At 46.9% G+C, this 570,079-nt stretch overlaps 10 protein-coding genes across 17 annotated transcripts; 5 read left to right on the top strand and 5 right to left on the bottom strand.

Annotated features, from left to right (window-relative positions):
* The first annotated feature begins 62,554 nt into the window (after positions 1-62,554).
* METTL16 (methyltransferase 16, RNA N6-adenosine) lies at positions 62,555-121,997 on the top strand. 2 transcript variants are annotated; one of them, XM_082859930.1, is made up of 10 exons: positions 62,555-62,669; positions 67,968-68,095; positions 80,861-81,060; positions 85,801-85,941; positions 87,622-87,737; positions 89,529-89,671; positions 102,715-102,784; positions 103,876-103,965; positions 114,555-114,728; positions 115,243-121,997. In XM_082859930.1, the coding sequence occupies exons 2-10, from the start codon at positions 67,968-67,970 to the stop codon at positions 115,864-115,866; spliced, it is 1,686 nt and encodes a 561-aa protein (XP_082716056.1). In that variant the 5' UTR covers positions 62,555-62,669; the 3' UTR covers positions 115,867-121,997. The 2 variants fall into 2 exon arrangements, with proteins under 2 accessions (XP_082716056.1, XP_082716057.1); XM_082859931.1 differs by lacking the exons at positions 114,555-114,728; positions 115,243-121,997 and adding an exon at positions 108,710-108,759.
* Positions 121,998-129,815: 7,818 nt separating this feature from the next.
* Positions 129,816-143,519, top strand: MNT (MAX network transcriptional repressor). Its single transcript, XM_082860845.1, has 6 exons — positions 129,816-130,255; positions 135,719-136,277; positions 136,845-136,886; positions 137,032-137,143; positions 142,288-142,480; positions 142,620-143,519. The coding sequence occupies exons 1-6, from the start codon at positions 130,183-130,185 to the stop codon at positions 143,366-143,368; spliced, it is 1,728 nt and encodes a 575-aa protein (XP_082716971.1). The 5' UTR covers positions 129,816-130,182; the 3' UTR covers positions 143,369-143,519.
* Positions 143,520-151,778: 8,259 nt separating this feature from the next.
* SGSM2 (small G protein signaling modulator 2) lies at positions 151,779-187,345 on the bottom strand (the record flags this gene model as incomplete). Of its 2 annotated transcripts, XM_082860922.1 has the most annotated exons (24): positions 151,779-151,979; positions 152,161-152,328; positions 152,816-152,912; positions 153,332-153,441; positions 153,606-153,688; positions 154,122-154,246; positions 154,485-154,862; positions 156,517-156,699; positions 156,950-157,078; positions 157,594-157,739; positions 157,833-157,897; positions 158,630-158,783; positions 163,485-163,619; positions 165,162-165,288; positions 165,466-165,626; positions 165,769-165,836; positions 166,252-166,376; positions 166,897-167,031; positions 167,352-167,497; positions 167,595-167,662; positions 167,921-168,082; positions 168,361-168,523; positions 182,706-182,781; positions 187,289-187,345. In XM_082860922.1, the coding sequence occupies 24 exons, from the start codon at positions 187,343-187,345 to the stop codon at positions 151,891-151,893; spliced, it is 3,150 nt and encodes a 1,049-aa protein (XP_082717048.1). In that variant the 3' UTR covers positions 151,779-151,890. The 2 variants fall into 2 exon arrangements, with proteins under 2 accessions (XP_082717048.1, XP_082717049.1); XM_082860923.1 differs by lacking the exon at positions 163,485-163,619.
* A 1,340-nt stretch (positions 187,346-188,685) lies between these two features.
* On the top strand, positions 188,686-197,539 carry TSR1 (TSR1 ribosome maturation factor). Its single transcript, XM_082861442.1, has 15 exons — positions 188,686-188,789; positions 188,977-189,080; positions 189,404-189,623; positions 189,742-189,876; positions 190,249-190,673; positions 191,441-191,600; positions 192,033-192,190; positions 192,449-192,645; positions 193,391-193,553; positions 193,903-194,013; positions 194,756-194,888; positions 196,196-196,312; positions 196,723-196,863; positions 196,968-197,042; positions 197,168-197,539. The coding sequence occupies exons 1-15, from the start codon at positions 188,693-188,695 to the stop codon at positions 197,344-197,346; spliced, it is 2,415 nt and encodes an 804-aa protein (XP_082717568.1). The 5' UTR covers positions 188,686-188,692; the 3' UTR covers positions 197,347-197,539.
* Positions 197,540-197,642: 103 nt separating this feature from the next.
* Positions 197,643-210,660, bottom strand: SRR (serine racemase). 4 transcript variants are annotated; one of them, XM_082861447.1, is made up of 9 exons: positions 210,477-210,660; positions 207,709-207,795; positions 202,715-202,886; positions 201,152-201,278; positions 200,861-200,964; positions 199,258-199,377; positions 199,051-199,125; positions 198,238-198,447; positions 197,643-197,905 (listed from the first exon to the last, which is right to left on the bottom strand). In XM_082861447.1, exons 2-9 carry the CDS (start codon positions 207,735-207,737, stop codon positions 197,708-197,710), a joined length of 1,035 nt encoding a protein of 344 aa, XP_082717573.1. In that variant the 5' UTR covers positions 207,738-207,795; positions 210,477-210,660; the 3' UTR covers positions 197,643-197,707. The 4 variants fall into 4 exon arrangements, with proteins under 4 accessions (XP_082717573.1, XP_082717572.1, XP_082717571.1 ...); XM_082861446.1 differs by having other exon boundaries at positions 210,517-210,660; XM_082861445.1 differs by having other exon boundaries at positions 207,709-207,846; positions 210,517-210,536.
* Positions 210,661-210,770: 110 nt separating this feature from the next.
* On the top strand, positions 210,771-448,332 carry SMG6 (SMG6 nonsense mediated mRNA decay factor). Its single transcript, XM_082861071.1, has 19 exons — positions 210,771-210,894; positions 213,492-215,226; positions 215,780-215,972; positions 216,429-216,539; positions 219,750-219,856; positions 220,093-220,171; positions 228,248-228,358; positions 228,726-228,938; positions 260,783-260,844; positions 268,332-268,477; positions 309,301-309,417; positions 317,848-318,016; positions 330,359-330,560; positions 425,944-426,120; positions 429,861-430,007; positions 439,498-439,651; positions 442,708-442,919; positions 443,231-443,312; positions 446,590-448,332. Exons 1-19 carry the CDS (start codon positions 210,807-210,809, stop codon positions 446,718-446,720), a joined length of 4,236 nt encoding a protein of 1,411 aa, XP_082717197.1. The 5' UTR covers positions 210,771-210,806; the 3' UTR covers positions 446,721-448,332.
* Positions 448,333-449,313: 981 nt separating this feature from the next.
* On the bottom strand, positions 449,314-453,080 carry HIC1 (HIC ZBTB transcriptional repressor 1; the record flags this gene model as incomplete). 2 transcript variants are annotated; one of them, XM_082860684.1, is made up of 2 exons in its annotated part: positions 449,314-451,496; positions 452,954-453,080. In XM_082860684.1, the coding sequence occupies one exon, from the start codon at positions 451,474-451,476 to the stop codon at positions 449,314-449,316; it is 2,163 nt and encodes a 720-aa protein (XP_082716810.1). The 2 variants fall into 2 exon arrangements, with proteins under 2 accessions (XP_082716810.1, XP_082716811.1); XM_082860685.1 differs by lacking the exon at positions 452,954-453,080 and adding an exon at positions 451,831-451,867.
* An 8,415-nt stretch (positions 453,081-461,495) lies between these two features.
* Positions 461,496-463,100, bottom strand: OVCA2 (OVCA2 serine hydrolase domain containing). The gene is made up of 2 exons (XM_082860584.1): positions 462,902-463,100; positions 461,496-462,551 (listed from the first exon to the last, which is right to left on the bottom strand). The coding sequence occupies exons 1-2, from the start codon at positions 463,083-463,085 to the stop codon at positions 462,052-462,054; spliced, it is 684 nt and encodes a 227-aa protein (XP_082716710.1). The 5' UTR covers positions 463,086-463,100; the 3' UTR covers positions 461,496-462,051.
* Positions 462,146-472,299, bottom strand: DPH1 (diphthamide biosynthesis 1; the record flags this gene model as incomplete). Of its 2 annotated transcripts, XM_082860583.1 has the most annotated exons (14): positions 462,146-462,243; positions 462,456-462,551; positions 463,257-463,364; positions 463,535-463,675; positions 463,936-464,014; positions 464,857-464,957; positions 465,090-465,246; positions 465,653-465,721; positions 467,558-467,679; positions 467,809-467,966; positions 468,389-468,510; positions 470,080-470,143; positions 470,264-470,416; positions 472,224-472,299. In XM_082860583.1, 12 exons carry the CDS (start codon positions 472,282-472,284, stop codon positions 463,275-463,277), a joined length of 1,317 nt encoding a protein of 438 aa, XP_082716709.1. In that variant the 3' UTR covers positions 462,146-462,243; positions 462,456-462,551; positions 463,257-463,274. The 2 variants fall into 2 exon arrangements, with proteins under 2 accessions (XP_082716709.1, XP_082716708.1); XM_082860582.1 differs by lacking the exon at positions 472,224-472,299 and having other exon boundaries at positions 470,264-470,585.
* Positions 472,300-535,522: 63,223 nt separating this feature from the next.
* Positions 535,523-541,687, top strand: RTN4RL1 (reticulon 4 receptor like 1; the record flags this gene model as incomplete). The annotated part of the gene is given in 4 exon segments (XM_082860749.1): positions 535,523-535,557; positions 539,193-539,298; positions 539,300-539,360; positions 540,363-541,687. Coding segments are annotated over 4 exon segments (1,527 nt in total).
* Positions 541,688-570,079: the final 28,392 nt, after the last annotated feature.

Genomic DNA, 570,079 nt, shown 5'->3' with positions numbered 1-570,079 from the left:
CTAGCAATGTATGAGCAATCCATTTTTCCAAATCCTTGCCAGCATTTGGTGTTGTCACTAGTTTTTATTTTAGCCATTTTTATAAGTTTTTTTCTTTAGTTAATTTATTTTTGGCTGTGTTGGGTCTTCATTTCTGTGCGAGGGCTTTCTCTAGTTGAGGCAAGCAGGGGCCACTCCTCATCGCGGTGCGCGGGCCTCTCACTGCTGTGGCCTCTCCCGTTGCGGAGCACAGGCTCCGGACGCGCAGGCTCAGCGGCCAGGGCTCACGGGCCCAGCCGCTCCGCGGTATGTGCCATCTTTCCAGACCAGGGCTCGAACCCGTGTCCCCTGCATTGGCAGGCGGATTCTCAACCACTGCGCCACCAGGGAAGCCCATTTTTATAAGTTTTTGTGATATCTCATTGTGGTTATCATTTGCAATTACCTAATGGCTAATGATGTTGAACATCTTCTCATGTGCTTATTTGCCATCTGTATATCCTTTTTAGTAAAATGGTTCCTTGGGTCTTTTGCCTACTTTCTAATTGGTTTGTTTTTTATTGTTGAGTGTTAAGATTTCTTCCTGTATTCTAGATACTAGTCCTTTGTTGGACATGTGGTTTGCAAATATTTTCTCACAGTCCATAGCTTATATTTTCATGCTCTTAACAGGATCTTTCACAGGAAAAAAAGGTTTCAATTCTGATGAAGTTCCATTTATCAATGTTCCCTTTTATAAACAGAGCATTTGGTGTCAAATCCAAGACCTCTGCTAACCCCTAGATCTCAAAGATTTTCCCCTGGTTCTTTCTTTTCTGAAATTTTTCTTTTTACATTTTACATTTTTACATTTTTCTTTTCTGAAGTTTTACATTTAAATCTGCGATCCATTTCAAGTTAATTTTTGTGTGAGACTTAGGCTGAGAATCTTTTTTTTTGTTTTTGACTATGGAAGTCCAATTTCTCCAGTACCATTTATTGAAAAGGTTATTTTTCCTCCACTGAATTGTTTTTTACACCTTTGTCAGTAATCAGTTGGGCATATTTGTGTGAGTCTATTTCTGGGTTCTTTATTCTATCCCATTGATCTATGTGTCTATCTCTTCACCAATCCATCAACAGTATACAGTCTTGATTACTGCAGTTATATGATAAAACATGGCATTGAGAAGAGTGATTCCTCCTACTTGAGTCTACTTTTTCAAGATTGTTTTAGCTCTTCTAGTTCCTCTGCCTTTCCATATAACTTGTAGAAAAATCTTGTGTACAACTACACAAAAACTTGTTGGAATTTAATAGTATCAATAGTTGTATCAAGCCTGTATATCAGTTGAAGAGAATAGACACCTTTACTACATTGAATCTTCCAATTAATGCATACCATATGTCTCTCCTCTTTAGGTCTTCCTTCTATCAACAGTTTGTAGTTTTCAGTACATAAGTTCTGTACACGTTTTGTTAGATTTACATCTAAGTATTTCATGTTTTTTGAGTGATTATACATGCACTGTACTTTTTATTTTCGTTACCACATGTTCATTTTTAGTATATGGAAATACAACTGATTTTTGTATGTTTATCGTTTATCCTGAAATTTTGCTAAAGTCACTGATCAGTTCCAGGAGGTTTTCTTTGGAGAATCCTTGGTATTTTCTGTGCAGACAATCATGTCATCTGAAATCAGGACATTTTTATTTCTTCTTTTACAATCTATGTGCCTTTTATTTCTTTTTCTTGCCTGTTGCCCTTCCAACCCTATGTTGAATAAGAGTGATAAGAGCAGACATTCTTAATTTGTTCCCAGTATTTGGAGGAAAACGTTCAGACTTGCTGCCTGCTTGCTTCCTGTCTGTCTTGGTTGCACCATGTGGCTTGCAGGATCTTAGTTCCCTGGCCAGAGGTTGAACCTGGGACCTGGCAGTGAAAGCACTATGTCCTAACCACTGGACCACCAGGCAATTCCCCATTTAGACTTTCAATGTTAGCTGTAGAGTTTTCGCAGATACTTTTTCAGGTTGAAGAACTTCTCCTCTATTCCTATTTTTGTGAGTTTTTATCATGACAGAGTATAGTATTTCTTCATTGATTTTCTGTAGCAATTTTTATGATCATGTGATTTTTCTTCTTTAACCTGTTAATATGGTGGATTACATCGATTGATTTTCACATATTGAATCAGCCTTGCATGCCTGGAATAAATTCCACTGGGTCATGATGTATAATTATTTTTATATATTGCTGAATTCTATTTGCTAATATTTTGTTAAGGACTTTTGTGTATGTATTCATGAGGGATATTGGTCTATAGTTTTCTTTTTTATACTGTCTTTTCTGGTTTTGGTATAGGGTAATACTAGCTTCATAAAACTAATTGGGAAGTGTTTTCTCCTCTTGTATTTGCTGGAAGAGATTATCTAGAATTGGTGTTAATTTTTCTTTAAATGTTTGATTTCCATCTGGGCCTGGAAATATTTTTTTGGAAGTTTTTAAATTATAAAAAAGAGAGAAGACACAGTTTACCAATATTAGGAATGAAAAAGGGGATATAACTACAGACCATGCAGGCATAAAAAAGATAATAAAGGAGCATTATGAAATATACTATGCACATAAATTCGACAGTTTATAGATGAAATCAACCCGTTCCTCAAAAACCACAAACTACTCCAGTTCACCCAATATGAAATAATTCTACTAGCCCTATAACTATTAAGGATATTGAGTTCAAATTTTAAAACACCCAATCCAAAACGGTCTTTGATCTATTTTGAGTTGTTTTTTTTGGTACGCGGGCCTCTCACCGTTGTGGCCTTTCCCGTTGCGGAGCGCAGGCTCCAGACACGCAGGCTCAGCGACCATGGCTCACAGGCCCAGCCACTCCGCGGCACGTGGGATCCTCCCGGACCGGGGCATGAACCCGTGTCCCCTGCATCGGCAGGTGGACTCCCAACCACTGTACCACCAGGGAAGCCCTTGAGTTGATTTTTGTATATGGTGTAAAGTAAGGGTCCAACTTAATTCTTCTGCAGGTGGATATCCGTTTTTCCCAGCACCATTTGTTGAAGACTGTCCTTTCCCCATTGAATGGTCTTGGCACCCACAACGAAAATCAGTTAACCATGTATGCAAGGGGTTATTTCTGGACTCTTTCTTCTATTCCACTGGTCTATATGTCTGTCCTTATACTAGTGCCACAGAGTTTTGATTACAGTGGCTTTGTACTAAGTGTTGAAATTAGGAAGAGCAAGTCCTCCAACTTTGTTCTTTTTTGGCTACTTGGGTTTCTTTAAGATTCCACATGAATTTTAGGGTAGGTTTTTCTGTATCTGCAGAAAATGCCATTGAAATTTTGATAAGGATTGTATTGAATCTATAGATTACTTTGGGTAATATTGTCATCTTAACAATGTTAAATCTTCCAATCCATGAATATGGGATGTCTCTCCATTTACTTAGGTCTTGTTTAATTTCTTTCAGCCATGTTTTGTAATTTTCCTTATAATCTTTCATCACCTTGGTTAAATTTATTCCTAAGTATTTTATTCTTTTTGATGTTATTGTAAATGGAATTGTTTTCTTTTTTTAAATTTATTTAATTAATTTATTTTTGGCTGCGTTGTGTCTTCGTTGCTGTGCGCGGGCTTTCTCTAGTTGAGGCCAGCGGGGGCTACTCTTCGTTGAGGTGCACGGGCTCCTCATTGCGGTGGCTTCTCTTGTTGCAGAGCACCTGCTCTAGGCACGCAGGCTTCAGTAGTTGCGGCTCATGGGCTCAGTAGTTGTGGCTCACAGGCTCTAGAGCACAGGCTCAGTAGTTGTGGTGCATGGGCTTAGTTGCTCCAAGGCATGTGGGATCTTCACGGACCAGGGCTCGAACCCGTGTCCCCTGCATTGGCAGGCAGATTCTTAACCACTGCACCACCAGGGAAGCCCTGGAATTGTTTTCTTAATTTCCTTTTCTGATTGTTAACTTTTAGTGTATAGAATGCAACTGATTTTAATGCACTGATTTTTCTTCTGCAACTTTGCTGAGCTTATTAACTCTAACAGGTTTGCGTGTGTGTGTCTGTGTGTGTGTGTGTGTGTCTGTGCATGCGCATGCGTGCATGTATAATCTTTAGAGTTTTCTACATTTAAGACTATATCGTCTGCAAATAGAGATATTTTTACTTTTTCCTGTCCAATTTCAATGCTTTCTATTTCTTTTTCTTATCTAATTGTTCTGGCTAAGACTTCGGGTCCTAAGTTGAAATAGAAGTAGTGAAAGCAGGCATCCTTGTCTTTTTCCTTATCTTAAGGGAAAAGCTTTTAGTCTTTCACCACTGAATATGATGTCAGCTGTGGGTTTTACATTTATGGTCATTATCATGTTGAGGAAGTTTCTTTTCATTCATAATTTGTTGAGTGTTTTCTCATGAAAGGATATTGAATTTTGTCAAGTGCTCTTTTCTGCAACAATTGAGGTGATCAGGTAGGTTTTTTTTTTCCCTTCATTAAAAAAAAATGGTGTATTACATTAACTGATTTTTATATGTTGAACCATCCTTGCCTTCCAGGAATAAATCTCAGTTGGTTATGGTGTATAATCTTTTAAATATGCTGCTGAATTTTATTTGCTAGTATCTTATCAAGGATTTTTACATCAATATTCATAAGGGATATTAGTAGTTTTATATCTATTGTAATGTCTTTGGCTTTGTTATCAGAGTAATGCTGACTACATACAATGAGTTTGGAAGTGTTTCTTATGTTTGTTCACAGTGTTCAGGGTTTCCAGTTGTACTTAGAAAGAACAACAGGGAAAAGTACGCCTACTCCATTTCTCCAGAAATGAAAGTTGGGACAATCCTTTTTTATGAAGGATGTGTCATGTCCCTGGTCTCTGGGCATTAACGCCCAGTACTCCTCAGTCATTGTAGCCCAAGACGCTCTGATTGGAATTACAATTATTCTTTCATTGTGCATCAAGGTTATTTCTAATATTTTATTAAAACATAGAATATGATGAAAATTCTTGAACACAAATCTTTGCTGCATTGCACTAGTCATTTCCTTATGACAGGAAATATCTTATTCTAATCCAAAGATTAGGATTACTAGGCCAAAAAGTGCATACTTTTTTTTAAGACTCTTAATGCGCATGTAAAGTTACTTTTTAGAAAGGCAGTGCCAGTGGCTTCACTCCCCCTTAAAACACTGAGCATTATCAATTATTTTCTGAAAAAAAGATTCTCTTTCATTCATTACAGAATAATCAGGAAACAAACATGTAAACAAATAAAAAGACAAGCAACATGAAAATAAATCCTCTCACACAGGGACAACCACTTTTTCTGTCTTGGTATCTATCTTTCCATAAACTTTTTTGTTTGTTTTTGTTTTTGGCTGCGTTGGGTCTTCGTTGCTGCGCACGGGCTTTCTCTAGTTGCGGTGAGTGGGGGCTACTCTTCGTTGTGGTGCGTGGGCTTCTTATTGCGGTGGCTTCTCTTGTTGCAGAGCACAGGCTCTAGGCATGCAGGCTTCAGGAGCTGCAGCACATGGGCTCGGTAGTTGTGGCGCACGGGCTTAGTTGCTCTGCGGCATGTGGGATCTTCCTGGACCAGGGATCGTACCCGTGACCCCTGCATTGGCAGGCGTATTCTTTACCACTGCACCACCCATGAGCTTTTCATTGTAGTTATATAGTTACATTTGCATATATATTTTATTTTTAAAAAATTTAATCATGTCACATATGCTGTTTTGTAGCCTGCTTTTTCAATTCAGCAATATATCATAACTATCTTTCTATGTCAATAGACAAATTTCTACAACATATATATATATATTTTTTGGCCGTGCTGCATAGCTTGTGGGATCTCAGTTCCAGGACCAGGGATTGAACCCGGGCCGTGGCAGTAAAAGCCTGGAATCCTAACCACTAGGCCACCAGGAAACTCCCAACATTATCTTTCTTTCTTTCTTTCTTTTTTCCCAACATTATCTTTTTAAAACAAACATTACTATCTTATAGTTCCTGTGAATCAGGAATTTGAAAGCAGGTTGACTGGGCAGTTCTGGCTTGGGGTCTCTCAAAAGGCTGCAATCAAAATGTCAGCTGGGGCCATACAGCGCCATTTCAAATAACTGTTGTACTAGTACTCTTCTGGTTGCAAGGGACAAATACAAATTGAAATAACTGAAGCAAAAAGAGGGATGTATTGGCTCGCATAACCAACCATAGAAAAGGTAGGAATGAAGGACTAGAACGATAGATGTGAGTTTTTCCAGAATTCACTCTTCAGCCTCTTGTCAGTGCCTCTTTCTGTGTGTCCAGTCCATTCTCTCAGACTGGCTTCTTCAAAACATTTGGAGAAATGGCAACCCATAGTGCCTATGCTCACACCCATTGCAAACGTTCCACTATATGATTGTACTTTTTTTTTTAATTCATTTAATTTATTTTATTTTTGGCTGCATAGGGTCTTTGTTGCTACACACAGGCTTTCTCTAGTCGCGGCGAGCCGGGGCTACTCTTCGTTGTGGTGCGTGGGCTTCTCATTGCAGTGGCTTCTCTTGTTGCGGAGCATGGACTCTAGGCGCACAGGCTTCAGCAGTTGTGGCCTGCAGGCTTCAGTAGCTGTGGCTCGCGGGATCTTGAGTGCAGGCTCAGTAGTGGCACACGGGCTTAGTTGCTCCACCGCATGTGCGATCTTCCTGGACCAGGGCTCGAACCCGTGTCCTGAATTGGCAGGCAGATTCTTAACCACTGCACCACCAGGAAAGCCCATGATTGTGCTTTAATACATGGATATCCAGTAATATATTAAGAACTTCTACAAACCAACAATAAAGAGACAACCCAACTCATACTTTTTTTCTTTTTTTTTTTTGCGGTACGCGGGCCTCTCACTGTTGTGGCCTCTCCCGTTGCGGAGCACAGGCTCCGGACACGCAGGCTCAGCGGCCATGGCTCACGGGCCTAGCCGCTCCGCGGCATGTGGGATCCTCCCGGACCGGGGCACGAACCCGTGTCCCCTGCATCGGCAGGCAGACTCTCAACCACTGCGCCACCAGGGAAGCCCACTCATACATTTTTATACTTGAAAAAATTTAAACATAGCACAGGAATGATTGATTCCTTGAAAGTTAGAAAGAATTTTTTCATGAAGTTATCTGTACGTAGCACTTTTTTGAGTAGTTCTTTGACAAGGTCCTCAATTTCTCCTGTGATCATTGGTGTTTTAGATTTTTTTGATTTTGTTTTGTTTTGTTTTTTGGTTGTGCTGCACGGCTTGTGGGATCTTAGTTCGCTGACCAGGGATTGAACCTGTACCCTTGGCAATGAAAATATGGAGTCCTAACCACTGGACCATCAGGGAATTCCCAGTATTTTAGGTTTTCATCTTTTCCTAGAGTCTTTTTTTCTTTTGGTAAATAATACTTTTCTCTCTTCATCAGGTTTTCAAAATTTTGACATAGAATTATATAGAGTAGACTCATATTTAAAATAAATCTTAGGGACTTCCCTGGTGGCACAGTGGTTGGGAATCTGCCTGCCAATGCGGGGGACACGGGTTCGAGCCCTCGTCCAGAAGGATCCCACATGCCATGGAACAACTGGGCCCGTGTGCCACAGCTTTTAAGCCTGTGCCCTAGAGCCTGTGAGCCACAGCTACCGAGCCCGTGTGCTGCAACTACTGAAGTCCGTGTGCCTAGAGCCCATGCTCCGCAACAAGAGAAGCCACCGCAATGAGAAGCTGGTGCACCGCAACGAAGGGTGGCCCCCGCTCGCTGCAACTAGAGAAAGTCCACGCACAGCAACGAAAACCCAACTCAGCCAAAAATAAAATAAATAAATTAAAAAAAATAAATAAATCTTAGCTGGGATTTTGACTGGGATTTCATCAAATGTATACCTAAAATTTGGAAGAATTGATATCTTAATTTTAGCCTTCCAATCTATTAAAAATGGTACATATCTCTATATATATTTGTATCTTCTTTAACTTCTCTCAGTAGTTTTCAGTTAGAAGAAATTACATATCTTTCATTAGATTTCTTCCTCCATATGGTGTTTTTGATGCAGAAGAAATTACATATCTTTCATTAGATTTCTTCCTCCATATGGTGTTTTTGATGCTGTTATAAAGGATGTTTTTGTTTTGCAATTGCTTAATGTGAGTATACAGAAATAGAATTGATTTGTGTATATTGACCTTGTATTTTATGATCTTCATTCATTAGTTCATTCTTTAGCTAATTCATGTATTAGCTCTAATAGGGCTTTTTTGGGTAGATTCCATAGTGTTTTCTACATGCACAATCATGTCATCTGCAAATAATAATAGTTTTACTTCTTCTGTCTAATCATTATGCCTTGTTTCCACTATTAGGAGAAAATAGTTCACCATTAAGTACAATGTCAGCTGAAGTTTGCTTTAGATTTATTTATTTATTTATTTTTGGCTGCATTGGGTCTTCATTGCTGCACACGGGCTTTCTCTAGTTGTGGTGCATGGGCTTCTCTTGTTGTAGAGCACAGGTTTCTAGGTGCACAGGCTTCAGTAGTTGTGGCTCGTGGGCTCTAGAGCCCAGGCTCAGCAGTTGTGGCGCACAGGCTTAGTTGCTTCGCGGCATGTGGGATCTTCATGGACCAGGGCTCGAACCCGTGTCCCCCGCATTGGCAGGCGGATTCTTAACCACTGTGGCACCAGGGAAGTCCCAATTGAGGTTTGCTTTAGATGCTCTGTAGCAGATTGAAAAAGTTCCCTTCCATTTCTGATTTGCTGAGGTTTTTCAAAATTATAAATATAGAGTTTCGAATTTTGTCAATGCTTTTTTTTAATCTATTGAGATGATCATATTTTCTCCTTTATTTTGCTAATGAGGTGAATTACATTGATTACTTTTTTAAATGTTAATCCAGTGTTGCATTCCTAGTATGAACTCCACTTGATACTCTAAATATTTTGTTTTCTTTGAACTTTTTACCATGTGCATATATATTTATTAAAAATTAATCACTTAAAAAATTTTACTGTATACAACTGTAAATGAGTAGGGCTAGTTCTGGGCATTTACCCTAAGGAAAAACAGGACAAATGCACAAGCATGTGTCTATTCAAGGATGTTCATTGTTGTTTTTTTTTTTTAATACTATCAAAAAAAATTATAAACAACCCAAATAGCCACCATTAAGGAAATGGTAAATAGATTAATTTATACTCAGGCAATGGCATAGTAGTCAGCCATTAAAACTCATAACTTATGTCCATATATGAGCATAGAAATATGATTAAGATAGCTACCAAGTTAAAAAGAAGGTAACAAACCATATGCGTAGAGTGACCCCAGTTTTTAAACGTATACACACACACACCAAGAAAGAGATCTAGAAGACTGAGGTAGATAAATAGAAATATTGACATGGAGAAATCTACAAGACATATAATTAAGTGAAAAAAAAATCAAGTTGCAGGACAGTACATATAGTATAATCCCATTTATGGCAAAACAAAAACAAAAAAATATACTGTATATAAATATACAGTTTTGTGTGTCAGGATTCTTTGCTGCCAAGCAACACAAACTGATTGGCTAATTTAAGAAAACAATAATGGGAAGAGTTTATTGAGTAATTAGGGATCCCCCAGAGACTTAAGGAAAATGTGAAGAATCAGGTCTCAGAAAAAACAGAAACAGCCCTAGAGAGCCGGCAAGAAGCAAACCTGTGGTAGGCTCCTCATGTTACCACTCTTAGAAGAACACACTCATATAATGTTTTCATTTTCCAAACCAATATTCAAATTACAGGGAAAGAGAGTTTTGATCGGCCTAGCTTGGGGTCATGCACATGCCCACCCTTTGGCTGACAACCCAAGAGACTATATCTAATATGGATGGTAAAATTCGAGGGCTATTTGTACAGGCAAAAACGAGATGATCTCTTTGGTATACAAATACACACTTTTCTCTGGGGAGTACATAGCCTTTCACATAAACTATGATGAAATGGCACCCCCTGGATTTGTGCAATTCAGCGGCTGTGGAAAGCAGATTTACAATACTTACTTTTGAGTTTCTATGTTATCTGAATTTTGTTACAAGGAGAATGTATTCTTGTGCTCTCTGTGCTGACTGGGGCCAAAGCTGCCTGTGGCTCCAGTCCATGACAAATGCCAATATTAGACAATGAGCCTCACAGAGGAAAAATGGCAGAGCCAAGAAATAAAGAGAAGAAAGAACCTGATGGGCTCTACACCCTGGGTCCAGTCATGCTTGAGGGCACTTCCATCCCTTCCCTTTTTAAGATTTAGAAGTGTGAGCCACTAAATCCTCCCCACCCCATTTTTTCTTAAATTAGTTTGAATTTGACTTGCAATTGAAAGAATTGCAAGTGGGAGTAAGGAAAGGTATCAGTGCTATTTGTATAACCACAGTAGCAAATAAGCTTGTCAAAAATAACATTTAAAAAAAACAGGCCAATACCATATAGTTAAAAATTGTAAATATACAGTGAAAAGTTAACCTATGAAATGGGAGAAAATATCTACAAATCATATATTTGATAAGGGTTTGACATCCAAAATATATAAAGAACTCCTACAACTCAGCAATACAAAATCAGATAACTTGATTTAAAAATGGACAAAGGACTTGCATAGACATTCTCCAAAGATGATATACAAATGGCCAAGAAGCATACGAAAAAATGGGCAACATCACTAATCATCAGAGAAATGCAAATCAAAACCACAATGAGATATCATCTCACACCTATTAGAATGGCTGCTATCAAAAACAAAAAAAAATAGGAAATAATAAGTGTTGTCAAGGCTGTGGAAAATTGGAACCTGGAAATTGTGCACTGTTGGTGGGATTGTATGGTGCAACCACTATAGAAAACAGTATAGTGGTTCCTCGAAAAATTAAAAACAGAAGTTCCATATGATCCAGAAATCCCGCTTCTGGGTATCCAAAAAAATTGAAAACAGGGTCTCGAAGAGATATTTGCACACCCATGTTCACAGCAGCACTATTCACAATAGCCAAGAGGTGGAAGCAACCAAGATGTCCATGGCAGGATGAATGAATAAAGAATATGTGATATATACATACAATGATGTATTATTCAGGCTTAATAAAGGAAGGAAATACTGTCACATGCTACAATATGGGTGAAGCATGAGGACATTGTGCTAAGTGAAATAAGCCAATCACAAGAACACAAGTACTGTCAAACATCCTAAAACAGTCAAATTCATAAAAACGGAAAGTAGAATGGTGTTTACCAGGGTCTAGGGGGAAGGAGAAAAGGAGAATAGTACCTTAATGGGTATATAGAGTTTAAGTTTTGCAGAGTAAAAAAGTTCTGAAGGTCTGTTTTACAACAATGTAAATATACTTAACACTTTTGAACTATATACTTAAAAATGGTTAACATGGAAATTTTGTTATATGTTTTTTACCACAATAAAAACATTAGCATATCAAATCTAGAAAGCTCATTAAAATAATAACACTATGACCAAGAATGATTTATTCTAGGGATGTTAGACTTTTTGACATTTGAAAATGTATTAATATAATTCATCACACTAATTGAACTAAAACGAAAAACTATATGATCACCCCAGTGGGTGCCTTTAATAAATTCAACAAACACAATAAAAATATCCAATTGAATAAGAATGTCAGAAAACAACAGCCAATATTAATTGAAAAATATTAAAGAAATTACTATTAAAGTCAGGAACAAGACAAGGATGTCATTTGTTACTACTTTAGTTACAATTGTTCTTAAAATTCTAAGCTAATGCAGGGACTTCCCTGGCAGCCCAGTGGTTAAGACTCTGTATTTCCACTGCAGGGGGCGTGGGTTCGATCCCTGGTCGGGGAACTAAGATCCCATATGCCACGCAGTGCAGCCAAAAAATAAATAAATAAAAATTAAAGTTCCAAAATAAATAAATAAATAAATAAATAATTTAAAAATAAGCTAATTTAATAAGATAAGATGTACACAAACAGAGAAAGAGGGGACAAATTAATTTCCCCCTTTTTTAATTTTTCCCCCCTTTTTTAGAAGAACAAATGTTCATTTAAATATTTAAACAACGTGTAAGGTAAAAAAGTAAACATTACTCATTATTCTGTCAATTCTGTTATTTAGAGGTAATCACCTTCAACAGACCCTTTTCTATGTATATTTCTGAGGTATATACTTGGATTTTGAAAAATAAAATTGGGATCATGATCTATTAATATCTTAGGATGCGCAGTGGTTAAGAATCTGCCTGCCAATGCAGTGGTCACGGGTTCGAGCCCTGGTCCGGGAAGATCCCACATGCCACAGAGCAACTAAGCCCGTGCACCACAACTACTGTGCCTGTGCTCCAGGCCCGCAAGCCACAACTACCGAGCCCACGTGCCACAACTACTGAAGCCCATGTGCCTAGAGATCATGCTCTGCAACAAGAGAAGCCACCGCAGTGAGGAGCCGGCACACCGCAACGAAGAGTGGCCCCCTGCTCATGGTAACTAGAGAAAGCCCACACACAGCAACAAAGACCCAACGCAGCCAAAAAATAAAGAAATAAATTTATTTTAAAAATAATAATATATTAATACCTTGCTAAATATTTTTTAAACCTAACAAAATAGCATGGACTGATTTCCAGGTTGGTACTAGAGGTTTATCTTATTCTCTTTAATGGCTTCACAGTATTTCATAGCATAAATGTACTATAATTTATTTAACCATACCCTACTGATGAAGTGTAAGTTGTTTGAAAATTTTTTGCTATTAAAAAAATGCTTTGATGAATAGCTGTATGCATATATCTTTGTTCACTTGTGCAGGATAGTCTTTTAGAATTGAAATTGCTAGGTCAGAGGATACACAATTTAAAATTTTTCACAGAAACTCTCAAATTGTCCTTCAAAAATACGAAACAAGTTACAGGCAGAGCGTTTGAGAACATCCACTTATCCATATTTCCACCAACAATGAAATATTATAATCCTTGCCACTTTGCCCATCTGGTAAATGAAATCCCCCCTAAAGTCATTATTTGTAGATTATACGGTCATTTTCCTGGAAAAACCAAGAAAATAAACTAAATAAAGTTTAGACTAGAGAGCCGGGTATGTGTGAAGGAAAGCACTTCATACCTGGAGGAAGTATGAATTGTACTCTGGATGGTAATTTCTCAGCATGAGTAAAAAATATTAAAAATATGCATCTCTTCTGATCCAATAATCAAAATCCAGGATGTTTTTCCCTAGGGAAATAAGGAAATGTGCAAAGATTTAGCTACAATAATTTTTACTGACGCATGGTTTATAGCTATGAAAAACTGAAAACCACCTAAATGTCCAACAAAGAGACAAGTTAAATAAATGAGGGTTTGTTCATACAGTCACACACGACACACCCATTAGAAGTGATATTGTAGATTAAAATATGTTGACAAATTAATATTTTCATGTTACAGTGCTCAATGAAAAAATCACAAAACAACACGTACAATACGATGCCAATAAACGTGTATATATATATAGTACTGTATCATCCATCAAATTAATTTTGGTCAAATGTAATCTGCTCTAAATTCATTTTGAAGCCCAGGCCAAAACACCAGTCCAAATGTAAGCTGAGCTTCCTGACATCCCAGTTAAGGTATCAGGAGTGGATGTAAATATGAAACTCAGAGATAATCCTGACATAAAAAGAAATGTCTGTTCTGGGACCTGAAAATGAGGCCTCTTAATGAAATTAACAGCTGTTTGAATGACCTCTCTCTGTTATTTACAAAGAACACAAGGTCTGCCAGCATATCTCAGGATTGTTCTAAGTACCCCTGGGGACCCCACATTGCGCCCGTCATTTAGAAGCTTATTCCTTGGTTGGAAGAATCCAAACAAGATGCTTTCAGCTCAACATTGCAATGGCCCCAGCAAAAAGGAGGGCCACTGTTTGCTCTGTGACAATTCCCTGTTTTCCCAAACCATGAATCAGCCCCATTGTCCCACCCGCCTCTGTGTATCATTCATTCTGTTCATCACAGCTAATGGCAAAAGCAGGAACACGGCAAAGAAAGAGAACACGAGACCCCAGTATTTAATTCTGCTTGTAAAGAGAGAGTCAGGATTTCACTCTGCTTCAGAGAAATAGCTGGAAATGTGTCAAAAGGCTAATTTTACGGAGAGTATCTAATTTACAAAATAATACTTGGCATTTGAGCAGCATTTTTCATCCAAAGGTGGAGGTGTTTCCAAATGTGAATGTATAAAGGTGTTCTGGGCACCACACCATGTCAGACTTTTCCTTTCCTCCTCCACTGGCTTCCCTTCTACCCCAGTTTCTCTCCTCACTCCTCCTCCCTGTTCCATCCCAGTTGTAAACAAATGATAGTTTAAGCTGGGTAATACTCTCTCTTGTTCTCATTGTACAAGCTGATGTTCACTCAGCTGGCCTGACCCTTTCATGCAATTTATTTTATAAAGAATAAAAGGGGAGAAATTTTTATCTCCCGGTTATAGCACCCATTGCCCAAAAAATCAGCTCTCTTTTAAAATTACCATAAGCCAGTTCAAGACCATGGCTTTCTACTCCATGATAACTCAATTTACCTCCACTGTATTAGTTAGGACTCTTTGGTTGTAAGTAACAGAAACCCTTTTGAGCTAGTTTAAGGAAAAAAAAAGGGGCGGGGACAACTTTCAAAGGATAGAGAGGTGCTTTCATAGCACCAAAGGACAGGTAGCAGAGAGGCCACTGAAGGGTCTGGAACCAGGAACAGTTAAGCAGTCTTGAGCCCCTACCTTTTCCCTCCCTGCTTTATTCCTTTTCTCTCTGCATATCTGCTTTTCTTTCTCCTCTGATCCACTTGACATGCAGAATGTGGCTGCTGTATAGCTCGCAGTTCACATGTTAAAATTCCAGCCAACTGCAGAATGATTATCTGTTTCAGTTCAATCCTGAATTCCCCACAGAAGAAATCTAATCATCAACAAGGGTGGCTTGTCCCCCTCTGGCACAAACAGCCAGGGCCAAGGAGGCAGAGTCAGGTGGTAGCAAAACGGTTCCTAAGGGCCCACTCCAATGATGTGATATGTGGGTGTGCTTCCCAGGGAAAAGGGGGTGGCTAGTGGGGTGGCTAGTGGGCTGAGGAAATGACTGAAAACCTAAGTCAAATCCATTTATTGCTTTGATACTGAATTATTTATTAACAGATTATTTTTTCTTGTTGAAGCTCAGGAATACCCTTCTAAAAATATTTCTAATTACATTTTTTAAAATAAATTTATTTATTTTTTGTTTATTTATTTTTGGCTGCGTTGGGGCTTCATTGTGGTGCGTGGGCTTTCTCTAGTTGCGGCGAGTGGGGGCTGCTCTTCGTTGCGGTGCGTGGGCTTCTCACGGAGGTGGCTTCTCTTGTTGCAGAGCACGGGCTCTAGGCACGCAGGCTCAGTAGTTGTGGCTCAAGGGCTCTAAGCGCAGGCTCAGTAGTTGTGGCACACGGGCTTAGTTGCTCTGCGGCATGTGGGATCTTCCTGGACCAGGGCTCGGACCCGTGTCCCCTGCATTGGCGGGTGGATTCTTAACCACTGCGCCACCAGGGAAGCCCCCTCTAATTACATTTCTATACAATGAAGTTTTCATGACCATGGCCAGTTCACATAGCAGGGTTGAGACACATGACCACTTCTCATGGGTAGTGCAAATGGCAGTCCTCCTGGATCCCAGTTGCACCAAATCTCTTAGCTTTTCCAGTTTTCAAAGACCAGTAGCTCCAAATTAAGTAGTGAGTACTGACTTTTGCTTCCAGTGTTCCTGAGTACTGGGCAGATTTATGGGAATAACCTGGATCTTGGAAAAGGCAGCTCAGTGTTTACTGAAGGTCGATAATGTATTGAAAATACCACTGAAAGCTTTGTCATCTTGGCTGAATGTTTAGCTTCTCCGGGTCCCTTCTTCTGTAAAATAGGAGTAATAATTTTTTTATTCCTACCTCTCAGGGTCGATTGTGGGTCAGAGAGAGTATATAATCAAAAGTACTTTGTGGGGACTTCCCTGGTGGTGCAGTGGTTAAGACCCAATGCAGCCATAAATAAATAAATAAATAAATAAATAAATAAATAAATAAATAAAACTATAATGAGATACCACACCACATACCTACCAGAATAGCTAAAATAAAAACACATTGACAGGGGCTTCCCTGGTGGCGCAGTGGTTGAGAGTCCGCCTGCCGATGCAGGGGACACAGGTTCTGAGACCCGGTCCGGGAAGATCCCACATGCTGCGGAGCGGCTAGGCCCGTGAGCCATGGCCGCTGAGCCTGTGCGTCTGGAGCCTGTGCTCCGCAAAGGCAGAGGCCACAACAGTGAGAGGCCCGCGTACCGCAACAGCAACAACAACAAAAATACATTGACAGGATGGGACAGGGAGGGTGGGAGGGAGATGCAAGAGGGAGGGGATATGGGGATATATGTATACATATAGCTGATTCAATTTTTTATACAGCAGAAACTAACACAACATTGTAAAGCAATTATACTCCAATAAAGATGTTAAAAAAATAAAAATAAAAATACATTGACAATACCAAATGTTATAGAGTATACAGAACAACTTGAACTCTCATGCATGCTGGTGGAAATGCAAAAATGGTATAGTTTCTTTGAAAAACAGATAAACAATTTAAAGTAGTTAAACATACATTTACTGTTTAACCCAGAAACTGCACTCCTAGGTATTTACCCAGAGAAATAAAAACACGGGTCTGCACAAAGACCTGTATGCAAATGCCTACTGCAGCATTATTCATAAATGCCAAAAACTGAAAACAAACCAAGTGGCTGTCAACTGTGAATGGATAAATACATGTGGTATAGCCAATCAATGGAATACTACTCAGCAACAAAAAGGAGCAAATTCTTTATACATTGTCACGGATGGATGAATTTTGAATAAATTGTGCTGACTGAAAGAAACCAGGCTCCATGATTCCATTTGTATGACATTCTGGAAAAGTCAGAACTATAAGGACAGAAATTGGATCATCAGTTGCCATGGGATAGGGGTAAGGGTCTGGGCTAGACTGCAAAGGAGCACAAGGGGACTTTTGGGGTCATGGAACTGCTCTATCTTGCTTGTGGTGATAGTTACATGACTGTGTGTGTTGGAGAAAGCTCATAGAACTGTACACCTAAAAAGTGAAGTTTACTGTATGTAAATTATTCCTTAATAAACCTGACTTTAAAAAAAAGAACACAGTTTGTCAGTTCCTCAAAAAGTAGAATTAGCATATGATCCAGCAATTTCACCCCTAAGTATATACCGAAAAGAAATCAAAGTAGGGACTAAAACAAACATAGCAGCATGATTCACAATAGCTAAAAAGTGGAAACAGCCCAAATGTCCACCAAGAGATGAACAGATAAACAAAATGTGGTATATACAGACAATGGAAATTGTTTGTATTATAAGGGAAAACCACTAAAAAGGAATGAAATTCTTATCCATGCTACAACATGGATGAACCTTGAAAACATTATGCTAAGTGAAAAAAGCCACATACCAAAGGACAAATATTGTATGATTCCACTTATATGAGGTACCTAGAATAGGCAAATTCATAGAGACAGAAAGTAGAATAATGGTCACCAGGGGCCAAAGGAGAAAGGAATGGGGAATTACTATTTACTGGGTAGAGTTTCTCTTTGGAATGATAAAAAAGTTCTGGAAATGGAAAGTGGTTGATGATTGCACAATATTGTACTTAATGCCATTTAAAATTATACACCTAAAAATGCTTTAAATGGTAAATTTTATGTTATGTATATTTTACCACAATTTTTAAAAAAGAACACAGGCGGACATGGGTTTGAATCCTGACTCTGCTGTGTACTAGCTGTGTCCCCTTGGGTAAGTTACCCAGACCCTCTTGGATATGATACAGTGGCCAGGTTGTGTTGCAGTTAAAAGCAACCAAAACAACCCTGAAATCTTGTTACCACAACAAACAAAGATTTATTTCTCATTTATAGTGTATATCTGACATGCAATATGGGTCAGTGGGGGAAGTGGGGGAGTCTGCTCCAAAAGACACTCAAAGTACCCAGTTGGGGCTTCCCTGGTGGTGCAGTGGTTGAGAGTCCGCCTGCCGATGCAGGGGACATGGGTTCGTGCCCCGGTCTGGGAAGATCCCACATGCCGCGGAGCGGCTGGGCCCGTGAGCCATGGCCGCTGAGCCTGTGCATCCGGAGCCTGTGCTCCGCAACGGGAGAGGCCACAGCAGTGAGAGGCCCGCGTACCGCAAAAAAAAAAAAAAAAAGTACCTGGTTGATGCTGGCTCCACCACCCCATCTGGACACTGTCCTTCTGGGCATCATGCAGGGGGAGAGTAGAGCTGGAGAGTCATGCACAGGCTTTATTCTGCCTGCATATCCGGCCCCACCCAACTGCAAGGGGCTGGGAAATGTGGGGAGCAGGCGGAACGTTGCGGGAGCAACATTGTCTCTGCCATACTTCTCCATGATTCAATTTCTTCATCTATAAAACAAGCATAGGAAATTTTTAATCTCAGGTTGTTGTGTGGATAAAATGGTATGATGTAAGTAAATCACTTTGTACACATAGTGAATGCTCAATAAAGTGTTATGTTTCCAAAAATTAAAAATAGAACTACCATATGATCCAGCAATCCCATTTCTGGGTATACATCCAAAGGAAATGAAAACAAGTTATTGAAGAGACATCTGCACTCCCATGTTTCTTGCTGCATTATTCACAGTAACCAAGAAAAGGAAACAACCTAAGTTTCCATCAAGAGATGGATGGATAAAGAAGATGTGATACATATATGTGTGTATATATATATATATATATATATATATATATATATATAACAGAATAATATGCAGTCATGAGAAAAAAGGAATTCCTGCTATTTGTGAAACAAGGATGGACCTTGAGAATGTTATGCTGAGTGAGATAAGTCAGACAGTGAAAGGCAAATACTGTATACTATCCCTTATATGTGGAATCTTAAAATAACAAAAACAAACTTGAAAAAACAGAGAGTGGAATGATAGTTACCAAAGGCTGGGAGATGAGGGAATGGGAGAGATGTTGTTTAAAGGTACATACCTGTAACTAGTAGATAAATAAGTCCTGGAGAACTAATACACAGTATAGGGACTATAGGCAACAAAACTGTACTGTAAACTTAAACTTGCTGAGAGACTAGATCTTAATTGTTCCCGTCACTAGAAGAAATGATAATTATGTGAGGCAGTAGAGTTGTTAGCTAACAATGGCAATTGTATTGCAATACAAATGTATGAAATCAATATGTTGTACACCTTAAACTTACACAATATTATATGTTGATTATATCTTCACTTCTTAAAGAAAGTGTTACAGTTTATCCATGATTTTATCCTGAGGATCAAGAGCAAGATGTGGAATTATTGGATCTGTTTTTTAAGGTGTCTGATATTGGACTCCACATCTATGAAAGCAACCACTTTGTCTCTGTCTCAGCGGTGTTGTGTTCTAGTCAGAGGTCCTCTGGTTGTAAGAAAAAGAAATAGCTCAAGGTTGTGAGTTCCATGGCAGTCCAGTGGTTAGGATTCCACGCTTTCACTGGCAAGGGCCTAGGTTTGATCCCTGGTCAGGGAACTAGGATCCCACAAGCCACGCAGAGCAGCCAAAAAACAAACAAACAAAACCTCACACTGAAATAGCTCAAGGTAAATGAAAGTTTAGTATAAATATAGCTTGGAGAAAAGCAAAAATGAGCCAGCAGCCTCAAAGAAGGGCAGGAGCCAGTCATTTTGGGACCAGTGATCCTCTCAATCCCTCTGTGATGGTTTATCTGCTGCAATAGGGACATCTGCTCAGCCTTCTCCTAGCTCCCTCGGAACTGTCTTCCCTGATCTTATTTCTTCCCAACTCTGGCTCACACGTGCCTGCAAACATGCTGCACCATCCTTGATTACACATGGTGCTTCCATCCCATTGGCTACCTTTGATGAACAACTTCCCTCTGTGTTATTTCCCGAGAGAGGACTATGTTAGGTCAAGCTCATCTTTTCTAACTTGGCCACATAAACCACAAATAGCTCACCTGTTGGTGGATTGGCTCCCTTCAGATAAGGTGTTTGTTCTTTGACCAATCAGCTTCAGTCCTTCACACTTCTTGATTAGTAGAAGTGAATATTATCATAGAAATCTATCACATTAACTTGATATATGAAAAATGATTCCACTTTAATTTGCATTTTTTATTAGGAAGATTGAACATTTCCCCCTCTATTTATGTATTTGTAATCTCTTTTTGCTTGTTTAATTTTAATGTTCTTAGTGTATTTTTCTATTGCTGTTCCCATCTTTCCCTTGTTGATTAGTAAGACTATTAACCATTTGTCTACTGTACATATTGCAAATATTTCCCCCAGTTTGCCATTTGTGTTTTAACTTTGTGGTGGGATTTGGCATAAAGAAGTTTTTGTTGTTTTTTTTGGTAGTCAGAATTGCTATCTTTTCCTTCATGTTTTCCACCCTTAGGGTAATATTTAGGAAGTCCTTCTGCTCCCCAAATTTATAATAATGCTCATTTATTTTCTTCCTGGAATGTTTATGGTCTCATTTTGTACATTACTTTGCATGTGGTATAGGGTAGAAATAATAATAGCTAACATTTATGAAGCACGTTTTGTGTGATAGGCACCATGTTTTTATTTTTCAACACCCATTATCTCTTTTAATCCTCATAATCACATGAGGTTGTCACTTTTATTACCCCATTTTTAAATATGGGAGAAATGAGGCTTGAGGAGGTTAAGCATCTCGCCTGCAATTACACAGCTAATCAGTGGCAAAAGTGGCATTCAAACCCTGTATATCTACTTAATTATTGCTGTGTATATTTTCTCATTTCCTCCAAAAGTCATTAGTCATTTGTTGTAAAATCCAGCATTTCCCTCACTGATTGAAATGCCACTCTAACCACCTAGTAGGTTTTGCTAAGTTCTTCAGTCTATTTCTGCCCTTTCTTTTCTGTTCTATTGATTCTTCTGTCTATTCCTGTGCCAGTAACATACTGTTCTAGTGACTGCTGCATTATTTATACATTCTATTATCTGGTAGGCCAAGTCATCCCTAGATGTTCTTTTTCAAAGTTTTCTTAACTTTTCTTCATTATTTCTCCTTCCAGAAAAACTTCAGAATTATGTTGCGAAATCCTCAAGACTTTCCACTGAGACTTTTGCTGAAAATGTTGGGGGCTAGGGATGCCTTGCATGCTGAGTTGAGTTCATCAGCTTCCTCAGTTCAGAGAGAACATGGCTCTGTAAGTAAGGCTCTTTGCTTATTTTAACCCCTCTCTTATCCTTGGTATACATTCTCCATCCCCTTCCACAGAAACACCCACCATTACGTGTTTGAAATGCACCCTTGGATATGTATGTATTCTTTTTTTTTTTTTTTCTTTTTTTTTGGGCCTCTCACTGTTGTGGCCTCTCCCGTTGCAGAGCACAGGCTTCGGACGCGCAGGCTCAGTGGCCATGGCTCACGGGCCCAGCCGTTCCGCGGCATGTGGGATCCTCCCGGACCAGGGCACGAACCCGTGTCCCCTGCATCGGCAGGCGGACTCTCAACCACTGCGCCACCAGGGAAGCCCTGTATGTATTCTTATAAAGCACATACTGCTGCTCTGTGCATGTGTCTTAAATTTACATAATTGTATTGGTCTAAGGATCTTTTTTGGTTTCCTTTGTTTCTGTACTCAACACATGCTGCTGCACGTACATCTAGCTCATAGATCCTCCTACTGAAGAATTTTACACAGGACGCACCCAAATATTCCACGAGTGATGGCACCACGGATGTTCCCAACTCATTTTCACAACAGAGGTGCAGTGAACATCCTTGTACATGGTTCGTTTTTTTTTTTTTTTTTTTTTTTTTTTTTTGCGGTACACGGGCCTTTCACTGCCATGGCCTCTCCCGTTGCCGATCATAGGCTCCAGACATGCAGGCTCAGCGGCCATGGCTCACGGGCCCAGCCGCTCCGCGGCATGTGGGATCCTCCCGGACCGGGGCACGAACCCGTGTCCCCTGCATCGGCAGGCGGACTCTCAACCACTGCGCCACCAGGGAAGCCCTCTTGTACATGGCTCTTTATGGACCTGAAAGCTCTCTGGAGTACATGCCCCAGGTTGGGATTGCTGGCTGTTGAGTCTTTGCATCCTTGAGGTCCCCAATTCTGCCAGATTTCTTTCCAGAACATCTGTACCAGTTTGCACTCCCAGAATGACAAAAGGATTTTCATTTCTCTGATTCTCCTAATCACCTGAGATTTTCTAACTCTCATTTTGTCCCTCTGTAGATACCAAATGATATCTCATTGCTTTAATTTGCATTTCATTGATACCAGTGAGTTTGAACATCTCTTCTTACGCTTCTGAGTCACCTGCATTTCCGCTTCTGTGAATTACCTATTGACAGCATTTGCCCATTTTTCTAATTCATTTCCTTCCCTCTTTTTTTTTTTCCCTGTGGTTTTTCGTCTTTCACGTATTAGGTATTTAATTCCCCTCTAGTGCAGATTAGTGTAGGAATGATAGGAATCATACTTTATTTTTCTCCAACTAGTGAGACAGTTTCCCTGACATCATCTATGGAATAATTTGGCTTTTGCATATTGACTTGTGGCGTCATTTTCACCTTATATCAAATTCCCATAGGTATGTGGGTCTATTTCTGAGCTCTATTCTGTTCCTCTGGTTCATGTATCTATTCCCACAGCATCACCATTCTGGTTTTATGCCTATGGCTTTATATTATAGCGTAAAATCTGATTGAGCTAGTCCCCTCTGTTGCTCTGTTTCCAAAATAAATTTAGTTATTCTAAAAAGAGTAAGTTTGTGCAGTTTCTCAAAAAATCCTGATGGCATTTTGGCTGGAATTGCATTTAATTTATGGATAGATTTTAGGGAGAATTGACTTTTTAAAGTAATATAAGTGCATAAATTTTAAAATAAAATAAAACTATAAGGTTTATAATAAGGTTCAGCAATCCCTTGCTCTATCCTTCTCTGACCTCAAGCCCCATTCCCCACAAGCCACCACTTGCACCCTCTTAGCTCTTTCTTCTGGATATTAAGATATTTACTCTGTCATTTTAAAATGTTCCTATTTTATATATTATCTACTGACTTTTTACCATAGAAATAGGATTTTGCTCTATTTTACAGCAGATGTAGACACATAAACACATCCTTCCTCATCCTCCCAATATAGTTTTACAATTTAAAAAAATTGATGCTCAAGTCCTTAACTTGTTATAACCGTGTAACATCGTTTACAGCTGAGTCATATAGTAATATGCCATGTTTAAATATCCTTTCTTTAACAACAACTTTCTGTTTTCCCTGACATTAAAATGACCTTGCTTTGTTCCGCTGGTTGGTTTTCTACGTACCTATCACATGCTCAAAGTCTGCAGCAGCTCTAAAACTGCTCTCAGAGAGCAGTTTAGAGAGAGTCTAAAACTGCTCTTAGCACAGTCAAACACAGCTGTCTTGGTGATATTGCCTCTGAAGCTTTCCATCCTCCTGCTCCAAAATATATTTGTGACTCCTAGCATCCACTGAAAAACTGGACTTCCTTACATGTACATCCTTGGTCCCTACTTTATGTTGGAGCCCCTGTTACATGGGCCCATGGTATCCTCATTGTGGTGGAGATATCCTCCTGGAGCTTCCTGAGAAATTTACTTGCATGGGAGATACATTTTTGGAGACCACGCATGTTCAAACATGTATTTATTAACCTTTCACATTTGAATTATGGTTTGACTAGACTTTTAGGTTGGAAATAAACTTTACCTCAGAATTTTGAAGACATTTCTCCATTGTTTTCTAGCTGCCAATATTTATGATGATATATTCAGTATCATTCTGATTCCTGACACTTTGTATAAGACCTGTTTTATTTCTCTTAACAGTTCCATTGTCTCCAGTGCTCTGAAATTTCATGAAGATTGGCTTGGGTGTGGGTCTTTCCTCAATAATCATGCCGGGTAATTGGTCAGTCCGTTCCATTTGAAAACTCATCCTTTAATTCTAGGAAATTACCTTGTGCTTTAATATTTCCTCCCGATTAGATTTCTCTGTTTTCTTACTTCCTGAAACTTCTATTATTTAGTTGTTGGACTCTCTAAATAAGTAATCTTGTCTCTCTCCTCTCCACTCTCCCCACCCTCTCTCTCCATTTTAGATTTCTTTAGCCTTACCTTCCAATGCATTTTGTTTACATATTTTTGCTTTAAAGAAAAACTTCTAAACTTTTAAAGAAAAACTTCTTACTTGCTAAATGTTCCTTTAAAAAATCATCCTGGGGCTTCCCTGGTGGCGCAGTGGTTGAGAGTCCGCCTGCCGATGCAGGGGACACGGGTTCGTGCCCTGGTCCGGGAGGATCCCACGTGTCGCGGAGCGGCTGAGCCTGTGGGCCATGGCCGCTGAGCCTGCGCGTCCTGAGCCTGTGCTCCACGACGGGAAAGGCCACAGCGGTGAGAGGCCTACGTACCGAAAAAAAAAAAAAAAACATCCTGTTCTTATTTCATAAATGCGATGTCTCTCCAAGCACTCTGGGAATATTAATCATAGTTGGGTTTTTTGTAAAGTATCTTCTCTGCATTGTCTCTATTTCACCTGAGCTCCATCAAATGTCTGATCCTTATCTATCCGTTTATTTCTAAGAGTGAGGCAGACAAAAGGTCATTAGAAACTCTGTAAGGAAACAGACTCACAGACATAGAGAACAAATTTGTGGTTGCCAAGCGGGTGGGTGGGGAGGGACGGATTGGGAGTTTGGGATTAGCAGATACCAACTATTACATATAGAATGGATAAACAACAAGGTCCTACTGTATAGCACAGGGAACTATATTCAATATCCTGTGATATACCATAATGGAAAAGAATATGAAAAAGAATATAAGTATGTATAAATGAGTCACTTTGCTGTACAGCAGAGATTAACACAACATTGTAAATCAACTATACTTCAATAAAATTTAAAAAAAAAGAATTTCACTCCTCTTAAAGGCTAACTAATATTCCACTGGATGTAAGCACCACATTTTGTTTATCCAGTCATCTGTTTATTATTATTGAGTCTTTTTAAAAAAATTTATTGGCTGCACCATGAGGCATGCGGGATCTTAGTTCCCCAACCAGGGATCAAATCCGTGCCCCTGCATTGGGAGCGCAGAGTCTTAACCACTGGACCGCCAGAGAAGTCCTTATTATTGAGTTTCGTATGTTGATCTTCTATCTGGCCTTATTGCTAAATTCTGTTTATCTCTAAGAACTTGATTCTGCTGGGTTTATATACAGATGATTATACCACCTATAAATAATAATTTTGTCTCTTCTGTTGTGTATTAGTTTCCTATTGCTGCTATAACAAATTACCACAAATTTCGTGGCTTGAAGCAACCAAATTTATTATCTTATTACAAAACTACACATTTTCCTCTAATTATTTATTTAACTCTGTTCTATATATATTGATATATAAATCCTCTATTGTTGATTTAAAAGATACATCTATTTTTATTCTCCTTTGGGTTATCCCTAAATAGCTCAGTGCTGATAAATGTTTAACAACTGGTTCTCTGTGGAGAAAAAAAGGCCCTTATTTGTAGTGTTTTACAATTTCCATGGTGTAAATACTTCCATCATGGCCAATTCAAAGCTTCCAACATGACATTACTGGACGTAGAGTAGGCAAGAGAGGGGCAACAGCACACCATTATATAATATTTTTACCATGCATATAAAATAGATGTAGGGACTTCCCTGGTGGCGCAGTGGTTAAGAATCCGCCTGCCAATGCAGGGGACACGGGTTCGAGCCCTGGGCCGGGAAGATCCCACATGCCGCGGAGCAGCTAAGCCCTTGCACCACAACTGCTGAGCCTGCACTCTAGACCCCAAGGGCCACAACTACTGAGCCTGTGCGCCTAGAGCCCATGCTCCACAACAAGAGAAGCCATCGCAATGAGAAGACCATGCACCGCAACAAAGAGTAGCCCCCGCTCTCCACAACTAGAGAAAGCCCGCACGTGGCAACGAAGACCCAACACAGCCCCCAAAATAAATAAATTAATTAATTAAAAAATAAATAAATAAAATGCAATAAAATAGATGTAAATAACCTTACAAACATAGATAATTGTAAAATGAGTTTTAGCAGTTTTTACTTTTTTTAAAATATAATATAATAATAAGTATATATAAATTAATTGTTAATGATGTCTGCGTTTAACAACTGGCTCACTGAAAATATAACCATCAGCTCTCACAAGCTGCGTGAGCCAGTTCCAGCACACCACTGTCCCTAAATTAGTAAAATCCAAGTTTATATTTACTTTCTCTATCAAATTTTTGACAGTTTTATTGAGGTATAATTGACATATGATAAGATGCACATATTTAAACTATAAAAATTTATAAGCTTTGACATATGTATATATCTGTGAAAACATTACTATCATCAAACCTAAGTTTTAAGTCACCTTACTTCCCATGTATCTCAAAGCTGCTAGAGGTATTTGCTGTTGTTGCTGGAATGCTTCATCCAGGGATGTTTTCATGGGGACTCTATGTGATGAACATTCTGATGCTTGGTTCTTCTGCTGACCTTGCCTGGAGTCATTCATCTATTTGTAGTCATCTGGGGTCTTAACTGGGACTGAATGGTCTAAGATGGCCTCACTCACATGTCTGGCAGTTGGCCAGTGGGACATAGGCAGGCTGCTGGCTGGGCGTCTTCAGTTCTCCTACATATGGCCTCTCCATTGAGACAGCTCAGGCTTGTTCACATTTTGGCCTCAGGGTTACAGCCACAGCCAAAAGGGGGTAAGCCCTTTTGCACAAGCACTTTGCAGGTTTCTGCTTACATTGGTATTTTCTAATGTCTCATTGACCAAGCCCAGATTCAAGGAGTGAAGGAATAATTCCCATTCCTTGATGGGAGGTACAAAGTCACTTTGCAAAGGGACTTGCATATAGGGATGGGAAAAATTATTGCAGCCATCTTTGCAAACAAATGACCACTCCTACCATCTATTCAATATATTTTCATTTAGTAAATATTATGTGCCATATGCTAGGACCCATGTATAAAAAGAAAACAGGAATATTTTCTGTCCTCAAGAAGATGTGATTTAGTGAAGAACACAGACAAACCAGCATCATAATCCAGTGCAACTGGAGTCACAACAAAGTTTAGAGGATACCATGCAAGTAGGTGGGAGGCCACATGATTCACCCCGGGTGGAAGGCATAGGAAGGCTGCCTGGAGAAAGTGACTGGTGAGGAGAGTCTGGAGACCCTGTCTACTTTGCCTTCTCAGTAAGCAGAGAGAGAGGATGGAACAGGGGAAATGAAGTTAAAGAACTAGCAGCCTTACACTATAGCACAAGGAACTATATTCAATATCCTGGGATAAACCATAATGGAAAAGAATATAAAAAAGAATGTATGTATGTGTATAACTGAGTCACTTTGCTGTACAGCAGAAATTAAGACAACATTGTAAATCAACTATACTTCAATAAAAAATAAATTAAAAAACGAACTAGCAGCTTCAGTCAGCCTTCAACCTTCAATCATCCTACTTTTGCACGTAAGTATGAAATCATGAAGTGAAGACGGAAGCCTGAAGTCAAGCAGAACCAAAGAAGTACACCGAGACCATTTTTTCCTGGAGCACCCCAGTCTCTCAAAGTTTCATCAGATTACGTTCTCCATAAAAGATCCTTTGTCAAGGTGATTTTCCTAGACCACATTGTAGGCAGAGTGGCCGCTGCTTACAGCTTTGGGTCTGGAGACAGTCTTTGCCACTCATTCTCAGCGATGCCACTTGTCACAAGTTTCTGGGAGAAGGCACCATCAGGGACTTCCCTGGTGGTCTAGTGGTAAAGAATCTGCCTTCCAATGCAGGGGACTCGGGTTTGATCCCTGGTCAGGGAACTAAGATCCCGCGTGCCTCGGAGCAACTAAGCCTGCATGCCACAACTAGAGAGAAGCCCCTGAGCTGCAACAAAGTCCCGACGCAGCCAAAAAGAAACAACTAATAATAAAGAAAATAAATATTTTTTTTAAAAAAAAGGCACCATCAGCAACACAGCCAAGATGCCCTAAAGCACAACAGAAGAATGAGGCTGAAAATGTAACAGTGGTACAAAGTACATGGCTGGTGCTCAATAAATGATTGTATAATTTTAAAAAAATGTTCAGAGGAGGAATATATACCTAATAGTTATCTGTGTTTACCTCTGGTCTAGTCACTGGAATTTAGGGGGAACAGGAAACTTCATGATTTCCTATATCTGCTTCTATATTTGAATATTTTACAATCAGCAGAGAGTACTGCTAGTACTCTAAGTTTAAAAAAATTTTTTTTTTTGGCTGCACCTCATGGCTTGAGGGATCTTAGTTCCCCAGCCAGGGATCAAACCTGGGCCCCTAGCGGTGGAAGTGCAGAGTCCTAACCACTGGATCACCAGGGAATTTCCATCTAATTTTAAAAACTTTGAAAAAAGCCAAAGGTCTGAAACATTTCCAACTGATACCGCTATTTTTGATTTATTTATTTATTTATTTTTGTGGTACGTGGGCCTCTCACTGTTGTGGCCTCTCCCGTTGCGGAGCACAGGCTCCGGACGCGCGGGCTCTGCGGCCGTGGTTCACAGGCCCAGCTGCTACGCGACATGTGGGATCTTCCCGGACTGGGGCACGAACCCGTGTCCCCTGCATCGGCAGGCGGACTCTCAACCACTGCGCCACCAGGGAAGCCCTCTGATACTACTATTAATATCAATAATAATGCTTTAAATGAATCATTGGTATGTGCTAAGCATTTTACAAGTATTAAACATATAAATAACTCTGTGAATTAGGTACAATCATTCTTCTTGTTTTATGGATTAGGAAACAGAGACTCATAATTTCCCCAAGATGACATACCTAAGAAGTATCAGAGAAGAGTCTGACTCTGGGCCATTTGGCTTGAGAGTCTATACATAAGTACTGTGCTATACCAAAATACCAGTATCAGCAGGGAAAGGGACAAACATTCCTGGAAATTGGAGACTAAGGCCCAAAGCAGCAAGTATGACTTCTTCAAAGCTTCCCATTTTACCCTTAAACTTCATCATAAGTTACTTTCTGTCTCATAATACATGAAATTTATTTAAAAATAAAAGCATACAGGGACTTCCCTGGTGGTCCAGTGGGTGAGACTCCGTGCTCCCAATGCAGGGAACCGGGTTCTATCCCTGGTTGGGGAACTAGATCCCGCATGCATGCTGCAACTATGAGCCCGCATGCCGCAACTAAAGATCCCCATGTACTGCAACGAAATCCCATGTGCCGCAACTAAGACCCGGCGGGGCCAAAATAAATAAATAAATAATAAAAGCATACAAATTATTTCCCATCAAGTCACGTAGATGCTCCAGGCAGATGCCCCTTGTCTGTCCCAGAGCTTCATGTGTCCTGGACACCCTACTGTGTACATTGAGAGAACTGTTTGCCCCAGGTTGATAAACACGGACAAAATCGGTTCTCTGTATCTCTGGCACTCTCTGGTAGATCAATGAGAGCAGAATGTTTTCCTAAAATCCTGGAAGTGATCAAACATCAGTTAACTCTGGACTCTTCCTAGTTCAGGGCATAAATTCTTCCTCGTAAGTAAAGACACACCAGATGACCTGTCTGGTGACAGCTGACAGATTGGCAAACCTGCTGGCCTAGATGTGAGATTCCTCAGGCTGGCCCCAGCTGTCTCAGACTTGGTCAACCCCTCCTCACAGACCACAGCCCACTTTCTAGGAATTCACCCAAAATGACTGCTGCAATGATGCAGTGCAATCCAACACTTGGTTGTTAAATGATTAATAAGCACAAAAGTTATCCTCAAAAAAAAAAAAAGGAATTATATAGTGGTAATGGTTGCACAACTTTGTGAATGTAATTAAAGTTACTGAATCGCATACCTAAAAATAGTTAAAATGGCAAATTTTATGTTATATATTTTCCCACAACAATAAAATAGTAAAACAAAACAAAATAAAACAAAAAACCCTAAACTTATCCACAAGTAAACAATATTCGGTTCCGGCCTCAAGGATATTCTGGGGTTGTGGGGATGGTAACTATGTTCCAAGTGGATGGAACTACCAGCCATGGGGAGAGCAAATCTAATCTGATAACCTCTCACTGAAACCCCTTCAATGGCTCCTTATTACTCTTGGGATAAAGACCAAAAGCCTTAACAGGCTTATGAAGCACTTGGTGGTCATCTTTCTGACCTCATTTTGTGCCACTTCCCTCCTTGCTTTTTCTGTTCCAGCCACCCTGACCTTCCTTCTCTTCTTTTCAACATACCAAGTTCCTTTCCACTTTAGGGCCTTTGCATGGGATCTTACCTTTGCTTGAAAATCTTTTCCATCCCACTATACTCTTGGCTAACTCAATCCAAGCATCTCTTCCTCAAGGAAGCCCCCCAGTATGGGTCAGATTCCATGTTATATATGTTTCCAGAACTACATATCTTCCTGTTACAGCTGCAGATCACAGGAAAACTCCAAATAACAGTGACTTAAACAAAATCAAAGCTCATTTCTCTCTTGTGTTCTGAAGTCCTGGGTCTATGGTGCCAGGGACACAGGCTTATCTTATTGTTCCACTTCCATTCCCAAAGTTACCACATGGTCCAAAAGAGCAGCTGGAGCTCCAGCCATCTTGTCCACATTCCCTCAAGTGGAAAGAAGAAAGAGGGGGAACAGGCAATTCTCCTCCCTTTAAAGACATTTCCTGGAAGTTGTGCATACCACTTCTGCTTACATCCCATTGGGCAGAATTTAGCCACATGACAACTTCTAGTTGCAAGAATGGTAAATAAAATGTTTATTCTAGGTAAGCGTACATTCACTTGGAAGTGGAGGATTCTGTTACTCATAAAGGAGGAGAGAATGGGCATTGGGGGACCACTAGACTCTGCCACAACAGCACTTATCTTATTTTGTAACCATACATTCACTTATTTATTTATAATAAATTTATTTATAAATAAGGTGATTATTTAACAAAAGTCTTTCTCCTTCACTAGATTATAAACTCCATGACAGCTGGGCCTTGTCTGCTCTTGTTTATCATCATATTCTCTGTGCCTAGCATGGTGCTTGGTGCACAGCAGGCATTCCATAAATATTTGTAAACCAAATGTGGAAAGGAGGCTGTCTTAGCTTGGGCTCCTATAACAAAATACCATAAACTGGGCGGCTTATAAACAACAGAAATTTATTTCTCACAGTTCTGGAGGCTGAGAAATCCAAGATTAAGTCACCAGCAGATCCAGTGTCTGGTGAGAACATGCTTCCTGGTTCAGCGATAGCCATCTTCTCACTTTAATCACATGGTGAGGTATCTCTCTGGATTCTATTCTTATCAGGGCACTAGTTTCATTCATGAGGGCTCCACCCTCATGACCCAGTCACCTCCCAAAGGCCCAAAGGCCCCACCTCCTAATACCATCACATTGGGGGTTAGGATTCAACATATGAATTTGGGGTGGGGGGACACCATCCCTAAGTCCATAGCAGAGGCCCTGGTGCCATTAGGGTGGGCCTAAAAGCTATAAAATTTCCTGGCAAGAGTAAATAAAAATAGATAACATTTATTGAGTACCTACTATATTCTGGACATTGTCACCTAATCCTCAGAACTGCCCTAGAAGGGAGGTTTCAGTGTTATTCTATTTGTTTGGAGGAAGAAGCTGTGATTTAGAGAGGCTAATGTTTTGCTCAAAGTCACATGGCTGGGAAGAATCAGGGTGAGGACTTTGAACCAGGCTCTGGCTCTGATGTCAGTGCCATTAACCATCGCTCAAGTCTGTTTCAGGACGAGGCTGCAAGGTGGTAAACCCCATCTCCCTTAGTCCTGCCTACCAGTCACAGGCTAGCTCAGTATCTCCCAGTGTAGCCTTGGCATCTCCGGCCAGCTCAGCCTAATTCAACACATAGTCTTCCATTATAACTAAACCACTGCCATATGGAGAAAGACTAGGAGAGAAGAGGGGAAAAAGTCAGTGCTCACACCCACCAGAATGGCTATTAGTAAAAAAAAAAAAAAAAAAAAAGAGAGAGAGAGAGGGAGAGAAAAATAAGAAATAACATGCATTGGATGGGTGTGGAGAAATTGGGACTCTTGTTATTGCTGGTAGGAATGGAAAATGATGTACCTGTTATGGAAAATGGTGTGGCAATTCCTCAAAAAATTAAACATAGAATTACCATATCATCTAGCAGTTCCATTTCTGGTGTATACTCAAAAAAAGTGAAAGTGGAACTGGAACAGATATTTGCACATCAATGTTCATAGCAGCACTATTCACAGTAGCTAAAAGGTGGAAGCAACCCAAGGGTCTGTTGACAGATGAATGGATAAACTGAATGTGGTATATATGTACAATGGAATATCATTCAGTATTAAAAAGGAAGGAAATTCTGCAATATGCTACAACATGGATGAACATTTGAGGACATTATGCTAAATGAAAGAAGCCAGTCACAAAAGGACACATATTGTATGAGTCCACTTATATGAGGTTCCTAGAATAGTCAAATTCATAGAGACAAAGTAGAATGATGGTTACCAGAGAATGGGAGTTAGTGTTTAATGGACACAGAACTTCAGTTGGGGAAGATGAAGAAGCTCTGGATATAGATTGTGTGATAGTTGTACAACACTATCAATGTACTTAATGCCATTGAACTGCACACTTAAAAATGGTTAAAATGGTAAACTTTATGTTATGTATACTTTAACACACACACGCAAAATCAGTGTTTCCCAGTAGAACTCCTGGGCTGGGCTTCTAGAGGGAAGAAACTGGAGAAGCAGAAGGGGAGCTTTGCCCAAGCACCTGGTCCTGTCTTCCTTAGGTGGTCTGCTTCCAGTGGGGGTGGGGCAGGGGGTGGGGGAGAAGGGCTGGATGGATGTTGTTAATTTGTCCTGGTCCCTGGGTTCTTTAGCAGAAAGCCCAGCGAACACTAAGTCCTATCTGTCCATCTGAAGCTCTCCCACCTCCAGCTGCAGCTCGCTCACCACTGGGCCCCAGTGGGACATGCAGGGTCAAAGTAATTAATTGACAGAACCACACCCTGGGCTCTTTCCCTCCTCTCCTCTCCTGGCACTGTCCTCTGGCCTTAGGTTTCCTCCCAAGAGTGACTGTCTTGCTGCTGTGTCAGCCTCAGCCCTTTGATTTTTTTGTGGAAGAGGCCTTTGCCATGTGGCTGTCAGAGCCACAGGGATGTGCGGGGGAGTCCTTTCCCACCCTCTTAGTCATTCAGCCTGCGTGGGTGAGATGTGCCATCTTGGTCACTGTGCCCAACAAAAATGTGGCCCAACCAGGATGAGAGGAGGAAGCAGGGATCCACTTGACATCACTGGGAGGAGAGAGAGCCAAGGCAGTGCCACAGCTGTTTTCTGATCATTGAAGGGAATTTTTTTTTAATTCCATTAAAATTTTTATCTTTGAGGGACTTCCCTGGCAGTCCAGTGGTTAAGACTCCGTGCTTCCACTGCAGAGGGTGCAGGTTTGATCCCTGGTTGGGGAAACTAAGATCCCATATGCCGCAGGGCGTGGCCAAAAAATAATTTTGAAAAAGATTTTAGGGCTTCCCTGGTGGCGCAGTGGTTGAGAGTCTGCCTGCCGATGCAGGGGACGCGGGTTCGTGCCCCGGTCCGGGAAGATCCCACATGCCACGGTGCGGCTAGGCCCGTGAGCCAGGGCCGCTGAGCCTGCGCGTCCGGAGCCTGTGCTCCGCAACAGGAGAGGCCACGACAGTGAGAGGCCCGCGTACCGCAAAAAAAAAAAAAATTAGTGGTGAAAACAGAGTGAAGACAGAAATTTTTTTAAGTGTCCAGAGGACCAATGAGCCTCTTGAAAAATCTTAGGAGCTTTTTTGAGGGTGGTCACCAGAGAATGTGGAATAGAGGCTAGAGTCATTCTATCTGAATAATCAGGAAAGCATGACTCTCTAAGGCTGGAAATAGTGGCAATCTCTGCAGACTTTTGGGTTATAGACTCATGCACATTAAGGAAGGAGAGCAGAAAATCAGACTACAGTATTGGCAACTTTGTAATTTCCTGTTATCTCAGTGTATCCTGAACCATGTCATTATTCTTTTACCTCAGTAATTCTCAACGAGGGGAGAAGTCATATCAGAATCAAACCATAGAAAAAAAAAGAATCAAACCACACAGGTGCTTCTTCAAGCCACACAGGTGTATCAGTCAGGGATTGGGTGAGGAAACACAACCACTTCCAGTGTTTAGATCAGAATGGATTCAGTACAAAAATTAGTGAGTGATAACCAAATCCCTGGGTGGGTGGGAGGAGAAGGCTCAAGGGGGGCCATTCCCTCTGTCACCCTTAAGAAGCTTGAGTTCTAGGACATATTTGTCTTGCTACAATCCAGGTAGCAAGGGACCAGAAAGCTGGGACCACAGGGCTGCTGCCACCACACTAACCTGGACACTGGAATGTGGAATTCTGCCATTGTTGCCTCTACAATTTCCTCTCAACATCCTTGAACCTGGAGAATGGATGTTGGCATCTCATGGCTTTGTTTGCCAGAAGCAAACAGCCGAAAGCAACAAGAATATGGCATGACCTCCACCTCACTTCCACTTTTCACATCTCGTAGAAATGCATCTAAGTGACAGGACCTAATTTGTACCCAGAATCCTAGCTGTGTGCAATCTGGGAAGTAGCTCTATTTTCTCAGCGTCTGTAGCAGAGGAAGGACCGCTGGTGTAAATGCTGTGGGCCCATCAACCACATCCAGCACAGAGATTCCAGTACGTCACCTCAAGAAATCGTCTCTGTTATGGGCAGAGCTATTTTTGCCCTCCCTGGGGTCCACGTCCCATTCTAATAATAGTACTTCAGATTTCCTTGGGAGAATCACCTCTCCCACTTGCAATCCCTGTGGCTGGGTGAGGCTGATCCCAGACCCCAGTCCCAGGAGAGGTACATGTAATAACCCTGGGCAGCGAGTGTACTCCAACTCCTGCTCTTGTTCAGGGCGTAACCACTCAGAGAATATTTGAAGGGATGCGATATCATATCCCTGGAGACATTAGAAAGAGAAAGGACAGTCATTTATGTTGGACTGTTGAGACATTCACCAGCCTAGAAGCTGGGAGCAGAATACTGACTCATTGTCACTTTCTGCTGTACGATTTGGCAATTGTCTGGTCTGGGTGATACAGATGAGCAAATGCTTCACAGATATCTTTCAGAGTTTCAAACTATCTACAAAGAAAACAATCCTGATTTTAAATATTCTGCCCTTTAATTAAATGAAGCATTAGATCACAACCTCAATAATATTTGAAAAATGTTGCCCCCATAACACCTTCAGACTCGGCCTAATTTTCGCCCCAACACACACACACACACACACACACACACACACACACACACACACACACACACACACACACACTTATTCTAGCTCTACCTCTCACTTTCTCATACTTCATTCTTCCTAGGTTGGGATCTGCATTCCTCAGCACCAACGTCCACACAAGCTGGGTCACTTATCTTTCCAGGAATTAAACACAAGGACACAAAACTAAAAGCAGGAAGGAGAGGCAGAGAAGAGTGATCTCTTTAAGAAGTTCCTGGTCACTATGTGTACCTGGAGACACAAACCCGCTTTCCATAGGGTCCAGTCCTGTTTGGCTGAGGGCCTGGGCAGTCTGTAGTGGAAACAGCTGTGAATGACACCAGACGTCTGGCTCCAAACCTGCACAGCCAAGGGACCCTGGGTAATCTCTGTGGGTCTCTGTTTCTCACTTACAAAATGAATAGGTTGGACTCATTTATTTTCTCATTTTGATGGTTTACAGTCACATATTGAGTCAGTGTTTGATTTGAGGGTAAGATCACACAAGGCATGACAATTTGCTTTAGAAATACCCCATTTGTAAAGAAGACAAATAGTATTAGAGAAAAGCAAGAGATCTGAGTTAGGAGTCAGGAAACCTGGGCTGCATCACAAACTGAATATCACTGGGCAAGTCACCGGGCTCCTCTGTGCTGTAAAGGGAGAGGCTTGGAGCAGGCGGTATCTAATGGCCTTTATAGCTCTGAGGTCCTATATGAGCCCATGATCGAAAAGTCATCAAGAAGGTATCAGCTTTAATGTTTCACTGAGAAGCAAATCAGAAGGGAAAGTGAATGCCCTCAGCTGGGGGGAGAGGCTTGATGGCCTCCTGCATACATGGAGGCTTCCCTGCTGTTTGTCCCTGCCTCACTCCCAAGGTCCAGATTTAAGGGCGGATCTGGCACGTCTGAGTCCCGAAGCCAGCTAAGTGAGCAGGACCTTGAGTTCTGCTGAGTCCTCCCATGGCTAGAGTCCAAGGGTTGAAGACCTGACTTTCTCAGCCACTTATCAGGGCCCATTAGTGGCCCAGCCCAAGTGGCTACTTGGCAGTGAACTTTGGTTGGTCTATTAAGTGCCCCAGAAGTGCCACTTTGGCTGGCACCTGCATCTAGGCCAGGCCCCACACCACAGGGAATTTGTGACCTCCAAGTCTGGCTGCAGTGAAGGTCAGTAAAGGGCAACCATCCTTGGAGATTTTCCAGGCTGAGCCACTTCAGGGAGGTATCACAGGGGCAAGGACCACTTCTGAAAAGAACATGGAGTAAGGAAGCCTGGCGGGAACAGAACAGGGGCCTGGGGGAGGAAGCAGAGGCTACAAGGGAGGAGGAACAAGGGTGGGGAATTCTGGATTTAACGCCAGAGGAAAAGCAGGGCTTGGGCTAAGTGAAGTGAAAAGAAGTCCCAGAAATCGATTCCAGTGCAGGTAGATCTTTATGTGAAAAACAGATTAAAATGTGTAAAATAGCATTCCAAGTAGCCTAATTACATACGCTACCTTTCACTGTTTGTTTCCCCTGATTTTAAAAGTAATGTAATTTAAGGTAAAAAATACAGAAAAGAGTAACCAAGAAAGGAAAATAATCTCACCACCTAGTGATAACCACTATTAATATGTTGGTGTGTTTCCTTCTGGTCTTTTATGTGTATGTACACAATATAAATTTTAAAGGGATGATACTATATAAGATTTTTTCTAACCTGCTTTTTTTACCAGGCACCATATCATGAATTTTTTTTCTTCTCAGTCAATACTGATTCTTGCCATCATTTTTGTTGTTGTTGTTGTTGTTTTTGTTTTGTTTTTTGGGGTTTTTTTGGCCATCATTTTTAATGACTGCATGATGTTTGATCATACAGATGTACTATTTTTTATTTAACAATCCTTTATCATTAGATATTTAAATCATGTCTATTTTTAACTATTAAACACACACTTCTTTGAACCTCCTGGCACATACATCCTTGCATATCTGTCCAATTATTTCCTTCAGGTAAATTCCCAAAAGTGGAGGTGCTAGGTCAAAGTGTGCTATACATATTGACATGTTGACAAATTTCTTTACCACCAGTGTCCGATGCTTGATCACCTTTTTTAGGGAGGGCCAGGATTTATTTATTTATTTGGCTGCACAACCTGCTGTGGCACTCGGAATCTTCGTTGCCTTGTGCGGGATCTTTAGTTGCGGCACGCGGGCTCTTTTAGTTGTGGCATGTGGGCTCTTTTAGTTGCGGCATGTGGGATCTAGTTCCCTGGCCAGGGATCGAACCTGGGCCCCCTGCTTTGGGAGCACAGAGTCTTAACCACTGGACCACCAGGGAAGTCCCCATGCTTGATCACCTTTGAGTTAACAGCTTTGCACTTTTTGTATTAAGACCATGAATTCTTTAACATCAGAATTACACAAGTTTTATCCTTTGACCCCATAATTTCACTTCTCAGAAAATTTCACTTCTGAGCAGGGGCTGTCTGAATAAAGTAGTTGTTTTGGGCAATCATCATTGTCCCTGTGGACTGGAAAGGGCAACCTTAAGTGTGTCAAAGCCTTCTCCCCATCTTTGCTCACTGAGGGAGGAGGGGCAGGCAATTACTCCTAGTTCCTTGGATGGTGCCACCATTGTGCCAAGGGTGGACCACCTGCTTATACCGCTCTCTCTACCCTCAGCCTCCAGAACCTCCCCTCCCCTTCCTTAATGACATCAGGCCTTGGTTCATACACACCTGCCCCACCCCATCTGCCAAAGGTCACCAGTGATATGTACTCAAGTATTTTTTCAGCATTATCATGAGGCAGAATGATAATTTAAGATGATAACTGGTATGTTCTTTCCCTTCCTCAAAATCCCATTTAGTCTAAGACCACCATCCCTCCTTTGGGGTTGTGAGACTTGAGGGCACCTAGAGAAAAAGAGTCAATGAAATGTCGGCTTTTGGGAATTCCCTGGCGGTCCAGTGGTTAGGACTCAGCACTTTCACTGCCGTGGGCCCAGGTTCAATCTCTGGTCCGGGAACTAAGATCCTTCATGCCGTGTGGTGCAGCAAAAAAAAAAAAAAAATTAGGCTTTTAGGAACTTCTCTGGTGGCACAGTGATTAAGAATCCGCCTGCCCATGCAGGGGACACAGGTTCGAGCCCTGGTCCCACATGCCGCAGAGCAACTAAGCCTGTGCGCCACAACTACAGAGCCTGTGCACCACAACTACAGAGCCCGTGTGCCACAACTACTGAAGGCTGCATGCCTAGAGCCTGTGCTCCACAACAAGAGAAGCCACCGCAATAAGAAGCCCACACACCACAAGGAAGAGTAGCCCCCGCTGGCCACAAATAGAGAAAGCCCGCACGCAGCAATGAAGACCCGATGCAGCCAAAAATAAATAGATAAATAAATAAATTTATTATTTTAAAATAAGACCTTATTAGAGAGGGAGGACAGGTGGAGAGTTTGAAGAGGAAACAAAACAGCAGGAACTGTGTATCTGACCCCATCTGAAGTTCAGTAAACCCCCTTTATTGATTCCTAGGCAAGGCTTAGGCAGGCAACAAATAAGCTTTATAGGCAAATCTCCCACCATTATGTGAAGACACTATGGAGTAGAAATGACAGCTTTGCATGTCTAGGCTTGGGACCAGAAACAGTTTCTCCCAGCTTCTACACCCTACTCCTGCTAGGGGTAGTGGGTGGGGACTCCTGTCTGGGTTCGGAGAGGCCACATGGAAAGATAGGATGTGGCTACACTTCAACAGGTTGTCAGGATAGAGGGGGAACACTTCCCAACTCCCACTGACACACCACCAGCCCTGCCCCCTTTCTATAGGCCAGACAGGTATGGCTCACCTGTTACACTGGAATAGGAGGCCACCATGGGACAAAGCAGATGAAGGTCAAGGAGAGGTTGTCCCTTCCCCATTTACTCCTTGGTGACATTTGTATAACTCCCTCAGAAACAGAGAGGTGAAGAGCTAGAAAGAGCAGAAAGATTCTGATTATGACTGAGTTTACCTAGAAGTGATTATTGATTATGCTTTTTGTTCTAGAAACCTGGGGCTTAAGAAAGAGATTTAGTTCAATTATGGGAAAATAAAAAGTTATATTTTTCTGCACTTGAGGTCATGCAACTGTGAAATTTGAACCTCCTTTTTTTACAATAGTGAAAAATTGCAAAACCTGGAGTATCCAATAAAAGGGGAACAATTGCAGTGTTATGCAATCATTTAATGTTGACAAATACTGTACAATAATATAAAGATGTTTATGAAAAAAAAGATGTTTATGATATGATGTTAAGTGAAAAAGTAGGATATAAAAATGTATGTCCTGGGACTTCCCTGGTGGAGCAGTGGTTAAGAATCCACCTGCCAATGCAGGGGACATGGGTTCGAGCCCTGGTCCAGGAAGATCCCACATGTCGTGGAGCAACTAAGCCCGTGCGCCACAACTACTGAGTCTGTGCTGTAGAGCCCTCAAGCCACAACTACTGAAGCCTGAATGCCTAGAACCTGTGCTCTGCAACAAGAGAAGCCACTGCAGTGAGAAGCCCACGCACTGCAAGGAAGAGTAGCCCCCGCTTGCCTCAGCTAGAGAAAGCCCACGCAACAACAAAGACCCAAAGCAGCCAAAAATAAATTTAAAAAATTAAAAATTAAAGAAAAATACTGTGCAAGCTGAAACCCATGCATAGCAATCTTAATAATCAATGAGAAAAAAAATCAATGAGAAAAAGTATGATTGTTCTGTGACTTTTAAATAGTTTGGTCAAAACATTAAAAGCTCTACTGTCAGTTATAAGTGTTTAGGAAAATGAAAAAAAGAAAAGAAAGTTAACATTTACTTAGTACACTGTTATTTAAAACACTAGAAACATTGAAAATTAAAATGTTTTATTTCTCTGTAAAAGTTATCAGTGCTTACCTTCTCATATGATTTATGATACAGAGCAAGCACCTTTTCTATGACTTGGCCAATTGTTATACCCTTTCTAAGTTCAGATCAGCTTCCCACATTTTATCCTTTGAACTTTCAATGTCATGAAATATCCCTGAGACTTCCTTTAACGAGGCCACCCAGCTAAGCTCCTCCCAAATTCCTAACCTATAGAAGCTGTGTGAGACAATAAATGTTTGTTGTCGTTTAAGCTGTTAAGTTTTGGGGTAATTTGTTGTGCAGCAATAGGTAACAATCAGTAGTTACAATAAGACTAAATACTTCAACTAAAAGAGAGATTCTCAAACTGGATTAAAAAGGAAGCATATGCTTCCTATTATAGGCACATCTTAAATATAAGGACGCAGAAAGGATGGTTGTAAAATAATCCAAAAAGGTATACCATGCCCTAAAAAACAACAATAAAACCCCCAAACAACCCAATTAAAAATGGGCAAATGACTTGAATACACATTTTTCTGAATAAAATATACAAATGACCAACAAGCTCATTGAAAATAGGCTCAACATCATAACCACTAGTGAAATGCAAATCACAACCACAGGGCGATACCATCTCACTCTCATTAGGATGTTACTACTTAAAAAAAAAAAAACAAACAACGACAACAAACAGAAAATAAGTATTGGTGTATTGTGAGAGTTGATTTTCCAATAAAAAGGAGGGCTTCACCATGCATATGCTAACAATAACAACAAAAAACCTGGTGTGGCTATCTTAATATCATACAAGGTAGACTTTAAAGCAAAAAGCATCACTAGAAATAAATAAGGACATTTCATAATAATAAAATATTCAACAATCTGAACAATGTAAAAATTCTAAATTTCTATGCTCTTAATAACACAGTCTCAAAATTGAGCAAGCAAAAATTAATGCAACTGAAAGTGAAAATAGCCAAATCTACACTCACGATGGGAGGCCTTAATACCCTCCTGCTGTGGTAAAGATATAAAAGATTTCAACAAAAAATGAAAAAATTATTAAAGCAAACCAAAAAAATTAGTAAAGATATAAAAGATTTTAACCAAAAAATCAGTAATGATATAAAAGATTTCAGCAACCAACCTGATTTATTTAACCTGTATAGAACACTCAACAATTGCAGAATACAAACTAGCATTTATTAGGCAGATGAAACATTTACCAAAATTGAGTACAGTGACAATATTTGTGAGTCTTCATGAATCTTAGAGTATTTAAATCATAGAGTATTTTCACTGACCACGATGGAATTAAACTCAAAATGAATAACAGAAAGGTTAGCTAGAAAATCTCTGTATGTTTGCAACATTTTTGATATACTTCTGTATGAGCTACAGGTCAAAGAAGAACTCCCAATGGACATGAGAAAGTATTTGGAATTAAATGATAATACAAATATGACATATCAAAGCTTATGGAATGTACCTGGGCTAAAGGAAAGTTTACAGCCTTAAATGTATATATTAGAAAGGAAGAAAGACTGAGAATTAATGTTCAAAGGAGCCATGTCAAGAAATATTTTTAAATGACAGATTAAACCCAAAGATAATGAAAGAAGAAATAATTAAGATAAGAACATACTTCAATGAAGTAGAATGCAAACATAAAGTGGAGATTATTAATAAAGACAAATGTTGATATTTTGAAAAGACTAATTGTTAAACCCTTGGCAAAACTGATAAAAAAAAAAGAGGAGAAAAGGTTTAAATAACTATTATCAGGAATGAAAAAAATATACCACTAGAGAGTCTACCAATATTTTAAAAATGATATTACAGACAGTTTTATTCCACTAATTTCTACACTTTGGTGAAATGGGCAAATTAAGAGAAAAATTAAACAACAACAAGAACACAAGAAGAAATGGAAAAATCTGAACAGTTCTATACTTATGAATAAAATTAAATCAATACTTAAAAACATTCCACAAAATCATTCCAGGCCCAGGTGGCTTTGTCATTGAATCCTGTCAAAATATTAAAGGAAGAAATCATGATAATTTTACATTAACTTCATTTCTGAGCCTCAGTTTCCTCACTGGTAAAAAGCAGGTTGGACTAGCGAAGCTCAAAAGTGTCTTCCAAAAAAAAAAAAAGTGTCTTCCAGTGTCTGCCCTTGATATCTCTCTTGGTGCCCCCTCTGGGAGACCCCTGTCCAAAGGTGAAGTTGAGGACATTTGTCTTTGGTGGGAAAAGATTTCAGAATTCTGCTTTATAGTACACGCTGACCAGCATTGGGTGAATGGAAGTCACCTGGGCCCTGTTCTCCATGCTCTGTAATGTGGTATGGATGTTGCCATCTGAACTGAGATAGGTTCCCCTCCAGTGGTCCCATAATCCCCACCACTGTCTTTTACTCCCAGGGAAGCATAGGAAGCTGAATAGTGTCCTGTAAGAAGAACCACAGGATGAAGCGGGCAGAGGGTCGTGGGTGTAATATTAATTTCAAAACCTCAGTTAGCCAGAATCTTCATATATACCCTTTAAGCATTAAAACTCTATTTTAACCATCTTGATTGGACATTATGCTAAATATATTTTATCCATCCTTTCTTTCCTAAGTATAGATGAACAAGTTTACTTTCTTTAGCTGTTTCTTCAGAATACAGGGTCATAGTGATGAATATTAGACATTGTAATCTCAGAGAAGCAATCAGGGAAATTAAAATACATATAGTTATTTGATTCTATACCAACTAAATCTTTCCAATCTTCTGTGATTTTTGAATTCTTGTCTGCCTTAAAAAAAAATCTTCTTCCTACATTTCAGGCTGTTTGCAGTCACCTTGGGTATTATAAATGTGTTTTCTTAGCAGGAACATTTCCCTTTTTCAAATGTGCTCCTATTTTTCCGTGAGTTAAGAAAAGAGACTATCAGGTATGTTAGGATTGTGTGTAAACTAGGAGTAAATAAACCCCGATGAAACTAAGATGGAAACGTTTTACTGAGATATTAACCTATGCACGTACTTTCTCCCCCTTCATTCAAGCAGATAATAGACCTTGTGCTACTAGTCTCAGGGAGAGTTTGTGGCTCCTACTGAAGAAATAGGGATTGAGAAGAGATGAATTTCTTCTGATCAGGGTTTCTTATGACCTGGGGCCCTTGAACTTGGATGGGAAAAAATTACATTTTTTTTTCTTTTCTCTAACCTGTATCTGAAAAATAGCATTTCCTTCAATTTTGAGTGTAGGCAACAAATTCCTGTTGTATGAACAGTATCTGTGCCTTTGTCATCAGCAGAAATTAGCTATTTTCATATCCTTTTATGGTTGTTGCAATATGTTGAAATATTGTTTACATATATCACTACCTAAAAAGTATGAAGTTATTAGACCATCACTAGATCTCGGTATTTAATGTGCTTTTTTAGAAAACCCATGTGTTACTTTATCATAAGTCTGTTTTTTAAAATATTTTAATAATCGTGCATCAGTATTTCCCCTCAGGCTGGTGGAAGGAAAGAAAGAAAGAGCAGAGAGGGCTGTGATACTGAGAGCAGGAAGGCTGGGTCCTTGGGGAGGGTACAGCCGCTCACTGCATCTAGGGACAGAGTTCCAGGTCACCAGATTGGAATGCAAACAGTTGACAGAGCCACTGCAACCTGTGGGGACCAATGCCTGAGGGCCTGATGGACCCCCCCCCCAAAAAAACCCTCCCCAAACTGTACATAACCTGTGGGAATGGGGGACCCCTAAAAAACCAAACTCTAGTTCTTATAAAACTGAGTTTGGGAGCTGAAGTATGTGACAGCTACAAAGGTTTTTCTAGTGACTGAAAGGCATGGCTTCAATTACAAGACTTCTATGCACTGTAAACACAAACAGCCCGGAAAAGGTTAAATACGTGCATTCAGATTGTAAGATCTAGCCCAGGTTTGCTGTGTATATTGTTATATTAAATGAAAAAAGAACTCCCTTTTGTGTTATAGTCATTTGGTCTCATATATGACAGTTGAATAATTTAAAAAAAAAAAAAGAAAGAAAGAAAGAAAAAACAACCTCTAATTGGATTGCTGAGGGCCTTTGATGGAATTCCTGAATAGGGGCTCTGTTTCAGATAGGAGCTGAAGTATGGCAGCCTGCATGAGTCCAGAGCTGGGAGAGGCCGTGTATAGCCCTGGCCTCTCTGTTTGCTGCCTCACAGGTCAGGGGATCAAACTGGGACCCCGGACATCTTTGCACTGAGCCCAGTCTCCACTGCCTCCATCAGAGTCTACACTGGCAGCCTCATGGACGAACTCAGCTCTCTCTCTCACCTCTTCCCATTTCTCCATTTCAAAAATAAATTATCAACTCATGGACTGAAAGCAGGACCAGGCCAAAAGCTTCTTCCTGTTTCTTTCTACCTTGTCCACAAATTCCCTCCCCCAAATAGAAGACTCCTTTAGGGGTGAGGAGGACCAGCCCTGCCCCTTCAGCTCGTGCAGAAAGCTTGCTTTCCCACCCCTGTTTCGTCTCCTCAGGCCTCTCTTACCCTCAATGCACCCCAACCCCTGCGGGGAGGGGGAGTAGGGTCTGAGGGAAAGGTAGAGCTAGTGTCCAACTTTTTTGTTATTCCCTACACCCTGACCTTTCCCTTCTATAGCCGAGCCTGGTATGGGAAGAAGAGTCTCAGGCCTCAGCTTGCCAGATTGTGCAATGGACCAGCTGAAAGGTGAGGCGGGCTCTTCCCACCCCCAGGTAATGTCAGCAGTTTGAAAAACAACATCTTCTAAGGTTGAATGCCTTGGCCTTGGATGGAGCTGGGCAGGGCTGAGTGGCTGCAGGTTCCTCCTCCCACACCTCTATGCCTCAGCAAGCATCAGGGAGGCAAGATGATGGAGAAACAGGAGACCTGAGTTCTAGCCCATTATCTGCTAATAAAGCATCCCTGGTCCATCCAAGTCTCCACCTCATCCTCGTCTTAGTTTTTCCATCTTTAAGACAAGTGGGTGAAACTAGATGAACTTTAACATCCTTTCCATCTTTTAATGTCCTTACACATTATTAACATCCCCAAAGACAATACTCTCTATCTTACAGGCAAGCCAATAGGGTCCGTGAAGATAAGGGGCCTACCCCAAGCCACACAGTCAGGTGGGAGAAAGAGTGGGCATTGAAACCCACCTAACCCATTCAACTGCATTGGCCAAGGCAAAACCTCACCTCAGGAACTCTGCCCTCTTCCAAATGTTGGGTGGTCTTTGAATTAGGAAATATGGCAGAGGGAGAACATTCAAGGCCCAGGAGAACTCCAGACCTGCTGAGTCCATGGGCAGTGAGGAAGGGAACAGGAAAAGCTCATCATCAGGGATTCGAAAGGAAGCCTGGAGACCCAGCCAGATGTGAGACCAGCAGACAGAATAGAGTGGGTGCCAGGGGTGCTACCGGATAAGAAAAAGCAGGTGGTAGGATGGCTTGCTTGTTCAGAAAACAATGTCCCAAGTATAGTCTTGCTGTCAGCAGAGAAAAATGCCATATTAGCTAAACATGCAATCAGCTTGGCTGGGTCTAAAAGAGGCCATTACTTAGTGACAGATACAGTCTATGAGAAACAGATTGGGAAGAACCCAGTCTCTGAATGGTGAGATGGAGGTGGATTTTAACAAGCTTCCATTGGTCTCTTTAGGCCTGATGTCTTGCTTCCTGGTCCATAGTGCCTGTTGGAGGAGAGATGGGGACCCAAGGATTAAATAACCTTGAGAGAACACAGTAGTGGCTAAAGGATTTCATCTTTCTCTCTTATTTTTTAAGTTTTGAGATGTTTGATATAGCCAAAAGAATATATGTTATGTATATATGGTCATATGCATAATAATAAAACAAACACCTATGAACTCATGGCCCAACTTAAGAACTAGAAAACACTACCATTGCTCAAAGCTCTCATCCTCTGCCTTACCCAGAGGGGACCACTATTCTGAATTTGTCCCACAATCTTCTGTTTTTCTTTATATTTTCCTACATATAAATGTGCAAATAATAAATTGTTTAGTTTTGCTTATTTTTTAATTTAACAAGAATGTATTTTTTCTAGGATTACTATTTTCACTCATTATGTTTCTAAGATTCATCCATGCTGATGTGTGTATAGTTCAGTCATTTGTAATATGCATAGGGTTCAATTGTGTGAATATACCACAATTAATTTATCCATTCTTTTGTCCAAGGGCATTTGGATTCTTTCTATTTTTTGCTGTTTTGAAAATGCTGCTAAGAACATCCTGGATGTTTATGTTTCCTGGAGCCCAGTATACAACAGTTGTATACAAGTATACAACTTTCTCTGGAGTATACACCCTGGAGTGGAATTATTGGGTCAAATTTTTTTCTGAGTGGTTAGAACAATTTACATTTCACTCACTAGAGCTCCTGTTGCACTACATCCTCACCAAGTCTCGGTGTTGTTCTCCCACATTCCAGCACCATCCCTAACCTCGGCTATCTCTGCTGGTAATCCTGGGGCGGCTCCCATCTTTCCCAGCCCAAGCCCATGGTCTTTTAATGCCTTAGTGAATGTGGTGAGATGTTTCTATGTATCCCTATATTCCTAACTGAGTAACATCGAGTACAAGAGAGGAAATAACAGTTTAGGGATAGACTAGGGGTCTTAGGGGGGTCTGTGTGAACATCAGAATCACTGGATCCTTTTGGAGAATGAAGGTCAGCAGGTAGATTTGTTAGTTCTATCCCAACCCAAAGCACACTGGAGCCTGGTCCCCTGGGGTGACAAAAGATGCCTAATTAATTTCCTTCCCTATCTGCCCCCCACAGCCTCTCCTGTTTCTCAAGTGAACACTATTTACCTCCTTCCACTTTCTCCTCCACTCTCTAAGTCAGTATTTCTTCAAGGCAGTATTTCTCCTAGTGGTCCACCAGCCACCTACATCAGAATCAGTTGGGGTGCTTGTTAAAAATGCAGATTCTCAGAATCTAAAAAAGAGTGGATATATGTATATGTATAACTGATTCACATTGTTGTACACCTGAAACTAATACAACATTGTAAATCAACTATGATTTACAACCTTGGGGTATTTTATACCCCAATAAAAATTTAAAAATTAAAATAAAATTTTAAAAAAATGAAAAAAAAAGCAGATCCTCAGACCCTTCCTCATACTGAAGCAGACTTTCTGGGGTTCAGCTCAGGAACCTACTGTCTAACAAGTTCACCTGGTGCTCCATGTGCACATTGAGGTTTGAGAGCTGTTGCTCTAAGCACCACCATCAGGGAGTTTAAGCCAAGGTCATCTCCCGGCAAGTTCAGAAGCTCTCCCAACAGCTCCTCCATAAAGAATGAGTTGAATCCCATCTTCTCATGACCCTTCCCCTACTTCCACTGTACCCTAGGGCAGCAGGGATAAGACCACTTAAATGATAGCATCTGTGTGTACCAGATGTGCATCCCACCACTGTTTACAGTAAAGAGAAACTGAAAATGGCTGCCTGCTGGTAGAGACCTGGTCAAATTCATTATGGTACATCTTTCCAATGGAATGCTATACAACTATTAAAAATGACTTTATGTCTTTATTATTCCATCTCCACTTTCATGGAATCTTTAAAAAGCATGTTTACATGTTTCCAGTTTTGTTTGAGTTTTCTACATAAGTGAGCATTATCTTTATGATCAGAAAAACACAATAAAAGACAGAAACATCCAGAAGTGTTTGCTGACTATTTTTAAAGGAGCTGGTTTAGATTATTCTACCAGCCCTGAAAACAAAAATCTCTTTAAATGATCAAAGGAAATACTACAGGAAAATTTCCCGGATCTGAAGGGCCTGAGTGTTCCAGATTGAAAGAGATCACCAAAAGGCTAGCACAACAAGCAAACAAAAAATGCAGATATTTCTCATCACATTTCAGAAGTCCAGGAATAAAGAGAAGATCCTAAAGAGCTTCCAAAGAGAAAAAAGGAAAAACAGGTCAAAGACACAGCCTTAAGAATCAGAGTGACATTTGGGCTCCTACCAGAGTCATTGGATATTAGAAGACCATCAAGCTTTGCTTTCAAAATAGTGAGGAAAAATGATTTGTATATCTAAAATTATTTTATGTGTGATGGTAGAATGGAAACGGATGAGACATACAAACGCTCCAAATATTTAATTTCCCAAGCACTCAATCTTAGAATACTCCTGAAGGATGTATTTTAGCAAGATGAAGATGTGCAACATTAAAGAGGAGCTCATAGATACTGGAAACAGGAGATCAATCCAGGGCACTTGTGAGGGCAGGCCCAGCAGGACCCATGTGTGCACAGGCCCCAGGTGGGTGCAGCTAGTTCAAACTGGGGCAGGAGGAGGGGGAGGCCTCCAGATTCAAAAATGCAAATGGGATCAACAAAGGGTTCAAATTCTGTTTGAGTGTATGGAAAAACTATTGAAAGTCATGTGACACATCTTTTGGAGCATATGGGAAAAGGTAGTGAAATAGAGACAGGCCATGGACTACTAAGTCAATGAAAATATGACAACTGATAATTTCAGGAAAACCAAAAATTTGTACAAGAAAGAAAACATAATTAGAGTACTGGAAGTCAGAAGAATGCCTAAAATTGATAAACTATGAAACTGTAGCAAATGCATATTATTTAGAAGTATGGAGAAAAGCAAGTGAAAAAACAGTTAAAAGAGTTGAAAGTAGTTGCCTCTTGGGAATGGGACAGAGGTATGCGTAAAGGACAGTTTTATTTTGCCATAAGCCTTGTAGCACTATTTTTTTAAAACTATGTACATTACTTTGACTGGAACACTCATACACTGCTGACTGAACATAAAATGATGAGCCATTAACTTTAAAAAGTTAAACAGAGAGTTACCATATGACCCAGCAATTCCACTCCAATTCCAGAGAATTGAAAAGAGGTGTTCAAACAAAAACTTGTACAGGAATAGTTCAGTACTACTCACAATAGCCAAAACATGGAAACAACCCAAATGTCCATCAGCTGATGAATGGATAAGTAAAATGTGGTATATCCATATAGTGGAATATTATTCAGCCATAAAAAGTAAAGAAGTATTGATACCTGCTACAACATGGATAAACCTTGTAAACATAACCCTAAGTGAAAGGTGTCCGACACAAAAGGTCACACATTTTATGATTCCATTTATATGAAATGTCCAGAATAGGCAAATCATAGAGACAGAAAGTAGATTAGTGGTTGCCTGGGGGAAGGGAGAGAGGGAGATGAGGAGTGTCTGCTTAAGGGCTATGGGGTTTCTTTTGGGGGTGATGAAAATGTTCTGGTAATGGCTACACAACATTGTGAATATACTAAAAACTGAACTGCATACTTTAAAAAGGTCAAATAGTTTTTGTTATGTAAATTCTACTTCAATAAGGATACATTCACTTAGAACACACAATTCGAACTGCCTTAAACAAAAGAGATGTGTTTTGAGTTGAAAGTATTTAAAAACAAATACAACCCAATGTGCATGTTTTCCTTCCACTCTTCCAGGGCCTAAAATCCACTTTGCTCCAAGACCCTTGATCACAAGCCCTGCAGAGGTGCTGGGGAGGACAGCACATGGTAGAGGTAAATAGATGCCTGAGAGCCAGACAGTTGGGGTTTGAGCTCTGGTTCCACCACTAACTTACTGCAGGACCTTCTGAAGAATTCTTAATCTAAGTCTTAGTTTCTTCATCACTACAGTGGGGCAATAACAGTCTCCATCTTAGCCGGTGGTTGTGAAGATTAGAGGAGAGAATGTCTTTGAAGCCCCAGGCACAGTGCCTGGCCCATAATAAACACTTAGATCAGCCGTTTAATATTAGTATTGGACAACCCCCTGAACACGATGTTTGGGAACGCCCCTCCAGCTCCCAGATATTATTAAGCTTAATGAAGCAGAGCGGGTAGGAGAGGATTTCAGGGAAAAGCGTTATTGGCGCATCTTTTTTGACCGCTCACTCGGTTGCAGGTTCTAAGGCCCTTCAGCGCGTGAGCTCGGCTCCCTACCCACCTCGCCTGTGCCCCTGGCCCCGTCCCAGGAAGAGATGAGCCGGGGACCAGGGATGCAGGCGGCCGCGGCCCCGTCCCAGCTGCAGGGAGGAGGCTGGCGCGGGGCTGAGAGTTGGGGCAGTGGTCTGCGGCTTCAGCCGGATCCCGGCCCGGAGAGAAGCAGCAGCCCGCGCCCGGAGCAGCTCGGAGCTGCCGGCGAGGAAGGCCGCCCTGAAGGGCCCGAGGGAGGCGGGGACCGAAAGGACCAGGGGCTGAGGGGGCGGGAATCAGGGGATGGGAGGGCGCGGGGGCGAAGGGTGCAGGGACCCAGGGGCGCGGGAGGCGGGGGGCGTGAGGAACCTGGGACCTGAAGGAAGGCGGGGGTGGGCTAGGGGGTCGCGGGAACCAAAGGGGCATCGGAATCCACCCGGCGCCGCCCCCACGAAACGCCCTTGACCGTGCTCTGCGCCCTTCCCCTTCCAGCCCACATTCTGGGCTCCGCGCTAACCCTCCCTGTTCACAGGGCTGTGGTTACTCACTTTGTACCCTCCACTACTCTGAGCTTGTTCTCGAAGTTGCTTTTATTTTGTTTTAAACAGTGGACACAGGATCCAAACTGTGTCCCTCTCCTGGGCTCCAGCAGAGACCTCTGGGCTCCTTGAGAGCAGGGCTGGTCTTTTATCTCTACATCCCCAGTTCCTGGCACATGGTAGCCTCTCGGTAGATGGTGGGTGAATACATAATGAATGGCTGTGTGATTGAACTGCCTTTCTTGGGACCCAGATCGCACCCCTGGGACTCTAGAAGCAGAAGTGGAGGGATGGGGCGGGGGTGGGGTGGAGGCTGGCTCAGGAATGCTAATATTTACTACAGTCCCTTCTGTGAATGTATTGGTGGACAATGTCAGAACACGCTCATTGTTCTTCCCTCTTCTGAGCCTCACACTATCCTTGGGAAGTAGATGTGGCTAATGCTGTTCTCATTTTACAGGTGAGAAAATAGGTTCAGAGCTAGATGTTACGTAGAACCCAGCCTTGCCTGATTTCTGAGGCCAGCCTTCCTGTAACTCCTGCACCAGGCCTGTAGCTACTGATGGCAGGAGGGCTGGCATTTCTCCTGCTTCTCCTTTTGCCCGCTGCAGTATTCACAGCTACAGGGTGCAAAGGGAGCGCCCTGGACTGGTGATTATAGTCAATAGTAGGTGAAATGTTGGTAAAGGTATTGAAATAGAGAGAGCAATGCTGTTTAATTCCAGTCCAAGTTTGATTCAATGCCAACCCTTTACGGGACTATGTACTTGGGGAGGAGTGCAGGCCGATGAATGAGACACAGGACTTGCACTCGGGGAGCCAAAACTTGGTAGGACATTAGCTTTATATATATAGGATATTCAGGAGTTCATGAGGTTTATCTAAAAACAGCGATTCTCAACCAGATGTACACAGTATACCTGTGGAGATTTTTAAGAATACCTATGCAAAATACTGATATCAGAACCCCACCTCAGACCTACTGGGTTAGAATTTCCTGGAGTGGGATCAAAGCATGTAGATTTTTAAAAAAGCTTTCCTGGATTCTGATGTGTACTCCTCGTTTAGACCTGTTGCTCTAATTCAAAATTATTGTTAAAAAAAAAAAAATACAGGGAATTCCCTGGCGGTTCAGTGGTTAGGACTCTGTATTTCCACTGCAGGGGGCCTGGGTTCAATCCCTGGTGCGGGAACCAAAATCCTGCAAGTCTTGCATTGCGGCCAATAATAATAATAATAATAAAAGATACAAATGAACTTATGTACAAAACAAATAGACCCACAGACACGGAAAACAAACTTACGGTTACCAAGGGGGAAAGAAGAGGGAGCGATAAATTAGTAGTTTGGGATTAACATATACACACTACTATATGTAAAATTTATAATCCACAAGGACCTACTGTATAGCACAGAGAACTGTACTCAATGTTTTGTAATAACCTGTAAGGGAGAAGAATCTGAAAAAGAATATATATATAGATGTATGTATAACTGAATCACTTTGCTGTACATTTGAAACTAGCACAACATTGTAAATCAACTGTACTTCAATAAAAAATAAAAAAGAGAGAAAAGAACTCTCTTAACCAGAGAAAAAAGCATAAACAAAATTGTTGTTAAGTGTGGATCAGTAAGAGAAGCACACAAATAGCTGTAACAGGGAAAATTGAGGTGAGCACTTCATAAAGTGACAAACCAAGTACTATGGAGTTTAAAAGGAGGGAGAAGTCACATCTGCATGGAGGAAGCAGGGTAAAGGGGCAATCTGCGATGGGATATAAAGTATGTGTAGGATATGGACCAGCAGAAATTGTGGGAAGGAGAAGAGGAGGACATTTCAGGAAGAGGGAGAATATTTCAGCTTGAGCAAAAGAAAGGAAGAAAAGAACATGAAGTGTGTTCAGGGTCCAGGTCATAGTGAATTCAGCTGGAGGGTGGGTAAACATGGGAGGAAAAGGAAGAGTGGGACTCTGTTGTGAATTTCTTGTATGCTGAGGTGAAGTCTTATTAAATATAAATGGAAGAGTCAATATTGTAGAGATGCCAATCCTCTCAAAATTGATTTAATGCAATACCAATAAAAAAATCCTAAAATGATTTTTGTAGAAAACTTAATAAAATGGTTCTGGAGTTTAGTTGGAAGCATAAACATGTAAGAAGAGTCAGGCAACAGAAAGCTACAATAATTAAAAGAAATGTGTACATGTGTAGAAATAGGCAGACAGATCAACGTGACAAGTCTAGAAGTAAGCCCAAGCATATGTGGGAACTACATAATTGTCCAAGAGGACAATTCAAATCAGTGAGTTAAAAATTGTATTCAGATGAAATATTGTGAATGAATTTAAGTCACAAAAAGATATACTGTATGAGTCCACTTATATAAGCTATCTGAAATAGTCAAATTCATAGAAACAGAAAGTAGAATGGTGGTTACCAGGGCCTGGGGGAGGGGAAAAGGAGATGCTGTTTAATGGATATAGTTTTTCATTCTGTAAGTTGAAAAAGTTCCAAAGATCTGTTTCACAACAATGCTCAATGTTAACACTACTGAACTGTACACTTAAAATAGTTAAGATGGAAAAAAAATAGTTAAGATGGTAAATTTTATGTTATGTGTATTTAACCACACACACAAAAATTTTTATGTGTGTGGTTAGATACATAACATCCAGCTAGCCATTTGGAAAAGATCCACACCACACTAGATTCTAGATAGATTAATGACAGCAATTGTGTGGACTTCCCCAGTGGCCCCGTGGTGAAGACTGCGCTTCCAATGCAGGGGGAACGGGTCCGGACTGGGGAACTAAGATCCCACATGCGGCACAGCATGGCCAAAAGAAAAAAGCAATTGTGAATATTTAAAGAAAAATTAACACCAATCCTCTTCCAACTCTTCCAAAAAATTGAAGGGGAGGGAATACTTCCAAACTCATTCTATGAGGCCAGCATTACCCTAATACCACAACAAGACAAAGATACCGTAATAAAAGAAAAGTACAGATCCCTTATGAACACTGATGTAAAAATCTTCAACAAAATACTAGCAAACTGAATTCAATAGTATATTAAAAAGATTATACACCATGACCAAGTGGGTCTATTCTTGGAATGCAAGGATAGTTTAACATAAAAAGTCAATCAAATAATACTCCACATTAACAGAATGAAGGGAAAAAATGCATGATCTTCTCAATTGATGAGGAAAAAGCATTTGACAAGGTTTAGCACAATTTCTTGATGAAAACATTCAACATACTAGGAACAGAAGCAAATTACCTCAACATAATAAGGGCTATATATGAAAAACCCACAGCTAATGTCATTTTCAGTGGTGAAAGACCAAAAGCTTTTTCTTTAAGATTAGCAACAAGACAAGGATGCTTGCTTTTGCCACTTCTATTCAACATCATATTGGGAGTTCTAGCTAGAACCATTAGGCAAGAAAAATAAATAAAAAGCATCTACATTGGAAAGAAAATGTAAAATGATCTCTGTTCACAGATGACATGATCTTATACGTAGAAAACCCTAAAGAATCCATAAAACACACATACACACACACAAACCCACAAAAAACTTGTAAAAAACTAAAAAATTCAGCAGTTACAGGATGCAAAGTCAATCCACGAAAATCAGTTGCATTTCCAGAGACTAACAATGAACAATCCAAAAAGGAAATTTAGAAAAAAACTCCAGGGACTTCCCTGGTGGTCCAGTGGTTATGAATCCGTCTTCCAATGCAGGGGACTTGGATTCGATCCCTGGTCGGGGAACTAAGATCCCACATGCCACGGGGCAACTAAGCCCAAGCGCTGCAACTTCTGAGCCCGCGCACTCTGAAGCCCACCCGCCACAACTAGAGAGAAGCCCGCTCGGGGCAATGAAGAGTCTGCTCGCCACAACGAATGATCCCGCGTGCCGCAACTAAGACCTAAGGTAGCCAAATAAATAAATTAATTAAAAAAAACAATTTTAGGGCTTCCCTGGCGGCGCAGTGGTTGAGAATCTGCCTGCTAATGCAGGGGACACGGGTTCGAGCCCTGGTCTCGGAAGATCCCACATGCCGCAGAGTGGCTGGGCCCGTGAGCCACAACTACTGAGCCTGCGCGTCTGGAGCCTGTGCTCCGCAACAAGAGAGGCCGCGATAGTGAGAGGCCCGCGCACCGCGATGAAGAGTGGCCCCCCCACGCTTGCCACAACTAGAGAAAGCCCCCGCACAGAAATGAAGACCCAACACAGCCAAAAAAAAAAAAAAACAACAATTTTAAAAAACCCCTCCATTTACAATAGTATCAAAGAGAATAAAATACTTATGAATAAGGAGGCTCTATTCGTTTGCTAAGGCTGCCATTGAGGGCTTCCCTGGTGGCGCAATGGTTGAAAGTCTGCTTGCCGATGCGGGGGATGCGGGTTCGTGTCCCGGTTCGGTAGGATCCCGCACGCCGCGGAGCGGCTGGGCCCGTGAGCCATGGCCGCTGAGACTGCGCGTCCGGAGCCTGTGCTCCGCAGCGGGGAAGGCCACAACGATGAGAGGCCCGCGTACCGCAAAAAAAACACACAAAAAACCATTGACTAAGTGGCTTAAACAACAGAGATTTATTTTTTCACACTTCTGGAGGCTAGAAGTCCAAGATCAAGCTGTCAGCCATTTTGGTTTCTTCTGAGACCTCTTTCTTTTGCTCACAGATGGCGTTCTTGCTGTGTCCTTTCATGGTCCCTCTGTCGGCATCATCTGTGACCTAATCTCCTCTCCTTATAAGGACACCAGTCACATTGGATTAGGGTCTACCCTAACAACTTGACTTGGTGTGGCTTTTTTTTTTTAATTTTTATTTTGGCTGCACTGCGTGGCTTGCGGGATCTTAGTTCCCCGACCAGGGATTGAACCCAGGGTCACGGCAGTGAAAGCACTGAGTCCTAACCACTGGACTGCCAGGGAATTCCCTGGTGTGGACTTTTAAAATTCATTCAGTTTGGTACACAGTAAACTCTTTCAATATGAAGGCTTGTATCTTTCTCAGATTTAGGACATTTTCTTCCATTATTCTTTTATTCTGTTATCACCTTCTGGAACTCCTACTAAACAGAGTTGGAGCTTCCGGATATAGCTTCTAAATCTCTTTTAGCTCATATTATCCAACTTAAAAAAAAAAAATTTATTTATTCTGGCTATTGGGTCTTTGTTGCTGTGCTCGGGCCCTCTCTAGCTGGGGCGAGCAGGGGCTACTCTTTTTTGAGATGTGCAGGCCTCTCATTGTCATGGCCTCTCCTGCTGCAGAGCACAGGCTCCAGGTGAGCAGGCTTCAGTAGTTGTGGCATGCGGGCTCAGCAGTTGTGGCTCATGGGCTCCAGAGCTCAGGCTCAGTAGCTGTGGCGCACGGGCCCAGCTGCTCCGTGGCATGTGGGATCCTCCCAGGCCAGGGCTCGAACCCGTGTCCTCTGCACCGGCAGGCAGATTCCCAACCACAGCGCCACCAGGGAAGCCCCATATTATCCAAGTTTGCTTCCCCTCCAAACTGTCTTTTCCTGCATGAGCTTTCAGGATGCGTTTTTTTTTTTTTTTTTTAGGATGTGGTTGTTTTGACAAGCCTGATTTTGTCTTGTTTTCAGGTTATTTTTATTATTTAGAATCTATTTTTAAATTATACAAATGTATATCGATTCATTATCATTGTAAAACACTTAATGCAGAAAAAAATTTAAACTCTCACATCCTACCTCTACCTCTCACATTCCAACTCAGTTTCCCCAGAGTAACCACTGTTTTCAGTTTAGGGTTTTTCCCTTCAGATCTTGTCCTATGGCTACATTTACATGTTTACATTTTCATATTGAAATATGTGTTTTGTTTTTGCTTTATATAAATGGTTTCAAACTGAAACTACTGTCTCACAATTTCCTTTTCCCTTATTCTGTATCTTGGAGATTTTCCATGTCAGCAGATATTTATTTTTAACACCTACATAGCATTTCATAATACAGATGTACCATAACTTATTTGCTCATTCCTGTACTGAGGAGTATTTACATTGTTCCTCTTTTTTTCTATTTTATAATGTACAATGAACATCGTTTTTTTTTTTTTTTAACAGTGAACATCTTTATACCTACCTCAACCTCACTGTAAATATGTATTTCTCTGGGACATAACTTAAAAATGTAATTGCTGGTTAGAAGAATATGTACACATTTATTTATTTTTCAGTATACCCTTAGTACAAGATTCAAAAGGTACAAAATCAATCATATTGAAAAGTAAGTCTCCTTCCAGCTCCTGTCTCCCAATCATCCGTTCTTCATTCCAGAAGAAATCACTGTTATCAGTTTCTTCCTTTCACGGATATTCTAAGATTGTACATTTTATTTTATTTTATTTTATTTTTAAACAAGTCTATTTATTTATTTATTTCTAATTATTTATTTATTTATTCATTTTTTGGCTGTGTTGGGTCTTTGTTTCTGTGCGAGGGCTTTCTCTAGTTGCGGCGAGCGGGGGCCACTCTTCATCGTGGTGTGCGGGCCTCTCACTGTCGCGGCCTCTCGTTGCGGAGCACAAGCTCCAAACGCGCAGGCTCAGTAGTGTGGCTCACGGGCCTAGTTGCTCCGTGGCATGTGGAACCTTCTCAGACCAGGGCTCAAACCCGTGTCCTCTGCATTGGCAGGCAGATTTTCAACCACTGCGCCACCAGGGAAGCCCGATTGTACATTTCAGATTTTAATATATATTGCCACATGATCCTTCAAAAAAGGCAATTTATTTTTTCTGTTCCCCTCATCCAAAGGTGAAGTTTATTTCCCCACTCCTTGCATTGGGTTGCCCTAGGCCTTAAGAGCTATTGTATCAATAGCTTACTTTCTCACTCTCTTGGAATGTTGCTGCCAAGTGAATAAACCCAGTCTATCTTACTGGAGGGTGAGAAACAACGTGAAGTAGAGATAAATACTCCGGATTAGGTTCCCTAGACCAGGGTTGGCAAACATTTTCTGTAAAGGACCATATAGTACGTATTTTTAGATTTGCATGCTATATGGTCTCTGTTGCAACTACTCAACTCTGCTGTTGTATTGTGAAAGCAGCCATAAAACAATATATGAATACTAAGGTGGGAAAAGACTTGGCCCACCTGCAGCTCTTTGCTGATCCTTACCCTAAACCAACCAGCCTGCCAACTGCCAGGCACGTGAGTAAGGTCATCCTAGACCATCCAAACCCCAGCACAACCTCCAGCAAATTGCAGAAATCAGCTGAACCAGCCCAGACCAGAATACCTGTCCAGCACAGAACTGTAATAATGTCTGATGTTTAAAACCATTAAGTAGCCCCTGGCTAGCTCAGTTGGTAGAGCATGAGACTCTTAAAACCATTTTTAGGGTGATTTGTTACACAGCAAAAGCTAACCAACACACTAACCAACACACTTTGCCATTATTGGATACTATTAATATTTTTATTAATCTGATATATTAAAAATGATATATTATAGTTATTTTACTATGCTTTTCTATGGTTATGAATGCATTTGAGCATTTTTTCATATATGTTCATTGATCAACTATATATGCTCTTTTATGAATTTCCTTCATATCCAGTGCTCATTTTAACACTGAATTATTTTCTTGTTGATTTGTCATTTTCTGAGAATATATCTTGGATTTTAACACTTTGTCTGCTATATTTATTGAAAATATTTTCTCCCTGTTTGTTGTCTATTATTGTAGCATCTTTTTTTTTTTTTTTTTTTTTGAGGTATGGGGGCTTCTCACTGTTGTGGCCTCTCCCGTTGAGGAGCACAGGCTCCGGACGTGCAGGCTCAGCAGCCATGGCTCATGGGCCTAGCCGCTCTGTGGCATGCGGGATCTTCCCGGACTGGGGCACAAACCCGTGTCCCCTGCATCGGCAGGCGGACTCTCAACCACTGCGCCACCAGGGAAGCCCTGTAGCATCTTTTATTATATTGAAGTTTGAAATTTTTATATAATCAAATTTAGCAAATATTTCCTCTATGGTTTTTGAGTTTTGTGTCTTCAGAAGGCCCTCCCTATTCTAAGCTTATAAAAGCATTCTCCTATATTCTTCTAACACTTCTATAGCTGATTTCATTGGTTTTTAATAATTGTTCTGTTTATTATCCATATAAGATTTATTTTATACATGATGCATCTTAATTTTTTTCCAAGGGGAAAACATAATTACTAGCTATCCTTGCACACTTTGTTTTCCAGATAAATTTCAAAATCATATGCATTTCCATATAAAAATCTCTTGGCATTTTAGTTGTTATTTCTATTTGTTTCCTATTTTCTCAGAATGTCTTCAAATTTTCTGGTCTGTCAATGGCACTATTTCTGGATTTTCAGTCTTATTTGGAGTTTATATTTTTATTTTTTTAATTAATGTCTTCTGTTTTGTGGGACCTGGAACAGGAGGGAAAGTAGTCAGAGGTACATTCAGATCCAGCTCTTCCACCAGCTATTCAATTTTGAAATTTACTTTTCAGATTCTTGAAAGTATTCAGCATTATTTATAATAATGAAAAATATGGTGTCCTAAGTGTAAACATCACTTGAGTAGCTCTCAGTTATATAAATGTAGGCTGAGAAATAGTCATTTTTCTGAGATTAAGGTGTAGCTTTTGTGACTTAATTAAGGGAGCCATTAGAACTCTGATATATTAACTTGGTCCTTAAGCAGGAGCTGGATGAATTTACATGAGGAGGCCAGCATCTTCTGGGCTAGAAGGAACTGGTACTCCATCATTGCTCCCTGAGACATGAAGCTAGAGAGACCTGTGGATGTTGACTGCCTGGCCCTGGCCAGAACAGTAGCAGGGAAGAGCAACATGGTCTTTGAAATAATTAACTTCAGTAAAGTGGGAATCCAGGCCCTCAAGAGTTGAGTTCAGCACAATAGGTGGCTGATGCTAAAAGCAGCTCTGGTAGGAACTATGCAACATATCAGAATTAGCAGCATTACCTGCTGAATGTGCAGTATCAATTTCCTACTAGGAAGAGGCAGCAAGAAGCAAAGTTTGTAACTGACTAATTGGACACCTATACTGTCCTTGCTGAGTGTGGAAGTTGGACAGACTTCTACCAGATTAAATCCTTAGGGATTTGACAGTATGTCAGAGATATAAGCCCTAAAAGGCAGATGTTGAATATCTTATTAATCTATATTGTGGAGTCTCTAGACAATTTCATTTTATGTAAAAAAAAAATTTTTTTAAGGAGATGTATTTATAATTATACCACAGTTTTGAGAGCAGGCCAACGTATGTCCACCCAGAGGGAAATGAGTTTAAAAAATCTGTGGCACATCCATGCAATGGAATACTATGCACTTATTAAAAAGAATGGTATAGAACTATATTAACTGAAGTAGAACCCCCAAGACTTGCATTTTGTGTATATATATATAAATATATATAAAATGCTATTACTACAAAAATTATTTAGTTATATATCCTTATGAATATATACAGGTCTAGAAGTAAGGTTATCAAACTTTGATGGTGATTGACTCTAGGGGGTGAGAGTTTAGATAATTTTTGCTTTCTTTTTCATATTTTCCTATATTATTTAAATTTCTTACAAATTTTCTAGAACATGTTTTATCTTTATGAAATAATTTTCTAAAAATGGAAACTGACCACAGAAGTCATCAGGAATAATAATAATAATAGCTTACTATGAGCCAGAAATTACAAGTGTTTTACACGCATTATCTGATTTACTTCTCACAGCAACCCTACGAGAGAGATTTGCATATTGAACAAAGCAAGGCTTGAATAGTTTAAGTAAATTGCCCATAATCAAAGGGTTAGAAAGTGGTGGGAGCAGGATTAAAGCCCAAATTCCCTGGCTGCAGAGCTATGGTCTCTCTGGTTTGACCCACAGACGAAATGGAGCTGTTTGTAGCTAACAGAGAAATTCACCAGCATTTTACATACAATCCACTTTCAACTTTACCAGCCTTAACTTCAAGGCCATTTTCTCTTTTTACCTTTCCAAAAGTAAGCACTAAATACTGTAAAAATAAAAAGACACTACCAATTAAAGACATAAAACTTTCTGTAGTATTCTGTTACATTGGGGGACCCAGCGAACCATGCCTTCCAGTACTGGAAGGTACCCTGGCATAGGCCTCTACTCTTGAATTTGGGCTGGCCCTTTGACTTGCTTTAACCGACAGAATATGGTGAAAGCACCAGTCCTGAGGCTAAGCCTTAAGAAGGCCTACCAACTTCCACTTTTGTCTTTTTGGGAGTCCCAATCCAACATGTAAGAGATATGGCTTCTCTGCTGAAGAATTATGTAGAAAGGTCATATGGAGAGGGAGAGAATTTGAGACAACACGAAGAGAGAGGCCCAGTCATTCCTGTGGAACCAGCCCCCAGCTGATGCTACGACCTACAGCAAGGCTAGCAGAATGGCCGGGCTAATCCCAGCCCAGATTTCACAGTGAGCAAATAATATGGTTGTTGTTTTAAGCTATACATTTGGGGTGGTAGTTAAACAACAGATAATTAAAACACCTCCTCACCTCTTCTGGAGTGACAACTGGTACACTCAGTTCTGCATAAAGCTGAAGTCTCCATCCCTATCTCTTAACTGTATTACAACAGTTTGCCAGAAGCTTTCACATTAATTGCTAGGACATTGGGAAGCTTTCTTTTTTTTTTTTTTTTTTTTGCGGTACGCGGGCCTCTCACTGTTGTGGCCTCTCCCGTTGCGGAGCACAGGCTCCAGACGCGCAGTCTCAGCGGCCATGGCTCACGGGCCCAGCTGCTCCGCGGCATGTGGGATCCTCCCGGACCGGGGCACGAACCCGTGTCCCCTGCATCGGCAGGCGGACTCTCAACCACTGCGCCACCAGGGAAGCCCGGGAAGCTCTTTTAAAGGAAAGAGGTACTAGGTAGGGGTCCAGAGGTTCAGCCTTTGGCCCTAGTTTTGTTACTTATTGTATGCCTTTTGAAAGTCATTTACCTTTTGGTTTCAATTGTACAACGGGGAGACTAATATTCACACTACTTACCAGAGGAGGGTAAAAATTAGTATAACCGGGTTGAGAAGAAAAATGGAAAGCATTTAACATTGCTTCCAGCTGAAGAGGCAGGTGAGGAAATACGTGGATTTGATGTCATCTGGATGTAAGATATTGAACAAACGACTTCATATTTCTGATCCCCAGTTCTTTCTCTGTAAATGAGACTACCCTTCCTCACCTCACAGGTTTATCTGTGATGATCAAGTGAGACATCGCACGAGGAGAGACCTATTGCAGAATAAACGGTAATTGCCGCCGTGTAATCCAAAAACACCCCTCCCCCCCTTCCCCGCGCAGCCATCCTTATATTCTTCGCCCAAACCCAGAGAATGTGATTTAGTAAATCTGGAGTGGGGCACAGAAGGCTACATATTTTTTTTTAATCTACATTTTTAAAAAACAATATCCCTAGCAGATTTAAAACTAGGCGTCCTAACCCAAAGGACTCTGCTTCCTACCACGCCCCCTCCCTCTGACAGAAGGAGCCGCCAAGCCCAGATCTCGCGACAGTTTCTTCTTTCTCCAGAATCTGCTGCAGGTCGCGCGAGAATGGCTCGTCCAATCACGAGGCTGAATGGAGGCCCAAGATGGCGGCGCACTGACAGCGTAACATTTGCGTTTCTAGGATCTTCGGGCTGCTGGTGGCTTAAGACTCTGGGGTTGTAGAGGCCCACACTAGACTAGTCGTCTGGAAGCAACTTAGACTTCAGAGGTGAGTCACTTAATATCTCTCACGCGGGTTGCGAGTTCACTTAACCTGTGTATCACCTAGGTTCCACATTCTCCCGTTCTGGGCCTGTGAGGTGTTGGTTTCGGGGTCTAGGGAGAGAGACCAGATGGTGTGTGTGTACATCTGCGTGCGCGTGCGGGGGTATATGTGTGTTGGGGTGGGTAGGAGGAGTTGGCAAATGGAGTGGCGACTAGTGCTGAAGTAGGAAAGACCGGCGGGGCGGAGGAGGTTTACAGAGATCCAAAACTGAGGCGGGAAGATAGTCTGAGGGGGTAATACGAAGGCGTGGAAGGAGTGGAAGAGATGGAGAGCTGGCAGTGGTCGAACTAGTGCAAAAAGTCGGATTTATGAGGGAAGGAGACGAGAGAAAACGGAGATTAGGATTGAAGTGGTAGGGATCTGTGCAGAAGGAATTTAAAGTTCTGAAAGCGGAATTTAGATTATTTTACAGACTTATGTATTAAGACACGTGGTAGTTGAAGAGGATTATTAAGGGTCAGGAGAAACCAAGGAAACAGAAGCGTGGAGATGGGAAAGATCAAAGAAAGTCGAAGTGGAAGCTTAAGTGAAGGTCTGCTACTTTGGCTTTCTGGACAGACTCGGGTAACCGGAAGAAAAAGGTCCAGCCCTAGACCTGAGCCTTTTAGACACTTTAAGATGGGGACTGCTTATCAAGAATGAGGGTGCTGTGTTTCAGTGTCCTGGACAGTGTAAAGAGTTCCATCGTGCTTTCAATCAAAAAACACTTATTGCGTGCCTGCTCTCCAGGCCCTACTTTAGGCTCTGGGATATCGCAGTGAATAATAAGATAGACAAAATATTTTCCCTCATGAAGCTTACTGGCAGGGCAGATTTAAAAAAAAATAAGTAAAATATATGGAATGTCAGATGGGTAAATTTTATGTAGAAGACTGAAGCTACTAAGTGAGACAAGGAGTGTGTTCACTCACTGCTTATTTATTTTTTTTATTTTTATTTTTTTTTGCGGTATGCGGGCCTCTCACCGCTGTGGCCTCTGCCGCTGCGGAGTACAGGCTCCGGACACGCAGGCCCAGCGGCCATGGCTCACGGGCCCAGCCGCTCCGCGGCATGTGGGATCCTCCCGGACCGGGGCACGAACTCGCGTCCCCTGTATCAGCAGGCACACTCCCAACCACTGCGCCACCAGGGAAGCCCCACTCACTGCTTATTTAAATGGAGGTACTCAGGAAAGGCATCAATGAGTAAGAGACGTTTGATCAAAGACCTGAATAAGGTGTGAGGGTACCTTGTATGTATGTATTTCTGAGGGAATAACAGTTTATGCAGACCAGACAGCAAGTACAAAAGCCGTGAGATAGGAGTGCGCCAGACTTGCTAGAGAAACAGCAAGGAGGCGAATGTGGCTAGAACAGAGTGAGCCAGGAAGAGAAAAGTAGATTAGGTTAGAGAGAAGTGGGGAGTGACAATGCTGATGCCAGGTAAGTGCTGATACTCAGTTAAACTCTGAGGAATGGGATAGATTTAGCTAAGAACCCATCGCTTGTATTGGGAGCTTGGTTAGCAGAGAAGTGGCTTTATTGACTCATTGTGCATCTGTTCTGACCAGAAGGGTTGAATAATGAAGGAAATGAATCTATCATATTTGTAATTTAATTTGTCCATGTGTGTTCAGAGTGTTATGTGTGTGCACTGACATCAGGGTACACGCATGACACTCTGAACAGGGAGGAGAAAGTGGCAACAAATGAGTTTGGAGGGGTAGATTATGTGTGCCTTGTTAATTATTTTGGACTTTATCAGCCTAAAAGCTTTAGGAAGGCACTGAAGGGATTTACCAAGGAATGTTCAGTTCTGTATTGGGGCAGGAGGAGGGGGATGTTGTTGCTGGGGTGAAGTGGATTGCTGGGGCAAGAGTGGTTAGAGAGGGCTTCCCTGGTGGCGCAGTGGTTAAGAATCCGCCTGCCATTGCAGGGGACACGGGTTTGAGCCCTGGTCCGGGAAGATCCCGCATGCCGCGGGGCAACTAACCCCGTGCGCCACAACTATCGAGCCTGCGCTCTAGAGCCCGTAAGCCACAACTGCTGAAGTCCGTGTGCCTAGAGCCCGAGCTCCGCAAGAAGAGAAGCCACTGCAATGAGAAGCCCGCGCACCACAACAAAGAGTGGCCCCCACTCACCACAACTAGATAAAGCCCACGTGCAACAGCAAAGACCCAACACAGCCAAAAAACAGAGTGGTCAGAGAGACATCAGTTAGAGGCTGTTGTAGTCATCCAAGAAAGAGATGATTATGGTCTGTGGCCTAAAGATATGGAGTTATGAAGGGCAAAAAATGGATAGGGTCAAGAAATAATTAGGAGATAGAGAATATTCAGGACATGGTGTGTTTGGAATGAGGGAGGCAGGGTGGAAAAGGTTCTAAAGGTTTCTCGCTTTTGTGCCACAAGGAAGATAGTGGTATCATTCAGCAAAATAGTGAAGATTAGAAGAGGACCAGTTTGGGGTGGGTAGAAATGATTTAATTTTGGACATGTTGTGCATGAAGTACTTTTGAGCCTTTCAAGTGAGTAGTCTGGTGGGCAGTTATATGCATGATTTGGAACATCTCGATAATTCTCTTTTGGACATGGTTGTTAAACTTCCAGTGTGGAAAGCTGTCAAAAACCTTCTGAGTATTAACATATTTATTACCATGTAAAGTTACATCTCTAACAAAGCCTGCAAAGGAACGGTACTTACTGCTAAGAGACTTTACAATAGCGGATATGACTGAACTGGGGAGATTAGGGAAGGAAAGACCTTCCTGAAGAAGAAATGCTTGAACTGTGGTAGTAAGGATGAGTAGGAATTCATGAGGTGAAGAGGGGGAGTAAAGAACATTATAGACAAAAGGAGTAACCTGGGTAAAGACCCTATTGCCAGAGTGGAGGGAAAGAAAGAAGAGCAATGGGTGAGACTTAAGCTGATGGTGAAAAAATAGGTAAGGCCACACCATGCTGGGTCTTATATGTATGCTGAAGTAATGTAAAGGTTTGAGCAAGTGGGCATGGGAGGAGGACACAGTGAAATTTACGTTTAGAAATGATCGCTGCAAGGTGGAAAAAGGAATGGAGAGAAAAAGCGTGGGGTCATGGAGACCAAATAAGAGGCTGTCTGGGCTTCCCTGGTGGTGCAGTGGTTAAGAATCCGCCTGCCAATGCAAGGGACACGGGTTTGAGCCCTGGTCCGGGAAGATCCCACATGCCGCGGAGCAACTAAGCCCGTGCCCCACAACTACTGAGCCTGTGCTCTAGAGCCCATGAGCCACAACTGCTGAGCCCGTGTGCCACAACTACTGAAGCCCACGCGCTCTAGGGCCCGTGCTCCACAACAAGAGAAGCCACCGCAATGAGAAGCCTGTGCACCGCATTGAAGAGTAGCCCCCACTCGCCGCACCTAGAGAAAGCCCACGTGCAGCAGTGAACACCCAATGCAGCCAAAATTAATAAAATAAATAAATATTTTTTAAAAAGAGGCTGTTGTAGCAGTCTAGGCAACTTGTACTGGGCTGCTATTGGTGGACATAGGGAAAAATAGTTGGATTTGAGAGGTATTCAGCTGGTAAAATCCACATAGCTTGATTTCTTGGAATACGAGAGGGATAGAGAACTATCAGGTGACTCTTAGGATTCTGACTTACACAATACCATTTAGATGAATGCGCATTATGAAAAAAATGGAAAATGCAGAATGATATAAAGAAGAAAATAAAAATCACCTACCATCCAGAGATACACACTAAAATATTTTTTAAATTACCAACTGCTTAGAGATTTACTCAACCACTGCAATGGGTTTTTTCTGGTTTTTATTTCTTGCTATAAATGTGTTCACTTTTTTCCTCTGTGTATTCTTGAGGAAAACAAAATTGCTATGTTTGTTTTCATTTGGTTTTAGGTACCTGGAAATGACAAGACTGAAATTTATAAAAGAAGTTGGAATAGAGGATTTTTTTGGTAGAGTTTGAAATCAGGAAGTTAAAAAAAAAAGATGTTTTTTGAAACTTTAGTGACTTTATGGTGCACTACCAAAGAGTCAATCCATGCAAGACCACTGTAAAAGCTAACCTCTGACTACAATATTCTTGGCTGTAGATTATGTTGCCTTCTGTCACTTTGATGCATTTAAAGGAATAGTTTCCAATTTTCTTCCCTTGGTTTAAAAGAAAAAGATTCATCATATGTTGCATACATTTTTAAAAATTGTGGTAAAATACACATAACATAACATTTAAAATTTTAACCATTTTTAAGTATACCATTCAGTGGCTTTAGGTATATTCACAGTGTTGTGCAACCATCACTACTGTCCATTTCCAGAAGTTTTTCATCATCCTAAACAGAAGCCATGTACCATTAAACAGTAATTCACCATTCTACCCTCCTCCCAACCTCTACTAACTTCTTGTTTACTCTCTGTCTGTATGAATTTGCCTATTGTTGGCACTTCGTATAAGTGGAATAATATAGTATTTGTGCTTTAGTGTGTGGCTTATTTCCCTTAGCATAATGTTTTTAAGGTTCATACATGTTGTAGCATGTGTCAGAATTTCATCCCTTTTTAGGGCTGAATGATATTCCATTGTATATATATCCCACATTTTGTTTATTTATCTGCTTGTGGACACTTGGGGTTGCTTCTACCTTTTGACTATTGTGAATAATGCTGCTGTGAACATTGTAAGTATCTGTTTGAATCTCTGCTTTCAGTTCTTTTGGATCTATACCTAGGAGTGGAATTGCTGGGTCATATGGTAATGTTTAACTTTTTAAAGAACCACCAAACTTTTCCACAGTAGTCATACCATCTTCATTCCCACCTGCAATGCCTGAGGGCTCCAGTTTCTTTACATACTTGCCAATACTTGTTATTTTCTTTCTTTCTTTCTTTCTTTCTTTCTTTCTTTCTTTCTTTCTTTCTTTCTTTCTTTCTTTTTCTTTCTTTCTCTTTCCTTTCTCTCCTTTCTCTCCTTTCTCTCCTTTCTTTCTTTCTTTCTTTCTTTTATAATAGCCATCCTAATGGGTATGAAGTAATATCTTATTGTGGTTTTGACTTGCATTTCCATAATGACTAATGATGTTGAGCATCTTTTCATGTGCTTATTTGTTGTTGCATATTTTCAAAATATAACTTCTTTTTTCTCACTTGGTTGGCAAAGATGTATTGGCTGTAACTGTTGACTTGGCAACCACAGCTTTTCCTGTTGACTTTTTTTAACTAAATATGCGATTCCCCCCCCACCCTTTTTTTCTTTTTAAAGATGGCTCTGAGTAAATCAATGCATGCAAGAAATAGATACAAGGACAAACCTCCTGACTTTGCATATCTGGCTTCCAAATATCCAGATTTTCAGCAGCATGTTCAGATAAATCTGAATGGAAGAGTGAGGTAGGTAACAGATGAAGAATTCTTGATACAGTATTATTCTAGTGTAATTTGAATGGACACAGCATAGTGGAAAGCGTACTGGACTGATAGTAGACCTGAATACTAATTCTAGACATTTCCTTAAACTTCTCATCTGACCTTGGACAAATCACTTAACCTCTCTCGGTTTTAGCATTTTAACCTATAAAATCAGAAGATTGGACCAAATGCTTTTAGTTTCCTTCTGGCTAAAAAAAACAAAAAACAAAATAAAATTTCTTGATGTCCAAATTATTGGTTACCCAACAGAGATCCCAGAGTGCCTGCAGAAACCTTAGGATTGTACTCTAAAACTTGGTGACTGGTGAGGGTCTAAAGTCCTTATTTTAAGTGTGTGTTTATTTTGATGTGAGGTAGGAAAATAATAACCAGGATATCAAAACTGATTTCACTTCATTATTACGTAGAATGTCACTAAATTTAAGTTTAAAAGTGAATTATTAAAAATTAAGAAAATAATAATATGACGCTTCAGGAAATGGCAAGGATTATGATAGTGGTATGGTAGGAACCGATGTTTCTGTTATACCCTTGAGAAGGAGATCTTTGACTGCCATCCTAAACTCTATGTGAGTTACAGAGGGGATTGGAAATTTCAAGCCTGCCTTGGGAAAATATGGTGCTTCACCTGTGGGGAGGAGGAAGAGCAGGATTTGTGGAGCACTGGGAAGGTTGGGAATAATAGGATCAGAGGGCTTGAGGCATTTTGCTGACCTCATCCTTCCTCCTGGCAGACTTGTAGAACTGGAGGCCCTAGGCCAGGACTTAACCTGGGGGCCAAGTTACCCTAGAAATCCTAAAACTTAAAAAATATATATATAATACATATTTATTTACATTCATTTTTCTGGGAGATAATCCTTGGTTTTCACCAGATTCTCAGAGAGATTTGTGACCCCCACCAATACACAAAGGTTAAGTCAAATGCCCTAGAACTGTGATTTCCAAGCTTTATTGTCTATTCCACTCAGTAAAAAGTTGAGCACAGCTCCATATATGAATGCTTGTGTTACTTACCATGTTACTATATTAAACACATTAGAAAACATACTTCAAACTGGAAATTAAAAATATATTTAAATAAGGGTTCTAATATTTTCTTTGCATACTCTAAAGGTTTATCTTTGGCACCTTACTTTGGATATCACCCCAGAGATACAGAATTGGTGTTTCTCTTTGTTTAGATCATCTCTACCATTTTTCTTAAATCTTTGTTTCATAGTTATGTATGTGGATGTTATTTATCCTAGTAGCTTTAGAGCAGATACAGTTTTGTTATTCTTTGTTTCCTCTCTACACTTCTTTTTGTACTTAATTATTTAACAGATATCTGTTGATTAACCATTTTGCTCAGTTCCGGGAGAGCAATAGTATAAACAAGCAAGACTTAGTCACTGCCATATTTGGAGTAAACACACTAGTGGAGGAAGTGGACAAACAAGCAGTTAGCCTCTCAGTGTGGCAGAACCTGTGGAGTATACAGTGGAATCACACAGAAGGGAGACCTGACCCCAGCTTTGGGATTTAGAGAATGATTTGAAACAGATACAGTGTCTTAGTTGTGTTCTAAAGAATGAGTCTGAGTTAGCCAGGTAGAAAGAAGAGTGTTACAGGCAGAGGGAGGAGCGTGTGCAAAGAGCACGGAGTAGTGGGGGACTGGAAAAGTTGAGCATGCCTAGGGTGTGGTGGACAAATGACAGAAGATGAGGCTGGGAGGATGATGCTTGCAGTACTTTATAAGGGCCAGTGAGGAGTTTGGAATTTATCTTAGGGACATTTATCTTAGGTACAGAGAGTTCTTGTGTCTTCAGAATTACTCATCCCGGGCTTCCCTGGTGGCACAGTGGTTGAGAGTCCGCCTGCCAATGCAGGGGACACGGGTTTGTGCCCCAGTCCGGGAAGATCCCACATGCCCCGGAGCAGCTAGGCTGTGAGCCATGGCCGCTGAGCATGCGTGTCCGGAGCCTGTGCTCCGCAACGGGAGAGGCGACAACAGTGAGAGGCCCGCGTACCGCAAAAAAAAAAAGAATTACTCATCCCCAGTCTTATGCACTAAAGTTTTAAAGCAGGGAAATAACATTCAGAATTGTGTTTAGACAGGTGACAGGTGTATTCTAGGAGCATAGTAGAAGATGGATTGCAGGGGGAATTAAGACTGAAAGTATAGGCAAGTAAGTGGGAAATGGTTTTAGTAATCTACATTAGACATATTGGTGGCCTAACTAGGTAGAGGGGGGAAGGACAGAGATCACTGGATGAATTTGAGAGAAATTCATGAATATAATTAGCAGGACACTAGAAATTAAGTATGAACCAAGTATGGTGCTTGGTATTCCAACTTAGCAAGAGATTAGGTGGTAGTGCCATTTCTGCAGTAAGGAACAAGGGGGAATGAGCTGGTTGGGGGAGAGATGATATATTTTCAGTTTGGGGCATATTGAATCTGAGAAGTCTATGTGCAGTTGAAAATGGAAGTCAGAAGAGAAGGACACAGCAGTGGTGTGGGAGTGGTATTAGTGAAGGCCTTGGGTCTTTGAATACTGAAAGATGAATAGAAGGGGGGAAAGAGTTCCAAGTATAGAGAACAGAATTTTTTGAAAGGCCTGGTAAGTTTGCAGAACTGCATGTAGATGGGGATGAAGTGGGTATAGAATAACAGCTTAGGGAATACTAGGAGATGAGACTGAAAGGAAAACAAAGAACAGGTCACAAAGAGCCTTTCATAGCTCTTAGCTCATGCAAAGTAGAATGGACTTGATTGCTCAGACTTTGAGGAACCAGAGGAAGATTTTTAGGATGGTTAGGATTTTTAAGATGGCTTAAGATTTATGTATTTTAAGAAAAATCACTCAGAGCAGACCAAACAGATCTGTTATTACAACATATCTGAATGGCTTAAGGGTGTCTGACAAGTAATAGACATTCAATAAATATTTGTCAAATGCATGAGAATAATTCTTCTATAAAATCTAACTGTATGCCATTTACAGATGGCATACCTAAAACAAAATTGCAGATAAATAAAAAATAAAGGGATGGGCAAAAATATACTAAACAAATGAGAGTTCCCTCCAAATTAAAAAAAAGTAAGATAGAAGGTAGAAGAAACCTCAGATTAGAAAAAGAAGACTAGTTTGTATTGACAAAGGAAATAACGTTCAGTGAAGACTTAAATAAAGACTTTTAGCATGTTGAAAAATGTAACATAAGAAATAGCTTTTAAAAAGTGTTTGATATAATTCAGAGACATTTTTTCTTTGTCTTTCCAACCAAGTAGAGAAAAATAAACAGAACAATGGCCTCAGGGACTTTCAGAGGATCAATGAATGCTTCAAAGGCAATTAGGTAAAAATACTCTTTGTGTATGTTCTTTTTCTTGGGAGATAGGGTTTAAAGCGTTAACCTATAATTTGCACTTCAGTTTTAAAAGAGTAATTGACCCAAAAAAGGTTAAGTACTGCTGATAGAGAGCCTAAATAATATAATCAATGAATTTGATTTAGTGATATGTTTTGAACTTTTAATCTATAAATGCACATTCTTTTTTTTTTAATTGATACTGCATTATTTTATTATTTCCTTTATTTTTTGGCTGCTACGCAGCATGTGGGATCTTGGTTTTGCAACTAGGGATCAAATTTGCGCCCCCTGCATTTGAAGCGCAGAGACTTAACCACTGGACCTCCAGGGAAGTCCCACACATTCTTTTTAAATAGCTTGCACAGGCTTATAACACTAAGAAGTGACTGAGTTGGAACTCTCTCTGGCTCAGTCTGTTGCTTCCCTTGTTTATTTAGAGTTAATAAGATTAGAAGGAAAAAGAATGACAATTTTACAGATGGCTTGATTATTGTCTACCTGAAAAAACATTTGAGAATTACCTAAAAATATTCAGATGATTGCTGAATAAAACATACATATAAATATTTTAAAATGTATATAAATAAATAGAAAATTGATAGGTTTCCAGATATTAGTTGGAAAATATAGTTGCAATAGAAGATTCCATCCACAATAACAAAGAGGAATAGGCAGAAACTTGGCAAAGAAATATGTTAAGATCTATGTGGATAAAGCAATAGAATTACCCTCAGGGGTCTAGGGGAGACAGTGAATCTAGAGACACCATGTGTTTCTGGATGGGGAGGCTCAGTATAGTTAATATGTCGATTCTTCCCCAAATCAAAATCCTTCTAAGGTTTTTGGGAGAGAAAGCGACATAATGTTTCTTCTGTTCAAAGAAAAGGTACTCAAAACAAATGTTATAAGTGGGTGATGGCAAGGTGAAGGGGTGTAAACTTTCCCAGATGGGTATTTAAATATATTGTGAAGTTCGAGTAATTAAAACATTAGCCCAGTAGTGCCACAAGAATGGGCCATCAGTTGTCTGGCACAAAGTGGCATTCAAGTCTCAACAGCATGTGCACATTAAATAGGGTGATTCCAGCCTGCTTTCTACTCAGTAGTATACCTCCCAGAGGGAGTATAGAGTGGGAGTGTAGAGTGGACAGGGTGAATCTTCCTTTCTTGATCAGTCTTGACTCCTGTGTGTTTCTCATAATGTGAATATCTTACAGTGCTATGAATGGTTAAAGAGCTTTTTCAGTGTTCTCTTGGATTTTCACTTTATATGCTTACTTTGGAAGCTGACTCCGAAGTAAGATACCACCCCACCATGTAAAGACTGTAACATAGAATAAGGACATTTCAGGTTGTTAAGGGTGGAGGCAGACACCAATGGATTTTTAATAGATGCATTGGAACAGCTGTGGGGAAAGTGCATTAGATTCCCTTTCCTATATATTATGCAAAATAAATTCCTGATGGTTTGATGATTTCAATATATTTATTCTAGTGAAGTACTAGAAAAAAATATATAGGTGAACTGTTTAACTTTCGGTGTAGGGATGGTCTTTCTGAGTAAACTCCAAGGGTAGAATTCATAAAGGAAATTTTATGGATTCAACTACATAAGAAGTAAAAACTTTACATATCAGGAAATAGTAAAAGGTGACAACACAGTATAAATATTTAGCTCCCTTAATATAAAGAACTCTTAGAAGACAATAAGAAAAAGGAAAAAAACCTTAATATATAGGTTAAGGATAAAAACAGGCAATTTACAAACGAAGAAAGACAAATGGACCAAATTAGCAAAGAAAAAATATGCAGTAGCCATCAATGGCAAAAATGTAGTCAAATAGGCATAGTGATAAAATGCTGGTAGAGTTGCAGCTTTGAAAGTTCTAAAAGCATACTTAGATGAAATAATGTATGTTTGAGGATGTTTATCCCAAGGCTGTTTGTAACAAGGAAAATTGGAAATAATTAAATTTCCAAAATTGTAGGTTCTTACAGTGCAGTTCCATACAGTGGAATACCACGTAGCCTATGGAATGGGTGTTGCAGATTATAAAACATCATCATTTTGTTTCAGACTGAAACCAAAGTATCTGTGCTGATATGCTGTGCATAGAAAAGGACTAAAAGTTATGAACTTGATGTTCAAAGTGGTGGTTTTGTGATAGGCAAAAGTAATATTTAAATTTCTTGCAAGGAAAAGCAAATTTGTCTGTGAAGGGATGGCAAGAGGATGAGGCAAGCTTGAGGAGAGCTCCTCTTCTTTAATAATGGGAGCAGTATGAGCTTCCCTATGGTTGGTAGTACAGCATATTTAGAAGCGATCTATGATAGAGGAAGAAGAGAAGATATGTACTTTTTTTTTAATGTAAACAACCTACCTGCTCCTGGACATCATCCTCCTTGTTGCTTACTTAGGTAAGAGTTGTTGATGATTATATGCGTCAGTAGAATGTTCTTTATTTTTATAGTGGCTTTTTATTTAACTCAAGAAGATATGTGAAAAAGAATGGTCAAAATGTAAACCCAGGTAATGATGGAAAAGGAATACCAGGCAGAACATTAGACCTGAGATGGATTGAAGTGTCATTTATTTGCTCAGCCCTTAAGTGCCCTCTTAAGGGAAGCAGGGTGTGATACGGAAAGAGGGGCACTTCTGAGTGAATCATCCTAAGGATCAGTCTTGAGAGTGCCACTTACCAGCTGTGAGGTTTTAGATAATTTTCTTAGCTTTACTGAGACCAAATTTCCTCATCTAAAAAGGAGGGATAAAAGGACATACTTTGGATGATTGTCATAAAGGTTAGCAATGATGTGTGCAAAGTGACTGACACATTGTAAACACTTAGTAAAGGATAGATATTGTTATTAAGCCTGGTACACTTGATGAGGTACTGAGGATTGCTGGTGTGATCTCTCTCTCTCCCTCTCTCTTTTCTCTCTCTCTCTTCCCTGCATCCCTCACTGCTTTGTTGTAATCATATCTGACTGTTTCAATTAAATTTTAGTTTGTGCTTTTTCACAGAAACCAGCCCCATAGGAACATCCTGCAATTTACTTGAGCCCTGTCAGTTGAGTTTGAATAGAGTATGACACTTAACTGATTTGTTTTTAAATCGAAGACCTGGCATTGAAGGGCTGTGTCATAGTTTGTGACTGTACCATTTTTAGCACCTCAGTGAAGATCTAATGAATAGAAACCAATGTTGGAGTAGGGTGGGGAGGCTTCAGCCTTTATTGTTACATAAGGTTCAGCCTCTACAGTATTAGAATGATTGTTTCTTTAACCATGGTTACAGAATGTATCTTTCCAAACTCCATCTAATAATGGTAATACTGTATTCATCAATAGCAGAGCAAGAGTCATCATGGGGAAATCAGACCTGAGCCTGTTGACAATAGGCTGTTTTGTTTTACGAAGCTGGATGTGTTAAACAAACAACAAAGACTGATGGTATAAATTGCTAATTTCCACGTGAGAGCTAATTTTAGTCCCTGTGCCTCTCTGTGCTCTCAGAAATGAAAATGAAAAAAGATCTTGCCTGTGTTCAGGAATTTTGAATGTCCCAGGGTGCTAAAGTGACCTAGATATTTAACTAGTGAAGTCAGATGACTTCACTTTTGTCCTACAAAAAGATCTCCAACCCTCAGATTAGTGTCTGTATTTTCTTAAAAGTAAGAAAACAAACACTCATTTTGCTAATAACAAAGTCTAAGAATCAGCTCTTCATTGATTTTTGTGTATTTTCTTCAATTAGACTAGCTTCTGCTCGATGTCTTATACTTTTTGGTGATTAGGATGTAGTTCCTTAGTAATAAGTTGTATGCTCTATTCCATCAAAGTAAGCACATTTTTTAAAATAGTGAGAATTGTTTATATAAACAACTCTGTTTGAAGGCACTAAGAAAATATATTAATTATATCGCTGTTTCTCTTGCTCCAAATGTTTCGTGAAGCCATGTAATCAATGCTCAAGCTGCACTACTATCTTCTGGGGATTGCTGTGATTGTGGGAGATATGCTGGTTTGGTCTCCAACAGAATTGGCCCCCTTTCATGGAAAACAAGTAATCTGGAACCAAGGATCTGTTTTCCTTTTTTGAAAAAGGAAGTGTTTTTTTTTTTATTATTCTACAAACATTTATAGAGCCCTTAATGGGAAAATTATAGAAATATATCCTTCCTACCTACATTTATAATGGGAATGTTGCATACGTAAAAGAAAAAAGGTCACGGTTCTTCCACCCCAGAGATCAAATTACTTGTGTTCCTTTCTAAGCCCTGTCCTTATGCATATATAGTAATTTTTGTGGTTGTAATTTTGCTATAGGTACAATCAAAGGACTTTTTTTTACCCACACTTGACATAAGCATTTTCCATATAGTTATAAAACACTTATTGTTGTTATGAAGGTATTATGTAACATGTGTTCAGATAATACAAAAATATGAGAATTTCCACATCCAGAGGTGGTTCTGACCCTTCCAGATTGTTTTCTCTGCATGTTCACATATAGGGTCTTTTTTGTCTTGTTTTTATTTTTACAAGAATGTGATCATAATGTACATATATGCTTTCACCCAAACTTGTGGGAGTTTTTTGTTGTTGTTGCTGTTAATTTATCAAGGAACCCTCTTCATACAAGACTGTGAATCAGCCCAGTCTTACTCCTTTTCATGACTGCAGAGTATTCTCTTGTGTGGATGTGGTATAGCTTATTCAGTCAACTCCCTAATGACTACTTTTAGATTGTTCCTAAATTTTCTGTAATGCAAAACTTAAATATATTTAACTGTTTCCCATACTCTTGGACTTTTTTTTTTTTTTTTGAGTTTCACTGAATTTAGGGCAAGTCACTGGGCTTAGCTAGAAAAACTGGAGTACCCTTAACTGTAATTGGAAAGAGCAAAGAAGTGTTTGGATTACTAAGTTTTTCTTCCCTGTCATTTGCTCTTTAGCTAGCATAGCAATCCACATTTAAGAGACCAACTTGATTGATCAAGGTGGTTTCTTACTATTTTGCATGTAGGATTTTGGGTTCTTTGGCTAATATAGGGCTAACAGTAATGGTCATTTACAACTGTTCCAGGATCTTTATTTTTATATGATACTACTATCTCATTGCTTATTTGACCATAGGTGTGATAAAGTTAAAAAACAAAAAATTCTTAAATTCAGTTGTGGGTAGGTATGAGTTGGTGGAAAACACAAAACACCATAGGTTTGGCTTTTGGTTCTGTTTGACAACCTATTATTATTATTAATTAGTAGTAGTAGTAGTAGTAGTAGTAGTAGTAGTATGATACTCGAATTCAATTAAACTCTCCATCTGTACTTTGGATCCCATACCCTCCCCCATCTCAAGAACCTTACATAGTGCAGTATTCCTTGAGTTAAATATTTAATGTCTGTCAACTAGTTTCTTCTTTTTGACTTATTAAAAAATTTAGATACAACTCATATATCATAAAATCACCATTTTAAAGTGTACAATTCAGTTGTTCTTAGTATGTTCACAGGGTTGTGCAAGTATCACCACTATCTAATTCCAGAACATTTTCATCACCCCAAAAGAAACCCTATACCCATTAAGCAGTCACTCCCCCCTGCTGTGTCTCATCAACCCCTGGAAACCACTCATCCGCTTTCTGTCTCTACAGCTTTGCATGTTTTGGATATTTCATGTAAATTGAATCATAATATTTGGCCTTTGTGACTTTCCGTTGACTTTTAAACGTGTTTAAATCTTCCATTAAAAAATTAGTAAAGAAACCTCTCCATCAACCCTACCACTTCTGCCCCATCTCTCCCTTGCATAACTCAGCTTCTTGAAGAATTATCTATTTTTACTGTCTCCATTTTTTCATACCATACTTAATCTTTAGCACATTCCAGGGTGGATTCTGAATTCTACCACTACGAAAGCAGCTCCTGAAAAGGTCTCCATGGTCTCACATCACTAAATCCAGTTTCAATTCCCAGTTGACTCCTGAGAAGCACTGGGGTAACTGACACTCTTACCCTTCATGGACACCCTCTTCCCTTGGGCTCCTTGGCACCACATCACACTCTCCTGGTTTTCCTTCTTCCACCCTGTCTCCAGGTGTAGCTTCCTCTGTAATGATTGTAAGTACAACCATTAAAGGATTCTTTGAGGCTTAGTGTTAAGTTGTCTTTTCCTCTCACTTTGTGTTTTCTCCTTAGACACACTCTCATCTGTGCCAGGCCCTCATTTGTTTGTTTGCAAATCACTTATACATTTTGTCCAGATTTCCCAATCTCTTTTTCCAGATTTTCTGGACTCTATACCTAGAGATCATACTTACTCAATATCTCTACTTGGATATCTCAAATACAGCTCAAATTTATGGTATTTCTCCTCAAAAATGGTTCTCTGCCTGAGTTCCCAATTTCAGTGAATGGCACTGTCTATCTTGTTGAACAAGCCAGAACCCTGGGAGATGTCTGTAAACGCATCCTCCCTCACCTCACATATCAGTCCATCAACGGATCTTGTCAATTTTCCCTCCTAAATGTCTCTAAATTCCTTTCACTTTTCCCTGTCTTTGCCACTGCCACCTTTGTCCAGCTTCTTAACTCAGATGACAGCAGTAGCTTTCTCATTGGTGTCTCTGCTTCCACTTGGTCCATCCTTATTCCATACCAGACATAAATCCTTAACATAGATTATAATTATCCTGGTGTGATACTTTCACTTTCAGAAGTGTCCCGAATTAATTGATAAAATTATATGGTTACCCTAATTATAAGGTTCTATATAATCTGGCCTCTGTCTTCCTCTCCAGCCTCATTTTAAACCATGCATGCTTACATTGCTATCTGCATTTTAGACAGTTGTTAGAAACAGCTGTTTCTCAGTATGCCCCATGAAGTCTCCTGCCTCAGGGTCTCTGTACTTGCTCTTCTCTTTACCTAGGACCCTAGAATACCATGTTCCCTTCCCCCGTTCTTTGTTAATTTTTATTTCAGTCCTCAGGGAAGCCTTCTCTGACCTTCCTAAGGCAGTCCCACTTATTATGTAGGTTTCCTAGCACCTCGTATCTATCTTTTATAGCATTCATCACAGTGACAATTTTACATATATTCGAATGATTCTTAAATTAATACCTACCCTCTACCAGACTGTCAGCTTCATGAAGGGAGAGATTATGTCTGTATTTGCTTTTACTACAATATCTCCAGCATTTTGCACAATGCCTGGCATGTAGCTGACATGTAATACCTGTTGAATGAGTAAAGGAATGAACGCCAGCAGTCACAACCTCTTAAAAATTCTAACCTATTCCATATAACTCAGTTGAGCAAAGTAGTGCCCAAAGAGAGTGAAACACTTTTATACTTCTTTAGAAGTGTGGAGTAGCCAAGTATCCCAACTTTCTTTATAATTCTGTTATTTACGATAGAGGTTGCCACCTGTCGGCCTGTGAATTATATAGGGTTTGCAGTTATTTATTGTCCACATATATTTTAAGAATCATAGAAATTTCATATAAAAATATGGGTTGCTGGTTTCATTTGGAAATTTTAGAGATCTAGCAGAACTGGGCCAGCAAACCCACTTGACATTAATTACCTAGAACTGAGTAGTGACCATCCTCTTTGAAATGGTCACTTGTGTCATCTGGCATAGTGCTACCGGAAGTGTGGCCATTGGTCTGCCCGCTCGGCCACAAACCATTTATTACTGTCCACAGAGGCGAGGACCTTGTGCCACACGTTTAGTTCAGCAGACATGTCTTTGGTTATGACTCTCAGTGTGTTGATTTACGTTCTGGCACAAGTTCTGTATCTTGTCAGGGACTGGCATTTTGAGTAGTATGTTGTAAATATTTGAGTTTGCAATTCCTGAATTTCACAATTTTATTCAAAATGTCAGTGCAAAATAACATTCAGAAATTTTAGGTTAACAAAGCTGTAAATAGGTACTGCTCTTAGATGATACTGCTCATCGTTTATTTTATAAGGTATCTACGTTATTAAGTTTCGTTGATAGAAAAATTCTGAAATTTCACATTTCAGGTTTTAAGGCTTTGAACATAGACATCAGAATTGATTATATTCCTTTTGTGCGTCTAGCAATGAAGTTTAGTAATAGATTGGGCTACCGCTATAGAATAAAGAATGTGAACTTGTTTGAACGCTTTAGTGTGGTACTCAGATGTGAACTTCTTTCCATGTGTAAAAATTGACTATCGGGCTTCCCTGGTGGCGCAGTGGTTGAGAGTCCGCCTGCCGATGCAGGGGACACGGGTTCGTGCCCCGGTCTGGGAAGATCCCACGTGCCGCGGAGCGGCTGGGCCCGTGAGCCATGGCCGCTGAGCCTGCGCGTCCGGAGCCTGTGCTCCGCAACGGGAGAGGCCACAACAGGCCCACGTACCGAAAAAAAAAAAAAAAATGAAGTACTGACACATGCTACACCATGGATGAACCTCACAAATATTATGCTAAGTGAAAGAATCCAGATGCAGAGATCACATATTATATGATTCATTTGTATGATATGTTCACAAAAGGCAAATCTATGGAGACAGAAAGTACATTAGTGGTTGCCTAGAGCTGAGGGTGGGAATGAGGAATGACTTGCAGATGGGCACGAGGTTTCTTTTTGGGGGTGATAGAAGTGTTCTAAAATTGGATTGTGGTGATGGTTGCACAACTCTGGGAATATACGAAAAACTATTGTGTACTTACAGGTGAATTTATAGTATGTAAATTATTCCTCAGTAAACCTGCTAAAAATAGTCACATTTAAAAATTTGGTGCTTGTAGTATTTGTTATATTTAAGTATGTTAACCTGTTTTCATTATTAAACATTTTATACTGCTTCCTTTCCACTTTTAAGTATGATTTTCAAAGAATGCTACCATCAAATCATGTTATTTGATAATAGTAAAAATAACCAGCACTTGTAAAACAGTTACTATGTAGTAGGCATTATGCTAGTACTTTTCACAGATGATCTCACAGCAACTCTACATACAGGTATTATTATTCCCATTTTACAGCTGAGGAAACGGTCTCATAGAGGCTAAATAACTTGTCCAAAGTCACATAACTAAGTAAGGAGACAATTAGGCAGGAATTGGAACAGAGGTACTCTTGTCCTCTGTGCTTCATGTATGAAGATGCAGTATTTTTGGTGGAAATTTATGCTGTCTTTCACATACTGTGACTGTTAAACGCCCATATGTGTATGCCACTGCACTGAATGTGCTACGTAACTATTTATATGTGTGATCTCTTAAGAAACAGGTGGGTGTTTGGTCCTACCTGGTTGCATTAAAGCTTGTAGAGCGCAGTGAGTCTTACTAATCAGTTTTACTTCTTTTTCTCCACCCCTCAGTCTTAATTTTAAAGACCCTGAAGCAGTCAGAGCTCTGACTTGTACTCTCCTAAGAGAAGATTTTGGACTTTCTATTGATATTCCGCTGGAGAGACTAATTCCCACAGTTCCCTTGAGACTCAACTATATTCATTGGGTAGAAGATCTGATCGGTCATCAGGACTCTGACAAAAGTACTCTCCGAAGAGGAATTGACATAGGTACATGGTTTTCAATTATGTTTTGGCTAAATATAAGTTTTATAAATTTTGCGAGGTCTTTGCAAATTCTTTGAAAACTTCTGGGTATTTGTTGTGTGAAGGAAGCTGGCTACAGATATCACTGTTCTTATTTGGGATACCTAGGCTTTTCTGCTGTCACTTTCTCCTGAGAAGAGAAGGGATTGTCAGCACCAGATGGAGCAAGGGGGTAAGAGAAGTGCAGAATGAAAGTGAGGCCCTTGTTTTCTTAGCTTTTCAGATTACCACGTTGATGTCTGTGTCAGTTGGGCATTAGTTTTACTCTGAATTATTTGGTGTTAATACAGTAATCCCTATATTGGGATTTTGTGGTGATGGTCACTTAATAAAAGATCATGTGGGACTGAATACTTTTAGGAATCTCTTAGGTGATTATTTATAGCGAGTATTTAATCCAAAATTAAAGGGAAGAAAAAAGACATCGAGTTAAAAGAAGATGTTCTCTTAATTGTAATCTTCTGCAATGGGGAGGACTGTCCTGTTTGATTCATTTGGGAATGTAAGTAGAGAAGCAGAAGGAAATGAAGCCATGGTATGTTTTGCGATTATAAATGCATTATATGTTTTGTCATAGCCAGTATTTTCATTTGATAGGGTTTGAAATTTGTTAATCTTTTGGCCTTTACTAATCCTTTATAGAAAGTGTGAAGAATTGAGTTAAAAACTGTGGACCCTATTTCTAAACATAGTTAATAGGAAACAGTTTCTAGATAGTAGTAAATGTTCGGCATTTGTGTGTGTTTTCAGTGCTCATCGTACATGAGCTTTTCAGCAGCATTTATTGACCCCCTCCTTTCTCCTTTATGCACTCTCCTCCATTTTCTTCCATGACACCAGACTCCTCTGGTTTTCTGTTTTCGTTTCTAGTCACTCTTCTCCCCTTTTCAGGCTTACTTTCTTGTATTAAATGTTGAGAATCCCTAAAGCTCAGTCTTTAACCCTTTTCTTATTCAGCACTCTACCTCTAGGCAATTTCATCCATATCTATGACTTTATTTTCTGCTTGCATGCAGATAACCTACGAACTGTTTATTCCTCCAACTCAGATTACTTTTCTTGAACTCTAGTCCCAAATATATGAGAAACTTGGATATCTCAAAAACTTCTCAGACTTTGTGACATCCAAGACCAAACTCATATTCTTTCTTCCTAATTTTGTCGTCCTTGATATTGACTTCTCTCCATTCTCACTAACAATGTCTATCACCGTTTCCTGTTTTTCTCTCTTAAATATTTCTTAAATTGTCTATTTTTCTCCTTCTCAGCTGCCACCATCCATCCCAGTCCAAGTCACCATCATCTCTCCCTGTCTACAGAATAGCTTCTCAACTATTCTGTTCTTGTCCACTCTGTTGCCCCTCCATTCCATTCTCCAGAAAGTATGTATAAACCATATCTGAGCACATCTTTACCACTTTAATGGCTTCCTATTGCTTCTGTGATAAACACCTGAAACCTTTATTAGGCCTATTAGAATTTTCATTGTCTGATTCCTGCCCTCTAGGTCTCTCTGTAGGTCTCTCTAAGCCTCATAGATTTCTCTTTTTTAATAAATTTATTTATTTTAATTATTTATTTTTGGCTGCATTGGGTCTTCATTGCTGCGCGCGGGCTTTCTCTAGTTGCGGCGAGCAGGGGCTACTCTTTGTTGTGGTGCATGGGCTTCTCGTTGTGGTGGCTTCTCTTGTTGCAGAACATGGGCTCTAGGTGCGTGGGCTTTAGTAGTTGTGGCACGCAGTCTCAGTAGTTGTGACGCACGGGCTCTAGAGCTCAGGTTCAGTAGTTGTGGCTCACGGGCCTAGTTGCTCCACAGCATGTGGGATCCTCCCAGACCAAGGCGCGAACCTGTGTCCCCTGCATTAGCAGGCAGACTCTCAACCACTGTGCCACCAGGGAAGTCCCTGCAGGCGGATTCTTAACCGCTACGCCACCAGGGAAGTCCCTCTAAGCCTCATCTTATATTCTTCTCTTTTTTGTTTTTGGCATTTGTTCTAATAAGATGTCATGATTCCAGGCCTTTGTACATGTTGTTCCTTCTGCCTGGAACTTCCCACCTTCACCTCATTAATTCTTATTTGTACTGTAGTTGTCAACTCAAGCCTTATTTTCTCAAGAAAACCTTCTCTGACCTTCCAGCATAAGATAGGTTCCTTGAATATGAGCTTTAGAAAACCATGTTTTTTCCTTCATGGCATTTTTTTTAGTTTTAAACTACACATTCACTTGTCTGATTGATTAATGTCTTTCTCTGCCACTAGATTACAAAGTACAGAGCCTATTACTTTTTTGCTTACTATAATATCCAAAAGCCTAGCAAAGTTTCTGGCACACAGTAGGTGTTCAGTAAATGATTTGTTGAATGTCGATGTATAAATACATCATTCTTTCAACATTCAAAATTCTGAACATCCAATATGAACTAAGCACTATGTAAAAATAATGGGGTTTAACAAAAGTTTTTTTTCTTTTATGTTCATGGCAGAAGATTGGCTGATGGGTTATAAAAAGCTTTAAAAGCTTGAGAGCCTATTTAGTACTAATTTATTTTAATTATGCCCCAAACCCTCTAAAATAACACTTGGGGATATAGGAGGTTAATGGATTTTAGCTCTTCACGAGGGGCACTCTTGCTGAAATCACATTCATTCTAATTAGGGTTTTATGTAAGTTCTTCCCCCAGACTCCATTAGTTTGCTCTAATTCTATGGTTATAAACTTTTCATTTTTATTTATCATTACAAGGATTATTACCCATTTAAAAATGTCATTCATGGGCTTCCCTGGTGGCACAGTGGTTAAGAATCTGCCTGCCAATGCAGGGGACACGGGTTCGAGCCGTGGTCCAGGAAGATCCCACATGCCGTGGAGTAACTAAGCCTGTGCACCACAACTACTGACCCTGCGCTCTAGAGCCCACGAGCCACAACTACTGAGCCCACGTGCTGCAACTACTGAAGCCCACGTGCCTAGAGCCCGTGCTCCGCAACAAGAGAAGCCACCACAATGAGAAGCCTGCACACTGCAATGAAGAGTAGCCCCTGCTCGCTGCAACTAGAGATGGCCCGCGTGCGGTAACAAAGACCCAACACAGCCAAAAATAAATAAATAAATATTTTTAAAAATGTCATTCACCTTTCAGAGGGGATCAGGATGTTAGAATGCAAGTCTTCTGGTCTTAAGAATTGAGAAACCTGATTTTTTTTGGCGAAGGACAGGTCTTTCACCTGCGTTTATTACCCTCTTGGCACCTGATATTAGGGCAGCTGAGGGAAGGTGTCCTTTTTTCTTTTTCCTTTTAAATGAAATTGAAGTACGAAGAGAGAGGTAGTTGTATGAGAATCAAGGGCCTGGGATCTGGTTTGGATTTTTTTTTTCTACAGAGCTGGAAGTGCTACTTAAATTTCCTTAATTTCCTTATTCTGAGTGGCTAGCAGGGGCTAAATAATTGTGAACTCTGAGAGGAGCTTGAGTACCCTTTACCACTCCTTCCTGCACCACCTCCCACATCCCCAAGGAGATGTTTGCCCAGTAGCATCAGGGCCAGTATGCTGTTAGGTGAACATGATAAGGAGTGTAGCAATCACTGTGACTGTCAGAGCTTAAATGTTCTGGCTATCACTTGTTGTCATGTCTTTTACTAGTCTGTTCTGAGTACTTAATGAGGAAGCAGTAAGATGAGACTGGCTTTCCTCTGGGTTAGGAGTATCTCTGGCCTCCAGCTCTTCCTGCCAAATCCTTAGAAGGCTAGACTGGCACCATGATGTGGTCAGTGGAAAGTGGGCGTGGAATGGCTAGTATGGGCTGACTACTGTGGGCCTCCAAGAATACCAGCTTTTCTTCTCTTGAGTATGCTCTTTAGGATCTTATTGGCCAAGATCAGTTAAAGGTTGTAAAAGCAATTATTTGTGGTTAGTATATACTCAAACATATACTTGTCCAGTCTATGGTTAGAGGTTCTACATGCAAGTTTAGAACCAAACCCTAGCTGTCAGAGAGATTTTTGCCTGGACCATTTGCCTTTGAATGTCTCCCTTGAAACTATGGTGGGGCAAGCCAATGACTGATGTTTTGGATCTGGATCAAATGTTTTTCCATGTCTCCACATCTAAGAAATGAATCCTCTCTTTAGTTTTTAGGGTTTTTTTGTTTTGTTTAACTTCTGGTTTCCTCAGGTAACAACTTATAGATAGATATGAGGGGAATTGGGTGGTTTAATATTATAAAAATTTTATACCCTATGTATTCTTTTCTGCTTTTGTAGAATGGGATGTAAACATTGATCTATTTTAAGATATTACTGTGGTGTTTTAACAAATAACACTGATTTCTTTCAAGAAAATCAAGTTTGGGAGAGATTTAAAATGAAGACTTTTTATAAAGTAAATTAAATTGCTTTGACAATTTTCAGTTAGTCAGTCATGTATTTCTTGATCACCAGCCAATTATGCAAACTTCATTTTACATACAGCATACAAAGAAGACAGCAAGGTTTCTACCCTCTAGGAAATTTGAATCTAATTATGAGTTAAGACTAACATACATGAAGCCAGTAGCCACAGTATGTGAGTAATCAGTACCAGCTTGTGGTTTAAGCTGTTAAGGCTATAAGAAATTCTAAGAAGTGAAGAATGGTGTTTTTGCTTGTTGGGCTCACCTTCCTCTCAGGTGTGTGCAATGTGTTTTGAATTCCTACCGTACTAGGTACTGGGGCATCCTGCATCTATCCTTTACTTGGAACAACCTTAAATGGCTGGTATTTCCTTGCAACAGAAGTAGATGACATGTGCTTCAACTATGCAAAGAAGAATGTGGAACAGAATAACTTATCGGATCTTATAAAAGGTTAGCTCTGTAGAATAAATACTCCTTTCAAGCTTTGTTTATTAACCTGTCTTTCTAATTTAACACATCTCATTGTCTTCTGCTTTAATATACAAACTTTGGTAATTTAAAACAATCTGGTACATTGTAATTTGGTTTGCTCCTTTGTTACCAGAATTAACTCAGAAGGAAACAGAGTAAATACGGTCGATCCTCATAATTTGTGAATTCTGTGTTTGTGAATTTGCCTACTTGCTAAAGTGTGCTTACTAGGGGCTATTTTTAGCCTCCACATCAATACTCATGGTACTTTTGTGATCATTCACAGACACGTGCAAAGCAGCAAAAAATTTGAGTCACCCAGCATGCGTGTTCCCAGCTGAAGTTGGACAAGGCAATGCCCTGCTGTCTTGTTTCAGCTCTCATACTGTAAACAAGTGCCCTTTTCATGGTCTGTTTAGTACCACTTTTTTTTTTTTTTTTTTTGCAGTTTTGTGCTTTTATTGGTGATGTTGCTGTTTATAATGTCCCCTAAAACAGTGCTTAAGTACTGCCTAGCGTTCCTAAGTACGAGAAGGCCATGATGTGCCTTACAGAGAAAATACATGTGCCAGATAAGTTTCGTTCAGACATGTTATAGTACTGTCGGCCATGAGTTCAATGTTGATGAATGAGTAAGGATATGTATTGATCGGTTGATGAAAATGTTGGGACCAGAGGCTCAAACTTACTTAATCATGTATTTCTCTTAGGAGCTAGTGGTTCAGTATTCACTAATTCAGTGTTCGTGGTGACTATAGAACACAGCTACCACTAAAGATGAGAATCAATTGTGTATAAAGTAACCTAGTCACCAAGATTTTTAAAAGGAAGAAAATCCTGCTTTTGATTAAACTATGCTGTCTTTTTTATTTTAGTACATGGAACTGTGCTACAAATAGTCAAATCTCCTTAATGCTTAGTTAATTTTTACGTCTGTGCTTATTGTATATATATAAAGGGCTGGGTTTTTTGTTTTTGTTTTTTGTCATTAAAGAGACTTTATATCTCTCTTTGGAAGAAATAGGCTTTTCTTACTAGTGTTAAACATATCGCAAGGGGAGATATTAATATATTATTAATGAGTTTTTTAGTTATCCATTCCTGTGTTACAAATTACTCCAAAATCTGGCGGCATTACTCCAAAATCTGGCAGAGACATGGTTATTAAACAATAAACATTTATTAATAATCTCGTGGTTCCTGTGGGTCAGGAGTTTGGGTGTGGCCTAGCTGGGTGGTTCTGGTTCAGAGTCTTTCATGAGGCTGCCCTCTGAAAGCCTGGGGGTAGAGATGTGCTTTCCAGATGGCTCACTTACATTGCCTTTGGCAGCAAGCTTTAGTTCATTGCCATGTGGATCTCTCCTCAGGGCTACTTGAGCATCATTACAGCGTGTCAGCTGTCCTCTCCTAGAGCAAGTAGTTTAAGAGATAAGGCAAGGAGGAAGCCGGATTGCTTTTTATGACCTAGCGTCAGAAGTGATACCCTATCACGCTCATCACATTCTCTTCAGTAAAAGCGAGTCATAGAGTGAAGCTACACTCAAGGAGCAGGAAATCGAACTCTACTTCTTGAAGGAACTAGTAGCAAAGAATTTGTGGACATATTTGAAAACTACCACAGTCGTAATCGTAGTTAACAGTCTCTGTTTTTTCTCCTAGTGGTAAAAGTACCACAGAAGACACTCCTGATGGATGCTCTTAAAGAAGAATCTGAGATAATCTATGACTTTTGCATGTGCAACCCTCCCTTTTTTGCCAATCAGTTGGAAGCCAAGGTAAGATATCTTCTGCTTTAAAGTAGTGGAATATTTAGTTAAGTTTTCCTTGTTGTAAGATAAGAGCAACTTTTATTTTGGAAGCTGTATCAGTTAGGATGCTTCTGGTATCAAACACCTGAAAACCCAATTCAGATTGACTTAACAAGAAAGTTTATTGGTTTACATATCTGAGAAATCCAGCAATAGCATGGACTTCAGGAACAGTTTGATCGAGGAGTTCATAATAATATCAAGGCTGAGACTCTGTTTTTTCAGGTTCCCCTTGGCTCTTATCGGGCCCTTGGTTGTTTTTGTTCTCAGGCTGGTTTACTTGTGGCAGAGTAATATTTGGGGAGTGGGAGAGGGTGAGAAGAGAGCTCTTTTCTTCCCCAAACCATTTAACATTTGGATTTCTTCTGATTGGACCAACTTAGGTTACAGTCTACTCTACTGCATTGGGCTTAATGGCTTAAGGAGAGGGTCACTGTTTTTACTGCCAGCTGTCATTTGATAGCAAACAAATGTCTTATTTAGTCTTTCCAACTTGAAATGTATATATTCATTTCATGAAATAAAATATATTTGCTTATGAATATGGAAAGAGATGCATTGGCTAAGAAAACTAACCTATTAAAAATCAATAAAATATTATTGATTTAACCTAAGTTTTCCTTCATCTAGAGAAGAATTAATAGAAAGTGAATAATATTAATCAGAAGGAAACGAGGGGGTGTATATGCTTAAAACTTTGAGAGAATAAATTGTTTTTAGAATCACTCAGATACTCTTAAGTACCATTTACATACCTCATAACAAAATAAATTCCAGATGGATTAAATTTGGTTGCGGGCAGGGAGGGGAAGTGGACAGAAATTTATTAGCAATACCAACATTCTAGATTGGAACATGAAGTGAAGCAGGATTTAAGAAATCTAAATTTTAGCCTTCAGTGCAGATAAATTTGAGAACTATTGATAAAATAGCCACATCCTGGTGTACATTTCTTTTAAAAAATGTTGAGATACATGGGCTTCCCTGGTGGCACAGTGGTTGAGAGTCCGCCTGCTGATGCAGGGGACGCGGGTTCATGCCCCGGTCCGGGAGGATCCCACATGCCGTGGAGTGGCTAGGCCTGTGAGCCATGGCCACTGAGCCTGCGTGTCCAGAGCCTGTGCTCCGCAATGGCAGAGGCCACAACAGTGAGAGGCCCGCGTACTGCAAAAAAAAAAAAAAGTGACACCATAAAATACTAGAAGAAAACAAAAAAATATTTATATAATCTTTGGTTGGAATATTTTCAGTGTATGATACCAAGAGAGAAAACATAAAGAAAAAGTGACAGAATTGGCTAGATAAAAAGGTAAAATGGGGCTTCCCTGGTGGCACAGTGGTTGAGAGTTCGCCTGCCAATGTGGGGGACACGGGTTCGTGCCCCGGTCCGGGAAGATCCCACATGCCGCGGAGCGGCTGGGCCCTTGAGCCATGGCCGCTGAGCCTGCGCTCCGCAACGGGAGAGGCCACAGCAGGGAGAGGCCCGCGTACCGCAAAAAAAAAAAAAAAAAAAAAAGGTAAAATGTTAGTATGTTTAATCACAAAGATGGAAGGTAAAGACCCTGGGAGGGAGTATTTGCATGATTGCCATTGTTTCAAATGCCAAGATTATACGATTTTTAAATCCCAAATCTAGCATGATACCTGGAAACGGAAATTATGTCTAAGCATTCTTGTGTAAAACTAGGTTACAGTCAAAGAGCTGGCCTTAAGGTGTAAAGGTTTTTCACCAGGGTTTGTTGTTGTTGTGTTGTTCAGGGAGTAAACTCTCGAAACCCTCGAAGACCCCCACCTAGCTCAGTAAATACAGGAGGGATCACAGAGATCATGGCAGAAGGAGGCGAATTAGAGTTTGTTAAAAGGATCATCCATGACAGTTTACAGCTTCAAAAAAGATTAAGGTAAGTTGGTAATAAGAATATTATCGACTATGTAATTCAGGAAGAAACCATGTCAATGAGAGGAAACAAAATCACTGTGGTCTGAAGAATAAACAGATAAAACCTGAAAAGGTAGAAGGTCCTATGGTCTGCAAAGACCTTGTTTCTGAGGATGCTCTCATGCCTTTAATTGATTTGTGTTTCCTGTAATCATCTACAGTGCATGGATAGAAAGGAGGAAAATACCATATTATTGTGTTGCTCCCATTAGTATGGTCCTGTGATGGAACAAAACTGATTCAAATATGGCTTTTGATTAGAAAACAGATGGGTTCAGATCTGCCCCATGAACCAGAATAAATTTGTTGCCTAGTCCTTGAAGCAATTTGTGTTCTTGGAATCAGTCTCTCAAACGATGACAGATGTGAGGACATTGAGCTGTCAAGAACTTAATGAAGGGAAACTGAAGTCACTAACCAGCTCCAGAGGAGAGTTAAGGCTATTCCTTTTTAAAAGCTAATTATTTCGGACAACACACCTGTCATTAAGCAGCATAAGGTACTCAGAAAGAGCTATTTGTCTCGCTTGACTTCTCACCCTGCCGAGTGTCGGTAAAATGATGGATAATGTGGTAGTTCAGACTAAAAGGGCTTTCAACCCTAGGATTTAGCTTTGTGACATAGAGAAGAATTTTTAAAAATTGTGGTAAAATATGCATAACATAAAATTTACCATCTTAACCATTTTTAAAGTGTACAGTTCAGTAGCATTAAGTACATTCATATTGTTGTGCAGCTAACCTCCAGAACTCTTTCTTCTTGTAAAACTAAAACTCTGTACCCATTAAACAACTAGTCCCCATTCCCTCTCTTCCCATAACCCCTGGCAACCACCATTCTTCTTTCCATCTCTGTGAATTTGACTGTTTGAGGTACCTTATGTAAATGGAATCATATTTGTCCCTTTATGACTGGCTTCTTTCCCTTAGCGTCAAGTCCTCAGTATTCATCCACGTTATAGCATGTTTCAGAATTTCCTTCCTTTCTAGGGCTGAATAATATTAATATTACATTGTATGTATATACTACATTTTGTTTATCCGTTTATCTGTTGGTGGACACTTGGGTTACTTCCACGTTTTGGCTATTGTGGATAACGTGGCTAGGAACATGGATGTACAAATATTTCTTAAGACCCTGCTTCGAATTATTCTGGGTGAATACCCAGAACTGGAATTGCTAAGTAGGGAAGCCTTTTTTTCCCCCCCTTTTGGATTTATACGTGTTTAAAGCCGCTTATTTTAGTAGGCCAGTTCCAAAATCAGCAAATATCCTGATTTGTTAAATGTGAGTTTATTTAAATATGGAAAGCAACTGGATTCTTGGATGATCTGCCTCAGAAAATTTACACAATATTAAAGCCAAAGGTTAATAAATTTTTGCCTTAAATTGATTTCTTCAACGAAAAATGGTGCAGATGAACCTGTTTGCAAGGCAGAAATAGAGACACAGACATAGAGAACAAATGTATGGACACCAAGGGGGGAAGAGAGGGGTGGAGTGAATTAGGAGATTAGGATCGACACATATACACTAATATGTATAAAATAGATAACTAATGAGAACCTGCTGTATAGCACAGGGAACTTTACTTAATGCTCTGAGGTGACCTAAATGGGAAGGAAATCCAAAAAAGAGGGGACATATGTATACATATAGCTGATTCACTCCACTGTACAGCAGAAACTAACACAACATTGTAAAGCAACTATACCCCAATTAAAAAAAAACACACATTAGGGTGTGAGGAAGAAAGAGCCTTAAGTTATACTGAGCATTGAGAAGAGTCTGAGTAAGTAAAGTAAACTTAAAGCAACAGAGCACTGAGACTCATGACAGTAGGTAACCAGGGCCATGTGGCCATTTCAGTATCTGTCAGCTTTTGAGGGAACTGGAGTCGTTCAACAAAATGGGGAAGGTTGTTTTTAGGAGCCTATTAATCAGTAAGTTTCTATTATTGCCAAAGTTCCATTTGAACTACAAAAAATATGTTTTAAATGAACACCATTCTAAGAGAGAAGAAATTGGTCAATACGTTCCAAGTACGCCTGTAGCTGGCTCTATGGCAGCCCACAAATTGAGTGAAAGGTGAACGTTTGCTGGGAAGGGTAAATTGCTAGAGCCCATCATGTCTCTGAAGAGTCAACCATTTCAAGGTTGGTGTCACGTATAGGAAAAGTTACCCAGTTACGATTCATACAAAGAAAGGGTTCAGCAGTCTTGTCTGCTCTGTTAGGACTCAGGCAGGTTGAGAGGGAAGATAAAAGGAAGAAAGGAAGAATGAAGTGATTTTCATTGAAGAGAAAATAGAGCAATGTTTTTTGAAAGAGTTTTGCTCACAAATATTGTTTACAATTTCATGTTATACTTTGGTGACTTTCATTTGTATATGTTACCAGTTCATGTCCTGCATATTTTTGTAGTTGACATAATGTTTATACCACTATGCAACTCTCAAATTTTAAAATGCTGTGGAAACTGCATATTTTGAAGCTATGAAAAATAAGGGATTGAAAACAAGTATTTAAACCCCACCATCTGCTTCTTATCCCCCTTCTTGTTCCTGAAGAAATGCAGAAATTAAGCCAAATTTGTAACATTATGGAGTGAAATAAGTTAAATTTGTTGGACTGATCTTAGTGATGGCACTCCAGATGCCTCACCTCCCCGTTATGATTCATGCCTTGCGTAAGTCACGCTCAGCAGCAAGTGCAGTTTTGTATCTTAAGGAATTTTGCAGCTGGGAGGCCCTTGAGAGAGAAAGTTATCCAACCTCTTAGTTGTACAGATTAGAAATTTGGGACCCAGATCTCCTAATTCTGGTCCAGTGCTCTTTCCACCATTCTGTGTAGCCTCTGTAGCCCAGACTGCAGTTAGACTTCTAAGTACACAGCCTTTTCTTTTCTACTCCTTTTCTTTTCTTTTTTCTTTTCTTTATTGTTGAGGTATAATTGACATATGACATTATTAGATGGCCTTTCTACTGTTGATGAAGATTTACAAGTGCTTGTCCTAATAGCATTTTCTTTTTTTAGAGACTCACTCACCTAACCTTCTAAATACATTAGCAGACTTTATCAAACCCCTTATGGCCTGGATTTTACACTTGTCATTGGTTATTAGGTCTATAGCTGATGCCCTTTATGGCAGTGATTCTGTGATTTTTCCAGGAACCAGATTTACCAAGTTCCAACTTAATACTGGTTTTACTCCCTGTTTTTGCTTTTTCCTTTCCATTCCTTACCCCCTGCCAGATGGTGGAGACTTCTTGGTTCTGGGTAAAATCCACATATCTGGTGATGGATAATAAATTAAACAATCTAGGCCTTTTGAAATGTGATTCTTTGACTTTTTTTTTTTTGATGTGGACCATTTTTAAAGTCTTTATTGAATTTATTTCAATATCGCTTCTGTTTTATGTTTTGGTTTTCTGGCCAGGAGGCATGTGGGATCTTAGCTCCCCGACCAGGGGATCGAACCCACACCCACTGCATTGGAAGGTGAAGTCTTAACCAATGGACTGCCAGGGAAGTCCCTCTTTGACTTATCTTTTAAATTTTCCTCATTGGTAAAGTGAGATAATCATAGCTTCCTCATACCTCATAGGGTAGTCATAGAATTGAATGAATATGTATTTGATGTAATTAAAAATAATAATGAATAGTAAATAGGATCTTTTAAACTCTTGACCATTTTAGGAATCCAGTAGATTTAAATGCTATGGTCTACTGTGTTGAAAGGAAATGTTAAGAGTACTCTGTTATTTTACTTTAATGCAAAGTCCCCCTCCTTTTCTGTTTTTTTCTTAAAACTAGGTGCTAGCATAGTTATGGGGTGCTGTAAGTGATGGTTGCAAGGAACAATTGTAGGGCTTCCCTGGTGGCACAGTGGTTAAGAATCTGCCTGCTAATGCAGGGGACACTGGTTCGAGCCCTGGTCTAGGAGGATCCCACATGCCGCGGAGTAACTAAGCCCGTGCACCACAACCACCGAGCCTGCGCTCTAGAGCCTGCGAGCCACAAATACTGAAGCCTGTATGCCTAGAGCCTGTGCTCTGCAAGCCTGGGCACAGCAATGAAGAGTAGCCCCCGCTCACTGCAACTAGAGAAAGCCCGTGTGCGGCAACAAAGACCCAACATAGCCAAAAATAAAATTTAAAAAAACCAAAAAGGAACAATTGTAAATTTTATAACTGAGCTTTTAGTTAACTTTCCAGCTGAAAGACTGTCCAGTTCTACAACAAACTTTGACTTACCTTTATAAAAGGGTAAGCCACTTCATTTTCCTTGTCTGTAAGGTTGGGATAATACCTTTTATGGTATTAAATGTTAAAAGAACATAGGAGCCATCTCCCACATTGTTAAAAGAACAATATAGGTCAATATAAGCTCAGAATGAATAATGACAATAATGGATTATAACCCACTGAATAAAGTAAGCAAATAAAATACAAAGGGGATAGAGGAAAAGCTCCTCTAGAATGCCAGCTAATAAATGTAGAAGGAATAATAAAATTAGAAAAATGACTATTTTGCAATCATTATAGTAATAATTGATTCATGGAGGAATCAACAATGGAAAGTTGAAGAGGAACAAGATATTTTCATAGTTTCAAAGTATTTCCCCAGTTACAAAGTATTTCAGTTACAAAGGGATATATGGTAACTTTATAGTGGAGAGACTGAGGGATACCACCTTGACCAGGTGATCACCTCCTGATGGGGGTCAGGGGTCACCTAGAAGGACACGTAGCACCTCTGTGCTCTTCATGCCCAAAATGTTTTACCTGAATCTATGAGGAAATTTCAGAGAAACCAACTTGAGGGGTTTTGTAAGACATTTTTTCAAAAATATTAAGGTCGTGAAAGTAAAAAACGGCCACAGAACTGTTCCAGATTGAAAGAGACTAAAGAGACTTGACACGTAAATGAAATGCATGATCCTAGACTGGATCTTGCATCAGGGGAGAAAATTGACATGAAGGACGTTATTGGGATAATTGGTGAAATTTGAGTATGGACTGTATTCCAGATAATAGTATCATATGAGTGTTCAGTTTTCTCAATTTGATCATTGTTCTGTGGTTATAAAAGAGAATGTCCTTGTTTTTATTTTTTATTTTTTTGTCCTTGTTTTTAAAAATGTACATGTCAAAATATTTAACATTAGGGACATGATGATGTCTGTAGCTAACTCTCAAATGGTTTAGAAAAAAACAGAGCAAGCAAATGGGGCAAAGTACAGGGAATCTGGGTGAAGAGTGTACTGGAATCATTTGTACTAACCTTGCAATTTCTATACGTTTGAAATAATTTCAAAATAATTTTTCTTGAAACCTGCTGTCTCTAAGGAATTACTAAATGCTGTAATGAGTGGAGTGCTACTTTCATCATTAAAATAGTATAATGGGTTCAAAATCTCTTGGGTAACTGATCTTCCTTTTCATTTTTTTTTCCTACATGCGTTTTGATTAGTTGTCACAAGATGCCTGTTGAGAGTAGCTAGGATCTAATGGGTAGGTTTTTTTTTTTTTCTGGCTGCGTCAGGTCTTAGTTGCCTGCGGCACACAGGATCTTCGTTGAGGCCTGCGGGATCTTTCGTTGTGGTGCGTGGGCTTTTATCTAGTTGTGGTGCGCGGGCTCCAGGGCGAGTGGGCTCTGTAGTTTGCGGCACGTGGGCTCTAGTTGAGGCGTGCGAGCTCAGTAGTTGTGGCGCACGGGCTTAGTTGCCCCGTGGCATGTGGGATCTTAGTTCCCTGACCAGGGATTGAATCTGTGTCCCCTGCATTGGAAGGTGGATTCTTTACCACTGGACCACGAGGGAAGTCCCTCAGTAGGCATTTTTTTTTTAAAGTGAAGCTAAAACAGTTTTTAATACACGCAAATACTTCTGCTTTCTCTATAAGAAATATAACTTGCAGAAAACAGTTGATATATTGATGAGATTCAATCTTAAAAGATAAGGAATTCCCTGGTGGTCCAGTGGTTAGGACTCTGCGCTTTCACCATCAAGGGCGTGGGTTCAATCCCTGGTTGGGGAACTATGATCCTGCAAGCCGTGTGGCCAAAAAAAAAAAAAAAGAAAAAAAAACAGAAAAGATTCACGATATACTATTTAGCTTACAGTAAGAGTTAAAAGAAATGAACTCTGCCAAGCCCATGTTAAGTACCAATGACATATTACAAGCCTGTGTTATTTAAATATTTGCTTCCCTTCATTTCCTGAGGAAATTTGTAGCATCTTTCTTTTGTCTCTGTTCCGGGCCTTTTCTTGGCTTCTGGTGACTCTGATCTAATCTGTTCAGGACATGGATGCAACTGCAGATTATCATACTAAGTGAAGTCAGAGAGAGAAAGACAAATACCATATGGTATCACTTATATGTGGAATCTAAAATATGGCACAAATGAACCTATCTACGAAACAGAAACAGACTCACTGACATAGAGAACAGACTTTTGGTTGCCAAGGGGGAGAGGGGATGATGGAGGGATGAAGTGGGAGTTTGAAGTTAGTAGGTGAAAACTATTACATATAGAATGGATAAACAACAAGGTCCTACTGTATAGTACAGGGAACTATATTCAGTATCCTGGGATAAACCATAATGGAAAAGAATATAAAAAAGAATGTCTGTATGTGTATAACTGAGTCACTTTGCTGTACAGCAGAAATTAACACATTGTAAATCAACTATATTTCAATGAAAAAAATTAAAAAAAAATCTGTTCAGGAATGCTAATTTTAAAAGAAAGGTGTTAATTAACCTATTTTATACTGTTACTTTGTGAGCACTAATTGCTCTTAATTTCTTATCCTTCATCTTGTTCCTAACATACCAAAGGCTTTTAATTCCTGGTTAATGATTTCTCCACTGCCTTCTTAAAGGGAGCATATTCTTTTTCTTCCAAACCTTGTAAAGCCGCCAAATGAAATAGATTATGCTCTGAGTAAATTTACCCAGGTTTGTTTAAAGTAATTTAGGTAGGACAATTATTTATTTCAAATCAGAAAAAGGATTGATTAAACAAAAATAAGGATTCTCATCCGTTGTTGAACCCACAAACAATAAAAACAAATAAAATATTGGTTAATGCACACTACTTCTAAAGCAGTATAATAGTATTTGTCATACTTTTATAATTAATAAGATTTTCATCTGTATTATTTAATGTATTAGGTTGAACCATATAAAATTGCCAGTGCAACTTATAAAAACGGAAAATTTTTGTAGTTTTAACTTAGCATGTGATTTTAGAGGCTCTTAAATTCACTTACAGTTTTTGTCACTTTAAAATTCACCTTCAGGGGCTTCCCTGGTGGTGCAGTGGTTGAGAGTCCGCCTGCCGATGCAGGGGACATGGGTTCGTGCCCCGGTCCGGGAGGATCCCACATGCTGCGGAGCGGCTGGGCCTGTGAGCCATGGCCGCTAAGCCTGCATGTCCGGAGCCTGTGCTCCGCAAAGGGAGGGGCCGTGGCAGTGAGGGGCCCGCGTACTGCAAAAAAAAAAAAAAAAAATTCACCTTCATAGTAGCTATTTTGCATACAGACAAATACATATTGAATGTATAGCCCCTTAATCTGAAATTTCTCTTTAAAACTAATATGCAGTTAGATGAATTTCAAATGACAGGAGTAATTATGATGCTTGGTGAAAAAAGCAGGATACAGATTATGTATTGCTAGTATAACTAAGCTATGTTATAAAGCAAGAAATATGCAAAACATTATTGTTAACTATTCTTTATGTATATTTGAAGATATAAGGTATATCATTATTTAGAAATTTATATATTTAAATCAGTTCTATTGAGGTATATAACTTGCATACAGTTACATTCTCCAATTTAAGTGTATGATTTGATGCATTTTGACAAATGTGTACATTACCACCGCCACAATCAAGATATAGAACATTTCCATCACTAAAAAAGTTCCCTTGGTGGCGCAGTGGTTGAGGGTCCGCCTGCCAATGCTAGCGGACGCGGGTTCGTGCCCCGGTCTGGGGGGATCCCGCATGCTGCAGAGCGGCTGGGCCCGCGCATCCGGAGCCTGTGCCCCACAACGGGAGAGGCCGCGACGGTGGGAGGCTCGTGTACCGCAAAAAAAAAAAAAAAAGTTCCCTTGGGCTTCCCTGCTGGTGCAGTGGTTGAGAGTCTGCCTGCCGATGCAGGGGACGTGGGTTCGTGCCCTGGTCCGGGAGGATCCCACATGCCGCGGAGTGGCTGGGTCCGTGAGCCATGGCCACTGAGCTTGCGCGTCCGGAGCCTGTGCTCTGCAACGGGAGAGGCCACAGCAGTGAGAGGCCCAAGTACTGCAAAAAAAAAAAAAAAGAGTCATGTACCCCAGTGTTCATTGCAGCTCTATTTACAGTATCCAGGACATGGAAGCAACCTAAGTGTCCATCAGCAGGTGAATGGGTAAAGAAGATGTGGCACATATATACAATGGAATGTTACTCAGCCATAAAAAGAAACGAAATGAGTTATTTGTAATGAGGTGGATGGACCTAGAATCTGTCATACAGAGTGAAGTAAGTCAGAAAGAGGAAAAGAAATACCGTATGCTAACACATATATATGAAATCTAAGAAAAAAAAAAAAAAAGGTCATGAAGAACCTAGGGGCAAGATGGGAATAAAGACACAGACCTACTAGAGAATGGACTTGAGGATATGGGGAGGGGGAAGGGTAAGCTGTGACAAAGTGAGAGAGTGGCATGGACATACATACACTACCAAACGTAAAATACATAGCTAGTGGGAAGCAGCCACATAGCACAGGGAGATCAGCTCAGTGCTTTGTGACCACCTAGAGGGGTGGGATAGGGAAGGTGGGAGGGAGGGAGACGCAAGAGGGAAGAGATATGGGAACATATGTATATGTATAACTGATTCACTTTGTTATAAAGCAGAAACTAACACACCATTGTAAAGCAATTATACTCCAATAAAGATGTTAAAAAAAAAAAAAAGAATCCGCCTGCCAATGCAGGGGACACGGGTTCAAGCCCTGGCCTGGGAAGATCCCACATGCCGTGGAGCAACTAAACCCACGTGCCACAACTACTGAGCCTGTGCTCTAGAGCCCACGAGCCACAACTGCTGAGCTTGGGTGCCACAGCTACTGAAGCCCACACGCCTAGAGCCCGTGCTCTGCAGCAAGAGAAGCCACCGCAATGAGAAGCCCGCGCACCTCAACAAAGAGTAGCCCCCACTCGCCACAACTAGCGAAAAGCCCGCACGCAGCAACGAAGACCCAATGCAGCCAAAAATAAATAAATATATATTTTTAAATATTGCTTAATTTCTCTTGAGATTTCTTCTTTGACCCATGTGTTATTTAGAAATGTATTGTTTAATATCCAAGTATTTGGGGATTTTCCAGCTCTCTTTCTGTTACTGATTTCAAGTTTAATTCCCTATGGTGTAAGAGCAGATGTTGTATGACTTTTATTCTTTAAAATTTGTTAAGATGTATTTTACGGCCCAGAACACGGTCTGTCTTGGTGAATATTCCATGTGAGCTTGAGAAGAATGTGTATTCTGCTGTTGTTGGATGAATAGTTAATAGATGTCAATTAGAGCCAGTTGATTGATGGTGCTGTGAGTTCAACTATGTCTTTACTGATTTTCTGCCAGCTGGATCTGTCCATTCTGATAGAGGGTTGTTGAAGTTTCTATCTCTAGTAGAGGATTCATCCATTTCTCCAGCAGCTCTATCAGTTTTTGCCTCATGTAGTTTGATGCTCTGTTGTTAGGTACAAACACGTTAAGGATTGTTAAGTCTTCTTGAAAGATTGTCATCTTTAGCATTGTGTAATTATTCCTGATAACTTGCCTTGGTTTGAAGTCAGCCCTGTCTGAGATAAGTATTTCACTCCACTCTCTTCTTGCTTGCTTGGTTTCTTAAGACAAGTTGGATGTAATTCTTATCAATAGGTAAGGTGTATCTTTTTCTAGCTTCTTTGAGGATTTTTTATCTTTTTGATTTTCTGTGTTTTAAAAATCACACGCCTAGGTGTAGTTTTCTGGGCATTTTTTCTGCTCAGTGTTCTCTTAGCTTCCTGGATCTGTGGTTTGTGTCTGACATTAATTTGGGGGAAATTCTCAGTCATTGTTTCAGATTCTTCTGTTCTTTTCTCTTTCTTTTCCTTCTAGATTTCCATTATACATATTTTATACCTTTTGTAGTTGTCCCACAGTTCCTGGGTATTGTGTTCTGGTTGTTTTCCTTTTTTTTTAAATCAACATTTTTTAAAAATATATTTATTTATTTGGTTGAGCTGGGTCTTAGTTGAGGCAGGCGGGCTCCTTAGTTGCGGCTCACCGGCTCTTTAGTTGCGGCACTTGGGCTCCTTAGTTGCAGCATGCATGTGGGATCTAGTTCCCTGAACAGGGATTGAATCTGGGCCCCCTGCATTGGCAGGCGGACTCTTAACCACTGTGCCACCAGAGAAGCACTGGCTTGCATTATTTCTGATGAGAAGTCTGATATTAAATATTTATCTTTATTCTTTTGAACAAAAAGTGTCTCTACCCTCTCCCTGCTTTTAAGATTTTCTTTTTATCTCTAATTTTCTGTAATTTGATTATAAGGTGCCTTAGTATGTTTTTTGTTTTAATTTTTATTTTATATTGGAGTAGAGTTGATTAACAATGTTGTGTTAGTTTCAGGTGTACAGCAACGTGATTCAGTTATACATATATCTATTCTTTTTCAAACTCTTTTCCCATTTAGGTTATTGCAGAGTATTGAGCAGAGTTCCCTTGTGCTATACAGTAGGTCCTTGTTGGCTATCTGTTTTAAATATATAGTATGGTTTTCTTTATGTTTCTTCTGTGTGGAGTTCATTGAACTTCTTGTATATGTGTTTATAGTTTTTATCAGTTTTGGAAAATTTTTGACCTTTTCTTTCAAATATTTTTGTCCTCCTTTTGCCCCTTTTCTGAAACCCCAGTTATGTGTACTGCTTGATATTGTCCCATTGGTCACTGGTGCTGCGTTTTATTTTTTTGGTCTTTTTCTTTTTTTTTTTCCCCCCTGTGTGCTTTATTTCAGGTAGTTGTTTTGCTGTGTCTTCAAGTTCACACATCTTTTCTTTTGCAGAGTCTAATGCTGTTAATCCCATCTGTGAATTTTTTATTTTAGATATTATAATTTTCATGTCTAGAAGTTACATTTGGTTAGTTTTTATATCTTCCCTCTTGCTCTTCATCATGTCCATGTTTTGTTATGGAGCATATTTCTAATAGCTGTTTTGATGTCCTCATCTCCTAATTCCATCATCTCTCTTATTTCTTGGTCTGTTTCTAATGATTGATTTTTAAATCCTGGTTGTGAGTCATTTTCCTGCTATTTTATTTTTTATTTTATGTATTTATTATTTTTGGCTGCATTGGGTCCTTGTTGCTACGCGCGGGCTTTCTCTAGTTGTGGCGAGCAGGAGCTTCTTTTCATTGCGGTGCGTAGGCTTCTCATTGCGGTGCGTGGGCTTCTCATTGTGGTGGCTTCTCTTGTTGCAGACCATGGGCTCTAGGCTCACGGGCTTCAGTAGTTGTGGCACATGGGCTTAGTTGCTCTGCGGCACATGGGATCTTCCCAGACCAGGGCTCGAATCCGTGTCCCCTGCATTGGCAGGTGGATTCTTCACCACTGTGCCACCAGGGAAGCCCTTCTGCTTCTTTCAATGTCTGGTAGTTTTTGACTGGATGCTGGACATTGCATATCTTATGTTTGGGGGTGCTGCGTTTCATTCTATTCTTTTAAAGGGTGTTAAACTTTGTTTTGATGCTTACTTCAGTTACTTGTGATCAGTTGGATCCTTTCAAATCTTGCTTTTAAGCTTTATTAGGGTAGATATAGAATAGGCTGTAGCCCCATTACAAAGCAGTATCCTTTCCAGGACTCTACTAGATGCCCCTTTTATTAACAGGGTCTTTCTGCTCTGGCTAGTAGATCCACAAACTAGTCCCAGATGTCTGAAATCCAGGAATTGTTCAGCTTACTGCTTTCTGAGAGTTCTTTCCCTAGCCTCCACCCCACACATGTAGATCATTCTGCAGAATATTCCAGTGACCTCCTCTGCAGATGCCCAGAATTCTCTCCGTATGCAGCTCCTTCCTCTTATATTTTGCTCTTCAGGTTCTTACTGCCTCAGCCTCTCTGAACTCCAGTCTCTGTCTCATCAATTCAGCAAGATTATTGGGTTCTGTTTTAGTTTCCTTTCCCTGCTTTGCAGCTTGGGGATTTCCTTTAGGCAGTAAGCTCTGGCAGTTATAGGGCTCACCTTGTTTTTCTCTCTGAGATCGTAGGTCTTCACTGCAGTTGTCCAGTGTCTGAAAAATTGTTTCATATATTTTGTCCAGTTTCCTAGTTTATGGTGGAAGGGCAATTTCCTTACTAGTTAATCCTTCATATGCTGAAGCAGAAGTCCTGTATAAATTTTATACTTTGCAAACTTTTTAGAATAATCAGAAGAAATAAAGTCTGTCCTTTTACCTTTTAACCAGTTCACTCCATCTTCATACTCCCTCTTCTGGATTTGTATTTGCTATAGAAGAAATTGATTTCATGTTCTGTTGAAACTTTAATGCAATATATATTCTTAAGTTATTTGCAAGTGAGTGCATCTCAAAATACAGGTTCATGCTAGATTTTACAATTTCTCTTAATATGGTGGGGGGTGTGTGTATGCATGTTTTTTCTGTTGTTTATTAACTAATTTCTGTCCCAAAGCTAAATGATCTTCATTCTGAGCATTGCAGGTGAGACCTCTCTCTCTTACTGTCTTTCCACATACATACAGCCCTAAAATCATTGGAGTGGCTAAGTGGCTTTTTGTTTAAGTTGCTTTGGGCTATTGATACAATTCTTGTTATTGTCACTTGTAACTTAACTCAATATTTGTTTGCTACTCTTATCTTTTTCACTTGAGTAATGCTAATGTAAAAATGTGTAACCACATAAACAGTGTTTGACTTGCCTGATTTCCCGCCCCCTACAGGTGGTATAGCTGTATGCTGGGAAAGAAATGCAGCCTGGCTCCTCTGAAGGAAGAACTTCGAATACAAGGGGTAAGGCTTTGTCTTTACTATTCTGTCTTTTACTATCCACTTTTGATGGTACTTGGAGTATAGATAGAACTTTCCTTTATATCTAGAAGCTCTAAATGTGTTTTTTGTTTGTTTTATTTTTGCTTGTTTATTTTTTAATGTTGTAATTTTGGGGCTAAAGGGAACTGTTTATAAATTATTAAAATAAGGCCGCCTTTGACCAATAAGAAAAGGTGGAGAAAACAGGATGAGTAGAATGTCAGAGAGAAACCAGACATCAAAAAACCTGGTGTCTGCCTACCACTGACCCCACATCTGACTCCATTATAACTGCAGAAACTGAAGCTAAGGGGCTTGTTCCAGGTCACACGTCTAGTTCACACGTCTAGTTATCAACGAACAGCTGAAACCAGAACAATTTCCAGTCCGGTGTGCGATCTTCACCCCACTATGGTGTGACCCACACAAGTTCAGCCCCTTGCTTTTGTTTTGAAAAGCAGGTGACAAATACATACTTCCCCAACTCCCCTCCCAGTTTATGGTGTTTGGGCGTGAATAGGCAGGAGCAGGATGACTTTTCAGAGAAGGGGGTCAGATGTGGGTTCAGTGGTAGAACCAAGTTTCTGATTTCAGTTTTCTTTCTGACATTCTATTCATCCTATTTTCCCCACAACACCTTTTCTTTGTTAAAATTGTAACAGCTAGAAAGTAGTTCTGTTTTCTTTCCTAAAATCTGGTTGACAAAAGGGAGACTACATAGCTGTGTCTAGCTAGGCCTTAGAGGCTCTCTTTCCTAAACAAAAGAAAACAAAAGAACACTTGAATCATTTTACCAGTGGTTCTCTGAAGGGCTGTGTTTTGAGTGTTTCATATATTGGACCTTCAGGCCAGAACTATAAATTCTCTTGTGTTTTATGGCAGGAAGAAAGCCCACAACTTTGTCGAGAGGTAATTTATTCATTGATTATTAGGCAGCTGTGCATAACTGTTTGGGGATGGTAGTGTTTGTTAACTGATAAAAAGGACGACCAACATATAATTTAACATGAGGCAGGAGCCAGAAACATAGTAGAATTACTAGAATGATGAGATGCTGTGTTTGCTGGTTTCAGGTTCCTAAAGTCACCTACACTGAATTCTGCCAAGGTCGGACAATGAGGTGGGCTTTGGCTTGGAGTTTTTATGATGATGTAACAGTACCAGTAAGTAGAGACTTTCCTTTAGCTTCTCTGAATTCCAGCACATGGTGGGTTTTAGTAGGTCATAAATGAACTAAATCTGTACTGTCCTGTTTTCCTGAAGTTTGCCCCAAATGCTTATGTCAGAATGGAAAGTGGAGGGGCTGCAATGGGGAAATGAGGAGATGTTGGTCAAAGGTTATACTTCCAGTTGTAAGATGAATAAGTTCTTAGGATCTAATGTACGGCATGGTGACTATAGTTAACAATACTGTATTATATACCTTAAAGTTGCTAACAGAATAGATCTTGCATTCTCACCACAAAAAAAGAAGTAATTATGTGAGGTGATTGAGGTGTTAACTAACCTTATTTGGTAGTCATTTCACAATATTTGTGCAACAAATCATCACAGTTGTACACCTTAAACTTACACAATGATATATGCCATTTGTACCTCAATGAAGCTGGAGAAAAAAAAAAAAAGAATGGAAAGTGGTTGTAAACCAGGCATAGTCCTGGAAACCTGACTGTGGTGACTGTGGAACCTTTCTCTGTGAGTTTGTGCACCTCTTTGATTCTTACTCAGCAGACATAAATGAGTTGGAAATGCATCATTTAGGAATTAAAAAATTCAGGTACAAAAACTTTGTGGGTATGATTATTTTGTTAGATATTCCTCAAGCACTGAAATTGAAGTCTGTTTATTTTCTATTAACACTGCTGTTTTCCTAGAGTAGCTATCTCCTGGGGTTCCTGGTGGATGTAGAAATTACCATTTGGGGTTGCAGGCTTTTGGTGTGTAAAACTTAGAGATCATTCCAATGAAGGGTTCTGTCTCGGCTTTAAGGTTAGCACTGGAATACTAATGAGTTTTGAAGCTGGGTGATAGTTCATTACCCTATTTTGTCTACTTTGCATGTGCTTGAGCGTGAACGTTCTTCCGTAATAGAACGTTTTAAAATATGATTTGTTCCACAAAATTCTCTTTGCCCTCTGTGTTGCTATATGCAAAAGAAAAACGGTTCTGAACTAGTTAGACCGAACAATTTTTCTGGGCCGTGCTAAGAGGTGGTAATAGAATAGCATCTGTTTGTTCTCACATTTCCCTTGGAAGAATGATTGACTTACTGTTGCCTGGAGCTGTCCGCCTTAATGTTCATGCACACGTTGCTCAGCGTGGGCTGCTTCTTCCCACAGTGTTTACGGAGGCCTAGTACCTGGTCCTTGCTGTCTCTAATCCCCTGTCCACACCACAGGCTTGTTCTGGGTGCTCCTCTCCCAAGCTCTTGGCCACGCTTGGTCTCCAGAGCCTCTCTTAAATGTTGCTGTGTCTATGAGGCTCTTTCCTTCTCCCATAGGGCAGAGGAGTAGAGACATGTGCAGAAGTACAAGGGGATGATTTGCAGATGTTTCTGAATACATGAGCTCAGATTTGAAACAGCCTTTCCTTCCTGTGCTCTGCAGCTAGGTGTGCTGCTGGATTGAAATAAGTTTCCCAGTCAAGTCTGATTGGCCTGCCTGATGGAAGCCTAGACTTGCCTCTGTGCCATGCAGTAGGGTATCTAGAGGTTTGTGTTTGAAATTCTCACTGGTTAAAAAAGATGGTTCTGCTTTTTTTTTGGTTCTGCTTTTTTGACCTCCCTGAGGGATTATCCTTTCTGTTGTCTTCTAGAACACTAGGGCTTTGCCACCAAATGGTTAAAATCATTAGTAATGTCCTAGCTTATCCCTGTGCAGACACTAACAGCTGCAGGAAAATGGAACTGCACCTGTTTCCAAATGCTTCCAGTTTAACCTGCTTTCTGCACTTGTTGGTACCACAGGCAGAAGAGCTGATAATGAGCTCTGGCACTCTTCAGGCCATCTCAGGGACCAGCGTCACCCTTGCCCTCTTGGATTAGTAGCTATTTCAGATCAGAGTATCAAAGAGTACTATGTTTCTGTGTAGCAAAATCAGCTTACTTTATTTGCTCCCTCCCTCCCTGTCTTTTAGGCCGTCCTTGAGCCCTGTTCATAGTTTCAGCCATCAAAGGATGCCTCTTGCTAAGGGCTTCAGGTTTCTCCCATTCCAGAGTACTCATCCCTCCCCACCACTACCCCCAACCCAAAGTTGTTAATAATGCACTCCCAAGTGTTCCATTAGGTACACTTAAACTGCTGCAGGGGAAATGGCAATTTCTGATTTGTGGTAACCCAGCAACAGTTTCTTAGCACTGGTGCCCTTGATCAGCATCTGCTTTCCCAGGGGTAGTCCCAAGGCACTCGGGACATTTTTAGTGGACTGTCCTCTTGGTTCACCTTCCCTCTACCTGGACCTCTCGAGAGCCACTCCTTGCTTTCTGAAATGGTCACCTCATTTCCTCCCCTTGCTCCTGCCGGTGGTGGGGAGGGAGGAGGATATGCTGCTTTAGGTGAGGAGAGGAAGCCAAGGACTAGAGCTAGTTAAGCAGAAGTATTGACCTACTTCCGCATCCCACCCCCACTCCCGCCTTTTTAGGGTAAATGTGCAAGTTACTATGGCAACTTCTGTTTTCACTTATCTCGGGCCTACTGACTCGTTTCTGTTGGTGCTGAATGCTGAAAAATTCCAATTCACTTCTGATTCAGGTGCCCACACTAAGCCCATTGCTCTTGTCTGGATTTATTTTAACAGCAAAAAGACGAGTCCTAGTGTTGATAGAACTTTGTACATTCATTTTTGACTGATGACAAATATAAGGAAACATATTGTAAGGACGGTTCTTTACAGAATTTTAACAAGCCACTTATAATGCCTCTTTGTCCGAGCTTCTCCTCTAATTGCTCAAGGCATTATTTTAGGTTTGCTTTGCTTTGCTTTCAGAAGTTTGACACTTGTTAAAAGAAAAAGAGAAAATAATGTAGCCATAGTAAATTGTGCACTCTTGGTCTGAGCATTGCCCAGGAACTCTGGTTTTAAAAAATGACCTCCCTGGGTTCAAGACATTTCCTTTGAGCCTGGGTCTTTCCTGTCTAGGGAGTAATAACTAGAGGGCTTTTTGGAGAACAAATGGAGAGAAGGGGTCAAATTAATTATGTAACCTTGTTAGTGTCAGAGTGGGGGGTCCTCTGATAGTGCTCCACTTACTATTCCACAGGTTCTCAAACTAATTCTAGGTAGAGGAGGGATTCCGTGTTGGTGCCCAGGGGATGACAGTTGGGGGCAGATGTAAGGCTCGTACTTCAGGACTGTCTCTCATTTTAACCAGAGCTGATCTGCTTTTGTCAGTATTATGTATTAATTTTATTTATTGAAAGGATTCTGCTTTTAAGACATGGTTAGAAAACCAGTACTCTACCAGACTGTATATTATGCTGTAAAACAGATGTGATGGTTAGGGAGCTGAGCTCTTGAACAAAACCAAAGCTAAGGCTCCTCCTCTTAATTACTTTTCTTATTAAGTGTGATGTTCATTGTGATAATACCGAAGAAATAAGATACCATTTTCTGTACCTTATGATGATCAGTTTTATGGGAGAGAAGAACATGTGAAGTATTGATACAAAATTTTATATATGAGTAAGTAATGAAATGAATGGTAGGGACCAGAATGGTGTGGAATTAGGGAGTTCAGAAAAGGAAATGGTTCAGGCTGGGCTAGTGTGAGAGGACTTCACGGAGGAGGAATTGTCAGTGTCTGACTCATAGTTGGTGCTTGGTAAGTATTTGTTGAATGTTAAAAGGAATGATGTAGGACTTCTACTAAGGAGCAGCATTGCAAGCAGGACGTTAATAGGTATAGTAGATTTAAAGCAGTGGATATAGTGCTTCAAATTGTGATATGAATGCTTCACACGCATTATGTCATTTTATTTAAACCTGACAAGTCGAATACGTGGTATTATCCCCACTTCCTAGATGAGGAAATTGGAGGCTCTAAAAAGTCAGGTTGGAACCCAGATTAGTCTGATTTCACAGCCTAAGCTCCTACTCACTGTACTGCCAGAGGACTGCCTTTTATTCCAGCCTAGCCATGTATTAACCTACTTAGGCAACCCTTCATCACCTTGCTTATAGGCCATCCCAACAGCCTTCCATGTAACAGTCACTTGGATTCATCCTAAACTCACCATTCAAAGAATGTATAGCTCCTCAGTGGCTCCTTGGGTCTCCCAAATCTGTCTTTGACTTTCGCTTCCATCCTAATTGCTCCCTGTTTTCCTGACTGTACTGTCTTCTACGATATTAGAAGTTCCACAGTCTTTTCACGATGCCAGAGTCATAACTGACTTTGTACAGCCTTTGCTCACAGCCCTTTCTCTGATCCTTCCTGTGAACTTCCCTCCACTGCAGCCCAGCTCAATTCCAGCTTCTGCATAAAGCCTTCTTAACCATGCAGCCCATAGAAATCTCTCTGGACTTATCTCTTTCAGTCATTTGTATTCTGCATGAACTTCCTTGTGACCTAGTAGTTTGTATTGGTATTCTGTTTAACTGTGGCATGGTGGATAACACCAAAACTATTGCATAGTGTATAGAAAAAGCCTTTTGTGTGCTGGGCCCGGTCTAGCTTTATGTTGAGCAGGTTACTTTTCTAAGTTTCAGTTTCCTCATCTATAAGATGGGGGTAATAATAGTACCTACCACATAGGGTTTTGAGGATTAAATATAATTAACACAGTGCCTGGTATATAGTAAATGCTCAGTAAAATATATTGTATTGTCATTCCCCACCGTTCCTTCTCACCCACCTCCATATTTGATGCCCCAGTAATGTTGAGCTTCTGCTCTCTGATCCCTCTCCAGGAGATTCCTCTCTGACCATCAGACTCTCATCTATCAAGTTAGTTCAGATACTGCCACCTGTGAAGTTTGCCCTCACTCTTCCTAAATTGATATTGGGATCCTGCTCCTGTGTTCACTCTTTGTCTATATTGTGTCTTCTACATGGCATCAACCTAGTATAGTGTCTGGTCCTCAAATAATAATTATTAAATAAATGAAAATGAAGGAATAAATGATGTGGTACAGTGATTCTCAGACTTTTCCACTGAAGTATCAGCTATAGGAGGAAATGTTTTCTGACAAATCCCTGGGCATCAAGGTGACGATAAAGAATTTCCCAGGAAGCACTCTGTACTCTTGAAGTCTCTTCTTTTCTCTTTAATATGCATTTGAATTTTGTATTGTATTCCATAATATATATCTTTGTTTTTAGTTTTTGAAGTTAAATAATTTTAATATTGAGTCGATTGACAGTCTAGGAAGACACCTAGTGTTTACCTATCAATCACCTACGTTGACTGTTGACAGCTCATGGCTATTCTTGTTTCATCTGTATTCCATATACTCCTTCCCCCTGCCCTGATGATTCTGAAGCAAATCTCAGACAGTATATTATCCATAACCATTTTCATATTTATCTGTAAAAGGTAAAGATTCTTTAAAAAAAAACCATAACCACAATAATTTATAATTCCTTCATGTTGGCTGTATAGTTGATCAAATTTTTCTTACTGTCTCAGATGTTTTAAAGTTTGTCAAACTAGAGTCTTACTAAGTTTTATGTGTTGCAGTTGATAGATATATCCTTTGAATTGCTTTTAGTATGGTTGTCCACCCCCTCTTTCCCCCTTCTGTCACCCACTCCCTTGTAATTTATTTGTTAAAGAAAATGGGATATTTGTCCTATAGAGTTTTTTATATCTGGATTTTTCTGAGTGCATCTCTGTGGTGTTAATATGTTCCTCAGACCCTGTCTTTCCTATAAATTGGCAGTTAGAGCCAGAGGCATGATCAGATATTGTACAGTTTTGATGGGGGGTGGGGGGGAGACTGCTTTCTAGGTGGTGTGTGGTATGCTTCAGAACTTCCATCAGGAGGCACATAATGTTTGCTTTTGTCTTCTTACAACGTGAGCAGTCATTGATGATCATTGCCTGGATCCATTAATTCATTTAGAGTTGCAGAATGTTGATATTCTGATTCTATTATTCCTTCTTTATTGCTAAAGTACTTATAAAGAGAAACTTCCCCTTATCAACTATTTGGTTACGTTGAGGTACAGTTCATCTGGTAAAGGCAGGATAAATGCTTGATTATTTTGCTTTACTTTTCAGTTTTAAGAATAATGAGTTAGTGGTTCCCTAGCATCTCCCAGAAGTGACCAAAGAGGGTGGTTTAGGTTTTGTTTTTAGACTATTATGAACTCATGGATTTACACTTTCAGTATTTTTCAGTCTGTTACACTTATTATCTTTATTGATGCACAGATTATGTCCCATCTTTGCCCATGGAGTGTTTATTCAAGTTGGATGCTGAGTCGTCTTATCATACTAGAGTCTTGGGTAGTAGCTCCCTTGCTGTCTAGTATGACAGGTTGCTCCCCCCAAAAATACATTTTTTTTTCTTCCCCAGAGCTGGCAGCAACTATTTTTCGATTTTGTTTTTAAAGATAAAATACATCCTAGTTCCGACTTTCTATTTAGTTTCTACTTAACTTCACCAATTGTCTATCTATATCTCCTGTTAAAAAATTCCATGCCAAAATCTCAGTCCTTGACCATAATTAATTACTCATGTGTTTTGGCCCATGATATACCACGGCAGTCTCAAAGTTAACATCACCAAATGATTTGTGAAAATAGCTTTTTTTTTTTTTCATTCTTTTATCCTTGGGGACTGTCTCATGATGGATTTTAAAGTCATTTGGAATGTTTCCTTTTTGTGGGTTTATGCCACCAGTCCGTACACAGTTACGTTCATTTGTTTCATTCTACTTTATATTTTTAGGGATTGCCTCTTTTTGTACTATTTAATTTTGTTTTGTAATTGTAAAAGATATTTACCCATGGTTTCAAAATCAAATATTGAAAAGGATATAGTTAGAAGTCTAGCTTCTTTCTCTTGTCTCTTTCACCCCAATCAATCCCTCTTCTCCTTGGATTACTATTTAAACGATTTTATAATTTATCCTTCCATTGTTTTTTGTTTGGTTGTTTTAATATAAAGAAATACACATGTAGTTATAGCCACCCCTTCTTAGATAGGTAGCATTCTACATAAACTTTTCTTCCCCTTGATTTTTTACTTTTTATTGTTTTTGAATATATCTAGGAATGATTACAGGGACATTTTAGAAACAGTAACCTGGCAGATTAGGTAACAACAGAAATGCCACTGGGCTGTTAATAAGGAAGCCGCACTTTTAGACAACAAAATATTTTGTCCACTTCATGGCAGCAGAGCTGATACACATTTGAATAAGGCAAGATGGTCTGACTGTCCTTCCCAGCGCATCTCCTGTGTGTATTCCAGCCAGGTGTCAGTGTTGGCTGCTTGGCTTTGTTTCTCCATAAATGACAGCCTGTGCTGAATAACAGCTTACAGACAGTCTGCTTGTTCCTGGAGGACCTGGGGCAGTAGCCATTCAGAGTATGGTAGAGCAGGGAGGACCCCAGTGCAGTAGCCAAGAGCACTCCTTTCCCCTCCAGACCATTCTAGAAGCTGCTTTGTCTAAACGAGGAGGCTGTGGCTTCATGCTCAGCAGATCTTAGTGAATGACTCCCTTTTCCTGCAGATACAAGGGAGCTCTTAAAGCTTTCATGCAGCCTGTGGCTTCATTGGGAGTTTCTGCCTTAGCTGTAGTTAACAGCAGAGCTTCAGCAGCATAGCAGATGCTACACGGGATTGCATCAGGTTACACCTAATTTGAAAGTCTCCTGACTAATTGTACCACTGAGATCTAGAAATTAATATAAGAGTGATGATTTAAGAAATTTAAAGACAGCTCTGCTAGGTAAAGCATATTTTAAAAATTTAAGAACTGTTTTTGTCCAATTTATGGTTTCAGTATAGTAACACTTGACGCTCCTCCCCCTGTTGATTTTTATTCATTGAATCCTTGCAGTTCAAGCAATACAAAACCTGTATCCCCTGCGGGATTTACAGCTCCCCACCAAACTTCTTTCACATTGTAATTTCAGCTGGGTAATACAGTAGTTCATCTTCTAATCCAAAACCAGTTGTAAATTCACCTTCTGATTCTTTGCATTATACTGAATTAACCATTGTAAATTATTGATTTTTAAATTTATGCTTTAAAATGTTGAATTATTTATGTTACTTTGTCTTCTAAACTATATTATGACAGTTTGAGTGTAGAACTCTTCATTGAAAATATTTGTGGTTTGAGATTTAAAAGCATATTAGCAAATTAAGATCATCTCAGTTGGGGAAAAACAGATAGCTTCTATTTACTGGTGTTGTAACAGGGTATATATACAGTTACCTACTGTTGAACCTGTGGGGTTGAATTTAACTATTAATTTCTTTAAGACCTGCTCCTGTATTTTACTCTGGCCCTGCCTACTAAGAATTTACAGTACGAACGAGAAAGGGAGAGGAATGATTGCTGTAAGCCAGGCTTAAGTTAATCTCTAATCATTTAAAAACTTTGAGAATTTCTAAAGTATAAATTATCTGTCTCTTTGAGTGCCTACCTAGTTTCTATAGTAGAGTAAAACTAAAACAATCCTGAGAATATGTGTGTGTATTAAAACAATTCACTAAAAATCTTCGGAAATACCAGATTTGTTGATTGACCATTGTATATGGAACACTGGAGCCAGGATGCAAGGTAAAGGAGCAATATATGAGATAGAGAAGGTTTCATTTTAGTACTGGTGTAAGAAGGCAATAAACTGTTTTGTTGTTTCTGACTCCCTTGGAACTTGTAAAGTGGATCCTTGATAGAGCTCTTGTTAAGTTTGGTGAGGATGCATTTTTCTCCTTTAGTTCTAGAAATGATGATGAGTCCATTCTTACTTTTGGAGAAGAATAGTGCAGGAAATGAGAAACACAGCAATATCTTCACTTTGCTGGTTGGAATTTGTGAGCACAAATGATTACCACCTCTGTCAGAAGAGAGATGGGGCGTTATCCTTTTAGCCATATTTGTAGATGACCTTTGGTGTGCTGTCAGGGATGGCCCTGTGACGGTGACCTTTCCATGTTAACAGCCTTGGATGTCAGGAAGTGGAAAGGGAATCTGATTCTTCTCCCCCATCCTCCTCCTACAACACCACCATCTTTTTTCACCCCCAGCTTAATAATCATATCTTAAGCTCCTTAGTGCAAAGTGTTAGGCTGTCCGTAATTGTAGAAATTATGTTTCTTATGCTGGGTGATTGAGTAATAACAATACTACTATCTTAATGTCAACATGAATTTGTCTCATCTTGTCTGAAACATTAACTGAGCAAGTTCAGACTCAGGGCTTAGAGTCCACCATTCATTTCTCAAGAGCAGGTTTCTGACTCATACACACACCCTTTGTTTTTGGTCCTTTTCTTCTAAGCTTGTTTTCTATTGTTCTTTAATTTCCATTCTTTATTGGTTAATATCTGGTATAAAGAGAAAATGTAGATTGTTTCTAAGAAATACCATCTAAAAGTTTTCTAGCATAGAATAAACTGGATATTTTGTTGTGTATGTGTGGGGTAGGGAGTTGCTGGTTAGTTCCTATAAGGCCTCACCCAGTAACTGGACCTGACTATGTGTGTATATGGACGTGCTCTGTCACTGTTTCCAGACAGAATTGGAGTTAGCAGCACAATTATCAGAGGCCTTTCTTTAGGAGAAGATCTTCAAAGCTGACTAGGTGTTTTCTTTTTTTGAGCCTTCTTGTAATCCTGCTCATTTTTTGATAAAAGTTGTCTACAAGTCTGTCTCTTAAAGTATCCATAATATATCTGGTCTTAGCTGAGTCATTTAAAAAAATTTAGCAAGTTTTTACTTTAAAGAAATTTAAAGAAACTTTAAATACAGCAGTGTCACTTGGTTTTTAAAATGGAACTTGAGTCCCTCTAGTGGTTAGAGTGTAAATCACTTTCCAAGCTTGAAATTTAAAGAAAGACGACAACCTTGAGTTATGTGGAACCAGCTTTCAAATCCGCTGTTCTCTTCGGTACTGGTGTCCCCTCTCCCCAGCTGAGAGGCAGTGCTTAGCTAGCCACTGGCTTGGCCCTAATGTTAACCAAGATTCAACGTCCTTTTCCGCCGATATAATTCTGATGGCCCTGGTCATTGCTAGCATGTGATCTCACAAACTGTGGCTCACCAGCTGCTTTCTTTCAAGCCTTGGCAAGTATAAACTCAGGCTACAAGGTGGTGATTTTAAGCCATGCATTTCTTTATAGAAAATAACACAATGCCCTTGGGGTCCTTGAGGTGCCATGAAAGAATACTTGCACAGGCCTGTTTTGGGCACAACAGGTAGATTAAGGACCTTTAGTAAGTGGAGGAGTTACGTACTGATAGCCAGAACACAGGCAGCATGGTATGGCAGAAAAGAACCTGGCTTTGGGGTTCAAATCCTAACTTGACAAATACTAACTCTGCGACCTGGAGCTGATTACATAGGCTCTCTGTATCTTAGTTTTTCCCTTCTGTAAAATGGGGAGATGATAAACCCATTTTGCAGGGTTGTTTTGAGTATTAAAAATAAAGATGCAAACGCCTTTGTGTTTTTAGTGCTCTGTGATTGGTAGCAGAGGTCATGGATATTTCCCAAGCTGAATTCATTATAAGGCATGAGATTTAGTTATTTGGATAACCTTCCCTCTTCTCCCATGCCTTCTTTTTCTTTCAGTCACCACCAAGTAAGCGAAGAAAATTAGAGAAGCCAAGGAAACCCATTACGTTTGTAGTATTGGAATCTGTGATGAAAGAATTATCCCTCAAAGCATCGTCTTTGGGCTCTGAGACAGTGGAAGGCATAGTAGTTGTGACAACATGGATTGAAAAAATTCTCACCGATCTGAAGGTACCTGGTTAATAAGCACATTGAAGAAGTACTTATAATAATCTCTCTTTTTCCTTTTATTTTTTCTTCTGTTTTTTAATTTTTTTAAAAGTTTATTTATCTTTGGCTGCGTTAGGTCTTCATTGCTGTGCGCGGGGCTCTTTCTAGTTGCGGGAAGCAGGGGCTACTCTTCGCTGCGGTGTGCGGACTTCTCATTACAGTGGCTTCTCTTGTTGCGGAGCATGGGCTCTAGGTGTGCGGACTTCAGTAGTTGTGGCACACAGGCTCAGTAGTTGTGGCTCGTTGGGCTCTAGAGCACAGGCTCAGCAGTTGTGGCGCACGGGCTTAGTTGCTCCACGGCATGTGGGACCTTCCTGGACCAGGGCTCGAACCCGTGTCCCCTGCATTGGCAGGCAGATTCTTAAGCACTGTGCCACCAGGGAAGCCCTCTTTTCTTTTTTAAAAAAGAAAGTTCTAAGGAGTTTTCAGAGGGGAAAAGTGATTTCCTATAAAATTCTGTTTTTCCTCCAAACAGGTCCAGCATAAACGAGTTCCCTGTGGAAAGGAGGAAATTAGCCTTTTCCTAACAGCCATAGAAAACTCCTGGATTCACTTAAGGAGGAAGAAAAGGGACCGAGTGAGACAACTGAGAGAAGTTCCCCGAGCTCCCAAGAACGTCATCCAAGCCTTGGAAGAGAAAAGGTCCCCTGCTAAAGAGTCTGGCAAGAACCAAGACTTGGCTCAGGGTCCCCAGGAGAGTGCTCTGTGTGGGCCTGCTCTACAGGAAGGCGAGTCTGCTACTGTGGAGGGCCATGGCCCAAACCAGGACTCGCTTTCCCAGGAGGAAAACCCAGAACCCATGGAGGATGAAAGGAGTGAGGAAAAGGGAGAGATGGAGGTTTGGGAAAGTTGTAAAGGCTCCAGTAATGGAGCCCAGGACCAAGAGGCTTCTGAGCAATTCAGCAACCCAGTGTCTGAAAAAGGGAACCATCTCCAAAGAGTGGCTGGATGTTACCTATTCAAGTGTTTGATAAACGTTAAGAAGGAGGTAGATGATGCCTTAGTTGAAATGCATTGGGTTGAGGGCCAGAACAGGGATTTGATGAACCAGCTTTGTACTTATATACGTAACCAAATTTTCAGGCTTGTTGCTAGTTAACTCCAAACTCCTTGCACAGTAAAGCAGCTTGCTTTGGAGTGTGGCCTGTGGGGTGGCAAGCTGAATCCCACCATTGGCCTGCTGGAATTATCTGAAACAAATTATCCATTTTAAACATCCCCCTCCCTTTTTTTTTAAGTTAACAGGGCCCTGTAGTATGGTAGTTCAGAGGAAGAATTGTGATTATTTGCATCAACAAAAAGCCATGAGTAAACTCACAAGGGATTTAAACCTGACTTAAGCTGATCACCTTAGCTTTAGACTGGTTTTCTGAGGCCAAAAGGATTATTTTTGCAGTCTGATCCTGGTCAGAACTTACAGAGCATCACACTCTGTCACCCCTGGTTGCTTCCTGAGAAGGGGTGACTTTCTCAACCCCCCGGTGGAGGTGGTATACCAGATAGCCCTGTACCTTCTTCTAAAGTCACCTTCAAGACTGAAGACTTTGGGTATATATAATTGATGACCCCTGTGTCAGTCCTGAGAAGGGAACTGGCCTAATGGTAGGTGGCGGGAGAGTCAGGGAGAGAAAGCTCAGTAATGCCAGGAAGAAGGGCCAATCAGGAAGCGCCTGGAAACGTCGGAAACATTGGCATATTCCTGACTCTTGCCTGTTTTGATGTTGGTTATTTCAGAAACAGAATTAGGGAATCAAAACTGCCAGATGTGACTGAGATACAGCAGAATGAAGCCATACCCCTACCTCCAACCTGTTTAAAGTACTATTTTGTAGCAGTTTTACTGGTGTGTGATATTTTTTAATTTGTTTCGACATTTGAAGTGGAACTAATATAAGAGTATTCAGAATTGAAAACTGTCAATCCTGTTTGAATCCTGGGGTTGGGGAAAATATTTTCTTGGCTTTGAATGGATAGGTGATTGATGATAGAAATAAAAATGGAATAAGATAGTTATGTGTAGTAAGTTGCTTAAGAAAGTCTCATCTATTGGCAGATAAGTTGTCGCTGATCAAAGACGGTTTTTTGGGGTTCCCTTGTAATCCCTTCTTTGTTTACCTGTTACCATTGGAGAATTCTAAGGCCGAGGTAACCATGTTCTTAAAACATGTTTCTAATTGTAGTGTCAGGGCTTGGCAGGAACGTCTCTGGAAAAGGAGTCTCTCTTTTATTCTCTTGGTGTCTCAGTTATCCTCTGCTGTGCTTGACTTTTCATGGCTTGATTTTACACCAGCGCCTAGGGTTCTGTTTAGCCTGAAATTTCTGAGTATGGTGCCAGAGCTCCTTGCTATCTGCAAAGAAGACTGCGTAGTTAAGCCACACTTTTAAAAGGTGACATTGGTTGGGGCAGAAAACTGGTGACTGTGGCATACTTTAGCAGCAGCTAGACCAGTCCCTCAGCAAAGATACAGGAAATGGAAATAGGACCATATTATACCTCCCTGTGGCCGTGGAGACAGAGCTGCAGAAGAGAACATATTAACCAACCAGTGTTCTTAACCTGGTCCGTGAACCTCTGGAGAACCCATAGCCTCCTGGATTATTTCCAAAAGCTCTGGACATATTTGGGGTTTTCTTCTGGAGAGAAGGGTCCCTGACTTAGAGAGAGCAGTTAGTAACTCACTGAGGATTAGGAACCACTATGCTAGTCCAGCCTCTTCTTTGACAGGATAAGGAAACCAACACCCAGGGTCCCACAGAGCCAAGATTCATTGCAGGGCCCTAGATTCCTGTGCTCATCTCCTGTACTCACCCACACCATCCTGCTCTGCTTACCTCTTAGGACACATTGGAATCATATGCTGGACCCAAACCTAGTTTATATCTTCATAAAATTTTAGGATAAGTGAGTTAGATGACAACCATTCACTCGATAAGTGGTCATTAAGTATTTGCTTGTTTGTTTCACTATAAAAGAGTAGTGTATGCTCATTATTAAAGAGCTGGAAAGATGAAAGGAGAAAACAGCTTCAGAATCACCCCTAGTCTCAACCTTCTGAAGCACAGCCACTATTGGTCTCTCAGTGTTTCCTTCTAGTCTCTAATCTCTTCTGTAGATGGGGTGTGTGAGTGTGTGGGTTCAACTTTGGTTGTGTTCATGCTGCAGTTTTATATTATGCTCTTTTCTCATCTGATGTCTTGTATTTTTCCATGTTGTCACAGGAGTGCATTATTTATGCTCCTCGCCTGTTCAAAATGTGCTTCAGGTGCAGTATTAGCCTTTGTTTAAGTCTGATACTTAGAGGTCTCCAAAGAATCCTCTGTGGACCTGCAGGCCCAGGAGACGTGTCTTGTGTCTATATGTGTTTGGTGCCCCAGGTTTAAGGCCTGGTGTCATGGAGGACGTTTTGTAGGTGTTAAGGTAATGCTCTTAGAATTTAAAAAGTATGTGACAACAGAAGCTTCCAGTGCCAGAGCTGTGAGTGCCATTTTTGCATTTGTGTGTCTTCGTTTCCTTCTCTGAATAGCTATTTCTATTTAATGAGAGAACATTGAAACTTTTGAAAAAACATCTAAAAATTCTTTCACTTATGCATATACTTACAACGCGTGTGATATGTGGTAGCCTATACCTCTGATATGGGGAAGAGGAATTTTTTTAGAAGAAATAGGTTATTGACCCAGGTATCATAATGTTGAGTGATACTTGCCGAAGTGTCTAGAGGTCAAGTTCATGTTGATGGATTGGTGTGGAATACGATCTTTGTGGTATTATCTTAAATTCTATTCTGGTCCCTTGCATTGGCTTCTGATCTCTTGATAACCAAAGTGGGAACAGAAGCTGAACTTGTTTTCCAAGGAGGGGAATAAGCTGCTTTTGTTCTTTGGAATCTGCTTTGCTTCCAGCAGTTTGGTCCCTTCACCCCACATCGTTGCCCAGGTATTCACACTCCAGAGCATCGCTGCTTGCCCTAGTAGGGTTAGTGTCTCTGTGTTAGAGTTTCAGCTGATCTTAAGGGTGCATGTGGATTACTTAAAACTTTAGTATATATTTTTAAAAACACGAAACCTCTCTTCTCTTGATAGAAATCAAAGCTTACCATGTGAGCACAGCAACTTCTAAGCTCTGACAAGTAATAAAACTGCAGGGTGTGAAAAAGATGCAAAGGCCTGTAGAAAATTCGAGGCCTCCTGTAAGCCCCTCCTTCTTACTTAAACCGAGGCATTTTCCTCTGTAGCCACATGGGGGCGTATTTGGCCCTTTTATCAACTTCACTGTGGAGTGGATAAAATAGTGTCCTTGGTATTGTCTTGAAATATCCAGTTGCTACTCAGATAAACATTTTTATGGAAGCAAGTATATTTTAACATAAAAAAATTAGAGAGATAAAAGTAGAAATAAAGAAAACCCCACCACCCTGCAGTCTGGGCATAAGCTTTCAACCTTTTTATGTTTCTTTATGGTACCAGTTGACTTGTCCTGCTACTCTAAAATATATCCAGGTTGGGTCAGTCCCTTGGATCAACTTTTTATTGGTCTCTAGTTAATGGGGGTACCAGAGGGGGATGTTTAGTGATTTTAAATAGTAACTTTTCAAAAGCTTTATGTTGCAGGAAGAGTAATATAGAGAGCCTTAAGAAAGAAGCTGCTTTCAATCTTCTTTTGTCTTTTAATTCTTGTTTTGGTTTATCTGGCTGCTGGAGAGCATGCATGTGCTGTGTTATTTACATAAAACATTGTCACAGTTGGTTCTGTGTTAGGTATATTATACAGGTTAACTGGGCCTTCTTTTCCACAAGAGGTGTTTCTGTGTGGAACATGTCTGTCACTAACCCTGGGTCTGTGTGGGCTCAAGGGGAAACTCCATCTGCCCTTATTTTTATGGCCGAGGAGGAACAGATGTCCTAGGTGGCCATGCAACAGACCTGTACATGAGGAGGAAGAAGGTCCAGTTTGGGAAACTAAGGAACTCTCTGAGAGAAGGAAGGTCTCAAAGGTGCAGCAGTTTTACAGCCAGCCAGGAGGTGCCCCTAGGAAAGGGATGTGACCACAACTTTTTTGGAGAAGTTAATGCTCAGGAGAATCAGTTTGCTGAATGGGCACTAACCCCAGGAAAACCCAGAAGAGGCTTTACTGGTGAGAATGGATTGGCCTCTGCCTCTTGGAGCAGGGCATTGATGGTCTTGAACTTTCTAATGCTCCCAGGTACAAACCTCTTGGTGCTCGTGCCAGTACAGTATTAGAAAGCCCTGCATGAGGCTCACCCACGAGCAGCAGGGCCTCACACACATACCAGAGAGTTCCTGCTCTGCTCTGTAAAGACATTCAGATCCTCTGCTGTGACTCACCCAAATGACTAAAACAGCGGTTTATGTTTTTCAATTGCTGGTTGGAACAGCTAATGCTGCCTTTCGGAGGCTTTGCTTTTACCCCAGGGGACTGTGTTGTGACTGAAGGCCTTGCAGCTCTGCATGCCCTTTGAGGTGCAGCCTCTCTGCCTCTCTCAGCCCCAGCAGAGACATGGGGGGCTCCGGCTCTCTTCAGGGAAGTGAGGGACCACAGGTGCTTATTAGGAGCCAGGGAACGGAGATAAGACGGAGTGGACCAGAAAGTGCAGGGGAGCAGAAAACAGAGAAGAGCACAGCCTTCACAGTTCATCAGACCTGGGTCTGCGTTCCAGTTCTACTTACAGGGTCAGTCATTCTCACTAAAGCTTGGATTCCTCATACAAACGTTGAAGAATTCTTGCTTCCCAGAGTTGTAGCAGCAGTTAAGTGAGAGAAATACTAAAGCACCTGGGAGAGTCCATGAACAAAGAGTAGGCTTCTCAATTTGCTCACCTCTTTTTAGTCTCCTTTGAGTTTTCAATCTCTGGTCAGAAAATCTTCTACCAAGAGACTCAGGTGAAAAGGCTGAGACCTCAAGTGTATAACTGCGGGTGTAGACTGCCACTCTCTGACTGAGAGCAAAATCCAAGCTCCTGTGTACTGGGAGGATGAACAGGGAACCAGTACTTATTGTCCGTCCTCTATGTAAATTGTCTGACTTAGTAACCCTTCAAAGAGGTATGGAGTCCCTGTGTGATCAGTTAAAGAAGTGGCAGCTCAGAGAGCTTAAGTGACTTGCCCTAAGGTTGTTCACAGAGCTAAGTCACAGAGGTGGGACTTGAACTCAGGTCCAGAGATAAGAGACTGAGATTTCATACCAAATCTCAAGATTCATAACAAGTGCTACACTGAGGGTGGAAATAGACTTCTGGGCTTATTTGACCCATCTCTAGGGAAGGAGACTTCAATTATATGACACAAGGAATAGAAAAGCATCTCTTACCCACCTTCACAATGTAGCATTTGAAGGTAATTTTCCAGCCTATGATCAGTGAACAAGATGTAATAAGTGAAATTGCTTATAATTAGTTCTTAACTTATGCTACCAAATCTTTATAGAATTTTGTATTTGGCAGTAGTACGGATAATTAAGTAGATAGCAAAACCACAAAATAAAATGTCTAATGCAAGCACATGTTGCATCAGAATCAACGTAAAATAACCGATAATTAGGTAACGACTCTTTTGACTATGTAATTGTATAATAACAGAAGAAAGATTTTTTTTTTTAGGCAGCATCAAAGATTTCACTTACAGAATGCAAAACTGACGTATTTTCTGATCTTGCTGGAGAAGGTAACAATTGTTATAAAAATAGCAAGTCGTCTTCCCCAGGTAGAGGAATGGACTGTGTAAATCTGGAGAGAAGAAAAGGCTGCCTGCCATCGGGTGGGCCCATTCAGGGAGTGTGGCTGAGCGTCTGGGAGCAGAGCCGGGAAGTCCCCAGCTGGGGGCGGGCCCTGGCAGCCATGCAGGGAAGCCTGTGCTGCTTCTGCCCAAAAGAAGGCTGCCCAGGGAGCGTCGCTGAGCCTGGGGCAGTGGGTGAGAGCGGGCTTGCTCCCCTACGTTTGTAATTCCAGGCGCTCTTGGGTTTTGTTCTCTTTTGCTTTTTTGTTTTTTTAAAAAATTTATTTTATTTATATATTTTTGGCTGAGTTGGGTCTTCGTTGCTGCTCGCCGTCTTTCTCTAGTTGTGGAGAGCGGGGGCTACTCTTCGTTGAGGTGTGCAGGCTTCTCCTTGTGGTGGCTTCTCTTGTTGCGGAGCACAGGCTAGAGCCTGTGTATGCGGGCTTCAGTAGTTGTGGCTCAGAGGCTCTAGAGCGCAGGCTCAGTAGTTGTGGCTCAGAGGCTCTAGAGCGCAGGCTCAGTAGTTGTGGTGCACGGACTTAGTTGCTCCGCAGCATGTGGGATCTTCCCAGACCAGGGCTCGAACCCGTGTCCCCTGCATTGGCAGGCGGATTCTTAACCACTGTGCCACCAGGGAAGCCCTCCAGAGGCTTTTGACACGGTGTCTCTTGCTGGGAAATGGGCATTCGCAGTCTGGTCAGGATCCCTAATTCAGGTATGTTTGTCCCAGGATTTGCCTTCGGGGGCCAAACGTGGGGCTTATGGGTCAAACGCTGGCCTCTATTTCAGTGAAGTCTAGATGAGCACTAATGAGGACTTTCATTCACAAAGGGAAGTATTTCCTCATGTTCTACACCAGGGGCCAGGCAAGAAGGGCTGGAGCTCCCACTAATGGAGTACTCCTGCTATGAAGTAGCTTTTTTTCAATTACAGTTGTTATTGCCATGCAGAAATGGCTGCCCAGTGTTGTTGGGTCTTCCTCTTCTTTCTTGAGGAAATCCAGAAATCCAGATTTAGGAGAAGTATGTAAACCCTAACAGTGAATTCAGTATTTTATAGAGACCTGGTAGACCACCAGTTTGTGGCCTCTTCTACCAGTGGTAGAAGTGTCTACGTGTTTGCTGCCTCCACTTTCCTCACTCTTTATTTCAGCTACTGAAGTCTGGTTGCTGCCTACCCTCCCATTTTAAGAGTTCTCCTCACCTCTTAAAGGGAGAATCCCAAAGATTCTATCCATGGGCCTCGCTTTTTTCTCTCACTTGTGGCTGACCGTGTCCACTCCGTGACTTCAGTCCTGCTCACTCCTACATTCATCACGCCCAAGTCTAGGCCTTTCCTCAACTTCCAACACCCACGTAGCTAGCCACCCAGTGGACACCTTCCCCGGGTCTGTGGCCGTGCAAACTCAGCTTGTCTGCACCTGCTTCTCTCCTGTGTTCTCGGCCACCACGCACCCAGCCGTCCACGTTAGAAATCTCCGCGTCTCCCTCTCCTCACCACCTTCGAAAGAGCCCCCGAATCCAGCCCAGCCTCTCCAGCCCTGGTGCCAGTGCCTTAGTGCTGTTCCACACCTCTCACCTGGGCTGTGAGGCAAGCCTGAACTGTCTCTGGGGGGTTTCAGGGCTAAGCAGCACAAAGAGCAGGTTTAGATGAGTTAGGGGGAGGGGGTGAAGAAACAGAAAGAAAAACTAGGTATGAGGCCCTTCCTGAGGAAGCACGGGAGAACTTTTCCCCTTTAACATAATTTCATTTTACAAAAGTAATGTTTTCATTGTAAGAACTTTAGAAAATAATAAAAGTTTATAATTCCACTACTCAAATGGAGTTATTTTACATTTTGTTATCTTAGTATTTTTATAGGCATATATATTTTTAAACAGCAAATGTGGAGTCACGTTCTGTGTTACTATTTTATAAACGTTTTCATTTAGCAATATATTGTGATAACCTTTTTCTGATTATAAAATTAATCCATGTGTGGGAAAACTTGTGAAAATAAAAATTACCGGTAATTGCACTGCCCAAAGACAACCACTGTTAACATTTTCGTTTATTAACAACCCGGTTTTCTTCACGTACCGTATTGTGAGCATCACTTCACGAAACCAGTTGTTCCTTGTTGGAAATTGAGGTTTTCTGGTTTTCACTTCTGTAAATAATGCTTAGTGAATATGTTTGTACAGAAGTGTTTATGTGTTTTCTTATTGCTTGAGGATAAATTTATGTAAGGATTACTGAAGCAGAAGGGATAATGCTCTTTTAAAGGCTTTCCATATATATTGCCAATTTGTTCACTGAAAAAGTTGTGCTACTTTACATTTCCACAAGTGTCTGTTTTTACCACACATTTGATAGCACTAGAAGGCCAGTTTTAAAAAGTCCTTTATCAACTGATAAAGAATATTTTCACTGTTTTAATTTTATCATGGTATTGCAAGGCCAAACATTTTCATATATATATTATGTTACTTCATATATTTATTGTTTTATGAATTTTAAATTATGTTCTACGTTCACTTTTCTATCCAAGTATTCTTTTTGTTATTGAAATTGCAAGGGCACATCTTGCCAATATTTCCCTCCATTTTGTCATTTACCTTTTGTTCTTGTTTATGGTGGGTGATAATTATTTTGTTTTTACAGTCAAGGAGCTTTTAGAGGGCTTATATAATCACATCTGCCAAAACTGTTCCTTTATATTTTCTTTGTTTGTCTTTATGGGTAGAAACCTCTTTCACCACCCTTGGAGCAGAAAAATGTTTGCCTGTATTTTATTATGGCTCTTTTTGACATTATTTTTTACATTTAACACTTGCATTTATGTTGGTGTATGGTGTAAGTTATAAGGACTTAATTGTGTTTAGTGAATGGTTCAGACTTATCACAGAGTAAACTCTTCAGAGAGATGACTGGTGAACTCTAGCACTGCTGTGTGAGGTGTCTGTGATGGGAACAGGGACTCAAGTGGGCTGGGGGCTGGGGGCTGGGGGCTCGGGAACAGGGGTATGTACTATCCCAGCCCCCAGCCTGGAAGTGGGAGGAGAGGCACTGGCTGGAATGTGGCTCCTCGAGAGTCCTAGAGTGTCCCCAGCACTGCCCAGTATAGACTCTCCCAATGGGCCCCAGTCCCTTGGTAAGAAATCTGGTTGTGGGCATGGAGCTGAGCCCTGGATGGAGGCAGTCCAGCCAGTAAGAGGCCACCGGTCCAGGCCCTACATACTCTTCTGAGAGAGCATCAGTCACTAGCGCAGGTAGCTGATATCTTGAGTTTTAAAGACTTGATCTGCAGGCTTGCTTTTACATGTGAGCTTGGATTGGCTGTGACCGAGGACCAGAGTCCTCTGTGTGGGGCACTGATTGCATTCCAGCCCCTCTGCCCTGGGAGGGGCCTTCCCTGTCTTTGACATCCACCACCCCCACTGATCCAGCTGGCTCTTGACTCTCATTGCAAGACTCCGCCTCCCTCTACTAATAACTTTGCCCAGTCTCACTCCCATGACCTGAATTAACTTACTCTCATAAAGCCACCTCTTGTTTGTCTTCAAAGGAGTAACTGAAGTCCTCATCCTTTCCCTTGTGCCTTTCCCCTTTGATCAGCTTCCTCCTTCCCAAGTCATCCATGGACCCCATCTCTCTAGCTGCATTGCTTGCTTGCTAGCCGCCTTGGTTTCTCAGAAAAGCTCAGAGTGTGTGTCTCCTCCCTTTTTGCTTCTGAACTGCATTTCTTTCCTTACTACTCAGTATCCACACCCAGGGCGGTTGCCTGGATAAAAATCTGCCCCTTTCCCCCAGTCACCTTTTCAAGCCAGACATAAGCGCCAGTGAAGAATGGCTGTCTACCTGGGCCTGATCTTCATTCCTCAGAGTGGCCTGAGGCAGTACAGTGTCCTCTGAGTCCCTGGATCCTAAGTTTGATTCTCTTTCCTCGCCTTCTCAGTCACCTGCTAAGCTTGTTTATTGGGCACCACTGAGCAAAGTCAATGAGTATTTCTGTCTTCAGCCAGCTCCCCATCATCAGCCATTTCTGTGAGGTTTTCAAGGACCCTGGACCCTCCTCCCCAGGCTGAGCTGTCCCACACACTCCAAAGAGAACCAGGCCACTTCTCATCCCAGCTAACACTAAGCAGCTTTGTGACCTTGGAAAAAACACCTCTTGGGAGATGGGTCTAGGTGATTGAAACTCTTCCAGTTCTGACATTGTGTGAGCCAATGAAGAGGAAGTAGGTGAACGGGAAGGCTGAACTTGACTGTATCAGTTTCATAGGTTCAGGAGAGGTCCTTTGACAACTCACCAGGAGTAGAGGAAGGTGGGTGAAGACTTCAGTGAAAAGAGCATATCAGTACCCTTCCTTACAGATCTTTATATAGTCCTCTGATCTCTTGTGCTACATCCAGCATGGTGGGAGAGAGAAAGCTTTACCTTTTCCGGGTATCGCTGTGGAATTGAGTTCAGCTCTGTGATCTTTTACCCCGCTCTGGCTTACCAAAGTTCCCCTGGCCTTGGCTATGAAGATAGCCCAGTGTCTGGCACATGTTAGGCACACAGTAAATATTTGTGAAAAGAACGTCGTGTACTGTTGTACTGTGTCCCTGGGTGTACTAGTCTTCTGTCTTTCCCTCTTCATCTCTCAGCTTTCTCCCTTTGGTCTTGTTTTAACTATAATAGGTGAAAAGCTCTCCAAGACAACTTGCATAATTTGAGAAGTCAGGCCTACAGGGTTAGGACATTTGGGATCTGGTATACGTGTACTATGGCTTCACACTCTTTCCTTCATCTTACTATTTTTATGTTTTGGAGGGTCAGGGAATTGATCTGCATAGCTCTTAGGGTTATGTATATATGTAGAGTTTTGTTGGGGTGAATGGTGGGGGGATCGGAGACAGCCTCATTAGGGAATGTCACTAGCTCAGCATATTAAACAATTGAGGGGGTTGGGAACTCCCTGGTGGTCCAGTGGTTAGGACTCAGCACTTTCACTGCTGTGGGCCGAGGTTTGATCCCTGTTCGGGGAACTAAGATCTCACAAGCCATGATGCCAAAAAAAAACAAAAACAAAACGTTCAGGGGGTTGAACTGGGCCTTGGGGTACAAAAGACTTGAGGAGCAAGAGTGGAAATAGAAAATCCTCCCATGAGAATTACACAATGATGGATGGGCCAGGTTTCCTCCTGCCCCAAAGGTACTAAGCACTAGAAGCCATAAAGAAACTTTAGGAACAACTTTTTGGAAATGGCTGGGCTTTGGATTATTCCCCAAACATGCTAACCTTTCTGCTGAAACATCAAAAAGACTTTCCCTTGACTGATGAAATGGCCAGCTTCTACCTGAGCTCCACCCCCGTGCAACCGGAAGCCGGCTAAAATGCAACAGCCCTCCTATTCACTCCTCTCCTTTATCCTCCCCCTTGCCACCTAATAGGTATCTGTCTCCCAACCCCACAGTCCATTCCCCAACAAGAATAACCTTGGTTCATGAGAAACTCTGGTCATTTTCAGGCTCCTGTTGGCAGCAACAGGCCCAGGAAAAGCCTCCTTTCTAAACCCTTGCTTTTTGCCTAACATACCCTGGCTGCTGTCCCCACATGACCCAAATAAACAGATGATCATGTGAAGCCAGGAAGGCTGTTTGTTTTAAATAACGAGCATCTCCACTAAGCTCTGGAGCAGATGGGTTATTGGGGACAAGGGAGAGGTTGGCATTTGAATTCTGTGTTCACCCCACTTTTATCTCCTGCTTCCCCACCCCTGAAGGAAAAGCTGTCTTCAGAGCACTGCTTTTCAGAGGGGTGCCTTTGTGATGTGACAGAGCTGGTCCCTGACGAGTCAGAAAAATTGGACTTCAGCCTCTAGAAGAGACTTCAGGGCTGTACGAGTGCCATGACCACTTGAGGAAGGCAGAAGGGTACAGCTGGAGGTCGCTCTCTGAGCATCCTGGGCCACTGGGCAGAATGGTACAGTGCTGACCCCTAACAAAATGAGAACTTGGTCAGCAACATTATCTCAAGTCACTGTTACATATATATTAGACTGTTTGTGTGTGTGTGTGTATACACACACACACATATACACACACACAGCAGGTATCAGACACCTTAAAGGAAGCAATGTTGGGACCAGCACAGATCTAGCCTTCCAAGGAGAAAAGCATTCATCCTGCAGAGAAGAACTTGGCTGTTAGTTACTGCTCTGATCCCCTGTTCCTTTCCAGCTTCATCATAAAGCCAGTGTCACCCTGTCATTTGTGTGTAATGGCCCCTCTCTGCTCAGCTACAGATGGTGGGGCATTAAGTGTGCAAAGATCAGAGGCCCCTGTAGACTGGTTCTGGCAAACAAGCCCCTTCCTACTGTTCACTAGGTTCTTGATTTCCAGAATCTGTGCAGATTTTCTTTCCCTGGCATGCATTATGACCTCAAAGGAAAGGCACAAAGCCAGCAAGCATCATTTGTACACCTTTTATATGTGTCTAGCTCTCCTCTAGTTCCCCAGATAGGACTGTACCCCTCTAACGGCAAAGTGGGGATGGAATGGGATGGATTGATCTGCCACTTAGCCAACCTCATAAAGGTTTGCTTTCTGGCTTTGTATGATGGTGAAGCCCAGGCCACAAGATCCTGAACGCAACTGGCACTGTCCCACTCTAATTAGAACTGATTAGCAAAGAAAGGAATCTGGGGCCAAGATCCAGGGGCCTTAGGCTTGCGGGCATTGGGACAGCAGAGCTGGACATGCTCCAGGGAGCCCCAAATATGCCTTCAGCTTGCCTATGCCTGTCACTACCAACTGTACAGGTGGGGTTTGTGTGGCCGCCTGTGCAGTACAGCAGGGTTTCAGGTGAAGATTTTTAGTGTCCCCCCTCCCCCATCACAATATGTTAAGTGGTCAGACCCCCCCCTTCCCATGCGAGCAGTTTGATAGTCCTCCACTTTTTTCTGTTTGACCCAGAACTGCCTTCAGAACAGTCATCCGTGGGGTAAGGAATAAATGCTGCTCCTGCGGGGCAAGGAGGAACTGGAATATTGAGTGACCTTAGACATGTCCCTTCTCGTCTCTGGGCCTCAGTTTCCTTATCTGAAAAATGAGAGAATTTGGGCAAGCTGACCTCAAAAAGGACTAACTTTCTAATTGTATCCCCAGGCGCCCCCAAACTCTAGCACAAGAAGAGGCCGTAACGAGCGCCAGCCGGGGTCCCGGCCCCTGCAGCGAGTACGGTTGTGGCCGGGCGGAGTGGCCCCGCCCCCGCTCCCCGCCCGCGGCCTCAGTCGCCCAGCCACTGGGAGGGCCGAGTTTCCGCCTTCCACGTTGTTGTTCCCGATTTGCGCCACGCCCCCTTGGTCTGGGCTGTGGACGCTTCGCCGTAACCGCCCTCAGCCTGGCCCCAGAGCAAAGGGCGGCCTCTTGGATGGCACAGTTGGAGTCTCCACCCGCATCAGACACGCGTGGACAAAGACGAGAGTTTAGAGGAAGGAGAGAGAGAGGCTTGGCTTTAAAGGGAGGGTGGTGAAAAGGAAAGGGTAGGTCAGGGCACAACTGCAGAATTTCCCTCTCAGCGTCCCACCCTCCACACAGGGGCCCCATCCGCACCGGCGAATGTGACCCTTTAGACACTGGCCCTTTAAACAGAAGGCTGGCGGCGCGGGGTGTCCATGTGGAGCTGCTCCATGCCGTGTTGTCCTGCCCGCCCATTGGCCCGCGGCCCGGTGACATCGCCTAATAGGATGCGAACGCACTGCGGGGGGAGGAACGGAGACAAAACGCGGAACCGGATCTCCACTCCGCTCCCTCCGCCTGTTCTCTGGCAGCCTCCTGCAGTCAGCTCCGCCCAGGGGCGGATCCCGGGGGAATTGCGACAGCCTGGTGGTTGCAGGAATTAGGTCACGTGTGGGTAGGGAGCGGAGACCCAAGGGTCAGGCCAATCTCTACCATTCTAAGGTTTCCCTGACCTGGAATATCTTTATTTAAGCTAACTTAAGTCCTGAATTTTCCACCCCTCTTTCCCTCCAGCAGGATAAATTTCGTTGTGAATGACCCAAACACGCCGCCGTTGCTCAACTTGTGGCTGGCAATCGGGGCGGGGCGAGGCGGGAAAGCGGAAATGCAGGGCGCGAACCCTGCTGGAACTTCTCCCACCCCCACCCAGGCCACGTGTGCGCGCGCCGTCTCGAGTGGGCGGGGCCAGCCCGCCCTGGACCCCGCCCCTCCCTTCAGGAGACGCCGCGGCCCTGCGGGCGGGGGCTCCGGTCCGGGCTTTGGCTGCGGCCCCGGTGTAGTAGCGGGGGCGGCGGCCGGGGGCAGCGCGGCTCCTTCCCTTGTTGTGTGTGTCGGTGCCTCCTCGCCATCTTGTTGCAAAGCCTTTTCTTGTCGGCGGGACTCCTGGGGGCAGCGGGGCGGGAGGCATCAGAAGGGAGGAAGAGAGGGAGGGGAAGGAGGCAGGCAGTGCCGCCTTTTTTTTTTTTTCTTGCATCAATTTTTTTTAATTTGCAAATTACATTTTGCAAACATTTGGGGAGACCTTGATTTTTCTCCCCGTGCTCCCCCGTTCTTCCCTGTGGAGTGCGCTGTGCCGCCCAGTCCTGTTGCCCCCCGGAGGTGATCCCTCCCTCCTGCCTGCCCGCCAGCCTGACCTGTGCCCGGTTTGCGGGCCGCAGTCTCGGCCCCGGCGCGCCCCCGGCAGCTTTCGGCGCGATGAGCATAGAGACGTTACTGGAGGCGGCCCGCTTCCTGGAATGGCAAGCACAGCAACAACAGAGAGCACGTGGTGAGCGGCCGGGCTGGGCCCCTGGGGCACCAGGGAAGGGGAGGCGAGCGACCCCGGTCCCCGATCCCACGCGAAACCGCGAGCGGTACCCCCCTCCCGGGCGGCCCGCGAAGCCGGGCAGTGCAAGAATCCACGCAAGAGCCGCCGCCCGGGGAGGAGTGTTGTGGGCAGTGAGATTAATGAATTCATTAACATGCAGGGAGGACCCGGCTCCTGTGGACGCCACCCCAGCTGCCTACCACCCCTTGTGCCACCTTTCGTGGGGGGCTTCTTTCCCGTGGGCCAGCGGCGCCCTCGGTAGGGCTGAGGATGTGCGAGCCGGGGGGTGGGGTGAGGAATGGTGTTGCGTGGGGGTGGCAGACCCGCGCGTGTGTGCGTGTATGCACGGGGGATGTGTGATGCGAGGCTCGATGAGAGCGGATGGATGGACGTGTACACGGGCGAGTGTCTAGTGCACAAGAGTGGGCGTGTGTGTAATGGAGTGGGGGGTGGAATTACTCTACGCGGAGCAGCTCCCCGGCTTCCCTGGCCCTGTGCGGGGGGCGCTCCCGGCATATCTACGCGCCGCTTGGGGCGGAGGCGGCCTTTGCAGAATAAAATGACATCGCGTGTCTTATGATCCTGGCCAGCCCCGCCTGACCCCGCCTCTCAGAGCTGGGCTGGGTCGCGCGTCAAGGGTTTGGGTGAGAGCCGGACTGATTGGACATCTGCGAAACGGCCCGCAGGTCTCCGGGGGCAGCCCCCGGGCCCCCCTTGCTGCCCCCCACTTTAGCCGGTGTGGAATGTGGCGTGTCTGCGCGTTCCAAACCCGCTCTCGGCTGGAATGTTGCGTGTGCCTGCGTTCCAAGCCCGTTGGTTACACCGGGTGGTGACGTGGACCGGCCCCGCCCCCGACCACGTGCACGGGGGACACTCCCGCTGGGGACGGCGCAGCCCAGCCCCTCCCAGCCGCCTCGCGCTCGGCCGGGGGCGGGGCCTGGGCGGGGCTGGCTAGGGGCCTGGCGCCGGGTTGGGCCCTGGCTCTGGCCGCTGGGCATCTCCTTGGGAGAGCCTTTGCCCTACGAGGGAGGAGCCGAGCTCACTTGTCGGTTCTCCCCCCAAAGTCCTGTTTTTGATCCTGGGGCTAGGGAAACCCTCAGAATCACTGGACATATAGAGCTCACATACTCCCACTGACCCCCCCAAGACGTTCTCACCAGGGCTCCCTGGCAGCACCCCCGGCCGCGGTGTGGAATGAACTAGGCGAGAAGGGGCAAACTTTGGTGCTCTCTCGACAGCGGGGAGACGGAGATTTGCGGTGCCCCCTATCCCCACGCGCCGTTGTTGGTAGACCCCAGCTTCAGGGTACTGCAGAAATAGGGACTGGGGGAAGACCTCCGTTTTCCGGACTGCTGCGAGGGCCGCAGCCCTGGCTCGGCGTGCGTGCAATATCCGGGGACTGCTGTTCTCTCCAACCGCCCCCCCCCCAAGCCCTTCGGCCGGGTCGGTTGTGGTGAAGAGAGTGCTTCGCCCTCCTTTCCTTTCTCTCTGCCTATTGTTGCTTCAATGATGAGTCATGCAGGAGGTAGTAGTGTGTGTTGTGTGCGCGCGCGCGCCTGCAGCGTGTACCGCCGCCGCCGCCGCTGCCGCCGCTCCGGCGGGCGGGGGAAGCAGCAGTGGACCAGGGGCGGGGGAGCGGCGGGTCAACCGGCCTCTCAAGGTCAAGAGTCACCCGAGATATGTGAGACCGACAGTGCTTGGGTTTTCGGAACTGATGGGCCAGGACGTCAGCTCACGCGCCCCTCCCCCTTGTCTTCGAGGTCCAGAGCAGGGTCAGGTGTTGGGCAGTGCAGGTGGTGACCGAGAATGTCTTGCGTGCCGGACCAGCGGCACGGGGAGGAGCGTGCACAAGATTTGGAGAGACTGAGTCACCTGCTGCCACCATCAGCACAATGCAATTCAGGAGTTCCTGTTGTGTCCCTTCTGTGTCCTGCCCACTGTGCTACGAGGCAACAGGATTGACCCTGCTGTTGCTCCAAGGGAACACTCACTTCAGCTTCACTTTACCCGCAGGCTGGTTGGCCATATGGGGGAGGGGAGAAGACCCTCACTGTCATGTCTACCATGCTTTCCAAAATAAGTCAGTCCAGAGCTGACAGTAAGAACCACAGGGATGACTTGAGCAACACTTGGAAGGAACATGGGAATGGCTCTCCTCTAAGAAGTTGCAGAGCCCTGCCCCTCCTCCAGGTGGTGAGAACTGGGGACAGGGAGCTGAGGTGAGGCTTCTTGTTGGTGGGGCAGGGGGACTTAGGGGATGGATGGATGGATGCTGGAAAGCCGGGTTTACTCCAAAAACTCACGTGTAGATAGCCAGACCTGGCTGCAGCAGCTTAATCTCTGCAGTTCATTATTTTCTCTTACTAGAGGTTCTGTCCTCTAACTTGGGGTGGGAAAAAATGGGAGAGAAGGGGGTGCTGGTGAGCCGGCTGACCAGAACTGCTTTCTGGGGGTGTGTACCTCATGGGCAGCCCTGAACAGGGATCCTCTCATCTGGGCCCCCGTTCAACCTCAAGCCTCAAGTGACAGTTTATTGACCTAGACCAGCCAGTTTGCTCAAATGATGAACCGAGGATGTGTGTGCATGTGCGTGTTTGTGCACGAGGGGAGAGAGGAAAGGGCAAGGCCATCCTGGTGGCCAGCAGGAAGGCCTGGTCATTTCCAGCAGTCATGGAAGTGACTCAAATGGGACCCTCTTCTCTACCTGAGCTAGTCGCACCCTGTGCCTGCCTCGTGCACCAAGCTCCCTGTTATGTGTAGAAGGGGAAAATGCCCCTGAACATTGGGGGCCACCACCAGGTGTGGACTCCTCTGGCCCCAGGTCTGTGCCTGCTGAGCCCCTAGGCCACAGTGGCTTGGGGGAAGCTCAGAGCCCATACTCTTCACTGTCGGCCTGGACCCTTGGCCCCTGGATCACCCAGAAGGGTCATGCAAAATTCACTGGGGGCAGCTTCTGGGCAGAGCCCAGGGAAGGTGCCAGAGTATGTGTGTGAGAAGAGGGGTGCACCCAAGGGTGCAGCAGAGCATTATTTTGAAGAGCCTAAACCCATATTTACTAAAACCCAGTTTGCTCTCCCCACTTTGTTTCCCCCGCCCAGTGCACAGGAAGGGGGTCAGTGCTGGGTGGGGAATGAAGGCAGGAGGCTGTAGTGGGCTGGATCTGGCCTGGGGCGCCCCCTCTTCTTCACCATCAGTTAAGCTTTTTCATGCTGATCCAGGTGTGATAGAGCTTGGCCATTCACCTGGGTCCTTCCTGGCTTCTGTGAAGCATGCCTGCCTGGCCCTGGAAGAGAGAGGGTAGGTGAGAAGGAGGTTGCCATCTCCTGGGTGCGCTTTGGAGTTGACTTAAAATATGGGGAATACGAGGTTTGCCTTCATTCTAGGTTCCCAGAGCACCTGGTCTTGGGGTTCGGGGCCCTGTCTGTCCCCCTGCTTGTGGGAGAGTGGAACACTTGCTCCAAGGCCAATGAAAGTTCAGGTCCTGGATCAAAGGAATGGAGATGGGGCTGTTTTGGGCCCTGAGCTCCAGGACCTTGTCTTGGGGGTGGGGTGGGGGGAGGTGGGGAGCGGACTGGGGATGTTCCAGGCTGGGCCTGAGAAGGGCTCCTTTCCCAGTGTGGCCTGTGGGAAGCAGGAGCGCAGAGAGCTGGTTTTCTCTGGGCCTGTAACAGAAGCCAGTGCTGCTGGCTTAGAGCAGCAAGCTGGTGCAGGCCTGCCGGCTTCCCTTCCTGAGGGGCAGGGGAGACGCGGAAGAGGCCGTGCCTGCTGACTCCAGCCCTTGAATGCTGGCTGCTGGGAAACCACTGAGTGCTTGCCCTCTCAGAACACTTCCCCGTACTTCCTCCTTCGCCTCTTCTTCTCTGTGGGAGGGAGGGGCTCTGAGCAGGCCTGGCTCACACTCAAGTCGTTGATTGGCCAAAGGGCCCTGAGGCCTCACGTTCTGGGGGGGGTGCTGAGCCCAAAGACCTGTGTGGTGGGGTGCTCTTCTCCCCAGGGGGCACTTAGCTAACCTTGCCCCCTAGCCCCACCCCTTGTGGGTGGTGTGTTTGGGGGTGGTGTGTTTGGGGCGTGTCGGCCCTGTGCTGTCAGCTCTGTTAGTCAGCAGCGTGGTGAATGGGGACAGGAGGAAGGGCTGGTTGACCAGCCTGCTCCCTGGCCTGGGGGCTTCAGCCACTCCCCTGGGCCCTGGCCCAAACCTGTAGCCTGGGAACTAGAATGGTGGGGGGCAGGGTGGGGATGGAGAGGGGCCTCTGGATCGGGAGGGGCCTCTCCCTCTGCCCTGTTCTCAGCCCGCTGCTGAGCAGGCCTCTCTTTCTGGCGGAGCTTTTGGCAGAGATGCTGAACTGAGGCGTGCAAGGTTGTTGGAGCTCACTGCCCTGTTCAACCCCCGTTTAAAAGCCCTGCTTTCCTTTCTGCTTGCCTCTTACTTTCTTACTTTTGTAGTTTTTGCTGCTGGTGGTGGTGGGGGATAAGTTCCAGCACAACAAAGGGCAGAGAAGGACCAGGTGCATTTTGGGTATAGACCTTGAGGAAACAGGCTTTGGGACCTAGCCTCGGAGTCCGGAGTCCTGGGCCTAGTTTCCTCACGTGTGAGCTGAAGGTGATATCCCTGCCCTGCTTGCGCTGTGGGGCTCTTGTGAGATACAGTGTGTGTGTGTGTGTGTGTGTGTGTGTGTGTGTGTGTGTGTGTGTGTGTGTGTGTGTGTGTGTGTGTGTGTGTGTGTGTGTGTGTACGCGCGTATAGACACCTAGTGAGCATACGTTGGCATAGCAAGTACCAAGCATTCACCAGGTGTCAGAAGACCTGGCTGGGTTTAGCCCCAGTTTTACCTTTGACTCACAGTATGACCCTCAACAAATCATTTTGCCTCTTTGAGCTAATTTATCTCATCTATGAAATGAAGGTACCGCCTGCCCTCTAGAAGGCACCTCCCCAGAATCTAGGATTTGACCACTTCCTCTATTCTCCTGGTGGCCTGTGAGGTCATTTGTGGGCGGGCCTTTACTCACCTCATCTATCACTCCCTCCCCTTAGCCTTGCAGCCCCTGCTCATCACCTGCTTACTTCAACATTCAGGGTGCCCGGCCTCCAGCACCCTCACTGACAGCTCCTGCTCGGCCTTTCCACAGCCTCTTTCTTCCCCCAGCCTGGATTGTTATCCCTGTTATTTGTCGTATCCCCTCACCCCACCCCCGTCTATGAGCTCCCCAACAGCAAGGACCAGGAGTCTGTTTTATTTGATCACTGCTGTCTCCCCAGCGCTTAGCCCAGTGCTGAACTATCGAGTGTGGATGAGTATTTGTGGTGTCACCGGGTGCTGCCTGGGATGGGGTCAGAGGAGGGGTTGCACCTGGAGGACAGGTGAAGCTGGGGCCCAGGACCGCCGGCCCTGCTGAGACACCCCTGGCGTTCTCTCTGTGTAGAGGAACAGGAGCGGCTTCGCCTGGAGCGGGAGCGGGAGCGGGAGCAGCAGCAGGCCAGCAGCCTGGCCAGGCTGGCCCACGCCCTGCCGGTGGAGGAACCCCGCATCGAGGCACCGCCCCTGCCTCTGTCGCCGCCCGCGCCCCCGCCGGCACCCCCGCCCCCGCTGGCCACCCCCACCCCACTGACTGTCATCCCTATTCCTGTAGTGACCAGCTCCCCTCAGCCTCTGCCCCCACCCCCACCTCTGCCCCTGGCACCTCGCCAGCCGGCTCTGGTTAGCGCCCCTGGACTCAGCATTAAGGAGTCGGCCCCCCTTCCCACCAGGCCGCAGGGGCCCACTCCTTCTCCTCTACTGCCGGACTCCAAGGCCACCGTTCCACCCACTGGCAGCCCCAAGCCTTTGCAGCCCCTCCCCACACCCATCCTGACCATCGCCCCACACCCTGGAGTCCAGCCCCAGCTGGCCCCCCAGCAGCCACCCCCATCCACTCTTGGGACCCTGAAGCTGGCACCCGCTGAAGAAGTCAAATCCAGCGAACAGAAGAAGAGGCCTGGGGGGTGAGTGAGGTGTGGCACAGGGGCTGGTGGGATGGAAAGGAGAACCAATGGCCCACAGCCTGAGCGGTGTGCAAGAGAGAAAGTGCCCTCCCAAGCTAGCCTGGCAGAGCCACGGCCCTGCCCCCCCAGCCCAGAAGCGCCTTCCTGTATTTGGATATGTCCTCACCCTGGGAGTGGGGAATGGTCATTGCCCTCTGTCGTTCTCAGGCTTCTGTGTTTTCTGACGCCCTCCAAGGTTGAGGCTAATGGCATTTCAAGGCCTTTAGACAGGGTATTGGATTATGGGGCTCTTGGGTAAGGGCCGGGGTCCACTGGCTATCCCAGGAGCCCTTCACAGGTGCATGGATGTGATGGAAGGTAAAGGGTTGTGAATTACGAGCCTACATGTGCCCTCCAGGGGGTGTATGCCCCACGAAACAGGGCGAACAACTGAACAGCTCTCATCGCTGCTTCTCTAGAGAGACAATGTCAGGGACAAAAAGCCTGTGGCATTTGGGGGGGGCAGGGGGTGGGAAGGCCGCTTAATTGGGCCCTCCTCCCTGAGCCCCCTGTCTGTCTGGATTTCAGAATCGGAACCAGAGAAGTCCACAACAAGCTGGAGAAGAACAGGTGTGTGTGTGTGAGCTTGTGACTCTGGGCCCGCCCCGCGAGCTACGGGGACGGTCCGTCCGTGGTCCCCAAGCTCTCCTTAGGCCTTCCCTCCCGCCCCTGGCCCCCTGGCGTCCGGCTGACCGGCGCTGCTTCCTCTCCCCAGGAGGGCCCATCTGAAGGAGTGCTTTGAGACCCTGAAGCGCAACATCCCCAACGTGGATGACAAGAAGACATCGAATCTGAGCGTGTTGCGCACGGCGCTGCGGTACATTCAGGTATGGGGGAGGGAAGCAAGGCCCAGAAGAGGGCGGGCGACGGACGCTGCGCCGGCTTCCTGCGCGCCCCGCCTCCCCTCCGCGGCCCCGCCCTCGCTCCCTCACCGGCTCCCCCGCCCGCCTCCACGCGGGCGCCGAGCACATGGCCCGGCTGACGTCAGCGGGGCTCCCCGCCCGGGAGGGGGCGGGGGACCGGCGCGCGTGCGCAGGGGAGCGCGGTGGTGGCGCTCGGCTCCCCTCCCCCGCCGGGCTGCCCCGCGGAGCCCCGCGATCGGCACGGTCCCTGCGGTTCAGTGTCAGCTCGGTCCGCGGCCCTGCCTTACCGCCTGCCGCGCGTTAGTGCCCCGGCGGGTGGGAAGGGCGTGGGGTGGCCGGCGCCTCCACCGCGCCCGCCCGCAGTGCCTGGGCGGGAACTGGTTTCAGCCTGAGACTATCACGGGGTGGGGGGGGCTGGGCGTGGCTCGTTCCGCAGGGTGGCGCCCTTGAAACCCCTTCCCCCCCAGCCCGCGACTTGTAGCCCAGACGGACCAAGATCCTTGCAGTAAGCGCACGGAGGTGCCACCCCCTGACTTTGGGGGGTAAACCTAGGGGAGGGTGTAATGCGGCAGTCTGCACGACGAGAAGCCCCGGGGTCACCTAACCTAAAGGCTTACGTTCTCCTTCCCTCAGGGTTTAAAAGAAGCTCTTTTTTAAGGGACCCTCCTGGCCGTGTGTCCCTTGCCTTTGGGCATTGGCTCCTCTCCGCAGTACGGGGCGGAGGGGCACCGCCAGATAAGACCGTTGCCTTGACGGCCCGAGTTTCGGTTTCCCTGGAAACCGAGGGTTCCGCGTGCCGGGAAGGAGGCTGTGGGGGTGGGGCGAACGGCCGTGCTCGGCTGCCCTGGAGACAGCCGGAGGTAGCCGTTGGGGAGTGGGAGGGACTTAGGGCTCCCGGGCTGCGGAGGCGGGGCAGCCTCAGGGTCTGCCAGTCGGCGCTCTTGGGAAGCTTGGGGGCTGGGCGGCATCACGCCCCGGGTGGGCCACCCTTTCCCCGGCCTCAACTACCTCAGGGGTCACAGCCCTGAGGTAACCGGAGCCAGACTTGTTGAAGGAGGGGGGCGGAGGCGCTGCTTCGGGCCTGCTCCCAGCCGGCAGTTCCCTCCCCGCCTTCCGCGAACGCGCGCCCTTCCGCCCGCCCTGCGGACGAGGTGGAGGGGCTGGCGCCCTTCCAGGCCGCTTCCCGGCACGGGAGGGGAGGGGCCGGGCCCGCCGATTGGCAGAGCTGGGCAGGGGGCGGGACTCCTGCGCGCGCGGAGGGAGGGTGTGGCCTATGGGGAGTGACGCAGCAAAGCCGGGTCCGCGTGGGTGCGCGCGTGCTCCGGGAGGGGCGGGGCCTCGGCAGCCGAGAGGGAATGCGAGAGAGAAGTGGGGAGGGGACCCAGCCTCGGGTTTCAGAGGCGAGGATCCCCGGGAGGCTTTTTTCTGGGAAGTTTCTGCAGAACTTGGGTTTGAGTCTAAATTGCTAGTCTTTCAGCCGTAGGAAGTCATGTAGCCCGGGAGCAAACCCCTGTCTAAATTATTTGACATTTTCTGTCAACATCGGTTTTCTCTTCTGCACTGCGATGATGCTAAGTGGGAAGAAGCAACAGTATCTTGGTCATAAAGATGTGAGGAGGATGGGCCGTCTATAAATATTAACTTGATCGCAATTATTGAGAAGTAGGAAAGATGGAATGGCGCGTTCCTCCCTGTAGGCACGTACTTAGGTCCGGAAGCCTTGATTGAGAGACGGTGGATTTGAAAGTAAGTCAGAAATAAGAGACTCAGTAGAGCCAGCAGACTTGGGATTTGGGGCTGGGCTGAGTGGGAAGCAAGGTGGACCCAAGCTGTCCATAGAGATACTTGCCCTGGGGCTAGCAGTGGAAGCAGAAATGCTGGAAAACTTAACAAGCCTCTCTGTAAATCCTCAGCTTCATTCATTTACGCATTCAGGTACTTTTGGACAGCCCTGTGTCTGATTGGGAGGCTAGAAAGTGGGGAGCAAAGGAAAAAATGTGGATCTCTGTCCTTAGGTTGGTTTTGCAGCAGAGTATCACATAACCAAACAGAACTCTTTTACGAGGGCATAGTAGGGATAGGGGTCACAGGATCCGGGGAGTTAGGGAAGTTGCTGCTGAGGAAGGGGCATTTGAGCTGGGACCTGAAGGCCAGGGTGACCGAGACAAGGGGAGGGCAGAAAGCCCAGTGCAGACCAAAGTTTCTCCAGTAGGAGGAAGCGGGATGCATTTTTGTAAGTTAAAGGTGGTCAGGAGGGTTGCTGTGCAGAGATGGAGGCAGCAGGGCACCAGATGGGAGTTGGAAGGGAGTACTGGAGAGACCACGTAGGGTGGGGAGACTGAGGGCTTTGGTTGTGTGCTGAGGTGGGAAGCTATGGGAAAGCTGTAGCCCCCAGCCAGATCCACCGTACCTTGGAGGTAGTAAAGGATTTGAAGACAGTATCAGTGAAGTGGACAGAAACAGGAAGAGGAGTAGGCAGGTACCAAACCACGCATCCAGGTAGTCTTAGAAAGGAAATGGGTTTGGAATGAAGCAATGGGGACAAAAGTTAGACCCTGGGAAAGCTTTCCAGGGATCTCTAGGCCTGTGGAGAGTTGGACTAGGTGAGAACTGGAGGTCTGGGCCCTGACATCCTCTCTTCCTCAGCCGGCAGTCTACGCTCCCCACTAGCTAGCAGGTAGCATTCCGGACAGGCACTTCCAGCCCCCTGCATCCAGGTTTGAGTGAGGGCTGACTCACCCCAGGCCTCATCATTAATGTGGCCCCATCCAAATGGCATGTCTAGCACTGGCCTCTCAGGGTAGAACCAGGTGAGAAGCCAGGTGTGTGTGTGTGTGTGTGTGTGTGTGTGTGTGTGTGTGTGTGTGTGTGTGTGTGTGTGTGTGTGTGTGTGTGTGTGTGTGTGTGTGTAAATCAGGGCAGCGGGGAATCTTTCTGGCAGAAATATGGGGAGAGACAGGTTAATCTCAAAGCCAGGATGATAGCTGTGTGTGGCCTGGGACTGGCAACAAGTATAAAAGGTGTAAAGCTGCCAGATCTCAGGTCAGTACAGAGCATCGCTGTGTCTGGGTTGCGTGTCACAGGCATTACCGTTTGAGGCATCTCTGACTTGTGAGGCCAGGAATGTAAGCAGTTTGGGGCTGCAGGAGGGAGCGTGGGGAAGTTGGGCCTAGTTGGTGTGTGGAGTTGAAGCTGTTGCTGTGCCAGGGAGGTCAGGTGAACAGTCAGAAAAGGCTGTTGCAAAATTGCCCGAAGGAACTGGAACCAGGGGAAACTCAAGTCTAATGAGAGACTGTGATTCTCCTGTAATGAGGCGGAGAGACAGGGTAGAGGTGGGTACCAACACCCTTGGGTCATCACAGATTGTTCCCCCGAGGCTAAGACATCACTCATGGCTCTGTCCTGGCCACTGGTAGCCTTAGGGGATGTAAGGTAACCGCAGAACAGTCCTTGCCCCGCTCCCAGGGTTGGACAGGGACAGCATGTATTGAGATGGAAAAACAAAACGTGGAATATTTAGGGGCTCGTGTGAGCCAGTGTCAGTCTCAATGCTGACAGTCTCATTAAACGCTCAGCGGTGTGGTGCCAGTGCCAAGAAGGGCTTGAGGGCAGGAGGATGTACCGGGAGGATGTAGGATGGGGATGGAAGTGAGGAGGTGGGGGCCCAGAGGTGGGCCTGGAGCACAAGCAGGTAAGACCTGGAGGGGTGAGAAGGGAGGATGTGTGTGTGAGCCAGTGGGCTCCACACTTGGCTGTGCATGGCAAGCCTTGGAAGCTAGAAGCTCAGGAGCAGGTCAGGTAAGAGACTCAGGGAGCAGCCAGCAAGATTGTCCTTGCTGTCTGGTGGACCCAGCAGTCATGACGCGCCTGGGCTGAGGAAAAGCTGGCAACAGGGAGGCCTGCAAGATTTAAGATGAGATGGTTGGATAAAGTGTCAGTCGGGAGGTCACAGAGGACAAGGAGAGAGTCTCGGTGTGGAAGGGAGTTGAGAAACAGGACAGGAGCCGGCAATTCAGAGCTGCTAATAAGCATCATTCGAAGGGAAGCTGGAGACACTTCTGACAGGGGAGCATTGCCACAGTCTGGGTAGCGGGGCATCCAGCACCTGCGGGAGGGTCGACCTGAGAGCTTGCCTGTGGCCCTGCGGGAGTTGAAGGGGAGATGGTGCCGTGGACAAGGGAGCTCTCTCCAGTGTTCTTAGTGAAGTGGGTAGCCTCAGTGTCACGGGGGAGGAGCTACCTGCGACCTGTCGTAAAGGACGGAGCCTCTCCAGGGGTGCTCAGGTGGAAGCAACGGTGCTGTCCTCCCAAGAGCTGTTTCTCATTGGCCAGGGCAGCTCAGGGGCAGGTGTGGAAGGAGGGGCACATTGCAGGGCCTGGGGTAGCTCCGCAACCTGGGGCGTCCGGAGGGCTGCGGGCAGCATGGACATAGAGCAGTATGGAGAGGCGGCACAGGTGGGCACTGTGGGGAGGAGCCCAGGAGGTCGGAGAGGAGGTGCATAGCCAGCAGCTGTTAGGGACGACATAGAGAAGGTCAAGGAGACGAGATGGGGGTCTCAGAATCTGGTGGCTCATCCTCCAAGGGTATTGAAGTTAAGGAGACTAGTGAATGATGAAGGGGAGAGAAGGGCAGGATCGTCTGGGGGTCTTTGAGGCATGGGTTCCATGGAGGGTAGCTTGTGGCATCTGTGAGTGACAGGGTGGTGTGAATGACAGTGGGGGCCTTGGGCACCACTGAGAAATCTGTTACCCTTTCCGTTCTGCTCCGCAGAATGGAGGGAGGTGCCGCCAGGACGGTGGATGGGGCAAGAGGCAGCGAAGCCCCTCAGGACGGAGTTGATGTGGGGGTAGGGGAGGGACTGACCTGGATCCACACCTGCCTGAGAGCCCACGGTTGCCAGATGCTGGGCCTCCCTAGGCAGAGCCGTGGACCAGGAGGCAGGCGTGGTCTCCAACAGCCCCCGTCCGCCCAGGCCCCTGGTCACTGCGCAGCTGCCCCTGGGGGCCAGGTGATCTGGAGGTGAGGGCAGCGGCGGGAGGTGTTTGTGGTACCGTGGGCCCCGTGGCTGCCACTCAGGATACCTTGCTGTTACTGGCTCTGTTCTCCAGTCCCTGAAGAGGAAGGAGAAAGAATATGAACATGAGATGGAGCGTCTGGCGCGGGAAAAGATTGCCACGCAGCAGCGGCTGGCGGAGCTCAAGCATGAGCTGAGCCAGTGGATGGACGTGCTGGAGATCGACCGCGTGCTCCGGCAGACAGGCCAGCCTGACGATGACCAGGCCTCCACCTCCACTGCTTCCGGTGAGCTCCACCCCCCCACCCGCTCCGTGTGGGCCCCGCCCCAGCCCCATAACATTCCGGGCCCCCAGGGTCATCTGCTCCTCCAGGCTCTCCCTGCCAAGCCCTTCTGACCTGTGCCTATCCGCGTGCCCCCCCACAGAGGGCGAGGACAACATAGACGAGGATATGGAGGAGGACCAGGCCGGCCTGGGCCCACCTAAGCTGAGCCATCGCCCCCGCCCGGAGCTGCCGAAGCCACCACCCAGCACTGCGCCCACGCCTCTGCCTCCCCACCCCCAGCCTGTGGCCCTGTCTCCTGCCCACCTCCCCGGGCAACAGCCGCCGCCGCCACAGCAGAAGACACCTCTGCCAGCCCCTCCCCCGCCCCCAGCTGCCCCGGCCCAAACACTGGTGCCCGCTCCAGCCCATCTGGTGGCTGCGGCTGGGGGAGGCTCCACGGTCATTGCCCACACCGCCACCACCCACGCCTCAGTCATCCAGACTGTGAACCATGTTCTGCAGGGGCCGGGTGGCAAGCACATCGCCCACATCGCCCCCTCGGCCCCCAGCCCTGCTGTGCAGCTGGCGCCCGCCACACCCCCCATTGGCCACATCACGGTGCACCCTGCTGCCCTCAACCACGTGGCCCACCTTGGCTCCCAGCTGCCCCTGTACCCGCAGCCCGTGGCGGTGAGCCAGCCCGTGGCGGTGAGCCACATCGCCCACACCCTCTCACACCAGCAAGTGAATGGCACGGCCGGGCTGGGGCCCCCGGCCACAGTCATGGCGAAGCCAGCCGTAGGGGCTCAGGTGGTGCACCACCCCCAGCTGGTGGGCCAGACAGTGCTCAACCCTGTGACCATGGTCACCATGCCCTCCTTCCCGGTCAGCACGCTCAAGCTGGCTTGAGGATGAGGCCGCTCAGAGGCCCCCTGTGGGGGCAGGGAGGGAGACCTGTCCCCCACTCTCCCACCCACCAGCTCCACACATTCCAGCCAGGCCCAGGCCCGCCCCACCCATACCCACCCCCAGGCCTCCTAGGGGAAGGGGGTGCAGAGACTCTGAGCCAGGGGAGGGAGGGGCCTCCCCAGGGAGCTGGGCACAGGGCAGGGGGTCACCCCACTGCACTAGGACTTGACAAAGTGATGAGAGACGCTCTGGCAAACGTGCCGCCTGTCCGGCCTGGTGCCAGCTCCAGAGCCCTTCCCGCCCATCCCCGGAAACCAGTGCGATGTGGACATCGTGTTCTCCCGCCCCCCTGCCCTGCCCACCTCCCTGTGCTGCTGCTGCTGCTATTGCTCTGTCTGGTGAGATGGCTGAGCGCCCGGGCCCTCCCCTCCCAAGCTTCAGCTTTCTCTTCCCTGGGTTCTGGAGGGGAAAGGGGGGAAGCAGAACTGAAGCACCTTGGCCCGGAAAGCTGGGGACTGAGTGGGGCCCTGCTCTGAGTACAGGTGACAGATCCTAGGATGTGGCTTGTGTGGAGTCCCCCAGACTCCAGACAGGTGGGTGCCCCAGCCTGGAGCTCTCCAGCCTGGTTGCAGTCGTTGAGACTCATCACAACAGACTAGTAAAGACAGTTCTCTACTAATAGTAAACCAAACCCAAGCCCTTGCCAAGCTTCCCAGGCCCCTCAACCCTCGCCCCTGGGCTCCTGTCTTAAGGAAGGCAGGCTGAGGGTGGGGGCGGGGAATGAGGAGCTTGGCGGTCTCCTCCTGCCCCCCCTTGACCTCCAGCCAGGTCTGGACTGAGAGGAGGGTGCTCTGGACCCTGTCCCCATCCCTGGACTTGACTCTTGGCTTCCAGAAAGTAGAGAGGAGGTCTGGCCTCTGTTCGGTACTGTGCACTCCCCGGAGGGATGAGTACACCTGGATGCCTCCTTGCTGCCTGGGAGATGGACCAGCGTCTGGTCTGGGTTCCAGGAGCCTGAAGCCACGCTGTTGAGGTAACCAGGAAGTTAAAATCCAGGGGCTTGGCCCTGGGGACCTGTGGGAGGGAGCATGGCCAGACCCGGGAGGACTGTTGTTTCTGACCCAGCTTCTCCATCGCTGGCACCATCTTTCTTTGCTCTGAACGTCCCCCTTTCTCCAGCAGGCCGTTCTGAGCCTGCCCTCCCCAGTGGGGGCTGCTGTGTGCCACCACCTTCCTGCGAGGAAAGGGCCTCAGCTGGGCCAAGGGCGGGGCTGAGCTTGCGGTGGGGAGGAGCGAGGGGGCCTGTGTGTAGGGGACGGTTTTCCCTGCCTTCGCCTCAGCAGACTGCTTTGGCTTCTCTTTTTACGTGCATATTTATTACAAGTGGCCTTGTGTCAGACACACTCAGTTACACATGCGCACACTTGGCTCCCCACCTGGACACACTCACCAATGGCCTTTCAGAGTGTCTGTGGAGGGGGAAGCCAGTGTTCCTGGGTGTGAAGTTTGAAATGACAGCCTGGGGAGGGGGACGCTGAGGAGGCCAGCAAAAGTCTTGAACAGATTGAGCCACCTAAGAACTCCCTTTCAGACCCTTTTGGTCCTGGAGACCTACCTGGGGACCGTTTCCTTGTCTCCTGGGGTGGGGAAAGGGAAGGCCTTCTGGTCACCTCAGAGGTTTCTAGGAGGGCACCCTTGTACCCCCCCCAAATTGCGGCTCCCACCTCACACTTGCCGCCTTTCTGCACCTGCAGCCACTTCCACTACCACCCTGTTTTGGGCGGAGCTGGTTTCACTCTTCCTGGTGTGATTATGTTAGAAAGAGCAGAGGGAGAAGGGCAGGCCTGGCCCCCAGGAACAGTCAGAGAAGTACTGGCGAGCCGTCCTCCTCTCAGCTCTGCTCACCTTGAAACTGTCCTGTTAGCCAGTTGCCCCTCGGGCCTGCACAGATACCTCATCCGCCCGCGACCCTGCCCCTCCCCGCCCCCACTGCAGCAGTGCGGGCCTCGGAATCTAGTGCCGAATGACTATGTCCAGATTGGTGACGATGGGTGTTGTTGCTGTTGTTTTTGTTGTTTTCGTGAACGCTGTGACGCTGTGTGCCCAAGAGGGCAGCCTCCACCCAGCCCTTCCTTGGGCATCTCCCCTGAGAGCTGTCAGGACCACATCTGTCCTCGCCCCGTGGGACCGCCTGCCCCTCCCCTCCCTAGCCCTTCCAGCCTGGGGGATGCGTGCGCATGTGCGCACGCACACAAACACACACACACACATCTTACCTCTCATGCGTGTTTTACTTTTTGATGTTCAGAGTGGCTCACTGGCTGGGAGTCTTTACCTCGGGGAGATGGGGAGGTTGGTTCCTTGGGGGGCCAAAGAAGGGCAGGGAATTCCTGGAAGGGAATTAGGGGTCACCATAACCCCTGCCCTTTCCAGGAACAGCTTCTTCTTCCCCCATCCCAGAGTCCCACCCCCATGCCCCAAAGAGGTGGCCCTTGTTTACAGTGAGGACTTGGTCACTGTGTCTCTGTTTCCTAAAATATAAATCGTAGCGACCCCAGACTGTAGAGATTTTTATGTGTTTGGATACATCTGCTGTGTGGGAAAAAACAAACAAAAAAACTACAAAAACCCTAATTTTGTACATATTGTATTTTTACTATTGAACTGTATTCTAGTGGCTGTTCATGCTCCAAGACATTAGGTATTGAGACATGAATACTATCCATGTAATAAGCACTTGCCTGGAATAAAATATAAAATTGAAATAAACCTGCACTGAAACCCGAGACGGAGCTGCCACCTGCAGCATCTGGGTCATTTTGTTGCAAAAGGAGGCAGAGACCTTCAGGGAAGGACCTCCAGCAAGAAGCAGTAGCATCCTTTCCCTGTTGATGGGTTGGGGGCAGAGTCTTCAAGGAGATTCTAGGCTGATGGAGTTTAGAAAAAAGATGAGGGACCTTACTGTTCTCATCCCAAGGCTCAATCCCCGAGCTCTGAGAACTGCAGTTCTGGTCTTCCTCATGCTTTTGCAATACTTTACACTTCCTCAAACCATTTTTACCAACACTATCTTGTTTCATCTCCTAACAGCTCGGTGAAGGAAATAGGCCAAGAAATAGCAGATGAGGAAACAGGTTCGGGGTGGCTGAGTGACTCGCTAAGGTCACATGACCAGCCGGGGACCTTGTGGAGCTGCAGTCCGATCTCAGCTGGTGCAGAGCTGTCCCCAGGCACGTGCCACCCTGTCCTGGGTCTGTCATGGAGTCGGGGATCCTGAACTCCAGAAAGTTCCAATGGGAAAGCTGGAGGATCCTTTCACAGGAGGGCTTCCTGAGACAGGGTGTACTTCTGGGGTTGTAGTTAGGACAGGTCATCTGGGGAGTCTGTAAGGCTGTCCTTTCAGGGAAAGGAACAAGAAGATGAAGTTGGAGGTCAGGGGTCAAAGAGCCATGTCCTAGGCTGAGCCTTGAAGACCTTGGTCCTTGTAACGACATCTTTTCTCCCCAGTTCAGGAGAAGCCACCCATTTGGCAGGCTGGTAGGTGGGGAGGTAAGGGAGAGTGAGATCAGGGAGCAGTCAGCTGGGCTAAGCTGTAGACCAGCCAGGCCAACTGACTCAACTTCTCTTCCTGGGGTGGGTCTGAGGATGCACGTGGGGATGTCATCGTGGGGAAGGGACTGGTGGCCACCAATGCCGCAGGGTCCCGTGCTCTGAAGACCCGACCTCAAGAGAGGCGGGGCTCGGTGCTCCTCCCCACTACCCTGCAACCCGCCAGCTCCTTTCATTTGTGAGATGCTTGCTCCCTCTGCTGGTAGCTCCAGGAAGTGGTCGGTCCCTTCCACTTTAGGGAAGGCCTGGGGTAAGGGTTAACGTAAACTGAGTGTCAGATGCTGTGCCCCGCACTGGGGACAAAGATGAAGACTCTACCCCTGGCCGTGATGACGCAGTTTCAGCTGAGGGCTATAGTACCTTACTTATGCTTCCTGCTACTTCTTTCCACACACAGCCCCCAGCAGACCCATCGTTTTGGCTGTGGGATTCGCTCTGGCCCTAGAAGCTCAGTCTGGGGTCTGGGAGTGCCAGCACTTCTGGGTGGACCAGAGAAGAGGTGGGAGTGTGTGAAGGAACCAGCCACTTTCCAGGCAAGTTATCAGGGGCCTTTGGTGAACTTTCAGGTGGTGTCACAGCAGAGGGATTTTTTTTTCTTTTTTTTAAGTATACTTGATTTACATACAATGTCACGTTAGTTTCTGGTGTACAGTAAATTCAAATATATATACACATACACGTAGATATTCTTTCACATTCTTTTTCATATCCTTTTCCATTATGGTTTATTATAGGGTATTGAATATAGTTCCCTGTGCTATACAGTAGGGCCTTGCTGTTTATTTTTTAATTTTATTTATTTTTGGCTGCGTTGGGTCTTCGTTGCTGTGCGCGGGCTTTCTCTAGTTGTGGCGAGCGGGGGCTACTCTTTGTTGTGGTGCGCAGGCTTCTCATTGCGTTGGCTTCTCTTGTTGCAGAGCACGGGCTCTAGAACGCAGGCTCAGTAGTTGCAGCGCACGGGCTTACTTGCTCCGCAGCACTTGGGATCTTCCCAGCCAAGGATTGAACCCGTGTCCCCTGCATTGGCAGGCGGATTCTTAACCACTGCACCACCAGGGAAGTCCCTTGTTGTTTATTTTTGTATACAGTAGTTTGTATCTGCTAATCCCAAACTCCTAATTTATCCCTCCCTCACCCCCCTTCCCCTTTGGTAACCATGAGTTTGTTGTCTATGTGAGTCTGTTTTGGTATCAAATTTTAGATTCCATGTGTAAGTGATATCACATGGTATTTGTCTTTCTGTGTCTGACTTCACTTAGTATGATAGTCTCTAGGTGCATCCATGTTGCTGCAAATGGCATTATTTCATTTTTTTAAATGGCTGAGTAGTATTCCGTTGTATACATGTACCACCTTTTATTTAGCCATTCATCTGTTGGTGGACACTTAGGTTGCTTCCATGTCCTGGCTATTGTGAATAGTGCTGCTATGAACATTGGAGTGCATGTATCTTTTCAAATTAGAATTTTCTTTGGATATATGCCCAGGAGTGGGATTGCTGGATCATATGGCAACGCTATTTTTAGTTTTCTGAGGAACCTCCGTACTGTTTTCCATAGTGGCGTCACCAACTACATTCCCGCCAACAGCATAGGAGGGTTCCCTTTTCTTCACACCCTGTCCAGCATTGGACTGTAGACCTTTTAACCAGGGCCATTCTGACCTGTGTGAGGTGATACCTCATTGTGGCTTTGATTTGCATTTGTCTTATAATTAGCGATGTTAAGCATCTTTTCATGTGCCTGTTGGCCATCTGTATGTCTTCTTTTGAGAAATGCCTATTTAGGCCTTCTGCCCATTTTTCGATTGGGTTGTTTTTTTGTTGTTGAGTTGTATGAGCTGTTTGTATATTTTGAAGATTAAGTCTGTGTTGGTCGCATCATTTGCAAATATTTTCTCTCAGTCCGTAGGTTACCTTCTTGTTTTGTTTGTGGTTTCCTTTGCTGTATAAAAGCTTATAAGTTTGATTAAGTCCCATTTGTTTATTTTGCTTTTATTTCTATTGCCTTGGGAGACTGACCTAAGAAAACATTGGTATGATTTATGTCAGAGAATGTTTTGCCTGTGTTCTCTTTTAGGAGTTTTATGGTGTCATGTCTTATATTTAAGTCTTGAAGCCATTTGGAGTTTATTTTTGTGTGCGGTGTGAAGGAGTGTTCTAACTTCATTGATTTACATGCGGCTGTCCTGCTTTCCCACCACACGACTTGCTGAAGAGACCATCTTTTCTCCATTCTCTTGCCTCCTCTATTGAAGATTAATTGGCCGTAGGTGTGTGGGTTTATTTCTGGGCTTTCCGTTCATCAGTTCTAGTAGCTTTTGTGTGGAGTCCTTAGGGTTCTCTCTATATAGTTATCATGTTATCTGCATATACTGACAATTTTACCTCTTCCTTTCCAATTTGGATACTTTTTTCTTTTTCTTGCCTGATTGCTGTGGCTAGGACTTCCAATACTGTGTTGAATAGAATAGGTGAGAGTGGGCATCCTTTTTCCAGATTTTAGCAGGAAGGCTTTCAGCTTTTCACCATGGAGTATTACGTTGGCTATGGGTTTGTCATAAATAGCTTTCACTATGTTGAGATACGTTCCCTCTATACCTACTTTGGTAAGAGTTTTTAATCATGAATAGATGTTACAGCAGAGGGAATTCTGATTGCTCCGGGCTACAAGGTCAGCTAGGGGGTGGAGAGGAGTTTCCTTGAGGGGGCTTATAAGGTCCTGGCCACAGGGTTCCTGGTGTGAACTGGTTTCCTTGCCTGGGCAGCTCTGAGTTGACAGCAGGCCCTAGTGCCCAGAAAGCTAGTGTCCTCTACACCAAACAACATGCTGGTGACTGCAGCCCTCTCTGGAACTGTGGCTGATGGGGCAGTGGCCCTCTGAGGCAGGGGAAGGCAGATGGGAACCTGCTCTTTGAGTCCAGCACTCTCCATGCCTCAGTGAGTTTGACCTCTCCTGCCACTACACCCTCCACACTCCCGCCTGAAGCAGGCATCTCAAAGACAGTGCTCAATGGGCTGGAGCCAAGGCCAGAGAGGCCGGGAGGTCTTGTAGGTTCCCCATCAAGCTCCAGCTCAGGGGGCAGAAAGGCTGGAAAGGGGCGGGGCGGGGCAGGGACTTACATGCCATCCAGAGGCTGGAGAGGCCATTGGTCAGTCTAGGCCTTTCTCTTTCTGACTTACTTCAACTCTCTATGTACTTAGAGTCTGGCTATAATCCTGGACCATTCCACAGCCAAGGCCCCTCTCTTCTGGAAGCTTTGGTTCTCTCTTTTCCCCATCCTTGCCTTGTGGGGCTGGCCCTCTTTACCGCTCAATCCGGAGCTTACAGAATTCCCCAACACAAACACTGACGGTCCAGTGCCAGCCCACAAATAGCCACCAGAGCTTCAAGCATTGCCAAATGCTGTGTTTATTGGTCTGTTACATTGACGAGTATAGTTTCTGAGCCAAAAAACATACACACACTGCTCCTCAAAAAACCACTGAGTCACTAAGGCAGGCACACAACGGCCACTGTGCTTGGTGGAGGCCAAGGACTCACCTGGTGGGTGGGCAATGGGGCAGGCTGGCCTCCAAACAGGTGGTGCAGTGCCCGGGGCAGGGCTGGGCTGGGGAGACTGTGCTGGATGCAGAGGGGTGGCTGGGCCCTTTCTCATGTTTCTCAAATGCAGGAAGTCTCCAGACCTTAGTGATAGCTGGACAGGCCCAACCCTGGGGCAGAGTGGCCTCCTGGCCCCAGAACAAGGCCTAGCCTGCATGTATTGATGAGACGGGAAGTGGGGATGACAGAGCAAGCAGTGTGACTAGGCCTGGGGTCAGGAGCTGGGCCCTTCCTAGCACCTCCATGAGTGAGGGTCCTCTAAGGGGGTTTGTGGGTCCCTAGCGTCCTCGGCATCCTGAGAAGCATGTGGAAGGAAGAGCTAGCCTTGCTTCTCACCAAAGACAAGCTGGGGAGATCCAAGCACCCTCCCCTCCACCTCAGGGACTCAGCAGATGCCTGGGATAGGCAATGGGCTGCCCCAGGCTCTGGAGCCCGTCCCTGAGAGGAGGCCATGACAGGATTGCCTCCCTAAAGAATCAGCCTAGAGAGCGAGTGCTTCTGCCACATCCCAGGTCATTCTGCTGGCAAAAGGATCACGGATACACAGTTTTCGGGGATGCATCTAATGCATAAAGCAAGAGCAGGGTGGTAAGACTGAGACTACAGATACACATGGGTGCACTGTATAGGCCGGGGGGGGGGGCGGTGGTGCATGGGGTCACCTCGGGTGGCCAAAGGCAGTGGCAGTGCTGCTGAGGTGGGTTGCTCCCACCCAGGGCCCATGTTGTTGGGCTGTCCCGCAGTCTCAGGGGAGGGCCTGGAACGCAGCCCAGGTCTCCTGCACCCAAGGCACACACCCAAACTGGCAGCCATTCCGGCTGCTCTAACTGGGGCTGGTGCGTGCACATGCACTGGGCCTGCAGAGGGACGCTCAGAAGAGATACAGCACAGAGTCCCCTTGACCCACCCAGGTAGGGTCCAGGCAACTACAGCCCTCCTAACTCTCCAGGGCCCCAGGAGAGGCCATGGGGAGCTGTCCAGGCTGGGGCTGCCAGTGGCAGTGGGACTATCCCCAGGTGTTTGAGAGGGGAGCAGGGTAAGTGTCCCCCAAGGCAGCCATTCCCTGAGGCTGACCCCTCCCTCCCCGGTCCTGACCTGAGGGCATCCTGGCCCCTGACTCGCCCTGAAGGGCCAGCACTGCCCGGAGTCCGATCCCAGGCTCACAAGCGCTTTGTTAGGAATACAGTTGGGCAGGTGGGTCGGCTGGGGGCTGGGGCAGTCTTGGCTCTGCCGCGCCTGCACCTCCCTCTGCGGGACCAAAGGGGCCCGGAGCCCAGGCTCTGGTGGGCTGCTGCCCCCTGGCCACAGCCCTCACTTGTTCTCTATGAGCATCTGCACCTTGTGGACGAGGTCCCGGGCGATCCGCAGGATCTCCTGGGCGTCGTGATGCTCAGCCCGCTCTGGGGGGAACATGGATAACTGAGCGGGGGCAGCAGTCTGGGAGGAGCCCTGGGGCTGCCCACCCTGCTCCGCTGTCACATCTGCTTACGGGGCAGGGGCAGTATTCCCGAGGGCCCCCCAAACCCTGTGGAGGCCCCCACGGCCCTGCTGAGGCAGCCGGAATGGCCGAGTGGCTCCTACCGTTGAAGAACTTGATGATGTCAGTGAAGTCCATGTTGTTGTCACGGATGATCTCTCGGTAGGCCTCCACCAGGGCCAGGGCGATGAACAGGACAAAGTGCTCCGAGGAGATGTGCCGGGCTGCCCAGATCACCTCCCACACAGCAAACACATCCTCATACGGCAGCTCTGGGGACGGCGAGGGGCTGAGGCTGGGCCTGGCTGTCCACAGGCCTCTGGACAGAGCCTCGTGCCGAGACAGAGCTCCAGGGGCCAGAGTCCTGGGACTCTCTCCACCACAGGAGCCTCTCCAGGAGAGCAGTTCTCTGCCCCAGACCAAGGCCCCACCCTTTGCCCTTGTAGTTCCTGCACGCCGGCCTCCTGCAGAGGCCACGTCGCACTACAGCAGCCTTTTATAGGCCTTGGTGCTCGGGAAGATTTGGTTCGAAAACAGTTCTGAAAACCATTGCCTTTGGGTGATTTTCAACCCTAGCTGCGCTGTGGACTCACCTAATGGCTTTTAAAATCACCACACTTAGGAGGTCTGGGGCTGGGTGGGGCCCAGGGCTCCTCAGGGGGTTCTAAAATACAGTGTGGGTTGAGAACCACTGACTTCGGGGAAGAGGGCTCTCCCACCGCCCCTGACCCCAGGCCCACTCTCCAGCCCGCCTCTCACCTCTCTTAAAATCCAGCAGGAACCAGCGGTAACAGAAGTAGAAGTGGGTGTAGTCTCCATTCTGATGCATCAGTTCAAACAGCTCTGAGTCCAGGATCTGGTTTGAGTGGAGAACGGGAGCCAGACTGAACCCGTGCTGCCTCTCCCCAGCGCCCTGCCGCCCCGGGCCCCTCCGCGGGGCCTCCCTGGCTGCCTAGCAGCTGCTCCCGCCCCTCCCGTCCAGGCTGCACTCTGCAGCCCCACCTGTCTCTCTGGGATGTACTCTTTGGAATGATGCCACATTCTGGGTGATTTCATCATCAACCGCGCTACTCGCCAGAACTTTCACGAGCATAAGCGTTCACACGCTGACACTCCTCAATTAGTAAGGCTGACAATGGTGTGTGTGGGGGCGTTAATGAAAGAAACTACGCATACGTAAAAAACATTTTGGGAGCTTTCCCCGGTCTCCCCGTGGATTGATGAACAAGCCCAGCGCTGCCCGGTCACTTGCCCCCGGGCTGCTGCCAGCCTCACCTGGATGAGGGAGCGCATGTTGGCAAAGTGGGCGTCCATGGCACCCCCGTTGGGGAAGTTCTGGCTCATCCTCTTCATGAGGTGGCTGAAACAGCTGTAGGCCAGCTGGTCTGTGGGGAGGTGGGCGTGAGGCCGGCAAGGCAGGAGACCCCAAAACCTCAGTCCGCAGGGGGGACAGGGCCGGCTCACATGCCCACCCATGAAGACCATGCCATCCCCTTTTCCTTTCTCCAGCTTGGGTCAGCCCAGGCCCAATCCAACACCCCCTCCTCACCATTGTCGAGGACAACCAGGAGGGGCGCCAGCAGGTCGCACATGCCCTGCACGTAGCCCACGTCCAAGTGCTCCCACACGTAGCTGAAATGCCAGGGAGAGTCACTGTGGGTGTGTGCCATCCTCCCCTCCCCTCAGGAACTCCTGGGGAGACGGCCCCTAGAGCAGCCTGCTCCCCAGAGGTCAGACTTTCTGCGACCCTAAAGCACTGGAGCACAACGGCGAACAACCCATAGCCTCTGTCCTCAAGGCCCTCAGGGGCTCAGGGAGACAGACTGGACAGGCCATCACCACCTGACATGCGGGGTGGGGGTCCTCTAAGGCTTCCTGGATAAGCATGGCCAAAGCTGAGATCTGAAAGACCTCGAGAATGACGAGGGGGTGGGGTGGGGGGCACAGCAGACGGAGGGAGCCGAGCGTGAGTCGGGGACAGGGCAGGGGAGCAGGGCGCTGCCGGGTCTAACCTTTCACAGAGCAGGGCCCCCGCCTCCCACGGAGCCCAGCCCCACAGTGGCACCTGCACATGATGTCTCTGAGCCGCTCGAGGTTGGGGGGTGTGAAGTACCAGTAGTTGCGGTCACATCGCTGCACATCCTTGTCTATGCGGTGCAAATTTAAGGCCACGGTGTCCAGTAATTCTATCTGGAGGAGCGGAGGGCCCTCAGGGGTGAGTTGGGGGCTGGAGGTGATGCCCGAAAAAAGGAAGGCAGCAAAGGCAGGGAACCAAGGGACTCAGAGGACAGAGTCCTGTGGGGTTGCTGCGAGATGGGCTCAGTGCCTCCCTCCAGGACAGTCCAGGCCACCCCACCCTCTGCCCCGCCAGCCCCTAACCCCAGCCTCTGGGGCCGCTGAGAGCAGTGCCTGGGGAACGACCACATACAGTGTAGGCAGCAGCACACACGGCGGCGAGCTCCTCCCCGGCCTCCAGCTCGCCGGCCCGCGAGGCCTCCTGGCTGGGGTCCTGAGGCTTGGAGACCTGGGCTGCAGGGACCAGCCCGTCAGAGCCTTCCTCCCCACCTACGTTCTCCTCCTCAAAGCCCATGCTCTGGCCCTCATCTATGCTCGACTGGATGCCCGAGGCCACGGAGTAATTGCGGGAGGAAGGCAGTCCTGAGTCTGGAGAGTCGAACTCCACCGACGGTTGCTCCACCATGGTGCTGCCAGTGGGCCCGGCCCCCGCCCCCTGCTCAGGCTCTGGTCTGGGATCTTCGGGGCCCAGGGGCCTTGGAGGCTCCAGGTCATCCACAGAGACAAACACCTGGTGGGGGCAAAGGTGGCGGGGCTCACACCTGCACTCCAGCACCGTCCCTCAGCTCGGCATCTCCTTCCTGGGTCAGAGCTGAGAGGGATGGAGAAGTCTCCTCACACCCCCACTCCCACCCCATGGCCTCTAGCACTGCCTCCCCCGGGTGCCAAGTGCCCCCTTTGACCCAGCTGACCAGGCTCCAGGAAAACATGAAAACACCGTCTCCAGCCCCATCTGGTCTCACACTGGTGAGAAAAAGTGTGAAGCGCTTCCTGTGGCTGCTGCAGGGAAGAAGGGGAACCGGAGGCCTGGACGCTCGATGGCCAGCGTAAGTGTCACTCTACAAACACAGAAGTCATGAGGCTGCCTTGGGTCAGGACAGCTTCCATAGTGTCTTTGGTGTGGCCTCTGGGGCAGCCTATGGATGCGGCAACTGGAGGGGTTAGGAAAAATAAGTTCTTCCTTATTTTCAGTACTGAATGTTCTGTAGAAGGCAGGAAACCTCTCTAGCAAGTACCTAATCGGTTATATTAGCTGCAGACAAACTGAGGAGAGGTAAGAAGTGAAAAGAAACATATTCTACTGATTGAAACAGTCCACACTCCCACAGGTAAGTCACAGGGAAAAGAAGAGACACATACATACAGTTTTGTTTCGTTTTGTTTTTCTATTTGGACTATGTAGGGAAGGAAATGCTTAAAAAGACTTTTCACTTTGGGCAAGAAGCATGAAGCACTGTTCGGTTAGTGTCAGGTACGGCCATGATTCTGAGGCAATTCAGAGCCTCAGAATAGTGCCAGTGAGAAAGGATACTTGAGTCCATAAGCTAAGCAGCTGGGGCATTGGTACAGACTCAGGATTTTACAAAACCCAAAGCAGAAAGAGTGTTATGTTCACAAATAGGGGATTAAGAACAAAGCCCATGGAAAGGAGAGTGTACCTTGGTTATATTTCTTTAAGTCTTGCTCCAATTTGAGTTATCTGTTAGTATTAGTAAGGAGTTAAGTAACAAGAATATACACTATCTAAAGAGGCAATTTTAAAGAAAAAACGTAAGTTAATGAAACAATGTCCTGAAAACTGAAACTTATCAGTTCTGGTTGGGCCAAGCAGCCATAGTTTGGGACTTGATGTTCACCTAAAAGTCAGGGGTGAGGCCAGAAGAACCGCACAGGCTGTGAACTGGCTTTGCATAGTCAACTCTATAAGGTGGGACTGCTGTTAAGTGCTCCCCTGGTCTCTGGCCAACAGCTCTTGCAGGAGCTTCTGCAATCAGAGGAGAGTAGAGCTGAGAGGGGGCACTGAGGCCCCGAGATGGGAAGAGAAGTCACTCATCTTGTCACTAGTGGACCTAGGACTAGAACCTAGGGAGGCCCATTCCTAGCCTTCAGCTCTCTCTACAAAGAGGGAGAGCCTACCTAATGCCCCATAAATTTATCCTCCTCTGCTAGTCCATTAGAACAGAACACAGCGCGCCATGTCATTTTATTCCTGCAACACCCAGAGAAGTGGGCAGCAGGGGACCGTCATCCCATTTTTCAGTGGAAGAAAATGAGACACAGATGCACTAAGCTGTTCTCCAGGGCTCCACTGCCAGCGAACACTAGAGGGCAGGCCTACAGCGCTGGTGGCCCCGCCCCCGGCCCCCAGGTCCCCTCGGGCTCACGTCATTGCTGATGGTGGAGTCTCGGTGGATGAGGTGCTGCACGTGGCTGTCGATGCTGCTGCCTGAGGAGAACTTGGTGAGCGTAGCTGGGTGAGCCTCCCGCTCCCGCTGCCTCACCACCACCTCGCAGGCCTTCCACTCCGCCAACACCCGCTGGTACCTCGCTGCCACCACTGTGTCCACCTGTACTCAGACCACAGCGTGACCATGGCGGGAGGGGTGCACCAGGTCCTCCTCTGCAGCTGTCCTCCTGGGACAGCTGGAGACTAGGGTCGGGCCTCGGGGTGAAGACAGTGGGGCCCCCCTGCTAACATCTTCCTCTGCCCTGTTCCTTTCTGGCTGGGAGGAGGCTGAGGCTTCTGAGGCCCCCTCCCTGCTTCCCATGGCCTGGCTCCCCATCTCCCTACCCCCATGGGGAACAGGCTCCCCTTACCTGTTCCATCTCCTTCTTGCTCATGCCAAACTTGTAGTGGCCAAGCAGAAACGGCCAGACGTCCTTGCGGACCTCGTGCTCCACGCCGCCAGTGTAAACCTGCCGCAGCAGCTCCAGCTCCTTGTAGTTCTGAGGGACCCAGGGGGGGAAGACTATGCAGCCCCTGCGGTCTCTGCAGCCCAGCTCGGCGACCCCATGCCCTGAGAGCTGGGGCTGGGGACGGTGATTCGTTTGGTCACTCTGCTGAAACCCAGGCAAACCCAGCTATGGGACCGTCACATCCTCCCTGCCCCCAGACTAGAGCTGGATGCAGATCTACTTCAACCCTGCTTCCTTCCAGGGCAGAAAAGGAGCCCAGAGAGATGAGGGGGTTTCCTCAAGGTCGTGGAGTAATGCAGAAGCAGAATGGACTTCCTGTCCAGTCCCCTTCCTGTGGAAACCCACAGGACTAGTTGTGAGGCTCAACCTTGACCCAGGCACTCCAAGGCCATCAGTCCTGGCCTGTCACCCCTGACCCTGGACCACCTTTTACCTGAACGCCCATGTCGTCTGTGAAAGCCACTCACGGAGCAGGCTGGCCTGCTCTCCCTGCCGGCCCCAGCCCCTCGAGCCGGCCTCGGCCCCTGGCACCCCGGAGCGCGCACCTTTTCGTTCTTTTGATACTTGTTCCACATGTCCCTGGTGAGGCCCCCCGAGGCCCCCGGTGGCCGGGCGGGTGGGATGATGTTGTGATGCACCAGCGCTGACAGGTGGGTCCGCACCGTGGACAGGTGGCGGCAGTACGCCAGCCCTGGGGGGAGCCGGGAGCTCGTGACCCTCTGTCCCGGTGCCTCCCCCTGCCCCTGCTCCCACCCCCTGCGGCCCCACCTCACCCCACACTCACAGCCATAGAAGGCCCGGGACACGATCTGCCTCTTCATGCTCTCACACAGCAGCCTGAGGGGCAACCTGTGGAATCAACCTGACTCAGGGCTGCTCCTCCGGAGGGAAGCGTGAGAAGGAAGGACCTTCTGGCTCAGAGGGCGGGTGGCGCAGGGAGCCGGATCTACAACCCAGAAGCATGGCAAGGGCTCCCTGGCCCTGCCAGCTACCCTGGGTAGAGCTGCTGGGGGCCCAGCCTGGCCCCCAACCACCCAGGGGATCTTGGGCAACTAACTTCATGTTAGTGAATCTTGGTTTCCTCATGTGAAAATGGAGAGAGCCATCCGGGGTCAACAGGTGCAACTGGTGAAAAAGCCGTCGGCAAGCATCAAGTGTGGGCACGTGACCCTCACGCAAATGCCATTCACACGCTGGTCCTGGCACGTGGCAGATGCCCAGATACCTGCTGAGTGTCCTCAGACGGCAGCCTGACGGCAGGATCCAGGTCCACCTGGGGAGCTCCAGGTACTGAGCACTTGCTCTGTGCCAGGCACAGCGCTGGGCACTCACGTGGGTCCTAGACCTCATTCAGTCCTCACAAGTACCTTAGGGAGAAGGGGGTATTATCCCCATCTTACAGAGGAGGAAACTGAGGCTCAGACATGGAGAAGCTCAGAGAGACTCAGCCGCTTGTCAAAGTCACATGGGGAGCAGAAATGAACTTCAAACCCAGGTGTGTCCAACTAGAGATCACCCTTCAGGCAAGTGACACAGCCCCAATGGACAGACGGACACACACGGATGGACACACCCACTCACCGGTCGGGGACACAGCTGCAGTGGCTGGGGGGTACGTATGGGGAGCTGCTGGTGGAGTAGGAGAGGCAGGAGGAGTCCTGGCTGCACAGGGGCTCCAGGTGCCAGGCTGGCAGGCTGGGTCCAAAGCCCTGCATCTCAATCATGTCGCCAGCATCTGAGGGCAGGAAGGGGGCCATGGTCAGGGCCCGGCAGGTCTCCTCCCCCAAGTACCCTGCAGCATGCCCACCTCTGTGCCCAGAGCTGCAGCATGAAGTCACCCTTTGGTGGAAAACCACAGGGGTGGTGCCTGCCTGGCCCAGGGTCCAGAGCCCAGAGTTGGAAGTGGTGGAGAGAGAGGGCTCCTGACACTTCCCAGCGTCCACCTAGTCTTTCTGAACGTGGTAAGATACTTTCACTGGGTCATGGATGATTGTGTCTATTCTCTCCATCTTGCTATAAGCAATGGAATAGACACTTGTTTTTCTAGAGGGAGGAGAAAAAAGAAGGAACAAGAAAAGCCTGAGCTCTCTGAAATGCTGCCAGCCGCCTTGGCCTTCCAGGATTCAGCCTGGTCCTCTTGGGCAAACTCTGGGATGTGCAGGAAGGTGCCTGGAACATTGCAAACTTTGAACCTTCCCATGCCAGGAGCGCCCACTGATCAAAGCCCCTGAAGGACCCCTGAGCCACCAGTCCTGGTCCACAGACCTCATCCCCGAGGGTTCTAGACCTGGCGGCCAGTGGCTAAGCAGGAGCAGTGCTCCCTGCCCAGGCCAGGTGCCCCCAAGTTCGCAGCAGTGGGTGAGCTCTCCATCCTTGCCTCGCCTGACTGCACTGCATGGTGGCCTCCTGCAAACACGCAGGTGAACTGGCAGGAAGGGCAAAGGTTCCAGGGCTGCCGGGCCACTGTGGGGATGAGGGTGGCAGCTGGGCATGCACGTTCCACCATCCAGAAGAATGTACCCGGTGCAGCCTCAGAAGACAGCTCCTTGGACAATTTTACACCGCAGCTGACCAAGCCTCCTCAGCCGGCCCAGCTAGGCTGAATCAGAACTCAAGACCCTTGAGAGCTTCGAAGGCCCACGTGGGGCAGGCACTGCTCGTGGGGGACTCTGGCAGGTCCAGTGAGCCACAAAGATGAAGCACAGTAAGGGCAGAAAGTGAAAGGACCAGGAGATGACGCCAGGAAGGAGGGAGAGAAAGAGAAGAGTGAAGAAGACAAGGAAAGAGAGAGAGAGCTGTGTGTGTGATAGGCTTCTTTCAAGCAGTAGTTCTTTTCTGCGAATTATGGCCTGGGCCCTGGCCTGCTATGAGTCTGGAGCAGACCTAGGCCTGGTTTTTGTGGGAGCCAGACTCCAGCTCTGGGTGTGCCTTGGTGGGGAGGGCTGAGCTGACCCCCTCCAGTCCCCTCAGGGGCTGCCCTGTCTTGGCCCCAGGGCTCTCTCCCCAGACCCACGGCTGGGATTTTTATAGATATCTGGCCCTTCAGCTCCACCAGGAGGCAAATTAAGGGAACACACTTGGTGTGGAGGGGCTGCGGCTCTGGGAGTGAGGGGTTGCAAGCCATGCCTGAGACTCTGGGAAGAAGAAGGAGGGGGCAAATGCAGGTGGGATGGGGCAGGAGCCCAGCTCAGGCCCCTGCAGCAGGCAGGAGAGAGGCCAGTGGTGGGAGGAGCCGGGGGGGTGGGGTGGGCGGGCGTTGTGTGTGGCAGGAGCAGGCCCAGCCAGGTAGGCAGCAGGTAGCAGGCGGGCAGGCAGGGGGTTGCCAGGTGCAGAGGGTGGGCACACAGGGAAACAAGTTCATGCCCAGAAAGCAGGGCCCAACCAAGGCAGACTCCTGGGTCAATGCTCTTCACCTTAATTCTCCAGGAAGGAGCTGAACCAGCCAGCATTGAACACTGCATCTCTGAATTAACCCAGTGCAGACAGCTGGAGCTCTGGAGTGACTGGGCGAGGGGCAGCAGGCTGGACGGGGGTCTGCCGGGCCAGCTTTGACTCTGACTCTCTCCTCTGAGCGTGAGGAAAGTTTGAAGCAAAACAATTAGGGTGATTGAACCCCACAGCCCCTAAGACTCCGAGTGAAAGGTGCCTGGCCTGGAGCAGAATTAGAGTGAACAGCATCTCTGCTCTGTGGGGAGGCAGCAGGAAAAGGAGGAGAGGGGGGGAAGGAGAGTCTGGACACCCGCCACTTGATTCACATGCACAAGTCACGCATGTCGCAGGCCTGGAAAGCAACGGCTAGCAGAACGGACTCAACAGTGTTGTCATTACGGACTGGAGTGGAGACGGGGGCTCCCATACCATCTCCCCAGCCACCTGCTGATTCTGCTTCCACACCTCCTCCCCTTTCTCAAGTGTTGGGGTCCCAGGGGCTACACACTGGGTCGGTCTGACCCCTGAGTTCCCCAAGAGGATGTCCAAACAAGCCCCGAGGCCTCTGGACCCTGTAAGTTTCTCTGACCCTGGAGGCCTCAGCTCTTAAGAGCAGCCAGGGATGGCTTCCTGTCTCCAGGTCCACTAATTAGGGGCTCTACTGGGACTCCCGCCCCACCACAGCCTCCAGCCTGACTATAATTTGTGGGGCGAGAAGGGGCTCCCTGGCTCAGCTTCCCCACACGGCTCCAAGTCAGCTAACCTGGAAATAAGCGTCAGCCTCAAGCCCAGGTTTGCAAGGAACCAGGTGGCAGGCAACAAACATGACAAGTGAGGAGGCTCCCCCAAGTTCCCACCAGCTGGCCTGCAGGTCCCACTGGAAGGGCTGGGAGCGAGGGCCGGCACAAGGACAGGAATGTGATGGGTAAGGGGGCAGTTGGCAGTTGTGCTGAGGGTGTGCTAGGTGTGTTCTAGGCCGTGGACTTGGTCGCCCATTTCAGGCTTGGTGGCTGAGCTAAGGAACTGGGTTCTTTGGTAGAATTTTGTGGAAGCATAAGGAGAGTGTCACATATTCCTAGACGCCCCCTGTAGGGGCAGGGAAAGGGGAGAAGGAATTAATCTGTGGCCAGGGGCAGAGGGGAGAGAGAAGTTAGGAGTTTGGGATTAACATATATATATTACTATATATAAAATAAACAACAAGGACCTACTGTATAGCACAGGGGACTATATGCAATATCTTGTAAAAATCTATAATGGAAAAGAATCTGAAAAAGAATATATATATATAACTGAATCACTTTGCTGTGTACCTGAAACTAACACAACACTGTAAATTAGGGACTTCCCTGGTGGTGCAGTGGTTGAGAGTCCGCCTGCCGATGCAGAGGACACGGGTTCGTGCCCCGGTCCGGGAGGATCCCATATGCCGCGGAGCGGCTGGGCCTGTAAGCCGTGGCCGCTGAGCCTGCGCGTCCGGAGCCTGTGCTCCGCAACGGGAGAGGCCACAACAGTGAGAGGCCCGCGTACCACAAAAAATAAACAAAAAAAATTGTAAATTAACTATACTTCAATTTAAAAAATGGTTTAAAAAATTAAAAATAAAAATAAATTAATTAGTTAGAAGAATGGTAGGGAATTATTCAAATGGATTCAGGGAGGCATAAACAAATTGGAAGATATTACTGTAATAATCTGCCTCACAAATTCAATGTTCCAATATTTAAAAGAAGCTGAAATTAGGGGTGTGGTGTATGTGTGTGTGTGTGTGTGTGTGTGTGTGTGTGTGTGTGTGTGTGTGTGTGTGTGTTTAATAGAAATCTATTGACTTCCGAGCGTTGGCTGTAATGTCTGCAGTTGGACGTGGCTATGGATAGCAGTCATGCCCCCTGCACCAAGGTGCTTTGGTAGGGCAATTGGATCAAAGGGTTCCATGTTTGCATTAAGGTCTGATGAAATAGAGATGGGTTGACACTTCATTCTGGACAATGGTGTCTTAACTTTCTTCTCCTACTTGTTGTATAAACCCTACCCTCATCTCCTAAAAGGTTGGGGATTATATATTTAATTGGTCATTCTTAGAGTATAGAAAAGAGAGATGAAGCCTTTCCCGCTAGCTCCTATATGAACAATAAATACTTTTAATGAAGAAAAAGAAATTCACCTGTGGCATGGGAATGGTGGGGGTGGGGAGCCTCCCCTAAACTCCAAGACAGGTGGCCTCGGCCCTTCAGAAGCAATCTTCCCTGAGCACCTGGGCCTGGCCCTCACTGGTCCCCTGACCGGTCCCTCTCTACAAGTCTAGCTCTGCACTGAGTGGTGGACAGAGGAGCTGTGGGCACTGTCCTGTCATTTCCAATGAGGGGGCCTCGGTAACCCTGGAGTCAGGTCCATGAGGGCGGGAACACACCTGTCTTATATCCTTGGCACAGATATTTCTAGATTTCATGCTGAAGTACCAGCTGGGTAAACTGAGCCCCAGGTCTCTTTCCATGGTGACCCTGACCCCTCACCTGACCACAGCTGACTCCTGTCCCCATGAGCCGTCCAGCCCCTACCCCTGCTAAAGAGGGGCCTGGTACTTCTGTCCTGTTTCCGTTAAGTCAGGAGTCAGAGGCACAGGGCCCGTCTTCCCAGCCAGCAGGAGAGAAAGAAAGAGACACTGTCCTGGGTTTGCCAGCATGACCCCTCCAGAGTGGGAACAGGGCTCTCAGAGAGCCATTCCTTTCCAACAGGGAACCAGATAATCAGACCTTCCCACCAGTCGATCTCTTCCCTCTCGGGTGCAAAGCCCTCTCCTCACGTTCAATGGGGAGCCCAGAGTCAACTGCATTTTGTACTGTCCCCTCCTGCCAGCACCTCCTTCCACCCTCCCTGATCTGCCTCCTGGGTGCAAGTCCCATAATGCCAACACTGCCATGTGAGCCCCTGCGGTGGGTGGCAGGTGGGCCCAGGGGGGTGGGGCGGGAGGACGGGGTGGGTCAGGGAGAGGGGGAGGGATAAAAACCTTTCATCGGACTGGGAGCTGTGAGGTTCCGCGAGCAGATCATTGAGAGCATCGCGTGTAGTCTATCCTCCTCTTCCTCATCATCGTCCACCGAGGCCGCGCGGCTGGCCGCTAGGTGGTGGTAGTTAATAGTGACTGCTCAAAAACAATAGCAGAGATGCAGAGGCATGAGGACCCTAGTCCCGCGGGGCAGGAGGGTCCGCACTCCCTCCTTAGGGAGAGCAGAATGGAGTCTGGGTCACCTTGAGCCTGCAGGGCATGGAAGAGGGGAAGGGGGGACCTGAGAGTCTTTAGATGAGTTACTGGGCAAAGTATGGAAGAAGGTGAGGACCTGGCGGCAGCTCCAGAGCTCCACTCTTGGAGGATGCCCTCTCTAGGAAGAACAGAAGAGAGAGAACTGATGGGGGCGCCAGGGTAGTGAAAGACAGGGACTCCCCAGCCCTGGCCGAGGCGGGGCATGACTGCTGGCAGGTGGATCCCAGTCACTCTTCGGCTCGTGTCATGGTCAAGCTGAACCACATCTGAGGGTTACCCCAAATCCCCCGCTTCAGACTATAAACCCGACCTTCTAAGGGCTTCCCAGAGCTGCTCTCCAGGAGCCTGGGTCACCCCGCTGGGCTTCAGCTCCTTGAAGTGACTGGAACTGGGAAGTACCAAGGCTTGAAGAGGGCAAGCGGAAGCTACAAAATCTGCGGCAAGCAAGAGCCTGAGGTTAAACGCCAGGTCTGCAAACACGTTCTGGCCAAAGCTGAGCCTTCTCTTCATCAGGCACTCCTGGGAGGGAAGGGGGCCCCAGGTCTCCTGCCCTCCGAGCCTGGTAACAGAGAACTCGCGCTGTGGCTGTGTGTTTGCAGTCTGGGCAATCTGTCCACTAATACGGAGACAACTTGTCGACAGCTTATTGGCACGAGTTAGCACATTTTGGGAGCAGGTGGTCTGGCTGGCAATAAGTGCTCTGGGCTGGCAAATTCCATGACCTTATCCCCGAGATCAGCCATTCTGGCCTGGAGAAACCTATGGGCAACAGCAGTGCTCTGACCAGAAAGGGAGCTCGTGTCTTGGTAGATGCCTATGGACAAGCCCCCTGGGGCCCAGAGGGGTTATGTCCACGTGGGGCAGGACCCATGAGGGTCAAGTCACTTTTCAACTCCTGGCCCCACAGATTCCCACTGCAGCTCCAAATCTCACCCCAGACGCCCCCCTACTCCTGCTAATGCTCCCCTCATCAGTAGCTGGTTGGGGGAGGGTTCTGGCTCTAGCAGAGTCAGTGAACAATTTGCACCATCTATAAAGACGCGCTGACCCTGCACCCAGGCCGCCTTGTGGGGGTCAGGTGGCAGGCTGAAAAGAAACCAAGAGTTCTCCACCTTCTATGTGTAGCCTCACCACGTGTTTTCCCTGGGGCGGGCATGAAAAGAGGACCAAGAGAATATTGTACAGCGACACCTGGATCGGCTGAGCCGAGAGCCTGGGGTCACGAGGTGGGGAGAAGACAGCTAGTAGACAAGAGGCCACTTCTGCGAGGGATGATTTGCGGGGGCGAAGGTCCGGTGAGAGGCTGAGTAAAGACCTGCCTGGGTTAACCGGGCCTGGGCAGTGGACCCTGCCCGCGGCCCCCTGGGTGACACTACACCCCCACCTCTCTCTTCCTCCACGAATGACGTTTGGGACACTTACTGTGCTCGTGCCTGTGGCCCGGGTAGATGATCCGGAACACGTAGTCGGTGGCCCGCCCCGAGCCCACGTCCTCCACGTCCACGGACCGCATGCTGCTGCGCTTCCGTAGCCTGGGGAACACCTTCCCCTGCGGGGAGATGGGTGGGTGGTCAGCCTGCCCAGGGCGGGGTCCAATCCACGCCCCCCCCACCCCGCTAGGCTGCTCCTAAGAGCTCCGTGTGGGGAAAGGACGGGAGGCCAGCAGGTGGGCGGAGAACCCACCCCACACACCCCCTCACCCAGAGCCTCCCAAGCCCCGAGGTACCTTCCCCTGCTGGGTCCAGAGTGGGGGCTCCAGCTGTCCTCGAGGCAGAAGCCCGTTCTCCAGGCAGGACAGGAAGGACAGCAGGTGGCCCCCCTGTGGGAAGTGCAGTGGTGGCCTCTGGATGCCATCCTGGCTCACCAGCACGAGGGTGCCGCCGTTCTCTGGGGGGTGAATGTGGGCCAGTGAGGCTGGGTAGGAGGACAGTGGGGTGGGAGCGTGGGGACGGAAGGAGGGGGACAGGAAGTCCGTGCACGGCGCAGGCTCTCTCCCCTCACCCCTGTGCCCAGGACAGGGGAGGCTCACTTTGCTGGTGGCAGTGGATGCAGACAATCTGACTGAAGGGCACAACAAGGGCGTAGTCCCAGTAAACACTGGAAAGGAACCAGTTTGGTGTCGCTGTGTCCCAAGACCTGCCATCCCACCTTCCTCATCTCCCGGCCCCGACACCCGTGAGACTACGCGGAATGGTAGTATTCAGGGTACTACTATTAGTACCCTGACCGTAGCCGAGAATGTGACCTCGGCCAGCCACCTTGTCCCTCTGGGCCCCACGCTGTCATCATGGCACAGAGCCTGGCAGTCTCAGCTGCCCAGAGCTTGGCTCAGGCAAACCTCTCCGTGCCCAGGCCCGGCTCAGTCCTAGAGAGCTCGGGAACCTGTCCAGGCTGCCTCCCCCTGCAATTCTTGGCATCGGATAAGGAGTGAGGCCTGCCCCCGGAGCAGGCTGGGTCTCGCCATCCCCCGCCCGGGAGCGAGGCTCCTTGGAGGAAGTCCCACAGCCCCCACCTCTTTTCCAGCTCGGAATCCCCCAGAGTCCCGTTCATGAGCTGGTTGGGGGTCCACTTCAGAGTCAGGCTGCCTGCGGACTGGTGCAGGGAGAGGTAGCCAGGGACAGCCTCCACGTCCCCCTTCTGCAGGGAGCAGACACACCAGAAGACGGAGAAGATGAGGGCCTGAGAGGCTCCTGGGGATGGCCTACGGAAAAGGAGCTCCAGGTGCATGCAGGGAGGCTAGGCCAGGCCAGTCACAGGATCCTGGACTGGGGGCCAGGAGGAAGTAGGGGGCATCACGTGCCACACGCAGATGTGGGTGCCTCCTTCCCCTGGCTGGCCTGGGGCCACTGGCTCTGTCCTGTCAGCCTCCTGGACGCCAGGCGTGTCCGGGCCAGCCATACCCAAGCTGGGCGTTCACCCTGCCTGCTGGCTGACATTCCTACTCCCGGACGGCCTGGTTCTCAGCTGGCCAGAGCAGATGCCATTCCTGGCTCCTGCCAGCTCAAGGCTGGGCGTGAGGCTATGAAACAGTGAAGTAGGGGGTGGGGTCTTCTCCTCCTTCTCTCTAGTCAAGCCCCTGGGAAAAGGCACGAATGTGGCTGGAGGTCTTGGTGCCTTTGGAAAAGGGAGAGGAGGGCCGGGCGTCAGGCTCTCCTACCGGCTGTACCAGCACGTTGTTTTTGCCGTAGAGCAGCCGTGTCCTCGAGTTCTGGTGCAGGGATTCCACGTACTCACGGGCGCAGGCAGCTAGCCTGTCCTCCGATGCGCTGCCACTTGAGTGCCGCTTCCGGATCTGCGCACAAAGTCACGGCTCTGCTCTCAGCCCCAGGAAGTCAGCCGTGGGGGTCAGCCCCAGGCCTCCCTGCAGACCCTCTCTAGCTGACCCCAAGGGTCCTTCCTGTCCCCAGTTTGCTCTCAGCCACGGACCAGCTCTGTGCTCCTGGCATTTATGTGAGCGTCAGTGTGGGGAAAAGGCTCTCCTGGGGTGGCCACTACCCTGGGCATCTCTGAGGCCCAGCCTATATCTGCCAGGAGCACACAGCCCAGCTGCTCCTCCCCAAAGGCCCAGGGGCATGTCCTGGGTGAGCACAGGGTGGGAAGAGTGACACCTACTCCTAGGGCTGGGCGCTTCGCAGGGGAGTCCTGGCGATTCGGGGGACCCCGGATACGGTGCCTCTGGACCAGCTCATCAGCCGAGGGGTCGGTCCAGTAGTGATCGGCTGTCTTGAGCTTGGTGTACTCCAAGGCACAGGGTCCCACTGTGGAGACAGGGACAGCCAGCTCAGGGGTGCCCCCTCAGCACTTGCCCTGGAGCCCCCACTGGCCCAGCGCAGGCCTGTCTGCTACTAGGCTTACCTAGAAGAGAGGCCAAGATGGGGCCAAACACAGGGTCTGCCAGTAACGCCTCCTTCTCGTAGTACTTGCTGCCAGGGGAGAGACAGACAGGGTGACCGCTGGGGCTCCAGAACTCATTCCATGGCCGTCAAGCTCACCAAGGAGATACATCCCCACAAGGATCAAACTCATGTCAGTTACCAAGAAGAAACGAGTCCACAGGACTGAGCTTTGGGGTGCCTGGTGTGGTCTCTGCTTTCGGGATGCTACGGGGGGATAGCACATGCCTATGGACTGTGGTGGGCAGTCCAGCACAGGGAGGGGTGGGCTCAGGGAGGGGCAGTCACCTGCAGTTCTCCACCAGGTACTGCACGACCCTGTCCAGCACTTTCTCGATGAGCGCTGTGCGTACCCATATGTGTTTCAAGGCCTGCAGGCTGAGGGCTGGGGCCTTCCCACTGGCAGAGCCCTGTCTCTGCTGGGTCTCCCGGTTGCCCGCCAAGGGTTTCCTGCAAAGAGGGGGTGGGCTTCAGGAGTGGGAGGGCTTGGGGGTAAGCCTCATCGCAGACTGGTGGCACTGGGAGCGGAGTTTGGAGCTGCAAGACAAGAACCCAGAGGGCTGATTGGGATGGGGGGTTGGAGGTGGTGGACAGGACCTTGTGCCTGAAAGGGCCACCCCCCACCCCCACCCTTAGGCTGGCCCGTCATCCGAGAGGTGAGGCCCTGCAAGAAACAGCAAATGGAAAGAGCAGAAGGGAGGCACGGGAGGGGCTGGTGCAGGGCTTACCTGCCCTCTACTTGCTGCTGCAGCTCCTGCACCTTGTGGCACACCTCCCCAGCCACTGGGCACGCCTTCCCCACCTTGGTGAACAGGGCTGCCATCTTGTCACTGCGCAGGAAGCCGGCGGCACGGCGCCTCAGCTGATGCAGGAGGCAAACCTCCACCGCACCTGGGCCACAACGGGAGCAGCAGCTGAGCCTGGGCGAGAGCGGGAGCGAGAGGAACACTCCCCTCCCCCATACCTATGGAGAGCAGAGAGGCGAGGGCAGGCCCTGGCTCTGCTAAGACTAGGGGGTGAGGTTCGGGCTTAAGACAGGCCATGGAGACGTACCCTGACCTCTCTCCAAAACGCTCCCGCGGGCCCCTCCCCGCTCCTGCCCAGGGTGGACCTGCGGGGGCTTTGCTGTGCCACACCGTCCCTGCCCCTCTCTCTCATCTGGGATGTATGTGCCTCCTGTATGCAGCGTCGCCCTGAGGCTCTGAGGACAAAGCTGCCAGTGCCAGTTGGCACGGGTGGCTCCACCCCCTGCCCGTGAGGGCAAGCACGGACAGCTCCTGCAGGACAGGGGATGTAGGGAGCACACAGCCTGGCAGCCCTCCTGTAGAGCAGAGATGATGTGGTTGCTAAGGAACGAGGCTCTGGAGAAGGAGCTGAAATATTGATGAAGCCACTGCAGAGATCGGACCTGACAGCAGCCCTGAATTATTGACCAGCCCTGCAGCCGACAGTGAGGGATTTCTACTTCCCATGCAGGGAGGGCTTCCCTTCATTCATTCATGTTTTTAGGGGCTAGGCCTACACTCTCCGTCTGGATTCTGCTTTCAGCAGACAGGCCCCATAGGAAGGAATGAAGGGCTTGGTGGGGGAGGGTGGGGAGCTGCCCTGGGCACATACAGATTCTAAAAGACTTAGTGTGTAGGTGTGGGGGAAGGAGGGGCTTGGCCATTACTGAGGACAAGCTGATTGTTTTCCAGCCGAGGAAGGAAAGGCCCAGAAAGGGGAAGAGAGCTGATTTGAAGTCACAGAGTGGCAGAGCTGGGTGTAGACACAGGGCCCCAAACACTGGCCCAGCCCCTTTCACCTCCTCCAGGTATGTTGGGGGGTGGGGGCCCACAGGTGGGAGGAGGCCTCCCCTCACTTCACAGGTACTCTTTTTACAGGGATTGTGCTGGAGGTGGAGAGTCAGAACAGGGTCTGACGCGTGGTGCCACTCGCTACTTCTGGAAAACATGGGTAAGTGACTTAATGCGCTGAGCCTCAGTTTTATCATCTGTGAAATGGGGGAGACTTCTTAGGACTGGTGTGAATTGTTACATGAGATGAAGTACGCAAACCCCTCATGCCGGAGGCTCTTGATGCAAGTCGGTTCCTGACTCCTAATTTCTTTTTGTCGAGATCCTGTTCTATGGCTAACCTGTAAGGGCTGGGTTTTTGCAAGTCCTCTCACGGGCAGAGAGAGGTGAGGACACACTAGAGAGAGAATCACAGGCTGCCCCAGAGGTGGGTGGGGGTGTCATTCTCTTAGGAACAGGGGAACTGAGGCCCCATCAAGCTTACTGTGACTAGTGTTGTTACAATATGAAACCTGGGGACTTCCCTGGTGGCCCAGTGGTTAAGATTCTGTGCTTCCACTGCAGGGGGCATGGGTTCGATCGTTGGTCGGGGAACTAAGATCCCACATGCCACACAGTGTAGCCAAAAAAAAAAAGAAAGAAAGAAACCTGGACTTAGGAAATAATCACCGAAAACAGAGGCTCTCACCTGTTTTCTGCCTTCATTGTTACTGACAGTCACTGATGACCTATAAAAGAGTTTTGCTTGGCCCTCTCTTGTACTGAGGTCAAGAAGTTAGAGAGAGTCCCTGGGGCCAATGTGGAAGCTGGCCAGTTCATTGAGAGCATCCCAGGGAAGGGGAAACAAAACAGGACCCCCTCCCTCTCCTGGGAGGTCAGGCCTCGGAGGACTTTATTTCACAAATTGCAGCCTTTCCTTCATGGCATGTTCATATGTCGATGAGCACATGCGTACGCAGACAGATGTATCCACAGGTATCATGTGCGTATGGGACATGTGGGGGAATCTTTGCTTAAGTGTCCACGTATTCCCCTCCATGGCTGTCCCCTTGGTCCCTGGAGGTCCTGCGTGGCCCTGAGGTACATAGGTGAGTGACCTTTTTGTCATAGTCTCTTGGTCCTGGGGCTGCTGCAGCTACAAGTCCACAGCTGGAAGAAGGGGGTGACTATTTCCTGGGGCGGCACTCCCCGATCAGAGTGGGAGAAAAGCAGCACTGAACAAGGCCAGAGCAGCAGCAGGTGGCACCAGTCCTGCAGAGAATCATGTGCCTCGGTGACGTGACTAATTGCCGGGATAATGAGTCATTAGCTCTCCTACCTTCCCCAGGCGACTGCCCATGTAGCCAGGCTGGGGAGCCTGGGGATGCAGGCAGCAGCTTGGCCTCACCCAGCCTGCCAGGAAGACTGTGAGCACAGGCCTCAGGGTTCTCTGGGGTGGGTGGAGGCATTCCTCAGCAATTACTGCAAGCAGGGAATATTGAGAGAAGCCCAAACAACACACCCAGTGCCCCCACTCACCCCATGGCCCCTAAGTTCCTTCTGTGAAACCCGGGCAAGGTGCCAGGCGACGTCTGCAGAGGGAAAAATCTGTCTCAACTCTCTATGTTCCAAGCAAAGTAAACGACCCTCTATGCCAGGTATTCCTAAGCTGGTTCCACGGGCTCCTTGGCCAGTTAGTTGTTCAAACTGTACTAGTCCTTCCCCATTCCCACAGGGCTGTCCCCCAGAGGGAAGGAGCACGTCACTGTGTGCAGTGTGTAGGCAAAATAATAATATAATAACACGGATAATATATAATTGAGAATTACTCTCCTAAGAGGGTTTGTTGATAGGCTTCTAGACCTTCAAGACCCCCTAAAACTGCACACAGAATCACTGGTCTGCTTCTGCACGCTTAGGTGAGTGTTTTTATTCTGGATAAAGGATCCTTGGCTTTTAGTTTCTGAAAAGGGTATCTGATCTCAGAAAGCTTTAAAACCCTGCTCTAAGACTTTTGGGTTGAGAGGAACCACAGACACTTCCACTGATCGACACTTACAGATATGCAAGTACAGAGATCCCCCTGGCCTCTCCCCACATACAGAGAACACCACACTCAGAACTGCAGTTGTAGAGCTATCAGCAATAATGCCCGACTCTCCAGCTGTCTGTGCTCCCCAGGAGGCCCTCTCACAGACCAACAAGCACCCTTCTCCAGGGAGAAGATCACACAGAGGCCCCTGGAGGAGACGCCCATCACAGCCAAAGCACCAAGTCAGCCGAAATCATCCCCCTTCTAACTGAGCTGTCTGGGCCCTGGTCCCCAGCCGTGACGTGAAGCTTTCAGGATCCCCTGTCTCAGGGTTCCCAGCACCACCCGCAGCCACTCTGGTTGCCCCAAAAGAGGGGAGAGACAGCCCTGACATCATTCGGATCACTTCACATAAGAAAAACACGTACTAATTGATAAAAATCAACACTGTTTTTGGTCACTGGTTGGGATGGGAAGGTTTGGGTGAATGAATTGAAACAGAGAAACAGACATGACTCAGCAAGCATGATCCTCTCACTCCCCACCTTGGTCTTCCAGTGGCCTTTGGAGCTATGGTACCGGATGAGCCCAGGGTACCCTTTCTACTCTGTCATCCTATCCAACTGACAGCAAGGCTCAGGGAACTGCAACTCGGAGTGGGCAGGAGTGGAAACAGTTTTAACTTTAGCACCCTGCTGTGGACATCCCACCCTGACAAGGTCTGGCACCACCGTCCCAAGGAAAAGCAGTGAACTACAGCCCAGACAAGCCCTGGGACTGTCCCTCACCAGTCTCTGACATGCCCCTAAAGTCTATTAAGATACGGGGCTCGGGCTTCCCTGGTGGCGCAGTGGTTGAGAGTCCGCCTGCCGATGCAGGGGACACGGGTTCGTGCCCCGGTCTGGGAAGATCCCACATGCCGCGGAGCGGCTGGGCCCGTGAGCCATGGCCGCTGAGCCTGCGCGTCGGAGCCTGTGCTCCGCAACGAGAGGCCGCAACAGTGAGAGGCCCGCGTACCTCAAAAAAAAAAAAAAAAAAAAAAGATACGGGGCTCAACAAATGCTACATGGATTGGAGACTACGAGTGCTAATGGAATTTTATAGGGCCCCTCCCACAAACGCCTTACTTACTGATTTAACCATTCCAAGGAGTCCAATTTAGAACAGAGGAGACATCAGTAGATAGAGAGGGAAGGGACTTGGGAAGTTACTGAATGTTCTCAGACCTTGCTGGATTGGTAAGACCCCCTACGGTGGCAATGTGGCACTGTCTATGAACATTGCAAATAACCTCTGACCTAGTAACCCCTCTTGTGAGAATCTAGCTTACAGATAGAATCAAGCTTACTTAGTTACAACAGCAGAAGACTGGAAACTATCCCCTTGTCCATCAATAGAGGACAGATTGAGTAAATACGGCACATTCATACAGTATAATATTATGCCACTCTGAAAAAGAATGAGAATGATCTCCAGGAACTAATAACGAAAGGTCTCCAAAAGCAAGATGCAGAGCAGTTTGACTGCATGATACCTTTTGATTACAAAAAGGGTGGGGTAAACAAAGAATAGAATTAAAAAAAAAAATCAGGACAAAAAACTTGGAAGGATGCACAAGAAGGAAGAGTGGTAGTATTACTGGTGTGGAAACTGGTAGGTGGAGGGGAAGTGGGTGAATGGGGGCAGGGAAAGGAGTGAGACTTTTCACTGTGTACCTTTTGTATAGTTTTGATATTTGAGCCAGGTTACCGATTCAAAATAATAACAATAATTCCATCATGAAAGGATGCTAGAGATTCTCTCCAACCTGGAGGTGAATTGAAAGTCATGAAACTCAGAAAGGCTGGGTCTGTCCATGGGCACCCACCCCATCACCAGCTCCCACAGCAAACAGGGTCTGCAGATTAGCTTGGTTCCCCCTCCCACAGGATGATCTGGGCTCTGCTTAGGGTAGCCACTGGTGATCTGAGCTGTGTAGGGACCGGAGAAACAATTCAGTGGGCTGGGACAAGCTTAGGTGTCTCAGGAGCCCACGAGAATGGACTAAAGCCATGGCTGCCAGGAAACGCAGCAGTGGTTGAGAAGGGTCCTCAGTCAGCCCAGCGGGCCTCAGAAACGACCCCCGGCTCTCACACGCATATCCACATTTAAACTGTGTTCAGCGGCCAAGGGGCCCGGACAAGCCCAGCCTGGTAATAGGGGGACCCACTGAATGGCCTTCAGAGAAGTAGGTCAGTTGGCTGAGGTAGAGGGACACAGCACCCAGTTAGCACAGCCTGACATGAAGGCTGGGCCCAAGGCTCTGAGCCAGGAGGGGTTGATAATGGGAGGAGCACGTGTGTCCTGTGTCCCCTGCTCCCCACCTCTGCCAGCTGCCATCTGTGCAACAGGCAAGTTCAGCTTCCAGGTGAGGAAAGCGCTGGCTGGAGCAGCTAGCCACAAGTGGCTTGTTTTGGTCCTGGAGTTTTGGAGGACATTACTCAGAGCAGAATTTTTAAAACCCTTGGATGGTGAAACCAAGATTTCCAGGAGAGGAGCAGCCTCCCTGGAGATAGAGGAATGGGTAGGATGGGCGGCCTTTTTTTAAGTAGGAACTTCCTCAACTGCCCATGGAGGGAGTCAACATTTCACTTGTAGCGGATGAAGTGAGGGGAGCAAAGAGGAGAGGCCAGGCATCCTACGTCTCTCCCCTCCCCACTTCCCCGGCCAGCTATTTCCACCAGGGATTTGTGACGGCTGCCTCCACGCGAAACAAGCATTTCTATGGTAACAAGGGTACATTTTTCCTTCCGCCTGCACTGGTGATGCTGGTGGTTTGCTTCAGCTTTGAGGGGGGTGGCACTCAGCCTTGTTCAAAGTGCTGAAACAAGAACGCAACTCTGCCACCCAGACTTTCACTGGGAGGAGAAAGCACTGCCCTGATACTCTGGAACCAAGCAAGTGAGAGAAATGAAGTTCATACCACACCTACCCATCTTCCTTGCCCTGTGGGGATGCAGGGCAGAGTCTGCATGTGCAGTGCTCACACTGGCTTGCCAGGGAACCAGGCCAGTGCCAGGCTCACCCAGCTCGACAAGAGACCCGCCGTCTCCCAAAGTGTCTCTGGACATCACGAGTCCACTGTTTGGTGATCCAAGCTATGCCTCCAACTTCTCGTCAATGCCCCACACCTCCAGGCTCCACTCCTGAGTAGGCCTCACAGGGGGACCCATCCCTGGGCAACACAGGCTTTAGAGTCAGACAGATGTGGGTTCAAACCCTGGTTCCTTTCCTTACTAGCTTTTTGACTTTGTGCAGACCACTAAGTCTCTCTGAGCTTCACCTGCAGGGAGGGAAAGGAACAGGTCCCACCTCAAGGGGTGCTGAGTGACTAAAGGCAACAGCCTGTGCAGAGGGGCACAAGGCTCTTTGTAGCACCCGGAACATGGAAGGTAATGGATGAGCATTAGTGCCTTTCCCTCCTGCGCTGTGTCCGTGCCCTGCCCTCCCTCTGGTACCTACAGGTGCTCTGGCTGTGCTCCCCTCTAAGGCCACCCCTCCCACCTGCGCATTGGATTTCAGCCCCTTTCACCTCTCAAGGACATCACTCCAGCAAACGTCCCTTCTCTTTCCTGTATCTTTAATTTTTTCCTATTAGATACTTTCCATTTGTACATAACTGTTCTGTAATTTCTCCAATTAAAAAAAAACACACCACCACCTCCCTTGGCCCTACATCGCCATTTAGGTGTTACACCATTTAGCTGCTTCCCCGCACATAAAATTTCTCAATAAAGTTGTGTATGTGCCACGCAGCTAGATGTTGTGATAACTGTTGTGACAGGTCATCTGCAGCTGCCTCCCTGAAGAAGGGCTAGGTCTTGATCTCAAGGGAAAGACTCTAGGTGCCCTTCCTCGGGCCTGTCTCCATAGAGGGCCCCCTTGGCAGCCTGAGAAGGCAGGACAGGGAGGGGAGGGAGGACGTGTGCTGTGGTCACCAGAGCTCTCCCCACCCCCCTCTAGACAGGCATGGCTGTAGCCCCATCAAGGTCAAGGATTTCCCGTTGCCAGTGACTTATGGGGAGAGGGATCACGTAGAGCTTTTCTGTTGGGACAGGAGAGCTGCAAACGCTCGTTTTTCTTACAAAACCAGCCTTCATAGCTCGCCTCAGCGGTTATGGTCAGCACTGAGGACTCAGGACTTTGGCCTTCCCTATAGAAGCTCCCTCATGGTGGGGGCCCAGTGTCCTGGGTTTCTACTCTTCCTCCTCTTTTTGGATTTCACCATGACTGGCCACCGCATGACTGACCATCCTACTGTCTGGCAGCCAGGTGATGACTGGCCTGGTGTGGGCCGGTGAAGGGCTGGGTTTGCGTCCGTCTCTTCTGTGTTCGCTCTCTAGAACTACCCAGGTCCCCCACCCAGACCCTGTCGTTGTTTTAAAAGACCAAGGATGGGAAGGGAAGGCAGCAGCCTCAGCGACAGCAGGTCCTTCCTGACTCCAGCTGGGGGTCCAGGATCAGGGAGGACCCTTCAGCAACATCTGCTCCCTTTCCCTGTTCTCCCCACTGCCCCTGGGCACAGGTTCTAGGCTGTGAAGCCTCCACCACTAACAGATGTCTGTACATGGACTTGGGGACAGAGGCTGGGCCAGCTCGGGGGTGGGACTATCTCTATGTGTTGGATTAAACATAAACACCACAGTCTACAAGACAAATTAAATTATGAAAATTCAGTGACTAGTATTTAATGCTGATCTACTCCTATAAAGTATTCTAGGACTTCCCTGGCGTGGCGGTCCAGTGGTTAGGACTCCACGCTTCCACTGCAGGGGGCATGGGTTTGACCCCTAGTGGGGGAATAAGATCCCGCATGCCGCGTGGCACGGCCTTAAACATAATAAAATATTCTATGTTTACGTGACTCCAGACCCCACCCTCCAGTACCCAACATCCAGTTCCAACACCCAGAAGGTGAGGCAGATTTCCATACTTATTTGTCTGTTCGGCAGGCTTACGTGTCCAGAATCCTGTTTAAGGTTTAAGGATGCATTCAATACATACTTTTTGAAATAAAAAATATCCTATAAAAAAAAGCTGCATACACTTGCTATCTCTATCTCTTCCTCCACCCATCCTCTCCTCCTCCTCTTCCTTCTTTTTAAAAAAACCATTTCATCTTGGAAAATTCCAATCATATACAAAAGTAAAGAGAATGATGTAATGAACCCCCGAGTACCCATCACACAACACAAGCCATGATCAAGGAAGGACCAATCTTGTTTTAGTTATACCACCTCCAACCACTTTCCCCCTTATCCCTAGATCATTTTGAAGCAAATTTTACATATCATATATTTTTGTCCATAAATATTTTAGTGTGTCTCTCTAAAAGATGACTCTTTTAAAAACATGTACCTAATACCTGCACTGCACCTAAAAAATCAATAATAATTTCTTAATATTTTCAAATTCCTTGACTGGGTTCCCAGAGTTCAAATTGTTCTGATTGTCCAGATGCTCAAAACTCTCAGAAACATGGATTCCTAAATGGAATCCTGGAGAAGGTTCTAGGAGGCTCTATGGGGAAGGTTAAAAGATCACTTTCAAGAACAAAGTAGAATGTCACTGGTGGTGGTGACATTTACTGAGCACCTACTGCATACCTGGCTCCATGCTGTCTGCTTTACCCGCATCACTCTTTTAATCCTCACATCAACCTTATTCCGTAGGTTCAGGGTTGCTGAATAAGTGGCCATGGTCACACACTTGGTGACATGGTCTGTGAACGCAGGTCAGGTCTGCCGGACTCCAAAGTCTCCGCTACAGACCATCACCACGTGCCCTCAGCCACGCCCCAAGACAGGGCGAGGGGAGCCAGTCTCCCAGAGGGCCTTTCTTCCTACTGGATCATTACCACATGGAAAGTGGAAGCCAGATATGCTGAGAATGAGCTGTTCATTCAGTGTGGGCGGGAAGAAGAGAGAAGGAATCCCTTTCACTGAAGAGAGACAGAGTAAAAACTGGCTAGTGCCTGAATCTCAGGAAGTGCTGAAATACCTCTGGCTGCAGTACCCCAGGTGGGACGCGCCCTCCCGTCACACCTGCTTCTCTCCCAGCTCATTAGCATCTCCTTGCCATTCCCCAGAGGAGCTTGCTGCGGCTGAACTTCCAAGCTAATGAAAGCTGCTTAGCAACAGGCAGCGGGTTAATAAAGCCCTGGTGTTGTTCCCAGCTCCACAGACTCCACCCCCGTCTCCCATTACAGCTCATCCTCAGTCTGAAGCAACCCTCAGGTGGACGGATCAGCGCAGGGAGGGCAGGGAACCTAAGGACTGAGGGGCAGGGCTGGTCTGGGTCCCGCCCCCAGTGCCTGTGGCCAGAAAAAGGAGATGTTTACAAGTCTAAGAACCTGCTCTGCCAGGCCGGGAACCTCTCTGTGGGCCTCCTAAAGCCCTTCTACCCACCAGTGGTTAAAATCCAAGCTCAGCGCCCAATTAGAATGGAACAAACAGAGACACTGTGGAGGCAGATGCTCCCCTCTGAGCCAAAGGGGAGGGGAGGCACAGTGCTCCTCGGTTAAGGCCTAAACTACCCCAGACCCCTTGATGGGAAGAGTAACTGGGCACTCTATGCGCAGTCATGTTGCTATTACAAATGCGGAGTTCAAAGGTGAAACTTAGGACAGTCTGCTGTTTAACCTTGACCTTGAGTTGCCCACAAGCAAAATTTAAGAGCACCTTGCCCTCTGGGGGTTGGGGTGGCAGGAGATAAGCAGCCTACGCCCGGGGGGTTCAGGAAGCCACAGAAAAACAGGAAGCATTAATTTCATTCAGCAGCACAAAGTTTCAGAGGCCATATTATGGAGCAAAACGCAAACTTGACATGACTTTTTTTTTTTTTTGCGGTACGCGGGCCTCTCACTGCTGTGGCCTCTCCCGCCGCGGAGCACAGGCTCCGGACGCGCAGGCCCAGCAGCCATGGCTCACGGGCCCAGCCGCTCCGCAGCATGTGGGATCCTCCCGGACCGGGGCACGAACCCGTGTCCCCTGCATCGGCAGGCGGACTCTCAACCACTGCGCCACCAGGGAAGCCCCTGACATGACTTTTTAAGATGAAGACGAGATATCCAAGAACCTTTTCCCAACAGTGGGGTTTGGGCCTATTCTCCAGTACACGGGTACAGTCACACAGGTCCTGGGGGCTGGCAGGGGGTGCCTCAGAGCAGCAATGCAGCCTTGCTCTGTGGTAGGAGAACGGCACACATAGAACCCCTCCCTGCCAGCTGGGTTTGCCAGCAAGGCCTCCTCACAAGGCTCCTACTGCTGGGGCCTGACCGGCTTCTAGACAGACAGGTTTAGGAACAAGCACAGCAAACACAACACACGCACGTTTCTCGTCAGTCCTGGGAGTGTCACTCCTCCCCTTGAGGAACAGGAACTTTCCTGGGTTTGCCCAGGGCCAGGTCTTGACCCAGGGATTCTTCAGTTTCATTTCTAAGGCCCTCCAGAAAGGTTCTGTTTCCGGTTCAAATGTCTGTATTCTAAGGAAGCTCAGAGAAGCTCATCTTGCTCAGGCCCTGCCCTCTTCGGTCACCCCCTAGCCACACTCTGCGACGAACAGAGGGGCCAAGGCAGGGCAGAGGGGCCCAGGACCCCAGCCCTCCACAAAGCTCTAGTAAAAGGGGTCACTCACTGCACAGTTAATCCAGTCTCCACAGCCTTCACTCTGTTCCCTTTCTCTCAGCACTTTCTCTGCACTCCCACTTCCCCAAGAACAAAGCTGAATCCTGGATGTGGCTGGGACAACTGCAAGACCCAGGGTAAGACTGGGACCACTTCAGACTAAAAATGCACTTCTGAGCATTTTTCCAGGGGGTGAAGGAGCCCGGCATTTCAGAATCTCCAAAAAGCCAGAAGAGTGGAGTTTTCCATCAGTACATGTCTATTCTCTTTGCCTCCCCCTAGGAATCCCTGATTATGATTTCACTGTGTGATGCAGGCAGGAAAAACGGTTGATAATCACTGCTTTCTTTTTTTTTTTTTTTTGGCCACACTGGGATCTTAGTTACCGTACCAGAGATCACACCTGTGCCCCCTGCAGTGGAAGTGCGGAGCCCTAACCACTGGACTGCCAGGGAAGTCTCGATAATCACTGCTTTAAACCAACCTTATTTGGAGCCCGAACTGAGATCCCCCTCACCACTGAACACCATTTTCAACAAAGTATAAAGATTCCTTTTCCCGTGGGTCTCAGATGCCCCGGCTTGACTTAGCTTTATACTATCGGGAGCCCCTCCTGCTAGCATTCCCTTCCGTGACTGTGCACTAAGCCCATAGCAGAGGCAGCAAACTGGCAGAGGCTTGCAGATGCCTTTTGTTTAGCCCACACAATTTTTTTTTTTAAATGGGAATTAGTTATCAGCATTTAAAAATTGGTTCATTTCATGTAAAAACCCAGACTTCCGGCTTCTCTTAAAATAAAACAAGGGCCATAGCAAGCCAGGGCCAGCATTCCTTCAGAAGCTGAGTGGTGGCTGCCCCCTTCAAACATGGCAAGTGCTACCCAGTTCACCCCAGTCCCCACCACTGCCTGCTGTCCCACACCCGGACTTTTCTCGTTCGACCCTGTGGGCATTTAAGTTTGCACTTTGACCTAAGGCACCTCCCGAAATCCAGCAGAACAGGGCTCCTCTTGCTTTGGGGCTGATCTTAGAACCCTGGAGACCTGGGTCTATTTCATAGACCCTTGTTCTAGTTCCGTGACTGAAATTGGCTGAAAGTAGAAGAATCATTCCTTTTGAAGGTGCTATCCCTGCCTGCTGGAAAGAGCCATGGGCTTCAAGGCAAGAGGCAAAAATGAAAGGCCTACTGCTTCCTGGGGGCCCCTGGACTCATCAGAGGAGAGCTGACAGTTTCTCCTCACCCTAACGGACCTGATGGGGGGACGCCAACAGCTTTTTCCCTGCCTCTCTTCCCCCGTTTACCTACGGCCGCCCACATGTGGCGCCCATGCGCAAGCTGTCTGTGCTATTTTATTCTGTTTTCTGTGTTTGCTGTGCGTGCTCTGGACGAAGCCTAGCACCAGGCCATGACTAATTGGGCCACCAGTAGAGCCCTTCTGGTGACAATGACAGACACTGGCTGACGTCAGGGGAACACAGCACAGGTGGAAGGGAGTAGGGTTCTAATACTCGTCAAAGTCACCTATTGCAAGCATGCTTTTTCCCCAGCAGGGCTTCTGCCCGAGAAAAGTAGGATCAGACTGCTCCTGCAAACCTGAGAATCGTTATATCATCTCAAAGAACCAGGGAAACTTACCCGAAAGGGAGATAGTAGGACCTCAAATCCTGCAAACCTAGTTTCAGGCTTAACATCCAAAAGAGGAGAAAACACAGACATTTTTCTCATCTCTTACAACGCTAGGAACCTTCACATGTATCATCTCAATACCCACAAAAATTCCTTAAGTTGGGAATCACCACCCTGTTTTTAGAGGAGCAAACTGTGGGTGACAGAAGTTAAGAAACTTGTCCAAAACAACTTGAGAAGTAAGCAGAGCACCAGGGTTTGTCTGAACCCTCAGTCTGTCACTCGGGCTCTGCTCACAGGCTGCCTCTCCCCAGTCGCCCTCCCACATTTCTGGGTTTTTTTCCGTAGCTGTTGCCACACCTGTTATTGCAGGATATATTCACGTGTACATTTGTTTTCTGCCTCTCTGCCCACAGAATGTAATCCTCCGGGGCAGAGACGCTGTCCATCTTGCCACTGCTGTTTCCCTACCTGGAGAACAGTATCTGGAATCTGGGGGACCTTCAGTGTTTGCTGCTGGACTGATGGGAGGGGCAGCTCTATCGGCCTCACCATGCTACTATCAAATGTGTTCCTTCCCGTATCTCCTCCTTTCATTCCTTCACCTCAGAAATGCACAACGTCCCTTCAATGAACACCAATCTCAGAGGCCAAGGAAAACAACATAAAGGTGGCAAATGAGGGACTTCCCTGGTGGTCCAGTGGTAGAGAATCCGCCTTCCAAAGCAGGGGGCGTGGGTTCGATCCCTGGTCAGGGAACTAAGATCCCGAATGCCGCGGGAATGCCGACTAAGCCCGCGTGCCACAACTACTGAGCTCACGCGCCTCAACTAGAGCCTGCGTGCCACCAACTACAGAGCCCACGCGCCCTGGAGCCTGCGCACCACACCTAGAGAAGAGAAAACCCACACGCCACAACTAGAGAGAAGCCCACGTGCTGCAACAAAAGATACTGCATGCCGCAACTAAGACCTGGCACAGCCAAAACTAAATTAAAAAAAAAAAAAGATGGCAAACAGAAGGTCAAATTCCTGGAAATCCAAGAAGATTCAGTTGTGTGTAGGGACAGGCTTGCTCCTACGAAAGCAAAAGTGTTCACACTGAGGCAGAAGCGTTGGTTTATTACAGACTTTCTCCTTTCTAAGGTGGGAAGGCTTGGCTATCCCTCCTTTACACTCATGTTGTTTTGCACGCAGTCGAGTGCTTGGATGCTGGAGCAACACAGGTGGGATTAATTAGAAAATAGATGTGGGGCTTCCCTGGTGGTGCGGTGGTTGAGAGTCCGCCTGCCGATGCAGGGGACGCGGGTTCGTGCCCCGGTCCGGGAGGATCCCACATGCTGCGGAGTGGCTGGGCCTGTGAGCCATGGCCACTGGGCCTGCGCGTCCGGAGCCCGTGCTCCGCAATGGGAGAGGCCAGAACAGTGAGAGGCCCACGTACAGCAAAAAAAAAAAAAAAAAAAGAAAATAGATGTGGCACAGAAAGCATCCAAAAGCACAGACCCTTCCCCAAAGTTAATGTAAAGATAAACCAGAGCAGTGGTTCCCAAACCCAACTACCTAGGACAATGGCCCTTAAAGTGTGGTCTCTGGACCAGCAGTATCAGCATCATCTGTGAACTTGTTAGAAATGCAAATTCCTGGGACTGCCCCAGACAGACTAGAATCAGAAACTCCAGGGTTGGGACCCAGGAATCTGTTTTAACAAGTCCTACAGGTGGCTCTGATGCATGCTAAAATTTGAGCACTACTGTCCTTGGGAACTAGACACACATAGGCGATTCTTGGGCCCTGGGGATCCTGATTCAGTAGGTCTGGGAAGGGACCCAGAGATCCCTTTCGTAAGCTTCTGAGTTGATTCTGACTTGCAGCCAGATTTGAGAACTCCTGAACCTGAGGACTCATCTTTCCCTGGCCCCGAGATAGTGTCCTCAGTTTTTAAACCCCTCTCCCATTATCCCCCAGTCGCTCACTCACCACACAGAGTAAGGATGTGGCTGCTATCTTCATGCACAAACTTCCTGGTGACAGCCTCCTCCATGATTTGCTTCACCTGTGAATAAATGGGCAGCGTCGTGATTGACTGATTGATTAATTGATTGACCAAAGGCCTGTGAGCAAGTAAATGGCTTGGCTCTGCCCCCCTGGTCTGGGTTCAGACACCTGCAGAGTAGATGATAGGAAAGGGAGGGGTGAGGAAGCAAAGTTTCTTCTGTACAGATAGCACCAACATCTTGGAAAGGCAACCAGGAAAAAAGAGGCTATAAACCCACCAATCAATCAGTACAGACATTCCAACCCAGGAGGAAGTGCCCTGCTATAGAGAACAGGGGTGGGATGCTATTTGCACATCTGTACTTAGCTGCAGAAGGGCCTGTGGGCAGACACACTGTCCTTTAGGGACAAACTGTTTCAGTACAGGCTCCAGATAAACAACCTGACCCTCTTTTTCTCCCTTCTCTGAGGGTAGGGGTACACGTCCATCTAGGCCTCAGGGACACTCCCCACATGCTCACAAGCCCAGTCTTCTTCCTGTCTAGGTAAAGCCCTATGTTTGGGTTCCTACCTGCATGTAAAAGCTTCTGAATGCCTTGTAAGGTAAGCGGTCACAGCCGCCTTTAGAAAGCACTTAAAAAAAAAAAAAAACTTTAAAATTGATGTACAGGGACTTCCCTGGTGGCACAGTGGTTGGGAATCCACCTGCCAGTGTGGGGGACACGGGTTCGGGCCCTGGTCCGGGAGGATCCCACATGCCGCGGCGCAACTGGGCTCGGGCGCCACAACTGCTGAGCCTGCGCTCTAGGGCCTGTGTGCCACAGCTGCTGAGGCCCGCGCGCCTGGAGCCCGTGCTCCGCAGCGGTGGGGGGGCCACTGCAGTGAGAGGTCTGCACACGGCGGCGGGGGGTGGCTCCCGCTTGCCGCAACTAGAGAACCCCCACAACCAGCAGCAGAGACCCAACGCAGCCAAAAATAAATAAATTAATTAATTTTAAAAAATTGATGTACAAATAGAAAAGGGTATATATCATAATTACACAGCTTGAAGAATTTTCACAAATTGAACACACCTATGACACCAGCATCAGATCAAGAAACAAAACGTGACCAGCACCCTAAAGTACCCCCAAACTCTGCCATGTTTCCTTCTAGTCACTACTTCCCTCAAAGGTACCCACTATCCTGACTTCTAACATCATAGCGCACTTTTGCCGGGTTTTGTACTTTTTATAGATGGAATGGCTCACCGTGTAGCTTCTGTGACTGGCTTTCTTTTGCTCCTTGGTGTGACTGTGAGATCTGTTCATGTTGTATATGGATGTGCATTGTTCATTCTGCATTGTGTGAACAGCTCACAATTGACTGGCATTCGGGTAGCTTCCAATTGGGGGCTATTATGGGTAGTGCTGCTGTGAACATTCTCGACAGGTCTTTGTGTGCACACGGGTGCTCACTTCTTTGGATTTATACTTTCAGGCAAGGAATTTCTGATGAGTATATTCTATATTATCAGATTTTGCCAAGTTGCTCTCCAAAGTGGGTGTATCAATTTACACTCCCGGCAGGAGTATATGAGGTTCTAGTTGCTCCCAACACTTAAACCATGCACTTTTGATGCCTTGGGGGAACCTGCCAGGAGGAGACAAATACTAATACTGAAGATTAGAGGGATGGATTACCTCAATCCCAACATTAAATCTTACAGACACAGTAAGCTCTGGGACAGCTAGTCTTTGCCATTCTTTGGACAGTGTCCTGTGTCCAGTGTCCTGATGCTGCCCTTGCTCCCCAGGCCCTCACTTTGGTTTGGAGGGTGGTAGAGCTTCTGAAGTCTGGGGAGGAGGGAGGAAGGACCCGGAGTCTCCTCCCTGCTGCAAAGTGCTCATGGTTAGCGGTTAGGTAAAGGGGGATCGGATCGATTCTGCACTCTATTTTTTTTTAACATCTTTATTGGAGTATAATTGCTTTACAGTGGTGTTAGTTTCTGCTTTATACCAAAGTGAATCAGCTATACATATACAGATATCCCCACATGTCCTCCCTCTTGCGTCTCCCTCCCACCCTTCTAGGTGGTCACAAAGCACCAAGCTGATCTCCCTGTGCTATGCAGCTGCTTCCCACTAGCTATCTACTTTACATTTGGTAGTGTATATATGTCCATGCCACTCTCTCACTTCGTCCCAGCTTGCCCTTCCCCCTCCCCATATCCTCAAGTCCATTCTCTACGTCTGCGTCTTTATTCCTGTCCTGCCCCTAGGTTCTTCAGAAACTTTTTTTTTTTTTAAATTCCATATATATATATGTTAGCATACGGTATTTGTTTTTCTCTCTCTGACTTACTTCACTCTGTATGACAGACTCTAGGTCCATCCACCTCACTACAAATAACTCAATTTCGTTTCTTTTTATGGCTGAGTAATACTCCATTGTATGTATGTGCCACAACTTCTTTATCCATTCATCTGTCAGTGGACACTTAGGTTGCTTCCATGTCCTGGCTATTGTAAATAGAGCCTGCACTCTAAACTATTAAAACCTTCCTAGATTACTTCCCAAGGGGTTTTGCATTAAACAGAGCATAATGTCACAGCTCAAAGACCTGCAGGCATCTGAAGCAGACTGTTGGGGCAGATTTTTGGATTAGGAGGACCTATAGATACCCTGGGAATTCCCTGGCGGTCCAGTGGTTAGGACTCGGCGCTTTCACTGCTGGGGCCCAGGTTTAATCTCTGACGGGGGAACTAAGATCCCACAAGCTGTGCAGCACAGCCAAAAAAAAAAAGAATTATACTACAAGTCCTTTATGAAAGGCCAGACTTGCCTACAATTACCCGCACTGTCCCTACTTGTAGGACAAGAAAGGATTTTATTTCTCTTGAAATCAAGCACTGAAGGGGGAAGGGAACTAAGAGTTCAGAGCGGGTCAACCTCTGTCAGGTAATACACATAGCTGTGGCATATTCTGGACATTTCTTACATTTGTTTAAGAATCATTCTGGGAGTAGTACAGACAGCCTTCTAAATACTGCCTTCCCCCAAATCTTTCCCATCATCCCTGACCAACCCCAAATTTGGAACACACCAACAATGCTAGCACATGTGCCCATAGTTTCGGTATGGCTACATTTTTGTTCTTGTTTATACTGTTCATATAAGTCTCTGTCACTAGACTATTTGTTTCCTGAGGATAATTACTGAGATTTGAGTTTTCTTTTTTCCTTGGGGAGACCAGAGTTGGGGCTTAAATTCTTATTTGATGTACTCCTGGCCTAAAAAACCTCTCACTTGGCCACTTCACAGCAAAGGCACAATAGAGCTTCTCACACACAGTTGGAAAAGGTGATGGCTTCAACTACTTCTTTGCCAACAGAAGGGAAGGAAACAAAAGTTAGGGCACAATAGCCAGGCCATAATTAATGCGGGAGAACGATCTAGAGCCTTCCAGGATTTTATAAGAACCCAGAGTCTTCTCCAGTCCTGAAACTCTAGGAAAGGGTAAAGGAACCAATATGGTAAACTTTTATATATGAGGTGAATATCACTATCCTTATTTTAGAGATGAAGAAATTGAGACTCAGAGAGGTTAAGTAACTTATTCAAGGTCACAAAGAGCTGGTCCAGACTATCCCAAAGTTTATGCATTCCCATCAGACTTTGCAGTCTCCAAGATCAGCAGATTTATTTACCAAATAGTCATTGAGTGCCTATGCGGATACAGAGTTCTGGACAAACGGATGGGTGTCCTGCCCTCAACGAGTTTACACATCTGGCAGACAAAGAGGTAGGTGGGAGGAGTTCGTGGCTCCATCCAGAGGCCTAATCCATTCTAATGCACTCTGTGGGTTTGAACTCTCCAGCTCTCATTTGCGGGTGAGTCATACGGGCACCCCCCACCATCACCACCATGAAATTGAAATGGCTTTTAGGGCAGGGTCAAAGTAAAGGACATTAGTACAGAGAAGGACTTTTTCTCTTTCTGACGTGGGCGGGGGGACTCCTCAAAAGAGGAAAATAATCTTGAGTCTTAAAAACCATTCTCAAAACACCCCCTGGCCTCTGGGTAGGGAGGTGGGCGTGGAGTGAGAAGCAGTGAGGTGTGCGGCGAACCCTCCTGCAGCCGAGACTCGGTTCCCAGAAAGATAACTGAATGGGGTGTAGGGCAAACCGGAGCTAAACCCCCAAGTCACCCGTTTAGCGCTCTAGGAGGCCTGCGAGGGGCCCCGCCCCCTCCTCAGGCGGCGCGGGCAATGAATGGGCAGCTCGGGTTCTCCAGAAATCGCGGCCACCCCTCCCCCGACCTCGGTCTCCCAGAGCTGCTGCCTTCACAGGGCGGGGAGCTGCGGGATCGCGGAGCAAACTAACCCTGAAGCGCCGGCCTAGCCCCTGGGGCCGAGGAGAGCCCCCTGATCCGGGAGTGGGGCGGGAACCGCAAACCAGTCCAGGACCCCGCCCCCGCCCAAGGCCAGCGAGCGCCCGCGTCCCGGAATGGGCGCAGATCTTTCTGTCCCTTGGGCCTTGCGGACAGGGACGCGAGCCCCCGGGGTTCCGTACCCCGACTTTACCTCCTTTTTCACGTTCCACAGCAGTTTCTCTTTGACTGCGTCCTCCGCGCTGCCCATCGTGCGGCGGCTGACGGGAAGGTGGTGCCCAGCGGCCGCCTAAGCCCCCCACGCGCCCTCGCTGCCTCCGCGCCTCTCGGCTCAGCGCCCCAAGCGCCAGGAGGAGCCCCCGCCCGCCGCGCTCCCCGCCCGCCGCCGCCGCCGCAACCACTGCCCGGTGCTAGGCTCTGCAGCCATCTTCCGAGCCCCGCACCGACGTCAGGAGGCTGGCCCGGCCCCTTCCCACAGCCGGGGGCGGGGGTGGTGGTGCGCTCAGCCACTGGAGGGGGGGGTCGGGGGGGGGGGCACCGTGCCCGGGCGCGCGCCACGGTGGCCGTTGTCATGGCAACGCGCCCTCTCCAGCCCCGAGGGCGCGAACCTGCATTGTGAGAGCTAGCAGCCCGCCGCGCCCAGTGCCGGGCGGGGAGGCGAGGCGCGCCCGGCACCCCATGGCTGAGGGGTGAGTCGCTCGGGCCGAAGCTGGCCCCCATCCAGCTAGACGTCCCCTGATTCCTACCCGCTCGTCTTCCCGACGGGAAGGGCCGGGGCCCCCACGCCTCGAGTCTGGCCACGGGGAAGCCAGTGTTAGTCCCCTGGCTGGGAAAAAGGCCGCGGAGCGCCATCGTTTCTCCAAACACCCCTGCCAGCCGGGCGCCCTCAGCTGCAAAGCTTTTGGGAAGAGGAGTGGGAGCTTAGCAGCCCCCGTCTGCAGAGGTTCGGCTATCCCTAAGGGCGCGAGAGTCACGGTCAGCCGTCCCTCCCCCGAGGGGTCGCCACGTCCCGTCTGGCCCTTCACACACACACGTGGGATGTGGGGTCGCAGCTTGGAGTGACTGGGACCAGCAGGAACTTGTACGGAACCTGTGGAGGTGAGACAAGCGCCTTCTGCACGATTTGCCTTGTAGACTTAAGCAGCCCCACCTGGGCACTGAGGGCGAGAAAAGGTTGCTTAAAGTGACAAAGAACACCTGCTGCTGCAAACTGAGGAGCGGCGTGCACAAAGCTAGGTGAGAGGAGGGGCTTAGCCCTCTATCGCACAAATGGAGACTCTCCCTAAGTGATGCAACCTGATAGCGCAAAAAATAAAAATACAAGGGAGCAAAACAGCTCTCCGAGACTGAAAGCCCAAACCTCGAGTATACATCCGGCGTTTTAAAGCCCGCAACAGCGGACCGCCGCCTGGTAAAAGTTTACGAGCAGGTTTTGTGGAGTCTCGGACGCCGTGCCCTCAGAGGCGTGTGGAAATAACCCTCGCGGGAGGACACGACAAGCCTTGCCCCCCGGGCGAGGACACGCCCCCAAGGCGGGGACCGGAAGCGCTCGGTTCGGCCCGGAAGTAGTGCCGAATTGGTACACGTGAGCGGCAGCATGGCGGCTCATCGCTCTGGCCCGCTTAAGCAGCAGAATAAACCTCATAAAGGCGGGCGGCATCGGGGTCGGGGATCCGCGCAGCGGGACGGCAAGGGTAAGAAGGTAGGGTTGGAGGAATAAGGGATGTTTAGTCGGTATTAACTGCTTTTCTTCATGCCCAGAATGAGCTCCTACCTACTCCGGCTTGGACCCCGCGCAAAGGCTCTGAGGAGAGCAGAGAGGGATCTCCTTTCTTGATCTGCTAGTGCCCTGCGCAAGAGCCTTTTCTGGTCTCCCTACAGGCCGTCTAGCACTGAAAACCCTAAGCAAGAAGGTGAGAAAAGATCTCAGCAAAGTGGACCAGAGGCATCGTGCCAGCCAGCTCCGAAAGCAGAAGAAGGAGGCGGTGAGAGGACGCGGGATTGGGGAATGGTGTGGCTTCACAACCGTTCTAGGCGGGTAATGCCTCGAACTAGAAAATGTGACCCTGGGAAGGGGCCAGGGATGGAGAGTAACCCTAGAGCACGTGTCAGGCGTGCTGGCCCAGACTCATGCTAGAGCATTCTTTGCTCTGTTCCTAGCTCCTGCCCACCTCCTTGGCATACGTGACACCTTTTACAAGAGAGATGCTGGTTGGAGGGTCGGGGTGGGCATCTGTACTGGTGGAAATGCAGTACTGAAACAAAGTACTGAAACACTGAGATGTTCTCTGATCCTTTCTTTCCTCAGGTTTTGGCAGAAAAGAGACAGCTCGGCAGCAAGGATGGCCCTCCTCATCAGGTACTGGTGGTTCCCCTGCACAACAGGATTTCCCTGCCAGAGGCCTTTCGACTGCTTCAGGATAGGGACACTGGAACAGTACACTTGAATGAATGGGGAAGCACCCATAGCTTTATGCTGTTATGCCCCCGCTTGAAACATCGGTGGTTTTTTACATCTGCAAGACCAGGTTAGAGCATACAACAATATTTTCTATCACTATGTTTTGCGTATTAGTGGTAATTTTTTTTAGTATAATGTGCTGATGTCAACCACCTCTTCCTACTGACTTTGTCTTCTGTTTCCAGGGGATCTGCACACTGTGTTAGACATGGCTAAAGTGGCTGATACCATCCTGTTCCTCCTTGATCCACTAGAAGGCTGGGATAGCACTGGGGATTACTGCCTTTCCTGCCTCTTTGCTCAGGGCCTTCCCACCTATAGTAAGTGAGTTGGGAGTATTGGAGGCCAAGGAAGGAAGTGAATTAGCATGTATAGTGCACTTACAATTTGCCAGACACTATGTCTGATGCTTGATACTATTGGAGGGTTGTACATGTATGGCCTTAACTTGGTCCATTGTTTACAAGTTACCTACCAAGATGTCTTTTTATTTCTGGACTGCCCATTACCCAGAGAAAGAAGAAGAATGTGAAGTTTGGTTTTATTGTGAAATTTCTTTAGGGTAGCGGAGTGTTGGGTTTCCCATTGATCTCTGGACTCACAACTGAACTGTTAGCTTGTTTGTGAGCCACAGGGGGGATTTTCATATAGTGAGGCAACAAGTCATGATACCCTTTCTCTTTTGTTCACAGCATTAGCTGTCCAGGGGGTTTCGGGCCTCCCACTGAAGAAACAAACAGATGTCAGGAAGAAGCTAAGTAAAGCAGTGGAGAAGCGCTTTCCTGATGACAGACTCCTCCTGTTAGACACTCAGCAGGAGGCAGGGATGCTGCTCAGGCAGTTGGCTAACCAAAAGCAACGGCATCTTGCCTTTCGAGATCGGCACGCCTACCTATTTGCTCATGCTGTTGACTTTGTGCCTAGTGAAGAGAATAACTTGTTGGGCACCTTGAAGATCTCAGGCTATGTTCGTGGGCAGGCTCTGAATGTAAATAACTTGCTGCATATCGTTGGACATGGTGATTTCCAGATGAAACAGATAGATGCCCCTATGGACCCTTTCCCTTTAAATCCTAGAGTGATCAAATCCCCAAAGGACCCAGGCATGGCAATGGAGGTAAGATTGGTGTTCTTAAAAACTATGTATTGTAGATTCACGTGTAAGCTGGCAGAGGATGGGAACTACAGAGAGGATAGTCTGTCTGCACACTTGGATAACTATCCTAGTCCCTGGAGGTAACGGCTAGTTCGAAAAAAGGCAGTAGTCAACTACAAATAAGTTGCTATATCATATACTTATCCAGTACTTTGTAGATGCCTTGCATAGCAATTGGCTCTGGATTTATAGAAGGCACACAGGTTGTAGTCTCTTTCCTTAGACAACTTAATTAGGTCAGAAAAAAATGGCAAAGACCTGTGAAATAAAGATTGAGAAAACGTGGCTGAGGTGCACACCTGCAGTGGAAGTTGAGAAAGAAGACTGGCAAGCTTCACAGAAGAGATCAGACTTGAGCCAGGTGTTGAGAAGGATGAACGTGATTTATGAGTTGAAAAGAGATGGAAGAATATCCTAGCAAATAAAGACAACATGAACCTAGGCAAAGTGATGGATCAGAGGGTTTCTTTGAACTCTGAAGATAACAGCTTGATGGGAGTAAGGTATCTAATAAAAAGGTAGGCATGAGACCAGATTATGCAAGGTCTCAAGGGCCAAGCAGAGGTAAAGACCTAGAATGGTAGGAAATAGAACCATTTGAAAAATTCTGGCAATTTTTCACTTTCTATTCTTCTATTTGAGGACTGTTATTTCTAGATCTTTCTAGATCTAGATTTAGTCGATTTTTGGCTAATATTTAATTGACCATCAACTGTTTGGGTTTTCAGATTTGTGCTACAGATGCTGTAGTTGATATGGAGGAAGACCTGAAGGTCCTAATGAAGGCAGACCCTGAGAGACAAGAATCTTTGCAAACAGAGGTTATCCCAGATCCAATGGAGGGGGAACAGACCTGGCCCACGGACGAGGAGCTGAGTGAAGCAAATGGTTGGTATTGGCAAACTTGAAACTCTGGCCTAGAGTTGTGGGTTTTGTCTAGCGGCTCAGTGAGGACCTTGTAAGGTAGAGTAGGATGAGGAAGTATTTGGAAGTCTTCTCTTACCTTCAAAGGCTATGTGTTTTCACTAAGCAAACACTGGACACAGCTTTACTTCGTTTCTCAAAATTACTTACATTATTGTTTCCTAATGAACAGATAAACAACTTCTGATTTATTATAGGACTTATTTAGCTGTGTTAAGTATTGCTAGTTCTGAGGCAGCTGAATTAAATTGGGAAGTAGTCTGTTCTATTTATAGTGCCTGCCAGAGTTCCTGGTATTGGTAGCAATATGTAATATCTTGCCTATGTGAGAATGCCCAAAGTAATAGGGGAGGGAAGGAGGTATATAATTTACTTAACTCATTTGGGCTTTTACAGGCTTATTCAAGGAAACTTCCAAGGTAGTAAAGAAGGTTCCCAAAGGAACATCCAGTTATCAAGCTGAATGGATTTTGGATGAGGATGGCGAAAGTGGTGGGGAAGGAGATGAGTATGATGATATAGAACGTGAGGATTTTATGGAAGAGGAATCTCAGGTAAGGAAATGGGCCCTTGGGCAACTTCTGTGTACAGCCCCAAATGCAAAGCAAGGTGCATTCCTGACCTTAAGGGGTATGTGTGGTCAGTTTCTTAGGAATGACTTTGTTGCCGGGAATGAGACTTTGTTTTATAACTTAGTCTCTATTAGAATTGATATTGGTTTGGACTAGGTATCTAGTAGAATTATTTTAGCTCGATGGCCTTTAAGGTAGAGAGATGAGTTTCCTCTGAAATTGTAATCCTTCGTTCTACAGGATGAGGGTAGTGAAAAGGACGAAGAGGAGGAATGTGAAACTGTGACTATAGGAGAGTCCGTGCATGATGATCTGTATGATGAGAAAGTGGATGAAGAGGCTGAGGGAAAAATGCTGGAGAAATATAAACAAGAAAGACTGGAAGAGATGTTTCCAGATGAAGTAGATACCCCCCGCGACGTGGCTGCTAGAATTCGGTTAGTCAACAAGTCTAAGATCAATCAGTATGTTTTTATTTAAAACTTAACGTGGCTCAGAACTATGTCAGTGTGATGTGAAAGAAGAAAAATACATTGTTATTGCTCCTGAAGGGCTAATACTATATGGGAAGGTAAGACAGACATACGGGAAACAATGTTCATATTCTAGACTGTGTAGTACAGACTAATAATGTTACAGTACATTACTGAATGAAATGCTGTGATTAATGCTTCCTTTGGAGCTAAGACTCAAAGTATATAACATTTGGAGATTTGGGGAAGTTTGGGTAGAACAGTGAGAATAAAAGAATGAAGATGTAGATGATCCTGTTTGCTCTAAAGGTTAGTCCAGAGAGTTTATGCTGGATATTAGAGAGCTAAGGCTTTTATCGAGGATCTTGCTAGTCAGGTTAAAGAGCCACTCCCTGATATGCACCAGGGAGCCGCTGTAAATACTTTTAAGAAGCTGGGGTTGGTGCTGAAATACTTGTTTCAGGCTGTTTTGGAGTGTGGTTCTGATTTAAGCTGTTAGGTTATTTTGAGAAATAGTGAATTCTTTTAAGCTAAAGCCTTAGGCATTTTATTTATTTACCTATTTATTTTTCAAAAATTAAAAAAAAATTGTTCTTGTTTTTTTCTTTTTTTTTTCTTCTTTTTAAGCCTTAGCCATTTTAGAAGTGAGTTGAGTGAAACGGTTAAGTAGCACCATATTGATTTATTTAAAATATCCTCTGTATTCTAGATTTCAGAAATACAGAGGCCTCAAGAGCTTCCGGACATCTCCATGGGATCCCAAGGAAAACCTCCCTCAAGATTATGCTCGGATCTTTCAGTTTCAGAACTTTATTAATACTAGGAGACGCATCTTTAAAGAGATTGAAGAAAAAGAGGTTGAAGGAGCTGAGGTATCTGCCTTCCTTTGTGCATCCCTATAATTTGTTTTTGTTTGCCAAGGTGCCCCCTCTACTCCTTCTGTTGGCATGAGTACCTTAATTAGTTTTGTGCTGCCTACAGCTGAATTAGAGGAGCTACTGAGTCATTGGTAAGAGTGATGGTGGGAACAAAGAGGTATCAGAGATATTAGCTGAAAAAGCTTAATCTAGGTAGTTGAGGCATCTGTGAAGGGCCGTCTTGAAGGCTGAGGATTGGCTTTATGGTAGTCTGAGAGACTTTTTAACATATTTGGAGAAATGCTTCATCATTATTGAGACCTTAAGGGTAATTGCATGATTGTTTTCTGCTTTCTTCTGGCAGGTTGGCTGGTATGTCACACTTCATGTCTCTGAAGTCCCTGTCTCAGTGGTTGAGCACTTCAAGCGAGGTGCACCCTTGATTGCATTTTCTTTACTACCTCATGAACAGAAGGTGAGTTAGCGTCCTGTGGGAAACGGGAGTTATGACACTTTCCAACCAGTTTTGTCTGGCAGTCTGAAGATTTATGTGACTGACGTTTTGCTCATTGGGATGCAAAAGTCTGCCTTTGTGATTAGAAGTCAGAGAGGAGGACAGAGAAGTCGATGATGGTTTTACCCAACATGTCTGAACCTGTCTGATACATCTCAGTGACGTGATCTCTGTGTGGTTCTGAGACTTCTCTGAGAGAAGTACGTTTGTCAGGTCACACTTTAACAAAGGGTTGGCATCCATGAAATTAAACAGGGTTACTGCCAAGGTATAGATCTTTTTTCTCTTGATGGCCAGCAGTCATGTAGGTTGGGGTATATGTGAGAGCGCTGGCCTTTTGGTCACTGTGAGTAAGGGTTGAGGCAAGAAGGGTCTTGAATGAGTGTGGTTTAGAGGTGTGTGGTGAGTGAGTGACTTGTAGGCACTGATTTTGTGGCAGATGTTGAGCTCTTGCATGTTAGACATGGGAAGGTCACCTAGTGTAGCAGGGACATGAAAGCCCTGAACACCAGCATATTTTCGATTTGAATGCCAGTTGTTGGTGAAGGTAAAAGGTGAATTTGTGTCTCTTCATCTACACTCCACCATAAATTAGTACTGTCAGTTCTTAGAGTGAATCTAATCTGCTGGTTTGGTTTGCCTTCTTGCGGGTTAGGCTGTTCTATTCCTGATATGAAGTTCTGTTTTCCTATTTGGTCCCCAGATGTCAGTACTTAATATGGTGGTGAGCCGGCACGCTGGCAACACTGAACCTGTGAAAGCTAAAGAGGAGCTGATCTTCCACTGTGGATTCAGGCGCTTCCGAGCCTCACCTTTATTCTCTCAGCACACTGCAGGTAAGCAGTAGGGAAGCTTCTGGGTTCTTGTCCATCTTACTGTCTTTTAGGGGACGGAGATTTGGGGAGAGATGCAGAATACACCATTTCAAACTCTCCGTCTCTGGGTTAGAGGTATTTTCAGTACTCTGGTTTAGGAGCCAATGATGTTTCCATTCAAAGTGTCTGAACCTGTCTGAAGCATCCCAGTGATGCAACCTCTGTGTGGTGCTGAGGCTTCTCTGCCATGAGTATTTGCTGCAGAGGAGGTTTTGGATAGGAGTTGGCTGCTTCCTAGAGATGATGTGTCATGGAACCCTTGGCATCTGTTGTGCCAGTGGCCGTGTGGGTGAAGGCTAGGGGTGCCCTCAGTTGGATAAAGCAGAGTGTGTGGCTTCTGAGATGTTGAGACTGCATGAGAATTTAGAGAGTGGTGACCAGGAATACTTTTATGACAAAAAATGATTGTGCTCTTACGTATTCGGAGTGGGAAGATGTTTGCATTAACTTGGGGGCTTCTGAACATTACCTACACTCTCAACTCTCAGCAATGACCGGAGGAAGGGGATAAAGGCAGCATTAATGGATGCTCTGGATAATTCTTTTCTCACCAGCCATGCTGTCTAAATGAAGGAGTCATTTCTCTTTCCCTTAAAATATTTTGTTTCCCTATAACATTCAGTATTTAAAAGGGTTAATACTGTATTAAAAAGGGTTTCTGTTGAAGGTAAAGACAAGATCTAGATAGTCCCCAAGAAGAGATTAGTAAAGTTTGTCCCTTGGCCAAATCTGTCCCACTGCTTGTTTTGTTAAGTAAAGTTTTGTTGGAACACAGTTGTGCTTTCTTGTTTAATTTTTAAAAAATGTCTGTGGCTGTTTTTGTGCTACAGGGAGAGTTGAGTAGTTGGAACAGAGACTATATGGCCACAAAGCCTAAAATATTTACTATCTGCCCATTTACAGAAAATGTTTGCCAATCCTTGCTCAAGACTAAGAGCTGTTGAATTAGTGAAGTGTTTTTCTGTAAAGCACTGGTTCTCAAATGAGGTAGGAGTGATGTGTATCAGAATCACCTGGAGAACTTTTTCCAACTCCAAAATATAGTTTAAGCTCCAAGATTCTGCCTCCAGTTGAAAAATCACTGATAGGATTGGGTTGTATCTTTCAGTTGTATTGAGGCCAGAAAATGTTTGGAGAATTAGTGGGATAAAGAAACACTAGTTGCCTTAGGTTTAAGAGTTGCAGTGATACCGCTTTTCACAGGCCTCTGGATTACCTATTGTTCTCAAAATATTTTTTGGTTTTTATTTTTTTAACCTTTATGGCAGCGGATAAACATAAATTTCAGAGATTCCTGACTGCTGACTTGGCTCTGGTGGTGACAGTATATGCCCCTATCACTTTTCCTCCTGCATCTGTCCTGCTTTTCAAACAGAACAGCAATGGTAAGTTGAGTTCACAGAGGTGAATAGGCCTGTGGGTTCTTAATAAGATTAACTGCTTTCTGTATTTAAATTTGGGGGCCAAATGGCACAAAAAAGGTAATGATGATTTTCAAAATATCCCAATCTCAGCCTCATATTGGGTCTGAGGCAAGGATGACAAATGGGGTTTTATCTTGCTTGCAAACCATAGCTAATTGGTAGAGGCTGCTCAGAGGGCGGTATTTAGGGTAGGTTCTGAGGATAGGCTCAGCAGGAATATCACTTAGTGATCTTTGCCATGAACCCAGGAGGGGCAGCATAGTACACCCCTATTTTGTTTCCCTAAGATCTCACATAGGTCTTTAAATGGACTGGACAATAAATGAAGGCTTTGACCTATGGACTCCTGCTGCCCTGCTTTTGCCCCTTAGGAATGCACAGCCTCATTGCCACAGGCTATCTATTGTCAGTGGATCCAGACAGAATGGTCATCAAGAGAGTTGTTCTGAGTGGTCATCCTTTCAAAATTTTTACTAAGATGGCAGTGGTGCGTTACATGTTCTTCAACAGAGGTAGGTGCGACAGATGGGATCCAATTGCCTTTGTGGGATGAAGGTTGGATTTATATATTATGGATAAATGTTTCATCTTGGTCTTCTGTGTGTTTGATTCTAAGAGGATGTGCTGTGGTTTAAACCGGTGGAACTGAGAACAAAGTGGGGCCGTAGGGGACACATCAAGGAGCCTTTAGGTGAGAGAATGTGGGATTTGGGATCTTGTCTAGATTTCCCCAGTGCTACTAAATGACTGTTGGGTTAGACCACTGCTTTAAAATTTCCTCTTGAATTTGACCAACTCGTGCTGTTTTCTTTGTAGGTACTCACGGCCACATGAAATGCAGTTTTGATGGGAAGCTAAAATCTCAGGACACAGTACTGATGAACCTCTATAAAAGAGTTTTCCCCAAATGGACTTATGATCCATATGTACCAGAACCAGTACCTTGGGTGAAAAGTGAGATTTCTTCAACAGTGCCTGAAATGGACATGGAATAATGGATTCAGTGGGATTCTGTCTCATTGCTACTAGTTAGCACTCTAGGGTTGGGAGCCTGTAGGTTGTGATTGGGCAGTTTATGTTTTCTACTTAAGCCTACTTAAGGTCTGCTGCTCCTTTTAGCAGAAGACTTTTCTTGGCCTTGACAAGGTATCTCAGTTAAGTATGGGTGTTTTTCTACTGCAACTTAGTCCAAAAAACTATTAAAACTTACTGAAATATACATTCTCCATTAGGATTTTGAAAGCTCTTTTAGAGGGGAAGATAGGAAGTTGACAATGACCACGAGACAAAATTTCCAAGTGTCTAGACACTGAATCCCTTTTCTTCCTTTTGCACATATTAAACAGAAACAGATTTCTAAAGAGCTGGCTTTTCAGCCTGCTTCACCCAGGTTAGGGAAGTTAAGTCTACATTTCCACCACTGAGCACAATACAAATGTTCTTTACTTCTGCGGAAACTGTTTGAAAATGCTGAGACAGCACAGCGGCCACTCCAACACCAGCTGTAGGTTCAATAAGCAATTTCATCCTCTCCCACACCAGCTGGGTTGCGTACTGTTGGTATAGAAAGGAGTAAAAATTAGTGAAACGGGAAAAGGGGAAAGAGCCTAGTTGGTTGGCCTTTATAATTAAAGGCCAGATGGGGATATAATATGCCTCGTCTGAATTTTCCTATTGCTATATGTTTGTGCTTGCCAGTGAAGGGCAGGGCTTTTTTCATTCCAACTCTGCGTCTATGGTCTTAATACATCTAGGGCACCCACCTACGTGTCATGAAATCACCTAGTTGAGTCCCTAGTGGGTGAGTTGCTACTTACAACAGGAGGGTTTTTTGCCTAAGAAGTGGCTCCATTCTTTTGTTATCTCCTTTCCTCTTGGGGCCTCACCTTAATTTCATCCTCTGTGACAGTGAAGACGTCATCCACGAGGTCCCTTATAATAGGCCAGGTGTTTAAGCCAATGCTGGATCTGACACCATCTGCTATGGTTTCTGGAGGATAGGGATTGGGGGTCAATTCCCCTTTCAGTTTGGACTGGTAGCAGTCATTTGCATTCAAGGGTTCAGCAGCATATACCTTGACACTAGGTCTCAGAGCCTAGGAAGAGGAATATTAGATAGCTTACAACTAGCCACAGCATTTTGCCTGCATGCTTGCAGTAAAGTGATTAGTACAGTTAACATATTTCTGCCCAAGAGGCTTTCTTTTAATCGATGTAATGGAAATAGGGCCTTTAAGCACTTGAAATTGTTTTCCACTCTGGCCTCGGTGGCCTAGATCACAGCTGGTTCTGCTGGTAAATTGGGAAAAGAGTAGCCACTGACTTGGATAGTAGGTTGGTGAGATGGAACTCAGGACTGTGAGGGTGCCACTCATTGTAATGGCTTTTGTGCTGTAAAGTTTTCATTAAGAAAAGGGTAGTGAGGGACTTCCCTGGCGGTCCAGTGGTTAAGACTCCGCGTTTCCACTGCAGGGGGCACAGGTTCAGTCACTGGGAACTAGGATTCCGCATGCCGCGCGGCCAAAAAAAAGAAAAAAGGGTAGTGGTGAAGAGAAGGGCCTTCTATCTCAAGTGCCAAGGGATGATGAGAAGGAATGGCAATTTGGGGGAATGTTGAGCAAGTATTCACAATGTACTATGATGTAAAATAAACTCTTCTATGCCTGAAGTAGGGAGTCCTTCAGAAGCTGTTTTCTTACCTTAACTGTAATTGCTATTCCAGCAACCATTCCTCCTCCTCCTACAGGTACCACCAGTGCATCTACCAAGGGAACCTTTAATGAAAAGAATATGAAGTATAAATAGGTCTATTAATAACCATTTTATATGTACATATAAAATAATTGGTTCTACGGCCAAACAGCATTACCAGTAAGTGGCTAAACAAGAACTAACTAAGCTTTTACCTGGTTTAGGACTTCCATGGCAATTGTCCCTTGACCAGCTATCACTGCAGGCTCCTGGTTGGGATGTACCATGATGCCTTCTGTTTCTTCCACAATTCTTTTTGTAACATTTTCTCTGGACTGAAAGAGTACATTAATTTAGCTTACTTTATTTGTATTTAATAGAGTTCCCAACAAGTTAGATTCAGTCATTTAACACTTTATTTGCCATCTACTTTTTTCAGAATTTGTTTTGGCACTGGGGATATAACCGAACAAAACAGTCCCTGCACTCAGTGGAGTTATGTTCTAATATGGTGAGGAGGGGTGGGATATAAGTAAATATATGGTATGTCTAAATGCTTTAGAGTAAAATGAATTTATTTTATATAGGGTGCTCGGGAAGGGCCACTGGTAAAGTGACATTTTAATAGATTTGAACAAGTCCTGTGTACCTCCAGAACATTCCAAGGAAAGAGTAACAGCAAGTACAAAGACTACAGAGAGGAGTGCTTGGCTTTCTGAGAAACTAAGTGTGGTTTGTGTGGAGTGTTTGGAGGAGAGTGATAGTGGGAGATGAAGTCAGAAAAATAGAAATGGGCCAGTTCATCTGGGCCATAGATGATTGCAAGAAATTTGGTTTCCACTGTGTATGAGATGGGGAACCACTGGAGGATTTTAGGCTGACAGACACATTCTGACTTACCAAATGGATAGCTCTGGTTGCTCTTTTGGAAACAAGACTCGTGGGGCAAGGGTGGAAGCAAAGGACCAATTAGGAGGCTACTGAATCTAGGTGAGGACTGACATTGGTTTGAATCAGGGTGGTGAAGGTAGAGGCTGTTAGAAGTAGTTGGATTGGGCTTTTCTGGTGGCACAGTGGTTAAGAATCCACCTCCCAATGCAGGGGACACGGGTTCGAGCCCTGGTCCGGGAAGATCCCACATGCTGCAGAGCAACTAAGCCAGTGCACCACAACTACTGAGACTGCTCTCTGGAGCCTGTGAGCCACAACCACTGAAGCCCACGCGCCTAGAGCCCGCGCTCCACAACAAGAGAAGCCACCGCAATGAGAAGCCCGCGCACCGCAACAAAGAGTAGCCCCCACTCACTGTAACTAGAGAGAGCCAGTGCGCAGCAACAAAGACCCGACAGCCAAAAATTAATTAATTTAAAAAAAAAGTTGGATTATGGAAATATTTTGAAAGGACTAAGATTTGGATGTGGGGTATCAGAGTTATCAAAGATAACTCCATGTTTTGAGGATAATGAAGGATAAAAGTTGCCATTTACTGAGATGGGGAAGACTGGAAGTGGAACAGTATTAAGATGAGGAGTTTGGGTTTAGACAGTAAGGTTGAGAGGCCTATTAAGGCACCCAAGTGGGAATGTACAAGTCTGGTTAAGAGCAAAGTTCAGGGCTGGAGTTAGAGTGGAGGTGATATTTTAAACTATGAGACTAATGAGATCATCTGAGTGAGTGTAGGTAGAGAAAAGGTCGTGCGTGCCAACGCTTAGAGAAACAACAAAGGAGACAGAAGCTGCAGCCAGTAAGGTAGGAAGAGAAGTTTCATTTTACTATGAAAGCTGTTAAGGTGGCACTGAACATTGCTCTCTTCCTTACCTCGTCGCTTTGTTCACTGTATACTATAGAGGCTCCATAGCCTTGTATCGCCAATTTTTTACAGTTGGGAGCTGTTTCGGGCACTACAATATAAGCAGGAATCCCTGGGAGGGAGAAGCATGTTTGGTTAGTACAAATCAGAATTTAGGATAGAAATTTATGTTCAGTTTGCTTGTAATCAGGGACTTGGAAATTTATTCCCTCAGCTATCACCAACCTCACTGAAAGTTAAGGCTGCTTTTCCAGTCCTCTGATGAGCCTACCCAGTACCCTGGGAAATTAATCAAGTACCTTGCAATTTGGCAGCATAGGAGAGAGCCTGGCCATGGTTTCCACTGCTGTGAGTAACAACAGCTTTGGGCTTCTCTTCTGAAGTGGCAGAAATCAAGCCTCTGATTGCATTAAGGGCACCACGAATCTGGAAAAGAGGAATGGTGAATTAATATATTTGATTAAAAATTCTTTTCAAAAAACCAAGGAGCTTTTTTACATTTTTCTCTTCCAATACTGCACATCCACTCCATGACTAAATCTTATTGAGTCTATCTCCTAAATACCTCATGTTCATCTTGGCCACTACCTTGGCGAGGCCTCATTTCTCAACTTGGTATCCCCAAATCTCAGCTGATCCTGCCTCAAGGATTATTCTCATCTAATAGTTCCACTAGATTAGGAAAGTGAGCTTTTAAAAAACAAACGTTACCTTTTTCATTGATTGCCTATTTTTGTAAGAAAAGTACAAATCCCTTACAAGCTGCAGCCTTTCTAAACATATCTACCTCTACCGTTGTAGCCATCCTAAATTGCCTCTAGTTTCCATCCTACCAGCTTAGCTCACAACTCTGTACCTCTTGGCATGCTGATGCCTCTACCTGTAGTTCTTTTCCCCCACTCCCTGATCAGGCTAAAAGTACTCACCCTATAAAACTTGGATCAAACAACACCTGGTTCAACCTCCTTGTTCTCCCAGGCAAAATTAGGTACTTCATTCGTTTCCATGGCCCTTGTTTGTAACTCTTTTAAGACATTTGTCATCAACCTATTTTGTCTTCCCCTGCAAGTATGGATATGGGGCAAGGCCTAGTGTACATATACCTAGTATAGTTGGTGAAAATAAGTGCTTGATGCGTGATGAATGAAAAATAAACCATGGCAGAAGCAAAGGGCAAAAGAGAATGGAGAAGTTTTTGTTTGTTTAAAATAAAAGTTCTCAGTTAATGGGTATGGAAAAAGGTAAATTCCTGAAATCCTAAAGCTACCACTTAATGGGTACTAACCATACCTGTTAGGCACAGTGCAAAATGCAGCTTTTCAGATTTTTACCTGAATGGATCTTAAAGTTCAACTAACGGTCAGAGAATTCAGGTAACAAATCAGCACAGAAATCTATCTGTATGCATAGGAGAGGCACTGACATATTTTGTAGAAAAAGGTCCTGTTATTTGAGGGTTGAGCGAGGGTTAGATCGTTTATATTCGTAATAAGGTATAAACAAATAGTAAGTTGACAAAGTGAATGCTTAAACTTGGCTATATACAGGGTGATCACACATGTCCAGGTTGATGACTGTGATCTCGGCTTAATCGTTAGAAGTTCCCCCTTTTCATTCTCAAACATGTCCTAGTCTGGATAGTAAATTATATGTGATCACCTTAATTATACGGAATTTTGAGATTGTGTAAAAGTGGCTCTTGTCAACACCATGATGCTAAGTAACCAGGACTTGAGCAAAGGAAAATTTCTACAATTTCTTTAGCTGTAAAAAGATATTAATTGTACCTACCTCACTGGGTGGTCAAGAGAATCAAAGTGGCTTGAAAAGAAACATGATACACTATCAAAAGAGATTGTTACCTTAAAAGATCCAGTTTTCTGGAAGAGTTCACATTTGAAGAAAAGATTGCGCCCTGTTACTTGATTCAAAATGGAGCTTGTTAGCACTGGTGTGAGGTGGATAAAATCTCGAATGTTGATATGTGCTTTCTCAACATCAGCAAAGGAGATGCAGTACTGATCACACATGGTTCTGAAACCCAGGAATAAGAGGGGTCAAAGCAAGCCTAGACGATGTATTTAAAGTAGATTTTGCAAATGCATAACACAGACCCATGGAATGTACACCACCAAGAGTGAACCATAATGTAAACTATGGACTTTGGTGCTAATGGCATGTCAATGTAGGTTCAGCTGTAACAAATATACCACTCTGGGGGGGGATGCTGATAATGGGGGAGGCTATACATGTGTGGGGCCGGGAGTATATGGCAAATTTCTGTTCCCATCAATTTTGCTGTGAACCTTAAACTAAAGCAAACAAACAAAAAACCCCAAAAACAACCAAACAAAAATCTTAAGAAAATAAAAAAAGAAAATGCATAACATAGGAAAATAGACTCAGGGTCTGTGGTGTTAATGTGGGGACTGTCTCCATTACTGGGGTCCAGAATCTCTGCATAAGGGAACTTCTCTTGAAGCTGAGTTTCTTGGTGTATAAGTTTGCTTTGTTGAAACCTCACAGGAGATAACTGGTGATGATTATTGAAGGCTTAAAGTTCAGCCCTCGCCCCTACCATCCATCTCTTGGCACTGCCACTGGTCTCTACATTTTCATGATTGTGAAGCTTGAATAAACTGGGTTCAAAATCTGCTACAAATTTTTATTTAAAAAAAATATTTCACAATTTACCAAGGGGAAAAATTGTCTACAATCCTACCATCTTAATAAATTATGTTCACTATGTTTCCTTCTGTTTTTTCAATATACATATATGACAGTTAAAATCAAAGCATAAATAACATTTTTTACTCCTTTTCCATTGGGCTCATTCCTCAAAGTTTTCATAATTATAATTTTCAGTAACTGTATTATGCTTCCACTTTTTACTATTTTTACTGTAGTGTTTAAACATGAAGTTTCTCTTTATTTTTCCTTATTAACAAAGGTAATGTATGTTCAATAGAAAAACAATTTAATCTGCTTTCCTCTCCAAAGACAATTGCTACCGAAGCTCTGTTGTCTCTCTTTCCAGACCCACATACATATGCAGACAAAACTTTTTTGACAGGTTTATTAACTTGCTTTTTTCAGACAATATATCTATGAATCTTTGCTTATCAGTAGATTTATTTATGTGACTTTTTATTTTTATTTTATTTGATGTGGAACATTTTTTAAACTCTTTATTGAATTTGTTATAATATTGCTTCTGTTTTTTATGGGTTTTTTTGGCCACGAGGCATGTGGTATCTTAGCTCCCTGACCAGGGATTGAACCCGCATCCCCAGCATTGGAAGGCGAAGTCTTAACCATTGGACTGCCAGGGAAATCACTATGTGATTTCTAGTGAAATGACTTACTAGTATTTCTTTTTACAAAAATACCATAGTTTTAGATAACTCTGTTGTTGAACATTTAGATTTCCTTTTTTATTTTTTTGGCTATGATAAATAATGATGTAATGAACAGCCTTCTTGCAAGATCTCTGTTTATCTCTATACATGCTTTGAGTAGATTCCACCAGTGGTATTTTACATTAAAAGGCATACATACTTCTAAGGCTTCTGATACCACTGCCAAACTGATCTCCAGAAGAGTTATAGATCATATCAATTTATACTCCAACAGCACTTTCTAAGGAATGACTATTTTCCTTCACCCTTACTGTATCATTTTTATCTGTCAATTTAATGAAGTATGTCTAGTAGTTTACATTTCTTTAATTACTAGTGACTGAACTTTTTTTTTAATTGAAGTAAGGTTGATTTACAATGTTGTGTTAATTTCTGTTGTACAGCAAAGCGATTCAGTTATACATATACATACCTTCTTTTTCATATTCTTTTCCATTATGGTTTATCACAGGATATTTAGCATAGTTATCTGTGCTTTAGGACCTTGTTGTTTATCCATTCTTTTTGTTATATATATAAATTTATTTATGGCTGCGTTGGATCTTCGTTGCTGCACTCAGGCTTTCTCCAGTTGGCGGCGAGCAGGGGCTACCCTTCGTTGCGGTGCCTGAGCTTCTCATTGCTGTGGCTTCTCTTTTTTTTTTTTTTTTTTTTTTTGGGGCGGTACGCGGGCCTCTCACTGTTGCGGCCTCTCCCGTTGCAGAGCACAGGCTCCGGACGCGCAGGCTCAGCGGCCATGGCTCACGGGCCTAGCCGCTCCGCGGCATGTGGGATCTTCCCAGACCGGGGCACGAACCCGTGTACCCTGCATTGGCAGGTGGACTCTCAACCACTGAGCCACCAGGGAAGCCCCAAGATAAGGCATTTTTAAAATTAGATTTTTAAACTGCTTACTGATGATGTATATGAAAGCTAATAATTTTTGTATATTTATCATGTAATAGGATACTTTACCAGATTATCTTGTTAGATCTAATAGTTTTACAGTTTATTCTCTAAACAATCATGCTATCTGCAAATAAAGATAATTTGTCTTTACCTTAAAAATATACCTCTCGTAACTTTTTCAATGACTTCATAGTTACTGGTTTATATGGATTTGCCATCTCCTCCTGAATTAATTTAATTTTTTTTGGTAAAATCACTTAATTTAAAATTTATTAGTATAAAGCTGTACATATTAATATTTCTAAGTATTTTTCATATCTGTGGTATTCATTTATTCAACAAATTTGAGCACCTTCTGTGTCAGATACTGTTTGATCTGGGGATATAGTACTAGAGAAGTAGACTTGTTCCTCCTCTCAAAGATTACAATGTATTGGAGAGGTGTCTAACAAATAATCCAATTAAATATGTATTTACAAACATTGATATGTTAACTTAGGGAAGTGTATTATGATAGGATACTATAGTGGGAGGCCTTATTTAGATCAGTGAAGGAGGTCAATGAAGACCCTCTATGTAGAACTGAATTTTTATTATTTTGTGAATAATTAGGTTTTTTTTTCTTGAGAAGTAAAATTAAATTATGACCTAAAAGATGAATGGGCAGAGTAGTGGGGTAAGTGTTTCAGGTAGAGGGAATATTATGTGAAGGCTTTAAGGAAGGAAAGAGATTGGCATTTTCCAGGAATTAAAAGGTCAATGTATCTGAAAATGTGATCAATGGGAAATGTGATAAGAGATAAGGAGAGTGAAGTTGGCAGAGTCTAGATCATAAGGGACCATGACTCATGGAATTTTTTTTTGGCCGCACCTCACAGCATGCAGAACTTCCCAGACCAGGGATTGAACCCACGCCCCCGGCAGTGGAAGCGTGGAATCTTAACCAATGGACCACCAGGGAAGTCCATGGATTTTTTTTTTTAAGAGCAATAAAATGCCATTGGACTTGTTACCAGGGGAGGGGGCGGGGAGGGATAAATTGGGAGATTGGGACTGACATATACACACCACTATATATAAAATAGATAACTAATAAGGACCTACTGTATAGCAGAGAACGCTACTCAATACTCTGTAATGACCTATATGGGAAAGAATCTAAAAAAGAGTTCACTTTGCTATACAGTGGAAACTAACACAACATTGTAAATCAACTATACTCCAATAAAAGTTTTTTAAAAAATGCCATTGGAGAATTCTGAGCAGGTGACATGTTAGAATCCATATTTACAGAAAATCACTTGCTACATTGCAATGAATGAAAAGGAAAGAGAGAAGAGTGGAATCAAGGTATCCAGTTATGAAGTATTACAGTTGTCCACACGAAAAACAACAGGGGGGCTTGGATGGTGAAAGTGGAGGTAGAAAAAAATAATCATTCAAGGTACATTTTGGAAAAACAAACCCATCAAAAAATGGGTGAAGGACTTGAATAGACATTTCTCCAATAAAGATATACAAAGGGCCAACAAGCACATGAAAAGATGCTCAACATCTCTAATCATTAGAGAAATGCAAATCAAAACCACAGTGAGATACCACCTTATGCCTATTAGGATGGCTACTATTTTAAAAACCCCCAAACTAGGAAAATAACAGGTGTTGGCAGGATGTAGAAAAACTGGAGTCCTTGTGCACTGTTGGTAGAAATGTAAAATGGTGCAGTTGCTGTGGAAAACAGTGTGGTAGTTCCTCAAAAAATTAAACAGTATTACCATATGATCCAGCAATTCCACTTCTGGTTATATACCCAAAAGAATTCAATGAAGGTCTCAAAGACATATTTGTACACCTATGTTCATAGCAGCATTATTTGCGATAGCCAAAAGGTGGAAGCAACCCACGTATCCAGCGACAGATAAATGGATAAACAAAATGGGATATATACATACAATGAAATATTATTTAGCCTCAAAAAAGGAAATTCTGACATGTGCTATAACATGGATGAATCCTGGGGATGTTACGCCAATTGAAATAAGCCAGTCACAAAAAGACGAATACCATATGGTTACACTTATGTGAGGTACCTAGAGTAGTCAAATCCATAGAAAGTAGAACGGTGACTGTAAGAGGCTGTGGGGAGGAGGGGGCAATGGGAAGCTGTTGTTCAATGGGTACAGTTTGTTTTGCAAGATGAAAAGAGTTCTGGAGATTGGTTGTACAACAATGTGAATGTACTTAACACTACTGAACTGTACACTTAAAAATGATCATGATGGTGTATTTCATGTTACGTGTATTTTACCACAATTAAAAAACACACACGCACATACATTTTGGAGATTATAATTAGTTAGACCTCTTGGTTACGAGTGATAGAACCCCAATTTTAACTGGCTTAGGCACAAGAGGGAGGTGATGAGAATTTACTGGCTCATGGAATCCAAGGAAGAGTCGAACCATGGGAAGGGCAGGAACATGGCACATCAGAAACAACTGGAACTAGGGACTTTGAGATTTTCCAGGACTTTCTCATTGTTTCTCACCTCTGCTGCTTTCTGCATGTCGGCGTCATTCTTTTCACTGCAGACCAGCTGGTTCCGCATGGCAGGACACATGGCTGCTGACAGCTCCTGTGTTTTACATTTTACGGCTTCCAAACCGGAGAGGGATTTTCTTTTTTTCTTAGTTTCAGTTAAAAAAAATTCTGGGTAGGGACTCTGATTGGCCCATCTAGGCCCAGGACCAGTGGCCAAGGGTGTGAGGTCATTTAAGACAATACTATGCAATAGAAGTATTTACAGAAACATGAAACAATGATTTCTATAACACAATATCAAATATGTACATTTAAAACACATACATATATAAAACAATACTATATATTATTCAAAGATACATGTATATCCAAGGACATATATCAAACACATTAGAGTGGCTACTGAAGGAAGAGGGAAGGAACATGACTGGGAATTGGAATGAAGGAAAAAAAGATAAAATGAGAAAGGCCTTGTCGATGATAATGTGAACTGAACAGCAGGACTGCCTCGTATCTCTGCACCTGAGGGAAAAATAGGAGCAAATGAAGGGAGTAAAAGAGGAAAGAAAGGAAAAAAGGAAATAGACAGAAAAAGGAAAAGAGAAAGTACTTCTGAGTGAGAGTAAGGGACAGTTTTCAAGAGAAAAGGAAGGTGAAAATGTTGAGGTGATGAACTCCATATGTCACCACTACAGATATAGAAGAGACATATCCTGATATTGGATTGAATGTGGGGACTGAGGGAGACGGAGGTGTCAAGGATAACTCTTGGGTTTTGACTTCGATGGTGGTATAATTTACTGAGATATAAGGCTGGCAAAGAAACAAATATTTTAGGGGAAAATCAGAGATTTGATGAGCTAAGTTTGCATTACCTATGAAGCATTTGGTAGGATATCTTGAATTTTTTGCCAGAAATGTGTCTATTTTAATGTCTATTTCTGAAGAATGAGTGCTTCAATTTATCAAGTGCTGTTCTTTTTCCTTTATTATTTCTGATTTTATCTTTATTTCTTCCTTCTATTTTTATTTTCTTTTTCTACCCTTATTGAATACGTAGCTTATTAACTTTCATTCTTTTTACTTATTTATTTATTTATTTGTGCACGCTGTGCAGCTTGTGGGATCTTAGTTCCCCAATCAGGGATCGAACCCGGGCCCTTGGCAGTGAGAGCTTGCAGTCCTAACCACTGGACTGCCAGGGAATTCCCAAGATAACCATTTTTAAAAGTTCGGTATGTATTCTTCCACATCTTTTTTGATGTATTTATATAGAAATTTACATATGCAATAAATGGTTTTGCTGCACTCAGACAGAACCATACTCTGTATCTTGTTCTGCAATTGGCTTAAAAAATTAACAATGTATCTTGAATATATCAGCACATATTTTAATTCTTTAAACTCAGCTTTCATTGTGATACAGGTCTAAATATGGTTGTCTTTTCACTTATTTCTACCTGGTATTTCATGAACCTTTTAAATCTGAGGGTTGAATTTAAGTCTTAAATCCAAATTCTCCATCAACTGAGTAAATTTTCTTCTATTATATATTTGATTATTGTTCCTCCTCAGTCAGTTCTGTTATCACCTTCTGGACTCATATTTGATTATTAGTTTTCTGGATCCATTCTCCATATCTCGTACATTTACCTCTCAATAGCTTCTATTATATTTTCCCTCTGAGTTCTCATAAAATTTTTTGAGCTGGTTTAACTTTTGGCATATCTCATCTGCAGCTCACTGATACTGCTGTATTAATTTGGCAATGGTGTTTTTCCTAAGAAAGTTTTCTTCAGATTATTTTTCCATTAAAAAAAAACTGTTGCAATGTCCTCATCAATTTCACTATGAAAACAAATTAGTTTTAAACATTTTTTTCGTATTTCTTTCATATCTGTTTTAAAGATTGCCATTTGCTCTGACCACTCCAATCACTCCCCTTCTTTTGCTATCTACTGACTTTCTCCATCTGTTGAGAACTTCGTGGAGGCGAAGCGTCTGCCACCTAATAGGAATTGAATGAGTTGTCAGAGATTGTTTAAATCTTTTAAGCCCAGTCTAAGCAATAATCGGTAACTTTGATGGTGTAGAGGTCCAATAGGTTGTGTGGGACTGGGAAGGAGCTCAAGAGGTGGAGGGAAGCAACCTTGCAAGAGGAGGGAGTTCCATCACAGTTCTGAACACGGGGCTCATGAACAAACAGGTAAAGTACCAGTCTTCAGATCCAGTTACATTTTAAAGATGAAAAAAAAAAAAAAAATCAACCTGAGATCCAGGAAAGTCAAGTAATTTCCCCCAGAATCCACAGTGATACAGAAATTCCCAAATCGACTCATAACACCTCCTGACTTATTTCCACACAACCCCTTCCCTCAGCAAGAGCCATCTATACTGTATTTAAAAAAAAATAGTCACGAAGTTTGGGATGTAGATTGCCATAAAGGAAAAGACTTTTGAGTCTCTGGTAATTATCGATTGTGTCACCCTGGGCAATTTGCTACGGTTCTCTGGGATTCAGTTTCCTCATTTAAAAAAAAAAAAGAAAGAAAGAAAGAAAAAAAAGGGGCATAATACTAACTATCCTACAAGATCTTGAAGGTCGCAAAGTAAAAGCCTGGGGCAGTAGTCCGGGCCTGTGGCGGGAGACCCTGGCCTAAGATGACTGGAAAGGGCCGGACGGTAGAGGCCCCCGTCAACCCGAGCCCCAGGCTGGTACCGGTGTCCTCGAAGGCCACCACGGCAGCAAGAGCAGCCACCGCAGCGAACGCCCACCTTGCCTGGCCTGGCTCGGCCGGGCCAGACCTCACCTCACCTCCCAGGCGCCGCGCCTCCAACTCCAGCGTTAGCGCACCTTCCCGGCCACACCTCTGCGCACGCGCGGTGCCCGCCTGCCCCACCCAGGCTCGCGGCCCGCCTCTTCCCGACCGAACGTGCGTTCGGCGCTTTTCCTCCCAGTGCGGCCACCGTCGTTTGGGGGGGGGGCAGGAGGGGGCGGGGAAAAGGGTGGGAGGTGGGTGAGCGCGCGCGCCGCCCGTCCGTCGTGGTTTCCTGGCTGCGCGCGGCGCTGGTGGAGTAGCTGCAGCTGCAGCAGCAGCCGCGAAGATGGCGGAGGGGTTGGAGCGTGTCCGGATCTCCGCGTCGGAGCTGCGAGGGATCCTGGCCACTCTGGCTCCGCAGGCCGGGAGCAGAGGTGAGTCGCGCCGCCCAGCTCCTGGGCTGGGCCTGCCCGCCCCGCCTCCCTCTCCTCCTCTGCCTCCTCCCCGCTTAGTTCGCGGTGCTCCTGAGCCCCCGCCCCTTCCCCCAACAGTGGGGGCGGGGGCCGAGGGCGGTCCCTCCCCGCTCTACCAGCCAGAGAGCCGGTGTGGGGTCGGGCTCTGCCGGCTACGGTCCCTCCGGGAGAGCGCAACCCGGGTTCCTTCCTCCGCCCCCTTTCTCACGGCGAAGGTGACTGCTCCCCATTGCCCCAGCCCTCTCACAGGGTTCCCAGACGTCAGGGGACGCGGAAAGGAGTGGGCTCCGGGGTCTGGTGGAGGCCCCCGGGGTGTATGGTTCCCCGAGGAGTCATTCGCAGGCCTGCTCCGTCGTTTCTTTAGCGTTGGAAGGAGCTGGGAACATCGAGGAGGAAGGTTCAACAGCTTGGGACTTCGTTGCTGAACTTTTTCCCCCCAAGGCAGGCAGGCTTCTGAAGGCTGCGCCACCGGAGGGATCCAGGACCTCAGAGAGCTGACTCTACTCTGGTTTGGCTTTGGCATGTGTGGGAGCAGTTTTTATCAGGGAGAATGTTCAACTTGCAAGTTAAAGTCTCCAGCCACACCAGGAAAGCACCAAGGAAGATTCTAGTGTCTCACCTCTTTGGTTAGGCAGTGGAGTCGTGTAGAATGGTAGTTATATTCCTGCAGGCTTGTGGCAGAAGTCTGAAATTGGTTTTCATGGGTCATGTGCACTGGATTATTCAGGTTGTTTGCTCCCTCCTCTCTGGAAAGTGGTAGTGGCTCTTCCCACCCCACCCCCCAGCTTGCACAGGCTGCTGAGGGTGAGCTGTTCTGGAGTTAACTGCTTTCCCTTTGTTCGTAGTGGATGAAGCAGTCTTTTAGACTTCAGAAAATACTGAAGCAGTATCTTAAACTTAAGGGTTTTGTGGGTTTTTTTTTTTTTTTGGCGGTATGTGGGCCTCTCCCTGCTGTGGCCTCTCCTGTCGTGGAGCACAGGCTCCGGCATGCAGGCTCAGCGGCCACAGCTCACGGGCCCAGCCGCTCCACGGCATGTGGGATCCTCCCGGACCGGGGCACGAACCCATGTCCCCTGCATCGGCAGGCGGACTCTCAACCACTGCGCCACCAGGGAAGCCCTGTGGGGTTTTGTTTTTTTTCCAATTTCGTTACACCCATGGGTGTAAATGCTGGAGCGTGTGATCCCTGTTATGAGCTTGTTTGCATTTGTGTTTATAGAACAGTAGTAGGATTTTCTATAACATTCCATTTTGAGTGTACTCTGTAATCTAATTCCTGTTTCTTCCCCACTGAACAGTTTAGTGGCTATTTACAGTAGACTCTCCCCTTAACAGATAAACGTAACAGGTAAAAAAATTGATGCTTGCTTATCTGTCATTCTGTAAGTTCCTGGAGCCTGGAGAGTGGTTTCTAAAGTCCTGTTCTCTTATTTTTGAGTGCCCCAGTCGTTGGTATTTTGAGAGCGTGTCACAATACTTCCATCATCCTCCAGGGAAAGCTCGTTTATGGAACTTTTTTCTTCTCATATAACATCATCATAGTAGCAGTTAGTCTCAGTATTCTAATGATGACAGTCTGAGCAGTATTTCCTTGGAAGGACCCTGCTGGCTGCTGTTAGAGAGTTGGTGAGCATGAGTGGAGTTGAAGAATGTGAAAGGAACTGCTTCCTGTTTGCTTCAACAGGAGGTATGTGATTGGGTGGTTGAAATCCTAAAGAAGAGGATTGTCCTGGCCAAGTTCAGTGACTGGAGTTGCAAATTTTTTCTCCAGAGATGTCCAGAACTGTGGATTGTTATGCATACTCCTCTTCTTCTCTGCCCCCCACCCCCACCGCCCCCGACCCCTTAGTATGTTAAAAGGACTCAGCCACACTGGAAAAATGTTAGAGGCAGAAGAAGAGACCAGGATGGAGCTGAGGGCTCTATAGCAGAGAATAGTCCAATGCAGAACTGGTTAGAGATCTTTTATTCTATCAATGATTAGGTAGTTTAGGGTCTTGTGGATCCGAATATGAGTTCGGTAACAAGAGAATGTAGGTTTTATTCCTTGTTTCCCCAACTCAGGTGTAGGTAGCTCCAACACAGTTAAGTTCTTAGTTTTGCCAGTTGCTGAACAAATATTGTAAACCTAGTAGAATTTCTGTTTCTGCAGAAATTTCCTTTCTTGTCCACCAGTATTAACATATCAATGTGTAATTCTTGCTTGACATTTTTTTTTAATGTTTGTTTATTTTTTGGCTGCATCGGGTCTTAGTTGTGGCATGTGGGGTCTCGTTGCGGCGTGTGGGCTCTTTGTTGCAGTGCGCGCGGGCTTCTCTCTAGTTGTGGCACACAGGCTCATTAGTTGTGGTGCGCGGGCCTAGTTGCCCCGTGGCACGTGGAATCTTAGTTCCCTGACCAGGGATCGAACCCATGTCCCCTGCACTGGCAGGTGGATACCTAACCACAGGACCACCAGGGAAGTCCCTCTTGCTTGACTTTTAATGACAATTCCTTTTCCTTTCCTTCCCCTTTATTCTTCTACCTCTTCCTCCCCAACACTCTCTCCAACATCACAGAAAACATGAAGGAGCCCAGGCAGCGCAAAGATAACAGGCGCCCAGATCTTGAAATCTATAAGCCTGGTCTTTCCCGACTAAGGAACAGACCTAAAATCAAGGAACCCTCTGGAGGTCATGAATTTAAGGATGAAATTGTTAATGACAGAGATTCTTCTGCTGTTGGAAGTGGTACACAGCTCATTAAAGATGTCTGCAAAGACAGCCCACAGCAAAATGGTCCTGCAGACCCAGAAAATACTCGGGCACAGGAGTCTTTTCCTAGGACTGTTGGACAAGAGGATCGAAGTCTAAGAATTATCAAGAGAACAAAGAAACCTGACATGCAGATCTATCAGCCTGGAAGGCGTTTGCAGACTGTTACCAAAGAATCGACCAGCAGGGTGGATGAGGAAGAAATCGTCAACCAGGTAGAACAACTGAGAGTAGAGGAAGATGCATGTAGGGAAAATGTGAAAGAGGAGGTTGTGAACAAGCCAGACAAAGAGGAGGCAGAAAAGAGCCTAAGTGGTGACAGAATAAGGGCTGCAAAGGGGGAAAAAGGAAAGAGGGTTGAAAAAGGGGAGGGCGTGAAGAAGGTGAATGATGACCCAGCTCAGGGGAAGCCAGGTTCTGTGAAGCGCTACTCCCGCTCAGACAAACGAAGGAACCGCTACCGCACTTGCAGTACCAGCTCAGCGGGTAGCAACAACAGTGCCGAGGGGACTGGCCTGACTGATAATGGAAGTCGCCGCCGCCGCCAAGATCGGACCAAGGAGAGGCCACGACTGAAGAAACAAGTATCTATGTCCTCAACTGACTCCTTGGATGAGGACAGAATTGATGAGTCTGATGGGCCACAGAGGAGCTCAGAAAGGAAGAAACATTTAGAAAGAAGCTGGTCTGGCTGTGGGGAGGGAGAGCAGAAAAGCAATGGTAAAGAAAATCGAGGCACTCTTCGCGTTACTTTCGATGCAGAAACCATGAACAAAGATTCCCCCATGGTGAGGTCAGCCAGGGAGGATTCGGATAGGTTAAAGTCAGACAAAGGCTCGAGCAGTGTGGGCAAAGGCTCTGAGAAGCAGGAGTCCAAAAACCTGAGACAAGAACTTCGGGGTCGTGGCCGTGGCATTCTGATTCTGCCTGCCCATACCACCCTGTCTGTCAATTTAGCCGGTTCTCCAGAGTCTACGCCTTCGGGACCTCGACTTTTATTTGGATCTGGTAGTAAGGGATCTCGGAGTTGGGGCCGAGGAGGCACCACTCGACGATTGTGGGACCCAAACAATCCTGATCAGAAACCTGCTCTGAAGAGCCAGACACCGCAGCTACATTTCTTGGACACTGATGATGAAGTCAGCCCTACCTCTTGGGGTGACTCACGCCAGGCCCAAGCATCTTACTATAAGTTTCAAAACTCAGACAACCCTTATTATTACCCCCGGACACCAGGCCCCGCCTCCCAGTATCCTTACACAGGCTATAGCCCTCTGCAGTACCCGGTGGGCCCTACAAATGGTGTGTACCCAGCGCCTTACTACCCAGGCTACCCAACCCCATCAGGACAGTATGTCTGTAGCCCCCTCCCTGCCAGCACCATGAGTCCTGAGGAGATGGAGCAACACATGAGGAACATGCAGCAACAGGAACTACATCGGCTTCTCCGGGTGGCTGACAACCAAGAACTGCAGCTCAGCAACCTGCTCTCCAGGGACCGCATCAGTCCCGAGGGCCTGGAGAAGATGGCTCAGCTCAGGTATGGTGGGTTCCGTCCTGGCTAGAGGGGAATGGGGATAAGCTGGAGGTGTGCAGGCCCCCATGGCTGAGGAAGGTAGAAACCTTTTAGGTAAGCTGCCGGGTGTTATCTCCCTTTCACATTGATTTTTGTAAGGGAAAGGGAGTTGGAAAAAACAGACCAGAAAATTTTGTTTCTAGTCCTAGAAATGATTATGTTCCCCACTTTTTCTTTAAGAAGAAAAAAATCTTTTAAGAGAACATGGAATCTGGATATGGAAAAGGGAAGACTTTCTAAAGTGCCAAGAAATGAACAACATGTAACTTGTGGTGAAGATTTTACTTTGGCTGTTAAATTTAGGTGGAGGCATATGGGGAAGAACTACTTTCCTAGACATAACTGTCTTTAGAATGACATTCTGCTGTGCAGAATGGAAACTAGAGTGAGTACTATACCTGGTGGCATTTTGGATTTCCTGCCAAGGAAGGTGTTTGATTTGTAGGAACCTCAGATCTTGGGTCTAGCCTTTCCTGTGGTGTATTTGGAGCTAGAAGCTGCATGTATTTTATTCCAGAGCTGAACTGCTGCAGCTATATGAGCGCTGTATTCTATTAGATATCGAGTTCTCTGATAATCAGAATGTGGATCAGATCCTGTGGAAGAATGCTTTCTATCAGGTGATTGAGAAGTTCAGGCAGCTTCTCAAGGATCCGAATGTTGAGAACCCAGAACAGATTCGGAACAGACTTTTGGAGCTCTTGGATGAGGTAAACCATCATCTTTATGTCCTCAGAATAAAGACTTCAACATCCTTTAGTTGTGATGGGTTTTTACCACCCAAAATAGTATGTTTTATAACAACATTGACAACAAACTGTATGCTCTTTTCTTGGGTTTAGGCCTACCCTATGTCTGTTACTTCCTTGACACCATAACTTACTGACAATTGGAGTTAGTTTTGAGTTTGGAAGCTTTCTGAATGTCTTAGCTGGAGTGTGTGTGTGTGTGTATGTGTGTGTTTTCATATCTTTAAAACCACGGAAAGGCTTATGCTATCAATTTGTCTTGTGCTTAGTTGGTGGCCACTAAATACTGTATATGCCTCCTTTTACATCAGATGGCTGATTATTAACAAAACTGTGAAAGGGTCACTTGCCCCACTTTCTGGGTAGATTGGATCAGAACAGGCTGATTCGGCTGATTCTTATTTTTTCTCTTTATAGGGTAGTGACTTCTTTGATAGTTTGCTTCAGAAGCTGCAGGTTACTTACAAGTTCAAACTGGAGGACTACATGGACGGTCTTGCCATTCGCAGCAAGCCATTACGAAAGACAGTAAGCCAGCTTCTTTATCTTAAATTTATTCACTCACTTAATAAGCATTTATCTGGTGTTAGTTATGTGCTAGGCACTATGCTAGGTGTTGAGTATACAAGAATGAAAAATACAGCCCTGTGGGGGAACAGACCAATTAAACCAACAACTATAACGTAATGTCATGAGTACTACGGCAGTGGCATATATAGAGTGTTGAAGGGGCATGGAAGGAATTGAATCTGCTTTAGACTGGTGGGGGTCAAGGAAGGTTTCTTAGAGACTGTCAAGTTGAGTTTTGAAACATGACTAGGAGTGGAAGGGGCAGTTTTGATACAGGGCACAGTGAGAGACTCATACCTTGCTGGGAAAGTATAAGAGGTCAGCATGCTGTTGTCTGTGATGTGGATTGGGCTGTTGGAGGAGGTAAAGCTGATGAAGTAAGAAGGGATGGATCATAATCTCTTACGTGCCACGCTGAAGAGTTTGGATTTTTTCCTGAAAGCAGTGAGAAGCTATTGATCGATTTTCAACAAATGGATAGCATAGATTTGTTCTTGGAACCAGTCAGTCTGGCAAATGGATGAGTTTGGGCAAGAGTAGAAGTAGGAGGGTCAGGTGTGGGCCTGAACTGAGGTAGAGGTGGTGGAGGTGGAGAAGAGGAGACAGATTGGAAAGATATAAGGGAGTAGAATTGAATTGCTGGCTGGTTAGGTGTAAATGATGAGATTGGAGGCCTGAGGAGACCAGATCATCTCCCATTTTGTGCCCTAGGAGAGAGGCTGGGAAGGAAGAGATTAGTTTTGGATCAGCTTGGGTGGAGGAGCTTGAAAATGAACAAATGAATGTTATGGTGTGTCTGGAGCTCAGGAGAAAGAGCTGGGCTGGTGATAGAGGTTCAGAAGTCATCAATGTGTAGGTGATAGTTGAAGCAGAAGTTGGAAACTAAGAAAGCTAGCCAGAGAGCAGGGGGTCAGATTTTTAAGGTGGTGGTGGGTAAAATTGTCAAGTGCTGTAAAATCCTCAAATGTTAAGATTACTAAAAACTGTCCATTGGATTGGATGACTTTATCATGAGTTATATTAGTTGGAGAGGATGGAGACCAGATTGTAGTGAGTGAGAAGTGGGGCAGCAGATATAATGAGAGGGTAACTTAGACTGTTCTTTTAAGAAGGCTGTGAAGGCAAGAAGGGAAGATGGTAGTCAAAAGACATAGTGTTGGGCTTCCCTGGTGGCGCAGTGGTTGAGAGTCCGCCTGCTGATGCAGGGGACGCGGGTTCGTGCCCCGGTCTGGGAGGATCCCGCGTGCCGCGGAGCGGCTGGGTCCGTGGGCCATGGCCGCTGAGCCTGCGCGTCCGGAGCCTGTGCTCCGCAACGGGAGAGGCCACAACAGTGAGAGGCCCACGTACCGAAAAAAAAAAAAAAAAAAAAGACATAGTGTCAAGAGAAGTTTGTTCCTAAGCTTGGAGAGACTTTAGCATAATTATATGTTGAGAGGAAAGGGCCAGAGAAGAGGAAGAAGTTGATTCATTAGAGAAAGGAGTGTGATTTATGGAGCAGAGGCTTCCTCTTGCCTTTCTGCTCCTTCTGATGAATTGCCATGCACAGGTTCTATTACCAGTCAGCAAGTATCTGTTGAGTCCCTCCTCCATGCCAGGTGCCATTCTAGGCACACCTAATTCAGTGTGGAACGAGAAAGTCACGTTCCTAGCTCTCAGAGTTTAGAGTTTGATGAGGCATGAGTACAGGTGTTGCATTGGTAATTGCAGATGCATTGACTTCCGCAGAGGATGTTGGGGGGTGTGGTGTGAAGGGGCTTGGAGGATCATAGAGGCCTGAGGAAGTCACAGTTAAGCTGAGGCTGAAGACTGGAGACCCTGGCCAGGTGAAAGGTGTATCCTCGGCAATAAGAACGGTACATGGGAAGGTCCTGGAGTGGGAAAAGCACCATGTGATAGGGGAACTGAGAACAGCCTAGTCTGAGGCACAGAGAGTGAGAGGGGAAGTGGTGCTGGAGAGGTGAGCAGCAGAGGCTGGACCATCTAGTACTTTATTCTGAGGATAGTGGAGAGCCTTTGGCCGAATTTGTTTTTGTTTTCTTCCCCCCGCTGGTAGCAAAGTGGCTGTAGAGTGGAAACATAGCAGTTTCCTTGGTGCTTTACCGGTTAAATACCGAGGATTCTTGGTGTTCATTCATAGGGAGAATGTGTGGAGTAGTCAGAACTCTGAAGGTGTATGACATGTAGTGATGTATAACTTTGCTGAGGCATACTTTTGAGTTATGTGTTAGGAGGCTGATGTGCAGTAGCTACTCACTTAGCTAGTAAATGAGCCGTCCTGTGGGGTCAGTATCTACTACTTTATTCAGTGACATGGTAATTTCTTGTCTGTGGGTGGAGTGGTATTATATCTTATGAAGTGATGTTCCTTAGGAAGGTTTTTTTGGTTGGGTACGTGTCTTGGGATTGTTAAGGGTTTGCTCTTTTGTTTTCTCATTGAGTGACAGATGCCAAGCCCATCAGTGAGGAAACATGTAGTATTACTCAGTCCTGGCACGTTGTAGGTGTTTGCTAAAGGGTAACTTATTGTTTTAGGGAATTATTATTGTCTTGCAAAGGGGATGCAATGCAGCAACACAATACAGTTGTATTAACAGTTTGAAGAGAGAAAGATGATGGCAGGAAAAGAACAGAGTAAACAATTATTTTAATATTTGTATATCACTTTATTTTTTTTTTGGCCGCACTGCGTGGCTTGTGGGATCTTAGTTCCCCAACCAGGGAACAAACCCAGGCCCACAGCAGTGAAAGCATCGAGTTCTAACCACTGGAGCTCCAGGGAATTCCCTGTATGTCACTTTATATTTTTACACTTATTCCCTACAGTTTCCCTATGATAGGTATTTTTATATGCTGATGAAGAAAGTGAGTCCCAAAGACTTAGCTGAGATCACACAGCTACTACAAAGAGAGTCAGAATGTTTTCTTCCACTTGACTGGGACTCGAAATAAGAATGACCTCCTTCCTTTTGCACTCTTTCTCAGTAAATTTTGCATCACATTGTTGGCTTTTTTTTCTAGTCAAGTTAGACTGAAAACTTTTTGCTTTGTTGAGGACGACTGGTGCCTTATTATGAATGCTGCTCTGTTATTTTGACCCCATCCCTGTCCTTTGGGGTTGAAGTTAGAGTTTCTTGGGTATATGCTACTAACTGATTGTTTTTCCTGAAGGTAAAATATGCCTTGATCAGTGCCCAGCGATGCATGATTTGCCAAGGAGATATTGCCAGGTATCGGGAGCAAGCCAATGACACGACAAACTACGGGAAAGCACGCAGGTACTGTTGCCTCTTGTTCATTACTCCTCTTCCCTGTGTGGCTTTAATCCGAGCCCTATTAAGAGCAATGGGCCACCTGAGCTGCCTCCTATATATATGTCCTACAGGTGACCCTATTTGCCTCATGCTTTACCACTCCAAGTTTACAGCTTAATTAGTAAGGGCTATCAGGTGATGAATTGGGAAAGCGTTGATAGAGAACTTTTTTTTTTTTTTTTACTGTTTTTCTATTACAGCTGGTACCTGAAAGCCCAGCACATTGCTCCCAAGAATGGGCGCCCCTATAACCAGTTGGCTCTGCTGGCAGTGTATACGGTAAGAAATCTTAGATGGGGAAGTATTTTGCAGGCAGTGTGTTAGAAATATGAATTTTGATAGCATCAGCTCCTGGAGCTAGATTTCATCTGAACACTATAACCCAAAGCATATCCCCTTCTGCCTCCCATCCTCAAACTCCTTTTGTCACTGTTACTTTCAGAGGTAAGTTGTCAGAGATCCCTCACTTCAGTTAAATCCACTTTTACTGCACTTAAGTTCCTAGGGGAATGCTTATTCTCCAGCCAAACATCACTCTTTGTTTTTGACCAAGGTTTCTGCTCTGAATCTTCTATATACGTTTCCCTTCCCTAGGTTGAACTAGGTTACTCATTTCTGGAAGGAAAATAAGGCTCCCTTTATCTCTCCCCTTTAAAGTCCTCAACTAGTCTGAAGTACATCCTTCCTTTCCTCAGATCATCCCCTCATTCAACTTAGCTTTTCACCTAAGGAGTCTCCTTAGCAGAAGCACAGTAAGTGCCAAATTGTACCTCTTTAGATCTTACCAAACTCCTCTAAATGTGCCTCTAAAGGTGAGCCTTGGGAGCTGACAGAGCTCCTAGTGAGGAAGCTGACTTCAAGGGAGAGGGGGAGGGGCCACTGGTAAGTACCAAAGGTTTAAGAAGCAGCTAACGTGCTCATTAGCAGGGAGAGTTTTCTTAATGCTGTAAAATTCATTGCCCAAATAAACAGTGTTTGAATTGATATTTTTATTCTACAAAGATTCAAAAATATTCCTAATACTTATTTATGGATGGAAATTGTTGATTAAGTAATGTGGTTTACAGATACACTTCCTGCAGAATCTATTGAATCTTTCTGTCTCTCTGCTTTTTACCTCTGTCCTATTCTCTTTGTGATATGCGTTGAGATTTTTTTTCACCCCTCTTTGTGGCTTTATTTTTCTCTCCCCTTTATTCTTATCCATCTTCTGTTTTCCCTTCTCACTCATTTCTTGTCTCCTTTCCCAGTTTTTCTTCTTTGTAATAATCTAATGAATTGTTTTTTTTCTTGTTAACTAGAAAATATAATTAAAAAAAATTTTCCCCTCAATGGCTTTTAATAAAAATTGTGGTAAAATTCATGTAACAAAATTAACCATTAATTATGGTCTGTACCTAGGAATGGAATTGCTGGGTCATATGGTAATTCTGTGTTTAACTTTCTGGGAAGCTGCCAAACTGTTTTTCATCGTGGCTGCACCATTTTACATTTCCACCGGCAGTGTAGGAGAGTTCTAGTTTCTTGATGTTCATGCTAACATTTGTTACTTTTCATTTTTTTGATTATGACCAACCTAGTGGGTATGAAGTGATACCTCATTGTGGGTTTTTTCTTCTTTAATATTCTTTTTCTTTTTTGGTCAGTTTTAGGTTTACAGAAAATTGAGCAGAAAGTGCAGAGAGTTCCCATATACTTCCTCAACTCTCAGTTTTCCCTATTATGAACATCTTGCATTAGTGTAGTACATTTGTTACAATTGATGAGCCAGTATAGATACGTTATTATATTACTAAAGTCCATAGCTTACACTAAGGTTCACTTTTACTGTTGCACACTCTGAGTTTGAACAAATGTATAGTAACATGTATCCACCATTATATTATCATGCAGAGTATTTTCACTGCTCTAAAAATATCCTGTACTCCAACCTCCACCTCTTTATCCTTCTTCCTTCCCCCAAACCTTTGGCAATCACTGATGTTTTTACTGTCTCTGTACTGTTGTCTTTTCCAGAATGTCATATAGTTGGAACCATACAGTATGTAGTCTTTTCATATTGGCTTCTTTCACTTAGCATTTAGGGTTATTTTTGTGACTTGATAGCTCTTTTCTTTTTATTGTTGAGTAATATTCCATTGTATGGATGTACTACAGTTTATCTATTCCCCTATTGAAGGACATCTTGGTTGTTTCCAAATTTTGACTGTTATTAATAAAAGTGCTATAAATGTTCGTGTGCATGTTTTTGTGTGGACATAAGCTTTCATCTCATTTGGGTAGATACTTAGGAGTGTGATTGCTGGGTTGTGTGGTTAGAGTATATATAGTTTTGGAAGAAACTGTCAAACTGTCTTCCATAGTGGCTGTACCATTTTGCATTCCTACCAGCAGTGGATGAGAGTTCCTGTTGCTGTGCATCCTCGTCAGCATTTGGTGTTGTCAGTGTTCTGGATTTTCCTCATTCTAATAGGTGTGCAAAATCCTATTTGTGTTAAACTTCGTTTTAACTTGCAATTCCCTAATGACATACAATGTAAAGCATCTTTTAATATGCTAATTTCCCATCTGTGTATTTTTGGTGATGTGTCTGTTTAGATCTTTTGCCCATTTTTAAATTGGGTTGTTTTCTTATTGAGTCTTAAGAGTTCATTTTATGTTTTGGTTACCAGTCCTTTATCAGACATGTGTTTTACAAATATTTTCTCTCAGTCTGTGGCTTTCTTTTCATTTTCTTAGTGTTTTTCACAGAGCAGAAGTTTTTAAGGTTAAGGAAATCTAACTTAGCCAACTTTTTCTTTCATGGATTGTGCTTTTGGTGTCGTATCTAAGAAGGCATGACTAAACCCAGGTTACCTAGATTTTCTCCTGTGTTATCTTCTAGGAGTTGTAGAGTTTTGCATTTTACATTTAAGTCTACGGTACATTTTGAGTTAATTTTTGTGACAGGTGTAAGGTCTGTGTATAGATTCTTTGTTTTGCATGTGGATGTCCAGTTGTTTTCAACACTATTTGTTGAAAAGACTATCCTTTCTCCATTGAATTGTCTTTGTTCCTTTGTCAAAGATCGAGTGACCGTATTTGTGAGGGTCTATTTCTGGGCTCTGTATTCTGTTCCATTGATCTATTTGTCTCTTCTTTGGCCAGTACCACACTGTCTTGATTACGGTAGCTTTATAGCAAATCTTGAAGTCGGGTAGTGTCAGTCTTCCAACTTTTTTTTTCCTTTCTTCCAGCTTTTTTCTTTTCCTTCAATATTGTGTAGGCTATCCTGGATGTTTTGCCTTTCCATACAAACTTTAGAATCAGTTTGTTGACATCTACAGATCTAGTGAGTGTGAAGTGGTATGTCATTGTGGTTTTGATTTGCATTTCCCTAATGACTAATGACATTGAACATCTTTTCATATGCTTATTTGGATGTTTGGAAAAATGTCTATTCAAGTCCTTTACCCATTTTTTTAAAAATTAAGAAAATTTAAAAAAATTTTCTTAATTGTAAAATACACATAAAACCAAATTTGCCATCTTACCCATTTTTAAAAATTTAATTAATTAATTAATTAATTAATTTTTGGCTGTGTTGGATCTTCGTTGCTGCATGCGGGCTTTCTCTAGTTGTGGAGAGCGGCTCTACTCTTTGTTGCGGTGCGTGGGCTTCTCATTGCAGTGGCTTCTCTTGTTGCAGAGCATGGGCTCTAGGCACATGGGCTTCAGTAGTTGTGGCACTCAGGCTCAGTAGTTGTGGCTTGCGGGCTCTAGAGCGCAGGCCCAGTAGTTGTGGCACATGGGCTTAGTTGCTCCACAGCATGTGGGATCTTCCCGGACCAGGGCTCGAACCCATGTCCCCTGCATTGGCAGGCGGATTCTTAACCACTGTACCACCAGGGAATTCCCATCTTACCCATTTTTTTTTTTTTTTTTTTTTTTTTAAGTGTACTGTTCAGTAGTGTTGAGTACATTCACATTGTTGTGCAATCACTCTCCAGAACTCTATTCATCTTGCAAAACTAAAACTCTCTACTCATTAAAACAACACCTCCCTATTTTTCCCTTCCTCTAGCCATTGGCAACCACCCTTCTTCACCTTTCCACCTCTGTGAATTTGTCTACTCTAGTTACCTAATATAAATAGAATCTAAAAGTATTTGTCTTTTTGTGACTGGTTTATTTCAGTTAGCATTATATCCTTAAGGTTCATCCATGTTACAGCTCATGTCAGTTTCCTCCTTAAGGCTGAATAATATTCAATTGTATGTATATACCACATTTTGTTTATCTGTTCATCTCTCGATGGACACTTCTACCTTTTGGCCATTGTGAATAATATTACTATGAATATGAGTGTGCAGATACCTCTTCATGACTCTTCTTTCAATTCTTTTGAATATATACTCAGAAGTGGAATTGCTGGGTCATGTGATAATTGTATTTTCAGTTGTTGGAAGAACCACCATATTGGCAGCTGCACCATTTTACATTCCCACCAGTAGTGCACAAGGGTTCCAGTTTCTCCACATCCTTCCTAACACACACTATTTTCTGTTGTTGGTGTGTGTGTGTGTGTGTATTTAGATAGTAGCCAGCCTAACTGCTTCAAAGTTGTATGGCATTGTGGTTTTGACTTGCATTTCCCTAATGAGTACTGATTTTTTAATGTTCTTGTTGGCCATCTGCATATCTTCTTTGGAGAAATGTCTATTCAGATCCTTTGCATATTTTTAAATTGGGTTGTCTTTTTTGTTGTTGAGATGTAGGAGTTCTTTATATATTCTGACGTTTATCAGATATTTGATTTACAAATATTTTCTCCCATTTTATGGGTTGTCTTTTCACTCTCTTGATAGTGCCCTTTGATGCACAAAAGTTTTTTTTTTTTTTAAGATTTATGTATTTATTTGGTTATGCTGGGTCTTAGTTGTGGCAGGTGGGCTCCTTAGTTGTGGCAGGCGGGCTCCTTAGTTGTGGCATGCAAACTCTTAGTTGTGGCATGTGGCATCTAGTTCCCTGACCAGGGATCAAACTGGGGTCCCCTGCATTAGGAGCTTGGAGTCTTAACCACTGCGCCATCAGGGAGTTCCCCGCAAAAGTTTTTAATTTTGATGAAGTCCAATTCATCTATTTTTTCTTTTGTTGCTTGTGCTTTGATGTCATAGCTAAGAAACTCTTAACCAAATTAAAAGTTAAGATTTATTATTTATTTATTTAGAAGAAAATACAGGGTACATTTTTTATAGTTTTAGTTCTTATATTTAGGTCTTTGATCCATTTTTGGTTAATTTTTTTTTTTTTTTTTGCGGTACACGGGCCTCTCACTGTTGTGGCCTCTCCTGTTGCAGACGCGCAGGCTCAGTGGCCATGGCTCACGGGCCTAGCCGCTCCGCGGCATGTGGGATCTTCCTGGACTGGGGCACGAACCCGTGTCCCCTCCATCGGCAGGCGGACTCTCAACCACTGCGCCACCAGGGAAGCCCCATTTTTGGTTAATTTTTGTATATGGTGTGAAGTAAGGGTCCAATTCGTTCTTTTGCATGTGGACATCCAATCCTCCTAGCACCATTTGTTGAAGAGACTGTTCTTTCCCCATTAAATAGTCTTGGCACCCTTGTCGAAAGTCAGTTGATGTATGATAGGTTTATTTCTGGACCCTAGATTCTCTCACATTGATCCATATGTCCACCTTTGTGCCAGTACTACGTTGTTTTAATTACTGTAGCTTTGTGGTAAGTTTTGAGATTGGGTATGTGAGTCTTCCAACTTTGTTTTTCTTTTTCAAGATTGTTTTGGCTATCTGGGGTTCCTTGGAATTCCATAAGGACTTTAGGATCAGCTTTTTCATTTCTGCCAAAACAGTCATTGTGATTTTGATAAGGATTGCACTGAATCTGTGGATTGCTTTGGGGAGTATGTACATCTTTACAGTATTGTCTTCTGCACAAACACAGGATGTTTTCCATTTATTTAGGTCTTCTCTAATTTCTTTCAGAAATGTGTGGTCATTTTCAGTGTGTAAGTTTTGCATCTCCTAGGTTAAATTTATTCCTAAGATATAAATATTCCTAACATATAAAGGTATGTTATGATTTTTGATGCTATTATGAATGGAATTATTTTCCTAATTTTTCAGATTGTTCACTACTACTGTGTAGAAATACAACTGATTTTTCAGTGTTAATCTTTTTTTTTTTTTAATATGTATTTATTTGGCTGTGCTGGGTCTTAGTTGCGGCATGTGGGATCTTAGTTATGGCATGTGGGATCTAGTTCCCTGACCAGGGATTGAACCCAGACCCCCTGCATTGGGAGTGCGAGTCTTCACCGCTGGACTACCAGGGAAGTCCCTTGAGTGTTAATCTTGTGTCTTCCCTCAGTGGTCTGTTGCTACACTAATTAAATTGGTATGTGTTTCTTTCATGGACCTCTTACCTAAGTTAGTACTCTTTTCAAGTTCTTTTCCTCTGTCCCTCCTTTTCTGTCTCTGTGTTAACCCAGTTGTCTGTTTTTTTGGCCATGTCAAGCGGCATGTGAGATCTTAGTTCCCTGACCAGGGATTGAACCCATGCCCCTTGCATTGGAAGTGCAGAGTCTTAGCCACTGGACCACCAGAAAAGTGCCCCCAGTTGTCTTTTAAGATCACTTTCTCAGCTTTTCTGTAACCTTTCATTCAGTGGATCTCTAGTATTTACTGAGAACATGCTGTGCACAGTGCTTTGCTAGGTGCTGTGAGTGGTAAATATTTGATATGGTTTCTGTCCTGAAAGGAAACGTTGTTGAGAAGACAAGTGAGGTGTATAGACAATGATACAAATTAGACTTGATGCAATATGATGCAATTGATTGTTAGATACATCATTTCCTATACCACTAAGAAAGAAGAATGTGAATTAAAATAAGACATGATGATAGATAGTGATTGAGTTGTATCTTGATTTCAGAGATGTTAAAATATGAAAAAGGGCTTCCCTGGTGGCGCAGTGGTTGGGAGTCCGCCTGCCGATGCAGGGGACACGGGTTCGTGCCCCGGTCCAGGAGGATCCCGCGTGCCACGGAGCGGCTGGGCCTGTGAGCCATGGTCGCTGAGCCTGCGCGTCCGGAGCCTGTGCTCCGCAGGGGGAGAGGCCGCAGCAGTGAGAGGCCCGCGTACCGCAAAAAAAAAAAAAAAAAAAAAAAAAGAAAAAAATCATTGTAGAACTGATAAAATACTGTAAAATCAAATGAGTGGTGTAATTGGAATAACATTAAAGATAGCTCCCACTTAACTGACTGAAACTGAGTACCAGAGATTCTGTTAAACTGTATATATTATATGAATTTTAATCTTTTCAGGAGCCATATATGTTGGTGGATATATTCATTTTACAAATAAGGAAACCTTTCTAGGTTGACTTTCTTAGGATTATACCTAATAAATGGCAGGACCAAATTCAGACTCAGGCAGTTGCGCTTAGAATGTATACCTTTAACCATGCTAGATGAATGCAAGATGGGACTTTTAAAGAGTGAGTAGGTGCTGGGGAGAGAGGGAAGTAGTAGTCTAGGTGCATTTTGAGACAGAAAAGGTAACAATGTATATGATAGAGAGATAGAAAGGCTTTTTGATATTCTTTCCCCCTTTATTTCAGTGTTTTTCCTTCTTTCTGACCCTCTCCCTTTCTTTTACTTATTATTTGGTTTTAAAATGGACTTGAAGTATTTATTTGCTGCATGCATTGGATAATAGTTTGTTTCCTTTCTTCGTGGAGTCAGTATGTTGTAGTGAAAACATAAACTTAGGAGCCAGGCAGACGTAGGTTCAAATACTAGCTTATCTGGGATTTGGCTTTGAGACCTCGTTGGGCAAGTTATGTAATAATCTTCCTGAGCCCCTATCTCTTCATTATTAAAACGGGAATAGTAATCCCTGTGGGGCAGTTTCCTTAGGTTTGGAAATAATATCGTAATATCTATGAAGTGCTGATCATTTACCTCACACTTAGCTATGCTTAATCAGTGATATTGCCATTGTTATTTATAATGTTTTAAAAACAATAATTAGTACATGCTGAACATTTTCTTTCTCTAAAAAGAAAGCATAATTGGTTTCGTATTTCGTGAGGCTCTTTATTCGTTTCTCCTGCTTTTGAGCATGTGGCTTTACGAGTACCTCTACATGTAAGACGTAGTAGTGGGCAAGGAGAGAGCTCTGATGTAGTCGCCATGGCTTCTCCCCTGGATAGTTGTCTCATTTTCATGTTGGAACTCCTCACAGCTTGGAGCACAGGTTGGGAGGGATGGTAGGGTTTCCTGGGTCTGCTGACTCAGGCTGGAGTCCAGAAGAGAACTGGTTGACTCAGTGTCTCTGACTTCTTTCTGCAGAGGAGGAAGCTTGATGCCGTCTATTACTATATGCGCAGTCTAGCTGCCAGCAACCCTATCCTGACTGCCAAGGAGAGTCTCATGAGCTTGTTTGAAGAGACCAAACGGAAGGTGAGTGGGGATGCAGGCAGAATCATTCCTTCCTAGAAGAATGTGTTTCTCTTAGTGTCTCTGTGTCCTTAAGGAAACGACTGATAATGTCCTGAAGGGGTCCCCTCGGGCTCTGCTGATGGGAGTCAGTCAGTCTCTATGCAGAACGAAACTCAGCTTTAGGAGAGCTCTCCAGGGCCCACAGCATCTGGTTTACAGAATTAATAACTTTTATGAGACAAAACAGATGATACTCTGCTACTGTGGAACTATGGCAAAGTCTTTACTTTTTACAGTTCTTGGGCAACAAACTCAGGTGAGATGAGCACTTCTCTTGATTGGCTGAATCCCAGGACAGTCTGAGCTTATATGTTTGTATGTCGTACAGGCAGAACAGATGGAAAAGAAGCAACACGAGGAATTGGAACTGAGCCCTGACCAATGGCGGAAAGCAAAGAAATCCACTTTCCGGCATGTTGGAGATGACACCACTCGCCTGGAGATCTGGATTCATCCATCCCATCCCCGGTCCTCCCAGGGCACTGAGTCTGGGAAGGATTCTGAGCAGGAGAATGGGCTGGGCAGCCTGAGCCCCAGTGATGTAAGTTCCTGAGGGTGATGTTATGAGCAAGACTAGCTGAGTAAGCGTGAGTGTTCTGGTACATGCAACCATGGAGCACTGCACAGACATTCCCATTCATCTCAGGAAAGGCAGATCACTTCAGGCTCCTTGATGTTCTCATTTATGTCCGCCTACACTTCCTTTACCTTTGCTATTCGCTTCCCTCTCTCACCACTATGTGGCACTGTAGAATTTAGTAAAAGTAATTTTTCTAAGTGAAGATTAATTTAGGATTTGTATAGGATGACAGTTTTTTGTTGCTTTGGGTTTATAGTCATCAATATGATGCTTTAGGATTCTGTGTGGGATTTTTGAAGCTAGGGAGAGGACACAGTAGTTGGAAAACTGCAAATGGAGGGTTCATTGTGCCTTGAGGGTAAAATTTATAGAGGAGTGGGTGGTGGGGTAATCTGGGACCAGGCCTTGAAGGGTCATGTAATAAGTAATTTGACCTTTATCCTGAAGGTAGTAGGGAGCTATTGAATGCTTTAAATAGGGAAATCTCAGATGTGCACTTTAGAAATATGACTCTGGCTGCTTTGTGGAAAATTTGGAGAAGGGTAAGACAGAAATAAGAAGAGTAGGAGCGTGCTACAGTAATCCAAGTGAGATGTGAGAAGGACCTGAACCAGGAAATGGCTTTGCAGTTGGGGAGAAGTGAACAGAAGTATATTAATGAGGTAAAATCCAAAGGACTTGATTGGACATGGGGAGCTGAGGAAGAAGAGGGAATCAAAAGTAACACTTAGGTTTCTCATTTGGAAACTGGGTGAATGATGGTCTTGGTTTTAGGAGAAAGATGATGAGTTTAGTTTTGGACATGTTGGAATTTCTATAGGACATTGACGTGGAGATATTTAGAGGCTAGCGGATATCTGAAGCTAAGGAGAGAGATCTAGGCCAGAGATGAAGATACTTGAAGGCATCCTGTTATAGATGGTACTGAAGTCATGAGAGAGCTGCTTCAGCTGCTCAAGGAAGGAACATAATGATAAATAGGTTCGAGGTCTAAGAAAGAAAGGAGATAGATGGCAGGGAGAAGTCCTTGCAGTTGATGAGAAAGAAGTAGGATCCAGAGCACAAATGAGGGGATTAGCCTGAAAGAAGGTAAGAGAACCCCTCTTTCTTGTGCTTGAGGGCAGGGAGGAACAGATAATTGGGGATGCAGGTAAGTTTGTATTATAGGAGGAAGGTGAGGGAGGGCCTTTTGATGATTTCTGTTTCCTCTTTGAAGTTGGAGGCATGGTTGTCTAAGAATGAGTCAAAGGTGGTGGGATAGGAGGACTTGTCCTTTGGGGTTTAATTTAAAATTTCCATTTATCTTCCTATATCTTTAGTCTTTAGCTGTTTTCGGGATGACTTGGAAAGCAGTCATTGCTTATAAATGAAACTGCCAACTTCCTATATGTCATGGTGTACCTGGGGCCCCAGTACATCAAGGTGCTTCAGAGGGGTTGCTGCTATGGTAGAATCCCTCACTACTGCCTCTTCTAGTTTGAATATTACCACCCCAAACTGGATGCCTATTTGAATAAGAGATAAATTGTTCTGTTGATTAGCTCCACTGTGTGTCTTTAAAATGAAAGCAACAATGACAATTTGAGAAAGCATTTTATGGCTTTCTTTGGCCTTGGCCTCAAGCTTAGGGAGTATCTCTCATAAAAGTTATAATTAATCTTTTATAGCTTTCTCTCTTCCATTAGGTGTTTTATTTATTTTTTAAGCAATGTGTTTGTAAGTTTGTATTTTTATTCTTTTTCATTTTTAAAATTTATTGAATTATAGTTGATATACAATGTTGTGTTAGTTTCTGGTATACAGCAAAATGATTCATTTATACATATATATATATTCTTTTTCATATTCTTTTCCATTATGGTTTCATACAGGATATTGAATATAGTTCCCTCTGCTATACAGTAGGACCTTGTTGTTTATCCATTCTATATCCATTTGCATCTTCTAATTCCAAACTCCCAATCCATCCCTCCCTCACCCCTTTCTCCCTTGGCAACTTCAAGTCTGTTCTCTACGTCTGTGAGTCTGTTTCTGTTTCGTAGATAAGTTCATTTGTGTCATATTTTAGATTCCACATATGAGTGATATTATATGGTATTTGTCTTTCTCTTTTTGACTTGCTTCACTTAGTATGATAATCTCTAGGTCTATCCATGTTGCTGCAAATGGCATTATTTCGTTGTCTTTTACGGCTGAGTACTATTCCATTTTTTATATATATATATATATATATCACATCTTTTTTTTTTGGAAAAGAAAAGTGATTTTTCAAATAGATCTTTATTGGAGTATAATTGCTTTACAATAATGTGTTAGTTTCTGTTGTACACCAAAGTGAATCAGCCATATGCATACACATGTCCCCATATCCCGTCCCTCCCACCCTCCCTATCCCACCCCTCTAGGTCATCGCAAAGCACCGAGCCGATCTCCCTGTACTAAGCTGCTGCTTCCCACTCGCTAACTGTTTTACATTCGATAGTGTATATATGTTGATGCTACTCTCACCTCGCCCCAGCTTCTCCCTCCCACCCTGTGTCTTCAAGTCCATTCTCTATGTCTACATCTTTATTCCTGCCCTGCAGCTAGGTTCATCAGTACCTTTTTTTTTTTTAGATTCCATATGTATGCCTTAGAATATGGTATTTGTTTTTCTCTTTCTGACTTACTTCACTCTGTATGGCAGACTCTAGGTCCATCCACTTCACTACAGATAACTCAATTTTATTTCTTTTTATGGCTGAGTAATATTCCTTTGTATATACGTGCCACGTCTTCTTTATCCATTCATCTGTCGATGGACATTTAAGTTGGTTCCATGTCCTGGCTATTGTAAATAGTGCTGCAGTGAACATTGTGGTACATGTCTCTTTTTGAGTTATGGTTTTCTCAGGGTATATGCCCAGGAGTGGGATTGCTGGGTCATCTGGTAGTTCTATTTTTAGTTTTTTAAGGAACCTCCATACTGTTTTCCATAGTGGTTGTATCAATTTACATTCCCACCAACAATGCAGGAGGGTTCCCTTTTCACCACACCCTTTCCACATCTTCTTTATGCGTTCATCTGTCGATGGACTTTTAGGTTGCTACAATGTCTCGGCTTTTGTAAATAGTGCTGCTGTGAACATTGGGGTGCCTGTATCTTTTCATATTAGAGTTTTGTCTGGATGTATGCCCAGGAGTCGGATTGCTGGATCATATGGCATGTGTTTTTATTCAGTGTGTAGCTTCTCGGAGCTGCACGTTGGATCCATTACATTTTTTAATTTTATTTTTAATTATACAAATAACATACGAGTATATTTTTAGTAAAAATTTCAGATGATCACAGATGTGTGCAGAGTAAAATGTGGTAATTTGTTTTCTAAACTATTGTTGAAGCTGTTTATATATTTTCAGCCTATACATCATCCTTGGGTACATACACCATCCTTAATTTCTTTTAAATTTACATCTCTGGGTTTGGGCTTTTAGTTCTATAATACCAGCACTTGAGGAAGAAGGCTGCAGTTTCATAGCTCTCTGTTTATCCAGTTAGGAAACCACACTTCCTTTTTTACCTGCTTTCTCAGGTTCAAGCCATCTTCCCATATCCTTTTCTTTTTTTTTTTTTTTTTTTGCGGTACGCGGGCCTCTCACTGTTGCAGCCTCTCCCGTTGCGGAGCACAGGCTCCGGACGCGCAGGCTCAGCGGCCATGGCTCACGGGCCCAGCCGCTCCGTGGCATGTGGGATCTTCCTGGACCGGGGCACGAGCCCGTGTCCCCTGCATCGGCAGGCGGACTCGCAACCACTCCGCCACCAGGGAAGCCCCCATATCCTTTTCTTTCATACAGCAGGCCCCAAGAACCTAGCTTGCTTTCTCTGTTCCCTGCAACAGGAACATACAGTTGATGGGAAGTGGGAATCTATTCACAGACGTTTGAGTAATTAGGCTTTGGGGATACAGAGATTAAAACAACCAAAAATGATTTTTAACCTTAGGGAGCACTCAGTCATGTGGGGAAGACAGAAACATATGATTATATTATATATTATAATGCAGTGTGCCAAGTGCTGTGATAAAGGCAAGGCTGAGAGGCTATGGAGCATAAATTAAAGCATCTAATGGGCATGGTTAGGTAAGGCTAGAATGAGGAGGCACTTTGTAGCTGAAGGATGATGTAAGGGCATTTCCACTCTCAGGCTGAAGGCTTAGGGAGCTGCAAGTCATTCAGTATGGCTGGAGGCTAGGATGTGAGTGGTGCTCTTGCTAGAGACTTGAGTCATCCTTTACCCCTTCCTTTTCTATACCCCACATCCAGTCAGTATCAAGAGCTGTTTGGTCTACCCCTAAACATAATTTGAATCTATCTACTTTTTTCTATTTCTACTACCACTATCGTAGTACAAGCTATCATTCATTATTTCAGTAATCCACACACTATTAAGAAGTTCTTAATGACCTTTCCACATTTATTCCTGGTCCTTCTTAGGCCTTTCTTTTTGGACAGTAACCCAAATGAGCTTTCAAATACACGTTTCTGGTCATGTCACTTCCCTATTTGAAAGTCTTCAGTTGGTTCTCTTTGCTCTTAGAATCAGGTCCAAAATCCTTAAAGTAGTTTACTGGGCCCTGCAAGATTTGGTCTCTGCTGCTTCTGACCTCATCCCGTACCCCTCTTCCCCGCTTTGTTCTTGTTCTGTAGGTTTACTGGCTTCTTCCTTGAAGGGCCCAAGCTCTTTTCTGGCCCTTGGCTGTGGCACATTCTCTTTGCCTGCAGTGCTCTTCTCTCTTTATCAGCTCCATTTTTGCTTCTCCTTAAACTCTCAGCGTAAATACCACTTCCCTTTTGCAGGGAAGCTTTTCCTGATCCCTGAGCCTGGTTGCTTCCCCTTTGTAAGGCCATATTTCTGATGAAGTAATTTTACAGTTACTTAAAAACTAGGTGCAGTTTTGTTCTTGTTGCTTAAAGCCTCTCCCTTGCTAGATTCAAGCCTCTGTGAGGGTGGGGTCTGTATCTGGTTGCTCATTGCCTTATTCCCATTGCCTGCATATAGAAGATTCTAAATAAATCTTAGTTGAGCATATAGAGGAGGGGAGGAAAAGTGAAGGATGAAGCTGGAGAAGATAGGAGGGGCCAGATTATTCATAAATATTGAGGAGTTTGGATATCTAATATTAAGGATTTTAAACAGGGGATCGTATAACCAGATTGTGTAATGATCACTCTTTTCAACACTTCTACTATTAGAACAGATTTATTTGTTTGTTTGTTTTTAAAATGTTTTTCTTCTTATTATTTTTGATTTATTTGTTTTTTAAAGGGAATTTTTTTAATTGCAGAAGTAACACCAATTCACTGTATCTAAATCAAACAAAAATGTACATAAAGTTTAAAATGAGAGTCACTTGTGTTCTTTCCTTCAGAGACACCACTATTAACTATTTGATGTAGGTTCTTCCAGACCTTTTTCTAAACATTTATAAGTGTGTATGTATACATACATACCTGCAGACACATGAAATATATTTTTTTAACAAAATGAGATTATACTATATATACTGATATACAGTTTGCTTTTTTTAAAAAAATTATTTCTTTATTTGGTTGCACTGGATCTTAGTTGCGGCAGGCGGGCTCCTTTAGTTGCGGCTTGCGGTCTCCTTAGTTGCAGAACTCGGGCTCCTTAGTTGGGGCATGTGAACTCTTAGTTGCGGCATGCATGTGGGATCTAGTTCCCTGACCAGGGATTGAACCTGGGCGCCCTGCATTGGGAGTGTGGAGTCTTAACTGCTGTGCCACCAGGGAAGTCCCACAGTTTGCTTTTTTGAATTATCCATTGGACATGCAGTCAGTTCTCCTATAAGGTAACACATGCATTCCTAAAAATCACTGCTATACACAATTGCACAATAAAAACTACAGAGCTTACAGGGAAAATGGAGTTAGGAGCACAACACTCAAAAACTTCCTCAGTGACATATTTTAAAAAAAAAGATATAAACCTAATAAAGCAGTTGTACAGTTTTATACATGTTCATTGGTTAAGAAGTATGTAGATACTATCTTGAAAAAGACACGAGGTTTGCTTGTAGAAGTGGGCTTTGGAAGGATTGCTGCTTGTGAGTTATTATGAAGTGATGGAACGAGGGTTTTTTGAAATTGGACCGGCAGGTATAACACCCGATGGGGATAGGCGTGGCTCAGAATGTAAGTTTACATGGTGAACTGCAGTAGCTGGTGGATGTTTGGGGTGTGTGTGTGTGTGTGTGTGTGTGTGTGTGTGTGTGTGTGTGTGTGTGTGTGTGTTTTGTGTGTTCCTGTGCAACTCGGTTCAGCTGGGTGGAGTTTTCTCTGTTTACCTGTTGTTTTTCCTGAACAAAAGAAAAATTGGTGTTAGGTTCAAATTGTTCCCTAATATGTTGATCATGATGGAACAGATAGACATTTTCAAAACAAGCTTGTAGCAGAACTGACTGTGTTTGCACTTGTCTAAGAGTGTCTTTTCTTAGTAGTGTGGCTGCATGATGTTTCATTATAAAGGTGTGTGCCATTTATTTATCTGTGTAATCAAATGTGTGTTGTGCTTTACTTGCGTGTTCATTTCAGTTGTCCTTTTTGAGTGATTAGCCTTGATAGGAGTTGCTCCTTTGGCAACTCCTGGAGAGTTTCTAGCACAAACTGCTAAAATTCAGATCCATGAATAAGAAACAGAAAATTTGGCTTCGGGTGGTTGTTAGTCATGATAGTAATCTCCAAACTGGTTTGTCCTGTCTCTGCCAGGCGTGAGCTGTTGCTCTCTCTCTGAGTGGCTGCAGGAGGTTAGCTTGTGGGTTGCTGGTTTTCAGCCTTGAGATGTGGTTTGGGTTGAACATGCAACCTGGGGAGGGACTGCCAGCCTCAGCTGTAAGTGGCATCCTCTGAAACTATTGAGCCCCGCATTTAAACTCTCTCTGTCAGCTAGGCCACTCAAATTCAGTGTCGACAGGGTTCCAAGCATTCTTTATTTAGTGGATGTGCCTTCCACTATGTCTCAACTCCCTTTGGAAATCAGAAAAGGGTACTGCTTAGCAAATGAGTTGTTGCTGAGAGTGAGTTAATCTAAGGATATTAAATTAATGGCTTCAGAAATAATGTTCATACTGAAAGGTGAGAGTCTCTGATGGAACAGCTCAGGATGTTCTCAGACCTGATTGCTCTGTTATCAACATCTTGAATGCAGTGTAACATGTGTCTGTTTGCTGGGGAAGAATGAGCTGTTGATAGATGTTTGTCTCTCAGACTTCTGTGAGTTCTCCTATTGTGGCATGATTTGGCTTACTATTCCCGGCATTTTCCTCAACCCATTGTGATTGTTATATGTACAACATGCGTGGTGCTATGTGTAGAAAATATGTCTTTAGACAAATGAAATGTCATTGTATATTTGGCCAAGCTCTTGCGAAACCTTCCTTCTCTTTGACTCTTCTGAATATGTTTTAGGGTTCAGACTAGACTGGACCTCAGTAGCTACTAATACCTGTTATTGGGTCTTTCCTTATTTGAATCTCTCAGATTATTTCACCCACCAAATGATATTGTTTGCCTTGGTCTTTTTCCTTTTGCTCCTCATCCTTCTGTCACATTCCATTATTTACTTTATTACTTTGCATAGTATCTGTTTTTCAAGACTTAATCAGATCTGGAATTTAATGCAGTTACCCCGGACTTCTTAGAGCAGAAGGCTGTATTCTGGGTCCAGTGCTTAATCAGACTGAAGTTTGGTTTACCTGTCCTATTGTGCCAGCTTTGTGCTAAGATTGTAAAGATGAGTACAACATTGTTGTTTCCTTGAAGAGCTTAGAGTTGGGACTTCCCTGGTGGCACAGTGGTTAAGAATCTGCCTGCCAATGCAGGGGACATGGGTTCGAGCCCTGGTCCAGAAAGATCCCACATGCTATGGAGCAGCTAAGCCTGTGTGCCACAACTACTGAGTCTGCGCTCTAGAGCCCACGAACCACAACTGCTGAGCCCGCGTGCCTAGAGCCCATGCTCTGCAATGAGAGAAGCCACCACAATGAGAAGCCTGCACACCACGACGAAGAGTAGCCCCCGCTCACTGCAACTAGAGAAAAGCCTGCGTGCCGCAACGAAGACCCAACGCAGCCAAGAATAAATAAATTTAAAAAAAGAAAAGAGTTTAGAGTCTAGTGCATGGGTCAGCAGCCTTTTTTTGTGAAAGGCCAAATAGTAAGTATTTTAGACTTTGCAAGCCATATGGTCTCTGTTATTACTCACCTTTGCTGTTGTGGTGCTGAAGTAGCCATAGACAAAATGTAAATGAGCGAGCATGGCCGTGTTCCGGTAAAACTGTGTTTACAAAGGCAGGTGGCAGGCTCGCTTTGGCCTGTGGGCCTACTTTACCAACCTCTGGGTGAATGGAAGGAATGGCTACATAAAGAGAATGTTTCAGTGTACAGTTTATTGTTGTTTGCAGTAGTTATGTTCTGTAAAGTCACCATAGACACTGAATTAGTAGGTTCTGAACCATTGCTCCTAAGGGAAATACAAGGTTTGGTTCCTGTGAGCCCCTGGTTACAAGATTTTCATCAGCTGATCAGTACATAACCTTATTTTATGTATGCTTCTATTTAAAGACACCTTATTTAATATATTGTTGATTCATTAACATTGAACTCATGGCCAGCAGCACTGTAACTCACGCCCAAGCCACTTATCTAGCACACGTATTTTCTCATTAAGGCACATCACAGCCTTCTCGTGTTTAGGAACACTAGATAGCATTTTAGCACTGCACTTGGGGGACCATTTTAATCAGTGCACAAAGATGTGGAAAATGTGGCACTAAGTAGGCCCCAGAAAGGACACTAGTTTAAAGTATGAGAGAAATCACCCGTTTGATCTCAGCTGGGAATGTGCTTCTGCGGAGACTCACATTTTTTGCTGCTCTGTACATGTTCACAAATGACTATGAAAGCACCGTGAGTATTGATTTTGGGGTTGCTAATAAGTTTTAGTGAGTGGGTGAATTCATAAATATGAAATCCACAGATAATGAGGACCAACTGTATCGTGTAAGTGTAATGAGGGAGGTATGTCTTGGGTGCCTTGGAAGCACAGAGAAGGGCACTTGGTCCAATCCTGGTGGAGGCGTGGGTTGTGGTGGCGAAAGGGAGGGTGAATTCAGAAGGCTTCCTGGAAATGTTAACTAGGGAGAGTGAGAAGAGAGTGTTCCAAGTAGGAGGAACAGCCCGAGCAAAGACAGAGGTGGTGTGACACAGCAGAAGCTTTGCAGGGTATCTAAATCTGTGATGAGTTTGGAGGATAACGTGAGAAAGTTGGAGTGGTGGAAGGACTGAACCTTCTGCAGGAACCACTTTCTTGTTTGGTGCTGTGGACGCGTGGGTGTGTGGTGGTCTGTAGGCTGGTCCCGTATAATATCCTTCTGGATTCTGGAAATAACATTTTGTTTCTGGAATTTCTCATTGTTTACTTGTCACATCTGCATTGTTAATTCAACAAAAGCAATACTCTTCCATTCATTAAATTTGGTAGGGTGAAAGTGGACTGAATTTTTTGCCCCACAGTTTGCTGATTAAAATTTGAGGACTGCTCTCTTAGATGGTGCTTTAGGCATTCTGAGCTCGAACCTGGAGAAGGTACTAGTGTCTCTTTGTGTCTTGGTGGTTGGAGGAAATTGCTAATGGCTTCAATCAAGAAGGGCAAAGCTCTTTTCATTTTCATATTTTTATCATTTTTAAAAATGCACAAAGCCAACACATGCTTATTGTAAAAAAGCTTGAAAATGCAGATAAATATGTTTTATCACCTAGAGATAGCCACTTTTAAAGGGGACTTCCCTGGTGGTGCAGTGGTGAAGACTCCACGCTCCCAATGCAGGGGGCCTGGGTTCGATCCCTGGTCGGGGAACTAAGATCCCAGTGAGATGCCACAACTAAGTCCATCCACCACAGCTACTGAGCCCACGTGCTCTAGATCCCGTGCGCTTCAACTAGAGAGCCCTCACACTGCAATGAAGACCCAGCGCAGCCAAAATAAATAAATAAAACATTTTAGGGTATGCTCTTCCTGCATATTTTTTTTTTGTTTTTTGTTTTGTTTTGTTTTGTTTTTGCGGTACGCGGGCCTCTCACAGCTGTGGCCTCTCCCGTTGCGGAGCACAGGCTCCAGAAGCGCAGGCTCAGCGGCCATGGCTCACGGGCCCAGCTGCTCCGCGGCATGTGGGATCCTCCCGGACCGGGGCACGAACCCGTATCCCCTGCATCGGCAGGCGGACTCTCAACCACTGCGCCACCAGGGAAGCCCCTTCCTGCATATTTTTATAGGGCACAGCATTTAGATTGGAAATGTCGAATGCCCATTATCTTGGGATATCAGAAGAGAAAAATCCATGCCTAATTTTTAACCTAGAATCTGGTTGGGAAAGTGGTATTCTAATATTTATGGTCAACACAGTTATCTGTATCTTGGTCTTTATCAAAGTAGCACAGTTAGAGTGACACCATAATGTCCTGTCTCTTGTGCATAAAGAGAAACTTCTCAAGCCACAACAATAAGGAAGAGTGAGTTCAAGAAACGTTAGACATCTAATAGGACTGATTATTGTTGTTTTGTTTGTTAAGAAAGGTTAGACATCTAATAGGACTGATTATTGTTGTTTTGTTTTTTATAAATTTATTTTTGGCTGCGGTTTTTTATAAATTTATTTCTGGCTGATTATTGTTGTTTTGTTTTTTATAAATTTATTTTTGCTGCGTGCGGGCTTTCCGTAGTTGTGGCAAGTGGGGGTTACTCTTCGTGGCAGTGTGCGGGCTTCTCAGTGCGGTGGCTTCTCTTGTTGTAGAGCTCGGGCTGTAGGCATGCGGGCTTCAGTAGTTGTGGCATGCGAGCTTCAGTAGTTGTGGCTCATGGGCTCCAGAGTGCAGGCTCGGTAGTTGTGGCGCACGGGTTTAGTTGCTCCATGGCATGTGAGATCTTCCCGGACCAGGGCTTGAACCCATGTCCCCTGCATTGGCAGGTGGATTCCTAACCACTGCGCCACCAGGGAAGCCCCCTGATTATTGTTTCTGAAAGATCGAGTCTGAAAGGATCCATTTCATGAGGCAGCATCTTGAGCTAGTAATAAATTGGGGGCATGAGGGATTAATGTGAGGCCCCCTGGGCATAGGAAGTTTGTGACCTTGTTTGGAAAGCTGGATTCTTGTTGGAGAAATTTCTAGGCAGTTATGTTAGGGTTGGTTTCTAGGAAGGTGGGAATAGAGATTGACAGATCTAGTAGAGGAGTGATTGCCTTTTTAAATATTTTAATTAAAGAAATGTATTTTTTTTAATGTTTCATTTATCTTATTTTATTTATTTATTTTTGGCTGCGTTGGGTTTCCATTGCCGCACGCGGGCCCACTCTAGTTGCCTCGAGCGGGGGCTACTCCTCGTTGCGGTGCACGGGCTTCTCACCAAAGAAGCAAAGGTGGCTTCTTTGCTGCAGAGCACAGGCTCTAGGTGCATGGGCTTCAGTAGTTATGGCACGCGTACTCAGTAGTTGTGGCTCATGGGCTTCAGAGCACAGGCTCAGCAATTGTGGTGCGTGGGCCTAGTTACTCTGTAGCATGCAGGATCCTCCTGGACCAGGGCTTGAACCCATGTCCCCTGCCTTGGCAGGCAGACTCCCAACCACTGAGCCGCCAGGGAAGCCCAAGAAATATTTTTGAATGGGGTAGTATAGTATATGTGTGTTTATATGTAATATAAATTGTATATATAAGACAGATATATGATTGTCTATTAGTGGCATATCATACACACTGTTATTCACCTTTGTTTTTTTTATATTACTATTGGACTTGGGAGTTGGGAGATCCTTCCATGAGTGATTGCCTGCAAGTCCATTATATTTCTTTAGGGTTTGGAAGCTTGTTAGCTTTCATTAATTTTGTCCAGCATTCTGTATGTCAGAGGCAGGATAGTGCAGGAGTTAACAGCTTGGGTTTTGGGAAGTCCTAAGTTCAAGTCCTGGTTTTATCAGTTACTAGCTGTGAGACTTTGGGCATGTTCCTTAATCTGCCTGCGCTTTGGTTTCCTCATTTGTAAGGTGGTGATAACTATAGACTAAATGAGATAATACATGTAAAGAGCAATGAGTGGCATATCGTAACTTCTCATACAGTGGTGGTAGTTGTTACTGACATATTTTTGTTACGGTGTTCTTTTAAGCTATTAGGCTTGATTTTGCAATTTTCGCTTTCTAACCAAAGTGAACAATGAGGCTTGATGATTCACAAACTGACAACCCACTGTCTAAATGCAGACTGTTCACTTGATTTGAAGAGTTTTATTTAATTATGAAAAATTTCAAACACACACAAGAAAATAGCATAATGAACCCCCATACCTGTCATCCACATTTGTTTCAGCTTTTCCCCTTCACCCCCTGCTGAAGTATTTTAAAGCAAACCCTAGATCACTGCATCCCTACATATTTCACTTCTCTACATGCCTTTTATTTTCTAATTAAAAAAAAATATATATATTTATTTGGCTGCACTGGGTCTTAGTTGTGGTATGCAGGACCTTCCTTGCTGAGTGTGGGATCTTTTAGTTGCTGCATGCGGGATCCTTAGTTGCGGCACGTGGGATCTTTAGTTGCAGCACACAGGCTCTTAGTTGCGGCATACGGGATCTAGTTCCCTGACCAGGGATTGAACCTGGGCCCCCTGCTTTGGGAGCGTGGAGTCTTAACCACTGGACCACCAGGGAAGTCCCCCCTACATGCCTTTAAAAAAATAATGAACGTTTTCTTACGTACCACAGGGCCATTGCCATGCCTTTCCTTGGTGTCATTCAGTATCTGATCTATGACTTCATTTCCCAGATTATCTAACAAATGTCTTCTTAGAGCTGGTTTGTTCAAATCAAGATCTATATATTATTGTTTGATTGTTTTTCCCTAAGTCTCTTTTAATCAAGACCGGTTCTGCCTTCCCTTTTAAAAATTTTCTTTATGTCACTAGCTTGTTAGAGAAGCAGGTCAAAAAAAAAAAAAAAGAAGAAGAAGCAGGTCAATTGTCCTGTGGAATTTCCACATTCTGGATTTGCCTCTCTTTCCTTGTGGTATCATTTAACCTGTTCCTCTCTCCCCATGTAACTGTAAATGAGAGTTAAACACATGGTTAGATACTTTCAGCATTTTTGGTAAGAGTACTTCATTGGTGGGGCTGTGTGCCTCATTTTTTATTGCATTAGGAGGTATCAGATGAGCTCACTAACCAGAGTTCAAGTGGTACAAATAGTGGATTTTTGTTTGTTTTATTTTAAAATTATAGTCAGTTGCCAGCTAATTCTCAAAAGAATTCAAGATCTGGCAACAATTTGCCAGAGCTGAGTAGCACCTCCCCCCTTTTAGTTTGCCACTAGCCCCTTTACCTCTCCTGCGCTTGCTTAGATGTGGCTTACTTATATCACGCACCTTGCCTCTGTAGGCATTTGATTTTGTGATCCATGCTTTAAAAGTGCCACCAAAGTAAGTTATTACAATCCAGGTTTTTAAGAGGCATTTAAGTTGTTTCTCAGAGATTCAGTTTAAGATTGACAAGAGCACCCAAACGGGCCTGACTTCGGGCACAGGGTAACGTCTTAATCATTGGGCCATAGGTGTTTTGCTGGGATTCACGTGACGTTGTCATTGGTGTTGACCCAGAAATCAGTGAGCAGTATGTCCTGCTACCTGGCTGGGTTACTCTGTCTGCTGTCCAGTAGTGAGCCTAAGGAATCTGAAGGTATCACTTCTGTTTCTTGATGAAATTTGTACCTGTGGGAATTGAGGCCTACCTACAGAGCTCTGGGATAGAGCTCTTTCCTCAGCATCCTGTTGCAGCCAACTTGGTGAAAAGTGAGAAGTTATACTGCGTGAGCGTGTGAACTGAAAAGCTTCAGGCTGTGTTTTAGTAAAGTCTGAATGGCACCCACCAAACCAGTTGGTTAGAATAAGCTTTTCTGGTCTCATGTAGTTTTCCTTGTCCCCAGGCTTTTTAATAGTTATGTGAAATCTCTGGCAGAGTGAGAACCTTATTTGCCAAGGTTTGGGAATCATCTGCCTGGATTTTGTGTGCTGTCCCTGCCTGAATCTCTTGTGTCCATGTTTCCATGGTGGTTTTTCCTTCGAGGATGATGATTTTCTTTCCGACTCTGATACATGGCTCTACAAGGCTGGATAGCATATGAGTACATTTTTTTTTTCTTGCCGTTAATCAAGAGTCCAGCAAAGTAAACATGGGCCAAAAAAGGAGCACAGCTTCACTGTGGGAAATCCAGGTCAGGTGGCCTGTCGCAGAGAGCTTTCACATGCTCAACTTATTATATTTGCTTGAAGGCTTTTTTTAACAGTGTGGTATGCAGGTGGTATTTTCTTCAGACCCATCCTTTGTCTTGCTTTTCAGTGCCCCTTGCATAGTTTGTGCACTCCAGCTGCTGCTGCCACTGCTGCCACCACCGTGCAGAAGAAAGCTGTGATGTGTGGGTGATACACATCTAATGCCTCCACCTTCCCCTCACCCCCCTGCCCCCACCCATGAACATAACTATAGATGAGAGCATGGTTTTAGAAGGCCTGCTTCCTTAGGCAGGATGCCTTGCCTTGTATTAGAGTGAGTTCCAGTTCCTAGAGTTGTATCACGATCCTTCAGGTTGGCGCTTCCAGAGCTCGTGCCACCGTGAAGCTCAAAATAGCTTGTGACCTGATTTCCTCTGGATAGCCTAAGCATGGACTTCATTTACAAGGATAGAGAAGAATTGAGTCTCTCTGCTAATAGGTAAATGTTTTGTCCATGATAACTCAGTTGTTGCATTGCCCCATAATTATATCATCAAAGCAGAGAAAGTTAGCTTAATTTTTTGGCCTCATGAATACAGAGATTTTATATCTGTAAGGTGGGTACCATGTATTTTTTCGGGGTTGCTGTGGGCATTTTATTAACTTCATGTCACTGATGTGGCCCTTTACTTTTGTAAAGTAGCTTACAATATGTACCCCGTGTCATTCTCCTCCACCCTGGCAACTCTTTGAAAGTATTCTTCTGTCAACTGAGATTTGGCGGCATGTGATGACAGGAGTTCATAAGAGCCTCTTTTTCTACAGGAAGAGGCTGCAGATTGGCTTTCTTTTGCTCAGGCCATAAGAAACAGCTTGGTGAGATTACTTTCAAAGAAGGTCACAACTGGGACTGGGTTTTTTCGGATATTGATCCTATGAGTTTGCTGTGAGGAACAGCCTCTAACAGACAAGGTCTGGGGCCACCTGCCTGGATCACTGCTGGACTCGCGGGCTGATGTCTGTCTTTGTCTCTTTGTGGTTAGCAGTGAGTGGAAGTTTCTCAAAGTACATTGGCCCTAACTACAAACCCTTAACGCCCCATATGACCTCGGTCACCAAACCACTTCAGGGCTTTATTTTTATCCTAGCAGTTTTGTTTCAAGATGTGAGGTTGGTTTCTTTCCTCTAGCAGAGCAGAGTTCTCTGGGGGGAAGAAACAGAGTGCCAGGGTGCAGTTGAGGCTGGTTAGACACCAAAACCACACTCTTCGTCTTTCTGGGCTTGAGACGTGATATAAGCCATGGTGCAAACACCAGCTTCCACATGGTGAAGAAACCTCGTCAGATACTCGCTTCATTTATTTTTTGTGTTTGTTTTATTTATGTTTTTAGACAACTAAAATGTGGAGGAAGAGGAGGTGTACCTTCCCGTTCTGCTTCAGCCAGAAATCTAATTCTAAGAATGAATACTTTCTTAAAATCCAGTATTTCCAAGCTTAAGGTTTTTCATCTTCCGCAAGAGTGTTGATGAGAACTCTCGCAACTCACCAGGTCTCAGGAAACCGGATTACCAACATATCCTGTTCGCGTGCATGTGTGTATTCTGTGTTACCCACAGGCCACTTTCCACCCCACGTGACCTTTAGTTACCATCCGGAAAGTCAGGACCCAGATACCAGTCAGATTTTCCAGGCTTTGGTTTGGTTTAGACATTTTAGAAAATGTTAAGAGTAGTAATTCTAAAGAGACTTCTTGAGTGGCACGCATAGTGAATAGGAAGTTATATACCCTCAAGGGAGGGGGAAAGGCTGCCCCCGTGCTCTTTTCAGTAACATGTTTGAAATCGAACATTCACAAGAAAACTTGCTACTGAAATGCACAGGGGAGGAGAGGAGAGAACTGTTTAATCGATTAGAAGTCAAATACATGCCTCAGTTCTTAGGTTTTAAGACTAAATTCTGAAGCTCTTGTTGCATTCTTTAAAATTGTAGTGTTCATTATTGGAGTTGTTTATAACACACGGCATCAAATTTTATTTTAGTCAGCATCTCTCAACATAAGTGGACTTTAATGAGTCAGGTAGTGAGTGCTCTGAACAGGGGTAGATACAAGACTGCCAGTGGCCTGCAAGCTAAGAAGCGTTTATTACCTTCCTATGTGAGGAGTTTTTTAAAAAGAAGAGCGTGTGACAGGGAGACATACGTGGCCTGTAAGGCCTAAACTATTTACTGCCGGACCCTTTACAGAAAAAGTTGGCCCACCACTGCTCCAGAAGATTTGGGCGGGTGAAGGCAATTAACCCAGAGGTCCTTTAGGACCTTGATTGTTAATGAGGGTGTTATTGCCTTTTGGGGGCACAGTTCATTTTTCTGGCCTGTCACCATAGGATGTTTAGCATTCCTGGCCCCATCCACTAGATGCCAGTAGTTGGGCCCCATGATTTTCCAAGGACTCCCTGGGAGGGGTGGAACTGTTTTGGTTGAGAACCTACTGAGATTAAAAAAACACCTTGTTAAGGTTTCTTCCTTCATTTCCTCTCAGTCAGAGAAACAGACCTAGAATTTGGCCCTTCATGGCATAAGGATCAACCACAGGGAGAGAGAATTCCAGTCACTGGGGGAATAGGGAGAATTTTCGGTGTAGAATAAAAACGTTGTAAGGAGGCCATTTAATGAGTGTGTCTGTTGGTTGTTCACCCTTCAAGACTTGTTCAGGTTGATGTATGATTTATGAAAGGTTTGTTTTGATGCTTTGGAAAGCATGTTCCTCTCTATGTGAGAGGAAGAGTGGCCATCTTTGGCCTTAATGTCCAGATGATTTTGAGATCTGTGGGAATCCGTATGGTGTACTTGAGAGACTTGTTCAAAGCCAATGTAAAGACGTAGTTTTGGCATCTCCTGAATAACCTGATATCCAGACTTAAGCCAGAACTCTGGGGTTAGAGAATTTTCCAGCCTGGGAGAGTCGACTGAGAAAAGTCCTCCTTTGGCTCCTTACCAAGTTAGACAAGGGAGCAATCAGCTGCTGAGTTCCAGCCAACTGGAATGTATGTGCGGGTGTACTATAAATCGTCCCTTAGGATCCAGCTCCTAGTCCGTGAAGAGCCTTCCACGTAAGAATGAGACCCTTACACTGGATCCATGTTCAGTCTGCAGCTGCTATAGGAGGGGACAGAGTAGTGAGGCGATGTTACTAGTAGTGAGTGGGAGCAGCCCACTTTATATATAACATATTGTCTGTTGTGTGGGCTAAGAGACTGCACTGACCTTTTCGTTTTCCCCCTGTTACCTTTCTCACCAATTTCCTATGTTTTTTTAAGTTTCTGACCATACTCGTGGGGAGACGTATCTGTAGTTCTGTTACTTGCAATCCCTGTCTACTCTTTAGGGTCCCGGGATTTCATCTGTCTACTCTGTTTTCACTGTCTTGGGTGTGATGTTTGGGCTAAGGTAGAGAATATGAAATAGTTGTCTTCTTGGCTTGTGATCTTACCCCAGTCGGTAGACCCTTTGTTTGGCTCCAGGGGGAAACTCAGGTTAACTCAGGTTAAAACTCAGGCTTCCTCCTGGAAGCCTTTCACTTTGCTCATGAATATTTAATATTGAAGTTACTGCTCAGTTTTATTTTCTGAGTATTAGTATATAGACTCCCTAGACCAGAAGGAACTTAAAATGCTATTGAGATGCTTTCTGATGCTCAGTTCCCTGTAAAATGTATTTATCACACATTTTTATTATTAAGAGCTTCAGTGATTTTTCCAGTTGTCTATCTTCTGTCTACCGATTCAAAACTTACTGAGTGTCTGCTCTGGGAATCACTAGGCATCTCTCCTCCTTTTGCTCTTTCCATGTCATTCATTCCTAGAACATGTACCTAGGTGACATGTTGGTCCGTGGTAGTATTGCTTTGACTGAATTGTACTTTGGTGTAAGGTCATCAGCCTATATTAAGACAAATAATAAAAGAGGCCTAGGGAATCACTGCTATTTGCATTACTTGGTATCTTCTTTGTGGAAACCCACGGGAGAAATTTTTGCTTTTAGTATCAGAGACAGTTGTACTGTGTGAGGTTTTTTTGTGTGTTTTTTTTAACCTCATGCACATTTACGAGTTTGTTATTCAGAATAATTCTCTATTTTAATTGTTCCAGAGGTTAGAGCTGAACTCGTAACTGGCTTTAATAAGTGTCAGGGATTTCTGGCATGCATTTTGTGTCGTGTCCTTACTGCTCCTGACCTCTAATCGTTTTCTTGTTGGCTCCTCTTTCTTTTTTGTATTCTGTCTTGCAGTACGGTATATACCTTTATATGTGGACTTAAATAATTGGCTTCACAGTTTTATATGGACATTTTTCTCTTTTCTCTTACTTATCCAGTTGTGAAACCTCTTTCTCAGGTCAGCTAGTCATCTCTGAGGGGATCAGGGTTTTTCCTGTCCCCATTCAGGTCATTTCCATAAATATTTAGTGAATAGCTTTGTAAGCTGGTCATTATTCTAGGCACTGCACCTAGAAAGGTAAATGATATTGGTCCTTCCTTCAAAGATACAGTGTAGTAAGAAAAATGGATACGTAAGTAAATACTTGTAATGAAATGTTATACGTTATAATAGAAATATGTATACTGTATAGGGGTAATACGGAGTAGAAAGAAATTAACTCATGATAAACAGGGAAAGCTACCTAGAAAGGTGATCTGTCCTTAATTTTGAAAGATGAAACAAGTTCTTTAGGGAGATGTGGGTAGCAGACTTTTCTGGCAGAAGGAATAGCATGGATTAAAAACGTGGTGTGGTTAGAAACTGAGTGGTTGCTTCTGAGATTCCTAGCCAGGAGTCTGTCATTAGAACATCTTAGGCCACGGTACAGATGTCCACACCAATGCTGTCTAATCAGTCAGCTGGAACTGAAGATTCATCACAAAGTGGATACTTCTGGGCTTTTGATTTGGCCCAAGCTTAGAAGTGAATCCTTCAAATAGTTCTTCTTTGCTTTATTTTATGCATTAGCAAAGGTTGAGTCATCCTACAGTCATGCCTTCCATCATTCTGGGAAGCTTTCTGAGCCAAGCCTAGCTTGGCTTGGGAATAAGTTATGCACTGTGTTGTAACTGTTGGCAATAAGTCCTGTTCTTGCTCTTCACACGCACAGTAGGACTGCAACTACTGAAGCATAGGGAAAAGAGGAGTTGGAATAATACCTCTGTGGATTTGCATTTTTCTGGGGTGTTTCTTGGTAAAGATACAAAAGTCTTATTATATCTAATGAGATTTTGAGCTGACTTGTGCCACAAATCTCTGAGATGCTAGCCCCTAATTTGTAAAGTAAACTATTTGTAAGTCAGTTGACATTCTCTGTGAGGAATTTCTTTGGCATATTTTCTTTTAGACTTCCGGACAGATCTGTAAAACAGTATGGCTTTTAAAATACTTTGAAGTGATACATATCAAAAGGTTGGATAAGACACTCGTAGATGCCCTTGGTGCCCCCCTGAGAAGCTGTCCCTGTGGCTGATGCAGACTTGGAGTCAGATCTTCTGGGTCATATTCCTAAATTTCTTTTTATTTCTGCCAACACATTTCTCAGTCTCTTTCCTTGTTTCTGCATCTGTAAAATAGGATCTAACGTACACCATCAGTAGATCTGGCATTTAACACCAGCATAGCTTTCTGCACCTAGGTGGAGCCACAGCCTTTTAGCACAGTCACCTTCATTTTTTACCACCTCAGAGTTAGAACCTTGATGGGGGTTAGGACATATGGGACAAAGGATACTGGCAAGAAATAAAGGCTTTTTGTGGAACAGCAGCAAAGGTTGTGGTATTTTGAAGAAAACTTTATTACAGTATAATATACATGCAGGAAAGTGCATGTGTCAAAGCCATACAGGTTGATCAGTTGTCACAAACTAAGCAAACTGTGTAACCCAGTGTAATTGGTTTTTATTTATTTGTTTGTTTGCTTGTTCGTTTGTTTTTGGCTGTGTTGGGTCTTCATTACGGCACGTGGGCTTTCTCTAGTTGCGACGAGCGGGGGTTACGCTTCGTTGCAGTGTGCGGACTTCTCATCGCAGTGGTTTCTCTGGCTGCGGAGCACGTGCTCAAGGTGCGCGGGCTTCAGTAGTTGCGGCACGTGGGCTCAGTAGTTGTGGCTCGGGGGCTCTAGAGCACAGGCTCATTAGTTGTGGCGCACGGGCTTAGTTGCTCCATGGCGTATGGGATCTTCCCGGACCAGGGATCAAACCCGTGTCCCCTGCATTGGCAGGTGGATTCTTAACCACTGCACCACCAGGGAAGTCCCGGCGTAATTGGTGTTTGACTCGTCATTTTCGTGCTTCTCTTTCAACTCTAAACTCACATTTTCCCTATACATTTCATAGTAACAGTGGAAGGGATAAAGCACTGTAAATAAGTTAGGAAGAAGTTAATGTTCATGATTTACCTGCTTTCTGGTGTGCCTAAGATTGATTTTCATTGTTGAGAGAAGATAAGGAAAATGAAGAGGAGAATTGGATCAAATACAAGGAATTTGAAGGTGTTTGCTGTGCCTTTTGAACTAGATATTTTGAGTCTGGGAACCAGCACAAAAAGGATATGACTGACAGAAAACTAGATGGAAGCGGGCCTTCCTCCAGTCACAGTGAAACTGAGTCTCTCACCAAAAGTGCTGTGGTTTTTGGCCTTAATGTTGAACTCTGGCTGTTGGGGGAAAAGTGACATCATGGCCAGCCTGCTCCTTGGCGATGCTTGGGTCCAGCTGGGATGTGGGATCCTGCAAGTTCTGTGTTGCATGTTTATAGCCTTGTCTTTGGTGTCCAGGTAAATGCCAGGCTGCGTCAGCTCATTTTGTCATCTATGTGTAACCCATTTTTATTCCAACCATTTTCTTCCCTTTCTACTGCTAGCTGCCAGTGAGGTAGAGGTGCCTCTGTTGATAAAGAACAGATACAGAAGTTCACATCCAAACCTGAATAACCATTTTTAACTTGAAACACTTTTCCTAGGAGTTGATGCTCCAGAATCCTTCCCTTATTTGGTGCCTTGCTTAAATCTGAAGCTCACGTTAGGTTGTCAGAGCGCCCTGTAATGCTGGTTATTTGCTTTTTGGTGCCCACAGTAGAGTGGTTTGTGAAACCTTCTTTGTGACCACATCTTTCTTAAACTGAAGCTTCGTTCTTCTCTGGGTTCTTAGGTTAGTTCTTACTCCTCCCTTTCCTGAGATATTCAGGGGTGTTCCTGTATTGTGGTAGGTGGGTAGGCAGGAGGGTATGTTTTCTGATATTTTTTCTGGACCATGTACAGTCCCTTGATGATAGTGTATAAATGCACATACATTCTTTGATTCTTGAAGAACTCCTATTAAACAGGCGGGTTGTAGATTTATCTAGAAAAATATGAGGGTTTTTATTTTACTAGTTTTATTACTGGCATTTTACTGCTATGGAGAACAAGCTTTTATTCACTTTTCCCACTTTTCCTTTTTCTCTCTTCTGGCTGGCATTATCCTAGAGTGCCATTGTTAAGTGCTTCCACCGACTTTCATGGTATGATCTGGACTGGAAGTGTCTACTTCCCTTAATCTGCAAGAGGTCTCGGTTGGTTTGGCCTAGTGGTCTTTCAGTGAATGATAGCTGGAGCCATTGGTAGGTTTTTGCTTGGGGCTGCTTTAGCTTCTGGCCTTTATGAACATCCTCAGTGTGATTCTTGGTTCTGCCAAAAAAAGTTGCCCCTTTTAAAGGTGGAAGATGAAGAGCTCAGACTCTGGGACCAGACTTGGGCTGGTCACTTAACCTCTCTGTGCTCAGTTTTCTCATCTGTAACATAGAAATAATAGTAGTACTTACTTCACAGGATTGTTGTGAGGTTAAGTGGGCTAATAGTCATAAAGTGCTTAGAAATGTGCCTTACACAGAGAAGGTGCTGGAGAAGTTTTGACTGTTACTAAGGTGGTTGAGTATGACACACTTGTTTTGCTCAGCTGGGAAACCTTGAGCTCTCGGTGTCTGAGTTGTGTCTTTGTAGGTTGGGGTACTTTTAACTCCTAAAGCACAGAGCCAGCTCTGTAAATTCAACCTGTCCTTAGTCGGGAGCTGCCCCCAAGCTTCTGAAAGGTGCAGTCCAATAGTTAAAATCAGGTGTGAGGCCACACTTCCACACTATGTGGATTATACATCTGGGCAGAAGAGTAGAATAGGTTCTTCCAATCCTTTGCTCCCATTGGCTGAGCCTTATTTGTGGTTCAGGGTGTGTCTTTTGCTCCGATCATATGGCAAAGCCAGAAATTATAAAAGTATGGGTATTATAATCTTTGGGGCAAACTCATATCCATCCATCTCTTCAATCAGCTGTCCCTCACTATTGATAATTCCTGTGTCCTGGTATATAGAAACGAATCATTCACTAAAGGACATCAACCTAGAGCTGTGCTGACCGGCGTGGTAGCCACTAGCTATATGGGGCTATTTAATTAAAATGAAGTAAAATTAAAAGTTCAGTTCCTCAGTCACCGTAGCCACCTTTCAAACACTCATTACTCACCTGTGGCTGATGGCTACTGTATTGGTCAGTGAAGATAAGGAACATTTCCATCATCATGGAAAAATTTTATGGACAGAGCTCATATAAAGACAGATGTGTGTATATAATAAAGATGTACCATGATACCCAGTATCACAGAGGCCTGTGAAATAGTCTCTGAGTCTGGAGGATAAGGTGTCAAGCTCAGCCTGGAGGTAAGAGGGTTGGGAGGAGGGTCTTAAGCAAGGAAAAGAAGGGCTTTATTAGATATAAAAAGGAGTGCATGAGAAGGCATTAGATGGAGATTGGCCATAGCAGCAGGAAGAACATGGTGAATTTAGGGCATCACAAATAATTGTTTGTTGCTGAAGGGTGGGCTGTATCAGCAAGAGTGGAGGCAGGAGGAGCAGCCAGAGACCAGGCTAGAAAGGCTATTTGTTCAAGTATTTGTCGGTTACCTTCTAGGAGTCTCTGGCTGTGGTGAATGAAATCCACAGAGTCCTTGCTGTCATGGCGTGTGTGTAAAAATTGGTGATAAGTGCTATAAAAACAGTGTAAATTAGAGCAGTCGTTCTCAAACTTTGGTACAGTACTATCATCTGGGAAGCTTTTAAAAATCATGATGCCCAGGTTTCACCTCCACACCAATTAAATCAGAATATCTGGAGATAGAAGTCAGGCGTCCGTATTTTTTAAAGATTCAGAGGTAATTCCCACGAATCGTAAAGGTTGGGAACCACTGGGCTAGAGAGAAAATATCGCCCCCCCCACGCCCCCTGCCCCACGCCCCCTGAGTGGGAATGTGCTTAGCATATTCAAGTATCAGGAAGCCGCAGGAGTGGAGAATGATTATTACACAGGACTCTTGTAGGCCATTGTAAGGACTTCGTCTTGTATTCTGATGTTAGCTGTGGTCTCTTCTTGTCCAGTCTCTTGAGCTGGAATGTAGCAGATGGAGCTGCTGTTACTCAGGATCAAAATCCTTAAATCTCGATAGTACTCTGTTTTCTCTTCTTTTCTTTTTTTAAAATGTTATTTATTTATTTTTGTCTGCGTTGGGTCTTCATTGCTGCGCGTGGGCTTTCTCTAGTTGTGGTGAGCCCCGGGGGCTGCTCCTCGTTGCGGTGTGCAGGCTTCTCATATTGCAGTGGCTTCTCTTGTTGCAGAGCACAGGCTGTAGGCACACGGGCTTCAGTAGTTGCAGCACGTGGGAGGGCTCAGTAGTTGTGGCTCATGGAGCACAGGTTCAGTAGTTGTGGTGCACGGGCATGTGGGATCTTCCCGGACCAGGGCTTGAACCTGTGTCCCCTGCATTGGCAGGCAGATTCTTAACCACTGCGCCACCAGGGAAGCCCAGCACTCTCTTTTCCTTTGAGTACTTTTGGGTTTTGCCAAATTATCCTCCAGAAAGAGAAATATTTAAATTCTCATAAATAGTGGTGAGTGTGCTGTTTCCCTTCAGCATTAGTATTAGTACTGTACTGTTTTTCTTGTGAGTTTTTTCTGTGTGTTACCTGGATAATCTATCTTACTACTATCAAGTCTATCTATTTTATTTATTTATTTTTTAAATGTATTTTTGGCTGCATTTGGGTCTTTGTTGCTACACACGGGCTTTCTCTAGTTGGAGCGAGCGGGGGCTACTCTTTGTTGCAGTGCATGGGCTTCTCATTGCAGCGGCTTCTCCTGTTGCGGAGCACAGGCTCTAGGCGCGCGGGCTTCAGTAGTTGTGGCTCGTGGGCTCTAGAGTGCAGGCCCAGTAGTTGTGGCGCACGGGCTTAGTTGCTCCGCGGCATGTGGGATCTTCCCGGACCAGGGCTCAAACCTGTGTCTCCTGCATTGGCAGGCGGATTCTTAACCCCTGTGCCACCAGGGAAGCCCCTCAAATCTATATATTTTAATAGATTCTTCAACAGTCACTTACTGAATATGTATTAAGTACCAGACACTATGCTAGGCTGTTTAAAAATATTATTGAAAGGAAATAAGAATATCCAAATTATTTCTGAAAATGAAATCAGTGTTTCACTTAGTTTGCGTAAGACTTCTGTGTGATTCTAAAGACTTCTGCTTGGTTCTGGGCCACTGCTGGTCTCTGTAAATTGAGTTACTTAGAACTAGAACTATTGGGAGTTAGGGACAAGGGATCATGATCGATTGAGCGTGAAATGATGGTTTTCTTTGTCTTCCCTCTTTTCTCTGTCTCTATTGCCAATGGATGATTGCAGCAGCTTCTTAACTGGTCTCCTGGCCTGTAAACATTTTACTCCACACTCCCTCCACCCAACCAGAAAAAAAAAAACAAACTAAAATTTCTAAACAGTTGTCAGAATGTCCTTTTAAAAATGGAGGTTTGCTCATGTCACTTCCCTGCTCGAAACCCTTCAGTGGCTTTGATTAAGATCAGACTCTTTAACAAGGACATCTACAACTTGGCCCAGCCTATTTCTTTAGCCTCCCTCTTGCAGAATCACTCACCTGGCCATGCCAGTCTACAATGTTCTACTCTTGGGACCATCACACATGCTGTCCCCTGTGCTTATGAAACATAGGCATGACTCTTTACCTCTTTTCCTCTGAGATTTCTGATGCTCCTGCTGTGGAAATACACAGCATCCCATCCTTCGCCAATCATGGTACTTTATAATTGTGTCAACCACAGAGGAGGCATTATCTCTGCCTTGTTCATAGTTCATGCACAGTGTCATGTCCCTAGAAGATGGCAAGTAAGTTTTTGTTGAATGAGTACATGAATGGGTGGACACAGTGTGAAAAGGACCTCACCATCATCAGCGCTCTGTTGATCCATTCATTTAAAAGAGGGTTTGAGCTTGTGTATGTGCCTTTGGAAGACTATTTTCTGGTGCCCAACTCTTCACCAGGTGGGAGCTTCAGCCCTGTCCTCTTCTCTCCCACTTTGTGCAGTTGCAAAGGTGTCCCATCTCCCCCATTTTTTGGGTGGATGGGCATGAGAGTTCCCAGGCTCTGAGAGAGATGAGTCAGAAAGAAGAGTCATTCAGAAAGTAACTCAGTCAGAGTAACAGTGTCGCCCTTTGGCTGAACTTTCTCTCTGTCTCTGTATACCTTGAGATGCTAAGCTGGTGGCACTTCTGAGCTGTAGATTATCAGACCACACAGCACAGGTTGAATTTACTTTCCCTTGAAAAGTCCTGGGGCCCTCTGACCTAAGTGAAATATTGATTGGGCTTGGGTGTGTTGTGTTTCCACCCCATAGTGGCTTCCAAGGTGGAAACCTTGAGAGCCCAATTTATATTTCTCTGTAGCCTTTGGGGTGTTTGAGTTCAGCAGTCTTTTGGCATTTGGTGTATTTTGTGATAACATAGAATAGGATGGTGTTTGCCCAGAAGCTGGTAAGAAAGATTAGATTTAGTTAGAACTGTTCATTTGTGGGCTTTTAGAATTGGAAGGAACACTGTGGATTGGTGATTCCCCTGAGGTGATAGGCGGGAGGGTAGGTGTCAGAACATCCAGAGAGGCGGGGCTTGCTATTAAACAGCCTGTGAGATTCATTGCTGTTTCCAGTATGTGTGTGGTAGCCCTGAAGTGCTGTGCAGGTACAAACATTTTTTTGAGACCCCAGTGTTATAGATGAGATTAAGGATCAGCATCTTTTTTCTGTAAAGGGCCAGATAGTATTTTAGGCTTTTGGGCACACTCTCAGCTACAGCTGCTCAGCTCTGCCTTTGTAGGGGGAAAGCAGCCACAGACAATATGAAACAAACAAGTGTGGCTGTGTTTCAATAGAACTCTATTTGTGGACCCTGACATTTAAATTTCATATAGTTTTCATGCGTCATGAAAAATTCTTTCGATTTTTTTCAACTGTTAAAAAATATAAGAGCCATTCTTAGCTCATGGGCCACGCTAAAAAACGCTTCGGCCATAATTTGCTGACGCGTGATCTAGCCCAGGGATTCCCAGATCTAGCTGTCTTTCAGAATTACCTGGAGACCTTTTAAAGATGCTGATTCGCAGTCCCCTTCTCCCCTCCCTGAGGATTCTGATTCTGAAGGACTGGGGCATCTATATTTTTTACAGATGCTCTTCTTGTGATGCATACACACTCAGGGTTATAGAATCACCGATATTGATCTCACCCTGCCTTCTTGTTTTATAGTTGAAGAAACAGCCTTAGAGAGTGGACGTGATTTGTCGATAGTTATATAGAAAATAAATGGCATAACCAAAATTTGAACCCAGGTCTTGAACCCAGATCAGTGGTCTTTGTTCATATTATTCCGTACTACTCCCTCCCCCACAGTAAACAAAGGAGCGATAAATACAGAATAGTCACAAATTCGTGGTTTTTTCTTTTCTTTAGACCTAGTGCCAGTTTTCCTCCTGAGAGCCAGCCCGGTACTCTAAGCTCAGCTGTCCCTCTGCTTGCTGGCTGGGTTTTCCGGAGCTGACTGGTGATTTGACATTTAGCCCAATTTCCCTCCAGTTTGCTGGCTTTAAGTAGGAGAGATAATGAAGTAATAGCAAGTAAATTGCTTTAATGTAAGACTTTGTTGAGGCAGCACTAAGCTGCAGTGTGAGAGTGAGAGCTGTTGTTTCAAGGGGTGCATTGGTTTTAAGAGGCACGTTTTACACTTGAATTCACATGGCTCAGATCCAGCCATCTAAGTAGGACAGCTCTGCATGGAACTTGGGCTTAATTAGAGCTAATTGAGCTGTCGTCCTGCCCAGAACAGTTCAGGGGTGCAGAAACTGAAGGTGAAGAGTAATCACCGTACCTGCTCTACCGCAGCCTCAGTGTGGCTCTTTGGGATTCGAAGATGGATTTTTGTGATTTGCTTTGTCTCCCTACAAGGCATTTGAGTCTTGCTACTTGACTTGCCTGTGCATTTTTATTTATCTATATCCTGGAAAGAGGAATACTGAAAGTTCTAATGAGCAGTTTTTATTCCTGCTATATGAGTATTATACTGCTGACTTAACCGGTAGGCTTCCATGTTTTGTGTGCCGTGCCCTCCTTCCTCACTTTCTCTATCATCTCCTTAGATCTCCCTGCCACAGACTTTTCCTGGCTGAGGGATAGTGACAGTAAGGGAAGCACAGTCCCTCCTGGCACCTTCATAGTCAGAAGGCCTTGTCTTAGGTTTTGGAACATAAATGGGGAGTTGGCAAGTTGGTTTGTTATTTATCTTTTATTCTTGGGCTACAAGTTCTTTGGCTTTGGGGACCCTGTCTTGTTGGTCTGCTCTTGATTGTGCCTGTCAGGGGAGCACAGGGATGAAGGTGGGCAGCTTCACCTCTGCGCTCACATTCTTTTCCACCTGTGATCTCAGTGCTTTAGGGAGATAACTGGGCTTTGATGGCAGGCTCTGAAAGTCCTGGACATTTTCTAACAGGTACCATTGAAATTTGGTCTTCACCTATGTTGTCTCATATCTAAGGGGATAGAGCCCCCCTTTTAAAACACAACAAAGTTTTTTTTTTTTTTTTTTTAGTACTTGGTATATAAAAGTAGAGACATCCCAGATGAATAAATTAGAGAATGATAGTTTATGTTCCCCAAAACGCTTTCAAGACGCATGCCGGACGTCCTCTTAATACTGAGGAATTCCGCTTAATTCCTCCTACTGTCCTTAAAATGATTCACTTTTCAGAAATTCAGTTTTCCACACAACTTTTTAGAAGCAGGAACAACTATTAAGAATTAAACTTGGGCATATTTCAGAATCCTCTCCTCTGGTGATGTCTTGCTGCCTCTGAGGAGCTTCTTTCTCTTTCCTCGCTACACAGTTCATAAAGCACTTAGGCAGTTCTGAGTAGTAATAACCGGGGCTTGCATAAGACATTTATTCCTCAAAATGCTTTAATTTGTATGACTTCGTTTTATCCTTTCAGCTCTGAGTTAGGTACCGACAGTGGTAGAAATTCCATTTTACAGTTGAGGAACAACCCAAACCATTTTACTCATAACCCCATAGTTAATGGAAGGACAGACTTTGTTGTGAGTGTCCAGAGACCTACCCATGCAACTATTGCCATTAGTGTCTCTTTGGGTCCTTGCTTTTAGATGGTACAAAAGGCCCAAGAGTCCCTTGTGAGTCGGCTATGGACTTCAACCAGAGAGCCAGGAGCCCTTTAATAATTCTAACACTGTCTCTTAGGGCTACACCCAAGAAGAAGCATTTTTAGTTTCTGGTGAACAGTATGTAATTGCACGAGGAAGCTCTGGAGACAGATATTCTCACCATATGCGGAAAAACAGTTCTTTCTCTACCTGAGTGAGACCATCTGAGTGTATTGTTAGGAATTAAAAAGCTCCAAACATGGAGCCAATCCATGGTGATGTGTTGGAGAGGGAGGAAGCTCAGGCTAAGACCTTCCTTTTGTGGGCTTGGTATCAGTTAGGTTTTCCAAAAGCTCTGCCTCAGCACTTGCTGACTTCGTGTTATTAATTTACGATAGTGCTTAGCCCCATTTTGATCAATGTGTAACAAATCTACTTCCTCAGTATAACATGCTTTACCTCTCTCTAGAATGTATCTACATTTTAGCTCCTTTCCTACTCAAAATGTTGGTGACAGATAAAGAGAAACTATATTTAGGGTAACAGGTACTTTCAGACTAAAAATAAAGCAGTGGTTCTCATTAACCAAGGTCAGAGAGAATGTGTGTATAGTTTGACAAAGTTTGCTAAGATTCCCTTCACTATCACTAGTTGAAAAACAATGCATTGAAATCCACTTTCTACTAGATATAGTTAAAATATGATAATGGCAGGTGTGAAGTCAGGTAATTAAGTAGGCTTCATCTACTACCCTGAGAGAAGGATCTTTGGGAAGTATAGCTAGAACGCCAGCATTAAAAAACCTCATGATGCACTCATTTTGTTCCAGGAGGCATTGTGAGTTACACACTGTTTCCTACCTAATGGGTAGGGAAAACTTAAAGGTAAAACTGAACTGCTCTTTTTAGTTGCTCTTCCCCCCTCATTGGCCGCCCTTCATGAATAAGCTCACCTGTTCTCTTCCTGAGATAGATGGCAGTTTAAGGGGAGGAGAACTGTTTTGGAATCGGAGACCTGGGTTCAAGTTCTGTCATTCACTGGTTTAAGTTGCTTGAATTTCTGAGCTATCTTGCGGCTTGGGGGATAGTAATTGGCTTGAACGAGATGGGTTAATATCGTTCTGTTTCTACCAAAGTATCCTGTATGTATAAATAGAACTAGTTATGGATGAGTTAACCAGTTTATGATTGGCAGCTGGAAAAAGGGACAGTTGAGTTAAAACAAGAGTAGAGAGAGAATATATATTTTTACCTTTTTATTTTGAAATAATTTTATACCCATAGAAAAGTTGCAAGAATAATACAGGGAACTCTTGTATATCCTTCACCTGGATTCTCCAGTTGTTAACATTTTACCACTCACTCTACCATTCATTGGGAGAGAATGTTCAGCTGACACTTGAGTGTTTACAGATGCCGAGCACGTGCTTTTAGTTGCCTTATCTCATGCACCAGTCCCTTAATGTATGGGTACTGTTATCTCCACTGCGTAGAAAGAAAAACTTTGGGAGGTTAGATCAGTTGCCTGAGACCCCACAGCAGGTAAGTGGCAGAGGTTTGAGGGGTAAGTTTTTCACCACCTTCCTTTGCATTCTAGCCCAGGCCTTGCCACTAACAGTGGCGGAGCCCTCGGCCATTTATTTTGTGGCAGGTCCTCATCTTTCCCTTCTGTTCATGGAACCCAGTGTCCCCTGCCCTGACTCACCTCACTGTAGAGACAGGTTACATTCCATGAAGTATCCTTTTTAGCTACAGAAATCAGAGTTTTGTCTGGTATTGCTGATTAAGTGTAATTTGTTTAAGCAAATATAAAGACTGAAGATTGTTTGCAGTTTGTGGTTGAAGTCATCGGGGAGGCGAGAATGCCCTCCTTTCCTCACACCCAGCTTCCTTGTGAAATTGGTGGAACTGCCACAATTTGACTGGTTTTCTGTTTTGCAAGGGTATAAACCAGAAGAGTATTTTCCTCTTGGGCAGAGCATCCAGGGTGCTGGACTGTTCCTTGCCCTAACCACCACCTTGAGATCAAAATCCTTTATCCGTCTTCCCTGTCAGGCTACAGGGCCCTGAGCATATTGCTTCCAGGAGACCAGGGAAGATGACAGGGTTTGGTCTTTAGATTATTTCCACTTTCTTTGGAGTTGAATTTTTTTTCCCTGCCTTGTTTTGTTTAGAGGAATGTATCCCCTAAATTTTGATAGAAGTAGATTTTCTAGAACCTTGAACTGAGATTGAAAACTCGGTAGCTCATGGCTGTGTGAGCCAGAGGTGGCTGGCAAACGTGTGCTTTTGGCTTGCCTAATGTTTAAATTTTTTTTCTTTAGTAGCCAACATTTAAAAGCCAGAGGATTTCACATAACCCCAGCTTTCAGTTTTTCTTTCAAATAAAAGAAAAAAAAAAAAAAAGGAAAGGTTTGAACTTTTATTTTCAAAGCTGGAGAAGTACAATTTGATAAGCTAGTTAGTGGTGGGATTACCTTACCCTTGGTTACCAAAGAAGAGTTCTGTTTTTTGGGTAGGTAGAAAAACAGCTCGTAAGAAGGAGAAGGGACTTATCCAAGATCATCATCATCTCAGTCCTGTACTTGTCAGTGTTTCATTTCCGTCATTATGGGGGCAGAGTGACTTCTAGATGGCAGAGGGTGACAGCCATCTACCCAGCTTAGTTGGAATTCAGTGCTTCGCTCCCTGCACACAGACACTACTGCCAGCAGGGGGTGCTGTCCGTTCACCGAGCCTGCTGTCATCTTGGCTCAGCTGAGCAGCAGCTGTTGGGCATGGGCCCTGGGTCTGTGTGAGAGTTTGGGCATGTTCATTTGGTTCCCATCCCTAGTGCCCACCCCTTAGACCCTGGCCAGGTTATTGTGTCACTAGGGACTCTGTTCAGTAACAGGAAACTGGGGAAAGTTTAATTGTTTTCTCCTCTCTTTTTTTCCCATGCAGCTGAACAAAAGGTTCATCCTCAGTTTTCTCCATGCCCATGGGAAGCTGTTTACCCGGATTGGGTAAGTGTGCAGGATGTTTATTTTATTTTCCTACATTACAAGTCATTTTGGAATTTAATATTGTTAGCAACTAGACTGTGTTTGTAACTGAGGGCACAGGGTGTGAATTCTTAGGGGCCTCCACCTTCTCTCCTCTTCCCTTCACTCGCTCTCCTACTGTGCTCATGAAGTTTGGGAAATATTACTCTCCATCCCTCTGGCTCCCCCTTCCCTACCTTTACTAAAGCCCCCTTTTAACCACAATCTTTTCCCAGCCCCCACCCCTAATCCCTCTGGGTTTCTCTTTCCTCTGCCTTCCGGCTCAGCCCCTAGTGAGCTCCGCAAGGAAGTCATGCTTAGTCCCTGGGTGCAGCTGCCAGGGGTCCTCCTTGGGGGAAAATACTATCCACTAGTTTTCCCTTGAAAACTAATGGACAGTAATTTCTTTCTTCCAACATTTTCTTCTCCTTCGAACCATACCCCTTCCTCCTGTGCTCAGTTTCCTGCACCATATTGCTGACCTCAGTAAATGCTAAGACTTCTCTTTGGTTTCACCATTCACCACGGATTTCCATATAAGTCTCAGGGAAGGTGGTGTGGGTGAGACCCTGTTACTTAATCCATTAAGTCTCTGGGAAGAGATCAGGTTTTGAGTATCCCTTTGGTGGATCCGAGTTTCTCCTCACTGTGTAAAGCTGGTGCCCCTGTGCTGAGTGCCTCGTTATTCCAGGAGAGGAACGGGTGGTAGTGCCCTCAGGTCGTCTCTGCATTTTAATATTTTCTGAGTTGGAGGTTTTATTGTGAACTACCCTTTGAGGTGATTTGCTTTGGATTATAGTTCCCCCGGTTGTTGTCAGTGTTTGCCTTTCACTTTCTTTTTTTTAAGATTTTAATTTATTTTTTTGGCTGTGTTGGGTCTTTGTTGCTGCGTGCGGGCTTTCTCTAGTTGTGGTCAGCAGGAGCTATTCTTTGTTGCGGTGCGTGGGCTTCTCATTGCAGTGGCTTCTCTTGTTGCAGAGCACGGGCTCTAGGCATGCGGGTTTCAGTACTTGTGGCGCGTGGGCTCAGTAGTCATGGCTCGCAGGCTCTAGAGTGCAGGCTCAGTAGTTGTGGCACATGGGCTTAGTTGCTCCGCAGCACGTGGGATCTTCCCGGACCAGGGCTCGAACCCATGTACCCTGTATTGGCAGGCAGATTCTTAACCACTGTGCCACCAGGGAAGCCCCTCCCTTTCACTTTCTGTCATAACCTTGTAAGTGTATCTGTAATGCTCTTGAAGGTTTCCTTAGTGGGAGAAGCTGAAAAGCTTTGTCCTGCTTGAAGAAACACTGTTTGTGGATGGTAAACTAGACACTGTACCTTTTACATATTCATTTGTCATCAGCCTGGGCAAGGGTGACAGGGATGGCTATAGTCTTGATTTTGAAATGACTTGGGAAACTTGGAGTAGTGCCAATAGATGCATCTCTACTAGCAGAAATAAGTGTGAAGTGATTTACTCAGCAAAGTAAACTAGGTGCATCAGTAGCAACCCCTCACCCCACCCCCACGTCAGCTCTACTCTGGCAGGAGTTTTTGCTTAAGACTGTTGTATCCCTAGTGCCTGGCATGTAATAGGTGCTCAGTAAATATTTGTTGTAGGAATAAGTGAATTATTACAAGAAATGGGTAGATTGTGAAAGACTGGAGAGAAGGATCTAGTATTCTGTGGGTCGTAGTAGGCCAGTCAGTAGTGAGTAATGTAAAGGTGCAGTTTCAGGGTGGGTGCAGTTTCAGGATTATTATCTTATAATAAGAAGATATTATTTCATAAAATGGCACATCATATGAGAAATACCACTGTACTGCACTTAAAGTAGGTGCTATGGTTCCTTATCTCTTTATTTCTTTTAAAATTCTCATTTAAAAAATCTTTTTTTTCCCCTTACTACCTTTCTAGTCAGTATTTTCTCCTTTTTTCTTTTTCCTGTGTTTGTTCTTTAACTTTTTATGTACCTCATGTTTGCTCTAAGTCAGGATTTCTCAACCTCTGTACTGTTAATATTTTGAACCTTATAATTCTTTGTTGTAGGGGCTGTCCTGTGTAGGATGTTTAGCAGCATCCCAGGCTTCTACCCGCTACATGCCAGTAGCATTCCTTCTCTTCACCCCCAGTTATGACAATTAAAAATGTCTCTAGACATTGCCAAATGTTCCCCGCAGTGCAAAATTGCTCCTGGTTGAGAACCAGGGCCCTAGGTATTTCTTAGCTCTGTTAGAGACTCTTGGGACTAAAAAATCTTGGTCCAGAGTATACGAATGTTTAGGAGATATATGTGTGTATATATATATATATATACACACACACACACACACATACTTATATATATACATATATATATATATACACACACACACACACACACACACACATATATTTTTAAATCAGGTTAAGCATTAGTTAGAACCTTATTTTTTCCCCTTTTTAAAACTCTCATATTTAGATATTTTGAAGGAAGTTTGAGAAAGGATCACGATAATGATTAAAAAGCTAGAAATTGATTTCTGAGAGGACAAATTAATCTTTAAAAAAATAAGGTAGGGCTTCCCTGGTAGCGCAGTGGTTGAGAGTTCGCCTGCTGATGCAGGGGACGCGGGTTCATGCCCTGGTCTGGGAAGATCCCACATGCCGCGGAGCGGCTGAGCCCGTGAGCCATGGCCGCTGAGCCTGCGCGTCCGGAGCCTGTGCTCTGCAGCGGGAGGGGCCACAGCAGTAAGAGGCCCACGTACCGCAAAAAAAAAAAAAAAAAATAAGGTAAAAAAAGTTTTATTTGGAGACAGCTGTTGGGGGTACCCTAACTATGTTTAAATATTAGGGTCATAACCAAATAGTTTTGACTTCTTTTGGATGACAGCAAGAGAAAAATAAAATAGGCTTATGTTGCAGCTGGAGAGGTTTGGGTTAGGTGTAAGAAGATTTCACAGAGGGAAGACGTTCAGGAATTTTCTTCTCTGGAAGCCTTTGCGAGCGAATAGATTATCTCATTTGTCAGAGGTGGTTTGCTGTGGTCCAGATTATTTTTCAAGATCTCTTCCATTCCTGCATATAACATATTCTGTTGGCAAAAAGATAAGGCCAGTCTAGTTGCACCTTCATGGACAGTGAGTCGTCGTAGTGTTCATATGAGGAAAATATATGTAAATTCTAGGCACCCCAGCCCCTCGGTGAGTATTCCTCTTGTGCTCTCCTAGAGGTAAAAAGAGAATTGAGCCCCATATTTATTCTGGAAGGCAGAAACAGCAATAATTTTTCTATTGGAAAAAAAGAAGTATAGAAGTCTGTAAGACTAGAAAAGCAATGAGCCCGAGCCACACACAACAACATGGACTGCTGCCTAATTACCAAGAAGATGTGAAATGTGGGAGGCGTTGAAAACGAGTTAAGAGTGAGGAGATGGTAATGGGGAGCAGCTGAAGACACATCCACTGTCCCGCCTGCCTGCTGAGAAAAGCCCCCCGTGGCTCTCCCAGTCTTCGTCTTGTCCGTGCCCCGTGTTCTCCGTTGCATCCGCGTATGCTTGAGGGCCTAATGTGTGCAACGCTGGTCTCCTTCCTCTCAGCAACCAGCGAAAAAGAGGTGCGGAGTGTTAGATGGAATCAAGTGCCAAAAAGAGTTTGTTTTTCTCCGCTGACTAGTTCTAAGACCTCGAGAGGGAACAAGTCAGAGCCTCTGTGGGCTCTGGTTTCCTTATCAGTAGTTTAAATAGATGATCTCCAAGGTCTGTTCCAGTCCTTATGTTCTGTAGCACTATGATTTTTTTTCCCCTCATTGTTACCCTGTCATACGGCTTAGTTGTTTTGTTTTGTTTTTTGCTACTGGTTCGCTCCTATCTTGTTCAGTTTTTAAAAATTAAGATGTTAAGAAAAGTTAGGGAGCCTGATTCTTTTCTGCAGAGAATGTTGTCTGGCCCAGCTGTGTTCCCCAGCATATGAGAGGTTGGGTCCTGCCCCGTTAGTCACTATCTGAGTCACTCACGGGTCTAGGTCCCAGTATTGTCTGAAAGACTGGTTTCTTGAAACTGCCATTCAAATGAGACAAGGTATCTCTGGAGATCACTTCAGAAAGCAGTCGCTTTAGCCAGCCAGTATCCTGAAAGTGACCGTACCTTCTGCAGCTTTAAAGGATGGGGCCGGAATCCTCTCAGGCTCAGGAAGGGGAATAGGTCAGGGTGCCGTGTGGCTCCTGACAGACACTGGCTTTCCCCGGGAGAGGCAGATCAGACCTGTGCTCAGACTCCTCTGAGAGAGGTCGGGAAGCCGGCAGCCTGTAGACTTTTGATTTGTGACAAACAGAATAATTTTGCTTCCCATTATAGCCTAGGTTGAAGTTACCACTTTAGTTTTTACTTGCTTGCCGAGTCATGCTATTTGCACAGCTTCAAGATCTCTTGGAATTCAAAGGCTCATGTTTATTTTGGACTCTGAATTGTTAAGAATATAATGTTTGTGTCTTGATTTTTTTTTTAATTATAAATGTATTATATACAAAAGCCAGAAGTATTCATTGTGGGGGAAATCTTTTTACTATATACAGTGCTTATTGTAAAATATTTAGAAAACCCAGCAACAAGAAGAAATAAAAAATTATTCTCACTATCCAGAGATGACTATCTACCACTAACACTTGGTGTATATTTTATCTTCTTTTCTATACATCACGCACACACATTTTCTTATTTATTTTTTACAAATATGTATAAAAAGGGATCGCGTTAAACTACTTTAAAACTGTCCACATTTAATATATGTTGGACTTTCTCCCACATGATTAAAAAATCTAATACAGCTTTTAAAAAATAGAATTCAGTTGTATGGATGTGCCGTTTTCATCATCGGCTGTTGTTGGGCGTTTTAGGTTGCTTCCAGTTTTTGGCTGTTATAAATTGCCTTTTTTTATGCTTTCTCTCCTCTTCCTCTGCTGCTACTACTGCTGCTGCTTCTTGCCTAAAACTTTTACAATTATTACATAAGTAATATATAAAATCTCCTTATAAAAGTATAACATTCTTTTCTAAAATTTCTTTCAACTCTCCCCCAACCCCTGTGCCTTCCAAAGAGATAATGCCGGACATCAGGTTATGTATTCTTCCAGACCTTTTTACTATATTTACATACTTACACATGTAGCCATAAAAACCATAATTTTATTTTGTGGATTTTTTCCTAAACAAATTGTATACTGTCATTATCTCAGTTTTGGTATAATTTTCGTTCTGCAATATGGGGTGGAGGGAAGAGAAAGAAAGAAAACTACTTACAGGTAACTAGAGGCCAAAAACAGACATCATTTTGGTTACGAAACTGGGCACCAGAAACGCTGTTATTGAGCTCTGAGGAAGAATCTTTTATCTGTGTGTCCTTCAGTTGTGGCCTAACAAAACTGATTTTTGTCTGAGAATGCCATCTTTCCTCATATCTCAGAATTGAAGTTACTCTAACTTATGCACTTGATTTTTTTTTTTTCTTCTGTTTTAATCATGTTGAACTAGTTGAAAGGCGAACAGGGGATTTTTTTTTTTTTTAAACTTTCGAAAAAAAGAAGATGTGGACATTTGGCCTGGTGCTCTTTTGAGACTTCATTCTGACCTAGGGAGTGTTAATGGATCTGTTTCAATTCCCATCCAGGGAAGAGGCTTCCTCAGACACAGCCTCGAAGCAAGACTGTCCCACGTGACACTTCTGTCATGTCGTTCTGTGCTGGCTCTCTACCGCCTTTCAACACGGAGACACATGGCTCTGAAACTTGCCCAGTGTGGCTGCTTTTCAAGCCGAGTGAACTCTGCTATTCTCGTAACGAGAAGTGCTAGCCCCCCTCCCCACCTCCACCAGAAAGAGTGCTGCACAGTGTCAAGATTTAAAATGAAACCTTTGTTATAGCCCATGGGGAAAAATGGATCCAATCCAGCCTCAAACATATCACTCTCTGCCATTCCAAACTGACCAAGAGTTTTAATGGTTCTGAAATATTTTAGGGGGGGGGGGTGGAAGAGTGTGTTTCGGTTGTTTTGTTGTTGTTGTTGGGTGGTGGCAGTGGCATTTGAAATGGCATGTGGGGGGAAGAAAGCCTGGCATGTTTTGTGCCAATGAAAATGAGGGCAGCTCAGCAGAGAAGGGCACTGGAGTATAAACTGTAATTGACCCATAACTGTGGCATGACTTCTGGGTACTAGGAGGTAAGTCATAGGAGTTGCCTCCAAGGGCAAGCAATGAAGATTGCCAGGAGGCCAGAAAGCTCTGGAGTTTTCTGACCTGAGGAAGGTACTGCTCAGCGGGGAAAGGTTCAGGTGAAAGTAGAAGCACCGTTCCCTAGGACTTGAAACGGTTTTGTATCTTTTGAGGAGGATTCCCTTCCCTGTGGCTTTCCAGAAGCTATTTATTAATCCAGGCTGGAGCTCTCCCTCACCCCACCCCACAGGGTATCACAAGCAGTTTGTTTGTTTTTGAGGGTGGGGGGGCGTTGAGGATGGATAAAAGATACTCTGCTGACCACGAATTGTTCGGCATGGCCCTAAGGCCCGTGTGCCTGGTTTCTCTCTCTAGCACCAAGTTCAAATTTGCTTTTTATTTCTGAGGACTTCAGCTGTGGTTTGTTCCTGTTGCCAGAGGAGCTCCAGGCATGCACCACTGTTTGTGGCCACTTTTGGCAGGCATTGGTTTGAATGACCTCTCTTTAGGAGCCCTGGGTCACTGGCTAGATTTCTACCTCCCTACATTACAGGCTCTTCCTGTATTGGGAGTGGCAGTTGGCCAGGGCATTATATTTCCACTGGCCTGAAAACATACAGACCCTGATGAGCAGAGGCTTGTGAGAGGGAGGAGGACAGCAACACAGGAAAGACCGAAACAGATCATCAGGGCCCTAGGTCGAGGGATTCTTCCAGGGGAGATTGGGATCCTTAGGTGGAGCGATTAGTGTGAGAGTCCCTAAGTAGACGGCCGCAGAACTGCGTCTGGTTTTCTGAAGTAAAGCTTTGAGTGAAGAATCTTTAGATTCACGTACCTCTTCATAGAATATGGTTTTCATAGCAGAGAGTTTGGGGAATATGCCAGTCTTAGAGCTTAAAGGAAATTTGTTCACTATTTAGAAAAACTGATTGTTTCAGAGAGAAACTTTGATTTCAACTTGAATCCAGTTATTGCCAGAGGTTAGGAAATAGCATACCAAAGCATGAAAACTCATGGCGATTTATCCAAAAATTGAGTTATTTCCATCTCTAAACTCTGAACTTCTTTCTCTTAAATTTGTTCACAACCTTAGGGTGCTAGGAAGGTTTGTGAAAGTAGCAAAGAAATGTCCTAGGCATTAGCCATCTGCTTTTCCGGGAGGGGGGGCGCGGAGAGAAAGAGAGAGAGAGAGAGAGAGAGAGAATGAGTGTGTGTGTGTGTGTGTGTGTGTGTGTGTGTGTGTGTGTGTGTATACCGAGTTCTCTTGGGGATGTGGCTCACTGATGGGCTGGCTGTATTTGTAGGATGGAGACATTCCCTGCAGTGGCTGAGAAGGTCCTCAAGGAGTTCCAGGTGTTGCTGCAGCGTAGTCCCTCTCCTATTGGAAGTACCCGCATGCTGCAGCTTATGACCATCAACATGTTTGCTGTACACAACTCCCAACTGAAAGGTGAGGAATGTCCAGTTTCTTTATCTAGACAGATAAAGATTAATCTAGCTTCTTTCCTATGCTACCATACCACTACACAGTCCCCCCAAAACACACACACACACACACACACCCTTTTCCCCCGTTGCCGTTCAGATCTTTAATTTACTCTCTGAAATCTGTGTGACTCTCTAGTGCTTGGGTGGGATGGTTGGAGGGAATCATGGGTATAGAGCTTAATTTGCAAACCCAGAGATGCTGTTGCACATCTGGCCATGCTAAAGGCAGCAGCAAGGCCTCTTGGAGGCTGCAGACCCAGAGCCTCTCCCAGGGGGGGAGGCATTGCTGAAATGTTTCATTGCAGAGACCATACGCTTGGCAGGGATTGGGAATAGCTGTTTCTGGACTCATGTACCCTGTTTGTTCAATATGGAAAAGTCTAGTTCCCTATGGGATATCCCTTGTGGGAGTCTGCCAGGGAGTAAGAACAGAGAATCGATGAGCTTTGGCGACTCAAATCTGGGAGCACAAAAATCACCAGGCCCAGAATTTGGCAAATGTACTAGTGTGCATTCCGAGATGCTTTTCTGAACACTGGGGTGTTTTTAACATGAGGTGGGGGCTGGGGTAGGAGAAATGGGGGGTGGTGCTGATTGGCAGGATTTTTAAATGTTCTGATGACCAGGTCACAGTTGAAGGATGTTACCGGATCCCTCCCCTCCCCTTCCCTTTCCTCCACCCCACTGAGGTAAAGATGATGGGGTTTGACTTGATGGAAATCTGTAGCATGGAGGTGACATTATTTTGTGTGTTTTGTTTGCAAAGGAGACTTGGTCCTTGCTGCCAAAGAATCATTTCAGAGCACTGGCAGAGAGTGTCTGGTCTCAGGGCTGGAAGCTTATCATCTGAAATGCCAAGAAGCGGGAATTACCCTATGGAGAGTCCGTTGTAAAACAGACCTGGTGTTTCTAGACAGAGGATCGCTAGTCCTTTCATCGCACCTTTTCTTAGTGATTTCTCTCACTCCGAAGTTGATTTGTTTCCCTTCCCATTTGTATTTAGGTTATGCTTCAGCCTGCTGCAGGGGGGTGTTCTCCCCTGATGAGTGGGTATTCTGCACTTTCCCTTGAAACTTGGCTCCTCCTGGGACTCTGCAAGGTCCTCTGCTAGTTTGCCTGGGTTTTCAATCACATCTGAATCCTAAAGGGTTTTCTGCTTTCACGCTGCCTGCTGCAGCATTTAGAATTCCCGGAAGAAGGTGAGATGCAGAGGCTTAGGTGCCATTTTGAACTTGGCTAACTATTCCCAAGAACAGTTCTGAGGAAGCATGCAGTCCTGAGGGGCAGTGGAGGTTTCCAGGAATGAGGAAATAAAGTTTGTAAAGTGTGGTGAGGCCGTCAGTCCAGAGGGGAGGGAGATTGATGCCTTCATCGTTACTCCGCTGGTTGGGCTACCAAGTGGGAAGCTCACTGGACTCAGGGAATGGGGCCTCCCGAGGTGCCTTTCTCTTCACTTTCCTGCCTCCCTGTAACAACAGCAAGCTGCCTGTCACAGGGCTGCAGCCTCTGCCAAGGCCCTGTTCCTGCATCGAGTGACCTGGAGGCGGGGATGTAAAGACCCCGCAGCTCTTGCCTGTGGAGCATCTGTTGTCAGCAACTTCTGCTCCATGGAAAGAAATACGTTGGCCCTTTCATAGGCCACCAGTGAGTCCTTTTCCTGGAGCTGTTGTAAAGTAAAAGTTAAGAAAATATGGGTGAAAGGAAGGTGAGATGGTGAGAACAGAGAAAGAAGGAAGTAAGTGGTTCCCCTTTTGAGGCCAGGGTACTTTTTCTAGGACTCTTTGCCATGGTCGGTCATAATGAGGACCTGATAGCCAGGAAGGACATGTCGCAGCCTGTGCGTGAGACCCTACCACTGGTTCTGGCTTTGTCCTGGCGCTCACCTCCCTGGGGCAGCTGGGGCCGAGAGGAGTATGAGCTGAGGTGGTCAGAAGCTCCCAGGGTGTTTCAGGGAAAACAGCCTGGGCCACAGGATATAACACTCAGCCAGGACAGAGCGCTCTGTGGACGTGCTGCCAAGTCCCCGGTGTGCAGCTGAGGCGGCCGTCCAGACCCCACTGTGTGGGCTGCCATTGGGAGAGGGGTGAGCAGAGCACTCAGCAGAGCTGGCTGGTGGGAAGATGCGCTTTTCCATTTCCCAGCACATGAGTCATCTTCTCTGGGCCCCTGTGCTGTGCTTGCACGGACAGTGGCAAGAAGGGGGTGTTGTGGCTGAGCAGCAGCATCTGTGCCGGGGGTGGAGAGGGAAGGGGGTTGGGGAGAGGGTAAAGATTTAAATCCTTCACTAATCAGCAGCAGTTTGAATCACATTTTTATGAGTAAGGAAGTGATAAATCAGCCCTGAGTGTTCAGCCCCCAAGTCCCGTCAGCCGGTGCCCTTCTGAAGGCTTCTCTCCAGGCCAGTCTGCTTGCTGTCAGAGTCGCCACCCAGCCGCGGGACCCTGGCTGTCTGAAACCAGGAAGCAAGGGCCTGCTGCTGCCTGGCCCTCCCAGGTGCTTGGGGTCTGTGGTGATTTGGCAGTCACTGCAAGTTACAGAACATCTGGGCCATCATTTTTCTTTCCGTTCCTTCTTGGACGTGTCCTTCTGGGTGGGTGTTTGCATATGTCAGTTCCTGGACTCTGTGGAGAAGGAACGTTCCAGCCTGAAACAGCGGTGATCTGTGGCCCCCCAAAGCAGTCAGAATCCTCTCAATCTGTGCCTGACCCTTCCCTGTAGATGTGGTACTTAAGGAGGGCAACAGGGACGTCCTTACTAAAAAGTACATCCTTTGCTGATGCCTCTGATTCTTTTTTGTGTGTGTTTGATGCTACCCTTGTATAAGCCCTCTTTTCAAAATACCAGTAGTCCAGGGTGGAAATGATACCGTTACTAACACTTCAGTGTGATTACTTTTCAAATGTGCTTTCCTTGGGGTCAAGAGACATAGAACTGTTTTAAAGCTTTGGACACCTCACAAGCCAAACGGAGGGGAAAAACCTAGATGGTGGTGAATGACAGGCATCTTTCCCCTTTTCTAGGTTATAGTTTTTCCTGGAGCTCAGGGAGGCAGAGGTTGTGAGATTTGTCCCCCTTCCAATAAGGGAAGATGAGTTTTGCCACATCATTTAACCAACTAAACTTTCAGGTCTCAGCAGTGATCTTAAAACTCACAAGTTCAGGGCTATTGGTGGGGATACCTTTATCTCCTCCCCTCATATGGGCCCTAGGCAAAAAGCCTACTTCAGTGGGACTACAGAGAGTCTAGAATCCTAATACCTACACTGAAGTGGTTGGGGACAGATACATTTGAGGGGTGTTTGGGGCCATTAGCATGGTGCCTGGTATTTCTTAGGCACTCATTAAGGATTCATTGAATGCATGGATGAGGAAGGCCAGGTTCTGGGCAGGCCAGCCCTCATTGAACAGTGTGTTTCCTTCCTGGCCTTTGTCCAAAATTACCCTTTGGCGAGTGATGGGTGGTGGTGAGATAGGTGGTTCCCAGAGTGATGTCACACTTGGTGATCTCTCTGCAGCATTCCTGAAGGGAGAAACGGGGCCTTCTCCATGTGCCTCAGCATTTAACACTTCAGTAGCCATCTGATTGGCTGATGTGGTGCTGGAGGGGGAATGGTTGATCTCAACCACAAGCACTCTAAGAATTTTAATTTTTTAAAAAATTCTGTAATTTAGGGAAATAAAACTCTAGTTTCTTGAAGAGGAATAATTGAAGCAACATTTGTGGTAGGGCATCACTGAAACCCCATTGCACCCCCATCTGTGCCCAATTTGCTCCAATATGGCCCCCTTTTTTTCCCCCTCTTTTTCTCTCCCCCTCTTGCGCTCTCTCTCTCTCTCTCTCTCTCTCTCTCTCTGTCTCTGTCTTTTTAAAAAATATGTTTTATAATTCCTGGAATCAAAACCATCTCAGGCACACACTGTTTTATTTTACTGTATTATTGGATTATACTTCCTATAAATCACTGGATGTTATTCATTGGCCACCACTGGAATAACTTCCCTTTTCTGTGCCCTGGCCCCCTCTTTTTCCCCCTCTTTTTCCCCCTCTTTTTCCTCCTCTTTTTCCTCCCCTACCAGTTCATAGAGTAAGCCTCCACTGCAGCCTTGCAGAAAAGCCCCGGTGGCAGCAAGAGGGCACCCAAGAGACACTGCTTGTGCTCCCTGTTCTTAGGGAACATTTAGGGCCTGGGATTGAGGCAGGGCTAGGCTGGCATTCCTTTCTTTATCATTTATGCTTGCTTTTATGGTTTGTTAGTAACCCTGGATTGCAGGAGGTGGTAGGAGGGAGTGCCACATGCATGCCTCCAGAGGGATAGAGAATCGCAGCTGTTAATATGGGACGGATAGAGCTTAACCCCAGTGTGTGGGATGCTTGAGATGGGAACCACACACCTTCACGCTGTGGTTGTGTATGCAGGTTGACTCCGGTTGAGAAGTTCAATTGACAACCAAAATGTCTTTGTCTGTGGCATACAACCACCTTAGAGACCTTTAGTAAAGCAATTTGCTCCTCTGTGGCAGTTCACTTCTGTCTGAGTCTCTTACCCAAGCAGAATATATGAAGTGCCTAATCCTCTGCTTGTCAGAACAGTTGTACAGGAAATCCACCTTTCATAAAGGGTTAGGCTTGAGTTTAGCTGTGTAAACCGCCCCTCTCCTTCCACCTTGTCTATCTCTGGTGGTAGAAGCCCTTGGGCTCTTTCTCCTCAAGGATCTGTGTGGGTAGATTTCTACAGGTAATCAGCACTGCCTGACCTTCGTTTTCAGGACTGCTCAGTTTAGAGCAAATAAACGAAGAAACAGCCAGCTTGGCCGACAAATTATGTGAGAAATAGATTCAGAGGTCAGAAGAGGCAAGGCTTTAGGAGGCAGGCCAGGGGAGGGTGCATCCCTTAGCCATGCCCTCTATCCCTCTGGGGGACATAGAACTATCAACAGGCTGCTTAGCACGGACTTCTTCCCTCCACATTCCCTGGAAAAGAAGAAAAAGTTAAGGAAGTGAGTTTGTCAAGGGAACTTCCTATCTTCCCTATTCTGAATTCCAGGGTCCTTGTTGTTTTCAGGATGAATCCATTACTTTAGGCTGAGGGAGGAGAAGCAGTTGTGAAAAGCTAAAGAAATGAGAAAATTCACTCATATCAATGAAATTAAGCCTCTTACCATGTCGGCTGACGAAATGATTTCTGGTTTTGCCCCAAGGTGATTGTGTGGTTTGGTGTCCATGGCTGCTTTGCCTTGCAGTGCAGAAGTGCAGTATCCGATCGTGGCCTGGTCATTAACGTGGGCTAGAAACCTCATCTCTGTTGCCATTTTATAGCTTCTCAATTTGATTTTTTTTTTCCTCCTGAATGGACTTATTCTGAAAGGGAGACATTATTAGGGGTTAGGGTTGATGCTGGCAGCAGGACTTCCAGCTCCCTTTTCTGAACTCTCTTTAAGCTTTTCCTGAGGAGTAAAAGTCTAAATTTACGGAGGGCGTGGGCCAGATGTGTGCTATTTGTTGAATACACCGGGGAAATGAGTAGGTTCTGGGGATGGGGGTTACGGGGAGTAAGTTGTACTTTGGACCCTAACCAACTAAATGTTGATCTGGGGAAGAATTGTAGCTTTCAGAGGTAGTGGCCAGTAATGACAACAACAGAACAACACTGTGATAATACCTGATGACATTTTATAGTTGCTACATATGTATTCTCATTTGATTTCTCCCATCAGCCCTCTGAGACAGGTGGGACAGATATTTTGTGTCCTATTCCATAGGTGGTGAGAAATATACCAGAGAAGTTGAGTAACTTAAGCAAGGTTGCACAGCTAGTAAATTACACCTCAAGGGTCAAGCCTTCTGTATGAGAAGGCACACGAAAATTTCTTTGGACCTAATTGAGACAGCTAAACAAAGCAAGGAATCCCACCCTGCGTCCCCTCTCCCCCCACAATCTGAGCAGCTGCTGTTCTTTGATGAAGAAAGTGATCCTTGAGTCTGATCTGAGAAGAGGAACAGAAGTAGAAGTGAGGGAGTTGAGGGAGTCAGAATTCTCCCAAGTTGCTTGAAGCTCAAGTGGAGCCACAGGTAATAAGCTGGCAGAAGGACATGGTTTGAGCAAATCAGGGTTGTCTGGGGTCCATGTTTACCACTGTCATAGGTGAGGGCACTCTCCCCTCACAATGGAAAGCATTTTTCATGACCAGTTGGTAAAAGAAGTGTTGAATCTTTCTCTTGCTTGGGATATGTAGTGTCTCTTTAAAATAAAAAAGTACTTTTAAGGAACATTGTTTCTTATTTTCACCATCTTTTCCAGTATCCGCCTTGCTTTTTGAAAAGAGGTTTTTCACATGCCGTTCTTTTTTTTTTTTTTTTTTTTCGGCACGCGGGCCTCTCACTGTTGTGGCCTCTCCCGTTGCGGAGCACAGGCTCCGGACACGCAGGCTCAACGGCCATGGCTCATGGGCCCAGCCGCTCCGTGGCACGTGGGATCTTCCCGGACCAGGGCACGAACCCGCGTCCCCTGCATCAGCAGGCGGACTCTCAACCACTGCGCCACCAGGGAAGCCCTCACATGCCATTCTTAAATGAGACTGTGATTCTCTTTTTGGCCTGAAGGGAAGGTGGGTATGTCATTCATACTGAAAAGGGTATGAAAGTATAAAATATTTGAAAGAACAATAAAGTGAATGCACATACAGCCAGCACCTAGGTTAAGAAATAAAATATTGTCAGTACCTCAGAACTGTTCCCTGTGTTTTTCATCCTCATGGTAGTTCCCTCTCTCCCTTGCAGGAGCCATCATCCTGACTTGTGGAATTAATTCCTTAGCTTTTCTTTATAGTGTTATCATCTAAGTATTGTATATACCTCTAAACAGAACATAGTTTGCTTTTGCTTGCATGTAAATGAAATCATGCTAATAATATTATTTATATTCTTTTCTCTCTGGCTTATTTTGTTCCAGGTAATGTTTGTGAATCTGTCCCTGTCAATGTGTGTAGTTTGTAGTTCATTCATTTTGCATTGCTGCAGTACTACATTTTATTCATTTATTGCAGTTTATCCATTCTTCTGTTTGTGGACATTTGAGTTGTTTTCTCTTTGAGGCTATTATGAGCATTGAGTCCATTGACAGTTACGTAATACCATCCTATTTTTTTAAAGTCAATTCTATTGAGGTCAAGTTTACATACACTAAAATGTACCCATTTTGAGTGTGCATTTCAATGAGTTTGGCCAATTTATATACCCAGGTAACTAGTCATCATCACAGTCAAGATACAGAACGTTTCTATCATCCCAAGAGTTCTCTTTGTGCCCATCCCAGTTGATCTCTATCCCTACCCCTGGCCCCAGGAAACCACTGATCCACTTTCTGTCACCATACATTGGATGTGTCTTTTCTAGAGTTTCATATAAATGGAATCATACATTGTGTACTCTTCTGTGTCTGGCTTCTTTTGCTCAGTGTAATGTTTCTGAGATTTATTCATGTTGTTATATGTATCAGTATTTCATTACTTTGTATTACTGAATAGTATTCTGTCTTAACGGCTGTACTACAGTTTTGTTTATCTAGTTACCTGTTGACGAACATTTGGGTTGTTTCTAGTTTTGGGCTACTATGAATAAAACTGCCATGAACATTTGAATGAATGTCTTTTTGTGAACATAGATTTTCATCCCTCTTGGGTAAATACCTAGGAGTGGATTTCCTGGGTCATAAACGTATGTTTAAGTTTATAAGAAACTGCTAAACTGTTTTCCAAAGCGGTTGAACTATTTTACGTTCCCTCCAGCAGTGTGTGAGAGAGTCCCAGTTTCTTTGCATCCTTGCCAACATTAGGTATTGTCTGTCTTTCTTACTTTAGCTATGTTAGTGGATGTGCAGAGCTATTTCATTTTGGTTTTAATTTGTGTTTCCCTAATGACCAAGGATGATGACTTTCCATGTGCCTACTTACCATTTGTATATCTTCTTTGTGCCTATTTAAATATTTTTGCCCTTTTTTAAAAAATTTTTTTCTAGTTTTATTTTATTTTATTTCAGACCACGCCATGTGGCTTGTGGGATCTTAGTTCCCTGAGTAGGGATCAAACCCCGGCCCCCTGCAGTGAAAGCACAGAGTCTTAACCACTAGACTGCCAGGGAGTTCCCTTGCCCATTTTTAAAACCAAGTTGTTTTTATTATTGAAAAAGTTTTAAGAGTTCTTTATATAATCTGACTATAAACCCCTTATCAAATATATATTTTGCAGATATTTTCTCCCGGTGCTTCTCCATTCTCCTGCCTATTCTGTTTCTTTTTTTCTCCTTTCTTACTTTTTTCTGGATTTTTCCCCTGTTCTTTCTCCTCGTCCCCCCACTTGTTTCCTTTTTTTTTTTAGTGGTTACTCTTGGAATTAAAGCGTGCATATTTACCTTGCCAAAAGTCAAAAGTTTTTCAGCATTTTCACTCTCCTAAATAATACAGATACCCTGGAACACTTAAATTCTGTCTGTTCTCTTCCAACTTTATCTTCCCAGGTTATATTCTGCCTTTGTCAGCTGCTTTAATTATTTTTTTCCTTTTAAACCCTACAAGACAAGTATTACTGTTTTCATTTCTATTTTGTTTTCATTATTATTGTTGCTGTTGTTTTTATGGTAAATATTTGTTTAGACTCACCTGTATATTTACTACTTTCTTTTCGTTCCTTTTTGCATTTCAGACCCTCCACCAGGGATCATTTTCTTTTTTTTTTTGGCCACACCACGTGGCTTGTGGGATCTTAGTTCTCCGACCAGGGATGGAACCCAGGTTCTTGGCAGTGAGAGCGTAGTGTCCTAACCACTGGACCACCAGGGAATTCCCTGGGATCATTTTCTTTCTGCCTGAAGTATATTCTTTAGAATTTATTGTGACATTCTTTTGATGACAAACTTTTTCAATTTTTGTCTGAAAAGCCTTTATTTTCCCTATTCCTAAAAGATCTCTATTCACCGGGAATAGAACTCTAGGTTAACAGTTCCTTTTCTTCAGCCCATTGAAGATATTTCACTGTCTCTGGGCTGTTACTGTTGCTGATTAAAAGTCAGCCATCAGTCTAATTGTCCTTTTAAAAGTCATCTATTCTTCCTGGGTGCTTTTTTTTAAACACTTTGATGTTCTGCAGTTGTAATGATTTGTCTAATAGGTTTGTACTTATTTAAAAATTGTTCCTGCCAAGGATTTGTTGGGCTTCATGTATCTGTGAGTTGATTTCAGCAGTTGTAGAAAACTCTTAGCATTCTTTTTTTAAATACTGCATCTGCCAGTGCTTTCTCTTCTCCTTCTGTCTTTCATGTCTCTTAAACCTCTCTTTCATTTTTCTGACTCTTTTTTGGTGTGTGCCGCATTCCTCATAATTTCCTTAACTCTGTCACTGAATCTTTTCTTAGCTGTATCTAATCTGCTAAACATGCCTTGCTGAGATTTTATTTCAATTATACATGTTTATTTCCATTTTTGTTTTTTTTCCCCTAAATCTGCTCTTTTTCTATAGTTTCTTGTTTCCTGAACATATTTGTGAGCTTGTCTTTTATTTTTTAATGTATTAACCCTGGTTATTTTATGGACTCTGATCAAGGGGTCCTTTTAGGTGAGTTTCTGCTCATCTCTTGTTTCTGCTGGTTGTTGCATATGTGCCTTGTTTCCTCTGTAATTTAATTATTTTTCTGTAATCTGCTTATTTTCTGTGGGATTTCATAAGTGGGAACTCTTGGAGACCTGGGATGAAAATGGGGAAAAGATTTGAGTTTGCTTTTGTCTACAGCCTGGTGGGGGGAGTCTAGAATGATCATTCTAATTAAAATATCTGCTTGAGGGTTTTTGGACCACTCAGATAATGTGAATTCAGGCTGCACACCCCTGTGAGGGCTAGTGTATAGTCTATACTTTCAATATAATATTTTTTTCTCTTCTAGTCAGCCCCAGGGTTTGATATAGTCAGTTTTCTAGCTGTCTTATCAAGGGTCTGAGGGTTACTCCTTCCTTATTTAAAAAAAAATTATTAATTTATTTGGCTGCGTTGGGTCTTCGTTGCTGTGTGCAGGCTTTCTCTCGTTGCGGCGAGCAGGGGCTACCCTTCATTGCGGTGCGTGGGCTTCTCGTTGTGGTGGCTTCTCTTGTTGCAGACCATGGGCTCTAGGCGTGCGGGCTTTAGTAGTTGTGGCGCGCAGGCTCAGTAGTTGTGGCTCGCGGGCTCTAGAGCGCAGGCTCAGTAGTTGTGGCGCACGGGCTTAGTTACTCCGCAGCATGTGGGATCTTCCCAGCCCAGGGCTTGAACCCATGTCCCCAGCATTGGCAGGCGGATTCTTAACCACTGCGCCTCCAGGGAAGTCCCAAGGGGTTACTTCTGACTCACCCTTATACTTGGGTGTAGCTCTGTGGGATCTCAGCTTTATGTCAGGGATCTTGGGCATCCTCTTACGTTGGCTGTACCCATGAAGCCTTGGAAACCAAAGCTCAAGTTCATCAGGTAGCAAATGTCCTTAGGGTGAAGTCTGGCCATGTTTCACACTTACAGCTCTAGTTTCCTGTCTCTACTCAATTCCTGACCAGAGGATTCCTTTTTAATTTACTAACTCATCACTGCTTTCTAAAAAATTTTAAAACTACTTTTCCAGGATAATTAGTTGTTTCCTTGGGAGAGTAGACCTAGGTTCCTAGTCTGCCTGCTGTGTTACTGGAGGAAATGGTGTTATTCCTTTTTCCTTTGAAGCATCAGACTTGAGCATTTTTTTACCTCTGCCTGTGAGCAGTGTGATTGGGGCACCTGTATCTGGGGTGGCAAGGGCCTGGTAGGCTGCTTTTTCAAAGAGCAGCTCCTTGTCAGCTGCTACAGCCTAGTTTTATGGCAGATAGTGTTATTGGGCTCAAATTTTTCAATTTTTCCAAGAGGTGTTCAAGGTATAGACTACTTAGAGGACTAATTGGTTGGGGAAGAAAGGTAAAGGGAGGGGGAGGGAGGCCTGCAGCTGAAATGATAGAAGCCATTTATTGCCAAAAGGGTGTGAGCTAGAGATCTGGGAGAGAGTGTTCTCTAGTTTCAGCCACATTACGCTACAGAGCTGGTAAACTCTGCTGGCCCATAAAATCCTTTCCATTAGTCAAGGTGCTCTGTGCTTTTGTTCTTGACTACTGCTGTTCTTAGAGCTGTTTGGTTGGCTTGTAAGTCTCAGTTTCCTTTCTAGGAGGCAGATTGTCATATATTTAGGGATTTATTTACAGTAATTGGAGTTTTCTGGCTTCTCTAGTCCCCTCTTCAGATATAAGACTCCCATCTTGAAGCTTATTTCAGAAAATGCCTATGTGATCCCTTGCCCCAAGTGCCAAGAGCAGATGCAGCAATTGACACGCTGCAGGGAATTTCCAACTGCTGGGCAGGTTTCTGAAATCCAGACACGTGCTGTTCACACGTTGGCTACTGAAGCAAGGATCAGCAGTTGAAAGAGGGGAGGGGCTGGCAGGAGACTGGAGGGAGAAGGATCTTATAATGCCTGCCCAGGGCTTAAGGCCGTGTCAGCTTTCTTCATCCCTCCTCCAGCTGGCGTTGGCAGGGTAGAGTAAATCACTGTGGAGTGGTTATGAGCCGAACTCACTGGGGGCTTCTCTGAGGCACACCTGTGACGTCATCCTGTTATCACTGCTTGTTCTGCATAACGTCTTTTCACCTCTCCCCTGAGAGAGGGTGATGCCCAGAACTCATGTCAGGGCAGTGAGCAGAGATAAATGTTTGGTAATCATTATTTTGAGATGCCTGCTGAGGACACAATTGCAGACCATTGACACATTCTTCAGGATTCCACACTGGAAGCAAAAACCCTCTTTGCAAACATGGCCTGGATACCCCTTGTGAATAAAACTTCTTTTTAAACACTAAGAGAAAGGCAATCCAGAAGATTTGAAACTCCTAAGTGTGGTCTCTCTTGTTCCCCTGTCTCCCTCTACTCCAAACACACATACACACACACACTCTCTCTCTCTCACTCTCTCTCTCTCTCCTCTCTATACAGCAGTGATTCTTTTAAAAACATCATGTCCCTCTGTTCAGAATCCCCTGCTAGGTTCCCATTTCTCTCAGAGCAAAAGCCATGGTCTTTACAAGGCCTTCCTATGTGGAACTCCTCCTCCCCACTCCTCCTTGCTGTCTCTGGTCTCATTCAGACCAGACCCTAGCTTCCTTACTTTGCTTTAGTTACTCTGGTCTTCTTGCAAGTCCTCTGATCAGCCAGGGCTTCTCCCACCTTTGGGGCTTTGCGCTAGCAGTTTTCTCTACTTGGAAATGCTCTTCCTCCGGCTGTCTGCGTGGCGTATGTCTCATCTCCTGTAAGTCTTTGCTTAAGTGTTGCCTCCGTGTGGCATACTCTGACCATCCTGTTAACACTGCTGCACTCCCACCCTGTTCTCCCATGTCCCCTATCCTGTTTGACGTTCCTTTTTTATAACACACATTTTCTAAATACTAGAGAACTTATTTTTTGAGTGTATCTTTGTTTTCCCTTACTACTCCTCTGCAAGATTGTAAGCTCCCTGCAGATAGGGATCCTTGACCTGTTTTATTCACCAATGTATTGCGAGCATCTAGAACACTGCCTAGTGTGCTGTAAGTTCTCAATAAGTAGGTTTTGAATTGAGTTCAAATCAAGAATAAAGTTTGTCAATAAGTCAGTCTAGACACTGAAAGCTGAGTGGCAAGGCCAGGAGGCATCTGCTGTTTGCGCCATTGCTTATAATCATGTTTTTTCATCAAGGTGACACTTCTGAATATGTAATTTCCAGGTGTGTGTTTTATATTCTGACATTAAATTAAAGTGCATTAAATGTGCGTTGGTATTTACTGTTAATACTGGAGTCAGTGTCTTCAGGTCTCTGGAAAGCAAAATTTCTTTTAATACAGCATGAGTTCTGTCCTTTTTCATCTCCTGAATCTTTCATCATTAATTCTCTATCCTTCCTGCCCATAAATATTCTTTTATTTCTCTTTCTCTACTTATTTACCATATTTTTTACTCTTACCTTACTGGAGCAACTCTGTCCTGTTTTATGTAAGCTAAATAATAATTAGCTTACATAAAATCTTTTAAAAGATTTAACCTTTTAGGTTTTGTTGAGTACTAGAAAAAATAATATTAAGAAAAAAGGTGGAAACCACCTGTAAACCAGCTTCCCAGCAATGACATTCCTTCCTATGTGTATGTGTGAATATTCAAGTTTTTATTTACACAGTTGAAAGTATACTGAATATAAAATGTTTGATTCTACTGTTTTCACTTATTATAAGTATTCAGTTATAAAATTCTTTGTAAACATGTTTAATGGCTGAATAATATTCTCATGTAAATATGTAACATTAATGTAATCATTACCGTTTTCACACATTTTTTTCCACTTTTCTAGGATTATAAATAATGCTTTATTAACATCTTTGTAACATTAAACCATTTTCTGCTTTTCATATTGTTTTATTGGAATATATATATATGTTTTAAAATTAATTAATTTATTTTTGGCTGCGTTGGGTCTTTGTTGCTGCGCGCGGGCTTTCTCTAGTTGCGGTGAGCGGGGGCTACTCTTAGTTGCGGTGCACGGGCTTCTCATTGCAGTGGCTTCTCTTGCTGCGGAGCACGGGCTCTAGGCGTGCGGGCTCAGTAGTTGTGGCTCGTGGGCTCTATAGCGCAGGCTCAGTAGTTGTGGCACACGGACTTAGTTCTCCTCAGCATGTGGGATCTTCCTGGGCCAGGGCTCAAACCCGTGTCCCCTGCACTGGCAGATGGATTCTTAACCACTGTGCCACCAGGGAAGCCCCCAGAATATATTTTTAGAAGCCAACTTTTGGGTTTAAAAGGTTTGAAGTCTTTTAGCGCTGTTGATAGCTGGATTACTTACTTAAGAAGCTGTGCCAGCTTGCAGTCTTAGCAGCAGTGTTTGAGAATGCCCAGTGATCACCTCTTGCCAGCATTGAGTATTGTTAATGTTTAATAGTCCTTATCACAGTGTAGCCGTTCATATATTTGTAGAATAAATGATAGAATAAAACCTATCTTTATTTTTTTTTAAATAGACTTTATTTTTTAGAGAAGTTTTAGATTCATAGCAAAATTGAGTGGAAAGTACAGAGTTCCCATATTATCTCCTGCCCCCAAACACGCACAACCACCCTTACTATCAACATCCAGAACCAGAGTGGTTCATTTGTTACAATTGATGAACCTAATCATCATTATCACCTAATGTCCATAGTTCACCTTAGAGTTCACTCTTGGTGGTGTTCTGTGGGTTTAGACAAATGTATAATTACATGTATCCACCATTATAGTATCATACAGTATAGTTTTATTGCCCTAAACCTTTGTGCTCTGCCTATTCCTCCCTCCTTCCCTCCCTCCTCTTAACCCCTGGCAACCTCTGATATTTTTACTGTCTCCATAGTTTTTGCCTTTTCCAGAATGTCATAGTTAGAATCATACAGTAGGTAGCCCTTTCAGATTGGCTTCTTTCACTTGGTCTTATGCATTTAAGGTTCCTCTATGTCTTTTCATGGATTGATAGGTCTTTTTTTTTTTTTTTTGCGGTAAGCGGGCCTCTCACTATTGTGGCCTCTCCCGTTGCGGAGCACAGACTCCGGACGCGCAGGCTCAGCGGCCATGGCTCACGGGCCCAGCTGCTCCGTGGCATGTGGGATCTTCCCAGACCGGGACATGAACCCATGTCCCCTGCATCAGCAGGCGGACTCTCAACCACTGCGCCACCTGGGAAGCCCCGGTCATTTTTTTTTTAAGCACTGAATAGTATTCCATTGTCTGAATGTACCACAGTTGACTTATCCATTAACCTACTGAAGGATATCTTGGTTGCTTCTAAATTTTGGCAATTATGAATAAAACTGCTATAAACATTTGTGTGCAGATTTTTGTGTGGACTTAAAGTTTTCAACTCATTTGAGTAAATACCAAGTGGTGTGATTGCTGGCTCATATGGTAAGACTGTGTTTAGTTTTGTAGGAAGCTGCCTAACTGTCTTCCATCCTATCCCGTTTGCAATTGCATTTCTTTGATTATTGGTGAGAGTGGACATTTTTTCCTGTTTTTTCCTATGTTTTATTACCCATGTATAGTTCTGTGTGGTCTTGTTCTCTGCTCGTTTTTCTATTCCAGCCTAATATTTTTCATACCAATTTATTTGAGCTTTACAGATAGTAAATATAGCAAGTGCTTTTTATATTCATTGGAGATTTTCTTATTTGTATTTGATTTTCAATTATATTTACTTTTTTAATGTATAAAAGTTGTAAAATTTTATATAGTTAAAAATGCCATTCTTTATGATTGATTTCATTGCTCTTAGGCTTAAAAAGGTCTTTCCATTGGAGAAGTTTTTAGCCGTCCCTTTAACCGTATTTTCATTTCCATCAGCTGGAGGGAATTCTAGCATCGTTTGTGATTACATTCAGTTGGAAAGAGATGTGAGGAACCCTACGTGCTTAATTAAATAATGTGACACGTTGTGAGAGTAGATCTTTTGCACCTGATATAAGAGTTCCCAACCAGCGTATCAGCCCACTTTTATCCATTACTTGGAGTGAGGTGAGGTTGTAGTCATCAGGGGTTGCATTGTCAGAGTCAGACCTTTCCCCTGACCTCACCTTAGGTGACTACTTCCCAGCTGGGAATAGCTCAAGCCTGGAAAATTAGCATAGGTATGTAGGTGAGTAGTTGTGTGGTCTTGCCATTTCAGGGAGGAAAGAATACTGTTGCCTTTTGTGGCTGTCCTGCTTTTCATTGATGAATGAATCCTAGGTGTGTAACAGAACGTTACTAAGGAAGTACCATCTTTATTTTGGAGTAAAAGCTCTTGGAGTAAACTGTCTATTGAGCTGAAAGCAAGGAGGTAAGGCTGTGCCAGTGGGGGCCCACAAGCCACCAGCACATGGGACTAGACTCAGCCAGAGACATTTGGACACAGATATTTCCCATAATCTCCAATGGCCCTTTTCATTGGTTAGTCTTGGTTTTGGAAGCACTGTGGAAAGTGCACTGAGGGCAGCATTTCTGCTGAGTGAGTCAGTGCACCTGATTATTTTGGGCTCAGGGATGTGCAGAAGGAGGGTAGAGGAGAATGAAATATCTTTGAAATTTCTTTGCTTTAAGGAGCTCGGAGACTTATAGGGATGGAATAGATGTATGCTGCCAGGTATAGGGAGTCAGATCATCACATTTCTGTTTTCTGGGTGATTGACTCTTAGGGGGGCGGTCAGCTGCCAAAAATGTGATCTCTCTCTGAAGGCCGTGTGGTCTCATGATGATGAACTTTGCAACTGATCACATTTTTGTAAAATAATACTTGTTATATACACATTCAGGGAAGAAGGCTGAGGGATATACATCAAAACTTAATCATGATTCTCTAGGATGGTAGAATTAAAGGTGTTCTTAATTTTCTTCTTTTGTTCTCTGCATTTTTGTAGTTTTCTGTAGTGATCACAATATTTTTGTAATAAGAAACGTAATTGGGGCTTCCCTGGTGGCGCAGTGGTTGAGAGTCTGCCTGCCAATGCAGGGGACACGGGTTCGTGCCCCGGTCTGGGAAGATCCCACATGCCGCGGAGCGGCTGGGCCCGTGAGCCATGGCCGCTGAGCCTGCGCATCCGGAGCCTGTGCTCCACAGCGGGAGAGGCCACAAGAGTGAGAGGCCCACGTACCACCAAAAAAAAAAAAAAAAGAAACGTAATTTTAGAAATTGTAATGACAAAAAATTTGAAGTTAATTAAAACTACGTTCTAGTTCTGATTGTGTTATTTGCTGTATCATGCAAATTAGTTAACAGTTTCTAAATCTGTTTCTATATCTAGTACCTTGTGCATAGAAGACATTTATTAAATATTTGTTGAATTAAGCCTTCTAACCATAATATGGTTTGCCACTGATTGCCTGTATTTCTTTCCTTCCCTTAAGGGAAGATTCTGTTTCCTCTCTTGAACTTGAGGTTCAAACAAAGCAACTTTGGTTTTGAGGGTTGTTTTGTTTTCTTTTGACATTGCTGATTCTTCTCTCTTCTTTCATTCCAGAAGAACTAGTAACCTAATAGACCAACTAGAGAATATTCAGCTATTCTAAAAAATGAAATTATTTTAGCTTCATGAAATACATAGATCCCTCAACCAGAGTATGTACTCCATGAGGACAAGAGAAGACTGTATATTTTGTGAAATCCCTAACAGTGTTCAAGGCTGACTTCAAAATTAGGTACTTAATCAACAATGACTGATCGATTGAGTAACTTACCAGGGTCTGGGGTTGTATAAAATGAGTTTAGGCATGTAAGAAATTAGCAAACTGTTAATTTTTTTAAAAAATTACTGTCTTTTTTGCAGCCAAGTAACATGCCTGGTAAATTTTTTTTTTTTTTTTTCCCCGTCCGTCCCACGCAGCTTGTGGGATCTTAGTTCCCAGACAGTGATCAAACCTGGGCTCCCTGCAGTGGAAGTGTGGAGTCCTAACCACTGGACTGCCAGGGAATTCCCTAAAATGTTAATATGTTTTTTTATTTTAATTTTTTGTTTTTATTTTTTTTAAAGGAAAACTTTATTGAGATAATTTACATGTGACAAAGTCACTCGTTTTAAGTGGCTTAATTATAATTCAGTGATTTTTAGTAAATTTACAGCATTGTACAGTCATCACCACAATCAAATTTGAGAACATTTCTATTGCCTTGAAAAGAGCCCTGTGCCCATTTGCAGTCACTCACCTTTTGAGAACCGATTCAGTGAATGATTTTCAGTCCACAACTCACCTAACTGCTCTGAATACATTTGGTCCTACTGACCATACCTTTCCTTTTGAAATTTTCTCTTTCCTTCTTTTTTTTTGCGGTATGCGGGCCTCTCACTGCTGTGACCTCTCCCATTGCGGAGCACAGGCTCCGGACGCGCAGGCCCAGCTGCCACGGCTCACGGGCCCAGCCGCTCCGCGGCATGTGGGATCCTCCCGGACCGGGGCACGAGCCCGTGTCCCCTGCATCAGCAGGCGGACTCCCAACCACTGCGCCACCAAGGAAGCCCTCTCTTCCCTTCCTTATGGCCCAAAATGTTAATATGTTTTTAGAACATTCTTTTAAGATGGCCTTATGCAAGCTCCATGGTGATAAAGCTATCAGAACCCTCAGTTTGAGATGGTAATGCTACAGTGGACTGCTTTGAGAAACCAGGAGTAAGATCTTTAACATACTTCTCTCCCTTTTTTCTTAGCCCCAAACCCTGGGGGGCCTCTCCCACTGAAGACAGTAGAAGCCAGATTTATAAAGACAGTCCTGTTAATTAAGTAATGCTCCTTAGCCTGTGGATGCTGCTCCTTTCCAAGGGAGGCGGAGCAGCTCATTCAGCCATCGTGGTACCTGCTGTCAGTTTCGCCCTTGCTCTGAAGCCCTTAAAAGCGAGGAGAGTCCTGTTGGGAAGTGGTGGAAATGCCTCCACATATGTGTGCTATTTCTTTAAAAGAAAGTCGAGCGGAAGTGATGCTGTAGGGAACATCTGCACTTGGGGCTGAGTGGAGAGCGAGATGCGCTGCAGCTGGTGTAAGGCCCTGGCAGGCTGAGGCGCTGCTGTCTGTTGGGGTTTACTTCTGTCTACATTGAAACATGGCTTTGGGAGGGGGTTGGTGGCCTGCTGCCAGCCTCAGTTAGCCTGCCCTTCTCTTTCCTCTTTCCTCCTCACCGCCCTCCTCCCCCTCAACTCCCCTCCCTCATGCTTTAAAGTCACATTTCCAGGCCAGACGTAGAATTAATCTCTGGGCACTTCACATTGCTGGCAGCTGAAAGCAGGATGTGGGATCTTTTTTTTCTCTCTTTCTCTCTCTCTGCGTCTTGGCTGACTTTTTTACCTCTCGAAGAATTTGGAAGGCCGTGAGATCCCCCCCCCCCCACAAGTACTGTGGAGTTTTTCAGCACGCTGATCACCCTGCTGTGGCTTCACCCTAATAGACTTCATATGTTGATGCAGTTGACATCAGTATCAAACTATTTTACATGTGATCTGGTGTATTTCCTGAGGAAATCTGCAAGATATTTATTAAGAACTAATAAAATAAACCTCGCCATGAGTTTTTAGGTAGTTTTCAATTTTTCATGTCTCTCTCGTTTCCTCTTATCAATGAGTTGCTATTTTCTCTCTCTACTCTGACCATTGCAAAAAGGAAACAAAAATAAATGTTTTAAACTGTTCCTGAAGGGACAGAGAGAGAATAGTTCTGCCATGATGTATCAGCCGGGGCTGTATTTTTAGTGCAGCATTGTAGAAACTAAAAATATCCTGTTATAGTGGATCCTTTTTATAGGTCTGTGTGTGTGTGTGCGCGCGCGTGTATGTGTGTTTATAATGTTGTACGCACAAGTGCCTTTGTGCATCGGCAGCCGCTCTTCCCATTACAGCTGGACTCCATTAGTCCTTGAAAATTAATGTAATCCCAGTTAAGAAAAAAATTAATTACTCTACCAGAGCTGCATTTTATCCAAAGCTAGTGTTAGCTCCCTAGCTGGCAGCTTAGTTTGAGAGGCTCCGGGGGCCCATGGAGCTGTGGCTTTGGTATCACAGCACTTGCTGCTGGGTTTTTCCCGTTGAGATCATTCCATCCCTTCAGGGTCAGGCATGTGATGTGCAGAGAGTCAGTGCAGATCCTCCACCTCAGTGAAATGCCAGGTTTCAGTCTGGTCATCCCTGAAAGGCGTGTCTGCCACAGGCTTAACTCATCTGCCATGGCAGGTTTTCTTATCAGGATTCTTTAAAAACGAGGTTCTTCGGCAGTGGTTGATTTTCAGTTATCTCTGGAGGAGAAATACTGTTTATCAAAGTCCCAGAGATGCATAGGATTTGCCTGGGAGGGCTCTTCGTGGACAATTAAGAATGCCAATCACGTTTCGTTCTCACTTTTTGTCCAAGGTTGGACTCGTTTGTTTAATACACACCTTCTGTTGTAAATGAGTGTGTCAGAGTTGACTGCTAGTTTCTAGTCAGACTTCTCAGCACCAGCCCTGGATGAGGGGGGGCTGACTGGCTCAGCGTGTAAGGAACGTTTCCAGCTCTGTAATCATGTTCTGGGATGAGGTGCGGGGCACAGCCCAGAAGTGGTTGCAGTCAGCCTCGCCTTCACGGTACAGCTCTTGTGCAATTGCCTGAATTTGTTGTTGTTTTGTGTATTTTTCTTCTTTGGGGGCCTAGATTGGGGTAGAAGGATAGAGAGGGGTAGGTGGGAAGGATGGTTGTTTGTTTCCTTACTGGTCAGACTCTCCAGGCTCTCTGCTGAGAGTCCGGCCAGGATTCATCTGTCTTGGACTGCAGTTCTCCTTTTCTGCTGAGCTGGGGCGTGGGCAGCACAGGCTTGTGTAACCCGTGACAGGCCTCCCCAAGTGCCATGATGGCATGGATCCTCACGGTGCTGTTCAGAACAAAAGCAGGGTCAGTGCCCTTTTGTTTCTTTTTGGGCATGGGCTCTGAGGCTCGTCTGTGGATGTCATATTCTCTGCCTCTGGTGACACTATCTAGGTCCTCCCCCGCCCCCCGCCCATCATCCCGTAGCTGACAACTGGTTGAGCCCTTGGCTTCCTGTACTTGATCCCCAGGCAGTGTACTTCAGTAAAAGTAGTAATTAGGCCTTTTACAAATTTATTTTATTAGTGAAGAGAGTTAGTAGGTAATGGGCTGTAATTCTAATACAGCCAGTTTGGAGATTAATAAAAAATTTAAAAAGAGCAGTTTTTACCAGAGGCAGTGGGCCTGTTATTTGGAGTTCTCAGCTGAGCCGAAATCAGAGCAGCGTGGGACCCATGGCGGACTGTGCTGCTGGGAGGATGGAGAGCCACGTTCCTTGTTGTTACAGTCTGTGCAGTGCCCGTCCTTGAGGGTGTTTTACACTGGCATTGGAAAAAAGGAAACCTTGTTTTCCAAGAACTCTGCTCTCTCTCAGCTTGATAAGCATTTAAAAATAAAAGCTGCACAATTGAAATTGGCAGTGCATCCTCATTCTTTTGTCTCTCTGTTTATTTTTTTCCCTCATCCCTCAACATGTGTGCTACAGCCCATGGTTATTACACCCTCAAGAATGATGGCCTGGAACTCAGCAAACTTGCACCAAGGTCTGCCCGCCCTCCACTCTCTGTTTGAAGCTGGCTGAGGCATCCGGGCCTAGCACTGAGAGGCCTGGTGGATCAGCCTCAACAGCTCCATCTGTGGCACATTTCCCTTTTCCCCTGAAGCTGCTGCCTGGAATTTTTAGCTTCTCCAGAATCCTGATTGTCAGCCCAGTCTTTCTTGTTAGTTTTTGCAGTTAACTTAATTGATTTGTTTACCTCTCCATTGGAGGAGCTCAAAAAGAAAGTGCTTTGGCACTAATCAGGAGCAGTCCTGGCTTTTTAAAAAGATTCTTCTGAGCTAAAATTGTATAATACTGACCCAGGGAGAAAAAAAACTACTATGGCTTAGTCTAGGGTGACGGTAAGTCCTGGTTTGCCTAAGGATAGTCCCTGTTTATGCATTATTAATAGCATACCCTTTCGCTCTCACAAATATCCCAGTTTAGGAGATAGATTTTAGCATCACCCTACCTTAGATGAATTTAGAAAAAGATTAAAAAAAAAAACAAACCCAAAATTGAAAAAACAACTCACTCACTACAAACTGTTAATTCTTTGTCTAGAAATGTAATGGGTTGTAAGCGCCAAACCCTGCCCTAAGCATTGCAGGCAGATTCCACTGGAGTCATGCACATGTGACCTCAGAAAGAATTGCCATATCTCTGGCTCTGTGAGCGAGCACTGGCCTTCCTGCTTGAGTACGTCCTGGTAAAGCCAACTTTGAAACACCATGTCACTTGTTTCAGCATTTCTGGTTATCATTGCCTAGTTGGTTGAGTCAGAACCTGGAGTTAGTTTTTGGTGGGGTGTGGTTTCAGGTTTGCAGACTTCCCAGTTGATGCCTGTGAAGGGTTGGTGCCTGATGTAACTGAATAGGGTGTTACTTCAGGTTAGTAGTCCTTGTTTTTGCTTGGCTGGTTGGGCTGAACCTGGTATTACCGTTTCCCAAAGAATATTTTTGGTTTGAAAACTGAAGGTCAGCAGTTCGCAAGTGCCGAACTTTAAGCCAACTCTGTGGTTTGTCTTGTGCCACTGGGCCAGCAGCACTGCAGCCCGGATCGATTGATCTGCAGCAGTATGAGACCACGAACAGCGGCTGCCAGACAAAACTCCATCTCACCCCACTTCACCGTCCAACCTGCCTCTCTGCCCAGATCCCCTTTCTTTTTCCTTGTATGTCTGTCTCACTCTCGGTTATGTATTTCGCTTTTTTGGGTCTATCTTTTTCCATCTCCCTGTCTCTTTCCATAACAGTTTTTAATAATGTTTTAGTTAGTTCCAGCCTTTTCCCTGAATGGATCCCATTGGAAAATGCATTTGAAAGGAAACAGTTATACACTTCCCTTCCTTTGAAACTCTGTTGGCACCTTTTCCAGTGCAGTAAACCATACAACATGTATTTTCAAAGTTTCCAAACACAGACACGCTGGCGTTAAATTTATGAAAAAATATTTTATTCAGCTGTATGGTAACTGTGACTTTCAGAGATCCTGATCAGATTTGAAATTGGTGCTGACTTTTGGAACTCCAACAGGTTTTCAGATCTCTGCAGGAAATACAGCCACATCGGCTCTTGGGCATCTGTGATGCCTTGTGCCTTGGCCTTTGATTGCAGGTTGGGCAGGAGGAGTTGGGGCAAGAGACATGGATGTGGGGATCCCCCAGCCATACCCAGAGGAAAACAGGGAAAGTCAGTGAGTCATTGAAGAATGTTGCATAGCTGTGTTGGGCACAGGAGCAGAAGGTAAATTCTGTTTACTCCGGTCTAGGACTGGAGGTCAGGTAACACCTGTTTGTGTGATGTCATTTACTTTAGGGTGCCATGGCTAAGAAGAATTGTTTTATTTGTATTCAAAGCAATGATGATGTCACTAACGTCTATAAGTGATTGCCTCACTCCTCCCTCCGTATACCTATGGTCTTATGCCCCCCCACCCCTCAAAAATGTATGCTAGAATCAGTCTATTTAAATGTCTGTGGGTTTGAATTTGGTGCATAGGGACAGTGATCCTCCTCAAGGATCCCAGCTGTTCAGAAGATCCCTGGGAATGCTATTTATGTATGTACGTATGGCCGCATTGGGTCTTTGCTGCTGCACGCGGGCTTTCTCTAGTTGCGGTGAGCAGGGTCTACTCTTCATTGCAGTGTGCGGGCTTCTCATTGCGGTGGCTTCTCTTGCTGCGGAGCACAGGCTCTAGGCACGCGGGCTTCAGTAGTTGCAGCATGCGGGCTCTCTAGAGCGCAGGCTCAGTAGTTGTGGCGCACATGCTTACTTGCTTTGCAGCATGGGGGATCTTCCTGGACCAGGGCTTGAACCTGTGTCCCCTGCATTGGCAGGCAGATTCTTAACCACTGCACCACCAGGGAAGTCCCTGGGAACGCTCTTGAAAGAAGCCTCTCAGAAGGTTTCCTCCAAATTGCTTAAGCAGCTGAACTCTGTCTTGGCTCACTTACGTTCATGTACTAGGCCATTTCAGCTTTTCTTTGCTTGCCAGTCTAACCGTGGATCTGCTTCAGGGCACGCAGGTGGATTCTGTGCCTACAGCCGTAGGACGGAAGCTGCTGAAGAAAACCCAACAAAAGCTGATCGTTCTGCAGGCCACTTGTCCCACTCAGCTCAGTTAACGGGTTGGTTAAGCATTTGTTGTGCCGCGTTCTTCTTAGCTTTCCTGGTAGCATTTGCCTCTGTTGACAGGAGACTTTCCAGAAGTGCTTTCAGTGATAGTAACTCTGTATTCTCTCTGTTCTTCCCTTCCTCTCCCCCTATTTCTTGGGTCTTCCCTTTCTGATCCACACCCTAAATATCAAGGCTTACTAAAGATACTACCTTGGCCTTCCTCTCTTCATCCTTTCCTCATTGATGTATCATAAAATCCCATGGTTTTAACTGTCACCTCTCTGTGGATCGCTTCCAAATCTCTTTCCTGCTCAAATCTTTTTCCTAAGCTCTACCCCGCATTTCTAACTTCTTGTTGAACGTTTTCACCTGGAATCTCAAGCTTATTAAAAATTGATTCATCCTATTTCTCAAGTGTTGTAAGTCAGGTTCCCCAGGAAGCAGACTCTTAAGATGGAGGTTTGCATCCCCAGGAAGTTGGTTGGGGAATGCTCTCAGGATCAGTACCCAAAGGGGCATGATGGGTATGCGGGATGGGGCACAGGGAGAAGTTGAACTGCACTGCAGATGCAACAAAGGCCTGAGCCAGTCTTGTAAGGAGCTCTGGAGCTGCTTAAAGGAGCTAACCCTTCAGAGTAGTCCCAGATTGGGCCAAAGGGGCTGAATCTTTACACCCTTCCTGCCCTCCCACCACCAGTCAATGAATGTGAGTTACTCCTGGGAAGGGGCAGTGACATTGGGAAAACGCCTTTCTTCAGCTGAGAGCAAGTCTGGGAGAGGGATCAGCTGAGATCTACTGCTGCCAACACTCTCGGCAGCTGGGAGAATGAGTGCGTTAGTCCCGGAGGGGATCTGGGCAGTGCACCAGATCACCCCTGCCCTGCTGGAACTCTTCCTCCTGTGTACAGTTTTTCTGTTATTGGTACCAGTGTCTTCCATATATTCAGGCTGTCTTGGCCTCACTGTTTCTGTTTTTAAATTGAGGTATAATTTACATAAAACAGTAATGCACAGATTTTAAGTGTTCAGTCTGATGAGTTTTAACAAATGCCAACCCCACTTCTTATTCTTTTTTACCGTGTATGTTAGGAGTGTTTGAAAATGACAAGAACCATCTTGAAATAGCTTAACACAAGAAGGGAAGTGTATTGCAAGGAACTTGAGGACAAGGGTATTATCCTATGGAAGGGATTGGAACCAGGAAAGCCTTTTTCTGCACTTCTGCTTCCTTCTGCATATTGCTTGCCCCTCTGCCTCACCCCCGCCTTCCTGGCAAATAGTAAAGGTTCAATAAATAGTAGCTTTAATTATTATATCATTTTTGTATACTTGTATTTTTTACAAACAGTTATCTCACCCTTTTAAATGGCTATTTTATTGGATGTATGTCCCATAATTTAATAAGCAGTCCTCTATTCATGGACATTTAGGTTGTTTGCAGGCTTTTCCTTTCCAAACTATGTAATAATGAATTTCCTCATTCATGTCATTTCACACATTATCTTTATCTCTTAAGATGATTTTCACTTTCTTCTTTGATTTATAGTTAACTACATGCTGGAATCCTATTAGATTTCAGCTCCTTGAGGGTCCAGTTCCTGTCTGGTTATCTTTGTAAGCTAAATGCCTAGCATAGGGCCTTGCATGTAGTAGCTGCTTAGTAAATGCTGACTGTGTGAATAAGGAAAGGAATTGATCCAGCACTTAGTGGGTTACTACTCAGAACAGATAGTCTCCGATGACCAGGCACCGTGGTAAGTGCCTGGGATTTACTGGAGTCTGCACTACAGACCCTGCCCTCATGGGATTTCCAGCCTAGTGGGGAAGCTTGATAAATTGTAAATCCTGTGCTGGAGTGGCTTTGAGCCACCTGCCTGGTGCATGTTATGGGTGGAACCACTTTGAGTCCAGAGAAAGGAGGCTTATCAGGCAGCACAGTACAGGTTTAGTATATGTTGGTTCTTGAAGGAAGGACTTAGATAATGGAGAGGAGAGAGGTGGGCTTTAGAGAGCGAGGGTGGGAGAATGGCCATTCAGTGCTATGGAGGTGGCAGGTTTGCTATTTTATTTCTTCTTGGCTGTTGTCATTCAGTATCCTTTGGTGTGGGCCCTCTCTGAGGGGCAAGGCAGTGCTCTAAAAATAAATCTGTTAGGTCTTTTGAACCAGGCAGAAGCAGGTCGATTCTGTCCTCCAAAGGGAGGAAATCTCCCCAAGAAGGTGAAGTTGAGTTGGTGCTTGAAGGCTGCCTGTTTGGCAGGGGCGCTAATCCCAGAATTACGGAGCTTTGTTCTCTGTACCAATGTTCACATATAAATGTAGCTTTTAAATCTCTTTGCTTTATAGCATGCTGTTGTACTTCTTGTTTTGTAAAGATCCCCAAAATTTACATAAATCGAATTTTACAGTTTTGACCATTTTCCTTTCATATCCATACATCTATGTTTATATATGTATATATTTGATAGCATATATATTTTAATATATCATTTGGTCTTCTCAAAATAAGATTTTTATAGCATATTGTCACATTCTCATTTATCTAAAATTCTTTAAGATTTTAGGATACTTTAGCCTTTTGTTATCAATTGCAAGTAGCTCTTGCCCTTGGGTTTCTCTGGCCCTTGGTCTCTGTCACAGACTGGATGTTGGGCAAATATGTTAGACATCAAGGATTTCTCTGCTTAAAGAAACCCTTCATGGATCCTTTTTGAAATAAGAATTACAATCTCCTAATTTAGCATTATTTTTAACTTAGCATTATCTATCTATCTGTATATGAAATATTCCTATATCTATGTTTTTGGAAACACATTCTTAGATTGTGATACACAATGTATTTTGTCTCACAATATAGAGAACTTTAGGGTAATATTTCTTGGATATCTTTTAAGAGTATGTGGTGATAATGCCATACGTTGTAAAGGCCTTTTCAAGGTTATTGTTCATTTTTTCATACAGTATCCCTTGCATAGAGTCCGCGTTAAGAAAAGTATTTTAGAGCTCAGTGCTGAGAAAAGATTTGTTTTTCCTGAGGAACTGATATACTTATTCCTTTCCAATAATGACAGCTATACAGTTGTTGGTGTTTCCTTTTCTGCTTTGACTGCCAGGAAAATCAGAGGCAAATTTTAAGTTCATTCATCGAAGACTGTTAACCCACATGATTGACATATTTGTATTTTCCTTCTTCTTGGTCCTGATTTTCTACATTTACTTTAATGTTATCTCATGGTAGGTGATTTTGCCCTAAATTGTCACAAATCTTTCATGGAATTGAGGTATAAAAGAATAAATATAAACAAAAAAATTTTAATCTAGTTTAAAACAATGTATATAGGTTTCAGTTAGTATTGTTGACAAACTATCAGGTCTGCCAACTGAATACAAATTCTAAAGGGGATCTCCTTTCTAGAGCTTCTAATTCAGGGGACTAGCTGGTGCCTCTTGGGTTTCTAGGCACCTTCACTGAGTGCTAACTTTCTCACTTTCTTCCTTGGCATAGTTGCTTTATTTACCTATTATTCTATTGATCTCTTTTCTACTTTAAAAATACATGTTTCGGGCTTCCCTGGTGGCGCAGTGGTTGAGAATCTGCCTGCCAATGCAGGGGACATGGGTTCGAGCCCTGGCCTGGGAAGATCTCACATGCCGCGGAGCAACTGGGCCCGTGAGCCACAACTACTGAGCCTGCGCGTCTGAAGCCTGTGCTCCGCAACAAGAAAGCCTGCGATAGTGAGAGGCCCGCGCACCGCGATGAAGAGTGGCCCCCCGCTCGCCGCAACTAGAGAAAGCCCTCGCACAGAAACGAAGACCCAACACAGCCAAAAATAAATAAATAAAAGCCATTAAAAAAAAAAATACATGTTTCACAATGGGTGGGGTTGGATAAAGTCATTGCTTACTTGATCTAGTTTGGGCATTGATCTTGGATTGTAAAGCTTTGAGGAACTTTTTAGGGTGAGTTGCTGGAGCAGAGCAGGATGAATGTGCAGACCTGGATGTTCAAGAGAAATCCACCCAGGAATTATGTTTTATCATTGGCCTCATTTTTCAGTACTGACTCCTTAAGATTTGTTTGATGGCTGTAATCTTTGCATTCTGGAAGCTTCTCAAAAGGACTCTAAGAGAGCCTTCCTATCGTGGGTACCTCTCTGCCCTACTTGTCTCAGAGTTGTTTTATTTTTGGCCTTGTTTGCAAACTGTCAGACTCTTTTAAAAATCCTTCAGGAAGCCATAAAATGAAAAGAAATTGAGTTAATCTGTTAAAATGAAAGCTGAGCACTTCTCTGCCCCTCTGCCTGCCGTATCAAAGGAGCTTCCTCTGAATGAGGATGTCTGCAGGCATTATCTCTCACTAACTTTTAGTTTGAGCCCAGATTGCTCCTGAAGCATCATACCAGCAAAGGCAGGTTTCAGACTGTTTGAATCTGATGCCAAATCTCTGCCCACTCTGTCAGAAGGGATGTAGCTGTATTAATTCCTTCTCACTGTTACAGCGAAAGCTTCCTTCTAGGTTGGCCAACAGGCATGCCTCTTAGGAAGCCTCCTTCACTTCTCTTCTCCTCCACAGCCTTAAGTAACTTCTGACACAAGACACTCCAGATCTCCTGAGGGAATTCCATAGGGATTTACCTGCCTGATATAAGTAAAAGCTGCCACTCTTTTTTACTCCTCCTTTGCTTTCCTCAAATGTTGGGAGAGAAGCAAGCTTCCTAAAACCTCTGGCAAGAAATGTAGAAGCAGAAACTCTGTCCTCCAAGATCTACTTGTAACTCCTCCAAATGCGATGCTGGAATGACAGGCGCTTTTCCGTTGGGCCCCATTCCTGAGAGGCTTGGCTGGTGCCAGCATGCCATCCTGCTGGCAGCAGGTCTGCTTGCCCAAGAGGGGACATGTATTTGAATAACCCTGGAATCAGGCAGGAAATTCTGAGTGACAAAAGTATCAATCCAGAGATACAACTAAGGTGGAAATGGCCAGAGTATGTTTTGATTAGTGATTGGTTTAATTTTTCCAGGAAATCTATAGGAATACCATTTCTAAAATCGCATGGATATTCCCTGGAGAAACCTAAGCACTCATTGAGAAGTGTTTTCATTTTTCCTTGTAGAGAGTAGAAATGGTTTGCCGTCTGTCTTGCCAAGATGTATCGATAGAGTTCCCAGGACATTTCTTTGCTCTAGAGCTCCATGTCGAGGAGGAGGGAAAGCCAAGCTGCCCTCTGGAGAGGGCCTAGCACCTCTGGAGGTCATTTTCATACCTTCAGAAGGTAGCAGTTGTGTTATAGTGCCATAAGGAGCTTTACAATCAACCAGACCAAAGGTTTGAATTCTCCGCTCAGACATTTATCAGCTGTGTGACCTTGATGAACAAAGTTAACTTATCTCCTCTGAGGCTTAGTTTTCTTGTCTATGAAGTAGGGAATATCAATGCCAGTTTGTAGTGTTTTTCTGAGTATCAAATTAGATAGTGTATGCAAAACACCTTGCTCAGGGCCTTTGTATGTATTAGGCACTCAGTAGCTGTCCAGCTTTCTTGATTAAATCCATCTCTAATTATAAACTCTTAAAATCTGAGGAGTTGAAGCAGTCATTCCCCTATTTAAAAAATCTGTTTAACAGTTTTATTGAGATGTAATTGATGTATTTTATATTTTTATTATTTATTTATTTATTTATTTGGTCAGGTTGGGTCTTAGTTGTGGCACGCAGGCTCTTTGTTGCGGTGCGCGGGCTTCTCTCTCTCTAGTTGTGGTGCCCAGGCTCCAGAGTGCCTGGGCTCTGTCGTTGCAGCACGTGGGCTCTCTGGTTGTGTTGCATGAGCTTAGTTCCCCGACCAGGGATCAAACCAGTGTCCCCTGCATTGCAAGACAGATTCTTAACCACTGGACCACGAGGAGGGTCCCTGTGATTGATGTATTTTAGACTACACATATTTAAAGTGTACAGATTGAATGAATTTAGACATATGTATACATTTGTGAAACCATCACCACAATCAAGATAGTGAACATATCCTTCACCCCTTAAAGTGAAAGTTCCGGTGCTCCCTTGTAATCTGTTCTTCCCTAACCTTCCCCTCCCAGTCCTAGGCGACCACTGATCTGCTTTCTGTCACTGTAGATTAGTTTGCCTTTTCTAGCATTTGACAGTAAGTTCTCTCTCTCCCTCCCTCCCCAGCCTCCCTTTGGCCTGCCTTCTTTACTCCACATTGATTTTGACATTCATCTGTGTTGTTGAGTGATACAGTAGTTTGTTCCTTTTGGTTGCTGACTGGTCTTCCATTGTGTGGATATACCACAATTTGTTTATCTGTCCCCCTTGTTGATGGACATCTGGTTTTGTTTTCCAGTTTTTGGCTGTTATGCATAAGACTGCTATAAACATTCAAGTGTAAGTCTTGCCAAGAGAAATGCTTTCATTTCTCTTAGGTAAATACCTAGGAATTGTCTACCCAGGTCATTTGGTAAATGTGTATTTTAACTTTTTAAGAAACTTCCCAACTATTTTCCAAAGTGGTTGTGCCATTTTTTATTCCCACAGCAGCGGGTGAGAGCTGCAGTTACTCTGCATCCTCACCAACACTTTGTTATGCTCTCTCTCTTTGATTACAGACATCCTAGCGGGTGTGGAGTTTTTTGAGGTTTAGATTTCTGTACTGATTAATAATGTTGAGCATCTTATCAGAAGTACATGTTCATTTGTTTTGTTGGTTGTTTTTTTTTTTTTTGGCCGCACCGTGGGGCATGTGGGATCTTAGTTCCCTGACCAGGGATTAAACCCACGCCCCCCTGCAGTGGAAGCTCAGGGTCTTAACCACTGGACCGCCAGGGAAGTCCCTAGCATGTACTTATTTGCCATCTACATAGCTTCTTTGCTCATTTTTTGGTTTATCTTATTAATTTGAAAGAGTTCTTCATATGTTCTAGATATGAGTCCTTTGTCAGATATATATTTTACAAATATTTTCTCCCAGTGAGACAATTTTCTTTGTGGCTTCTCTTTTCATTTTTGTCTTTTAAAGAACAAGCTTTTTTTTTTTTTAATGAAGTCTTTTTAAGTTTGATCTTTACAGATTTGTTGGCAAAGGAGCAGTTTAAAATAGTATTGTAGCTGATGCTGCTAATTAAAAAATATCTTCTTAATACCATCTGATTAACAGTCTGAAGCAGTGCAGCGCTGAAAATGCATAAGCAGCTTCATTTATGAAGAAAACAGTGCTAGGGCTCATGTGTTAAACAACTTTTTTCCCCTGACTGCCCTTGTTTGAAGAATGTACATACCATTGGTTTGAGATTTATACCTTTACTTATTTTTTGAGCAGCAAGAACATGTTTAAACAGCTCACTTAGCTTCTGCAGTTCGTTCTTCTTGTCATCTTTCGTCACTTTCTCATCACCTTCACTTTGTGCTGCTTGACGTGGATTTTACTGATCCGATGAGTCATAGCCTTGATGATGAAGTTCTCTTGCTTTACTCCTTATTCTTTAGACAGAAGTTCTGTCTTCAGTGAACTCTCCCTTCTTTTTTCTTATTTTCCTTTTGGTTGCCCCTGGCAGTTTCTTGCTCAGTCCAGTTAAGGAGCCACACAGCTGGGCATCTCCATCAGCTCAGGCCAGTCAGCACACGATGAGAACAAGGGGCTGCAGCATCTGCACAGAGTATTCTCAACTAATTGAGAAACCGTCCTCAAAATGTCTTAAGAACCCTTTTCTATGTAAAAGAGAAACGTTTCTGGAATCCTATGTCCGATCTTTTTGGGTATGTTTGTTGGCTTACTTTTGTTTGTTTACTTGTTTTAAAATTTTCATTTTGAAATAATTATAGATTCACAGGAAATTGTAAAAAAGAAAAAAAAGTACAGAAGGTCCTGTTCACCCTTCATCCCTCCTTCCCTAATGTTAGCATCTTGCATAACTTTAGTGCAGTATCAACACCATGAAATTGACATTGGTACAATCCACAGACCTTATTCAGATTTCACCAGTTACACATGCACTTGTTTGTGTTTATGTATAGTTGTATGCAGTTTTATCACAACGGTAGTTTCATGTAACTACCTCACAATCAAGATGCAGAACTGGGGCTTCCCTGGTGGCGCAGTGGTTAAAAATCCGTCTGCCAGTGCAGGGGACACGGGTTTGAGCCCTGGTCTGGGAAGATTCCACATGCCGCGGAGCAACTAAGCCCGTGCGCCACAACTACTGAGCCTGCGCTCTAGAGCCCGCACGCCTAGAGCCCGTGCTCCGCAACAAGAGAAGCCAGTGCAACGAGAAGCCCATGCACCGCAACAAAGAGTAGCCCCTGCTCACCACAACTAGAGAAAGCCTGCGCACAGCAACAAGACCCAGTGCAGCCAAAAATAAATAAATAAAATAAATAAATTTATATATATTAAAAAAAGGTGCAGAACTGTTCCATCACTACAAAGCTCCTTCATGCTACCTTGTAAGAACCATCCCTGCCCCCCTTCCATCCCCAAACCCTAAGCCCTGTTTTCCGTCTCTATAATTACATTATCTCAAGAATATTATATAAATGAGATCATATAGCCTGTAACCTTTTGAAATCAGCTGTTTTCACTCAGCATAATTCCCTGACGGTCTGTCCAAGTTATTGCGTGTACCAGTTGTTCTTTTCTTTTTATGGCTGAGTAGTATTCCATAGTATGGATGTTCCACAGTTTGTTTAACCATTCATCCAGTGAAGAACATCTGGGTTGTTTCCAATTTTAAGCTATTATCAATAAAGCTGCTATAAACATTAGCGTACAGGTTTTTGTGCAAACATAACTTTTTATTTCTCTGGGATAAATGCCCAGGAGTCTGATTGCTGAGTCATATCATAAGTGCATTATCAGTTTTAGAAGGAACTGCCAAACGTTTTTTCAGAGTGGCTGTACCATTTTATATTCCAATCAGCTAGGTATGTATGATCTGATTTCTCTGCATCCTCATCAGTTTTTTGGTGTTGTTACTATGTTTTGTTTTAGCCATTCTGATAAGTAGTTTTTTGTGTTTTTTAAAAATAAATTTATTTTATTTATTTATTTTTGGCTGCACTGGGTCTTCATTGCTGCGCGCGGGCTTTCTCTAGTTGCGGCGAGCGGGGACTACTCTTCGTTGTGGTGCGTGGGCTTCTCGTTGCACTGGCTTCTCTTGTTGCAGGGCACGGGCTCTAGGCGTGCAGGCTTCAGTAGTTGTGGCACACAGGCTCAGTAGTTGTGGCTCGCAGGCTCTAGAGCACAGGCTCAATAGTCGTGGCTCACAGGCTTAGTTGCTCCGCGGGACGTGGGATCTTCCCGGACCAGGGCTCGAACCCGTGTCCCCTGCATTGGCAGGTAGATTCTTAACCACTGCGCCACCAGGGAAGCCCCTGATAAGTAATTTTAACACTGTAGTTTTAACTTTGATTTCCCTAATGGCTAATGCTATTGAACATCTTTTCCTGTGCTTATATTTCACCTGTATATCCTTTTTGGTAAAATGTCTGTTCATGTCTCTTGCCCATTTCCTAATTGGACTGTTTTCTTTACTGGTGAGTTTTGAGAGTTCTTAATATAGTCTAGATACTAGTCCTGTGCAAGATATGTAGTTTGCAAATACATTTTCCTAGTCTATAATTTGCTTTTTCATCCTCTTACAGAGCGAAAGATTTTAATTTTTATGAGGTCTAGCATACCAGTTTTCCTTTTATAGATTGTGCTTTTTGCATCAAGTCCAAGAATTCTTCACTTAGTCCTAGATCCTGATGATTTTTTTCTATTTTTTGTCTAAAAGTTTTATACTCTTATGTTTTACATGTAAGTCTTTGATCCATTTTCAGTTAATTTTTGTATAACGTGTGAGATTTAGGTCAAGGTTCTTTGTTTGTGGATATCTAATTGCTGGAGCAAATATTTGTTGAAAAGGCTATCCTTCTTTGTTTGACTTAACATCGGGAGCGATAATTCCTCCCACTTTGTTCTTTTGCACAATTGTTTTATCTATTCTAGGTCCTTTGCCTTTCCACATAAACTTTAGAATAAGCTTGTTTTCGTCTACAAAAAAATTTTGCTGAGATTCTGATAGTAATTGTGCTAAACCTTTAAATCTTTGTGGGAAGAATTGACATCTCTGTGATATTGATTCTTCCAATCCATGAACATGGTAAGTCTCTACAATTATTTTGGGTCATCTTTTATTTCTTTCATCAACACTTGTAATTTTCAGCATAGGATCCCATTCGTATTTTGTTAGATTTACACCTAAGTATTTCATTTTCTTTGGCAATACTGTGTTTTTAATTTCAGTCACCACACAGTTATCTCAGAGCTTTTTGTGCAGAACTGTGGAGTGGTGTGAGGTTTTCATGTTCATGGCAAAGGAGAGAGGAGGAGTTGGAGTTTGAAACTTGAATCACAGGCATTTGAAAACCAGGTATGGAGAATTCCCTGGTGGTCCAGTGCCGAGGGCCCAGGTTCACTCCCTGGTCAGGGAACCAAGATCCTGGAAGCCGCGCAGCATGGCCAAAAACAAAAAACAAAAACACCAGGTATGGAAACAGTGTAGGTGTAAGAGCAGACAGACTTGGATTCAAATCCCACCTCTGACACTTAACTGACTTTGTGACCTAGGGCAAGTCATTTAACTTCTCTGAGCCTATTTTCTCAACTGTCAGAAAGGGAGAATAACACCTCCTGTGCAAATCTTTTGTAAGCTCTGAGATAATATATATATATATGAATGCTCTGTGTCTAACACAGCTCTCCCTATATCTTAGTTATTATTTCTGGCCACAGTGGAATCATCATTTATGATCCACAAATGGAGAGGCAAGTGTACCTGCTGTTAAGAGCAGCAAATGTTTCTTGAACCCCTTCATGGTGCTAATTTTCAAGGATGTGAAGTCTTGACATAGCTCTTGTCCTCAAGGGGCTTATAATTTTGTTGAGGAAACATGCTATATGTATAAAAATTCCAGGACTAGGCATCACTTGTTAAGTTCCAAATGTGTGGTGCGGACAGTGGGTGCATCAAAGAACTTTTTCTTCCTGGGTTTTGTTTGCCCTTTTGTACCCTGTTCATCAAGGTGGCTTCTGGGTGTTGTTGATGAGAGAATGTGTGGGGGTGGGAGGGGGTGTGTACAGATTTAGGGGAGGGGAGTCATGTGGGAATATGTAATTAATTTTTATACTTTCCCCAGTAAACCATCGACCCTTTTTATGATGTCATGAGGGATTCCTTAATTTTGCAGCTGCTTCCTGATTACGTCAGAGAGGAGCCTCTCACCCCACAGCCTGGAGCTGCACTCATACAAGAATTGGAAACAAATGAAGTGCTGAATATCTAATGGCTTCCACAGGGAGAACCAGTTCAGACTTCCCAGGCCTCCTTCTGCAAGGTCTTCCTCAAGTATTTCTGACCCCCTGAAGTGTCTTTGTTCTGGAAAGACAGGACTGGCCCAGAGCCAAGTGGGCGGGAGCCTGGGGACTCCTCCCTCTCTCCAGGTGTTCTGCATTCCCACATTTCTACCCCTTTCCTGGATCTCGTTTGGTGGGTGTTACCCTTTTTGAGGTCTCAGGATCCTCTGGAACTTGCTGAGATTATCAGTGAGAGTCCTTCCCTCCCCCACATCATCTCCACCTTCTCTTCTCTTGATTTTCCTTCTGCAGCATTTCTCACATCTGTGCACTCCTTTCCATTCCCTCTCCCACCTCTTATAAGAAAGATGTTACATTTATTTGGCATTATAAAGTTTATGAAGTGCTCTACATGTAATTCCTCTTAATTCAAACAAGTTCATGTCCTCTCAGCTTCCCAACCAGTTTGCCTCCCTGTTACTTTTTTCCAGCTATGCTAATCTGTCCTGAATGCTTTAACTGGATTAATCTTCATAAAATACTCACCTCTGCCTTCACTCAGGAACCGTGAGCGAGTGCCCTCCTCGCTGCCTGTTGGGTCAAGCCTGTGTTCCTTGCTGTGGCATCGCAAGCCCTATGCTTTGTGGTCCCTGTTTTACCACGTGCCGAGTACAGCGCTTGCCGTCTGGGTACATGCCTGGTGTGTCCCTACCTGCGTGCCTCTTTAGCACGCTCAGTCCCTCCTTCATCCTGCCCAGTTCATCTTTTGCAGCCCTGCTCAGAAGTGCTCTCTTCTGTGAAACCTTCCCTGATATACACTAGCTAGAAATGATTTTCTTTCCTTCTGGTGAGAGAAAGCATCTTATTTCCACCTTCCTATGGCATGTAATAATACATTGTCTTGAATTACAGCTATTTGGGTGTTTGTGTATTCTTCCTGTCTTCCTCATTAGAATATCATCTTCTCATGGACAGTATCCTGTTTTCCTTTACATCCTCCACAATTGGGCTAAATAAACAACTTTGGAATTAGTCGGAGAGGTCACTTTGTTAGGAGGTTGGGATTTCCTTTGCCCCGACATCTACCTGCTAAAAGAAGTCAGAGTTTTATAATCCTAGAAAATCCAAAAGGAGTAGGGGCTCTTAGGGAAGAAACATTACCTTCCATGTTCCTTTGTCTTGTCTCAGACGTACGTTGTTCAGGGATATGTCATGGATTGCCTTCCACCCAGTCAGCCTGTGTTCTGCCATTGTGCATGAATAATTTGCTTGGGTGTATTGGTGCCTGATTTTTCTGACTCATTCATTCTCCTCCTTGGGCAATAAAATGATGCCCTGATGGCCTGGACATCTCTGCTTTTGCTGTGAGATTTTTGTATGGTTCCTATGAAAACGACTGCTTCTTCCACCTCCCTTTCAGCCAGCAGCTGCCACAGGGAACTCTGTGGCTCACACAGCAGCAGTCGAAAGATGCTCTCACTGCCCACTTCCTGTAGACAAGGAGGTTTTGGTGGGCTGCTCAGGAACAGTGCCAGCTCTGTGTCTGACTGGTGACTGACTCATGAGAAAAGCAGCCTCATGTCTGAAAGATAAGAGCCAACAAATCGCCTCCAGGTGGTGTTAGTTTGGAGGTGACTGACCATTCATTTCCTCTCTCTGGGAGGAGCCGGTGGGGACGGAATCAGTGAATAAGTGGTCTTGCCTGCATTTTTCTCCGGCTATTAGTGAAGCAGCTGAGCAAATGGTTGGTTCTCTCTGCTGGAGTGGCGAGTTGGACCCCAGTGCCTTCTGGATGCCTTCTGCGGCTGTCAGGGTAGCAGACTTATGTGTCATCCATCCTGTGTCTTCCCTTCATTACTCTTCTCATTCTCTTGCTAGGAAGTTGGCTGTGTGCACCAGGCAAACCCTGCTTGTTCCATTGCTGCCAGGTTTCTCTGTGACCCGGCAAACCTCGTCCCTACTGATTTGGTGTTCTCCAGATCTCTCCGTGACCCAGGCGTTGATCAGAAGCAGTGGTTCTGAACCACTGTCCCTTGGCTGGACTCGGTGGGTCCGGGCAGGTGGGCCTGCCTCTCCTGCCGTCCTCTTCCCTCTCCCCCCTCCTGCCTCGCTCCCATTTCCTGCAGGAGGACGCTCTGCCATCCTGGAGCCGTCAAGCACAGCTTTGCTTTGGCAGCACCGTCGCGCACACACTGGTGGGAGAGGGGACGTGTTTATCACTTTTCCTGGAGATTATCTGTTTAAGCACTTCTCTGACAGTTACAATAACAAGGGCAGTGTGTTGTGTTTCCCAGCAGAAGGACACTTGCTGTTGAAAGATGTATAGCACTAATTAGAAATACATAACATCCGGCCACATGGCAGCCTTCTCCCGGCCGCTCCATTTCCTGATTTCATACAACTTTGACGACAGTTGGTTTATGTTTTCCATGAATATGTTCTCAGAAAAATGAGAAGGTCTCCCTGTTACATAGGAGCAGGAAGAGTGTTTCTGCTTGAGCAGGTATTTGGCCAGAGGAATAGTGGGAGATGTGGTCACCTGCCCATCTGAGAGCATGTGGGAAGGGGCAGAACCAAGTTCAGACTTCAGGTGACTTTCTTGGTAAGAAATATTTCCATCTGACTTCCTTAGCCAGAACCATCCCCCTACACCCTTGAGCAAGCCTGCTTTTGGAAAGAAGGGAAAAGGCTGTTTCACAATGTTAATGAGTTCCTCAGTTCATGTCAGGCTCCAGCTACCTGACACAAAGCCAGAGGAACCCAGGCAAATACCAAGGCGAACAATGCTTTTTCCTTCCCCACCCCACATCACGTGTTGGCCTGGCCCAGCCCGCTCTAGGGATATATACGGGCATCTGTAAGACCGGGACCAGTTTCCTAACCTTAGAGTGGGCGGACCTGGGAATCTGGATGCTGTTTTACTACCCACTTGCATAAGCGTGGGTACGTCTCAAGGACTGGCATCTTACAGCTTTTAGTCCACAGAAGCCTAAGTGAAGCACAGAGCATCTCCTGAAGATACCATAGCACTTAATACATTTCTCCCTGGAGGCACTGGGTCTGAGTTGCCCTGGTTACTGGGAGTAAATAAACCGTTTGCAAGGTCCTAAGATTGCAGGGATCCTGTCTTATTTGTAGCTTTGTTCTTCAGCACAGGGTCGAGGACACTGTAGATGCTCAGTGCCTGTGGTACCACTGAGCCTTGGAGGAAGGCAGGCCTTCCAGAAAGTGCTCTGTATGAAGAGTTGACGGAGACCCAGGCATTCTGACCCCCAGATAGCTGTGATATCACCACCTGCTTGATCAGAGCAGAACAGCTTACTGATTCGTACCTCCCCATCAGTCAAACCAGAACACAGCAGGGAGTGCTGTTAGGCCCTTCCTGGGGAGATGGAGGGGTGGGGGTGGGTGGGTGAAGGGTTGAGGTGACATAACCATGGCCAAGAGCAGAGCAGTCATGAAGCTACCTTTTAGCTGCTGCCCTGAGATGTAGTTGAGCCCTTCCAGACACAGCAGAGAGGCTCCAGTTGTCGCTTCCCCACCTGGTCCCCAGACCTTATTGCAAGCAGCTTTAAAAAGGAGCCAGCCTGGACTCCCCAGAGGCCTCAGTGTCATTGTTCTTAAGCAGTTAGTTCTCCCCCTTGAGCCCTAGCCCTGTGCACTCTGAGAAGGAGTCTAACCTGAGGTTGATGTTCATCATAAAAATAGAAATGGTCTTGGTGAAAGTAATCTCCCTTTGCCCCATCTTATCCTTATCAAGGCTGATGAGCGTGTCTTCTTGTAGTCTTGGGCTTCTGCCAGTCCTTGGAGCTAAGATACCCGCCTCCATCCCTTCTGAGGGCCTTCTATGTGCAGGTAACTTCTGCCTAAGATGCCCAGTTGATGAGGGGACACTAATGCGTACTCAGTGTGTCAGCTACCAGGATGTGGCCTCTACTCCTCCTCTCCTAGTTCCCTCTGTTATGGACTTATTCTCCCATTCTGGGATTTGTTGCTAATTAGAGGCAGGCTGCTGGCAGTGCTTGGCAGGGGCCTGGGCTGAGCTGGGGTGGTACAGACAGTCCTGTTGCCTATAGTAAGGGTGGAGGAGAGAAGTTGGCAACTTTTCCTTGGGATGGCTTACACATCTTCCCCTTCCCTACTTTCCATCCTCCCTGCGCTTTGTTCTTAGATGCTTGTTTTTTGTCTCTCTAGCACAGGGTTAGGGCCTTACCGGAAGAAGAATGAGACTGGTGATCTATTCTAATCACGTGGCTTGTTACCACTTCCTTACTGCCTGCCGCAGTTGACCTGGAAAGTTAGAGGGTGACATTTGGGACCACTGGGCATCTGGAAAGATGGTAGGAAAGCCACTATAGAAGAGTTGCCACACTGATGCTATTCATATGTTGGGACCTTCTGAACAGCAGCCTGTTCCTTCTCACCCCCAGGGCTTTCTGAAGTGGTTTGGGGCTGGCTTTGCATACTCCAGCCATGTTTGCTCCTGTGGCCAAGACGGTTAGGAATAACTGTGGCTGTGTAGCATCTCCTGGAGTAAAGACTTCAATTAGGCCCCACTGGAAAGATGAGTATCAATGAGGGGAGAGGCAGGAGGGCTCCCCCTTGGCTACTGAGGTTAAAATGCAAGCAGGGACAGAGATCAAACATGTGGCTAATTATCCTTTTAACACCTGGAGATTCTGGGCGTTCTCCTGTATTCAGACAGAAGGAATTAACAGATCAGCTGCTGCCAAAGCAAGCGAGCCTGGCCCCCGATTCCGTCTCCTGTGCGTATAGGGTGTCTCCTGCGCTGAGGCTGCAGGCTGGACTGCTGCCTTCTGTTTGTCGCCTGTTTCTCTCAAGTCTGGATGATGTGCCTATCAGGGAGGGCCACGGACAAGGGGCAGGTACAGGCAGTGGTTTGAAGGTGTGTATGTAGCTCCCGCTAAAGAATAGCCCTGGCCACCACCAAGGTGGCTCCTTTCCCTGACCTGCAGCCAGAGGGAAGTTGGGCAGGCTGAGAGAGTCAGGGGGATAGGGTGCTAGTACTGGAAACCAGATTTATTTCTTAGCCCTAGCGGAGAGAACTTGTGAAAGTTAAAGCTAACACTGATTAAGTGCTTATTATGTGCCATGCACTGTCCTATATAAAGTTAACTCATGCGGTGAAAATAGGTTATTTGTTTCATGTGTGTTCTCTGAGGAGGAGGAACAGAGAGAAGGTAAGGATGGAACCAAAGCTTGGTGATTCAAGAAGGTAACTTTTAAATGTGTATTTTTCTGATCTGAATTGGTGATTGTATTCCCGCTATGTATACATTAGAGAGACTGAGTTAATTAAATATGACTTCTTGTTGCTGTTGCTTCACATCCTCAGCAGGCAGCTAAAGGCAGAGAGCGTGCAGGTGTGGCTCAGGCTGCTCACCTTGGGGTAGCTGATCCTGGGGAAGTGATGTGAGACAGAATTTACACAAGTGAACCTTATAATAACCTTATTGAGTGCTTACCCACAGGCCGGTCATCGTGGTAAGTGCTTCACGTGCATTACTTTATTTAGCCTTTCGACTACCCTTTGAGAGAGGGAATATTACAACAACAGTCTTAGATGAAGGGCAAGGAGCTCGGTGATGCAAGCAAGGACTTGCACCTAGTAAGGTAGGGAAGAGGAGCCCTTGGCCCCCAGGATACTGATGGACTTCCCTTTGCTCCTGCTCAGACTGCTTCTCGGAGGAGTGTCGCTCTGTGATCCAGGAGCAAGCTGCAGCCCTGGGCCTGGCCATGTTTTCTCTCCTGGTGCAGCGCTGCACCGACTTACTGAAGGAATCAGCCAAAGGTAAGCAGATGAGGGGCCCTGACTGGTGGACGTCCCAGCTCCTGGGTCCTGCCCAGACAAGCTCAGAATGCCACACTGCTTTCTCTGCGTCTTCTCCCTCTACTGCAGGCTTCCTTTTGCCCACCTAACTAGTCCCATTTCCTTTATGGCCCTCTTTCCTCCTTGTAGAAAGGAGAGGAGGCCTCTCTCCTCCTCTCTCTCTTTTCACCTTTAATAGTTAGGATTTTCAATGTACCTCTGAACTACTGCATGTTCCTGCAACTTAAAAAAAAAAAAAAGAAAGAAAAATGAGTTTCCCTTGGTGTTCATAATCCATGTTTTGGTTTTCCCCTCTATCTGTATGTCCCTGTTTGTCAGATACCTGGTGGGGGCTATAACCACTGTGGACCAGCCATCTCGGTAGGCTCACTGGACCAGAGCAGGGGTTCTTTTTAGCCCTTTGGGCAGTGTCCCCTTATCCGTTAAGGCTGCCCTTAGAATTCCAAGCCTGATTGCTGAGCCGTGTAAGGTAGGTCTGAAGGGCGTACCTTTCTTTCAGCTTCTGGATTAGTTTTGATGAGTGGTGAGGCCTGTCTGTTGTTCCCCTGCCACATCAGCTTTTTTTTTTTTAATTTTTAAATTTAATCTAATTAATTTTTTTATACAGCGGGTTCTTTTTAGTTATCCATTTTATACACATCAGTGTATACATGTCAATCCCAATCTCCCAATTCATCCCACCACCACCACCAGCCCCCCTTCACTTCCCCCCCTTGGTGTCCATATGTTTGTTCTGTACATCTGTGTGTCTATTTCTGCCCTGCAAACTAGTTCATCTGTACCATTTTTCTAGGTTCCACATATATGCGTTAATACACGATATTTGTTTTTCTCTTTCTGACTTACTTCACTCTGTATGACAGCCTCTACATCCATCCAGGTCTCTACAAATCACCCAATTTCGTTCCTTTTTATGGCTCAGTAATATTCCATTGTATATATGTACCACATCTTCTTTATCCATTCGTCTGTCGATGGGCATTTAAGTTGCTTCCATGTCCTGGCTATTGTCAATAGTGCTGCAATGAACACTGGGGTGCATGTGTCTCTTTTTTTAATATGTATAAATTATTTATTTTATTTCTGGCTTTTGGCTGTGTTGCATCTTCGTTGCTGTGCACAGGCTTTCTCTAGTTGCGGTGAGTGGGGGCTACTCTTTGTTGTGGTGTGCCGACTCCTCGTTGTGGCTTCTCTTGTTGCGGAGCATGGGCTCTAGGCGCGCAGGCTTCAGTAGTTGTGGCACGTGGGCTCAGTAGTTGTGGCACGTGGGCTCTAGAGCTCAGGCTCAGTAGTTGTGGCGCACAGGCTTAGTTGCTCCACAGCATGTGGGATCTTCCCGGGCCAGGGCTCGAACCCGTGTCCCTTGCATTGACAGGCAGATTCTTAACCACTGCACCACCAGGGAAGCCCGCGTGTGTCCTTTTGAATTATGGTTTTCTCTGGGAATATGCCCAGTAGTGGGATTGCTGGGTCACGTGGTAATTCTATTTTTAGTTCTTTTTTTTTTTTTTTTTTTTTTTTTTGCGGTACGCGGGCCTCTCACTGCTGCGGCCTCTCCCGTTGCAGAGCACAAGCTCCGGACGCGCAGGCTCAGCGGCCATGGCTCACGGGCCCAGCCGCTCCGCGGCATGTGGGATCTTCCCGGACCGGGGCATGAACCTGCGTCCCCTGCATCGGCAGGCGGACTCTCAACCACTGCGCCACCAGGGAAGCCCTATTTTTAGTTTTTTAAGGAACCTCCATACTGTTCTCCATAGTGGCTGTATCAATTTACATTCCCACCAGCAATGCAAGAGGGTTCCCTTTTCTCCACACTCTCTCCAGCATTTGTTGTTTGTAGATTTTATGATGATGCCCATTCTAACTGGTGTGAGGTGATACCTCATTGTAGTTTTGATTTGCATTTCTGTAATAATTAGTGATGTTGAGCAGCTTTTCATGTGCTTCTTGGCCATCTGTATGTCTTCTTTGGAGAAATGTCTACTTAGGTCTTCTGCCCATTTTTTGATTGGGTTGTTTGTTTTTTTAATATTGAGCTGCATGAGCTGTTTATATATTTTGGAGATTAATCCTTTGTCCGTTGATTCGTTTGCAAATATTTTCTCCCATACTGAGTGTTGTCTTTTTGTCTTGTTTGTAGTTTCCTTTGCTTTGCAAAAGCTTTTAAGTTTCATTAGGTCCCATTTGTTTATTTTTGTTTTTATTTCCATTACTCTAGGAGGTGGATCAAAAAAGATCTTGCTGTGATTTATGTCCAAGAGTGTTCTTCCTGTGTTTTCCTCTAAGAAGAGTTTTATAGTGTCCAGTCTTACATTTAGGTCTCTAATCCATTTTGAGTTTATTTTTGTGTATGGTGTTAGGGAGTGTTCTAATTTCATTCTTTTACATGGAGCTGTCCAGTTTTCCCAGCACCACTTATTGAAGAAACTGTCTTTTCTCCATTGTATATCCTTGCCTCCTTTGTCATAGATTAGTTGACCATAGGTGCGTGGGTTTATCTCTGGGCTTTCTATCCTGTTCCATTGATCTATATTTCTGTTTTTGTGCCAGTACCATATTGTCTTGATTACTGTAGCTTTGTAGTATAGTCTGGAGTCAGGCAGTCTGATTCCTCCAGGTCCGTTTTTTTCCCTGAAGACTGCTTTGGCTATTTGGGGTCTTCTGTGTCTCCATACAAATTTTAAGATTTCTTGTTCTAGTTCTGTAAAAAATGCCACTGGTAGTGTGATAGGGATTGCACTGAATCTGTAGATTGCTTTGGGTAGTATAGTCATTTTCACAATATTGATTCTTCCAATCCAAGAACATGGTATACCTCTCCATCTGTTTGTGTCATCTTTGATGTCTTTCATCAGTGTCTTATAGTTTTCTGAGTACAGGTCTTTTACCTCCTCAGGTAGGTTTATTCCTGGGTATTTTATTCCTTTTGTTGCAGTGGTGAATGGGATTGTTTCCTTAATTTCTCTTTTTGATCTTTCATTGTTGGTGTATAGGAATGCAAGAGATTTCTGTGCATTAATTTTATATCCTGCAACCTTACCAAATTCATTGATTAGCTCTAGTAGTTTTCTGGTGGCATCTTTAGGATTTTCTATGTATAGTATCATGTCATCTGCAAACAGTGACAGTTTCACTACTTCTTTTCCAATTTGTATTCCTTTTATTTCTTTTTCCTCTCTGATTGCTGTGGCTAGGACTTCCAAAACTATGTTGAATAAGAGTGGTGAGAGTGGACATTCTTGTCTTGTTCCTGATCTTAGAGGAAATGCTTTCATGTTTTCACCACTGAGGATGATGTTTGCTGTGGGTTTGTCGTATATGGCCTTTATTATGTTGAGGTAGGTTCCCTCTGTGCCCACCTTCTGGGGAGTTTTTATCATAAATGGGTATTGAATTTTGTCAAAAGCTTTTTCTACATCTATTGAGATGATCATATGGTTTTTGTTCTTCAATTTGTTAATATGGTGTATCACACTGATTGTTTTGCATATATTGAAGAATCCTTGCATCCCTGGGATAAATCCCACTTGATCATGGTGTATGATCCTTTGAATGTGTTGTTGGATTCTGTTTGCTAGTATTTTGTTGAGGATTTTTGCATCTATATTCATCAGTGATATTGGTCTGTAATTTTCTATTTTTGTAGTATCTTTGTCTGGTTTTGGTATCAGGGTGATGGTGGCCTCGTAGAATGAGTTTGGGAGTGTTCCTTGCTCTGCAATTTTTTGGAAGAGTTTGAGAAATATCTGTGTTAGCTCTTCTCTAAATGTTTGATGGAATTCACCTGTGAAGCCATGTAGTCCTGGACTTTTGTTTGTTGGAAGATTTTTAATCACAGTTTCAATTTCATTACTTGTGATTGGTCTGTTCATACTTTCTATTTCTTCCTGGTTCAGTCTTGGAACTTTATACCTTTCTAAGAATTTGTCCATTTCTTCCAGGTTGTCCATTTCACTGGCATAGCGTTGCTTGTAGTAGTCTCTTATGATGCTTTGTATTTCTGTGGTGTCTGTTGTAACTTCTCCTTTTTCATTTCTAATTTTATTGATTTGAGTCCTCTCCCCTCTTTTTCTTGATGAGTGTGGCTGAAGGTTTATCAATTTTATTTATCTTCTCAAAGTACCAGCTTTTAGTTTTATTGATCCTTGCTATTGTTTTCTTTGTTTCTATTTCATTTATTTCTGCTCTGATCTTTATGATTTCTTTCCTTCTACTAACTTCGGGTTTTGTTTGTTCTTCTTTCTCCAGTTCCTTTAGATGTAAGGTTAGATGGTTCATTTGAGATTTTTCTTGTTTCTTGAGGTAGGCTTGTATTGGTATAAACTTCCCTCTTAGAACTGCTTTTGCTACATCCCATAGGTTTTGGATTGTCGTGTTTTTGTTGTAATTTCTCTCTAGGTATTTTTTGATTTCCTCTGATTTTTTTCTGTGATCTCTTGGTTATTTAGTAACATATTGTTTAGCCTCAATGTGTTTGTGTTTTTTATGTTTTTTTCCCTGTAATTGATTTTTAACCTGATAGCATTGTGGTCGGAAAAGATACTTGATACGATTTCAGTTTTCTTAAATTTACCAAGGCTTGATTTATGACCCAAGATGTGATCTATCCTGGAGAGTGTTCTGTGTGCACTTGAGAAGAAAGTGTAATCTGCTGTTTTTGGATGGAATGTCCTATAAATATCTATTAAATCTATCTAGTTTATTGTGTCATTTAAAACTTGTGTTCCCTTATTAATTTTCTGTCTAGATGATCTGTCCATTGGTGTCAGTGAGGTGTTAAAGTCTCCCACTATTATTGTGTTAGTGTTGATTTCCTCTTTTATAGCTGTTAGCAGCTGCCTTATGTATTGAGGTGCTCCTATGTTAGGTGCATGTATTTTTATAATTGTTATATCTTCTTCTTGGATTGATCCCTTGATCATTATGTAGTGTCCTTCTTGTCTCTTGTAACATTCTTTATTTTAAAGTCTATTTTATCTGATACGAGTCTTGCTACTTCAGCTTCCTTTTGATTTCCATTTGCACGGAATATCTTTTTCCATCCCCTCACTTTCAGTCTGTACATGTCCCTAGGTGTGAAGTGGGCCTCTTGTAGACAGCATATATATGGGTCTTGTTTTTGTGTCCATTCAGCGAGCCTGTGTGTTTCGGTTGGAGCATTTAATCCATTCACATTTGAGGTAATTATCAATATGTATGTTCCTATTACCATTTTCTTAATTGTTATGCATTTGTTTTTGTAGGTCCTTTCCTTCTCTTGTGTTTCCCACTTAGAGAAGTTCCTTTAGCGTTTGTTGTAAAGCTGGGTTGGTGGTGCTGAATTCTCTTAGCTTTTGCTTGTCTGTAAAGCTTTTGATTTCTCCATTGAATCTGAATGAGATCCTTGCCAGGTAGAGTAATCTTGGTTGTAGGTTCTTCCCTTTCATCACTTTAAATATATCATGCCACTCCCTTCTGGCTTGTAGAGTTTCTGCTGAGAAATCAGCTGTTAACCTTATGGGAGTTCCCTTGTGTGTTATTTGTCGTTTTTCCCTTGTTGCTTTCAATAATTTTTCTTTGTCTTTATTTTTTGTCAATTTGATTACTATGTGTCTCGGCGTGTTTCTCCTTGGGTTTATCCTGCCTGGTACTCTGCGCTTCCTGGACTTGGGTGGCTATTTCCTTTCCCATGTTAGTGAAGTTTTCGACTATAATCTCTTCAAATATTTTCTTGGGTCCTTTCTCTCCCTCTTCTCCTTCTGGGACCCCTATAATGTGAATGTTGTTGCATTTAATGTTGTCCCAGAGGTCTCTTAGACTGTCTTCATTTCTTTTCATTGTTTTTTCTTTATTCTGTTCTGTGGCAGTGAATTCCACCATTCTGTCTTCCAGGTCACTTATCCGTTCTTCTGCCTCAGTTATTCTGCTATTGATGCCTTCTGGTGTATTTTTCATTTCAGTTATTGTATTGTTCATCTCTGTTTGTTTGTTCTTTAATTCTTCTAGGTCTTCATTTCTTTCATCTTCTTGATCTTTGCCTCCATTCTTTTTCTGAGGTCCTGGATCATCTTCACTGTCATTATTCTTTTTCTGGAAGGTTGCCTATCTCCACTTCATGTAGTTGTTTTTCTGGGGTTTTATCTTGTTCCTTCATCTGGTACATAGCCCTCTGCCTTTTCATCTTGTCTATCTTTCTACGAATGTGGTTTTCCACAGGCTGCAGGATTGTAGTTCTTGCTTCTGCTGTCTGCCCTCTGTTGGATGAGGCTATCTAAGAGGCTTGTGCAAGCTTCCTGATGGGGGGCACTGGTGGTGGGTAGAGCTGTCTGTTGCTCTGGTGGGCAGAGCTCAGTAAAACTTTAATCTGCTTGTCTGCTGATGGGTGGGGCTGGGTTCCCTCCCTGTTGGTTGTTTGGCCTGAGGCTACCCAGCACTGGAGCCTAACGGCTCTTTGGTGGGCTAATGGCGGACTCTGGGAGGGCTCAACCAAGGAGTACTTCCCAGAAGAACTTCTGCTGCCAGTGTCCTTGTCCCCACGGTGAGCCACCCCCCTACCCCCGCCTCTGCAGGAGATCCTCCAACACAGGCAGGTAGGTCTGGTTCAGTCTCCTATGGGGTCACTGCTCCTTCCCCTGGGTCCTGATGCGCACACTGCTTTGTGTGTGCCCTCCAAGAGTGGAGTCTCTGTTTCCCCCAGTCCTGTTGAAGTCCTGCAATCACGTCCCGCTAGCCTTCAAAATCTCATTCTCTAGGAATTCCTTCTCCTGTTGCCAGACCCCCAGGTTGGGAAGCCTGACGTGGGGCTCAGAACCTTCACTCCAGTGGGTGGACTTCTGTGGTATAAGTGTTCTCCAGTTTGTGAGTCACCCGCCCAGCCGTTATGGGATGTGATTTTATTGTGATTGTGCCCCTCCTACCATCTCATTTCGGCTTCTCCTTTGTCTTTGGATGTGGGGTATCTTTTTTGGTGAGTTCCAGTGTCTTCCTGTTGATGATTGTTCAGCAGTTAGTTGTGATTCCGGTGCTCTTGCCAGAGGGAGTGAGTGCACGTCCTTCTACTCTGCCGTCTTGAACCCCGCATCAGCTTTTGTGAATGCCTCTAGCCTCCGGGACTGCCTGTTTTTTGGAGGGATGGTAGGGGTAACTATTTGGAAACAATTTCAAATTCATAGAAGAGTTGCAAGAATAATACTAACAGCTCTCTTACATACCCTTCACCCAGATTCCCTAATTGATAACATTTTACCATATTTGATTTAAGTTCTCTCTCTTTCCACACACACACCTATACCTAATGGTTATTGTTATTTATTTTTAAAATTTATTTATTTAATTTTATTTTTGGCTGTGTTGGATCTTTGTTGCTGTGCGTGGGCTTTCTCTAGTTGTGGCGAACGGGGGCTACTCTTTGTTGTGGTGCACGGGCTTCTTGTTGCAGAGCACGGGCTCTAGGTGTGTGGGCTTTAGTAGTTGCAGCATGCAGGCTCAGTAGTTGTGGCTCACGGGCTCTGGAGGGCTGGCTCAGTAGTTGTGGCACACGGGCTTAGTTGCTCCGCGGCATGTGGGATCTTCCCAGACCAGGGCTTGAACCCGTGTCCCCTGCATTGGCAGGTGGAATCTTAACCACTGTGCCACCAGGGAAGTCCCTGTTATTTTTTTTTTTAATGAACCATTTGATTGTAAATTACGGATATGGTAGCTTTTTCTCCCCAAATACTTGACTGTGTATTTCCTAGTCATGAGGACATTCTCTTATATCACAGTACTCTTATCACAGTCAGGAAGCCAGCATTGATACAGTACTATTATTGAATCTACAGGCCTTATTGAGTTTGTACCAGTTGTCCCAAAAAGAATTTGAAGAAAAAAGTTTCTTTCTGGTCTAGGATCCATTCCAAGATCCCACTTTGCATTTAGATGTCATGTCTCTTTAGTCTCCTGCAATCTGGAATGGTTTTTCTGTCTTCCTTTGTCCTTCATGGTCTTAACATTTTTGAAGTGTAGAGGAGATTTACTTTGTAGAACGCCCTAAAATTTGGGTTTCTCTGATACGTCCTCACCATCAAATTCAGGTCGTACAGTTTGGGCATGAACCCTGGTGCCATCTCAGGACTGTGCTGGAGGGAGGCTAAGAGTGGGTGGGGGCAGGACCTGGAGGCCAGGGTAGCAGCTACAGCCAGGCCACAGGTGGAGCAGAGACAGCTGTCTGCAGGGCGGGCCCGGTGCCCTGGTTCTCTCTGTCCTGCTTTGCGGAATCCTCTCAGTTGCTGGCACTTGCTCTTCGCCTCTGGGCCCAGCTCTCCTGTGGACTTGGCCTCCGTTCCCTGAGAGCTTGCTGCCGACCCAGGGCCCCAGGCCTCACTCGGGGGCCGCAGCAGGCCTAGGCCCAGTTCTCACCCTTTGCCTCTGCAGCTCAGCTGTCCTCTCCTGAGGAGGAGGAGGATCAAGATGACATCAAGGTGTCTTCCTTCGTCCCCGACCTGAAGGAACTGCTCCCCAGTGTGAAAGTCTGGTCGGACTGGATGCTCGGCTATCCAGACACCTGGAATCCTCCGCCCACATCCCTGGATCTGCCCTCACAGTGAGTCAGCCTTGCCCACCCGTGTGCCCACAGCCCCCATCCCGCAGCCTGCTTGTGTCTGTCTTCCCTCTTCATTTGAACTTGGGGTTTCCCCTTCCCTGACGCCCTCCTCGTCCTCTGACGTATTGGGTTGTTTCTGCCTGTTCTCCAGCCTGTTGCTCCTCCTCTCAGTCTCTCTTTCTCTCACACCATAGCTTGCTCTGTTTCGTTCCTTCCCCTCGATCTTGCTAATTTTTACTGCGTACTGTTCATACTCACCGTCTCAGCAGCTGCCTGCTGAGTCTGGGTGGGTGTCAGTCAGTGTGTGTGAGAGACTTTGTTTCTTTCTCTCCCTTTTAGTCTATCTCTGTGCATCTCTCAGGCTCTTGCTGCTTCTCGTGCTGTCCTGCGCACTCTGTCTCCTTGCCTTCCTCTCACGACGTTGTAGTATGTGGGGAATGGTGAGAGCATGCACCCCTCTCTCCCACTCACTTCGTCCCTGTCCCCGCAGCGCATCCCGCCCCCTCTCCCTGTCTCTTTGTGTTGATGTGGGATGTGTTGGTCTGGGGAGTATGTGTGTCTGTTGGGTGTTTCTCTGTAGATCTTTTTGTTTGTCCATATGACATGTGGTAAAATATATATATGTGGCAAAGTTTGCCATCTTAACCATTTTTAAGCATACAGTCAGTGGCATGGTACATTCACGTTGCTGTGCAGCCAGGTAGGGCTATTTCTTGTGTTTGTAGCGATGTGTGAGTTGTAGATCTGCGTGTGCCTGTTTGGGTCTGGTTGTCTATGTGTGTCTGGTTGTGTGTGTCTGAGTGTGAGTGTGAGAGTGTGTGAGTGTGAGTGTGTGTGTGTGTGTGTGTGTGTGTGTGTGTGTGTGTGTGTGTCCGTCCCCGGGGATTTGTCTATCGAAGGCTCTTTTTTTTTTTTTGCGGTACGCGGGCCTCTTACTCTTGTGGCCTCTCCCGTTGCGGAGCACAGGCTCCGGACGCGCAGGCTCAGCGGCCATGGCTCACGGGCCCAGCCGCTCTGAGGCATGTGGGATCTTCCCAGACAGGGGCACGAACCCGTGTCCCCTGCATCGGCAGGCGGACTCTCAACCACTGCGCCACCAGGGAAGCCCTATCGAAGGCTCTTTTTTTTTTTTTTTTTTTTTTTTTAGTTTTTTTTTTTTTAGTTTTTTGTGGTAAGCGGGCCTCTCACTGTTATGGCCTCTCCCGTTGCAGAGCACAGGCTCCAGACTCGCAGGCTCAGCGGCCATGGCTCATGGGCCCAGCCGCTCCGCGGCATGTGGGATCTTCCCAGACCGGGGCACGAACCCATGTCCCCTGCATCGGCAGGCGGACTCTCAACCACTGCGCCACCAGGGAAGCCCTCGAAGGCTCTTTTGATGTGCCTTTCCATGTCTGTCTGTGTATGTGGGTCCATGTGCTGTGTCCATATCTGTGTCTGCGTCTCTGTCTATCCTGGTGTGTGGATCTCTTTACAGGGTTCCTGTGTCCCCGTGAGGAATCTCTTTCACTGTGTGTCTGTCTCCATGTCTGTGTGTTCATATATATGTCTATGTCTGATTCTTGGGCCATGTCAGTCCATGTCTGCTTCGGTCCTGTCCATGTCTCTCTGCGTGTGGCTGTGTCCTGTGGGAGTGTTTGTATATGTTCCTGAATGTCTGTGCCCAGAACTGCCTGTGTCCGTGTCCATATTTGTCTGTGAGTATGTCTCTGTGTGTCAGCCTAGGTCTCTCTGTTGGGGCAGGGGATTTCTGTATATGTGGATACAGGGGCTGCCTCGCCTGTGTCTCCCTGCCTGCCTCTGCCTGTCCCTCCTGCCTGTCTCAGCTTGTCTTGGCTTGTCCCTGCCTGCCTCTTTGCTTGACTCTGTTTGTCTCTCTCTGCTGTCTGTGTATCTGTTTCAGGGGTCAGCAAGCTATGGCCCATGAGCTCAGAATGGTTTACATTTTTAAATGGTTGAAAAAATAAAATAAAAAGAGTAAGACTTCATGACTTGTGAAAAGTGTATGGAAGTCCCGTTTCAGTGTCCGTGAAGTTGTGCTGGAACCCAGCCGTGCTTGTTTGTTTACACTTGTCTATGGCTGCTTTCACACTGCAGCAGTGGAGGTGAGTAGTTGTGACAGAGACCGTATGGTCTGCAGAGCCAGAGCTATTTACTCTCTATCCCATTATAGAAAAAGTTTGCCAGCTCCTCATCTATATCCACGTTCCTATGTGTCTTGTTCTTCTGTACATTAGGGTCACTGTGTGTGTGTTTGTGTTTGCGTAAGAGTGTCCTAATGTGTGTGCCCGTAGGTGCCTGTTTCTGGTCAACTCTGTTGACTGTCCGTCTCTCTCCCTCCCTCTCCCTTACTCTTTCTCTCTTCCTATCTGTCTCTCCCTTGGTGTTTCTGTCTCTCTTTCTCTCTGTTTAACTTTTCCTTCTCCCTTTCTCCCCTCCCTCCATTCCTCCCTCCTCCATCTGCTGTATTGTCTCTGGCAGGTGTAGTGCACTCAGGGTTCCTTCAGGCTCTGTGTTGGGTATATATATGTGTGTTTGGGAACAAGCATCCACACCGAGCATCTCATCATTCTTCTCCAGTGCTCTTCCCTGGGAGGGGGAAAATACTGGACGTTGGAGGATGGATACCTAGGATGGTGCCAGTGGCATTTCTAGGGAGTGGGGAGGGGTGCTTCTCTGGGCTGGGGACCAGCCATGTGAGTCTCCCAGACTCATGGGTGACCCACAGAGGGAAGACTGCAGCAGAGATTTCTGGCCAGCAGTTAAACCCTTCTGTGTGGACTATATAGTCTGACTCTTTCCTACATTTCCTTCGTCCCATTTCTTCCTTGCTCCTCACCCCAGGAAGCACCCCTTGACCATTAAGCCTGCCCTCCCCAGGCAGCTCTAGCTCTGTAACCATGTGAGTGATGCTCACAGCATCAAACAAATCTTTGCATCTTTCCTGTGAACCCTTCTAGGTTTCAAAATGCACTCCAGGCTGAGGCCGCGTGAGCCAGGGTTGAGCTTGAGCTGGGGAGCTGTGGACACAAAAAGGAACAGACCAATCTGCTGGCTAGGGGGCAGCTGTTTGCCAGCAGTGTTCACTGAAGAGTTAACATGTACAGCCTCAAAGTTTTCAGACCCTTAATCTAAGATGCCGACTAGGCAATTTGCAGTTTTGGAAAGAAACTGACAAGGAAGGGCTCTGCTCTCCAAGTATCTGAAGCCACTGCTTCTGAGCATGTGCAGGGGTCATGGAGTGTTCCTCCCTTCCTCTCGGGGGGTGGGGAGGCAGACCATCTGTCCCTGGAGCTCGGGCCTTCTGGGTCACCCCACCTCACAACCTTAGATATGGTCCACCCAGCTCCTGTTTGCCCATATCCTGGCCATCAGGCCTGCTAACTCTCTTCTGCGACCTGTCTCCCTTTATCCCTCCTCCCTCTCCTGCTCCCTTTGGCTTTTGTTTGGCTGAGGAAATGGAAACCTCACACAGGAAGTGCTGGGCTTCATTTGCTTGAGGTGCTGAATCTGTTTTCTCTGTGGATGCTGGAGGAAATGGCCCATTGCCGGCTCATGCGAGCTGCTGCCCATCTTTGGGCAAGGGCTCAATCTGCAGCTGGGCACGTGGTCCAAGTTACATCCATCCCCAGCTGGGCTTCACCTCCAAGGCTACAGAAAGGCAGAGGGGGTTGCGACACTCGAATCAAATTTGCTTAGTCTTTTCAGACTTTTCTGCACAAGGATAGCAAATCTGACCAAATGATATGTTGAATCTGATTGCTTAGTAAACAAGTTCCTGTAGCTGTAACTTACTTTTTGATGAGTCCAGTTTAGGCTAGAGAAGTCAGTGTGGTAGAAAATGGAGTCCCCTCCTGCACTGCCTCCCTTTGCAATCAGGATCAGCGGCTGGTTGTCTCTGGAATGCAAGTTTAAGTATGAAGGAGGGGCCCTGCCATCCTGGGGCCTGACCACAAGGCATGGTGGTTTGAGGGCTGGTGCCACTGTTGGACAGAACAAACCTGGTCTGACCACCACTGAGGGTCATCCCACCTCATAGGCTTCAGATCCAAGCAGTGGAAAGTGGAATAAGAATTTACCTCCCTTCTTTCTAGTTTCTCATGTAACTGCCTAACACTCACCGAGTGAATGCTGTGGTTGAGAGACTGGCAAGGTACGGTAGGTGGTTCTTCTGTAGGTTTCAAAGTGACATCTTATGCCCACTGATCTTCCATACTGTGGAGCCTTTTCTTTTAAGGCCATAGGGAATAACATACTCCAGACAGTTCTGTAGATGGCAGAACAGTCATCCCTCTGACACTCTTAAGGTCCTTGTGCTGCTCTTCATTTTGGAGGGTTTAGGAACGCTCTCAAGAGAGTAGGAAGGAAATGGCTTCCACTTAACGTCTCTCCTTTGCATCTTTTCATTGGTCTTCGCCTGCATTTGTTCTCTGCAAAGACAGATTCCTCACTGATCCTATGATAAGGTGACCAGATAGCCTACATTGTAGCTGGCTTCTCCTCCAGAAATTCCCTGCTCCCAAATTGTCTCCTTGACACATTTGGACCCTTGTTTAATCGTGCTCCCTTCATTCTCTTTCTGTCTTTCATTGTGTTACCATCTCTCCTTGCACAGTTAGTCATTTCGAAGCACCTCCACTTTTTCAGGGGCATTCTAAAGCGCATCAGTAGTCTCCTTGGTTCTCTCCCCTTTGCCCGTATTCCTCTTCTTTCTGGTCAAGTTTACTTTTCCTAGGCAGTAGCCACTTAAGCACATATGGACCACTTAGAATGATGATGACAGAACTTCACTGACACTGCAGAGTGACAAGGGCAGGATTTCAGGGCTGTTTGTGCCTTCCCACAGCAGTGGCACTTAGTAGGTGTGTGTGCTGGAGTCAGCACGGAAGTACGTTGACGTCCCATTTGTATCTGTCAGGAGTCGTAATAGGATGGCTTTGTATCCCAGGAGATTTTGGTGCAGAGGATTGTAGCAGGGTGTGGAAAGGTGCCTTGAGCCACTGTAAAGGCTGTAAGGCAGTGTAGAGTGCTTTGGTCTGGTTAGAACAGACCACAGTGTTTGGAGGGGCCGTGTACTTATGGGGGTGGGGGTGGAGTGGGGAGCACAGTTTCTGTGCCAGGCCTCTTGTTAGAGGGGAGGGGCAGCTACTCCCCGCTTTACCAAGTGAGCATGAGGCAAGCTGTGAATATCAGGTGGTGGAGAGGAGCAGAGCAACAGGCTTCCACGAGCCTAAGCATAGCCCCCTTGCACCCCAGGACCTTTGGCAAGGCTGGGGCAGTGGGACAACCTACCTCATTGCATAGTCTCTGCTGAAGCCAAATCTTCCCTCATCTTGATCTCTAGTTCTCAGTAAGTGAAAGAGTCAGGGGACTTTGAGAACATCCAAACCTAGCCCAGCTGTGGCAGTTGGTTTATTGCTTTCAGCTGGTACTTGAACCCAGGTCCTGGTCTTGGAGGCTTTCCCAGGTTTAATCCCCAGAGCTTTCTCTGCAGCTGTATGACACTGCGCTGACCCCGAATGAGGATAGGAAAATAGAACCGGTGCCAAGCCAGAGTCTCTTTTTCATTTGGAGTCTGGCTGTCTGCCCATGACCAGGGTTACATAATGGGAAACATAGCTGGGGCTCTGGAGAGCCCGCGTTTCACCAGGCTGCCCAGACCTTCGCATTCTGATGCTATATATCTTCCTAATTGTAGCTCGGATGCATTTATCACACTGTTGGATTGGAGCACTGTTAAAAAAAAAAAACTCCAGAAATTCCTGGACTTGCTGCTTTTCCATGGCTTGTCTTGTATAGTCTACAGAGCATGCTGGAAAGGGCTCGTAGGGAGCCCTCTGAGGTGCCGTCACACAGGGAGACATGGGGATATGGAGGGAGGATGCAGTAAGCTCATTTCCGCAGGGAGCCTACACGTGTTGACCCTGTAGACGAGACAGAAATTCTTGAGTTAAAAAGCAGCTCATTCACTCGCCCTCATAGGGCAGTTCTGAAATAAGAACTAATCCCAAGTCTAATCGGCACCCCTTCAAGGACGCTTAATACGTCTTCCCAGAAGGGCATTTTGGGAGGTCACTAAGTAATAGTCCATCAGCACTTCCCTGAAGGAAGTGGTGGTGACTGTGGGAAGCCCCTTTGCTACCCTGGCTCCCCACCCAGTCTCCCTGGCTCCGGGTTGGGGCGTCAGCACTATAGCCTGGCACCAGGGGGTTCCTCTTCCTCCAAGTGCTGAGTGTGGGGCACACGTGATCTCTCCCACGGCAGGAGCCGCTGTCCCCTCCCCACTCCTCCCACAGGACTTCTTGTGAGAGGAAGGGGTGTTGGCCCAAGGCTCCAGTCTGACCCCAGCAGGGTACAGCCGCTGACCCCAGGGAGAGTACTTTCCAGCTCTGGGCTGAGGTTATTTGGGTCCAGTGTGTGCTAAACTAAGAAGACGTGTTGGAGTGGTTACAGCTAAAAATTTAGAGAGGCAGGAACCGTGAGAATCCGCACCAGGGAGGCCGCCGAGGGCTCCACTCATGCCGTGGCGATGTCAAGGTCCCCTGGGGGCTGCTCTTTCCCAAACACACAGTGCTGATGGGTTTAACACACCACAGTGATGCGACAGAGGCTATACGTCTGAGTGTAGCTTGGGAGAACTGAAGTCAAATAGGCACTGACCTAGAGAGAGGTTGAGGGAGGCACAGTTAGAGGTACTTGAGAAATCCTGGAATAAGGTTACCGTGACCTGTTGTTGGCCATAGGGCTCCAGCTGCACTGCTTAGAACATGAAGTTTGTGTTCTTCGAGTAGTGCAGGGTGACTGAGCTGCAGATTGATTTTGCCCTATTGGGCAGAATTAATTTAGGTTGGGCACTCTTCCAAGGGCCCAAGTTGACTTGTTTGTATAAATTAGGAAGGCAGAAAGGATCTTCTTTAACTGAGTCTTGTATTTTTTAGCGGTCACCTAATAAGCAGCTATTATTCTTGGAGGATGGTATCTTGCTGCCCATGTCTTAACTCCTAGCATAGTGATCCCTGATAACTTTGTCTCCGGTTTATATCATGGTGGCATCTGGAAAATACACTGTAGTTCCTAAATCTCAGAGGGAGCTGCATAGTTCTCCTCCTACCCTCCCCCAGTCTCTACCCCATTCTGTTGAGCTGCCTAGCCCCGATACCAGAACCAGATCCTCGGCCTACTGAGAACAGAGTTGGCATGACATCCTGGCTTTCCAAGGAGCTTACTAAGCTATTTCAAACCCAGGTACTATTCTTTTGACTCTACCAGACTTGTTGGATTCAGGTCCATTTCTGTTATTATCTGCTCACTTCCTGCAGTTTTGTCCAGTTGGGTGGGAAGTCCTCCAGGGCAGCAGTGGTCTCATGTTGGCCATTGAACCCCACGTGAAGAGTTGTGGGCTATAATATGATGGTCCATAGGCAAACAGGTTTTAAAAAGAGGATATTACATATCTTAAGAATATTTCTCTTGCTGTGGCCTTTTGCCTTTCCCCTTTTGTGTTTATAGTTCATGGACTTTCTCTTTTTCAGTTTCTTTGTGCCTAGTTTCTATGCCATCTTAGCTGTATTTCCAGAGCGTCTCACTCCAGAAACCAAAAGACCCAACTCGTTTCCCATCTGTACTACTTCTCTGATCTTCCGTAGCTCCAAAACACAATGCAGGGCTTCTTCTCACTCACCTCTTTCCGGGTTTGTTCTGCAGCTGTGGAGTTTGAATGTTAGTGTTTAAACAAGCTGGTATTACACAGGAAATGGCCACCTCCACAGGCCCCTGCAGGCTTGTAACATGGGGTCATTGTACTTGATATTAATCACCAGTCAGCCTGTTCCCCCAGTAAAAATACGAAGGGGTGTGTGAGGGCTCAGTCCTCCTTAGACTTGCCAGAAGGATGGCCTGAGCCCTGGTCGGGCCTTAGTACTCCATTCTCCAAACTGTCTTCCTCCTTCAGTCCCGTCCTCGGATGGAGTTTGCAGAAAAGTTCATTCTTGACCTCTTCCCTATAAAGCTGGCAGATCTGCCTTTCTTTCTGAGTTCTAGGAAAGAGATAGGTTGTTGTGGTATAACTTGCCTCGCATATCTCCCACCTTAATCTTTCCGAGCATGACGTAGTTAAGTAACAGATCGTATGAGAAAACTCCAAAATGGTAGAAACACAGAAACCCACTGGTCCACCTGAGATCAGGACTTCTCAGTTCCTTGGACTGAAGCTGCTTTTCTAATGCTGTTTGCAGAACTAACCCCAGCCTGAAGGTTTAATCTGATTCCCCAAGTCAATATCCCCTCAAACAACCAGCCAACAGTGTGTATATTGGTGCATTTCTGTGAAATGTGTTTCCCTAGTCACCTGGGCTGGCCTGGGCTGCATTGTATCGGCCGGCAGCTGCACTGCACTCAAACTGACAGCTACATTAAACCTTGGAATTCTGAGGCAATAAAAAGTAAATTAACTCTTATTTTTTTCCTTTCCTGGTGGAGTAAGTGAATGCATGTCTGTGGGGAAGTGGGTGAGCCTTGGTCCTGAGTGCATACCTATAACTAGCCACTGCTGGTCTGTCCCAAGCTAGGATCTGGTGTTCAGACTCCAGCCAGAGGTCTGCTTTCCTGGTGTGTGGTGTGTTCTGTGGGGTTGGGCCACCGGGTCACCCTACCACTGCTGATCCCTGCCCACTAGTCACATCACAGCTGCTTGAGAGGTTCCCTTGCCACCATTCTGAGAGCCATGAACAGACTCATTGGATGCAGTTTCATGTTCTCTGGCTGCCTTGTGTCTGTTTGGTGGGATTTTTTTGGACTCTGGGAGCTTTCCCAAAGTATGAGTTGGGACCACAACAAGCCAGAGGGACTTGCCCAAGCCTATGGCACCCTAGAGGGTCCATTTAGAACCAAAGGTGGCTTGAGAATGTCTGAAAACTCTTGGGGAGTCATTTCCCAGGCATTCCTAGAAGATTGGGAGCTGTTTAAAGTTCCTCTCGGCCACCAGAATTCGACTTTGGGCTCCTTGGCCCAGGCCAACCTTGAATCCTTAGAATCCAAGGACTAGATTGGGGTGAAGGTTGGAAGGCACTCCCAGCTGGGGTGAGGACTAGAGCAGGAAAAGGCGAACTTTTCCCCTTCTCAGACAGGAAACCCTGTGTTCACCCATGGAACTGACCTCTCAGCCCAGAGGCCTGATCGGGGTAAGCTGAGGTGATGTTGCCCAGCTTCCAGGAATCACCTCATACTTCTGCAAATATCTTAACTTCTGAGTTCAGACATCTCACCTAGTTTTTCAGAGTACCTTTTCCTTTTAGTATTAGTTTCCTGACACTCCCCTCTGCCCCACCCTCTGTGGGGGTCACCGTATGGTCCCTGGGTGCCCAGTCAGCTGTGTTCATGTTCGTGGTGCTCAGTGAGAGAGGAGAGAACTGATGATATGTGAAGTGATCGGGGGCCGTCCCACTGCAATACCAGAAGAAAGTGGCCACTCAGAATCACACACCAGTCTGACGGGATCAGGGCAGAAACGACCCTTCATCGGAGCATTTTGTGTATTCCCTTGGTTCTGCTCAGTCTAGCTTGGCCCTTGGGCCACTTTACATTTCTGAGTTGGGAACTCAGGATACTTCCTATTCCTATGTCTTTTGGCATCAGCTGCTATCTTACAAATCAATACTAGGGTAGGAACACTCATCCGCTTCATTTTTGCAGTGAGTCTTAAGGTTTTGGCACAAGGTGGGTGGTAATGGGCAAAAGGCAGATGTGGGCAGGGGTCCCTAGTAGTGGCCAGCAGCCGCTGGGAGGAGTCAGTTTTGGTTTATCTGAGCCTTAGGGGACAGGGAGCATGGTAATGAGAACCACATGGTACCACATATTCCTTCGTCTTGGATCCAAGATGGTAGGGGTGGGAGGATGGGAGAGGGATGTGGGGCCTCCCATTGTGGCAGCCGTGGGTAATTTTCTGCTGCCTCTCCCCGGCTGGAGATGCTGCTGCCCTCACCCCCCACCCCCATCTACGTCCTGAAGCAGCCTTGACCTGCACAGCACCAGCCGAGGCCCCCAAGCCAAGAATTCAGCTGGGAGACTTTTCACCTTCTTCCTTCTCACTGTCGTCTTTCCTGTTTATTTTCCAAATTGCTGCTCTGCAGCGGAGCAGTGCCTGTTGGCCAGAGCTCACCAGCGCTGTGGGAGCAGACTGAGGCAGTGGGCTCAAGTGGCCAGCAGGGCACTGGGGGAGGAAGCGGGGAGCTGGAAGAGCCTCCCTGTGCGTCTCCCATGGGCAGCGCTAACCTCGGAGGCGGCCCTGAGCAGCCCTATCACATCCGGTGCTTGTCTCTGCAGCCGGGACCGGAGGATAAACTATCAGAGCTGTGGGGCAGTGCATCATTCCTCTTATTATTTTCTTCTCTGCAGATGGGGTCGTGGAAAGTTCAGTTCCTTTTAACCCTCGAAGTTCTGTTTATTCTACAGCTGGTAGCCTGAATGCTGCGTTTCCCATTACATCACAAAGGGGCTCAGGCAGATCTCTGCACTAAAACGTGTTGCAACTGTTTATTTTTTTCCATATTTAAACATTTCTGACAGCCAAGCTCAGCCGGGCCAAAAGATGGAGCTTTGTGAATGAGCCTGTTGTCGGTGTCTGTGCAGAGAGAGGCTTTAGAGAACTCGTGTCCCTCCGGTGATGCTTCCCAAACATGTTCTTCTTTCTGGGCAAAGCCTGTGAGGCGAGTTACTTGTGCAGTACATGTGTGTTGATTATGTGCCGTCGTATGATTAATGGAGCTGTGTTCCGCCTGGTTCCCAGGACACTCTTGAAAACAAGATGTTTCATTTCATTGCCTTTTCCTAGTGCAGTGATTACAGTAAATAAACCAGGGCAGCCTCCTTCCACCTGGAGCCAGTCAAGGAGTCCCCACACCTCTGTCGCACTTTCTCCCCCAGCATCACCTTCAGTGCCCTGTCCCTTGAATGCCCTCTTCTCTGCCATCTCCCAAAGGCTCCCAGTCTCCAGGAGAAACACGTTGCTTGGGTCTGAGGCCCCTCCCTAGCAGATCTGGCTCATGCGCAGTGACTCCTCTGGGAAGATTCCAGGATGTGGCTCGCTCTTACAGCTCTCTTTGCTTCTTGCCTCTTGCCGCTCCACCTCTTGAGCGTAACTGTAAAGCTTTTCTTTGTTCTTCTATGCAGCTCACTCCTTCTAGAGTACAGCTTAGCATCCACAGGGCATTCCCTGTTCCAGAGTCCCTGGTTAAGGCCGTCTTCTGGACAAGGGAGCCAAGTCTTGTACAGCCCAGGGCCTATGGATTTGGCAAGCCCTGGATCTGACTGCAGTTTGGCTATTTGAGCTGCGTCCTGTGCAGACAAAAACGAAAGCTCTTCAGGATCGTTAGCACCCATCAAAGCAGGGATATGAACCACAGTAGATGTTTGACAAATGATGGTGACGGAGAAATGAACCTTCTTTTTCTCATTCTGCCCTGGAGTTTGAAATGGGGAGAGCTAGACTTTGGATTTTCAAGATGCGTTAGGTTCAACCAGGACTCGGTGATGTGCAATTAGGAATGAGCAGCCATCCCAGTTTGCCCAGGACTGAGGGGTTTCTGGTGACATGCGACTTTGGGTGCTAACATTGGGACAAATCCCAGGCAAACCAGAACAGTTGGTCACCCTATATCTAACCTTCCACAGGTGAGGGAGAGGAGAGGGAGAGGGATGGCCAAGGCAGCACTGATACTGGTTTGTCGGCTGAAATGCATGGGAAGCTTTACCCTCCTGGGAAGATCTTGGCAGGCCAGGAATGTGGTTTTTGGTGGGTGTGTTTGATTGTTTTCCGACTTATATGTAGGAAGAGATTTCTAAAGCATTGTAGGGGACTGGGGTGGGAGGTAATAACCACATGACTCTTTGCCTGGTGTAACTGGCCCCTCTGGCTGTGTGGGAAGAGGGGAGATTGGCACTGTGTTGCTGTCTGTGTGGCATATACTTGGCTGGACAGGAGTAGGGGAATTCTGGGAGCTGCCTCAGGCACTGGTTGTCTTGAGTGTTTGAATAAGTGTCTCAGGCACACTGTCTGGAAAGGTGACAGGACCTGCATTAGGCAACTGATTCTCTTAAGTTCTTTTTCCTTTCTGGTTAGGATTAAAAACTCCCCCTAATCAATTTCAACTTTGCATAGATGGACACACACCCACCAGATTACTGCCACGGGCTCAATTTTGTATCCTAGCGTTTGGGGTTAGATTTCCTGACAGATGCCAGCCGCAGACAGCATAGTGCCACGAGTACCTCCCTGCCCGCAAGTGCTCAGAATACTTTAACTGGTCCCTCTTTAGAGCTGCTCTCCTTTTCTTACCATCTTTCTCACAGGGTTGCTGTGGATGTCTGGTCGATGCTGGCTGATTTCTGTAACATACTGACTGCAGTGAATCAGTCTGAGGTGCCACTGTACAAGGACCCGGACGATGACCTCACCCTCCTTATCCTGGAAGAGGATCGGCTTCTCTCGGGCTTTGTACCCTTGCTGGCTGCCCCTCAGGACCCCTGCTACGTGGAGAAAACCTCGGATAAGGTCAGCCCCAGGCCAAACATCCCTCCCCATTCACCCCTCCTCTTAATTCTCCAGACCTTTTTATTCTTGGGAAGTTTTCTGTGCAAACGGAACATGATTAAGTCATTGAGAAGGGTGTTAAGGGAAAATATCGACCTTTTAGCCGCTGACATCCAGCTCTGCGTCCTGAAAAAAAAAGCCCTCTCGACTTCCTTTGGTGTGTGTGTGCGCTCACTGGCATGTTGTATATACGATCATTTCCTCACTTGTTTAAATAGTGCAGCTTGTGTTGGCAGTGCTCTCACTCAGCTCCAAATGGTTTGCATCATGCTTAAAGCACCCTCCTTCCTCCCCCCTTTCATCCTTCCCCCCAGCCACAAAACTCTGCACTAGGAAAACAGCCAGGGCTTTTTCCCTTCTCTGAGGAGGAGAGTGATAAATAGGTGACTAGAGAGAAGCAGACACCATGTGTTAACTTACAAAAAAAGCTTTTAGGAGTATGAAGCATTCCCCACTGCCTGGTTTCTATTTTTCTTCCTCCGAGGACTGTGTTTTAACCTGAACTTTTTCCTCGTCTGTCTGTTTATAGAAAACAAAGCCCATTGCCTGTTGCCCTGGTGGGGACTGTGGAGCTCGTAGTCTCTGCTTAACAGTTGGGTCTGTGGCCAGGTGTGGAGAGTAGAGCAGTCCATTCTGCTTCACGTTCCTGTGCAGCGGTTGCTAGGCTGGGGAAGTCGTGCCCACAGACCCTGGGAGCAGGGTCTCCTGTGCTGAGCAGGGGAACTCAGTGACTGACCCCTCTGTGGAGTTGTTAGCATCACATCCCCTAGGGGAGAGCCTTTTGGTGGAGAGTCCACAAGTGGCTTCGCAGAAGAAAGTCTTTTGACCTAGATGAAGTATGTATAGAGGTGTAGGTAGTTGTTTTTTGTTTTTTTTAATGTCAGATAGTAAAAACTAAATTCTGAGCATAAACTACAAATATGAGAGATTTTATGTTGAATATAAAATTTTTTTAACTCATTCTTAGTGAAAAAAATATATGTTCCTTGTAGACAAGTAAAAAGAAAAACGTATCCACAATCGTTCCACCAACTGGTAACACAACTGTTATTTTTGCTAATTATATACAATCGTATTTAACTTATGGTATAAACACACACCTTTTTTTTAACAAAAAAACTGGGGGTCATATTATACATGTTATTTATAATTTGCTTTTTTCATGTAGTATCTTTTAATGTATTCTTATTTGGAATCATTTTTGATGATCACTTAGTATTCTTTTCTGTGCCAAGATTTCTTTAACCAGTCTTTGCTTTATTGAACCAAGGGACTGTCCTGAATTTTTGAACTACTATAAACAGGTGATTCCTTATAGCAGAATTTTTTTCATATATTCCCTATGGTTACATTTCTATATGTAGATAAAGGTTCTAGACATTGACATATCAAAAGCTCATACTCTTTGGGTACATTTAATGGCTAATATTGGGAATGTGAGAACCTTTGTCTTTCAAAAGGAGTACTCATTTTATGCTTTTCCAATGAAAAGTTGGAATAAAATCCTGCTCTTCTAGTCTCAGAAGGGAATAATAATGGGGAGTTGTGTGTGAGGCAGAGGACAGCTAACAAAGTTCAGAATTTGTGGAAGATGTTCAGTTAGAAGAGTTGGAAGAGAAACTGGGTAGCCATGGCTTGGGCCAGGGGAATCCTAGTACATACTGTTTTTCTGTGATCACAGGGTGGTCTTGACACTGGAGGGTGCTTTTGGGAGTTGGCGATTGGGTCAGCTGTCTTTCAGTGCAGAACAAGGAAGGAGTCCTGTCCAGCTTTAGACTTGCTAAGCCCTGTTTTCCCATCAGCTCTCCCAGCTTTAGTGTTAGCACATGATACATGTGTATGGTACAGTATATGGTAGATACAATATGTGACCTGGCAGAAGAACACAGAGCTGGTGATCCATGCCCTCAGCCTGTGGTCGTGAATCACAGGCTGCCCGGGGCAGTCACAGCTCTTTGAGACTAAGGTGGGTCTCCACTTCAAGGACTGTGAAATAGGTGTGCCCAACACAACATCTCCCCCAAACATGGTCTTTCTTCAGTCTTCCCATCTCAGTAAATGGCAGCTTTGACTTTGGGGGTGCTCATGTCAAAATTCTTGGGGTTATTCTTGGCTCCTCTCTTCTTCTCACACCTCCATAACTAATCCGTCAGCAATCCAACTCTTCCTTACCCTCAAAATAAACGCAAATGCAACTCTTTCTTACCACTACACCCTAGTTCAATTCAACAAAATGCCTTCTGACTGGTTTCTCTTATTCCTCCCTCCTCCTACTCTCCAGTCTGTTTTCAACACAGCCACTGGAATGATCTTTTTAAAACATCAATAAGATCATGTCACTTCTTTGTTCACAGTCTGATCCAGCTCCTGCTGCTTTCCTTGTGCCCAGTATGCCCTAGTCACATAGGCGTCCTTGCTGTTCCTCAGACAAGCCACACACTCGTGCCTCAGGGTCTTTGTACTTGCTTTCCTCTTAACCTGGAACACCCCGTCCCCAGATACCTGTGTGGCACTCTCACTGCCTTCTCAATGCCACCTTGTTGGAGAGGTCTTCCCTGGCTACCCTATATAAGATGTTACATGCCTTCCTTTTCCTTTTTCTCTGCTTTATTCTCCATGGCAGAGAAAAATAACACCTCTTGAATATCTAGCATGTATCAGTCCCAGGACGAGGTAATTCTGTCCAATATTTCATTAAGTCCTCACAATATGCCTGCCGAGTAGGTATTTGTACCTTCATTTTATAAAAGAGACAACTGAGGCTCAAGAGAGGAGTGAAGGATGATGGAAACATAGGAAACATCTCCATGGTTGACCTGGAAGATTAGTATGGATGTGTCCAGAGGGACTTTTTAGGAACTCTTGACCTTTTAGATATCTGAAGAAGATAGACATCTTCTCCAGCTTCTAGTGTTCACTACTAAGAAACGTAAAGTATCTCAAAGACTCTGTAGCAGCAACACGAGCCATTTCACTGCTGGTGGAGATTAGTCGCCATGTTTAGTCCAGCCTGGGGGCTCACTCAACAGGCATTCACTGAGCGGCCTGTATTACACACCTGCACACACAAGAGAAATCCAGACATACAAGGCAAACACCCTCCTAGTTTGGGAGACAACTTACGGCATATACAAAGATGTGAGAAGCAACCTAAGTTAATTTGAACCTATAGGAGGAACTCTTGAAATTTTGTGGAGTTGGTAGTTTCCCAATGAAGGCATTGCTCAAGGAGCACTGATTTGGCATTAACCTATCACTGTATTTCCCAAGCATGTTCCCCGAAACTCTAGTTTTATAGGTTCTTAATAGTTAGGTGAAAAAAAGAGTTTCACAATCATGTAAGTTAGGGTAACACAATATTAGACAGAATCCATTACTGAAAGACTTCTTGGAGTTTTCATGTGGTGTACATTGCGAGGGGGATACCCTTTGCTATCTTTCCCAAACTTGCTTTACCCTTGATCTTTCTGCTTTACTGAACATCTTACAGGATTAATATTCTGCCTGAAAGAAACAAACCATGGTAGAAAACCCAGGTATGGGATGAGTAAGAGGTGAGAAAACAGGTTGCTGTTGGGATTATCCAAAAGTAAGATAAAGAGTACAGATTAGGGTAAAAGCAATAGAGTGGAGCTGGTTGCATTTAGAGAGAAACATCACAGATGTTGAAAATTAGAGCCAACGAGGAGAAAGGGATCTTAGGTTCGTTGAGTGGCTGCTCGGCACCTAAATTCAGAGGTTAAGTAGCTTATCCAAGGTTATGTAGCTAAGTGAGGAAATACAGGATTAGAATCCTTGTCTGTATGACTTCAGAACATCATGTTCTTATGAATGGTTTGACATCTAGGATTTGCTTCAAAATAATGTGGGAAGGAAGGTAGACAGGAATGTAGATGGGAAAAAAAAGGCCAAATATTGATCATTATTAAATCTGAATAATGGGTACACGGAGTTTAGTATTCTACTTTTGTATATGTATGAAATTTTCCATAAGAACAACTTCTAAAGAAATAAATAAATAAGACTCCATGTCCTTTCTGCTGCATTATACTTGAAAAAGTAATCAAACCATAATAAGAATAAATTTAAGATTTTGTAGTCAGTAATCATGTTCCACGCACTGTGCTAAGCTCTTTACACGTATTTCCTCATTGAAACCCCAGTAGCCCTATAGGCAGATAGGAGAAGGGATAAAAAAGAAAACTGTTTTAGGAGAAAGATATTAAGTTCATGTTATATGTTAGTCGGTATCAAAAAAGCTTAATTGTCATCTTCAAAATAAAGGCATGTGATTGTATAGCTATAGGTGGTACTGAACAAGGATTTATTTAGCGATAGGCTGTGTCTTTCCTTAGGCTCTAAAGTTACCATTTAATGATAAGCAAAACGTTGATGTCATAAATAGATGTAAGCAATCCTCATTCTAGCATCCCCAGGAAGATTAATCCGTGTGATCTTCTTTGTTTTCCTTCCCATATTATCTGATCAAGAACTAAGTGAAGAACTTTCCAACAAGCTAATGCCGGGGCTACCCTTTGGCTTGATTAGGGAATAAATTATAGGTCATATTATATGGTGATGTTATATAAGTCTCACGATCACATCCCATTCATTCTTACAGTAATCTTTGCTTTCTATCTGGACGTAGGATCCCAGGAAGCTTTGCCATTAATAAAATATGTAATTGAGGTTAAAGATGAGGTTTAAATTGTCCAACTTTGTTTTTTTTTTTTTTGGCTGCGTTGGGTCTTCGTTGCTGTGCGCGGGGCTTTCTCTAGTTGCGGCAAGTGGGGGCTACTCTTCGTTGCAGTGCACGGGCTTCTCACTGCAGTGGCTTCTCTTGTTGTGGATCACGGGCTCTAGGCGCGCGGGCTTCAGTAGTTGTGGCTCACGGGCTCTAGAGCTCAGGCTCAGTAGTTGTGGCGCGTGGGCTTAGTTGCTCCGCGGCATGTGGGATCTTCCCAGACCAGGGCTCGAACCCACGTCCCTTGCATTGGCAGGAGGATTCTTAACCACTGCACCTAAATTGTCCAACTTTTGAAACTAGTGGCTTGTCTGTTCGTTAAATGATATTTTTGGCATGTTTGTTGTGCACATAATTACTCCCAAATATTTTAAATAGAAAAGATAGAAAAGCACAAGAAAATAAAAATCACCTACAAACTACCACCTAAAATTAGCTGGTGTTAAGGTTTCATATATGTCCTTTCAGTCTTTTCCCCGCCCCCATGCTTATATGTGTGTACTTATTCTTTTCCTTTCATAATATTGGGACCATACAGTATATGCTTTGTTCTTGTTTTATGTTTTTTAAACACCCTTGTTTTTATACACACACACACACACATACGTATATACATACATACATATATAGTTCGGGGGGAAATGTTGCCTTTGTTTTTTGGTGGTCTGGAAAATATTAATTTTAAGTGCTACCAGTGACTGATTTTTTGAAAAACATACATAATCTTCTATTCTCAAAGTATCAACATCAAGAGTGAAAGGGGAAAAAAAAAAAAAAAACAATTGACTATCCCATATTTAAGATGTGAAAATTAGGACTGTTTACAATATGTATTTTCTTTTCACACAGTTGCATTTTGTTTCTAAATTTACAATCGTTATTTAGAATTAATTTTATAGTGTTTTCAGTGTTCAATTTTCACCGTTTTTGTCTTTTTATTCTATGGCTTTCCCATTCTTATGTTCTTTACTTTGATTCATCTGGTATTCAGATGCAACGTTGTAGAATTTTTTTCAGCAAAGATAACATGGAGGCTTTTTAAAAATGAAGGTGATTTTTGTGAAATACAGTAGCAATATACACACTCAAGCAAAAGGGTCAAACAATTGAAAAAAATATACAGTCAAAGTCACCCTCTAGGGATAACCATTGTTAACAATTTGATATTTATCTTTTTAGACCACTTCTGTGCCCATTGAAACATATTTATAAACATATATACATATATGATCAAAATGATAGTGCGATATACGTTCTCTTCCTTACTTTGTTCTTTTCATTAAACAGTATATCGAGGACATTCTTCATGACTACTTTTTGAACACTTGTGTTTTGAAAGTGTTCTTATTTTGCCCTTGCACATGAATGGCCACTTAGCTTAGGTCAACTTCTTTCCCCTTTAAAACAATAGCTATTATTCCATTGCATTAATGGTTAGGAAAAATTGGAGAAAAGTCTGGTTTTTCTTCCTTTGTAGGTAAACTTTTTTTTTTTTTTTCATACAGCACGGGTAACTTACAACTCTTTAAATCTTGAATTTCCAGTTGAGGATTTGTTTAGATGTTGGGCTCTGTACTTTAATTTTTCATGGCACATAATGAGCTCTTTAAATAAGCAGATGCAGTTCTAGCTTTAGATCAGAAAAGTTTTCATCTCCCATGTCTTTGATTACTAATGTTTGTTCTTTTCTTCAGTAATTTCTTTTCTCCTAAAATGTATATTAGACCTTTGTTCTTTGTACTGTACATATTTTTCTGTCATCATTTTAATCCCTTTTTGCTTTGCCTCTAATCTCGGAAGCTTTCTCAAGTTTTTCCTGTCTTTAATTGGTTCAGATTTTTATAGTGCTGATTCTACTCTTTACTGCTTCTAATTCAGTTCTTAAGTCTGCTGTTGCATCATTCGTTGCCTTACGTTATTTCCCTATCTTATCCTGTAATGTTTATATTTTTGCCTGCCTTTTACCAAGGTCTCCTTTATCTGTTTTGTTTTATCATTTATTTTTTAGCATACTTCACAGAATCTGTGATTTTAAAAATCCAGTTGTAAGAGTAAAGCAGATACTGTCTCCTTCAGCTAACATTTCCCCCCCCAAGTATTCTCTGTTTCTCTTTCTTTGCATGCTCTGTTCCCTTTTTTATCTTGCAGACTCTTTTCATAGGCCCCCACTTGTATTTCTACAATCTGATTCTGGCCTTTTATATTTCTTTGAACAAAGAAAGGTTTACTCAGTTCTGATATTTTCTCCAAAACAGGTTAGGTAGATTCTCACTGGATGCCTTCTTTACCTACAAATATCATTTAGAATCCCCTTCTCAAGTCTAAAACTGGTTGATATATGTTTGTATTACCAAGTCACCACCCTGAAGCAGCTGGGGAGGAGGCCAGCTGCTTAAATATGAATATGATATATGAATTATGAAATATAAATATGAAATATATGAAATATAAATGAATTTATTTTCTACATTTTCTTTCCTGTATATAATGGAGCTACTGTACCAGAATGAGTATCCCATGTCCAGTTTCTGTTTCACATAAATGATATAGCAATTTCTGACCTTCCCGGAGCTGTGGCCTACCATGTCAAGAAGAACTTCCACCCTCCGGCCACTTCCCACTTACATTTACTTGGGCCTCTCTGAACTGCTGATTGTGATTGGTACTGATTTGTAGCAGTGAAGTCTTCCAAGCGGTGTTCTGCATCTGCCCCCATACCCTCACATTTTGTGATAGGCAGAATAATGCCCTCCCCTAAAGATGGTCCACATCTTATTCCCCAAAATCTGTTAAATAAGTTACGTTACAAGGCAAGAGGGCCTTTGCAGATATGTTTAAGTTAAGGATATTGAGACGGGAAGATGACCCCGGATTATCCAGGTGGTTTAATGTAATCACGAAGATCCTTGCAAGGAGGCAGGAGTGTCAGGGTCAGAAGAGGGAAATGTGGTGATGGAACCAGAAGTCCCAGAGAGAGAGAGAGAGAGAGATTTGGAAATAGTATGCTGCTGGCCTTGAAGATGGAGGAAGGGACCATGAGCCAAGGAGTGCAGGTGGCCTCTAGACACTAGAAAAGGCAAGGAAACAGATTTTCCCATGGAGCCTCCAGAAAGAGCACAGCCCTGCCAACATCTTGAGTTTAGAACTTCTGATCTCTCAGACTGTAGAATAATAAATTGTTTTGTTTTAAGTCATTAAATTTGTGGTATTTTGTTACAGCAGCAATAGGAAACTAATTGACCCTTCCAAACTGGAGAATTTTGCCAGACTTTTCATGGTTTCTTCTCTTGCTGCTTTCTTTTTCTTTTTTAACCTTTTTAATTATGAAATATACGTATGGAAATATGTAAAACAAAAAGACTCATCACAAAGTGAGCAACTGTATTACCACCAAGCATGTCAAGAAATAGAGATAAGGGTGATTAATTACCAGTTTCATTCAGCTTATGTTGAAGGTTCTAACCAGTACAGTAAGATAAGATAAAGTACTAAAAAGATGATTGGAAAGGGGAAAAAATAAAGCTATCTTTAATTGCAAATAATGTGATTCATATGTAGAGAATAAGGATAAATTATTCAGATTAATAAGTGAGTTTAGCAAAGTTGCTGGATATAAAGTCAGTATACAAAAATCAATTCCACATCTACATACTAACATCAAGCAAAATGAAAATTTTTTTCTTTTAAGTTGCTTTCTTAGGAAGGGAAGCTGTGAATTGGCTCTTAATGACCTGTTTCCAGCTATCCTCTATCCATCTGGCAGTAATTCTTTATGGTTTACGGCAGATGGATGGCATTTTCCCATTTAATAGCTATTGACTGCTATGCGTCAGGAGCTATTCTAGATTCCGCGGCCCTTGCTGTGAACACAGTAGACAAAGGAGGCATCATGGGGTGTGGGGGATATACTCTGTGTATTCAGTTTGGTCACTTCATTTGGGATTTTGGAAGTAGAGTTATTTAACTCAGAAATGTATGCTTTTTAAGGTTTTTTTTTTTTTTAACTATAAAAGTCTTTGTATTACAAAATAGATGTTCATTTAAAGAAATATTAGAAAAATCAGTATTAGCAATAAGGAAAACGAAAGATTCCTTGATTTTTCTATCTTCTATCCTGGCTGGAGAGAAGGATGGACAGATAGATATAAGTGAAGTTTTTTGCTTTTTAACAGAAATAGAATAAAACTGTGTATACTGTTTTGTAATCTACCTTGTTCACTTAGCAATGAATATATCCTGAATATATTTCCATGTTCACTCACAGTGTGAATTTTAATGGCTGCATTATATTAACATGTATGGGCATACCATAATATTTTTAGTCCTTAATCATTAGGCATTTTAGAAATCATTAGGCATTTTACTGACTTTTCACTTTTATAAATGATGCCATCTCAGGCAATCTTTACATATCTATTTTATCAGTTCGTAAGGCAGATTTTTGAGTGGAATTACTAGGTCAAAGAGGGTCTGCAGATTTTTAAGCCTTTTGATGGATAATGCCAAATTGCCCTCCCGAAAAAGTTGTAGCTGTTTAAACTGCAGAATATCATATCTGTTATCTATCATCCTCACTAATCATGAATAGTTTGACTTTTTTGTAACTTTTGCCAAAGTTGGGCAAAAAACTGGCATCTCATTGTTTTGATTTTCATACTTTGATTACTAATAAGGTTGATTTTTTTTTAAGTATTATGCTTACTAATTATATGTATGGGTGACACATTTTATAAATTACCTTATGTTCTTTGCCTATTTTACCATTAGAATGCTTATCCCTTTTTTTTCTTAATGATTTGTAAAAGCTTTTTATGAATAACTTTTGAACTTTCTTTGGTTACCCTTGTACAGGAGGTGTTTTATTTTTATACTGAATGAGATAAGAACTTTTGGAAACTTGGAAGGGAGAGCACCCTATTTTTTAGGCAATAAGACATGTATGTTCCTTCGTCGCACCATGCTGGATAAAATATTTGTTTTCAACTTCTGAATTAGTTTCTCCTTCTTGCACTTCCCTCTCTATCAGTCTGTAGATATCTAAGGAAAAATTGTTTCCAGCCAGATATTTAGAAATGAACTATAAGCTGTATTTATTTCCTTCTCTATTTTGCCTGTTTAATCAAAGGAGCCTTTGATATTGGTATAAACTTAGTAAAAGATATACAGTGTTTTGAAAAGTCCTCTGGTTTTATATCTCAAAAAATAGACTCTTTTTTTTTTTTTCTTTTCTTTTTGCTTCTTCTCACTTTAGGTGCAAAAATACTTTGATGGGCCACTTTGTTTGATGATTCATTTCACCAGTGGCCCTTTGGCACTGATCATTTGTATTGTATATTTCTCTCTGTCTACTCATTGTTGCCCTCCCTCACCTTTTTTGTGTGCTGTCTCTCACCTCTTTACTAATTGTATATAAATTTTATAGAATTGCTAATTACCACTTCCATTTACTTCAGTCCCTTCAGATTATATCAGTTACTGCCTAATTTATCAATCTAATTCCCCAAATGGGCACTGTTGACTCAGTTACCTTTAGGCCCATGCTATGGATAGTTCAAGGACTAGGTGTTCTTTTTATTCTAGGATATTGATTCTCACACCTAGCATTCATCAAAACCACCTGGAGGGCTTGTTAAACTTGCTCGGCCCCATCCCCAAGAGTTTCTGATTAGTTAGGAGAAGGAGAGACTGAAAAATTGGATTTCTAATAGGTTCCCAGGTGATGCCAACGGTCTGGGTTTCACACTCCAAGAACTACTGTGTTTTAGGAATTTGGTGGCTGTTGCGGCCATTAGGCAAAGATTTTGGTCGAGGTAAAAATATCATCTCTGGTATAAGTAGGCTTCCTAATTCTATCTTTAACTCTGGAATGTAGAGCATATTACCTGACAGTTCATATACTTTGCCTTCATGTTGCCATATAGTTTTCTGAGGTCTTCAGAAGTTATATTCAGAATGCTAGAAATACATCTATCCTGAATATGTATGAAAAGTCACATGTCTGGCTCTCCTTTCCCAAGAGGACCCAGAGCAAAACAGCCGACTTTTAGTGAGTGCTTATCACGTGCTAGGCACTGGATTATTTTGGTTTGTCTTTTGTTTGTTTGTTAATTGAAGTATAGTTGATTTACAATGTAGTGTTAGATTCTGGTGGCTAGGCACTGTTTTAATGCTTTATATTATTTCATTTAAATTTCACAAAAGCCCTACGGGACTTTGACTATTAGGAAGAACTTGCCCAGGCTGACACAGCTAAGAATTAAGGAATCAAATCCAAGTCTAGGACACACACACTTTTTCTTAAATTTATTTATTTATTTATTTATGCTTGCATTGGGTCTTCATTGCTGCGTGCGGGCTTTTTTCTAGGCTTCATGGCATGTGGGATCTTCCCAGACCAGGGATCGAACCCGTGACCCCTGCATTAGCAGGTGGATTCTTAACCACTGCGCCACCAGGGGAGCCCCTAGGGCACACACTCTTTTTTTTTTTTTTTTTTTTTTTTTGCACTATGCGGGCCTCTCACTGTTGTGGCCTCTCCCTCCGGACGCACAGGCCCAGCGGCCATGGCTCACAGGCCCAGCTGCTCCGCAGCATGTGGGATCTTCCCGGACCGGGGCACAAACCCGTATCCCCTGCATTGGCAGGCGAACTCTCAACCACTGCGCCACCAGGGAAGCCCGGGCACACACTCTTAATTGAATATAAGTACAGTAGTAGAGTGGTTGAACAAACACACTGCCCAGTACATACTTCCCGTTCTCTTCTCAACTTTGACAGTTGTTCTGTTTTCACTGGGAGCTTGATTCCTCACCAGGAGCTTGGGAACTATTGATCTGGTTTGGGGAGATCATCTGATCTCCCATAATAGTTCCTGAGGATGAACAAAGAAGTAAAAGTTCATATGAGGGGAATGGGTGCTCAGATTGAATTTTCCTGCTGCTTTCTCTCTGCGTTGGATGGTCTTCAAATCTTTGAATGCCTTGGGTCCAAAGATACCTGAGTGTGTAGAATATGAGTCTTTGAAAAGACAACTTGATTTATTTTTTGGCAAACCCTTGAGACTGCTCTAAGAGGCACTGAATATATGCACTGGATGAGCTACACTGTTTTGGAAGTGTATTCGAGGGCAAAAAAAATATCTAAGAGTAGGGTCTTCCCTGGTGGTGCAGTGCTTGAGAATCTGCCTGCCAACTCAGGGGACACGGGTTCGAGCCCTGGACCGGGAAGATCCCACATGCCACGGAGTAACTAACCCGTGCGCCACAACTACTGAGCCCACGTGCTGCAACTACTGAAGCCCGTGTGCCTAGAGCCCCTGCTCTGCAACAAGAGAAGCCACCGCAGTGAGAAGCTCATGCACCACAACGTAGAGTAGCCTCCTCTCACCGCAACTAGAGAAAGCGCACACACAGCAACGAAGACCCAACACGGCCAAAAAAAAAAATCTAAGAGTAGTGGTAGTGCAACCTCTGAGGACCAGAAGATCAAGACAGTGCCCTGGATTCCAAGCTTTGCAGGCAGGATTGCTTACAGATGAACAGTGACGCTTAGAGTTGGCTGATGGGGATAACTCACGCATAAAAACCCGAAAGTCAGGAGTGTAAGTATGCCTACCTATCTACATACATCCACAGAAGTAATCTTCGGCTCAAGACTTAATAAATATGGGCCATAATGAAAAATTAAAATTGAAATTGATAAAGGAAAGATGTATGATACTTAGAGAAAAATCCTCGATATTGACATAAACTTCTGCCTCAGAACTTCCTGTCCCACCCTTTTTAATTTTCTTTACTAATGTAGTCCTTCATATCTGTAAAATAATACGTATTTTTACTTCATAATTTTAGATATGTGAAGAAAATAATTTTATTTAAAGTTCATACCTTCACTTTTATTAATTTATTGATATGTAACCTACATACAACGAAATCATACATTTGAATGCACTGATGTGTGTATGCACCTGTGTAAGGACCACCCCAATCAAGATACAAAATATTTCCATCTCCCCCAGATATTCCCAAATACCTCTTTGCAGTTAATCTCCCTCATCCACTTCCCACCCCAGGCAAGCAGGCATCTGTTTATTCTCATTATAGATTAGTTTTATATGTTCTAGAATTTCATATAAGTGGAATCATACATTTATGTTTTGTTCTTCCACTCAGCGTAATTTCTATGAGATTGATCCATGTTGTTATGTTTTTCCAGCAGTTCATTACCTTTTAGTAATTAATAGTATTCCATTGTATGGATATATCTCAGTCTGTTTATGCATCCACTTGATCATGGCCATTTGGGTTGTTTATATCTTTTAGGTGTTTTGAATAAAGATGCTGTAAACATTAATGTACAGTCTTTTGTGGACAAATTTTTTCATTTCTTTGGGGTAAATTGCTAGAAATAGAATTTTCAGTTATATGATAATTATATGTCTGACTTTAAGGAAACTACCAAACTATTTTCCGAAGTGATTGCACCGTTATACTCCCACTAGCAATGTATGAGAGTTCCAGTTGCTTCACATCTTTGCCAATATTTGGTATTTCTAGTTTTTATGATTTTAGCCATTCTAGTGTATCTCATTTTAATTTAATTTAATTTTATTTTATTTTTTTCATTTTAATTTTAATTGGCATTTTCCTAACTAATGATGAGCATCTTTTCATGTGTTTATCAGCAATTCATAGATCCTCATTTAGGAAGTGTCCAAATCTGTTGCCCATTTTTAATTAATTAATTTATTTTTATTAAAAAATTTTACTTTATTTTAATTTAATTAATTATTTATTTTGGTTGAACCAGGCCTTAGTTGTGGCCAGCAGGCTCCTTAGTTGCAGCTCACTGGCTCCTTTAGTTGTGGCACGTGTGCTCCTTAGTTGCAGCTCGCAGACTCCTTAGTTGTGGCAAGCGAACTCTTAGTTGCGGCATGCATGTGGGATCTAGTTCCCTGACCAAGGATCGAACCCACATCTCCTGCATTGGAAGGCGGATTCTTAACCACTGTGCCACTGGGGAAGTCCCGCCCATTTAAAAAATTGTTTTCTAATAGAGTTGTAAAACTTCTTTATATATTCTGGACAAAAATCCTTGTGAGATTTTGTCCTGTGAATATTTTCTCTCAGTGTGGCTGGCTTTTTTTTTTTTTTTAAACAGAATCTGGAAGAACAAAAGTATTTAATTTTGATGAAGTTCAGTTTTTCAGAATTTCTCTTTATGGTTAGTGCCTTTTCTGTTTTAAGAAGTCTTTGCTTTTGTCATCTTAATTATACCCCTTTTAATTTCCCCCCCCCCCCCAGTGGTTGTTTTAGGGCTAACAATTTGCATCTTTAGCTTTCCAGAAGATATTTAAGGTCAGTATTGGACTTTTTTACACTTCACACCTTATGCTTCCTGTTTCCTGCTTCACAATTTACAGATGTAATAACCTTAAAACAGCATAATTCCATTTACCGTTCCCTCTTGTTTTGCGCAGTTGTCTTCCCTTTTACTTATCATGTTATAAATCCTATCATACCATGTTATTATTTCTACTTGAACAGTTAGTTGCCTTGAAGTAAATTACAAACAAAAAGAAAACATAGACTTTTATATTAATCTACTTATTTAATGGTGCTCTTCGTTCTTTTTAGTAGATCCAAGTTTCCATCTGGTATCATTTCTCTTGAGCCTACAGGACATAAGCAGTTAGGCTGGTAACAAATTCCCATAGCCTTTCTTTATCTTAAAATGTTTCTATTTCTTTTTTCTTTTTTTTTAATCTTTGTTTTTGAAGGTTTTTTTTTTTTTAACTGAATAGAGTTCTAGATTGAAGCTTTTTCTTTCATCATCTTCAAGATGTACTTCTTCTATTACCTGATACCCATTGTTTTCTCATGAGAAATCAACATTCTTTTGCCTCCCTATGTAATGCATCTTTTTGGAGAGCTGCTTTGAATATTTTCTTTTTATCTTTTGTTTTCAGAAGTTTAATTGGGATGTGCATAGGTGTAGTTCTTTTTACATTTATCCTACTTGATGTTCACTGATCCTCTCAGAGCTATAAGTTGCTGTTTTTTAATCAAACTTGGAGTGTCTTTCAGACATTTTTTTCTTACCCCAAATACCCTCTCTTCTCTTCCCAGAATTCGAATTATGTGCATGTTAAACATTTTTGTATAATCTCACAGATGTGTGAAGCTCCATTTATCCTGAGTGATTTTTCTCTCTAGTCTTCAGATTACTTACTTTCTATGGTCTGTCTTCAAGTTTACTGATTCTTTCTTCTGCTGTTTTCAATACACTATTAAATTTATCCAGTGAACCTTTAAATTTAATTATTTCTTTTCAGTTCAAGAATTTCTACTTAGTTCATTTCCCTAATTTCCTTTTCTCTACTGACATTTCCTATTTGTTTACTCATTAAGACCATATTTTCCTTTAATTCTTTGAACATCTATCCCATTAATATTTTGGACATATTTATTAAAATAGCTGTTTTAAAGTGTTTGCCTGCCAAATTCAACATCTGGGCCATCTCACATTTGATTTCTATTGAATATGGATTGCATTTTACTGTTTCTTTGTGTCTAGTGATTTTCGTTCAAAATCACTGGACCTTGTGGATAATTTGTTAAAGAGGTTCTGGACCTTGTTACCGTCCTCTTTTTTTTTTTTTTTTTTTTAATTTTAACAGGCAGTTATATTAGTGCTTGATCATCTTGGATTTGCGTAGGCTTGGCTTTTACACATTATTAGTGCAGCTATGTAGAAACCTAGGATGTTTCCCAAGCCCCAGTAAGTTGGTAATAGTCAATTTCCAAGCCCCGACTCCCCTGCAGATTGTCTTAGGCTGGGTTTTAGGAACAATTAATGCAGATTCAGATTAGGTCTAACTCTAGGGTGTGGCCTCTCTGGAATCTCAAATGGTTGTCAAAGATGTTAACAAGGTATTAAAATCTCTTCACTCTGGCAGTGTTGGAACTTCAACTCCCTCATCCCTAGGCAGTGTTCTTCCCCTAGCATTGCTGGACCTCTGATAGCTCTCTTTTCCACTCTTAACTCTGTAGCAGCTGCCATCTGGTAAGTTCTGGTCATCTTGGCCTGCATATGTACAGTCTAGCCTTCACCTACTTGTGAACTGAGGATTCTCACATGTACTTCATGCCCTTTCTTTGCACAACTTCTTTCTGTTCATTTCCTTACTCGCAGATTCAGCCCCTTCAGCTGCCTCAGATTCTGTTCTCTGTCTCCTTAGCTCAACAGGATCACCATAATATCCTTGGGATTCAGCTTTCTGTGTCAGAGTTGCAAAATTATCCCTAAGCAGAGGACGGAGTGATTACAGGCTCATTTCATGAGTTTCTGTTCTCTCAGGGATCACTGTCCTGCACTGCCTGTTGGGCACTGCCTAAAAACAGTTGCCTTATATAAAAACAGTTGCCTTACCATCGTAGTCAGAAAAAGAAGGTGGACTGTCTACTTTTTAATTACAAAAGTAATTCATGCTCTCTGCAATAATATTAAAATAATATAGAACTATAGAAAATAAGAATACAAGTCCCTCCTCCCTTCCAAAGATGATTGCTGTTAACAGTTTGGTAACCAAGTATTAATTTTTCTGATAAATTTCAAATACATGCCACGTATACATTGCCTTTTCTTTCTTTTTTTTTTTGCTTAATATACCTTGGAACTGTTTCTAAATCATAACATATAAATCCACACTGTTCTTCAAGTTGCATCATGTTTCATTGTATAGGTATAATTTATCCATCTGTCTTTCAGATGATACTTACGTCCAATTTTTGTTATTACAAACAGTGCTGAAATGAACTTCCTTGTGCTTAAATCTCTGTATGCTTACAGGACTGTTTCTGTGGAATAGATTCCTACAAGTGGAATTGCTTTGTCAAAAATATACATGTTTACTGCTTTGACAAATACTGCCAAATTGCCCTTCAAAATGATCATACCAGTTTACACTCCCATTCACAGTATACAAGTTGTTTCTTCATATTCTCAGCAGTACTGTTTATTATTATATTTTCAATTTCTGCTAATCTTCTAGATTTAAAACAGTATCTCACTTTAACTGGTATGTGTTTGCTAGTGGAATAAAGAATCTTTCTGCATATGCATTGCATGTTTATATTTCTTCCTCTCTGACTTGCACATATATATATTTACGGCCTTGTCCATTTTTGTGCTTTTTTATTATACTTTTTGATATGTAGGAGTTCTTAATACACTATAGGTAGTTTTATATGTTGCAGTATTTTATCCTGGTTTGTAGCTTGTTTTATAATCTTGTTTACATTTTTTACAATGCATGACTTAAAGTTTTTATAGAGTCAGATCTGTCTGTCTTTTCCTCTGTGACCTCTGGGTTTTCTTGTTATGCTTTCTTCATCTTGGTACACACCTGTTATTGTTCTTGTGAACTGTTTAACATGACCTGAAAAGAAAGGTTTGTGATTAGCAAGATGCACTGTGATCTACCCAGGCCTCTATTGGAATTTTGGCTGTATAATGATAGGAACCGCCACTTTTAACTGCTCCAAATATTCCAGAATTGCAGTCATTCAGAACAAAGGCTTTTGAAGGTTTGATGTTTGTGTGGACAATTTTTTTGTGATATCATTATTGTCAGTGACAGGAAAAATGAATCTTTAGCTGCCTAAGAAAAAAATCCAAATGTTTCTTAACTACCAGTAAACTCAGAAATAACCAGATGAAATAATGTAAAACCTCACTCGCAGTGAATGCTTATCTAGCAATAGTTGGTTTTTTTTTTTTATTTGGGGGGTTTTTTTTTTTTTTGCTCAGGGACACAGCCCCCTCTAAAGTGAAGAAGGGAAAAATGAGAAACTGTTCTTAATTCTAGAGTGCAGTGGAAAACGTGGTTTTCATATGTGCAGCAAAAAGCTTTGGAAGGTTGGAATTGCACAATGAGTGTAGGTTGAGCAATCGCTTAACAAGGCATCCACACTGGGGGGTTGTCCTTTGCTCTTGTGCAATTAGGGAACTCCAGAGCTGCCTGAATAGGGGATTTCCTTTTCTTTCTTACATGCCATTTAAAAATTTTACTTTTTCCCTCCTTTTCAGTGTTCTTTTTATTTTATTCTCTCAAATTCTTATTTGTGGGGTTTTCTTCCTGTTTTTTTGATGTTGTTGTTTTTGGGTTTTGGTTTGTTTGTTTGTTTTGTTTTTTAGGGAAGAGATTAATTAGCCAGACATTCACATGTCCCTCCCTCTGTGACTGTGACTAGAAGTAAGCCTGGGCCTGATTCTGCAGATGGTGGGAGGATGCTTACTGATGGCTTAAGGATTTCTAGTTCAGCTTCTTCTCACAGTTGCCATACTCAGCTGGTTCTGAGTATTTGAAATATGGATTACTGATCAGCCAGCATTCCTTGATTTCTTAGTACTAGAATTTTGCAGACTTTGTAATGAGTTTTCAGGGTTTTTGCCTGCTTTGCTTTTAATGGTGACTGACACCTCCTGATGATGATCAGCTGCAGCCTTTACTAGACAGTAAAGCCAAACGTTAAGCTTGAAAGCATAGGAGCCAACCAATAAGAGCCAGAGCTGTATGAGACTTGTTTCTCTCTTGGCAAAAGTAAAGCCCTTGTTTTCTCCCTTCTTCCCTTTAGCCTACATCAGCCACACTCATGTTAGATGGTACTTAGTGAGCGTGCTCCGTATTCTGATTTTCTTCCCCCGCCCCTTACCTTTGTGCTGGGGGTATTGGAATCCCTTCACTCTCAACTTTGCTGTGTTCCAGAGGACCAGGAGAGGTAGTTGGGTCAGAGTGCCAGAAAAGCAGAAGTTAAGTATGTGGATTTCATAGCCGCATGTATGAGTGTTTGTGGGGCAGGGAACTTCTAATGGAAAACATTTGTGTTGCATCGAAAACAGAGCGAGGCCTGGTTAGAGTCTGTCTGCTCTGTCAGTCTGTTCCCTACCAGCACTAGTCATTGTTCTCCTGGGAGTCTCAGGCGTATTGTGGTTTCTTCTGCTCTCGCTAGTCCCTAATCTTGCCAGAGTTTTTGTGTCACGGGTGGCCCCATTCGCAGTTTGGAGTGAGACTGCAAGGGTGGTGACTAATGGCTTTGAAGGTACTCAAGCCCACATTATTGGCTTGGAGACCCTTTTTAGGGTGACCCTGAGGAGAGGGAAGGGTCTCCAGCACAGACAGTGGGATAAGCATGCTTAGACTCATACAGACACCTTTTTAGTCCCTGCTCTTACTGCCAGCAAAGCACAAACCCGAAGAATGGAGACCGGAGGCAAAGGCTTGCTGTTTGGGCTTGCCATTTCATTTGTAAATCCTCGTAAGGGATGCACCTGGGAGCCTCTGACAGGCTGATGTCAATCAGGTTGTGTGGCTGGATCCCCTTTGGGAAATACAGAAGAGAAAGTGCTAATTTCCCTGAGGATAGTGTCACTCCAAGATCAGGAGGGACCTGTAACTTGAGCTGTTTCTTTTTTTCCCCTCCAGACCCTCTGAAATTCACATTTGTTCATCATTTTTTAAAAAGAAAGAAAACAATAAAAAAGCAGCAGCTCAGAGTTTTCTGGGTCCCCAAGAAGGCACTTCACCAATGTGGTTTTCACATTTTCAGGTTTTTGGCTGGTGAATAAGATTGAGCAGAAATGCTCCTTCCCCTGATAACAATACATTCAGATGCAGGATCAGGAGCGTGTGGATTAAAACCAGACGGTGGATGATTAATATTTTTGCTTATAGAGGTAGACATGGCAGCTTCCTCCATTTAAATGAAAAAGCCCTTTCTCTGCATTTGTATGTGTGCATATGCTTACATGCCTGTGCTCTTCGAAGGTGGGAGCTAAGAGAGTCTAGCTTAGTTACTGTTTCCAAGTACCATTTCCTTCCTCTCGCCTGAAGCACCCAAGAAGTACTAAGGATTAAGCTGTGAAGCAGAGGTGTGAAGGTAAGCCACTAAAATGAAAGTGGGAATATGTTCTCTTCTTCAGCCTAACTGCTTTCACAGCTCTCCAGGTACTGCTGTAACACACACCTTTATCCACTCGACCTCACTCCCTGTGGTCCTATGACCACATTATAATAAGAGGTATAATATATTTTTTTAACATCTTTATTGGAGTATAATTGCTTTACAATGGTGTGTTAGTTTCTGCTTTATAACAAAGTGAATCAGCTATTCGTATACATATATCCCCATATCCCCTCCCTCTTGCGTCTCCCTCCCACCCTCCCTATCCCACCCCTCTAGGTGGTCACAAAGCACCGATCTCCCTGTGCTATGCGGCTGCTTCCCACTAGCTATCTATTTTACATTTGATAGTATATATAAGTCCATGCCACTCTCTCACTTCCTCCCAGCTTACCCTTAAGACGCATAATCTTTCTTTCAAAATATTGCACCTTTGGAGATGCCCATAATTTCATTATTAGATCATAATGCTATAAAAAGAAACTTTATTATTACAGGTGTATTTAAGTTTTTTAACTTCACTCACTGACAACAAGACAAAGATTTCTTGAGAATACTTGTAATTATACCTTGGCAGGTGTTTGTTTACTATTTTAGAAAATATATTTGGGGATTTATTTTTATGAGGTTCTGTGCTCGTTAACCCATTTAGGCCAAGAGACCTCCAGTTAGCTTAAACCTCTGATTTCCCCCATGATTTTTAAACTTGTATACACTTTGCCCTTTGTTGAAACAGAGACCTCTGCCCAAATGAAACAGGAAATGAAAGGGGAGGAGGAAAACCAAGCTGGGACTTGGTATCTTTTTATCTGCATATGGAAGATTGCATTATCTCCATAACAGTGAAAAGTTTTGGGGACAAAGGATATAAAGTTCCTTTTATTCCAAGAGAAATACAGGTCTATTTTAATGTTGCCTCCAACTTAGGGTGAAAATGGGCTCTGTGTCAACGCTGTCACACTCTAGTTATATTGCATCCCCCAGGTAACACCACTTACAGAATGGAGTGGTATTCCTGAAGTTCATCCCCTTCCCCAGAGACCAAGATTTGTTTGTTTACATACCTTAAAATCCACTCTTTGTTATACAGTTTTGACAAACACACAGTCATGTAACCACCACTACAATTAAGATGTAGAGCGTTTTTATCACCCCCAAAATACTCCTTCATGCAACCAACTTCTCCCTGACTCCCAGTGCCTGGCAGCCTCTGATCTGTTTTACTCTCTAAGACTGCCTTTTCCAGAATGTCATATTTATTTATTTATTTATTTAAATCTGTTTGTTTATTTTTTAAATTAATTTATTTTAATTTGTTTATTTTTGGCTGCACTGGGTTTTCGTTGCTGCGTGCAGGCTTTCTCTAGTTGCGGCAAGCAGGGGCTACTCTTGGTTACGGTGCACGGGCTTCTCATTGTGATGTCTTCTTTTGTTGTGGAGCACAGGCTCTAGGCACGTGGGCTTCAGTAGTTGCAGCACGCAGGCTCAGTAGTTGTGGCTCACGGGCTCTAGAGTACAGGCTCACGGGCTCTAGAGCACAGGCTCAGTAGTTGTGGCACACGGGCTTGGTTGCTCTGTGGCATGTGCGATCTTCCTGGACCAGGGCTCAAACCCTTGTCCCCTGCATTGGCAGGCAGATTCTTAACCACTGTGCCACCAGGGAAGCCCCAGAATGTCATATTTAAAAGCCATATAGTAATTAGCTTTTTAAGTTTGGCTTCAGTCACGTAGCATCATGCATTTGAGATTTATCCATATTATTGCCTGTATCAGTAATTCATTTTTGTTGTTGCAGAGTAGGAGTCCATTGTATGGATATACCACAATTTGTTTTTCCATTTACCAGCTGATGAACATTTGGATTGTTTGCAGGTTTTGGTAATTATGGATAGAACTGCTACAAACATTCCTGTATAGATTTTTATGTGAACTTGAGTTTTCATTTTTCTTGGGTAAATACTTAGGAATGAATGGATGGGTCATTTGGTAAGCATAGGTTTAACTTTGTTAGAAATTGCCAAACTCTTTGCCAGAGTGGCTGTACCATTTTGTATTCCCACCAGCAACATATGAGAATTCCAGTTGCTCCACATCCTTGCCAGCAGCTGGTACTGCAGTTTTGTTTTTTTAAGTCATTCCAACAGGTATCCCATTGCAGTTTTAATTTGCATTTCTCTAATGGCTAATGATATTCAGCATCTTTTCATGTGCTTGATAAAGTGTCTTCAAATCTTTTGTCTATTTATAAATTGGAATGTTTGTTTTCTTACCGAGTTGTTTTTTTGTTTGTTTGTTTTTAAATTTATTTTTGGCTGCTTTGCATTTTCTTTGCTGCGCACGCGGGCTTCCTCTAGTTGTGGTGAGTGGGGACTACTCTTCATTGCGGTGCGTGGGCTTCTCATTGCAGTGGATTCTCTTGTTGCAGAGCACAGGCTCTACGTGCACGGGTTTCAGTAGTTGCGGCACGCGGGCTCAGTAGTCGTGGCTCGCGGGCTCTAGAGCGCAGGCTCAGTAGTTGTGGTGCACGGGCTTAGTTGCTCCACGGCACGTGGGATCTTCCGGGACCAGGGCTCGAACCCATGTCCCCTGTCCCCTGCATTGGCGGGCGGATTCTTTCACCACTGCGCCACCAGAGAAGTCCCTTCTTACTGAATTTTGAGAGGTCTTTATGTATTTTCATTGCAAGTCCTTTGTCAGCTATATATGTGTTGCACATATTTTCTCTCAGCCTGTGGCTTGTCTTTTCACTTCAGAGACTAAGGTTTGACTGATTAAATGCTGAGCGCTAGAGGTTTCAGGCTCTCTTGGTAGAAGAAAGTAAGGAAATTGAGACCTTAGTCAGCAGAACGATGTGAGGACCACCCCTTTTGAAGCTGTTTATTTAAAATACCAGAGTGGGAAAGGGGTGCACCAAGACTGAGTTGTGCAGACAGATGTCTGAAGCTTTCTTTGATTCCTTCTCTCTCTCCTGTCCCCACCTATGATGTGGATTCTGGGCTCTTACCTTTAGCGGGGTTCTTCAGTTCCTGCTATCACTCCAAACCCATCGAGGCCTCTCCAGCTCCACAAACACCAACGGAATACCCGAGAGGGCAGGCCAGCTTCTTGCCAGAGTATATTCCAGACTGAAATAGTTTTTGATAAGTAATCATTCCCAAGCCCTAAAGTGATAGCCTCCAAGGAGTCACCCACTTTGAAGAGCTTCTTTCATCTCCAGCTGGACTCTTTTCCAAACAAGCATCGGCAGCGCCTAAGCAGGGCTCTGCCACTCAGGGCTCTGCCACGAGAAGCAAATTGGCAGCAACAGACAGCCCCCTGAGGCACTGGAATTCAGTTCTCGGAACATACATTAAATGTGGATGAGATATTTATTTATCATGGGACTCTTTCATGTTGCATGGAATTCCTTCCACAGGGCAGCCCACTTAGGTACAGGGGAGGAAATATGTTCTGCCCCTTTGGACAAAAGTCAAGAAAAGGTACTATGTGGAATTTTTAATTGCTGACATTCTTAAGGTGTTTTTCTGGGAATTCCCTGGCAATCCGGTGATGAGGACTCCGTGTTTCCACGGGGGTTCAATCCCTGGTCGGGGAACTAAGATCCTGCATGCCGCGTGGCACAGCCAAAAAGAAAAAGAAAAAAAAAAAAGGTTTTTTTCTTAAACAGCGTTGCCCCTGGCTAGACACTAGCAGAGTTTCTTTTCTCTCTGCGCATGACAGGGATCACTAACACTGCATGTGATGGGAGGAGGAGGAGGCCTGCTTTAGGCTTAGAGGTCTGCCCATTTCTCCAGGATAATGCAGTCTGGTCAAGGCTCTCTGGCTTCTGACCCCAGTAGGAGTGATGTGTACAGAGAAGAATTTCTGACCCTTTACTAATCTCAGTTATTTGAATGCCTTTTTGTAAACAAAGCATCTTTTAGGCAAACTTAAAACTTTTCCTGCTCATGTAGGTACAAATTTCCCACTTTCCTAAGAACAAATAAATTCAATTAAAGATAAAACTGTAATGTGGAATCATAGATCAGGCTTTAAAAACAAAGGGAGGGGTTAAAAACAAGTTCTGCAATAAATCTGCAAGTATGGAATCTAAGGGAAATGATCCCATCTGGAAAACTCTACCAGTGGTGCCGTGGCTGGTTTGTGGAGCAGTGTGCCGATCGTGGAGTGAAAAAAGACCCCGCAGTCTTGAAAGATGACAGGCTCCTTAATTGATGTCCATTTCAGCTGGTGCTGTGCCAGCTTATGTTGGCCCCAGTCCAGCGTGCCTGTAATTTGGGAGCCAGGTGTGAAGCATTTTTGTTCCATCTTGTTCCCCAGCATCTACAGAAGCCTCACGCATCTCACTTGAGGCAGCAGCACTCTGTAGGAAACAGATGTACAGGTAGAGGTGGAAGGAAGTGTCACAGCTGGGTTATGGATATTAAAAAAAAAAAAAACCCAAAAAACAAAAACAAAACCCACCTCCTCCACACTCAAATGAGATCTGGGCTTGAGAGTTGGGGGAAAGAGTATTTCACAGCCTCAGTATAAGGTGTGACTACCAAGTACCCTAACTGCTCTGATACTCATTTGTGATTTTTAAAAACACATCTTATTACTTTAGAGTTACATACACTTCATATGGACAGAGATCTGTAGTGATTTGCCTTCTGTCTAACTCTGGGAACAGCAAGTACAATATAAAAAAACATCTCAAGATGGCCATCAGAGTTGGGTCTGATTACTTCCATAGCATCTGAGAATCAAGGAAACATAACCCTCTGAGAGGTTAGCTACCCCTGACTAGGTGGGGACACAGCTGCGTTCTTCGGGGGATCTTGATGAACTCGGTGGAAGACATCTGTCCAATGCATTGATGTTGGGACCTTGATGCTCAAGGGCATGGATGCATTTGGCCCCAGAAGACAATTTTCCCAGAATCCAACCTGTATTCTTTCTAGCCCTCAGGCTAAACTGAACATTAAAGAACAGGCAGTTCTGCCTTTCAGGATTACAAAACATAAGCAGGATCCTCCCTGTGGGAACATTAAAGTCCTGTGGCCATAGAATTTCAGTGTTGGAATTGGTGCTCTGCCCCGGCTTACATTTTGGTATAAGGCAAGTTTTAGCCTTCTAGAACTAAGAGTCAGCTGTTTCCTGGGGGCCCAACCCATAAACAGACAACTGAAGGAACTGAAGGAATACTTTGTTTTTCCTTCTTTTAACTCAGAATCCCACACAGACAGAGCTGAGGATAGTTTTTGGCCTTGAGAATCAGACCATGCAGTCAAGGAGTAACTACAAGCCTGCCTAGGTTGCTTTTTGCTCTGAAGGTGCCAGGGTCACAGGGCAGCCTTTGGTTCACTGATAGCTTTAATTTGTTCTTCCTTACACTGTCAATACCAGCAGCTGGAAAATCCCTATACCAGACCTTTCAAGAGGATGAGGAGCTAGGAAGGGTAGTTTTCTTCTAATTAGAGCCTTACTCTTTAAAACAGGCTAATTCCATTTTTTTTTTTAAAAAGTAATTGTTTGGGACTTCCCTGGCGGTCCAGTGGTTAAGACTCTGCACTTCCAATGCAGGGGGCATGGGGTCGATCCCTGGTCGGGGAACTAAGGTCCCACATGCCATGTGGCACGGCCAAGGAAAAAAAAAAAAAAAAACTTAACACAACTGATAAAATAGGAAAATCAGTTTACACTGCCTCAGACTTGGAGGTCAGAACGTATTATGTGTGACACAACTACATTTAAAGGTAAAGTTGAAGACATTAATTCACCAGCTCCGATAGACGTGGTTTAAAACTTTTTTTTTTTTAAAGTAATTGTTAGGACTTCCCTGGTAGCACAGTGGTTGAGAATCCGCCTGCCAATGCAGGGAACACGGGTTCGAGCCCTGGTCCGGGAAGATCCCACATGCCGCTTAGCAACTAAGCCCGTGTGGCACAACTACTGAGCCTGCATTCTAGAGCCCATGAGCCACAGCTACTGAGCCCATGTGCTGCAACTACTGAAGCCCACGCACCTAGAAGCCGAGCTCCGAAATGAGAAGCTACCGCAACGAGAAGCCCGCGCACCACAACTAGAGAAAGCCCTCGCGCAGCAACAAAGACCCCAATAACGAAGACCCAACGCAGCCAAAAAAAAAAAAGTAATTGTTAAAATATATATAATATAAAATTTACTGTTTCTGTTTTTAAAGTTTACAGTTCTGTGGCATTAAATACATTCACAGTTGTTTTTGCAACCATCACCATCCTCCATCTCCAGGACTTTTTCATCTTCCCCAACTGAAACTCTGTATGTTAAACACTAACTCCCCATTTCCTCCCTCCCCCCAGCCTCTGGCAACCACCATTTTGCTTTCTGTCTCTGAATTTGACTCTTTTTCGAACCTCATATAAGTGGAATCAGACAATATTTGTCTTTTTGTGACTGGTTTATTTTACTTAGCATAACATCTTCAAGGTTCATCTCATTGTAGTACATGTCAAAATTTCCTTCTTTTGTAAGGCTAAATAATATTCCATTGTATATATACACTACATGTTGTTTATCCGTTCATCCTTGGATGGACGCTTGAGTCACTTCGACCTTTTGGCTGTTGTGAATAAGTGCTGGGAAATCCAAATATCTATTCAAGTCCATGCTTTCAGTTCTTTTGGGTATATACCCAGAAGTGGAATCACTGGGTCATATGGTAATTCTGTTTAATTTTTTGAGGAATTGCCATACCACTTTCCACAATGACTATACCATTTTACATTCCCACCAGCTATGCGCAAGGGTTCTAATTTTTCCATATCTTCAACACTTGTTATTTTCTATATATTTGAAATTAGCCATCCTAATGGGTGTGAAGTGATATCTCATTGTGGTTTTGACTTGCTTTTCCCTAATGACTAATGATGTTGAGCATCTTTTCATGTGCTTATTTATTGTGTGCATTTAAAAAATGTAATTTCTGCTTTCTCATTTGATTGGCCTTGGGATGCCTGAGCATAAACTTTTTCCCTTTGAGGCAAAAGAAGGCAGGATGGAATAAAAGAAGGTGTCAGGGGAGTTCCCTGGTGGTCCAGTGGTTAGGACTCAGCACTTTCACTGCCGTGGCCTGGGTTCAATCCCTGGTTGGGGAACTAAGATCCCACAAGCCATGCAGCAAAAAAAAAAAGAAAAGAAAAGAAAGCAAGCATCCGATGTGGGCTCTGATCCTAACTCTGCCATAGGTTGGTTGTATTGCCTTGGACAATTTATATAGCCTCTCTGGGTGTCTGTCTGTTTTTCACTAAGACTAGGAAACATACCACTGCCCTATCCAACTCAAAGAGCTATTGTGACAATAAAAGATCAGGTCTGTGAAAGTACTTTGTAAAGATTTTCTAAAAGTGGAGGAATGCGTATCCAAATAGTTTGCCTATTTTAAAAATCGGATTAGTTGTCTTTTATTGCGTTGTAGGAGTTCTTTATATATTCTGGATAAAAGTCCATTATCAGATACATGATTTGCAAATATTTTCTCCCATTCTGTGAGTTGATTGTCTTTTCACTTTCTTGAAATATTTAATCTTGATGAAATTCAGTTTATTTTTTCTTTTGCTACTTGTACTTCGGTGTTGTAAAAACTTTTTTTTTTCTTTTTCTTTTGGCCGCGCCGTGTGGCATGCAGGATCTTAGTTCCCCGACTAGGGATCAAACCCATGCCCCCTGCATTGGGAGCGTGGAGTCCTAACCACTGGACTGCCAGGGAATTCCCGTAAAAACATTTTTAAACAATACAAACTGGGAAATTTTATCACCAAAATATCCTAATGAAGAAAGTTCCTTCTACCTGACTTGCATGCTTTAGAAAACTATCCCAGATGCAAGAAGGGATGGTTTGCCATAATAATTATAAAATTAGATCAGGTTACAAAAGAACCATGGAATTTGGGAGGTCCTTTAGAATAGACATCACAGTCAGTCTTTACCTAATTAAGAAATAGTGTCCCAGTGTCCTCAAAGCTTCTGCTTCAGATACTTCCCAGAGTTTACTGTGTCATGAGACAGTCACTATTGAAAAGCTGTTTCTCAAACTGAACACGATCTGCCTTTCTGTAATTCCCACTTACTTGTTTTAGAGAGGCTCTCTGAGAGTCACAAAGCCTCTTTTTCTATATCTGACACATCTTAATATACTTGAAATTCTCCTTAAATTTTCTTTTCTCTAGGGTAAACATTTCACCAGTGCAATCAAGTAGATTCTTGACCAGCGCTATCAAATAGAACTTCTTTTGATGATGGTGCAGAAAAGTCTATTTCCTTACCATCCTGTATGGTAGCCACTAGCCACATGTGACTATTGAGTACTTGAAATGTGGGTGAGAAACAGAAATTTTAATTTAATTTTAATTAAACTGAACTATCCACTTGTGGCCAGTGGCTACTGTATTAGACACTCCAAGTCCAAGTCATCCTCCTGACCAGATTCCTCTATACCACTGGTTCTCAAATTGTGGTACTGGACCAGTAGCATGAGATTCACCTGGGAACATGTTAGGTATATAATGTTTTAGGCCTTACTCCAGACCTGTGAATCAGAAATTTCGAGGGTGGAGCCCAGCAATCCATTCTAGCAAGCTCTTCTGGTGATTCCAGTGCACGAACAAGTTCTAGTTCTTCAAGGTTCCTGTTAAAAGCAGTGCTTGGACATGGTCTGACCTGCAGTGATTCTACCTGAAGAAAGTTTCAATGGCTTAAAAATAAAGTTTGAATACTATTACCTAGATAGCACATGGGCTGTATATTATAAAATAAATTATATGTGGTTATGAAGAATGTTTTAAAAATAAAGGGCCAGCTGCAGTTCAGAAGAAAAAGAGTTAATGAGAACTTTCCCCTTAATCTCACATGTGGTCTTGTAGTGCTGGAATTAGAACCCTGGGCCGAATTTGATTCTCGGTCTGGTATGCTTTCCATCTATCGGGCTGTTCCATGAAACAGGACCCACTACTTGTTTGGTTTGGTGTCTCCCAGAAGAGAAAAATCTGATTCCTTGGCATGTATTTCACTCTGCCCCCTTCGGGGGGCGTTCCTGCCTGCTCTTCAGCCACTTCCCCACTGTTAGCGTGCTTCTGTAGTCACACCCGATGCCCTGGGAAGATCTCCCCTTTTTAGGGTTTAACAGACTTCACCTATAAAGTTATCTTGCTTTAATATTATTTTTGTCCTGTTAAGCTTGCAGTCTAGAAGAGGAGCTGGCTTGTTCTGTTGCTGGCCTTGAGCCAGATGTCATAACTTCAGGCAGTGCCACGCTACATATCTCCAGCAGTTTGAAATGGAGAACGGAGTTAGAGATAAGATCAGCAGCTTTAGGTGATGGCATTGTTTCAAATAAACCATGCATGACCCAAAGCTTCCACTTCAAATGGGGAATGAAATTGCTTCATCCTTTGACAGCTTGCTCCATGAAAGAAATTTATCTTCACTTAATTGCTTTAGATCCCAAGAGGCTACATACAGTAATTTCTAGGAGATAATTATATCAAAATTTTAAAATATGTGACTGTGAACGTGAATATGCAACTGCAGTGGACAGGGAGGGACCAAAGGTCCTGCTGAACTTGCTGCTAGGTTTCTGTTCTCATTCCTGGAGTCCCCTTGGGTCCTAGACCACTTACTGTCTGAATCTACTGATTGAGATGCCAGGTCCTCGGTGTAGCCCTGTACTGCTAGGGTTAAACCTTGTCTGCTACTCCTGTAGCTGGGTAGCATTTTGCTCAAACTCCTCCCATAGCTGGGAGGTGTCAGGCTGGCTGGCTGACTTCCGGCTGCATGTCTTCATCTAGTCCGGCTGGGCACAGTCTGTCTACACTGTGGGCCAGAGCCACTGGGGGTTCCAGTCAGTGGCAGCTGAAAACCAGAAAACTTGTTGATTTTAAAACATGACTATTTAGATGTTAGAGATAAACTTCCTGTAGATGGGGACAGGCTCCTTAATCTAGGCATGTTTGAATTTCCAGGCCTCCTTTTCCTGGCCTTTCTATTTGAGTCTAAAGCTTCCACTCTGTCATTTTTTTTTTTTTTTTTCACTCTGTCATTTTTACTAATCCCAACTACTACCTGCCTTTACCTCACATTTTTTCTCTCATTTCTGAAATTCCAGGGTTTTCCCCCCCCGCACCTCCTGTGAAATAATTGTGCTTCCATGTGATATAACAGTCCCTGGAAAGACCGGAGGCATTTTCTGAGTACGGACATGGTTCTCCTGGGTCATCTCTCACCTCTTTCTGCCTGCATCTGCCTTTAAGATTACACACTGAACATGAGATTGTGAGCTCCTCGAAACTACTCTCTTCTAGACATCCTCAGGTGTCTAGTGTGGTGCTTCCGATCTCACAAGGGCTTGATAAATACTTCCTTAGTGAGTAAGAGCCAGTGGGGCATAGCTGGGTGACAAGGTTTACGGGCACGCCTGCCATAAAGACGAGGGAGAACTGACTTGGAGGTCTAGGGGACTTTCGGATTCTGTACTAAGATCAGTGAATACCTGAGTCGATGTAGGAGGAAGGGGCTGTGAAAATTAAGGTGGTTCAACTCAAGCAAGAATCTGCAGAGCCAGAGATTTCCACTTCCCATCGAGTTCTGCCCAGGCCAGTCCTGTGGAACCTTCTGCTCACTGGGGTCATTCTCCAGGTGGCCTTTGTCCCTCTTTCTCACTTGCTCAGGGTCAGCCATACTCCTCAGGCCAGTCAGAGGGGAGTGTTGCCTTTTCTTTTAAACTCCTCCCCAAGAAACCTGACAGCTGTAAAGAGTAAGCCAATTTGCATTTGAAAAAGGTCATACTGGTTTGCCTCTAAGGGAAATCTGCAGCAAGTACTGTCACATCATTTCTTGGATTAACATCAAGGAGTTTTTGAAGAAATTACACTGTTGCTCACATCTCAAACACGAGCACCTGAATAGCAGCCTGGAGGGGTCATCAGGGTCAGGGTGTTTGTTCTAACGTGTGTCTTTCGAGCTAGAAAAACATTTGTCTGATACCCTCTTCTTCTAGAGCTTTTTCTCTGTCCTGCCTGTCAGCCTGATAGTAGAAACCTAAGTTGCCCAGTGCTCAGCTGAAATACACAGATCATAGTTAGAAATGTCTAGGGCTGTCCACACAGATGGAGCAGGCCAGTAAATTGTTGATCACTTGTCCTTTGTGGAGTTGGGTTAGCGTTGTTGAAAAGCATCAGCCCTTCACTAAGAGTTAAATCACCTGCGGTATTATTTTAACCAACCTCCCATCCCTATCATGAAGATACTAATTCTTCAAGTTGACAGATTGCTTATTTTGACAGTTTTATTTGCTTTACCAAGCCTTCCATGGTCAGTAACCTTGCTTCAGGCCATTTCTTTTAGTTTGATCTTCTCCTAGGAGCAGAATTTGCCTGTTTCTCCTCCTGTTTTATTTAATGAAAAGAACGTACTAGATTCATATTGAATACATAAGGACTTATCAAGAAGGATAATTGAACTTCAGATATCTTTGGGCCAAAAAGCCAAAGTAGAGTCTGGCCTTTTTGGGGAGTCAATCATCTTTGGAGTTTTTTTTTTGGTGGATTCCATGAATCTAGTTATTCTGGTGTGTTCAGTAAAGTTTTGCCCTAAGGATGTCTGTCTCACTCAGGAGTGTGTGTGTGTGTGTGTTTTGAACAAATCTGTCTGTTCTTCTGGAAAGAAGATAATTGACCCAAATCCCCAATAGGGAAATGGGTACACCCCCAAGGATTTAGCGGCTATATCAGGAGTAGGCTAAGAGAAAACATTTTAGCATAGGTATTGAGAAGGAATGGGATATATCAAATATAAATGAGGAAATGATGTATAATTCTCTTTCCTAGAGCTCACTCCATAGGCTGCACTGTCCAATGACAGTAGCCACTAGCCATGTGTGTCTATTTTAATTAAAATTAAATAAAGTTTAAAATTCAGTTCTTTAGCCATACTAGCCATATTTCAAGTGGTTAATACCCACATGTGACTAATGGCTACCATATTGTCAAGAGTAGGTATAGAAAACTTCCATCATTGCTGGAAGTTCTGTTGGACAGCTCTGCTTTGTGGTAAAGTCAAGAAGTATGACTTGATGATTAAGGTTGGGGGTAATGACAGGAAGGATGTAGAGAGGGAGACATGGCAGAAGACCTAAATAGACATTTCTCCAAAGAAGACATACAGATGGCCAAGAGGCACATGAAAAGATGCTCAACATCAATAATTATTAGAGAAATGCAAGTCAGAACTACAATGAGGTATCACCACACAGGGGTCAGAATGGCCATCATCAAAAAATCTACAAACAGTGGTGTGGAGAAAAGGGAACCCTCTTGCACTGTTGGTGGGAATGTAAATTGATACAGCAACTATGGAGAACAGTATGGAGGTTCCTTAAAAAACTAAAAATAGAACTGCCATATGACCCAGCAGTCCCTCTACTGGGTATATACCCTGAGAAAACCATAATTCAAAAGGTCACATGTACCCCAGTGTTCATTGCACCACTATTTACAATAGCCAGGACACGGAAACAACCAAAATGTCCGTCGACAGGTAAATGGATAAAGAAGATGTGGTACATATATACAATGGAATATTACTCAGCCATAAAAAGGAATGAAATTGGGTCATTTGTAGGGATATGGATTGACCTAGAGGCTGTCATACAGAGTGAAGTAAGTCAGAAAGAGAAAAACAAATATCGTATATTAACGCATATACGTGGAATATAGAAAAAAGGTACGGATGAACCTACTTGCAGGGCAGGAATAGAGATGCAGATGTAGAGAATGGACGTTTGGACATGGTGGGGAAGGGGAGGGTGGGGTGAATTGGGAGATTAGGTTTGATATAAATACACTACCGTGTGTAAAATAGATAGCTAGTGGGAACCTGCTGTGTATAGCACAGGGAGGTCAGCTCGGAGCTATGTGATGACCCAGATGGGTGGGATGGGGGTGGGGAGGGAGGTCCCAGAAGGAGGGAATATATGTATACATACAGCTGATTCACTTCATTGTACAGCAGAAACTAACACAACATTGTAAAACAATTATACTCCAATCAAAAAAAAAGGTCATCTTATTAGGAATGAATCAAGATTAGAGATAGTGGACTCCAAAGAGTGGAAAATTACTAGATTCTTATCAAGATAATTTAGTAATGTGTTTAGCAGGATTCACAATACGAAGTATGGGAATTCCCTGGTGGTCCAATGGTTAGGACTCCATGCTTCCACTGCAGGGGGCGCAGGTTCAACCCCTGGTCGGGGAACTAGGATCCCGCATGCAGCACTGCACAGCCAAAAAAAAAAAAAGAGGAGGAGGAGGAGACTGGGTATTGGGAGGTAACTGGCAATCTCTGTTCCAACAGCAGTTTGATTTTTTGGTCTAGTGCTTTCCCACTGTTTCATGTTGCCTCTGTTTCATTAGCTAATGATTTAGTCATCCAGGCCTCCAGGGCTAGCAGTTGTTCCAAAGAATTAAACATAAGCGCTCTCTCTCTCTCTCCCCCCCCAGTTGAATAATTACAATAAAACCTACCATTAATTGAGAACTTGTTATGTCTTAGTTATTATTCTAAGAGCTTTACATGTATTAAAACATTTAATCCTCAAAACAACGCTTCGTGGTAGGTACCATTATTAGCTTCCATTTTAGAGTTAGGGAAACTGAGGTACAGAACCATTAAGTTGCCCAAGGTTACACAGGTAGTAAATAGCAAAGTCAGAATTCAAGCCCAAGAGAATTCAAGCTCCAGAGCCCATCCTCCGAACCACTGCTACTCTACACAGCCTCTTGGGGAAGTGCTATAATTGCCTAAAAGTAGATGGTGGCTTTCATCACACTACAGACATGCCATTCTCCTCCTCAGGATTATTCATAAACTGTGTTAAAAGCAGCATGTCTGTTGTGTTGTCTTACTTTTGCATTCCCTATCTTCTTCTGTTCTTCTCCCAAACCTGAGGCTGAGAAAAGAGATTGTGACATGCTTTAGGTTTTTAGAAAGTTCACATCCCTGAACTCCTGTTGGAACTTGCAGGAGAAGATTTGCTAGGTAATTAATTAGGTGTCTGTAGAGAATCCAGAGCAAAGTTTCTTTATCTTGTTAATAGAAATATTGTTTCCAAATATATTTTAAATTTTTCTTTTCACTCCCACTCCCCCAGCTTCAGTGTTCTAGTTCTAGTTGTGGCTAGTAAGGGTACCACCATTTATCACTCCATGTCTCTTCCCATGGATACCCCACAGAGATTGGTGCTTGAACATACAGTCAGTATACAGCCTGGGCTTCTCTGCAGGGTCAAATATCTCCCCTAACTTCCTCTGGTAGGCTTGACTTGTGGCATTCACTTAATATTAGGTATTTATTGAGCACTATTTGCCAGGTAGTACTTGCAGTTCTAGGATTTCTGTGGTGAGTGAGGCAGACACAGTCTCTTACTCATGGACCTAATGTTCTAGTTGAAGGGAGACAGGCAGTTAAAAAAAAGTAAATAAAAAAAAAAAAAAAGTAAATAAGTGAAATAAATTCAGCTTGTGTTAAGTACCATGAAGGAAATAAAGCAGGGCAATCTGATAAGAGACTAACTGTGGGAGTTGATTTAGTCAGTCACATAACCACTTCGAGCTACAATTTTACCTCCCTAAAGTAGAAAGACCTAGGGCCACTGATGGCCATAGACGGAGGTTGAACTCTACCCTTGTGCAAATTAGAACTGTCTTGATAATTGATCCTAATCTCTACCCAGTTGTTCGTTGTTTTGGTTTTGGGTTTTTAAAAAATCTTTATTGGAGTATAATTGTTTCACAATACTGTGTTAGTTTCTGTTGTACAACAAAGTGAATCGGCCATATGCATACATACATCCCCATATGCCCTCCCTCTTGAGCCTCCCTCTCACCCTCCCTATCCCACCCCTCTAGGTCATCACAGAGCACCAAGCTGATCTCCCTGTGCTATGCAGCTGCTTCCCACTAGCTAACTCTTTTACATTTGGTAGTGTATATATGTTGATGTTACTCTCACTTCGCCCCAGCTTCCCCTTCCCCATCCATGTCCTCAGGTCCATTCTCTATGTCTACCCCTTTATTCCTGCCCTGCCACTAGGTTCATCAGTACCACTTTTTTTTTTTTTAGATTTCATATATATGCATTAGCATACAATATTTGTTTTTCTGTCTCTGACTTACTTCACTCTGTATGACAGACTCTAGGTCCATCCACCTCACTACAAATAACTCAATTTCGTTTCTTTTTATGGCTGAGTAATATTGCATTGTATATATGTGCCACATCTTCTTCATCCATTCATCTGTTGATGGACGCTTAGGTTGCTTCCATGTCCTGGCTATTGTAAATAGTGCTGCAGTGAACATTGTGGTACATGTCTCTTTTTGAATTATGGTTTTCTCAGGGTATAAGCCCAGTAGTGGGATTGCTCGGTCATACGGTAGTTCTATTTTTAGTTTTTTAAGGAACCTCCATACTGTTCTCCATAGTGGCTGCATCAATTTACATTCCCACCAACAGAGCAAGAGGGTTCCCTTTTCTCCACACCCTTTCCAGCATTTATTGTTTCTAAATTTTTTGATAATGGCCATTCTGACTGGTGTGAGGTGATACCTCATTGTAGTTTTGATTTGCATTTCTCTAAAAATTAGTGATGTTGAGCATCTTTCATTTGCCTCTTGGCCATCTTTATGTCTTCTTCGGTGAAATGTCTGTTTAAGTCTTCTGCCCATTTTTTAATTGAATTGTTTGTTTTTTTGATATTGAGCTCCATGAGCTGTTTGTGTATTTTGGAGATTAATCCTTTGTCCGTTGTTTCATTTGCAAATATTTTCTCCCATTCTGAGGGTTGTCTTTTTGTCTTGTTTATGGTTTCTTTTGCTGTGCAAAAGCTTTTAAGTTTAATTAGGTGCCATTTGTTTATTTATGTTTTTATTTTCATTACTCTAGGAGGTGGGTCAAAAATGATCTTGCTGTGGTTTATGTCAAAGAGTGTTTTTCCTATGTTTTCCTCTAAGAGTTTTATAGTGTCTGGCCTTATACTTAGGTCTTTAATCCATTTTGAGTTTATTTTTGTGTATGGTGTTAGGTAGGTTTCTAATTTCATTCTTTTACATGTAGCTGTCCAGTTTTCCCAGCACCACTTATTGAAGAGGCTGTCTTTTCACCATTTTATGTTCTTGCCTCCTTTGTTGTAAATTAGGTGACCATATGTGCGTGGGTTTATCTCTGGGCTTTCTATCCTGTACAATTGATCTATATTTCTGTTTTTGTGCCAGTACCATACTGTCTTGATTACTGTAGCTTTGTAGTATAGTTTGAAGATGGGGCAACTGATTCTTGCAGCTCCATTTTCCTTTCTCAAGATTGCTTTGCTTGTTCAGGGTCTTTGGGTTTCCATACGAATTGTAAATTTTTTTGTTCTGATTCTGTGAAGAATGCCATTAGTAGTTTGTTACAGATTGCATTGAATCTGTAGATTGCTTTGAGTAGTATAGTCATTTTCACAATACTGATTCTTCTAATCCAAGAACATGGTATATTTCTCCATCTGTTTATGTCATCTTTGATTTCTTTCATCAGTGTTTTATAGTTTTCTGAGTACAAGTCTTTCACCTCCTTAGGTAGGTTTATTCCTAGGTATTTTATTTTCTTTTTGTTGTGATGGTAAATGGAATTGTTTCCTTAATTTCTCTTTCTGATTTTACATTGTTAGTATATAGGGATGCCAGAGATTTCTGTGCCTTAATTTTGTATCCTGCAACCTTACCAAATTCACTGATTAGTTCTAATTGTTTTGTGGTGGCATCTTTAGGATTTTCTAAGTATAGTATCATGTCATCTGCCAACAGGGACAGTTTTACTTCTTCTTTTCCAATTTGTATTCCTTTTATTTCTTTTTCTTCCCTGTTTGCCATGGCTAGGACTTCCAAAACTATGTTGAATAAGAGTGGACATCCTTGTCTTGTTGCTGATCTTAGTGGAAATGCTTTCAGTTTTTCACCATTGAATATGATGCTTGCTGTGGGTTTGTCATATATGGCCTTTATTATGTTGAGGTAGGTTCCCTCTCTGCCCATTTTCTGGAGAGTTTTTATCATAAATGGGTGTTGAATTTTGTCAAAAGCTTTTTCTGCATCTACTAAGATGATCATATGGTTTTTATTCATTAATGTGTTAATGTGGTGTATCACATTGATTGATTTGCATATACTAAAGAATCCTTGCATCCCTGGGATAAATCCCACTTGATCATGGTATAGGATCTTTTGATATGTTGTTGGATTCTGTTTGCTAGTGTTTTGTTCAGTATTTTTGCATCTATGCTCATCAGTGATATTGGTCTATAATTTTCTCTTTTTGTGATATCTTTTTCTGGTTTTGGTATCGAGGGTGATAGTGGCTTCATAGAATGAATTTGGAAGTGGTCCTCCCTCTGCAAGTTTTGGGAAGAGTTTGAGAAGGATGGGTGTTAGCTCTTCTCTAAATGTTTGATAGAATCTGCCTGTGAAGCCATCTGGTCCTGGACTTTTGTTTGTTGGAAGATTTTAATTACAGTTTCAATTTTATTATTTGTGATAGGTCTGTTTATATTTTCTAATTCTTCCTGGTTCAGTCTTGGAAAATTGTACCTTTCCAAGAATTTGTCCGTTTCTTCACGGTTGTCCATTTTATTGGCGTGTAGTTGTTTGTAGTAGTCTCTTATAATCCTCTGTAGTTCTGCAGTGTCAGTTGTGATTTCTCCTTTTTCATTTCTAATTTTATTGATTTGTGTCCTCTCCCTTTTTTTCTTTTTCTGTGGTACACGGGCCTCTCACTGTTGCGGCCTCTCCTGTTGCGGAGCATAGGCTCCGGATGCGCAGGCTCAGCGGCCATGGCTCACGGGCCTAGCCACTCCGCAGCATGTGGGATCCTCCTGGACCGGGGCACGAACCCGTGTCCCATGCATCGGCAGGCGGACTCTCAACCACTGCGCCACCAGGGAAGCCCTCCCTTTTTTTCTTGATGAGTCTGGCTAAGGGTTTATCAATTTTCTTTATCTTCTCAAAAAAACAGCTTTTAGTTTTATTGATCTTTACTATTGTTTTCTTCGTTTCTATTTCATTTATTTCTGCTCTGATCTTTATGATTTCTTTCCTTCTACTGACTTTGGGTTTTCCTTTTTCTTCTTTCTCTAGTTGCTTTAGGTGTAGTGTTAGATTGTTTATTTGAGATTTTTCTTGTTTCTTGAGGTGAGAGTGAATTGCTATAAACTTCCCTCTTAGAACTGCTTTTGCTGCATCCCATAGGTTTTGGATCGTCGTGTTTTCGTTGTCATTTGTTTCTGTGTATTTTTAAATTTCTTCTTGGATTTCTTCAGTGATCTCTTGGTTGTTTAGTAGCGCACTGTTTAGCTTCCATGTATTTGTGTTTTTTACAGTTTTTTGTTTTTTTTTTTTTTTTTTACTGTAGTTGATTTCTAGTCTCATAGCATCATGGTCAGAAAAGATGCTTGATACAATTTCAGTTTTCTTAAATTTTCCGAGGCTTGATTTGTGACCCAAGATGTGATCTATCCTGGAGAATGTTTGGTGTACACCTCAGAAGAAAGTGTATTCTGCCACTTTTGGGTGGAATGTTCTATAAATATCAATTGAATCTATCTGGTCTACTGTGTCATTTAAAGCTTGTGTTTCCTTATTTTCTGTTTGGATGATCTGTGCATTCGTGTAAGTGGGGTGTTAAAGTCCCCTACTATTATCGTGTTACTGTTGATTTCCCCTTTCATGGTTGTTAGCATTTGCCTTATATATTGAGGTGCTCCTGTGTTGGGTGCATAAACATTTATAATTGTTATATCTTCTTCTTGGATTGATCCCTTGATCATTATGTAGTGTCCTTCTTGTCTCTTGTAACATTCTTTATTTTAAAGTCTATTTTATCTGATACGAGTCTTGCTACTTCAGCTTTCTTTTGATTTCCATTTGCACGGAATATCTTTTTCCATCCCCTCACTTTCAGTCTGTACATGTCCCGAGGTGTGAAGTGGGTCTCTTGTAGACAGCATATATATGGGTCTTGTTTTTGTGTCCATTCAGCGAGCCTGTGTCTTTCGGTTGGAGCATTTAATCCATTCACGTTTGAGGTAATTATCAATATGTATGTTCCTATTACCATTTTCTTAATTGTTATGCATTTGTTTTTGTAGGTCCTTTCCTTCTCTTGTGTTTCCCGCTTAGAGAAGTTCCTTTAGCATTTGTTGTAGAGCTGGTTTGGTGGTGCTGAATTCTCTTAGCTTTTGTCTGTCTGAAAAGCTTTTGATTTCTCCATTGAATCTGAATGAGATCCTTTCTGGGTAGAGTAATCTTGGTTGTAGGTTTTTCTCTTTCATCGCTTTAAGTATATCCTGACACTCCCTTCTGGCCTGCAGAGTTTCTGCTGAAAAATCAGCTGGTAACCTTATGGGGATTCCTTTGTATGTTATTTTTTGTTTTTCCCTTGCTGCTTTTAATATTTTTTCTTTGAATTTAATATTTGTTAGTTTGATTAATATGTGTCTTGGTGTGTTTCTCCTTGGGTTTATCCTGTATGGGACTCTCTGTGCTTCCTGGACTTGGGTGACTATTTTCTTTCCCATGTTAGGGAAGTTTTCCACTATAATCTCTTCAAATATTTTCTCAGACCTTTCTTTTTCTCTTCTTCTTTTAGGACCCCTATAATTCAAATGTTAGTGTGTTTAATGTTGTCCCAGAGGTCTCTGAGATTGTCTTCAGTTCTTTTCATCCTTTTTCTTTATTCTGCCCTTGGCAGTTATTTCCACCATTTTGTCTTCCAGCTCACTTATTTGTTCTTCTGCCTCAGTTATTCTGTTATTGATTCCTTCTAGTGTACTTTTCATTTCAGTTATCGTGTTGTTTATCTCTGTTTGTTTGTTCTTTAGTTCTTCTAGATCTTTGTTAAACATTTATTGTATTTTCTCAATCCATGCCTCCATTTTATTTCCAAGATTCTGGATCATCTTTACAATCATTACTCTGAATTGTTTTTCAGGGAGATTATCTATTTCCCCTTCATTTATTTGGTCTTGTAGTTTTTTACCTTGCTTCTTCATCTGTGACATATTTTTTTGCTGTCTCTTTTTTTTTTTTAATGAGTGGGATTGTGTTCCTCTCTTACTGGTTGTTTGGCCTGAGACTTCCAACTGGAGTTTGTAGGCTGTTGTGTAGAGCTGGGTCTTGGTGCTGAGATGAGGACCTCCGGGAGACCTCATTCCAACGAATATTCCCTGGGGTCTGAGGTTCTCTGTTAGTCCAGTAGTTCGGACTCAGAGCTCCCACCGCAGGAGCTTTGGCCTGACCCCCAGCTTGTGAACCAAGATCCCACGAGCCGTGTGGGGCAGCAAAAAAAAGAGAGAACAATAACAAAGTAAAAAATAAAGTTAGATTAGGAAACTAGCAAATATGTTAGAAAGAATATAAAAATAAAAATATGGGTGAACAACAACCAGAAGGTAAAACAGAACCACAGTAGTAAAAAAGAGGAGAAAAAGGCCTTGGCTGTGGAGGGTGGGGCCTAAGCAGGGGTGAGGTTTGGGTGGTGGGCAGGGCCTAGGCTTAGGACCCACAGGGCTGGAAAAGGTCCTGGGAGGTGTGGGGGGTGGGGCTTAGGCTTAACAGAAGGGGCCAGGAACAGAAGGGTCCCAGGCATGCCTCCCTTCTCTGGTCTCAGAGAGCAGGGGACCCCACCTGGGAGCCCAGCAGGCTTCCCAGGCTCAAGTGGGTGGGGCACACCCCCTCTCCTGCTCCTCCTCCTGTCCTGGAGGGAGCCTTCTGCCTGCCTCTCCTGATCTCCCAGCCTCCCTCCTATGCCCCCAGGACCCACACGGCCTAGAGAGGGCTTTGGAGTGCTGTTTGGTTTTCTTTTTAAAGAAATGATTCTTACATAAAAATGGAATAGTTAACAAACACCTGGGTGCATTCCACCCAGCTTTAAAAGAAATAATACATCATAGATACAGTGGGAGCTCCTTCTGTATCCCTGTTGGATCCCATTTCTCGTTTTCCTTCCCTAAAGGTAATCACTGTCCTGAATTCATTATATCTGTGTATCTGGGGGTTTTTTGAAGATTTTTTATTTATTTATTTATTTTTTATTTATTTATGACTGCTTTGGGTCTTCGTTGCTGTGCGCAGGCTCTCTCTAGTTGCGGCGAGCAGGGGCTACTCTTCGTTGTGGTGCGCGGGCTTCTCATCGCGGTGGCTTCTCTTGTTGCAGAGCATGGGCTCTAGGTGCGTGGGCTTCAGCAGTTGAGGCGGGTGGGCTCAGTAGTTGTGGCTTGCAGGCTCTAGAGTGCAGGCTCAGTAGTTGTGGCACGTGGGCTTAGTTCCTCCGCGGCACGTGGGATCTTCCAGGACCAGGGATCGAACCTGTGTCCCCTGCATTGGCAGGCGGATTCTTAACCACTGCACAACCAGGGAGGTCCTGTGTATCTTTTTAATATGTATATATCCATTAACAACATAGTATTATTTTGTTCATTTAGACTCGTACACATGGCACATTGTGACCATCATCTGCTTTGCTTTCTTACTCAACATTACAGTTTTTAGATTTATTCATGATGCATGTTTCTTTCACTTTAATTGGTATTCCATTATGAATATACCACAATTCATTGATCTCTTTTCTTGTAGATGCCCAATTTTTTACCACTGCCAACAGTACTGCAGTCTCTTTATACTAATGTGTGAATTTCTCTAGGAAATATATCAGAAACAGAATTGCTACGTTGTAAGGTATGCTCACCTTCAACCTTGCTAGCTGTTGCCAAATTGCTTTCTAAGGTGATCATACCAGTTTACACTACCTATGAAGGTAAATGAGTTCAAACATTTCCACATTTGGCATTTCCAAAATAGAACTACCATATGACCCAGCAATCCCACTGCTGGGCATATACCCAGAGAAAACCATAATTCAAAAAGACACATGCACCCCGGTGTTCACAGGAGCACTATTTACAATAGCCAGGACATGGAAGCAGCCTAACTGTCCATCAAAAGAGGAATGGATAAAGAAGATGTGGTACATATATACAATGGAATATTACTCAGCCATAAAAGGGAACGAAACTGGGTCATTTGCAGAGACGTGGATGGACTTAGAAAGTGTCATACAGGTTGAAGTAAGTCAGAAAGAGAAAAACAAATATCGTATATTGACTCATATATGTGGAGTCTAGAAGAATGACCTTAATTGTCTAGATGACCTTAATTGCCAAGCAGAAATAGAGACCCAGACATAGATAACAAATGTATGGATACCAAAGGGGAAAGGGGTGCGGTGGGAAGAATTGGGATTGACACATATATACACTATAGATAATGTATAAAGTAGACAACTGATGGGAACATACTGTATAGCACAGAGAACTCTACTTAATGCACTGTACTGTCCTAAATGGAGGGGATATACGTATGTATATGCCTGATTCATTTTGTTGTGCAGTAGAAGCTAACATAACATTGTACAGCAACTATACGCCAATAAAAATTAATTTTAAAAAATACTAGGCATTTCCAAACTTTTAATTTTTGCCAGTTATATGGGTTTTAAATATCTTGTTTTATTTTTCATTTTCTTTGTTACTAGAGGGGTTAAACATTTCTTCATATGTTTATTAGCCATTTGCATTTCCTCTTCTTTGAATCCCATGTTCATATTTCTGCCCATTTTCTCTCCTTATTTCTTCTGATTGGTTTATATAGATTTGTAGGTCTGGATATGAATCATTTATTGACTTATGTGTATTGGAAATCTCCATAAAACCCTTGCACAGCTTTTTTTTTTTTTAAGTTTTTAAAAATTGGGACCTCCCTGGTGGCACAGTGGTTCAGAATCCTCCTGCCAATGCAGGGGACGTGGGTTCAAGCCCTGGTTCCGGAAGATCCCACATGCCGCAGAGCAACTAAGCCCACGCGCCACAGCTACCGAGCCTGCGTTCTAGAGCCCACGAGCCACAACTACTGAGCCGGAGTGCCACACCACTGAAGCCCTCGCACCTAGAGCCCATGCTCCGCAACAAGAAAAGCCACCGCAATGAGAAGTCCTTGCACCTCAACGAAGAGTAGCCCCCGCTTGCTGCAACTAGAGAAAGCCCGTGCGCAGCAACGAAGACCCAATGCAGCCAAAAATGATAAATAAATTAATTTAAATAAATAAATTTTTAAAATTTATTCATTTTATATATTTATTTTTGGCTGCATTGGGTCTTTTTTCCTATTTATTTTTGTCTGTGTTGTGTTTTCATTGCTGCACGCGGGCTTTCTCTAGTTGCAGCGAGCGGGGGCTGCTCTTCGTTGAGGTGCACGGACTTCTCATTGCGGTGGCTTGTCTTGTTGCGGAGCACGGGCTCTAGGCACGTGGGCTTCAGTAGTTGTGGCACGTGGGCTCCGTAGTTGTGGCTCGTGGGCTCTAGAACGCAGGCTCGGTAGTTGTGGCGCATGGGCTTAGTTGCTCCGCGGCATGTGGGATCTTCCTGGACCAGGGTTTGAAGCCGTGTCCCCTGCATTGGCAGGCGGATTCTTAACCACTGCGCCACCAGGGAAGCCCCTTTGCACAACTTTAATTGCTATTTTGAATATTATATTTTCTACTTGGCTATTAATGGTATAAACGTAAGTGCTATTTTTTCTATTGCTATATCTACCAACCCTAGTAGCGTTAGTTCTAATGATAGATGACAGAATAACAGAAATCCTTACTTTTTTCTGACTTAAATAGCAGTGCTTCTAATCTTGTGTCATTAAATCTGCTGTTTGCCATAGATTTCTGATAAATATCTTTCATCAGGTTAAGGATGTTCCCTTCTATTCCTGGTTTGCTGAGGTTATTTTTCATCATAAATAAATGGGTTAAATTGTAGTAAATATTTTTCCTTCATCTGTTGATGATCATGTGTTATGTCTTTTTTGACCTGTTAGTATGGGAATATACATTAATACATTTCTGATGTTGAACTAAGATTACCTTCCTAAAATAGCTCAATGTGTTCTCATTCTTACTTTCACCCCCCCCAAAATGAACATATTCTGGACTATACTTGTTTCATGGGAGACACATCTTATTGTTCATTTATTTTCTTAAATGTCTTTGCCCTGCTGCCTACATGCCATTTATTCTTCCTTATATTTAAAAAAAAATTATGTAAAAAATATAATGTTAGGGAATAACGTGACAGAATTGGAGATACAGAGGACTAATCTGGTGGCAGGATTTAGGAGGGGAGAAACAGCAAAAGCAAGAGGCCGGTTGGCAGTGTGTTATCTAAGATTGTGGTGATGAGAATCTAGCTCAGACCAGCAGCAGCATTACAATATGACTTGGTTTTCCTAAAGTACAAGTAGGGTAAAGGAGGGGAGAATTGAACATCTTTATAAAATTTTGAGGCTCAATAACTGAAGTATTTGAGCTACTGTTGATTAAACTGGGGAGGTTGGAAAAGGAAGCCTTCGGGGATATAACATATTTGAGGTTGGAAGCTTCTAAGGAGAGGATGACCACCATTGTACAGCCCCCTGGACATCAGCATGTGCAGCTCAGTGAATGCTTTTCGGTGATCTCAGTGCTGGTGAAAATGACAAAACCCTCTGAGAGGCAGTGTGGTGTAGAGGTGGAAAGAGCACAAAATTCAAAATCAAGCGTTTGCATCCCAGCTCCACTTACAAAACTGTGGGCCTTAGTTTTTAAGCCTAAGAAAAAGGAATAACACCACCATCCCCATCAGTTCTGAATATTAAATGAAATAGCACTTGTGAAATAGTACTGTAAACTTTCAAATTCACACTGCTAAGGGGGTTTACAGTGCTTAGAGAGGACGTAGGCAGGCTAGTGGTACCCTGGAATAAGGGATAAGGCAGCTAGAGGCAGCCTTTAGGATGGTTCGGCTGAAAACAGGATCAGGTGGTCTTAATATAGCTCTAGAGCAGTGCTGTCCAATAGGACTTTCTGCAGTGATAAAAATGTACTACTCTGCACTGTCTACTGTGGTAGCCAACTAGCCACATATAGCTATTGACACTTGTAATGTGGCTCGTGCCCCTGAGGAAATGATTTTTTTTAATTTTTTAAAATTGTGGTAAAATATACATAACATAAAACTTACTGTTTTAACCATTTTTTAATTGTACAATTCAGTAACATTTAAGTACATTCACAATGTTCTACAGTCATCACTCATCCATTTCTAGAACTTTTTCATCATTGCAAACAGGAACTCTGTATCCATTAAATAAGAAATTCTCAAAAACCAGCCCCCCCAGCCCCTTGTGACCTCTAGTCTACCTTCTGTCTCATGAATTTGTGACCTCTAGTCTACCTTCTAGTGACCTCTAGTCTACCTTCTGTCTCATGAATTTGCATATTCGAGGTACCTCATATAGGTTGAATCATACAATATTTGTCCTTTTGTGTCTGGTTTATTTCACTTAGCATAGTGTTTTCAAGACTCATCCATGCTGTTGTCTGTGTCAGAATTTAGTTCCTTTCTATGGCTGAATAATTCTAACATATATATATACACACACACACCACACTTTTTTCATCATTCATCTGTTGGTGGACACTTGGGTTGCTCCACCTTTTGGCTAGTGTGAGTACTGCTACTATGAACCTTGTCTACATCCTCACCAAAGTTCTCTTTTTTTTCTTTTTTCTGGTTTTCTTGATAATAGCTATCCTAGTAGGTGTGAAGGGGTATATCGTTGTGGTTTGGGTTTGCATTTTCCTAGGGACTAATGATGTTGAGCATCTTTTAATGTGCTTATGCCATCTGACAATTTTCTTTGGAGAAATGTCTTTTCCAGTCTTTTGCCCATTTTTGAATCAGCTTGTTTTGTTGTTGTTGAGTTGTAGGGGGTTCTTTATATATTCTGGATATCAATTCCTTAGCAGATAAATGATTTACAAATATTTTCTCCCATTCAGTACGTTGTCTTTTCACTCTCTTGATAGTGCCATTTAGTATATGAATGTTTTCAATTTTGATAAGTCCATCTTATATTTAAAACATTTTTTGCCTATGCATTTGCTGTCAGATCCAAGAAATCATTGCCAAATCCAGTGTCATGAAGATTTCCCCCTGTGTTTTCCTGTAAGAGTTTTCTAGTTTTAGCTCTTACATTTAGGTATTTGATCGATTTTGAGGTTTTTTTGTTTTTTTTGTTTTGTGTGTGGTACGCGGGCCTCTCACTGTTGTGGCCTCTCCCGTTGCAGAGCACAGGCTCTGGACACGCGGGCTCAGCGGCCATGGCTCACGGGCCCAGCCGCTCCGCGGCATGTGGGATCTTCCCGGCCCAGGGCACGAACCCGTGTCCCCTGCATCAGCAGGTGGACTCTCAACCACTGCGCCACCAGGGAAGCCCTGAGTTAATTTTTTAATATGGTGTAAGATAAGGCTCCATCTTCGTTCTCTTGCATGGGAATATCCAACCTTACCAACACCATTTGTTGAAGACTCTCCCCACTGAGTGGTCTTCGCACCCTTGTCAAAAATTGATTGACGGTATATAGGAAGGTTTATTTCTGGGCTCTGTGTTCTGTTCTACTAGTCTCTATGGCCTTATGCCAGTACCACACTGTTTTGATTACTGTAGCTTTGTAGTAAGTTTTGAAACTGGGAAATGTGAGTCTTCCAATTTTTGTTCTTTTTCAAAATTGTTTTGGCTATTTTGAGAGTCCATACGAATTTTAGGATCTGTTTTTCTGTTCCTGCAAAAAATGCCATTGGGATTTTGATGGGGATTGCACTGAATCTGAAGATCACTTTGAGTAGTACTGTCATCTTAACAGTATTAAGTTTTCCAGCCCATGAACCTGGATGTCTATTTATTGGAACTAAATTTTTAATTATATTTAATTTTAGGTAATTTAAATTTAAGTTTAAATAGCCACATGTGGTTAATGGCTGTTGTGTTAGACAGCACAGCCCTAGAGAATCATCCTCAGATTTTCTTCTTTTTTTTTAAATTAACTTTTATTGGAGTATAGTTGATTTACAATGTTGTGTTAGCTTCTGCTGTACAGCAAAGTGAAGCAGTTACACATATACATATATCCACTATTTCTTAGATTCTTTTCCCAGATTTTCTTTCCTTTCTAAAACATTGGGCAATGGTGACACCTGCAGAGGCCTTGTAGTACCTGAATCATCTTTGGGCTCAGGATGACTGCACATATGGAAAGCATGCCTAGAGAGGCCTGCCTCCAGGAGGGGGTAGGTCCCTCCAGGCACACGCTCTCTCTGTCTCTGTCTCTGTCTCTGTCTCTCTCTCTCTCTGGGATATGAGACAGCCACAAGTCATGCAGCATCAGATCCTATCTCCTTCTCTGTTTTCCTTTTGGAAGTGTCTAGTTTGCTCCAGAACTTAAAAAGAACCTATTGCTGGACTTCCCTGCTGGTGCAGTGGTTAAGAATCCGCCTGCCAATGCAGGGGACACGGGTTCGAGCCCTGGTCTGGGAAGATCCCACGTGCCGCAGAGCAGCTAAGCCCGTGCACCACAGCTACTGAGCCTGCGCTCTAGAGCCCGCACACCACAACTACTGAAGCCTGCGTGCCCTAAAGGCCACGCACCACAACTACTGAGCCTGCGTACCACAACTGCTGAAGCCCATGCGCCTAGAGCCCGTGTTCCACAACAGGAGAAGCCACTGCAATGAGAAGCCCGTGCACCACAAGGAAGAGTAGCCCCCGCTTGCTGCAACTAGAGAAAGCCCACGCAACAACGAAGACCCAAGGCAGCCATAAATAAATACATACATACATACATACATACATATATAGAGAGAGAACCTATTGCTTTCAAAAAATTAGCAAAAGACAGACTGTCTCTGGCAGAAATGGAACTCCTTCTGCCTCTTCTTATTTTCATATAAACAGAGACTGTGGTACCGAAAATGGGTCAACTGCTTTCAAAGAAATTTCCTTTCTAAATGAAAATACTGATTATTTTAAAGCATTTACACCTTGTTCATCACTCTGATGCTATTCTCATGGGAAAAACAACAAACAACAGAAAGTGCCTTCAGATGCCAATAACTGTCATACTTCCAATTCCATTTTCCATGAGGGTCAGGAGTCCCAGAGAATCCTGCACATGAGAAACAAAAAATAAAGGATGAATATTAGAACTAACTAATTAAATAGTTAATTAATTGAACAAACTAGGGAACTCCCTTTCCATGTCCATTCTCTCTTTCCTGCCAGGTAAGAAGTAATGTTAGGGTGTAAAAGAGTTGTGTCCTTAGTACTGTTCACAGCGGTCTCCCTGCTCCCCTCCTTAGCATCTCTCTAAAGACTCCCTAGGGAGATCTGCAGATCTTCTCAGAGTAAACAGGAAAACTCAGTAAATAAAATTGGGTGTCTTAGAGCTTAGAGGCTATCACACAGCTCTTCTGGAAGAAGATGCCTTTGGACTTGGATAGCCAGGAGCAGTAGGTTTGTGGTGTCTGTGTGTCAACATTTCATTACGACTGCCTTGCAGAGGAGCCCTCCAGTCAACTTCTAGACCAGAAATGGAACCTGTTTTTCCTGGCCTGCACATAACCACTCCGCATCAGCCTCTCCTGAAAAGAGGCTGGAACATCTCCTGTGTATTCAGAATTGGACTAGCTCAGCAGCTACCCAGTTCTCTAAATATGCTTTCTCCACCTTACTACCCTCTAGCCTACACCCCACCCTCATTCTCATCTCTCTCCTTGTATACAGATAACTTTTTTTATTATAGCATTTGGGCTTTCCCACACTAGAATTGATCTATCACCACTCTACCAAAATTCCTATGCTAACCACTTGGGTGTTCTGGTGTCAGAACTTAGAAGTGTCCCAACTGTCCCACCCAGCTTCCTCAGCTCTCCTCTTTCTCTCCTGGGTTGTTGTGCTGGAAATGATAGTCCTCTTGGATTTCAGTGTGTGCAGTCTTCTTTGGGTGGATCCTTGAGCTTTTCACAGGAGTGCTGGTAATGTCTGGCCTTCAGTGCTGCCAAAGGCAAAAAACTGGCCTCTTCTCAGTTTAAAGCACATAGTTGGATTGCTGGGGCAGTGTTAGATGGAGGGTGGGGTGAGCAAATACCACTCTCTTCCTACTGTGTTTTCAGGAAATGATTATAAAGCAGCTATAAGTGCGAATGAAGTCTAAAGAATGGATTGGCATCCTCCCCCAACCCCTGGAAAAAAAAAAACACATTATCACACACACACACACACACACACACACACACACACACACACACACACTCCTACACTTCTCCATCAGGCTCCATCCCAGATCCACACCCTTATTGTTCTTCTGGGCTTAACGTGGTACTCTTTCAGAGCAAAGAACCTTTGTTAAACTATCTCATTCTCTTCCCTGAAAGAGAATTCAACCATAATCTGCTGAACAAGAGCTGAACTTTCCCTTTAGGCAAACTGTGAGTTCCACTTCCCTGTCCTCTGCCGTCCCAAGAGCAGTGTGGGCAGAGGCATATAAATGGGAGGAATAACCAGTGCCAAGATTTAATCCCTCAGTTAGGGCGTGGGGTTTTCAGAACTGGTAGTAAAATTGTTTGCAGAGACAGTTGTCAGTGAAGGGCCTCTCTGTGCCATCAGCATACCTCCATTCCTTTCTTCCAGCTGCCTCTTTCCCTGTACAACACTTTCTTCTGGTACCTCCGTGAGGTCTAAGCCATATGGTTCTTACGAGTCTTGTCTGGAGTCTCCTAAAGTGTCAGATGTTGCTGTGCAGAGCACAGCATCCCTGGGTCTGCCCCTCCTCTCTCAGCAGCTGTTCGCCACTGACCGAGGTGGCGACTGAGCCTGTGTGTGGCCGGAGTCAGTGATGAGCCTCCCACCCAGGCCTGGGGAAGCCCTCAGCCAGTGTGGTTCCTGTGGCCGCAGCCAACACGCCAGAGCCCCTCAATACCTTCAGGGCTGTGGTGTAACAGCCAGCTTCGTGCGGTGGCACTGTTTAGTGTTGGCTCACTTGACTTCTCTGTCCCCACCCTCTGTGTTTAAGGGAATCTGGCCGTCGCCCAGGAGAGAAGCTGGCACTTGCAGAGTGGCTTCCTGCCGCCTCTCTTGTAGTAGGAGCCAGGTCCACCTTCCATCTCTGCCTTCCTATCCGTGTGGCAAAGGCAAAGGGCCCCTCTGTGCTCAGCCTCCCGTTGTGGGGTTTCAAGTTGCCTAAGATCAGGACGCGGCTATCTGCCAGGTTATCTGCCCAGATAAACATTTATTGTTTACAGGGACGTGTTTCAGCTGCTCTGGCTGATCCCACTGGTGAGATCTTCTAGTTTCTTGAGGTTTTAAGCCAGTATGTGGGGCCGACATCCAGACAGAGAACTGCTGGAGCTGGCGAGGGTCTCTGTGACTGGCCACCTCTGACCTAGCTCAGTCATTGCCCCCTCCCCACCGGGTGCCAGAGCCAAATTTATAAATCTCAGTTCCCAGCCCTTCCTTCTGGGTATTGAAACTGCCTCTACATTTTCAACATCTCTAGTCTTTCAAATCTGAAGAATTATAGCAGAGCCAATGTTATGACACAAGCAGCTGAAGACTTCTGTTAAGTGGCGAAACCAGCATTCTGACACCCCGTTTTCCTTAATAGCTACGGAGACAAACATTTAGTGAAGGCAACAAGGATAAAGATAGATTCTCCTTTTTTCATCCAAACAGCCACGTCCACTGCATCCAAATATACATTGTCTTTTTATTTTCTAGTGATATAATTGATTTCCAACATTTTATTATATTGCAAAGTTGAAAGAATTTTACAATGAGCTCACTTATCCTCAGCATCTGGATTCTGTCATCCTCATCTTACGATACTTGCTTTGTCATGTATCTGTCTATCCATCCATCTCTCCATCCATCATGTTTCTTTTTGATCTATGTCGTCAATACATTTTCTCTAAATCCTTCAGCATGAATATATATCATTAACTAGAGTTCAGTATTCGTTGATGGCTTTTTTCTTCTGAGGTAAAATTTACATACAGTGATAGGGACAAACAGTAAGTATACCTTTGCTAGGTTCTGGCAAATGCATATACCTCTGTAACCCAAAACCTATCAAAATTTAGAGTCTTATTATTATGCTCCCTTATCTCCACCTTTACCCCCAGAGGCAGTCCCTGTCTTGATTTTTTTTTTCCACCGTCGATGAGATTTGCCTTTTTCAGAACTTCATAAAAATGGAATCATACAGCGTATACTTTTTTGAGTAAGGCTTCTTTCATTCAGTATAAAGTTTTTGACATTCCTCCATGTTGTTACATTTATCAGCAGTTTATTCCTTTTCGTTGCTGAGTAGTTTTCCATTTTATGAATATATCACAGTTACCCATTCTCTGATTGATGGATTGATGACTATTTCCAGTTTCGTGCTATTATGCATATAAAGTTGCTATGAATAGTGGTACACAAACCTTTTTGTGGACATGTGTTTTCTCTTGAGTAAATGCCTAGGATTGGAATTGCTGAGTCATAGGATATATGGATGCTTTTTATTGGAGACTGCGGGACCTTTTTCCAAAGGTGATTGCACCATGTTACACACTCCAACAATGTACGAGAGTTCCAGTTGCTCCACGTCCTCATTTGGGGGAGGAGGGCGGTACATCATTTTGGGTTTTAATTTGCATTTCCCTGATGACTAATACAGAATTTACATAGTTTTTCATGTCCTTACTGGCCATCTGTATATCTTCTTTGTGAAGGGTCTGTTTTAGATCTGTTGCCCATTTTCTTTGAGTTGTTTGTTTTCTTGTTATTGAGTTATAAGATTTCTTTATGTATTCTGGATACAAGTACTTTGTCAAATATATATGTTTTGTGAATGTTTTCACTCAGTACATGGCTTGCCTGTTTGTTTTCCTAACAGTGTCTTGCTGAACAGAAGTTTTTAATTTTGATGCAATCTAATTTATCATGTTTTTGTTTTATGGCTATTACTTTATGAGAGCTTGAAAACCCAAACTCTCCCCGCCACCCCTCCCCACAGCAGTTTCTCCTATTATTAACATTTTGTATTAGTGTAGCCCGTTTGTTACAACTGATGAGCAAATATTGGTACATTATTATTAACTACAGTCCATTAGGGTTTACATTATTTACATTACTTACATTAGGGTTTACTCTTTGTGTTGTACATTCTGTGGGTTTTGACAATATTTAATGATACGTATCTACCATTATAGTATCAGACACAAGATACCCTGTCTGATACTAAAGATACTCTGTGCTCCACCTGTTCTTTCCTCCCTCGATCTTCTAGCCCCTGGCAACCACTGGTCTTATTTCTGTCTCTATAGTTTTGCCTTTTCTAGAGTGTCATACAGCTAGAATCATACAAGCTTTGGAATCACATTTAGCCTTTTCAGATTGTCTTCTTTCACTTAACTATACATTTAAGGTTGTTTTTATGGCGTGATAACTCATTTCTTTTTATTCCTGAATAATATTCCGTGGCATGAAATAATGATATTTATTTTTATTCCTGAATAATATTCATGGTATGGATATACCACAGTTTGTTTATCCATTCACCTACTGAACATCTCGGTTGCTTACAAGTTTTGGCAATTATGAATAAAGCCACTATAAACATTTTTATATGGAGGTAAGTTTTCACCTCATTTAGGTAGATACGAAGAACTACAATTGCTAGATCATATGGTAAGACTGTGTGTAGCTTTGTAAGACACTGCCCAGCTGCCTTCAACATAGCTGTACCATTTTGCATCCTGCCAGCAATGAATGAAAGTTCCTGTTGCTTCACAGCCTCACCAGCATTTGGTGTTGTCCGTATTTTAGATTTTAGCCATTCTAACAGGTGTGTACTGGTAGCTCGTTATTGTTTTAATTTGCAATTTTTTAATGATTTATGATGTTGAGCATCTTTTCATATGTTTGCCATCTGTATATTTAGTTCATTGAGCTATCCAGATTTTTTGCCCATTTTTTAATTTGGTTTGTTTGTTTTCTTATTGTTAAGTTTTATGAGTCACTGATTGATTTTTAAATGTTTAAACAACATTGCATTACTTGAATAAACCCTATTTGCTGTATTGGATTTGCCAATATTTTGGTAAGGATGTTTTTCTGTGTTCATGAGGAATATTTATGTTGTTATATCTTGTCAGGTTTTGGAATTAGAGTTATGCTGACCTCATTGAATGGCTTGTGAAGTTTAATCTCCTCTTTCTCCTCCATTTTCCAAAAGAGTTTGTGTAATATTGGTGGGTTTTTTTTTTTAAATAAATTTATTTATTTATTTATTTTTGGCTGTGTTAGGTCTTCATTGCTGTGCGCAGGCTTTCTCTAGTTGCAGCAAGCAGGGGCTACTCTTCGTTGTGGTACACGGGCTTCTCATTGCGGTGGCTTCTCTTGTTGCGGAGCACGGGCTCTCTAGGTGCGCAGGCTTCAGTAGTTGTGGTGCACAGTCTCAGTAGTTGTGGCTCACGGGCTCCAGAGTACAGGCTCAGTAGTTGCAGCGCACAGGCTTAGTTGCTCCGCGGCATGTGGGATCTTCCTGGACCAGGGCTTGAACCCTTGTCCCCTGCATTGGCAGGTGGATTCTTAACCACTGTGCCACCAATACTGGTGTTAAATCTAAGTTGGCAAACTTGTTGGCATAAAATGGTTCATAATAATGTCTTGCTATTATTTTGATGTCTGTAGGATCTGTATGTAGTGACATATGGATTATTTAGACGTGTATGGTTTAATTTCCAAATATTTGGGGTTTTCCTGGATATCCTATTGTTACTGATTCCTAATTTAATTCCATTGTGATCAGAGAGCATACCTGGCATTATTTCAGTCCTTTTAAAATTGATTGAGACTTGTTCTATGGCTTAGCACGTATCTATGTTGAAGACCATAACTACGTACAATGGAAAGAATGTATTCTGTATGTTGGCCATAGTGTTTTATAAATATCAATTAGGTTGAAGTGGTTGATCGTGTTGAGATCCTCTGTGTCTTTACTAATATTTTGTCTAGGTGCTCTATTAATTTTTGAGAGGAGGTACTTCCCTGGTGGGGCAGTGGTTAAGAATCTGCCTGCCAATGCAGGGGACGTGGGTTTGATCCCTGGTCCAGGAAGATCCCACATGCCGTGGAGCAGCTAAGCCTGTGCACCACAACTACTGAGCCTGTGCTCTAGAGCCCGCGAGCCACAACTACTGAACCCACCCGCCTCAAATGCTGAGCCCAGACACCACAACTACTGAAGCCCACGCCCTCTAGGGCCTGCGTGCTGCGACTATTGAAGCCCACGCGTCTAGAGCTCATGCTCCGCAACAGGAAAAGCCACTGCAATGAGAAGCCTGCTCACCACAACGAAGAGTAGCCTCTGCTCGCCACAATAAAGACCCAATGCAGCCATTAATTAATTAATTAATTTAAAAATTTCTGAGAGGGGAATGTTAAAATCTCCAAATATGATTGTGGATTTTCTGTTCTTCCCTTTAACTCTGTCAGTTTTTGTTTCCTGTATTTTGCAGGTCTCTTACTAGGCACATACACCGTTATGACTGTTATATCTTCCTGATGAATTGACCATCTTATCATTGTGAAATGCCCCTCTTTCATCTCTGATAATACTTTGCCTTGAAATTAATTCCTTTCTGATATTAATATACCCACTCCAGTCTTCTTTCAATCATTTTTTTAAAAGTATTTGGTTGCACCGGGTCTTAGTTGCAGAAAGCAGGCTCCTTAGTTCAGGCTCGCAGGCTCCTTAGTTGTGGCTTGCCGGTTCCTTAGTTGCAGCACATGGGCTCCTTAGTTGCGGCAGGCGGGCTCCTTAGTTGTGGCATGCAAACTCTTAGTTGCAGCATGCATGTGAGATCTAGTTCCCTGACCAGGGATCAGACCCAGGCCCCCTGCATTGGGAGTGCAGAGTCTTATCCACTGCACCACCAGGAAAGTCCCTCCAGTCTTCTTTTGTTTATTATTTGTATGGTGTATCTTTTCCCATCTAACCAGTCTGTATCTTTATATGTAAAATGTGTCTCTTATTGACAGCATGTAGCTGGGTCTTACTTTTCAATCCATACTGACAATCTCCTCCTCTCAAGTGAAGTATTTAGTTTATTAACAGTTAATGTAATTATCCCTGTGGTTGAATTTAGGTTTACAGTTTTGTTAGTTGTTTTCTGTTTTGTCCCTTCTGATTTTTTGTTCCTTCTTTTTTTCTTTTCCTCCATTTTGTATCTTCCTTTTGCACCTACTTTCCTGACTTCTTTTAGATTATATGATTTTTCTTTTAGAATTCCATTTTAAATTATTTATTGGCATTTTAACTATTTGTTTGCAGTTTTTTAGTGGTGGCTCTGTAGATTATAGTATATTTAATACATCCTTAACTTTTCAGACTACTTAGAGTTGCTGTTGTACCACTTCACATAAAATGTAGAAATCTCGCAACCCTACAGTTCCAGTTACCCATTGCTCTTTTATTATTATAGTTGTTATATGGTGTATACCATATACTATAACATGCATATGTATATAATGTACTGTATACATTATAAACTCCACATGACAGTGTTATGGGGTTGTTTTTGGTCTTTGGATTTTTATTTCAAAGACACGCAAATTTTATTTCTACTAACTTAATATTAGCAAACATTTGAAATAATGCTAAATCCTTGTGTTGATAAGGTGTTGTTTGTGTATCTGTGGTAAAATATATGTAACATTGGGAATTCTGTGGCAGTCCAGTGGTTGGGACTCCATGCTTTCACTGCTGGGGGCCCGGGTTCAGTCCCTGGTCAGAGAACTAAGATCCTGCAAGCTGCTGGATATATATAATAGATAGGTAGATAGATAGATAGATAATAAAATTTACCATTTAATCTATTTTTTCTTTTGTTGAATGTGCTTTTGGTGTCATATGCAGGAAATCATTACAAAATCCAATGTCATAAAGATTTTCTCCTGTTTTATTCTAAGAGTTTTATAGTTTAAGAGTTTATAGTTTTATAGCTCATAAGTTTAGATCTTTGACCCATTTTGAGTTAATTTTTATGTATGGTGTTAGGTAAGGAACCAGCCTCATTCATTGGAATGGGGATATCCAGTTTGTAAAATGTTATAATTTTGCATTAAACAAATCTATGTATCTTTTTTAATTTAAAAGGGTAGAAAAATTGTTGTTTGTATTTACCCAGGTATTTACCATTTCTTTGTGAAGAGCCAAGTATACAAGTGGTATTGTTTTCCTCTGGCTTGAAGAGCTTTTGGCTTTTCTTGTAAGGCATATCTGCTAAAATTCCCTTAGTATTCTTTTATCAGAAAATGTCTCTATTTCACTTCCTTCTTTAAAGATCTCTTCACTGGATGTAGAAAATTTTCAGTACTTTAAATATGTTCATCCATTGTCTTATGGCCTGTATAGTTTCTGATAAGACATCAGTCAGCCCTTGTTCAAACTGTTGTTCTGTATATGTGATGGGTCGTTTTTCTCTGGCTGCTTTCTATATTTTCTCTATAATCTGGTATTCAGTAGTTTGACTATGATATTCTAGGCATGATTTTCTTTGTATTTAGCCTGCTTGGGGTTCACTGTGCTCTTGAATCTACAGATTGTCTTTCACCAAATTTGGGGGACTTTCAGACATTATTACTGAAGTTAATTTTTTCTGCTCCAGTCCCTTCTCCTTCTGGGATTCAATTACATGTATGTTAGGCCTATTGTCACCCAAATCAGGGGCTTTATTAATTTTTCTTTTTTTCCTCTTGTTTAGATTGGATGATTTCTATTCTGACTTCAGATTTACTCACTTCTTTGTCATCTCCATTTCCTTTTTTTTTTTTTTTTGAAACCTTTTTTTGGCTGCATTGGGTCTTCATTGCTGCGCACAAGCTTTCTCTAGTTGTGGCGAGCGGGGGCTACTCTCTGTTGTGGCGCACGGGCTTCTTATTGTGGTGGCTTCTCTTGTTGCGGAGCACGGGCTCTAGGTGTGTGGGCTTCAGTAGTTGTGGCACGTGGGCTCAGTAGCGGTGGCTCTCAGGCTCTAGAGCGCAGGCTCAGTAGCTGTGGCGCACGGGCTTAGTTGCTCCGCGGCATGTGGGATCTTCCTGGACCAGGGCTCGAACCCATGTCCCCTGCGTTGGCAGGAGGATTCTTAACCACTGCGCCACGAGGGAAGCCCCTCCATTTCCTTTTAAGCACATCCAGTGACTTTCTTACTTCAGATATTAGATTTTTGGGTTTGTTTTGTTTTGCTTTTGGTTTTGTTTTGTTTTTGTTTTTTCAGTCCTAGACTTTACATTTGGTTCTTTTTCATAGTTTCTGTTTCTCTGCTGAGATTTCCTATCTTTTCATTTATTTCAGTCATTTTCCTTTTTCTCACTGTAACTTTTTCCATATTAGTAACTTTTTCCATAGTTTTAGTAACTTTTTCCATAATCTCGCTGTTAATTCTAACATTTGTGTCATTTCAGAGGTGATCTCCATTTACTGTCTTTTCTCTTAAGAATAGGTCACATTGGGCTTCCCTGGTGGCGCAGTGGTTGAGAGTCCGCCTGCCAGTGCAAGGGGCGCGGGTTCGTGCCCCGGTCTGGGGGGATCCTGCGTGCCGCGGAGCGGCTGGGCCTGTGGGCCGTGGCCGCTGGGCCTGCGTGTCCGGAGCCTGTGCTCCGTGGCGGGAGAGGCCACGGCGGTGAGAGGCCCGCGTACCGCAAAAAAAAAAAAAAAAAAAAAAGAATAGGTCACATTAAATACTGTATGACATCACTTATATGTGGAAGCTAAAAACTACAACAGGATTTCCCTGGCAGTCCAATGGTTAAGACTCTGGGCTTCCACTGCAGGGGGCACAGGTTTGATCCCAGGTTGGGGAAATAAGATCCTGCATGCCGTGTGGCATGGCCAAAAACAAAAACAAACAAACAAAACTAGTGAATATAACAAAAAAGCAGCAGACTCACAGATACAGAGAACAGACAAATTGTTACCAGTGGGGAGAGGGAAGGGGGTCGATATAGGGGTAGGAGAGTAGGAGGTACAAACTATTAGGTATAAAGTAAGCTACAAGGATATATTGTACAACAAGGGGAATATAGCCAGTATTATATAATAATTGTAAAATGGAGTATAACCATTAAAAATTGTGAATCACTATATTGTATACCTATAAGTTATACATCAAGTATACTTCAATAAAAAAATTTTTAAAAAAAGAGTAGTTCACATTTTCCTGGTTCTTTGTATATTGAGTAATTTGGGGTTTTATCCTGGAATTGTAAATGTCATGTGGATTTTGTTTTATTCCTGCAGAGAGGGTTGATGCTTTAGTGTATCAGGCTTTTCAGTTGGTTGGACTCAAACTGCAGTAGGTCAAACATCCATTCCGTTTGTCTGGGTTTTGTTTGTTTGTTTGTTTTTTACATTTAATCTACACATGCATGATTCAGAAGTCAGCAATGAATTTGAGTATTGTGTATACACAGAATATGGGGCTTCCTCTCTCTGGCTACCCCCTTTATGGGATTTCTTCCCTTGCTTTTTAGCAGCTGTGATTGTCTTGAATTTTGTCCTTTGTTTCTTCAGGCTATTAAAGACTGGATTTTTCAGCAGAGTTTTAGCTGTGCTGTATGGTGCCACCAACTGTCCCAGCTCCTTCTTCTGAGTGTCAGTATCCCTCACAGATCTGCCTAGTTTGGTTCATTCTCTAGTGCCTTTGGGTATTTGTTTTTGTAATTTTACCCTGAGTTTATCATTGTTATTCACAGGAAATTTAATCCAGTAGGAACTTACTTAGTCATATTGGAAGCAGAACTCCTGCACCGGCTAATTTAGAAATTTGTGCATGTGTATATTAGTGCTATTTCTACCACCAGAGTTTTGGGACCTCTGCTTTCTGGAATCCATGAATCAATCTTTTGAATATCCTTAAAGGTGGCAAACCTTCAGACTTTAAGTCTCACTTTGATTTTTTTATGTTAATTTTTATCGGCGTATCGTTGATTTACAGTGTTGTGTTCGTTTTTTTGTTTTTTTGTTTTTTAATTTAAATAGCCAGAATAACACTTGGAGTCAAGAATAGTAAACATTTTTTCCAGTCAACAATAAATACAGTGAGCAAGTTGAGTTATTCCTTTTTAAGGTCAAAAATAACATGGGTCTTTGAAATAAGGAGAATTACCACTAAAATTAATAAACTGATTTTGAAAATGTTTAAAAGAGGAATTCTCAGGTACTTTTGAGCATTGACATGTTTATGTCTTCTTAAGGAGTTACCTTCTCATATCCTTTGCCTGTTTTGTATCGGAATATTTTTCACTTACTGTTTTTTTTTTTTGTAAAGGCCTTCCTAACAAGGGTTGGAACCCTTTTCAATCATTTATATTCAAAGTATTTTATACTATTTGTCACTTACCTTCCATTATTTATGGGATCTTTCTCAAATGTAAATGATTTAAAATTTTGTGTAGCCGAATCTTCTGTTTTCCCTTTATGAACTTTGTTTTTATGTTTTAAAAAGTCTTCCTAACGTCAAACCAAATGAATAATCATATTTTCTTCTCATTATTTTACTTTTTGAAAAATTATTATTAAAACTTTTATCTGAATTTATTTTGCTGAATGATGTGAGATAGAGATCTAACTTAATTTTTTCAAAATAGTTTATAAAATAGCATCATTTATTGAATAGTTTATTCTGTTTCTACTTAACTAAAAGTTAAGCTTCATCATACACTAGATATATGTATACACTATACTAGAATCTATGTATAGATAGATATAGATGCATCCTAGCATGTGTTTCTAGGAATTTTTTTTGTTTTATGTTTGTCTATTCTTGAAACATAACTTTGTCATTTTAGTTACTCTAGCTTTGTAATGTGTTTTAATACTAGTGATGTGAGTTTACACACATTCCTTTACATATTTTATTGCAATATACCTTTGGCTTTTTCTACCTAGTTATGCTTTTTTTTTTTTTTTTTTGTGGTACACGGGCCTCTCACTGTTGTGGCCTCTCCCGTTGCGGAGCATAGGCTCCAGACGTGCAGGCTCAGCGGCCATGGCTCACGGGCCCAGCCGCTCCGCGGCATGTGGGATCCTCCCGGACCGGGGCACGAACCTGCGTCCCCTGCCTCGGCAGGCGGACTCTCAACCACTGCGCCACCAGGGAAGCCCACCTAGTTATGCTTTATGCAAACTTCAGAATAATTTTAAATCCCACTCCACCTCCCAAAAAAAAATCCTCATGGTATCTTTTTATTGAGATATAATTAACATACAGCATATTAGTTTTAGGTATACAATATAATGATTAGATATATGGATATATTGTGAAATGATCACAACAATAAGTCTAGATAACATCCATTACCACACACAGTTACAAATTTCTTTTTCTTGTGATGAGAACTTTTGAGATTTACTCTCTTAGCAACTTACAAATATACAGTAAAAATATGGACCATATTACAAATTTGCACATCATCCTTGAGCAGGGGTCATGCTAATCTTCTCTCCATTGTTCCAGTTTTCACTATATGTGCTGCCAAAAACGAGCACTCCTCATGGTATTTTGATTGGAATTGCATTCACTTTAAAAATATCTTTGGGGGCTTCGCTGGTGGTCCAGTGGGTAAGACTCTGGGCTCCCAGTGCAGGGGGCGTGGGTTCAATCCCTGGTCAGGGAACTAGATCCCGCATGCATGCCGCAACTAAGAGTTCACATGCCTCAATTAGTCCGCATACCGCAACTAAAGAAGCCCTCATGCCACAACTAAGAGGCCACATGTCACAACTGAAAAAAGATCCCACATGCTGCAGCGAAGATCCCGCATGTCGCAACTAAAAACCAATGCAGGGACTTCCCTAGTGGCGCAGTGGTTAAGAATCTGCCTGCCAATGCAAGGGACACGGGTTTGAGCCCTGGTCCGGGAAGATCCCACATACCATGGAGCAGCTAAGCCCATGCACCACGACTACTGAACCTGCACTCTAGAGCCCGCAAGCCACAGTTACTGAGCCCACGTGCCACAACTACTGAAGCCCGCGCGCCTGGAGCCCGTGCTGTGCAACAAGAGAAGCCACCGCAATGAGAAGTCCATGCACCTCAACAAAGAGTAGCCCCTGCTCACTGCAACTAGAGAAAGCCTGCGTGCAGCAACAAAGACCCAACGCAGCCAAAAATAAAATAAATAAATTTATTTTAAAAAAAGCCAGTGCATCCAAAGTAAATAAATAATAAATACATAAATAAAAATTTTAGAAATAAAAATATCTTTGAAGAAAATTTTACATTGTTATAAGTTTTCTTATTAGGTCAAAGTAGTCTCTGGATATCAGTTCTTTTATGTCTCCACGTTTTTTCATTGATTTTCTTGCTATAATGAATGGAATTTTTTCCATTCCACCTTCTACGTAGTACTTGGGAAAAGCTAACATTTATATTCAGCTATCACATCAAATTCTCTTATTGATTCTTTTTTTAGCCAATCACTTATTTCTTTCATTAATTTATGTGATGTGTTTTTTCTTTCTTTTTATTTTTTATTGAAGTATAGTATAGTTGAATTACAGTGTTGTGTTAATTACTGCTATATAGCACAGTGGCTCAGTTATACATATATATACATTCTTCTTGATATTCTTTTCCGTTATGGTTTATATATAGTTCCGTGTGCTATACAGTAGGACCTTTTTGTTTATCCATTCTATATACACCAGTTTGCATTTGCTAATCCCAAACTACCACTCGTACCCTCTCCCACCTCCCTCCCCCTTGGCAACCACCAGTCTATTCTCTATGTCCCTGATTCTGTTTCTATTTTATAAATAGGTTCATTTGTGTCATATTTGAGATTCCACATACAAGTGATATCAAATGGTACTTGTGTTTCTCTTTCTGACTTACTTAACTTAGTATGATAATCTCTAGTTGCATCCATGTTGCTGCAAATGGCATTATTTCATCCTTTTTTATGGCTGAGTAGTATTCCATTGTATATATATATATGTACCCATCTTCTTTATTTATTTACTTATTTTTAACAGATCTTTATTGGAGTACAATTACTTCATAATACTGTGTTAGTTTCTGTTGCACAACAAAGCAAATCATCCATATGCATGCACATGTCCCCACATCCCCTCCATCTTGAGCCTCCCTCCCACTCTCCCTATCCCACCCCTCTAGGTCATTGCAAAGCACTGAGCCAATCTCCCTGTGCTATGCTGCTGCTTCCCACCAGCCAACTATTTTATATTCACTAGTGTATGTATGTTGATGCTACTCTTACTTCACCCCAGCTTTGCCCTCCCGCCCCATGTCCTCAAGTCCATTCTCTATGTCTGTCTCTTTATTCCTGCCCTGCAACTAGGTTCATCAGTACCATTTCTTTTTTTTGTTGTTAGATTCCATATATATGTGTTAGTATACGGTATTTGTTTTTCTCTTTCTGACTTACTTCACTCTGTATGACAGACTCTGAGTCCATCCACCTCACTACAAATAACTCAGTTTTGTTTCCTTTCATGGCTGAGTAGTATTTCACTGTATATATGTACCACATCTTCTTTATCCATTCATCCATCGATGGACATTTAGGTTGGTTCCATGTCCTGGCATTGTAAATAGTGCTGCAATGAACATTGTGGTAAAAGAGTGAAATTAGAACACTACCTAACACCGTACACAAAAGTAAACTCCAAATGGATTAAAGACTTAAATGTAAGACCAGACGCTATAAAACATGTAGAGGAAAACATAGGAAAAACACTCTTTGACATAAAGCACAGCAAAATCTTTTTTGACCCACCTCCTAGAGTAATAGAAATAAAAACAAAAATAAACAAGTGGAACTTAATTAAACTTAAAAGCTTTTGCACAGCAAAGGAAACCATAAACAAGACAAAAAGACAACCCTCAGAATGGGAGAAAATATTTGCAAATGAAACAACAGACAAAGGGTTAATCTCCAAAATATACAAACAGCTCATGGAGCTCAATATCAAAAAAACAGTCCAGTTAAAAAATGGACAGGAGACCTAAATAGACATTTTTTTCTATGATGAAATAGACATTTCATCATACACATGGCCAAGAGGCACGTGAAAAGATGCTCAACATCACTAATTATTAGAGAAATGCAAATCAAAACTACAATGGGGTATCACCTCACGCCGGTCAGAATGGTCATTATCAAAAAAGCTAGAAACAATAAATGCTAGAAAGGGTGTGGTGAAAAGGGAACCTTCCTACACTGCTGGTGAAAATGTAAATTGATACAACCACTATGGAAAACAGTATGGAGGTTCCTTAAAAAACTAAAAGTAGAACTACCATATGACCCAGCAATCCAACTACTGGGCATATACCCTGAGAAAACCGTAATTCAGAAAGAGACATGCACCACAATATTCATGGCAGCACTATTTACAATAGTCAGGACATGGAACCAACCTAATTTCATTCTTTTACATGTAGCTGTCCAGTTTTCCCAGCACCACTTATTAAAGAGGCTGTCTTTTCTCCATTGTATGTTCTTGCCTCCTTTGTTGTAAATTAGGTGACCATATGTGCGTGGGTTTATCTCTGGGCTTTCTGTGCTGTACCACTGATCTGTATTTCTGTTTTTGTGCCAGTACCATACTGTCTTGATTACTGTAGCTTTGTGGTATAGTTTGAAGTCAGGGAGCCTGATTCCTCCAACTCCGTTTTTCTTTCTCAAGTTTGCTTTGGCTATTCAAGGTCTTTTGTGTTTCCATACGAATTGTAAGATTTTTTTGTTCTAATTCTGTGAAGGATGCCATTGGTAGTTTGATAGGGATTGCATTGAATCTGTAGATTGCTTCAGGTAGTATAGTCATTTTCACAATGTTGATTCTTCCAATCCAAGAACATGGTGTATTTTTCCATCTGTTTATGTCATCTTTGATTTCTTTCATCAGTGTTTTATAGTTTTCTGAGTACAAGTCTTTCACCTCCTTAGGCAGGTTTATCCCTAGGTATTTTATTCGTTTTGTTGCAGTGGTAAATGGGATTGTTTCCTTAATTTCTCTTTCTGATTTTTCATTGTTGATGTATAGGAATGCCAGAGATTTCTGTGCATTAATTTTATATCCTGCAACCTTACCAAATTCATTGATTAGTTCTTGTAGTTTTCTGTTGGCATCTTTAGGATTTTCTATGTATAGTGTCATGTCATTGACAAATAGTGACAGTTTTACTTATTCTTTTCCAATTTATATTCCTTTTATTACTTTTTCTTCTCTGATTGCTGTGGCTAGGACTTCCAAAACTATGTTAAATAAGAGTGGCAAGAGTGGACATCCTTGTCTTGTTCCTGATCTTGGTGGAAATGTTTTCAGTTTTTCACCACTGAGTGTGATGCTTGCTATGGGTTTGTCATATATGGCCTTTATTATGAGGTAGGTTCCCTCTATGCCCATTTTCTGGAGAGCTTTTATCATAAATGGGTGTTGAATTTTGTCAGAAGCTTTTTTGCATCTATTGAGATGATCATGTGGTTTTTATTCCTTAATTTGTTAATGTGGTGTATCACACTGATTGATTTGCATATATCGAAGAATCCTTGAATCCCTGGGATAAATCAAACTTGATAATGGTATATGATCCTTTTTTAAAAAAATAAATTTATTTATTTATTTTAAATTTATTTATTTTTGGCTGCGTTGGGTCTTTGTTGCTGTGCGCAGGCTTTCTCTAGTTGTGGAGAGCAGGGGCTACTCTTTGTTGTGGTGTGCGGGCTTCTCATTGCAGTCATTTCTCTTGTTGCAGAGCATGGGCTCTGGGTGTGCAGCTTCATAGTTGTGGCATGTGGGCTCAGTAGTTGTGGCTTGCAGGCTCTAGAGCGCAGGCTCAGTAGCTGTGGCACACAGGCTTAGTTGCTCCGCGGCATGTGGGATCTTCCCAGACCAGGGCTCGAACCCCTGTCCCCTGCGTTGGCAGGCGGATTCTTAACCACTACATCACCAGGGAAGTCCCTGTGTATGATCTTTTTAATGTGCTGTTGGATTCTGTTTGCTAGTATTTTGTTCATTACTTTTGCATCTATGTTCATCAGTGATATCGGTCTATAATTTTCTTTTTTTGTGATATCTTTTTCTGGGTTTGGTATCAGGGTGATGGTGGCTTCATAGAATGAATTTGGGAGTGTTCCTCCCTCTGCAATTTTTTGGAATAGTTTGAGAAGGATCGGTGTTAGCTGTTCTCTAAATATTTGACAGAATTAGCCTGTGAAGCCATCTGGTCCTGGACTTCTGTTTGTGGAAGATTTTTAATTATGGTTTCAATTTCATTACTTGCGATAGGTCTGTTTATATTTTCTAATTCTTCCTGGTTCAGTCTTGGAAAATTGTACCTTTCCAAGAATTTGTCCATTTCTTCATGGTTGTCCATTTTATTGGCGTATAGTTGTTTGTAGTAGTCTCTTCTAATCCTTTGTATTTCTGCAGTGTCAGTTGTGATTTCTCCTTTTTCACTTCTAATTTTATTTCTGTGCGTCATCTGCCTTTTGTTCTTGATGAGTCTAGCTAAGGGTTTATCAATTCTGTTTATCTTCTCAAAGAACCAGCTTTTAGTTTTATTGATCTTTGCTATTGTTTCCTTTGTTTCTGTTTCATTTATTTCTGCTCTGATCTTTATGATTTCTTTCCTTCTACTGACTTTGGGTTTTCCTTGTTTTTCTCTCTCTAGTTGCTTTAGGTGTAGGGTTTGATTGTTTATTTGAGATTTTTCTTGTTTCTTGAGGTGAGATTGAATTGCTATAAACTTCCCTCTAAGAACTGCTTTTGCTGCGTCCCATAGGTTTTGGGTCGTTGTGTTTTTATTGTCATTTGTTTCTATGTATTTTTTAATTTCTTCTTTGATTTCTTCAGTGATCTGTTGGGTATTTAGTAGTGCACTGTTTAGCCTCCATGTATTTGTGTTTCTTATAGTTTTTTTCACATCTTCTTTACATGTGATGTGTTAAATTAATGTTTTCTAAACTTGACTTGTCATTTTCTTACTGGGATGAACACTATTTGGGTTATATATATATATATATATATATAATTTTTTTTTTATTTATTTATTTTTGCTGCATGCGGGCCTCTCACTGTTGTGGCCTCTCCTGTTGCGGAGCACAGGCTCCGGACGCGCGGGCCCAGCCGCTCCGCGGCATGTGGGATCTTCCCGGACCGGGGCACGAACCCGTGTCCCCTGCATCGGCAGGTGGACTCTCAACCACTGCGCCACCAGGGAAGCCCTTGGGTTGTATTTTAATGGTCTGCTACATTTGATTTGCTGTGGTTTTACCTAGGATATTTACATCCATTTCCATAGTGGGCCTGGCCTCTCTTTTCTGTCTCTGCTGTTTTTTCTTTGAGTGTTGGAGTATTTGGGTGTACTGACTTCATACAAAGAAATGGGAAGCAGCTTTTCTTTTTCTGTGACCTGGCAAGTATATAGTGTGTATTACTTAAAGAGTCGTTCTTGACTCTCTCTCTCATACTCTACCTTCAGCCTCTCAGCAGTCGTCCTTTCACTCTACCTTTGTAATCTGTACAGAATCCAGCCATTTAACCATTTCTAGTAGTACCACCCTTATCCAAAATGTTACCTTCTCTTGCTTAAACTATTACTATAGGCATGTTGTGATCTTTGTCCCCCTTCAGTGTAGTCTCAACACAGCAGCCAGTGTGATCTTTTAAGAGGTAAGCTGGATTGGTTAACACCCACTGCCAAGCCCCTTCAGAGGATTCCTATCTCGCTCATAAAAGATTTCAAGCCCTTACCAAGGCTTACATCCTTTCTGACCTCATCTCCTGCCACTCTCCTATTCACTTATTCTTCACTGGTCAAACTGGCCTGCTCATTCTTTAATCATGCCAAACAACTCATGCCTCTGGGCCTTTGCACTTCTGTTCTGCTGTTACCCCCCTGCATAGTTTACTTCCTAATGTCCTTCAGATTCCTGTTCATGAGCCAGCCTTATCAGAAAGTTCTTTACCAGTAATCTATAGAAATGAACAGTCTACCCCAGGCACTCTCTGTCCCCTCACTGGACTTTATTTTTCTTCTTAACACTTACCATCACCTACCTGACAATTGGTTTTTGTTTTGTTTTTGCTTTGCCTATTTATTGTCCCCCACTAGAATGTAAAAACTGTGATTTTATTTACTGTATTACTCCCCAGTGTTTAGAACAGTGCCTGGAGAATGGATCCCTCCCCATACCATTAACAAATATTATTGGCTGAATAGGTAAATGAACTGAAGGAGCTTACCTATAAAGTCATCTCAGCCTCTAATAGTTTTGGAAAGAAAACCTTTGACACTTCCTGTTTCTGTTTCTTTGTTATGTGTTTTTTAAGATTTCTTAGTTCTTGCATCAAATTTTTAGGCAGGATTATTGAGGTATAACATAAATACATATAATAAATAGTTCAACAATTTTAAGTGTTCAGTTAGATGAGTTTTGACAAAAGTATACAGTAGTGTAAATATCACCACAATGAGGATATGGAACATTTTTATCACTTCTTGTGTCAATTTTGTTGACTGACATTATCCAGAAAATCATCCATTTCTCTAAAATCTTCACATTTTAAAAAAATATTTTTATTTATTTATTTATTTTGGGGGCTGCGTTGGCTCTTAGTTGCAGCACGCAGGATCTTTCATTGCAGCGTGTGGCCTCTGTTGCAACATGTGGGCTTAGTTGCCCCGCAGCATGTGGGATCTTAGTTCCCCGACCAGGGATCGAACCCATGTTCCCTGCGTTGGAAGGTGGATTCTTAACCACTGGACGACCAGGGAAGTCCCTTCACATTTTTGATATCTCTTCACTAATTAAAAATTAAGGATTTGTTATAAATCCGCTTTCCATTTCTAATTTAATTTCTGTGTTCTTTGATTTTTTTCTTAAATTTGTTAGCAGTATGTGTTTCTTAGTTTTTAAAAACTAGCTTATATTTATTGTCTTTAATTCATTTTTATTTGTATCTTTATTTTCTTCCTCTTATTTTTCTTAGACTTGTTTTGTTCTCCTACTTGTGTTGGATCTTCTGTGTTCATTTGTTTCTTATTAGTTTACTTAAAAGCTTTATGGCTTTGAATATGAGATTACTAATACTTTGGCCACATTCTAATTCATTGAGATGCGTACTGTTCTAATGACCATTTTCTAAGTAGTCTTTAATTGTCATTTTGATTTTTTCTCTTTGATTCTAAAGTTATTTGGGAGTTTTGTTTTTATAGTTGGATTTCTTAAACTTTTGTTACTAATTTCTACTTTGGGGTTTTGGGGGGTTTTTTGTTTTTTTGCGGTACGCGGGCCTCTCACTGTTGTGGCCTCTCCCGTTGCGGAGCACAGGCTCCGGACGCGCAGGCTCAGCAGCCATGGCTCACGGGCCCAGCCGCTCCGCGGCATGTGGGATCTTCCCCGACTGGGGCACGAACCCGTGTCCCCTGCATCAGCAGGCGGACTCGCAACCACTGCGCCACCAGGGAAGCCCTACTTTGGGGTATTTTTAAAGATTTAATTTATTGAGATGAAATTATATGAATTTATATAACATAAAAATTAACCGTTTAAAGTGAAGAATTCAGTGGCATTTAGAACATTCATAGTGTTGTGCAACCAACACCACTATGCTCATGGCATTTTAATTCCACTTGTTTATCTCTGATTTTTAAAATAAAATACCTTAAGTTCTTTTTCTCTACTTATCAAGTAGAACAATTAAGTAGGATAGAACTGTCTCTCATTTTAGTCAGGATTATGTTCAGCTGTAAGATGCAGAAAATCCCCAAATAACAGTAACTTAAATAAGATAGAAATACATTTCCCTCTCAAAACCAGAGGTTTTCTGGTTTGGCGCTCCGTGGTGTCATGGACCAAGTTTCTTTCTATTTTGTTGCTCTGCTATACATGGTTTTCATTTCCAAGGACCCCTCATAGTCTAAGATGGCTATTGGAATGCCAGCCACCTTATCTGTATGCAAGCCTGTGCGAAGTAGAAACAGTTAAAGAAGGAAGGCAGTTAAAAAAAAAGAGAGATGTCTTTTTCTTTTAAGGGCCTTTCCTGGGAGTTCATGCACATGACTGCCTATATTCTGTTGGCCAGAACTGAGTCACGTGGCCAAACCTAGCTGCAGTGTAGACTGGGAAATATTTTTATTCTAGGTAGACCATATGCACAGCTAAAAATCAAGAGTTTTATTACAGAGGAAGAGAAGGAGAGCAGATAATGGGAAACAAGTAGCAGTTTCTGCCACGCACCCCCGTGTGTAAATGTAGGACTTCCTGCTTCCTCCTTTTCTTACCATGTCTCCATTTCCTAGTTAGTATAGGTATCAGTGAGATTTTAGATAATAGTAGCTATTTATTGAAGGTTTACAATGTGCCAGGATTTAATCTTCCCAACAACTCTACCTGTGTAAGTACTGTCATTATCCCCATTTTATAGATGAAGAAAAATGAGACGCAAAAAGTTCAGGTTTTTAACTAAGGTCATATATCCAGTAATTCAAACACATGCTGTAGGTCCAGATTAACCACTGTACACTCTCAACTCTATTATCATTAAATGTTTTTACAGTGTGTGTACAGTGTGTGTACATTGTGTATCTTTTCTCTGAAGAGTACTTTTTGACATTTGCACTGTTTAAGAATCCTATTAACATCACTTTTATAGAATTAAGTATCTTTTACTCTTTTTGCTTTATGCCATTTGTTGTTTTGTTTTGTTTTGTTTTGTTTGCGGTACGTGGGCCTCTCACCACTGTGGCCTCTCCCGTTGTGGAGCACAGGCTCCGGACGTGCAGGCCCAGCGGCCATGGCCCGCGGGCCCAGCCGCTCCGCAGCATGTGGGATCCTCCCGGACTGGGGCACGAACCCGCGTCCGCTGCATCGGCAGGCGGACTCCCAACCGCTGCGCCACCAGGGAAGCCCCGCCATTTGTTTTTTAATACAATTTATCTACTATGTTCCTGGGTTTTGTCTGGTTAGTTTTTGTTGTTTTGGGTTTTTTTGTTTTTACCTTTTACTGTTGAAATTTCCAGACTACAAGAAAAGTAAAGAGAATAGTTTAATGAATCACCACGTAAATTAAACAGTTGTCAACATTTTGCCAATATTTTTTCAATCATTCTCTTTGTCCCCCTGCCAGATTTTTGTTCTTGGAGGTTTTAAATCAACTTCCATTCATTATAACTGAGAATACTCAGTAAATATGTCTAACTTGTAAGGCTTTCTTTCTAGCATAACATAACATTATTATACATAACAAAATTAATAATTTGTTAATATCATATAGTCTGTTTTCAAATTCTTCAGATTATCTCCAAAATATCATTTCACAATGGGTTTGTCGGAATTAAAATCTAAGCAAACTTCATACTTTGTGTTTGGTTGATATATCTCTTAAGGGTCTTTTCATGTATAACAGTTCTCCCACCTCCCTTTTTAAATTTTTATTTATTTTTTTTAACATGTTTATTGAGGTATAATTGCTTTACATTGTTGTGTTAGTTGCTGCTGTATAACAAAGTGAATCAGCTCTACGTATACATATATCCCCATATCCCCTCCCTCTTGCATCTCCCTCCCACCCTCCCTATCCCACCCCTCTAGGTGGTCACAAAGCACCGAGCTGATCTTCCTGTGCTATGCGGCTGCTTCCCACTAGATATCTGTTTTACATTTGATAGTGTATGTATGTCCATGCCACTCTCTCACTTCATCTCAGCTTACCCTCCCCTTCCACCCGCTGTGTCCTCAAGTCCATTCTCTACATCTGCATTTTTATTCCTGTCCTGCCCCTAGGTTCTTCAGAACCTTTTTTTTTTAGATTCCATGTATATATGTTAGCATACAGTATTTGTTTTTCTATCTCTGACTTACTTCACTCTGTATGACAGACTCTAGGTCCATCCACCTCACTACAAATAACTCAATTTCGTTTCTTCTTATGGCTGAGTAATATTCCATTGTATATATGTGCCACATCTTCTTTATCCATTCATCTTTTGATGGACCCTTAGGTTGCTTCCATGTCCTGGCTATTGTAAATAGTGCTGCAATGAACATTGTGGTACATGACTCTTTTTGAATTATGGTTTTCTCAGGATATATGCCCAGTAGTGGGATTGCTGGGTCATATGGTAGTTCTATTTTTAGGTTTTTAAGGAACCTCCATACTGTGCTCCATAGTGGCTGTATCAATTTACATTCCCGCCAACAGTGCAAGAGGATACCCTTTTCTCTACACCATCTCCAGCCTTTATTATTTGTAGATTTTTTGATGATGGCCATTCTGACTGGTGTGCACCTCTCTTTTTTTCTAAATGCCTTTTATTTGTTGAAGATGTTCTTGATTTTTTTTTAACAGTGGTCTCAATTTTTTTCTAATATCTTGTTATACTGGGATACATATTTAAGTAGTATTTTTTCTGGAAGAAAAATGTTTATTATGTTTCTAAGTCTTAGTTTATCTGAGAATGTCTGTCTTTTGCCCTTCTACATGAATGGGGCAGTTTGGGGGCACAAAAGTCTGAGGCCAATCAGATTTGTGTGGGGTTTTTGTTGTTTGTTTGTTTTTTTGTTTGTTTTAATGCTTACAGGATTATTTTTTGTCATTGTCCTTGGAAACTAAAGACTGAACCAGGGTATGTCTGGGTCAAGGATGGCAAATGTCTGATAAATATGCTTTCATTCTCTGCCACAGACAGGCATTAATAATTGATCACAGAACTCTTTCCCATTGAATACAAATGAAGTTTCAGATTCATTTAAAAAAATAAATAAAACAAAGCCCCCAAAACCCACTTTTTTTGCCAACTCTAATGAAGGTGTTGGTCTCCTGTTATTAAGTTTCTTAGCAAGTCCTTTGAATATTCAGGCCTTATTCACTCAGGAAAGTTTACTTTTCCTTCCCCCCCCCCCCTTTCCTTTCTCATTTTTTAAAATAATTGCTCTTCTCCTGTCTGTCTTGATCTTTCTGGAATAGCTTTTAAAGATTAGGGTTCTATTTTCACGTCTTTACTCCCCCCACCATTATTTTCATCTCTATATTTTCTTTTGTATTGTAGAAGAGGCTCAACGAAGTCATTCGTTTCACTAATTTGGTTTTCTGTTACTATATTTAACTGCTGCTTATAGCCTTACCTGTATTTTTTCCTGATCATTTTCTAATATGACTGCCAAAATCTAGATTGAAATGCAGTTTACTCTGTGTGTTTTTTGTGTGTGTTTTTTACTTTTTTATTGAGGTTTAACCTTCATTAAGTAATACGCACTACTTTTAAGTTTGAGCTCTGTATATTTTTACATATGGTTATATGTATACGTATAGCTGATTCACTTTGTTATACAGCAGAAACTAACACAACATTGTAAAGCAATTATACTCCAATAAAGCTGTTTAAAAAAATGTTCATCTGTATTATTAATAAAAGATATTGTTGAATATGACTTATACCTATTTCCAAAATTGCATGATCTGAATTAAAGAAATATCCTGCAAAGAAAAAAAAAAGACATGTTAACTGCCACCCAGCTCAAGATACAGAATATTTCTCAGATCCCAGCAGGCTCCTTTATGCCCCCTCTCATTAATACTCTCCATTACACAGGTAACAGTTATTCTGATCTCATTCACTATCCATTAGTTTTGCCTGTTTTTGAACTGTACATAAATGGAATCATATAGTACATACCCTTTGTTTGTCTGTTTGTTTTTAAAATATTTATTTATTTGGGTGCACCAGGTCTTTGTTGTGGCACACGGGACCCTTAATTGCAGCGTGCAGAATCTTTAGTTGCGGCATGCAGGATCTAGTTCCCTGACAGGGATCAAACCTGGGCCCCCAGCATTGGGAGCTTGGAGTCCTAGCCAGTGGACCAGTGAAGTCCCCCCCTTTGTTTCTTTTGTTCAACACAATCTATGAGAGATTTATTCATGTTATTACATGTAAGAGTAGTTCATTCCTCATTATTGCTGTGTAGTATTTTGTTGTATAAGTACACCACAGTTTACTACTACTACTATTTTTTTTTTTTTTTTTTTTTTGCGGCACGCGGGCCTCTCACTGCTGCGGCCTCTCCCGCCACGGAGCACAGGCCCCGGACGCGCAGGCTCAGCGGCCATGACTCACAGGCCCAGCCGCTCCGCGGCATGTGGGATCCTCCCGGACCGGGGCACAAACCTGTGTCCCCTGCATCGGCAGGCGGACCCCCAACCACTGCGCCACCAGGGAAGCTCCTACTTCTACTATTGATGAAAGTTTTTTTCTTTTACCAGTCTTGGCTACTATGAATAAAGCGGCCATGGACATTTTTATGTATGTCTTTTGGTGGACATATGCTCTATTTCTCTTTGATATATACCTAGGAATGGGATTGTTAGGTCGTAAGGTAGATGTATGTTTAACTTCAGTAGACAATGCCAAGCAGATTTCCAAGGTGGTTGTACCAATATACATGACCGTCTGCAGTATATGAGAACTTCAGTTGTTCCACATCTTTCCTTTGCCAACTCTTGGTTTTGATTTTGGTTTTGGATTTCATTTTAGCCATTCTGGTGGGTGTGCAGAAGGATCTCATTGTGATTTTGATTTTCATTTCCCTGGAGAATAATGATGTTGAGTACCTTTTCTTCTGCTTTTGGTCACTTGGATATCCTCTTCTGTGGAGTGCCTGTTCCTGACTTGTGCCCGTTCTCCTTTCGATGGCTTGTCTTTTTCTTATTAATTTATAGAATAATTTTTAAAGTATTCTTTATATATAAGTACTGTGTTGGATATACATTTATGTGTTAAAAATACCATCTCTCGGGCTTCCCTGGTGGCGCAGTGGTTGAGAGTCCGCCTGCCGATGCAGGGGACGCGGGTTCGTGCCCCAGTCCGGGAGGATCCCACATGCCGTGGAGCAGCTGGGCCCATGAGCCATGGCCGCTGAGCCTGCGTGTCCGGAGCCTGTGCTCCGCAATGGCAGAGGCCACAACAGTGAGAGGCCCGCATACCGCAAAAAAAAAAAAAAAATCTCTGCCTTGGCTCATGTTTTCACTTTTTTTTTTTTTTAATTTTATTTATTTATTTATTTATTTAGGCTGCATTGGGTCTTCATTGCTGCGCACGGGCTTTCTCTAGTTGTGGCGAGTGGGGGCTACTCTTTGTTGTGGTGTGCAGACTTCTCACTGCAGTGCCTTTTCCTGTTGCGGAGCACAGGCTCTGGGGGCACAGCTTCAGTAGTTGTGGCACGTGGGCTCAGTAGTTGTGGCGCACGGGCTTAGTTGCTCCGCGGCATGTGGGATCCTCCCGGACCAGGGCCCAAACCCGTGTCCCCTGTATTGGCAGGCGGATTCCTAACCACTGCACCACCAGGGAAGCCCTCATGTTTTTACTTTTAATGGTGTCTTTTGATAAACACAAGTTCTTAATTTTAATGAAGTCAAATTTATCAATTTTTTTCTTTAATGATTAGTGCTTTTTGTGTCCTATTTAAGAACTATTTGCCTACAAGATCATGAAGATATTCTTCTGTTTTTTTCTTCTAGAAGTTGTATTATTTTACCTTTCACATTTAGGTGTGTAGTCCATCTTGAATTAATTTTTGTTTTTGGCATGAGGTAGAGACAAGGTTAATTTTTTTCCATACAGATATCCCATAGATTGAGCACCATTTATTGAAAGATCAGTTTTCCCCACTGACCTGCAGTGGTGGCTTGTCATACGTCAAGCGATTATATATGTTTGGGTGTATTTGTAGACTTTCTGTTCTGTTCCAATGATATTTATCTGTCCTTGTGCCATTACTGTTGCATATGAAATTGAAAGTTTCCAAAGTTTTCACAATGACTGTTCTAGAGGCATACTTATTCCTTAGATTGGTATCCTTCTGTTCAGTTTAATACCTTTTCGCACGTTAGGTGATTTTTTTTTCCATCCTTTCTTTAGGCAGTCTATACTTGTTCATATTGAGATCTCAGATGGATGTCTGTTAAGATTTTCAGGTGCAGGTAAAAGGAAAAGAGGAACATTTAATTTACACTGCGGGCGTTAAATACTCCTAGAGGAGTGTAGAAAGGAAACTAGAGCTAGAGATAGTCATGGCAAGGAGCTAAACCCTCCGTTTGCTGTAATAGACCAACTTAATGTTCTCATTCTGGGGTTCTTGCCTCTTTAAGAAGCCAGACTCAGCTCTGTCTTCCTCCTGCCTCATGCAGCCATCCACACCAATTGTAAGCCAGCAGCCTGTAAGTTTCTTCTGATACCCTGGTGGGATTTAGTTGTGCCCTTCTAAGTGTGTCAGAACCCACCTTGGCTCTTGGCCTAGTTGCTCCAAGGAAGGGGCATCAGTGGGGTATGGCTGCTGAAGTCCCATCTATGAACCTATCAAGCAGGCAAAGGGTTGAACATCAGTTGTTCTTTTCTCATTCCAGTCCCATCTGCAGTTTGTCTTGTAGAAAATTCCTCATAGTTTCTGGTATGTGGTTGCCTAGTACTGACATATACTTTCTTTCTTTCTTTTTTTTTTTTTTTCAGTCATTTCAGTGGAAGACTGGAAGGGTAGACAAAATGACTAGATGCATGTACTTACAGCCATTCTAATTACAAGTCAGTGCTAGTATGGAGGTTCCTTAAAAAACTAAAAACAGTACTTCCCTGGTGGCGCAGTGGTTGAGAGTCCGCCTGCCGATGCAGGGGACACGGGTTCGTGCCCCGGTCCGGGAAGATCCCACATGCCGTGGAGCGGCTGGGCCTGTGAGCCACGGCCGCTGAGCCTGCGCATCCGGAGCCTGTGCTCCGCAACAGGAGAGGCCACAACAGTGAGAGGCCCGCGGACTGCAGAAAAAAAAAAAAAAAACTAAAAACAGAACTACTATATGACCCAGCATTCCCACTACTGGGCATATACCCTGAGAAAACCATAATTCAAAAAGAGACATGTACCCCAGTGTTCATTGTAGCACTATTTACAATAGCCGGGACATGGAAACAACCTAAATGTCCATTGACAGATGAATGGATAAAGAAGATGTGGTACATATATATAATGGAATATTACTCAGCCATAAAAATAAATGAAATTGGGTCATTTATAGAGATGTGGATGGACCTAGAGTCTGTCATACAGAGTGAAGTAAGTCAGAAAGAGAAAAACAGATATCATATATTAACGCATATATGTGGAAATCTAGAAGAATGGTACAGATGAACCTATTTGCAGGGCAGGAATAGAGAGGCAGACGTAGAGAAGGGACGTGTGGACACAGGGTGGGAAGGGGAGGGTGGGGTGAATTGGGAGATTAGGTTTGACATAAATACACTACCATGTGTAAAATAGATAGCTGTTGGGAAGCTGCTGTATAGCACAGGGAACTCAGCTTGGTGCTCTGTTACGGCCTGGTTGGGTAGGATGGGGAGTGGGAGGAGGTCTAAGAGGGAGGGATGTGTCTGTGCATATGGCTGATTCACTTCACTGTGTGGTAGAAACTAACACAACATTGTAAAGCAATTACACTCCAAGAAAAAAAAATAGTTTTTTAAAAATGAGTTTCTTTTCCTTTTTTTTTTTTTTTTGCCACACCGTGTGGCATGTGGAATCTTAGTTCCCTGACCAGGGATCAAACCCATACCCGCTGCTGTGGAAGCACGGAGTCCAAACCACTGGACCGCCAGGGAATTCCCCCTTTAAATGAGTTTCTAGGCTTCCACGTTGAATACTTTGAAAGTCTATTCATTTTATGAAGGTGAGCGTTGGTCTTTCTGTGTTGGATCTCAGCTCTGCAGCTTGGTATCTCCCCACCCCCTGAAGCCTGAATATGAGTAGAACCATAGCCCAAAGGCCCAGTAAGCTGCACTGCAGAAGATGAAGACAATGACAGATACCCAGAATGAGGTAGGAGAGATTGTTTCGAAACTCATGAGTTTCAGACGATCTGCTTGTATGCCTTTATTTAATAAAAATGCCTCATGGCTTTTCTTGCCAGTTGGACAAGAGAAACTGACCCTGGGATTCAGAATGACCCAGAACTTTGTGCTCTTGTGGAGCCAGAGCCCTTTCCCAAGCCAGCTTGTTGCAGACCCAGCTGGGGAGCAGGGACCGTTTCCTATATTCTCTGTAACTCTAGTGCTGCTTATAATTCCCAGGAATTGGTAAGTAAATAAGAGTACACATTTAGAAGTTTGGGGCTCTTTACGCATAGCTTTTTTTGTTTGTTTTTCCTTTTAATGTAGCTAAAGTATGTAGATTTTCTAAGTTTTATTTTTTATTCTCTTGTGGAAAAAACAGTAATTAAAAATTTTTTACGTTGTAATTCAAATACAAGAACCTGGAATAGACCCCTCAGTAATATTTTTTGAAGAAAGAAGTAATAAGAAATTTAACTAGGAAGACCCTAAGCTTCAATTGTAAAGATACCTCCTTTCTCCAAAAATAGGCCTGATCGGGGTTCAGACCCACTTATACGGAATGGGAAGGGATAACTCACGACTAAAGACCTTGGCACTTCTATAAGAAATTTAAATAACAGACAGACATATAGAGATTCGTAAATATGTACTTGGTGCCAGCTAAACCACAGAGAAGATACTGCATTTGTGGTCCAGGGAAGTTAAATATTTGTGGTCAACTTAAAATTCAACATAAAACTCTCATCTGTGATGGAAACTATCCAGAAACTGCATGGAAGGCGTGCGAGCTGCATGCGCTCTCAAAGGCCTCTCCTCTCGCTCGGCTGAGCTAGAAGAGCCTATGCCCCTTCCTTCACACCGCATAGCTGGGCGCCCTTGTTAGGGGAGAAGGGGCTCCCTGGCGCTCTGGTTACCTGCCCAAGAAGGTGCCCAGAAGGTCAGGCCCTCTCTGCTTTGTGGCTCACTCCTTCACGTCTGATCAAATGTCACTTTACCCAGGAGGCTTTCTCTGTCCGTGCTAGATTCAAGAGCAGCGCTGCCCCCGCCCTGTCACTGCCCGCCCCTCTTGCCCGCGGTGTTGCTCCCCTGGCACTTCCCACTACTTGTCCCGTACTTGTTGGCTTGTTTCTCAGTTTCACAAGAATGCTAAGCCGCATGACAACAGGAACGGCATTTTATTGACTGCTGTATCCCTCGTGTCTTAAATAAGCCCTGCTGTGCGTAGCAGGTGCTGAATACGTATTTATTGAATGAATTCAGTAGAGTACTTGAAAATATCTTAGGAAGCACTGTTTCAGGAGCAAAGAGTTATAGTACCCTGACCCCCGGAATAGGTTACTGTCACACGGCAGAACCTCAGACTGTGAGATCAGCCTAGAACACCTCAAACATCCTGCCGTTGTGTGGTATCTGCACGTAACCCCTGATAGGGAGACTGGCGCTGGCAGACAGCGCCAAGCCTTCAGATGTACCAGGCGCCTCTTGCCATAACACCTGGGTTATGTGTAGAGACGTAATTAACACAATTTAATTTTCACATTAAAAAGTGTTACAGTGTGTGTTTCTGGCCTTCAGATTTGTTGAAGACCCTCCTGGTGTTGATTGCTCTGGTGTGGGAGCCCTTTCCGGGCAGCATGCAGACCGGAGCGCATAATGTACTTCCACATTCTTTGTGGATATGTAAAGGCAGTCCCCGTTGCCCAGCCTATTGTCATTTGAGACCCTGCCTGCTTGAGGGGTCTGTTGTTGCTGACCACTCCCAGGCCTGTTGGACCTGATGGTGACGGACGGACTTTACTGATGAACAGTTTTTCTTCTGTCTGCTTTTCTTTGCTGCCTTTGCTGGGTCTTTCAGTCATCCCAACACAGAGAAATTCTGTTGGAATAAACATGGTTGGTTTTCTGGATCTGTTCCAGAACCTTGCTGTTGATGATCTTTAGCATTTGGTATGAAATGTGCTTCCCAAATGATGTTGATGATCTCTAAGATATGCTGTTAAGTGGCAACGTGTATCACCATTTATATAAATGTATATAAAAGGTATAGGTCCGGGACTTCCTTGGTGGCGGAGTGGATAAGACTCTGGACTCCCAATGCAGGGGGCCCGGGTTCGATCCCTGGTCAGGGAACTAGATCACACATGTATGCCGCAACTAAGAGCTCGCATGCCACAACTAAGGAGCCGGCGAGCTGCAACTAAGGAGCCCACCTGCTGCAACTAATACCTGGCACAACCAAATAAATAAATGAACAAATAAGTATAGGTCCATAGTTAATCATATATGGCAGTATATGCATAAATATCTCTGCAGGCCACACCAGAAACTGGCAACAAGGCTGGGAAACAGAGGCTTTAGAAACCAGAGGTGGGAAGATTGTTTTTAAAATTCAGCCATATGTACTCTCTGGTTGGTTGGTTGGTTGGTTTTTACCATGTGCCTCGTGTTCAAGCTACATGTTACTGAACAGCTTCAGTTTGTCCTGGTACTTGAAGCCCAGGTGCCACCATATCTTCAGTGCCTCCTAGAAGAGATGCTGTCATTGAACTTCTTTTCTGCTTTGTCAGCAGCAAGAATGACTTTAGGCTAAGGGACAGGATTCAGTGACAGGATTCAGTGTTAGCTCTGTGTTGTCAATTTAAAAAAAGTTCAGGCTGTGTGTAGGCTTCCCTAGTACAGGCTGGTACAGAAATTTTGTCTCTCTGTCTTATCAGTACAAAGCACTGAAACTATACTAAGTAGTTTATAATTGTTTGTATGTCTTTCTGTGTGTGTGCTTCAGAAGTTAAGTAAACAGCATTCAGAGTTGCTGGCTTACTGTCTCTAAGCCTGACTTAGACTAATGACTTGGAAAGATTTAGTGAAGAATCAGAAATAGACTCTATCAGCAGCTTTCTGATCTCTTTTTTCAAATCCTGTGAGGATATGCTACATAGGCTTGGCGATCAGGAATGGATCAGATGAGATACCATCAATGTTAATGCCATTTTGCCAGAATGACCTGCAGAAAACTCTGGTTAAAAATCTAGTTGCGGGCCTCCCTGGTGGCGCAGTGGTTGAGAGTCCGCCTGCCGATGCAGGGGGCGCGGGTTCATGCCCCGGTCCGGGAGGATCCCACGGGCCACGGAGCGGCTGGGCCCGTGAGCCATGGCCGCTGAGCCTGCGCGTCCGGAGCCTGTGCTCCACAGCGGGAGAGGCCGCAGCGGTGAGAGGTCCGCGTACCGCAAAAAAAAAAAAAAATCTAGTTGCGAATCATAGTCTTCATTCTGCTCCGTTCTGATTATAAGAAAACTCCATATAGGTTATTTATTTCGTCTGGGCTTGAATTTACTCTCTGTGAAATGGGGATGAGAATAGTCCCTTCCTAAGATTTCGGTAAGGATTAAATGAGATATCGTAAGTGAAAATATCTATATTTTAAAAATAAAAGTCTCTCTCAGTGTGTATATGTTCTTTATAGTGATTGGAGGGGGCAGTTAAGAAGACTCCAAAGAAACGACCAGGTTCAGTCCAGTTCTGCACCAGATTCCTATATATCTTCCCAGATCGCCCTGCAGTTTCTGTTGCTGTTTTCTGTAACTCATAAGGATTCCCTCAGATCCTCCACCATCTCCCTTTTCCACCCTTTCAGCTCTTGCCATTACCTTGTCGCTTTGGATGTCAAAAAACTGTTGGATTTGCCTTTTAGGCTAGGATACAGGCCCAGCAAGAAATTAGGCAGAATTCAGGTAGTTTTTCAGATGGCAAATCACGTGTGCTTACAGTTATACTATCCCAGGATTCTCTTGTAATGGACACCCACAAGTGAGGGTTTGTGAGCCCTTGAAGGAGAACAGCAGAACACCACTTAGGAAATAAAATCACACTGTCCTGGGTGTTCCAGCACTTCCCATGCTGGCCTCCTTTCTGCAGTCCCACCCTCCTCTTCGCCCTGGCACATAGTCCCATGAACATGCCACCTGCCTTCTCTTGTCTCTCTGGCCCCATCCTTTGGCTGCTCAGTTTATTTTTTCCACATCCTAACCCTCTTCCAGTTCCAAACTAAATAACTCCCACAGATGGCTTGTTCCATCAAAGCTGTTTAAGAACACAGGACAGTGAACTGGGGTCCAGAGGAGCTGCCAAAGTCCAAGGCTGCCCTTCCCACGGAGGCCCAAGACAACGTTGCCATCAGCTCCCTAGCAGTCCACAGACAGTGAGCAGAAAGGCTGGCAGGTTGGGTGGTGGGATGTCTCTTTAACACTATAATCCTCTAGCAGCTAGCAACCAGTTCTCACTTAGATTCACAAGTTAGAACTGGAGCCGGATCCCTTGCGCTCCATTTTCCACAGGAGGCAGAGCACTTTGTAGTTGGCATTTCTCCCCCACGCTTTTACAGCATGGAAACCCAACAGGAAGTGGCAGTCCCATTTGTGTTTTGGATCGTGGTTTGAATCCTTACTGAACCTCTTTGTGAACTCTTGGAGAGGTCTAGATCCCTGCTCTGCCTGACCTGAAGGGCAGTATTCCCAGCTGTCAGCACATCCTTGGGAAGAGGGTGAACTTCGGACGCCTATTGGAAATCCTGCAGATGAGAGAAGACCCAGAATTTCACTCTTTCTTTCCTGTCAGCAAGGACATGTAAGTTTCCTGTCTGCCTTGTCATCAGCTTTGGAACACTTTTCTCCTACATTTCCCCATGTACACAGTGGTCTGCGAGCTTCTTCCCCCAGTCATCATCCCAGCACTTGCCTTCCCTCTGTCATAATCAGACGGGTGTGGTTAATTTTGACCTCGTGACAAGCGGCGGCCTTTTCCTTGTCCTCGCCATTATTCCTGTGGGACTTACGACCTCTCTGGTCATGGTCTCCCTCTCTTTCCCTTCCTTCTCCCTCGTCCCTCTCTAACTGCAGCCTTTGTAAGTAGATTCCTCCAAGGTCACTGAGGAAGGGCAGTGTGTGCCGTTTGCTGCTGTGCGAGTCTCTCTTCCCTCGGTAAGCCGAGTTCCCTTGAGAGAGCCCCTCCCTTCCTCCGTTAGAAGCCATGCTGGCGGCTTATCTGCTTGAACTTGGGCATAACAGGGCCAGGAACGATGGCATTTGTGGAGTGGTCTGGCCAGACAAAGGGAAGTTAACTCTCAGCTGGGGAGAGCAGGCAGTTGAAGCTTCCCCCGGAAAGAGCAGAAGAGAAGGAAAGAGAAAATTCTGTGGCAGGGAAGTACTCCCTGAGAACTCAGTCAGGAATCAGCATCGCCTCCCTCATCCTGGTCTTTCTACTGAGAAGGAAACTGTTGTTCTTTCTCTTCCCTGCCTTCATATATTGCTCCAGGATCAAGGATTGCCAGATGAACAACGCACCCTGTTGCTCTCACAGTAAAAGTTTCTCAGATTGATGGATTTGTGGAGCCTTTGGGTGCCAGGTGGAAGGAGGGAGCTTTGACTTCCTTTGTCTTGTCCCCATGCTCTCCGATGGACTTTCCTCTTTACAGTCCACCCAGAGTCCAAGACTGTGTAGTGCAGAGAACTTTCTGGGGACACTCATGCGTAGGTTTTAGCTTGGCATCCAGTAGTGACGAGTTTCCCATATTCGTTCAGCTCATCAGCTGACCAGGTGAGGTCTTATCCATGCCGTGTCCAGGGAAATGAAATGAACTGGATGATAGAACTCCTTTTAGGCCAGGTACCCTGAGAAGCTTTTGATTTCAGTATCTCTGTTCTTGCCCGTAGCTTAGCCAAGCGCCCATTTGGTTCGTGTTCATCTAAATGTGAATTCATCAGAATGTTTCTCTTGTCCTGGGGGCCGGCCCTTGGGCTAGTGCTGAGCTGGTGGGGGGCGGGAGGCTGGATATACCCTTTAGTAAAAAGGACTTGAAGTAGGTCCCTTTCTCCAGAAGTACCATTACTTCCGGAGAGGCTACAAAGTATAATGGACTGAGCACAGACTCTGGAGTAAGACACATGTGGGTTCAAATCCCCGTTTTACCACTGACTGGACGTTTGTTTCTTCCAAGCTCCAGTTTCTTCTTCCTCTTTCTATCTCCCAGGATTACTGTGATAATCAGATGAAATAGCAAAATGCCTAGCAACCATCAGCCGCCACTTCATCTCCACCACAGCTTTCCCAGAAAAGTGGGATATTTCAGCCACCGAGAAACTGCAGAAGAAGTAAAGCGCTGACTTGTTCCGCATGCCACTGCCCTGAACCTCCTTAACGGGTTTCTTGCGTGCTCATGCGTTTTTGTTTCTAGAACGTTCCCTGTCCTGAGTTTGTTCAGTTTTCTTTTTCACTTGTGACAACTTCTTTCCTGATCAGTACCCAAGGGCTTTAGAACGTCTGGAGGGTAGTTCTCCTAGAAGGCAAGCCTGTTTCCTTTGTGCCATCCCAGAGGCCTTGCTGGCCGACTGATCTCCAGAGACCACGCCTTACCTCTTTGTGCCTTGGCTTTTCTTAAGGGGCCCTTCCTGGCTTCAAATCTGGTGACAAGTGATCCAGAAACCTTGTCCTCAGCCTCTTACAGGGCACACTGGTTTGGCTTGTACCCTCCAGGTGGCCTGGAGGGAGCTGCAGGGTGTCAGAGATGGCCATGGGAAAGAAACGGCTCACAGAAAGAGCACAGCGCATGAGCCAGCGGTTCCCACTGCCTGCTGGAGCAGGCTCCGTGAGGCCGCTGACAGGAGTCTTCAGAACACTAAACAGGTGATTAAAACATCAGTATAAGTCTTTCCAAATCTCACAGAAAGCCAGAAACTTAGTTTGGACACCAACAGAAATTTTCCGCTCTGGAGCTCTATAAACTGGTCTGCTGTTTCTTCCTCTGCTCTGTGGCCAGAGGGGAGCTCTGTGCTAATGATTCCATGAAACCCTCCAAGTCTTCCTGAGTGGCTTATCGTATGAGAAGAACCTATACCACCTTTTTCCATCATGAATTATCTCCAGGCTCTCACTGTTAGTTCAGATTCTGAATCTTCAGCCCTTCCTTCCAAAAAGGCCAAGCTCAGCTCTTGGCACTGTCCCCTGTGACAGAGCTGAGCTCCAGCATCCAGGTCAGAGGCAGAATCGTCTTTCCTCTCCTTTCCAAGATGACTGCCCAGAGTCATAGAAACCTTTAAAAATGGAAAGAGATCTCGAGAATCACCTGCATTTGGCAAACAGGGTTCGGTAATTTGCCGAAGATCACACAGGAGAGCATGAAGTGAACGTTCCTCTAGACCCTGCTTTCCCTAGACCTGTGGCAGGTCAGCTGCCCAAGAGAAGTGCGGCAAGCCCAGAAGGAGTTCCGCCTTCACAAGGTCAGCAGCAAGAGGCTGCCCCCCTTGAACTTATGATCAGCTCTTTTCCCTTGTGGAGACTGTGAGAGTCTCTGCCCGAAGCACAGGCAGATGCTCTGGACCCATCGAGAGCTGTGGGCAGCCGGAATGCTGGTTAGGAGCAGAGGCACGTTCCAGCCCCTCCACTTACCGGCTGCCTGAAGCTGAGTGAGTTACTTAACTTCTCTGTGCCTTGATTTCCTCATCTGTAAAATCGAGGTATTGACAGCACCCACCTCCTGGGGCTGTTGTGTGGATTAGAGGAGGTGGTGCATGTCAGCTTTGGGCACAGCGCCTGGCACTGGCAGCCGTTCGCTCAGCATTAGCCTGGCTGAGGAGGGTAGAGGAGCACGCGCCGGGTTTTGTTTTTGTGCCTTGGAAGCCCCAGCGGTGCCCTCGCAGGAAGTGGCTCTGGTGAGGTGGCAAGAACACAGGCCTACGAGGTCATTGCATCTGGCTTCAAATCTCATTTACCTTATTTTTTCATCTCTTGTCATGATCTGAATGTAACAGTATCTGCTTTGTAAGGTGCTGAGGATTCCTGGATTCCAAAATTGCCATGAAAAACGTAGCGTGTTTTTTAGTACCTTAGCTAGAGTTGCACTTGAAGAGTGGACTAAACTTGTGACCACCTTCACTTAGTCTTCTAGCCTTTAAAGCAGTGATTCTACAACTTCAGTGTTCATAAGTACCTGGAACACTTACTGAAAGTACACATTCTGGGGCCCTGTCCCCAGAACAACTAATTTATTTAGTCCAAAGTGCTGTCCAGGAATCTGCATGTTTAACAAGCTCGCTGTGTGATTCAGATGCAGGTGGTTTTTTAAATGCTTTTTAGTGCTCACAGGTGAAGAAAGGGGAACTGATATTTATTGAAGTCCTTCTATATGCCAGGCATTTGGCTTACTTATACCTTATCAAACTATAAATAGACTTCAGCTAGCTTTAGTTAGCAAAGCTTGTCTTGTCTCCAGCCATGAGGCGTGGACCACTTGAGACTCAGGACTCTAGATGGAGGACCTGAAAATACAACTTCAAGTGGCCTCGCACCTCAGCCCTAATCTCAGAATTTCTCTCACCATATTTTTAATATGCTGTGGGGATTCTCGAGATACAGGTATCATTTTTTTCTCAGAGCGTGACATCAGTGCTTTGAGGAAGATAAGTCTCACCTCTCGCTGAGGTGTGTTGTACCTTGCCCTGGGGCAGCAGCCTGCAGTTAAGACAAGGCAGAACATGCCCAGAGCTTGGCTTCTTGTGGTATCTTATTTCAAACTAGAAACTCTGTAGGCAGCCTGTCAAAAGAGAGCACCATTCCTTATGGAGCCTGAGTCTCCGTGGGGAGCATCACTTGAAGCAGAAAGAAGCATCTCTGAGTAGCCGGTCCAGGGGTTCACATTGCACAACACGAGGAGCGTGATTCACGGTATACAGTGTGGCTGGCACCCCCTCCATGATCATGATGCCCTCTGGGATCGTCCTAAGGTCCCAAAGCTGCCGTCAGCCTCCCATGATCAGTCATCCACGTTGTCCGACTACCCATAGTGTATATTAGATGCTGCAGATAGACTTTTCTTTAAATACACACACACACGTACAGATTACAGTGCCTGTCCTCAAGAGTCTTACTCAGGAGAGAAAACAGGACAGCTTCATAGGAGAAAGATATTGCGAAGCATAAACAGATCAGATTTATGGATGTCATGAACTTCAGAAGGAATACATTCTCAGATGACAAATGGAGGATCCAAAGAGAACTCGATAGGCTACAATGAAAGAAGTAAATAATTACATGAACTCAAATATGAGTAAATGTAAAATCCTACTTTATCCAGAAAGTCAGCCGCACACAGCAAGTAGCGTGCAGCACAATACTAAATAATAGGGGTTTTTTATAGCATGGGGAGACCTCAGTGAAGGAAGGTTATAAAAGGAGATGGTTGCTGGAGGGCTTGCTCACAGTTGGGGATATTATTTAGCCACATGTGTGAAAACACTTTGGGGATTTGTTGATTAAAAGCTCACAGTGTGTCATTAGGGCAGAGTTGGTGAACAACAAAATGTATGCTTTTTGGCCCTAGTCACAGAGGTGTCCAGAACAGAACGAGGAGGAGCTGTTTGCTCTGTTCTCTGCTGCTAAGTCACATGTGGGCACTCCCTCCAGGAGATACTCGTCTCAGTAAAAGTCTTAGTGAAAGAATAAGCAGGATGTTAAGGAGACACTTGAAGTGAGGAACAGTGGAAGGAAGTGGGACCCTTTAGCCTAGAGAAGGTATAACAGCAGACTTCAAAAAATTGGAGGCCACTCAGGTAGAAGCAGAGTTAGAGTTGTTTGTGGCCCAGAGAACAGGATTAGAAGCACTGGAGGCAGATTTGGGCTTAAAAAGGGATAGACCTTTCCACTGATGAGAAAAGTCCAGAAGTGGAATGGGTTCCCTATTAGGAAATGAACCCCTTGTAGCCTCAAGACCGTAACAGACCTCTCATACAGCATGGTCAGGACTGGAACTTAATAGGGAAAAAAGCCTGTTAAGTATGTAATAATAAAAGTTACTTATATGTGTCTTAAACATGAAGAGATGATGGTTTTAAAAGCTCCCCCAGGGTCTTGAATCCTTTCCACCCGACATACTCAAGAAAGGGTTGGATCTCTGGGAGATGTTGTAGCAGAGGTTCTAGGGTGGCTCTGAGTGCCTGGTAACTCACTTTCTGGCATCTAAGTGATACAGGTGTTGAGGGCTGCTAATGAGGTCGGAGAAGAGGAGGACGTGTAGGCCTAGCCCGTAGGCGCTGGAGGGGCAACTGGGGATTTGGAAGAGGTTAGTGCCAGGTTACTGTGGAATCCCTCCATGGCCTGAAAGTTCTGTGAAGTGTCAAGGACTACATCTGCCTTATTCTCTCTTGTGTGCCCAAAATGTCTAGCATGTCACATAGCAGGGCCTTAGGAAAAATTGGTGGACAGTGGGCTGGTGGGCCGGACAGTGACTTCTTGAAAAGACTTTTTGGGGCTTCCCTGGTGGCGCAGTGGTTAAGAATCCGCCTGCCAATGCAGGGGACACGGCTTCAAGCCCTGGTCCAGGAGGATCCCACATGCCACGGAGCAACTAAGCCCGTGCACCACAACTACTGAGCCTGTGCTCTAGAGCCCATGAGCCACACTACTGAGCTTGTGTGCCACAACGACTGAGCCCGCGTGCCACAACTACTGAAGCCTGCCTGCCTAGAGCCCGTGCTCCACAACAAGAGAAGCCACCGCAGTGAGAAGCCTGCGCACCGCAACAAAGAGTAGCTCCCACTCGCCGCAACTAGAGAAAGCCCACGTGCAGCAAGGAAGACCCAACACAGCCAATAAATTAATTTTTAAAAAAAAGAAAAGAAAAGAAAGACTTTTTATCAAACTTAAAGGAAGGTGAGGGAATGAATTGATTGCATAAAGGTAAAGGCCTTGTAGGCTGGGTAGGTTCGGGGAATAATCTGTAAAGTCTCAGAGGTGCCAGGGGGGCAAATGGCCCACAGGGGAATGTTGAGCAAGGTTGCCTGGGCCTGGAGCTGGGGATTAGGGAATACCAGCAAGAAGGGCCGTGGTGATGTACAGTGGGGAGGGCCTGCGCAGGTCATGGAGAGCGCTGAGAGACATTGGGATTTCATCTGGTACCAAGGCTGAGCCCAAGGGGCTTCTCCATCCTGACTTCCTCAGGGCCTATCTGCCTAAAAGGGATAAAGGAGCAGTGTGCCCAGTCTCTACAAAGAGCTTTTCTTCTCCCCGAGCTGCCTCTTCCTCCTCTCTTGAAGGAGGAGGAGAGGAATGAGAACTCTGCCCTTTTGAGTGCTGTAGGTAATGGGGGCAGCGGGGAGGGCGTCTTTCTCTCTTGGGAGTCTTTGATGCACCTGCTCTGAATGTGCCCCACCCCCCTCCCGCTGAATCCTCAGGGTCTAGAACGGGCCCTAGTGCACACAGTAAACACCTAGTAAATATTTGTTGAATTGAATGCTGCCCGGATGTGTTGAATGCTGCAGGTCTCAGCATTCTTCCACACACATAAGATAAATAAAAGTAGGAACAGATGGGGTGAAGGAGTCTGCACACAAACCTAAGGGGCGGCCCCTGATCCTGGCTGTCTGGAAGGCAAAAAAGAAAGTGGCTCAGAGCGACCAGAGCACAAGAGACAGTGCTCCTGGCCCAGAACTCGGCGGCAGTGTAGAAACAGACTGCATGTGGATATTTGCAGACTGAGACAGACTCAGGCCTTTCCTCCCCAGGGGCTGAGCTTGTAGCCTCCCCTGCTGGTTAGTGAGTGAGGGCCCCGGTGCCTGTGCTCCAGGTTTCAGAGCAGCTGAAGCCAGCCAGACCTGAAAGGCTTGTGTTGGCAGTGCCAGTATCCGCCCAGCCCCTGCCAGTGCGGGTGGCTGCTCTCAGAGCCTCTGCAGGGGAAGCAGATTGGACCGCAGCCTGAGCTACTGCTGCCTATAGCTTGCTCTCTACGACGCCCTCACTGTTGAGAATGCACCTTGCTCGTGCAGCCGGAGCTTAGAGCTCCAGAAAAAAAGAGTTTCTTTCCATGAGGGAACAGTTCAAGAAGAGCCAGCTGTCCTCTGCCCAGGAGAGCCAGGACTCCTCTCTGCCTTTGTTTAGAATGTCGAAGCTTAGGAATTCAGGTGGGTAGAAAATACCACCTGAGAGCATGAAGAGGATTTTCTCATCATTTCTCTTGTATTGAAAGACCTGGAGCAAGGATCCAGCTGGTCTCATTTTAGGAGGATACCATTAACAAAGGCAGAGTCGCCACCCACACCCCAGTGTGAAGAGGCGAGATGGGCAAGGTGGTTGTGATGTTCACCGCAGGACCTCACTTCTGATGTGTGCATTAGTGCCGTGCTTGTCCTACAGCCCATGCCCTAGGGGCCCCTCTGGAGTCCTGCAGAATGCACACATGCCCATGGTTAGGTCCAGGAATCTTTGTAGAAAACAGGAAGGGGGCAGCTGCAGAGAGGCCGGGGCTTCCCTCCACCAGCTGGCTTGTCCAGCAACCTGGATCCAACACCTTAGCTCAGAATAAACTATTTCAGCAGCTTCAACAGCCAGGTGAGCATTCCAGGAGTTTTCCCCTCAGCCCTAGGCTGTGTGCCTGCCCCATGCTTCCTTCCTTACCTCTGAGCCTGGCTTCCACACGCTCAGTGGTGTCAGGCAGAGTACCCCTCCCGTCTCTGAGCAGAGTGAGGCAGCGAAGAAGAAAAAACATAATAGCCACTCATTTACTTAGCACTTTCTGAGCCCAGACACCTTGCTAAATATATGATATGCATTATCTCTTTTAAACTACTTGAGCCAAGGCTCAGAGACATTAAGTAACTTGCCTAAGGACACACAGCTAGGAAGTGGCAGTTAACACTTGAACTTAGATCTCTGACTAGGAAGCCCAAGCTCTTGACTGACCCCCTGTATTGCCTCAGCTTGCCTCTCCCCAGAATGGACCTGTTTTTCCTTCTGTACTTACCTTCTCACCACCGGTGTATGCTCCACATCTCCTCTGTTCTCTCAACTCTCCTTCCAGTGTGAACATAATCTCCCTCTCAGTACCCCTACCCTTTGGAATCTTCAATAAAAATAATGGAGAAGCCTCTCCCCCACCCCCACCAAATCTTCCCACCTAACCATTTGCCAGTTCCCAACCCCCCCTCTAGGACACTTAAGGCCTGTGCGTGCTCACGTGCGCGCACACACGGTGGGGGGAGGTATGGGTGGGGCTAGCAGGCTGCCATCCACTCTGAACAGGCATCTGTGCGTTGCCAGCTGATTGGTAACAGCCCACATTGCCTCCGCTAAGAAGAAAACAGCTGTTGGGACCAGACACGTGGAATGGTATAGCTACTGCGGGGTGGGTTGGCCGATGATGTTAGCATTTCATCTTGTGACCCACTGACCCCTCAACTGGCACTAGGACTAGGGATGGCTGAGTCTGGACATTGGGATCAAAAGTGACTGAGGGCAAGGCTGTGCTTAGCTGCCTTGCGAAGAAATGCAGTCCTGCTGCTGCAGAGACAGGGAACAAGTGACCCGCTGAGTGGATGCCCTTGGACAGGATACCCAGGGCTTGTCAGGATGTGTCTGGCACAAGGATCCATGCCTTTTCTCCTTGTCCACTTTGTCATTCGGTGCCTGCCGGGTTCTTCGTTTCTCTCCCCTCTGACCTGTGACCCTCTCAACAAATCAGTACCAGTCGTCCTGATTCATCTAGGCTGGGAGTGTCTGTCTCCCCATCATAAGCTACTGCCTCTGTCTTCAGAGTGAATGTGCATCCTCGTGGCCAGCTTCCCTCCTGCCTGGAAGCCCCTCCTCCAGGAATGTGAATCAACTGTTTCCTCTGTCCTCCAGCTCCAGAGGATTCCCTGTGTCTGAACTTTCATTGGCAGACCTCTTCTCAGGCTGACCCACCCTTGGCCACTACAGAATCGTCCTACCCACCCTTCAGTCTCCTGTGAAGGCGAGTCGTGTATAACTAGAGGTTCTCAGTTTGTGAAAACACTTTAGTCTGAGTTCAGTTTTCTTGTAGCCAATCCTGTAGGCTGGGCTCATTAGAGATGGTAATTAACCCATTGCTAATTGACCTCGGAAGCCAGCCAAGCAGCCTGTATTTTACCAGGATTGGTAATGGATTTATAGGCTATTTTAAGATTTTTTTTTTTTTTTTTTGCGGTACACGGGCCTCTCACTGTTGTGGCCTCTCCCGTTGCGGAGCACAGGCTCTGGACACGCAGGCTCAGCAGCCATGGCTCACAGGCCTATCCGCTCTGCGGCATGTGGGATCTTCCCGGACCAGGGCACGAACCCGTGTCCCCTGCATCGGCAGGCGGACTCTCAACCACTGCGCCACCAGGGAAGCCCATATTTTAAGATTTCTTAATAATTTCAGCAAGACTTCACTTTTCTGTCTGCATCTTATTTGCGCTAAGGATATTCTGTAAAATTAACAAGCTATAAAGTTTGATTGAAGGTTTCAACAAATGTGAGAATAATTGGCACCATTTAGAGAAACAAGAAAAACAACCTGTAAACTGGAGTTTGTAGGGGGAAAACCCGTGTGATTTTTCTCTGTAACCAGAGGAGCAGTAGCAAGCAGGACTTTTTAAACCAGAAGATAATCGAACTGGCTGATAGCGCAGATTTAAATTCTGACTCCCCCAAACCAAAAGTTCAGAAAAAGAAATTCTGCAGAATCTAACCAGTCACTGTAGTGTTTGTGCCTTCCAGGAGGCCTGTTTGAATAGGGACCCAGTAAAGATGGAGTGAGTCCGTCGTTCCCTGCAGCTTGCATCCAGAGACCTGCTTCATCTCTCTGACCCCTCCTCCTGTTCCCTGGCTGGATCAGGGCTCTTCTCCCTTCCCCATGGCTAGTGTTAAGTCTTGCCACTTAACATCCGTCTGTGGTACCTGGTGCTCAGTTCCTTTTCTCTCTCTTTCCCTCCGCCACCTTCCTTAAGACTGCTTGGACCTCTTTTTCTGTTCCTTCCTAGGCATTTCTGCCCAGGCTGGGCTGGTCCTCTGCCGAGTGGCTGTGGAAAGTCACCAGTTTTCAGAAAACAACATTCTTTTCTCATCCACCGGCCCACCTAAGATACCCCAGACTGCCTTCCCTCTTCTCTCCTGCCCTAGAGGTTTCTTCCTGCTTTCCTCAGGACCTAACCTTCCTCTGAGTGCCAGCCTCCGCTTACCACGGGCATGCTCACTTTCTCTCTCTCTAAGGAACTGAGCCTGCGACAGGCCAGGCTCGCACATCGCCTCGCCACATCTCACTTTCAGTTTTCCTTTCTGCTTGGTTCTTTGCATGTGGACCTAATCTGGGTGGTAGCTGGAGCCCTGAAGCTAGAGGTTTCAGTTCCCGCCAATGGGGCACACTGCCTCAGATGGTCTTCAAGGGGAGGGAGAGGGGCTTTCTCTGGGCGCCTTTCTTTCAGCCCTTCCCTGACCCACAGCCCCAGCCTTCTTTCAGAGCCGACTGGGCCATCAGCTTTGCAGCTCCCAGTGGTCTACACAGTGAGTCTCTCCAGAAGGACCGTGACTGCCCCTGAGAAGGTGCCGGGTCTCAGGTTACCCAGGTGTTCCCTGGCCAGCAGCCCTTTTACTCAGCTCTAGCCCCTGTCCAGCCCCACCTGTTAACAGCCCAGGAAGGAGGCCTCTGCAGCCCAGATCCTTCTCCTCTAGAGAATCTAGAATTTGCCCAGAGCTACAATGTACATACCACTTACATTCTCTGTTTTTCATTGATATAGAATGGAAAAATGTACTCATGAACAGAGCTATTGTGGGGATTATGTCATAGACTTCATCTGGACTCCTTCCTCTCCGAGCCGGGAGCCTAGCTTTAACCCCTCTCCTACCAGGAAGTCCTCCTTGGCCAGACAGAGATCATCTTGGAGTTGGCTCTCCGTGAATGGTTTAAAGGGCATCTTCCTTCGTGATATCCCTTATTAACCATATTCAAACTGGTTTTTTTCCCCCCAACTCAAGTGCTGGAGGCTTTGTCTAGGAGGAATCCACCCCGCTGGGCTGATTCCTCCCACCTGAGAGCAGAATGCTTCAGCAGACAGGCCAGCAGGCTGGAGACCGAGGGCTTCTCTGTGCCCTGGAGAAGCCCTAGACTTTCTGCCCCTCAGTCCCTGCATCTCCTCAGTAGCTCAAACCCCATTCCTCACTCCACTGTGCACTTTGAAACCTAAGGAGACCATACAACATCGGCTATTCTCCCTGCTAGTTGGATTGCAAAGGCGAGGACACTCTTCCAAAAGGCTAGGTGACTTTTCTCTCCAAACATGTAGAATTCTTTTCTACACCCCACTCAGAGACCCCGCTGGATCAAAGCCCTTTTGAGAATCATCCAGGAGTTCCTTTGCCCTCAGGGAAGAACTGATGGCCATAGCAGACAAAATCCCCCGGAAATCAGGTTCCTTCCAAACAGAGTGAAAACTAAAATAGGGGGCAGGGGCCCGGGGAGGGAGGTGGCACTCCTTTTTGTTTTGGTGTCCACGTGAATAACAGCTCCCCCTGATCCTCTGAGGATGTGCCGCAGGCAGGTTCAGGATGTCTGCATCCCTGGGTCCTGCTGTGCTCTGGAAATCCCCGTCTCCAGGAGACCCACGTCCACACATGTGGCCTTTCTCCCCCTTTCTTCCTGAGCCACTCAGCATGCCATCCAGCCCATGCCCTAACAGCAGGAATTCTGCCCGCCTGTCAGCACACACACCCATGGGCACACTCTCCTCTCCTGGGCAGATTTCTGCAGCACACTCAGCAGGAGTGCCAGCATACCTCTCACCATCCAGGTGATGCCAAGGACAACTGTCAGGTTTTCCTCTGTCCTCCTCTCACCCCTTAACCCCCACCTCCTCTCCATTCAATGACAGCAGCCTCACACCGAAAAGGAAAGTCCTGGACCCATTACATAATTCTCCATAGTGCAAGCAGTAACTGGGGCATAAGGTCAGAGGTCATAGTGGGGTCAGGTGGCTGACACACACTGTAACGACAAGGTGGTTAAAATTAGACCACTAAGAGGAAACTGGCAGTCTTGTGGAAATGCAGAAGTTTCCTCTGCAAGTGAGAGGCTGGGGATGCAGGGAGGCCACTGTGCGTGCTGCCTGCCAGGCTATTACTCATTTCAGCTCTGTTCTTTAATGCCTTTTAGCCCCTGCTTCTGTATTTCTAGCCTTCCTCATCACATGTTTGCATACACGCGATGGAACCCATGGTTACCTGCCCTGGCCCAACAAGCGCTTCTTTCCTCCTTTTAAGCACAGGACTGGCACCGCAAGCTCAAGACAGCTGTCCTTTCCTGAGCCTTTTCTGGGTCACTGAGCACCTTTTGATTTAGCCTCTCAGGTGGTCGAGGTACTTAGCCTGCGATCCAGGCCTCAGTTGTTATCAAGGCCATTGGTGGGGCAAGGGGCGGGGGTCCACTCCGAGGTTGGGAGAGGTGGCAGAGGACGGAGTCATGGAGCGCCGGGTTGACAGTTGTGTGCTGAACGTTCCCTGGCCAGCCAGCTGCCGGAGGGGAGCTCATTTCCACGTCTCCTGGAGGACTTGGGTCGCACCTGCCTCATCTGCTCCCTCTGGTACCCAGCCGAGCTTCCCTGTGCCTGTCAGCCCTTACTGTAAACCTCCTGGGTGCCCTGCTTGTCCTTAGCACCCCTTGCCAGGGAAGTATGAGATGTAGTCTCTGCCACCAGTGGAGTTATTATCCAGGCAAGGGATAATAAATGCACCTGTGAAACAAAGAGCAAGCGATCAAAGACAGTCTCCAAGTTAGTTACGTTACTGTGTGATACAGCCAGGGCCGTCCCTGTCATGTGACAGGATGGGAAGCATGGGGTTTGGGGGCGGCAGGGGCTAGAGTCAGTGATGATGGAGGGGCTGCCACCCTGTGACATATCTGGCCACTGAAGTGTTTCCCTGTGGGAACGGCCTTCACCACTTGTGAGCTCCAGATCAAATGGGCCCCTCTTCTCCCTTGGTGAGCGCCCTCCCAGAAGGGAGGAGAGGACCGCGGAGGCCAGGGATGAAGAGTAGGGCATGAGAAGGTGCAAAGCAGGTGGGTTTGCAGGTCTCGCAGGAGAAGGACCCCAGACAGGGTGACTCTGGAAACTTTCTCTGAGCCACTTACAAATTGATGATTGCTCAAGATACTGAATTTCATTTCAGCTAAATCAGCCCCAGCTTCTCTGACAGCACTGGCTCATGTGCTGACCTGGCCACATGGGAGCAGGATGGCCTAAACCCCCGGAGGAGCAGACCTTGGTGAAACACCCCCCCCACACACACCTGCTTTGCCTGTCTCCCTTCTCCTGACAATAATTTCCTGCCAGACCCCAGTCTCTTCAGCGTAAGAAGCTCTTAGGTTGGGGCAGGAACCTGTCAGGGGAAACCCAGAATGACCTGAGTGAAATGAACCAGCCCAGAAAGCACTCATCATTCATTTCACACTCAGGCTGGAAGTTCTCCTCTTGGGGGTCTGGCAAGAGGGGAGCTGGGAGAAGAATGGAGAGCGGCAGTGAGGGTACCAGAGAGCTATGTTCTGTGACAGCCAATAGTTTACATGCCACCCTTCCTTCTATCAGCTAGATACCAAACCTGGAAGACTTTTAATTTATTCTGTTTTCAGATCAGGACTTGAGCAAAAGAAAGGCGAAACCCCAGAGGACACCTGTCATTGGCCCTGGGGTTGTCTGCTCCCCCAGAGGTGACCTAAGGGGAGATGGTGCTGTCTTCCTTCAGAGGGTCTTGGCCCTCCTCACCTCACACGCACGCACTCCCGCTCACTCTCTCCGCCTTCCCTGCCCAGTGGACACATTGCTCGTGTGCCCCTCAGCCAACAAACAAAGACTCTCATCTTCCCTTTCAGAAAATGCTGTTTTTCTTCTCCCTCTCGCCCTGTAGGTTATTGCAGCCGACTGCAAAAGGGTCACAGTGCTGAAGTATTTTCTGGAAGCCCTTTGTGGACAAGAAGAGCCTCTGCTGGCATTCAAGGGTGGAAAATATGTGTCAGTGGCACCCGTCCCAGACACCATGGGAAAGGAAATGGGAAGCCAAGAGGGAAAACAACTGGAAGATGAGGTACAATGCGGGAAGAGCCCGCTGTGGCCGAAGGAAGGCTCCCCCATCCCCCCAGCGCTGCTCTGCCCGGCTTCAGCCTCTACCCCTGGTTATTTATAACCACTCAGAGCGGTGGTGGCGATGTTGACGTGACCAGCCAGCTTCTCAAGAGTGCACTCTGCTGGTGCCCCTTCCTGCCAGTCCCACCCCGGTGCCCCCATCTCGCTCTGCTACGAGTTCCAGATGCTTCTTTTTAATGTTGCAGTGGAGGAGAAGGGAGGGAAAGAAAGAGTTTAATAATGTGCAGCTCTGGAGGCTTAGGAAAGGGAGTTGGGGGGGGGAATGTTAGGGTTCAGGCTGAGGATCAAGTTTATGGATGTGTGGAGCTCAGTGCAGCACAGGCCTGAACTGCAGCCTCCAGCACACGTACAGGAAGAGCTGACATTGCTGGCCCCGTGTGGAAAATCACCCCCTCCCTGGCCTACCCTCCCTCCGTTGCTCCCTCCCACCCTCCCTCCTGCACATCCTGATGTGATTAAGGAATTCTCCTCTTGTTTGTTTGCCCTTGGTTGTTCCTGTAGCCCTTGCTTCACTCCAGACTGCGTGTGTGTGTGTGTGTGTGTGTGTGTGTGTGTGTGTGCGCGCGCGTGCGCGCGCGCTCATGCCAGCCTGAGTGCCCACCCCTGCCAAACCCCGCTGACGTTTGCCTTGCCGTACATGTATGTATCTTTCTGGGGGTGATGGTTGCTGTGGTTCTGTGCACAGTGGGTTTGTGTGTCAGTTTAAGTTGAACACTGCTGCCAGCTTCCCTGCTGTCTGTGGGTTCTGAGCAAATGTGAGTGTGGACGGTGTCGGTGCCTGCGTGCGTTTACTGTGCTTACTGTTGCTGCCAGCTGCCCTGCTATGTGTCTGGGTGTGGGTGTCTGGGTGTGTATGCACACATAGCTCACTTTGCCTGATGGTTGACTCTTTCCTTCTTTCTGCCCCACAGTATTACAGACAGAGGGGACTTAGGTGGGAAAGAACATGGGACTCAAGGAAGGGACGCAAGTGACCGTAGCCAGAGGCCAGGTCACCCGTAGGCCAGCAGAGTCATTTGGCCTGCAGCAGTCTCAAGCGCCTGGTGGAGCAGGGTGGGGTGTGGGGATGAAATCAGCAGCAGGCCAGGGAAGCCAGATGTCAGCTGGAAGCTGTCGTTGGTGATCTGAAGCAGTGATAGAGTGGCCACCTTTGGTTCAGAGTCTTCAGAGCAGCAAAATCTTGGACGGGCTTCATTAGAATAGCTGGAGAACCCCACCCCACCCCTGATGACACAGGATAGAGGTGGTTCCAGGGATAAAGCTGAGCCCATGATTCCAGACTCTCCAGATGAAACCTGGGCAGGGAGTAACGGGAAAGAATGAGCTGTCAGTGTGGGAGGAGACAGTGGGGTTGCTAAAGCCATCGAGGTGTCCAGGCTTCAGGCAGGACAGCGCAGTGCCACCCAAGCCCTGGGCACCGTGTAGGGAAGCGTGGGTGGGATAGCGCCCTGGTCAGCTCTCTCACCCGCGCTTTAAGGCTGAGGCGGGCGGTAGAAGGTGAGCAAGCTGGCTCTCCAGGGTTGCTGCAAGAGGTGCCCCCTGGCCCGAGGAGCCCGCAGGACCGAATCCAGGGAAGCAGGCAGTGCCCAGAGGGAGGGGCTCCTCCACTCTCACGAGGAACAGACCAGCTCTCGGTCCCAGGTCTTGGCTGCGTCACGCTCTCTCCCTCCTCCTTAGGCTTATTGACCAGACAAAGGTTGTGACCCATGCCATGCTGCCCACTTCTTCCTTTTCCCACGAGCCTCCTGGGTTCCGTTATGTCAGTGGCCCCTGGGAAACCCTACTTACCCTGGTCTGTGTAATTTCACAACCCTGCACTTCCTCGTTTGCTATGAGAGCTGAGCCAACCTCAGACAAGCCTCGCTGACCCTCTTTTGACCTCAGTCAGGCTCAGTCCAAGCCCCATGATAACCCTGTGTATCCTTGGTCAGAGCAGGCAGGGGCAGTGTCCCCCACAGACCAGCCAGGGACCCTACCCCACTCACTCTGGTCCAGGTTAACCCCACGAACAGGAAGTAAATGTGCAGAGAGAGCCTTCCTCCTTCCCACGGCCTGGGCCTCTCTGGAAGTGGGCCCTGTGACACAAGAGCCTGCGTGTTGTCAGATGAGTGGTGACTGCAGACAGCATCCCAGACCCCTGAGACCCCTTAGGATAGTGGCAGTTCTGGCACCATCCCGAGATCTCATCTTCTCCTAACTGCAGGACTGAGTCCCTTAAGCTGATTGGGAGAGGAAGGGGGATGTCTGTTTCTTCAGACATCATTCTTCATGAGCAGAACAGAATCCATTTCCTTAAGGATGCTGCCAGAACACCTTTCTTTCCACCCCTAGATTCTCCTCCTAAGACAGAGCGTCACCCACCCACTCACACACTCTTGCTAACCACTTTCCGCAAAGAGTCCTTCAGAATATCACTGATACGGACAGTTGGAGGAGAGAGAGTCTGTATGGAACAGGATCCCCGTGAGTCTGTGGGAGGCCTGGCACAGGGCTGGGTCCGAGCTTACCATTCTAGATCCAGGACCGCACCTATGCCGCTTGGTATCACTGGTAGGAGCACAGACTTTGGAATCAGACTCACTAAGGTTTGAATCCCTGCTCTGCCACTTACTAGCTTCGTGACCTTGAGCACATTGTTTAACTCTCTAGACCTCAGTTTGTTCATTTATAAAATCGAGATGATGATAGCATCTCTGTACAGGCTATTGTATTAAATGAGTTAATGCATGAAAAATGCTTAGCCTGGTACCTGGCCTCATAGTAAGCGCTCAGTGAATGGTAGCCGTTATTGTCATAATCACTGTCATTGTTATCATCCAGTTATCATTCAGACCCAGGAATCTTCTCCTGCGAAGTCACCCCCTATTACCCGTGCTAACCCTGTCCCTCAAAGGAGGCTCTCTTGGGTAGCTGCATGTTCTCTACTGACCAAGGCCAAAAGTGAGAGAGTGAGAAATGGAGCCTGGGACCACCCGGGGAGTAGTGGCTTCTAAGAGCTGAGGCTGCAAGCAGGGAGGCGCCGCCCCTGGGGAAGGCTCCACCAGCCTGACAGGAGACTCCTTAAGCTAGCCAGCCATCTCCCAGTCTGTGCAGGCCCCCAGAGGGCAGCTGAGCAAGGTCATGGCGTGTGAATCCCTATCATGGGGCCCCCAGCCCCCGCACCGCCGGGCTGTGGTCTTAAAAAGAAGCCAGGGCAAGGTCCGTTGAATTTCAGCATCTGCTCCCTGATGCCGTCTGGGACGAGGGAGCTTCCATGCCGAACTCCCAGTGTTGGCCAGGATGATTCCTATCCGATCGCTAGCATGACTTAGACTTCAACTGGGTGGTTTAACTTTCTGTGTTGTTTTTCCCTTTGGTGAATTTCAAAATGAAAATGGGCCCAAAGTTTGACATTTTGAGTGTGTGCAAAGAAGGAAGGGCTGTGAGTATAGGCATGGAAGTAGATAGGGTGTGGATCTGTGAGTCTGTAAGAGGAGGGCCCTGGAGGGCAAAGGGGAGCAGTTGCCAGGGGAGAGGGATGACAGCTTCCCCCGACCTGGGGCAGGTGCACACCTTGGGGCGCTGTGCGTGGAATGGTCCAGATAGGCCTGGACTGGGATGCAGGAGGGACGGGAGGGTGGGTCTGGTCTGTGCTGTGGGCTCACAGTCTCCTCTCTCCCCTGGCCTGCACCACCGGCAAAGGAAGAGGACGTGGTGATTGAAGACTTTGAGGAAGATTCGGAGGCTGAAGGCAGCGGGGGCGAGGATGACATCAGGGAGCTTCGGGCCAAGAAGCTGGCTCTGGCCAGGAAGATAGCGGAGCAGCAGCGTCGCCAAGAGAAGATCCAGGTGGGGCCTGCCTGGGGAGGGAGGTTCCCGTGTGGCTGGTGGTCTGTATAGGGCATGAGGGAGATGGGAGTAGGGAAGAGCAGGACCCTCTCACTCAGGAAGTCTTGCAGTGTCCGGACTGGTTCCACCACCTGTTTTCCTCCTCTGCCACTAAATTCTGGTTTGGTGCCTGGAGTCTCCCTCCTCCTGGGCTGCAAGCAGGGCCAGGTTCTTCTCAGAATCTGCTGAAAACTTCTCCCCCAGTGATGATCTATGAACACACACCACACATACCCAACCTTTCACACAATTTCAGGGTTTCAAAGTTCCCCTGAACGTTGTCCAGACGCTCTCGGAAAAGCCGTGGATTCTCTGTTGAGAACACCTGTTCTCAGGGGGAGATGGTGTCATGGCCACAGTCTGCTTGTCTGGATTCCCACCGTAGTGGCCGAGCCCCTCTGGACAGCACACTCTAAACCCTAGGGAGAAACTACTCGATCGCCACGTAAGGATTCCTGCACCATCAGCCCTCTCGTGGACCCGTACCTTCACTTCCAACAGGCTGTTCTTTATGGCTCTCCCAGGTCTGACTCTTGCACTGTAAGCTCACTTCTTCTCATCTAGGGCAGGGGACAGGCCGGGAAGAGCCGGCCATGCTCCCTGCTTTAAGACTAACTGCGTACGTGGGGAAGCGTCAGTCATCTGTAGGAATGTCTGTCTTCAGCCCTCTCTTCAGCCGCCTCTGGCCTTTGGCATGGAGCCTAGTGCACGTGGTCAGGCCGACCTGATCAGGCTGGGCTCCGCCACTTACTAGCCTTGTGACTTTGGGCACATTGTTTAACTTCTCCCAACCTGTTTCCTCATCTGCAGAGTGAAACTGGTGACAGCACCTACCGCCTGGAATGGCTGTGAGGCCCACAGGAGCCAGTGCACGTAAAGCAGCCAGCATAGTGCATGGCGCACCGTGATCTGATGGCAGTCTGACCACTTATCAGACAGAGCCCTGCCCTGGGAAGGGGAATGGATACCAGTTGGGACCCGTGGTCCTTTAGACGGTTGGAATTAAGCCTCTGCCAGCATCACTGCCGTGGTGGGGTGGCTGCCTTCTCCACCTTTGCGCAGTCTGTGTGAACCTCTGTCGTGGCCCTCGAAGCTTCGTCTGCAAGCTGTCTTTCTTCCTGTCCGGTAGCTCTTTTCTTCCTCACCATCAGTCTTCCCAAAAGTTCTGTCCATACTACCACCTCCATTTCCTGACTCTCAGCCCAGCAGTTATAGAGGCGATTGCATCAGAGGTCACCAGGTACCTTTGTCGGGTCTCCTTCACACTTGACTTCCCTGTAGCTTTGGACCCCAAAGCCGCCTCCCTCCAGCCTCACTTCAGCACACGAGGACCTTCGTCTCCTCTCTGTCTGGTGACCACACCACCCTCCCGGGCTTCCTCACCACCATTCGTTACTTGGTCTCCTCCTCCCTTTCTCTTACTTCTTAGTCTCAGCACATGGAGTCGGCCCTCAGCAAGTATTTTCATTCAGTGAGTTAATAGATGGTAGCAACGGGAGCATCATCTTAAGTTCCTCACAGGCTTTTAACCCCTCGTGCCTGATTTCTTATCAGATCCTATCTGTTCACTCATTTATTCCCCCCGCTCTTCTCCATCCCCATTGCCACTACTGCTGTTCTAGTCCAGGTACTCACTGGATTGTAGCCGGCAACCCTGCATTGCACAAGTCCGGGGGGTCCCCTTTCCCTTGTAGTCTGTGAATGCAGCTTCTGGAGTTGTGTGGTACACGGTCTGCGTGCCAGGCTCCCTGCCTGCAACGCATCTTATGTGATTTCATCGTTCTCTTCCCAAAAAGAGCCACTCCCCTGCTCAGGAATCATCAGTGCCTTTGCTTGGCTAACGAAGTCGAATTCCTTACTATGGCATCTAGGGCTTTCTCGTCTGTTCCCAGTCTATTTTCCCAACCTCTTCTCCCGTCCCCCATGAGCCCTCACGAGCTATATGATATTGGGCAAATCATTTAACTTCCCCGAGCCTGTTTCCTCATCTGTCAGATGAAGGTGGTAACAGCAACTCCCTCAGAAAGACAGTGCACGCAAAGTGCCTGTCCAGACACTCCAGCCCTCCTGCCTGGACAGCACTGACCCTCCTTTCTACCCACTGTCCCCAGACAGCTCTGCCCTTTCCCACTCTCACGTCTTTGTTCCTGCTGCTCGCTCAAGCCCGAGTACCCTTTTTCTGCTCCGCATTTCCTGTTACCTGTTGAAATTCTATTCTTCCTTCAGTCCCCAGATGAAACCCCATCTCCCCAGTGAAGCCTTCCCGGATTCCCCCCAGGAGGAATTCGTCTCTCTGTTCAGTGTTCCTGTGGCGCTGATTCATACCTCATTTGTGAAACGTATATCACGTCTCAAATTACACTTATTTCTGGACTTGTTCCCCCCCGCCGTACTGTGAACTCCTTGGAATCAGGGACCGTGTCTTCCGCTCAATTTAGTAAATGGTGGTGAGCGCCTACCAGGCTGGTGGTGAGGGGACACGGGAGCGAACCCAGAAAGTCCTGTCCCAGAGTGTCCACTGGCGTGGAGAAGTCAGTGATTTGACGTGTGAGCGAGCCTTGTGACCGAAGGGAAGTGCAAGATGCCATGGGAGCGTGCACCAAGGGGACGTGGCCTTGTCTCAGGCAGCGGGCTCAGCCCGGCCTCTCCAGTGACAAGCGGTACCTGACAGAGGCCTTGTGTGAGACCTGACTTCCGGCGCCCGCAGCTCCCCGGAAGCCGGTTCTCCCTGTCAGCTCCCTTGGAGCCGGCTGCTCAGGCCAGGCAGCGATGGCCTGCTGCGGGCCGTCCGGGCTGGGGTTGCTGTGGCCCCTTTAAGAACAGGCCCCACGTGCACCACTGCTGGCGGCCCTGCCTCCTGTCAGCCTTCTTCCTCCAGCCTCACAGCCACAGGAGGATTTCTCAGCAGAGAAGAAATTCCCCCCTTCCCTTCTCCCCACCCCCTGTTTAATGCCCGGGGCCCTTCACTTCCATAATTCTTCATTTTCCAGCCTTGAACGTAAGCCAGACACATCTGTCTGGCCATATGCGTGAACCCTGGAGTCTGTGCCGAGGTGGCTGTAAAACAGGGCCGGTGAAGGCCCTTCTGGGAGAGCACACATGTGTGCCCTCGGGCCATTGGCTCCCTGCCCAGAACCGCGGGGCTGCAGGGCTCCAAACCCATGTTAACCTCTTCTTATTTTCCCTCTTTTTGTTTAATTTAAGGGGGGAAAATCCCAAGGAAAAGGTATAAATTGTCCTGGGAGTGGGGGAGAGGCTCCTAGCTGGAGAGGCCATTATTGTTGGCAGGTACCTGGGTCACACTAATACAATAAGGAAGAGAGGAGCATCGGGTGAATTAAGATGGGAGAGATGGGCTGTAAATTACTCTGCTGCGAGCTCCATCAGTCTCCAGGGGTGTTAACCGAGAGGTGTAAGGCAGGTCCCCAGCTCCCAGCGCCTTTTACAGATGCAGCAAAACAGGAACCACACATGTTTGGGGAAGGGGATGTGAAGGTGGGGTTGAAAAAAATCCTCCTGGCCCCCATGCTGGCTGTAAAGTCCAAATGAGATCTGGGGCCCTAGCCACACCCCCACTTCCCCGCTCCCACCGAGACCCCCGGGCCTAAGCTCATCTGTGGGGTGGGGGAGGTGAGGCCTGGCCTCCCTCCGCAGCCTGTCCCTCCCTGCTTCCGGTGTTGCACAGAGGCTGGTGAGTGGGGCCGACTGGAGGTCAGAAAAGGGGTGTGGGCAGCTCTCAGGACCTGTGCAGCTGGAGCCTCGGCGCCCGGGCAGGCCTCGGATGCTGGGGGCCAAGTCCGCCCACCCAGGGCTTCGAGGCCGCACTCTCCGGCTCAGCGCAGGCTTTGCCTGTCGCCTGAGACAGCTCTTCACCTCGTGCTGGTTGAGCCCACCTTGCTGCTTTCCTCCCGAGCTCTTTGCATTCCCGTTGCCATTCTTGAGAGGTGTCCAGAGACCAGAGCAGGGTACACGGTTTGCCTGGGATACTGGTCGGGAGTGTTTCTTTCCTGACCGGGCCCTCAGGGCAACGCAGTCACTGACCGTCCTCCTCCGGGCTTGAGGCGTGGCCTCTTGGCACCTCACCCTGGCCCTGGCCCCGTGCATCCCCACCTCCTCTCTGCCTCCACGAGGCTTTGCTGTGATTTGTGCTGCTGTCGGGCGGGGTCAGGTTTCCTGAGCAGTTGCAAACATCCCACCTGAAACATAACAGGCTCTTCCTCTGGCCACAGCTATTGTTTCCTCGGCACTATGGCCACAGTCTTGCTCTGTAGCCAGCAATGACATGTGTTCTGAAAATAGCTTCACTCCCCTATCCCCTTCCCGCCCACCCAGCCTCCTGAAGATGCAGTCACTCCTTTGTGGTAGCCCCAGGAGTTTCACTCTAAATATAGCTGCAGCCCATTCACATTGCCACCCAGCTGGGGGGGGGGCCCGCTGTGGAACAATGGGGCATGCACAGAGCCCCCCACACCTGTATGGAATCTAGCGGAAGGCAGACACTCAGCCCTGGCTCCTAGCTGTCGGAGACAGGGTGGGAGCCAGCGCACTACCAGGCCAGGGGCACGTTCACGCCAGGGCAGGAAAGCCTGTGGGGCCAGGCGGCCGCCCTCCCCACTCCAGCACATTCCAGAGCTTGCTCCAGCCATTCTCACCTCCCCGGTTCCAGCAGCATCCACAGGGTCCTGTCCTCCTGCAGAAATGGTCGGGCTTTTGGCTGGAATACCCTTAGGCCGCTGCTTATAGCAAGCTCAGGGGTGTCATGCTTAGCCCTGCCATTCCCTGTCTATCTAGAAAGGGCAGTAAGAAGTAGGAAGCAAATCATCATAATTATAACCTTGAAAGAGATAGCAAGTATGTGTGAAGCTTTGTGGTATTGACTTTGGATGTCCAGAGAAGGGATCCTAAGCAGAAACTTTCTCGTGAGCAACCCTCCCCAAATGCAGATGCTGACAGAAACCAGTGACTCTGCCTGCTTTCTACAGCAAATGCAGAATCCGCACCCTTTGGTTTTTGCAGCTCAAGAAGGAGTGCCTGGGACTTCCCCGGTGGTCCAGTGGTCCACGCTTCCACTGCAGGGGGCACGGGTTTGATCCCTGTTCAGGGAACTAAGATCCCGCATGCTGCGCAGTGTGGCCAAAAAAAAAAAAAAAAAAGGAATGCCTGTCTGCACTGCTGGTGGTTATCTCACCAGCTATTCCTATTAATATTTCATTTCCATTTTTTGTTTTTTAAAAATACCTCTACATAGTTAAAGAAAAAGGGGGAAAAAACCCCAAAACACCAAGAGTACCACGAGTTTTATAATAGAAATCAGCAGTGCACTGCCTCACCCCTCCCCAGCTCCAGCTCTGCTCCCTAGTGGTTTCCCCAGATATTTACCCCCCCTGGATATATAAAAGATGAAAAACGGAGTTGGGCAGAAAGAAAGGAAACTGAAATTTGTTAAGTTACTAATACGTGTATCACGCATTTAGCTAGATATTTTCACATGCAAGATGAGGGTGGAAATTTGCTATGTTACCAGACTTCTCATTTCTGGTGAAGACATTGCTCTGGCCAGAGAGGCCCAGGTGTAAATGATTCCATCACCCTGTAGAGGGAAGGAGGCAGCCACACTCCCTTTGGAGCCCTGCGCAGAAGGAGGACCTAAGAAGGCCTTCTCTGGATCTGGCTCTGCTTCGTGATCTGAGTTCTTCAAGTTCCACAGCTCCCGTGTGAGCTAACTGCATTACTTTTATTTGTAATTCTCAGTGTCTCAATCTCCAAAAGGGTCAGTCATCCCCAAATCACTCCCATCATCTAGAAGAAGGAACTTAACCTGTGAAAGAGCCCTTCCTGGGGACCCAAGCCTGTTAGCTTCCTCGTCGGCTGCTACTGCGGACCGCCTCTTTCCCAGTTCCCCACCACCCTGCTCGAGGACGCCGCCGTCCTTCAGAGCAAGTTGGTTACTTAGCGCCTTCCAGAAACAGAATTAAGTTCTTTTCTTCTTCACACTTTCTGACTTCATGGTCCATGTTGCCACTGGTCTGATTCAACAGGTCCTTGCTTTTCTAGGATTCCCAGCTCACTGTCCAAGGACCACTGTGGCCCAGCCTTAGCTGCAGTGAGAAGGGTTCCTATGGAACTCTCCTTCCGGGTCAGCACACTTGGCTCCAGGCCAGGGCCAGTCCGTCTGAGTCACAGCATTCCAGTTGCACCCCCTCACCCCCACCAGAGGCTTCTGCAGCGTTTTGCTCACACAAACAAAAATAAACCTCACTACCGGCCTCTGAACTCCACAGCAGCACGCTTCCCCCTTCTCCCCAAGCATCCCATGGCTGCGAGTGGGGACTTGGCGCTCTCCCCACCGACATCACTTTTTCACTCCCTGCGCATCCTGTGTCCTTCTCTCACCGTGCGACCCAGAGATCAGAATGGGACGTGACGGCCGGCACAGGCGCCGTGCACAGCTGCCAGGAATCTGACGGGTAAAATCTGGAAAAGTTGGGAGGGCAAATGCTAAACACACACAAACACACACACACACACAGCGCCACTCAGAGAGGGCCGGAAACACCGACACCCACAGACGAGGGGCTGCGGACTCCCAGTCCTTCCTTGTCTGCCATTCTTTTAAGGGGACTGGGCCAGTCTCCTGACCCAGGTATGACCCCCCCAGAGTCCCACTGGTACCCCAAGAGAAGGGGGAGCAGCTTCAGTGAATCTCCCGAGACTCCAGGAGGGCATGTGGGGAACAGGAAGCAGTTGTGCAGTGACTCACTGGGCAGAGCCAGGTTAAGGGAAGTTGTCTGCGGGTGTCCCTGGGACCGGATGGTGGCAGCACAGCTCTGACCACCCTCATCAGCTTGATCCCGCCCACCCCTGGGGAACCAGCAAGGCTGCCACCTCCCAAAAAGGCTGTGGCCTCCGTTCACCTTTCTGGCCCTGAGCCAGATCTCAGAGAACGCAGACGGCTAGCGCTTCCCTGGACCTTGCACCTAGATTCTTCTTCCATCCTGTCATCAAAACAGCCAGGCAGGCTCAGCCCCTGCCTCCCTCGGCCATCTGGCCTAAAGGCCCTCCTGCCCATGGCCAGCCTTTAAGGAAGGGTGGTCTGAGGTCTTAGGAGCTCATCGTTCCCACAGGGTAAAAGGGGCAGCCAGTGCCACTTCCTTAGAGTCAGCCTTAGGGCCAGAGGATCATTTATGGAGGCCGGAAAACTAAGATGTGAAAGGGGTCTGAGTGGGACGGTGGCAGAGGCGCTGTGCTCAGGCCCAGCCGGCTTCAGGGTTCGTCCTGCCCCTTCTCACTGAGAAAGACAGAGGTTTAGGGGCCTATAATGCCAAGAGAAGCGTTCCAGGCGGTGGAAAGGCTGCACAGAGCACGCCGAGACCCGGGGAAAGCAGCAGCAGGGGTGCTGACGCTCCCTCTGTGAAGAGAGAGACGGGAGAGCTCACCAAGCCTCAGTGGGGACTGTTTCCTCTCCTCACAAAATGCCCGCGCCGTCGCACGTGTTATATATTGATTATGTCTCAATAAAAAATAGGGGGTTGGGGGCTTCCCTGGTGGCGCAGCGGTTGAGAGTCCGCCTGCCGATGCAGGGGACACAGGTTCGTGCCCCGGTCCGGGAGGATCCCACATGCCGCGGAGCGGCTGGGCCCGTGAGCCATGGCCGCTGAGCCTGCGCGTCCGGAGCCTGTGCTCCGCAACGGGAGAGGCCACAACAGTGAGAGGCCCGCGTACCACAAAAAAAAAAAAAAAGAAATAGGGGTTTTTTTAATGCCCAAGTTGAGTTCGGTAGAATGTGTGTCACCCTCTAGTTGGCAGCCCCATGGGGAGGGCCAGTGACCCACATCCCCTGGGAAGGTGGCCTGCAGCAGAGGTGCTTTCCCTTCGTGAGGTGAGAGCAGTAAGACTTCAGCAGGCAAGCCCTTCAGCTGCATTTCTCATGCCTGCCAGCGTCCTGTGCCTTCCACCAGCTGTGGTGGCAGTGGCAGCAATGACTTACTCATAGGGAGAGGTCCCCAGCAGGTCACAGAGGAGCCACCCCCAGCGTTCAGAGGCATGCCCTTTCAGTTTTACTGTCATTGCCAGTGAAACCTGATCACCTTTCTCACTGACTGTTAGTGGCCAGGGCCCAGCCTGTGGGCCCCATCTCAGTTGGCACGCACACCCCCTCCCCTGCTCCGTGCTTGTGTCTCTGTCCCTGCGAGTTGGTGTGCGGCAGGAGGCCATGGGAGGGCAGGGCAGGGCTGGGACCTGCTCGCCAGGCCCCTGCCGGGTTTGTTTCAGTGCCCTCTGGCTCTGCACACAGGGAGCACACTGGGCAGATGCCCTCAAATCAGTTTGCTTCTTGGCCATGGTCCCCAGAAGAGGAAGCAGCACAAGAGTGGCCATGTTCTGTAGTGACAGGTGTACCCAGAGCCAGTCTCCCAGGGCTGCCGCCACACAAGGCCCTGGCAGACTTGAGAAGATTGGGCTTTTACAGATGAGCATGGAACTTCCCTGAAAATGTGAACATCTGTACGACTAACAGGCGCGAGGCCGTGTGCCTTCCGAGATGTGGTGCCCAGACCGCTGGTGCTACGTGAGGGGTTTTTTCAATCATGCATAGAAGACATTCTGACTGTTCATTGCAGAAATGCAGCTTGCGCTGGTAAACACATTCCTAGGCTCTCAGACTCCTGATACCACAGATATTATTTGCTGAGCCACAAAAACGAGTTGACATAAAGTCAATTTAAAGAAAAACCTCAAGTAAACAAGAGTATAGGTTGTACAGAATCGTGGCAAAGGAGTGCAGGTAGAACACAGAAGACTGCCGTCTAGGGATCACCGTGCTGGTGGGGGAAGATGGTGACGATTCTCGTCAGTCTGGATGGTGGTCTTTGCACGTCTGTGGGTTGGGTCCTAAACCATCCCACCGTGTGGGCTCCTGCCGACGTGGGAGACTGCGGTGTTAATTATTAGTTGTCAGCATCACTCTTTTTGTGTAGACTGTGAGTTTATTCTTTTTCTTTCCTTTTTTTAAGTACACAGTGAAGTAAATTGAAATAAATTCTGTTTGGGATATACATATACATAAAAGTGTCTGGGTTGAGAAGTACCCCCTGTGTATGCTGCCTAGGTGACGAATGTGAAACCACTCTCACATCCAAGGGACCTAACTCTCCCTCGCTGACTTTCAGCCCAAGGTCTTACTTTCCGAGACCCGTTATTTTTAATAACCATCAAGGTCCCTTCTCAGTCCTATGCGAGGGTTTTAGTCACGCCTGTTTCCCCAAGCCATTTGGTCTACACTGATTTTTACTGCAGTGCTTTGCCCAGCCCTCGGGCCTGTCCCGACAGGGACTGGCTGTATCTCTGGAGGGGGCCGGGGCAGGATGCTGACACACCATGGACTCAGGGCCCTGACTCGCCCACCCCTTGCCTACTCACTCACTGGCTCACTCACCGTTCTGTGTCTCTGTAGGCTGTCCTGGAGGACCAGAGTCATATGAGGCAGATGGAGCTCGAGATCAGACCCTTGTTCCTCGTACCAGACACCAACGGCTTCATTGACCACCTGGCCAGTCTGGCACAGCTGCTGGAGAGCAGGAAGTACATCCTGGTGGTGCCCCTCATCGGTGAGTCAGGCCAGAGCAGCCCTGCATGTGCGCAGTAACCCTCTCTACACACATGCCCCACAGCCTGGGGGCCAGGCAGGCAGAACCCTGCTGTGTGTGTAAGACAGGATTTGCAGGGAAGTGGGGAATGTGTGGGGCAAGGAAAATTGTTTAATAATCAAAGCAGTTCAAATTATTATGGCTGATCCGTGGCTTAAACTGCTTGAGCAAATGGACTCCTGTGTCCCAGCAACCAGCGGCTGCATGAGCCCAGCCCTTGTTTTTATCCTTATAAAGCTTGCAGTAAAACAGCAAAGCTGGTTCCCGTTATTGGTAAACACTCAGCCCTGGCAGATAGCGGCAGTGCTGCTGGGTGGTCTGGCAGGGAGGCTGGGAGGGTTTTGAAGGGCTTAGATGCCTTTGGTCTGATTGTCTTGTAGCTTTTCATGATCGTTCTGTTGGTTCGAGGTAACATTCTTCTGGCCAGTGTCACCCTAGGGCCAGGCCGATGGAAACCCTCCAGAGCAAGGCCTTGGCTCACGCGTGTGGATTCCTGCCACTTGGGCTCTTACCACTGTCTGGTCACTGGTGCTGGTACAGGGTCAGCATCTCAGGACCCAGCTAGCTCGCTTCCGCCCTCAGGCCAAAGGAGCCCAGCTGGGCTATCTCCAGAGGGCTGTCTGAGGCACCTCTGGTTCTGGGAGCCCTGTGGCGGGCCAGCTTCAGGATGGGCTCTGTGCTCCGGGCTGCTGTCTGATGTAACTGGTACAGCTAATATCACTGATAGCTGTCCTGTGGAGGGAGAGTATCTGGGAGACGGCTGGCAAGCCCAGGCTCTACAATGTCCCCTTCTCACCAGCCACTGGGAGCAAGGTTAGGGGCCCTGTCCTCTGGAAGAGCTGCCAAGCCACCTCTGACACTCATGCCAAGATGTTCCGCTGGGCCTTCCCGCCCAGTCCCTGGTGTCTTAGTGCCAGATGAGAGTGGAAACAAAGGGCAGGAAGCATCCGCCCCTGCAGAGGCTATAGAACCCTGGGGGGTTGTGGGAAACACGTTAGCACCACCTGAGAATGTTGGCACTGAAGCAGCCCTCGTCCCGCCTCCACCCTCCCTGTCTTCCTTCCCCCTCCCCATGTGGCCTGGCCAGAGCCTCTTCAACCCAGGCCCTTAGACCCAAGGGAAGGTTTTCTGTTCTTCAGAAGTAGAGCAGCTTGTCTGCCCAAGGTAGAGCCAGACTATCGAGTTGTTGCAGCTTCCCCTCTACCCTCACCAGGTCCCGGGGTGGGGCAGCTTTCAGGATAGCGTGTCCCTGTGCTCTCCTACCCAGGAGATTTTCAGGGATAAGAAAGTGAATTGGTCACTTTTTGCTAGATGGTCAGGAAATGGTGTAACTGAGAGGTTGCTGGTGTCTCAGGAGCCCCCTAAGTCTTGGTAGGAGCCCCAGACACCATCCCAGGCTGGCAGAGCCCTCAGACACCAGCACCGATTGTGCCCCTCCTGTGCGCTCAGTCTTCTTGTTCCCGAGGGAGCCAGTGAAAGGCAGAGCTGCAGCCCCTTGGCCTTGAAGAGCTTATGGTTCAGTGGGGGAAGCCAGGTTCAGTGGAGAGGGAGCAAATATATGAGAAAACTCAGAGGAGAAGGTAGATAGAGAATAAATGGTCGACCCCCAGGGGCACTGGGAAATGCCAACTGTGCCAGGGCACCCAGGCCAGCCTTTCTGAAGCGTCCTCAGCTGGGCAGGGCCTTGACTCTCAGGGGCTGTAGAGGGGGCTCCTGTTCAATGAGGCGCCGCAGGGGCGTCCTGCCCTGTGCGCGGAGCACGAAGGGTTAAGCCGGCGGCCTCGTCTGCCTGTTTCTTGTGCTCTTAACCTGCTCCCTGCTCCTGAGGTCTGACCCCAGCTTCGAGAAGCCCCGCCTGGTGCAGAAGCACAAACAAGCTTCCCCTTTGAAGCCTGTTTAGTTTGGAAGCAGGAAAGCAGATTTTGGGATAGAATACCAGTTTTTCATGTTTGATGTTCTGTTTGCTGTACCATACACCCATCCACCACTACTCCGCGACCTCAGCCATACATTGGGTGGACACTGCAGCCTCAGGTTGTCGAAGGCATGGCGTGTGTGTGTGTGTCTGTGTGTGTGCGCGTGTGTGTGTGGACACTGCAGCCTTAGGTTGCTGAAGGCATGGGGTGTGTGTGTGTCTGTGTGTGTGTCTGTGTGTGTGTATTCCCACATGGGCCTTTTCCAGAAAGTGTCTCTGAATACCCAGACGGTGAGTGCCAGGCTCACCATGGAACTGCATGCTCACGCCGACTCCCCGAGCCATGAATCACTGCACTGAGGAGAGGCCTCAGACCCCAAACTCTCCCGGAGCCCCCAAGGAGTGCATATTTCCCACTTGACCTCAGGCTTTTGGCTGGAATTTTGGAAAGAATCTTCACCAGAAAATGAAGCTGTGTCCCAGACACATAGGCAGGCAGGCAGACACACACACACACACACACACACACACACACACACACACACACACACGTGCACTATCAGAGGAGGTAGATGTGCCAGGGGTTTAGGGGAATAGCAGGGTCCTCGCGAGTGAGGCTGTGATCCCCACTTGCCACCTCGTGACCTCCCTGCCCTCTGGCAGGGGTGGGCATGGAACCGGGCCCCTCTTGGACTGCCGTGGTGGGGGCCCAGGCGGATGAGGGAGAGTGCCTCTTTGCTCTAGCCGCTACATACCCTCGCCTCTCCTGAGGGACCCTCTCGATTTGATTCTATAACTGAGGAATGCGATAGAGGGGCCAGGTTTCTTCCCCTGAATACAGCAGCTCCAGAAACTCCCTGTAAGTTCCTCCCAGGAGGAGGGTGGGGCCCAGGGGAAGAGGCAGAAAGAAGATAGAACACTGTGGAAAGTCTAGGGCATTTCTTGCCCCCCAGGGTCCCCTAGTTTCACTGGAAGACTCCTGTGGGGCAGGATGGCTTCTGTGGTCTGGGGAGGGGCTGGCTGGGAAGGCAAGGCCTCGGGCGAAGACAGACGTGATTGCTGATTGCCCAGGCTGACTCCTTGCGGGACTGTGTCTCATCAGTGATCAGTGAGCTGGACGGCCTGGCCAAGGGGCAGGACACAGACCACCGGGCTGGGGGCTATGCCCGTGTGGTGCAGGAAAAGGCCCGAAAGTCCATTGAGTTCCTCGAGCAGCGATTCGAGAGTCGGGACTCTTGCCTACGGGCCCTGACGAGCCGTGGCAATGAACTCGAATCCATCGCCTTCCGCAGTGAGGACATCACTGGCCAGCTGGTGAGACCCAGGGCAAAAAGGGAGCACCTATAGCCAGCCTTCAGAACAGGGTCTCCGGGAGGGAGGGGCTAGAGGAAGGCCAGTTGGCCTGAGCAGCCGAGGGGACGGCCACCGTCGAGGCCCAGGGTGGGGAGTTCCTTGTCCCCTAGATCACTCTTGGCACAGTTGGACCTGGCCAAGCAGGGCCAGGGCATGTCTGGGAGGGACACTGGGAAGTGACCTTCCCCAGGACCCCAGAGGCAGAGCATACCTGTGCCTCCTCTGCATGGCGCCCCCTCCTGCCCGTTGGCACTTATCCTGTCTTCCTCCAGGGCAACAATGACGACCTGATCCTCTCCTGCTGCCTCCACTACTGCAAAGACAAAGCTAAGGACTTCATGCCCACCAACAAAGGTACAGCTCTGCCTCTGCCTCGGGCCCATCCCTTCCCCTCCCTACCTTGTCCTGCCCTCCTCAGCCCTAGGGAAGGGTCCCTCCACTGACTCTGGCCTGGGAAGTTGAAGGAATCAGGGTTCAGGCCTGATAAAAGCCTGAGGCCAGCCCAGTTTCCTCCCCTCCTGGAAGTCAGACCTCCCTGTCACAACTCCCCCACCCTCAGGTGGACCCTCGGCCAGCTAGGGATGGGCCTAGCCCAGGAAGCTGGGCTCTAGACTGTGAACTTTCCCACTGTGCATGCGTCCATTTCCTTTCTTGGGTCCTCGGTGAGTTCTCTGACAGCAAGAATGTCTTTATGATTCAGTGTAGCTTATTCTGGGCATGGTCTCGTGAGCCCAGCCCTCTGCCGCTCTGAGGACAGTCCCCGGGGGTCCCTGGGGCCCACCTCCCTGCTCTTGGCCATGCTCATCCTCTCACTTCATCTGTGAATGTCTACCCTGTACGGGGGTGGGGGGTGGGGGTGGAAGTGCTTCCCCACCTAGCAGTGGGCCTTTCCTTCCTGTCTCTCTGGTTGTGTGACATAGCCCTTAGGAGGCAGGTGAGAGCTTGTGGACTGAGCCCTCAGCCCAGTCTTCAAAACGCTTTTGGTGAGCAGAATCCCATCTGGGGACCAGAGGTTCTCTTCCGGGTGCTTGAGCACCTCACCCTCAACCCAGAGCCGTCTCTCCTCTGAGGCGGCCCCTCAGCCCCTCAGAGTCAGCGAGGCTCAGGTGTTTTCTGCTCCCGGCTCCCAGGACGCTGACATTTCTTCATTTGGAAGGATTTCCTATCTCGGTGTCATAGCAGAGCTGATAATTCTCGCCATTTAGTCTGTGTCTGTGTGTGTGTAGCCTCTTGTCATTTCCTCCTAGTGGTTGCCCATCTCTTGTCTCTGCTTGCTTTCCTAGCCTTGGCTTCTAGGCTGGCCTGGGGATTGTCTTCTCTCCAGCCCTTCTCCCAGCCACTTCAGTGCAGCCCCTCACTGCTGCCCAAGTCTCTGTACCTGAGGCTGGTAATGAGCCCACAGCTGCTGTTCTTCAGAGGGGTCCTGCCACGTGGCTTGCATGTACTGTCCCTTAGGGCCAGATTCGGAGCATTCAAGTGGTAAAAAGGAGTCCTGGCTGAGCCCAACAGAGGAGGCTGGGCTCTGCTCCCAGGCAGCTTCCTAGAGGGGCACCTTGTGAGGGAGAGGTAGGCAGGAGTGCAGAAGGCCTTGTTGGGAAGTACGGTTCAGATACTGCTGTGGCCCCACCCAGCCTCAGAGCTGTTTCTTTCTTAGCAGAGACACATTTTGGCTTTGGCCCTAGTCTTCCCCCCCCCGCCCCCCCCCCCCGCTTCACCCCAAACAGCCTACAGGAACCCATTGCCATCCTGGGGACCGCCTCTATCAGAATTACATCAGCAACGGCTGGTGTAATCAAACCCCATTTGTCAGTGTGAATTCTTAGCAGATTAACTTGTCAGATTCACAGAGAAACCATCACCAAATGTTTATGTGTAAACGATGTTGAATTTTAAAATCATGTGGATTATGGCGGATGGGGCCTGACAAGATGACAGTCTCTGGTTTCTAACAAAGTGAAGTTACCAGTGTCAAAACAGAGGATGTTTATTGTTAAAAATGTCTCAAAGTATCCACAGAAACCCCTGCAGACCCCTGCCAGCAATGCCGGGCCTTGGTTGGCTGACCTAAGGCCTGGGACTCGCCTGGTCTGAGTCCCAGGGCAGGACCAGTGGGGCTGTGGACAGACTTGGGCCGCCCGCTGGGAGCCCCACATGGCACGGCACGTCACCCCGCCCCACCGCACACACCCCGAGGGGCCAGGCCCAAGCAGCCAAGCAGTCTCAGAGCATCTCCTCTCCCTCTCTGTCCGCCACAGCTGCTCACCTCCCACCACACCCTCGTTCCGCCTCTCCCCTTCTCACCGCCATCAACCCCACAAGCCTCTCCCTCCCTCTTCCCCCCAGACTCCTCCCAAGGCTGACAGCCAGTTCTCAGCCTCCCTGCCTGGAGCTGGCAAGCCTGAAACTGCTCAGGTCGGCATGGATGTTTGCAGTCCCCCAGCCCCGCCAGCCCTCACAGTCAGCAAGCCCCGCAGGACATTTCCTGTGCCTCACTGTCTGCCGGGCCTCTGTCAGCAAACACCCAGCCTGGGACCGAGGAGTGGACCTGCCACCCAAGGGGCCTTAGCAGGGGTGGGGGTGTCACTTGTGTGAGTGCTTGGCCCCAGCTTAAATTCTCCCCAATACATTATTAAAAGGTTAGGGAATTAGGGGGAAAGAAGTGGGGGAAGATATCCTGCTTAAAAAGTCCCCTGAAAAGAACGAAGGCTGTCCGTTTGTGTGTCCGTTTGTGCTCATACAGAAAGAACTTTAAAATCTTTAAAATTTGAATGAAGTAGGTACGGTGAGTATGATTGTAATGTTATAGGAAAAAAGCTTTTATAACAAGTATATACACTTGTAAATGTGCATAAAGGACTCTGGAGACATCCACAGCTCTACCCTGGGAAACAGACAGACAGGCTCTACCCTGGGAAACAGACAGAGAGACATGAGGGAGGGAACAGGGAGATGATGCGACTTCACCTTTCCTTTTTCTGTACCTAGAGGTTGCTACCGTACACACGGATCACGTTTATTTAATAGAGGGAATCTTTTGGCTCTAACCTCAGGGCCACCTTGGCTGGGCGCTGCCGGAACCCTTGCCCTCCTCTCCTCAGAGCTCCCTGAGCTAACCCCTCTCCTCACTTCCTGGGAGCCCTGGATACATTTTGTATTCCATCTTGAGTTTCCTACCTCTGAATACCTAAAGCGTGGATCTGCTGGCCTTGGGGGGGATGGGGGTGGGTGGAGAAGATGTGCAGAAGAGAGGAATATTTTGCGTCCAGGACTAGCCGTGCAGTCAGAAGGAACAGGAGGGCCGGCTCTGCTCTCTCAGCTCAGAGTCCTGAGAAGAGGGGTTTGCGGAGGCTGACGGGTCGGGCAGCTCTCAGGGCACGAGGCAGCACGGCCCTTCGCTGGAGGCGGGGGTCCAGAGCAGAAGGCCAGCCCCGGCCCATCACGGCCCTCCCTAAGCCGGTAGCGGAGGGGCGCCCTCGGCTGACGGTCCGCACGAGGGAAAGGACCTGTGGAAGGGCCAAGATATGGCTGGCCTGGAGCCCCCAGGACTGCTTTCCCCTCCGGAAGAGGAGAGGCAGCCAGTGCCTCTGCCTCCTGCCCTCAGTGAAGTCCCTCTGCTCTCTCCTGCCAACAGAGGAGCCGATCCGGCTACTGCGGGAGGTGGTGCTGTTGACGGATGACCGGAACCTGCGTGTGAAGGCGCTGACCAGGAATGTGCCTGTGCGGGACATCCCGGCCTTCCTCACGTGGGCCCAGGTGGGCTGAGGGGGCCACAGCGGGGCCCACCCCCATGGAACCATTCCCGAGAGGCCACCAGGCGCCCAGAGTAGCACAGGAGATGCCCGCGTGCCTGAGCCACCAGTCCACCCAGACAGTAAACTACCCTCTTCCCCCCCACGCCGTGGCCGCGCTGTGGGGGCAGCTGCTCCGCACAGAGCCCCTCCCAAGGGCCGGGCGGAAGCCGCTGGGACCCTCCTGGGCTGCCGGGATTTAGCAGGGAGGTGGCTGGCTGCAGTGACAGCAGGTGGGCGAGCCAGACCGCCCCGGCCGGTGCTCAGCCTTTCTCCCTCCCCGTGTCCGGTTCAAGGGCTGGGGGAAGGCCTCTTAGCCCGGGGACTCAGCCACTTTCTCAGCTGGAGATGGGGCAGGGGGTTAGAGTTTCCATCAGATGCAGGTGAGACCACGGGTCCCTTTAATCTTCAGAGCCCCTGTCCTGAAAGCGTCCAAGAGGCTTTGGTCACGCCATGAAGAGAGTGCTCAGGGCGTCTCTCTCCCCCTGAGGCCTGGATTCCCCCATGGACCACACTTGGGTTCGGAACAGCAGCCCTAGGCCCCCCCACACACACCCGTCCCGCTGCTCTTCCCGCCCTTAGCAATCTGGGTCCACTGTGCTGGGCCACTGGTTTTCCCCTCAGTGGGTCGTGGGTCTGTAGGGAGGACATCTGCTCTTAGGCCCATGCTTCCTGGGTGGCCTTGGCCTGCTCCGTCTCCCTCCATCCGCCTTCCTTTTGCTCCAGTTCCCACTTCACAAAATTTCCTCAGACTCTTCTCAACTCGCCTCCCTCTCCCCCTCCCGAATCATCCCCCGCACCCTCCTTCTCTTTCTAGTTGGTCCCTCTCACCTTCCTGGCCCCTCATTGCCTTGCCATGGAGGTTCTCACTCTGAATGCTTCTCCCGCGGTACCTGTGGCAGGAGCCTAAGAAAGCTTTCCTGCCGCTGACCACCTCTCCCAGGCCCCTGTGCTCTGGGGTGCTTCCAGGCTCCTCCAGCCCAGCCTGAGGGAGGGTAGGGTGGGCCAGTGCCCGGGAGCAGCATTGCCTGGCCTGGAGTTTGCACCGTTTCTAGCTCTGCCCTAGAAGAACTTGACCCGGGGGCCCTTCGCCTTGGAGTTTTTTGTTGCCTTTTCAGCTGGCACCTGTGTTCAAAGCTGCACTCAGGAGGCTTCCTCCTGGGAAAGCGTTCTCCCAACCCAGGAACAGGGATGGAGGGGGACTTAGGGGAAGAGACAGGGTTTGGAGGCGGAGCCAGGAGCAAGTTTTGATGGGACCAGTGGGGGAATCCCCCAGAGCCCCCCGTCTGACTATACAGCCTGCCCAGAAGATGGGGGCAAGGCAGTGCCCTCCCGCAGGCCCGAGATTATGCCAGAAGGAGGGGGAACTGTACAGGAGAGCCATGGCCGACGATTTGGGGCTGTGAGTCCCCCAGGGCCTCAGAAGACTGGGCGTTTTGGGGTATAGGGTCCCTGGCCTCTCCTCTGAGATCCTTTCCCCTGGCTGAAGGCTGACGACTGGGTGGGTGGGAGACCCTGTCTCTCCTTTCTGTCCCATTTGCAGCACTGGATTTGTTTCCTTAATAAACTTTTAGTTATGAAACGTACCTGAGCTCTTGCTGATCTGTCTCTGGGACCGGGGAGGGACGGTCCAAGCCACCGCACCTGTATGAAGGCGCTGCTTCGGGCCCCTGCACCCACCCCGGTGCGGCCCACCCAGCTCCCTGTGCAGGGCGAACAGAGCCGCTGGGTCCAGGGTCCTTGGTTACTGCTTTATTGCTGTTTGGTTCGAGTATAGAAAATGGAAGCGGCTCTGGAAGAGCCTGTGTACAAGGTAGGAAATATACAAACGAGGAGGAGGGAGCTAAAGAGACCACGTTCCAGCCCAGCCCAGCCTGGGCTCGGGGTTGGGGGGGCCGCCCAGGGCGCATGCAATAAATATGGTCCGGGGCCCCAGGGAAGGGCGGGGGGGACCACCGCGGGAGTGGGAGACCGGGTAGGCCAGGGCTGTCTCAGCCCTCTGACTCCAGAGGGAGGGAAAGGTTAGCCCTGGGGCTAGTGCCACTTGTGCAAAATGAGGAACTTCACATTATCAGTCCCGGGGCGGGCGGGGGCGGGGGCGGGGGGCCCTCCGGCCGGCTCAGTCCCCTCCCCGCTCCCCAACTCTGCCCGACGCTCCGACCCCAGCGGGGAGATTCACAGTGAGAATGGGTGTGGTCGCAAGGGCCGGAGGTAGGGCTGGGAGCGCCCCAACAGTGACACCCCTTCCCCCAAGAGCAGCACGGAGCCGGGGGAGGGGGCCAACGAACCACAGGAAGAGGCGGAGAAGGGCCGGGGGTCTCCTTTGGTCAAAGCTGATATCAAAAATATAAATCTCCCTTCCCCCATCCCACCCCCGTCCCGGGGTTTTCTCCCCACCCCCACCCCCGGGCTAAGGCACAAAGCAGTGAGGCCAGGTGGGGCCGCCGCCCCTGCGGCGACGCTGCCGCAGCTACTACAGTCGTCGGGCGCGGTGTGCCTGCCTGATGGTGGCCCCCGCCGCCGCTGCCTAGGGGCGCGGGCCGGGGCCACGCGGCGGCAAGACCGCTCTAGGTCGGGGAGAAACGGTCGATGGTCCGGCCGTCGGGGCCGGCGGCCAGGTGCGCTCCCTGGCTCAGCACCTCGGCCGCCTTGTCGGGGCTGAGGCCCAGCTCCGCAGTGAACTTGGCCAACGGGTAGAGGCTCTCGAGCGCCACCTTGGGGTCGTGCAGGAAGTGCGTGGTCTGGGCCAGCAGCTCGGCCGCAGCCGCCTTGTCCTGCTGCTTCAGGCTCAGCTGTTCAGCCGTGAGGCGCGCCACAGCAAAGACGCCCTCGGGGAAGTCGAGCTTGCCCTTGCCATCGGGGCCGGGGACGCCGGGGAGCCCCCCCAGCCCCGCCAGCGCCCCGGCCGCGCCGGCCGCGCCACCCACGGCGTGCATCTTCATGTGGCTGATGAGGTTGCGTTGCTGGGCGAACTTGCCGCCGCACACCTGGCACTCGTAGGGCTTCTCGCCCGAGTGGATGCGCATGTGCTCGGTGAGGCGGTACTGGCGCGTGAAGCGCATGCCGCACGCGTCGCACGCGAAGGGCTTGAGGCCCAGGTGGCTGCGCATGTGGCGCGTCATGGTCCCGCGCTGCGTGAACTTCTTCCCGCAGATGGTGCATGGATAGGGCCGGGTCAGCCAGTGCGTCTTCTCGTGCTGCCGCAGCGTGGCCGGGTCCTTGTAGCTCTTGTCGCACGACGCGCAGCGGTACGGCCGCAGCAGCTCGCCCAGGCCCCCCGGAGCCCCAGCGACCTTGTCCCCACCGCCTCCAAAAGGGGGCCCGAGGCCGGCGGCCCCTGCAGCCACCTCAGCCGCCTCGGCCCTGCCGTACAGCGCCTCCTCCTCCTCCACGTGCGCCTCCACGTGCGCGTTCAGCTGCTCCGAGCTGGGGAAGCCCTTTCCACACGGGATGCACACGTACAGGTTGTCGCCGAAGCTCTCGGGCTCGCCATAGGCCAGGTGCGGGCACGGGTAGCCCTCGAGGTGGCCGCCGGGCGGGCTGGGGTCCTCGCTGCTGCCCGTCTCCTCGCTGCTGCTCTTGTAGTCGTCGCCGTCGCCGCCCGCGCCAGGCCCGTCCAAGCTGCCCGGGTAGCGCGGCGGCGGCGCCAGGCCGAGCGGAGGACCCCCGGGCGAGGCGGCCGGGTCCCCGCCTCGCTCCTCGCATCGTTCGCTGGGGGAGCCGCGCTCGCGGCCCAGCTCGTCGCCGTAGCTGCCCAGGCCTGGCTCGTGCTTCATCCAGCGGTAGAGGAGGCTGGGCCCGTCGGGGCGGCCGGGGGGCTCGGGTCCCGGGCTGCCGCCGCCGCCGCCGCCGCCGCCGCCGCCGCGGAATGGGTCCGGAGGCGGTCCGGCCTCCTCCAGCTTCTGGAAGGGCAGCGGCGGCAGGGGCGGCAGGGCGAGCGGTGGCTCCTTGTAGGCTGCGGGGCCGGCGCTGGGAGGGCTGTCTGGGCGCGGGGGCAGCTCGCGCTCGCCCGGCGGCCGCTCGGGAGGCGCGGAGCCCGGCGGGCTTTTCTTGGACAGGTCCAGGCCGCAGAGCGGGGAGCAGCGGCGCTCCGGGGCGCAGAGCGCGGCGGCCGGGCCGGGGCCCGAGGCGTACAGCTCGGCGCAGTGCGTGTTCACCGCGGCCTCGGGGCCCGACGGCGCCTCGGCGGTGGGCGGCGGCGGAGGCCCGGCCGGGGACGAGTAGCAGGCCTGGATGACGGGCGTGGCAGCCCTCAGGCCCCGGCCCGGCCTCCCGTAGGGTGCGTAGCCGCCGCCGCCACCGCCGCCGCCCCGCAGGTGGCAGTACTTGCCGTGGCGCTTGAGGCGTTTCTTGCACAGCGCCACGAGGTCGGGGATCTGCAGGTAGCTGGCGGCAGCCAGCACGGCGCCCAGGCTCGGCTCGGCCCCCGGGGCCACGGCGGCCGCCGCCGCAGCCTCCGCGCCATCAGCCAGGCGGCCGGTGTAGATGAAGTCCAGCACCAGGCGGAACACGGCCGGGCTCACCATGTCATGGTCCAGGTTGAGCAGGTTGTCATGCACCACCAGGGACTTGAGGTAGGCGCTGCTGGCCGCCAGCACGTTCTTGTGTGCGCGGAAGAGGGCGTTCTGCACCACGATGATCACGTCGCACAAGAAGCCCTTGGTGCGCTGGTTGTTGAGCTGCAGCAGCAGCTGCCTCGAGTGGCCGGGCGCCTCCATCGTGTCCAGCATCGTCTGCCCAGCACAATCTCCTGCGGGGACACACACCAGCCGGGTCAGAGCCGCACCGAGCCCTCGCTGCCTGCACCCAGTCCGGCGCCTCTCCCCTCCACTTCCCCTTCCCCTCAGCTGGGCAGGGGCATTGAGCACCGCGGCCTGGGCACTGGCGGAGGATCCGCGGCCTCCAAGAGTGGGAGCCTGGGCCGGCCGGCCTGGACCAAAAGAAGGAGCCGAGACTGGCTGGCGGAGAGGAGGCCAGGCTGGCCTGCACCCCCAGGCCCGATACCGCCGGGCTCACCGCCTGGGTTCTGGGGGCTTCCGAGGAGAAAACTGTTCGGGCGAAGCGACCCTTTCGGAAACAGTTACCCGATTTGAGGAAAATGTCCGCTGCAGGAAAAGTCATTCAGGGCTGAGAAGTTTGCCCAAGTGGGATACAAGGGAGCCGAGTAAAAAAGCGCCTCCCGCCTCGAGAGAAGTTGCCCCAGTTGGGGGAAGAGGTCCGGAGGAGGGGAGCGCGGTGCCCGCCGTGGCGCCGCCCTGGCCGGGGGCTGTCAGGCCCTCAGTTGAGGCCCGGGCGGCGGCCGTGGCGCGGGAAGCGGAGGCAGCGGCTGCCGTGGCGGGCAGAGCACGAAGGCCGGCCCGGCGCGGGGAGGGCGTTATATCGGGGCAGGAGGCTGAGGCAGGAAGCAGGTGGGGGGGAGGGGGGAGCCACGCAGCTCCCAAGGGAGGGAGGGGGCAGCGCCCCGGGCGGGCACCGCGCACAGCCGGCTTCGGCCCTGACCCCGGCCTGCGCCCCACCCGCGTCCCGGCCCCGGCCTCGGCCTCCGCTCTGCATTCGCGGGCCCGGCGCCTCCCTCCCCAGCTCCCCTCGGCCCCTTCTCCACGGGACCTCTGCCGCCCCAAACTTGGGGAAAAGTTTCCCAACTTCAGACAGGCCGGGAGGAGCGCACCAGCCGCAGTCCCTCGGCTCCCAGCTTTTCCTCTCGGCCCCCAATTTCGGCAGCCAGGCGGCCGCCGGGCCTGAACCGAGCCCTGAGCTCCCCGGCCGTCCGCTCGCCCGCCCGACCCTATTCCCCGCCTGGCCCCCAGGGCCTCGCGGCCCGTTACCTGCGGCCGCAGCCCGGCCGGGCTTCCCTCCCCGTGGCGGTGGCAGCTCCTAGTCGGCGCCCCACCCGCCCCGCTGCCAGGCGCCGCGCTGTGCCAGGGAGGGCAGCGCCCCTGCCAGCCCCGCCCGCCAGCTCCCCTTCCCTTCCCCTAGCTTCTCTAGCCCATGTGCGGGCACAGCCGGCCCCGGGCCGCTGACCCTGCCGTGAACCCGGCGCAGAGCAGCGGCCCGGCAGTCCTGAGTCCTCTAGGGGCGACACCCGGAGCCCTGAACGCCAGCCGCGTTGGGACGCCCGCGCCAGAGGATGCGCCCGAGGCGGCCAGCGCGCGAGGACCGGGCTGTTCGGGTCCCCTGTCCCTCCCGGTCCCCACCCCTAGAACCTACCTGGGGGGCATGTCGGAAGCCCCGGGCCCGGCTGCCGGCGGATCCAGGGGGGACGTGGCTGCGCTGCCCTCCGCCCGCCGGGCCCCCGGTCGGTCTGTCCTGCTGGTCCGTCCTCCCCGCGTCCTGGTCGCGTCTCAGCCCCGCCGCGCTTTCCGCACACTCTTATCTGGAGCGGCCCGGGCCGGCAGGCGCTCCTGCGGCTATGGCGCCACCTCGCGGCCGTGAGGGGCTTTGCGCGATACAGCCACAGCCTCCTTCCTGCGCACCTGGGCCGGAGGCGCCCAGATGCGGAGCTGGACTCAGGAGGGGGGCCTATTGGCAGATTCAGCCTCCCAGATGTGCCCACCTGGAGGCCCCAGCCTAGGACTTGCGAGCCCCACAAAGCCCCGAGTTTTGAGCTGAATGCTCCCCTGTACATATTTCTAAATTCTCACATTGCCCCAGTTCAGTTAAGTCCTGCCCGCAAGGACGGGACAGTAGATGGTGGGAGAGAGGTTTTGGAAATCCTAAGGAAAAAGAAGATAGACAAGATCTTAGGGGACCCTCCTTAGATATTCCTGGTTGGGACTGTCCATTTGTAACCCCCCAACACACCCACCCTCACTTAGCCACATGGGATAGGTATGCACAGAATAAACCCATTTGCACCCAGACCCTCTCCAGGAATTGACACCCGCGGGCGCTCATGTTTGCACAGACACACACCTGCCCCCTTCCGGAGTCCAAGATCTGGCTTTCTGGCATACTCAGGGGACTGTCATGTAGGGCCCTCCATGACCTGGGCAGAGGTGGTACCCAAACAGCCCACCCTGAACTTGCAGGCCTCTGGAGGGACCCCAGGATATGAGACTGGGAATGGCTGGACAGCGCCTCTTGGGGGTCCCGCAGAAGCGACCCAAGCCCCCAGATTCCCCGTGTGAGCCGTTCTGAGGGACGACCCGCTTGAACGACCTCGTCTCCAAACCCACGGACCCGAGAGAAAAGTCACAGGACGGCCTGCAGCCCGGGATGCCCCGCAAGGTCCTGCACCCCACGTGAAGGCCGGGTTCTTGCAGGTGACCCCCCTTCTGGGAAGGAGGGCACCCCTCACTAGAGCGCGGGCGTTCGCACAGCTAACTCCGGAAGTGTCCCCGAGCCGCCCCGGCACATCAGGCCTGCAGCCAGCGCCTGTGTGGCTGAGTGGGCCTCCGCAGCCCACGCTCCGCCTCTTCCCCGCACCTTCTGACCCCCGCCCACATGGGGCGGTGGGAGTGGGTCCCCAAGAACGCCTGCAGTTTCTGATTGGCTGCGCCTCCCTCAGCCGCCGACCGCGAGAGGCTGGGGCGCAGAGTTACCATAGTAACCGATGAGGTTCGCCCATATCGCGTCTCTCCGAGGCCTTGGAGAGCTTAGCAACCGCGCAGGGCCGCTGGGCGGTGGGGGCCGCGCTCGCCGCCCACCCACCCCCCACCCCTCCGCCCGCCCCGCGCTCCATCCTTCGCCCCCACGCCCGCGCCAGAAGTAGTGGCTGAGTCACTCATTGAGGGGCTGCCGGCGCGGCCACTCGCGGTCCCTGACAGACACCAAGGTCTCGGGCGCCCCCCAGAGGCTCCCTTTCCTCAGCAGGCGACTTCATGGCTTCGGGGCCAGGAGGCGGCTCCTGGTCCCCAGAGGTACTTCTGACTCCCACTCCTTCCCGAGTCCGCCCTCACCCTGTTTCCACTCCGTGTTCTGGGTCCATCTTATCCCAGTCCTCTTCTCCGTCTCCCCCACCCCTGCCCCAGAGTCCTCGCTAAGGAAGTAGTGAGGTTCCAAGAATGAAAATGAGCTGACAGCCTCCAGGGAAGGTGGACCTCAACATCTTGGCGGAGAGATGTGCTGTGTGCTCAGGTGGAAAAGTGTATGGAGTGCTGGGGGGAGGTGGGAAGACACCTGAGCAGTGCTCTTAGATCTTAGGGCTTTGATGGATGAACAGGAGTTCTCCCCCCAGGCAGGAAGGCATTCCTGAAGAAGAGAACCAGTGGGACAAACTCTGGGGGCCAAAAAAAAAAAAAAAAAAAAAGGCGGGTGGGGGGGACTCTAGGAGGCCAGATCCCAAAGGGTATGCAGGACCTCTTTGACCCCATTTCTGCTGTAATCTTTTATCCCCTTGATGGGGCCAGATCCTAGCCGCACAAGGATCCACTCAGCCCTGTCTCTGTTCAGTGGAGTCTGTCCACTGTGGACCCACCCTAGGGTCCCCTGTGCCCACTATTTTTGTTTTTCTTCAACAGTCTCCCCAGATTCCCACTTCCCCACCCCTATTCTCACACTGTCCTTACATCTGTATGGGAGGGTCTGACAGACCTGCCCCCAGCATAGCTGCCCTCCTGTGGACTTCACTCTTCCTCAATCTTTGACCTTTCCCTCCCTCCCTAGTTCCACCTGCTTTGGCCTGGCATTGTCCCCTCCCCACCCTAATCCAGTTCCTCTCTCTGGACACACTCCCCTCCCCCACTGATGGAGCTAGGTTGGGCCAGGATCATTCATTTCCCTGATCCTGTCCAGGAGAACTCTGCCTCACATTGCATGGACTCTTCCTGCCAATTCTGACCTCCAGGAACTCTAAGTCGTCCAGGAAGTGGTCTCTTCCCTCCTACCCCCAGAGACTCTTCTCTGCTAAGCTGCCAATGTCCCTCATTCCACAAATGGGTGTTAAACGCGGTTTGCTGAGTGTCAGGCTCTGAAACTGGCATTGTGGACCAGTCCTCCTCCCCTCCAGTTGCTGAGGCTTCCTCTTCCTCTCCCTCCCTTCTCCTGCCACCTTTCCCCCACCTCCCCCATAGAGGACCCTCTTGCTCATTTCTGGGGAGTCCAAGCCACCCTCCTCAACTTTTCTGCCTTCCCTCGCGTCTCCAGCTCCCGTCTGGTACCTGGACTCCCACTGAGCCTTTCCTTCCAGGCCCAGCCTCCTCCTACAAAGCCTTCCAGACCCCTGGGCTCCCCCACTCCTCTCCCCTCATGTCCCTGACACCACAGCTCTAGATGCTGCCAGAGGCCCCTCTGAGGGTCCAGCTTCCTCTCCTGCCCCCTACCCCCCATGGGTGACGACACCGCAGTGGCCTTGTGGGGTATAACGCCGCCGCGGGGCATCTTGTGACGTCACAGAGCCGTCGGGTGCAGGAACTGAGGAGTGGGAGTGGGGGCTACTGAGTGAGGGCCTTGGAAGGCCGGGCGATGGTGGGGTTGCGCCCCCAGGTGTCCCAGAGTGAATAAATCTGTAATGGACCCGTTCCCCCCTCCCCGCACTGTCCTCTCGCGGGCCCCCAGCCCGCAGTTCCGGAAAGTTAACCCCTTGTAGACCGGTACAGGGGGCTCGGGCTCCCCCTCCCCGTTCCTGCTTCCGTGCGCCCTCCTCCCCCTCCCAGCTCCCCGTCGCCTCGGTCCCCACCCCCCCACCCCACCCCCCGCCTCGCCACTATAAATAGCCCCTCTTCCCGTTTCCTAAATTCCCTGCTGACGTCGGCAGCGCGTCAGTGTGTAGGAGCCGCGGCCGCATGAATGAGCCGCCGCACGAGTACTATGCGCGCCTATAAAAGCCGCCGCGCCAGCCCGGCTGCGGGAGGCGAGCGGGCGCGGACGCAATACAGCCGACAGGTAAGCGGGACTGACCGACCAACGGGCGACAGATGGACCGATGCACGGACACGGACTGGAGGGCAAGGAGGAGGCCGACAGGCTGCAGGTTAGAGGGGCCCCTAAGGGGTGGGGTTGGGGACAGGGTGGAGGGGACGAGGGTCCACTCGCAACTGCTGGAGCCGGAGGCGTACGCAGAACCCTGTGCAGCACCTGCCTGCGCCCGGATGGAGACGCAGCCACTTCGGAGGAGCGTCGATCAGAGGACGGACCTCAGAGTCCCTGCGGCTCTTCCTGGAGCTCCTGCGCCATCCTCCCAAGAAAGTGGGACGAAGGTGCCGGCGCCCCAGGAGATGCGCCCCCTCCTCTCCTCCCCGCAGAGCGGTGACTCAGCCTCGCTAACCCCCGGTCGCCTGAGCTGGGGCGCCGGCGAGAGACAGACGCCCACCTACCCGCCGCCCTGGCCGCGGCTTTCTCGGGACCCCTCCCTTCATTCAGCCGGGGGCGCCCCCTCCCTGTCCCGTCGAGCTGGTCCCTCAGCGCCCCCAACTTCCCGCCTCTGCAGGAGGAGCTGTCCTCTCAGGACCAGGCGGGGGCGGGGCCTCAGCCGGACTGCCCCGCCCCCATTGCCCTCCCCCTCCCCGCAGCCGGAAGTGCCTCTCTGCAGGGACATCTTTGACGTCACAGGGTTTTGACGTCAAGGGCCACGTGCCTGTCCGCCAGCGCTGGGTCAGAGAAGGCCTGGAGACGCGGGGGAGGAAGAGCAGCAGCGCCCCCAGCTGCGGGCGACGGAGCCATCCTGCCCGGGCAGCGCGCCGGCACCTTGGCTCTAGACTGCTTACTGCCCGGGCCGCCCTCAGTAACAGTCTCCAGTCACGGCCACCGACGCCTGGCCCCGCCCCAGGACCGCGGACCCGGCCACCTGCCGCGCCCCCGGCCCCTCTGTCCCCGAGGGTCCCTCAGCCCCGAGCTCGCTGCCCGCGCCGCCGCTGTCCGCGGTGCTGATCCGGCGCGGGCACCAACATCGAGCCGTCCCGTCCCCGGTCCCCAAGGGCTACTGAGGGGCTGCCGGCCTACACGCACATCTCATAGCCCCAGGAGTCCAGCGCCCGGCCCCTGCCGCGAGCGCCGTCCCCCGCCCGCGCCGCCGCCGTCCCCCAACTCCGCGGTCCTGACGTCAGCCAAACTGGAGCTGCCGTGGTGCCGTCAGCAGCGCGCGCCCCGCCCCCGCGTCTCCAGGGCAACCGTGGCTTTCGATTGTTACTGTGGGAACCGGAGGTAACAGTCTACAGCCATGGTCGCCCCGCAGCACGCCCACGCGCCGCGCCGCGCAGCGCACAGCCGGGGCCGGGATGGGGGAGGCTCCGAGCAGGAGGAAGCGGAGGCGGCGAGTCGAGAGCCCATGTGTCTGCGGGGGTGGCGGGAGGTGAGGCGCAGGGAGGCGGGCTACCCCGGAGCCGGGCATCCACCCAGGCAGAGAAAGAGAAAGAAGCGCGGTCTGCGGAGAATGCCTGACCGTCCCCCTCAGTGACCGTCCTGTCCTCCTAGCCGAGGTACTGCACCCAGGGGATTGTGAGAGAAGGGGTAGTTCTGGGATTTGTGTTCTTTTTAACTCCTTGGTGGGAGGGAGGCTGCTAGGACCTGGAAAAATGTTTGCATCCTGGGTACCGAAGTGGGTAGACGGAGGAAAGTTTTCCTGAATGCGCCACGACCTCATTCTTCCAGGAACCCCTAGCTGAGTAGGCAGAGGGCAAAGGGTAAACCTTGAACCCATGTCCTGATGGAGTCACAGCCTTCCCTCACTCCTCTTCCCTCTCTTTTTCCCTCTGGGTCTTGAAGGATAAGAAGGGTTCCCCAACCCTCAGGAAGCCATAAAACTTGTAAAGTTAACCAGTCCTTAAACCGTTGTCTGAACATACCAGCATCCTCACCTCAGTCTATCTCTAGATGCTGTATTCCAGTTTTAGACAATGTCTCAAATTAACCCAAAAGAGGGGGAGTAAATATCAGAGGAGCTGAAGTCCTCTTGGGCCAGTGAAGTGTAAGCAATGACCTCTTCAAAAACATTCTGCATGTCACCTGCCACCACCATCATCACCCACGGGCTGACTGTTGGATATTGGGTTCAGGACCTCCCAAGGGACAGTGTTGGGAATGGTTAATGCAACGCAGCCCTGCCACCCATTAATCCAATTTTTCTCTATCTCTCCATATCCCCTCCTTTTCTAAACTACTTCTAAGGCAGCTGGTGCTGGTTTCACAGTTAATCAACACCCACACATTGTCTTCTTCCCACCCAAGGACACTGAGGTCTTGGATTAAAATGCACCTGATTCTGGCATCCGGTGGACATCTGTGGGCAGACTGTAGTGTGTGCACATGGCAGTAGTGCACTGGGAAGCAGGCGGTCGAACCTGGCATCACCATCAACTGGTTGTTAAGGGGCCATGTTGTTTCTGAGCCTTCCGTAAAATGAGATAATAATCCCTCCTTTCTGGCAGGCCTGTTGTGAGGACCAGATAAGATCATGTAAGTAAAAATCTTTGCAAACGGCAGAAAGCTATTTCGATCTTAGGTATTCTCTTAGGCTACTGTGTCCTTGTAAGGGGGTGGTGGTGGTGGGAGACCCCAGCTCTGGGCACTTAGAATGAACAGGGGAGGGGGAAACATTTCTCTGAGCAGAAGCTCTAGGACTGGGGCTGTTGAGGGTTCTTTGCTTAGGGACTCTCTCTCCCAAGAGCTTTAGGAACTAAGGTGGAGTGAGAGGTAGAAAAGAGAAATGGTAGGGATGTTTTGAAAAGAAGAGACAAAGTCTTTGCAGTCTGAACCCATCTGAAGGTGGACAGGGAGGGGAAAAAAACCAAAGGACTGACTGTACAATGTTAGAGTGTTTTAGTATCTTGAAAATCACTTAGGGCACCACACCGCCAACCTATTTTATGGATTAGGAAGGTGAGGCCCACGCAGGACATACTGTCCAAGAGTAGTGAGTGGTGGCCTCTCTGCTCATCTTCTGGGAAGCAGCAGAGAAAACAATGACTAGTAAAGGTCAAGAATGGGAGTTCTTGGATCTGAATCCAACTTTGGGTAAGTTACTTAGCCTCTCTGTGCCTCTTTCCTCAGTTGTAAAATTAGGTTAATAACAGTATCTACCTTATGAAGTTGTGAGATTAAACTAGCTAACTAAAGCTTCTGCTTAGCACAGTGTCTGGCATAGTTAGCACTCAATAAATTATATTCGTCTTCCTATTCTCTAGACCTCATTTTCCTCAGTTGAAAATGTTAGATCAATGATTCTTAACAGGAGAGCTTCTTCCCTCTCCCTAGTGGAGTGCATGAGAATCACATGGGGGGCTTCTTAAAATTACACATATTTACCAGAGACTTACTCTCTACTCTCTAAGGCGGTGGCTTTCAAGTATTTCATTGCATGAGAATGACCAGGATGGTTTGTCAAAATGCAGATTCCTGGGTCCCAGTAGCTCTGGAGTTGGCCCCAGGAACCCAAGGTTTACCATGAACCTGATGCAAATGGTCCATGGAATCTGTGTGGAGGGTGGGAGGAATAACCCCTTAAGATTCCCCATTGTTCCTGGAGGGCATGATGGGAGAGGACATATCTCACTTGTTGGGAACCAGTGGACCACATGATCTGTTTCCTCCTAGGTCAGACATTTTGATTCTCAGGGGAATTTTTACCTCCTCACTTCTGTTCCACTGGACACTGCTCTGGTCTTCAACTTCACCCTTCCAACTTTAAACCCTGCCTTAAAATTCATTCCCCAAATGTCTTTCCCTCTCTCCTTTACTCCTTCCAATAATCCCAAGTAGCAGCAACCGTAGTATGCAAGGTGGCATCATTTTCACCGCTGGGGGCCTTGCTGTGACTGCCACGAAGGCATATGAGCCCTTAGTTGCGGATCTACTCACTGCTTTCCATTCTGAACTGCTTATTTCCAGAGAAGCCAGGAATCTGAATTTGTGTGAAATTCCAAAATTTTTAAGTATCATAATCCCAACTGTTTCTAAAATTCTATGGGCCAAAGCCAACAGGTCTATAGGAGTAATTCAGTCCATTTCAGAGTCTCTTCCTTTTGCCAAGGAAGGGATCTCCCTTTAAAACAACCAAAAACAAAACAAAAAAAACCCACCAAGAACAAGGCAGTAGCAGACTGTAGCAAGGGAGAACTTTCTCCCCAGCCCCACTTTCTGCTGTAAAGGTTCAGACTCAGTAAACTAGGTCTGTCTGGGCAGGTAACTCCCGCTTTTTTTTTTTTTTTTTTTCTTTCTTTTTAAAAAATCTTGGACAGCTGCTGTCCATTGTGAAGAACTCAGAATTTCCGGTGATTTCAGACTATTTGTCTTGTTGTCTCAGGATGGGCTAGAGTATTTGTGCTACATCTCCTAATCTCAATTCCTGCTCAATTACTAAGCTACTTGGGGCAGCCATGCTTGAGGGCCAGATAGGGCCTGTTGCGATCTTCCAGAAAAGGAACAAGCTGGTGAGTCTGCAGAGGCAGGGCAGGCTGGGGATGAAGGCCCTGGAAGTGGGGGAAATGGCTGAAGTGAGCAGTCTTTAGAGTGTCTAGGAAAAACAGCACTTTCAAACCAGATGGGCTGTTTAGGCCTTGGCTGCAATCTCTACAGAGTAGCATCAATCTCAAATGCTGCAAATAGGGTCAAGTTTGGAAGAAGGTTACTTCTGTGCTGTCTTTGGCTTCCATCAAGGTCTAGCACCATCCCACCCTTCAAGCTCATAGTTCGGAGGGGTAAGACTGTTATGGTGGAGAAAGCAGAGAACATATGAAGCCAGGTTTTGACACGCCAACACACAACTCTTAGGGATCAGGATGGAGGAAGCCAAAACTTAGTATGGCCCAGGCAGAGCCCTGCCAATTGATCTCTTCCCCAAACTTCTCAGATGTAAATTCTTCCCTGCTTGAGGGAGGCCTCCTTTCTTTCACGTTGGGACTTAAGCCTTCCACCAGTAATGTGTAAGTGTCTATGTGCACATATGCATGAGCTTGTCCTGGGGGTTCAGAACTGGAAACACCTCCCTGCTTGGTGCTGCCCTGGAGGCTGTATGGATGGCCAGGAATCCACTTTTTTTTTTTTTTTTTTTTTAATAAAATGAGTTTTGCTGTGTATACCAAGGAAAAGATGCTGAAAATCCAAATCACCACTTTATTGTGTGGCAGTCACGGTGCTGCCAGTCTCTGCTTTTTGTGTTACCCTCCACTCATCCAGGGCTCCACTGACCTTTTTCATATTTGAACGTCAGATGCCATGGTCAAAGTCCATTAGGCCGCCTAATTCTCTTTTTCTTGAGTGCAGAGCTAGGCTTATATAATCTGAGTCTTAAGTATTGATATCTGTCTCTTGAGATCACAGTAGGGGAAAGAAGGGGAGGACAGGGACTGTAGAGGCTGCATCAAGGTCATGTGTCTCCATTAGGGGGTAGGGGGTGGAGAGGGAATGCAGAGGCAAAGGCATTTGTTGATCTTTCACTCTGCAAACTGGTCCAAGAACTGGAGGTAGGCCTGGCGCTGGGGTGCGGCTGCCGGAATGAAGTGGCCACCAGAGTGGGTGAGGGCGATGGCTCCAGCGAATCGGCTACACAGTTGCATACTCTCCTGAGCGGGGATGACGCGGTCGGTGTCCCCAAAAACATGGAGGGAAGGCACTGACAAGGGGCCCTGCAGGATGGCTTCCTTGAGGCCAAGGCCCCGGGGACAGAAACCAGATACCAGGATGATAAACCGGGGCAATGGGAAGCGGGGATCGCCGGCTTGGCCAAGGGCACACACAAGGGCTGCTAGCGCGGCCCCCTGGCTGAAACCAAGGATCCCATCGAAAGGCCCAAGCTTGCTCAGTGCCTGTGCCACCGTTCCCAGGGCTTCCTCCAGACCTCTGCACACCGTGGGCTCTTCCAGTGCCGAGAAAACGTCTGCCTCCTGTTTGGAAAACCACCAGCCTCGAGGTTGCTCCTCCGGAGGGCAGGGCCCTACAGCGATGAGGGGGAGAGTTCAGAGTTAGGACAAGGGGAAATCCAGGGGGAGAGAACTGAGAAAGGGAGTGAGGGAAAGAGAGGAGGCTGAGGAGAGAAGAAAGTCCGGGGAAAATGAGGCGGGGAACAGACTGACCTGGAGAAGAGACAAGGTGGAAGTCTGGGAGGGCCAGGCTGGAATTTGAGCGAGGGGCTGGGGTGGGAGGGATGGAGGGCATAGGCAGAATGAGGTGGGAGGGTGGCAGGAATGAGGGGAGGGACAGGGTGGCTGTGTGCAGGCAGGCGTTACGGGGACGAGGCAAGACAGAGAAGACTCTGAGCGCATTTCCGGGCAGGGCTCATCTCACCGGCGTCTGGCCCGGCGCCCTCAGGGCCCGCTGCGTCCGCGACCGGGTGCGGGCCGCTGAGGCACACGAGCTCTGCGCGACCCCGCAGCGCCTTCCGCAGCGCTCCAGTCTTCTCGCGGAAACCCCGCTCGCTCTGCCGAAAACCGGCCAAACACAAGACGCGCAGACGCGGAGACGCAGCCATAATTCTAGGCAAGCGCCAGAAGAAACGGACGTGGTCTTTCCCCGAGCGGAAGTTAAACATAAGGGAGCGTGACCCAATGCCGGCACCACCCTGGAGGCGGGCCTCAGAGAGAGTGGACGTTGCCATGACAACGGAGAGAGGGTGCGGCCCCGCCAGAGCTGGGGCTGATACCTGGGACCAAGGAGCGTTTCAGGGAGCGGGCGGCGCGACCTCCTCGTCTCTGCAGCTGCAAGCCTCGCAAGCCACGGCTGGAAAGGGGCGCGCGGGCTTCTCCTGAACCTGAGGTGGCCGACTTTGGTCACGGTCTCGCTTCCGCGACGTTCCCCACCCCGCTGACACGCATTTCCCGTAGCGGCCGCAGGGCGGCGGGCTCGGCTCGCGTCACCAAGGAGGCGGCCAATGTCTGGCCGCGCCCAAGCCTCTCCGCCCTCCTTGAGGTTCCTTCCTACCTTCGCCAGCGCCGGCCGGCCCGGGTGCTGGAGCAGCCGATCCCGCCCGTGGTTCACCGTCCACGGCCCCAAGGAGCTGCCAGCGTAGAAGTCCATAGGGTAGGGCTGCTGCCAGGAAATGTCTCTCAGGGCCACTGCCGCCTAGAGGAGAAACACCGGACAGTAACATCTGCCAACATTTTTCTACGCAGGATTATTTAATTCTGCCCTCACGACGGCCTACGAAGGTCCTACTATATCCCTATAGCACAGAGAGGAAATGTGAGGTTCAGAGAGGTGAAGGGACTTCCAAGGCCACACAGCTAGGAAGTGGCTCAGCTGTAACTAAGTGCTGCCCACCCACCCACAGAACTAGGAGCAAAGCCCACTCTCTCCCAGGGATTTTCAAAACGTGGTGTTACCTCATAGGGTGTGAGCAGCGGCTTGGGGAAGGCTGTGCCCCAGTCAATGGAGAGGCGTGGACATGCCACCTGCACCCACCTGGGAGGGGAAGTCACGTCAGATCCAAGGGGGGGGGCCCTGTTCCTGGGCAGCATGCTGAAGAACATGAATGTGTCCCCAACACAGCCAATGCATGCTTACTATTCTAAAGACTGTCACCTACTGCTGTTTAGAATAACACTATGGGGACTTCCCTGGTGGCACAGTGGTTAAGAATCCGCCTGCCCATGCAGGGGACACGGATTCGAGCCCTGGTCCAGGAAGATCCCACATGCTGCGGAGCGGCTAAGCCTGTGCGCCACAATTACTAAGCCTGCACTCTAGTTAGCGCCCGCGAGCCACAACTACTGAAGCCTGCGTGCCTAGAGCCTGTGCTCCACGAGAAGCCACCGCACTGCAACGAAGAGTAGCCCCCGCTCGCCGCGACTAGAAAAAGCCCACGCCTAGCAACGAAGACCCAACGCAGCCAAAAATAAATAAATTTATTAAAAAAAAAAAAGAATAACACTATGGTGTTGCTTGTTTTCTCCTGTTTCCTCCACTGACTGTGAGCTTTCTGAAGGGAGGGCCTGGGCAGCTCATTTGCAATAGTATCTCCAGAATCAAATTTAGTGCCTGGTACAGTGCAGGTGCCAACCCCCGCTCCAACTCATCTCACGCAGAATGACTGTGATGCTGCCGCTGCCGGTGAGCCCCCAAGCCAGACAAGGTAGGGAAGACCCACAGCCAAAGGCAGTCCCTGCTGGACGAGGGCTCTGTAAACGCTGACATTTCATGATCATGGAAGCACCGACTCCAGCCTTCGATAGGTGCTGGGCAGGACCCAGGTTCTAAGCTTTTTTAGCCAGTCATAGCTAGACAGGAAAGGTGGGCAAACATACACATCCACCTCAGGAAGAAGGCTAAGCTTGCTGGGGAAGATCTCAGAGAGCAGCAGCCTCACGAAGGGAAGTCCCAAGGCCCGGAGCCGAGATTCCAGGTGCTGTTGGGAGAGGGAGGCAGAGCTGGGGTCCCCACGATCAAGCAGCCAAAGCTAAACCCCTTAGGCTACTGATTTTCCCAGCTCCGTTCCCAGTTAGTCCTCTTTTCCAGAGGCCATCCCGAGCCCTCTGACCTCCAGAATCTTGGGACTGCCCTGGCGGCCCAAAGTGCCCAGGATGAGACCCCAGGATTTAGCTGAGCGGGCAGCGGCTATGGCTTCTTGGCGGTTGGCCTGCATGCGCTGGCAGTCGTACTGCTCTCTGGAGAGGACTTTGCTGTACGGGTCGTATCTGGAAAAGAAGCTGTCATGGTCACAGTGACAGCCACTTACAGGATCTGTGCTATATACACAGCTCCCCGAGTCGGCCCCTTGGTCTCCTGAACCCTCAGTCTCCATGAAGGCAAGTAAGAACAGAGGCAAGAGCAGAGACTGTCGTTGGGAAGATCAGTTCCGCAACTCGAGCAGGCAAGAGTGGGAGAGGGGTCTAGGATCCAGGTGTGACTCCAGGGGATGGGTAGGTGCTGTGCAGCAGCAACCCTTCTCCTGATACCGAGATTCAGAACCCAAGTGCCTCAGATCCTCAGGGCCGGGGGCTGTTAAGTGGCCAAGGGATGAGGAAGTTTGGGCTGATTGAGGGTTACAGTGGCAGGGAACCCCACCCCCTTCCCAGCTGGTCAGCCCAGCTCAGTCCATACCGGTAAGCGGGGACATTGGGGTTGGCAATCATGACAGACTCCAGATGGAAGCGGCCATCTCCAAGATATCTGCAGCGGGGAGAAAGGGGACAGTGAGTGTGGGGTGGGGCACCAGAAGAAGCAGGCACTGGCTCAGAGGTCCACAGGACTGACTTCTTGGCTATGCTGCTGACTGCGTATGTGAACTGGGACAAAGCATCATTTCACACACACCGCCCCCTCACCCTACCCCACCCGCCGTTTTTTGTTTTTGTTTTGGCTGTATTGGGTCTTCGTTGCTGCGTGCCGGCTTTCTCTAGTTGCGGTGAATGGGGTCTACTCTTCGTTGTGGTGCACGGGCTTCTCATTGAGATGGCTTCTCTTGTTGGGGCTTGCAGGCTCTAGGCACGTGGGCTTCAGTAGTTGCGGCGCACGGGCTTAGTTGCTCTGCCGCATGTGGGATCTTCCTGGACCAGGGATGGAACCCGTGTCCCCTGCATTGGCAGGCAGATTCTTAACCACTGCGCCACCAGGGAAGACGTCCTGGTTTTTTCACATGTAAAATAAGTTTGAATTGGATGACCATTAAGGCCCCTCTAGCTATGTAGTGCAGAATCTAAGAACTGCACCTCTCCCCACCCCGACCTTCTGGGGGAACAGTAAAGGGACAGCCAAGACCATGGTAAGGCTCTAGATCTAGATCCTAACTTGGAGGTGGAGGGACAGATTCTCCCTCACCTAGCTCAATACAGATGTGGGAAGTAGTGTTCAGGGTGTCATCTACGCCATAAATGAGCTTTCAGGGTATATACTGGCTACTCTCTGCCCAAACTAGCTCTTGGGTCCAGTTACTGAGTTGTAATAACAGCCACTGTTTACTGGGCTTGTGCCTTCCGTGTACCAGGCCTGGGCTAAACACCTGACATGTAGGACTTCACTCAGTCCTATCAGGTAATCCTCCAAGCTGCTACCTACAGTATCCCCATTTCACAACAGATACAAGTGAGGTTCAGGGATATTAAGAAACTTGCCCAAAGTCACACAGCTATTAAGCAGTATATCTGGGACTTGATTCTAGGCTTACCCATCAGGCTGTACCAAGCATGCCTAGGAGATGCTGTCCCTAACAGTACCTTCCCAGACCATGGAGAGGCCAGAGCATGGAAGACAATCTGCACGGCAGCTCCTTCTGTCTTGGAGATCACACCAAATTTTGATGAATGGCCAACACTCAGAGTGTCCCTCCTTCCAACACACACCATGACGCCCCCGGGGGCAGGCATCTACGAGCTCAGAGTTATGCAGGCACAGGCACAGGGGGAATGCCCATCAGGGAGCAGGGCTACCAGGTCTGGGCTGGGGAAGGCCCTGATGTGGGCCTGCTAGGGGCAGGGATGTCCTGTGTGGGTGCAGGTGGGGCTGAGTCAGGGGAGTGCCCCTCCCTCCTGCCCTGCCATTAGCTGGGAATGGGGCTCCCCTCCCCAGGCTTAGCCGGGGGAGCTGTCGGCTCTGGGGCTGGCTGCGTTCACACAACATTAAGCATTTCCATTACCTAAAATAATTAGGCGGCAGGAGACATGCTGCTCCTGCTTGTTGGCTGTCCGGATGCTAAATTAATGGGGCTGCAGCCTGGGCGTGCCCATCCATCTTCTCCAATTATGTTCCCACCACTTCTAGCCCACCCTCGTCCCCCATCAGGCCCTGATTCCCGCTCCACCCTGGGCACAGCCTTCTGGATGTTGGACAGAGCGCTGGAGAGGGAGACAGGAAACCTGAAACCCTATTTGGTCCCCACCTTGCAAGGTGACCTTGAGCGAATGGCTAAGGAACTTTAGACTCAGTTTCCTTTCCTGGATGATGAACCTGAGCTCCCTCCTACAGTACGTTTCTTGTGTCTCTATGACTGGCACCCCATTTTTCACTTACACAACAGCCTCCACCTCCTTGGGTAGACGGGGGGACGTGCAGCCCAGGATCTCCCCAGGGGATAGGGGCTTGCACTGTGGGACACTCACACGATACTCAGCTTTCAGCTCTTGGGCAGCTGCCTGTAGGGATAATGAGGGAAGGGAAGCAAGTGCATGGGGAAGGAGAGGCAGGGCCATAGGACCAGCCTGGAGCACCTGCCGTGGGGATCCAGGAAGAGCCTGGAGACTGGCCACTGTCTGCCCACTTACCTGCAAAGTTGACACAAACTGAATGGTGCTGACCAGCGCAAGGGCACTGGCTGGGGGAAAGGTGAGGCGGATAGAGTCCAGTAGGTGGGTAGTGTCTATCCGGATGTCCACAAAGACATACAGCACCCGGAAGTCTTGGGCCGAGGTGTCCATGGGAACTGGGAGGAGGGAAGAGTTCAGGAGACTGTTCTGGAAGGCAGGAGGGGCAGAGGGCCTGGCCCAGGCCAAGGTTTCTGAGTAGCCAGGACCAGTGGCTTTACCCTGAGGGTTAGAGGGAGGGGTTGGGGGAGGTGGGGAGGGTGTTGTCACAGGTCTTTCAGAAGCTCCATCTCTGTCATTCCGCTGGGGGCCCAGCCTGCTCTACCACCAACAGCCTTTCAAACACCCGCATCTGGGACAGCAGCATGGTTTCCAAGGCAACCAAGTCCAAAGGAAAGATCCACCTGCAGTGCAGGAAGGCCAAGGCCATCCCAGAAACTGGGAGGGACCTTGTGCATACAAGCAGGGCAAGGCACTGTGATGGAGATGAGCGTGCAGTCCCACCTCCCTGCCAGGGTCTGGGTGTCCTGGTCTGCCGTACCCAGGCAGCTGTGGCCATAGTGCACCAGGAAGTCAGCTCCCAGGGCCCTTGCGGTAAAGTCATCCACACAGCAAGCCCCGTAGGTCACATCACCCATCACCATCACTTCGGCCTCCGTGAACCTGTCGGGGTGGGGAACAATGGGACAGTGACACAAGGAGGTAGCAGAGAACCTAACTGTGGCGGTATCTCAGGGCCCAGCTCCACTCTCCCTACCTCTCCCAATCCCTTGGGTTGGCAGCTGCCACTTCTGCCAACAGAGTAGGAGGGGCCCAGCTGCTACCTCCCCCAGGCCTGGCAGCAGCTCCTGGAACCGTAGCTGTATGAGGACGGACTCTGCAGCATCCTTGCTCCTCTGCCCAGGTTCAGACTGCAAGAGGGACCCCCAACCCTCAGCCTGGCATACAGGGGGTCAAACACAGACCTCTGCCGCCCCAACTCCTCCCACCCAGAACAGGGAGCATGCACACAGGGGCGAAGACACCCCGGCACCGTGACGTGCGTGGGCACGCGTGTGTGGACACACATAGCCTCCCCGTCGCCCAGACCCCCTGCTACCTCCCCACCTTTAGTCAGGGCCCTCTGTGCCCGGGATGGGGGGACCCGTGGACAGCTCCTCCGCAGCACATGGCGCCACCCACACACCTCATGTGTCAGGAAGAGTGGGCTCTGGCCAGCACACTGCCATGGGATCTGCTGCCAGGCCTGAATCACTGGGGGACGGGGTGGCTGGGGAAGACCCCACTCTCCCTGAACTCACCACGGGAATGGGGCCAGAGGATTAGCTCTTCCCTGAGACCCACCCCTGGGGCATGGAGTCTGGCTCAGTGTCAGGGGGTCTCCCCATTCCTCTCCTGGGGGTGTGGTGCGAAAAGCTGAGCTGCTGCCAGGCAGCTCCCCCACCTCCCCAAATCAGGCTGTGCACAGAAGCAGATAATTCAGCTCCTTAGAATGCAGCCCAGGCATCTGAGTCAGCCAGAGCACTTAATTTTTTATAGATTAAAATGTATGCAAATTGGCCCGAGCCCCAGAGAGCATCCCCAAGGGGCAAGAGGGTGGGAGCAGGGAAGTGAGTCTGTGGCTGCAGGGTGGGGGTAGGGCGGCAGCAGGGAAGTGGGAGGTTCCCATCACGAGGTGACCTCCCCTTTCTTCTTTCGCCCTCCCTGTTCCCGTGCTGGTTGCAGATGGCTGAGCACTCACCCCCCTCCCAAGGATGGCTCACTGTATTGAAGAAACTTAGATGAGGGAGGTAGAGGAAATGAACACCATCTCCTATGCGCTTCTCCCTCTGCCAAGCCCCTCTTGCCTCACTCCTCCAAATGTGCCAGAGAAAAAGTTTCCCCCAAGCCAGACCCCCACGCTGACCACCCAGCCCACTGCAGGGTCAACTCTGAGGACTCTCAGCTTCTTCCTCAGGCTCCACCACCTGCTGTGGGCCCACCTTTGAAGATACTGGAGTTGACTCATTTCTCCCTCCCAATTTCTTTTAGGGAAGGGGAGATGTATAGAGACAAGCAGGGATTGCAGCAAGCTAGGAGTTTAGTCTGGGGTTTTGCCCTTGGTGTGTGTATGGCTGTGGGAAGGAACACGGTAAGGCAGAGGTCCAGAAGGAGAACATGATGCCAACAGGCAGAGCTGCAATGGACGTGGGGAAGGTCTTGGTTCCGCTTCGTCAGTGGCCCAAGGCTCACCTTTCCAAGATATCCACAATGGTACAGGCGAAGAGGAGGAGGCCTTCAGGCATTTGTAAGGCCACTGCAAGACAGAGCAGAGACATGAACAGAGGGCTGGGAAGAGACTGGGATGGGGACACTGCCCCTGGCTCGGCCGGGCAACCTCTCCTCCCCCACCCCCGCTCAAAGCTTACGGGCTCACCCTTCTTGGCCTGGGCCTGTTGGATCCTCCAGATGGTCTTGGGAATCTCAAAGTTATAGTTGGAAGGCAGGACTTGAATGGCTGCCTGCAGCTGGGGATTGTTCAGGATCTCAGCAGGTATCTGATTGGCCAAGCGGCCCCGAGGGGCTCGACCTAGGATGAATGCAAGGCCTGAGTTGGTTGGTGCCTGGCCTAAACCGCAGCCAGACCTGAGTGAGCTGTTAACACCACCCAAGTTTAAGGCCCCGATCCTAGATGCCAAGGGGATTGGCCCAGCCTTCTTCCCCACTGAGTTCATCCTGAAGCTGGAAGGACAACCCATTAAGCTAGGAGGAAATCTGTATAATTAATTTCCACGTTATGAGATTATTGGGAATCAAGGACTGAGTGTGGGGCTCAGCTCTTACCTCAGGAGAGTAAGCTGACACCAGGGGACTCAACTGAGAGGCAAATGAAAAAAAAGTCCACACAACCGCTCCTTGATAGAGAACAATCCTGAGAAAACGCCGAGAGTCCAGCCAGCCCAACCTGTCTGGGAAAATGTCCCTCTCCCCCCAGCCCCTGAGAACACCTTGAAGTTCTGAGATCCTAGATATGAGATCTATAAGCAAACTGTTGTAAGTACTCATTTAAAAGACTGCCTTCCTCACTTGAGTCCCACTATGTCTACGCTGGTTAATTCCTGCACTCTTCCCCTCTCCTCATTCAAAAGGGAAATAAACACCATACATTTAACTGACTTAACAAATTCCCCAGTTCCATCATTCTACCCCACTTCCCACCCCAGGAAGGATGGAAAGAATACATACACTCTAGTCAGGACTGTGGGCAAACAGGTAAGGACAGAAAAGTGACCTTGCCCTTTAGGGGTTAGTAGTCTAGTGGCGGCAAATGCAGGTACACAAATAATTACAAACCCCTGATTAAAGGAGAAGAAACATTGTAGCCCTTTAGGAAGGCTGCAGCCCTTCATCTGCATCCTACTCCCCACAATTCAGTTTAGCCCAACCCTGGTCTCCCTTTAGGCACCAGACAGTTTGGGAATGTGACAAGGAGAGAAATGAGTTTATTCAGCGAATATTTATTGAGCCTGTACTATTTTCTGGCAGGGATCCTGCCAGACCTGACACTTCAGCCTCTGTGTGTGTGTGTGGGGGGGGGGGGCTGATGCATGGGTGGTGGTGGTGATGGTGCAGTGGAGAACTAGAATGGCAGGCTTGGGACCCTAAGTCCAGATTTGAATGTTACCACTGCTATGGTACTTGTTCAGATGTTTCAAAGGCCATGAAACACAAGCCTGCGTCTCTGGGCCCGCCCCTCTCAGAAGCTCCTCTGGCAGAGGCCCAAGTCCCTTGTGGTTGTTGGGGTGTGGGAGCTGCTAGTCGTAGCAGCTCGATTTGTCCCAAGGGCCAGTAGGCGCTTCCTCCTTTATCATTTGGCAGTAACCTTCTGTTAACGTCAGCATTCCTCGGTAGACTGTGAGATCCCTAAGGGCAGGGCTGCAGTCCAGTCCCTGCACCTAGCACAGGCCTGGCATTGAGCGGGCGCTCAGTAAGTGCCAGGTGAATGACACCTTGTGCATCTTTCCTGAAGCATTCCCCGAAGGCACACTTGTGGAATGCCCGGGGCAACGCGCCTGGCTCCTTCCCTCCCCGTCGGGTACGTCTTATCCGTGAGTCTTCAGGTGTCTGTCTGCCCGCCAAGGCGGGGGGGGGGGGGGTAGCGTTTCCGGCTTGAGGACTACAAGCTCCTAGGAGGGGCTGCTCCCGATCGTGCCCTAAGGCTGCAAAAGAAAGACCTGTCGTCCTGGGCTCCAGCGACAGCCGCCCAGAGCGAGCGACGGCAAGGCCTTCCGGGTCTGGAGGAGAAACGCGCCTTCGCCATTAAAGGATCCTGTCCCTGACTTGGGGGCCCTACCCCGAGATGCGAGGTCCGGAGGCCGCAGCCTTACAGCACCCACCTCTGCCCGGGCCGTTTCGGCTGCCGGACTCTGTGGCCTCGGCCGCAACCAGCGCCGCCATCACCAGCTGCCCACGTTGGGACCAAAAAGACAGCGCTAGAAGAACGAGGAGAGCGCAGACAGTGCGATCGATCGCCGATCGGCCAGCGAGGGGCGGGGATTTGCGGGGCGGGGACCGTGAAGGAGAAAGATAGGGGTGGGGCTAGAGTGGGCCCCCAGGTCAGCCGGGAAGGTCGACCTTCTCGGGAGTCCCTAGTGGTCCCCGGCCACAGCGGTTGCGTTCTCCCAGCGACCGTGTCCCCTCCTCCCCGTCCGGGCAGCTTGAACCTGGTTCTCCCCGACAAGTGCCCTCCTATTTGCCGACTCCCTACCCCAGTTCTGCGGGCGGAGTCTTGTAAATGGGGACACCACAGAGTCCTCCTTCAGCTCCCCTCACTCTCTCCCCTCCTGATAAGACCTGGATGCCTATGGGTGGGGCCGCATTCCCTGCCTCAGAGGACCTCATTGCTCGGACAGGACAGAACTCAGCACCCACCGAACCAGTTCCAAGTTGAGTCTTGGTGCCGGTTTCCGGAGCGCTGGGTTGCCCTTACACCTTTAGAACCGACAGTGTGGAAGGTTCACCTGTGATAAACTGCTAGCAGGGGAAGGCCCCCAGCCTGAAGGTGCTTTCCTGGGAGAGTGGGGAAGTCTGAGGACTCGACTGCCTAAACCTTCGGGATTCTGGCCGTTTGCCCTGCCTAGGCTGCCCCTCAGGCCTAGGAAGCCTCTCTCCTGATCAGTGGCATAAGCTTCTGGAATCTCAAAGAGAAGACAGGGTAGCCAGTGAGACAGCCTTGACATTTGGAAGAGCAGAGTACCTGCAGGACTGACTTTCAGCAAGGTCTGCCCCATAGAGGAATCGTCCCCCAGGACCGTTTGCCCACGCAGCCCTCTGGCACCATCTTCCTCTCTGCTCTCTATGTGAGCGCAGCTGGCCCTTTAAGGCGCTCTGTGGCCTCGGGCTCCCCTGGAGGCCCTCCCTGCTTGGAAACTCCTAATTAAGGTGCAGGGAGAAGTGAAAAACAAGCAGCCAGGCACAGGCTCTGCCTGGGAGACTGCCCAGAGAGGAGAGCTGAGTGGGCAGGCTGGGAATGAGCAGCCAAGGGGAGGACCAGAAGGGGTCAGTGCTCTGCCCCTCAGACCGCCAACTGATGCTCTTAGGACAATCTCAGCTTTGGACAGGAATGTGGCCAACATGGGTCCAAGGAACACCCCATCAGCTTGGTAAGAGTCCAGGCTGCACTTTCCCATTCCCTCAGGTTCTCTGGACCCCCAGGGTGTAGGATCTCAATTCCAGGGACCCCGTGAGTCCAGCCCCTCCCCATTCAGGATACTAAGGCCCAGCCTGTGGGTAGCTTTAGCTCTGGCTGCAGCTGTGAGTTCCAAGGGGGAGAAATTGGCTCCAGCAGAGTAATGGCTTCTCCCTAGCAGGCCCCGTATCCCTTAGGGCCTTTCCCTAGGCAGAGGTGGGCCCACTGGTGATAGAAGTCCCCCATCCTTTTATAACACTGCCTCACAGCCCCTGTCCTAAATGAGTTGCCCTGGCCCCCATTAGGAAATGAGCATGTGCCCCAAGACCCTGCAGTGCAGGACACTGGGGGCTGTTATTCAACTTAAGCGGAGAACACCTCCATCTGTCCATGGGGGTCTCCCGGCCAGAGTTACTCAGCAGTCTGAGTAATTACTGCCTGACAAGAAGGCGGGCACAGTGCTCCCCCTACATTAAACTACAACACCCACCCACGGTCGCCCCCACTCCCTGGCTGAACTCCAAAACAGCACCCAGCCAGAGGACTGAAATAACTCTGCTTCTCACACTCACGCCCAGCCCCAGCCAACTTTGCCTAAGATACTGGAGATTGTGGGGCAGGGGGTCATGGGGAGGCGGCTTGAGGAGGTGGGAGGAGGATCGGCACACCCTGATTCAGGCCCATACTTGGGCGCTGATCTGCTGTGAGATGCTGGTCAAGTTGTTCAACCTCGCTGACATTGGTTTACTGGTGGAGGGCCTCTGCAGCTCTCAGCATCATCGAGTTCAGCTAGTGTCTGCCTGGCGGAGCTCAGACGGGGTGGCTCAGTCCAGTTCTGCAGCTGATGGAGGCTAAGAGAATACCTCACCTTCTTTTCCCACTACAAGATGGACCAATTTTTTTCTTAAGATTTTTTTTTCGATGTGGAACATTTTTTTGTATAGATTTTATTTATTTATTTATGGCTGTGTTGGGTCTTCGTTGCTGCACTCGTGGTGCCCAGCCTTCTTATCGCGGCGGCTTCTCTTGTTGCAGAGCATGGGCTCTAGGCGCGCGGGCTTCAGTAGTCGTGGCTCGGGGACTCTAGAGTGCAGGCTTAATAATTGTGGCGCACAGGCTTAGTTGCTCCGCGGCATGTGGGGTCTTCCTGGACCAGGGCTCAAACCCATGTCCCCTGCATTGGCAGGAGGATTCTTAACCACAGTGCCACCAGGGAAGCCCTGATGTGGACCATTTTTAAAGTCTTTATTGAATTTGTTAAATATTGCCTCTGTTTCACATTTTGGCATCCTGGCCAAGAGGCACGTGGGATCCCAGCTCCCCGACCAGGGATCGACTCGCACCGCCTGCATTGGAAAGCGAGCTCTTTCTTAACCACTGGACTGCCATGGTAGTTCCGGACCAATCTTCTTAATCTTCAGAACAAGGTTACTCTCTCACCTCCAAGCATTTGCACATTCTTTCCTGCCTGGAATGGCCTTTCACCTTCTCAGCCTGATGAATTCAGCCCTCAAGACCAACGGCATCTCTTCTGTGAAGCCTTTCTGGATGGTCTTCCCCCCCCCACCCCCCTACAGAGCTAGCAGAGCACCCTCCCACACTCTGTATCTCTTCCCGTCACATTCTAGGATAGCTTGTGGGTCCTCCCCAACTGTGCCATAAACTACTGGAAGTCCAAGCCTAGGTGGTTAGCACAAACCCAGAGCCTCAGTGTGGTTGAACGCATGTATGGGTGAATGAATGATAACGGCCTTCTTTTTGACCTTCTGATCATGACAAGTTTTTCTCCAAGGAATCACACTACTCACCTTCTCACGTCAATTAGATCTCTGCTTAGATGTCACCTGCTCGGAGCGGCTCTCCCTGATCTGCCCATATCAGCTGCAGAACAACACCTGGCTGTTTCTTCTTCCAAGCGCGCCATCTCATCTGGACTTTCCTCAGTTGGTCCCTATTAACTGTAAACTCCACAAGGGCAGGGACCTTGCCTTTTTCATTGGCTGAATCCCCGGGGAATAGTAGTACTCTACAATGATAGACCCTCAATAAATGTGTCTTTAAAGGGTGACTTAGCCCACTCTTTTCCCCCTCCAGGACCCCTCTTATCCCAGGCCAGTAGGGGGTGCCGGCCTCCACCGAGGATTCATCTGGCCTGAACCTTCGCTAAGCTCAACCCAACTGGTCCCCTGTGGGACCTGCTTTTTAGGCGGTGCCTCCTCCATTTTCCACGAAGCCCCGGGCGGGGTCTGTGTAGACTGAGGGAGAATAGAGCCCCCCACCCTCCCAGGCGGAGATAGCTTGCCTGAGCCCCACATCAGTCTTTCTCTCTCTAGAATATGCAGCTGGGCCTCCCCAATGCTTGCTGAGATGTGTAGACCAGCCAGGGGGCACACCACACCACCCCTCAAAAAGGATAGTGTCCTGGGTCTCGGGATGCGATGCGGCTGGGTCTGCCGGAGCTATTCTGGGCAAGGAGGAGCCGTCGAGCCTCCGAGGAGGAAGAGGAGCCGGCCAGGGAGGAGATGGGCAGGGGTGCAGACTTGTAATCGGGGACTCTGGGCGGCAGTCTTCGCATCCCAGCCGGTGGGCAGAGCGCACGCTTCCAGCTGCCTCTCTCGGTGACCTCCATCCGCGAAGGGCGAGCGGGGGGTGGGGGTGGGGCGGGGCGGCGGGTGCGAGCCCCGGGAAGCCCACGGGGCCCGGGAGGGGCTCTCGAGTGGCCCGACGACTGGCCCGGGGACTGGGGCAGGTACTTGGACGGCCGCAGGCCAAGGATCGTCCCCGGGGTCGGGCGCAGCGAAAACACCTTGGGAGGCGGCGCCGCACGGCTGAGCGCCGCTGCCCTGGGAATAGGACGGCGCTCAGCACCGCGAGCTGAGAGCACTTTCATAAATTTTGTATGGGAGGCGCTCCGTGAGCGGGGGCGGGGAGCGGAGAGAGAGAGGGAGGGAGCTAGCGAGCGGAGGAGGGAAGGAGGGAGGAGAGGTGGGGGAAGCCGGGGGGGGGAGAAAGGGAGGCGCCCCGCTCCGCCGATCGCACGGTTCTGCAAACGCGCGCCGGGCGCTTTCCCCGGAGCTTGGCGGTGCGTGCGAGCGCCCTTTTGCAGCAACCGCGGCGGCGGCTGCGGCCCGAGGGGGCGGAAAGGAGGGGGCCGCGGCGGGGCGGCCGGGGGGCGGCGTCCCCCCTCAAAACCGCCTGCAAAGTGCTCTGGGCTGCAGAAGCAGGCCGCCAGCTCCGCGGAGCAAGCAGCTCGCCCCGGGGTTGCCGGGCAGCGCCACGGTTGCCGGTGTGCGCCGGTGCCCTCGGCGCGGGGCTCGGGCTCACCATGCCCCTGCGGGGCCGGGCCGCCGGGCACAAGCGGATCCCCGGCTTGCCCCCGCCTCGACGCGCTCGGATTAGCTGCAGCCAGCGCCCAAGGATTTGAATCCGGACCCTGGGAGGGAGCGCGCCTAGGCCGACCTCCGAGTGGCGGCCCCGCGGCCAACATGCTTCGCAAAGGTGAGTTGGAGCCGCAGGGGCAAGTTGGAGTTGGATACGCACGGGGCAGAGCCGCGAGCCTGGGAGCCGCCCGAGAGCTGCCAGGCGCCGGGGCTCCGGGCCCGGGAAGCAGCTCTGGGCAGTCTGGCGGGCTTTGCGGGGACGGAACCGCCGAGGAAGTGCTGCTGGAGGAGCTCAGCCCCTGACTGGGGCCAGTAGCGAGACACGGGATTTGCTCCCTGGATCAAGCGGCCAGGCCTAGGGTTCTGGCTCGGCGAGGTCATTTCGAGACCACAGTGAGCTGCCCCTGATGGAAGGGGCGCCGGCCTCCTGGGACCTTAGCTTTGCCAGTATAAAGTTTTGACTTGCAGGCTCCATCCCCTGCGCGGGCACACGCCGCCAGCTTCTGCCGCTTTGGCGGGGCCGGGTCCAACCTGCGCTCCGGTGCAGCTGGCGGTCAGTCACCGCGCGGCCCGGCCGCTCACTCACTGCGCGTCCTGGTTCCCAGGTGGGGCCCGGACTCGGGCACCTTCCCTGTAGCCCCGCTTTGGTGGTCCTCAGCAGCGGGCTCTGGACACCCAGCGGCCGAGGGTTGGTGGCTAGCCCCTGCCGATCGGTTCCTCAAACTTTCCTTCTGCCTGGAGCGGAGGGATGCGAAGGCGGAGGCCGTGCCGGGAGCGAGCGCGGCCGGAGCCAGGGTCAACTTAAGAGACCGCGACCACCTCACGACGAGCCTTGGGCTTGTCGAGCTCATAGCTGAGCGCTGCAAAGTTGGCGCGGGCGCTGGGGAAGTCCCGCCGCGCCCCCACGTGGCTGCCGCGCCGGGAGCTGTCCCCAGGGCCCAGGGAGGGCAGGTGACCACGCCGTGAGCCCGCGGGCTCCGCCAACCGCTGCCCGGGCCTCTGCGTCTACCTCGCTCCCTTCCCAGGTCCGGGTGGGCTGCGGTGCCCCGTCGGGACCCCCTCGTCCCTGGCCCGGGCCGAGCGGCTGACGAGCCGCCGGCGCCTACGGCTGGCTGCCCGGGCCCTGCGGGAGCCTGCTGAGGCGGGTGCTCAGGTAGCGGAGGGGCCTGATCCCTGCGCTCCGCGCTCCAGCCTTAATCCGCCCCTGTTTCCATGGCAACAGACCGAGGTGTCGTAAGCACAGGATTCTGACCTCACAGTAGGATGGGGAAGGAGAAAATGGGCAGGGGGGAGGTGGCGGAGGAGGGGGAAGCAAAGCCCGGAGATGGGCAGGGAGGAGCAGATGTGGGGGTGATGGAAGAGACCCCATAAGCAGGTCGGACAGGTAGGTGAAGAAACCACGCCTGCGCTGGAAGCAGTAAAGGCGGTGTGGTGGTCCCGGCTGTCTCAGCCCGACCCAGGAGCCTCGGTTGCCCCACCGTCTCAATATCCACAAACTTGTGTGTGACTTGTGCCCTCCACGTGGGTCGGTGTAGTGCAGGGGGGAAACGCTGACTGCCTTTCACTGTGGGTGGGAAAAGTCTCTGCGGCTGGTTGGAGAAACCACTTCACGGATACACCCCAGCTCCTTTTCCTAGCAGAAAGGGACTAAAAGCCTTTTCAGCAACCAGCGGTGTTGGCCAGAGTGTGTCTGCACAGAGAGGATGCTTTTTTACACAGCTGAGCGCAGGCCGAGGTCTGGGCAGCCTGGGCCAGGAGCGTGCAAACTTGCCCCAGTGGGGAAGGCTTCCCAGGCAGTTTTAAAGGCCGCCATGTCCGGTCTGCAGGTCTGTGATGGAGATAATAGAGAGGAACAGACATCTCATCTCCCTTTTGGTCTTTTGTCTTTTGGCAGTTTACAGTTAAAAACGAGCCATGAAGCAGCCCACGCACTTTATTTATATGGTTTAAGTGCCCAGGGAGGCTGGAGCAGCCTCCAGGAGGCTTTTTCTCACATCCTTGCTAGCCAGAGGCCCAGCTTGGGATGAGTCCAATGCATTCTGGGGGCCGCTTCCCTCTGGGGGAGGCTCTTTACCTTGCCCAAGAGGTGGCCACTGGAGGCTTGGCAGTCACGTGTGTTTGCCACTTGGGCTATTTTTCCCTTCCTGCACAGCTTCATTGGCAGGAGAGGTTCTACCAACCAAAGAGGCTTCCACCCGGATTGGCCTGAGGGAAGCAGAGCAGAGAAGTCCTTTGCTGGGCTGGGCTGGGCTGGGCTCCAGCGGCCTGGAGCCTGCTAGTGGGACATGGTGTGGGCAAAGGACTTTTATTTGGGTCCTTTCCTGGGCAATTTTCTCCCTTGGCCCCTGATCCTGGTCCCCAGGACTGGTCTCTTTTGCGCATACAGGCGCACACACACACACACACACACACACACACGCACGCACACACGCACGCACACAGGCCACTCAGATTCTCTGTGTGGATTCTAGGTGTGTGCCCAGAGACAAAGATATGACTGGGGCTAGTGCCAAGAGAGGTGGCCCTTGAAGTTTCTGCTTCTCAAATTGTTCCCAAAGGCTCCCGGCAAAAATGTCATAGCCTGGATTCAGATAGTTGTTGCAGTTTCCCTGCCTATCAGATGCAGAACCCTGTGTGGGGTCCTGGCTCTGAGGGAGTTTCATAGTTTAATTATGATTTGGAAAAGGATTTGAAAGATGAAGAAAGAGTAGCCCTCCCTAGTTCCTGGGAGAAGAGGGGACCACGAGCCCTACCCATCCTGCAAAGAAACCCCAGAGGAGGAAGAAGGTGAGAGTAGGGATTGGACCACAAGGGTCGTCCCTCTGATTGCTGGTTGTCCTATTGCAGTTAACATGGCGCTGACCCCAGGCAGGACGTTTTAGGAAGTGGGGGTGCCCTACCTCTGTGAACCAGAATAGCCCTGCTGCTGACAGCGCTGGTAGCTTTAGGCTTCAGGCTTTAGGCCTGCTGGCTTTTCCATCTCCTGGCCTACCCCAGAAGAACCAGGGATATAAAAAGCAAATCTCTGGTCAGAGATGAGAGGTGGTCAAGGCAAGCGAGGCCCCGAGCCACCCAGCACCGTCCAGGAAGGAAGGGCAGCCTGCTGGGGGTTTTGCTTTGCAAGAAGCGGCCTGCTTAAGGTCAGGATCTATGGTTTTCATTTTTAGAGCTATAAAAACAGAATGCAAATCAACAGCCTCTGGGCACATACAGAACCTTAAAGTTTTTGTCTTGTTAAGCAAGGAAATAGAGTGCCAAGTAGGTTTTGTTAAGTGGCAGTCTAATTAATAATTTAAAATCTTGTAGCTGTCTTTCGTTAGAATTTATCTGTACATCAACCACAAAATCAGTCAAACACACTCATTTATATAAGTTAATGCCATCCCTGCATAATTCAGCGAGAGCTAGATGAAGGCCTGCAACCCGGTAAGGTGCATTTTGTTCTTTTGGTTTCCATAGCCTGATGGGCTGGCCTAGTGGCTAGACTGGGTCTCCTTTGTGGGGAGAAGGGAAGCGTAGAGGGGCCATGGGGTTGTCAGATGCTTGGTTGATTTGAATCCAGAGGTTCCCTAGGGAATCAGAGAGCCTCCATGTGGCCAGGTGTAAGCAGGCTCCTCTTGGAGCTATTAGTGACGTGGCCCTCCTTAGCCCCAATGGAGAAGGGAAGTGGAGAGTGTTCCACGGACAGCCAAGACACTCTCCGTTCTGCTAGAGAAAGTGTAGAGGGGAAATACAAGAGCCCTGTCTAGAGGGCTGAGATATGAGGCTTTTTAGCCCGAATCCAGGTACAGAAGCGGGATTTCGGTCTTCCCAGCCCAATTCTGTCCTGTTCACGTAATGCAGCCTAGTGAAACCAATGACACCAAGACAGTTTTCTGATTTAGGAGCTTCCGGACTTCTTTCCTCAAAGCTCCTGGTCCTTATGCCAGCAAAGAGAAGCCAATAGGAAGAATTTTAGGGGAGCACCAGGTCACCTCAATAGAGAGGAGAGGCAGAGTGAGTTGCTAAATAAAGTCCATGCGTGCATTTTCTCACCAGGATCCAGAATAAAAGCAAGGAAAGCAGTGCAATGCTCCCCTTTTGTGAGCTCACACAATGTGGAAAATGTGTTTTGGTTCCGTCTCTGTCATGCCAACACAGGGCCAACTCCTCACTGCAATTTCCAGGTCCATTTTCTACAGAGGAACTGTTCAGCGCCCAAACTCCCAGCGTGGACATACTGGCTCCTTTACTGCAGGAATGAGCCTGAGTTTCTGGTCTCAGATTCAGGCTACCAACCCCGACCCCCCTGGAGGGTTAAACAGCTCCGTTTTAGGAGACCAGGTGGATAACCAGAGCAAACAGTGGACTTGATGCCAGGAGAGGTTCTCGGCCAAGTTTGAAAAGAGGAAGTCTCATTAGGAAAAGGAAAAGACGGGGAAAAGGGTAGGTGTTTGCCCCCTGACCTGTGGCAGAGTTGGGACCGAGGAGGGTGAATGGGACCTTGTGGGAGGTGAATCCAACTCCAAGCTTTGGAGTCAGGGCCTGAGAAAGGACAGAGCAGAAGCTCACTCTCTGGAGATGAGAAGGAGGGGGCAGGCATCATGAAGGATGTCAAGAACGGATCTGTTTGGTACCATCTGCAGTGAAGTGGTGGTTAAGGTTAAAGCAGAGAGGAGATGACAGGGAGGGAACAGATGGCCGAGGAAGCAAAATAACTGGCGAAACGGGAACAGAGCCTCCAGGGACAGCAGAAGGCAGGACCTCCGTGCAGAGTGCTGGAAGCAGCCCTTTCCTCGGGGTGCGCTGACCAGGCCACCCTGGGTAGAAGTGAGTCCGAGAGACGAGTGAGGCAGGCACCCCAGGGCGAGGGCTTCCTCAAGGCTTGGGAGAAGACCTAGGGAGACATCAACTCCCAGGCAAGGGGGCCCAGGAGCAGGGACCTTTGGATGCCGTTGAACTGGGGAGAAGAGGCACGGCTGATTTGGTGTCCATTACTAGAGCAAGGGGAGGGCATGCGGGTCTCAGAGCATACTTGGCCAAGCCTGCTGGGAGGAGGGATGGATGCGAGCTGGAAGTGGGCGTCAGGGAATGGACTGTTCTTCCCAGCCTGCCTTGAATCCGACTGCGCCAATCCCTGTCCGCATGCTGACAATAGCTGCTTATAAGTAGTGATGGGCCAAGCTGAGTGGACTTCATGCCTCACTTCATGCAATCTCCACAATCACCCATCAAGATCAGCATGTGCTTGTCCCTGCTATCAAGATAAGGGAACCGAGGCACAGACAAATGAACTCCCTTGCCCTGGGTCACCCAGCTGGTACACTGAGTCAGGATACGATCCCAGCTTTTTCTGCCACCACGCTCTTTTCCGTGCTCTCTTAACCTTTAAGCTCCCCTGCCTCACATGCCCATCTGCCTTGATTTACATGACATTTGTTTTGCGAGGTGCCGGGCACTGCTGAATCACTTGTGCCTCGTTACAGAGCTCCCTGGTAGTTCCCATGCACTCCCCTTCTGGTGTTCATCCAGGAACATCTCTGGCTGGGACCTGGGGCTCCTGATACCCTGAACCCCTCTCTCATGTGTCCTGTCCACCTCCACACACACACTTTCTGTCTGGGGAGACACACCCCTCCCCTACTGTCTCCTGCTCTGGATTCTTCATTGCAGACAAGGATGAGACAGTGGGCCAGCACCAACCTGCCTGCTTTCATGCCCTTAAGAAAGGTGGAGCCATGGCTTATCTGGGGGCTGGGACTTCTCCATAGGTTGCTCTCCGTGGGTCCCCTTCCAGGCTGTCCTGGTGGACTGGCTAACAGAGCCACACCCCAAACTGGTCGGTGACTAGGGAGCAACAGCCTCTGGTGGTGGCAGTTAGGCTGCATGAGGGAGGTCCCTCCACCTGCACCTACCCCTCCTCCTTTGGAATGTTCCTTCACTCCTGAGGGCGCTCCCCATGGCCCAGCCCTACCCTGTCAGCTGGGTGGTAATTGCAGAACTCAGAGCTGTCCTCCACAAGGGATTTCTCCTGCCCCCTTCCGGCCGCGGTTGCGTACCTGAGAAGCCCATCCTTCCTGCAGTTAGGAAAAGGAAAAAAAAAAAGGCAGAGTCTAGCCGATCTCGCGGTGTAGAAGAGCAGATTCCCCCCTTGGAGCGAGGAGTGCCTCTCCTTCTCGGTGTGGGTGGGGCGGGGTGTCAGATCTAACAGATTCAGCGGGGTGCTTCCGAACCTGTGATTACTGTCTAATCAGTCAGTGAAGTTGGGATCCGAAACTGCAAACAGCCCCTGCCAGCCCCTGCTATGTGATTCAGAAGAGGTGCTGTGGAGGCCTCCGTGCCGACATAGCAAGAGGGTTGGCACAATACTCTGTGTGTGTGTGTGTGTGTGCAGAAACACACCTGGTGAGCGTGCAGCAGGCTCTGGGAGTGCACGCCAGAGGTCCTCTGTGGCAAAGCTGAGCGTCCCGAAAGCTCAGCCGTGGGCTCGGGCGCTTAGGTCGGCACTCCCACCCCGGGGCCTCTAGCATGATGTTGGAGTGGGCAGGCCGGCGCTCTGCATGCCACGTGTCGGGAACAAAGCTCAAACGGGTATATGGCTCACCCGCCCACGCAGGGGTGGGTGGGCACGACTCATCACATGTCTGCCAGGGGACAAACCACCGCAGCCCTCGGAGCCGAGGCCTCTTGGTAGCGTCCTGGGCTGGTTCCAGGGGACGGTGGCTCTGTGGTCGGGGTGGATCTGCAGGAAATGGAGCAAAAAAATTCTTCCCCAAGTCAGGAGAAGGGCTGAGTTACCAGCTCTCAGCCCACAGAGGTGGCATGAGAGTTACTTCTGCCTCTAAAATTGTCCTAGCAGAGTTCGCCATGTCTCTCTCTGGGCACCTGAGCCAACACGTCGGGAAGGGGGCTTTTATAGAGAGATTCATGAGGCCCTGGGGGAAAACCGGCATTCTTCTTACCGTGATTTATTTATAGGGCGACTGGATGATGGGGATGGAGACTAAGGTGCCTCCATTAGTGAGACGCGCGCAAGGCTTCCTGCATTTGACATTTCATGGGGCGACTCCTACCAGGGAGCTGCTTTTTCTTTTAGAAGGTTTTACCTTTAATGTTCTATTCATGGGCTTGTCTGAGCAGGCTGGGAGGAGGAAGGAGCTGGCGGTACGGTGGGCTTCGGAGGAGGCGGGCCCGGGTAGGTCACGCAGTGGCCAGCGTGGGGTAGCCCGGGCAGGCTGGGCGGAGGGCGAGGGCTGTAGCACGCCGGCCACCTCCTCAGCCTGTGCTGCACGCAGCACGTCTCACGGTGTTTACCCTCCTGTCTGTCTCTGTCTTCACCGGCCGCCAGGCTCTGCCTGTAGCAGCAGCTCTGTGCGACCCTGGCTTTGGCCTGGCTAAGACCCTTTTCTTCCTGGGGACCCTGGGGCTCTGGAAAGGACCCCAAAATTGGAGTCCCAGGGCTGGGTTTGGTTCTGTCTCTGTGGCTGACTCACTAGGACCCTGGACACTGGGCCTCAGTTTCCCCATCTGTAATACGACTGGATTGACGGTTTGACAAATGTTTTTCGGCAGTAGAAGAGTTTCTTCAAATCATGTCCAGTGTTAGAGCCCAGAATACAGAGCAGATAGCGCAGGTGGCCCTGGTCAGAGCTGGCTTGAGGGACCTCCTCCTCTGGCCTTACTGCTACCCTAGCAGCTCCTCCAGTTTGGGGGCTGGGGTCCGCCGCCAGCAAGCAGTGCCGGCAGGAAGGCCACCGGCTGTGTCGCGTGCTGACGTAGAGGACACCGCACCGCCCACGGGCCTGGGTTTGAGCTCTGTCTCGTGCAGCGGGGCTTGGACCCCTGGTGACCACTTAGCTGGGAGAAGCTGTCCACACTTGGAGTCTGCTTGCTCTCACCTCCCCCTCACCCTCAAGGAGGACACATCAGCCGTCACTCCACTGTCACCTCTCTGGCTTGACGCTGACCCTATCAGACATTTTCCTTGTCTCACCTGACGTGGTGGCCTTTGACGCCGTCGGCCATAGTTTCCCTTGGCTTCCCCGACGGCCGCCCCCCTGGTCTTCCTCCTGCCTCCGCGGCTGCTCCTTCTTAGCCAGCTTCACTACCTCCTGCCATCCTTCATTGTGGTGCCTCCCAGGCATTGCTCTGGGGGTGTCAGCTCAGCTCTGGGGCTGTCAGCTCGTCCACGGCTGTAGCGCCCATTTACTGACCGCCCCCCCCAACATCCCATCTCCAGATGAGATGTTGCTTCTGACGTCCGGAGCCATCCAGCCAGCTGACCCCTCCCCCAGATGTCTCCACTGGCAGCCACACAGGCCCCTCAAACCCAATGTGTGTGAAACCATGCTCTTACTTCTACTCTGAGGTCTGAACAAGCTCGCTCTTTCCCCATTTCTCCCATTTCAGCATTTGGCAGTACGATCCCTGCAGGTACCGTCAGCCTGAGAATTGGACCCACGAACGTCCCCCCTCACCCCACCCCTCCCCATTAGTCTGAGATGTGCTGCCTGTCCTCCCTCAGCATCCTTCGTGCACCTCTTCTTCCTACCTCCACCCTAGCCTCGGCCACCATCCTCTCCCCAATCACACCAGCAGCCTCCCTGCCTCTACTCTTGCCTTCACCCAATCCAGCCTTTACGTGGTGGCCAGATTCTACAATGCGGTGGGATCTTGTCCCTCCTTGTTTAAAAGACTTCAGTGATTCCTTTTCCTTCCGGGGATAGTCCGACTTCCCAGCCTGGCCGTCAAGTCCTCCTCTCTTGCCCCACCTGCAGCCCCACCCTCTCCTCTCCCCATTCCCCACTTTGAACTCTGAGGTCCAGCTCTAATGAACTTCTTTCAGTCCCTCGACTGAACTGTGCTCTCTGTCTGTCTCTAAGGATTTGCAACAAGCAGCTCCTGCTGCCTAGAACACTCTTCACTGCTCTCTTCCCTTTCACGCTCGTCCTTCAGGACTCAGCTTACACATCACTTCTCTGGGAAACCTTCCTGCACCCCCTGGATTGGGGACCCAACTTCCATGTCCCACCATATCCTGTACTTCCGGTCACAGTACTCTATTTCTTTTTTTAAATTTATTTTTGGCTGCATTGGGTCTTCATTGCTGCCCGTGGGCTTTCTCTAGTTGTGGCGAGTGGGGGCTACTCTTCGTTGTGGTGCAGGGGCTTCTCATTGCAGGGGCTTCTCATTGCGGTGGCTTCTCGTTGCGGAGCACGGGCTCCAGGGTGTGCGGGCTTCAGTAGTTGTGGCACGCAGGCTCGGTAGTTGTGGCTCGTGGGCTCTAGAGCGCAGGCTCAGTAGTTGTGGCGCACGGGCTTAGTTGCTTTGCGGCATGTGGGATCTTCCCAGACCAGGGCTCAAACCCGTGTCCCCTGCACTGGCAGGCAGATTCTTAACCACTGCGCCACCAGGGAGGTCCCACTCAATCTATTTTATTGCAATTACCTTTGTGTTATCTGCCTTCCCCGCTGTATGGCAAGTTCCTTGAGGAGGCAGCTTACTCTCTACCCCGCCGCCCCTTCAGATCTGCTCTCCACCCTTCTCCAACCTGCTCTCTGTCCTGGGAGCTTGGTCTGTGGAACTTCAGCAATGAGCTCCCATGCCCTCTTGCTTCCAGCTGGGTTCAACCAATGGTGGGTCGCCATGGGCTCTCTGTGTCCCTCCACCATAGGTCACCCAAAGGTTCTCCCAGAAGTATAGCCTGAGACAAGGATTCAAATGCACGTCTTTATTTGGGAGGGATCCTAGGAAACACTAGGAGACGAGTGGGGCAATGAGACAGAGAAGGGAAGAAGCCAATAACAGGTGTGTTATCATGGACAACCAGAACTTAATCTCACTGGGGAACTTCAGATACAGTCTAGAATATGCACCTCAAAGTTCTCTCACTCCAAGGGGAGGGAGCTGGGGTATTTATACACAACTCCCATCCCTCACTGGCTAAGTGTACAGTTCCCCTGGAGAAAGCAAAGACAGCTTCCCTGCCAGATGAGGCCCTCAGGCAAAGGAATGCGGGTTCTGACAGTTGGAAGTCAGTCTGGTATATGTGAAAGGGTCAAAGCCCTCACAGCAGCTCTTTCTCCAGGCTCAGTAAGAGCTCCCTCTCCTCAGCTCTGTGGGGAGGGGGCCTTAAAAGACATTATCTCTTAGGGTTTCCTTACCCACTCTTCTCATCTTTATTATGTACTCATCAAATTACTCAATCTGACAGTGCTCTGTTTTTCTTACCAGGACCCGACTAATACAGCGTCCTGCACAAAATAAAATGTGGCACAAGTGTGACACTGGGTGAAGAGTACTGAATCAACAACTAATGTCGTGTCTTTATGAGCTGACTGCCAATGTTGATTGAATGTTGACTACATGTTAATTGGAACACAAGGAACCTGGTACCCAAACCTAACTTTTAAATTGCTCTGCAAATGTAAGAAAAATTAAATCACGATAACCTAGGACTTAAAAAAAAAAGAAAAGAAAAAAAGAAACTTCGTATCAGGAACCAGGAGGAAACAGATTTTTGTTTTTTTAAGATTTATTTTTGATGTGGACAATTTTTAAAGGCTTTATTGAATTTGTTACAATACTGCTTCTGTTTTATGTTTTGATTTTTTGGCCCCAAGGCATGTGGGATCTTAGCTCCCCGACCAGGGATCGAACCCGCACCCCCTGCATTGGAAGGTGAAGTCTTAACCACTGGACCATGAGGGAAGTCCCCAGATTTTTTTTTTTTAAGTGAGGAGTATGGAGAAAGGTGTCTCATGGTTTTCCCTGTACAATGCCTCATTAAGAGCAGAAAAGGCAGGTTGTATTAGTCCCAAGTTACAGATGAGAACACTGAGGCGCAGAGGGGCTACAGAGCTCATCTAGGGCCCAGGGCTGTTGCTGCCTCACCCCAGCCCTGTTCCATTCCTCTGTAGGCAGAGAAAGCTAACAGGCACAGAAAGACTGGGCAACTGGGCCACAGAGGACGTCCAGCAGGGCAGGAGCTATGTCGGGGAAAGAAACAGCACTCTCACTCAGAAAAGTTTAGGGCTGTACTTGGCAGATTTTTATGGAACAAAATTTGCACCATTGATTCCGTGGCAAATGAAAACCTCTCGTGGACATTCTGGGCTTCAGAGATCTGAAATGTTTAAATGAGGCAAAGCTAAGCGCAGGTGGCGCCTGGGGTGAGACAACTCGGCCTCTTTTGCCTTCTCTCCCATCTGTGGAAATGCCTTTTACTTTGAACTACTTCCTCTCTTTGCAGGGAGGATGTTGCCCAAGCCTGCGGTGGATACAGCATCTCTGAGCAGGGGAGAGAGGCGGGGACAGTTCACAGGGCCATGCTCAGGAGAACGCACCACCCGAAGGGGGAACTTTACCACCAGATCATGGGGTGGCAATTGGCCCTGAGGCTGCCTCAAGGTAGCAGTGGTATCGTCTTCCTGTGATTGGCCCACTGCCCCTGGTGGACTGGTATTTCTGCCTTCAGTGAACAAATGTGATGGCAGGGATTCAAGGTAGCTCATTGGAAATGGCGGGTTATTGCAAAGAGATGCATGACCTGGACTCCAGAAGCCTCCAGGAGAGGGGCTAGCTCTAGAAAGTAGCAACCTCTCTGTGGTCTCTCTCATGGCCTCTCCTTCCACCTAAGACAGCTACTCCTGCCCCTGCCCCACTGTTTGCACCCATGACTTTTCACCTCACACAAGGGCCAATATGGCCACCCAGGGCTGCTTACTCTTTTTTTTTTTTTGTGGTACGCGGGCCTCTCACTGTTGTGGCCTCTCCCGTTGCGGAGCACAGGCTCCGGACGTGCAGGCTCAGCGGCCATGGCTCACGGGCCCAGCCGCCCCGTGGCATGTGGGATCTTCCCGGACGGGGGCACGAACCCGTGTCCCCTGAATCGGCAGGCGGACTCTCAACCACTGCACCACCAGGGAAGCCTCTCCTTGGCTCTTAATGTGGTCCAGGCTGTAACCCTAGTACAAGATCAGAGATCAGTACCATAAGCCCTTGCCTTTTACTCCTAAGCACAAAACATAGAACTTAGTTTTGTGTAAGGTCTTGCTTTTTTTCACCTGCTGCCTCATTTATACAGCAGCCTTCTCTGCCTAGAGTAACATTTTTGAACTTTGCAAATAATGCATACACGTGGCAGAAAACATTGGAAAACCACAGGTTGGCAAAAAGAAGAAAATCACTATAATCCCACAAGTCAAAGAGTGGGAACCCTCATCCCTCCCAGGGTACATGGTGCATCCTTCCTTCTAACCTTCTTTCCTACATTCATGCAAACGTGCCCTTGTTGCATTAACAGTAGATCTCAAACGCCTTTCTAGGGTGGTCATTCGAAACCTGTTTGAATGACCGCAGAACGTCCCTCGTCTGACTGCCCATCCTCTGGGTTGTGCGTGGAGACGGTTTCCCTCTTTTTTATGCCACAGCCCACACCTGTGCACATGCCTCGGCCCATGTGCTGTGTGGGCTTCTGGGCAGGGGAAGTCCTTCATAAGGTCTTCATAAGGAAGCCAGTGTGAGAGGTCAGTGATGCCCCTTAGGTAGGTGAGCTTGACACTACCCCAAGTAGCAGACAGCAGGATGCAAAGCCTTCTGGTTATTTGAGGAGGAGGAGGGTGTGTGTGGGGGTGGGGGGCGGAGACATGGTCTAGGTCTCCAGCGAAGCGGCCTGTGAGCACACCAGAGGGGGAAGATGTACGGAGGCATTAGCTCTCCTTGGAATCAGAGTGGCTTGTGGCACCAAAAACTCCTGAGGATGGAGCATGAGGAAGACCATGGGCCTGGCCTCTGATCTGGACCAGGGGATTTGTGTGAATTTGACAGATTTGCAGACTCTTTGGTGCTAGAAGAGACCTTATAACTCAGCGGAGAAAACCAATGCCCAGAGAGCCGTGGTAGGTTGCCCAGCATCACACAGCATCGGGTTGGTGTGTTCCATACGATGTCCAAAGCATACTGGCTGATAAGATTGGTAACATGCCCCTTATCTGTCCAGGACCCCCATCGCCAGCCTCTCCCTGTACCTCTACTCCGGTGGAGCCCTCATTGGTGGCCTCTGCGGCTGTGCTAGTGGCTGTCCTCGCTCAGTGGAGGCTTTCTCCCACAAGAGGAGAGGGTCTGGTAGGGAGAGCTCATTCCAGCGGTCAGTGGCTGAGCCCTTCACCTCCAAGTGGGGGTCTGGCCAGATTCGAGTCCTGGGAATGACCTTATTTCTCTGAACTTGCTTTACTCCATCTGTAAAATGGGGCCACCAAGAGCACCTGTCTTGTAGGGTTGTGAAGCTTAAATGAGATGATGCTGATGACGTTCTTGGCGCTTTACCGTGACCCAGACTAGGAGTTCAACCAATGCGGCCTCAGTATTAGTAGCATGAGTGGTCACTTCCTGTGCTGTCCTTCCTGTGGGCCAGACCTGAGTGCCCTTTGAAGCTTTGCCTCTCTGTGTCCAGGGCTGAGTCTGTGTGAGTGGACAAAATGACATAGGCCAGCCCTGGACAGGGGGAGGAGTCTCGGGACCAACAGGGATGGGTCACCTTTTTTGGGGAGCACTGGCTCTGTCCTGAACTCCCTGCCCCCTCTGCCTACAGTCAAGGAGAAGTTCCGTAAGGCAGTGCGGGGCTGGGGGGCGGGGGAGTTGGAAAGCATTCCCAAATGGTTTTCACTGGTTCAGGAAAGTAAGAAGAGGTTGAAAGCCTCCCCAGAAAACTGGGACATCATCCACCCACCACTGGCCCACAGCCCTGTCTTCTCCTCAGCTGCCTCTTCCTTCCCTCCAAAAACAGGGTCTCCCTGATCAGAAAGGAAAGCCTGGCCCCAGCCCAGTAACTCTGTCTCTTGGGCTGTGAAATGGACACTGCTTCTTGCCTGGTTCTCCTCAAACGTATTCCTGGTCTGCTCGGGTTTGCCTGCTGCCTCTGTATAGAGAGATGAGTAGCTGAGAGCAAAGGCTGTGGAGCCAGATGGGCGGGAATCAGGGCCCTGCTCTGCCACTTCCCAGCTGCCTGACCTTGGGCAGATGCTTTTAATTCTTTGGGCCTCAGTTTCTTCATCTGAGAAGTGGGGCCAATGCCATCTGCCTCTTGGGGTTCTGAGAACTCATGACAAGGTGGGTGTAAAGCACCTTCCTGGCAGGCAGCAAGGCCTCAGTGAAATGCTGCTGCTGTTCTGTCTTCACCATCCTGATCTGTTATCCAACAGCCCTGTACCGAGGCCTACTGTGTGCCAGGCTCTGTGAGGTCTTCAAGTACCAAAATGAATGCCATAGTCTGCTTCTCAGTGGCTTTGCCTCTTGGTCGTTTTCCTCATTGGAGATCCCTCTCTTTTTGTTTAGGACCCCCCCTTGCCCTGTGGCAGGATCCACAAGAAAAGAGGCTGGGGGTGTATACCTGCCTGCTGGGGAATCAGGCCTCAATGGGCCTTGGGACCCTGCAGGATGCCTTGGCATCTTTGCACCAAGCTGGTGATCTGCCCACTTTTCAACAGGCTGATACAGTCCTGGGGCGAGCAGGGTGTGTCTGGGGAGCTGGCAGTGCCCCTGGGCAAAGCCCTCAGAAGCCTGGGGCAAGAGCTGTCACCTCCCTCACAGAAGAAGCTGGAATCGATTTCTCTCTCTCCACTCCCTTGGAAAGAGCAGCAACATGGGAAGGGGTGGGGGGCGGGTATATTATTGGTTATTGGTGGGTTTGCCCTGAGAGAGCAGGGAGCGGGGGAGAAACAGCTGGGGCTACATGCCTGCCGGGGCCCAGCCCGAGCAGCCCCAGATGGGGACACAGATCCTTCCCTCCCACACCCTCTCCTCCACTGAGAAGGGGTCCGGCTCCTCCCTGTACCTGGGGTACAGAGGCTTCCTGGTCGCAGGCTCTGTTCACCTCTCGGCTGTCCAGCCCGCTGGGAACTGGCCAGGGCATTTTTTCCTAACAAGCTAGCCACACTACAAACATCACAATCTCAACAGAATTAACAAAAAGAAAAAAAGGGAGACAGAGACAGAAAAGGGAAAGAAAACAGTCCTTGCACAAATGCCACTGCAGTGTCTGCCAGGACCTAAGATCTGGTACTATCTATTTTTTAATAATTGAGGGTAATAAATATGTATTTCTTTCTCCTCACCACCCCCCATCCTCTGCAGCTTGTCAGCTCCCTGCGTCTCTCCTCTGATCAGACCAAGTCTTCCCCAAGCAAAAAAAAAAAAAAAAAAAATCCTTTAAGCAAAAAGGATTAAAGCCTTGAAAGTAGGTCTGCCTGAGCTAGGGACAGGAGGGGTGGGTGGGAGGTGGGCTGATCCCACAAGTCCCTGGTGGGGGCCTCAGGAGCAGAGGGCCATGCCGGCTCACTCCCTGCAGCCCATTGAGTTCCAGTCCCAGGCAGCCCAGGCAGCCCAGCCCAGCCCTCCACTGGTCCCTGAGGAGGGGCTAACCTGAGAACCAGGGTTCCCCAGTCCCCCACAGTATAAGACGTAAGAAAGAGGGCTTTGATTTCAGTTCCAGCTTGGCTTTGCAACCTGGCTTTGTGCTTTAGGGACCTGTGTGAACTTAGAGCGAGCCCCTGAACCTCAGTTTCTCCATCTGTAAAATGGGAAAATAAATAGTACCTAGCTCACAGAGGATGAACTAAACTAAAGATAGCCCAGTGCCTAGCACATGGTAAATACAAAATAAAGGTATTATTTTAATCCAATTCTTCTCAGACACAGAGAGCAGTCTGTAATCTCCCCCATCCCATGGCCTTCCACAGTTCTCAAGGGCCTGCCAGGCATGCCGGTTTTTCATGCGTCATTCCCAACACCCCGTGAAGAGGGGGTTGAGACCGAGGCTGGGTGGTATGATCAGGAGCCTGTTAAGGCTGGTGGATCAGTAGGTGATAGAACTGGAACTCAAAGTAGGACTTGCATCCTTTCCCCCACTTCTGATCTTGCCACCCTTTCCTCCACCCCATGGTGGCTTCCTGACCGGGCACCCAACATCCCCAACTCTGGGTGCAGGAACCAAACCAGGAATCAACACAGGGAAGGTCTAACCTGGCCGGGAAGGGAGGGCCCGGCAGGGGCAGCTGTGGCTGCTGCTTGGCAGACCCGCCTTCCTCCCCCTGCAGCTGCCAGCCTTGGCAGTTCTGCTGAGGCAGCAACCACGCCTGGCCCAAGTGGGCCTCCCTCCCTCCAAGCTGGGCACATGCACACAGGGCTGGCTGCAGGTGGCAGGCTGTGGGCCCTTGCACCTACCCAGGCCCAGAGCTCCTGGCCGGCCCCAGTGCTCAGTGCTTGGCCACGGGGCCTCTAGGGCCCCCCTGCCCATTCCTGGGGACAGCCCTGCCCTGGCTGCTCTGGGCCCGAGGCAGGAGAGGAGACGCACGGCCTTGAGGCCGGAGGGCAGGAAAAGCAGGGAGGGAGGTGGCTATTTATAGCCAGCTTTGCTTTTGTTCCTTTTCCAGCAACGCTCCTCTTGAAATAGGAGCAGGGCTGGAGACTGCGGCTCTTCCCCAGCCGCCTGTAGTCAGTGCGCATGCGTGTGTGCCTGTGTGCCTGTGTGTGTGTGTGTAGGGGGGACACACATGTATAGGGATGGGGTGGCAGTGGACACTTCAGTGCAAGTGTGTGCAGGGATGGGATGAGGGGATGGTCAGCTCTGTGGGTATGTACACCAACACGTATGGAGGTGGAGACGGGTGTTCTTTGTGAGTGAATATGTGTGTACTCGCATATACACATGCATGTATAGGGATGGGGCAGCTCTTTGTGTGTGTGTGTGCGTGTATGTGTTTATATTAGTGGGCACACACATGACCCACTAATATAAGGGGTGGGTCAGCCACTCCTTAGTTGCTGTGTGCGTGTATGTGGGCATGTGTACACATATATATGTAAAGATGGGATTGCAGTGGGCTGGGCATGTGTGTGTGTACCTGCCCGTGTAGAATGTGATGTGAGCAGCCTTTTAGGGTGGGTCTATGTCCATGCAGCAGGATTGTTGGAGAGTAGTCACCCTGTGTGTGTGTGTGTGTGTGTGTGTGTCATAGTGTACATTCGAGTAGAGGGGTGGAAAGGGATGGCAGCTCTTATTGTGTGCACAGCCGACTATGCACTCCATGGGGGCATGGACCCTGTTTACCCAGCACTCTGTGTCCCCAGCACACCTCTTCCGAGCAGGGAACAGTAAATGGATGACTAGGAAGGAGTTGTGTGTGTGCCCGTGTAAAAGGACTCCAGGGTCCTAGCCCGCTGCAGAGGAGCGTGGCAAACCCGCCCATCCGGCAGGCATTTGAGAGCACTCCCGGAGTCCCCCTCGGTGCCCAGACTACTCGCGGTTCTCTCCACTTCTCCGAAGCCCGTCAGGCCGGTGGGCAGAGCGCGCCAGGGCGTTGGCGCGACACAGCCTTAGGTAGAAAAGTGCGACCAGATGCCGGGCGAGCCTGGTGAGGAAGCGCCCGGGCTCTGGGGGCGCTCCTGGGTGTCCAGTCTGGCCCCCGCGTCTCCTTCTCTGCCTCCGATTTCACATCTGCGCAATGGGAGAGTGGAGCCGGCTCAGGGCTGCTGCTGGGATCAGAGGCGGGAGGACTAGAGAAGATGCGGTTTAGCACAGCCCAGGCGCTCCGGCAGCGGCCGATCAGGCTCGGGCTCGGGGGTCTGCTGGCAGGACGCACGTGGGCGAGGGAGCGGGTTTCCGAGCGCGGGGCCCCTCCCGGCCCTCTGGCCTAGGCGCCCGCGGGGTGGGAAGCGTTTCCCGGGCGGCCCACAGCTCCCGCGCCGCAGCAGAGCGATAACCCAGATCTGTCAGCGCGGCCCAGCGGCTCCGGAGCAGAATCCCCGCCCCGGGAGGGGTCGGGCCAGGGGTACTCGGGTGCCGGCCAGCCCCGGAGGCTCAGTGGGGGGCGCGGGGCCCGAACCCAGCCCCAACCTCCGGGCCCCGCCTCGCCGGCAGCTCCGGACGGATGCTACAGCCCTCCTGCCCCTCCCCCAAAGGCCAAACAAAACACAGTAAATATTTAATCCGGGCCAGGGAGCCGAGAGGCCTCCCCGCCCCCTCCGCAGCCGTCTGGCTCCTCCGGCAGCCCCGTTCTCCTCGGTAATGAGGCAGGAGCAGCAGGGATCGATCGCGGCCCGGGCGGGGTGTGGCTGGGGGCCTGAGCGCTCGGGTGGCATCGCTCTTCGCCCCCCAACCCCCTCCGCGGCCCCAGACCCGGGAGGCCCGAGCCGACCGGGCGCCTGAGCTTGTCCAGGAAGACCAGCGAGGAGGGTGCTGTCGCGCCCTTGCTTCCCCCCCGCCCCCCCCGGCCCCCCATCCCCCCGTCTCAAGCCTGTGTGAGTTTGGGTCCCGGGGGAGGAGGCGGGGTGGAGGGGTTTCGGAGAGGAAGGAAACAGCCCGGGGGAAGGGGGCAGTGAGAGTGGGGAGACAGTCCAATCCCTGCGGGTGCCTGAGCTCCTCGGTGGCCCAAAGCCTGCAGGGACCTTGGGTGAGGCCTGGGTGGGGCAGGGACAGCCAGGTGGCCAGTTAGGAGAGGCTGGTGAGATATTTCTATGGTGCTGTACTCCTGGGCATTGCCTGGGAGGATACCTAGAGGAGTGATGACATCCTTGCTGCTCATTCATTCATGCAGCAGTTCATTATTGAGCACCTACTATACGCTAGTCATAGGCTGCCAGGAAGGGGACACCCAGGTTGGGAGCCTGCAGAGAGATTATGTTCCAAAGGAGGAAACAGTTAATGAGTAAACACATAAGGTGACTTCAGATAGCGCTTGAGTTCAGTGTAGAGAATAAACTGTAGTGTGATATTGTGCTTGGCTGGGAGAGGACCAGCTTTAGCTGGGGTGGAGAGGGCGCTAATGACCAAGGGTCGGGCCAAAAGCATCTCAGGCAGTTTACAGCAAGCGCAAAGGCCCAGAGGCAGAGATTGGTGTTCTAGGACTGGAAAGAAGGCCGGGGAGGCTGGACTGTAGTGAGTGGGGGAGAAGCAGCAGTGGCAGATCCCGTAGGAGCTTTTGTAGGCCATAGGAGGAGTTTGGATTTTATTCTAAGTGCAGCGCAAAGGCATTAGAGGTATTAAGCAAAGGAACGGCATGATCTGATTTACATTTTAAAAAGCCTCCTCAGGCTGCAGTATGGAGAATAGAAGGTAGGGAGTTAAGGGTGGAGGCTGAGAGGCCAGACTGGGGGGGGTGGGATGCAGTGGCGCACAGGAGGGAGGCTGGTGTTCTGCCTGGTTTGGACAATGACTGTGACGTGGCCATTAAGGCCTGTACAGCTGGTAGGGCCCCCCAGCAGCTGGAACAGCCTGTTCCTGGGCTCTTGGCTGGCCGAGTCCCCGGGTTGTCCCCACCCTGTCTCTCTGACCCAGACTCCACAGAGGGCTGCCCAGGAAGTTTTTTTAAGGAGCATTAGAAAATGTTGACATGTTTCTTGAAACAATTTCAAATCTGATATCTCTGCTAGATTGAGTTTGTAACCAGCTTTATGGTTTAAGCCTGCTGGGATTTCATCAAAGGTGTCTGCTGTTTACCCAGAACCATCGCATTGGAGAAAATGGCAAACAGACCTGCATTTCTATCTGATTTCACTTTTTGCCTTTTCTCATGAATTTAAGTGCTTGTGAAAAGCAAGGCTGATAAGGCAAAGCAGTGAGGCTCAAACCCTGAGGAGGGGTCTCAGAAGGAGCAGAGCAGAGGTTTATAAATAGAGCTGAGGAAAGTTAGGGGTGGCTGGCCTCCGCTCCGGCAGGCTGAGAGACACTCCCAGCCAGCTAGCTCTCCGCAGGGGGGCACAGAGAGGGTAAGGGGAGGTGGGGAGAGCTGCTGTCCACCCCCAGCCTGGCCAAGATTCCTAGGCCATCTCCTGGTGTCCGGTATCTTTACCGGTTTCCAGATCATTTCAGACTCTGGCAACAATAAAAGACTAAACATCAGCTCCCACTTGGAAAGCAGCGGTGACCTAACCTCGGAGATGGGTTCAGTGAGACAGACCCAAGCTTTCCTGGGAAAAGCCCGAGCGAGGAAACAGATCAAAAGGCAAATGGGAGCCCTCTCACGAAAGTGCCAGGAAAGTCACCTTCCTCCCCTCCTCTGCCAGCGCACTTGGGACGAAGCCCCTTCTCCTACCAGGAGGTCTGCGCCAGGATGGGGCAGGGCCCAGGGACTCTCATCACAGCCTTAGTGCTCCCTCTGCCTCCCCAAGGATTCTACCTTAGTGTTATCACCACCTGCCTAATAGGGTCCGCCTGTTGACCCAGCAGATGTTTCAGCCCGATGGGGGAAATGCTGGCCCTGCAGCCTAGGAGGAGAAGGTGTTCTGACAAATTTGGGTTAAATGTGCCTTGTTCAGTTGCTTGAGCAACAGCTAGTTAAGTGCATAGGTTGCTTGGCCATACAGGCCATCTCTTACCAGTTGTACATGAGACCCACTTGAAGGTCAATCGATTTGAACCAGTTAGCAAGAGGATAAGGACTTGTGCATCCTGAACTGACTGTAGATCTTGCAGCAGGCCATCTAAGAGGCCTGCTACAGATACAGAGTGCCGGGCAGAACCAATGTGCTCTCGTGCCTGCTGGCACATGGTGCTTCCATCGATGGCAAGAGTCAGCCCCCTTGTCTCTGGGGTGAGCCTGCAAGGAGGAGAGCGAGGGAAGGCCAAGGTCTTGTCCTCCCAGAGCCAATTCTAGGCCCTCCTGCTTGTGGAGGCTCCCCTCCCCCACCTTCCTTTCACAAACACACGGTGAAAGCTCAGAGGGCTGAGTTCCATCCCTGTGGGATCAGGGCATCACAACAGGCTTCCTGTGAGCAGGGAACCCACACACTCCAGTTACAGGACCTGCACCCGGGGCCTTAGGAATATTAGTTGCCATCTTCGGAGGGGCTACGTCATCTCATCTTTATCAGCCCCCTCTCCCCACCCCAAATAGGTATTATCCCCTTTCCTAGACAAGGACACTGAGGCTTGGAGGTGGGAAGCAGCTGGTCTGCTCGTGCTGCCCAAGTGATTTGAGCCCAGGCCTGGCTGCCTCTGGAATCTAGGGCCTTTCCACTAGATTGCACTGCCTGCAGCCTTCTCATAGGTTAGGTAGGGGCAGGGGTTTCTTTGGAATTGTGGGCATAGGAGGAACAAGCTCACCAGCTGGCAGCAGAGGATGGAGTGGGCCCTTTGGCATTTTCTGGCCTGAGAACATCTGGGCAAATTCAGACTGTGGGAAGTGTTTGCCCTTCTTTTGTCCTAGGAGGGCTCAAGTGGGTGTCCTGTTGGGAGAGTTGGTGGGTCCATGGTAACAAAGTAGGCGTGGGCACGGGGGGACCCTGCTCTCTGCCTCCTGAGTCATCCCATCTCCAGCCCAGAATCCCTGGGCTCCTCTCTAAATATCCTCATAAAAGATGGAAGGAAGGCCACTCCATCCTCTCAGACTCTCACCCACCACTTTCCCCTCAATACCTTATCCTAGCACTCAGCGTCTGTGAATTCCATCCAAGCAGGTGCTTCTCAGAGGCAGTACAACCTGCTTTTACCCCAAAGATTGGGAAATGTGATCCACGAGTGGGACGAGGGAGAAGTAAGGTAGACTTTTCTGCAAAGAGTTTTTGATTCTGTGTCCCCGAGAATGGGCCGAGTCAAAGGAGTCATGGGGTCGGGGGTGGGAGCTGGGCAGGCTTTGCCGTTATTCCAGATCTGGTAGCTCACAACGGTTCGTGGGAAATTGCCTCACCTCACAGCGTTTTCCTCTTGATAGCGTCGGTGATGGTGAATCCTTGGCCATTGAGGGTGGGAGTGACTTTTTTCGAAAAGGCCGAGAGTAATTTGAAGCTGTGTATTATGAATAAATGAATGAGAAATTTGCAGAATGTGATTTCTTTCGTTGTTGGAATTTTTTTTTTTTTAGGTTGGAAACAAGCTGGCACTCAAGAATTGAGCCACTTTTCATACAAGAAAGTTCCAGAAGTGCTTTGAGTGATGGCAATACCTTGAAACGGGGGTGTTGGGGGCGGGGGTGGGGCCTGAAGCTGACTACTTTGGCAGAAGGACAGAGGAAGGGAATTGATGCTTTGTGGGGCCACTACATGTGCAGACACTTATATACATTATCTCAACTGCCTGAAATCATTTTTGGAATAAGGCCAGTCTATAAAAAAAAATTCATCAATAATCCATTATCTTGCTTACTCTTCACAGTAATCCTATTAGAACAAGTTCTTAGCCCATTTCACAGGTGAGGAAACTAAGGCTCAAGGAAGTTAAATGACTTCCCAAGGCCACAGAGCTTGTAAGTGTCAGGGTCAGGATTCAAACCCGGGTCTGACTGACCCCCAAACTCAAGGCTCATTCTTTTCTGGATGTGTAAGTTCTGGTGTACCCACCGCCCTCCTCCCCACAATAACACACAGATTTAGTTTCATTATGTCAAGGTGACGTCATTTGGGCTACATTCACCACTTAAAAAAGAAAGCAGGTCATAAAGGAGTCATGTGCTAGGCCGAAATGCTGACTGTGTGTGGTGGCAGACGTCATCAGCAGGCGTCAGGGGACGCGTGGGTGACAATGGCAAGGCATGAAGTATGGTGTTTATTAGGTACTGGCAAAGGCTTGGGAGTTCCAGATGCCAAGCGGTGATAAGTGGAGACTGCCTGTCTCAGCTCCAAACGCTGAGCAGGCTCCCAGGTCGGTGCCGTTGAGTCAACCGGACCCTTGAACAGACTGACGCTGGGAGCTTTCCTGACCACTGGCAAGACAGGCCCCCTCTGTCTTGCTTTCTTCCTCCCCTTCTTCCTCTTCTTCTTGTCACTGTACCAGTGATAACTCATGCTGATGGAGCACTCCTTGTGTGCCAGGCATTGTGCTTAAGCCTTACCATTAAACTTTGATCTTTCTGCTTTTTTTTTTTGGCCACGCCATGCGGCTTGTGGGATCTTAGTTCCCCCACCAGGGATCCAACCCATGCCCACAGCGGTGAAAGCGCACAGTCCTAACGACTGGACCACCCAGGAATTCCCTCTCTGCACATTCTTAACCTCCATCTGGAGGGGGTCTGCATACTCTTAGCTCCAAATGGGGTCCTCAGCCACGCAAGTTGGCTCCTCTGAATCCAGAGAAGAACTCTTTCCCTACACGCAGTCCAGACCTTTCCTCTGACACGGCCACATGTCAGTCAGGAAACTGGGAGTTTGTGTGTGCAAGGAAGGAGGGCAGGTTGAGGCCCGGGACACGCCGTGTCCTCTCCTGGAGACACAGCTCCAACTGGACTTCTCAGACACAGTCAGTCACATCTATCTAAATATAGCAATTCCATTTCCAGGAATTTATTACGCATCCCCTTGCACCTGTGGTCAGAAATGCACATATAGGAGTGTGCATGTTATCACTGCTTATAATAGCAGAAACGGGAAACAACCTAAATGTCCATCGGTAGGGGATAGGCTAAGTAGATTACAACAGCCTCATACAGTGGGATTCTGTGCTCCAAGGAATGGGTGACTCTGTAGCACTGATACGGGCTAGATGCCAAGATGCATTGCTAAGTGAAAAAGCTGTGTGTGAAATATGCTGCACTACCATTTGGATTTTAAAAAGAAAGATATGCTTGTATGTGATAGAAATTTTCTGGAAAGACACAAAAGGAACTGTTAACAGTGGGATGCCTCTGAAGAAAGATACTAGGGACTGGAGGTCTGGGAGAGGAAAGGAGATTTATTTTTCATTGTATTCCTTTTTGTGTTTTTTGAAAAAAAGTTTTTTTTTTTTACTATGTGCATGCATTATCTTTTCGATTAAAAAGAAAGTGGGGGGGTGGTTTAAAAACAAACAAATCCCCAGGCTTTTTCTGGTTTCTCAGGCTACTTTTTCTTCCCTGCCTGCAGCCAGGTCCTGCCGTCCTGACTCACAGGCCGCTTCTCAGCTCCATGCCCACCCCTCCCCAAGCATCCATTACCACCTCTCACAGGTACTTAAAACCTATCTCTTTGCCTTGAAATACAAATGCCTCTAATCTAGAGAGAAGGGTGAGCCTCATTGCAGTTAGAGGAACAGACAGAATTCAGCTGGCTCTGAGTTGCTCGATAAATGTTTGCTGAATTGAATCTGTGACTCGGTTGGTTACACCCAGCAAGGTACTAACTGGCTAAGGTCAGACATCTAAATCCCACATGGGTCAGCTCTTTGAATCCAGAGAGGGACTCTTTCCCTGCATTCATTCCAAACCCTTGCTCCAATGTGACCCAGTGAGGGCTTTACGTGTACACCATCTCTTCTCCTGGAGACACAACTCAGAGTGTCTTGAGGAAAACAATGGTGTGATCCATGGGAAGGTCCAGCTCTAGAAAGATTCTGAGTCAGAAGAGCATCTGTAGTGGGCCCCAAAAGCTCCATGGTGACTTTTTTTTTTTTAAGTATTAGCCGTTCGATTTTATTCCAAGAACTGTTTATTTTGGCTGTGCTGGGTCTTAGTTGCGGCACGCGGGATCTTCGTTGGGGCATGCAGACTCCTTAGTTGTGGCATGCATGCAGGATCTAGTCCCCTGACCAGGAATCAAACCTGGGCCCCCTGCATTGGGAGTGTGGAGTCTTAGCCACTGGACCACCAGGGAAGTCCCGCAAGAAGTTTTTAATAGAGACAGAAAAAATGGAGTCCTCTGCGACCATGGCAGTAACTCACCTGTTGTTGTATACGTTCATCCTGAAGCTGGAAGACAACCATGTAGCAGGCGTTTGTAGGAGAAATTAAAGCTTCAGTAGTTGGTTGTTTCAGTGGACTACAAGGTTTCTTTTTATTGTTTATGTTATACATAACATAAAATGTATCATTTTAAGCATTTTTCAAGGGTGCCGTTTTGTAACATTAAGTACCTTCACATTGGTTTGCAACCCATAAGGACCATTCTTAATGGGGCACAGTTGTTAAAAAGTAGAGAAAGCCTGAGAAACACTTCTTCACGGCCACTTGCTTTCTGCTTAAGGAGCGCATCCTTGCTCAGACTTGGTCTGTGTTCTACGCAAGTCATCCAGATACCAGCTTCTGGAAGCACCATCACGGTGGATTCCTTCTCTGGTCTCTGAAATCATCCACAGGCATTGACAGTCCAGTAGAACACGGGGTGGGGGTGGGGGGGTTGTCATGGAAGTCTCTAGAAACAGAGATATAAGTACTATAGCTTGGTGACATTTCTCCTACTATTGCTTTTTTTTCTTCCTGTCTCAAAAATTCACTAGCCTAGGGGAAGGAGAGAGTATATATCCCTTGCCCGTGACCACTGTCTCATTCTTGAAATGAAATCTGCCCCCAGCGGTTCTCTGGACTTGGCCAGTGTGTGATGCCCTGGACCTCTCTCAAGGCTGTGATCCAGCAGCTTGCCGCGAGCTCCACCTCCTTCACAGTACAGATTTTTTGTCCCCATAAGGGTTATTCTGATGAGGAAGTGTTTGCCTGTAGCACAGTGAATCAGAAAGTTTGATGCGCCTTCCAAAAAAACACAAGCATCAATAATCTTTGGCCACATTAATAGACGTGTCCAAATCTAGGATGCTGAGGGACCTGCTTTGCTGTCTGCTGAACACCACCTGAGTCACCCGCTCCCTCGTCATCTTCTACCAATCCAGCCCATCCCCTGCACATTGCTTAAATGTATCCCCTTCTCTCCATTTCCCCTGCTTCTACCATTTTACATCAGCGTCCTGAATCTCTTGCTTGGACCATTGCAGTAGTCCCCTGATTGGTGTTCTAGCTTCCCCTCTTGTCTCCAGCTCCACACTGCAGACAGGTGATGTTGGGGAAAATGATCTGATCACATCACTTTGATTGTTTAAAATCCTTCAGGGGCTTCCCACAGCTCTGGAAATAGAGCCCTCAGGTTTTCTTTGTTTTTCTGTTTTGTTTTGTTTTTCAGCTGCGCTGCGTGATATGCAGGATCTTAGTTCCTTGATCAGGGATCCAACCCGCACCCCCTGCAGTGGAAGCGCAGAGTCTTAGCCATTGGACCGCCAGGGAGGCCTCAGTTTTTAACGGGGCTCTCGGGGCCTGGTGTAAGCTGGCCCCCCGCCTATGCCTCCGACCTCACCTCACACTACGTGCCTCTCTTAGTGACTGATTTTCTATTCCTCACCCGTGCCAGTCTCCCTCCTGGTCAGGGTCCTCCCACAAGCAGGTTATGCTGCCTGTGATGTGGCCTCCACCCCACACCCCTCCCCTGGATAATTCCTTCTCTTCCTTTAGAGCTCAGCTCAGATGACACTTCCTCAAGAAGTGGTCCTGAGCCCCCCAGACTACAGCAGGTCCCGCAGTTATTGGCGCCTACAGCATCCAGCACTCATTCATTCATTCACTGAACAAACGTAATGACATCAGCCAGATGCCAGGCACCTTGGTGCTGAGGGCACAGTGGTGAGCGAGACAGGCACAGCCCTGCTGCCACGGAGCTCACACCCTGGGTGTGTCGGGGGGTGTCAGGGATGAGAAAACAATGCCAGGGCTGAGGAGGACTGTGGAGGTGAAGGCACAGAAAGTGGGGGGTGGCAGTTTGGGATAAGGCACTCAGGGAAGCCTTGGGAGGAAGTGACATTGGTCAGACCCCAGTGGATGACGGAGGGAGTACGTGGATGCTGGGGCAAGAGAGGGGCTGGGCTGAGGGAAGAACCAACACAAAGTCCAGGAGTGTGCCTGGGTTACTCCAGGAACAGTAAGGCGGCCCCAGTGGGCTGGGGCACAGGGACTCGGGGAAAGGAGGGGGCAGAGTGGTCAGATCACGCAGGGCCTTGTGGGCCACAGGGAGATCACTGAATTTTATCCTTAGTGTGATGAAGAGCCATAGAGGGGACTGGTTTACATTTTAAGAGGATTCATATTTTGGGAAGATCACCCTGACTGCCACGTGGGGAAGAGACTTGGGGGAGAAGAGTGGTAGAGGACAGAAAGGTTAGGAGACATTGCGGGGCCCCAGAGAAGAGTGGCCACTTGGACTAGGGTGGTGTCTAGCAGTTGAATGGCTGTGTCAGTTAATTAACAGGGAGGATGTCTGCTTACTGATTTTGTATCCCCAGCTCTCATCTGCACCTGGCATATATTATGTGCTCAGCAAATACCTGCTGAATGGTTGTGGACCATGAAGTAGTGAAGATGCTGAAAAACTGGGTCATATTAGGAATTCCTTAAGGAATCATGAAGAGGAGATTAGGGGGAACTGTCTTCTGATGGATCAAGGAGTTAGACTCAGAGGCTACCAGGAAGAATCCGGGTGGAGTTTGGTGAGGCTTGGCCTGGACCGGTGGACCAGCGGCCTCCTGAGGAAGGCGTCAAGCAGTGGAGGCATAATGGTCTCCTGTCAGAGATGCTAGGGCCATCCTGCGTGGAAAGTACACATGTGCAGGCATGTCTGTGAACAAGAGTGCGCACACACACACACACACACTGCAGGCAAATGCACACACTGTGGATTTTCTGGCCTTGGAATTACACTGCTTCAGAGCTAGAAAGACCCGTAGTGATGGCAGCGCCTGCTGAATTGAAGGTTGGGACACTGGTTAGAAATGCCAGAAACGCAAACTGTTGGAACAAAAAAGGAATCTCACAGGCTCATAAAACTGAAAGATTCGTCTTCAGGTGTGGCTTGATCACAGCGTCACCAGGACTTGGTTTCTTCTCAGCTTCTCGGCATGGCTTCTCTTGCCTCGGCGTCATGCTCGAAAGGCCCAGCAGCTCCAAGTTCATGCCCCCTCCCCCCAGAAACAGAAACTTTCTCTTTCTGGGCCTGATGTCATCAACCTCGGTTTGGTCCTGAACCAGTCCCTGAGGCCTGGGAATGTGTGCTGACTGGGTACTGTGTCCAGAAGGAGGGGACATGTTGTGGGTGGCGGAAAACCCACACAGGTTGCAGTCTACAGGTGGTTTGCTAAGGCTTTTGTCTTTTTCTACACCCGACTGTGTACTCAGAGCCCCGTTTGTCCTTCTTGTCTCCATGACAGCCCCTGAGGCACCCTAGTTGTCTTGTTCAGCCTCATTTTGCAGGTGAGTAGGCTGCGGCTTGGCGACTTTCTCAAGGTCGCACAGCTCAGGTGCAATGGAGGCAGGATTGGCATCTGGGGATCACCTGCTGGGCAGACCCTGAGTCTGGGGTCAGCCTGCAAGATCTGAATCCCGGTTCTGCCATTTGTTAGCTGTGGCCCTGTACTGTTTTCCAAGGGCTGTCATAACAAATTGTTACAAATTGAGTGGCTGGGGAATTCCCTGGTGGTCCAGTGGTTAGAACTCAGCGCTTTCACTACCGGGGCCCTGGGTTCAATCCCTGGTCAGGGAACTAAGATCCCGAAAGCTGTGTGGTACGGCCAAAAAAAAAAAAAAAAAATTGAGTGGCCTAAAACAGCAGAAATTTATTCTCATGGTTCTGGAGGTCAGAAATCTGAAATAAAGGTGTTGGCAGGACCGTGCTCCCTCCAGAGGCTCTGGGGGACAGTCTGTTCCTTGCCAGCTTCCAGTGGTGGTTGGTATGCCTCGGGGCTATTCCGAGGCTTCTCTCTGTCTTCTCGAGGCTTCTCTCTTCTCTGTCCTCTCTTCTGTCTCTTATAACATTCGTCGTTAAATTTAGGCCCCATCTGGGTAATCCAGCATGATCTCATCTCAGGATCCTTAATTACATCTGCAAAGAATCTTTTTCCAAGTAAAGTCACATTTACAAGTTCCAGGGATTTAGATGTAGACATATATTTTGGGGGCCATTCATTTAATCCATGCCAGGGACCTTGGGCGTGTCACTTAACCTCTCTGAACCTCAACTGGTCATCTGTAAAGTGGGGATAATAGCATCACTTCATAGGGTTGTCTTGAGGATTAATATGAGATAATCCTTGTTGGGTCCTTCACAGAGGACCGAGCATGTAGTGCTCAGTAAATGTTAGTTATTATTATTCTGACCCCAGGTCCAGCCCGGTCTTCTTGTGGCCTTCTCTGAAGTGGCTTTCTTCGCAGTTAGGCTTGACTCCCCTCCGCTAGTAGCAGTAGAGACAAGTCAAGTAGTTGGTGTCTTGGTGGAGACACTGTGGCCAAGTTTAAGCCAAGTGTCCCCCTGCTGGCCCCTCAGCTGGGGCCTGTTCTATTGTCCAGGTGTCCCCTTCCTGAGGCCTGCAGCTGAGAGGTGGGGTGGCCCGAAGAGGTCTCCTGTCAAACTCTCACCCTGGCTCCAGGAGGCTGACACGGAACCCTATGATTTAGAGTAATGGAATGTAAATTGCAGAGATTCCACGCTTCCCATTTGGCCGAGATCCCATCAGCATCTCACCCCCCTTCCCTGGGGCTCCTCCCGGTCTCATTTGGTGGATTCTGTCGGCAGAGCACCTCCACGGCGACCACGACGATGGCTTGCTTCCTACATCTATCACACCTGCACTGTGACAATGTAATTTTTATCTCTGGTTGTTTATTTCTGAAATGGAATGACTTGTAAATTCCAAGAGGAAAATATATCCCTGTGCGTGACAGAACCAGCCCAGGGCAATTAATCTGGGCTTTGAAGCTGGAAAGGCAAACCTGCATGATGCTGTTCTGTGCATAAGTGTCCAGTAATCAACCATGGCCATTCATTGCGCCCCCGCCCCCCATCCCAGGAGGAATCAGGCTCAGTAGGATTTGATCTAGCCGGATGGGAATGGGGTCCTCATTCTCCAACTGCTGGATGGCAAGCAGACCCCAGGGACAGAGAGCGGGAAGCAGGTTGCTTGAGGCCAAGAGGGGCAAGAGATGGAGGGAAAGACCCGTATTTCAAGGCCGAGTTGACAGTGGGTGTGAGAAGAAGGAGGAGACTAAGGGCATCATTGCGGCCGTGGCAAAGGCACCGGCTTATGTGGACCAACAGATCCAGGTTCAACTCTGAGCCTCAACACTTACCATCGCCTTTGGGTAGTTCTTTTACCCCTCATCCCGACAGAGGGGTTTCTTAATCTGTAAAGTGGAGTAATGAATATTTGCTCCAGGGCTCCCCTGGTGGCGCAGTGGTTGAGAATCCATCTGCCAATGCAGGGGACACAGGTTCGAGCCCTGGTCTGGGAAGATCCCACAGGGCGCGGAGCAACTAAGCCCGTGCACCATAACTACTGAGCCTGCGCTCTAGAGCCCGCGAGCCACAACTACGGAAGCCCACGCGCCACAACTACTGAAACCTGCGTGCTACAGCTACTGAAGCCCGTGCGCCGAGAGCCCGTGCACTGCAACAAGAGAAGCCACCGCAATGAGAAGCCCACGCACCGCAATGAAGAGTAGCCCCCGCTCGCCACAACTAGAGAAAGCCCACGCACAACAACGAAGACCCAACGCAGCCAAAAATAAATAAATAAATGCATACAATTAAAAAAAAAAAAAGAATATTTGCTCCGTAGGGTAACTGAGAAAATTCAATCAGCAACGTATGAAAAACGCTTGTTTCATGGAACGGGTGTGTTGTTGTTTTTTCCCCCCCGAAGGCCTTGGGGCAGTGCTCAGGCCTGCAGAAGATGAAAGTCACAGAAATAATCAGAATTCTGGAAGGAGTTGGAAGGAATTTAGAGAACACCTAATACAAAGTTCAGTAGAAGTTTGGGGAAGTGAAGAGACTTAGAAGCTGGGATAGAACCCAGTTTCCCGACGGTCACAATTGTACATCATTACATCATGCTGCCTCCATTGCAGGGGCCTCAACCTGGTCCTCCCCGACTCCTACAGGGCCAACCAATGGGTCTTAGGGGCCATAACCCCCTACAAGGATACGCACTATTCTGAGTGGGGTGCATTTTAGTTCCTCGGGAGCTTCCATCAGATTCTCAAAAGGTTCCCGCATTCAAAAAGACTGAGGAAAAAAAAAAAAAAAAAAAAAAGACTGAGGACTTTGTTGGACTCTGTGATATTGTGACTATTTAGGGGGGAAGGAGGGGTATTGCCCACCCCTCCCACTTGCAGTTGATCTATACACAGCCTCGATCGTGATCAAAATCTGACTGTGATCTGGCGGTTTCCTTGGCCTCAGAGCCCTGCCTGCCCTTCTCATTCTACCCTAGTTCTTGCTGTTCTTTCCCCAGAAAGCCAGCTTACACGTGCCAGCTGGGAGCAGGGTGTGGGTGGAGGGAGTTTGCAGGTTTTGACATTCTGTGCTTGTTCCAGATTTTGTGGAGCTTACACAATTTGGGGTGCCCCTTTTTTGGAAAAGTATAACAAGTCATGAATACAGAATGAGGCGCAGGACCTTGGGACTGCTGTGGTTGCTTTGTTAGTATCTCTGTAAATGGGCCTCTGCTGGTGTTGTTACCGGACAAGCGTCCTCAGGAGAATGTGGGGTCTCAGCGTAGCTCAACCACCGAAAAGCCTCCCAGGGCCATTGCATCCCAGGGGCATCTGCCCAGTTTTCTGTATGCTGCTCCACTGGGTTAATATGGATCTGTGAAAAGACCAGCCTGCCCTCAAGGAGCTCCCAGAAAAAGGAGACCCAGTTTACTGGTAAATCATGACCCATCTGCCATGGCTCTCCCCTGCTTTCACTTTGCTGCCTACTGAGCAACCGCCTTCCTCACTGCCCCAGCTCAGCAAGTCGTGGGGCCTCCCTCACTCCACTTTCAGGGTTACCCAGCAGGCTGGAGGTGGAGTCCTGTGTCCTATCTACTTCTGTGCAGGAAGAGGAGAGGACTGCCGGTAGGGAATCCACGGAGGGGTCCCGGTGTTTGTTGCACTGCTTCTTCCCATAGTTTCTGTCGAGACAAGCGGGGTATGATGCTCTGTCCAGGCCCAGGTTTGGGGCAGGTCCATCGGAAGATGGAGGGTTGGGGGCATAGAAGCTACCTCCATCCTTGCCGTATTCATTCGCCTAGTATTTGCACTGCACTGAGAATGTCATGGTGGGAGAGATGCTGTCGGCAGCAAGAGGCCGACCACAGAGGAACTGGATTTGCCTCTTGCTTTGCCACTTTGTACTTGTGGGTGGGTGTTGTGGAAGTCTCTGAACCTCTTTGAGCTTCCAGTGTGTCATCTAGAAGATGGATAATAACACCTGCCTTGCTGGAGTGTTGAGAAGGTTAGGGATATCATACGTGTAGGGCCAAGCACAGTGCTGACCCTGAGGTCAGTGGCTCTAAATTCTCACTTACTCTTATTATTTCGCAAGAGCCATCCCTGCCCCTTGGAGTTTACACCCTTTTCTTTCTAGCACCCTGGCAAGTCTCCTTTTCTGCTGGGTCCTAGAGCTTCCTGGAAGAAGACTGGTCAAGGCCGAGGCATGGACGGATCTCCCAGGGCAGTGCCTTGGGCAGCGTTGGTTGCATCAAACTGGAGCAGGCCAAGCTGGAAGGGGGCAGGGACTCATGTGGGGCTAGGCCAGGATGGGCAGAAGAGGCAGCTGCAGGGATGAGAGAGGAACAACCCTTCTCCCTACCTTACCCTGCCAGCCCATTTTCCTAATGTCTCTGGAAAGGCGGAGCTGAGCAAAGGGGAAACCAGAATTTTCACTTGTAGGTCTCCTAAGAGGGCAGTTTCTGGCTGGTACCTTGGGCAGGTAACTCCCAGGAAGCTGCTGGCCACTTGCTGCCCACTGTGACCACAGCCATTCCCTAGAGGGGTCACAAGAGGATCCTTTGGAGCGCTTTGTCCCACCAGTAACTCCCTGCCCTTCCTGCCCAATGTGGCTCCAGGAAGCAGCATAGATCAGGGACAAGGGCCGGTTCTGGCCCTCTGGGACACGCTGCCACCCTTCCGATAAGGATTTAAACAGGTTGCTGAGCAGGCCCACTAATTAATTTTTTGTTTTTGTTTATTTTTATTGTTTTGCTATGAAAGTAATACGTGCCATCTGTGGAAATTTTGAAAAGTATAGAAAACTCTAAAGAAGCAGGAGAAAAAGCCCAGACACCGAAGCAGAGTCGAGCACAACTGTTAACATGTTAATATGTTGGCCGAAAACAGAAGCTTTTAAAAACCCCATGCAAACATCAGTGTCAAAGTCTGCCTGGGATTGCATGGAATTCATCTTTTTAAGAAAACACATCTGAGCCAAGTGCATTTGGAGTGCAGGGATTTGAGGCACCCTCCACGCGGGGGAGTGCGGACAAAGTCTGGGTCTTCAGCCCCTGGGGTTCAGCAGGGCTTCCCGGGAGCCTCCCAGAAGGCTGGTTGTGGTTTTCCTCAGTCACAGAGATTTCCTTCTTCGTATTCTTCCCCGGCAGGAGCACCTTCACACTCAGCCTGCCCACCTGCCGCCTGCGGTGTGTGGAAGGCAGTAGAGGGTAGAGGATGGAAGAAAGGGGCCCGAGGGGAGGGGAGGGAAGGCGCTTTCCGAAGGGCTACCCACCCTGCAAAAGGCTGGAGTCGGCTGGCCTGCTTCCTCCTTTTCTTTCCTGGTGGGGGTGGGGAGTGCCCAGCCCTGCTGAATTGCAAGTGAGCAACACCTGCCTTGGGAAGGTGAGTCCAGAGTGCTGGCTACAGAGGACCCCATGGAGAATGGAACCTTAGAGGGAGGGTGAAAAGGCAGAGCCAGGTTGGGGTGGAGTGTGGCAGGCAGAAATCCTGATTGCTCCCACCACCTGCCTCCTGACTCAGCATTCCTTTCTTTCTTTTTTTTTAATTATTTTTTTTAGAGTGAATGATGTTACTTATTTATTTATTTATTTGTTTGTTTGCTGTGTTGGGTCTTTGTTGCTGTGCGCAGGCTTTCTCTGGTTGTGGCGAGCGGGGGCTACTCTTCGTTGTGGTGTGCGGGCTTCTCATTGTAGTGGCTTCTCTTGCTGCAGAGCATGGGTCCTAGAGCATGCAGGCTTCAGTAGTTGTGGCTCGTGGGCTCTAGAGCGCAGGATCAGTAGTTGTGGCTCACAGGCTCTAGAGTGCAGGCTCAGTAGTTGTGGTGCACGGGCTTAGTTGCTCCGCGGCATGTGGGATCTTCCCGGACCAGGGCTCGAACCCGTGTCCCCTGCATTGGCAGGCGGATTCTTAACCGCTGCGCCACCAGGGAAGCATTGAGCATCCCATGACTCAGCACTTCTTTAGGGCAGTTGTAAATGGTTCCAGGAGGCAGCAAGTGCAGGGGTGCTGGCTGGGAGAGGCCACCACACGGGGAGCAAGGTAACCCACCAGCCATCATGGGGACCCACCTCTTAGAGGCCACCTGCACAGGTTACTGAAGTGGGGGCGGGGGGGAGGATTGGAATGCCATGTGCTCTGAGGGGGAGTCTCCCCAGCAACTGTGACTTATGCCTGGTGGCAACAGCTTCCAGGCCCTAATGGAACTATTTATTTTTCTGAGATTGAGGGAAGACTTTGTCAAGCACCATGCTAAATGTTCTCTGTGTACTACTTAATCTTCACAGCAGCCCTATAAAGTGGGTCCTGTTTTCTCCCCATTTTACAGATCAGCAAATTGAGAGGTTACATGACTTGCTCAGGCCTACACAGTCAGTCACTGGCTGGAGTTCAAATGCAGGCCTGCTTTCAGCCAGCCCTGTTGCCACTATTCCTGCTGGCCGTTGGTGTTGGGAGGTCCGCTGCAGAACCCACCTAGACAGCTGTTGCAGGAGTCCACAAAATCCCTCCTCTGAAGGATTCTGCTCTCTTAGCTCCTTCTCTGGGCACAGAAGAAAGTGTATTTATGTGCCAAAGGAGATCCCAGAGAGGGAGGTCCCACCCATTCTCATTCTCAGGTTTCTCTGAAATGCCGGGTGTGGGCAGGAGTGGGGTGCGAGGCCGGCTTGCAGGGGGTCAGGGCCCTTGGCTACTGATTCCGAAGCCAGTGACCCAATCCGGGCTAGAGACAGCAGTGGAGGCCGGAGCACGGGTGCCAGGATCTGGCAGCCGCCCAAACCGCGACCCCTAGAGGCCAGAGCGATTCTTCTCTCTCGGAGGGGCAGGAGCGGGGCGGCAGGCGCGAGCGGAAGCGGGATGCGGGATGCGGGACGCGGGATGCGGGACGCGGGATGCGGGACGCGGGATGCGGACGCGGCTACTGGCCCTCTCCCCCACCGGCTCCCACCTGGGCCGGCCCGGAGGGCGCTGGTTGGCTCCCTGGGAGCGCCACTCGCCCAATCACACACCTGCGCGGTTGCCAGGCAACTGGGACTGAGTTGTAACACCTCGGCTGCGGGAGCCAGGATGGTGTTTTTATTTTCCTGGCTGCTCCAAGTCTCCCCTTAGAAGTTGTAGAAAGATGGCATTCAGTTCACCTTCTCAAAGGGACCACACCCACCCTCCCAGTTCCCAGTCCTCAGCCCCCAGCCCGGCGGTCTTCCGTCAGACTGGCCCCAAGATTCCGGCGCCGTGGTTGACTCCTGGGGCGCAGGCCCTGCAGGGAGGCAGGCAGGCAAGGGGCCTCGGGAGCTCTTCACAGCGCCCTCATTTTGGGAAAGTTGTCCTCAGAGCAGCTGGGGACTTCCGCCTGAGACAAGATGGCGGATCCAGGGAGGACCCCGAAAGTGGGGAAGAGCAGGCTCCAAGGTCGCTGGCTTCTGAACAACCTTGGGATGGCCTTGGGGTGGGTGTGGGGCACGGCTTGGGTCTGCTTCTGGCTTTACACACAGGTTATTATCTGGGTATTTCCCAAACTTCAGTTTCTGCCTGACACCTTCCCAGCGTCTCACCCATCTGTGAGGCACCTGCACTTTTTCATTTGTTTTTTCTTCTGTATATTGACCCACTTTAGCTTAAATAAATGTATTTAAATTGGAAACTTGATAACACCTCTGTAAATGGAGACAGTATCACTTGCCATAAATAGAAAGTAACTGCAGAAATAAACACAAAGAAACAAACTTATTAAATTTTAGCCCATAGAGTCTGATCTGGGAAAGCCATAACGATAACAAAACAACTGCTTATTAAGTACTTACTCTGTGCCAGGCACTAGCTAAGAACTTTACATGGATTAGCTCTTTTGATCAGGTATTATTAATGTCCCCATTTCACAGATGGGGAAACTGAGGTTCAGAGAAGCTAAGGGCTTTGCCCAAGGGACACATAGACACTAACTTATGAACTAAGATTCAAAGCTGAGTCCCATCCAAAAGCTGGGCTTTCAACCATAGCCTGTGCTGTCTTTGCATGGTGACATCTCTGGTTCCCTGCCCTGGTAACTGGGTGGTGACCCTTTCCAGGACTGAGGCAATGCTTTGAGCCCCAGCTGCAGTATGTTTTTGCCTGGTCCCAGGAACTATAACCTGCTAGGTGCTCTTATGGTTAAACCACACATTCACCCAACAGCCCTATGAAGCATCTCATTTGATAGCTCAGGGAACTAAAGCTTGGGAGGCCAGGCCACCTGCCCAGACTCACACTGTTGCTGAGTGGTAGGGCCGGGACGTGGGTCCTGTCTCCCTGTGCAGCACTGACTCTATTTTGTACCTATTTGCAGCTCACTCAACTTCATGTAGAAAAAGGAATCTAATTCTTAGCAAACCCTACAGCAGAACTGAGCCTTCTCCCTCTCACAGGGAATCAAATCCCCACCTGGGGAGAGTTGGCATTTGTTGAGCCCAGCCTAGGCTGTGGATAAACAGCTCCTCTGAGCTGGGTCTGATCTCTGGAACCGTGGCCTTCTATTGGTGGGTGAAGACCCCCCCCCAGGGCCAGCCCCTAGGCTTCGGGCCACCCCACACCTCAGCAAGACTCCTGCTCCATGGGCAGGGATGCTTGTTTGGCTTTCTTATCTGCATCCCTTGAAACATAGTACATCATCCTCTATCGAAATGAGTGCTTTTCTCACTTCGGAGCTGGCTCATTCTTACCTGGAAGAGAAAGAATAAGGGAGCCTTTGGAGAGAGAAGAAAATCATATGTTATTTTTAAAAAGCATTCTGAGTGAGTGCTGAATAGAGTTCAAGAAAATTGCCTTAAAGACCTGATCTCCCTGCGGATGGTGTTTCTCATGGCTCCCAAGTATTTGGAACTTAATTGCACATTTGTATGGGCTACTGTTTTTTATTTCTTTCTGGTCTCAGAGGTGGGCTTTGAAGATTGTGCTCTCTCTGTAATGGTTTTCTTTATCTCAAATAAATTTTGCACACCTGCAAGGTAGAACGGCTTGAAAGAAATTGTGTCAGCATTGGCTCTCTATTTAATAAATCTGCAAATGAAGCAGGGTTCGGTGAGACGATGTGGTGTTAGCTCGCCCTGAGCCTCTTGTCACAGGGGTGCAGCCTTGTCCCACCCCCCAAAGGGGCTGCGCTGTCTGCGATGCTCTAGACTGCAGAGCTGCAGCCCACATCTTTGCTAAAACCCTTTCTCTACCCCAGGCCGAAAGGTGATGTGGGGGAAGACCCGTTTCTGTGTGGGTGTTTGGGGACTTTTAGGCCAGGATGCTAATAAGAAGCTTTTAGGTTAATTGTAGAACCAGAGCTCCCCTCTGCTGGGGACTCCTCAAACCTCCCGCACCATGTTTTCTCAAGGAACTAGAAGATTCATTTTGGGCTCAGAACCATGTGGGGAGCAAATTAAGGGTTAGACAATGCTTGGAGCTGACAGGAGTGCCAACACCCAGGGCAGTGGGGGACCCCAGACTTGTGCACAAATCCCTCCGGGCCTCTTTGGCCTACATCCCATGGAAATGTGGTAGGTGAAGGGCTAAATGCTTGGCCTCTGGAAGCAGGCAAGCCTGGGTTTGAGTGAGGGCTCTGCCGCCTTCCAGCCAGTGAAGCTGCTAGCCCTCCCCCCACCCCACCCCCATGCCTGGAGTCCGACTATTTGTCAACAACTGTGGCCTCCTGCCCAGCTGACAGGAGGCACTGGCAGGTGATCAGAGGCAGGGAGGAGAGTGCTTGCTGGGTATTTACCCCGCCCCCTCCCTACAAGCGGGCTCCATCTCTGACCGAATGTCTCAGCTCTTGTCAAGGGGCCCTCTTCATACAGCTTCTCTGTTCTAGGTTCTGATTTCCAGTCCCCTCCCTCCCCTCTTCAGGCCGAAGGGTGGTGACACTGGTGGCTCCTTGCCTGTTATTTGCCATCCCTGAGGATTCCCTAGGCCCTGTCCATACCTTTGTCAATTGTCCCTTTATTAAACTGTCCTCAGAATAACCTAATGACACCTAATGGACACAGTGGTCCTGGACAAGTCATTTACCTCTTAGAGCTTTGGTTCCCTCACCTGTAAAATGAATTTTATTATTCAACTATTTGTTTGTGTGGTTGTAGTGAGTGCAAAGTGCTTGACCCAGGGCCTGGAAGACAGTAAACTTAGCCCTCAGGGACAGAAATGGTGCTGGGGGGCACTGGTCAGTCATCTCTGTCCTTAGGCCTATGGCAGTCTTACGCCCTGCTCTCAGCTTTCCATCCATAAGCCGGGGCCTGCTGACCTGTGGCCTGGTTTGCGTGGAGGGCACTAGGAGAGCAGAATCTCATGGAACTCAAGAAACTGATATTTCTTTTGTCCTGTTTGCTCCCGTAGAAGCTGTCCATCAGGCCAATACATGCACATTCTTTGTAGTCTTTATTTATTGTTATCGGGAAACAAAGCAGCCACAGACTTCATGCAACATGGTGTCCCCTGAGAATGCAAAAGAAAGAAACAGATGATACCAGATATTCCTGCTGGAGATGCCAGGTGGGGGTGGGACCCTGGACTGGGTTCTAAAACTGTATTTCAGCAGCTGCTTCTCTGCGTAAAGGAAACTCGTCGGGTCTAGGCAGCCCCTCTCTGGCCTGGGCCACTCTGGAGTCTGGTTCAGTCTTTGGGTTTGAGGATCCAGGACCCAAAAGCATAGCAGAAGAAATGGGCCTGGGGAGGAATCTGTGAACCGTTAGTGTTTATTCAAGTGTCTGTCTAGGAAGGTGAGAAAGACACAGAGGATGGGTCTCTGCTCTCGAGGGGATCACAGCTAAGTTGGGAAACTAGCACTTACTCAGGAAGTGATGAGAGCCCCAAGTGGGAGAGGGATAAGCAGGCACTAGTCCAAAGCAGACTGTCAGGGAAAGCTCTGGGGAGAAAGAGCCTTGACCTTTGGGTGAGAACAGAGCACGGAGAGGGCCTTTCAGGGGAGGCCAGGTCAGAGTCAGGGTAGCCAGGCTGAGGCAGCTGGCCTGGGATTAGCCAGAAATCCGGGAGTGGAGGGGGGTAGGGAGCATAGGGTGGGTCTGGCTTATTCAGAGTCTTCAAAGCCAGGTAGGGTACTTAGATCAGGAAGCAGGACTTTGAGAGCCCTTAGAGAAGGAATTCTTAACCCGGGATTCACAGGCAGACTTCAGAGCATCACAGAACCTCCTGAAACTGTATGGTGCAGTGGTTGGGAGGGTCTGGGCTTTGTCTTCAGACCTTCCTGCACTGAGTCCCAGTGCCACTTTCTAGTTCCTCCTTAACCTTGTTGAGCCTTGGCTTTCTCATCTATAAAATGGAGCTAAATGGTAGTATTTAGCTTGCAGTATGTTTGGGGTCATAAATCCAGATAATGGACACATTGCCCTGCACACAGTCACCGGCACTCGGTATAGATCTCAGTAAAGGGCAGCTGTCATTGATATGCTGCAGAATTGTGAGTGATTTCACAGAGGCGCACTTCTCTAGGGAGAGGGTCTCCTACAGCTTTCATGAGATTCCCTAAGGGGACCCTGATTCAAAAAATGTTAAGCACCACTCACTGCTTGAGAGGTTTAAAAATAGCAGAATGTCAAGCGGCAGAGAGCAGTGTTTGTGTGAATGACACACGGCAGTGTGGACCTGGGCGCAGGGCTGCCGGTGTGGAGGATTTCTTTTCATCTGCTGGGCACACTATCGCTCCATCTGTTCATACCTGATCATCAAGACTTGCTGAGCCCTGACTCAGTCAAGCCCCTGCTAGATGCCGAGGCCCAGAGACCAAGAACGATGTCAGTGAGAAGGAAGATGTGTGGAAGCCAGGCTCCCAAGATGGTACCCGTGCCTGCTGCTCTCATGGCCCGGGAGTGTCCCTTCCCACGTGGAATCAGGCTGGTGGGCAGCTTGATCTAACCAGTCGGATGCAGAGGAAGGGTGCACCCGACTGGTTGTGCCAGTTCCCGTTCCAAGCTCTTGAAGAAGGCCGTCATCCTCACTTTCCCAAGCCTGAGGAAGGTTTTGGGAGATCTGAGCCACAGTGTAAGAAGTCTGGATCCCTTGCTAGAGACATCACAGGCAGTGACCACATTGAGAGGAGAAGCCCCAAGACCATATGGAGAGAAAGAGAGGGGCTCAGGTGTCCCAGAATCTCAGTTCTGGGCCCAGATGACCCAGCGCCCTCTGCCATCTGTCTGCAAGCACACGAGAAACCCTGAGTGAGAACAACAGAAGAACCGTCCCACGGAGCCCATTCAGCCCCCTGAGCCACGAGGTCATGAAGGAGATCGCTTTGTTTTCAGTGCTCACATCTGGAATAGTTTATTACACACGTGGAAATAAATGGACCAACTGAATGAGGACACGTAAAGGCGGCTTATTCGGAGGTTGCTCTCCTCCATCCCTTACATTTTGGCAGAGAGTCAAAGGCAGGCCGAGGAGTGGGAAGGTTTTAGAGTGGAAACAAGGGAAGGCTTCACCTGTGCCCTGATTGGCATGGGAAGCTGGGGGCGGGCTAATTAGAAGTAGGGCATCCTCTGTGATTGGTTAGGGAGCATATTTGGTTTTCTCTGCTTGGCCCTAAGTTGTAAGTGGGGACAAGAATCGGGGAAGCTAATCAAGTTCTGGCCATGTGTGACTGATTGTCACAGGGGTTACTGTTTGGCTTCCTGGACCATTCGCTAGAGAAGCGGTCTGATTTCCTACAAGTCTGACTTGTCGCTAGCAGGCTGGCTTCTTGGGCTGGTTACTGTAGGTAAGGGGATGGTTTCCTGGGGTGGTTACGGCAGATTGAGAGTCAGAGGTTTGTTTTTCTCTGTGGTTTGGCATTGCCTATCTGTATCTTCAGTCTCTCACATGACAACAGATTCCTACATGCAAACTGACGATGGTGAAGCCGTGTGGAATGAACAGAACATTCTAGGTGAGCCCAAAGCAGGGAGAATCCCACTTAGCTTGTGCAGAGTCTGAAGGACAGGTAAGAAGTAGCAGGCAGACGAGGGAAGGAGGGGCATTCCGGGTGGAGGGGACAGCACGACCCAAGGCCTGGAAATGGGAGAGACTGTGGCAGACACACCAGGTTGGGCTCGTGACAGGAAGTGAATGTCAGCTTAGGACCCAGGGCACTGGACAGAGAAGGGCCACAGCCATTTGGAGTGATAGAGTCAGATGGAGAAGCTAGAGGGGAGAAAGAATGAAGGCAGGAGATTAGCGACGGGCAGCTGCACCCTCGGGAGGGAGCTTCGAAGGTGGAAGCTGCGGGACTTGGTGAACAGGACTCAAGGAAAGAGGAAAAGGCAGAGTCCGGGTTTTTTGCAGACGGAGGAGTCGGGGGTCACTGAGAAGGTGACCCAGGGAGAGGGGAGGAGGTTTGGAGGGGGCGATGTTTGTTCGGGGAAATGCTGACGATTTGGAAGAGTCTGGGCGACCCCAGGGCACATGCATGGAGCTCTTGGTGATGCGGTTTTGGAGCTAGGAGCGAGCTAAGAGGGGGTGGATTTGCATGGGTCATGGTGGCCCCCCAAGAACTGTGGGTAGTATGGGAAGAGGAAGAGGTGCCCGTGACAGGGGCTGAGAAGGAATGTCCATAGTAGACCTGATTGCAGTAGACCCCTGAGAGAGCTGTGTCAAGGAGATTGCGGGGCGGTAGGGAGGAGATTTCAAGGGGAACTTTGCCCCCAGGGGCAATTGCGTGAAGAGAGAGACCGGAAATGGTTGGGTTTGGGCAAAAGCAGGGAGTTTGTGCATGAGAAGCGGGTGGAATCCCAGGTGCAGCGGCCGGAAGGGAGAGGAAGTGGGCCAACTGCTTGGAGAGAGAGTTTTCAAGCGGTTTGCCTCTGACGTGCCTCTGACGGGAGAAGAGAGGCGGTCGCTGCAGGCGATTTGGGTTTGGCAGGTTTTGTTGTTCAGTGGGAGAGACTTGAGCGAGTCTATAGGCGGAGAGGGAGCAGTCGATAATGGGGGCTCAGGGGTGGGGAAGTGGAAATGCCGGTGAGGGGGCACCCCAGGCAGGGAGGCAGCTGTCAGAAACCACGGCCTCGGGCAGAATCAGGCTGCAGGTGGGGTTGCACCGACCCACACGGTGTTTTGTTTTTGGTTGAATTTGCTGCCAGACAATTGCATGTAAAAATCCTGATTCCCAGTCTCTGGGAAAATTGAATGACTTGGTAACCCAAAGGCCCCCCCTTCCCGCAGGGCAGCAGTGGCTGGAGCCTGGGCCTCTCCAGATGGGCCTGGCTTCCAGGTGGCCACCTGTACATCCTACCTGTTCATCTCACCCTTTTGTGTTTCCTCTTTGGCCGCCCGTGTAGGCCTTTGAACTGAAACCTTGGGGTGAGGAGAGGCAAGAAGGCAGGAGGCCTGACGTGGGAGGATGCTGATAAGATGGGGGGGTCGGGCCCGGAGGCCAAGGGTAGTGATCTGGGGAGACAGCGGATGGTTTGGAATGGCCACTGAGGAGAATGAGAGACGGAGCTGTGACGGCCACATGGGATGACGCTGGCGCAGCTGCGGTTCTGGGATCAGCTAAGATTGTGAGTCAGGGACCTGCAGGTCCAACTTACATCCCTGGGTGATGGAATAGGTGCTAGAGGGAGGGGAGGGCACGAAGGAGGCTGCTCTGTCCTCCAGGAGCCCCCACACCCATCTCAGTGTCCTTTGGCTCTGTTGGTGGGTCTGGGTCATCCCCAAGACTCAGGGCCACACAGACAGGGCCCCAGAAGACAGCCTGCCCTCCTCTGTCCCAGGGATTCTCGCAGGCTGGGAGCATGCTGGGAAGCCCCACGTGGCACAGGAGGGACACAGGTCCAGGAGAGCCCTGCGTTGAGAAGCTGGAATGCTCCCGAGACTGGGGGTCAGAACCATCTCCCATCCCTGCAGCAAGCCTTCAGGAAACACATCCCCCTCCCCACAGCTGTCCTCTCTTTGAAGTCTCTTCTGTCCGCACCTCTGTGTCTGGTTCTCTCAGTCACCCAGGGTGGGGCTTGCTCTCGACAGGAGAGGGGTGTCTCATCCCGGAGCCTCCCCAGGTAACGGCTCTCAGCACGCACCTCAAGAGTAAAACATCCCGTCCGCGCCCTCTGCGGGAATGCTCTCATCTGCGTCTTATTGGGAACGGTGTGCGTGTGCACACGTGTCACTGTATCACATAGAGCCGGAATGTAATTAGGCGATGTTGGGGAAAATTCCATCTCTCTCCTGGGAATACTGGAATAATGAGCCGTCGCGGAGGACCGAGGAGGCTGGTGGGGGCCTGCTGACCTGAGCCAAAGGCTCGGATCATTCATTAGCTCTGGAGGTGCTGCTGATTTGTTCCTCATCCCGGCTGCATACACGAGCCGCCGATCCTGAGCAGGATGCCGGAGCTTCCGTGGAGAGCCTGAAAGGGCGCTCTGCGCTTTGAAGCAGGAAAGCGAGCCAGTCTTCCTTCCCTCTCTGGGGTTGGGGGAAGACGGAAGCCACAGCCCTCCACGGTGGCATGTGGCCATTTGATAAACCGAGTCCGGGTGAGGGCGGAAAATCCTGGGGCAAAGGAGCCAGGCTTTCTGGAGAGTAGGCTGCGCGAGTGGCTGGCGGAGCTGAGGGCAGGAAGGCCCACCGGGGCCCGGGGTCGGGCGGAGAGGGGCCCGGGGTCGTCACCAGGAGAGCCAATTGAGAGAGGCGCAGGCCAGCCCTGCCCTGAGCTAACTCCTCTGCACCCTGAGGGGCAGGCAGACCCACTCCGGGTGCTCCCAGCCCACCCTCCTCCTCCAGGTAAACGCGCTGGGTATCCCTGCCGAGGGCTCCTGAGGGGCATCGGAAAAGAGGCAACAGTGAGACTGGGGTGGCCCCAGCCCCTCCTGCCCAGCGGTCCCACTAAGGCGCCCCCTGCTCCATCAGGCTCCAGCTTGTCCCCACGTGACGCCACCCACAGCTCCCCATTACCTTACCCTGGCCTCCTCCTACCACCCCACGCCCTCCCCGTTCCCACGCGGGAACCTCCAATGGGCTTCTTCGGCCCCACTCCAGGCCTTCTTTCACCCACTGCCCAGACCCTTCTTCTGGTGGAACCTCATCAGTTTTTGGCACCAGAGCCCATGCCCTCCATGGGCACCTTGCTTTCTCGGCTCTCTCCCCTTACTCCTTTCTTCCATCTTCCTTTACTTCTCCTTCTTCTCTCTCTTTCCCCATCTCCTCTTCACCTTCTCAGGTCCACAGTATTGCAGGTTGGGATCTGCTACGCCATCTTTCCAGGGAGTTCTCTTTGCTCAGCTGTCTCCTGGGGCTCTCAAATCCCTGGGCACACCCTTGCCATGCCCCTAGCCCACCCAGGGGCTATGGTGAGCCCGCTGCCCCGTGAGAGCAGCCACTGGGTCTGTCCTGCCTGCAGCTGCGTCCACGTGGTACTGGACAGATGCCCAACCTGTGCTGGAAAAAGGAGTGGATGACAGCAAAGGCCTTGCCCTGCTTTCTGCTCTAGGCCACGGCCCTTCCTGGGGAGCTGTCTCCAGGGCGCATCCTTCTGTGGGGGAGTCACCGGGCTTCCAGCTGCTAATTTAGGGGAGCCTTGGAGTGGGTGTCGGGACTAGTTTCCTTCAAGAAGCAGCACCTTCTGGAGGGCCCCGCTCTGGCCCTCTTCCTGTTGCTTCCCTCCCCGAAAGGCAGGAGTCCATGGGATCCAGGAGATGTGCCCATCACTCGAGACTGGTTCTGTCCAGTAGAAACGTGGGCCACGTGTCATATAAATTTTCTTGCAGCCACATTAAAACAGTAAAAAGCAACAGGTGAAATTCATTTTTAAATGTTTTTATTAAACGCAATATCTTACAAATATTACCATTTCAACATGTAATCAGTATAGCAAGCATTCTTTTTCATACTAAGTCTTTGAAATAGGCACTTTTCAAGGCTTCGGTAGCCACACGTGGGTAGTGGCTTCTGTACCAAACAACACAGCTCTAGACCACAGTCTAGGTATCTGAGATCTCAGAATCCTCTGTCCAGATGGCCCCCTCCTGCTTCCAGGGCCTCTCTTCCCCATTAAGATTTCTAAGGGCAGAGTCCACCTAGAAGCTTGCAGAGCAGGAAGGGCCAGGATATAGGCTTGCCTCCGAGGAGGGGATGAGTTCCACCTGGATTGGTTTTTCTTCTTAGCTCAAAACCTGATCTAGAGGCAGGGGTAATGGGAGCTATGGGGCACCAGGGGACAGAAAAGGTTGGGCACAGCCCAGGGGCAGCAGGGGGGCCTTCAGGGGGGTGGGAGGTTGGGATCCCGCAGAGGCAGCCTGGACAGGCTCATCTGGCAGAGGGGAGAGAGGGTGGGAGCACCGCAGTCCACAGACAGGTTAATGCCTCCCGCCTGGCACACAATTGAATTTGCCCTCCTGAGCCTCCTGGCTTTGGGGAAGGGCCTCTTCTCCTGGGAGCTCAGCTGGACTCCCAGAGCCACAGGGCCCGGGTCAGCTGGGCCTGATTCGATCAGGAGAAATGAAGGACATGAGGCCCACAGACAGCCCAGCGCCCAGAGGGGCCACTGGCTCAGCCCAGAAAGATAAGGCCGGGGAGGGCCTGTGTGGGGGGCCCAGGTCCGTCCTAGCTCTGCCTCCATCCTGGGAGCCCCCCATCCTTGAAACACAGTTGAGAAGTGTCTGTAATATACATCACCATCTCCTCCCACCTTCCCATGTCTCTGAAAGGTGGCTGAAGATGACTCACAAGCAGAAAACTTGGAACCAGGCTGTTTTCCTCTGCCTCTGCGCGGGTGTCCAGCACATGTTAGGTGGGGGAAGAAGAAACAAGTGAAAAAGACTCCATTCTTTCTTTACTCTCAGTACTTTGCATCTTGTATCAAACCCAACTCCCAGACATACATTGTGGGAGGCTCTCTGTGGGAGAGCTAGTGAAACAGTTAGGGGACAGGGACTTCCCTGGTGGTGCAATGGTTAAGACTCTGTGCTTCCAATGCAGGGGGCCCAGGTTCGATCCCTGGTCAGGGAACTAGATCCCACATGCATGCTGCAACTAAGAGTCCGCATGCCACAACTTAGGAGCCCACGTGCTGCAACTAAGACCCAGTGCCACCAACCAACCAACCAACCAAACAAAACGGGGCAAATTGCAAACCAGAGGAGACATCATAGGACTCCAAATGGGACATGCTGTCTCATGCCTCCAGGCCTTTGACCATGCTGTTCCTTCCACCTGGATGCCCTCCTTCTTCCCCCTTGAAGGCCAGGGAAGATTCTACTACCCCTTGGAGGCCACCTTCCCACTGTGACCCCTCCACTACCTCGCAGCACTGCTGGTTCCCACCCTCGTCCATGTCTCTATAAGCATCTTCGAGGCTCCATCACGGGGCTGATGGTGCACTTGTTAATATGCAAATAATCGTTGACCGCCTCCCAGGTGCCTGGCACTGTCCTGGGGGTTGGGACACCACAGGGAACAAGCAAACGAGGGGAAAGACAATGAACATGTAAACAAAAAATAAACAAGAGTGTTGAGTGCTAAGAGGGAAATAGAGTAGCCCACTTCTGTAATCAAGAGTGATTGGGGGGATTCCCTGGTGGTGCAGTGGTTGAGAGTCCGCCTGCCGATGCAGGGGACGCGGGTTCGTGCCCCGGTCCGGGAGGATCTCACATGCCGCGGAGCGGCTGGGCCCGTGAGCCATGGCCGCTGAGCCCGCGCATCTGGAGCCTGTGCTCCGCAACGGGAGAGGCCACAACAGTGAGAGGCCCGCGTACCGCAAAGAAAAAAAAGAGTGATTGGGGTGGGCAGCGGCATCTGCTTTAGACAAGGAGGTGATGCTGGAGCTGAGGCCTGAATGCTAAGAGGGAGGTGGTCCTGCAAGGGCCTGGGGCAGAGCGGTTCATGCAGGAACAGTCAGCACTAAAACTCCAAGGCAAACATACCGTATCATTACGTTTGTATGAAACATCCAGGATGAGTGAATCCAGAGAGATGGAAAGCAGACTGCTGATTGCCAGGGGCTGGATGGGGGGCAGGCAGAGGGGTGTGACTGCTAATGGGAATGGGGTTTCCCTTTGAGATGATGAAAATGTTCTAGAACTAGATAGTAGTGATGGTTGCACAACACTGTGAAGGTACTAAATGCCACCGAATTGTACACGTTCAAATGGCTCAAGTTGGGAATCCCCTGGTGGCCCTGGTGGTTAGGACGCCGTGCTTCCACTGTAGGGCGTGGGTTCGATCCCTGGGACTAAGATCCCGCATGCCATGCAGTGCGGCCCCAAAAAACCAAAAAGCAAAATACCACAACCACCACCAACAAAAATAAAATGGCTCAGATGGTACATTTTATGTTCTGTGTATGTTCCCATATAACCAAACAAAACAGCTAAGGCAAGAATAAGCTTGCTGTGGTCTAGGAACAGAAAGGCCAGTGTGGGGAAAATGGTAGAGGGTGGGGGAGGCGATGGGGGCCGGTCATGAGGATGTTATGGGTTGGTAAGAAGTTTGCATTTTATTCTAGTGCAGTGGGGGAGCCACTGGAAGTTTTCAAGCAGGAAAGGAACAAGACAGCACTTACCATTTTTAAAGATCCCGTGGCTGTGTGGGCCGTGGGTGGTGATGGGACCGAAATAAAAGCAGGGAGATCAGATGGGGAAGCCACTGCTGTGGTCCAGAGGAGAGATGATGGTGACCTGGGACAGGGTGCGGGCCATGGGGATGGAGTGATGAGAACAGATTTAGGATTTATTTTAAAGGTAGAACCAATGGGACTTGACGGATTAAAGGAAAAGAAAATGAGGAAAAGGGAAGAATGGAGAATGCCATTTACATTTTCAACTTGAGCAACTAAAAGGATGGAGTTGGCGTGTTACTGAGATGAGGAAGCCTGTGTGGGCAACACCTTTAGGGCACACAGAGTTTGAGCAGCTTATTAGATACCCACGAGGCAATGTCAGGTGGGCCATTGGATGGGCTCGTCTGGAGTTCAGGACCGAGACAACCGTCTGATCTTCACCACCCCCACCCCGTGGAGACGGTATTTAAAACCTGGCCCTGGGTGACCCCACCCCGGGGATGGGTATGGCATGGAAGAGAGAAGATCGCAGGGCTGTGCCTGGGGAGTCAGGCTATGTAGAGATCAAGCCGAGGAAGAGCCCCCAGCACAGCAGACCGAGAAAAGCAGCCAGTAAGGCAGGAGAAAAAAACAGCTGAGCCCTATCTCTGAAGTGAAGGAAGTGTTTCCAGGAGGGAGGGCCAGCACTGTCCAGTGCTGCTAAGAGGATGAATAGATGAGGACAAAGGAGTTACCTTAGGATTTAGCGGTGTGATTAGAGGTCGGCCTCCCTGTGAGTCTGAGCGCCCAGCACGTATTAGGTGCTTATTTAAAGGTTGGAGGACTTGAAATGAGCATGTTCTGCACTCTGAGGCATAGATTGCCCAGAGCATAGGGGTTCGAGCTAGAAACCAGGTATTTATCAAGGGGAAATGGCTGAGGGGCATGGGCCACCAGGGAGCCATTGTCGCAGGGAGGCCGGGGGAGGCTGGGGAGCCCAAGGAGCACAGGATTCCGGTTCGCCCACTGGCACTTTTTTTTTTTTTTTTTGCGGTACGCGGGCCTCTCACTGTTGTGGCCTCTCCCATTGCGGAGCACAGGCTCCGGACACGCAGGCTCAGCGGCCATGGCTCACGGGCCCAGCCGCTCCGCGGCATGTGGGATCCTCCCGGACCGGGGCACGAACCCGTGTCCCCTGCATCGGCAGGCGGACTCTCAACCACTGCGCCACCAGGGAAGCCCCACTGGCACATTTTGAGGAGGGCTTCCTTCCACTTCTTCTCCCCTTTTCCTCTCAGGAGGTGATTCATATTTCAATATATTCCAGCTGAAAAAGGATCCGATTTTAAGCAGGTGGTAAGTCAGTACACGGAAATTTGATATATTTTGACTAATGCAGTTTGAAATTTGAAAACTGCAGACAATTTTGTTCAGGATCCATTTTTATACCAACTCATTATTGGGGGAAAAAGGCAAGATTTCAGGTTTCCGGGGGAGGATGTGTGAACCCAGGCCCGTCACCACTAAGCCCCCACTACGTAGGTTTGACCTGGTCGGCTGGCCAACCGACTGCCTACGACTGCTGCCTACTGCCTGCCTCAGCCGCCTGGCGTTCCGGAAATGCTTTCTCTAGCTACCCCCTTTCAAGCACCCCACTGGGGTTACTAGTCCAATTTAATCTGACCTTCAGCCCCACCTCTGTTGCACCAGCTCCAGGAAATCCCCGGGGCGGGCACTTAAGACAAGTTTTGTGATACAGACGATGGTATTACACAGAATTTCCCCTTCCTTCCCCAGCTGCCTCGTCCATTTCCCCAGCCTCATGAGTGTGAAGCTCAAGGAGAGGAAATAAATAACGAAGACAGGGGCAGGGCTGAAGTTGTTGTCCAGGGAGCAAGGACACAGTTTCTGGGAGGTGGGGTATCTGCCTTTTGTGGTGGGGGAGGGTCCCTGAGGGGGCGGCAGCCTCCAAGGAGAGAGAGCTCTCCCCCATCCCTGGATGCCAGACCCTTCTTGGTCTGGATCGGGGCTGCACCGTCTTGGGTGAATCACTACACTTTGTTGAGCCTTATTCTTCTCACCTGTAAAATAGGGGTATGAATACCTTCATGATAATTTGGGGAGAACATCCGATGCGTGTATGTGGTGGATGCCCCCAGGATGGAACGTCTGGCACACAGGAGGGATTCAACACGCGTTAATCTCCTTTGCTCCACCCGAGGTCTCCTCTTCGTATGAGACACACAGCTTTTGTCTCTTGAGTAGCTCACAGCCTAGTTGGGAAGACAGAGAAAGGAAAGTGTCAAGTCTCTGAAAGCCCCCATGGGTGGTGACTTTCTGGGTGCAGAACTTAAGGCTCTATGGGTCAACCTTTCTGGAAGGTGACTTATCATCGTGTGTCAAGAGGACTTGGACAGTGAATCTCTGATTAAGGGAAAGAGTGAACAATTTGGATAAAGCTTTATGCATAAAGATGTTCATTCCAACATTATTTGGTTTTAATTTAACTACTTCTTTTTTTTTTTTTTTTTTTTTTTTTGCGGTACACGGGCCTCTCACTGTTGTGGCCTCTCCCGTTGCGGAGCACAGGCTCCGGACGCACAGGCTCAGCAGCCATGGCTCATGGGCCCAGCCGCTCTGCGGCATGTGGGATTTTCCCGGACCGGGGCACGAACCTGCGTCCCCTGCATTGGCAGGTGGACTCTCAACCACTGCACCACCAGGGAAGCCCTTAACTACTTCTTAAAAGAATCTATAGGTACACTCACACGGTAATGAATCGAAAGTTCCTGACAGGTATACAGGTGAAGTTCCCCTCACCCTAGTCCCTAAGCTTCCAGGAGAACCTCCCAGGAGGCAACTGATATTATCAGTTTTGCCATGATAATTTATAACAGTGAAAAATGAAAAACAATCTAAATGTTTCACAGATAAATAAATTATCTTCTCTCCATACACTAGGGTAATCTGCGGTCTCTAAAAACCATACCTGTTACCACACCTTCTTTTGTCACTTAACTGTGTGTTGTCTCTGGCCTCAGGCCCTCAGCCCATGCTGTCTCCTCTGTCTGGAGTCCTCAGCCATCCCACTGGAGTCCTTCTCAATCTTTAAACTCCCAGCCCTCTCACCCCCACCAACTAGGGGAGCCTCCACAGTTCTCCCGGCTCCCTGGATCTCTCTCCCTGTACTCCTCCTTACAGGCTGTGCTTATATATGGATGTGGCCGTTTGACGAGTGTCTGTTTCCCCATCAGACCGTATTCTCCTGGAGGATGGGGTCAGTCTGTCTGCTGGGCTCCCTGGGGCTGCCTTAGAGCAGAACCTCACAGATGGAGACACCTGGAGATCTGCTGAATGAATGAATAAGTTAAGCGGAAAAGGGAGGATACAGAGCTGCTTATATAGCACGATCCCAATTTTATTGCTTTAAATAAAATTTTTATTTAAATTTTATATATCCTTACGTAAATGAAGGAAGTCTCATAAGAAGGTACAGCGAGGCACTGTGGATGGTTGTCAAGGGTAATGGGATTGGGGTGATTTTTCCTTTTTAGTTCTATGCTTTTCACATTTTCCACAATTGGCAAGTATTACTTTAAAATTAAAACAAATGATCAAGAGTGACTTTAAAGAAAAACGCGGTGGTGGAAAATAGGGTTTGGGGACACCGGGAAGCCCGTGCTACCTGGGCTAAAGCTCTCTGGATAAGGGTCAGAGGCTGGCATGTGCTGGTGGCTGGCCAGACTAGGGCCCCTGAAGAAAGTACGGGGCCATACCAGCAGAGAAGAGGAAGTAGTTCAAGGCCTGGGACCTGAGATTCTCAGCAAAACTTGGCAGGGTTTTTTTTTTTTTTTGCATGATTTATTTTTTTTATTAAATAGTAAAGGCAAGCATATATAAGGTATAGCAAATGTGAACGTTAACATCTCTGCGTCTGCTGCTCAGTTTAACACACAGAACACCACAGATCCATTGGAAGCTTTCCCTGCCGAGTGTCTTAAGTAGCCAATCAAGACAGATTCTGCAAACGGGTCAAGGGAGCAAGGTTTGTGAGGTGAGACCTGAAAGGCCTGGTAAACTCAGTTATCCTCTGCATGAGGTCCCTACCCTGGGGTCCTCCAGCTGCTACAACTTATTGTATATTATCTATTGTATATGTTTACCCACTATAAGCCATCTCAGCTGACTAAAGCACCTGGTTTCCTTGCTTTTGGCTAGAATTACATCAGCTAAATCATTCATTCACTCACTCACCAGTTATGCACAGATAAGCTCCATGCACCAGGCACTGATTGGACACCCCAGTAGTTCCACACCTCTGGTGGTGAAGCCAGGTGACTTTGAGTGGGGAGTGCAGTGAGAGGGAAAGCACTGAGGAGGGTGGACGGTCTAACCCAGAAGGTAGGGTCTGGCCAATGTATTTCTGCTCCCTGGGGAGTGGGAAAATAGAAGTTGGTCTGGCTGACTAAAGCAGAAGAGGAACTCATTGGAAGGTATGTTAGTTAGGACACTTTGGCTGTAAGTAATTGAAAGCCCCACAAGAAGAGGATTTAATATGTCATATACCAAGAAGTTTGCAGATCCCAGGATTGGTGGACTCACTGGTTCCACAAGGTCATGATGGACCCAGGTTCTCTCCATCTTGGTGCTCCGTAGTCTTTGCCGAGCTGGCTTTGATCTTTAGGCTGGTCCCCTTAAGGTTGAAAGGTGGTGCCTTAGCACCATGCATTTCATCCTCACCCAACCACACTCAGAGGCAGGAAAAGAGAACATCCCTTCCTTGTGTTTCTTTGGAAGAGGAGGACAAATTTTCCCAGAAGTCTCTCGGCAGATTCTCTTTGTGTCTTATTGGTCAGAATGGAGTCACATGCTCCTGTCTAAACCAATCACTGACAGTGGAGAAGAGGAATAAAGTCCCACTTCCTGGGCTCGGAGAAGCCTGGCTCCTCTAGAGCGGGTGGCTGCCTGAGAGCTGAAGACGATTCGGATCCTGATAGCCAAGAAGAAGGGTGTCGGATGGACCTCTGCGGAAAGAAAATGGGACCCAAAGGAGAAGCTGAACAGCCCAGCTCTGGGGAGGGCAGGGACCAAGGTGGCCCTGGGGGTCTTAGTGGAAAGAACTCCTGGGGCAGTGTCCTCAGGACAGCCCCTCCAGGGTGAAGCAGTCGAATCACTCTGCTTCACGGCCAGGTTCAAATTCCTGAGGGAGAGCCTAAGTGGCTGAGTCAGGGTTGATTGCCCAGCCTCCTAAATCACCCGCAATGAGGGAGGGGTGGCCCCCCACCCCACCCCCAGGGAACTTAGGCTGCTGCTGCCACAAGACGGCAGGGAGAGGGGCGTGAGTCGGGGAGAGTGGGAATCAGGGGAGCAGGGCCAGACCATGGATGGGCTTGGGAGCCACGCTCAGCTGGAGGGACTTCACATTTGTGAGAATTCTTATTTGCAAGCAACAGACACCTGCCTTGACTAATTTAAATAAAAGGCAAATTTATTTAAAAGACACCGGGTCATTCACAGAATCTCCCAGAGGGCTGGGGACTCCACAGGCAGGAACAATGCCCCAACTGAAGCGAAGACACCTCCGGCGGGCACCTCCAATGTTCCCGCCACAGCCCCTGCCCCCGCTGGCTCTGCCGCTGCTGCCATCCCGGCAAGCGTGGATCCTGCTTGGGCCCCTGCTTATCTGCCTCACTAAGTCCTAGCTCAGAAGTCTAGGGTAGCTGTGTCGAGGGGGCAGAGCCCAGGCTCTGGGCCCTGCCGGAGCTGCAAGGGAGGCTGGGAAAGTGAGAGATGGACCTTTTCAGCTTCCACAAGGAGGGAAGGCCTTATTTACAGAAACTGGGAGATCTCCCAAGTACAGGAAGGGGGTTTAGTGGCTGGGTGACCGGAAGGAGTGACAGATGTCCACAACATACTATCCTGAAGGTATCTGGGGAGACTGTCAGCTCACGGAGGCCAGGAACTGGGTCTTTTGTCCCCAGAGCCCTCCTGACATGGTGCCTGGCCAGAGGGAAAGGGGTGGAGTAAATATTTACTGAGCTAATGTACTGTCAGCAGGGGAGTGACGTGAGCAGGCTTCATTGGAGGGGCCAGACAGCCCCAACTGTCCAGCTAGAGGCAAGGAGAACTTGGGCAGGGGCTGGGGCAGTGGGTGTGCAGACACTTTTCTGTCGTTGTCTCCACAGACCTCTCCTGTCACTGGGGTGGCTTGATTTCCTACCACACAGAGAGCCTGTTTCATTCTGTCTTCTTCCTCCTCAAACTCCCACCCTCTTCCCTACCTTCGCTCTCAGCTGATGCCCCCACTTACCTCCCGGAGAGAAGAGAAGCCCTCGGAGGCTAACTCATCGTCTGCTCTGCACATACCGTCTTCCGTCCTGTTACAGCGCGGCAGGTGTTCCCTTGGAGCTCTGGGTCTTTGTCTCTTTGTCCCTCTCACTCCTAATGCATCAGTTTTTCTCTCTCTTTCCTCCTGGATCATCCCCAGGAACATGCAAACAGATTCTAGTTTCTTCCATCTTAAAAAACAAACAACCTCCCTGGACCCCACGCCCCTCCAGGTCCTGCCCAGTCTCTCTGCTCCCTTTACAGCCAAGCTTCCCCCAGTGAGTGGCCTCTGGGTGCTCACAGATGTTGTTCCCTGAGTCCCCTGGGAGTGTTGTTTCCTATCCCACTGATGACAGGCTGGGCCCTGTGAGTGACTTTGACCAGCGAAGCATGAGCCCAAGTGATGTGCATCGCTGGAAACGAAAGCCTCGAGAGCCAGTCACTGGCCACGTCCTCTGTCCCCTCTGCCACGAGACCGGCAGTGTTCTGGGTGGAGACTGAGCTCTCCATCTGGGTCCCCGACCAGAGCCTCAGCTGCCCCGCCTTAGCGAGAACCCACTCTTTGTTGTTGTGAGCCGTGGAGACGCTGGGTCCCTTGTCCCATCAGCGTGCCCTAGCCTGTCCTGACTGATACGGTGCTATCTCCCCTCCTCGCCTCCCACTGACTCTTCATCCCACTCCAGCAAGCCTTCTGCCCCCACCTTTCTACCAGAAGTGAACTTTCCAGCGTCACCGATTCCCTCCATGTTGCCAAATCAACTGGACACTCCTCAATCCTCACGTAAACTCTCAGCCACTCTCATCACAGCTGATTCCTCCTTCCTCTGGAAACGCTCTTGGCTTCGGTCCCGCCACGCTTCCCGGCTTTCCTCTGACCTCGTCGCCCGTTCCTTCTCCTTTACGTGCCTTCACAGTCACTGTGTTGCCAGAGGCCTCAATCCTCTATCTTCTCTCTCTCTCTCTCTCTCTCTCTCTCTTTTTTTTGGCCGCGCCGCGTGTCACACGGAACTTCCTCTACCAGGGGTTGAACCTGGGCCCCCTGCATCGGAAGTGTGGAGTCTTAACCACTGGACCCCCAGGGAAGTCCCGCCTCTATCTTCTTTCTTGACTCTCAGAGGTGACCTCATCTATTCCCACAGATTTAAATGCCATCCCTATGCCAAGTGTTCTTCTCACCTCGGGGCTCCAGTTTTGAACATCCAGCTTCCAACTAATCATCTCTATAAAGGCTTAGGACTTTGTACATCCTAAGCGGAGCTCTTGTTGGCCCCTACACCTGTTTCCCCAGGCTCCTCCCATCTTACTGTACCCTTATCCGATGTACCCACCCCGTCTCCCTCGCACTGGTCCATCCGTATGTCCTGTCATTTCTACATCCCACATGTTTCTCAATCTGTCCACTGCTCTCTGTCTCCACGGCCCCTCCCCCTTCTGGACCACCCACATCTCTCATGGATGACAGCCATAGGCCTCCCTTCTTGCTCCCACAAATCCATGCTCCAAAAGCAGTGCACCCAAATCCGATCAGGTTGCTCCTACTTCAGGCTCTTCATTGGCTTCCTGCCAGACACAGAATCAGATCCAGACTCTTTTTCGTGTTGTTTGGCCGTGCCACATGGCATGCGGGATCTTAGTTCCCCAACCAGGGATCGAACCCACGCCTGCAGTGGAAGTGCGGAGCCCTAACCACTGGACTGCCAGGGAATTCCCAGATCCAGCCTCTTGATTGAGGCTTTTAAAGCCCTGCAAGGCCAGCCTCCTGCCTTTCTGACCACATCTCATGCCCCTCTCCCTCATCCACACCCAGTCAGTCCTGCCCCAGGGCCTTTGCACCTGCTGTTCCCACTGCCTGCAAAGCTGTTCCTCAGCTCCTTCTTAATCTTTAGGTTTCAACTCAAGTGTCACTGCTCAGAGAGGCCCTCCGTTCATCTCACTCTTAACCCCCTCCTGGGTCCCCAGTGCCCACAACCCTGTGTCAATTTGGGCTTGTGTGGTTGTTTAACTCGTCTCCGCCTAGAACGTAGGCTCCATGAGGGAAGGAGCCGTGTCCCTTACTGTTGTAGCACCAAGCACGGAGCTGTTTCTCACATGAATGAAAGAACTAGGGGACAGATTCAGAACGGGGATGATCGATACCCTGGATGTGAGCTCTGAAGCCCTTTCACAGACAGCATGGAAGGGGCAGCTGTTCCGGGGATTCGGAACAAGGGCTCCTGGTGAAGAGTGCCTCACCTGCTTCTCAAAGTGTGGGTCCCGTCTTCTGTTTTGTGTCACCCAATGCCAGAGCCTTCAGGGATTGGTAGAGCACTGCCCACCACTCCCTCTCCCTCACACCCCCCTCAGGGACTCCCTAAGCAGGCATCTCAATAGACACTTGCCCCTGAGGACTGCCCCAACCCCACAGAGGTTCCCAGCCCCACTGATTACAACGTAGATACCACTTGGGTGTCAGTGGGCCTGTCTGGTTGCAGGTGGGCCCACAGGTTTCTGGGCTTTGAGGGGAGGGACAGTTGGTTCCACAGGGAGGAGGCAGAGCCCAGAACCTTCTCAAAAGCTCCGGGAAGGTCTGGCTCTCAGAGGCCCTCACCCTCAGCCTTGGGAGTCTGGGCTGCCACAGCCCGGGTTCTGGGGCCCCCAAACTGAGAAGAAAATTTGAGTAACAGTGGACACATATTATGAGCCCCAGGGGAGCTTCACGAGGTGAAGGTAGAGCTCACGTGCCCTGGGCTTTGTGCAGAGAGCTGGCAGCTCCAGGCGTGGGGGGATGGACTGGGAGAGAGGGCCATGTACAGGGGTCAAGACCCCGTCCACACCTGCTAAGCCCTGGGGCAGCCACGGCCTGGCAGGGAAGTTGAACTTGAGCTTGAGCTCTGACTCGGTATCTGATCTATCAGGTCCCGCTGCCAAGCCTCTGGAGTCTGGGAGCACCAGGGTGGGTGGGGCGAAAGGCAGGGTCCACGGGGGAGGGGGTACAGCAGCTCCCTCTGATGCAGTAGCTGTAACGCAGTCATCAGCCTTGGAAGCACCTCCCCTGCAGCTGAACCTGGTACCGGGTTCAAGGCACAGCCTCACTGAGTGCTGCCGACACCCAAGAAGGCGGATGCTCTGACTCCCAGTTCCCGGGCTAAGAAACTGAGGCTGCGGAGCTTTAGGGACCTGCCTGAGCTTGTCCAGCTGATAGGTGCTCCCACTGAGGCTGGTCCCAGGCCCAGGCAGTTCATGGATACAGAGCTGCCTGTACCGGCCTCTGGTGTCCCCCCACCGCCCCTGCCCATGCAGGGACCCCCGAAGCGAGGAGGTGGTAGATACGGGTAGGCAAAGGATAGGGGAGCCCAGGTTTGCCCCAACAAGGCCCCCTGAGAGCTCGGCAACCCAATTAGCACGGCATTCCTGGCCAGGCCCGCTCGGGGGACCAGCCGCAGCAGATGAAAGCTGAAAGGTTATTCCAACAAGGGGCCGCCCACTTCCCAGCTGAGGCTGATCCTGGTGGGCAGGAGGGGCTTGGAGTGGGTACATAATTCAGCGTGGCAGGGGGAGAGGGGGAGCTATAGGCAAAGCCAGAGTGGGTGCTGAGATAAGACGGGGATGTCAAGGATGGGTGTGCCTCTCCTCGGAAGAGGGCCCTGACCCCTCTCCAGGGTGGAGCTCGGGATGCTCAAGATGAAAGCATTGGGCGGCCAGCCCCCTTGGTGGTCTCCAGACACAAGTGTGTGCTGACATATGCACGTGCATGTATTCAGAGACGTGCACATGGCCATGTACACACACATAGATAAAACACACGTAAATAGATGTGCACAGATCCACATACACACACACAGGCTCTGTCTAGGGCCCGGGCTGCAGGCACAGGGCCTGAGCTGTGGGTGTCTGGAGAACACTCACGCTTCATGCCTGCCTGTTTATTCCCTCCCCATCCTGTGGCCAGAGGTTTTTGGGGGGCTAGGGCACAGTCCTGGTCCCCAGGTAGGGTGACTAACATTTGTTTGGGACTTTCAGATATTAGCACTAAAAATCCTGTGTGCTGGGAACCCCCCCGAGTCTCAGGCAAACCTGCTCTGGTCACCTGCCCCAGGCCCCAGGCAGGCCTGGTGTGTATCTTCCCTCCCAGAGCCCTCCTCACCACCTGTCACCTCTCTGCTGGCCAAGGGTCCCTTGGGAGAGAGCCAAGGCTGAGTCTCTACTGTCACCCCGGAGGCCTCTGTACTAATAAGAACCATTATGTTTATTGAGCACCTACTATGAGCCAGGCTCTGGGCCTAGGGTTTTCTTCTTGAGCACCTACTGTATACCAGGCACTGTTCTAGGCCCTGGGGGGATAGCAGGGAACACATCAGACAAAACCATTGTCCTCATGGAGCTGCCCACTCAGTGAGGGGGACAGAAAATAAACAAGATAAATAAATAAATGAGGTGAGTTTATTAGGAGAGAATGAACGTTATGGGGAAAAGTAAAACAAGGAAGGAGCCATTTAAAATAGGCTGCTGGGGGCTTCCCTGCTGGCGCAGTGGTTGAGAGTCCGCCTGCCAATGCAGGGGACACGGGTTCGTGCCCCGGTCCGGGAAGATCCCACATGCCGCGGAGCGGCTGGGGCCGTGAGCCATGGCCGCTGGGCCTGCACGTCCGGAGCCTGTGCTCCGCGACGGGAGAGGCCACAGCGGTGAGAGGCCTGCGTACTGCAAAAAAATAAATAAAATAGGCTGCTGGGGAGAATTCCCTAGCGGTCCAGTGGTTATGACTCCGCGCTTCCACTGCTGAGGACTCGAGTTCAATTCCTGATCAGGGAACTAAGATCCCACAAGCCGAGCGGCATGGCCAAAATAAAAATAAAATAAAATAGGCTGCTGGGGAAGGCCTCACTGAGAAGGTGACATGAGGAGGAACCTGAATGATGAGGCGCCCTGCAGGTATCCTGGGAAGTGCTCCGGCCACGAGGGGACAGCACACACATGCGCTGGAGCAGGACATGCCTAGCACTGAGAGGACCAGAGGAGGAGGAAAGCCCAGCTGTGCCCTGGCTGGCTTCCTTGTCTCCGGGAAGTGGCCTGTGCTTGGGTGTGGCACGAAGAGACAGTGCTGAGTGGCCTGAGGCGCCAGTCGCTCTGTGAGCACAGCTGGCCTGGCCTGAGGCTGTTATCCAGCCAGCAGAGCTTAAAGAGGAGCATCTGGCAAGGCTGGGGCAGCAGGTGGGCCGGGAGCCGAGCCCAGGGCAGGGGGAGGGCAGGCTGCAGAGGCAGAAGGACTGACCACGTGGCTGCCCAGTCTCCACGCCTCAGGGAGCCCCATGGAGCTGCCTGGGGGCTCCTGGGGATGCCAAGCCATCGGGCTGTCCCTGCACAGGCGTAGGGAGGGGCAGGCACCAGACTCAGGTCTGGGTGAGGCCCAAGACCTTGAGGCCGGGGAGGACTGACCAGCCCTCAGATGAGGCTGCCCCACCTGCCCTGCTCACCAGCTGTGTGGCCTTGGGCGGCCACTCCCCTCTGGGACTCAAGTCCTTCTCTGTGAAATGGCGCGGCACCCGTGGGTGTCATGAGGATCCCACGTAAAGAACCTGGTACTCAGGGCTGGGTCCTGTTTGGTTAGCTCCCTTCCTGCTTCCGGGGCGGGGAAGCTACAGGACCCCTGCCACGCTGGCCATCTGGCCTGGAACAGGAGCAGGGGCCCTGTCAGTTCTGGTCCCAGTAGGGAGCTGTCTGGCCTCCCCAGCCCTGGATGTCCCTCACCCAGCCGAGCTGTAGTTACAGCATCTTAGGGAGCTCTGGTTACTTAGAGGCTGAGAGAGGGCCTGCCACCTGCTTCCCCACCTCAGTACCTTTGCACATGCTGTGCCCTCTGCCTGGAATGCCCTTTCCACACATCCCACCAGGTCCAGCCCCTATCTTATGAATGGGCTGCTGAGTGGACTGGGTGAGGGGCCCGCCCATGCACAGGCTACTCACCCCGGCCCCCACAGGTCCCTGCTCAGCAGATGAGGGGTTTGGGGGTTTGTAGGAAGGAGGACATGAAAACAGTACCTGCTCTCTTTTCCTGCACATCCTTTGTGCTGGCAGGGGAGCAAGAGGACTCTGTGGAGGAGGTGGCAGAGGCAGCAGGTGCCCTCCCCATGCACACGCCTAGATGCCTGCTCCGGGCCTGGCACCTGCTGGACTGCCTGGTGTGGAGACCCCCATCTGCTAGTCCACGAGGACCTGCCAAGTTCATCCCAGGCCCCTCCCCACCCCGGCACCCAGGATACTCCCAGGACTCTGGCAGCAAGCGTTGAACGGAGGAGGGAATGAATGAGGCTGCAGAGATGTGTGTGAGCTCATGTGTGGGAGGCCAGGAGGTCTGGGAGCCGCTGAGCAGACGGGTGGATGCCCCTGGAGGAGTGGGGGGAGCAGGGGGAGGAGGGGGCGGCGGAGGAGAACCTGAGAAGTCCGGAGTTTGAGTCCCTGCCTCGCTTTCTTCAGCCCCCATCAGGCAGAGCAACCCCTTGCCCCCCCAGAAGGGGGCGAGGAGGCTGATGAGAGGAAGTGCAAGGCTCCTCCATGGAGACTTTTATTCCTGCTAACTTGCAATCTTCAAATGCACAGCAAAGGCACCGATGTCATTGTTAGTACATTAATCAGCAATCAGCAGGTCGGGGCTCCCACGGGCAACACAGAGGGGGCACGGGGGGGCACAGGAGGAACCGTGGCGATGCAGTGCAGAGCCTGCCTGGGAAGAAACGGGCAGGGTGATGATCTACGGCCAGGGCACCCGCTGGCTCAGGCAGGGGTGCCAGAGGCAGGTGGGATTGGCTGGGAGAGCTGGTCCAGGGCCGGCCTGGAAGATGGGACCAGCTTCCAGAGTGGAGAAGCAGACTCAGGTGAGACCCACCCCAGTGCCCAGTGGGAGGGGGCAGGGGTACCTGCAAGGGCGGTTCCCCTGGCCCAGGTCCCCTGGCATCTGGACGGTACTGGAGGATGGAGAGCAGCTCTAAGCATCGGCTGGGGTCCCTGCCTTCTCCTGGGCCCCTCTCAGAGGAACAACAGCACAGCGGCTCCTGTCCTGGGTGCCACCTTTACACCACCCGCCCCCGCTCCGATATCTGACCCCTCCCACCTGCCAAAGTGTGTTCGTACGCCAGCTGCGAAGCCCACGCCTAGATTTTTGTACACTTGGCTTTTACCCAAACCATGGTCTTCGCCTGTTTTCCCCTGTGCCCCAGCACCCCTGGGGGCACCTGCCTGAGGGAGGGGTGTGGCTCTTTGTGGAGCCCCTCCCTCCCTGCGCCGCCTCTCTGGGGACCCCCCCCCCCCCCCCGGCCCCGGGGCCTTACTGAGACATCCACAGCAGCAGGCAGATGGGCTGTCTGCCCCACCCCAGGTCAGGGGGCAGAAAAAGTCCCGCAGCCCCCACCAGGCAGGGTAGTTCTGCGGATCAGAGGGGTGAGAGCAGAAGCGCTTTGTAAACTCCATAAGCCGCACAGATGTCGGCGGTGTTAGCGCTGAGCCTGCCACGTGAGCGGCTCTCCCTGCCTGACTTAAGGGAAGGGAATGCCTTGTCTTTGCAGGACCCCAGGGGGTGGGGTCTGCTGTGGCCCTGTGGTTCCCACGAATGGCCCCAGCCCTGTCCCCTGCAGCACAGTGAGCACCCTGAACACCCTTGAGCTAGGAGGGGCTCCCTGGGCTCCCTCAGAGTGGCAGGCTGGGGACACCTCCCTGGGGGCAGCCTGGGCAGGGCTGAGGAGCAGAGCAGAGCTGAGCGAGCGGACAGGGAGGGGCAGGCTCTGAATGGGCAGCCGCTGTGCGCTGGGCCTGCCTCCCAGCCTGGGTGTTGGAGACTCGAGGCAGTGGGCAGGCTCCCCGAGAGTCAGCTGGGGTTTGGGGCCCAGGCTCCTAGAGGGTCCTCACTGTCCTGTCTCCTCCTGCGGGCCCGGGGCCCCCTGGCCAGACCTAGGAGAGCAGTGGCGGACTGGAGGTCAGACTCCACGTGGGGAGCACTGACATAGCGACCATCTCCGACTCTTGTTACACAGGGGGAAACTGAGGCTGAGGAGGCCCCCGCCCGGGGCCTGGCCTGCAGACTGTCCGATGGTTTCACTGACTGAAGCAGGGCAGGGGCCACACAGAGCGTGGCCCAGCCCAGAAAGGGACCTCACAGCTGCTCTGTCACCGCCACCACTGCCCAGGTCATAACTGCTCTGGAATCGCAACCAAACACACTTATGCAAAAACTGAATCATGTGCGATGATTTTTATGTGTTGGCAACGTTCGGTCAAAGCCGGGTGATTACAGGGGGACGGGAAGCAGCTGTTACTCTCTGGGAGCCCGTAACTCCTAACAGCTGGGAGCTGTCACTTTTTTATGATGCCATTTCTTTGAGGAAAGAGGGAGTGGCGGTCGTGGTGAGGTCCACCTGAGCCCAGGCAGACGGCTGGGGTGGCGGCCGGCCTGAGGCTGGGAGCGGGGCTGGCCCGAGAGTGGCCAGGAGGGCTGGTTCTCTCGTTGAACATGCTCTGGGCACAGCTGGCAGCAGGAAGAATCAGCCGCACTGTCTCAGGCCCTCGGCTCTCCCCAGAGGCCTGGCTGGCCAAGCTAGAAGGGAAAGATCGGGACGCCATCCCGGGCAGAGACAGTTGGCTGCCCGGCCCTGCAGGGTGGGGCTCTACCGGCCTGGAGCCTGTCCCCCCAACACAGGCACACCTGCCAGGCTGCCTGGGGCAGCTGCGACCCTGGAGAAAGGCAGGTAGTGATGATCGTGCCTAATGAGGCTGCTCCGATAATGAGCACGGGGCTATTATCCAACCACGGGCTGGACACATCGAAACTAAATTATTTTAAGGATCCATTAACAAATGCCTAATTATTGCGCAATTAGAGGGAAGCTACAGAGGAAATGCTCGGGACAATCGCTAGGCAGGGCCTGATTGGCAGCCACAGCCTGGGATCTCCAGCGAGGCAGGGAGAGGGGAGGGGCTGGAAGGCAGACCCCGGTGGGGGGCAGCCTCATTCTGGCTGCTCCTTGGACCCCAGAAACATCAGCCCTGGTGCCTCCCCCAGTCCATCACACACACACACGTCCTTTGTGAGGGACAACTACTGCTATTTAGAGATGAGGAAACTGAGGCACAGGGTGTAGTGCCTACATGAGGACATGGAAGGCACTGTAAGTGAGAAATCTTTCAAGATAAACTTCGGTGTCACGCATGCATGCTTTGTTATTGGGAATAATGTAAATAAAAAGACTCTTCAGGAGTCCATACGAGATATTTACTTTGTTAGAACAGGACTTTGCACCACTATCTGTTCAGGCAGATCAAAGCAAGTAAGTGGCAGAGCTTGGACAGGAACCCGAAGCTAGCTGCTGCGTCCGTGGGTTGTGACCCCAATCCTACCAGGGTTGACAGAGCCTAAGGGGGTGGGGCTCAGAAGCTATGGGCGGGGCTAGGGGTTTGCTGGGTGGGGCTAAGGAAGTATGCCGGGTGCCGCGGGATCAGAGCCTCTACCCCAACCCATCTCATAGCCCAGGCTGGGATAGAACCCCCAGTAGAGGTGGGGCACCAGGGCGTGGGGAGCCATCAAGAGCCAGGACCTCGGGGGGCTATGACTCCAGACCGCTGAGCGCAGCAAAGACGAGGACAGAGCCCCAGCGGCCTAGGAGGGTCACGTGCCCATCGAGCCCGGCACCCAGAGTGTCTCCCACCCCCCGGGCAGCCCCTGACCTGGCTGTGCTCTCTCTCCCCGCCAGGGTGCTGTGTGGAACTGCTGCTGCTGCTGCTGGCCGGGGAGCTCCCCCTGGGCGGCGGCTGCCCGCGGGACTGCGTGTGCTACCCCGCGCCCATGACGGTCAGCTGCCAGGCGCACAACTTCGTCGCCATCCCCGAGGGCATCCCGGAGGACAGCGAGCGCGTCTTCCTGCAGAACAACCGCATCACCCTCCTGCAGCAGGGCCACTTCAGCCCCTCCATGGTCACCCTGTGGATCTACTCCAACAACATCACCTTCATCGACCCCAACACCTTCCAGGGCTTCGTGCACCTGGAGGAGCTGGACCTCGGCGACAACCGGCAGCTGCGGACGCTGGCGCCCGAGACCTTCCAGGGCCTGGTGAAGCTCCACGCCCTCTACCTCTATAAGTGTGGGCTCAGTGCCCTGCCGGCCGGCATCTTCGGCGGCCTGCACAGCCTGCAGTACCTCTACCTGCAGGACAACCACATCGAGTACCTCCAGGATGACATCTTTGTGGACCTGGTCAACCTCAGCCACCTGTTTCTCCACGGCAACAAGCTGTGGAGCCTAGGCCAGGACACCTTCCGGGGCCTGGTGAACCTGGACCGGCTGCTGCTGCACGAGAACCAGCTGCAGTGGGTCCATCACAGGGCTTTCCACGACCTCCGCAGGCTGACCACCCTCTTCCTCTTCAACAACAGTCTCTCCGAGCTGCCGGGCGACTGCCTGGCACCCCTGGGAGCCCTGGAGTTCCTCCGCCTCAATGGCAACGCCTGGGACTGTGGCTGCCGGGCGCGCTCCCTGTGGGAATGGCTGCAAAGGTTCCGTGGCTCCAGCTCCGCTGTCCCTTGCGTGTCCCCCGAGCCTCTGCATGGCCAGGACCTGAAGCTGCTGAGGGCCGAGGACTTCCGGAACTGCACGGGGCCGGCGTCCCCGCACCAGATCAAGTCGCACACGCTCACCACCACTGACAGGGCCACCCGCAAGGAACACCACCCACCCCGTGGCCCCGCCAGGGACAAGGACCACCCGCACGGCCATCTGCCCGGCTCTCGGTCGGGCTACAAGAAGCTGGGCAAGAACTGCACCAGCCACAGGAATCGCAACCAGGTCTCGAAGGCGGGCACCCGGAAGCAGGCCCACGAGCTGCAGGACTATGCCCCTGACTACCAGCACAAGTTCAGCTTTGACATCATGCCCACGGCACGGCCCAAGAGGAAGGGCAAGTGTGCCCGCAGGACCCCCATCCGTGCCCCCAGCGGGGTGCAGCAGGCCTCCTTGGGCAGTTCCCTGAGGGCCTCGCTCCTGGCCTGGGTACTGGGGCTGGTGGTCACTCTTCGCTGAGGACGCAGGGCACCAGCACCCAGCACTGCCACGTGTCCACCAAGGAACAGGATTTCTTTTCTTTTTTTACAAGTGGAGGATCTGCTGGGTTTCAGGCAAAGGCTGGTAGAGGCTTCAACTGCTGTCTGGGCCCTGCCCGGTGGATTATAAACCCAAAGTGTACAGCCCCAAGCGGGAGGGGATTCGTTCATCCTACCCAGCTGTCCCAGCCAGCCCCCGGCCGAGCACCTATGGACAGCATCCACCCAGCAAGGCAGTTAAAGCCGCAGAGCGAATCCTTCATTAGCAACGATGGGACAGTGCCCCACGGGAGCTGGGCTCTGTGGAATCCTGGTCATTTGGAGAGGTCTGAAGGGCTCCCGCCACTTCCGGAGGAAGCAGGACTCAGAGAACAGACAAGGGTCACCAAAGAGGCTGGGTCCACAGCTGTCTGGGAGCACGTGAGCGGGTGGCATTTTGGCTCTTGCCTGAGGCCACCTAGTCACCCTGCCCTGAATCTAACCATGTGCCACCTTCAGTCCCTCCCTCGGGGGTAACGCCTCTCATTCCTGATGTCTCAGGCAACCCTGGCAGACCCAGGCCCAGCTGCTGGGCTCCAAGAACCAATTACCAAAGGAAAGATCATCAGAGGCTGAAATTTAGAACTTCATCGTGTGCAATGAGGTTCTCACAGGAGGTGCAGTTTTATAACTATGTCCACTTTATATATATATATATATATATATATATATATATATACACACATATATATATATATATATACACACACACACACACACCCCCTCTACGTATATATATATATATATACACACAAATGCACAGGCCCTCGCCCTACTCCCTTACCAGACTGTATGTCTTATCATGTTTATAAACTGTACGGAAAACTATATCTGCTGAACTAAGGATTGTATTGGTGATTTCTAGCAAGAAAGGAGTTCTAGGATTTTTGTCTAGAATCCCAACCTGGCAACAGTAGTCCCCATGTAACCTGGGCTTGCCAGGGCCTGGGGCAAAGGGGCAGTGGGTGGGGAGGTGTTGTCAGGGAGAAGGGGAGGCAGCGAGAACCACTTCAGGGGACCAATCTTCTTAGATACGTGGAGCGTCACCATGTTTTTATATGCAGCACAAGCCCGTCTGCCACCCCGGAGCACCCAGTCACTCCCAACACAGCAGCTGTTGGCATCAGGGTGAGAAGGCAGAAGCAGCTTGTTGGACATCGGGGGGCTAGGCCCTGGGGATGGGCTGGAAGGAGAAGGGGAAGGAAGGGGCTTTGGGTTTCTGAGGCCGGCGGGCGAGGCAGTATCCACAGTGTTAGTCCAACAGGCTGGGCAGTGTCGTCAGCCCTGTGTTTTGCCAGCCACAGTCTGGACGGGCCAGGGATGCTCTGGGCATGAGCCCAGGCCTCCAGCGCGGCTCAGCTGCTGAATTTTTCCTTGAGGCTCTTTGATGGGCATCCCAGCAAGGGTCCTGTGTAGGGCGGCAGGAGGGAAAGCATCAGGTGGCCTTAGCAGAAGGGGAACAAAGAGGGCATTTCAAGAACCATCTCAGGCACTTCTGCATTACGGAGGCCCCGTCCCTCCTGGACCCTCTGAAGTTGCCCCGGGGACGGGCAGAGGTCAGGGGGTGGCCAGACTCAGGGGTCAGGAGTGGGGACGTGCAGGGAACGGAGCACGCAAACTCAGACAGGGGAGAGGAGCTCAAGTCAAAGTCAGCCATGCTGCCGGCTGGTGTCCGTGCGGGCACAATCCTTTTTGGCTTTGCACAAACCCAAATTCCCCACCAGAGAGAATGTGTGTCAGGAGTGAGAAACACTGAATCCAATTAAGAGAGAAAAATAATAATAAAAAAAATTCTCTTGGACAAGAACCCTGTTTCTCATTTCCCAACCCCGAATTCCTGAAGGCGTGGCAGATCCTGGGCTTTCATGGGGTGGGCGAGCCTGGCTGGGTGCAGCTCTGAGGACACAAGCACGTTTGTTGGTGGGAGGAGCTGTTTGGAGCAGGGGCGCACTGACTCACTGGGACACGTGTGTGTGCGTGAACACACACACACACATACACACACACATTCTCGGTTCCATGGTTCTTCCCTCACCGGCACAGGACATGACTCACTTCCCACATGCTGGCTGCACTGGGTCAGCACCATCTCTGTGGCTGTCTCCGGAGCGGTCTGGCCCTGGATCATTCCCAGCCTGTTCCCAAGAGCTTCACAGCAGCAGCTGAGCTATTGATTCTTAAGGGGGCTTGGGGGCGGCTGGAAGGGACCTGCCGGTTCCTAGGGCCCAGAGGGGATTCCAGGAAGCTGGGGCCTGACCCATGTAGCAGTGGACGTGGATGGGGTCTGGAGGCTGCACCCGCCTCTCTGGCTTTGGAGACAGGAGAGGGTTCCCCAGGTAGAGGAAAGAGGCTGTTTCCAGGCCTGGACAAAGCCTCCTCAGTACAAGGCTGGAAACGTACACTAAAGGGAGTCCGGTGACGGCAGAACAAATTGTCTTTGGCCTGCGTTTGACCCCCGTGGTCTGCCTGCTCTTACCCAGACCGGTGCCGGGGCCTAGCTGTCCCTTTAGAACCCAAGGATGTTGTTATGTTGTTGATTTCATGTCCAACTTTAGGCAGCACGGCCCTCAGCAGGAAAATCAACGGTCCAAGCACTTTATTACATTAAAAAAAAAAGACTTAGAAAGTCCTGTAGTATGGAAGTGAGATGTCAGTACAGAAAGGCTAATGTTTGATAAATGATGCGCTTCTGTCAAGCGCAGCACAGTCTCTGGTTGCCAGCTGTTATTAGAGGCAAGGCAGAAGGGCCCAGGCGCCAGGTGTATTCTAGCAGCTTGCTCCTCTAAGAGGTCGAGGGAATAAAAGCTCTATTGTGGATGACATCACTTGTCACTCAGCAGCTCATACGCTACACAGGCACAATGACAGCGTTGTCTGAGACACCAGAGCAAGTTCACAGGTCGGGAGTTAAGCTAAGGCCTTTCAACTCACCACACCCATCATCCCTCCTAGGTGGTTCAGGGCAGGGAGGTGTGGTTTCCTGCCTCAGGGGCCCTATCCTCCTCCCAGAGGCTGAGGCCATCCCCCACCCCTCCGTGGTGGGGCCGGCCCCTTTGCCATCTTTGCTCAACACTTCCCCTAGGCCCCGCGAGGCAGCCATCTCCTCATCTTCCTCTCTCACCTCCAGCCACACAGCCCTCCTCTCTGGGGAAGCGGCCTTCAGGAGGGGCTGGGTGACCACCAGTGGTCTCAGCATTTCTCGCCACAAGTTCCTCCCCAGGCCCCAGAGCTCGGCTGGCTCCCTACCCTTCATTCAACAAGCGTTGAACAAGGGTCTACATGTGCGAGCCATCGGCCCAGGCTCTGGGGACCTAAAAGTGAGAAGACGTGGCTCTCCTGAAAGGAGCTCAGAGCCTAGATGTGAAGCAAGTATGGGATTGGTGAAACCAGGGTGGGATTGGTGTCTCTGTTAGCTCACCCCCCCGCTACCATGAGAAACTTGGCCAGGGTGGGGGCAGTCAGGGAGGGCTTCCAGGAGGAGGTGACATGCTGAAGGGTCTCAGAGGATGAGGAGGCAGCCAGAGAAGAGTGTGGGGAGTATTACAGGCAGAGGGCTGGAGGCATGCAATGGCACCACGTTTGGGGTATCTGCAAACAACTGTGAGCTGAGGACTGGGAATGCTGTTTGGGGATGTGTGGGAGGTGAGCCTGGCAAGCGGAAGGCCCAGGAATCCTGCTCGGGGACTTGGATCCTACTCCGAAAGTGGAGGTGTGAGCCCCCCACCTTGGGGCCTCTTCCCTACCCCGAACCCCCAGTCCCTCTCCGAGCACGTGGCCCCCACCCGTGGCATGCTTGCCAACGTTCCCCAACAGTGGATTTCATCATCGAAACTTGCCTCTTCTGCTCAGCCAGATCCTTCCCCCGTGCCAGCACGTTGGAGCGTTCCCTGGAAATCTGCCTGGGCCAGAGTCCCATTCCCAGACACCTGCTGCTTCCAAGCATGGACAGTATCCCACAGCCATTTTGTCTCCTACGCTCCCTTCTTTCCCATCCATGAAGGGATCAACCCACAACCCTTCTCCTTGCTTCCAAGGGGCTGCCCAGACACCCCCTTGGGCATCTCCACATGTGCCCGCCCTGGCAGACCATCAGAACTCCCCCAGACTGCATCTCCCTTTTTTCTCTCCTGCTGGGGCTGTTCATCACCAGGGAACCAAGAACCCCATTTAGCAACTGCTTACTTGTCACCTAACTAATCACTCAGCGCTCTGCCACCATGGCAAATGGGGGCTCCAGAAGGCCTGTTGGCAAGTTTGTGGGGGCTAGGGGAGCCAGGAAGTCCTCCTGGAGGACAAGCTGCAGGGCAGGGGGTCAGAGAGAACAGATTTGCTGGGAGGGCTCACTGGAGCCAGCTGGGAGCCCCAGGGTCTCGGCAGCTCCCAGCAAATCCTCCCTTGTATTTTCACCACCCAGACTGTCTCCACCAGCCCCTGGCTGGACCCCACCTCTGGGACCCAGCTCCTCAGGGCCCTACTCAACACTGACCTGGAGGATGCCAGCCTTTCTTTGTGTACCTTCTTACATGCATCAGGGGTGAGTGTACCTTTTGATGGGGTCCTGGCCAACATCTACCGTTCAGCCTCTTGACCCAACTGTGGTTGCCTTCTGACTCACCTCCTCCCAGCCTGGCTCTCTGGCCTAAGTAAGAGTTTAGCCCATCAGCTTTTATTCCATCCCATGTCACCAATTCCCCACTCTCAGTTTGTAATGGGCCAATTTTCTTTTACCTTCTGTCTACCTGGAAAATTTCTCAAGAACCTTTGCGCGTTAAAATATCCTTTACAGCTCTCCACTTGATATCTCTTTCTGCTCCTCTAATTGTCCCTTTTAACTCACTGTGCTTTCAGTATAAATCTCCCACTCTCCCCCTTTGCAGGCTGTTAATAAATACAAGCTCTAAAAAAAATATACGTAAACATCTATTGTTGGCTAAATAACTCACAGCGCAGCCAAAAAGCCAGGAAGAAAGGGAGGCTCAGAGTGAGACGTGCCCACCTATGCTCGCGCTCAGGCTGTCCTTGCCTATCTCTTTTAAGAGGACTGCTGGGGGCTTCCCTGGTGGCGCAGCGGTTGAGAATCTGCCTGCTAATGCAGGGGACACGGGTTCGAGCCCCGGTCTGGGAGGATCCCACATGCCACGGAGCAGCTGGGCCTGTGAGCCACAACTACTGAGCCTGCGCTTCGCAACAAGAGAGGCCGCGATAGTAAGAGGCCCACGCACCGCGATGAAGAGTGGCCCCCGTTTGCCACAACTAGAGAAAGCCCTCACACGGAAACGGAGACCCAACACAGTAAAAAAAAAAAAAAAAAAAAAAAAAGAGGACTGCTGGAATCAGGGTGGATTTTGGTCCTAAAAAGTCCACTGGGTGAAGGAACTGAGGATGCCCCAAGGGAGAAAGAGAAGCAGAGAGTAGCCATGAGGCTGTGTTGACAGGCCGTGCTGCTCCAAGAGCAATGCGGGAGGGGTGAGGACAAAAGGGACACGTGCGGGCAGCAGTGGCTAATTTCAGTGGTATTTCAGTGAGCTGACCCACAAGGCCCCTTCCCTCCAAGAGAAGTGGGTCAGCCTCCTCCAAGGTACGCCACCGGCCTGCGCGGATGTGGCCTGCCCTCCATCTCTCTGCCTTCAGCTCTTATGGCTCATTAGAGCGCTTCGTTTCTAAGCACCAGGAGGGTAGGGACGGCTGTGCCTTTCGTGTCACCGATTCCTATGTGGCAGCGTGCACACTAATGGCGTGTCTGAATGGCAGCATTTGACACTGCTGCTGCAGAACGGGCTCGGGTCACGGTGCTTTCCAAACCGGCTGAGGCTCTGCGCCACCTCCACCTCCTTCACCGAGGCATCTCTGGGAGCCCCTGCCAGCCACAGCTTCTGCTGCTACCTCTCAGAAGGGAGAGGAAGTGAGAGATGTATTAAACTCTTCAATCTCTGTAAGTACCATTTCCCAGGAGACAGACTCTAAGGAAGAAGGAAACACAAGTGCTCAGGACCTAAACAGGTGGGAGGCCTCCGAGGCAACCGGCTCCATATCACCCAACCCCCAGGTTCAGGGACGGTCATGGGCGAGAATGATGCCATCCAAAACCCCCCAGCTTCAGGGACGGTCATGGGCGAGAGAATGATGCCCTCCAAGTGGCAGCTGCTGACAGGAGATTGAGATGTGACAGCATCCAGGTGGCCACGCTCTGCTCCAGCCAGAGAGAGGTGCAAGGGACGACCACCATATAAGACATTTTCAGGGACGAGGGCCAGCAGGACAAACCCACAGAGGGAACCACGGTGTGGGACGGGGTCAGGTGTGGACCGGTGGAGTCTGAGCAAAGACCCCAGAGGGCGCACACACAGTGTCACTTGCAGAGAGAAAGCACAACCCTACGGGGCAGTCACGCAGCCAAAGAGTCAAGAGACAGGGAAAGATTCAGACAGACAGACAGGAGGGTGCGATAAGGAGAAAACCATTTTGCACTCACACGTCACTCAGGTGCCATGTCCTGTCACTGTCCCTCATGCAACCGAGCGTGGGACATTCATGCTGTCCCCAGATTTGACACCCACCACGTGCATGGCCCTGGACAGGTGACATCCCATCGACGAGGAACTTACCTTCCGGCCAAGAGCAGCCCCCTTTATTTCATTACAAGGGGGGTGGTCAAGAGCTGGGTGGAGGTGTCTGTCACGCAAATGCCTCCCCACCCCCCGGCCAGGGAGAATAGAGGGTGGGGTGAGTCCCCCGCTCCCCGCACGCTGGTGACCACCCTTCAGGGACCAGCAGGCCTGTGATGAGGGGCAGAATCTGGTCTGAGCCCTGGGCAGCGGTGTTTCCCACTGAGCCTTGACCCTGAAGGAGTTTGTCTGCCTACCAGCGCTGTGGAGGCTCCAGGGGCCCCGAGCCCTTAAACCCCTGGACTCTGTGCCCTTGGGCATGTGGCAGGTTCCTCTCCGCATTGGCATTCTTCCCACACGCTCGGGGTCACAGAGGTCTCCAAGGTGTTTTTATTCTTCTTCCCGGCGTCTAAGCCTCAGAGGCCCGAGGTCCCTGACCCCTCATCTCACCTGCCACCCGGAAAGTCTCTCACTGTTTTATCTGTGGCATTTAAAGTGCCACTGAGTGTCTGGCACTTTGCAAGTCTAAGGTACAGGCTCTTCTGAATTTCCACGCCAGCCTCCTTTCCAGACGCTACCCCAGGCTCACCTCCTCGCCTGTGTCTCTGCCGGCTGTGACACGTGGTCATCAGGAAGGAGGCTCACGCCACCCTGGGAGGCCCCACTTTGCTCTCAGCTCTGTGCCCACAGAGGCAGGCAAGGCGGAGACTGGGTATTCTGGGTGGAGGTTGCTGTAGGAGCAGCTGCGGTGAACTCCACACCTCCAAGCTGTCCCCTAAGCAGCTGGACCTGTCCTTCAGCGGCCCTTCCCCAACCCCCCTCCACCGTCCCGCAGACCAGACGAACGTCCCTCCCGGCCTCGCAGGTGATGCACGCCGGGGAAGTTCCTGCGATCACTCGTGCTGCCTTACTAGCTCCTCTCTCCTCCCCCAGTGACCGCACACTGGGCCCAGAGCTGGCCTCAGCCTCCCCAGCGGCCCCTGGCCACCGTCAGAAGTGGCCTCCTCTGGCCCTCGCCCCCTTGGGCTTCTCGCTCAGGGACAGCTTCATCTCTCAGAGCTGCTGACCCACTGCAGCCCCTGAGACCGGTTCCAGCAAGGCCGTAGCCCTGTCTTCTTGGGAATTCCTCCTCATCCATTTTCTCTCCTAAGACCAGGGATGAATGAAAATGAAAAAGCAACTTAAGAACTTCCCTGGGGGTCCAGTTAAGACTCTGCATTTCCAATACAGGGGGCATGGGTTCAATCCCTGGTCGGAGAACTAAGATCCCACATGCCGTGTGGCCAAAAACTTTTTAAAATAAATTTAAAAAAATAAAGCAACTTAGAACTGGGTGGCATGACGTTTTTTAAGCCCCCTCATGGACACGACCTCATAGTTAACTGGGAAGTGTCACCTCCAAGATTTGATCACAATCCCCATTTTACAGATGAAAAAAAATGGGCCTCCTGGTAATTCAAACCCATGCTTTTGAGCCCAAGACTGGGGCTCTTCCCCAACACAGCCCTGACCCTCATCCCACATGACCCAAGTCTAAGAGTGGAACCACCCTGGGGGACTCAACTCTTCCCTCCCACCCCCAGGAATTTCATGCTCAGAAGAATTGATTTGCAGAATCAATCAAAAGGCAGAAACTTTTCCTAGAGGTTCTCTCTGCATTCCTGACCCCTTGAACTTTCCCAAACTAGGTCACTGGGATGGCCAGTGACTGAAGGAGCCGGCAGACCTCTCCCAAGTACAGGGGTGCAGTAACAGAGAAGGCCCATGCTGGCAGGGGAGTTTCTCCAGTTTCTTGACAGCTGTAGCTGGGTCCCCATTTCTAGAAGGATCCCACATAGCGCAGTAGACTCCAGTAGTAAGGGCAGAGAAAGAACACCCAGCCCCATGGTCCTTTCCCCTGCAGGGCACCTCTCACCTTGTGACAGGAAGACCGTGGGTAAGGGCCACTCAGAGTTGACGATCAGACCTGCAAGAACCTCGTGGAGGTCCCTATGTACAAACATAAAACAGGTACCTTCCTAGCTGCCCCCCTCGAGTGGCTGCATTTTTTATAACTTTTTGAGCTTTCAGCATTTAAAAAAAATATTTATTTATTTATCTTGGCTGCGCCAGGTCTTAGCTGTGGTACGCAAGAGCTTCGTTTCGGCATGAGGGATCTTTTAGTTGCAGCAGGTAGACTCTTAGTTGCGGCATGCAGGATCTAGTTCCCCAACCAGGGATCGAACCCGGGCCCCCTGCTTTTGGGAGCTCGGATTCTTACCCACTGGACCACCAGGGAAGTCCCTCAACATTTCTGATAATTGATTTTTGGTCTCACCTCAGAGCTTTTCGTGGACTTTGGGACTGTTCTGGAAATTTGTATTTTCTTTTCATTGTTTTTGTTCATTTGGGAAATTAACTTAAAATCATCATCATAATTTTTGATCAAATATGCCTGCTTTGCTTGTTAGGAATATTTTCATGAATTTTTAAATTTTGGTTCCAATTTTAAATGGCCCTAATAGCAAATTGGCTAAAACGTGAACAGGCAATCACTAGCTCATGCATTAATTTATCCTAGGTGATATTATAACTTTTTATCTTAGTGAAAAATTTTTCCATTTTTAGAAAACTTTTTATTTGGAAATAATATAGATTCACAGGAAGTTTCCCACTCCCCACCCCTCCAAAAAAGGGTACAGGGACGTCTCGTATGGACTTCATTCAGTGTTCCCCAGTGGTAACATCTTGCATAACTTTAGGTTATTTTTCCTTTTCAATTCTAAATTTATTTTCAGTTCATGCTACTTACTTTACCTATTTAGGTAGAGTTTTCTTATATTTAAACAACTTTGATAAGGAAAAAATAAAGTTTCCAACAGGGACAATGATATAAATGGTCACGCTTTTGCTTGGATGTTTCTGAATGAAACATTAGGATTTTAAGTATAAATTTATCATTGAACTGAGAAAGATGAGAAACGTTTGTCAAGATTCAGGGTTCTGAAGCAGGGTTGGGGGATGAGGGAGTGTGTCCATAAACTGTGCAGAATTCGATGCAAGGCCTTCTGGGAATGTGCAGGTTTCCACAGAGAGGTTTTCATTAGATCCTCAAAAATGTTTAGAACTGCGGGTCTAGACTGGCTAATGAAACTTCAGGTGATCCTTGCTGCACTCCCCACCCTGGCCCAAAGGTGGCGCTCTGCCTTCGAGATGACCATCCTGGCTGTCAGGGCAGCAGGGGCAGAAGATGCGGCCAACGCGGTGGTGGAAATAGTCATTTTGACCAAATTGGCTTTAACTAAATCGTCTACGTCACACAAGGGAAATGGGGTGGGGTGGGGGAGGATTGAGAGACTACCGGAAGAAGACGGCAACAGCCTTTCAAGCCGTTCTCTGTCTGCTGCTTCTTCGTTCCAAGAGCTGCGGCAACTGCTCCCAGGAAAGAGCGGGCTGAAGACAAAGGAAGCCTGTGATTGTGATTTTACTGATTTGCGATGAAACATTAATGTAGTGAGATTTTCATTAAGCCAAATTTATTCAGTCTAAAGATAATCCTTTCTTCTGAAATCGAGTCCCTGGTTCTGGTTGAGAGATGGCGAGGGGTGTCCTAAGAAGACCCTCCTTTTATGAACTGATGGTATTAGTGCATGGCAGCTGTTGTTTCTCAGTGTCTCTAGTCGGCTACCCCAGGGAGGCCCTCCAAATTCCTTCTGGAATTTTCCTGCTCTGGGGAATGGCAAGACTCTGGGAATGGCGGTTGTGAAGGGGTCACACAGTGAAGTCCTGGCCTCCCACTCTCCTGGCCTCAACCCCATCCCATTCATGCCAAGAGGTCTGCTTACCTGCTAACCTGCAGCAGCCCCTCCATGCAGACTTCTTCCTCTTTACTACTTGCCTCTCCGTTATCTGCAGACAATTATCTGCAATAATTAGTCAATTACCCCTAAAGACAATTATGCTCTTCCATCAGCAAACATTGACGTTCTTTTCTTGGGTCTTTTAATGAAGCTGATATTAAGGAGATACCTTATTTACATAGAGTCAAATGGTTCCCTTTGAGGGGGGTTTGGGTTCAACATTAAAATTGTAACTGGGGGCTGGGGACTTGGGGCTGACGGTGGGGTAGAAAGGAGAGGGGAGGACTTTTTCTCTTGAAACTAGAAGAGCTGCTTGAAAAGGTAAAGAGCCCAGGGGACCTGGTACAGTGTGCTTCTGCTCTCCCCAAGCTAATGAGATCTAAATGTATCAATGTGATGAGCTCAGCCCTGCAAGTAAAATCATTCAGAAGCACTGCCCTCATGGCTGTGCCTGCCGGGGACTGACCGCAGCTTAAATCTCACTCCGGCCCCCCCCACCGCCCCCCCCCCCCCCCGCCGCCACCCCTGGGGACCTCCAGAGCTAATCGCTTCAGGCAGCTTGATTGAAATGTGCTCTTCCTCACCATCAGCTGCTCATAAAAGCTTTATCCTGGGCAAAGGCTGACCCACAATGGATGCCGGCATCTCCCCAGTCAGGACGCCCGAGGTGCCTGCGGAGGAAGGATCTGGGCTCACAGAGAGAACTCCATTATGGCTATTGTATTAAAAGGGGGACGGGGTTGGGGGGAAACTGCAACTTTATCTCCTTGTAAGTGACCCTTTCTTTATGATTTGGGCCCTACCGGGTGGCTTTTTGTACTTGACTCATCGTGGGCAAAACACCAGCAAGAAAAAAAAAAAAAAAAAACACCAGCAAGATGCAATTGTTTTCAAAGTTAGAAGAAAAAAAACAAACGAACCCTACAGTCTGCTCCAGCTGCATTGATAAAGAGCTGTTTTCTTCCCGAGCTCTATGGCATGGTGGCTCTAATCTGAAATTTCTTTTTAATCATAGCAGGAGTCCCAATTATCATGTTGGGTAATCTTTCAAGTAGAACTGGGAGTTCCATGACCACAGAGAGCAGAGGAAATATTACGTGTGACGCCCCTGAGGAACAGGGAAGAGGAGGTAGGCCTGTGAACACATGTGTGCGAATAAGAATGTGTGTGCACCCCGGGTCCCTGAACCCCAGCACTGTAACAGGACCAGAGCAAGTGTATGGAGCATGGCTCTCGGTGCAGGAACCCCACCTCTGCCGTGTGCAAAGCCAGCGTGCAAACACACGGTGTACGTGCCTATACCTACTCTTTCCCCTAAGCATATGGAGCGGGGGTGGGAACGAAGCTCCATTTACAAGGCAGTGGGCACAGAGTGTGGGGCATCCCTCCGCTCTCCGTGAGAGGGGCCGCACCCCCTGACTCAGCGGGCACCAGGGCCCAGCTCAGACCTGGAACTGCCAGTGACCTACTTTCCTTTGTTGTTGTTTTTGGAAGTGCTGATGTCAATGCAGAATTCAGCAGAGGCTGAGTGAGAAAAAAAGAGACAGAGAAGGGGGGTGGGGAGGAGAAGAAGGGAGAGAATGAAGGGGAGGGATGGAAGAGAAGGGGGAGCGAGACTGCGTCAGATGGCTATAATGGTGGCAGGTCCCTGCAACAGTGCTAAACACACATTATTACGTCCCCGCAGGGCCTGCCCAATATAGCTGGGATCAGTCTGGGCCCTGCAGCTTCAGGATAAGTGAACAGGGCCTAGGATTCCTACTGCTTCCTCTCCCCATTGTGGACATGCAAGGGGCGGAGGAGATGCCTGGGCAGGCATGCCCAGATGTGCTTTCCCTCGGAGAAGGGGCCACATGCTCTCCCCAGGTGCCTGGGTTTGCATCCATCTGCTGAGCCATCGGTGAGACGCCGAGCCCCGGCCACCCTGACGTGTGGGACTCGGGGGAGGCTCCGCACACTGGCCTTTGGGGACCCGCTCCTTGGTAACACGCACGGGAGAGCTCCGCCGGCAGCTCGCCTCCTCTCCCTCCCATTCTCAGGAAGCCCAGGAGAGCTGCAGGGCTTGGGGTGAGGAGAGCTCCGGATGGTCCAGTGTGTGGCGGCAGAACTGCGGGAGAATTATTCCAACGAACTCCCCCCTCCGGCATCTGAATCTCATCCCTTCCTCACTGCCTGGCTTTGCCATCCTACAGCCAGGGTTGAACTCCAGGCCGGGATGACAAAGGCGTATGCGCTACCCACCCATCTGCAAACCCCAGCTGCCATCCCACGGCCTCTGCACCACTGCTGAGCATCTGACCACCTCTCCCAGGCTAAGCCCTCCCTCGTGGCACCTGGTCAACAGATTCCTAATGAGAAAGCCATTTCAGATCCATATTTTCAGGAAACCCAAGGCCACAAGCCTCGTGATTCCACCTATATACGCATTTTCCCTTCCACGTTTCATCTGTGTGCTAAAGGGATTCCATTCAGGTGGGGCCCGGGGGCTGAGGGGAGGGTCCCCCACCCTCTGCTCTCTCTCGCTTGGACCTTTGGTCCCCAGATGAGCTTGGGCACACGATTAAAATCCTTCTTTCCTGCTCCATAAGCGAATGCATTTTTCAGGTAAAGAAATATACAGAGGAGACAAAGCCCTCACATGCTGAAATTAGCCCCCAAAAAATAGGCTACCTGACAATTACTTGCTTCTAAGTGGAGCATGATCTAGTGGAGGAAGCGCTGGACAGGCTGCTGGGACGGCCGCCTTTGACTCCCAACTTACTGCCTCTTAACCTCTCTCAGTCTCTTGGTTTAGTGGAGGGATAATAATTCTCTCCACCTCCCGCCCTTGGTGGGCTGGTGAAGGCGTAATGAATCAACACCAGGATGACTCCGAAGAGGCCAGGTTCAGGTGTAAGTACACAGCATCACCAGCCGCCTCTCGAACCTACACCAAGCTGATGTATTTACTTCCCGTGAAAGAGACAACAATCATATTTACACTTCGTGCTGCAGCTTCCTGCATTTCCCTCCAGCACCCCTCCTTCTGCTCCCGCTAAGGACTCCGTTAAAGACAAGCTGCCTTTCTGCAGAAGACATCTCCTCTCTCCCAGCCTCTCTCTCTCTGGCCTCACGGATCACAACCTTCTCCCCTAAATCATAATCCGTGGCCACAAAACATATCACCCCGCCGTATAAGTTAGGCCACCGCGTGTCCACACGAGGATGAGGAAATGGATTCCGTGGGCACAGGAGGATTCCCCGGAAGTCAGGTGCTGCCGATAATTAAGAAGCCAAGCAGAGGTGCGTGGACAGTAGACGGACGTGGTTTACACATTACGTCATTTCAAGTATACCCTGGTGCTTGAGTTCCTCGTTACCACCCAGGGCTGCAGACGGGTAGCAATCTGGCTGTCATGGGCCCACCGTGGGAGACAGTCATCGTGCACCTTCAGCTGTGGCTGTTGCTGGTAGCTGCCAGCAATCCTTTCCTCTTTCACTTTTTTTTGGGGGGTGGGGGGTACGGGCCTCTCACTGTTGTGGCCTCTGCTATTGCGGAGCACAGGCTCCAGACGCGCAGGCTCAGCGGCCATGGCTCGCGGGCCCAGCCGCTTCGCGGCATGTGGGATCTTCCCGGACCGGGGCACGAACCCGTGTCCCCTGCATCGGCAGGCGGACTCTCAACCACTGCGCCACCAGGGAAGCCCCTCTTTCACTTTTGACAACTCCTGTCATTCTCAGCAGCACTCAGCACTTGCTGCTTTCACATAGACAGAAAAGAATATTAAAAGAAAAAAAAAAGGAAGAAGAAAGAAAGAGAAAAAAACAAGTTTGAAAGGTTCTTATTAGCCCCAGGAATGAAAAAGTCCGCTTGCTCCCGAGACATCCAAGCCAGGCCAGGAGAATTCAAGATGGCAGGAATTTTGACGTTCTGTGGCCACAGGGTCCAATGCAAGGGCTTCTTGGGTACCACCTGCTGGGAGACAGGATAAATGTATCCTCTCTGCTCAGAGCACAGCCCAGGGACTGATTCCCCAGCTCTGATGTCTGAGGAAGATGTCAACAGAGGTCCCCTCAAGAATGATGTCTCTATTTCCATGCTAATGCTGGGCTGCACTGGGAAGAAACGCATCTTTCTGAAAAGCAGGACGGGCCACCATAGCTCAAGGAAGTGTACCCAGGGGCTCTGGTGTTCTCCCAGGAGAAAGCAGGGGGCTCGGGTGGGTGCGCTGGTGAGTGGGATGAAATAACCCAGTATCCCCACCCCACCTGTGTGGTCCGCCTCCAGACCCCTTACAGGCTGATCTGCAGCTCCTGGAAAAGACCGCTGGCTCATGCCTGTCTCCAAAGGAATGTCACTGCCAGGCCTCCTAGCTTGTCTCCCTAGTGCTTTCAAGATCAAAACCCCAAACTCGTTAACGACAAACTTTGCTGAGGGGACAGTACCCACCGAGGTGCAGAATGTGGTGCAACTGTCTCATTAAAGTGTCTTTCAACTTGAAAACTCACTGCCAATGACAATGGGCACTTGGCCACTGCCAGTTCAGCATAAGATGCTGAAGAAAGGAGAGGAAAACAGCTGTGGCCAGGTCAGAACAGATTAAATTTATGGCTGGCAGACTGTGGTTGAACGCTGTTTATTGCATGCTTGGTGCTATCTTTTTTTTTTTTTTTAAGGTGATTTTCAAAAATGTTATTCCTGTTGGTGACGTGCCTTTCTTTTCGCACGGGACATGGGCCTTGTGCCGATGGCCCCGTGTTCCTCCATGCTGTGGCTCAGACATCATTAAGCAATAAAAGCCCAGCCACTAAGAATACAACACCATTGTACCTGGTGCAGAAGGAAGCAGACGCCAGGGAGCATTTGGGAATAGAGAAGGGAGAGTCCTGAGGTGAGGAACCTAACAGAACAGCCCCAGCATCAAGGGAGACAGTTGTTCACGGAATATCATGGCCACTTGAGTAAGCCCATGGCTTCCCTCACTGCCCCAGTGTGAAGAGCATGAGAGAATTCAAGACGGCAGAACAAGAGCTATATAGTTTCCTAGGGCTGCCAAAACAAAGGACCACAAGTTGGATGGCTCAAAACCACACACGCTTCTTCTCTCCAGTTCTGGAGGCCAGACGTCTGAAATCAAGGGGTCGATAGGGTTGTTTCCTCCTGATGGCTCTGAGTGACAAGCCGCTCCACGTCTCTCTTAGTGTCTGGTAGCTGCCAGCAATCCTTGATGTCCTTGGCTTGAAGAAGCATTACTCCAATCTCTGCTTCTGTCCTCACGTCACCTCCTCTGTGTGTCCTCAATCCTTTTCTTCTAAGGACACTCGTCATTGGATTTAGGGTCCGCCCTAATTTAGGATGATCTCATCTCGAGATCCTTAACATAATTACATCTGCAAAGACCTTCTTTCCAGATAAGGTCACACTCACGGGATCCATTAGACATAGCTTTTGGGGAAACACCATTCAACCCACAGTGACAGCCAAAGCCATCTGGGGAACTGCTCTCAGGCAAAGCCTTCATTCTAGTCCACCACCCAGTGGACTCTCTGCTTGCCCTTGAGGCACCTGTAACTTTGGCTCTGTAACAAAGCCACAGGGACACCGAGCCTTTCCTCAAACCCAGGCAACACTTTTCAAAGCCATGTTCCCGTCTCAGAGTGTCACTCAGCCCTGAGAACCCTAGAAACCTTGGAGGCGGTTTCTAAGATAGCAGGCCACGACAGAGCATCTCCCCGCAGGAATCCCCGGAGAGGAAGGGAATCAGAGGGAGGTGTTAAGCCAAGCCCTGCAGCCAGGATGTTCCTCCTCACGTCTGTCCTCTGAGCTTCAAGGACCAAGCACAGGGCTTTTCTCCTGCAGGGGCTTTGCAAATGTTTACCAGCCTTTTCATCCTTCCTTCCTTCCTTCCTTCTTTCCTTCCTTCCTTCCTTCCTTCCTTCCTTCCTTCCTTCCTTCCTTCCTTCCTTTCTTTCTTTCGTTCTTCCTTCCTTCCTTCCTTCCTTCCTTTCTTTCTTTCTAATTAAATTTTATTGGAGTATGGTTGCTTTACAATGTTGTGTTACACTAGCCTTTTCTTTTTTTAATAAATTAATTAATTTATTTTTGGCTGCATTGGGTCTTCGTTGCTGCACATGGGCTTTCTCTAGTTGCGGCACGTGGGCTTTCTCTAGTTGCGGCGAGCGGGGGCTACTCTTCGTTGCGGTGCGCGGGCTTCTCACTGCGATGGCTTCTCTTGTTGCAGAGCATGGGCTCTAGGCGCGTGGGCTTCAGTAGTTGTGGCACGCGGGCTCAGTAGTTGTGGCACATGGTCTTAGTTGCTCCACGGCATGCGGGATCTTCCCGGACCAGGGCTCGAACCCATGTCCCCTGCACTGGCAGGCGGATTCTTAACCACTGCACCGCCAGGGAAGCCCCACCAGCCTTTTCTTAATGGAAAACATATGGAAGCTCATTATATTCTAAAGTGACCTCATGTCATTGGTCGGTTCTGATCATTATAAAACACTTTCTTCAGCTGAGTCAAAACCACTTACCTGGAATGCTGTCCACACACTGTCCCAGATTTGCCTTCAGGAACTCTGAAAATGAAGGTCACCCCCGGGCTCAGAAGCTGTCTCATTCTAATCAGTTGAGGGAATGAAAATATCGCCCCCTCCCCGAGGTCACAGGGCACTGGCAGTGGGGCCAGACTGACCAAAGGAATTTTGGCCCTTCCATGAGCACGGACAGCAATCATCACTGCAGGTTTTGAATTTAGCCCATTATATGCTAGATGCTTTACAAGTAGTATTTCTAATCTTCGCAACAGCCTGAAAGGCATGGGTTTTTATCATCCGTGCTTTTTACGTGAGGGAATGAATTCTGAGGTCAGATAAGTGAAGGGTATGGGATTTGAACCCAGATCTGTCGGACTGCAGAGCCCTCATTTTGTGCCCGCCTCCCCACCCCATGCTGGCTCCCTCCTGTGTGAAGGAACAGTCTGCTTCCAATGCCGGGGGCCCAGAATGTGGGGAAAGGATGAAAGTCCTCAAAGGAGGATGAGGAGGAAGCAGAAACTCCAGCTTCATATCGAAACCGAGCAATCATGTTTTATTTCCATTTCCCTGAACATATAGTTCAGCTACATTCGGTATGGGGAAAACAAAAAAAGCACAACCGGTGGTTGAGAAATGTCAAGTATTACGTTTCCGCGGACGTGTACGGAACAATCAAAAGGTTGAGCATCCCCAGACAGACGCAAACCTTCACCAAAATCTCCTTCAGAGACACACTGCCGAGCTCTGGAAAGAGCAGCTCCTGTTTCCGGCCCAGCTGATTTTTCTAGAGTGTAAGCTCCATACTTCCCAAGCCTGCTTCATCCAGAGGAGAAAATATAACCCGTATTATCCCTGGCACATTTATAGAGGGGCTTATGCTTTCTCTTTGTCACAAATCATTGCAGTTGATCCTCGCTTCCGCCCTATAAAGCAGGGGTGGTGGAAAGCGTTCCCCTCACTGCACAGGTAAGGACATCAGGAGGCGAGGTGGGCTGCCCACTACAGAGACCCCCGGGGGAAGGAAGGAGAGCCATCAGGTCCCCTCTCGTCTTCACTAGCCTCCTTTGCAAGGCTCAGAGTCCCAGGAGAGATGTGACAATTCGAGATCCCACCAAAGAGCTGGGGTGGGAGGAGGAAAGATGGGGGAGGGGGAGGAAGGACCACGGAAAGACCCAGGAAGAGGAGCTGTGGTCACGAAAGCCACAGTGGGGTCAATTCAAAGACTTGATCGCAGCTTCCCCCCGGGAAGGGACACAGGAAGTGGGCAGGAACAGCTGAGTTCCTTCAAGGAGATGGGACCATAAATCTTTTGAAATGCCATATTCTTCCCACTTGCAAAACCTTTTCCTTGGGACCCCGAGCTTGCCCTTAGGAATGACAGTGTCAGCACCGGAGAGAGCTGGAAGGCTGGCAGCAACTAGACCCCTCTGGTGTACCTGTGGCCGGAAGATCTTGGATACAAGTGCTTCTCTGAGGTCATATCGTCTAATGAATGAAGGTTAACAGCTAAACGGCGCAAGAAAGGGCACTGAACTTTACTCTGCTACGACTCTGCTTCTAAGTAAATACTTTGGGGATTGCCTCACTTGGTCATCAAATGCCAGTAGGTCCTCTTAACGACAAGTTGACGGCAGCAGATAGGCCTCCAGAATACAGACTGGCCTTTGCCTTATGCAAAACCCCCAGGACACAGAAAAGCTGAACAGTCATACTTCAGAAAATTCTGTTGGCTTAATGATTCCCACCCACAAGGACACTGGCTCCTGCAGCAATGGACCCCTAGAACGTGGCCCTCTTCCCCCGTGGTCTGGGAGAACCCTCCCTGCAGAAGAATTCCCTGTAGCCCACACTTCCATTCTGGGGGGCTACTCTGCTTCTGTGGAAGAAGGAAGAGTTGAGCTATTTCCACGGTCATTTTTGTTACAGTATTGAAAGCCTTGAAACGATCACAAAAGGAAAATAGGAAAATATGCCTCCTAAAAAGAGCTGAGGCATATTATTATAGCAACCGAATCCTAAAAGGAATTTTCAAGTAAAAATATGGCTCACGTGAAGTTGTTATGGCAACTGACTTTAAAAGTAACCGGATTTGGGCAAGTTGCTTCCTCCACCCTCTCTGCAAAGTCTTGCAGGAACTTCATGCTAAAATTATGCTTTAATTTTAATTAGCCAAATAGGTCATAAATATAGCTTATTCCCCAATCCTTGCAACGCCTACCCTGCAAGCCACTGATCTACTAATGAGAAAATATTTCAACAAAACACACTTACCATTAAAAATATCTGATCCAATATTTTCTAATATAATTTATCAATTTAAACACATTGCATAATGGGATATTCTGTAGCATTCCATTAAGATGATAAATAGCGGGGAGGGGGGAAACCAAGAGATTAAACATATTGCAAGCAGTGTACGTGTATTTAAATAACCTGGGCTATTGCCAAGGAAAGCACACTGTTCCCATCCTCAAATACAGTCTAAACCCTGCTGCATATATCCCTGACTGTAAGGGTATTAATAGGACAGAAGAAGGGGGGCAATAAGAAATGACAGGCAACTTCAGAAGAAATAAAATTTCTATTAGGATTTGTTCTAAGATTACATCAAAGCAATTCATATGTGTTAATCTGCAGAGAGAAAAAGCAACTACTTGGGGTTTGTGCCTGGGGGCTGCCTCTGTGTATCGAACCACACAGTTTGCATAATGAACAATTTTCATTCAATCAGGATCTCAGCACCGATAGCTCCCACTCAAAAGGTCCTAGACAAGGGCTCATAGTTTTTAATTCTCCCAGCTCCCCCTGCTGGAGGAACATCATTTAACAGGAGAAAAGGATGCCGGGCGGCTCTCTAAGCCTCTGCTCTAAATTCATGTCCTTTATTAAGTTAGAGACCTGACTTTATAAACACCCCCCTTTCTAGGTCCTTCTCCAAACAGGAAGGACCTAGAAAGGTCCTCTGTAAGATATCAGCGTGCACCTCCTTTAGTAATTCCTGTAAGAGGAGAGAGGCCGCAGGGTTGTGGCATGACAGCCCTTGCCCTTTCTGCTGTTTACTGAGTTAGGAATTTTAGAAACATCTATTTCCATTCTGGCCTAAACCTGGAGGGACTGAAGTTGCTGGAAGTTGACTGGTGGACATGGTCGCCGGTATAAAACCCCATGTGTCATTCCTACCTGGCTAATCATCTTTCAAGTTTCCCATCCGTCCAAGGTCTTCAAAAAATAAAATGGAAAAAAAAAAAAAAAAGAAAGCTACCCAAAGGGAATTGCATTTTCATGCACAATGGAAAACATAAAAGCTGAACAAATCGTTTTGAAAAACTGGCATAGACGACACTGGATTGGAGGAAGGAAAGTCCTGGGAGAGCAGGCTGCGCCAGGACCGCGGCTTCGGCCTAATCCCTCTTGATCCGAGGGCTTAGCGTGGCTCCAGCTCTCCTCTCTCTCCGTGGAAGCCGCAGAACCGCTCTGCTCCATCCACCTGGCTCCATCCCCGAGCCCAGCGCCCGCTGCTTTCCCGCGGGGAGGCTGCACCGGGAGGGTGAGCGACACGAAGCTGTGTGACCTGTTTTTGAAAACCTGGGATGATCATTTAAATGTTTAAAATATGCACATGGTAATTCAAAACTAATTACCCTGAGCACATTTGAAACGTTTATGCCATCATCTCTGGATCCTGCCTACTGATTGTGGGCCACAGCTCACTCTGGTGTTTCTGTAAACTGCTCCAGCGATTTTAACTTCCAGGCTAAATCAGGCAGCGAAGGCCCTGTCTCAGCTCTGGTTGGTGGAGGGACCCCTTCCCCCCACGTCCAGGAGAGGAGGCTGTTCCCCAGGAGAGCCATTTGTCCTGGTCAGGGAGCTCTGGATGCCTTGCTCTCAGTGCTGTTCATAAGTGTCATTTCCATTATTTAATTTAGGTTAAAGTGACCTCTGTGCTCACCTATACCTTTTCTCCTGCCCCCTTGCCATCCCCCTCCTCTGCCCCAGGGGTGGGTGGGGGGGCGGATATCCTAGTTCACTCAAGTGCATCTGAAAGTTGCCTTGACTGTTCATATCCACTTGGCTACTTTTCCATTTGGGGGTGAATATGGGAAATTCTGGAAGGCCAAGGGGTTGGAAGGTGGCCTCATGCACCAGAGCTGCCTTGAGAACAGGACTGAGGCGGGCCCAGCTGAGGGAGCGGCGGCCGTCACCGAGCACGGGTTACTGTAGCCGAGGGCACACACGTGCGCATGCCACATGCGTGCACACACACCTCACACAGGGGGCAAACCCTGCTTACAGACTGGACTAATTAGACCTAGGCGGGTCCTGAAGCAAATTCAGTTCCCCCTTTTCCTGAACAAGAGGAGTTCTCTTCCTTTGGGGGCACTAAACCAGCAGGCCAGTAGCTAAGAGACTGAGAAGGGTGATGCTGCGGCCGAAATAACTTGGACTTGCCCAGCGTTTTCAAGGAGACTGACCTCGGCCGACGAGCTGGAGCCGGAGGAGGCACAACCCTAGAGCCAAGGGACGAGCGCCGGTTTGTGAATATGCTCCAGGAGGCAGGGGAGTGACGGCCAGTGTCGTCTTAGCGCTCTGAAGATGCCAGTGGTGGGTACTAGACGTTGAGGAATACAGATGTGGGTTACAGTCCCGCAGCCGGCTGAAGGTTGATAGAGGGATATTACTGGGTTTAACTAGAGCCATTAAGAGACTCTTCATTATCCCCACAGCACTGCCTCCAAAGCTATCACATGAGCCATAATGCAAGGGAGAATTTTCATTCCATCAACAAGAGAGGGAGCCAGTCTATCTTTGTCCAAAGAAAATGAGCTGCCCAGCACGAAGCTTGTGAGGAATGGAGTGTACAACACTCCAATAACATCCCCTGCAGGATTTCCTCGGCTCTTTAGTTGGCGAAGCAGAGAGGCTGCACTGGAGCAATCCTCCCGGGCACCTGGCTGGCCAGGACACCAGCTCTAGCAGCAGCCGACAATTGGCCAATTAAAGACAAAGGATGCTCGCTGGGACCTGCGTCCCAAAGGGCTTAAGTACTAAGCTCCGAGCCGCTCTCCTGATGTTCAGCAATCTCGCTTGCTATTTCTCTACAAAGATCCGTCACTTGAGCCACGCTGATTTACTTGGTCTCTCCCACGCCCGCTTTCCTTTGTCCTGCTCCCGAGACTACGCGTGTGCCGCTCCTTCAGCTGGAAATGGACCTCTCTTTTCTCCCTGCCACTCCATTTTCTCGCCCTTATGAGGACAACGCACACGTGTTGGGACTGCCTCCACCAGAGTCTTTTCTCTCCTCTCCACCCGCTCCTTTCCCACACCACACACTCAATCTGCTATTTCTTTGCTTGTTTATAAGAAGTGTTCTTCCATGTTGTGAGTCTTCCCCCAGAGGGATTAAAATTTGGAGACAAGGGACCGAGTCCTATTTATTTCCTTTGCATTTCTTGTGGCATCTCAAATGGGGTTTGCACATCAGGAAACAGCCTCGCGAGATATACCGACTGACCCAGCAGTTTTATAGCTGGAGTTAGAAGTCGGAAAAGATGACCCAGCTTACGCCCCCTCCCACGCCGAGCACCAATTGTACCCCTCATTCAGATGATCCTGGAGTCCTATAATTTGCCCCAAGCCGGATTTATTGCTCCCGTTGTAAAGTGTATCTTCTCTAAGCCTCACTTAAAAGCTACCACTTGGCAGAAGATCAAGTTAGAAGTGCAGGATAGCAGGTGATGGCAAGGGTAGGGGCGGGTGGGGAGGGTGGGGTGGAGCAAATAATTGAAGCTCCGAGAACTACCAGCTCAATATTTAACCTGACTGGTAATTTGCTGTGACAATTATGTCACGAACGGAACACCACTACGATGCAAGGATGTCACTCTCTATTTAAGAGGGCTCTGCTTTTCTAGCCTCCCTCACTTGAATAACACACAAGAAATGAGACTCGGCTCCAGGAGCTAAAGGTTCTATTAGGAGTCATGTGCAGCCTGGCTGGGGTGTGCACATCCACCGGGGCGGGAGTGATGCTGCCTGGGGAAGCCTGCTAACACCTCCAATTCTCCCTCGGAGGGAGAAGGCCAGAGAGCCGTGTGGGCCTCTCACAACACGAGAGCCCTTTGACTGACAGGCATCTTCCCTGAAAGCCCTGTGCGTGCCTCCACTGCAAATGGAAACGCTTTCCCACAGCCCCGCTCTCCAACCAGGAAGGCTCTGCGTGGGTTTGATCCTTCAAGAGTAACTTTAATAAGGATATTCATAAAAAGTCCATGGCAACGAATCTTCCTCTTCAAGATAGAGAGGAAGACAGAAACAGGACACACACGCGCACACATGCGCGCGCGCACACACACACACACACACACACCCTAACCGCTGGCGGGAAGACAAAAGAATATTATTAGGGGCTTCCCTGGTGGCGCGGTGGTTAAGAATCCACCTGCCAATGCAGGGGACACGGGTTCGAGCCCTGGTCTGGGAGGATCCCACATGCCGCGGAGCAACTAAGCCCACGCGCCACGACTACTGAGCCTGCGCACCTAGAGCTCGTGCTCCACAAGAGAAGCCATTGCAACGAGAGAAGCCTGCGCACCACAGCAAAGAGAAGCCCCCGTTCACCACAACTAGAGAAAGCCAGCGCACAGCAACTTAGACCCAACATAGCCAAAAATAGATAGATAAATAAAATCTATAAAAAAGGATATTATTAAAGTCATAGCCATAAAGAAGGATGTTGCCATCTTCTAAATTGACTGCTAGATTCATGGAACGTGGCTAAGCAAGACAAACCGTTTTCTGTTTAATTAGTGGCTCCTTCATGGAAGGTTTGCTGCCTGGAGAGAGCCCATTAGGGGAGGAGAGCTCGTCTACAGGGATGCACCTTCGAAAGCTGTTCAAATTTTAAATAAATGGCAGAGAAAGAAATTGGTGGTGGTGGTGGTAGTGGTAGGGGATGGTTTGCTGTGGAGGCAGAAGAGCTTCTACAAAGACCAGCTTGGCATTCCAAGCCTACGTGCTGGGGAGATCAGCTTTCCGAAGCAAACATAAGCCTCTAAAATTTTAGGCCAATAGAAATGACCTCTGTACCATGGCTGACTGAAGATATAAATAAACTTCAACATGAACAGCAGTGTCCACCGTGAGAGGAGAGATGAGAGTCCAATCAGAGCTTATTTTTAAAAGGTCCTGGTTGTTCTGACTCCGTTTCGGGGTAGGGCATTCATGGGCACAAAGCTGCCGTTCCCTGCAGCGAGCTCTCCTGCTTTCCCGGGCACCAGCGCCTGGTTACCTAACCACGGAAAGGAAGCTGCACCACACAAGTTAAATATAGGCTGAGTTATCTGCATTTTACAAGCACCAAGAATGTTAACTGAGGAAGCTGTCATTTTTAATGAAAGCACCAACTTCCAATTACCAACTGGGTAATACCCCAGGGAGCACATACGATTTTTGTAAGATTGGCTCACAATTATCAAAAGTTTACACGCTCATTTATTTTTTTAAAGATGTTGGGGGTAGGAGTTTTATTAATTAATTAATTTATTTTGCTGTGTTGGGCCTTCGTTTCTGTGCGAGGGCTTTCTCTAGTTGCGGCGAGCGGGGGCCACTCTTCATCGCGGTGCGCGGGCCTCTCACCACAGCGGCCTCTCTTGTTGCGGAGCACAGGCTCCAGACGCGCAGGCTCAGTAGTTGTGGCTCACGGGCCTAGTTGCTCCGCGGCATGTGGGATCCTCCCAGACCAGGGCTCGAACCCGTGTCCCCTGCATTAGCAGGCAGCTTCTCAACCACTGCGCCAACAGGGAAGCCCTACACGATTACTTTTGAATTGGATATAAACATTTCTCACGAGGCAGGTGGGATTGTTTTTCACGTGGTCTATATTCAAGGCCGAGAAAAAAACTGCTTTCTTGAAAAGTATACATCGGAGATTTATCAACAGCTAAGGAGTAAGGGGGTCCAAGGTGACAGCCATGAAGAACCTGACAAAGCTAGAAGGCTGCAAAAAAATGGCCAGGTGGTAGGTTCGGTCTCAAGAACAGCCACGAGTTCACTGGCGAGTCACAAACTCTTAGGACAAGCCCAGTGCAAGAGTTGGGGTCTGGCAATAGGTAATACACGTAAGTCCTCCTCCATCAGCCATGGTCAGACATTACTCATACAGGGGCCCAGTTTCCTTTGCTGCCATCTACCTAACTCTCATGGCATCTACATAGCTTCATCTGCCAGCAGTGAATATGGAATGAATGGCTGTTAGCCGGCGTTGCATGTGTTTTCCATATAGATCAGATGGCCTTGACCTAAATGAAAGATACAATTTGTGAGTCTCAAATCAACCAATTCTTTGTGAAATCTTCTCTGATGACTCCAGTCTCCAGTGATCTCTCCATTTACTGAATTTTAATTTGAGTTGTGATATTACTACTTAGCCCCAAGCCTTGCTCCAAATAGACTGCAGTTCTTGGGGACAAGGTTATCTTGATTTTTTTTTTCTTGGCTGCACTGGGTCTTCGTTGCTACACGCGGGTTTTCTCTAGTTGCGGGGAGCGGGGGCTACCTTTCATTGCCGTGAGCGGGCTTCTCATCGCAGTGGCTTCTCTTGTTGCGGAGCACGGGCTGTCGACACACGGGCTCAGTAGTCGTGCCTCGCGAGCTCTACAGCGCAGGCTCAGTAGTTGTGGCACACGGGCTTAGTTGCTCTGCGGCATGTGGGATCTTCCCAGACCAGGGATGGAACCCGTGTCCCCTGCTTTGGCAGGAGGATTCTTAACCACTGCACCACCAGGGAAGTCCTGGTTATCTTGATTTAAAGTCATCTAGGGGAATTCCCTGGCGGTCCAGTGGTTAGGACTCCGTACTTTCACTGCTGAGGGCGTGAGCTCATTACCTGGTTGTGGAACTAGGATCCCGCAAGCTGTGCGGTGTGGCCAAAAACCAAACCAACAAAATTAGTCACCTAGAAGGAGAGGGTGGCACAGGTGGTCAATGAAGACAGGTGTTACGTACTTTTCTCAATGACTTGAAACCTCCATCGCAAATGTAATGAAAAGATTTTTAATAATCATTCATTAATAGCTTTAGATAAAGAATCAGGTTGATCTATAAAGCAAGTCAGATGTGTTCAAGAGGCCATTTCTAGCAGAAAACAAGAGGATCCAAGCCTCCTTTCGCAGCCACAACCCCGTCCACGTGGCAGGTAGGGTGAAGCCACCGGTGGCTCTGGGCCTTCCTTGCGCCTCTCCTTCCTGGTCGTCTACCTGCTGTTGCTCCAGAGGATTCTAGTGCCGGCTCAAATCACCTGCCAGCCCATGAGGGTCAGAGGAACTCTCACTGGACTGAGGCAAGGAAGGCACAGAGAAACGTACAGAACAAGAGGAGAAGGCACACATTTTCCCAGTGCAACAAAGGATGATGCTTCTGCCTATCAAAATCTGAGTTTATGATAACAATTAGAAAGTATGTGTACGTCTAAACTAACACAATGTTATATGCCAATTATATCTCAATAAAATTTAAAAAGCTAGAAAATATACATATCCAGTAGGGGAATTGGCTCAATAAATTCACACATTCGTATAGGCAAATACTAATTAAAATGACGCAGATCTAAAAAAAAAATAACACAGATCTATTTTTTTTTTTTAACACAGATCTATTTTTAGGTCTATTTTAGGTCCATCCTTTAGTGCTATGAACAAAGTGTTACAGAATAATATGCATAATATCACCCCATTTTTAAGTTAAAACTATACACACATACAAGTATAGAGAAAAGCAGTCAGCTATACAAGCAGTTATTGCCGATTGGTGGGACAATTTTGTTTTTTCTTGTCTGCAGGTTACTCTTCTACGATGAACATGGATTACTTGTGTTAAGAAATAATCAATGGTCCTAACAGTACCCATTCTTTTCCTTTTTTTCCTTGACATTAACAATACTTATCAGCTTAATAATGAAACATGCTCAGTTGAGGTTTTTTTCCAAAACAATGAAAATTAAACATCTAAAGTCTCTCTTTTTTGAGGAAAAAAATGATTATTCCCAACAGTGTTTCTGAAAGCCAGAACTCTACCAGCTGAGTGGATTATAAAACTAAGAGCTAACACACCGCATAAAAAAGGGAGGGGGAATACGAGGGGGGAAGTCCTCTCTTTGAGATAAGGAAACAATCAATTTACTGGGGGGAGAAGTGGCTTTCTAACAAGTGACAAGGAAAGGAGATGCAACAAACAGTTTCATTTTCTATAAATAAAACCTTAGAAAGCATATTGCCAAAGAAACACGTCAATATAGAAACCTGTATATACTGGGCTACCAAACTTCACTTTTAGACAGTATATTAATTATATAGTCAATAACCATGGGTTTCATTAGTGTATTAAACACCACGATCAATGTTATTTATACTTTTCGAAGACAGGCCACTCAGGAAAAAAATGTCGGGGAGGGGAAGTTTTTGACCCTGCAGTTCAAAAAGTCAGAACAAGCACACTGGAGATAAGCAAGACTTTAATGGAAAGCATAAAACACTAAAAATATGGACAGAAATCAGATTATTACCCTTTTTTCCCCCTGCCTCCTTCACAATGAGACTGGAGGGAATCCAAGAGCCATTTAAAATAAAGGTGAAATGATTAGATTTTCTCCTAATTGCCTAACGCTGATGTCATGGTGTACGCAAAATAAACATTGATCTCTAAGTGAAAGATGAGAAATAGAACACGAACAGCCTTTCAGGGTAAACTATCTCCAAGAGAATTCTAAGAACTGTGGGCCAGAATCTATTTAGGCAACCCTTCGGGACCTGAAGCTCTTAGAAGCCTAACAGTGGAGCCAATTCCTGATGCTCCGCTACTGGTGATTTGATTTTTAGTAGGGAAATCTGCTAAACATCCCTTGAGGGAGCCGCCCTATCTCAGAACATCCCCTGTGGACTTCTAATCGCATCTGCGTAGACGTGCTCGTGTCACCGCGTGGGCATCGAGAACGCGTGGCGGCTGGTACAATGTTCCAGAGACGCGTCAGGGTCGCACCGTTGGTCAGTGCTCTTCACGGGGTGGAAACCGTGATAGGGAGAGAAGGGAATGCTGGGAGCAGCGGATATAAAAGACTCATTACCGGACTGAAAGCTAGATTGCCACTTCTAACCCACAATTTGTCAATCCACCAGAGTGCTGAAGAGTATAACTTTCTAGTCAGCGCTTTACACGCAAGGTCAGACAGAAAGGAGCTTCCAAAAAAATCGTTGAGGCCTCGGCCAAAGAATCAAGTGCAGCCCAGTGGCCATCTTCGGAGACTAGAACGTGCTCAATTAGTGGGCCTGAGAAAAGGCCGCTCTATGTTCTGGGAAATGGGAGTCACCCTGCCTAGCGCCG

Source organism: Leucopleurus acutus (assembly GCF_964270905.1).
Source record: "Leucopleurus acutus genome assembly, chromosome: 19".
Taxonomy (NCBI): Eukaryota; Metazoa; Chordata; class Mammalia; order Artiodactyla; family Delphinidae; genus Leucopleurus; species Leucopleurus acutus.
Note: the sequence above shows the minus strand (reverse complement) of the source record. Positions and strands in the feature narration are given on the sequence as shown.

Excerpts from the sequence above, each read along its gene's own strand:
- TSR1 (XM_082861442.1), top strand. The coding sequence starts at position 188,693 with ATGGCGGCTCATCGCTCTGGCCCGCTTAAGCAGCAGAATAAACCTCAT. Across the intron at positions 194,014-194,755 it reads TACTACCTCATGAACAGAAG|ATGTCAGTACTTAATATGGT; the intron begins GTGAGTTAGCGT and ends TTTGGTCCCCAG. Across the intron at positions 196,864-196,967 it reads TTACATGTTCTTCAACAGAG|AGGATGTGCTGTGGTTTAAA; the intron begins GTAGGTGCGACA and ends TTTGATTCTAAG.
- SRR (XM_082861447.1), bottom strand. The coding sequence starts at position 207,737 with ATGACGCCGACATGCAGAAAGCAGCAGAG. Across the intron at positions 202,887-207,708 it reads ACATGCAGAAAGCAGCAGAG|AACCATGTGTGATCAGTACT; the intron begins GTGAGAAACAAT and ends CCTGGGTTTCAG. Across the intron at positions 197,906-198,237 it reads TCACAGAGGATGAAATTAAG|TACGCAACCCAGCTGGTGTG; the intron begins GTGAGGCCCCAA and ends CTATACCAACAG.
- MNT (XM_082860845.1), top strand. The coding sequence starts at position 130,183 with ATGAGCATAGAGACGTTACTGGAGGCGGCCCGCTTCCTGGAATGGCAA. Across the intron at positions 130,256-135,718 it reads GCAACAACAGAGAGCACGTG|AGGAACAGGAGCGGCTTCGC; the intron begins GTGAGCGGCCGG and ends CTCTCTGTGTAG. Across the intron at positions 136,278-136,844 it reads CAGAAGAAGAGGCCTGGGGG|AATCGGAACCAGAGAAGTCC; the intron begins GTGAGTGAGGTG and ends TCTGGATTTCAG.
- METTL16 (XM_082859930.1), top strand. The coding sequence starts at position 67,968 with ATGGCTCTGAGTAAATCAATGCATGCAAGAAATAGATACAAGGACAAA. Across the intron at positions 68,096-80,860 it reads AATCTGAATGGAAGAGTGAG|TCTTAATTTTAAAGACCCTG; the intron begins GTAGGTAACAGA and ends TCCACCCCTCAG. Across the intron at positions 87,738-89,528 it reads CCAATCAGTTGGAAGCCAAG|GGAGTAAACTCTCGAAACCC; the intron begins GTAAGATATCTT and ends TGTGTTGTTCAG.
- OVCA2 (XM_082860584.1), bottom strand. The coding sequence starts at position 463,085 with ATGGCTGCGTCTCCGCGTCTGCGCGTCTTGTGTTTGGCCGGTTTTCGG. Across the intron at positions 462,552-462,901 it reads GGGCGCCGGGCCAGACGCCG|GGCCCTGCCCTCCGGAGGAG; the intron begins GTGAGATGAGCC and ends TCATCGCTGTAG.
- SMG6 (XM_082861071.1), top strand. The coding sequence starts at position 210,807 with ATGGCGGAGGGGTTGGAGCGTGTCCGGATCTCCGCGTCGGAGCTGCGA. Across the intron at positions 430,008-439,497 it reads GTCGCCAAGAGAAGATCCAG|GCTGTCCTGGAGGACCAGAG; the intron begins GTGGGGCCTGCC and ends GTGTCTCTGTAG. Across the intron at positions 443,313-446,589 it reads CTTCATGCCCACCAACAAAG|AGGAGCCGATCCGGCTACTG; the intron begins GTACAGCTCTGC and ends TCCTGCCAACAG.